This window comes from Hemitrygon akajei, chromosome 12, assembly GCF_048418815.1.
Source record: "Hemitrygon akajei chromosome 12, sHemAka1.3, whole genome shotgun sequence".
Taxonomy (NCBI): domain Eukaryota; kingdom Metazoa; phylum Chordata; class Chondrichthyes; order Myliobatiformes; family Dasyatidae; genus Hemitrygon; species Hemitrygon akajei.
In genome coordinates this window covers 62,748,488-63,175,421 of record NC_133135.1, presented here as the reverse complement: position 1 = coordinate 63,175,421, position 426,934 = coordinate 62,748,488, and the positions used below count along the sequence as shown (strand labels likewise).

Here is a 426,934-nt window from a genome sequence, read left to right as displayed (position 1 = left end):
AGGATACTTGGAAGTGTGGAGGAGCAGAGGGATCTGGGGGTACATGTCCACAAATCCCTGAAAGTTGCCTGACAGATAGATAGGGTAGTTAAGAAAGCTTATGGAGTGTTAGCTTTCATAAGTCGAGGAATAGAGTCGCGGGGTAATGATGCAGCTCTATAAAACTTTGGTTAGGCCACACTTGGAGTACTGTGTCCAGTTCTGGTCGCCTCACTATAGGAAGGATGTGGAAGCATTGGAAAGGGTACAGAGGAGATTTACCAGGATGCTGCCTGGTTTAGAGTATGCATTGTGATCAGAGATTAAGGGAGCTAGGGCTTTACTCTTTGGAGAGAGGGAGGACAGAGGAGACATGATTGAGATATGCAATATTTTAAGAGGAATAGATAGAGTGGACAGACAGTGCTTCTTCCCCAGGGCACCACTGCTCAATACAAGAAGACATGGCTTTAAGGTAAGGGGAGGGAAGTTCAAGGGGGATATTAGAGGAAGGTTTTTCACTCAGAGAGTGGTTGGTGCGTGGAATGCACAGCCTGAGTCAGTGGTGGAGGCAGATACACTGGTGAGATTTAAGAGACAGCTGGACAGGTATATGGAGGAATTTAAGGTGGGCGTTATATGGGAGGCAGGGTTTAAGGGTCGGCACAACATTGTGGGCCGAAGGGCCTGTACTGTGCTGTATTGTTCTGTGTTCTATGTTCTAAATCATGACATATTCAGTGATAATAAACTTGATTCTGATTAGACTAGATTTTTCTGACTTGAACAACTCATATCCCAAAAGGGTCCATTATCTTGATTGGCTGAAATGTTTCTTTCACTAGTTGCTTTCAAATGGCTTCATTCTCAAATTATGAACAATACTGTGTTCTAAACATACTACTGAGAAAACTCAAACCTAATATGCAATGGCTGTAATGTGCTACTGGAGAAGCTTGGAGAAATCAATTGCAGAAAGGTTAGGGAGCAAACATGATAGGATTAGGGAGCTGGGTAAAGGTATTGCAGGAACATACTACAAGGTTATAGCTAAAGGAGAAAGGTAGGGCTAGATAAGAGAGTCAGAAGTGTGGAAGGAGAAAATGATAAGTGACTAGATTTATACATTTTCTAAGACAGGAAGGGTGGATTTGATTTTGAAAGTGATATTAGTTGTTTTCCATTAATGGAGTAACACCAAAACTCCAAAAAGGCAGGCTGTGGGATCAATAACAACAGTATAAAGATGGTTGAAAGTAGTGGCCAGCAAATATGGGGAAGGAAAGATGATGGAACGTTGCCTTCCATCTGCCTGGTCCAGGACATCTCGGACCCAATCCTCAGCATTCCTAAGTGAGAGGGTGACCAACCAAAGGTCATAGTCCATGTAGGTACAAATGACGTAGGTAGGAAGAGTGATGAGGTTCTGCAAAATGAGTTCAGGGAGTTAGGTGCTAATTAAAGGGCAGGGCCTACAAGGTTATGACCTCAGTATTGCTATCAATGCCACATGCTAGTGAGGCCAGAAATAGGAAGATTATACAGTTTAACATGTAGCTAAGGAGTTGGTGTTGGAGGGAGGGATAAGATTTTAGAATCATTGGTCTCTCTTCCAGGGAAGGTGAGACCAGTACAGAAGAGACTGCACTAGAAGGGGACTAATATCCTAGTGGAAAGATCTGGTAATGCTGAACATTGGTGGGGTTTAAACTAGAATTGCAGGGGTGGGGGACCAGGCTGTCAGAACAGTTAGTAGGAAGGTTGTGGAGAGAGATGTTGTTAAGATCTCAGATAAAGTCAGGAAGCAAAAGGTTGACCATAGTGCTACGAATGTCCTGTGCTGCGTATATTTCAATGCAAGAAGTTTCGTAGGAAAGGCAGATGCGCTCTGGATATGGATCAACATCAAGAATTATGAAATTATAGTGAGACGTTGCAGGAAGGGCAGGACTGGCAGCTCAATATTCCAGGCTCTGTTGTTTTAGACACAACAGAGCAGGAGGGATTTAAGGAGGATGGGTAGCGTTACCAGTCAGGGAAAATATCACGGTGGTGCTCGGGACGGACTAGAGAACTTGTTTAATGATGTGTTATGAGTGGAACTCAGAAATAAGAAAAGTATGACCACATTAATGGTGCTATATTACAGACCACCTAACAGCCCGGGGATCTTAGAGGAACAAATTTGCAGTGAGGTCACAGACTGTTGCAAGGAACACAAAGTTGTTATTGTATGTGATTTTGACTTTCTACATATCGACTGGGACTCCCATACTGTAAAAGGATTGGTGAGATAGAGTTTGTCAAATGTGTTCAGGAAGTTTCCTTAATAGGTATGTAGAAGTCCCAACAAGTGAGTGTGCAGTACTTGATCTGCTATTAGGGAATGAGACAGGGCAGCTGACAGAAGTTTGTGTAGGTGGACACTTTGCACCTAGTGATCACAATGTCATTAGATTCAAAGTAAATACACTGTAAGATAGGTCTGGTCCACAGGTTGAGATTCTAAATATGAGAAAGGCCAATTGTGATTGTATCAGAAAGTATCTGACAAATGTGGATTGGGACATGCTGTGTTTTGGCAAAGCTGTACTAGATAAGTGGGAGGCCTTCAAAAGTGAAATGTTGAGAGTACAAAACTTAGATGTGCTTATCAGAATAAAAGGAAAAGATAACAGGTGTAGGGAACCTAGACTTTCAAGAAATATTGAGGCACTGGTTAAGGAAAAAGAAAGGAGGTGCATAGTAGGTACAGGCAGGTAGGAACAAACGAGGAGCTTATGGAGATAAGAAATGCAAGAGAACACTTAAGAAAGAAATCAGGACAGCTAAAAGAAGGCATGCAGTTGTCCTAGCAGACAAGGTGAAGGAGAATCCTAAGAGATTCTACAGATATGTTAAGAGGAAAGGTTTGTAAGAGACAAAATTTGTCCCCTGGAAGATCAGTATGGTAATCCTTGTGGGGAACCAAAAGTGATGGGGAGATCTTAGGTACAATTTTTGCATTTGTATTTACTCGGGAGATGGGCAGAGAGTCTACAGAAGTGAGACAAGTGGCATCAACTTCATGGACCCTATACAGTTTACAGAGGAGAGGGCTTTTTGCTGTCCTGAGGCAAATTAGGGTTTATAATTCCAAGGTCTGACTAGGTGTTCCCTTAGACCCTGCCGGAGGTAGGTGCAGATATTACCAGGGCCCTAGAAGAGATATTTAAATCATCCTTAGTGACAGGTGAGGTAGCAGGGGATTGGAGGATAGCCAATGTTGTTCTGCTATTCAAGAAAGACTCTAGAGATAAACCAGGAAACTATAGGCCAATGCGCCTGACATTTGGATTGGGTAAGTAATTGGAATGTATTCGAAGGGATGAGATAATATAAGTATTTGGATAGACATGGTCCGTTTAAGGGTAATCAGCATGGCTTTGTGCATAGTAGGTCATGTCTAACCAATCTTACAGAATTTTTTGAAGTTACCAGGAAAGTTGATGAAGATAGGCAGTGGATGTTTTCTACATGGACTTTCACAAGGCATTTGACAAGGTCCGGTATAGGGGGTTGGTTAAGAAGGTTCAGATGCTCAGCATTCATGATAAGGTAGTAAATTGGTTTAAACACTGGTTTTGTGGAAGAAGCCAGAGAGTGGTAGTAGAGGGTCACCTCTCTGACTGGAGACCTGTGACTAGTGGAGTGGTAGTAGAGGGTTGCCTCTCTGACTGGAGACCTGTGACTAGTAGAGTGGTAGTAGAGGGTCACCTCTCTGACTGGAGACCTGTGACTAGTGGAGTGGTAGTAGAGGGTGGCCTCTCTGACTGGAGACCTGTGACTAGTGGAGTGGTAGTAGAGGGTCACCTCTCTGACTGGAGACTTGTGACTAGTGGAGTGGTAGTAGAGGGTCACCTCTCTGACTGGAGACCCGTGACTAGTGGAGTGGTAGTAGATGGTGGCCTCTCTGACTGGAGACCTGTGACTAGTGGAGTGGTAGTAGATGGTGGCCTCTCTGACTGGAGACCTGTGACTAGTGGAGTGGTAGTAGAGGGTCACCTCTCTGACTGGAGACCTGTGACTAGTGGAGTGGTAGTAGAGGGTCACCTCTCTGACTGGAGACCTGTGACTAGTGGAGTGGTAGTAGAGGGGTACCTCTCTGACTGGAGACCTGTGACTAGTGGAGTGGTAGTAGATGGTGGCCTCTCTGACTGGAGACCTGTGACTAGTGGAGTGGTAGTAGAGGGTCACCTCTCTGACTGGAGACTTGTGACTAGTGGAGTGGTAGTAGATGGTGGCCTCTCTGACTGGAGACCTGTGACTAGTGGAGTGGTAGTAGAGGGTCACCTCTCTGACTGGAGACCTGTGACTAGTGGAGTGGTAGTAGAGGGTCACCTCTCTGACTGGAGACCTCTGACTAGTGGAGTGGTAGTAGAGGGGTACCTCTCTGACTGGAGACCTGTGACTAGTGGGAGTGGTAGTAGATGGTGGCCTCTCTGACTGGAGACCTGTGACTAGTGGAGTGGTAGTAGAGGGTCACCTCTCTGACTGGAGACTTGTGACTAGTGGAGTGGTAGTAGAGGGTCACCTCTCTGACTGGAGACCTTTGACTAGTGGAGTGGTAGTAGAGGGGTACCTCTCTGACTGGAGACCTGTGACTAGTGGAGTGGTAGTAGAGGGGTACCTCTCTGACTGGAGACCTGTGACTAGTGGAGTGGTAGTAGAGGGTTACCTCTCTGACTGGAGACCTGTGACTAGTGGAGTGGTAGTAGAGGGTCGCCTCTCTGACTGGAGACCTGTGACTAGTGGAGTGGTAGTAGAGGGTCACCTCTCTGACTGGAGACCTGTGACTAGTGGAGTGGTAGTAGAGGGTTACCTCTCTGACTGGAGACCTGTGACTAGTGGAGTGGTAGTAGAGGGGTACCTCTCTGACTGGAGACCCTGTGACTGGTGGAGTGGTAGTAGAGGGTTACCTCTCTGACTGGAAACCTGTGACTAGTGGAGTGGTAGTAGAGGGTTACCTCTCTGACTGGAGACCCGTGACTAGTGGAGTGGTAGTAGATGGTGGCCTCTCTGACTGGAGACCTGTGACTAGTGGAGTGGTAGTAGAGGGTTACCTCTCTGACTGGAGACCTGTGACTAGTGGAGTGGTAGTAGAGGGTCGCCTCTCTGACTGGAGACCTGTGACTAGTGGAGTGGTAGTAGATGGTCACCTCTCTGACTGGAGACCTGTGACTAGTGGAGTGGTAGTAGATGGTGGCCTCTCTGACTGGAGACCTGTGACTAGTGGAGTGGTAGTAGAGGGTCACCTCTCTGACTGGAGACCCGTGACTAGTAGAGTGGTAGTAGAGGGTCGCCTCTCTGACTGGAGACCTGTGACTAGTGGAGTGGTAGTAGAGGGTCACCTCTCTGACTGGAGACCTGTGACTAGTGGAGTGGTAGTAGAGGGTCACCTCTCTGACTGGAGACCTGTGACTAGTGGAGTGGTAGTAGAGGGTCACCTCTCTGACTGGAGACCTGTGACTAGTGGAGTGGTAGTAGAGGGTCACCTCTCTGACTGGAGACCTGTGACTAGTGGAGTGGTAGTAGAGGGTTGCCTCTCTGACTGGAGACCTGTGACTAGTGGAGTGGTAGTAGAGGGTCACCTCTCTGACTGGAGACTTGTGACTAGTGGAGTGGTAGTAGAGGGTCACCTCTCTGACTGGAGACCTGTGACTAGTGGAGTGGTAGTAGAGGGTCGCCTCTCTGACTGGAGACCCGTGACTAGTAGAGTGGTAGTAGAGGGGTACCTCTCTGACTGGAGACCTCTGACTAGTGGAGTGGTAGTAGAGGGTTACCTCTCTGACTGGAGACCTGTGACTAGTGGAGTGGTAGTAGAGGGTCACCTCTCTGACTGGAGACCTGTGACTAGTGGAGTGGTAGTAGAGGGTCGCCTCTCTGACTGGAGACCTGTGACTAGTGGAGTGGTAGTAGAGGGTTACCTCTCTGACAGGAGACCCGTGACTAGTGGAGTGGTAGTAGATGGTGGCCTCTCTGACTGGAGACCTGTGACTAGTGGAGTGGTAGTAGAGGTCACCTCTCTGACTGGAGACCTGTGACTAGTGGAGTGGTAGTAGAGGGTCACCTCTCTGACTGGAGACCTGTGACTAGTGGAGTGGTAGTAGAGGGTCACCTCTCTGACTGGAGACCTGTGACTAGTGGAGTGGTAGTAGAGGGTTACCTCTCTGACAGGAGACCCGTGACTAGTGGAGTGGTAGTAGAGGGTCGCCTCTCTGACTGGAGACCTGTGACTAATGGAGTGGTAGTAGAGGGTCACCTCTCTGACTGGAGACCTGTGACTAGTGGAGTGGTAGTAGAGGGTGGCCTCTCTGACTGGAGACCTGTGACTAGTGGAGTGGTAGTAGAGGGTCGCCTCTCTGACTGGAGACCTGTGACTAGTGGAGTGGTAGTAGAGGGTGGCCTCTCTGACTGGAGACCTGTGACTAGTGGAGTGGTAGTAGAGGGTCACCTCTCTGACTGGAGACCTGTGACTAGTGGAGTGGTAGTAGAGGGTCACCTCTCTGACTGGAGACCTGTGACTAGTGGAGTGGTAGTAGATGGTGGCCTCTCTGACTGGAGACCTGTGACTAATGGAGTGGTAGTAGAGGGTCGCCTCTCTGACTGGAGACCTGTGACTAGTGGAGTGGTAGTAGAGGGTCGCCTCTCTGACTGGAGACCTCTGACTAGTGGAGTGGTAGTAGAGGGGTACCTCTTTGACTGGAGACCTGTGACTAGTGGAGTGGTAGTAGAGGGTTACCTCTCTGACTGGAGACCTGTGACTAGTGGAGTGGTAGTAGATGGTGGCCTCTCTGACTGGAGACCTGTGACTAGTGGAGTGGTAGTAGAGGGTCGCCTCTCTGACTGGAGACCTGTGACTAGTGGAGTGGTATTAGAGGGTCACCTCTCTGACTGGAGACCCGTGACTAGTGGAGTGGTAGTAGAGGGTCACCTCTCTGACTGGAGACCTGTGACTGGTGGAGTGGTAGTAGAGGGTCACCTCTCTGACAGGAGACCTGTGACTAGTGGAGTGGTAGTAGAGGTTCACCTCTCTGACTGGAGACCTGTGACTAGTGGAGTGGTAGTAGAGGGTTACCTCTCTGACTGGAGACCCGTGACTAGTGGAGTGGTAGTAGATGGTCACCTCTCTGACTGGAGTCCTGTGACTAGTGGAGTGGTAGTAGAGGGTCGCCTCTCTGACTGGAGACCTGTGACTAGTGGAGTGGTGGTAGAGGGTCACCTCTCTGACTGGAGACCTGTGACTAGTGGAGTGGTAGTAGAGGGTCACCTCTCTGACAGGAGACCTGTGACTAGTGGAGTGGTAGTAGAGGTTCACCTCTCTGACTGGAGACCTGTGACTAGTGGAGTGGTAGTAGAGGGTCACCTCTCTGACTGGAGACCTGTGACTAGTGGAGTGGTAGTAGAGGTTCACCTCTCTGACTGGAGACCTGTGACTGGTGGAGTGGTAGTAGAGGGTCACCTCTCTGACTGGAGACCTGTGACTAGTGGAGTGGTAGTAGATGGTGGCCTCTCTGACTGGAGACCTGTGACTAGTGGAGTGGTAGTAGATGGTGGCCTCTCTGACTGGAGACCTGTGACTAGTGGAGTGGTAGTAGATGGTGGCCTCTCTGACTGGAGACCTGTGACTAGTGGAGTGGTAGTAGAGGGTCACCTCTCTGACTGGAGACCTGTGACTAGTGGAGTGGTAGTAGAGGGTCACCTCTCTGACTGGAGACCTGTGACTAGTGGAGTGGTAGTAGAGGGTCACCTCTCTGACTGGAGACCTGTGACTGGTGGAGTGGTAGTAGAGGGTCGCCTCTCTGACTGGAGACCTGTGACTAGTGGAGTGGTAGTAGAGGGTCGCCTCTCTGACTGGAGACCTCTGACTAGTGGAGTGGTAGTAGAGGGGTACCTCTTTGACTGGAGACCTGTGACTAGTGGAGTGGTAGTAGAGGGTTACCTCTCTGACTGGAGACCTGTGACTAGTGGAGTGGTAGTAGATGGTGGCCTCTCTGACTGGAGACCTGTGACTAGTGGAGTGGTAGTAGAGGGTCACCTCTCTGACTGGAGACCTGTGACTAGTGGAGTGGTAGTAGAGGGTCACCTCTCTGACTGGAGACCTGTGACTAGTGGAGTGGTAGTAGAGGGTCACCTCTCTGACTGGAGACCTGTGACTAGTGGAGTGGTAGTAGAGGGTCACCTCTCTGACTGGAGACCTGTGACTAGTGGAGTGCCACAGGGGTTGCCTCTGGATTCGTTGTTGTTTGTCATCAGTATCTATGATCTGGATGATAATGTGTGTACAATGTACTGTGTATGTTAATCAAAATGGCTTTTTTGTTTTGTTAAGAGTAGGAAAGCTTCTTTGTATGATAAGTGCTTTCTCTTGCAGTTGTTTAGCTTTAGACTTGCTGATATCGGGATTGTATTCATTTGTTGACCAATGGGGAATGTTATTTTGTCTTGTGAGGCTGGGAGCTTGGGGGGTTTTCGTGGTCTTTTCCGGGGAGTCGGGAAGAAGACGCCGAGGAAGGTGGATGTGCGCTGCACTGCTCGGTCGACCACCAGAGTGGTCCCAGGTGCGAGGATGTGGAGGTCGGAGGAAAGTGACGAGGGGCCGAATGGTTCGATGGTTGATCTCCAACGACGTGCACTAAACTGACTGAACTTTGATAAGTTGGCGCCTCTTACTTTATTTTCTTTTCCTTCATATATATTGTATTGCATAGTACTCTTTTAGTTTTAGTAAAATCTTTAAAGTGTATTCCGTAACGGAATCTGGTGTGAGTTTGATATGGTGATGTGTGCGCGTGGCATAAACTTGATTCTCACAGCACCTGTGTGTACGGGAGGTGGGGTTGGTGAGTGGCTGGATCTCCTTTTCCCCTGGACATATACCAGCCTGTTGGGTGAGTGTTACATGTGTTTAACTGGATCAGCAAATCTGTGGATGACACCAAGATTAGGGATGTAGTGGTCAGCAAGGAAGGCTATCAGAGCTTGCAGCAGGATTGGTCAGTTGGAAAAATGGGGTGAAAAAGGGCAGGTGGAATTTAATGTAGACAAGTGTGAGGTGTTGCACTTAGATAGGACCAAACAGGGTAGGTCTTACACAGTGAATAGTAGGACAGAGAGGAGTGTAGTAGAACAAAGGGTTCTGGGAATACAGGTCCATAATTCATCGAAAGTGGTGTCACAGGTAGAGAGGGTTGTAAAGAAAGCTTTTGGCACATTGAACTTCATAAATGAATGTATTGAGTCCAGGCGATGGAATGTTGTGTTGTACAAGAAATTTGTGAGATCTGATTTGGAGTATTGTGTGCAGTTTTGGTCACCTACCTAGAGGAAAGATGTAAATAAGGTTGAAAGAGTACAGAGAAAATTTACAAGGATGTTGCTGGGTCTGGCGGACCTGGGTTATAAGGAAAGATTGAATAGGTTTGGACTTTATTCCTTGGAATGTAGAAGATTGAGAGGAGGTTTGATAGATGTATACAAAATTATTAGTGGTATAGGTGGGGTAAATGGAAGCAGGCTTTTACCACTGAGGTTGGGTGGGACTACAACCAGAGATCATGGATTAACGGTGAAAGGTGAAAAGTTTAGGGGGAACATGAGGAGAAAGTTCTTCATTCAGAGGGTTGTGGCGTAGTGCATGAATGTTTGATTTCAACGTTTAATAGAAGTTTGCATAGGTACATGGATGGCAGGAGTCCGGAGGGCTTTGGTTCCAATGCAGGCTGATGGGAGTAGACAGTTTAAATGGTTGATATCGTACAGAGAAAAGAAGTCCTTGGGTGAATTTCTTTTAAGTATTTCCGAGAAGATTGTGTGGAATGTATTTGACAGCCTGGTAGGCAGGTCCAAATTTGGGTGGGCACAGAAATGCAAGTTTTAAGCGGAAACAAGTTTTAAGCTAATAGGTTGTACCTGGAAGGTTACAGTGTTACGGTTGTGGTATTGGGAAGCCGGGTGGCTGTGAATAACACACATGACAGACAGAGTGGTGAAGAACAAATATGCTGCCATCCATCTTACTTGTAATCATTTACCCAGAATGCCTTCTCCCATTTCATTCAGTGCGTATCACACAGGGAAGCTTGACGGCAACCCAAAAGGTCACAATATACACGAATACTTAACATACAGCACAATGTGAAATGACAAATGTGAGAGCAGTGACGATGAATTGTAAACATTTTATAGTTTTATAAAATTATTGGAATTTTTATTTATAAAATGATTGGAAAGCTGAGCCTGCTGGGCCTGAACACCTCCCTCTGCAACTGGATCCTAGACTTCCTGACTGGGAGACCTCAGTCAGTCCGGATCAGGAGTAGCATCTCCAACACCATCACACTGAGCACGAGGGCTCCCCAGGGCTGTGTGCTCAGTCCACTGCTGTTCACTCTGCTGACCCACGACTGTGCTGCAACATACAGCTCGAACCATATCATCAAGTTCGCCGATGACACGACCGTGGTGGGTCTCATCAGCAAGAACGACGAGTCAGCTTACAGAGAGGAGGAGCAGCGGCTAATGGACTGGTGCAGAGCCAACAACCTGTCTCTGAATGTGAACAAAACAAAAGAGATGGTTGTTGACTTCAGGAGGGCACGGAGCGACATCTCCCCGCTGAACATCGACGGCTCCTCGGTAGAGGTCGTAAAGAGCACCAAATTTCTTGGTGTTCACCTGACGGGGAATCTCACCTGGTCCCTCAACACCAGCTCCATAGCAAAGAAAGCCCAGCAGCGTCTCTACTTTCTGCGAAGGCTGAGGAAAGTCCATCTCCCACCCCCCATCCTCATCACATTCTACAGGGGTTGTATTGAGAGCATCCTGAGCAGCTGCATCACTGCCTGGTTCGGAAATTGCACCATTTCGGATTGCAAGACCCTGCAGCGGATAGTGAGGTCAGCTGAGAAGATCATCGGGGTCTCTCTTCCCGCCATCAAGGACATTTACACTACACACTGCATCCACAAAGGAAACAGCATTATGAAGGACCCCATGCACCCCTCATACAATCTCTTCTCCCTCCTGCCGTCTGGGAAAAGGCTCCAAAGCATTCGGGCTCTCACGACCAGACTATGTAACAGTTTCTTCCCCCAAGCTATCAGACTCCTCAATACCCGAAGCCTGGACTGACACCTTGCCCTATTGTCCTGTTTATTATTTATTGTAATGCCGGTACTGTTTTTGTGCACTTTATGCAGTCCAGTGTAGGTCTGTAGTCTAGTGTAGCTTTCTCTGTTTTTTTGTATTACGTAGTTCAGTCTAGTTTTTGTACTGTGTCATGTAAACCATGGTCCTGAAAAACGTTGTCATTGGGAGTACAGTTAGACGAGAAGCTAGACTGGATTGCCAACACAGATGCCTTGTGCAGGAAGGCACAGAGTCGACTGTACTTCCTTAGAAGGTTGGCGTCATTCAATGTCTGTAGTGAGATGCTGAAGATGTTCTATAGGTCAGTTGTGGAGAGCGCCCTCTTCTTTGTGGTGGCGTGTTGGGGAGGAAGCATTAAGAAGAGGGACGCCTCACGTCTTAATAAGCTGGTAAGGAAGGCGGGCTCTGTCGTGGGCAAAGTACTGGAGAGTTTAACATCGGTAGCTGAGCGAAGGACGCTGAGTAGGCTACGGTCAATTATGGAAAACTCTGAACATCCTCTACATAGCACCATCCAGAGACAGAGAAGCAGTTTCAGCGACAGGTTACTATCGATGCAATGCTCCTCAGACAGGATGAAGAGGTCAATACTCCCCAATGCCATTAGGCTTTACAATTCAACCGCCAGGTCTTAAGAACTTTTTAAAGCTATTATTAATGCTTTTTGAGATAGTGATTTAGATGCATATCATATTTTTTACTGAGTTAAGTATTGTATGTAATTAGTTTTGCTACAACAAGTGTATGGGACATTGGAAAAAAAAAGTTGAATTTCCCCATGGGGATGAATAAAGTACCTATCTATCTATCTATCTATCTACTATGCACTGTACCAGCAGTTATGGTCAAAATGACAATAAAAGTTGACTTGACTTGAACTTGAGTAATTCTAGGAATGTGAAATGACAAATGTGAGAGAAGTGACAATGAATTGTAAACATTTTATAATTTTATATCCCAACTTGAACAAGCATAAACATTGTCCAGAAGCTGGAATCTGTTGCTTTTGGTGTTTTCTTTCCTCCTCATTGAAACTGCAGCCTCTCCTGTTAATCATGCACAATTTAAGAATTTTTTTAAAAGTTTTTTTCCCTTAGATTAAAGGTTTATTATAGTGACAACATTCTGTGTGGAATCTTCACTACATTTCTTGGATACATTTTGTTTGACAATGTCAAATAGTCCGTATAAAAGGAAGAGGATCTTGGCAATTGCAGCAAATAGTGGAGGTTAGCAATTCTCCATATTTGAACTCTGATTTTGATGAAATTCATAAACAGATTGACAGTTAAGTATTTCAAAGGTACACTTAATGTCAGAGAAATGTATACAATATACATTCTGAAATGCTTTTTCTTTGCAAGCATCCACGAAAACAGAGGAGTGCCCTGAAGAATGAGTGACAGTTAAAAGTGAGAATCCCAAACCTCCCCAGCTCCCCCACCATGAACAAACTAACGATCTCTACCCTCCCCACCAGCAAAACAGCATCAGCGCCCACTCCCCCCACCGAGCACTCAAGCCTGCAGCAAAGCATCAATAAAGACACGGATTTGCAGTACCTTAAAGACTACTCGTTCACCCAGTAATTTGACATACCTAATAAGAGAAAAAGAGGTGCCCTGTTTCACAGTGAGAGGGGAGACATAACAAATAGCTTGCTGATTTATGATGTTAAAAATCTGTTGTGTCGCTTTTTCTGAGCTCTGTACCCAGAGAGTTGGCCTCAGAAAGGCTGAGGTCTCTGCACACACAGCCCACGACAGCTAACCCACTGCTCCTGATGTTCCATGTTCTCCCTCGATGCCTCAGTCAGGGGCACCGGCCTAGAATCGGCCCATCTCCAGAGACACAAAAATCCACACCCTGAAGGGGCGCTAGTCTTCCAGGCTGCATCCTTGGGAAAGATGTTTCAGGCCGAGACCCTTCATCAGGTTGGCCTGCTGAATTCCTCCAGCATTTTGTATGTAGCATTTTGATTTCCAGCTTCCGAAGATTTTCTCCTGTTTGTTGAGTCCTGATAAAGAGTCTTGGCCTGAAACTTCGACTGTTTACTCTTTTCCACAGATGCTGCCTGGCCTGCTGAGTTCCTCCAGCATTTTGTGTGTATGGCTTCAGTTTCCAGAATCTACAGATTTTCTCTTGACTTTACTCTTCAGAGATTCTCTGCCTGGCTTCAGTGGTGACATAACCAGGACTGAGTGATATAACCACGGTGATGTGCACCAGCTGCTCATAGGATCATCCACCATGGGGGCAGGTTTCATATAACCCTGATCGGTGGGCTAAGCAGGTGCTACACCTTGCCCAAGGGTGACCTGCAGGCTGGAGAGAAGGAGCGCCTGACACCTCCTTTGGTAGAGACACATCCTCACCCCACCAGCCATCTTAAGGGATATAGGATAGCATTGGAGAATGGTGCTCAGATCAAAGGTAAGCTACGATCCCAATGAAAGGTGCAGCGGACTCCAAGGGCCAGATAGCTGCTCCTGCTCCCTTTTCCTTTGTTTAGATTTTTATTCACCAACTTTGGAAAAAAATGCATATTCAGTAGATCTAAACTGAAATAGCAATCATAAAGTAAGGCCTGCAACCTTTTCCACCAAATGGTTTTGTTGGACCCTGTATTTTGTTTAGATTACATGGAATGTTTCAACAGGAATCTTTTCTGTTGCTCTTGCTGGCGGAGGGATTCAGGACCAATTTCGCTAGGCTGGTAAGAGTTAGCATTTAAAGGCCATATTTCATAATTTTAGAGAGATAATCTGGTTACTTTGTAGAAGAGGGTGACTTTCTTCTATGTATCTAAGCCTTAAATTGCTTGTCCAGCATGCAGCCTTCCTGTAAATAAAAATGTTGTATTTTATTTCACAGACTCAGCTCTGCACAAAACTGCTTTCTCTGCAATGTGACATGTGTAGCTTCTGTTCTCATAGGAACTGAAGCTACCACACATCTGTTGCAGTGGTTTATCCAGCTGTGCTTGGGAACTGGTTCCCTGATTTGGCTACTGCCAGGAAGTGACCAAGTTCAGCATATCTGAATTTTTGTATTTGCTTCATTGGTTTCCTACTCTTTTTCAGAGAGATTAACATTTAGTTCATGACAATCTTGCTGTGCTCCTCTCCCCTACACATTGCATTGGAAACCCTGACACCATCAACGTAAGGGAACCAACTGCAAACAACGCCGTTGTAAGCTTCAGTTCTCTCCGGATTCTTGTTATGCTCCTTACAGACCCCATGAGCAATACTCACAGAACACTGAGACCAAAGAACAGTCACAACAATTCAAAAGCTGCCAAAATGTAAACGTAAAAATCCCAGGATGAGAAGTACGGTAAATACAGTCATCTCACAAGCAAGCCATAGATAAATATGAGCTAGATTTCAGTCGAGATTTAATTTGTGATTTAGATTATTAATCTCATTTACAACTACTCAGGCACTGCTCCTCTTGGGGGGAAATGTCATTTGCGCATCTGATACACAGGTCTGGAAAGTAGCAGACTTTCCCAGATCCAACGTGAGCAGTCTTTTGCACACATGCGAAACAATTTCAATCATATTGTATCATAGTCCACATAAACATTAGGTTGGCATTAATTTCTAGACCTGGGGCTTTAACAACAGAAAATAAAGGAGTCCTTTGTACATTTAGGTTCATACAAAGGGGGAAAAAAATGACAGAACTCAGTGAAAAGGACAAAATGAGCATGTGCAAAACACACAAAATGCTGGTGGAACGCAGCAGGCCAGGCAGTATCTATAGGGAGAAGTATAGATGCTCTAGATGCTGCCTGGCCTGCTGTGTTCCACCAGCATTTTGTGTGTTTTGCTTGAATTCCCAGCATTTGCAGATTTCCTCGTGTTTGCATTTTTAAAATGAGCTTGTGACTCTTTTCCAAATCGTCTTGACACTAAGTGCAGCAGAGTGAATTTTTCTGCTTAGCCCTATACCTATATTACAGCTACATGCTGTCATTGGCACAGTTTACACAACTATTAATGAATCTTTTTACAGTTTTGTTCTTACAATGCACCCTTTTTATGTGTCCTCTTAAACAGCTCTTTAAGCTAGAGAAAAATAAGGCAGTAACGAACACCTTCTGTTTGACCCCAGGCCTTCGAGAAATACAGGGAATATAACAGGCAGTTAAAAAATACACTTCATTCATCAGAACTGGGTGCAGGAGCTGTAACGCTCCATGGGCTAACAACATGTCAGGAGAGCACATGCAAAATCGTTTTAAGGCAGATAGTAAAGTGTAGCTGAAGTCTGGTTGCCACTTGCGGAGTAGTGAGAGTGGGAAATAGCGCCAGATCCACAGGGACGATAGCGTGAGATGCAGCTGGGAACATCCCCAGATAAAGTATGACTGAAGAGAATGTACATGAAGAATGTGAAGCAAATTCTCTGAGGGAAAGAAACAGCAGAAGTTGGCAAAGAAAGCGTTTAAAAAATGTACTTGAAAGAGACCCAGATTAACTGAACCTTGTGACCATGAACCACGTTATCATTTATAGTTTCTCACTTTCCAGTTCACCCTTTTAGCTTGGTGAGTCTAAGTTTTTAACAGAAATGAAATAATATCCCCTAAAAATAAAACAATTCGGAATAGGGGTGGTTCACAGGATATTTGTTTTCCTATCTCGGCATTTTGTCTGTTTGCGAAATCTGACTTCACCGGATAATCAAAAATCCAGGACCAGGCCCCTGCTTATTGTAAGACCAGATGTAAACTATATCTTTGTTTAACTATTAAGATAACACTTTGCATAATTTCAGGTTACACCACTTTCATCCCCTTCCCCCACAACAAACAGCCTTTCCCGATTTTCATTTGTCTTTTCACCATGCATCAAAGGGATTTGGCTCCTTCATAGTTCAAGTTAGTTAGGCATCTAAATCACCCAAAAGACAATCCAGGCACGGCTGGCAGCATAATTCATCACAAAGCAGATTCAAAACATACACATACACACTAATGGTACAACGGTCTAGAAAAGAAACCTTAGCCAATGCTGTTACATTGTGTTGCCCGTAATTTATTAAAAGGTAGACTGAGATTGTTCAGAATGTATGGATGTGTAAAACAACAACTACTTCCTTAAATTCAAGTCAAAGTCAACATATAATCTTACGCACTCAGAAGATTATTTAATGCTGATTCAGAATATCTTAGCCTCTTTCGCAAAATCTATGTTCATCCAGAGATATACAATTTGAAGCACTTTTTCCTGATGTCTGAAATGGCCAAGCAAACCACAAACTATAACAGAAATGGAGAACATCTGAGATTAACTGAGGTTCTGAACTGGGATGTGGATGGCAAAGTCATTCCCAGCCCAGTCGGCCTTGTGAACTTCTTCTTCTACCTCTTGAAACTGGAGAGCTATCCGAAATGCCAGTCAGGTAACAGCTTGGTGTGGTGGTCCTCACAGATTCAGATAAGTTGCCAGAATTGTGGCTGGTCCTGTCTGGTGATGATTTGCTTGGCCATTTCAGAGTGTATGAATTTTATAGCTCTCTATAATCATACATTTTGGGGGGAAATTAATATATTCTTAAAACCTTTTGGAATTGGTTCATTATTGTCACATGAGAAACAGTGCAAAGCTTTTCCTGCATACCGTTCATACAGATTCACAGTGCATTGAGGTAGAACAAGGTAAAACACTAACAATGCAGAATAAAGTGTTCAGCTACAGACAGAGAACAGTTTAGGTAAATAATGAAGTGCAAGATCATAATGAGGTAGATTGAAAGGTCAAGAATCCAGCTTCTCGTACTAGGGAACTATTTAATAAAAGAAACAGTCCTTGAGTTGCATAGTATGTGCACTCAGGCTTTTGAATCTTCTTCCTGATGGAATAATCTTCAGAGTATATAAAGTTTAATGTCAACATTGACTTGAATTTAAGAAAGTGTTTGTCATTTTGCTACAGCTGTATTCCAAAGGCTGGTATCCTGTGGAAGTGGCTAACTCCATTACTCCAAAACCTTTCCCAACATCTATAAGCTACAATCAGCAGTGCAATGAAATACTTCCCCTACCTTTTGACCTCCACCACGACATGCAGCTTCCCCACACCCCTGGACCCCAAGCTGAGCTGCATCCTGACTTGGTACCAGATTGCTACTTATTCATCATCACTGAGTCAAAATTTCAACTCCAATTCCAACAGCACAGTGGGAGTACTGTCACCAGAATGTCTGCAGCGGTTCAAGAAGATGACTGATCACCACCTTTTCAAAGGCATTTAGAGATGGACTATAAATTCAGTGACAGTGCCAACAAGGTTAAAAATGAATCACTTTCTAAAAATGCTTCCAATTCAAATTACTTGGATTGGAAAGCTATTTTATTGACAAAAAGGAATCATGTTTAATTTTCATGAATAGACAGACTACAATAAGCCTAGCCATGACTGTATTGCTGAAGATGAAATTTCACACTACGCCTGCAAGGGATGATATACTTGAATCTTCAGCATTCCTGACTTTCACGCTGCTGAAGCAGACCTTTTTCCTTTAGCTCTTTCCTTGTTTGACAGCACAAAGATTCCAGCACCAATGTAAAACAAAATCACCAACACCATTCTGAGATGTGGGGCTTGGCAATAATCTGAAGCAGGTGCATCACAAGCAAAACACACTCTTCAAGCAAGTGTAAAGCAGACTTCACTACGGTTGTAAATTATGTCAACAGTTGTGTTAAATACAAGCGCACACAGATGTAAAACACTAACACCAGGGTAGAGGAGCAATTCCACTGCAAGTATGAACAACACACATTGACACATTATAAAACACAAGCATTGCTCATTTCTAAAACGTGGCTGCACCCAAAGGGTAAATGGTAGAGGTCAGAATTGGGATAAAACACTGAATGTTTCACAAACCCTTTCTCTTGAAGGGCAAAAGAGCATGAGAATGTAAGGGGTTGTTGGACATGAAAAGCATAGTTGAGTGACCATACTTCCAATCTTCAGTATTTCATTAGTATATTGACATTGCTGAAAGAACATTGAAAACTACCTCACTACTTTTTTATTTCTATCTTTGCACTACTTATTTAATTTAACTATATTATATATACATACACACACTTACTGTCATTCATGGTTTTTTTCTATCATTATGTATTGTATTGTTCTGCTGCCAGAACACAACAAATTTCACGACATATGCTGGTGATATTAAACCTGATTCTGATTCTGAGACTTTGAGAACAGGATACAAGTCTGCTCCTCAGTGGGCCAATTTATCATGAAAGGTGAAACGCTGGGGGAGAAGAATTCCTTTATTCCAAAAATAAATCGTGATTTTTGAACCTCTTCTTTTCTAAATATTTGCCCAGCATCTTGTCTGGCTGTTTCTGTTGGTTAAACAATGGGTGTAAACTTTCAAATTCTTTTAATAATTAAATGAAGTATCATTTATTACAATGTAGTCACTTCATGGGTCTGTTAGGCCTAGTGGAACTGTGGTTTAGCTGTTAAATGATAACTAAACAATTTATGTAATGCAGTTCTACCACCTGTTTTCAATCTGACATAGTATCCTCCGCACTCATATTTTCTCACGATACTTGCACGTTTTTGGGCAAGGTTTCACATCGCCTCTTCAAGCTTATTCAGAAATGACTGAAAGGGAAATGAAATTATTTACACAGAATGCATCACCTGCTGGCATTCTGCTTGATACAAACGAGCTGATGTCCCATATCTTCTCCATCACCAATACCCCAATTCCACCTTCACAATGTCCCTAACCCATGTTATATACACCTTTGATTGCCATTGGATTAAACTGGACTCCTATGGCTAGTACTTCACCTTGTAATCTACCTAAACCTGAAGTTGTCTAAAACTATGCTGCTTATCTCTTCACTCGCACTAGTTCAACATTTCTGAAGTCACAATTCTACACTAACTGGTAGTCCAGCAACATAGCTTGGTCCCACGATCTGTCAAAGACCTTTGCCAGCTCCGCAGTTCTTAACGATCTGTCTAATCACTTAATTCATGCTTTATCTTTGTAGCTCCACCACTGGGCACCTACAATATCCACAGCATTGGCCTTAAGCTTCCAAAAAATCTTTGCCCCTTTATTTTCGTTAATTTAATTAGTGATACAACATGGTAAAAGGCCCTTCTGGCCCAATGGGCCCACACTTGCCAATTACACCCAATCTACTAAACCATGCATCTTTGAAATGTGGTAAGAAACTGGAACAGCCTGAGGAAATGCAGGTCGTCACAGGGAGAGCATACAAACTCCTTACAGACAGCAGTGGAGTTGAACCAAGTCGTTGACACTCTAACAGTGTTACACTAACTGTTACGTTACCATGCAGCCCCTTCTGATTTTAAGTTAAATTTTAACTTAAAATCAAAAGGTAAGAATTATTCCAAACTCCTTATTCGCTAACAGTCTTGAGAAACAGTTTTGGATATTCTGTGCATCTCTCTAGCCTGCTCACACACAACTCCACAGCAAAATATCAGAGTAATCATATTGTCAAGTTCGCCGATGATACAACCATTTCCATAACAACAAAGTCAAGGTAAAATTTATTATCGATGTATGTATATGTCACTATATACTACCTTGACACTAATTTTCTGGCAGGCATTTACAGGGAAGTAGAGATACAATAGAATTTACAAAACTATACAGAAACAAAGACTGACAAGCAACCATTGTAGAAATAAAAAAACATTTATACTGAGAGAACATGAGTTGTGAAGAGTCATTAGAAGTGAGTCTTTATGTTATAGAATCAGCTCGGAGCTGTGGGGACTGACGGTATCCATTTCAGTTCAGGAGCCTGATGACTGCAGGGTAACTATTCCTGAACCTAGTGATGTACGTGTCACTAGACATCACTTCAGGTGTATGGGATTCAGTGGGACCCGGAAGCAGCCATGGTGGAATGGCAGAGCAGACGCAATGGGTTGAAGGCTCAATTCTGCTCCTATGTCTTATGTGGGACAAAAGGCTTCTATACCTCCAGCCTGGTAGTAGTAATGAGAAGACCCCGGTTGATGGGGGCTCTTGATGATGTGTGCTGTTTCTTCTGGAAGAGCTCCATGTAAATGTGCTAATTGGTGGGGAAGGCTTTGCCTGTGATGGACTGGGTATCCACTATTTATTGTAGGCTTTTCTGTTCCTGGGCATTGGTGCTTCCATACCAGGAGGTGATGCAACCAGATAGGTTACTCTCCACTGTGAAGTTGTCAAAGCTTTTGATGACATGCTGAATCTATGGAACTTCTAAGGGAGTAGTCACACAGCCCCCACTTAGTGATGACACTTGCACGTAGGTCCCTGGAAAGTTCTGATACAATGACACCGAAGAATTTAAAGCTACTGACCCTCTCTACCTCTGATTCCCTAATGAGGATAGCCATTCTCCCCCCGTGCTTGATAATCATATCTTTGGTTTAGCTGACTCTGAGGGAAAGGTTGTTGTAGCAACAACAGAATTTTGGTGGAATTATTGGTCTGGCACAGACTGCATGGGCAGAACAGCCTGTTTCTGTGACGAACAGAATTTCAATCTCCTCTTATATGCCGATCAAAATTCAATGTAACTTTATTATCAAAGTACATGTACGTCACCAAATACTACGCTGAGATTTATTTTCTTGCGGGCATTCACAGTAAATATAGAGAACCGCAATAGGATCAGTGAAAAACCACACACAACAAGATGGACAAACAACTAACATGCAAAAGACAACAAACTGCAAATACAAAAAAAAACCAAAATAATAACATTAAATAAATAAGCAATAAATATCGAGAATGGGAGATGAAAAGGCCTTGAAAGTGATGATCTTTGGTACAGCCAACAACAGTGCTGTCATCAGCAAACTTAAATACAGCATCAGAGCTGTACTCAGCCACACAATCACAGCTATCAAGTGAGCAAAGCATTCAGCCCTGTGCTGATGATAATTGTAAAGGAGATACTATTGCTAATCTGCATTGACTGGGGTTTGCAAGTGCAGATAGGGAGGATTCAAGCCCCTATCAGGGAGCTTAGTGATGAGTCGAGGGGTTAATAGTATTGAATGCTGATCTGTAGTCAGTGGAGAGTACCCTGATGAAGAGTACCAACATCTTCATTAATCAGGTATTCCAGAACTGAGTGAAGGGCCAGTGAAATGGCATCTGCTGTTGCCCTGTTGCCCTGTTGTGACAGTACACAAATCAGCGCACATCCAGGTCAGTCCTCAGGCAGATGAATGATTCATGACCAGCATCTTGAAGCATTTCCCAGTGGATGTGAGTACTACAGGATGATAAGTCATTGAGGCAGGTTACCGCGTTCTTCTTTTACATTGGAATGATTGATAGCCTGGACACCAGGCTTATTTACAATACTTTTTCAGCCACATTATCCAAGGTGGAGTAATTCTGTAGGGATTGAGGAATACACTAAAGTAGCAAACAGTGTCAGTGGTCTAACCACTGAATAATAAGGAGAGCTCTATTAATTGACTTTCAGCAGAATAATAACCTCCATCAAATTCAACTCACTACACATTGCTGACGCTTCTCTCTGTGAAAACCTACTGAACATTTTATTCAAGCCATTTTATTATGATCCTACATAAAGAAAGGATTTTACAAACTCCAGTTCAAAATTATTGGTACACCTTTAAGTGACGGCATCAAGCACTCAAATTATAACAATCTCTATGCGATTATAACAACTGCAAACCAAATTATGGATTTTAAACCCTTAATGACAGAAGGAGATTTCAAAGGACCTGGGTTGCACATACTCCTTTGTGTAAAATGAAATGTGAAGAGTCATAAAGCAGTAACCATTTTAATTCCAATGTCTTTTTTGCAAAGTATAACTGGTGAAAAATGAAAGGTCATCTTTTTCCCTTGGTTCAAAAGATAGAATTATCTCCCTGGTTGTAGCTCATGGTACACAGTAATTCCAGAGACTGGAAGACTGGTGACATGAGAAGCTTCTTCAGTGGCAATAAAGCAGTTTATTGTCCAAGTTACTGTGAATTGAACCCCCTGCACTCAGATGATGGGAAGAACTTGCCAAAAGGTCTGAAGGATATCAGTGAAAAACCCCACACAACAAAGACCAACAGAATGTGTGAAAAAAGAACAAACCTTGCAAGCAATAAAAAGGTGTTACACTTTGTAACTCCAGAATCTAACAAAGAAGAACACAGGAGCTTTGGATAACTTGTCCACGTTGTTTTACTTTAGTGAGGCACTCACATATGACATGATAACATAATGACATATGCCATTCAGGTACTTTTATGTATAACCCGTAATGAATTATGTAAACAAAGAAGGCGTAATCAAACAATATAGTCATAGTAAATATAGAACATAGAACATAGAATAGTACAGCACAGTACAGGCCCTTCGGCCCACAATGTTGTTCCGACCCTTAAACCTGCCTCCCATATAACCCCCCACCTTAAATTCCTCCATATACCTGTCTAGTAGTCTCTTAAACTTCACTAGTGTATCTGCCTCCACCACTGACTCAGGCAGTGCATTCCACGCACCAACCACTCTCTGAGTAAAAAACCTTCCTCTAGTATCCCCCTTGAACTTCCCTCCCCTTACCTTAAAGCCATGTCCTCTTGTACTGAGCAGTGGTGCCCTGGGGAAGAGGCACTGGCTGTCCACTCTATCTATTCCTCTTAATATCTTGTACACCTCTATCATGTCTCCTCTCATCCTCCTTCTCTCCAAAGAGTGAAGCCCTAGCTCCCTTAATCTCTGATCATAATGCATACTCTCTAAACCAGGCAGCATCCTGGTAAATCTCCTCTGTACCCTTTCCAATGCTTCCACATCCTTCCCATAGTGAGGCGATCAGAACTGGACACAGTACTCCAAGTGTGGCCTATCCAGAGTTTTATAGAGCTGCATCATTACCCCGCGACTCTTAAACACTCGACTTAGAAAGCTAACACCCTATAAGCTTTTTAAACTACTCTATCTACATGTGAAATAAAAATATAATTGAATATAACTCAAATATAATTGAAATATTAAATACACTACACTCCTTTCTGCTTAACTATAAACTCCAACTCAACACAGAATGCATTTCAACTCAAACATGTAACGTATTGCTCTTTAGTCATTATATATATTCACTTCTGGTGAAAGCCATATTACTTGTCTATTCTTAGTTTTTTACATTATAGATCTCAAGGCTACTCAGTCCAGTGTCACTATCATCATTATCAGATTTTTCATCAACAGCATGCAGATTAAAGTTTCAAAGGTTCATTTGTTATTAAAGCATGTGTCCATAACAATTCTGAAATTTTGTCTTCTCAAGATAGCCAGGAAACAAGAAACAACTTGTAAGATCAGAGAGAAACACCAAACTTACCCCCCCACACACACACACACACATAAAAAAGAACATACAACCATCAACCTCCAAATCCTCATTCCCCCTCAACAAAATATAATAGGAAGATCAAACCCCAAAAACAATGTTTTTTGAAGTTGATTTAAGTCAGCATTTAAACAAAGTCAGTAGAGATTTGGTGCATGATGTGATTGTGGAATATCAATCCTGCTGAGATTATTGTTCAATATAGTGGCCTCTTAAACAAAGAGAGCATCTAGCTTTCACCTCCTTCCTTCCATTTTGATGAAGACAGCAATTTATTGGCAGGTACATTTTGTCCTGAAATTTAGACTCAAGATTGCAGCAGTGGGAAATTATATTTGGCATCTAAAGTCACGATCATGTGCTTCCATACCAGATGTAATGCAGATTGCAATGCGAATTATGTTCTCTTTCTCTATACATATCAACAACGAGCTTTAAGGAGCAAAAGCAGCGCACAAATCATTGCTTGTTGGCTGTTAGAGTGATGCGATTGAGTTTCCTTTCTCACAAGAATTCTGGACTCCGGCATACAATGAAAATATGAAACTGGCTAGTCTCCTCTAATCAGCCCCAACGCCAACAGCTGCAAAGGTCTAAAACTATTTACTGAATTATCAAGACTTACATGGTGCATTAATAGGGAAGAAGATGACCAGAGTGCATCGATAAATCTATAAGCGTGCCTTGTGCAATCTCAACTGAAACATTCATTTTCTCACTTCTTTGTTGCTTCTGTTATCAACAAATGGGAAAGCTAACAACTGAGGAGAAAAGCACTAGTCCAGGTAGTGGGAAGATAACCAGAATTTGCTTTTACAGGAAAACACATAGCTCCTCTGCTCAGAAAATTGAATCCCAAAATCACAAATTCTTAGCTTAGAAATCTATGGAACAAACTGTTGAAGTGTAAGAAACAGAAATGTAGCTTTTAAAACTAAGTTCAGATGAACATTCTACACCATGGGAGAGGCATATGTAAACAGGATGTTCTTTAGTGCAGGTGTACATCTGGAGGCGGACTGCAGTTCTGGCACTGATCTTGAGTCTAACAAAGCCGGCTGTGCCAAGAACATAAACTGATGAGCCTAGTTTCCACATCTGCAGTCAACAGAATGTACAACGGCTGGTCTGGAAAAAATACATCCCACTTTCTCCTGCAGATAGCCTAGTGCTGTACAGAGCGTCCAGCAGAACACACATTTATCGGTTTAAAATCATTATTTCAGTCATTTATTCATTATTGTGAAATTTAAACAATCAGCAAAATCATAAAAATATCCCCATAGAAAGCCATTCAGCCCACGGTGTGTGTCCTGGCAGTTTGAAAGAGCTCTCCCGTTGTTCCCATCCCTGACTTACTCTATATTTTTTGAGAGCACCTTGTGAATTGCTTTGAATATCCATTCAGGCTGTCCATTCTAGATAGTAACAGCTTGAAATGTAAAATAACTCTCTTCCTCTTACCGTTGGTTCCTTTGTGTCATACTTTAAGCTCATGTTATGTAATTGTTGAGGTTCCTTCATACTGACTCTAATTGAGTTTGAACATTTCAGTTAAATCTTCTACCAACCTTCCCTGCTCCAAAAAAATCACAGATCAGAATCAGAATTAGGGTTAATATCACTGGTATACTGTATGTCATGAAATTTGTTGTTTTGCAGCATCAGTGCATTGCAATGCATAATAATAAAAACCATAAATGACAATAAGTATATAAAAATAAATGAAATAAGCTGTACAAAAAGAATGTTCATGGGTTCATTGTCCATTCAGAAATATGATGGCAGAGGGGAAGAGTTGTTCCTGAAATATTGAGTGTCTCTCTTCAGGCTTCTGTAGCTCTTCCTTGATAGTAGCAACGAGGAGAGGGCATTTCCTGGGTGATCGGGGTCCTTTATGATGGATACTGCCTTTTTGAGGCATCACCTTTTGATGGTGTCCTCAATGCTGGGGAGGCTAGTGTCTATGATGGATTACAACTTTCTGCAGCTTTTTCCAATCCTGTACAATGCTGTACAATCCTGTACTTTTTCCAATCCTGTACAATGCTGTACAATCCTGTACTTTTTCCAATCCTGTACAATGGTTCCTCCGTACCAGATGATAATGCAACCAGAAAGAATGCACTCCATGGTACATTTGTAGAAATTTACAAAGGTTTTTGATGACGTATCACATCTTCCCAAATTCCTAATGAAATATAGTTGCTATCATGCCTTCTGTGTAATTGCATCGATATGTTGGGTCAGGTATGAAAAAAGAAACAAATTCTTAGTGTTTAACTCAACATTCAATTTATGATTGTCAATAAACAAGCGTGGAGTTAATGAATCAACTCTGTCTTGCAAAAATTCTGAATTTTTATCCTATGTGGCCATTTAATAAGAATACAGCATGTTTCTCCAGAAGTATCTAGCTTGATAAACTTCAGAATTGATTATTTCCTATTCTCTAAAAATGATCACACTCCTAAAAGATCTCACCATTTTAAAATTTTTCTACCTCTAGTACTGTTTTGTAATGGAAGGACGGAGCATTGCCGTGGTACTGCTGTGGGACGATGCTCTTTGGCAGTCTAAGGAAGTTAATGCACTGCCACTGAGCTCAAAGTGTGATTTCAGCTTTAAGAATATTTTCACTTTATTGATCAAAGTCTGAAGGAATCTGAATACTTCAGCAATGAATTGGATCTGGGATCCTATTCACACCCAAACTGCTGGCCTTCACACCCTACCTCCATGCTCACGTGTAAAGTCATAGAGCACTACAGCACAGAACCAGGCCTATTAGCCCTTCTAGTCTGTGCCAAACTATTATTCTGCCAAAATTCTGACTGTTGGAAGTCCAATCTGTGCATTTGAATCTTCTAGTCTTGGCTTCTATTGATCCAATACAGTTTCTCCAGTCTTCAAATTGATGAAGGTTGATTTCTCAGAAGCTCTACACACCTATTACCCTGCTGCCACTTGGCCCACCCTTTCAATCTCCCTCCTCATTGTTTTTCTCTCTTTGCCTTAAATGCAATTCTCCACTCAGTTCTATTTTGTCACTTTTCCTGACTCATTCATAAAAGGTCAGCATATGTTCTTTCTCCCCTGCCCAAGGGAATAATTAACTGTTAAAGACATTGCACATGTACAAGTAGTTGGTGTTCATTCAACAGCTTTTTAAAATCGCTCTCTTCCTGTAACTGGCACAGAATTTCTTAGAAACTGCCAAAAAGAAGTCAACCTTCTTTTCTGACTGAAGATAATTGTAGGACCCTGTGGTACATTTGTCTTTACCTGTTTGCTCTGCAGCTGAAACAAGTATTTAAAAACTTGTTAAAATCACAAGCTTGTGTTAAACTGCAAAATAAAAGTGAGTTTTGGTTAATTGTCCATCATTATTTCCTGTAGTGGTCCCACATTTCATATTAATACTAGATAAATAAAAGCTCAATTGAACATTGCTATTCTTTCTATCTTCCCATTGCAAGCCAATCTAAACTGTATTACATGTATTAACTGGTGGAAAAGTGTAGTACAAGCATCAATACAGTACAGGACACAAGAAACATACACTTCGCTTCAGTCGCTCACCTCTCAAAGTTATGTACTTATGTTGTAGAGGAGCTGCTTTGCATCAGTTATTGGATAGAGTGGTGCCTGAACGATTATAGTGAAGGTGTTGTTAAGCATTACCTTTCCTTCCCCACCCACATCCCCTGAAACCGGTTTCCCTTAACTTTTGTAAAGATTTTCCTAGAGGGATTATGAGATAAATCTAAAAAAAAATCTCAACTCCAACTATAGACAAAACATAGATGTGGCGGAACAAAGGAATAAGAGAAAGAGAGAACTTAAGTAGGGAAAGTTCAAAAGGAAGATGGAGTGAGGGCTGTAGGTTTGGAGCACACGGTCCAACACACTGACTATTTTGTCATTGTCTTTGATCTACTCTTTCCAAAAATGCTTCCTGTCAGTACGTTCCACCTGCCGCACAGTAGGTCACTATACACACGACAACATGCTTCATTTCTATCAAGACAAACTGATGTTAATATCGTTCTTGATCTGTGCAAAGATAAATATACAGTGACTGATGTTTTCAGATTTAAGCATTCTTTGAAAAGGTGGAAGAATTATGAGGATCATCCAGAAAACTAGATAAAGTTATTCAGCCCCAAGAGAGATCTCAGAGGAAACACGGGACCCTGAACGGAACAGAAAAGAATGTTATGGAAACAAATGCCAAAACAAGAGGACAAGAGGGCAAAAGTTTATGAAAGGCAAATTACAGAAAAATGTCAGGAATGTTTCTTTGCACTGATACTCAACAAAATCTGGAAGATTGGATTTGTTAGTGATTATTGAGTGGATGCAGTGGGTAATGTAGCATTAGCATTCCAGAACGATGAGAATGAATTGGCTGGAAATCACCTTCATACTTTCCCATCATATAAAATATAATTTTGATATACTGTGGTTGAGAATGTGGTTTGAAACTCCCGTGTTTTCTGAGGATTCAAAATTAAATTGTTTCCTGAAGCTGGATCCTTGACTCCTTTATTGGGAGATCAGAATCAGTGCAGAACGGAATAACCTCTCCTCCTCCTCCTCACTGACAGTTGACAGGCGCACCTCAGGGGTGCATGCTTAACCCACTGCTCTACTTCTTTCTATACTCATGACTGTGTGGCTAGCACAGCTCAAACAGCGTCCATAAGTTCACCAGTAACAGCACGGTCATTGCCAGAATCTCAGGTGGTGACGAGGAGGCATATAAGAGTAAGATAGCCCAGCTGATTGAGCGGTGTTACAGCACCAACCTCACACTTAACGTCAGCAAAACCAGGGAACTGATTGCAGACTTCAGTACATGGGGATGTTGGGGGAACACATACCAGTCCTCATTGAGCAGGAGGAAGGGCAAGCAGCTTCAAGTTCAGGGGCATCAACATCTCAGTGAATCTTCCTTGGGCCCAATTCATGGACTCAATCATGAAGGAGGCATACAAGTGGCTCTCCTCCATTAGGAGCTTGAGGAGATATGGAATGTCACTAAGGACTCTTGCACGTTTCTATAGACGTAGAGTGGAGACCTTTCTGACTGGTTGTATTACAGCCTGTCCTGGAATCTCCAACACACAGGACCATCAGTGGCTGCAGAGGATTGTAGAGTTGACCAGCTCCATCACAGGTACAACTCTCCCCAACATCTTCAAGAAGCATCGAAGATTAAGGATCCTTACCATTTGGGACATGCCCTTTTCGCATTACTACAATCAGGGAGAAGGTACAGGAGTCTGAAGACCCAGAGTCAATGGTTTGGGAACAGCTACTTCCCCTCTGGTGTCAGAATTATGCAAGGACCTTGATGAAAACTACCTCATTATTCATCTTTTGTACTATTTACAGCCTGCAGGTCACCCTTGGATAAGGTGTAGCACATGCTAGCCCCCCACCCCCCCACCCAGGTCCTGGATCAGGGTTATGTGAAGCCATGGGAGCAGATGGTGAGTGGTTGTATGAGCAGCTGGTGCATATCACAAGTCCTGGTTACATGACCACTGATGCCAGGCAGGCAATCTCTGAAGAGAATTGATAATGGCTGGGGTCTCCCATCTTGTAAAGACTCTGCCCAGAAAAAGGCTATGGCAAACCACTTCTGTAGCAAGATTTGCCAAGAACAATCACAGTCATGGAAAGACCATGATTGCCCATGTCATACAACATGGAACGCAACGAATGAATTATTTACAGTATTTATAGTAATTTTATGTCTTGCATTGAAAAGCTGCAAAGAAACAAACTACAAGACGTACATACAGTATATCAGTGATAATAATCCTGATACTGATTCTGCCTCTTAGAGACAGGAAAAATTACAGAAAATGCTGGAAATCCAAATTAAATCGAATCAAAATTCACATCTGGATTGCTAATCTATTACAGTATCCTCAGCTGTTAACTGACCTGTTCAGAGCTTCCAACATTCTGTGCCGAGACACTTTAAAAGAAATTAAACTTCAAACCCAGAATATGCAGATCTACATTCGAACTGTTGCTGAGTTAGAAAGCAAGTATGTATTATGTAAACCAGATTTACTGCAATCTCTCCATTCCAGCTTGTCAGCTTTATTTCACATTTGAATTGGAACATTGTGGGTTCATACCACTTCTGAAGATTTCAGCTGATGATCATTGCAGTGTTAAGGGTTCGCTACGTTATGAGAGGTGCTGTTTTGCAGGTGAATAATCATACAGCTGTTCTATTTGGCAATACAGGTGAAATCCCTCACCAGCATTGAGCACGTGTACAAGGAGCACTGGCACAAGAAAGCAACATCTGTCATCAAGGACCCAAACCATTCACTCCATGCTCCCTTCTCACTGCTGCCATCAGGAATGAGGTACAGGAGCCTCAGGATCCACACCACCAGGTTTGGGAAAAGTTCAACCATCAAGCTCCTAAACCAGCGTGGATAACTTCACTCACCACAACACACAATTGATTCCACAATCTATGGATCCACTTTCAAAGACTTAACAACTCATGTTCTCAGTATTATTTATTTACTATTTATGTATTATTATTTGTTTTATTACACACTTTGTCTCTTTTGCATATTGGTTATCAGTCTTTGTGTGTAATTTTTCATTGACTCTATTGTAATTCTTTGTGCTACTATGAAAGCCCACAAGAAAATAAATCTTGGCATAGCATATGGTGACATACACATACCTGATAATAAAGTTACTTTGAACTTTGAAGATCCTGTTGCAGTATTTCAAAGTGCAGCAGAGATCTGCTACCAGGGTCAATGTATATTCTGCTGCAAGCAAAATTAGAAATAGATTAACTGGCCTTGATCTTTTATTTGTGGGACTTTGCTCTGCATAATCGCTACATTTTTGCTACAGTACTATTATTAACCAAAAAGAGCTTTGGAATATGGAAAGTGCGGGATAAATACAAGCTCTTTCTGTCACAGCAGGAGCTCTCTCGTGCACTTTTGCTGTCCTCGTCTGGAGTTATCATGTTCTTCCAAAGTGCATTGAGTGTAATTTTAAGGATGAGGTTTCAGGGTACCTGGAGGTGCATGATAAAGCAGGCCAAAGACAGCATGGCTTCCCTGAGGGGAAATCTGGCCTGACAAATCTGTTGGGAATGCTTTGAGGAAATAACAGGCAGGATAAACAAAGGAGAATCAGTGGATGTTGTTCACTTGGATTTTCAGAAAGCCTTTGACAAAGTTCCTCCTATACAAGATAAGCTATTTTACAGGAAAGATACTAGCATGGATAGAAGATTGGCTGACTGTCAGGAGGCAAAAATATTAAGAATAAAGGGAGACTTTACTGGTTGGCTGCCGGTGGCTAGTGATGTTTTGCAATGGTTGGGATAGGGACAGCTTCTTTTCATGTTATATCTCAATGACTGGATGATGAAATTGATGGCTTTGTGGCTAGGTTTGAAGATGATGCAAAGGTAGGTGGAGGGGCAAGAAGTATTGAGGAAGCAAGGAGTCTGCAGATTGGGAGAATGTACAAAGAAGTGGCATATGGGATATAGTATAGAGAAGTGTATGGTCATTGACTTGGACAGAAGATTAGCAGACTGGCAGGAGGCAAAGAGTGGGAATAAAGGGGGCCTTTTCTACTTGGCTGTCAGTGACTAGAGGTGTTCTACAGGATCAGTGCTGGGATCAATTCTTTTCATGTTATATATGAAAAATGTGAAGAATAAAGACGTAAACTATTTTCTAAATAGGGAGAAAATTCACAAGAGATGCAAAAGGAATTGTGAGTCCTTATGCAGGACTCCCTAAAGGTTACCCTGCGGGTTGAATCAGTGGCAAGGAAGTCAAATGCAACGTTAGCATTCATTTCAAGAGGACTACGATATAAAAGCAAGGATGTAATGCTGAGGCTTTAAAGGCATTGGTCATATCAGAGTATGGGAGTACTGTATTGTGAGCAGTTTTTGGCCCCTTATCAAAGAAGAAGTGTGCCGGCATTGGAGAAGGTCCGGAGGAGGTTCATGAGAGTGATTCTGGGAATGAATGGGTTAATGTATGAGGGGCATTTGATGGCTCTGGGCCTGTTCTCACTGGGGTTTTGAAGAATGAGAGGAGTGGGGGGATCTCGTTGTAAACTATTGAATATTGGAAGACCTAGATAGAGTGGAGGTAGAGAAGATGTTTCCGATAGTGGGGGAGTCTTGGACCAGAGGACACAGCCTCAGAGTAGAGTGACGTCCACTTAGAACAAAGAGGAGGAGAAATTTCTTTAGCCAAAGGGTGGTGAGTCTATGGAATTCATTGCAACAGATGGCTGCGGAGGCCCCGTCATTGAGTATATTTAAAGTGCAGGTTGATAGTTTCTTGATTAATAAAGACATCAAAGGTTACAGGGAGAAAACAGGATGATGGGGTTGAGGGGGATAATAAATCAGCAATGATGGAATGGCAGAACATAGAAACATAGACATAGACAGCTAGAGAACCTACAGCACAATACAGGACCTTCGAACCGCATTTACTTACTTTAGAAATTACCTAGGGTTACCCATAGCCCTCTATTTTTCTAAGCATCCAGGAGTCTCTTAAAAGACCCTATTGTATCCGCCTCCACCACCGATACCGACAGCCTATTCCACGCACTCACCACTCTTTGTGTATAAAACTTATCCCTAACATCTGTACCTACTGCCAAGCACCTTAAACCTGTGCTCTCTCGTGTTAGCCATTTCAGCCCTGTGAAAAAGCCTCTGACTATCCACACTTCAGGTCACCTCTCATCCTCCATTGGCCAAGTTCACTCAATCTATTCTCATAAGGCATGCTCCCCAATCCAAGCAACATCCTTGTAAATCTCCTCTGCACTCTTTCTACAGTATCCTATACACATCATTCCTATAGTGAGATGACCAGAACTGAACACAGTACTCCAAGTGGGATCAGACCAAGGTCTTATATAGTTGTAACATCACCTCACGGGTACAAAGGCTTTTGAAAATCTAGTCAAGAGAAAAAGAAAAGCTTACGAAAGTTTCAAAAAATTAGGTAATGATATAGATCTAGAAAATTATAAGGCTAGCAGGAAGGAGCTTAAGAATAATATTAGGAGAGCCAGAAGGAGCCATGAGAAGGCCTTAGCGAGTAGGATTAAGGAAAACCCCAAGGCATTGTACAAGTACGTGAAGAGCAAGAGGATAAGATGTGAGTGAATAGGACCAATCAAGTGTGACAGTGGAAAAGGGTGTATGGAACCGGATGAAATTGCAGAGGTACTCAATGAATACTTTGCTTCAGTATTCACTATGGAAAAGGACCTTGGTAATTGTAGGGATGACTTACAGTGGAATGAAAAGCATGAGCATATAGACATTAAGAAAACGGATGTGCTCAAGTTTTTGGACCCCACCTCTTTTGCCTCCCTCCCTGTCCTCTCTGAAACACCTAATGCCTGGCACTCAAAGTAGCCATTCCTGTCCCTGAACCATCCAAGTCTCTGAAATGGCCACAACATCAAAGGTCCAAGTACTTATCCACGCTCTAGGCTCATCCACTTTGTTCATGATACTCCTTACATTAAAATAGACACATCTCAAACCATTGGTCTGAGTGTATCCCTTCTCTATCACCTGCCTATCCTCCTTCTCACACTGTCTACAAGCTTTCTCAATTTGTGAGCCAATCACCCCCTTCCTCCGTCTCTTTAGTTCAGTTCCAATCCCCCAGCAATTCTAGTTCAAACTCTCCCCAATGGCCTTAGCAAACCCTGCCAGGATATTGGTCCCCCTGGGATTCAAGTGCAACCCATCCTTTTTGTACAGGTCACACCCACCCCAAAAGAGGTCCCAATGATCCAGAAATCTGAATCCTTGCCCCCTGCTTTAATCCCTCAGCCATGCATTTATCTTCCAACTCATTCTATTCCTATTCTCACTGTCGTGTAGCACAGACAGTAATCCCGAGATTACTATCTTTGCGGTCCTGCTTCTCAACTTCCTTCCTAACTCTCTGTAGTCTATTTTCAGGATCTCCTCCCTTTTTCTACCTATGTAGTTGATACCAATATGTACCACGACCTCTGGCTATTCTCCCTTCCACCGCAGGATATCTTGGATGCGATCAGAAATATCCCAGACCCTGGCACCTGGGAGGCAAACTACCATCTGTACTTCTTTCCTGTGAGCACAGAATCACCTGTCTGACCCCCTAACTATAGATTCCCCTATCACTACTGCCATCCTCTTCCTTTCCCTACCCTTCTGAGCCACGGGGCCGGTCTCTGTGCCAGAGGCACGGCCACTGTTGCCTCCCCCAGATAGGCCGAACCCCTCCAACAGTACTCAAACAGGAGTACTTATTGTTAAGGGGGACAGCTACGGGGTACTCTCTAGTATCTGACTCTTGCCCTTCCCTCTCCTGACTGTGACCCACTTACCTGTGTCCCAAGGTCCCGGTGTGTCTACTTGCCTATAGCTCCTCTCTATCACTTCCTCACTTGATGGGCTGAATGGCTTAATTCTGCTCCTGTGCCTTAAATTGTGCCACAAATTAAGGCCACAAATTGTGATTTGATCCAGGAGCCTAAATGTTTAAAATCACATTTAACTAGTATTTTATGAAAGCAACAAACAGCTATTCAGCCCTTTGTTCCTGTTCCACCCTTTAAGATCAAAGTAGATCCTTTTCCCCATTGTCACTTTCCCTCACTAATTCCATAACAACCAAAAAACTACTTGTCACTATATTGAATAAACCCAGTGACTGAATTGTTATAAATCTGATGGGTGGAGAATTCCAAAATTCATACTCTCCTCGGAGTGAAGAAACTTCTAATGCCGAGTTCAAATGGCTGACCATTTGCTCTGAGAATGGAGCACCCCAGCCTGGAGAAACGTCATCCACGTATCTGCCCTACAGAGCTCCAAGAAAATATTGTGCACTTCAAGGAAATTGGCTACATTTAACTGTTTTGACCAAAAGATGGCAGGCTTGTGCACTGCACGGTCACATCGAGGCAGTGGAAAGGTAACTGCACCTCCTGTGTAGAATGAGAACAATCTTGGGCTACACATGCAAAGAGCATTACCTGAATTATCAAGTGAGGTCTGGTGCTCAAACCTTGGAGTTTTGAGGCTTAAATTCACAATCAGAGCTGCGGGTCTGAGCATAAGCTCCTGCGTCAATAACCATTCTGTGAACAAATCACTCAGCACGGAACCAGACACTTCTGCACCAAACCTCCAGCTATATTAATTACATTTCCCTCAACGTCCCTCAGATTCTATCAGCCACTTGCACACTCTGACAATGGGCAATCAGCTTGCCAATGCTCAAGTCTCCAGGGTGTGGAGGAAGACAAAGCACCGAGAAGAAATCCACACACTCATCAGGAGAGCATGCAAGCTCCGCGCAGACAGTCTGAGGTCAGGTTTGAACTCGGGTCCCTGAAACTCTGTGTGATTGTGCCACACAGCTAGCTATGCTACATGCTATGAGTTTAATGAATAAACTGGTTTGCCTTCGAGAAACAGAGTGGCTAATAGAGTTAAGCGTGGAATGTGAACATATGTATTGGCATTAGCCCTTGTATGGTCAGTTACTGTGCTGGAAAGTCTACATAATTTATATTAGTTGATGTGATTATGACTTGGATTTCAATCCCAATCATGATGTTGCACAAGCTGGGGTCTCACAATTGATGTACTTTTCTTAGTAACATTTCCTTTCTTTTTACAATATTTTTATTCAGAAAAAAAAGATTTACAGAGTGCAACACATAGATACATCTCAACATAACTTGTGTACATTCATATGTTGTAATAAAGTTGATCAAAATGTTATAGCATAACACATAAAGGTATACCACTCTGTAATCAAAAATTTAAAGATAGGTCATACATCATAAAAGAAATTTTTTATATATATAAAAAAAGTCAACCCCCTACCAACTACCAAAGAAAAAAGCTGATGGATGACAATGGATAATTAGAAAAAAAAACATATTTACTTAAGAAGAGAAGATAAAAACATACATAAAAGTCTGTGCACTGTTAAACTTTATAAATTGGAAAAGTAATTTAGGAAAGGTCCCCAAATATCATAAAAAGATTGTTTCGAATTTAAGACTGAGCAGCGGATCTTTTCTAAATTTAAATATGACATAATATTTAAATATGACATAAATACATTTCCAATGTAAGCTTATGTCTGGCAGTCCCTGAAATGGGACGCCAGGATTTTGAAGCCTCACTGAAATTGAGGGTCCAACTCCTGGTCTCAGTTTAACCTCCAGGAACCATTCTGATGAGGTGACTAGTCCTGGTCCAACAGAAAAGCCAGTCTGCACCTGGAGCTGTGGCTGGGACAGGTGGTGGCAGCTTCATAGATAAAAAATGGCACATCAGATGAACAGTGAGCTTCATGATCTAAAGCAGTATTGGAAACCAAAGTAAAACAGGTGAAAATAAGTGCAAAAATGTGAAATTAACCTGTTTACAAATACCCCCCGATATTTTCCGATTTGTTGTGAAACCACAAGTTGAAGTAGGTCCTCTTTCCTTGCACTGGGTTCTGTCAAAGGTGAGGGAAATTCTAGTTCCATCACGTGGTTGACTTGATGACTGCTAAGTACCATGACCAAAATGGTCTTGACAACGCGTCAGTTGCCAATTTGCAGGTGGCCCAGATCACTGCATGGATATGCTGGGACTTGAGGACCTGAGTTACAGAGAAAGGTTGAAGACTTTATTCCCTGAAGCACAAAAAAATGAGGGGAGATTTTATAGAGGCATACAAAATAATGAGGGAAAAGGTAGGGAAGATTAGAACTAGGATTAGAACAGATTTAGGGTGAAAGGTGAAATATTTAAAGGGAATTTGAGGTAAAATATTTAAGGGGAATTTGAGGTGAAATACTTAAGGGGAATCTACTTCACTGTAGATTCACTGTAGGTGGTGTGAATGTGGAATAAGTTGCCAGTGGAAGTGGTAGATGTGGATTCACTTGTAACATTTGAGAGCTTGGATAGGTAGATGAATGAGTGAGGTGTGGAGGGATATGCTCTGGGTGCAGGTAGCTGGGAATAGGCAAAAAACAGACTAGCATACTCTGGATAGGCTGTAGAGCCTGTTTGGTGCTGCAATGCCTATGACTCTATGACTACCTGGTCCATCTACAAACTGGCACGGGATAGGAATGATCAGAGAACTCAATGCATTCTGTTATTGCTTTTCCCTTATGCTGCTTCGGTCTACTGATGCGATGAAACTGTCTGTATGAATGGCACGCAATACAAAGTTTTTCATTGTACTTTGTGCCTGATGAAGTCAAACTCATTTCTCCCATATTAATCTGGTAATTAGGAGAAATTAGTCTAACTTCATCGGAAATGGTCACAAACTGGGGAACTGTTCTGTTGAGTTGTGCTTTTCTTGAATTGGCTGGTACTGCGTCTGAGTGACTCAAATAACCAGAGGTACTGGTATGGTTTTAAATTGAATTCTGCGCTGGGGGAGGTGGGTGTAAGGAGTTTTATAACATCAAGATTTTTTTGGATCCACAGGCTGAGGAAATAGTGACCTACTACTTGTTAGGTGAATTGATTATGGTAAAATGATTCACTGTGGATGAATGCCAGGAGAATCAGGGGGATGTGTGAGGGCAAACACGAGGAAATCTGCAGATGCTGGAAATTCAAACAACAAACACAAAATGCTGGTGGAACACAGCAGGCCAGGCAGCATCTATAAGGAGAAGCACTGTCTCCTTATAGATGCTGCCTGGCCTTCTGTGTTCCACCAGCATTTTGTGCGTGTTGGATGTGTGAGGGAATAAGTTACAGAGAGCACATGGCAGAGTACAAAAGATCTTGAGCTAGCATAGACTCGATGGAGTAAATGGTCTCCTCTGTTGTAATTCTCTGGATGCTTTCAAGAAGGAGCTAGATAGGTATCTTATGGATAGGGGAATCAAGGGATATGGGGACAAGGCAGGAACCGGGTATTGATAGTAGATGATCAGCCATGGCGGTGCAGGCTCGAATGGTCTACTTCTGCACCTATTGTCTATTGTAATATATGAAAATTCCAAGAAATTGCTTAGAGTGTGGCCAAAACAAAAGCAGTAAATCCAAAGATTGAGGAAATATCAGTATTCAGCAAAGGAGGACCCAGGAATTAATAAGGGAATAGAAAGCAGTAAAAGATGGCAGACCCAAAGACCCTAGCTATATATATGTGTGTAAGAGTTTTGCCCAGTACTGCAGTTGACAAGCTTCCATGAACTAAACAACTTTGTCAAAGTTGTTTGTTTTGAAACGAGCCAAGTTGAACAACCCATTGTTTTATACTGCACCTCTTGAGCAGTAATAAACCAGGATTATAAATCAATCCTGAGGAAGGGTCTCAGCCCAAAACGGTGGCTGTTTATTCTTTTCCATAGATGCTGTCTGACCTGCTTGAGTTCCTCCAGCATTTTGTGAGTTATAATAAACCAGGTATTGTGTGTTACATCCTACTTCTACAGAGTACCTGCTGTATACAGAGTCTGTATTCAAAGCTGCACTACAGACAGTACTTAGTTTTAACTTCAGACTGATTACTGCTAGCCATTTACGTTTTGAGTACTGAAGACTGACTCCTGTTTATGACTAGGAGCTAAAAATGTTACTTGGAAATTTACTTTTGACCTTAAAAGTGATGGCTGCTATGTTTAGAAAGTGAACTTGGCAAAACATGAGGTCCCCTGGCCCATTGCACTTGGATCTCACAAACTGAATAGGTAACACCTGAATGATTCACTATCATTACAAATCTAAATCTGGCCCAATGGTTTAAAGTCCAGAGCTGATTTCACCCTTGTCTACTGAATACTTCAATTATAATGTAATTCAAACTGGGGACTTATCAGAAGTTACACACTGTCTGCGAATTTCCCTTCATGTAATCTGCCTGCTGACGTGCAGGTGATCAGAGACATGCTCTGCAGATGGCACTGCCACACGTTACAGAAGACAACCCTACTTCACCAGTACAAACGGGCATCCAGGCCCCAGGCAGTGAAGTCTGATGCTGGGAACTAAATCTCACTGGAGCTCCTGTAAATAATATACTCACATGGCTCACAGTCAGAGCACACATTCCACTACTGTTTATGACCCTTACCCCTGCTGTCCCTAATACTGACCATGCCCCCCTCCACCACCCATCTTTTGACCTACCAATCTGCCAGCTCTGTCTCCTATAGCAAGCCCTTCATGACTCCTGACAGCCAACATCCGCCCAAATCTAACAGATCTCACCAGCCTACCTCTCTTTCTCCAAACGTATCACCAGACTCCTTTACCTAAAATCGTGGGCTCACCCCACTACTCATTCCAAATGTTTTACCTTAAGCCCTGGGAATTCTCCTTCCATCAAATCAGCATTTCTCCACCCCTGTTCTAGAGCTATCCAACTTGCCAATTTCTTTTGCCTGTTTGACTTGGTGAAGCACACAAGGGAGGGTCAAATGTCCTTTCCTAACACAACACACGATAAACTGCACTTGGTATATTAATAGAATTTCTTAACAACTGTTGATGACTATATGACTATTGCCCAGTGCCCCACAATGCACTAACACTTTAATCACATCTAAAAAGAGCCATTACATTTCTGGACAACAATTACCCTGCTTGACAACTGTTGAAGATGCCGATGGATTTTAACACAAATCACTGAATGATCTTTACAATGTTTACAGATCAGACCTGTGTGACTTCAACCGAGGGCAAAAAGGAGCCACCTATGTTGTTCATGTTAGTTTAGAATTCAACAGTTAAACTTCTCATGTTGAAACAAAATTGAGATTGGTCTGAACCAACACGGCACTCCTTTCTGGACAGCTGTTCAAATAGAAGCTTTTGATCTTAGGAGAGTGCATTTTAGGGGCTGTAACTGAAACTAGTGAGAGGATGACAAAGCTAATTAGCACTCACTGTTTCCTGGGAACAGTTTTTTAGTCCTGTTCTATTAGATGACCTGAAGACGTTTTTTTCAAAAGCAGATACTTTTAAGTAAGGCACCTCCCAATATTTACAGCTAACCTTGAAAAGATACATGTCACCTGTGTGGGCAAGTGACAGAAAATGGAAGTTTACTTCAGACAGAAAAAATAGAAAGAGTTCACCCAAGCTCTCCGTGCCCTCACCAGCCCAGCCTGTCCATCACACATGAACATGACAGACTGAAGAATGATTCCAGTCTGCAACAAAGCATATTTACCTCATGTTTACTGCTCAGCTCTAGTTAGAGTTCCTTCAAATATAATGTGGATTATTAAGACACTGGAAATAGTTAGGCATATTATTTCAGCCTGCTCATATTATCATAACTTGTATTGTGTAGATACTGTTCTCACTCTTAGTACTTTGACCAGGGCTTGAGAATACACTCACCTTTTAAAATGGATTGCATTTTCGGAGAGTGAAACTAAGGTTTATCTTAATTAAAGCTGTCAATTAGTCATGCCAGAGTTATATATTGCAAGCTTTTTTCACTCTCTATTCTGTTTTCCAAACTCACAATAACTATTCACACTATTTGGAGGACAAAAGCAAAAGCTGGAAATCTGCAAATATTCATAAGGCCAGGCAATCATTGAATTGAATCGAAATGACTTTAATTCTTACATCCTTCACAAACATGAGGAGTAAACATCTTTATGTTACATAGAAACATAGAAAAACTACAGCACAATACAGGTCCTTCGGCCCAACATGTACTTACTTCAGTAATTACCTAGGGTTACCCATTGCCCTCTATTTTTCTAAGCTCCATGTACCTATCCAGGAGTCTCTTAAAAGACCCTATCGTATCCGTCTCCACCACCATCACCGGCAGCCCATTCCACGCACTCACCACTTTCTGTGTAAAAAACTTACCCCTGATATCTCCTCTGTACCTACTTCCAAGCACCTTAAAACTGTGTCCTCTCTTGTTAGCCATTTCAGCCCTGGGAAAAAGCCTCAGACTATCCACACGATCAATGCCTCAAATGTTACGTCTCCGTCTGAATGTGCAATGTGCAATTTATAGCAATTTGTAATAAATAATATGTACAGTTAGATATAAAATAGAACAGTCAATATAATTTAGAAATACAATTGTGTCAGTGTGAGTTAATCAGTCTGATGGCCTGGTGAAAGAAGCTGTCCCGAAGCCTGTTGGTCCTGGCTTTTATGCTGCGGTACCATTTCCCGGATGGTAGCAGCTGGAACAGTTTGTAGTTGGGGTGACTCAGGTCCCCAATGATCCTTCGGGCCTTTTTTGTGCATGTCACTGTAAATGTGCTGATTAGTGGGAAGTTCACATCCACTGATGCGCTGGGCTGTCCGCACCACTCTCTGCAGAGTCCTGTGATTGAGGGAAGTACAGTTCCCATACCAGGCAGTGATGCAGCCAGTCAGGATGCTCTCAGTTGTGCCCCTGTAGAAAGTCCTAAGGATTTGGGGACTCATGCCAAACTTCTCCAATCGTCTGAGGTGAAAGAGGTACTGTTGTACTTTTTTCACCATATAGCCAGTATGTACAGACTGAGATCCTCGGTGATGTTTATGCTGAGGAACTTGAAGCTGTTCACCCTCTCAACCCCAGTTCCATTTATGTCAATAGGGGTGAGCCTATCTTCATTCCTCCTGTAGTCCATAACCAGCTCTTTTGTTTTTGCACCATTGAGGGAGAGGTTGTTTTCTTGACACCACAGTGTCAGGGTGATAACTTCTTCTCAGTAGGCTGCCTCGTTATTATTTGAGATAAGGCTAATGAATGTAGTATCATCTGCAAATTTAATTAGTAGATTAATTAGTAAATTGTGCAGAAAGAAACAAAGCTCAATGACGTTTCATGAGAACTGAGAAAAGTTAAAAACCAAATACATTTTAAGTTTCAGTAAACAGAGAGAGGAAGCAGAGAAAAGGATTTGTCCTGAAAAGAGATATTGGGCTCATTGTTAAGATCAGAGCATCTACTGATAACATGGAGTCAGCCTATTTATTGAAGTAAGGCATAACCAGCTCAGTAAAATTTTCTATGGTACTGCAAACAAAGCCAATCTATTCAAAGTCAGAGAATATTTTTGACGGCATTATTGTGGATAGCAATGGCAATAACTTCTTCCAATAAAATGAAGGTTATTAGTCCAGAAAAAGAATCCTCAGCTTCCTTACCAACAAACTGCAATTAGTAAGGATTTGTGATAGCACTTCTGCCACAATTACTCTCAACACCAGCTCCCTGCAAGTTTCATTTCTTGGCCTCTTACTATACTCGCTGTACACTCATGGCTGTGGCCAAATTCTGCACTTAAGTTTGCAGATGACAACCCTATAGAGGGCTGGATCTGAAAAAAAATGACAAGATGGAATATAGGAAGATAGAGAGGCCAGTGACATGGTGTTGTGACAACAACCTTTCTCTCAATGTCAGTAAAACAGAAGAGCTGGTCATTGACCTCAGGAAGTGGGAGAGAGTATATGTCCCTGTATCAGTGGTGCTGAATTGGAATTGGTTGTGCTTCAAGTTTGTAGGTTAAAATATTGAGCCACATTGATGCTATGACCAAAAAAGCACATTAGTGCCTCTATTTCCTCAGGAGTTTAAAAAAATTCACTATGTCCTCGATGACTCTTATCAATTTTTACAGATGTACCATGGAAAGCATCTTTTCTGGATGTATCACAGCTTAGTACGTCAACTGCTCTGTCCAAGATGGCAAGAAATTGCAGAGTAGTGAACACTGCCCACTACGACACACAAATCAGCCTCTCTTTGATCCCTTTGATTGACACCATTTCCTTCAGGAAAGAGATCAATATAATCAAGTACTCTTCCACCCCAGTGATTCTCTCTTCTCCTATCTCCCGTAGGGTGAAAGATTCAAGAGTTTAAAAGCACATACCACCACGCTCAAAGACAGCTCTTATTCCACTATTATAAAACTCTGGAATAGACCTCTGATATCCTATCTACCTCATTGTAGACCCTGCATTTTATTTGTTTACCTGCACTGTACTTTCTCTGAAGAAGTTATATTATTGGTGTTCTGTTTTGTTTATTATCCCAATGTACTTTGGCATGATCTTCCAGACTGGCCTGACAACAGATGTTTTCCACTGTATCTCAGTACATGTGACAGTAATAACAAAACCAAACCAAAGGATTGTTGCATACAGATAATTCTCTCTTATAGCATGAGGTCCGAGTGAACAGCAACTACTCAATCATCTCCAGCCTGCAGGGTCACAACGTACTGCCTATAAAACTCTATGGGTTGGCTATTTAACTGTTTCATTCTTCCACCAGGAAATCCTGAAAAATCACCCAGTCTAATACGGGATTGGAGACTGTCCAAGTGCCTTTGGGGTCTGGGTCACCGTCAAATGTTATTTTTTTCTCTTCAGTAAACAGAACAATCAAGAACAAATTTCTACCTCTTTAGCTTCTTGTATGTTTGTTTTATTTTTTGACTGCTTAGTTATTTCCCCTTTTGTCTAGGATGCATCATGTCATGGCAATTATATCATCTCCTGTTCACCACAGTACTTCAAAGGGCATTTTATTCGGTTTCCTGTGCGTGGTGGTTGTATGTTTTATTTCCAGTCCTTCTCCCATTCCCCTCGCTTTGGTCCTTTTTAATTGTTGTTCATCTGCAAAATCTTCCTATTCAGAGGAAGCTTTTGAAACCAGAAATGTTGACTTATGGTCCCTCGGCAGATAATGTCTGACTTGCTGAATGACTGCAGCCCATTGTTCTTTTTGTTTTTAGAAAGTGGTTTAAGTTTCACTGATGGGGACTGTTTAAAATATCACCTTTGACTGGCAAGATTGGGAAATCTCTACTCAGCTGTGTTGCTTAGTGGGTTTCTGTGAACTCCCCCTCAGCAGTATCAGGCAGGCAAATCTTTTCCTTACCACCAGTCTGTCTCAGAGACTTTCCCATGGGCTTTACTGCCTCCATTTCCCATAACTATTCTTATACTGGAGTAGAAGGAAAAAGAAGTAAGAGCACATTTTGGATAAGGAGAGGCCAAGAGTAGCAACTCAATCTGCTCCTTGAGGAAGATGACGCAGTATCGCAACGTGAGAAATGTCTCTACATCCCACTACAAATTGATAGTAAAGTGCTTCCTCAAATGTGAAAAAAATATTGAATCATTTCATATTTCCAAAAGAGGTAGCTGTTGACAACCTGGATGAGCTATAGAGATCTTTGAGTTTATATGGGGCCTTTCACGTTCTCTTTCAGGAGATCCCAATCACTGTAGAGACAATTAATTATTTTAAAAAATGTAATCATTGAAGTGGTATTGGAATAATTAGAAATACAAATACAGGTTAATATGTGAACAGCAAATCTACAATGTCTCTTACATTTCCTCTTCCTGCCAAATTGCTTACAATTATGAAGAACTTGTGATCAAATGCCCAAGAAATAGGGATTAATGGCGAAAGGAAACGGGCCAGCACACCTCTCATTGACATCGAATGGACAAATCAAATTGTTCTGGTTATGAAGTTAATCAACAGGTGAATATTCTTCAAGTTCATTTTATCTTTTCTTAACAATTTGCAATTATTGCCCTTCCTTTGCAACAATTTGATGATGCCATTATATAATGACATCAGTCTGAATTTTTACCCCTCTTTAAACTACCGCTGGTTCAATGTGTGAATTTAGAATTGATGTTGCATTTGTCTCCAGCCCCTCTCCTCCATCATACACAGGACATGGTGGTGTTGGGATAGCTACATTAATCTGGTTTACTATGACTAAAAGTCCTAAGGTCAGACACTCTGACACGGACGGGGTAAGACAGAGATTAGAATATCGCAACACTGGAGGATTCGCCCACATTTGAAACTCTGTGCGTATATATGTGGGAGGAGCTAAGATGGCACCAGCTTCTTCGATCTCATCTGTGAAACAGCTTAATTTCCTCTCTTTAGCGTCTTTTTTTTCTTTTTCAAGGTGACTGGGCTCCTTTCAGTGTCTGTGGTCTGCAGCTGCATTCAAACTGTGGTTTTCCACGGCGGATGGGTTCCTGCTCAGCGACCGGCCGTTTTCCATCATTCTCCAGGGGTGGCCTGGAAGACAAGCTCCTCTGGGGTACAGCCACGTGTGGCCCTGTGGGTGACCAATTGCATGCTGGTGTCGTTGACTGAGGCATCGCGGGAGAAGGGACATCAGAATTCTGTGGTGGTGGATGCCACTGACAGAGGTCTCTATATCAGTCCCTACCCCCCCAATGATGGGGAGAGTTCACTGCCAATTCTCGAGTTGGAGAATCTCGGAATGAAAAGCAATGCATCAGATCAAAATGTAACATTGTAACAAAGACTGGTTGTTAGTCACCCCTTTCGCTGTGAAATGGGTGACACCTTCTGTCCCTTGTTAGAGAGAGAGAGCCACAAGAATTGAGAATGGGCAGAAAACTCTCCCCATCACTGAGAGGAAGGGGGGGGGGGGAGTGAGTACAGAGACCCCTGTCAGTGGCATGTTGAAGCGTTAGGTAAACAGTAGTTCTTCTTGTCTGCAGATCATGGTCGCTGTTTGGGGATTTTGCTCTTGTTTGGTGGTTGGTGGGCTCTGACTCTATCTGCTAAGATGGGTAAGTGGGGAAGGGGGAGGTAGATGCTTTGCTGTTGCTTGTGTGTGTGGGAGAGGGAGAGGGAGATATGATGTTCCAACTTCTTTTGTTGTTCATTCTATCGGGTTCTCTTCTGTTTTGGTGGAGGTCTATGAAGAGTAGGAATTTCAGATTGTATAATACATACGTTCCCTGATATTAAAATGAGACCATTTGAACCATTTGATATTTGAGATGAAACAGTTAAAAAGCAGCTCACTGGCTGTTTCTCCCCATGTTGTGCAGAAAGTAAACCTTAGGTGGTGAAATCTAAAGATTGGTTCAGATGGCTTTGTACTTTCCCAAGCAACTCCATGAAGTTGCTGATTTTGAAAAGAACAACGAGCTTATAAAGTATAAATAGAAAAACTGGCAGACTAATCAGTGTTTGCAATAGAAAGGTCAAATTGATGATTTGGGTCGGATCTTTCATCTCACATCTCCAACCATTCTGCCAAAACTTTTGTAGATGTTTCTGCGATTAACTCTATGGAATTTATTCCTGACTCCTTAAATAATTTTAGCATTTGCTCAATGCTGTAAAACTGATATTCTAAGATAATATTTTAGATAATCTTTTCTTACAATCTAAGCAAGATGGGTAGAATTTAGGAAGAGCAGTTTTAATCTGCAGTCCAAATCTGCTAAATAGCAACAATACATGGATGATATCCACAAATCTCTCCTTCTTCAGAGGCGTCCCTTAACTCTTAAACCACTCTTGGTTCAGCTCTCCTTACTTGAAATCTCAGCTCCTCTTACTTCCGATCTCCTATCCTTTAAAAGAGAATCACACATTCAGCTTTAAGAGCCTCCTAAAAACAAAAACTAAATAGTCAAGGGTTTGGGTTAGTTATTGGTTCAGAAAGGCCAAGGAAATTGAATGGTTAACAGCATGAATGGAACTCGAATATAGTAACAGATCTGAGTCTCCTGATTATTGCTTACATACTTGTATGTCATGTACAGTTGCAGATGTATAAAATATAGAGATGAAAAATGCATGTAGCTCAAAGATATGCTTCCAATAATGGATTCATTATTCACTTACTGAGGGAAGTAAAATAGCTCATACCAAATTCAGTGCAGTTTTCAAGAAAGGTTCTTGGAGATTTCTGGAACAGTGCACTCTCATTTTAGAGTAATGGATCTTGAATACGTGTTGTAACTGTAAACAAGGTCAGTGGAGAGACATTGAAGCTGGTAGAGATTGAAGCCTTAATTCAGCATTCGAGATACTCTTCAAAGAAGAGGCTTGCCTGACCCAACATTACGTGACATTTTTATATGCTAAAGATCAAACATAACAGCAGGACAATTCTATAGTTACAATGTACCTACAATGCTTCCTTTGAATAACATACATTTTCAAATACCTCTGTCTTCACATCCACACTCCAAGCACCCAAAATGACTGTTAATTCCCACCGACTCTGGGCTGCATTTATGCACGTGCAGGCCTCTGAGATGAAACGGCGTGTTTCTTAGTTTGCAAACAACCCTAAAAATGCAGCTCCAGTAAGATCATTGTCAGAGCTGTGGTTTAAATTCAATCAACAATTCATGTTCATGCGTATATATACATAAAGCATAACTCCAGAGCAGGTGCATAAGAATCTCTGAAAAGGTCAGTAACTGAAGTTGATGTGGACTGTCTATGGATACTTTTTATTTGAACATCCAATTGAAATTTGCTATCTTTCCACACAAAATTAAGAGAAAATTGCTAAAGAGCAGGAATTGAGTCTTCAGAGGTACCACAGCCACCGGGAAGTCTCTGATGAATAGTGTTTGAGGGGTTTAGTGCTCCATGTGGTCATCACAGCTGTGCAATTCAGCAAGGAAGTCTTCAGCCACACCTCTGAGATTGGACTACTCTCTGTATGAAGGTCAAGGTCACTTGTGCAGCCCAAGGTATTTTCAAGCAGCTGCAGCAGCCCCTTCCACTGCTATGCCATCCAGGATTGGGCACTGGGAGCTTCCAGAGAACAGGCAGCTATGTACTGTACCCAAATGCCCACAAAATATGGATTACTGTTCACATCTGGGGTGTCACATTAACAATGAAATTCACTATCACTTTTAATGCACAACATGATCAATTGACGAAAAACAAATTTGTAAAAACGAATTTGTGAAACAAGACCTCAGACCTGACACCAAACTCGTTATCCCCCGTGGGGAGAGCAGTCCAGACTCATCACGTATCTCAGGGAAAGCTGCTTTAACCTGTAAATGCACTGCTTATCAGAGATGTCTAGATTGGATATGGTGCCTTTGAAAACTTGCTGGGATGTTTATGCGATTGCCTTCTTCTCGGTGGCTGCTCTATCAGGTCGCCATGATCTATGGGCTTCTGAGACCTTGGCTACTTACAACAGGTACCTCAAGACACTTCAAAGGTATCACCAACACGAACTTTGGTGGACAATAAACCGAAGAATGTTATTTTCCTCTCCCAGGAAAACATCCCCAACATTAAGTTCCTAATTACATTTGGTTATCTCCACTGGGTGGATCACATCACCCAAATGCCTGACACCAGACCCTCGGGACAGACAATCTACCCAGAAAGCTGTCACAGAAAGGGATTATTCAGAAAAAGAGGAGAAGAATCAAGGATGTTCTTGAAACCTCCTGGAAAGATGTGCAACATCCCCACTGACTCCTGGGAACTTTTGGCCCACGCTTGCTGGAAGTGGATAAGTAGAATTCATGATGCCATTGAAAATCGAGTCTTAGTACAGCTTCCACAATTCTATCTCAATCTCTCCCTTGTGTCTGTCTCCTCCATGTCTGGCGAAATCTGGAGTGTACTTTTAAGGGTGACAAATTTCGTTGGTTGCCACTCAAAGTATTGGGAGTTGCTTGGTTAAGGGAAGTCCCATCAGGAATCATGCGGGTCCACTCTCAAATGCTTGCTTCTGGGATATGTATAATTCTGCAGGAAGACCTTCAGCCACAGTGAAATCAGGAATGCTTTGTTTGCTTCTGTAGTGCAGCTTGTACATTACCACAATGGTGCTTCCAGCAAGATTTCGGCCAAGTCCAGAATCTTCCATGGGGAGGCTGTTCAGGCATTAGTCTCAAATGTTATTATGCAACAAAAAAGCCAAAATCTAATTTTTAGGAAAATTTGATTCACTGGTGTTAGTCGAGTGATAAACATCGTCAGGTGAACTGGGGAGTTCTCTCCTATTCTTCGTTGCATCAAAGGGAAACAAGATATTACCAAAAAGACAAAGGAAAACATGATGAAATATTTGTTTGACCTCAAATAATTCTGCAGCTTTGAGATTTTGGGAAAGGAATGTATTAAAGTAAGAATCTAAGCAATGACCTGAACAGATTGCTGCTGTGCAGAAAAGAACAAGTTGGTATTAACATAGTACTCAGTAACCTTCATGTTTTAGGAAAGTTTTGACAAGTAAATTCTCTTCAATATGTTTAAAGGAAAAGAGAGGGTAACACAATATTACACACCCCCACACACAGCTGGTTCAGATAACTGGTATTCAGCATGGATCATCTGGTTAATAAACCATGAAGCTTGCTGAGAATCATAGTGGGCGTTTAGGAAATAAATTACTGGGGTCATGTTTATTTTCAATTTCCTTAACAATGTAACTTGTTTTCCCCCTCAAAGTTAATCCATTCCCAGGGTCCAGCCATTTTGGCATTGAATAGGAGTTTGACTGGCGAATGAAGCCCGTCTCAGAAGATGGCAGCAGCAGGAAGAGGAGTAGGTGCCCAAACGAGCGTTCAAGCCTGTTGCTATAAATAGGCTTGATGGCATAAATAAGCTGAGGACACCATCTGGGGAAATCTGGGACTATGTCAGAGAGCTACAGTGTCTCCTCTGCAGCCGGAGATCTAGTCCTCCAATCTACTACTACTGAGCTGATCTGCCATACAAAGCAGCATCTCATTGCCTTCGTCACTGTGCCAAGAAGAACATCCCTTTCCTCATCATGGCTTGCCCACACGGGAGCTCCTGATGTGGCTGGGACAAGTCCAAGATTTGCGATGCAAAGAAGGAATTGGAGGTTTATACCCTAAATGAAAGAAAAACGAAGATTCAAACCTATAGCTAAGTTGCTTAATTCAAGCATTCTTTCCCAGGCCAGTTACTAGTGGTCAATCAATTGGATGTGAGGTGAGACTGATGACTCCCAGTAAACTGTCATATAGCACACTAAGTAAATTTAACCTGTAAACAACTTAATCTACTTAACATTTAAACATATTTTAAAAATCAGACAAGACAAACAACAGAAACTTCTCCCAAAAAAAACAATATTTCATTATGATTCGCTTAAATTAATAAAATCAATCTCAGACAGGTACAGCAGTTTATTTATCAAATGTGTTTGAGAGGAAAATTGCCCAGTTATTTCCAATGTGCCTGGACTTATCATTGCCACCATACACAGCCATCTCAATTCCTTTAATGTGGAAGATGAAGCACGTTCAGTGCTAGAGAGGGCCCACACTGTTGGAAGGTAACTGCGTCTGCTGTACTGATATGTAGTTGGGCAAGCAAGTTGACAGAGTTCTCCGATTGAAGACAATTTGCAATTAAGGTGATCGGTTTTACTCACTGAGGGGAAACAGAAATAAAACAAACAAGATGATTGATATTGCATCATAAATCAGCTAGCAATTAGGTCTACATAGTTTACGGTTGTTATTGGAGCCTGAAGATTAAATTACTATCTTGAGTTCTCGGCAGCCTTGCATTTATTTTTATGCTCAATATTACACATTTAGTACTCATAGTTTTACAGTAATAGGATAGGATTGTGTGTTTCATCATGTGCTAGCTCTGTCTGGTCACATACTCACTGACAGTTCTCTCAAAGTCATTATGCCTAAAATCATTCGACTTGTGTGAATAACTAATTATGATCGTACTGGGAGACAAGGCTTACAGAAAAATAATTTGTGGAAATAATACAACCAGAACACGTCATGCTGCAATCATTCAATGACTGGTTGTTACGGCCATGGAACACGTTCATCTCCTAATCAGAAGGTTTTGGTTTCAAGTCTTACTCCCAACTTGCTTAATTAAGGCAACTTGGGATTTAAGAGTTCAAACCAAAATACAGTGCCTATAAAAAGTATTCACCCCCCCCGGAAGTTTTCATGTTTTGTTGTTTAACAGTGAACTTAATTTAGCTTTTTGTGACACGATCAACAAAAAAAGACTCTTTCGTGTAAAAATGATAACAGATCTCTACAAAAGTGATGTAGATAAACTACAAAAATAAAACACAAAATAATGGATTGCACAAGTATTTGCCTCCTTCATGTCAGTATTTAGCAGATGGACCTTTGGCACCAATTACAGCCTTGAGTCTGTGTGGATAGGTCTCTATCAGCTTTGCACATCTGGACTCCGCAATTTTTCCCCATTTTTTTTTACAAAACTGCTCATGCTCTGCCAGATTGCATGGGATCATGAGGGAACAACACTTTCCAAATCCAGCCACAAATTCTCAATTGGATTGAGGTCTGGACTCTGACTTAGCCACTTCAAGACATCAACTTTGTTGTTTTTAAGCCATTCCTGTGTAGCTTTAGCTTCATGCTTGAGGTCATTATCTTGCTGGAAAACAAAACTTCTCCCAAGTCGTAGTTCACTTGCAGATTGCATTAGGTTTTCCTCCAGGATTTCCCTGTATATTGCTGCATTCACTTTACCTTCTACCCTCACAAGCCTTCCAGGGCCTGCTGCAGTGAAGCATCCCCACAGCGTGACGCAGCCACCACCATGATGCACCTTAGAGACGGTGTGTTTTTGATGATGACGTGCAGTGTTTAATCTGATGGCCAAAAAGCTCAATGTTGGTATCATCAGATCATAGAACCTTCCTCCAGTTGACTTCAGAATCTCCTGCATGCCTTCTGGCAAGCTTTTATTGAGATTTCATGGAAGTTTTTTCCAGCTGTGGGTTTCTCTTTGCCACCGTCCCATAAAGTTGCGACTGGTGAAGCACCCAGGCAACAGTTGTAAGTGCAGTCTCTGCCATCTCAGCCACTGAAGCTTATATCTCCTCCAGAGTTGTCATAAGTCTCTTGGTGGTCTCCCTCACTAGTCCCCTTCTTGCATGGTCCCTCAGGTTTTGAGGATGGCCTGCTCTAGGCAGATTTACAGATGTGCCATATTCTTTCCATTTCTTGACTTAACTGTATTCCAAGGGATATTCAGTGACTTGGAATTTTTCTTATATCCATCTCCTGAATTGTGCTTTTCAATAACCTTTTCATGGAGTTTCTTGGAGCATTCCTTTGTCTTCATGATGTTGCTTTTGCAGGATACTGACTCACCAGCAGTTGGACCTTCCTGATACAGGTGTATTTTTACTACAATCAAATGTAACACCTTGACTGCACACAGGTCTCCAAAAACAGATCTCTATTTAACTAATTATGTGACTTCTAAAACCAGTTGGCTGCACCAGTGATGATTTGGTGTGTCACTTCAAGGGGGTGGGGTGGGGTTGAATACTTATGCAATCAATTATTTTGGGTTTTATATTTGTAATTAATTTAGATCTCTTTTTAAAGATCTGTTTCAACTTTGACACAGAAGAGTTTTTTTTTCTTTTGATCTGTGTCAAAAACAGCCAAGTTAAATCGACTGTGATTCAATGTTGTTAAACAATAAAACATGAAAACTTCCAAGGAGGCTGAATACTTTTTATAGGCGCTGTAACATGGCCAACACTTGGTGTACTGTCAAAGGTCCATCTTTAAGTGCAAAATATCTCAAAAACACACCATTGAAGAACAGAGGGCAAGTTATCCAGAGTATCATAAATCCATCAGCCAATATCAACCACCCGACCAAATGATTATTATAAGCTTTTTGTAACGCTGAGTGCAGATAAGCTGTTGTATTTCCTACAACTGTGAGTTTCCTACAAATTTCATGACCTGCTGGTGATATTAAACCTGATTTTGATTCTGAAAGCTGTGACTTCAGAAGTACTTCACTGGCTGTAAGGAGCTGTGAGAAGACCCAAACTTGTGGAAAAAGCTACAGTATATAAATGGAAGTCTTTCTCTTCAGAGGTTAGATATTGTAGAAAACTCTATTAGTTCTTGATGAGTTAATTTTAAATTAATATGGCTCACTCATACATCAAAGTCAAGTTCAAAGTGCCATAAAGAATGGAGCTCACACACAAACCAGAGTAGCTCACATCATCATAAAATCTCACTGACAAAAAGCACACAATTTCCCTCAAACCAGGAACAAGGTGTCTGGGTATAATCTGGCAAAACTCAAGGAACCTAATTCAGATATTAGAACTAATTTAGTATCTGAATTAGCTTCTTTGATTAGCATACCCAAACTGAAAGCTGTGGACGAACCAGGAGATTTGTGGTCTGCTGAGGGCTAGGTTGGTAGTTTTCAAGACCGGTGATCCAGAACCACACAAGAAGTCCAGGTATGACCTATGGAAGGCTATTTTAAGAGTAAAGATACCAACTCTGATTGAATCTAGAGACAGAATTGGATGCAAGTTTGCTCTGGCAGGGTTTGCAGGCCATTACTTCCTACAAGACGAAACCTAAGAGGACTTCCGGTAAGATGGCGATTGCTTAGCTGCTCCGAACTTTTGTTCCGTTACTGTCGCTACCTTTGCACTAAATGTCTCCATTTTATGAAGCTTAGATAGGAATTATTTCGGTATCTCTTACTTGCCTGTGAATATATCTAACCTACAATGTCTAGCAAGAGTTCTAAATCCGGGAGAAAAGAAACTACGACTTCGTCGGGCGTGACGATGGAGGCGCTTGCAAATCTCCGAGACGAAATCTTAAAGGAAATTAAAACCGCTTTCAAACAGTTAGAAGACAAACTGGATCGGATCAACGATAAAGTGGACAAACATGCTGAACACTTATCTCGCATCGATTCGACTTCTGAAGCTTTAGAAAGTCGGGTTCGATACTTGGAGACTCTCTGTTCCAGCTTAGAGGAAAAATCTAATAAACTTCTTTCCAAAATGGTGGACCTCGAAAATCGCAGCAGACGCTGCAACATCAGAATTCTGGGATTACCAGAGGCAACTGAGAAGGGGTCAACCGTGAAGTTTTTCGCCGAGTTTCTCTGTGAGATATTCGGGAAGGATCTGCTTCCAAACCCGCCCGAGCTCGAACGGGCACACAGAGTTAATGTACCCCCCGGAATTCTGGGCACCCGTTCGCGACCAGTAATCTTGTGTTTCCATCAATACCAGGTAAAACACAGTCTGATTGTGGAGGCACGTCGCAGAGGCTCTTTTTCTTTCCAGGATACAACCATTCGCTTTGTGGAAGATTTTGCACCCCAGACTTTAAAGATGCGCGCTGAGTATAAAGGCGTAATGAAAGTGCTTTTTGATCATGGTTTCAAACCTTCCTTCCGTAATCTTGCTGACCTAAGAATCAAGTTTAATACCGGGGAATTCAAGTGGTTCAAATCAGCGAGGGAAGCCGAAGTGTTTGTGGCAAGTCTTCCGGCTATCCAGTCATCTTCGGAATCTGATCGGACCTCCTAAAATGGTGGATAAGTACTCGTAGTAAAATTACTTTCTCTGGACTCGGAATTCACTTGAATCACTCAGACATTATTCACTGAAACACTAAAGGCTGTTGACAATCTCTCCCGGGATTTGGTGTGTGTGTAATCTATTTTCACCTCTGTATAACTTTACCTACAGAGTTCTACAACTAAATCTAACTTGTTTTGGAGGTTTGAAGTCTTTAGTGAAGGCCTCCCTGTTTGTCGGTTCACAGTTCAACTGCTGATTTATTTTTCCTCTGTTTTAAATACTTATTTATTTTATCTTTTTCTTTTCTTCACCCCCTTTTTTTTCCATTCTCTGAATGTTTTTTTCTCCCTTCTCGGTAAGCGGTTGATAAATACTCGTCTTGAATTTACAATTTTCCCCTTCCTCTTTTTTTTCTTTTTCCTTCTTACCTTTTTTTCCCCTTTCTCTTACTTTATCCTTCTATAATATTTCGCGGGTAGATTAGTTTTGGTTTTCTTCAGATTTTCTCTGTATTAAGTTGTATATCTCGGCAGAAGGTGTTCTAATCTGTAGTTATGTTTCCTAGTGCATAAACTAGTTACTGTTTGTTATAGCATTTATACGGAACTGCTGTCAATGACACAGATCTGGAAGTTGTATTTGGGTTAATTTCTTTGGTAGAGCTAGCTACTTGTTTTGGTAGCCGTCTAGTTTTGGGTTGTGTGGGTGGGGTGAATTTTCCAGTTCCAACATTTCTTTATTGGTTAGGACATGTTTATATTTTGACCTTACGAATCTATGTTTACATCTCTGCTTCCAGACTGCTATTGTACTGCTTGATTTTTTATATGCCTGCTGCCTTTTATGCATTAGTAATTGATAATGGCTAGTGCACTTAAATTTGTGAGCTGGAATGTAAAGGGACTGAACCACCCTGTTAAAAGGAGGAAGGTATTCTCACATATTAAACAACTCAAAGCTGACATTGCTTTCCTCCAAGAAACTCATATTCGTTCATTATTCAGTTCTCAATTCGGATTTAAAGTTCCATAAGATCTGGGGGCCTTTTATCGAGTACTTTCATAACCTTCCTCTTGACTAGGGTTTTTTTTTTCTTTTCGGTCCCTTGCTTTCAGCTCCCTTTCTTTTCTGGTAGTAGGCATTATTATCCTCTGTTGCTAAGCGTATTCACAGTCTGGGAGTTTGACTGTCCGGACTTATACTCTCTATATTGTGTGGTGGTTGGTCTGGAATTGTTGTTTTTTTTTCTTGTGTTGTGGGGTTTGGGGAGGACACTAAGCTCACTTGTCTTTAATTTAGGTGCTTTTTTGTTAAATTCTCTTCCTCTATAGCATATTGATATTGTATGCTTAACCTTGCTCTGTATTAATGCTCTTCATTGGGATTTGGGGTTTTTAATTTTGTAAAATGTTTTGAAAAACTAATTAAAAAAAAGACGAAACCTAACATCATGAATGGCTATAATACTTCACTCCCAAATGAGCTCAATGCATTTAAACTCACTTTGATAGGGAGAGTAAAACTACACCTGTGTGGAACCTCGCAGCATCTGGTGACCCTGAAAATCTCTGTCCCTCAAGAGGATGAATCCTAGCAAGACGCCAGCCCTGGACGGTGTACCTGGTAGGGCTCTGAAAACATACAGAAACCAACCAGTGGGATGTTCAAGGACATCTTCAGTCAATCACTACTACAGTCAGAGGTTCCCAGTTGCTTCAAAAGGGAGTTAATCATGCCAGTGCCCAAGAAGAGCAGGGTGAGCTGCCTCAAAATTCAAAGTTCAATGTAAATTTGTTATGAGGATACGTACATGCCACCATACATAACCCTGAGATTCATTTTCTTGCAGGCAATCACAGTAAATAGAAGCAACACAATAGAATTATTGAAAGACCACAACCAACAGGGCGGACAACATCCAATGTGCAAAAAAAAACACTGAAAATTCAGAGAGAAAAAATAATGTTAATAAATAGGTAAGTAATAAATATTGCAAATATGAGATGAAGAGCCCTTGAAAGTGAGTCCAGTTCAATGGGAGCAGTTCAGTGATGGGGCGAGTGAAGTTATCCTCTCTGGTTCCAGTGCCTGCTGATTGCTGTTCCTGAACAAGGTAGTCTAGGTCCTGAGGCTCCTGTACCTTCATCCTGGTGGCAGCAGTGAGCAAAGAGCACGGCCTGGACGGTGGGTGATGATGTATGTGGCTGATGTGATTTTCCGTGACAGGCTGGGCCGTATCCACTACTTTTTAGGCATTTTCATACCAGGCTGAGATCCAAACTGTCAGTATACTCTCCATCAAATCTTGCAAACTTTTAAGAAAGTAGAGGTGGCACTGTGCTTTCTTCATAATGGCACTCATGTGCTGGACCCAGGACAGATCTTCTGAAATGAGAAAACCGAGGAGTTTGAAGTTGCCGACCCTCTCCACCTCTGATCCCTGATGACTGATTGACTCCTGGACTATTGGTTTCCACCTGCTATAGACAGTAATCAGCTGCCTGGTCTTACTGGCATTGAGTGAGAGGTTGCTGTTGTGACACCACTCAGCCAGATTTTTAATCTCTCTCCTATATGCTGATTCATCACCACCCTTGATTCAGCCTATGGCAGTGATGTCATTGACTATCACCCAGCTGTACTGACATCTACTGCAATGAAGTGCTTTGAGAAGTTGGTCATGGCCAGAATCAGCTGCTGCCTGAGCAAGGATCTGGACCCACCGCATTTGCCTACCACCACTACAGATCTACAGTGGATGCAACCTCACTGGTTCTCCACTTGGAGAACAGCAAGACCAACATCGGGCTGCTTTTTATTGATTACAGCTCAGCATACAGTTCTAATCAACAAACTTCAAAGCCTGGGCCTCTGTAACTCCCTTTGCAACTGGATCCTTGACTTCCTCATTGGAAGACCACAGTCAGTCCGGAACAGACATCACCACCTTGCCGACAATCAATACCAGAGCACCTCAAGGATCTGTGCTTAGCCTACTGCTCAACTCTCTCTTTAATCATGACTGTGTGGGTAGGCACAGCTCAAATGCCTTCCATAAATTTGCCAATGATACAACTATTGTTGGCAGAATTTCAGATGGTGACAAGGAAGCATACAGGAATGAGATCAATCAGCTGGTTGAGTGGTGTTGCAACAACAACCTTGCACTCATGGTCAGTAAGACCAAAGAATTGATTGTGGATTTCAGGAAGGGGAAGTCAAGGGAACACACACCAGTCCTTATTGGGGGATCAACAGTGGAAGGGGTTTCAAGTTCAACAGCTTCAAGTTCCTGGGTGTCACGCCTGAAGATCTATCCTGGGCCCAACATATTGATGCAATTACAAAGAAGGTACAACAGCTCCTTTATATTTCATTATGAATCTGAGGAGATTTGGTATGTCACTAACAACTCTGGCAATTATTTTGTAGATGTATCGTGGAGAGCATTCTAACAGGTTACATCACTGTCTGGTATGGAGGGCCAACTGCACAGGATCTGAAAAAGCTGCAGAAGGTTCAAACTCAGCCAGATCCATCATGGGCACTGACACCCCCACCCCAGTAGCAAGGAAACCTTCAAAAGGCAATGCCTCAAAAAGTTGGCATCCATCGTTACAGACCTGCATCACCCTGGACATGCCTTCTTCGTCACATTGCTACTATCAGGGAGGAGGTAGAGGAGCCTGAAGACACACACTCGAAATTTAGGAACAGCCTTTTCCCTTCTGCTTTCAGATTTCTGAATGGACAATGAACCAGCTTATGCACACTACCTCACCGTAGGTAACCCAGCCTAAACATTTTCAGAAAAAATTGTTGCACATATATTTTATAAATTTTTTATTTAATTTTCTATCCAAATCAAACCTTGCTTTGATTCAGATTTCCCTTGATTTGAATTGCTCTTTGTGCTTTCAACTTACATCATTCTACAGGAATATAATGACTGCAGTCCCGCAGGTTGAAAAATCCTCTATGCTTCTCTGCTGCAGGGCAGAACAGGCAGCAAGTGGTGATTAGGCCTCAGGCAGTGGATCTCAAGACCCCACTTTTGGGCGATGACACAAGTAGTTCAAAAGGATTAAAATAATTAAACAAAAAAAACCTTATATGATTGATGCACCATCAATAACTCACTCTGAGACGTAAAAGTGAGGTATCGGCTTTTATTGACTGGAAGAAGGAACAAGCAGTGAGTGACCACCATACTACATCCTGGAGACTGAGAGGCCGGGCTCAGACCTCCATCGCCTTTATACAGGGGTCTGTGGGAGGAGCCACAGGAGCAGTCAGCAGGGGGCGTGTCCAGACAGGTATATGTAGTTCACCACATTACATAAGAACAAGTTTGTTATCTAAAACTTTTAGATTAAGGGAAATTAAATTAGCAAAGAACTGCCTCTGCTTAACATTTTAATCATGGTAATGAACTCCATCAAATAAACGGGACTATACTCCAAATGCTAAGGGGCAGACTGTGAATGAGGTTTGCCCAATTCTATTCTCAGTTTTTTCCCCCCATTTATTTCTCAATCCTGTGTTCTCATTGTTTAAGCAGACGTGAATAATTTGTCTTTGGTTGCTGATACTGTATGTGTTTTGTGAGAGCATTGACTGCTGGTCGTCAAAGAGATGTGGAATTTTACAACATAGAGACAGCCCCTTTGGTCCAACTATGATGACGGTGATGCATATATATACTACTCCTACTTGCCCACATTAGCCCCATATCCCTCTACGCCTTTCCTACCCAAGTAACTGTCCAGATGCCTTTTAAACATTGTAACTGTATCGATCTTTAATGTTTCCTTGGGCAGTTCAGTCCATATAAGCATATCTCTCTGCATGAAAACCTTGCCTCTCGGTTCTGAGCACCAAGCATTCAGTTCCCCACTGAAGTACATCAACTGGCACAGTAGTGTAGTGGTTAGCATAAATCTTCACAGCACCAGCCATCGGCGCTCAATTCACGCCGCTGCGCACGAAGAATTTGTATGTTTTCTCTGTGACCATGTAGATTTCCTCCAGGTGCTCCAGTTTTCCCCCACTGTCCTGTAGGTTAATTGATGACATGAGATTTTAAAAAAATTATTAATTTAACTCTGTCAGTGTAACATTGTGGATTGAGGGGCCTGTTGCTGTGCTGTACCATCCTGTGTTCTATTGTCCATTCACAACTGATCTCCAACTTCTTACATTTTGTTAGCCTAAGCCCCATTTCCCTGCAGAACTTATCAGCAATTTTCTTAGAAAAAAGTATTTAAATTTGTACACTTGATTTTATAAAGCCACCCGTGTTATGAGGTGGTGTGCATTCCTAGAAACTGTTTTGTATCACAATTTTCCTTAAAGTAAAACTCATTGTACTGAACATACATAAATAAATGCAAGTTGAAAACAAATACATTTTGTGCTACTTATTTTTTTTAAATATTCCATGCGCCATGAAAGTGAATTTTACTCTGATTCTCAATTTTTTTGAACAGTGATTTGTGAGTTTGGTAAATGTGAATTTCCATTACCCCAGCGATTGAAACGCAGGAGTTGCCTGTACAGGGCAAACAGCTCAGAGCTCCATGCCAACAAGGACTGCTTCTGGGGTTTTTAACTTCTTTACCAGTTTTAAGATTGTGAGTCCCACTTATCACAGCTGCAGAGCACTATATCATTTTCTTTGTTGTTTCTTCTGTGTCTGTGGATGCTGAATATGCACTCGGATGCTCAAGGGACATACTCTATCGAAAAATTGAGGAAGTGGGAGTTGGTATCCTATTCCACCAGGAGAGGCCTCACAGAGCCTGCCCACTCACCTTAAAACATTTTTCAACTGGATTATGATCAGAAGCAGGAAACTTGAATTACTGGTTTAAATTTTCTGTGCAGTAAGGCTACTTTCTCTTACATTCACTGCTGTCCTGTCTAAGACACTTGAATCAGTACCTTTTGGAGGACTGAACTGAATGGATAGTTGACACAGTCTGTGCCCACATCACTATAAATGTCAAAGAAATCAAATAGAGCATGTAGAAAGATTCAGAAATAGCTTTTAAATTTACAGGTTAATGATATGACAGCTCCCTCCCATCTTCACTAGATCCTTCGGAATTTGGCAGGAAAACGCAGGAAAACGCACATGTAAAAATGGTAATGTTAAGTCTGATGTTGCCTTGGTAAGGAGAGAATGGAATTTGAACAAAGTACTTAGTTACAAGTTTCCACGTGTCTCCGTTCCGTGACGTGCTCTCACTCATTTCCGTTCTGCGTAAGTTCAAAGGAAGAATGGTCGTTTAACAAGGTTAGTCATTGTTTGTACTGTCGAACACCAGTGGCCAATCATGACAAATGATTGACCAGACTGTGATGAGGCCATGGTCTGCCACTGTCTGGCTGATTCATTTTGAGACAGATTACAAACAACAGCTGATGCTGTATCACTTCTTAGAAGTTTAAAGCTATTTAAGATTGTTTAATATCACTTCCAGTACACAAGTCTAAAGGAGGACAATATAATTATTATTCTGAATCCGATGCGGCTCTAAAGATATACCGTAAATTAAGGAACATAATGATAAAAATAGTACTAAAAACACAATAAATATCAATACATAAGATAGCTTATATACATATAGTGGAACGATAGTATGCCCATAAAGTGCTGCTAGGCACAGGAGTGTCTGGACATAAGATGACTGACAGGAAATGATGAAGCATTGGTGGTGGGGGATGCGGAGGGGAGGGGTGGGTGGAGTTGTTGATCAGTCTCACTGCTTGGGGAAAGTATCCATTTTTGTGTTTGGAGGTCCTGATGTAGATGGCATCGACTGGCAAGCTGTGTGCCTTGTATTCTCAATGTTAATTCTATTCTGGGCCTAGGTGGCATTGCTTGACACTGCACTGTGTGGATAACAGAGAAACGAGCCTGCATTGTATCACAAGCTCTTCTTAATAAGTCATTTCCTAAGCTACCCTCAATTGCAATAAAACAAACCCAAGGGTTCAATATGCAGCATTCATTTCATTTCCATGTGCTTCACTTTTAAGCTTTAACAACCCTGTTTGAAAAATGCATTTTCAGGACCTTGTAAGGTATCGTAAATGGTCGAAACGTACATAATTTCCAACCACCGATACTGAGTTGGGGTTCACCGTAAGAGAATGGTCAGATGTGATAATGTGTTACGTGAAGTTCTGTCACTGCAATTTTTGGAGCACAATTAATGAATTGTTATAGTTTTTCTTAAGCACAAAATGCCTCACGTCATTCTTTTCGCAAAAATCTACGACCTTAGCAAAGGTGTTTTCAAATAATGAAGCATCTTTCCATTCAACAACAACAGTGTCTAATGATACTAGTGACAGGCTGAATCCACAGATAAATCCATTCTTATTCTAATCCTTCTCTTCACCCCCACTTCCTCCTCAGTCCACAATCCCGCCAGATATACAAGCTGCAGGTGGTTTAAATATTTTTTCTGCCTCAGCTCATCACAAATCAATCGTGTGTTAGAGATACTTGAAAGTAAAGAATATTGGGATGACAGGTGTCACTTGAAGACATTCTGTCGCTCAGTATAACATTCAGGGACTCGTTTCCATTGCTGATACAATTACATCACTTTGCAGAGCACCTGAACTCAGTCCACAGGAGTAACCCAAAGCTTGTAGTTGCTTGTCACTTTAATTCTTCTAGTCATGTATTTTTGCACATTTTATTCCATATCTGTACTTTAACCTTTATTTTAACTTTATTTTTATGTAACTCTTTATAAATGTTGAATGTTGTTTTTTTGTTGTATGTCATGTCCCAAGGAACACACCACAGCAAATTCCTGATCCATGTATATGGCAGAAAAGGTTGATCCATGATTTACCATTGCACCTGGACCTGTCTGTCCGTGATCTCCTGCACTGTTACAATGGAATCCAGAGAAAAACAGCTCATCTCAGGACAGGGCAGGATGATTCCTCCAACTAGAGTTAACAGTCTTTTTCCACTGACTGTCATCATTTTGGCTCAGGTTTTCTGACCTGTTGTGCAAATCCCAGAACTGTGCCAAGAACACCAAAGATAAAGAAGCTTAATCTGATCTTCATGATGACATAACTGCCACTTTTACTCACCTGGTCTCCCTCCATCAGGAACATTTTCCACGTTCTACCCCTCCCTCTCCCATACCTTCTCTACTACTGAAAAGTAACTTGTTCTCCCTCTTTCTCAGTCCTGACGAGTGCCCCAATCCTGAAACATTAACTCAGTTTCGCTTTCCACAGGTGCTCCCTGACCTGCTCAGTTTCCAGCATTTTCTGTTGTGGTTAGAAATTAGCTCTCAGGCAGGATCTGCGTGCGCTAGGGCCGGGGGGTTAAGTAGGCTGCTGCCAGGACAAGAAATGGGCATCGCAAGCTTACTGCTTGTGAGGGGCAGTGTGTGAAGCGGTACGTTAAGGAAGTGGAGACACAAGAGTGTCTCAGCTGGTGCTGGGAATCTGGAGCAACATACACATAATGTTGGAGGAACTCAGCAGATCAAGTCAGTATCTCCAAAGAGAAATGAATGGTTGAGGTTTCAGACAGACACCCTTCATAAGGGCTGAAAAGGAAGGGGGCAAAAGCCAGAATGAAAGGGTAGGGGAAGGAACTGGTGCACAAACTGGTGGGGGTGAAAGGTGAAACCAGATGAGTGGGTAAAACAATAGGGTGGGGGAAGGAAATAATGTAAAAGCTGGGAGATGATTGGTAGGAAAGGCAAAGAGCTGAAGAAGGAGAAATCTGATAGGACGGTTAGTAGATCTGGGAATACGGAGAAGGTGGTAAGGAACCAGAGGAAGGAAGGTGTAGGTGATAGGCAGGGAGTGGAAAGAAAAGGGGTAATGAGTCATGGGGTAAGGGAAAATAGGGGGTGGGGGACGTAAGAAACACAGAAGGGAGTGGTTATCGGAAGTCGATATTAATGCCATGAGGTTGGAGACTATGAGGTGTTGCTCCTCTACTCTACATCTGGTTTAATGTGGCAGAGGAGGTGGTCCCAGACAGCGGGGGAACAGGAAGTGGAATTAAAAGTGGCTGCCACCCCCCCCCCAGGAGATACTAGCTGTTGCGGCAGGCAGTGTGAAGATGCTTAATGAAGCACTTCCCCTTCCCCCAATCTGTGCCAGGTCTCACCAAGATCAGGGAGGCCACACTGGAACAGCAGATATAATAAATGGCGCTGTGTTTCCATGTGAAGCACCGCTTCGCCTGGAAGGACTGTTTTGGACCCTGAATAGTGGTGAGGCAGTAGGTGAGGGGGAAGATGAAACACTTGAGGAAGTGGGATCTGATTTAATTGCAGTTTATTCTAGAAGTGGCCTGCGTTGCCTGCCAGGCAGATCGCTATCAGTGACATGCAGCATTCCGAAAGCAGCAATCTACACAAAGACACTCATTTCCTACGCCTATTCTCCTTCAGAAGAGAGAGTGCTAGTGATCTTCACAATGCAACCATGAATGGTAAACAATAAGATGTCATGAATGTAATCAGCTCCAACCTGCTGCATAAATATTGCAGTGGGTGGGGCAAAACCATGAGCAATGCTGCTCTTGTTCTTGTCTGGGGTGGTCTCTAACTGACAATGAGGAGATCTTTTCTGAATTACACATATTTCAGACGTTCTTACTGCTTCATTGTCGGCAGGAGAAATGCTCCCTAACATAAATACGGGGAAACATGTCTTCTTCTAGAGAGCCCTCATACCCTCTTCATTTTCCTCTTCAAGCAGACTGTCCTGTTCAGTTTGACCTCTGCCTCTCCCAGCTACAAAAGGTGTGTCTACAACTACAGTCATGCCTGACAGCATCAGATTTGAGCAAAAGCTTCAAGTTAAGACAAACTTCTTCAGCATCTGGCACGTTACTCACTGCATCAAATATTACTGGTGTCATGAAATCCGCCAGAGGGAATCGGTCAGCAGCTAACAAGCTAATCTAATGACACCTTTAAGTAATGGTGTGTGTGTGTGTGTGTGTGTGTGTGTGTGTGTGTGTGTGTGTGTGGTGTGTGTGTGTGTGTGTGTGTGTGTGTGTGTGTGTGTGTGTGTGTGTGGTGTGTGTGTGTGTGTGTGTGTGTGTGTGTGTGAGTGTGTGTGTGTGTGTGTGTGTGTGTGTGTGTGTGTGTGTGTGCAGCAAGAATAAAGAAAATAAAGAAGGGAATTTGCTGGAGTGTCAACTTCTGTCAAGTTGGAGTTTACTCATTAACACTCACGTTGATACTCCACAATTAGGGAGTTCAAGTGAGTGTCAGTTTGTACCAGTTTGTTATCTAGGCAAAAATGTACATGATAACTAACTGAAAGTTCTCAGTCATGGTTTGCTGGTAATCTTAGGAACTTAATGAAAAGGTTTTGAGTCCAGACTTACAAAACTGAGTGACGTCTGTTCTTCAGACAATGATGCAGCTTCATCTGTTCCACATGAGGCTCAAATTATTACGTTGACATTTCAAAACTGGAAATTTTAAATATACTAGGAATTTTAAAAGATGCAGATATTAATTTGTCTACTTTGTCACTTTAGTAGAGTGACACTGACCCTGACAACTTTATGAATTCTCTTCCATCTAACAGCTAATATTAATTTGAGAAGAAGCAACAGTCAGATGTCTCATTATTACAGTGGAGTAAAGGGAATTATAGAGGCATGAGAGAGGAGTTGGCCAAAACTGATGGGAAAAGAACACTGGCAGGAGTGTCGGCAGAGCACCAATGGCTGGAATTTCTGGGAGCAATTTGGAAGGTACCAGATACATACATGTCAAAGAGAAAGAATTATTCTAAAGGCAGGATGACACAACCTTGGCTGACAAGAGAAATGAAAGGCAACATAAAAGCCAAAGAGAGGGCATATAATAGTGCACAAGTAGTGGGAAATTAGAGGATTGGGAAGCTTTTAAAAACCAACAGAAGGCAACTAAAAAGTCATTAAGACAGTAAAGATAGAATAGGAAAGTAAGCTAGCCAATAATAGAAAAGAGGATACCAAAAGTTTCTTCAGATATCAAGTCAAGTAACTTTTTATTGTCATTTCGACCATAACTGCTGGTACAGTACTCAGTAAAAATGAGACACCGAGTAAAGAGTAAAGAGATATAAAGAGTAAAAGAGAGGCGAGGGTAGATATAGGACCACTGGAAAATGGTGCTGGCAAGGAAGTAATGGGGACCAGCGAAATGGTGATGAACTGAATAAATATTTTCCATCAGACTTCTCTGTGGAAGACATTTCCAATATGTTGGAAGTTCAAGATTGACAGGGGGCAGAAGTGTGTGGTTGCCTAATAGGGAGAATGTTCTTTAGAAACTGAATAGTCTAAAGGTAGATAAGCACCTGTAGCAGATGGTATACACCCCAGGGTTCTGCAAGAGGTGGATGAAGAGATCGTGGAGGCATTAGTAATGATCTTTAAGAACCAAATGATTCTGGCATGGTTGTGGAGAAATGGAAAATTACAAATGGCTCTGCACTCTTCAGGGAGGGAGAGAGACAGAAGAAAGGAAATTACAGGCCAGTTAGTCTGACTTCAGCCGTTGGGAAAATGTTGAAATTGACTGTTAAGGATATGGTGTTGGTGTACTTGGAGGCACATGATAAAATAGGCTGTAGTCAGCATGGTTTTCTTAAGAGACAATCTTGCCTAACAAATCTATTGGAATTCTTTGAAGAAATAACAAGCAGGATAGACAAAGAAGAGTCAGTGGATATTGTTTATTTGGGTTTTCAGAAAGCCTTTGACAAGGAAACACACAAGTCGCTTAACAAGTTAAGAGCCACTATTATTACAGAAAAGATGGTAGCATGGGTAGAGCATTGGCTGCTAAGCACAAGGCAAAGAGTGGGAATAAAGGGAGCCTGTTGGCTGCCCATGACTAGTCATGTTCTTCATGGGTCTGCCCCATCTAACACCTATTATTTTATTTGTCAGTGATTTGGATGATGGAATTTGTGGTCAAGTTTGCGGATGATACGAAGATAGGTGGAGGTGGAGGTAGTTTAAAGGAAGTCGAGAGGCTACAGAAGGACTTAGACAGATTAGGATAATGGACAAAGAAGTGGCAGATGGAATACAGTGATGGGAAGTGTATGGTCATGTACTTTGGTAGAAGAAATGAAAGTGATGACTATTTTCTAAATGGAGAGAAAATTCAAACACCTGAGATGCAAATAGACTTGGGAGTGCTCGTACAGAATTCGCTAAAGGTTCATTTGCAGATTGAGCTGGTGATGAGGAAGGCAAACGCGATGTTAGCATTTATTTCAAGAGGACTAGAATATAAATGCAAGGATGTAATATTGAGGCTTTATAAAGCACTGGTGAGGCCTCACTTGGAGTATTGTGAGCAGTTTTGGGCCCCTTATCTAAGAAAGGATATGCTGACATTGGAGAGGATTTAAAGGAGGTTCACAAAAATAATTCCGGGATTGGAAGGCTTGTCATTTGATAGCTCTGGGCCTGTATCCACTGGAATTCAGAAGAATGAGCGATGACCTCATTGAAACCTATTGGTACAAGGAGCTTAGAAAAATACAGGGCTATGCACTAGGGAAATTCTAGGCAGTCTCTAGAGTAGGTTACATGTTCGCACAACATTGTGGACCGAAGGGCCTGTAATGTGCTGTAGGTTTCTATCTTCAATGTTCTGTGAATGTTGAAAGACTTTGATAGAGTGGATGTGGAGTGAATGTTTCCTGTGGTGGGAGAGTCTAGGACTGGAGGACACAGCCTCAGAATACAGGGGTGTCCTTTTAGAATGGAGAAGAGGAGGAATTTTGTTAGCCAGAGAGTGGGGAATCTGTGGAATTCATTGCTACAGGCTGTTGTGGAGACCAAATAATTAGGTATACTTAAGGCAAAGGTTAATAGATACATGATTAGTCAGGGCATGAAGGAATATCCAAGGGTTTAGATGGGGCAGAGTTTGTTAAGTGTGTCCAGGATGGATTCCTGTCACAGTATGTTGACAGGCCGACTAGGGGGAATGCCATACTAGATCTAGTATTAGGTAACGAACCGGGTCAGGTCACAGATCTGTCAGTGGGTGAGCATCTGGGGGACAGTGATCACTGCTCCCTGGCCTTTAGCATTATCATGGAAAAGGATAGAATCAGAGAGGACAGGAAAATTTTTAATTGGGGAAGGGCAAGTTATGAGGCTATAAGGCTAGAACTTGTGGGTGTGAATTGGGATGATGTTTTTGCAGGGAAATGTACTATAGACATGTGGTTGATGTTTAAGGATCTCTTGCAGGATGTTAGGGATAAATTTGTCCCGGTGAGGAAGATAAAGAATGGTAGGGAGAAGGAATCAAAGGTGACAAGTGAAGTGGAAAATCTAGTCAGGTGGAAGAAGGCAGCATACATGAGGTTTAGGAAGCAAGGATCAGGTGGGTCTATTGAGGAATATAGGGTAGCAAGAAAGGAGCTTAAGAAGGGGCTGAGAAGAGCAAGAAGGGGGCATGAGAAGGCCTTGGCGAGTAGGGTAAAGGAAAACCCCAAGGCATTCTTCAATTATGTGAAGAACAAAAGGATGACAGGAGTGAAGGTAGGACCGATTAGAGATAAAAGTGGGAAGATGTGCCTGGAGGCTGTGGAAGTGAGTGAGGTCCTCAATGAATACTTCTCTTTGGTATTCACCAATGAGAGGGAACTTGATGACGGTGAGGACAATATGAGTGAGGTTGATGTTCTGGGGCATGTTGATATTAAGGGAGAGGAGGTGTTGGAGTTGTTAAAATACATTAGGACGGATAAGTCCCCGGGGCCTGATGGTATATTCCCCAGGCTGCTCCACGAGGCAAGGGAAGAGATTGCTGAACCTCTGGCTAGGATCTTTATGTCCTCGTTGTCCACGGGAATGGTACCGGAGGATTGGAGGGAGGCGAATGTTGTCCCCTTGTTCAAAAAAGATAGTAAGGATAGTCCAGGTAATTATGGACCAGTGAGCCTTACGTCTATGGTGGGAAAGCTGTTGGAAAGGATTCTTAGAGATAGGATCTATGGGCATTTAGAGAATCATGGTTTGATCAGTGACAGTCAGCATGGCTTTGTGAAGGGCAGATTGTGCCTAACAAGCCTGATAGAGTTCTTCAAGGAGGTGACCAGGCATATAGGTGAGGGTAGTGCAGTGGATGTGATCTACATGGATTTTAGTAAGGCATTTGACAAGGTTCCACACGGTAGGCTTATTCAGAAAGTCAGAAGGCATGGGATCCAGGGAAGTTTGGCCAGGTGGATTCAGAATTAGCTTGCCTGCAGAAGGCAGAGGGTCGTGGTGGAGGGAGTACATTCAGATTGGAGGATTGTGACTAGTGGTGTCCCACAAGGATCTGTTCTGGGACCTCTACTTTTTTGTGATTTTTATTAATGACCTGGATGTGGGGGTAGAAGGGTGGGTTGGCAAGTTTGCAGACGACATAAAGGTTGGTGGTGTTGTAGATAGTGTAGACGATTGTCGAAGATTGCAGAGAGACATTGATAGGATGCAGAAGTTGGCTGAGAAGTGGCAGATGGAGTTCAATCCAGAGAAGTGTGAGGTGGTACACTTTGGAAGGACAAACTCCAAGGCAGAGTACAAAGTAAATGGCAGGATACTTGGTAGTGTGGAGGAGCAGAGGGATTTGGGGTTACATGTCCACAGATCCCTAAAAGTTGCCTCACAGGTAGATAGGGTAGTTAAGAAAGCTTATGGGGTGTTAGCTTTCATAAGTCGAGGGATAGAGTTTAAGAGTCGCGATGTAATGATACAGCTGTATAAAACTCTAGTTAGGCCTCACTTAGAGTACTGTGTCCAGTTCTGGTCGCCTCACTATAGGAAGGATGTGGAAGCATTGGAAAGGGTACAGAGGAGATTTACCAGGATGCTGCCTGGTTTAGAGAGTATGGATTATGATCAGAGATTAAGGGAGCTAGGGCTTTACTCTTTGGAAAGAAGGAGGATGAGAGGAGACATGATAGAGGTGTACAAGATATTAAGAGGAATGGACAGAGTGGACAGCCAGTGCCTCTTCCCCAGGGCACCACTGCTCAATACAAGAGGACATGGCTTTAAGATAAGGGGAGGGAAGTTCAAGGGGGATATTAGAGGAAGGTTTTTCACTCAGAGAGTGGTTGGTGTGTGGAATGCACTGCCTGAGTCAGTGGTGGAGGCAGATACACTAGTGAAGTTTAAGAGACTACTAGACAGGTATATGGAGGAATTTAAGGTGGGGGGGGGGGTTATATGGGAGGCAGGGTTTGAAGGTCGGCACAGCATTGTGGGCCGAAGGGCTGTACTGTGCTGTACTACTCTATGTTCTATGTTCTAATATAGGGAGAAGCCAGGAGACTGAGGCTGAGAGGAAAAGTGGATCAGCCATGATGAAATGGCAGAGCAGACTTGATGGGCCAAATGGCCTAATTCTGCTCCTATATCTTATGGTCTAATATCTACAATTGCAGGTAATTGTGGAATAGGTTGTTGCATCCAAATATAGAATAAAGATAATGAAGTGAAGGAGTTCCTTACATGAAAAATACAAACATTCTTTACTTGGGTCACAGAGCTAGTGATCAGATGTTTGTGCACAGGATTTCAGCATGAGGGAGGACTGTGTCAGGTTTTAAACGATCCACGCGATAGAGATGCAATGACATCAGTTGTCAGGATCCACCAAGTGGTAGGGTTGCTATAGGAAACCAATTCAAGAAACAAGTTGGCACTTGTTAACTTTCTACTAATTTCACCTACATTCCTTTTAAAGCTTACAGACTGCCAGATCAGCAGCAATGGCTGGGGCAGATTAAAATGAACAAAAACTGCAAATACACTTGCAATTGCTTCAACTCCTCATCCACTTTTACTTTGCCTTGAGGTTCAGCAACTCATGCTGAGGTCCAAACAATAAAGTTTGCAGACAATGCCCATAGGACAAAGGGTCTGAAGTAGACCTTTAATAGTCTGAAATTGGTTAGTCAAGGTATATCCAGCACTGCATTGTTGTTAGCAACTGGGTGAGGACAAGTGGGAAGGCTGCTGAGATAATAATGATGCATTATAGGAATCACAGAGAGCAGTACTGACAGATGCCTGTCACCTAAGTTTAATGGCTTGTTTGTTCAATGCAGTGTTATGCACAACCATAATGAAAACAACAGCCCTGAAGTGAGGTTTTCACTTTTTCAACACACCTTCCCCTACACTTGTTAACTCTCCGAATCTGTGTTTGGTTGACCATTGATTCCATTATTTGGATAAGATCAATCACCTGCCCAAAAGTTGTTTTCTTCTCACTAAGCAGCCATCTTTGAGCATGCACAAACCAGCAACATCCCCTCTACCCTACACCTGCTTGTAGTGTTTAGTGCCACCTGCCTCCATTCAGTGACAAAGTTTGTTGTGGCTTTGCTTGAATGTCGATTCTGTCTGTTATGCCTGCATTGCTGAAGTTGAACCATAGAACCAGGGGCGGAATCGGAGTTACTCAGGCTGAACGACTAATTTAATCAACTCTTCAGTAGGTCAGGTAGCATCTATGGAGGAAATGGGCAGTCAACATTTTGGGTGAAGATCCTTCACCTGGACTGGAAGGGCCCAGATCAGAGGTTCCCAAATTGGGGTTCATGGACCCCTTGGTTAAATGCAAGGCTGTATGGCATAAAAAAGGTTGGGAACCCCGGTCTAGATGAAGGGCCTTGACCCTAAATGTGACTGTCTATTTCCCTTCACAGATACTGACTGACTCATTGAGTTCCTCCAGCAATTTGTCTTTGCTCCAGATTCCAGCACCTGCAGTTTCATATCTTTTAAAAGTATTCTTTCTTCCTTTGGCTGTCTCCATTGCTTTATTTTAATCAATATATATTTCATTTCCTACAATAGAGAGTGAAATGGACGACTTCCTTTCTGAAAGGTCACTTACAAAAAAAAAGTTTCCATCTTCCACGTATTGAATCGATAATTCAATAGTACCACTTAGAGAAACTGAAGTACCAACTGCAGTTATCTTGATTTGACTTCCCACGATGATTGATGTAGGCACTAAAAGCTAAATGAATGCATCAAACCATACTACTTCACAGATTGAAGGAAGGACTTCCAAAATCTCATGAAAGCTTACTTCTGAAAGCAACCAGGCCATTCTTCAATCATTCTCAAGAACTATTACTACAAGAACAACATTTGAAGTATTCACCACTGAACAGCATAATTCAGCAATTCAAACTATGTTTTCCTTTGATATATAAGATCAGTTTTTATTTGTGCATTCATCCAAATGAGAACGTCGATAACAATAAGATCGCAACATGAGGTAAAGTCAGCTTTAGTTATCACAATCTGCAAATTCCTTTTATTTTACACATTTACTTTTTGTTAAAATTTCTTTTATTTTCTTTTTGAATGTGTTATCTATTGTTACCCAGTTGGATAAATTCAAATGCTGCTAACAAGCAGGGGGAATATAAAAACTGAGGAAGAACTCCCACTACCCTGGCATCTTGGAATCAACAGTATCATGAGGGAGCTTGAGTGTTCTACAGTCAAACTCCTCTACACCTGAGTCTAACCTTGCCGAATGTGAAGTGTTGCTCTTTGGGAGATCAAACATAAAGAGTCAGTACACTTATTGGTAAGACCCTGGTAAGACAGTGTTGATCTGCAGAGGGATCTTGGGATGCAAATCCATCCCTCCCTGAAAGTAGCTACACAGGTTGATTGAGTGGGAAAGAAGGCACATGACTTGCTGGCCCTTATTAATTGAGAAAATGATTTCAAGAGTCAGGAAGTTATGTTGCGGCTATATAACATTTTGTTAGGCCCCGTCTGGAGTATTGTATTCAGTTCCCATTGCTCTATTATAGAAAACATATTGAAGCTTTGGAGGAGGATGCATTAGAGCAGGGGCTCCTAACCTTTTTTTATGCCATGGACCCCAACCATTAACCGAGGGTCTGTAGACCATAGGCTGGGAACCCCTGCATTACAGGTTTAACAAGAAGCTGCCTGGATTCGAGAGTATAAGGAGGGTTGGAAAAACCTGGCTTGTTTTCTCTGGAGCAGTGGAGACTGAGGGGGAAGTCTGATAGAAATTTATATGATTATGAGAGGCTTGGAGTAGCTGGCCAGCATCTTTTTCCCTTGATTTCCCTTGACTTCCCATCTGTATCAAAAATGGACCAATAAAAAGTATTGTATCTACAGGCGCTAACAAACTCACATTCATTCACCCATTGCAAGTAAATATTTAAAAATTTTTTTTAACAGACTACATGGATCAGTTTCATTAAATACAGTCTTACACCGGAACTAAACAACTGAAAATGCTGTAATCACTCAACAAGTTAGGCATTATCTGGGGGGGGGGGGGGGCGGGGAGAGAGAGAGAGAGAATGTTTCAGGTCACAGCCCTTCATCGGAACTAGGAAGTAGAGAAGGAAAAGGTGGTCTTGTACTGCAGTAAGGGAGTGGAAGTGTAAACAAGACAAAAGGGACAGATGGAGTTTCCAGAGAGGAGCAGATTTTCTTCAAGGTTGGCATTCATAGCATGTAGACCAGTACAGTAGGTGTCCTTCAGCCAATGATGTTTGGTCATCACTTTAATCTATTTCAAGATCACCCTTCCCTCCCATATAGCCCTCCCTTTTCCTTCATCCGTGTGTCTATTCTTGGAAAAGGATGTTTCTCATGGTGGGAGAATAAGAGGGCACAGCCTCAGGATAGAGGGATGCCCTTTCAAAACAGAGATGCAGACAAATTACTTTAACCAAACAGTGGTAAATTTGTGGAGTTTGTTGCCACATGCAGCTGTGGAGGCCAGGTCGTTGGGTGTATTTAAGGCAGAGATTGATAGGTTCTTGATTGGACATGGCATCATAGGTTACGGGGAGAAGGCCAGAAACTGGGGTTGAGGAGAAAAAAGAACGGATCAGCCATGATTGAATGGCAGAGCAGACTCGATGGGCCAGATGGCCTAATTCTGCTCCAATGCCTTATGACCTAAGTCTCATTTGCCTTGTACGTCCCCAGTGGATTCTTATTCATGACTCCCCCACACTTTCAGCACTTTAAGCTAGCTCAGTTTCAATTAGTTCACTTGAAGGGTCCTTGGCTCTGTTTCTCTTTCCGCAGATGCTACCTGACCTGCTGAGTTACCTCCAGCACGTTCCGATTTTATTTATTGTATCACAGCTGTGGTAAAGGAAGATATCATGGACCGATAATTTACTGCGTTAATGTGGGCTGAAGTCAGAAACAATCACTATATTGGGGGTATCTAAAGACTCCCTCCCCCCACCTCAATATTAACAGGGACACTGGGGAGCAAATCATTAGGCAGATTTTGGAAAAAGCGTAAAAATAACAGGGTTGTTGTCATGGGTGACTTCAGCTTCCCTAATATTAATTGGTATCTCTCTTAGTACAAGAAGTTTAAATGGGGCAGCATTTGTGAGGTGTGTCAGGAAGGATTCCTGACACAATATACAGACTGGCTGACCACAGGAGAGGCCATACTGGATCTGACAGATTTCTCGGTGGGCAACCAGTTCTGAGACAGTGACCACAATTCCCTAACCTTCAGCATAGCCTTGGACAAGGATAGGAATAGACAGTATAGAGAAGTATTTCATGGGGCGCTAATTTGGATGCTCTTAAGCATGAACTTGGGAGCATGATTGGGAACAGATGTTCTCAGAGAAATACACAACGTAAGTATGGAGATCGATTAGGAAACTCTTGGTTGGGGTTCTGGATAGGTTTGTCCCACTGAGGCAGGGAAAGGATGGCAGGGTGAAGGAACCATGGTTGACAAGAGAAATGAAACACCTAGGTTTAACTTAAGGTTCAGGAAGCAAAGACCAGACAGGGCACTTGAAAGTTACAAGGTATCCCCGAAGGGGCTTAAGAAGGTCTGTAATGAATTCTTTGCTTCAACATTCACCAGTGAGAAGGACCTTGACGAATATGAGGTCAGCATAGATATGCTGGAACATGTTGAGATTAAGAAACAGGATGTTTTGGAACATTGAAAAAATGCTAGGCTAGATAAATCCTCAGGGACAGATGGGATATACCCCAAGTTATTACGAGAAGCGAAGAAAGAGTCTGCTGCGTCTTTGGCACTGGAGTGGTACCAGGAAATTGAAGGGTGGCAAAGGTTATTCCTTTGTTCAAAAAGGTAATAGGGATAATCCTGGGAATTATAGACCACTGAGTCTTACTGGGGCGCATTCTTAGAGACAGGATTTACAAACATTTGGAGAAGCATGGAATTTCTTGCCCACAGAAAGCAGAGTGGGGTTGTAGATGGGGTGCATTCTACCTGGAGGATGGTGACCAGTGATGTTCCGCATGCATCTGCTTTGGAACTCCTGCTCTTAGTGATTCTTATAAGTTAATTGGATGAGAAAGGGGAAGGATGGGTTAGTAAGTTTGTAGACAACATGAGGGCTGATGGAGTTGTGGATAGTGTGGAGGATTTTTGTAGGTTGGAGTGGGACATTGACAGGATGCAGAACTAGTCTGAAAAGTGGCAGATGGAATTGAAATCCCAAAAACTGATAGACTTTGGAAGATTGGATTTAAAGGCAGAATACAGGGTTATGGCAGGATTCATAACAATGTGGAGGAACAGAAGGATATTGAGGGTCCATATTCATAGATATCTCAAAGTTACCACACAAGTTGATAAAGTTGTTAAGAAGGCATAAGATGTGTTGGCCTTCATTAATTGGGGAATGGAGTTGAAGAGTCGTGGGGTAACGTTGCAGCTCTATTAAAATCCTGGTTAGATCATAATAGCAGTTAGGCCATGTCAGGAGTATTACATTCAGTTCAGGTTGCCCATTATAGGAAGGATCTATGGGCTTTAGAGATCTGGAGGCCTTGGAGAAGGCACAGAAGAGGTTCACCAGGATGCTGCCTGGATTGGAGTACATATGCTATGAGGAGAGGTCGAACAATCTTGCATTGTTTTCTCAGGAATTACAGAGGCTTGTTAGGAGTTCATAAAATAATGAGAGGTATAGATAGATAGATAGATGATATCTTTTTCACAGCGGCAAAGTATCTAATACTAGAGGGCATGCATCTGTTAGAGGGAGCAAATCTGAAGAAGATGCATAGGGCAATGTTTTTCCTAATTTTTTCAGTACAATCCCTGGGTGTAAACAGGTAATACAAAAGAATTATGTATCAACCGGACTGCACATGTATTTTAAAGACCTCTCTTCTGATGATCAACCCGAATTCTACTGAATTGTGAAGTTTTCTGGCAACCCACTTTAACAAAAAACACAATATGACAGTCAGAGGCAGGACCCGAATGTCATTACCTCATTGTTGAGCTGTGATCAATTGCCATAGCTTGCAGCATAGTCTGCTCCTCACCAAGGTGTGTTCATATATCATACATGACTAACAGATAGTCAGCCAGAATAAATGGACCCACCCATGATCATGTGAGAAAAAATCATTTCCAGAGGGCCTCTAGTAAGACAGCTGTGTTGTGAAAGTTAAGAAATTCAGATGTTTAAAATCTTGAATAGAATATAGAACATAGAACAGTACAGTATAGTACAGGGCATTTGGCTCATGATTTTGTGCTAATCTTTTAACCTACGCCAAAATTAATCTAAACCTACTCTCCCACTTAACCCTCCATTTTTCTTACACCCATGTCTCTTAAATATCCCTAAAGTATCTGACTCTACCACCACTTCCAACAGTGTATTCCATGCCCCAGCCACCCTGCATATATAAAAATACCTATACTTCCCTCCAATCACCTTAAAAGTATGTCATTTCGTATCAACCATCGCTGCCCTGAGAAAAAGGTGCTGGCTGTCCACTCTATCTATGCCTCCTATCTTACTCACCTCTGTCAAATTGCCTCTCATCTCCCTTTGCACCAAAAACAAATGCCCTAGCTCACTCCACCTTTCCTCACGAGACATGCTCTATAATTCATGCATTTTCCTGATAAATCTCCTTTGCACCCTCTCTAAAGCTTCCTGATCCTTTCTCTAATGGGGCAATTGGAAGTAAATGTAATCCTCAACATGTGGCCTAACTAAAGTATTATAAAGCCGTAATATAACTTGTTGACCTTTGTACGCAGTGCCTTGACTAATAAAACCAAGCATGCCATATGCCTTCTTTACTACCCTATCATCTTATGAGGCCACTTTCAGTGCACTATGCACTCGAACCCAAGATCCCTCTGTATGTTGAAAGCAGTAAGGATCCTACCATTAGCTTTACATTTGATCTCCCAACATGAAAGACATGCGAGTTCGATTTTGTCATTTAAAAAAAAATTGGATTGGTATATGGACAGGAAAGGAATGGAGGGTTATGGGCTGAGTACAGGTAGGTGGGACTAGGTGAGAGTAAGCGCTTGGCACGGACTAGAAGGGCTGAGATGGCCTGTTTCTGTGCTGTAATTGTTATATATGGTTTGTTATACATCACATTTCCCTTGATTAAACTTCATCTGCCATTTCTCCAGCCATATCTGCAACTGACCTTTTGGCAATCTTCTGCACTATCCACAATGTCACCAATTTTGTCATCGTCTGTGAAATTACTAACCATCAATGTTTTCATCCATGTCATGTATATGTGACAAACAGCAGAGGTCCAAGAGCATTGCTAGCCCCAGACTGCCAAACAGAATAAGACCCATGGACTACTACCCTTAGTAACCTAGGGACAACTCCGAATCCAAACGCCAAGTTTCCATGGGTCTCATGCACCTTAATCTACTGGGTGTCTCCCTTGAGGCACCTTGCTGACTACCTTTCCACAATCCATCCACCGACCACCTTTGCTACTTGTAAGAAATGACCTGGTCCACACAATCTCCCTAATCGGGCCGAGTGCACAGAAATCCTCTCCAATAGTTTCCCTTTCACTCATTGGGCATGGCATAAATTTATCGGTTGGAGCATTTTTAAATTCTAGACTGTTGAGAATTAGAGGCTCCTGAAAGCAAAATGGTGTTACTGAAAAGATAAAATTTTAAAGTTTAAAGCCTTTTGGCTAGCAAAAAGACATCTCATGCACACTCACTGATGACCTGTTCCTATTACTAAGCTGACAGTGGTATGAATACACCTATATCCTGTTATCCTAACACAAAATGGACATGACAATGTAAGCAAGTAATTTGTAAATAATTACAAAGACAGAACGCACGCAAGCTGAAGGAACCACTTAACATAACATTCCTCCTTATACAGCTAACATTTTGTTCCTATATTCTGCTCCCTTAATCAAAATGTTTTTCAAGAATTATATCCAGAACATTCAAGTTAAGGGAAATATCACAATATTTAATTAAACTTATGCCTTTATTAAATCTGTTGATCTCTATTGATGTCAAACCAATTTGCTTTGTAATAGCTCTTTTACTCAGAAAATGTGGGGCACCACTGTAGCATAGCATTTAGCACGACGCTATTACAGCTCGGGACGTCAAAGTTCAGAGTTCAATTCCGGTGCCATCTTTACGAAGCTTGTACATTCTTCCCGTGAGCGTGTGGGTTTCCTCTGGGTGCTCTACTTTCCTCCCACAATTCAAAGATATACTGGTTAGTTGGTTAATTGGTCATTGTAAGTTAGGCTAGGGCTAAATGGGTGGGTTGCTGGGCAGTGTGGCTTCAAAGGTCAGATGAGCCTGTTCCACTCTGTATCTCTAAATAAAATTTTTTAAAATGGGAGAGTAGGAGATAGGATTTTATTTATTTAATCATTGATAAGATGTAACTACTAACAGTAATGCAGATTTATCATCCTGCCTAAATGCCCTTTAACTGCAATGGCAGTCAATCATGTGCAGGATGAGTGAATGTTACACTGGAGCAGACTTCGAAGAAACTCTGCAAAAACATGTGAATTAGGAAGAGTCAGTCAGAGTTGCCTTCTTGTGCCTACTCTGCCATTTAATGATAATTGCTGAGCTGACTGTATTCTCAACTCTGCACTCCCATTGGTCCCAGGTGAACTTTCACCTTTTTTATATTTAATATTGATGGAGATGAGAAAACAGATTAGATCAAGATAGATCAGTTGGCTGCGAGGTGCTGCGATAACAGCCTTGCACTCAGTGTTAATAAGACAAAAGAACTGTTTGCAGACTTCAGGAAGAACAGGAGAACACGCTCAGGAGGGATCAGCAATGAGAAGGGTGGACAGCTTCCAGTTCCTGGTCATCAGCATCTCAGAGGATCTGTCCTGGGTCCCACATGTTGATGCAATCATGAAGGCGGTCCAATAATTAAGAGGATAAAGGTTCAAATCTTAACATAAATTTGGTGTAACAATATTTAGGTTTCATGCTAGAATAGAAGTGTTCATCTGGAGAAAATAATTGTTCAGCGCACACACTTTAGAAAGTAAATTGATATTCTTTCACCCTATTTGGCCTGTACATAACTACAGTCTCATCTATCCTCTGCAAGACCAAGTAACCCTCTCAGCTTTATTGCAATACAATTACTCACATTTTTTCACCTTCTCAGGGCACTTGGAGTCGGGAAATTAGAGCTAGCTTTGCCACTGATGCCCACAAAATAACAACTGAAAAATTACCTTGATACCACACTTTGGGGAAAATTCCAATTCCTGATTATGATCTGATTGTCTGATAGAGAGGGTTGAATCCAGTTGTGTCAGTTCCTCTCCAGGTTTATGTTCCTTTGCTGAAGTGTTTAGTTACTATGAAATCATATTGCAATATGAGTCAGTGCACAGACAATGAGAATAAATATTAGCTTTCTGCTCTCCTTTGTTTTGCTGAAAGAGCCAACTTAGCTTGTTTACCGCTTCAAAACACTGAAATGAACTGGTGGGTAACAAATGTACATTTTTAAAAATTGAATAATTACCCTGATCTATAGCAATTGCTTCTACTTCTCAAAGGAACAAGAATTCCGAACCTTAACCAGCTGGCACAGTGTTGTGAATACACTGGAAGCAGTTCACCTTCTCTCAACAGGTACTTTCCAAAGTCTTGGCACTATTCCAGAAGAAGTAGTCTGGGCAGGGCAGGGCGTGATGTTTTGTAAGAGCTGAGTTCTGCTCTGAATGATGGAGCAAAGCCACATGATGACAGAGGGCTGGGCTCCTCTACATGTCTGAATCACATCGGGAGACGCTAATCACAACTTATTGCAGGAGATTCTGAGATGTGTCAGAATTAGTCAAGCAGCGAGGCAATATAAGTTCACTTGGTGAACACCTTACTGTACATTTCTTCTTCTATGATAGTCAACGCCGGTGAAATTGTATGGACTGAACTCCTTGGCTGAAAAATGAATGCACTCACCTTACTGGTACTGACTGGTTACAGCTTTATTATTATGTTATCCCATGTATCTGGCACCTATGTTTGGAATGGTAGAAGATACGTAGGTAGGTGTCTACATTTATTTTTTCCATTTGTAATTATGCATTAACAAGGATTTCAAATTATAGAATACTATGATGTTTCAATGCTGAACTGGTTATATATTATTGAATTTATGCTTTGAGTGATTTTGTGTGCTGTCGGATAGGTAAATTATAAATTGTATAATCTTTATTACTGCTTGTTATTTTAAATAACATTAAGTCCTAATGAAAAACTTCAGCTTTTGTTCACAAGGGCAATACAAAGAAAGGGAAAATCTGGAAAATCTCTTCAATATAAAGAGATGCATGTTTGCCGTACTTTCTACCGTTAATGAAAAAGGTGCAGATTTTAAAATACTGACTCTGAAATTATTTCAATCCACTGGTTGGAAAGTGGAAATGGACATTCATTTCCTGTTTCTGTATACATTATATATTATGATTATTTGCCTGTCCCCAGTTTAACTGTATTTCAATATGTTCTTAGATAGACAGAGATTTTTTTTTGAATGTATATAAGCTGAGGCCATGTATATCGAGATTGGAATTCCACGGCAAAAGTTACAAGTCCCGTCTATCCATCGCTGGATTTCCCAGTACACAGAGCATCAGATCCCGTTTTTAATGACATATTGATCTGCAATTAATTGCAACATATTTCTAACATAATGAATATTTCCTGTCTCAGTTTTATTGCTTTATTCACCTGAGGAAGCATCTGCTACACATCCTGGGTGATGTTATTACTTTTCTGCAAGCTCTGCTTACCCTGCCAGCAAGTTGTTATGTCACACTTGGACAGAGGAAGCAGCTGTGACAAATGGAAGACGGAAAGCGCAGACAGCTTCCTCAAGAGGCATCAGCCAATTTGCAGGCTTCATGGATCAAAGGTCCCTCTCTTGAATCCAGCTAGTTCGTACTACAATACTGAATCATAAGGATAAGATCAAAGTCATGAGAACTCTTTGATAGTTACTGGCATGTTTTAGCAGAGATTTAGGAAACTAGAAACAACTGGCACTCTCAAAAATGAGTCTCAGGGAGAGTTTCCAACATCCCAACAGTGCATGGAATTCTGCTCAACAGCAACAGCAATGGAGCATTGGACAAACATGACCAAGGGGAAGGAGAGGACAAGACAGGGTATAGGTTAACCATTTGGATGTTGGGACCAAGTGTAACGTATCTAAGTTGCTAATGGCACTAAATTGAGTGGGAACACTTGCTCTTCAACTCACTTTATGTTATCAGCAAACTTAGATATGCTACACTTGGTCCCCTCTTCCAAATATAGAGAGTCTGCAAAGAGATACAGATAGTTTCAGTGAGTGGGAAGGACCTGATAGATGGAGTACAAAATTGAAAAATTTTAAGTCGTCCAATTTGGAAGGAAAAACAGAAGATCAGATTTTTATTTAAATGGTGAAAGATTGCACTATGTTGTTGAGCGGAGGGAATTGGGAATGCTTGTGCATGATTTGCAAAAGGTTGGTTTGCAGATGCAACGGGCTATCAAAATGGCAAATGGAAATTTGTACTTCATTGCTAGAGAGATTGAATTTGAAAGCAGGGATGTTACGCTGCAACTGTACAGGGTTCTGGTGAGGTTGCATCTGGAGTACTGCATGCAGTTCTGATCCCTGTCGCGCTTTGTTTTTTTTTGTGTGGGAGGAGGGATTTAGGGGTTGATGATCGTGCTGCCTTTCTTTTTGTCTTGGTTTCATGGCGACCCAGAGAAGAAGAGTTTCAGAGTTGTATACTTTGAAAATAAATGAACCTCTGAACCTTTGATTCTGGAGATGAAGAGGTTAACTTTTGAGGAGAGTTTAAGTTGCCACAGACGACATTTGCTGGAATTCAGAAGAATGAGAGGGGATCTTATAGAAATAGATAAAATTATGAAAGGGATAGATATGATAGAGGCAGGAAAATTGTTTCTACTATTAAGTGAGACTAGAATTAGGGGACATAGCCTGAAAATTCAGGGGAATAGATTTAGGATGGAGATCAGGAGAAACTACAGATATGAAGTGGACTTCAAGAAGGTGCAAGCTGATCATGCCCTAATGCACATCAATGGCTCCTCCATGGAGAGAGCCTGGGGCAGAGAACCAATCTTTTTGGAAATTACACATCTCACCTGTTACCTCAGCACCACCTCTTTAGTCAAGAAAACACAGTAGTGCCTCCACTTTCTGAGGAGATTGAGTTGAGTGGGGGTCCCCACCCTATCCTAATGCATTCCATCAGTGAGAGTGTCCCACCCAGCTGTAGTTACATCTGTCATGAGCATTGCAAGGCATCTGACTGCGAGACCTTGCAACAGATTGGGATAACTACAGAGAGAATAGTCAACGTCTGTCTTCCTCCCCATCCAGGATATATACCAGAAGCACTGTAATCACACAGCCCTCAGCATTGTCAAGGACCCCCTCCCATCCATCCCACAATCTCTTGGACTTCCTACTGTCAGGCAGATGAGACCAAAGTATAAAGAACTGGGACTGCTAGGCTGGGTAAAAGCTTCTTCCCCCAATGTTCAAGAGCTCTGAGCACCCTGATATCACCCAGTGCAAATTATTTATGACAGCGCCAGTAGCATTATACTGTTGTATATTTAATTTTATGCTGTATGTGCACTTAAGGTCAGCTTGTACATGGAGAGAATACTTTTTATTGTCTGTTAATATTATTTTATGTGCTGCACTTGTACTGTGTTTTGCACCTTGGTGTTAGAGGAACATTGTTTCGATTAGCTGTATACATGTGTGCAGTTGAATGAACTTGAACTTGAACCTGCTTTTCCCAGAGACAAATTCTGCACCCAGGGAAGCAGTAGATGCTACCTCATTAGATAAACAGTATTTAAGACTCAGGTAGATGGATTTTTGCATAGCAGGGAAATTTAGGATTATGGACAATATCTTCCTTTACAGCTGCATGGGCCAACCATTCTCTGAGCAGGAATTTTTTTTACACGGCCTGAAAACTTTAATATAACATTATATAAAAGAAGGCTTCAGCCGTGTGCCTTCTTTTCTCATCTTCTTAAAATGTGCCTTCCAAATGTCCCACAGCAGGAGATGTGAGGGATCAGCTCTTTACTGCAGGATTCTGTTGGCTTGCTCATTCCCCTGCACTGATAACTTTAGCATACCTCCTCTGACCAACATACCTGTTAGCAGTCCTCAGTGCCCCCTTGCTCCCACCTTGGAGCCCCGCTGACGATGTGGGAGTGCAGCAACTGGTTGAAGATGCACGGGGGTGATAATGACTGTGATGGCTGTCTATGTTTGACACTGATCTCAAAGGGGTGGGTGATTCTGATCTGTGATGTTTGATGTCAATCATTTACACAGAATGGGTCTGGGTCAAAACAGAATCTCCAAACCACCTGTCGGCTCATTTTAAATGCATGGCTGGTGACAATCAGATGAGCATTGTTAAAATTATGGACTGCAGCAGAATGGGGGGTTCTTATCTTGGGCATCAGTTGAACAACATGGCTGGCTGCGTTTTGGGCATTTGTGGGAAAAGCTAAAGATACTATCTGTGTGCTGCAGCCAGTATGGCACCAGACCAAATTTCAGAGCAAATGTGTCTGATATTTTGTTGAATAATCGGGTTGTCAGTTTTATTTGGGATAACAGAGTGGCTGGTGTCTTCTAAACCAAACAGAAAGGTCATAATTCTTATCATTGCTTCCTCCCCATGGTGTGCTTCAGAGAGGGTCAGGTACAGTATTGATCTGATAGTTCTCCCCCACCCAACGAGTCCTGTATGCTCAATCTTTGGACCCATTGAGATGAGAACCACACAGCACAGGAATTTCTAGATGGAGGAAAAGAATCAGAGAAACCCTTACCTAGAAAGTTTCAATTAAGTTAACTCCCAGCCTTATAGTGTAATATAACCCTTCTTTACTGGGTTGGTTATCATAGAGCTCAAAATGACAGACCGACGGAGTATAACAGGCTAAAGAGCAACATGTTGGGCCAGTATATCTAACCCAACCCTCAACAGCTTCATACTTAGCAGCAAGTGTTGTAATATTTACCACAGGATAAAACCTTGTCTGCCCTACTGAATTCCTGCAAATCAGCAGTCTCTCCCTCGATCAAAACCCACACTGTATACAACTCATTGGCAATGCCCATGTTAATAACGCTGGCATTAAAGGCACACCCCATAAAGTGTGCCTTTTTCCTAATTTGGTAAGCAACCCTGGCATTCAAATTTCTTATACTATTGAAGAATGCTTAAGAACAAATATTTCCTCACTGCAAGTTTTGACTATTGTGCATTTTATAAATGCAGCGAAGAGATTTTGAAACTACATCATGAATCTTAATGTTTGGAATGCTATTACACATTATTAACCTTAGTAACTTATCTTGATCAAATCCTGATCTGATAAAATGCTCTTTAGATTGCAAATCAACAAGGGTGGGAGTAGCCTTTTGGCTCCCAGACTGTGTCCTTCCAACAGGGCACGAGTGGAGAAATAGAGAGAGCAAATCTGATTGCAACTGGCATGGAAGATTTTAGTCTACATACTGATCAGATGAACCAAACTGGCTGGGATATCAGAGAAGACAAATTTGTAATGTGAGTCAAAGACAGTTTCATTCAATAGTATGATACCGAACCTACCCAGAAATGGACAACTCAGATACTACCAATAAGGATTCATAAAGCATCTTAATGTTATAGTTCTTCTCAGTGGTAATGACCACTATGTAGAATTCCAGATTTAGTTTGCGAAACAGCAATAAAAGATCAAAACCATTGTCTTCAATTTAAATAAGGACAATTTTCATGGTGCAAAAGTGGATTGCATGAAGTGGACCTGGAATCTAAGCTAAGAAACAGGCCAGCAGATGAACAATGGTAGATATTCAATTAGCTTGTCCATAACACTCAGCAGGAATCCCAGTTAGTAAGAGAGATTCATGGTGAAGTGGAATATTCTTTGATTAACAAAGGAGGTCAAAGATAATATTAAATTCAAAGTAGGGCATACAAAATGACAAGGGCTAGTGGTAGGACTGAGGGCTAGGAAGAATTTTTAGGACCCAGCAGTGAAAGACCAAAACGCTCATAAAAATTGTAAAACTATCTTGAGAGAAAACCTGTGGGCATAAGAAATAGTAGGAAATTCTAACAGTATATAAAGAGTAAGACAACAGCATTCAGGCATTTGTGCCAAGGTGCCAGGCAATGTCCTTCACCTACAAGAAAAAGTCCAATCAGCTACACTTCAAATTCAATGGCATTACCATCGCAGATTTTCCTTACCATTAAACTTTTGAGATTAACACTGAACCGAAACTCGACTGAATTAGCCACAGAGGTACAGTGGCTCCAACAGCAGGTTAGAGCTGCACATCATTTGATGTCTTACTCACTCCCTAACATGACAAATCTCTTCCAGCCTTCAGAAGGAATGTAATGGAATATTCCCCATTTTCCCAAGTGAGTTGCATTCTAATAACATCTCAAAGTTCAGTACTATCCAGGACAAAGCAGCATATTTTTACAGTAGTATACCAGTTAGCTTAACACTATTACAGTGCCAGTAACATGGATTCAATTCCCACCAGTGTCTGTAAGGGGTTTGTACGTTCTCCCCCTGACCACGTGGGTTTCCTGTGGGTGCTCCGGTTTCCTCCCACATTGCAAAGGCGTACAGGGCAGTGAGTTAATTGTTCACATGGGTGTAATTTGGAAAGGTCCATTACTATGCTGTTTCTCTAAACTAAACTAAAGCTATTTGACTGGCGTCTCATCAAACAGTGTGAACATCTGTCCCCTCCATCACCAATGCACAAGGCTGTAATATTTACCATCTACAAAATGCACTGCGGTTATTTACCCAGGGAATTTGTCCCACCCTATAACTTCTACACCTTGAGAGGCACAAAGGCAACAGTAACATCCTATCTTGCAAATACCGTCTCTTCATCATTAGGTCTAAAACCTGGCACACTCTACCCAACAAAATTGTGACGGCACCTTCATTTGAAGACTGCAGCAATTGACAGAGGTAATCCACTACCTCTTTCGCAGTGGCACTCTGAGATTTACAGTTATTACTAGCCTTACCAGTGACAACTGCAAGTCAAATAAAATACTCTTGGGAGTATAAATGCACATTCTTCTTTCTTTAGTAAACAGCTGTTACTAATATCGCTGTGCTGAATATAGATGCCAATTTTAAAAGGCAATGTATTGTTTAGTAATTCCCATAACTACAAATCAATATATACCATGAGAGGCCAGAAACTTCACTGCAATTGCAAAATGTTTATTGCTCCTCCCTGTCTTCCTAAATCTGTTGTGTGTGGTGACAGGCATAATGATATAGGGGTCAGGTATCCAATGCACAACAGCAATTCCAAACAAGTTTAGAAACCCATTTAGTGATTTGGAACTCAATAAACAACATTTCTCTTCATTTACCTCAGCTCTGGTTATAAACCTCTGGATTGATTCCACCCAGGCACATACCAGCTGTGTGCTGAAGATCAATCGGTGTTCAATTAACTATAGTCTGAACCTAGAAGATGTTCTGGAAGCTATCTGTTCAGCATATCAGTGGCTTTAATGAAGCAGATCTCAAGAAAAAACACAAGATGCTTCACTTAAATACCTGTAAAACTAAAAACTAAAAAGATTATTGTGGTTGTTTAAAATCATCCTTTAAATATCTCATTATTTGAAGACCTTCATTGTTCCTTCCTTTTTCAGCACTTGCACACAGCATCATAGTTCAGTCTTCTCTACTTGTGGCCCAATGGCAGATAGAGTGTAGAACTCAACCATTTGGATAGATGGAGTTAAGATCAGATACAATCCAGCTGAATAATGGGACAGACTTGAGAGACTGCGAGTAGTCTACTTGCATTTATATAGCAACTATTACGTTGTCTATGCATCTGAAGAAAATTTGTTACATCTGCAACAGAGAGCATAATTGATATCCCTCTATTACCTGGAAGTGGTCCATCCCCTTGGACCTCACATATGATTGGTTGCAGGAGAGGGCAATCTATTCACTTTACAAGGATAAGGAATAAAGAAGGCAGTTATTAACATGTTCAGTGATTCAAGTGTCTTAATATGTTTTGATGAACTTTTAGTACAAAAAAATTTCCATTAAAGTTAATCAATTTAAAATGTAAACCAAACTTTGATGGACCCATCCTCACACATGCAACTTTGCCTTTGTCAAACCCTGTGAGGGGCACTGGAGTTTGAGATAGGGATAGGGTTTGGGGGTGGCATTGGCTCTAAACATTGTACCACTCAAGGACTAGTTGCCATAAGATCTCACCAATCTAGTTGAAGAGGCAAAGGCTGGGCAAGATTGCTGAGTGCAAACGGGTGGGGTTATGATATCGGGCTATCTCATCCAGCATGATCCGACTCAGTAATGCTTCAGCACTGATAATTTCAGGTTTTGCTCTACACATTTAATGCCTTCTTTTTATATCAACTGCATTAAACAATGACACTGTGTTGTGCTGTCTATAGGATACATAAAATAAATGTTAAGGCACTAATGAAAACAGATGAACATAGAGAGCTTCTGGTACAAACTCCGTTGTTCCCTGAAAGAGGAAAAAAATGCTCCGTGGCCACTTTGTTAGGTACAGGAGTGGAACCCAGTGTGGTCTTCCGCTGCTGTAGACCATCCACTTGAAGGTTTGACATGTTGTGTGTTCAGAGATACGCATCTGCACGTGACTGTTGAAACGCTTAGTTGCTTGAGTTACTGTCAACTTGAACTAGGCTGGTGATTCTCCTCCGACCTTTCTCCATAACAAGGGGGTTCTGCCCACAAAGTTGTTGCTCACTGAATGTCTTTTATTTTCTTGTTTATCTCACCTTTGTCTGTAAACACTAGAGAATATTGTGTGTGAAAATCCTAGGAGATACTCAAACCACCCTGTCCAGCATCAATCATCATTCCGCACTCAGATCACATCTCTTCCCCATTCTGATGTTTGGTCTGAGCAACAACTGAACCTCTTGACCACGTCTGCGTGCTTTTATGCGTTGTGTTGCTGCCACATGATTGGCTGATTAGATATTTGCGTTGATGAGCAGCGTACCTAATAAAGTAGCCACTGAGCATATATAGATAGGGAGCTGGAATACTTATTTTCATAGCTCAAGACATAGAATATAGAAATTGGGATGTTATATGGAAACTTTACAAAACATTGGCCAGGACACACAGCAATTGTGTGTACTTCTGGTGGCCTCACTATAGGAAGGATGTGGTTGAACAGGAGAGAGTACAGAGGAGTTCCACCAGGATACTGCCTGAAATAAAGGACTTTAGCCATGGGGATAGATTGAACTGACTGGACTTGTTCTCCCTGGAGTGAAGGAGGCTGAAGGTGTCCTTTGCACAATATTGTAAAAGGCATAGTTTCAGTAGTTAGTCAGAATCTTTTTCCAGTGTTAGGGGCATCAAAAAACCAGAAGCCAAGGCGAATGGAATGGATTTTAAAGGGGACTTGAGGAGAAAGGTTATTTCTTGCACAGAAACTGGTTAATATCTGGAACTTGTTCCAGAGGAGATAATGGAATCAGATATAATCACAGTGTTTAGGAGACATTTAGTTAGGCACTTGAAGAAGCAAGACATTAGAGGATATGGGCACAATGCAGGCAAATCGGATCATGTAAATGGGCAAAAAGGTTGACATGGACATGGGAGGCCTATTTCTGTGCTGTACAAATGTATTATTCCCTTTTTCCCTTTAATACAGCAAGAGGCATCAAAGCAAAAATAAAGTTGTCTCCTCTATTTTCCACCTTTGAAATACATATTCAAGCATAAATGTATATATCTGTACAATCCGAGTCAAACACAGACAGACACACACTCCCTCTGTGGTTTGCAGGTAACGTCCAAGATTGACAATTAACTGGCTGTAACTCAGATGACTGGCTGTTGCTTTGTGCTCCTGAGTAACCACTTGAAGCAGGGTAGGGCCTGGATCCGGCAGTCACAGCAGTAACAGAGTTGCATGCCAAAACAAGCCCGGAGATCTCCTGGGCAAAGACAAAAGGAGTGCTTGTGTAATGCAGTAAGGCCTAGCTCTGACTTGCCTTTCCAAGTGCTGAATGCTGATTCAGAGTTCAGCTCTCATTAGTTCCTGAAGAAAACAGCTTTCAGGACGTTAAACAGCCCTTTCCTGTGAAGCAAGCTGTTTGCAGCTGTGCAAAGAAGGAACAGAGGAAAAGGTATAGTTTACAGCAAAAACTACTGAAGTATTTAAATTAACTCAGAAAGGACTGGTGCTACTAATTCGTTGTTGAAAATTGAAATTACTCTTGAAAACCTATGGATGGCATTGTGTGATTTGATGTCTGCTCACCACTCACCATGCAGGTTTAACCATGATATGAACAAGTATTGCCATCCTGGAGTGCACAGTGAACCAGCTCTGTGGCAGACTCCATGCCACTTGGTCACTTGTACACGACCTTATTTCCCCGGCTTGGCAAGGAAACCCTTGGCAGTGTTTCTCGGTTTCATCTTTTCATGAGGAGGAGCATGACTTCATACTTAGCCTCTTATCCCAAACAAGGAGACACAATTGAAAAATGTTACCATGGTTGGCATCAGGGAAGAAGCACTTGAATTTGAAACACTTAGGGATATTGGGGCAAATTTCTTCATTTGTTTGATTATTTTCCTAGAATGTCTCTGTCTTAGATCTTGGGCTTGTGTTGTTTATATAATTCAAACCATCCATTTTAGACCCAGAATAAGCCAGGAATCCTCGGAATGGGCCAGGACCTCACTCGGCTAGAGGCATTACATCCCCAGCACTTGTTGTAGTGAAAAATGCCAGTGCAGCCTGGCACTGTATAGGACCAGGGATGGTGCATGCTGAAGGATGAACTTTGCCAGCAATCTGGCTCAATGTTCGGCAATTGGTCTGCTGACCTGGCCATCTTGTTGTTGAAATGCAATAGATCTTGACAATTTTATCATCTCTGGGGGGGTGGGGGCACTGGAATTTGAAGAGCAATCCTAACCTCGGATTGCTATACTGTTTCTATGTACCTTCTCTGCCAGTTTAATCCATTTTTAAATATTAACACTGATCTGACAGAGAGAACATGACTTGATCCTGTTCCCAGATATGCACTACCTGGTATCCAACATGGTGTGTTCCCTTTTCGCAAAATGCAACCAGGAGTGTTTCATCGGACAGTTAGTATAACTACTGCCTACAGCTCAATCGATTCGAGTTCAGCCCTGACCTCAGTGCTGTCTGTGCAGAGTCTGCCCATTCTCTCAGGGGCTACACAAACTTCCCCAGTTGTTACGATTCCCTCCCACATCCGAAAGATATGTGGTTTCTAGAGTAACTGCCATTGGGGTACAGTTGAGTGGTAGTTGTTGAGAATGTGGGGTGCAGAACAGGTGCTTGATGTTTGGCATGGAAATGCCTGTATGACTCTGTGGCAAGCCACGATTTTACAACCAAACATCAGGTTTCTGACTGAAAACCTATGTGCGACCCTCTAAGTTTGTAACTGTATGTGCTAATACTGTTCTGCCACTCTTCTTGCAATTCATTCAGTTAGTAAATCAAACTCTAAGCCAAATGCTCCACAGGTTCCATTTAACGTAGCATTTTATGGTGTACATCGAACCTCATTCTATGCACTCACCGGTTCCTCGAAGGCATTCTTCAAAAGGCAGTCATCTATTTGTATTTCCAACACTGTTTACTTTTGTACAATTACTCAATCAGTGCCAAACAGTTTTTTCCCTATTCAGAATTAATTTGAGTCTTCCCGAATTATTATTATTATTATTATTATTATTATTATTATTATTATTATTATTATTATTATTATTATCATCATCATCATCATCATCATTATTATTATTAGGGTCACAGTGCAGTAACAGGCCCTTCCAACCCAAACAGTACGCGCAACCCAATTACACCCACGTGACCAATTAATCTACGATCCTGAATGTCTTTGGAACTGTATGAATTTAGTGGCATTATAAGAATCTCCATAGGCAGGAATAAAACTTATATTTCATTTATCAGGTTTGGATATGAATCATCTCTTTCGCTTCATCCTACATTAGACACAATCACATTAAATGGGCAGAGAAGATTACACTAACTGCAGTGAACTGCTGTAAAGATAAAAAATAAGGGGGTTTAGATGCTGAAAAGCACTGTAAAATAACTTCAAAGAAACGAGAACAAAAGATGGATGGAATGTGGTGTTATTTTTGTGTTCCTATTACAGTGGAATACTTGAAGTGCTTGCATGCACAAGAAACACATTGAACCTTACTGAAAAATAACTTCAATTACAATTCCAATTATATTCCAAGCCACTTGTTTGCTGGCACACTTCTATCGGATTCTTAATCTTTCACAGAATTCTTCTGTGTCTGTGTATTTATCACTGCACCATGCAGCAATTCCCAGTTTGTGGCAGCACTTCCCTACACAATCCTTGGCTCCAATTTCCAGCAACTGGTACCTTGCCCATTGCAACTTACCTGCACTTTCGATCACTCCCCCACTGATTATTGCCCTTCAGCGCCTTAGTTCCCAAAATCTGGAAGTTGCCTTCTGAATTTTTGCATTCCAAAAAAATTTTAAATGCCGGCAGTGAGTTCTGTTGTAAACCTTCTCATCTAATGAATAAATATGTAGCAAAACTCAAAACCAGGTGCTTGCCTCTCTGCACTGTTTATCATCCTACCAGGGAGACATTGCTGGATGAAAGATTTGCAGATTTGCAAGTTCACAAAATGATGCCTATTATTGCTGACTCCACAGGGCTCTGCTAAGCAGCCCAATAATTTTACTCTGGCTTTGGTTTAAACTGTCTCTAAATTGAAATTGTCCCTAAGACATAAACTCAACTCAAAACAAGAAAGTTGTAGTGACTGAACAGTAATGTGATAAAGTACCACTGCTTTAAATGTTATTCATATTCTGATCCACTTACACACCTCACCTTCTCTTTCGTTGTCTATTCTCAATTTCTACAATGCTTCCTCCAAACTTTTCTCTTGTCCACCTTCCCGTCCTTCGCATTATCGTTACAAATCAGCTCTCTGAGAAAACACTTGATCACTTCACTCAATGTTGCCATTTATTAGGGAGCATTGCCGTTGTGCCACAATTTGTTGAACAAAGCAAAGGTTGATGAAGAATTGGTTTGGGAATTGCAGAGCTTCAGGAACGGCCTACAAACAGCATGGCTGTTAAAGGTGGGCAGAGTAAGTTCATAGTACTTGAGTGCTTAGCCAGTTCCATCACAGGCAGAACCCTCCCACCATCGAAGACATCTTCAAGAAGGTGGCATACATCATTAAGAATCCTCACCATTCTCAACATGCCCTCTTTCATTACTACCATCAGGGAGGAGGTACAGGAGCTGAAGACCCACATTAACAGCTTCTTTCTTCTCTGCCATTTATATCTCTGAATGGTCCTTGAATCCATGAACATCATCTTGTTATTCCTTTTTACTGACATTCTTATTTATTTTGTAACTTCTGGTAATTTTATGACTTTGCACTGCACTGCAACTGCAGAACAAGAAATTTCATGTCATATAAGAAAGCGATAATAAACCCAGTTCCGATTCTGATTCTGAGTTAAAAGTACACAGAGTTAGAGACAGTTGGACAGGACCTTAGAGAAGGGAAGTAGGGGAGAGACAATGTAGGGAATTGAAAACTATGTTAGAAGTGATAAAACTCAGCACATTTTAACTAATAGGCCAGAAAGCACCCTGGTGATAGGTGAACAGGAGATGGTGTGCATTAGGATATGATCAGTAGAGCTCAAGTGTACAGAGTAAAATGATGAAGGCTGGCGGTTGTGCATTGGGATAGCTAAAGGCAATAACAAAGGGCTACAGCTCTAAATTTACTGTGCTGGATCAGAGTTAGGCAACAGAATTGGAATTAAGAGTCTCATTCATGGAATAGATTGAAGGCCTGAATCTCATTTCAGGCTAAAATATGACAGTGGTCAGGTTTGCTTTCTGACAGTTACTCTGAGAGTGACAGTGGCTGGGGAATGGAGTGTATGACTTGGACTAAAGACAATGGCTTCAGTCTATCTAGTATTTAATTGAAGGATAATTGGGTGGCAATATGCAGATGAAAAATAGGAGGGGACCAAGGACATGTCTCTGGAGGACAACAGTGGTATCAGTATGGCTATAGAAAGTGAAGCTTGGTGCCAAAATTGTAATCAAGGCAAATCAGTGTGTGATATTGGACAGGATAAATGTAGTAACAAAGGAATTAAGAGTTTATCATCCTTGAAAACGGAGATATAAAACTAAATGAAATCCAGGCTATTATTAAAAAATAAATGAACAGCGTGTGAACCAAAGGGTATGCACTGTGTTCTAATGTTCAGTGTTTTAGATGACTAGTGCAGGATCTGATTGCAGTTTATTATTTCTCTCTGGATTCAGGGCAGGTGTCAGCAGATTGGTCACATTATAGCAGTGTTTCAAAAAGAACAAGGGGTAAACCAATCAGTTCTAGGGCAAAGATTTTAACAGACAGTGGACACTCATGGGTCATTTGAAGAAGTAACAGCTTATAGGGTCCAAGGAAGACCAGGGAATTGGACTGCCCAGTTGTACACCTTCACTCTTTTTGCTACAAAAGGCAGGGTCTCCTGGTGGCCAACCATTTCAATTTGACTTCCCATTCCAATCCCACATGTCAGTCCATGGCCTCCTCTACTGCCATGATGAGGCCACACTCAGGTTGGAGGAACAACACCTCATATTCTGTCTGGATAGCCTCCAACCTGATGGCATGAACATCAATTTCTCCAGCATTTGGTAATCTCTCCCCCGCTTTCTCCTCTCTTTTTCCATTCTCTATTCTGCTTACCCTTTCACTCCTTTGCTTCTCCTGGCTGGCCCACCACCTCCCTCTAGTTCCACTCATCCTTCCCTTTCTCCCACCGTCCACTGTCCTTTCCTATCAGATTCCTTCTTCTTCAGCACTTTTATCTCTCCCACCTACCACCTCCTAGCTTCTCGCTTCATTGCCCCTCCCACCCACACACCTTCCCATTCACCGGGTCTCACCTATCACCTGCGAGCTTGTACTCCTTCACTTCACCCCTTCCTAATTTTGACTTCTGCCCCCTTCCTTCCCAGTCCTGATGAAGGGTCTCAGCCCAAAACATGGATTGTCTATTCCCCTCCATAGATGCTGCCTGGCTTGCTGAGTTCCTCCAACATCCCGTGTGTGCTGCTCAAGTTCCGGCTTTTCTTAATTAAACTGTTAATTTAGGGGAAATTTTAAGACACTGGTTTCTGAACAACTAAACTCAAATTCATGAAGTTTATAGCGAAGAGACATACTAGGAGTTACATCCTGCAAGTCTGGGCCAAACTGTTTACACGCAGCTCTATCTTGAATTCCAAATAAGCAGGCTATTTGCCCAAAATATAGGCAGTAGTCATCTATATATGTGAAGAGTGAAGCTGATCAATTAGATCACCATGAGAAATGAATGTCACTTGTGAATGAGTGTGTGTGTGTGCATTTGATGAACTGATTTTCTCAATCATGAATTTGTACTATGTGATATGATGTCCTTGTCTCATGCCTCACTGAAATAATCAATAATCTCTGCATGGCTGAACTTCAATGAAATGTTGGATCACTGACTACATTCAAGTCAGTTGAAACATGATAATATTCAGTCACTGAGCTTTGAAGGAATAATAGTGATGAACTTGAAGGATATACAAAGCATGAGATACGTTAATTCTGTTTTAGCATTATAACACAAAACAAAGGTAACTTCTAAAGTTTAGAGTAGCACTCCGCCTAGTGCTCTAGATTTAACTATTGGAGGAAGCCAGATCAGTCAATTATTAACAGATGTCTTTTTGGGTGCACACATCAGAGGTATGGAAATACCACAACCTGCACGTTGCCCACCAAATCACAATGCTTTCAGACCCAGAACAATGCAAGCACCCTCAGCACAAAGACTACAGCAGTTCAAGGCAATAGCTCCTCCCCAGCTTCTCAATGGCAATTCGAGATGGGAAATAAATTCTGGCCCTGCTCAAGATGCCCACAACCAAAAAAAAAGATTTAAGGAAATAGATATTACTTGTGAACAAGTAATGAGATGAAGAGGTTGAAAAATAGTTTGGTCCCGATACTGTTTAGGAAAGGGACAAATGAGCTATTAATGGAAACTTCCTCCCCATCCTGACCTAGGAGCATAGTAAATTACTCTTTGATGCCGGAGATGCAGTGAAACGTTGTTCCATTTTAAGTCACTTACACAGCTATAACACTGGTTAACAATTAACTAGTTGGACCAAGTGGCTTATTTTAACTGTTAAAGAATCTTAGTTGAAAGTGTAAAAGAACGTTCCAAGGTATAACTCTTCGCTGGTGCTGCAAAGTTAATTCTAATGATTCAGGGTATGCTCGGGGTGTATAGGGAAGAACACTTCATAGTATTTCTCTCCTAATTCCATGATGTGGGTTTACTTTAAAAGCTGTGTTTTTTACGGCAAGTCTAGGTGGAGCTCTTTGACTGATAGTAGTTAATTGCAAAATAGTCTCTCAGAAGACAAGATATTATCTGAGCTACAGCCATCCACTGCAATACTTTTTGGCATTCATCACTTATACTGAGTAATGGGACTGTGTCAAGTGTCCTTTTGTGCAGAGGAAACTGATGGCCAGCATTTAAGTTTTGAGGTGGTATCACATAGTGCAGTGGAACTTTCAACCCACACTGTCAGTGTTAGGCATGCACAATATAGAGTTTCCACAGAATGTTTAGCAACTTGGAAGGTACCAAATTTCACCGCAGACCAGCTGTGCTGAACCAACAGCTCAGAACAATTTCCATTCATGCTGCATTTCCATGTTGCATTGCTAGATCAGAGGAAGCACGTGGTTGACTGAGAGAGCAATTCCATCAGACCCGTTTCCCCAGATATTTTCCTGTGACCTATGAGACTTTTTCCACCCACCAACGCAAGGAATAATTCCGAGTAGCCAATTATCTTAGCACCAAAGCACTTTGGGATATGGGAAGAAAGAAGGACACTTGATCACAGGGACCTCTGCACGGGAAGTTCCAGAGGTCAGGGTCACTGCGTCACCCAATGACCCAACGTAGAGTGTAGGGAACTTCACAGCAATATTACCAGACAAAATTTCATCTCCAATCACACAGAGAGAAAAGACCAAAAGCTCAGTTAAAGGTTTTCAGAAGCATAATAAAGGTAGAAAGACTGAAGGCTAGGGCCAGGTGTATGTGACACAATAAAGTTCCGGCTAGAGGGGTGAAACTACCTTGTATTTCTCTTCCTGACTGCAGTGTAGGAATCACTATTGACATTTAAACTAAAGGGAAAGGCCTTGTTAATAACCTGAGGACATTATTGACTGGAGCAGTGCAGCAGCATCGCCTGTTCTTTTGGTGTTTCTTTCATTTGCTTGTCCTATTAGGAAGTGCCTCTCCTCGCCCACATGCCAGTTCTTTATTCAGATGCGTTTATGGATGATGGAGCATGATGATAATGACTGGTGCTTCCTGAACGACATTGAAAGATGTGAATGATTCCACTCAGCTGGGAAATAAGGTCTACCTGACCATGATGGGGGTAGTGGGTGTAAATATGGGGGCAGGAAGGGGGGAGGGGTCCTCTGCAGTCGCTACCCAACCCTCTCTGATAAACATTCGGGACATGTGAATTTGTATGTTGGTGCAGAATCTGTGTGAGTGTGATATTTTCGTCTCGCTTCAAACACGATCTAATTTACATTCTACACCTGCATCTAACAGTAGGTGTCTGCATGCTGTTGGGAGACAGGTGATTTCACATAATTGGGATGGAGTGGAAGATAGTGCAGATAATATACTTTATAGTGAGAGCAGAGGATTTGCTTCCAAATTGAAAAGAGAAACAGGGCCACCTTGTGGCACTTTCTTCTTTGATGGGATCAGTGAAAGTATTTTGAATGCTGCTGATGTAAATTGTATTTTTAATAATCTGTGTTAAAGAGTCCTTAACCTGAAAGGTCAGGCTAACTCATCTCATTACATTTTGTAATGGAAGCCAGTTATTTCAAGAACAAAAATAGCCCAAAGCTCCATTGCAGATGTTGTACTGCTGGTCTGCTAGCGACAGACACCAAGCAAGAATGTCTAGGTAATAACCACTAAAGGATCAAAACTAAAGTGAGCCAAAAATCATTATACAAATGTGAATAAATTCAGCTTAAAAACCAAATCTATCTCCTTCTGTTAGACACCAGGTCCATAGAGCAAATGCTTGCATTTGTTTTGCGCCTTATCACACTGCCTTAACAGACTGAGTAACATGAAATTAATGTTCAATTGCATTTCTTACGCAGGCAGTTTATTAAAAACCCATTAATTATCAAGTTATTTTACTTTCTTTTCATATGGACTTAAGGATAGTTTCCTATAAGGAAAACGCAGGGGAGTAGTGTGAAAGAAATGGTAATTTCTAAAATTAAATCCCCTTGGTTGCAATGTTTCTATTTTAATTTAGAAGTCGTCTATCATAAATAGTTCCAAGTTTGTTAGTGAGTTCTGCAGTTATTTGAGGGCTATGATATGTGAAAGTCTGGTTGGTTTGTTGCCAAGCCATTCTAACTGTGTGAGGCGGCCCTCAGCGACAATACAAAATGCCCCCCAGGAGTTCTGTGGTCATGCTGTGTTTCCCTATTGATATAATCCGTTTAAATCCATTTCCCTTGTGAATCTTCTTCGTTTGTACTCTGTTACAATTTTAGCATTCTTAAACATCATGCTAAATTAAACATACAACGTAATTATTTGTCCTGGATCTTTTCGCAGCACAGTGAGGTTAAGGGTCTAGACAGGCAGACTACTACAGCTGTTGCTTTGTGCAGTTAAATGACTAAAATGGAGTTTGATATGGTTGATGAGCAATTAAAACAATAAAAGGAACAATGATTAAAACAAACCCATGAAGTACGGAATGTTTTTAATCAATCAGGTGAATTGCGTTGTTAATGCAGCTATGAGCAAGTACTATTGATCGGCAGACAATTTAATGAGTCAGTGCAGCATTAAATATGAGTGAAAAATAAATTATTTTCAAATGGTGCTGCTGCTATTGACATTAATAGGTATCTTTGTTTGAGCTATATATTGTCTTTCCACAGCCTGCAACTGTAACCGCAAGGCCAGACAATGTGTGTGGGATCCTAAACTCTATCAGCAGACCGGAAGTGGTACACGCTGTGTAAACTGTGTTGGTAACTCTGAGGGAATACACTGCGAGAAATGTAAGGAGAATTACTATGCGACACAAGGTGGACACTGTCAGCCCTGCCAATGCAATTTACTGGGTAAGTTTGTGAAGTTATGGGAGAGAGTACAGTGAAATCATTTGCCTACAATCCAATGGATTAAGGGTCGATAGTAATCAGATCAAGATGGAACCTTGAGGCATTTTTACTTTAGATTAAATGACCATTCCAATCTTGGTGAGTAACCTCTGCAGTGGACTTTCCTCTTTTCATATTTGATATCAATCTTCATGGATGATTGGTGAGAATCATCTGATATAATGAGCACAGATAAACAGCACCATTTAGAAAGCTTTCACAGGAGACCTGATGACAGATTCATGGAGCCATTTTGCTGTGGTCTGCTGTCCCCTGCTTCCTTATGCCATTTTGCTTTAAATTAAGTCATTTTGTTTCTGTGCAAGAGGAAAAAGAAATATAATTAGTCCAAAGATTTGTTATTTAGTAAATCTAAAAGTGGTAAATGTGATCTAACTTTAAGCAGCTACAAATTGGAGGCTGTGGAGAGCTGCCATTTAACTTTGCACACATGTAAGCCAATAACAACACCAGCATAAAGAATAAGCCATACTTGCCTTAGGTAGACTCCCTCTAGGGTTTGAGTGTTCAGTCTATACATTATATACCATGCAACACAACAAAAAGGAGACACTGTTTCAATTTCATGTCAAGTCTTCACATGACAAGAAAAGTTTACAAAATTGAATGCAAAAATACTTGACAGAATTGTCAGTGACCAGCAGACACCATTGCACTATCGTCATTTGACAACGTAGGGTCTGAAGATGCTGGCATCTAGCACACAAAACACGCTGCTGGAGGAAGTCAGCAGATCAGGGAGCATCTGTAGAGGGTAATGGACAGTTAACTTTTCAGGTCAAGACCAGATGACGGACCAAGACTGTCCTTTTCCCTCCGCAGATGTTCTCTGACTCTCTAAGTTCCCTTGCTTTGTTTTTTGTGCATAGTTGACTTTCACTGAAACTACTTGTGCCCCCTGTGTAGTAGAATCTTGAGAAATTGCGTAGAATGCCACAGCCCAACACTGTAATCTTTCATTTGGTAGCAAACAGCAGAAAAGGGAAACCAGTTCCTGTACAAAATCGATAAAATTACGTACCTTAAAGTGATGTTTAAATCTCAGTTGCCAACGACTAAACTCTAATTTTATCTTTCATAAAGAAAGGGTAATTGATCAAGGTGGGTTTAGTATTACAAGGCAATAGCTTCTTCAAGTCATCCTCGAGGACAGAAGAGAGTTTGCAAAAATCCTGAAGAAAAAGAATAGATAGTAAACAACTCATTGTTGTGTGGATATGCTCGTATTATTCGGAACTATGGTAAAGGCTCTGCCTCACAGTGTTGAGACATCTGTTAATGCTTCACAATGTGCCACATTTTGACCTGTTGCATGGAAATGCAAAGGCATCTTGTAAGTGACCAAAATATCAATGTTGGTTGATCAATTGTGAACTAGCCACCTTTTCCATGCTTAAGCGATAATTAATTGTCTGCATTAATATACTATCTAAATGGCATCATCCCTTCCAGTGCAGCACACAGTTTGCCAGTGTTGTCAGGGATCAACACCCTTTGTGATTTTAAAATCGTGGGATGGAATTTGAACCTAAATGCTTTTAAGTAAAGCTAAAAGTGCACTCAACTGAGTGAAGTTAACAAGAACTGACTGTGAAGTGGTTTTGTTTTGATGCTTTCTGTTTCTCTCAGGTTCCACTGGTAGTAGCTGTGATGAATATGGCCGCTGCAGGTGCAAAGCAGAAGGGGTGATTGGAGACAAGTGTGACAAGTGCCAGCCTGGGTTTTACTCATTATCCAGCACTGGCTGCAGGTAGGTGAACTGTCACCTCCTCCTGCATGGCATGTGTTTTGAACTGTGATGAAAGATAACATGTACTGCGTTTTTAATGCATATCAACAAAAGTGAAACTGGGAAGTTAGTATTTGTAAAGGTAGAAGGCAAGCCACTGTTTTAGAGGCACACCATTTATTACTTCTATAATTGAAATATAAATCTGCCTTTCCCCTGTTCAGAGGTAAATCAGGTCTGCTGTTCGTTGGTATTGTTTTCTGCCTTTTGAACAATTTGCAACATCTGATGTTTCTTATTATTTAATCTCTTGCACTTTTAACTTTCTGCAGTATGCCAGATAACTAAAACAATCCACTTCTTGCAGCAAGGTTTTTGTAACTCTCCATTCACATCCTAATCTTTTTTGAATTGCTCCCACTTCCATTCCTTTGATATTCTTCCTTTATAAGCAACTGTCTAGTTCCCTTTTAAAACAATTTATGGGCTTTGCTTAAACAAAGATTTGTGGTGGGAAATCCTACATTTTAACCATAGAGTGTGCAAAGAATGCTTTTTAGCCTTTCTTCTGGTTTTTGATGATCTTTACTTTGTGCCATCATATCATCATCTCATCAATCAGTGCACACAATCCATTTCCAAACCCTACACAATTGTGAAATCCTCCATTAGTTCATCCATTAGCTATGCAACCTTGATGAAAAGATTTGAATCTCTCTTTGCAATGTGAATTTTTCATCTTAATGGGTTTAGGCAACAACCTCTTCATTGTTTTTATGCCCGTTTTATAACAATGTTCTCCAGACTATACATCATACCACAGGCCCAAACACCAAACAGTTGATTAACAAATATGATCAGTCAGATGGGAAGGAGGACATGTGGGTTAGTATAAGTTATCTGGGTCAAGTAAGAGCTATATTATCCACATATTTACATGCAACTTAAATGAGAGTGGCGCATGGAGTCAAAAACATTCAGCACTCTCTGGTCCGTGAAGTGTTCTGCTAATACTTTAGCAATATACTATTTTGTGAACTCATCAAAGACCTATATAAGAGAACACACTACATCACACCATGCACAATCACTGTGTTACACCAGCCAGATTTCTTTGTAATAATACACTGCCAGCACCTCTATACACAGAAATATAAAGGTTTTACCATTAGCTGAGAAATAGTGCTTCCAGAGCAGGGTTGGTGGAAAGTAGCAGGACAAAACTCAGTGTCCCATCTAGGTTAATCATTGCATGACACCCAGTTCTCCCAGAATTAATAAACTGTGTTTTTGATGGCAGGCGCTGTACTTGCAATATGGCGGGTGTTACAAGAATCTGTGATGTTGAAATGGGAGAATGCAACTGTAAATATAACGTTGAAGGGTCCAACTGTAATCGGTAAGTGGTTCAAATAACTTCACCATTAGGAAGAGTTCTCTCTCGTATTTCTATTTTTCAGATTTCTGCTCTCACCACAGCTCCCTGCAAATGCAACAGTGCTAAAATGCCCCTAGTGCTCACTTATCACCCTCCTGGCCTCCAAATCCTGCACATCATCCTTTACCGTTTCCACCACCTACAGCAAGATCCCACCACCAGCCATTTCTCTACCCATTTCCACCTTCTGTAGGAACCAGTCCTTCCTTGACTCTGTGGCCCACTCACCTCTCCCTGCCCTCTGAGATAAACCCCTGCATCTACCGGAGGTATAACACTTACTCTTGCAGCTCCTCTCTCACCACCATCCATACACCTAGACAGTTCTTCCAAATGAGGCGAAGATTCATGTGCAGCTCCTCCGACTTTGCCCACTGCATTCAATGCTCCTGATGTGGGTCCAAGGGCAGATGAGGGGCCTGCTTTAAAGATAAAGATGAGCTTTATTTGTCACACGTATATTGAAACATTGAGATGCGTCACTTTGTGCCAATGGCCATCACAGTTTGAGGATTGTGCTGGGAGCAGGCTACAAGTTATACCATGCTTCAGGTGCCAACATCGCATGTCCACAACTCCGCAGCCCGAAGCGTATACACTTGGAATGTGGGAGGAAGCCGGAGCATCTGGAGAAAACCTATGTGGTCAAAGGGAGAGCATACACACTCCTTACAAGCGGTGGCGGGAATCAAACCCTGATCAGCGATTGCTGGTATAGTAAAGCTATTGCGCTAACTGCCACGGACAATTCACAGAGCATCTATGCTCTCTCTGCAAGGGCCATCCCAAGCTTGAGTTGAATGCAGTTTCTGTTCCCCTTCCCATTCCCACACTGACCTGTCCTCAGCTTCACCCTCATTGCCAGAGTGAGGTCATATTCCACATGGGTGGTCATAGCCCAACGATATGAACATTGATTATTTCAAATTCAGATTAGACTTGTCTGTGGTGTGCTCCTCCCTCTCCCCCAAACCCTCTCTCTCTCTCTCTCATCTGATCCTCCAGTCCTCTATTTTCATCTCCTTTCCCACATGCTAGTCCCTCAAGCCTCCCCTCACCTGTTTTCATACTCCTCTCAGTTCCAACCTACTACCCATACATTTCTCCCTCTGCCTCTCATTGCCCAGTCTCCTCCATCTTGTTCTGGTTTCATCAGCCTTTCATCTCCCTCTTAATACTTCTTCTTATCACTCTCCTGTTATCAGATACTGAATGTATGTTCCTGTTATTATCTTTGTAGCAAAAACCACATTTACCCTCCCCCCCCCCACTGGGTTTTATCAGCCCTTCAGTCTTGCCTCCATCTATCATCCATCTGCTGCCAACTCCCAGCTTCTCTGCTGCCCCTTCCCTACCTGACTCGGTCTGTCCATCATCCTTCAATCACCCCCATCCCTGGTCTATCCCTCACTAATTTGGTTCCTGTCTCATCACTCCCCTCACCTCTTTATACTGGCTATCTTCCCGTTCCACTTTCAGTCCATGCCCAAGACATCATCAATTTCTCTCCTTCCACGCGCCCCTCATGCCAAATTCAGCTCAACCTCCAAGTTTATCCAGCAAATTGTTTGTTGCTCCAGATTCCAGCATCTGCAGTTTCCTGTGTCTCCATTAGAAGATGCTCGTGCAACTACATATGCTTTTATACTATAATTATGTTTAACATTGGCAAATGTAACTGTCCTTAAGTCATATTGGTAAAGTAGCAAATCTAGCACTGTTAGTTACTTCATCGGCATAATTCTTTGACAACATTTTCTGACCCTCCCTATCTATGGTCCTATACCAGAAGCTATTAAAGTATACAAATTGCATAAAAAGTTTATTAAACATATTAGTTAACCTTTATAGTTATTTTTATTGCTATTTGATTAAAACCATTAGTTTTCCATTTTATCTTTCAACAAAATATTGAGCAAAAATGCATAGTAAAAATTAATCCCTGGTCTTGGATGTTATTTTACAACAGGGATCATTTGCACGAATTAGGTGGATCTTTCAACATTTGATAGGTGTCTTCCTGATTTGGAAGTGCTGTTGAGCGGTGCTATATCTCAAAGGAATGCCAGTACCATGTAAATAAAGCAATGAGGAATGTATTCCAAATGATTCTTTTCTTCCCCACAGTTGCAAGTTTGGTTATTACAACCTTCATCCAGAAAACCCCATGGGCTGTTCAGCATGTTTCTGCTTTGGGCATTCATCGAACTGCGAAGTGGGTGATGGTTACCAAGAGGCTGACATCACCTCCACCTTTGATTCAGGTACCGTGGCACCTACTGTAATGAACTGAGGTGTTGTAAATTGCTGAGGTAGCACTCAACAACTAATCCTGCTAGAAATTTAGTTATCGTTAAGAATAAAGTGAGGCCACGAGTCAGAACCTTTGGCGGACTCAAAGGTAAAGTCAAGCCTGTGTATGGAATAAACGGTTGAGTAGTCAAAATGAAACGATTGTTCGAATGATTTGTGTATTGACATTTTGGAATGTGTTACCAAAAGCTACCATCCTGGGCTTCCTGTTTTGAGAGCTACACATCTCATGTTCACTTTGCTCAGCTGGCCTACAAACATTCATTGTCCAAGAGCAGAGTTTCTGGAATGCAGCTAGTGTCTACGAAGCCATTGAGATGACAGGAAGAGTCAAGTTGGAATGTGCCCACCTTTGGGCTGTAGGGTTGGGGAATAACTATTGGAAGTTTTGTACAAAACTAACTTGTAGTAGTGTAAGGAAATGCAAGTCAGATAACAGTAAGATCCTTTGATAAGAAATCACAGTACAGCAGGTGTTAAAGATAATGATCCAAATGCCCATTCGAGCCATTTAAATTCTCACCTGAACCAAAAGTTGTTTTCTATTTTAGAGGAAGTGGATTCAAAAGCTAATCTTGTAATGTTATGGAAGTTGTCAATGTATTAACATATCACTTTGTCATAACATTGAAATGCATGTTACTCCAGCTTGAAATATTTCAGAAAAGGAGTGTACCATTGTTACGTTACACCAAAAAATGTGTGCATTGGTTTGGTAAGGAAGAAAGACGTAAGTTCCAATGATGCACTTAGAACTACAAAACTTTGTTTATTAAGACAGAAGAGCAATAATTAAGATACTTATCTAGATGTACACAGGCCCCTCTCACTGCAGCACAACTCCCACTCTGCCCAACCCGTGGCACCGTACAGGACCAGCTCATCGGCAAGGCCCAAGCTGCAGTATATTTATAGCCATTCCACTGATATGAAATGCTGCAGCAAGTAGGCCAATACATTAGCATAATCTCAAACCACCAAATCAGGACCAATTATCATCACTGTCAACACACTTCACAACCCACCACTGTGTTCACCTGATTTTCATGCTCACCCGGTTGTAGATTGCATTCTGAATGTTGTATTGTAGCCCCATGGTTGCTGTGTTGTAGCCTCACAGTCATAATCTAAGCTCCTGCAGCCAGTTCACATACGCCCACAGTCACAGTAGTGAAGAAATTTGATAAGCACGAGGATTAACTCTTTACAATACAACCATGACAAGGGGTGATAAAATACCAAAAATAATTTCTTATTGCAAATGGTAAAGATTAGAAATTCCTGACTGTCAGGTTATGTCATGTGACTAGTGAATACACACTGCACATTCTCCATTACGTAACTGAAGAGAACGGCTCCTATTATATGTCCAATACTTGTGCTGTGATTGCTTGCATAATTTCCTTGTACAGTTTAATATTAAAGTTTAATTTACTGATTTCAGCTAACCTGGGACATTGCTGAAAAAGACAAAATTAATTGTCATTAAAATTACAAAGAGCTTGTAATTTACCAGCCTTGGTTTGTACACAGGTACTGAAAACTGGAAAGCGCAGCATCGCTGGGGTTCTGATCTCCCTCTCATGAGATCATCATCATCTCGTGACATTATTGTTCAGGCTGAAGATGGATACCCAGTATACTTTGTTGCTCCAGGTGAGATGAGAGCAATTACAGGCACTTTGTGTAATTTGTTAATTCTGGTTCATTTATACGATGCATGCTTTGATAAACCGCCCATCTGAAATTGCATGCAATAACTCAGCACTTAGAATGCTCTTATCATTCAACGTTGTGTTCTCTTACTCAAACACTTTTGCTTTTTTGATTAATTTTGAGCTCCCTTGAGGAATCAGCAACTTTCAATTTTGCAAAGTCACAAGTGGATTGTGAGCCCGTAACTCTAATTGTCAATACTTTACCAAACATGTAGAGAGGGTGGATTTCCACTTTTGCTACTAGTAATAGTTGTAATGTTAATCAGTATTTTGACCATGACAGCTGACACAATTCGTTACTGATACTGATTTTGTTTCTTACATTCTTAGCTGAAGATAAATAACACATCTATGCGAGATTTTTGTGTGAAAGGCAACAATATAGAATTAAGTTTCAGAATATTGGCTTGACCATTTAAGACAGAGGGGCAGAGGAATTCCCTCAGAGAAATATGAATCTCTAATTTTCTACCCCAGAAAGCTGAACATAGAGTTGCTGACTGCATATGAAGCTGAGACAGACAGTTTATTGGACTACCGGGGAATCATGGGTTGCAAGGAACGTGGGGTTGCTGAGATTGGCACAGACATGATTTTACTGACAGATGGAGCCAGTCTGAGTGGCCATATTGACCATTCCTACCCCGATCTCTTGGGTAGCTGCAGGCTGCTGCGCATTAGCAAAAGGGTGCTGTGTAGGTCTTAACAATCAGGTGGGAGCTGGTCTCCCTTTGAAAGGCTACCCTTTGGCCTCTTCAGGTAAAAACAGCATTTTCCTAATGGTGCACAACCCAGTTGTGACTTCACCAGCTGGTAACTGAAAACAGCGATCAAGTGTGGGATGGCTCACTGTTTCTCCTGCTTCGCAATAAATGCCATAAGAAAAATAATTTAAAAACTGAATTTTTTATAACTATGAACTGAAAATAGAACCAATTTTAAGGCCTGTTTCAGCTTGCTATTATGTAGGTTGTTAAGATCGTTTCTCATTTTTCACTTCTTTCCATCTTCAGCCAAGTTCCTTGGAAATCAGATGTTGAGTTATGGGCAAAATCTCTCCTTCACATTCTACTTGGAAAGGAATGGTGCCTACCCATCAGTGGAAGACCTGATCCTGGAAGGAGCCAGTCAGACACTAACCGCACAAGTGAACGCACAAAACAATCCGATGCCATCCACAAGCAAGCAGACATATAATTACAGGTAGATATAAAAGATATTAGGATAACAAGTATTTCAAAGGTCAGTTGATGAATAATTCTTGCCCAACCCTGATTAAATAAAACCAGACCAAATCACCTCCACCACAATGAGCACCATCTACAATTCCCAGTGAATACCCCTGTCGTGAACTGAGGCACAGTGCTTATTGGGACTGAATGGGAACAACTATCATTAAGTCCACAGTATGTTAACAGAAGGTAGCTCTTACAGTGGCCATATAACTAACTTTGTAGTAATGTTTAAAGAATTGATAGAATAAACCATTTACTGTTTATTTGTTATTAAGAGTCATGACTGTCCTAAATGATTGTAAAATTTTGCTGATGATATTTTGTTTATTAACCAAATGATGTAAGACTATCTGACTACCTTAGATAATTTCCTTTTGTTTCTGTAGGCTCCATGAGGGTCTGGAGTATGGATGGAAGCCATTTATAACCTCTTTTGAGTTCCAGCGGGTGCTCAGTGATCTCAGGGCCATCAAAATCCGCGGTACCTACACCCAGCGGAGTAAGTCCATGTAAAGCTCCCTTGAGCTGGGGTAAATTAAATGTCGGAAACACAATATTGAAAAGCAAATCAGTTCATCAAAGTACAACCAAAATATGTTCAAAGGTCTAGGTGAATATGTGAAGCAGATGTAAAATGTTTGAAGCATCAATCAGCATTTGTGTTCATCTGTCAACAGATTAATACCGAATCACAGCTATTATACTCAGGCAGATGGTCCCAATCAATTGTTCCCGTGCTGATACTTGGACCAGTTTGGTTACTTTCAGTGGATATTTTCTCAGCTACTAATTAACTTCAATCAGATGTCAAAGATATTAAAGCAGCAAAAAAAAGCATTAGCACAAGCCAATGTTATAGGCATTTTATTTTATTTTTATTTTTAAGCCATAAAATCATAGTTGTTTAGGCCCGCTTCTTTGCAACAACCATTAGGTATTAACCCTGCTTTATTCTTCACCACCTTCAACTCATCTACTCCCAGATTTTGCCACTCTCTTTCATACCAGGGGCAGTTTATAATGGCCCATTAATCTACCATCTGCACATTCTTGGGATGTGGGAGGAAGCAAGAAAATCAGGTGAAATCCCACATAGTCACAGAGAAAACATGCAAACTCCACACAGACGGCACTGGACACCAGGACTGAAAGTGGGTCACTGAAGGTCTGAGGCAACATTTTACTAATTTGTGTCATATGTTAAAAAGCTGCAGATGCTCTAAATCTGAAATAAAAACAGAAAATTCACTTCAGACAGTATCTGCAAAGAGGAAAATAGTTCCTGTAACAGATCAATGCTCCTTCATCAAAAATGGAAGTCGTTTGGCAGCATTTTTTGTGTTTTTTTTTCATATAATTCTATCCTTTTTTCCCTGTTTTTCAGTTTATTGAATGTATAAGCTTAGCAGTCAATAAAAATTGGAATCTTTGGGCAAGCTGCACATACTAACAACTTCTTTAACATAGAAAAGCTTATATTTTCAATGGGAATGGCAATGTTGAAAGAAGATAAAGTGCAATTTTGACTTAAACGTGGTACCTTTGATTCTGATATCCTTGCTGAGCAATCCATTGCCAGATTGTATGACTAGGAACCCTTACACCAGATTTCTGCTTTTCCTGGGCACATTAATTTCAGCTGTCAGCACAAATGGCACTCGCTTTGATCCAGATTAGAAGAAAACAAAATGAGCCAGCCATTCCTGCTGCTGCTCGGTAACTGGTGATCCCTGACTTTCCTCTTCAGTGTGCCCACAGTGATGAGGAATGAGCCATGATAACGGGCCTCTCCTTTTCTATGCCGCTCCATGTACTTCCCCAATAAAGGCTGAGTTGCTTTGAGTCCTTCCATTTCCCCCGAAGTACCAATGGACATTTCCTTAGCGGAATGGATGGACTTGTCTACCAGATAAAGCAGATCTGGATGAAATGAGGAAGGTTCAGCAACCTTCAAGGAATCTAACAAGTATTGGATTCCATCTTTTGAGAGTTGCTTAAGATTTACAGACACCCTACTATCTTCCTGAGAGTTGTGGATGGCAGCAAAGAGGCAGCTAATGACTTTCAACGCTTCTAGACCCATAACTGACATATCATTGTCCAGCCTCTGCGAAGGGCTTGGACAAGAATTAGGTTTAAGCCAGGTCTCTGGAAATCTGAAATATCAACATGTTCAGGTTGTGCAGGTAAACTGCACTTGATGATCCAAGCTTAGGAACCAAGTGACTCGTGCTCGGTCATCAGTGTTGTTACAAGGATTCTTGTTCTTTGCCTTCACAAAATGCTGGTGGAACGCAGCAGGCCAGGCAGCATCTATAAGGAGAAGCACTGTCAACGTCTCGGCCCGAAACGTTGACAGTGCTTCTCCTTATAGATGCTGCCTGGCCTGCTGTGTTCCACCAGCATTTTGTGTGTGTTGTTTGAATTTCCAGCGTCTGCAGATTTCCTCGTGTTTGTTCTTTGCCTTCCTCATTTCTATTTTGTAATGTTGAATGCAGAAGGGCATTTTAGACGTACCGCTTTAAGTTGCTCAGTAAGGGCACTATAAAAGCACAACTGAATGCACTCACAAGCAGTCAGCATATTGAGTATAAGTATAGCACTGTCTCAGCATTATTAAACTATTGAAACATATAACAGTTCAGCAATATGGTACTGAGAATAAACTAAATACTTTGTATTCTAGGTCCTGGCCACATTGATAATGTAGCCCTGCACACCGCCCGAATCGGCAATGGAAAACCAGCTCAATGGGTAGAGAAGTGCACGTGTCCAACAGGTCATGAGGGGCGTTTCTGTGAGAAATGTGCAGGAGGTTACACAAGGGAACGCCATCATCTCAGAAGCTTCAGCCGGTGTGTGCCATGCAACTGTCAAAGCCCCAGTGAGACCTGTGACCCAGAAACTGGTGAGTCTGCTGATAGACCGGCTTGCAATAGACTCTGGAATGGTAGACTTTTATCTACACCTCTCCTAATAAACACCTGTGGGACTCTTTGTGAAAGTAGAGTACCGGGTGAGAAATTCCTATAGAATGCTACCGAAATACACAAGGGCAGAAATTCATTTCCGGTTGCTTATGCTAAATACACAATAATTGTTGTGACTGCATGCTGACCTCCACTTATAAAATTCAGCTCTATCCATCAATTTGAAATGTGCTAATGTCTTAATGTTCTTGGTTTTCTTTTTATAAAGCTTACACTTATAAAACAGTAGACATTAAATAAAACTAACGTTTACCTACAATCTTTTAAGAAGCATTGCACACTTTTAATGACTGATCAATATTTCATGATATTTGATGTCATTTTACTATTATTTATTCCCATTGGTCAATTTGTCAAGGATGTCAATAGAACAACTGAGTAACACTTAGTAAGTGCCAAGTTCAACATTGAGAATGCCTTTGCCACTCTGTCAGAAACAGGATGGGAAGGATCTATCCAAAATGTTTCTAGCTCTTATAGAATTGAGTTGCCAGGAAAAGGGCCAATATCTAAATTTTAGTTGGAATAAGTGGGGACACAGATCAATGAAAGACTGTGTGAATGTAGTTAAATATTTAACACAAACAATGAACAACAAGGGAAGGCAGCTGCCTTGGTGTCATATGGTTGCCTTAAACAGAAGTTCATTCAGTTTATTTTGAAAAAAAGGGAAAATGCCCATTTGTCCAGTCGACAAGTTGTTAATTTATTTTTCTGTTGCATTCTAGGTTCCTGTTACACCAATGATCAATCCAGAAACCAGTGCCCACATGGTTACTACCTTAATCCTTCTGAACCAAGTGGGTGTAGTGTCTGCCCTTGTCCTGCAGGTACAGGTTGCACTGTGGCACCAGATACAAGGGAGGTTATATGTGTGGGCTGTCCAGATAAAACAATGGGTAAGTTTTGGCTACATCTATCAACCTTAAATGTCTTAAAGTTGCTTTTTTTTTAAGAGCACATGAAAGAAGCACAACAAAAAGTACTTCAGAAAAGACACTGTTATATATATCTCAGGTCAGAACCATTTATAATAAGTGGCACAGCCATATAACATTATCCATCTTGTATGTGAATGTCCTAAGAAAATATACCCATTATACCAAGCTGTGTTGTATAACGTTCTTAAAACATCTTCCAAATGCAAACATTTCCAGCTGTAAATTCAAGATACTTTCAAAGTCCCAGCTCTTAAGTTATTGTTAACTTGTCCAGCTTGGGCCTTGGTCTAAGCATCCATAAACATGGGTCATCTATCTGTCTGTCCCATTGCACAGCACTGTCCTACCCAACTCCACCCCCATCTCCCTCAACAGTAAAGGTCCAGAACAAGACATTGGCAGATTAAAAACACAATCAATGATTAAATATACCGAGACCTCCAGTGAAATATCATGGCTGTCTGAATAAATGTGTTAGATGTTCATAATATCAAACCTGGCATGTCTACTGGAGTACAGAGATCCTGACATGGCACCAAGAAGAACCGTAGAGATACTACCAATGATCTCTTAAAGTATTTTCCAAATCTACTGACTGGGTAATTAACATCCCCAGCAATGGTGACCCAATTACTCTCAAATGGCTATGTTGGGCATACCTGACACCAGACTCCCAAAGCAGACATTGTACTCTGAACTCCATCATAGCAAGAAATTATCAGTAAACAATAAAGGAACATTCTCTGAAAAAAAATTGTAAAATCCTCACCAATTCCTGACCCTTGAGCGCTGAAAATGGTAAACGTGCTGGAAACATTAATTCTTCATTGTAACTACATAAAGGCCAAGTGAGTGTGGCAGATAGTACACAACACCTCCATCAAATGCTTTATCAAGCACCTCTACATCATCTGAGGTAGACTTCATTTAGCTCAGAAATCATGCAAGCTCCATCCTGAGGGACCACCTGTGATGAAGAATTGAGATAAAACCTTATTTGGAAGATACAGTAAATTACACTGAAGTGTGTTTCATTGCATCCAGAAGTGAATTAACCTATGTAATACTTGATTTGTAACTGTTATTCTACCTGTTTTTATAGCATCAGGCATAGCAATACTAACTTAAACAAAAAATAAATGCTGGAAACAAACAAAAAACAGCTTGTGCCTGTTTGCTAAGTGTTTCCAAAATTTTATTTTTGCTTCAGATTTCCAGCATTAATTAGTTTTTGCTTTAATTAGTGTTCAACTAATCCACAGCCTTTGACAAGTTTTACCACACCATTCTCCTCCAGTACTTCAAATCATCATTTAGTTTGGCTGAGAACATGTTCCTCTTGTTCTAGCCCCATCTGTCTAGATGTAGTCTGGTGTTCTCCGTGATCTAATGACAGATCCTCTTCACTGATTTCAACACATGCAATGATGATAAAGACTTTACCTCATCACTTCTCCTGAGCCTCCAAATAGTCAGACTAACATCTAGGATTGGATGTGCAGAGATCTCCTTTCCTTTAACTAAGTATTGGGAAAACTAGATCCATTGTCTTGGGTTCCTTTCACACTCTTTGATCGTGATTCCCTGACTCTACCCATTTCCTTGACATGTTGAACCTGTTGCTTTGTGGCAGATAGTTTTGAACCTGTTGCTGAAATTGTCACCATAACTTTAAGTTTCCACTTGCATACACAACACATGCTATTGCTCTTTTTATGCTTCTGGTTAGCCATCTCTGAGCTAGCCCAGTGCTGTTGACCCAACATTTCCATGCATTCTACTCGAATCATTTTCTTAATATTTGACTTAATACCTGAGTTACACAAGTCTCATCTTCTGCATTCAAATCTTCCCAGAATTTCACTCTCTCTGTTACTATGAGCTCAGAGATGTGAGTTCCCCTGCTTCTATCCTCTTCTATATCTCCAAATTTAATTGCCCCTTGACTAACAACCATATCTTGAAATTCCTTGTCTTTAGAATTCTCTCCAATCCTGCTTTTTCCCTCCTTTAAGATGCTCCATATAAACTGCATTTTGATTACACTTTGGAAGTGCTTTAATATCTCCCTAAATGCTATGGCATTAATATTTTTGTTTTGCCATCAATCTTGTTCCTGAGATATTATCGCTATGTGAAGCTAGTTATTACTGTAGATCAGTTTATGTATTGAATATACTAGATCTCCCTGTTATAACACTATCAATAATTGCATCATTTATTCAAACAAAGTACCTCCTGATTTACCACCATAAGAAAGAATTACAATGAAGCAAATAATTTCACCATCACTACACCAAAATCATACCTAACAAATCCTTTCCTAGTCACTAAATTAACACAGAATTGTGATGAGTTTAACTTTTCCCATTCATAGATTAGTATTCAGATTACAAATGATTAACCACTCTGCATTGATAATTTAACATAACACAACATATCTACTGTATGTGAAAAGAACACAGATTAAAGTAATTGGTTGTTTCAGGAAACAATGGCTCCAGCATAACATCCCATGCATCATCAGTTTATAGGCCATGCCACTCAGGGACTCGGGCTATATTTTTTTGTGACTGTATGTTTCTCTGCTATCATAACTACATGTATATATTATATATGGTATATGCTCTGTGTTGGCCCTGAATACACACTGCTTTGTTTGGCTACATACATGTGTTTGGTTGATTGACAATTAAACTTGTACTTGAACTTGCTTTGACTAAGACTGACTAGTGTTTGGTGAACACCAAAGTTCAAGTTTCAAACACAGGCACTCTTCATTCCTTGATCTAATTGCACCATTTCCCTAGGTAAACACTGTGAAATGTGTGAAGAAGGGTACTTTGGAAAGCCGCGAGCAGGCAGACCCTGCAAGCCTTGTGCATGCAACAATAACGTGGATCCTAATTCAATCGGGAGCTGTGACCAGCAGACAGGGGAATGTCGGAATTGTCTCTATAATACTGCGGGACATCACTGCGAGAGGTGCAAACCTGGATTCTATGGAAATGCACTTGCCTCTAATCCATCGGAAAAGTGCAAGCGTAAGAAATGCTTTAAAATTTTATATGCACTTGTCTTTATGCAATTAATTTCAATGCACTGAATGTACAGAACTTTAGGTTAGTTTTACACTCGTTAGCTTTGCTCTCATTTGATTCAATTTTTTCTAATCAAGTCACTAAGTTAAGGCTGCTAAGTTAGAAGTTCTCTTTATTTACATTGCTGGATTGTGATGTATTATCCACACTTGGCAGATATTCCTACTAGCTTGGAATGAGCTCAGTTTTTCAGCAGTTAGCTATTGCAAAGGGAAGAACCATCTTAAGATAACCTTCTGGGGATTTGTTGACAAGGCACAGAACTAATCTAAGAGACCAAGTGTTAAGGACCTAAATAGAAGAAAGGTTGCCTCCTTCCACAGAGCTCCTCACAAACTGTACCATCAAATCCCTTTGCCTCCTGGTAACTTTCAAATGGCTGCTCAATGGTGGTAATCATATTCTTTTAAATACAATTAAATATGCTCAACTGTAGAAAAAGCCAAGAATTGTTTAGTGGGAATCAAGATAAAATACTGGTGGGGATGGTAAGAAAGACCATGAGTGGGCAAATGGCTGCTGGGAAAATAAATCAAACTCAAGGTTATAAACTTCACAAGCAAACTTCCCCACATTTTTGTGCTCTCCCTTGCAACATTAGGCAATATATTGTACGAAATGCAAACGCTCTTCTCCCCACAGTCAATGGATTTATTAAGGTGACTGAACTGAGGCTGCCTGCATGTAAGATTAACTGTTTCATTAACAAAATAGCTGTGTTACAATAAAGGAATGAGACATTTGTTATGCTTTGATTTCCATATTCCATTACTGCGGGTTTTCTCTAAACTTTTGAGAGGTATTGTGAAGGAACAGACCTTAATTAAAAATAATGTTCTTTTGCAGCATGTAACTGTGACCCAAGAGGTTCTTGGTCCTTACAGTGCAGGGCTGATGGGACATGCAGTTGTAAGCCAGGAGTTTTTGGAGATCGATGCAACCAGTGTGCGGGAAACACTTATTACAACAGCACCACAGGCTGTGAGGTTTGCCCTGGCTGTTACCTATCAGTAAAAGACAAGGTAGGCATCTGCTCTCACGTTCCCAAGAGCTTGAAGATACTGTTTACTGTATATTCAATACTTTTGATAGCGTTGACTAAGCGCAAGGCTTATGACAAAAATTATTGCTTTCTGAAAATGCCAGCCTAAGTGTTGATCTTACTGGCATGTTCTGCTGAAAAAAGGAATGTGTAAAATATTGAAATTTGAGTCCAAAAATGGAAACTAAAGATTAAAGGCATCAGCCTGTTTACAGTATACATACCACATGTGCTGTAAAGGATCACTCTGTAAACCTTTGAAATTTTAATGTGATAAGATTTTATTTTAATTCAGAAATAAGATTAGATTAGCTTCATTTGTCACATGTACATCAAAACATTGAAACGTATAGTTATACGCATCGTTGTGACAATGACCAACACAGTCCGAGGATATGCTGGGGCAGCGAGTAAGTGTCACCAAGTTTCAGGTGCCAACATATCATGCTCACACCCTAATAACCCATTCATCTTTAGAATGTGGGAGGAAAATACAAGTTGGAAGTACTAAATATTCATAATTTGACATATACAGTATGTTATAATTATTATAGAACAAACAATTTTACCATAAAGAAGCTTGTAAGGTGTGATAGATTCAAGACCGCTATTTAAGTGATAGTGTGATCTTGGAGCATATATTAACAATCATGCACATTGCCACTGTTCCCCTCAATGTTTCTATCATGGATAGGTGTTGACTCAATGACATCTAGGCTGTTCCATTAAGGTCAATTATCAGTGTTCAATGCAGTCATGAAAATCACTTCCAGGAAATGCATTGACTCTTGAGCCAGGTGATTATAGCAAATATTATTTTGCTTGAAAGTAAATTTCAATAAACATCAGTTGGCTCTGTTAATTAGATTCACTATCTTGCAGTTTTGGAAACTGGTCAAAGGCAGGACCACACCAGTTTCTGATGTGTCATTTTAGATAGTTAGATAGATACTTTAACATAGAAACATAGAAAACCTACAGCACAATACAGGCCCTTTGGCCCGCAATGCTGTGCCAAACATGTACTTACTTTAGAAATTACCTAGGGTTACCTGTAGCCCTCTGAGTTATTGATCCCTAAGGAAATTGCAGTGTCACACAAGCATTACAAGTGCACAGATATAAAAATATTAGAAGAAAAGTAAGAAAGAATTTTTTTAAAGTTACCTTAAAAAAAAGTTGTGCAAGATTTACAAGTCAAAGACAAGATTTATAAGGTTGCCAAGTTCACACTGATAGGATGGTAGTGCAAGAATTACTGTAATTTTATACAGTAATGGATGCACATTTACACTGACCAGATAAGTGATGGTGCTATTGCACATTATTGCACAAGGTGTCCATGATATGAGGGTGTGGTAAACAGAGATAAGCAGAGCTCTGATAAACAGAGGTTAATAACTGTCTAACAGGAGAGGGTCATCACTTCCCAAGCTTTAGGCTGACTCATTATAGAGCCTAATGGCTGACTCTAATTGTTATGCATGGACTGTAACTTAGTGATTTCAGTAATGTGTTCCCTTGGATGTCCTGTGCTCCTGAAATCGTGTTCAATTGTAAGCCACTGAGTGTAGGAGAATAAAGGTGAAGATTGCGAGTGGATCAGGTAAACAGAATATCTTGCAAAATAAAATGAGGCATAAACATTGCTAACAGAAAATTTAAGACTTGCACAGCCAGAGGCACAACAGAAGTGAACTTCAAATGAATGGAAAGAGCTATTACTATCACCACCATCAAATAAGCCTCTACCCACCTCCCCAGCCCTTTGATGACCAATATTTCCACCATACTGCTTAATATTTTCACTGATGCATTCTAAACACCGAAGCTTTGATTATTATACAATCCTGAAGCTACATTTAGATTATATTCCTGGTCGTTCCTAATTACTGGCAGAGAACAACATGAAGTTAATTTGTATCTAAATCATTCAAATAAAAAGCTTAGTTTTGTGCAATGTTCTACCCATGCTCTTCAAATGCCTGCGTAGGATCTCTGTTAAACTAGTTAAAATTAGAAGTTTTGAAATAAGGCATGCAGATCACTCAGGATGTTTTAACTCCATGTTACTAGTCCACAGATCAGATAAGAAGATGCCTCTGATTTGTTTGCTGGCACTGCTATGTAAATACCTCTTTCATCATTTCCAACTTCACCAGTGTGAGATATTTGTCTCTCCAGTTGGCCTCTGACTTTGCCCAGTTATTATCCATTCACAGATAAGATAGGTAGATTTTGAATGATTCTCATTTCACAATGTGAGCTTTTAGATGATAAGAAGTACTTGCAATGGATTGTTGGACTTTTTAGATGAATTATTTTCCCTCTCTGTTCTATCCATCAGATATTGAAACACAAGAATGTCATCAGAGATCTGGAAATTCTCATCTCAAAACTGATAGCAAATGGGAGGCCAGTGAATGACAAGGACTTTGAGGCAAGAATGAGAAAAGCATCAGAAGACCTCCACAAAATGATGACCATGGCTAAAGAAATTGAAAGTAAATACACATTTTGACTCTGATGCATCAAATTCTTCAAACTTTATTGATTGCATTGTATATAACAGATTCATTTCCTCCCTTTGAACTGACTACCCTAAAGTACCTCATTCACTTGGCTGCACTTTATGGTTCACCAAGTTAGTCAGCTATATAAACCATCTCAACCAACAAATCCTAGTCCCCACCTAATATTGTAGAGTCCTAAAGCCATACAGCATAGAACAGGGCCCTTCAGACCATCAATGTCCATGCTGATCTTTTTGCCCATCTACACTAATCACATTTGCCTGCATTGTCCAGATCCTTCTGTGCCACATAACATAAATGCTGGATTTCACCATCTCTTCTGTCAGCAAACTCCAGATATCAAGTTCTATCTGTGTAAGGAAAGTTTTCCCTTCATATCTACTTCCAAAACTCCTTCCTCTCACCTTAAGCCTATGCCCTTTAAATTTTAACAACCTTACCTCTATCATGTCATCCCTCAACCTACCAACCTATCCAATCTATTCCTATAACTAATGTCCCCCAATCCAGGCAACATCCTGGTGAAGCTCCTCTGCACTCTCTCTTGCCCATTTCTATTATAGAGATAAACATGGGCTCCTCTCTGTGCTGGCTGAGTTTTTGATCTGTTTAACTGGTCAGCATTTTTTTTTTAAAATGACTAGTCTGGTGAGATCAAGTAACTTGGCAAGGATTGAACTTGAACTTTTCCTCATTGTTGTAGTACAGTACCATACCACAATGGTACGAGCAGAGTTGCCATATGTAGGAGCATGCAAGAGACATAAATTTAAGAAGATAATGTATCTAGCCCTGGCAGTAAAGATCCGATTCTTTCTACAGATGACGATGAAAATAATCTCGATGAACTGAAAAGTTTAAACAATAAGCTGGGCACCGAGACTTATCGCCTGAACAACATTGGGAAATCTGTTGATGAGATTAGAAGGTTGATTTTAAGTTATGAAGATCGAGTCCAAAACACGGATAGTGTGCTAAGTAATGTCAGGACAAAAATCCAGCAAAGCCAGACAGAAATGGACCAAATGGTAAGTCCTCATGAGATTAAAAAGGTTAAAATTTTCATTATTTTAAAATAAAATCTTGTCTGTTGCAAAATAGTCATTGTTGGTATCCAAATCAGGAATGCAAACAGGGCAGCCCCAGTGTTTCAAAACCCTAAGATTCCCCAAATGTAGTACCCTGACAAATGGGAAACTGATGCACTATCAATAACTCCAAAAGACTGGAAGTAGAGTAAATACTGAAAGGCTTTGATTAGCAGTAAAACGGAGCACGTCCATGCCGGATGACTGTGGGAGGAGCAGTGACACAATCACCTTTATCCAGGGGTCTGTGGGAGGAGCCACAGGAGCAGTCAGCAGAGGGGCGTGTCCAGACAGATATACATGGTTTACCACAGAAACACACTTACTATTTCAATCCCTAGGTACAACTGTCACTTCTACTGCTGTAACAAAATCCCATGAAATATTATTAGTCGTTTTTTGTGACTCAGTTACTCATTATTTTGCAATTCCCAGGTAGGACATATTCCCCCAGCTAGAACATAACCCTTTAGAATGACACAGCTTCATGTTTCACCATTGTTTCTAGCAATGCTGCAGTATCTTGCAAAGACACTTGAGTAACCTTGTTATGAAATAATCACTATTATAGCTACATGTGATAACACTGCCTACTGTTATGACAGAGTCCTTCACCAATTCGCTATTATGTCATCAGTGTGTAAGAATTTGAAGCAGAATAAGCAAAATGACACCGTAAGCATTCATTACCTTTCAGTGAGAACACAGTCCCTACAATGCCTCAAGTTTACTTTGCTGACTCTTCCTGGATTCTCTAATTCTCTCAGTTAAAGTAAAATCTATCACTTTCAGGCTTGAATATCTCAGTCAATATAATCAATGACTGAATAGTCAGAGCCCTTTAAGATAGATAATTCCAAAGCATTATCTTTTGTAGAAGGAAATTTCTTTTCTACATGATCTTAGATGGCTAATCACTAATCCTGACACCATATCTCAGAATTCAGCAGCTGGAAGAATCGGTATCTACCTCATGGGTTCCCAACCAGGGATCCGTGGCCCCCTTGTTTAATGGTATTATCCATAGCATTAAAAAGGTTGGGAACCCCTAATCTACCTTCAGTGTCATAACTCCTTTTAATGAGCAAGCCTTCATGGAAAACTATATGATATAATTGAACCAAAGGACATCTGGGTGAATGTAGTGTTGAACAATATAGCTGCTCAAAGATTAAAGAAAGAAAGAGCTTCCCAGTAACTCAGCTGACACAGACAATGGATCGCAGTTATTTGGACTCAGTCCCTGATCAGCTCAAATCTCTACTGTTACTGCAATTAACTGCTGTTGAACTACATTAACACTGCAGTATAAGATGGAAAATCTATCCTGCAATTTTGGCTACTGATCGGTAAATTGTGGTTACTGTCGGAAGGGATGTCGATGCCAATCCAGACTTTCACTCAAACAACATTAGTTTCTTTCCCCTATGAATTGGCACTTGGAGAGCAAAACAGGGCATTTGACAGCATCGACTGGAAGCAGGATGCAAAGTTTTGAGGATGGATTGGGAAAATTAGATTTTGTTGACAACTGTTACATTATTTCTTACAGCCGTCATTGCCAACAAATCCTAGTGGAGGCACTGTCCCAAGTGTTCTGGCAGATGAGGCTCGTAGACTGGCAGATAAGTATGTGGTCTATTTATAAGCATCCCATTGAAAAATTAATTTCATGCCTTCAAAGAGGAATATTAACATTCGATTTTGTTCTTTTATTCAGGCATCAGAAAGATGCAGAGGACATTGAACGGTTCAGTGGAGCTGCCAACACGTCTGCTTTCGAAGCCCTTCAAGTCATTACTCAAGCAATCAAAGAAGATCAGCAAACCACAGAGGCCATCAAGCTACTAACTCAGCAGTAAGTTGAAGCAAACTTCCATCAATGATATCTGAACACTTACTTTACACTTTATACTTTCGCACACCTCTATCCCTCACTGCACTGACTACAACATACAATGGGAAATAACAATTCTTCCCTTTTTCAACTGATGTTTAGTGAAAATGCTTAAAATGATAAAGTGATGCTGCAAATCCCAAAAAGCAAAATGTACTTGGGTCTTGTAGTGATAGCTGTAACACATATAAAGCAACCAAGGAACAGTTAGATGGATAAGTTTAGAATTAAGTCTTAACTGATACTCATGACCAAAACAGCAGGCGCTTGTTGGTCTGCAAAACAATCTACTTTTTTCATAAAATTCCATCAGATATTTTAGAAATTTTATTAACTGTAGAAGGTAACTATAAGGATTCTTTATCTACAAAGTAACTGAAGACTATAGTACACACAGTCACAACCCCAGCAAGATCATTTGAAGACAGCTAAGTGCAATTTTACACTATACCTTGAATATGGGAATGAACATAGTTACAATGTAAAGCAAGAAAAAGAAAGAAATTGTACATAATAAATCAGTGGACCACTGTCTCATACAATGAATTAAGCAAAGACAACTTGTTTTGAGAGTGGCATCTCGACTATGTGGTGGTATTTTAAACATGATGCTAAGAGATTTCATTCTGCTTAGATCAAAACAGAAGAGTGACATGGCAGCGGATCTAGAAGAACAAGCAAACAGAATAACTACAAAAGCACGGAGAGGCAGTGAGAGGGCCAAGAAGAACTATAATGAGCTGAACAATTTGCTTACAATTGATATATCATCTGTTGAGGTAGGTTATGTTTTTGAGTCTGTTGATCAAGGGAAGGGGAAAGGGAGAAACATCCATACCTTTGATGAATTTGATTGGTGTGTGAAGATAATTCGAGAGATGAAATCTCTCAGTTTATCACAGGGTGGCTTTGGAAGCAGTGAAAACAGTAAACAAAAGATGATACATTTGATTTCAGACTTAATAGTAATTATTTATCAACTATCAATTACTTTGAAGCTACTCAAGCCATTTTCCTTGCTTAAGTGGGAAAAGGATTGCATTCTTGACCCTCTGTAAGGGCTCCAAATGGGCCATTTAATCAAAGCACCACCCTCGGGTGACCAGCTAGGAGAGTGCAGGTGAGATCCTTAGCTGCTGGTGTGTTAACTGATTTCATTTGGGATTCAGAATTGACTTCAGTGCCCCATTCCTCAGGAGGATTAATATTAGCATCCAGATCACTTTGTAATTAACAGGTTTTGGTGTTTGATTGTAAAGAAAGCACCAAGCCTGAAGCATTGAATTAGTGGATAACTCACCTACTCATACTTACAATCTCATTTTGGGCAGGGAAAGGAAACCATTTCGTTAACAAAAAGATACTTCAGAAGTGAATATCTTAATGAACATAATATTTCTATTATCATTAATTACTTGTATTGATTCAGGATGATGGATCTTCTAACAATTTAACCTCCCCCTGCACCTACACAGGGCACCTTCTGAATGAGAAAAGATTGTGTTTCAGTTCAAAGATACCGATAGTTTATTTCAAATTAACTGCAATAATAGGATCAAGAAGGTTCCTGCACTTTTCCCATCTCTGTTGCTCAGAAAGAAACCCAGATGAACCAGTCAGACTATGAAAGTGGGAATAAGGAGCAATTGGGAATACAATTGTAATGAACAACAAAGTTGTCCCATGAATACAGCTGGATATTTGAGAATTTAATGTGATGAAATCAAAATGAGAATAAAATCTTTACTTTTCCTCATCAGAATGAAGCAAATCGACTGGAAGACAAAGAAGCTACCATGGAATCGGAACTGAACAAAAAACTTGAACTGGTTGAGACTTTGAAAAATAATATCAGTGATCTCCAGAGAGATATCACGAGAATTTTAAAGAAAGGAGAAATAGACGAAATGGTAAGTATCTAACAACTGTGAATATGGTGAAGTGGTTGTCGAGTTGTCTTGAAGATTTGCTTTGATCCATATTAGTAGAAGAACTATGTCATTGTAAATTTTGGCATACCAACATAATTAATTTAGCCCATAGCATATTGTAAGTCTTCAGCCCTACAGCTGTAATGTACAAAAGTAATGTTAAGGCTCCATTCATGGTTCCTTCACAAAATAAGATCATCTACAGTTTTTGATAAACGCTGTAAGTTTACTCGATTAGAACAACAGCTACATTTTTTGCACTAAATGTTGCATGTATGCTTCTTGCTTTCAGATGCTGATAGATATTATGAAATTCAAAGTTAATTTATTATATGTCACCATGTACAACCCTGAACTTTATTTTAAAATTGCACCACTGCTTAAGACTTGGCAAATCGGAATTGATAATAGGAAACTGAATGTGATGGACTCCTTTTTTTTTTCTGGGATGTATTCTCCATAGGCAGAAGAGATTGAATAGCAGTTTAACACACTAGTTTTACTTGCTTCCAAATATTCATCTCCAAATCTGCTATTGTTGTATAACGTTGGTGTTTATGCTATAATGAATATGCATTTTGGGAATGGTCAGAATGTTATGATTTTTAATACTCAAAATAATGCAAGACTTCTTGCACTGATGTTTATGTCCAAAATGTGAGAGAATGTCTTTTAGATAAAGTTCTGTGATGCCAGTACATATTTGTAAAATATGTCTGGAGACTGGAAACTAGTTAAAAAGAAAGAAAGTACAGACACAGGAAATCAGAAGCAAAAAAGAGAATACTCAAAGTACCCAGTTTGAGAAAGGTCTTTGACATGAAATGTTAATTCTCGTTTCTCTCCACTGATGCTGCCTGACCTGCTGAGTATTTGCAGCATTCTTTAAATTTTGTTTTTATTTGACTTTTTTGCATTTAAGGGTTTCTTTTAGTTCCTGGGTCTGACTGTAACATTCTGACTGTTTATCTCTGTAGACAGCTGAGAGACTGCAAGCCAGAGCAAATGCCGCTAAGTACTTGGCTGAAGAGGCCGTCAGAAAAGGGTCATACACACTGGAGCAAGTTGATCGGATCATAAGCAACTTAAGAGGTATGCAACCAACCTTTGTGAATTCAAAAATAAATAAATATCAGTTTGCAGGCTCATTATCCTCAGTTGTATTTTTAAAATGAAAACTGATGTTTTTTGCTTTCTCATTTACACTGGGCCCTTGGCGCTCCAGTACTTCATTGGTTTTTTTTATGTGTGCCTTCTTCTGTGAAGCACACACAAAGTATTTGTCTAATTCCTGTCTCTTCTCTTTATTCCCCATCATGAAACTTGCTGCCTTTGTCTCTGAGGACTGCATTTGAAAGTCTCTTTCCCTTTTACTTACTGATGGATGCTATTACTGTCTTTTTTATGCTTCTCAATAGTTTACTCCCATAAGCTATTTCTTTTTTTTTGCCTTTTTTGATGTATTCTGAAACACTCTAATTTCTCATGCCAACTGCTTCTTTTCCCCTGGAAGCTCTGTCTTTTCCTTAGATTTAATATTTCTTGTCATCTGTAGTTGGAACACTTTTCCTGAAGTGATTTTTGCCTAAAATGGAAGTATATTTGTTGTAAATCATGTAATTTTCTTTAAATGCTAACCATTGTCTGTAGTTTCCCCAATGTACCACAGCCAACTTGCCTCTTGTACCTTATTAATTTCCTTAGATTAGTTTGAGAACTCTGGCTTCAGACTGAGCTACATCACCTAAAAGTTAACTTGATACAATCTCCCCCCTCCAAGGGATCCTTTACAACATTATTAATTAACCTTTTTTTTTGCAAAATATCAGATTTTAAATAATCAGCCACTTAGTTGATTCTTCAATATACAGCACACATCTAGAAATGCATGATTTCAGCCCTTACATTGTTAGCATCTACTCCATCTTTCTTGAGTGCTGTATTATTTGTGTCATGTGGACCTCTAATTTTCTCATTTATACCATGCCCTCAGTGTGACTATTTTCTCACTGATGTCCTCGGCCTACCTAAGTGATACTATTACTTACCCCTGACTGGTGGAGTCAAGATCCTTCCTAACAACTATAGTGTTGTCATTGCTCATTAACAGCAGTAACCCAGCTCCTTCTCATTTTTTGCCTGTGCTTCCTAAATGTCACATATCCTGGAATATTCAGTTCATAGCTTTGGTCATCCTGCAATCGCTATTGGGTGAAGGCTATTACCGGTATGTATATGATGGCAATTTGCAACTATTCATACCACTAATTCATCAGTATTCCTGCTGATGCAGTGTGGATTCGGGTATAGTCATTTTAACTTGGCCTTTTAACATTTGCTGTACCCTCCCATTTCTGTACTTGTTAATATGGCACTCATAGCATTACTTTACAGATCCTGCTTTTTCATCTCTTACCAAGGATCAGCTTGCAGGGCATCATCCCTTCTTCCCAGACGAAACACAATTTCTGGTCCTTCACCCTCTCTCTACGGATCCCTTCAGTGACATCCTTGATCCTGGGATTGGGAAGGCAACCAACCAACCACCCGGTTCAAGTGACTACAATCAGGAAAAGTGTTGCCCTCTCACTTTCCTTCCTCTCACAGTGTGAAGGTCAGCCACTCATGGAGACACACTCCCACATAATTCCTGAGATCCATTATGCCCCCAAGCATCCAAAAGGGAAACTCTGTTAGTAAGTGCAGAGAAATTAAGGGTGTCTGGCAGTCTATGTCGGCAATGGTGTAACCCACTCCCTAAATGAGTTCTCTATTTGTGCACCACAGGGACTTCCATTATTGCTGTTCCAAAACTTGCAGCTCATGCTACACACACCCTTTCACAATTTGCCACATTGCACAAGATGCATGTCCCACCTCAGATTCAGATTTATTTATTTATTCATCAGACGTTCATCAAAGCATAGGGTGAAAGTTGCAGTAACAACCCGCATACACAAGGATGTGGCCCACAGGTGTCACCGTACATTCCGGCACTGACATAGTCTGCCCACGATGCTTGGCAGAAAAAACACAGAACACACCAAGCCACTAAACAACAAAAACAGCCAAACAAGTTCCTTTCCTACCTCGCACCAACATTCCTCCAGTCCACGCCTCTGTGCCTCCAGTCCAGGCTTTAGCCTCACTGAGACACCCTACTATGCTGCGCCTTTTCCAATAAATTAAAAAATAGGTGTTATCAAATATACACTGTGCTTATCACACTTCTGCTGGAGTTGCTTTTCAATTGTAGTGTCATACTTTCGTTCCTACCTGTCTTGCTCCCATCACCCCTGCTTTTTGAAGGCTTTTTACTAGAGCCTAAACTTTGTTGTCCAAGCAAGGCTATGCTCAAACCATTCTGTGCTTTGGAAGCTTCAGAAACAAAAAAAGATTCTGAGTGCTGGAAATCTGTGCAACACACAAAGTGCAGGAGGGGCTCAGCAAATCGGGTTGAGGGTCTTGGCCTGTCATGTCGATCCTCTATATGTGCTGCCAGACTTACTGAATTCCTCCAGCATTTTGTGTGTGTTGGAAGCTTCAGTTTTAAACACCCAATACCAGCAGCAGAGACAGCTGACTTCAATTGATAACATAAGTTATACATAGCTTCCTTTGATATTACAGACTTCAACACACGTGTGGTCATCAACAAAACAGCTGCTGAAGATGCCTTGAATAAAATACCGAATATTAAAAAGACCATTGACAGGGCCAACACACTGACTGACCAGGCTGAGAATCACCTGGGGGATGCGTTAACAATGGCCAAAGATGCCAAGGGAAAAACTGAAATGGCAGATGGTATCGCCAATGATATGCAGGAGGTAATTATTTAGTTAATTTCCAACTCTGCATCTGTCAGTGAAATTAAATCTTACAACTTTTGTAATTAGTGTGCTTTGTTGTTCTTTCCGTCACTTCCTGCTGTTCACCCTTCCAACTAATTGCCACAGTCAAACAGTGCAGAGGTGCTCTCCCTAGGTGATTAGTCTTCCCCCTCTCGTTCCTTCCCTGGGCATTATTCGCAACACAAGCAGTCCAGGCTGCTGGAAGAATTATAAAATATGCTTATGCGCATCCAGAGTGAGGAGTGCATCAAGACTTGTTGCACTCAGACTTGTAATTTAACTGCCAGGACATTGTCTAGGCTTGTGCAGTCATACTTCAGCGTAAATTGCCGACATCGACAGAGCTGAAAATTGTAGGAAATTAAAAATAATACAAGAAAATAAAGCTGTTGGAAATATTTCTCTTGCAGCTAAAGTAATCTGGCAGAACTCCAACATGTCAAACTAACTTGCAATCAAAACTAGACAAAATCCAGAATAGTTGTGATGCATGGACACATTTCCAAGATTAAAACAGAGCACATCATGTTCTGTAAAATATTTGATCAATTTTGTGAGCTACATTTAAGTACTGCAGAATAATTTCTGCCCAGACTTTGTTTTAGAAAAATGAGTCTACATCAGAAATATGATTGACATATTAAACAAATATGACTGGGAAAATACTCCTGCACTATAATAATCCATCAATAGTTTTTTTGTAGGATGCATCTTTCACCTCAGTGACTGGCAACTGCTGAAAACTGAGTCATATTCTGTTGAAAGACTTTTCTAGTTTTGTTAATAAATTTCAATGTGTGCCTGTTTTAATTCCATTGACAGAGGGCACTTCAAACGCTACGTGATGCAGAAGTTACATTAAATGATGCCATGCTATTGAACCAAGATGCAATGGATAAAAGTGGGCAACTGAAGCAACTAGAGACTGAACTGGCAAATAAGCAGAGAGCTGTGAATGAAGATGCATTGATGGCTGAGTTGGTAAGATTATTTTTCATGCCTCCTAATTGACATTCAATTTGGACTTGTATACGTAATTAGTGAGGTTAAATTCTTTCAGAGATTTCACTACTTTTTGCCTAAGAAGAGAAGTCTGTAGTTCTGGGGAAGAAAATGCAATAAGCCTTAACAGTCTAGCAGTAAACTGTTGATAGGAGATAATATGAGTCCTGAAGTGTTGTAAAGTTTGCAGAAAGTAGGATCGTCACTAATGCTTTCAGTCTGTTAACCCACTAGATATTCTCTGAAAGCTGCAGCTCAGCAGTAATACCTAGGCAGAACAAGGAATACCATAATTATAAATATACACCAAGAATTACAGAGGACGGAAATAATTCTTTAGTTACCATCTCCCCTTCTCTAAAGGAAAGTCTTACATGGAAGGCCTGCAACAAAAGGATTAAAGGTTCCCTGATATTTTCTCTGGAGCAGCATAACTTCCTTCCTGTGCTTTATACTGCAGTGTCACTCAGTAATTGATGACATTCCTTTCAACGTTATTCTTCGTTTAAGTCCCTGATAGAAAAGTACGGATGGGATATTGAGAACTGAGTAGCATCACAGCAGAGCTTGCCTGAGGTCTCCTGCGATTTTTCAGTCAGTTTCAATGGGCATTCACAAATTTGATTGATCTCTTCAAGAATGTAACAAGTGGAGTCAATGGAGGGGAACATGTAGCTGTAATGTGTTTTAGATTTTCAGATGTCATTTGACAAGGTGCCACATAGAAGGCTGGAGCTCATGGTAATAGAAATACAGTTATGTTTACATGAATTAAATGTCTGTTATTGCACAGAAGATAGAGATTCAGAATATGGATCTTTTACAAACCAAGGTCAGATCTTGATCCTCAGTTATTTATAATTCACTGAATATAAACTACATGGTGGAGGGGAAAAGAGTAAGGGATCCAAGTTTACTAATAACATGCTGATAGGAAGGCAAATAGTATTTCAGCTTTCTCTGAAAAAAGTTTGGAATTTATATGTAGGAAAGGAATATTACAATTAATAGGCATCACAGTAGCAAAGCGGTTAGCGTGACACTACTACAGCAAATTTACAAATTGTACATTCCTTCCCATGTGTGCTCCAGTTTCCCCCAAAGATGTATTTGTTAGTAGGTTGATTGGTCATCGTAAATTGTCTTGTGAATAGGCTGGGGTTAATCGGTGGGTTGCTCGAAGCCCCAGTTCCAAGCTGTATCTCTAAATAAAATCAAATAGATAAATGAAATGTACAGGATACTGGAGAGCCTACATCTCAAGTTCTGTGCATTTTGGTTCTATCATTGAAGAAAGGATACACTGGCATTTGGGCTGTTCCAAAGAAATTCAGTGTTAATTGCTGGAATGAAATGGTTAGGTTATACAGCAGTTGAGTAAATTAGATCTATATTCTTTGGAGTTTAGGAAAATGAGGAGCAATTTTCTTTCTTGAAACATCTTAGATCTTAAGGGGAACATTACAGGGTAATTGAAGGCAGATAGTCCCTCTAGAATCTCGAACATGGGGACATAGCTTCAAGTTTGGGATTAACAATTTAGAATCAAGGTCCATGGACTATTATAGGCTGCATATCTCTGTAATTCTCTATCCAGGAGGGATTGTCAATGTGAGGTCAATAGAGATGCTTAAGAGGAAGATGATATATTTTGGAAAATCAAGGTATTGAGGGCTACTTGGAAACATGCACAGAAAAGGAGATGAAGTTTGGGGCAGAGTAGTTATGATTTTGAATAGCAGGGCAGGTGTGAGGAGCCAGGTGGCTAACTCCTGAACTATTTTCTTCTGTTATATGACTCTGGGAAAGAAATCACTTCCTTCATTGATTCCATCTTGTCTGAGACTATCTGCACCATTTAAATGTGCAGCTTGGGCCACAGTTGAGATATTTGGATTAAACTTGTAGCCTTTCTAATCTGTCAGCAGTTAAGATTTGAAACAACGCATTTAACTATTTGTTTATTATTTCAGACTACAGGCACTGTAAATGCAGCAATAAAGAATACAGCAAATGCAAAGGATTCTGTGAATGAAATGATGAAATTGATAAGTGATTTACTACTTTCAATGGGTAAGCATGACAAGTACATAAGAGAGTTAAACCATTATTTTTTGTAAATCCTAAAAGGTTAATGAAAAATATTGTCAGAAGGATATCTTTGTTTTAAGTCTTAGAAACTATACTAGAATTGCAGTATAGTAAGTCTACAATTAGGGACTGGAAGATAATAGTAGATAGATAGATAGATAGATAGATAGATACTTTATTCATCCCCATGGGGAAATTCAACATTTTTTCCAATGTCCCATACACTTGTTGTAGCAAAAACTCATTACATACAATTCTTAACTCAGTAATAATATGATATGCATCTAAATCACTAACTCAAAAAGCATTAATAATAGCTTTAAAAAAAGTTCTTAAGTCCTGGCAGTTGAATTGTAAAGCCTAATGGCATTGGGGAGTATTGACCTCTTCATCCTGTCTGAGGAGCATTGCATCGACAGTAACCTGTCGCTGAAACTGCTTCTCTGTCTCTGGATGGTGCTATGTAGAGGATGTTCAAGGTTTTCCATAATTGACCGTAGCCTACTCAGCGCCCTTCGCTCAGCTACCGATGTTAAACTCTCCAGTACTTTGCCCACGACAGAGCCCGCCTTCCTTATCAGCTTATTAAGACGTGAGGCGTCCTTCTTCTTAATGCTTCCTCCCCAACACGCCACCACAAAGAAGAGGGCGCTCTCAACAACTGACCTATAGAACATCTTCAGCATCTCACTGCAGACATTGAATGACGCCAACCTTCTAAGGAAGTACAGTCGACTCTGTGCCTTCCTGCACAAGGCATCTGTGTTGGCAGTCCAGTCTAGCTTCTCGTCCAACTGTACTCCCAGATACTTGTAGGTCTTAACCTGCTCCACACATTCTCCATTAATGATCACTGGCTCCATATGAGGCCTAGATCTCCTAAAGTCCACCACCATCTCCTTGGTCTTGGTGACATTGAGACGCAGGTAGTTTGAGTTGCACCATATCACAAAGTCCTGTATCAGTTTCCTATACTCCTCCTCCTGTCCATTCCTGACACACCCCACTATGGCCGTGTCATCAGCGAACTTCTGCACATGGCAGGACTAATTGTAGAAAAAAAAGCTGGGTTTTAGGTAGCTTGGAGAGCACAGAGAAGAACTATTCACTTTGTGGGTTATCTCTAATAAGCCAAAAATAAGAAAGAACAATGTCCTTTGGGGTTTAAGACATATGAGGCAAACAGGAATAAAATATGTATTGCAAGCTTTTCAGAAATGACATTTTGGAACACTGAGGTAAATGTGTGGGAACCAGATCTGAAATATCTTTTGTACTCTTGTTAACTTAAATATCTGGTGCTTTTCTGGTATATTTTTCTCTCCATCTGGTATCCATATATGCCAACAACATTTCCTGATTTCTCAAGGAAGCATTGCTTACTCAATAATTGTGTTTCATTTACAGATAACCCAGCCGAGATTGACACTATGAAGTTGCAACGTGTAGAGAATTCACTTGAGATCTTTAAAACTCAATGGATTAATGAAATACAAATACTTTTTCAAGAGATGCAGGATGCCGCTGCTCAGCAGCAGCACGCAGTTGCAGCTTTTGACCAAGACATTGGTGACATCCTTGCAGACATCAGAAATCTTGAGCAAATCAGAGACAGTTTACCCAAAGGGTGCTTCAACACAGCAGCCGTTGAAAGGCCCTAATTGCTTTCCTCTACCAAAAGTTACAGGAAATTTCCTATTAGGAAACGATAATTTATGTAATGCCCCAACCACCTGAAAGACTGACAAATGGAAAATGGAGCAACAACCTCTACAACTTTATTAAAACATGGTTGATTCTAATATTATCTTATTTAATCATTGTTGGCTATTTTGATGCTTGTTCCCAGCAACCTGCCCCTAGTCACCCTGTCCCCAACCTCCAGCACAACTGGGCTAAAATTAAAGATTTTGTTTCTAAAGTATTTTTACAAAGTTGACATTGACCTTGAAGAGAGCAGACTATTATTGTTTACTTTTCAAATTAATAAAATGATTCAGCATTTCAAGTTACAATTTACAGTTTTAAAGTTGTCAATACCCAAAAAATATATTAGAGGTGCAAGCAGATTTATTAATAGATTTTTTCATTGCCAAAATGTAGAATTGTTTCTGACACAATTATTAATATTGGAAATGTTTTTATCCTTCAATGACATAGAACTAATATCTCCCACAATCATTATGGGATGGGTCTTCTACATGCCCTTTTACCATTTAACTGACTGTTCAGACATTGCTATACCTCTGTAAATTATTAGCGTATATAGTACTAAATAGTTGACAGTCCATTTCTGATAGCTAGTTAAATAAGTTTTCCTATGGGCTGACCAACCCTAAAGACAATTTGTCATGTGAGGAACAACTGTTGCTGAATTAGTAGGCATCTATTGGTTTCTAGGAAGCAGGACCTAACCGAGAAAGAATAAGGTAACATGAGTGAGGACTGGAGAAGTTGCCAATGTATATGTGAAAAGGGGAGCAATGTGGCTACTGAAATGAATCTAGGTGACTGTCCCTCAATGTCAATAGGAATTAAGTTTTTAAATCAGGAAAATTGTCTAGAAGCTGAACCCTTATTAAAGGCAATGCTACAAGCGCACAAAATTCAGCTGCTATGTCAGCTCACATATGTTCTTAATTCATTCTTTCTTTCCTGTGTGTAAACATGGCAAAAAGATAAATAATCAGTTTTGATCTCTGCTCCTTGCAGAGAATTATATGCTGCTGCAACACTAACTCCCACTTGCACAAAGTTATCAAGAGTTAATCCGTAATTGTAGTACTGAGGGAAAATTAAGGACATGTAAGTGTCGCCTTTGCCTCCTAAACCAACTGAAGTCTCTTTTATTATCAGTAACTCAGACTTTTGAGTTCTTAGCAGATACTTAAATGTGTAGAAAGAATATTGTTAATATTACTTATGGGCAAAGCACCAAAATCACCTCAAAATGAGTAATTTGAAGCCATTTCCTTTCTGCTGTTCACGTGGAGTGTACCAGGTGAAATTTATATGAAATCTTTATTTAGGGGAACTAGATTCATGAACTTGAATATTATTTATTTTCATGTAACACCATTTGCTGATACAAGGACAGAGCCTTTGGTGGTATTAACACTTTTCACAGCAGTTCTCTCAGATCCCAGACTTCCCACAGCCTTGATCATTGGGGACAATCCTAATGTACAGATATCCCTCAATGGCTATGGTGCAAATGAATTTAATCAAAAAATGATGCTGGAAAACTGAATGAATATAGAATAACTTGAAACTAGAATGATTTTCCCTCACAGACTGCATTTTTATGAAATTGTGCAATTTGATAAAAGAAAATTGGCATTTTTTAACTGTTCATGCCCTGGGAATGTCCCATTGCGCTTTACAATCTAAGACTATGAAGGCAAATGAAAGAGAAACTACTTCATGTATCATCTCGGCCTGAAATGTCGAGTGTTTATTCATTTCCGTTGATGCTGCCTGACCTGCTGAGTTCCTCCAGCATTTTGTGTGTGTTACTTTGGATCTCCAGCATTTGCAGACTTTCCTGTGTTTATTTATACACCTGTTGCTTAGAGACCATCAACATATACTCTGGCCTGGGAAGACTGGATTTTTTTTTTGCACCAAGTACTTTTACTGTTGCAAGTTTCTTTAAGGGATAATATGATTTATCCTAGTGGAATACTCAATACAGTATCTTTGCATTTTTTTATATATTTATTCATTCATTTGGTTATGTGATGCTTAGTTATCACCCTTGTAGACTGTGATTTGTCTGAAGAGCAGGACACTCTTCATCTGGTTCATTTATCTTACAACAGTGTGGTCTGGGCTTCCAGTTTTGGTTGCCTGCAATAGAATTTCATTTGAATCAGTCTTTAGCTGGGAGTGCAAAGGACAGTCAATACAATGGCATCATTTAATGACAGTGACCAGAAACAATCTTCTACTCACATCTTTCAGAAAAAATGTTTGGCTTATACAAATTCACATTTATGAAATCACCATGTCAATTAGTATAAAAACACGTTACTGAACAATTTATTGTGATGCCAATCTTACGAATATGGTCTTCCCCTATCCACAACAGCAGTCCCTCTTTAAGTACTCTAAGATTTTCAGAACATAATGTTAAAACACACTGGCTGTAAAATAGCTCTTTGCTCTTTTTTTGTTATTGATAGGTAATCTATAATACAACCAAACACCTATATTTGCACTGGAGTCTAACTATGTTGTGTTTTCTGCATGAAGTTTATATATTCTTTATTTAAATATCTCAGTATTAAAGCTGTGCTTTGAAGACACTTTTGCCTTGAAGTATTTGAAGTCATTCATATACAATGGACTGTTCTTCCTATGTTTTGTATGTACATTTCATTCTAACAGTCAAACAGAATTAATAAAAATAATTGTTTCTAAGAGGCATTCTGAATGTTGATTTCAATTCTTGAACATTGATAAAATACAGTGCAATTGGTTTATAAAACCTAATGCGTGATTTGGTTAATTACTGAAGTAAAGGATTCAGGAAGATCTCTAATTTCAGCCATATTGACACCAATATATTTCAACACATATGATATTTAACTATTCCAGTCTTGGCTGGAGTCTCCCAGGGCAAGGTCCTTGACTACAAGATGAGCAACGCCAGAGAAAATTAGCCATCTCCAATGGGCACCAATACTTCCCCCAACAAAGTGTGTGTCTGTGCCCTCCGCCCCAAGGCACACACTCTGTTGGGGAAATTAAAAGTGCCCATGTTATTGGTGCCCTGTGGAGGGCCCATTGGTTTTGCGAGTCATCCAGCTGGGAGACTCCATCCTAGACTGAAAAGTTAAATATCAGGTGTACTGACATATATTGGTGTTGACGTGGCTCAAATTGGGGATATTCCTGACATCCTACTCCCCGAATGCTGAGACAGTTAAGTCCCTAGTTCCTAACAGTGGACCTCCACTCTGCATGTATAACTGTAGCTCCCGCCAAATTACAGACACCCTCACTTGTAACATTTGCCAAGGACAGAATCACACTGTTAGATGCCATGTGACTGAAGGTCAACTGTCATGTGATCAGACTGAGTGGGTTGGGCAGTCACAGATTGTGATTGGCTGCACTGCAGCTGGGCAATGGGGTTGGCCAGTTACTGGTCACCACTGACTGGCTAAAGCAGGTGTTGGGGCACGGCCACATGGGTAGGACTACTCGCGTGAGTAAATCTTCTCATAAGTTGGCAGGTTCGAAGAAATAAGAAATTAATGAAAGGTTGACAGCCATCATGACCCGTGGCCAAAGAAAAGTTCATTCATCTTTCTATAAATCACCCTGATTATTTTGTTAATATACGCTATTAACTTAAGAACAATTCCCTCAAGTGTGGAGCCTCTTTTTTTTATTTTTGTAAAAGTTAATGAGATTCAGGAACATTTTATGAAGCCCTTCAAAATGAAAATATCATGGAGGTTATTTACAGCCTTAGGCATTTTTATATTCATTGCTGGATCTTTTCAATATCTATTTCAGTTACCATTGCAGTATAAATTCCAAACTGTCACTTTGATGGATTGAGTTAGCACAATATTGCTTCATCTCCTTCAACAAATTTGTTCAATAGTGGTAGAGATCAATATAGTTTTGGACTGCTGGATTTTCTCTTCCTCTTTTTCCCTGAGCACTTCCACACAAGCAACAATAAATAGTGTTACATTCAGGACCCCAGACAGTCCTTCCAGGTGAGGCAACACTTCACTTGCAAATCTGTTGTGGTCATTTATTGTATCTGGTGCTCCCGATACAGCATCTTCTACACTGGTGCAACCTGCGATAAATTGGAAAGGCGGAATTTCCCGGTCAGTCTATGACCTCCTCTTGCACCACTCTCAATCTGAGTTCACTCTCAGGGTGGAGGAGCAACACCTCACATTCTGTCTGATAGCATCCAACCTGATGACATGAACATCGATTTCACCTTCTGATATTTTTTCTTTCCTCCTTCCCTCTTATTCTATTCCCCACCTTGGCCTCTTACATCTTATTACTTGCCTGTCAACCCCCCCCCCCCAATGCCCTTCCATCGCACCTTTCCCCCATGGTCCACCCTCCTCTCTTATCAGATTCCTTCCTCTCCAGCCCTTTACATTTCCCATCCACCTAGCTTCACCTATCACCATCTAGCTATCACCCTCCCCTTCCCCAATCATTGATATTCTGTTGTCCTTGTGATTCCTTTCCAGACCTGAAGAGGGGTCCCGAAATGTGGACTACTTATTCAATTCCATAGATGCTACTTGACCTGCTAGCATTTTCTTGTGTTGCTTTGGATTTCCAGCACCTTCAGAAACTCTTGTGTTATGTAAATAGACACAAACATCTCTCTAAACTTCTCCTGTCTGTATATCTATTCAAGTGTCTTCTAAAAGTTGTTAATCAAGACTTTAGTTTTAAGTACAAGACTTTAACTAAAAACTCAGTTATAAGTCTCTTGTTGGTAGGTACTGCTGAGATCCCAAAATATCTGACATCAAACATCTGTCCAGGTTTGGCTGGAACTGTACCACCTGCCATATTGGGTAAGAAGAAATTAGAGGCATCCTTAACCCAGACTTGATGCTACTGTTGACAGCTTTGTAAAGAGTAAGATTGCAAGATAAACATAAATTATGTTTTTTGGCTTGATATTAATGTAATGATTGTTCCTTCATGCCCCCTCATGTTTTTTTTTGTCAATAACCCCCGGCAAATAAATGATTGATTAACTATCCTATTACCAAGTGTTGAATTAACTGCAAATTCCTTTCTACTTAACATGAAAGGACAATTTTTGGATCATGCTATTGGCAGGAATACTTGCTTGTTAGGAACGTTTTTCTTCCATTATTTTGGATTTGCGTGCAAAATATATTACAAGATCAAAAAAAAAAATATGTTCTGTAGTGCATACAAAATAGCTACAAAAGCCAAAGGTGAAAACTTCTGGATTTGTGAAAAACCTTGTCCCATCCATATCAGGTGTAGATACTGGTGATGTTGAAATCTGAAGTACAGCAAGACCCATTGAATGCTGTAGTACAGTGTAGCAAAATGTACTTATGCCAAATTGACTTATGCCAAAAAAGTGTTTCACCACCAAAATCTGAAACAATATTTCTGATAAAAAGTCATCAGCCCAGAAACTTAACTCTGTTTCTCTTCTCAAAGGTGCCGACTGATCTACACTTTATTATGAATTTAAGATAGATTGCATTTGTCATCTAGAGGGTAATGTTGAATATAACTGCTGTACGGTTCAATAATGTTTGTGTAAAATGGCACGTTACATTCATTGTCTGCGTGATGGGGAGACTTTACTTTCTGTTGAAGCAAAAAGAAATTTCGCTTACAGTTCCATGATTTTGTTGCAGCAGAGTTTGGAGTACATTTAATTAACATCATTTAAACAAGGATACCAAAAGCTTTTTTTCAGATACATAAAGAGAAAAAGAGAGATGTGAGAGGATGTGAGACCACTGGAAAATGATATAGCAGTATACCAGAAATTCAATAGTGCCACGGGGCAAAAGTGAGTATAGCTGCGATTACTAAAGCGAAGGTGCTTGGGAGGCGATAAGGTCTGAAGGTCGATAAGTTACTTGAACAAGATGGACTACAGCTCGGGGTTCTGAAAGGGGTAGCTGGCTAGATTGCGTTGGCATTTGTAATGATCTTTCAAGAAACAATAGATTCTGGAATGCTCTGAAGGACTGTAAAATTGCAAATGTCACTCCACTCTTTAAGAAGAAGGACATTAGAAGAAGGAGGCAGAAAGAAGGAAATTATAGGTCAATTAGTCTGACTTTAGTGTTTAGAAAGATATTAGAGTCCATTATTATGGATGAGATTTCGGAATGCTTGGAGGCACATGATAATTTAGGCTAAAAACAGCATTTGTTCCTTAAGGGCAAATCTTGCAGATAAATCTGTTGGCATTCTTTGAGGAAATATCAGACAGGATAGACAAAGGAATGTCAGTGGATGTTGTTTATTTGGATTTTCAGAAGGCATTTGACAAGGTGATGTGCATGAGACCATTTAACAAGATAAGAGCCCTTGGTATTACAGAAAAGATACTGGCATGGGTAGAAGATTGTTGGCTGCCAGATGTCAAAGAGCAGGAATAAAATGGGCCTTTTCTAGATGGCTGTCAGTGACTACAGTCGGCTCTCCTTATCCGCGGGGGATTGGTTCCGGGACCCCCCGTGGATACCAAAATTCGCGGATGCTCTAGTCCCTTATTTAACATGTATCAGTGCAGTGGTCTTTAGGACCCAGCGGAATCCCGGACTTTATTTAACATGTCTCCGTGCAGTGGGCATTAGGACCTGGCGGCGCAGTTCTGAATCCGCAGTGTTTCTGTTCACGAAAATAATCATGATTGCGATTGAAAATAAGGTGGAAGTAATAAAGCGATGGGAAAAAAGTGAAACGCCATCGGTCATTGGAAAAGCGTTAGGCTACAATCGGTAAATGATCGGAACAATTTTAATGGAGCATGTGAAAGGCCCTGCCCCGATGAAAGCTACAATTATTACTAAGCAACGCAGTGGTTAAATTATTGAAATACGTATGTTTCTTAAGAGTTTTATATGCATAGAAAGGTAAAATATGTACTATATACTAAGAAAAACACTAAATGACACTAAATAATACCGGACATGCCTGTTCCAACTTCAAATCCGACTTAAAGACAGTCTCAGGAATGGAACTCGTTCATAACCTGGGGACTGCCTGTATTTTTAAGTCATTTCTAGATTACTTATAACACCTAATACAATGTAAGTGCTATGTAAATAGTTGTTATACTTGTGGTAAACTACATATACCTGTCTGGACACGCCCCCCCCGCTGACTGCTCCTGTGGCTCCTCCCACTGACCGTGGCTCCTCCCACAGACCCCTGTATAAAGGCGATTGGGGCCTGAGCCCTGCCTCTCAGTCTCCAGGATGTAGCATGGTGGTCAATTGCTGCTTGTTCTTTCTTCCAGTCAATAAAAGCCGATATCTCGCCTCACGTCTCAGGGAGTTATTGATGGTGCATCAATACTGTATTGTTTAGGGAATAATGAAAAGAAAAAATAGTCTGTACATGCTCAAACATCGAGTGCTGGAGAGAGAACTTCCGGGTTTTCCCGATCCGCGGTTGGTTGAATCCGCACATACAGAATCCACGGATAAGGAGGCCGACTGTAGTGGTGTTCTGCAGGGTTCAGTGTTGGACCTGCTACTTATCGCGTTATATGCTCATAGCCTGAATGATTTACTGATGATACCAATACATGTGGAGGGGTAGGTAGTGTTGAGGAAGCAGGGAATCTGCAAAAGGACTTAGATTGATTGGGAGTAAAGAAGTGGCAGATGAAATACAGCATAGGAAAGTGTATCACCAAGCACTTTGGTAGAAGGAATAAAGCCATAAACTATTTTCTAAATGGGGATTGAATTTAGAAATCAGAGGTGCACAGGGACTTGGGAGTCCTAGTGCAGGATTCCCTAAAGGTGAACTTGCAGGCTGAGTTGGTAGTGAGGAAGGCAAATGCAATGTTAGCATTCATTTTCAGAGGACAAGAATACAAAAGCAAGGGTGTATTGCTGAGGCTGTATAAAGCATTGGTCAGTCCACATTTGGAGCATTGTCAGCAGGTTAAAAAAGGATGTGCTGCCGTTGGAGAGGATGCAGAGGAGGTTTATGAGAATGATCCTAGAAATGAAAGGTTTAACATATGAGGAGCATTTTACGGTTCTGGGCTTGTACTCACCAGAGTTTAGAGGAATGAGGAGGAATCTCATTGAAACCTATCAAACATTGAAAGGCTTAAATAGAGTGGATGCAGAAAGGATGTTTCCAATAGTGGGGGAGTCTAAGACCAGAGGGCACAGCCTCAGAATAGATGGACCTCTATTTAGGTCAGAGTTGAGAAGGAATTTTTTTAGGTAGAGGGTGATGATTCCGTAAAATTCATTGCCAAAAATGGCTGTTCAGCCATGTCTTTGGGTATATTTAAAGTGAAAGTTGATATGTTCTTGATTAGTGAGAACGTCAAAGACTACAGAGAGAAGGCAGGAAACCAGAAGACATAGAAGCAGAATCAGTCCATTCAGCCCATCATTTCTGCTCTGTCATTCAAAAGTGGTTGATTTATTTTCCTTTTCAATCTTATTCTCCTTCCTTCACCCCTTAGTCAGACTCGATGAACTGAATTGCCTAATTCTTCTCCTGTGTCTTAAAATCATAAGTGTATGCCTTCTCCAGCTAACAAGTAGTTTAATTATCTTCTGTTAAACAGTAAAATATTTCTCCCTTTAAGACTTTTGCTCATGTAATTTGAACGTGGACTAGTTTTGGACACAAGTTTGAATATTTCCCAAGGCTATTAAATGCAGCTGCTTTGAGTAATTGCAACCAATTTTTATCATAAAGCTGCAGATAACAATAGAGGAAATATAGTTTGGATTAGCAATTGGAATGACCCTGTTGGCCTTCATCAATTTTTATCAATGTACCATAGAAAGCATTCTATTTGGATGCACAACAGTTTGGTATGGTCACTTGTGATTTATTTTGCTCTCCCTCAAATTTAAGGCATCAAAATATCCATACATATTCAGTTTTTACTTATTATTTAGCTGCCCCTAATTTTCAAAGGATGTAAAGGAAGATAATATGGTCACACCATAATTTCCATCAACACTTTCACAACTTACAGCTTTTAAGAATTTTCAAAAATGCCCTACATAAAGTCCATTGTATGGCATCTTTAGCAAAGATTTTCAAATGGTTTTCAATTTGTTCCAAATTATCCATGAATCTTGTCTGGACATTTCCTATCTATTGAAAATGCACATTGATGGAGAACTTGAGCTTTCTCAGAGGAAATGTCAGAGGAAAGTTTAGGTTTTTGAGTTAGATATCATCAAAGAAAGGGAATTAGGGTGTGCACCCAGTGTGAGACTAGTGGCATCTATCTCCTGGCCACCCAGTTATCATTTTAAAGGTGAACTTTAAGCATGTGTTTAACAAATCCCACTAAGAGTGTTGAAACTGAAATTCCCCTGTATTGAGGGGAAGCTTAAAGAAGGAAATAGTTATTAAGAGCTCCAGCTTCTCCCAATCCCCACTACAAGGGGGAAATCAGCACCATGGCACTAGATTGCAACACCACAATTGGTACCAGGACTAAATCCTTCTTCATCAGATCTGCTGGTTTTGATTCATGCATGTTCCTACCTCATCAGGTTTCCCTTCCCCTATTCTCCTTACGCATTTTATTTGAAAACAAATGTTGTACAGATACATTTAACTCTTAAATAAATTTAAACCCCATTAATGACCTCTGTCACCCAGGACATGCTCTCTTCTCATTGTTAACATAAAGGTGCTGCAGATACACTCTCAACATTTTAGGAACAGCTTCTTTCCCTCCACCATCAGATTTCTGAATGGACGATGAACTTGTGTACCTTACCTTGCTATTTTTTTTCTTTTTGTGCTCCCTTTTTGCATTAAAAAATATATTTCTTATCATAGTTTATAGTTTCTTTTATTATGTATTGCAAAGTACTGCTGCCACAAAACAACAAATTTCACAACATATGCTGGTGATAGTAAACCGAATTCTGATTATGACTTAAAGCCACAAAATTGAAGCATTACATAGATACACTAAAATTAATGGTTGCAGAACTTGTTTCTAGCAATAAAAGTTCAATTATCATAAGTTTTTAATAGCATGCGATTCCTTTAGCAGTGGATTCATAATGTTTACATTTCCCAGCCAGACAAAATTGATTTAAGAGTATGCAAACTGTAGAAATGTACGTGACAAGACAGGCAAAATCTGCGGGCAATTGATTTTCAAGTTGAAAAGTGAATCTTAAAACTAAAAGCTCTTTGAATAATAATTGGCTTGAAGTTAGTAGTCAGCAAATTTAATAATGAGTAAACTTAAAAGGACAGCATTTTTAACTGCATCATGTTGTAAGCAGCTGTGCTAGGGACATTTGCCCTGTTTATTGCTGACACTCTATTTAATGCAAATTCCCTTTGTTAAATGGGGATCTAGTATCACACTCTGAACATCCATTCAGTCAGACATCAATTTGCAGCAAATTACAAATAGCCTTGTGGGACACTCAAAAGAGCATGTTTATTAGAGCATAAACCATCAAGATTACTGGAATCAAAATTGACTTAAACATAATGAAGATTATCACCAAGGCTTAAATGTATAAGGTCAAGGAGGAGTACGTAGGTTTTTCTTACATGAAGGCAAACATTATGGGAGCAGTATTTCCGTCCATTATCGTTTATAATGGGCTCTGGCAGTGTCACTAGAGACACCGCTGCTGTGAAGATATTTCCAACAGTGAAAGGGAGGAGCAGTGTAGACAATTCCTGTGGCCCAGACGGAGAAAGTGAGGTACCTCCCAAACCTTCTTCCCTTTGCCAGTGGTGGCCTGTCTTTGTTGCACAATCACCCTCCTCCCATACTAGCTTTCAAGACTATGTTTCTTCCTGTCATTTTTGCAGATATCACTTCCTTCACAGCCCTCTCCTCATCTGTCTGGATGGTTTCTCTCTCTATCAGAACTTCTGACTTTTCCATCCTATTCTTCATCTTCCTGACCATTCCTTGCTGAACAGTCCGCTATTTGACTGCCACTTGGGTGGATGGGAAACTGATTTAAACAAAAGATATAGGGTCTCCACCTTAAAGTTCAGCAGAATTTACGATCTTACGGGGTTCATCTGCTGAACGCTCATCCAACTGCGTTCTCCCCAATCTCCCCGTGAATATTGGTGTCTTTGCCTTCATGTCTTTTGCAATTATCAGTTACTGTCATTTACCATTACGAGTCCTGAGCTTACAATGGCCTAAGCTCTCCTCGTCCATTCCTCCGCAAACAGCTTGGATTTCTCTTTATCGATCTGCCTTCTCCCCAGTCTTTTAGCTTTACCCGAAAAGCAAGACTGAAATAGCTTGGAAGAGTGGTTTAACATTTCAGACATTTGGACTGGATACAAAAAAAGCACTTATGGAATATTCTCTCTCCCTTTCTTTCATTTCTGTTGAACCCTTTATTCTCTGATGAAAAGTTATTGACCTGAAGATGCTGTCTGACCTGTTGAGAATTTTACAACATTTTCTGTTTGTATTTCAGATTTCCAGAATGTACAATATTTTGTACTGCTGTTCATAGAGTTATACAGCAAGAAAATACTCCTACGTGAGGAAATCTGCAGATGCTGGAAATTCAAGCAACACACACAAAATGCTGGTGGAACGCAGCAGGCCAGGCAGCATCTATAGGAAGAAGCACAGTCAACATTTCGGGCCGACACCCTTCGTCAGAAAATACTCCTTACGGCAGACCAGTTCTTCTTTGAGCACCAACTGCCCATTTACACCAATACTACACAACCCCATGTCCCTTAGATTGTTCCTCAGACCTACAGACTAATGTGATTCATGGTGGCCTATTAATGTCTTTTTGTAATCTATAACTTTAAGTCAGCTTTCTGTTTCCCTTCTTGAAAAACAAACAATGGCAATTATATGGAAGATTTTAAGGATACTGTGCGCTTTTTGTCCAGAGGCAGCAACAGTCTAGCTCACGTGTACATTTTTGTAACTCTAGCTCCTAATTCACTGCAATCCAAGGACACCATCAGAAAGAACACGAAAAAGTGTGTATCTGTAGGAGGAGATCGTGCAATCAGCATTCATTTGCTTCTCTGTTCCTATAGTTGGTAATCGGTTACTGAAAATTATAGTCCATATTAGTTTCAGAAGCACTTACAAGACTGTAAATAAATATTAATATTTTCTAAGTATCTTAGTGCAATATTTGTAGTGGTGTGTGCCTATTTGATTTCAGATTTCAGACTGAGTTATGAGCCACGTCTCAAACAAAATCTATCCAGTTACCGAGGATTCCTCTGTTTAAAATATGGGTCTGTTCTGGTTCCAAAAACACTTGGCTTACTTCTGCTTGATATGGTATAAATAGGCCCATTCATGCCAGATATTGATGAATAGAACTCGTTCAAATTCCTTCTTTTTTACTGAAGGAAATCATAGATCAAGTTATGCACTCTTGGGATTGCCTGAGACCATGCCAAACTCAGCTCAGCACTGGTTGGCGGGTTGAACTGCAGAAGATTGCAAAGCTTGGCTTGCCATCCAGAACAGAGTCCCATCTCAGACATCCCCGTGTCACTATGAAGGACTGAATAAACTTGCCTTCTTACTAATGGAGGTTTCAGGCAGATCACCTGAGAATTTTGTAGATCTACGGTACTGTTCAAAAGCCTTAGGCACACATACGCATATAGATAGGGTGCCTAAGACTTTTGCACAGTACTGTTGTAATGATCAATAAACCAATTGATTGGATATCAAATGACCTTGCCTGGTGTCTCAGGGCTGGGCATGTCTGCACTCACACCACCACCCACCCCTGACACTCCTTCTTTACCACCTGTCCCACACCCTTCCCACGGCGCACCGCATTCATCATTCCCAACATCCTTTGCTTCTGCCAGATTTACAAACTCACTCTCTGTCCACATTGACAAATATAGTACTGTGCAAAAATTGTAAGCACCCTAGGTGTGTGTGTGTGTGTGTGTGTGTGTGTGTGTGTGTGTGTGTGTGTGTGTGTGTGTGTGTGTGTGTGTGTGTGTGTGTGTGTGTGTGTGTGTGTGTGTGTGTGTGTGGGCGTGCGCCTAAGACTTTTATATCTTTCTAAACTCTGGCAGAATTCTTTCACATCCACCAGCTCATTGAGGGCAGCCTTACTCTATAATCTCAGGTGTTATGCAAAGAAAGGAAATGGAAAGTGTGAAAATTTGTTGCTAAATTAAAAGTCTTGCTAATGATATGCAACAAAATCAAATTAAGTGTATAATTCCTGAAGCAAGTCAATGCATCTTTAAGAAAGCTCAATGTGGAAGTACAGGAATTGTAATTTGAATCTCACCTGGGATTTAGCTAATTTGATGACATTGCTTCAGGGCAAACACTGCAAAATTAAAAGAACGGTGTCCTGATCTTCACAAGTAATCTTCAACCTGGGCTGAATATTGTATCTGTAACTGGCAGTAATGGTGGTGGCTTAAAAATTATTTGAAAAAGCAAGTAGCTCTTGATCCTGTAAAAAAGGAAGGCAGATTCCTGGGAGTTTCTGTCAGCTCCATTTCCCTTGAATCCCGCTGCCAAATCATGCACATAATCATGAATAGCACACCAACTAAACACCCAATGTATTTCAGGGCTAAAAGGCCTGATGGACGTTATAACCAAAAATTCTGATGTGTATCCTAGTATTCAGAAGCCTCATTAGTGAAACTTTTACATTGATTATTACTGATTGAATGTGATTAACCATTTCTAAATCAATTTTTTGAAAAAATTAATATGCACAAATGTGTTTACTATGTCCATCATTCATGCTTGCCAATCCAATTTCAATCTCTTAAACATGTCCTCATAAGAGACTTATCTGCTATTCCTTTGCCATCTGTTATTAGTCTCCCATCTGCCTAACCATCAAAGGCATCTGGGTAAACTGGCTGTTTTCTTCACAACAGAATCCCCAAAATGTTGAATGGCCCTGTCAGCATTCTTGAGTATGTTCCATTTGGACATATTGCTGCATGAATATTCAGGTGTTTATTTTCTCATTTACATTGTATTTTTTAATTACCATCCCATCAGTTCAAATGTCACATTGACACCAGATGGTAGCATTTCACTGAGCAGTGAGAAACACATGGATTTGGCTCTCATATCATAGTTTGAGCTTGTAATCTGTCCTTATATTCACCTTTGATAGTCTCCCACTGATCAGTTTGGGTGAATTTTACAGAGTGATGGTATTGGGTTTGCTGTCCACTAAGTTCTGAACTCAAACGAAAATCTCAAGCCCTATCTGATATAAATAGCCATGGGTACGCTCACTAATTAGCCAAGGTGAGTAACTTCAGTGGAATTTGGAGGTGGTACACACTACTGCCACTGGAGGTTGGCGTGCCAACCAAGAGGCTGCTCTGTTCTGGGCAAGTGCAGTGAATGCAATCATACTCTGGACTCTGCCTTCTAAATAGTGGAAAGGGCTTTGGTGGATTGAGGGAGGTGCCTTACACCTACACTTGAAGGTTTTTATATTGCTCATCCATTTGTGTCGTTCGTGCTTCTGGTCAGTGGTAATCCCAAGGTTGATGATGATGTGAGGCTTGGTATTCATATTGGCATTGAATATCATGGGTAGGTGTCTGGTCTGTTATTGGAGTTGGTCATTATTGTCATTTTTAGGGTGCAAATGACATTTGTTACTTATTAGTCCATGTTTGAATATTATCTAGGCCTTGTTGCACGCAGGCGAGACTTCTCCATTTGCTGAGAAGTTGTGGTTGGAATTAAGTACTGCACAGTCATCATCACTTATAGCAGAAGGAAGGTGATTAATGCAGCGGTTGAAGATCATAAGAGCTTACAACATAGAAGCAGAATTAGGCCATTGGCCTCATTCCATTAAGGTTGATTTATTATCTCTCATAACCCCACTCTCCTGCCTTCTTCTTGTAACCTTTGATTCCCTTACTCATCAGGAAACTATCAACCTCCACTTTAAATATACCCAATGACTTGACCTCTGCAGCTGTCTGAGGCAATGAATTCCATAAATTCACCACCCTCTGGCCAAAGAAGTTCCTCCTCACCTCTGCTTGAAAGGGGCATCCTTCTGTTCTGAGGCTGTGCCCTCTGGACCTAGACTCCTCCACTATAGGACACATCCTCCGCACAATGTTGTCTGATTCCACAGCTTTGGCATATTCTGTGTTCTCAGCTGGAATGAATGAAATTGGCTGAAGAACAGCTTCTCTGATAATAAGGAATTTACAGAACAACATCTGGGGTTTAGGTATGCAAGCAACACCCATATCCCTGAGGCAAGTGGCAACGAGATGGGTCAGTAAGCCTTGAGTTTGATAATGTATGATGCTTACACAGAAAGGGTGGTCCTGGGAGTGACAGTTAAGGAGATACTTCATTTACTGAGGAATATGTTATCACAGTTATTGTTGAGGTCTGGTGTGCTCAATGCTGGAACAACAGAATGCAGGTTATTACTGAGAGTTGATCTTTTCTTTTCCAGTACATACTGAGTGGATCCATTTTTTACATGAGTGTCCAGCTCCTCCACCACAAATCCAAAGCAATTTTTTTGGAAAAGCAGAGTGCCCACTCCCATGTCTGTCTTGCTACTTTTCTGAACAGGATAACCCCAAGATATAGCAAGTTATATTGAACATTAACACCACAGACAACTGCTTCAAGTCATCCAGGTTTTAAAAGACCATAACACATAGGAGCAGAATTAGGCCATTCAGCCGATCAAGTCTGCCCTGCCTTTTGAGAATAGCTGATTTATTTTCCCTCTCAACCCCATTCTCCAGCCTTCTCCCCATAACTTTTAACACTCTTATTAATGAAAAACCTTTGTTAACGTATAAGGAAAATTTGATGGCTCTGAGCTTATACTCACTCATGTTTAGAAAAATGGAAGGGGTGGGGTAATACCATTAAAACCTACAGAAAATATTGAAAGGCCTAGATAGGGTGGACATAGAGAGAACATGTTTCCCATAGTGTGCAAGTCTAGGACTGGGGGCACAGCCTCAGAATAAAAGGAACAGGGCTAATTTAAGAACAAGAGGGATTTAATTAGCCAGAAGGTGGTAATTTGTGGTACTCATCGCCACAGATGGCTACAAAGGCCAAGTTATTGGGTTTAAACAGAATTCGTTATGATACGTGACTCACAAAATTACACCTTGAACAGAGCAATTTTTGCTCTAATAGCATTGGAATAATATCCCATGCCCATAGGTTCACCACCCCATCCATCACAAAACCATTTTAGACTATATATATCTGTCTGTCTGTGTGATTGAATTTTGGTCCTAATATTCATGATGCATTGATTAATAGGCAAGAGTAAATAAACAATAACTCTAATTTTCTAATAATCTAATTTTCTGTCAATGCACAAAAGAACAATGTTTTAAAATGACCAATAATCAGTTCTTTCAGCAAGGAATTTTATTAGCAATTTAAGAAATAATTTGAAAGTTTATGATACACAAAACAGAATATTTGATTTCTGATTATTAAATCCATCATCACATCATCTTCAGTATCAATAATTAAAGATAATACACAGGAAATGTTTTATAATTAACCATATTTTAAGATATGTGAGATTACTAAGGGGTCACTTAGTGGTTAATGCATATCCTCTCACCAAAAACGTCTAGACAATTATGTGCAGACGACCCAGTCGGTGATCAGACATAAGTAAATGGCATGCTGTGAACAGTGCAAAATTTAATGGATTCCACATCAAATATGAAACAAAAACAAAACACCAACTGTTCTAGTTCAATTACAGCTCACCAGCTCAGCGCACAGCCACACGCTTAATCATGTAGAATAAACACCACCCTCAGCTACTCCTGGCTTGTTTAGTTAAAGATAGTTTCACCTACCCAACAGTCTCAATCTTACATGCTTTGTGGCCATTACCATATCACTTTTGCCTGCCAACAATTTAAAGTGGGTCAATGGATTTGTTTTCATAACAATGATAGAGGCAAAGTGAAATTACTGCAGCAAAATGTCAAAGTGTGATGGACAGGTGAGAGCCAACAACCACGGCTTATTATGACAATGTGGCATATACCATAGATGTTACAGATACAGCTGATTTAGCCCATCTTAATTCAAAAAGGTATCCGAAGGTGTCTCGCTCATTGAGCTCATTTTGTCAAATAAGCATCCTTTCTAAATGCTCTGAAACATTAAGTAACAGCCAATCGCTTATTCCTATGCGGCATGCCCTTTTGTTTCTTGAATGCACTCTGCAGAAAAGTTTATGCACATATGATTGCATTATGCATGCATTTGTGCCATCCTGGACCAGACCCAAGGAAACTGTTAGCTTTTAGCTAGTGTATACTATATTCAAAAACTCCTTTGAATGTTGGAGTGATAGAGAAAGGTTGTTGTTAATTAAGAAATTTAATGATATATTGAATATTACACTGGATGCATTTTTTCCACATTGATTCACACCTACACATATTTCAATCAAGTCATTACATCAAAGGGAATGTCACAAATATCAGTAGCACAATAAAAATGTTATCGACTAAATCTGACTCATTTGTATTGTATATTTAAAGAAAAGGGTAACTGATACAGATGTACACACTGACCACTGAATGACCACCAAAGCAGGGAATGAGGGTGGCTATACACGTGTGGTGGCTACAACAGTGTTTTTGGAATCACTTAATTAATCTGTAGAAATTCCTTGATTCATTTTGCAGAACATCACTGGCTGAGTGTTGTCAAACAATATAGTTAAATTATCCCACGCCAGGGTGTAACAGCATCTCATTAGGTTATAATTTTACTAAACATATTCCATTGTGCATTATTTTCTAACGGCATACATTTTCCAGGTCCAAGTAATACTGCTAATCATTCAAATTAGTTTACTAAAAAGAATTCTAACTTCTAGATTATTATATCAGGCTTATATAGAAAAAAAAGATTATAAAAGTGGAGTCTGTTTTCTAAAACAGTGCAATTTAGAAACAGAAATATATTTTAAGCGCTTGGGAAAGAACTGCCATACATGGAACTATTTACTTTTTGTTTGCATTTCATTTGTGAACAAAGACTGTATTGTTGGTCAGGAGAAATGATATTTTGATAAATTTATTTTTTACATAAAAGTGCCATTACATTGAGATTTCAGATTGAGAAATTAGAATTTGTTTCTTAAAGGATATGGGATTCATACAGATCTCAGCCAGCATTATGCCAGCAAGTAACTATTTTGTTCAATTTTTTTTCGTAAAAATGGCATCAGCTGGAGAATCTTGAAAGCATGCATTTGGATCATTTACAGCTCGTAAACTGAGCACACATCACTTAGTATTATACTTGAATAACAGTAAAATGAAAGCATCATGGAAATGATATAGAATCCTTTCATTACATGTGCCTAGTATCTGAGCATCAGAGACAATCGTGCAACATTAAAGGTTAAACTACTGGTGGAGCTGGACACTAGACAATGCTGAACGAGATCAGTCACACACCGTACATTAAAGGATACATCTGACAGTTTTGTGCAATTATTAACAGAAAGTGGGTACTTTCGACAAGAATCTGCATCAATTCAAATCTATAAAGTTTTTATAGCATGACATTTCAGAGACGACTGAATGAACAGGCTCATTGCTAATGTAAGCTGATCCTGTAATAAAATGATTGGGTGTGTTTAACACAATGGTGGTCAGAATAATAAAAACATTTGTTAAAGAAGAGGTTCTCTGTTGTCAGTTGAAGATATTGCTAAGATAAAATAATGAAATGTAGCAAGATCCAGTAATCAGCTGGAGACACAAGAGACAGCAGATGCTGAAATCCAGAGCAACAAGCATTCTGCTGGAGGAACTCAGTAGGTCAAACAGCATCGGTGAGGACGAAAAGGAATTGTTAATGTTCCTTTCTTCCCACTGAAAGTGTTGAAATTACTGAGAATAATAATTCATTCCTGTATTTTTAAAATTTTAATTTCAGTACTTTGTTCAAAATTTCTTTTATAAGATTCACAACATCTTCAGAAGTGACACACTTCCAAAACTGATCATTGTTTCAAATTGGGCTAAACCTAGCCAAAATAAATTTGAACTAGAACCCAAGACGTTTACAGTCTCATAAAATCAAAAAGAACTTGGATCAAAAACAATTAAAAATTCCGTACAATACTAAGATGAATTGGTCTAAAAAAAAAACACCTTTTGGATCTCTTGCAATATGCAATGCTCTGAGAATATCAGTTAACATGAATATGTCCACAGCAGAACTGGACAAAAGAGTAATAAAATAAATCTCAATTTACAATGACATTTTACAAAATTAAATTTATTACATGTTAAAGAGGCATTATATCTGAAAGATTTGGATCCAGGGAGTAAAGTAGATGTCAACTCTCAATGTTACTGATGTTGCATGTTTGGATTACTTCGGCAATGGAGGGAACCACAACAGCTGGAAGATAATCCTAACTCACTCATAAAGTGAGTAAATGAAATAACTTAAGCAAAAAAGAACACAGACTTCTTTGCTTCAACTTTTAACTACCAAGGGTGAAAATATTGCTGTGGCTTACCAGGCAGATAATTTTAATGATTATGATTCTATTCTCAAACTTTCTTGAACACTTTGTGTCCCGACATTATAGTAGCCAATTTATTTGTAAAAAAAAATGTAGCTACTTCTTTGATCATCAGCTGTTAAGCAGTGCCGAACCTACAATTCCTGATTCATATTTCTGATTATTTTTCTGTGCTTTCTACTTCTGCATAGAAACTTAAATACATTCCTAAGTCATAGTGTGATCTTAACCACACTTATTTGAATTTTAGCATTCATACCTAGCAAAGTTTATTGATAATAGACTGATGAAACATGGACAAAATAGTGAGTTAATTTTGAATAATGAGGGAGGTTCTACTTATTTTGCTTTTATGCCTATTTTACCACAGCAACTAAAATATAATTCTGAGATGGAGACCAATACTATTGTTGTCAATTTGCTTTTTCTCCAAACATTGATGGATTTTAAAAAAAAAGTTTTCCTTTTTGTGACATAGAGGGTACCTGCAATATTGTCCAGGTAATTATTTCCAAAGGAAAACAATTGATTGCTTGAACATATAACACTTATTAAACACAGAAGCAGCTCTTCGAACTAGACATGCTACTAACTGCAAGTCCTTGATCACAAACCCAGAAGGCACACAACTAGGTTGTGTTGAAGTTGAAAGCAGCACAGAGAGGGTAGGAATTGCTGCAAAAAAACATACATAAATCTACTGTAGTGAAAAAAGAGGAAATAGTTATACTGATGTTTGGTAACCTGGAATAATAGGAAGATTAGCACAAGAATCAAAAGAGGGCAGCACAGAGGAAGAGACACAGGTGGACAGCAAGAAGTTGTATGCAGTTCACACAGTGCATTTTGTCAGCAGAACTTCTACTTCGATTGTACAGTGGGAACGGCAGACATGAGAAACTCTGTACATGTAAGCAGAAGGGCGGTGGTACAGTTTTACTGAGAGGGAGACTGTAAGCTGTGCTTTCTGGTCTTCACAGTAGAACTTTATCCAGATGTCTTGATGTAGAGCTGATTCTGCAGGATGTAATCAATAACCGGCTGGCTCAAATATTCCACCACATGCCCATCACCATGTTGCAAAGCAAGTCTATCAAATACAAATAAAAATAATTTAATCATAATCTAATTCTGCAGTCTAAGCATGTCCACATACTTAACTGCTTTTTTTTTCAGTTGTAATTGAGGACAAAAGAAAGAAGATTTGAAATGAAGTTACCATTAGCCATTTAACTGCAAACCTTTCCAGCGCAAGACTGGCATTTTTATTCAGCATATGCAACAGATGATTGAGGTTCTAAATTGGCTATGGTTCTGTTATTAGTTTGTTACTATTATCCCCACACATACCGAGGTACAGTGAGAAACTTGTCTTGCATGCCATCCTTACAGATTTCTTCATTACAACAGTGCATTGAGGTAGTACAAGGTAAAATGATAACAGAATGCAGCATAAAGTGTTAGAGTACAGAAAAATTGTACAGCAAGTAGACAGTAAAGTGGAAGGTCACAATGAGGTAAATTGTGAGGTCAAGAGTCCATCTTCTTGTATTGGGGAAACATTCAATAGTTTTATAACAGAGGGATAGAACCTATTCTTGAGACCAGCGGGACATGCTTTCATATCTTCTGCCTGATGTGATGTGGCAGAAGAGAAAATATACAAGATTTGTAGGATCTTTGATAATGCTGGCTGCTTTACTGAGGCAGTGAGAATTGTAGGCAGGATTGATGTGTGGGAGGCTAGTTTCCGTGATATGTTGAGCTGTGTCTACAACTTCTCTGCAGTACATTGTGGTCATGTGCAGATCAAGCCATGATGCATCCGGATGGGATACTTTCTGTGGTGCTTTGAAGGTCAAAGAGGTCATGTCAAATCTCTTTAGTCTCCTGAGGAAGTAGAGGTGTTGCTGGGCTTTCTTGACTGTGGCTCAAAGTGGTTGGACCAGGGTGATGTTCATTCCTAGGAGCTTCAAACTCTCAAACCTCTGACGTCAGCAGTGTTGATGCAAACAGGAACATGTGCATTACCCCCACTTCCTGAAGTTAATTACCAGCTCTTTTGATTTGCTGACATTGAGGGAAAGGCTGTTGTCATGGCACCACGTCACTAGGCTCTTATCTCCTTCCTGTACTCAGTCACAATGATTTTTGAGTTACAGCCCAAGGTTCAGAATTCATACCGATATCATAATGATATCAGCATAAAAGATCAGAACATCGCACTGATATGCTTTATAAATAGCTTATCAGTGTTTTTATGATTCATTAGAAAGGATGAATCAAAACAAGGTGGGTGAAAGTGGAGTGGCATTGTTGGAGGGGCTTTGGCTTATCAGGCTTGGGCGAGGGAAGCATGTGGTAAGCTTTTTTTTCTTTCTTCTTTACACTATTTTCTCGTCCGTTAGGGCATAATTAGTGCAGTGAGAATGGCTCCAGGGGCAGTGTTTTGTTTGGTGGGAATTCTGGGAGGCTTCCAGCCTCTTGGATAACCACATCTGTGCCACGTGCACCAAGCTGCAGGTCCTGAGAGATCGCATTATGGAACTGGAACTGCAGCTCGATACGGGAGAACGAGGAGGCGATAGATAGGAGGTACAGGGAGGTTGCTCAAGGCAGGCAACTGGGTGGCTCTCAGGAGAAGGAAGGTAAATGGGCAGCCAGCGCAGAATACCCTTGTGGCCGTTTCCCTCAATAATAAGTATAGCACTTGACAACTTAGCAGGGCAGAGCCACAGTGTCTGGGTCTCTGGCACTGAGTGGCTCAGGGGTGAAATGCAGTAGTGATTGGAGATTCCACAGTCAGCGGGACAGAGGAGACTCTGTGGGCACAATAGAGACAGCTGGATGGTATGTTGCCTCCCAGGTGCAGGGATCAGGGATGTCTCCGACTGGGTACACAGTATTCGAAAGGGGGTGGGGGGAAGCAGTTAGGTCTTGGTACATATCAGCACCAATGACACAGGCAGGAAAGCAGATGAGATTCTGAAGAGAGATTTTAGGGAGCTAGTGTTACCTCTAAGGTAGTGATCTCTGGATTGCTGCTTGTTCCACATGCCAGTGAGGGTAAGAATATGAGTGCAGGGTTGAGGGACTGGTGCAGGGGGCAGGGGTTAAGATTTATGGATCATTGGGATTTCTTCTGGGGGAGGAACAAGATATACAAAAGGGGTGGGTTGCACCTGAATCTAGGGGACCAATATCGTTGCAGGTAGGTTTGCTAGAGCTGCTTGGGAGGGCTTAAACTAATTTGGTAGGGTGATAGGGCTGAGGATGAGGCAGTTGCTTTACAACCAGAGGCAGTGTGTAGTGAGACTGCTAGCAAAGACAGGCCGATGATAGAGCACAATTGTGGTCAATGGGTTGAGCTGCAGTGAAAAAAGGGGGACAAAATCAGTAAGGGTGATGAATACAGAACTGAAGGTGTTATATTTGAATGCACACAGTATACAAAATAAGGTAGATGAACTTGTAGTACAGTTAGAGATTGACATGTAAGATGTTGTGGGCATCAGTGAATCGTGGCTGAAAGAAGATTATAGCTGGGAACTTAACGTCCAAGGAGACATATTGTATTGAAAGGACAAGCAGGTAGGCCGAGAGGGTGGGGTGGTTCTGTAGGTAAAAAAAATGAAATCAAATCTTTAGAAAGAAGTGATGTAGGATCAGAAGGCATAGAATAATTTTGGGTTGAGCTGAGAAACCGCAAAAGGTAAATAAACTCTGATAGGAGTGATATACAGACCTCCAAACAGTAGCAAAGATGTGGTACAACGAGAGATAGAAAATGCATGTCAAAAGGGTAATGTTATGATAATCATGGGGGATTTCAATATGCAGGTAGATTGGGAAATCAGGTTGGCGCTGGATCCCAAGAGGGAGAATCTATAGAATGCCAATGAGATGTCTTTTTAGAGCAGCTTGTGGTAGAGCCACCAAGGGTTCAGCTATTCTGGATTGGCTGTTGTGCAGTGAAGCAGAATTGATTAGAGAGCTTAAGGTAAAGGAAGACTTAGGAGACAGTGATCATAATGTGATAGAATTCACCCTGAAATTTGAGAAGGAGAAGCTAAAGTCAGATTATCAACATTACAGTGGAGTAAAGGGAATTACAGAGGCATGAGAGAGAAGCTGGCCAAAACTGATTGGAAGAGAACACTAGAAGGGATGACAGCAGAGCAGCAATGGCTGGAATTTCTTGGAGCAATCAGAAGGCACAGGATAGATACGTCCCAAATAAGAAGAGGTTTTCTGAAGGCAGGATGACTCAACCGTGGCTGACAGGAAAAGTCAAAGCCAATATAAAAGCCACAGAGAGGGCATAAAACAGAACAAATATGAATGGGAAGTGAGAGGATTGAGAAGCTTTTTAAAAAATGAGCAGAAGACAACTAAAAAGTCATAAAGAAGGAAAAGATGGAATATGAAGGAAAGCTAGCCAATAATATTAAAGAGGATACCAAAAGTCTCTTCAGATATATAAAGAGTAAAAGTGAGGTGAGAGTGGATATCGGACTGCTGGAGAGGTAGTAATAGGGGACAAGGATGAACTGAATAAGTATTTTGCATCAGCCTTTACTGTGGAAGGAACTTGCAGTATGACAGAGGTTCAAGGGTGTCGGGGGGGGGGGGCAGAAGTGAGTGCAGTAGCCATTACTAGGGAGAAAGTACTTGAGAAACTTAAAGATCTGAAGGTAGGTAAGTCACCTGGACCAAGAGTTCTGAAAGAGGTGGCTAAAGAGATTGTGGAGGCATTATTAATGATCTTTCAAGAATCAATAGATTCTGGCTTGGTTCTGGAGATCTGAAATATTGCATATGTCACTCCACTCTTCAAGATGGGAGAGAGGCAGAAGGAAGGAAATTACAGGCCAGTTAGTCTGACCTCAGTGGTTGGGAAAATGTTTGAGTCGACTGATAAAGATGAGGTTTTGGGGTACTTGGAGGCACATGATAAAACAGGCCAAATTCAGCATGGTTTTCTTATGGGAAAATCTAGCCTGGCAGATCTGTTAGAATTATTTGAAGAAATAACAAGCAGGAGAGTCGGATGTTGTGTACCTGGATTTTCAGAAGGCGTTTGACAAGGCGCCACGCATAAGGCTCCTCAACAAGTTATTACAGAAAAGATAGTACAGTAGAATGATAGCACATTGGCTGATTGGCAAGAGGCAAGGAGTGGGAATAAAGGGAGCCTTTCTGGTTGGCTGCCAGTGACTAATGGTATTCACTTCTTTTTACATTGTATGTCAAAGATTTGGATGATACAAAGATAGGTGGATGGGCAGGTAGTGTTGAGGATGCAGAGGGGCTACAGAAGGACTTAGACAGATTAAGAGATTGGGCAAAGATGTGGTAGATGGAATACAGTGTCAGGAAGTGTATGGGCATGCACTTTGGTAGAAAAAATAAAAGCGTAGACTATTTTCTAAATGGAGAGAGAATTCACAAATCTGAGATGCAAGGGGAATTGGTTGTCCTCGTGCAGGATTCCCTAAAGGTTAATTTGCAGGTTGAGTCAATAGAGAGAAAGGCAAATGCAATGAAATGAAATGTGTTCATTTCAAGAAGATTAGAATATAAATGCAAGGATGTACTGTTAAGGCTTTATAATGAACTAGTGAAGCTTCATTTGGAGTATTACGAGCAGTTCTGGTCCCCTTATCTAGAAAGGATGTGCTTACATTGGACAGTGTTCAAAGGAGGTTCATGAAAATGATTCTGGGATTGAAAGGGTTGTCATATGAGGAATATTTTATGGTTCTGAGCCTGTACCCACTGGAATTCTGAAAAGTGAAGGGAGATCTCATTGAAAGCTATCAAATGTTGAAAGGCCTTGATAGAGTAAATTTGGAGAGGATGCTCCCTATGCTAGGGGAGTCTAAGGCTAGAGCACACAGCCTCAGAATAGAGGGATGCCCATTTAGAAAGGTGATGAGAGGAATGTTTTTTAGCCAGAGAGTGGTGAATCTGTCGAATTAGTTGCCACAGGTAGCTGTGGAGGCCAAGTCATTGGGTTTATTTAATGCACAGGTTGACAGATTTTTATTAGTCAGGGCAAGAAGCGATACAGGGAGAAAGTGGAAGATTGGGGCTGAGAGGGAAATGGATCAGCCATGATGAAATAGCAGAGACAAGTGGTCAAATTCTGCTCCTATATCTTATGGTCTTAAGGCATAGGACACCAGAACTAATTCAGCCTGCTGATTTCTATCCCATCAGTCTACTGTCAACTATCAAAGCAATAGGTGTTACTGCTAGCGTGTCAAATTTCCATAAGACCATAAAACATAGGAGCAGAATTAGGCCATTCAGCCCATCATCTGCTCTGCCATTCCATCATGGCTGATCCCGGATCTCACTCAACCCCATACACCTGCCTTCTCACCGTATCCTTTGATTGCCTGATCAATCAGGAAACGATCAATCCTGCCTTAAATATACTCACGGACTTGACCTCCACTGCAGCCTGTGGCAGAGCATTTCACAGACTCACTATTCGCTGGCTAAAAAAAGTTCCTTCTTACCTCTGAGGTTGCCCCTCAATTTTGAGGCTGTGCCCTCTGGTCCTGGATATCCCCACCACAGGAAACATCCTCTCCGCATCCACCCTATCTAGTCCTTTTGACATTCAGTAGATTCCAATGAGATCACCATGCATTCTTCTAAACTCCAGTGAGTACAAGCTCAAAGCTGCCAAACGCTCCTCATATGTTAATCCTTTCATTCCCAGTGAACTTCCCCTGGACTCTCTCCAATGACAACACATTCTTTCTGAGATATGGGGCCCAAAATTGTTGACAATACTCCAAATGCGGTCTGACTAGCGTCTTATAAAGGGCTCACCATTCTTCCCTTGTTTTTATATTCTATTCCCTTGAAATAAATGCCAACATTGCATTTGCCTTCTTTACCACAGACTCAACCTTGGGTTGAGTTAATCTCTTGCATGAGGACTCCCAAGTCCCTCTGCACCTCTGATGTTTGAACCTTCTCCCTATTTAGATAATAGTCCACACTATTGTTCCTTTTACCAAAATGTATTATCATACATTTCCCAACACTATGTTCCATCTGCCACTTTTTTGCCCATTCTTCCAATTTGTCTGTCCTGCTGCAATCGCATTGCTTCCTCAGCACTACCTATACCCCACTTTTCTTCGTATCATCCACAGACTTTGTCACAAAGCCATCAAATCCATTATTGAAATCAATAACAAACAATGAGAAAAGTAGCGGTTCCAATACTGACCCCTGAGGAATACCACCAGACATTGGCAGCCAACCAGAAAAGGCCCCTTTTATACCCACTCGCTGTCTCCTGCCTGTCAGCCCATCCTCTATCCATGCCAGTATCTTTCCTGTAACACCATAGGATTTTATCTTGTTAAGCAGCCTTATGTGTGGCACCTTATCAAATGCCTTCTGAAAATCCAAGTAAATCATATCCTCCTCCCTTCCTCTCTGGGCTATGTTTACATCAACACAATATGCTTGATCGTTATACAGTACTGCGAACAGAATGGACAAAAATGCTGCTCTGACCAATAATACTCACATCCTGATAAAAGTATAAATATAATAGCATCCCCATAGAAAATGTAGGTGATTTGAAATATCCATTACATTTATTAAACCCACATTAAAATAGGCCAGTTGCTATCTAAATGTAAAGAATGTTGCATACCTGCTCTTGGTAGAACTCACAATAGACATTGGGTGATTAGTATCATCCTTTACTGCCAGTATATTATCCTGTTTAAGAACAGAAAAGATGAATACTTTTTACCAGTACAGAATTTAATAAGATACAAATGCCATACAAATATATAATCTAAGCAAAACTTCAAACCGAGTTTGTTACCACTATTGCCAAAGATCGTTAACAGACTTGTTCTCTCTCTCTCTCTCTCTCATCTCAAGGACCTGGATGTGAAGTGACTTTGCATCCCTTTCTCTCGGCCTTTAAAGGCATGATAAGAATTTGCAATTGAATGCAACCCAGCAGCACTGAGCTCCTTTAGTTTGACTCTATTTTAAGTCAGTATGATAAAAACTAATTGGAAAATGCAAAGATTCATGTGACTCCATAGTCTAGACTCTTATGATGTGTCAATTTATAGCACTTTGTTTAGACAAAGTAGCTGGAGCACATTTCCCCTTTTACTGAGTGATCTTTGCTGGCAAAATGTGTCCACCTACTTCACAGTTGTTTTGGTTTTAAGGGGAGGGAAATGAGATGATATCATCCTCAGGCATTTAGTTGCGAACAATTCCATTGCAAGGCTGGGAATCTCTGCCAGCATGAACAGGTGATTGATCTCTTTGTGAAGGAGGGGAGGGAAGAATAACAAACCTCAGCTGTGCAACTTTCCTCCAATTTGGTATCCTGCTATTAAAGGGAGAGTGTAGCAGCAATTTCCTGCACTAACCCTTAGAGATTTTGTGACTGTTATTTCTTTTGGGGAATATTTTTACAACAAAATATCAATATAGAAGACACACAGAAGCTGTAGAATTTAGTTTTTTACCGTTTATTCGTAACTATACAAATTTGTTTCTGTTTTCCCTCAGCAGCTATAACGGCTGTTGAAAACATATTACACTAAAAACTATATTAAAATGTTTCCAGATGCCATGTCCATTATGAGAGAACAGAGGAGTGATCTGTCTCAGATATTATGTTCTACCTGACTTAGAACCCTGCATCAGATATTGATTCCTGGACAGAGTTAGTTAATTTTCATTCCATTACACTATTGTTCATTGTATCTGGGTGTTGTGGTGCAGAAGTCAATGTATAAAAAATTCTGATTAATTGGCATTGGTTAGCAGTGTATGTGCATGTATTGTGGCTTTGAGAGTGTTAATAGCAGCTACCAAAGTGTTTGGGGAACATTCATGGCTGTGCATTCACCTAAATATTTCACCTGTTGCACAAATTAACATATGAAGTAACAAAAGGCTCACAACCCCATCTAATCTGTTCAACAGTGTTCAATACCATGTGCATCATATAACAGGCACAGTTCAAAGTAAATTTTATTATCAAAGTACATATATGTCACCTTATACCAACCTAAGATTAATTTTCTTATGCCATACTCAAAAGATCTATAGAATAATAGCTATAACAGGATCAATGAAAGATCAACCTGTGCAGAAGACACACTTATTTATACTGTGCAAGTATAAATAAATTGCAATAACATGAGATGAAGTGTCCTTGAAGGTGAGTTCAATGGTTGTGGGAACACTTCGATGATGGGGCAAGTGGAGTTGAGTGTAGTTATCGCCTTTTGTTCAAGCCAGATGGTTGAGGGTTAGCAACTGTTCTTGAACCTGGTGGTGCAAGTCCTGAGGCTCCTGTACCTTCTTCCTGATGGCAGCAGCGAGAAGACAGCGTGACTTGGGAGGTGAGGATCTTTGATGATTGATGCTACTTTCCTACGATACTGTTGCATTTAGATGTTCTCAATGGTTGGGAGGGCTCTAACCATAATGTACTGGGCTGGATCCACTAGTTTTTGTAGGATTTTCCATTCATAGGCATTGGTGTTTCCCTACCAGGCTGTGATGCAGCCAGTCAATATACTCTCCACTGCACATCTATAGAAGCTTGTCAAAGTTTTTGGTGGCATACTGAGTCTCTGCAAATCCCTAAGGAGGTAGAGGTGCTGCCGTGCTTTCTTTGCAATTCCACTAATGTGCTGGGCCTTTGAAATAGTAACACCTAGGAATTTAAAGTTGTTAACCCTCTCTACCTCTGATCCTCCAATGAGGACTGGCTCATGGACCTGTGGTTCCCTCTGCTGAAGCCTATAATTAGTTTCTTGGTCTTGCTGACATTGAGTGAGATCTGAGTTGAGCACACCAGCCAGCTGGTCAGCACAGTTCTTTAGAATGCGGCCAGGTACCTCATCTGGTCTGGATGGTCTCCACGGATTCACCCTCCAGAAGTCAGCCCGCATGTCAGCTTGAGAGACTGAAAGTCATAGGATCATTGTGGAATGTGGAGTGCACGATGGTTCCTCCATGTTCCGATGGTCAAAGCCAGCCTAGAAGTCTGTGAGCTCATCTGAAAGCCAAGCCTTGCTGTCTCCCATATTGCTTGATATAACTTTATAAGAGATGACAGCATTCAAGCCCTGCCTTAGCTGCCGAGCATCTCTCGTTGAATCAAGTTTGGTCCAGAATTGCCACTTCACCTGTGAGATGGCTATCCGGAGATTGTATCTGCACCTCTTATAACTTTCTTGGTCTCCAAACTTGAATGCTTCTGATTTGGCCCTCAGCAGATTTCAGATCTCATGGTTTCATCCAGGGCTTCTGAATGATTTAGTGGGGACACACCCATTTTACAGCTGTTTTAATAAAATCTACTACAACTGGCCCGGTCCACTGACTCGAAGCGATCCTGTTATCACTCCTCTGCCTCCAGCAACCACCTCTTAGTTGTCCTAATCTCTGGAACTTTGCTTTTTAGCCTCTGTCTGTACGCAGGTTGGTGAAGACAGCCGAGTGATCTGATTTATGAAAATTCATTCTAGACAAGGAATGGTAGGCATTCTTTATCTTAGTACAGTGGTCTAGTTTGTTGGGACCCCTGGTAATACAGTTTATATGCTGGTGGTAATTGGGCAGAGTTTTCTTCACAAGCCTGGTTGAAGCCTCCAACTATGATTTGAAATGCATTGGGATGGGATGTTTCTTGTTTGCAGACAACTTTGTGCAGTGTTGTGGGCACTTGATTATAGTTGGCTGTTGGTGGTATGTAAACAGTGGTTCGGATTATGGATGAGAACTCCAGAGATGGATAGAACAGGAAACCTTTGATCATTAGGTGTTCAAGTTTGGGGAACATGAGTTCAACAGAACTGCCATGTCAGAGCACCTACGAGAGTTAACCACAAAACACACACCTCCTCCTTTTGCCTTTCCCGAGTCAACAGTTCAGTCCATTCTGTGAATGAAGAATTCTGGTTTGACTGCTGCACCTGGTGTGCCTGGAGAATGCCACGTTTCAATAATGCATACAATTAAGCCTCTGATACAGCAGTCTTGCCCTCAGTTCCTCAGTTTTGCTCTCCAGCGACTGCACATTTGCTGACAAGATGCAGGGTCGAGGAGGAATTTCAACTTGCCTTGAACCCCTCCTCTCCTGCCTCGCTTTCAGTCATGGTGATGAAAATTAGAGATGCCGTGCCTGATTGGTCCAGGTTCTTCACTCCATCTTGAGATATGAAGATCAATGAGTTGATTTCAAAGTCCAATACTTGGAGGGAAGCCATGTGCTTCAGATTGCAGTGAAAGTAATTCAAAAGAAATATATTTAAAAGAAATTTTGGATCAATTTTCTGCAGCCCACAGAGGTTCACCTCATCTCTTAATGACCAGATCATATTGTTGAGACATTGTTGACAATGGTCTCCAAGTACACCAAATTACGTCATTTGATAGGATAATAAAGTTAAAATATCTGAAGATTAATAAATTATATAATCTTCAGACAAGCAAACAGAACCTTCTCACAGTAGCATTAAAGAAGGTTCCCTTAGTTATTGTCTATTTCTAATTGGTTTGAACTCAATGCAACCAACAATGGTTTTGTCATTTGGATATTTGTTATCAAAATAAACAAGTCAGGCTACAAGTAGCACTTCATAGTAAAACCTATTCCTGCTTCCAAACCAGGCAGGCAAATAACTGTAGGGGACAAAACCTCTCAGAATTAAATGGTTAAGACTTACCTTGTACTTGCGAAGTATTGAGGAATGATTGAGGATCCTGTCTGTGTCTACACTGTCACGTGGGACGACCACTATTCCAAAATCACCCACTATAACTTCCACCTAGGGAAGGAAATTTCAAGATACAATAGCAATCACAATGATATAGCCATGATTTGTGAATTCAGTTGGATGATTTCTTTTCCCCAAGCTGCTATAATGTGTGAGTCACCTGTGTTAAGGACTGGATGCATGAGGAACAGAAGGAAGCTAATGGCCAAAATAATTCACAACTTTTAAAGAATTCCCATTTTTTGTCTTGTATTTATAGAAGTGGATAAATTAAACAAGTGCATCACTAAGAATCTCTGAATGAACTCAGTTACTGAAAAAAGTAGCTTGAGAGAGAAGTACAAGATGGGTTCGTACAGCTATATAAGACCTTGGTCGGACCCCACTTGGAGTACTGTGTTCAGTTCTGGTCACCTCACTACAGGAAGGATGTGGATTCTATAAAGAGAGTGCAGAGGAGATTCACAAGGATGTTGTTGGGATTGGGGAGCATGCTGAATGAGAATAGTTTGAGTGAACTCGGCCTTTTCTCTTTGGAGTGACGGAGGATGAGAGGTGACCTGATAGAGGTGTATAAGATGATGAGAGGCAATGATTGTGTGGATAGCTAGAGGCATTTTCCCAGGGCTGAAATGGCTAACACAAGGGGGCATGGTTTTAAGGTGCTTGGAAATAGATGCAGAGGGGATGTCTGTTTTTCACTCAAAGAGTGGTGGGTGTGTGGAATGCACTGCTGACGGTGGTGGTGGAAGTGGATACAATAGGGTCTTCTAAGAGACTCTTAGATAGGTACATGCAGCTTAGAAAAATAGCGAGTTTTGCAATAGGGTAATTCTAGGCAGTTTCTAGAGTAGGTTACATCGTCAGCACAACATTGTGGACTGAAGGACCTGTAATGTGCTGTAGATTTCTATGTTTTTTGTTCATACCTGAGATGCTCCTCATCTTGTCTCATCTAAGGAAAGCCAGAAAACTTGCAGGCAGGAAGCATTTTTATTCACTGCATTTTGTTTTCAGTACAATATTAACAATTTTATTTCTAAACTCATTCCTTTGGCATGAACTGCCAAAGTTATGAAAACATCTCTACAGTAATGTTAGCCATAAACTCTGCAAATATAAACAACAAAATAAGTTACAGTTGTAAGATATACTTACATCTTCCTCATTCCATAGACCAGGGATACAAAAGGATTCCAGCAAATCACTGCCACACAGCAACAAGATCCGGAGCTCTGAATGAGTGGAAGATGAACAATATTTTACACTGGGAAAGGTGGCCTTCCAAACGCAGGGGGTTTACATTGAATTAAGAATTATCACACAATATATGTGGCAGAAGTTCTACTTGGGACAGAAAAGATTAAGGAATTTTAGCTAATACTTTCACTCAATACACAATATCCTTTCTGCCACATTTATTTCTCCATCTCTTCTGTGTACTGAATGAAATTGGAGAACAGTGAAATGGCAGCTAACAATGCAAAGGATTTACTTGCTTCAACCATGAGGCTATTGTTTTCAGTATGGCAAAGTGGAAGCTGCAATAGGCAAGGGTTAAAGATAAGCAGGCGAGAATGACTGTGGCGGTATGCAGTCAAACCCAGACAAGGGAAGCCGTTGAAGCGAGACTGCCAGAGCCAATCTTGCTTACTGCAGACAGACAGGTGAGAATAACTGGCAATGTGTAATCAACCAGGAAGAATATAGCACAGTAGGGGGTGCCGGAGGCAGACAAAATAGGAATACCGGAAGGGTGTGAAATACACCCAGCAACTAAGGGACAATTGCTTCAAAGTACCACCAGTTGTCAGCTTGTAGTTCCTTTTGATTTTGAGCATCTGCATTGTGAAAGGCGATTGATCTTGCAAGTAAGGAATTCAAACATACACAATTTACCACACGGTCAACACCCATAACTGATAAGCCAATTCCGTATAAACGTAACAGCTTTCTGTTCAGACTTCAGAACAGTGTGGGTGACAGGGGCCATGCTGTTCTCCTTGTGCACGAGGAAAATAAAGTGTGCGTGAGTTGTAAGAGTGCATACTCAGGGCCCAGTATTTTATTTTATTATTGGTGGTAACAGTTACTTGGAGGTTCTGTCAAGACACCTGACACTTGGCTCCATTATAAGGGAGAAAGCCCCGGTAACTGATCAGTCCTAAATCCTAGGCTGCTCATACTTGAGTAAGGGACTAGGTCTGCTGCTGGAATGGAAATTTCCTCCTGTGTGTAGGCAAGATATACCGGCACCTAGTCAAGGTCATTGACAAAGGACTCACATTGTGAGGGAGTTGTAAGAGTGCCTGTGTTCTGGGCCCAGTTACTTTATATTACTATCCTTGACAACAGTGACATTGAGTTCTCTACTCATGCTTTAGTTACGTTTATCACTGTCTGAACCAGCTCGATGGTCCTCCTGCACACCTTGATGCTTTGCTAAATTGCTGCAGCCTTTGTGGTGTTTGCTTTGCCATTGGAAACGACACTAACGAATGGCTTCCTTGACCATTTTAGAAACAAAGTTTTTAAAAGTAGCTTTAGTTTACAAACAAAAAAATCATTACTCTCATTTTCTAGGCCCATCCTCCCTCATCTGGCATAAATATAACGGTGAAGAGGGGCAAACAGTCAGGATGTTTAAACAAGGACCAAAATGCCACCATGGCTTAGCCCGAAGTAATTGGACACGAACATTTTCTGTGGATTTGGGATCACTTATTGACTAGACAAGCAATGGGCATCAGAGTTTATCCCTAAAGGACATAGATGAACTAGATTGATTTTGATTTCCCATGGTCACAGCATAGGTAACAAATCTATTTTTAAAAGTTCTGGGATATTTAAGTAACTAAATTTTAAATTATGTCTCCAGTTAGTTGGTCCAGGATCTGGACTTACCTATAAAATCACAATCCTTAAACATAATACATTCAAGGGCATCTCCACTGCATTCATGATTAATGTTTAGAGGAGTCAAATACTTGTACAAAACTGAGTAAAAAGTTTGTGTATATGCATGGCTGTTTAAATCTGATGGTTCAAACTCACTGGCTCTCCACACGGCTTTAGACCACCTGGACAACACAAACACCTACGTCAGGATGCTGTTCATCGACTGTAGCTCAGCATTTAATACCATCATTCCCACAATCCTGATCGAGAAGTTACAGAACCTGGGCCTCTGTACCTCCCTCTGCAATTAGATCCTCGACTTCCTAACCGAAAGACCACAATCTGTGCGGATTGGTGATAACATATCCTCCTTGCTGACAATCAGCACTGGTGCATCTCAGGGGTGTGTGCTTAGCCCACTGCTCTACTCTCTATATATACATGACTGTGTGGCTAGGCATGGCTCAAATACCATCTATAAATTTGCTGATGATACAACCATTGTTGGTAGAATCTCAGGTGGTGAAGAGAATGTGTACAGGAGGGAGACCTGCCAACTAGGGGAGTGGTGTCACAGCAACAACGTCAGTAAGACAAAAGAGCTGATTGCGAACTTCAGGAAGGGTAAGATGAAAGAACACATACCAATCCTCACAGAGGGATCAGAAGTGGAGAGAGTGAGCAGTTTCAAGTTCCTGGGTGTCAAGATCTCTGAGGACCTAACCTGGTCCCAACATATTGATGTAGTTATAAAGAAGGCAAGACAGCGACTATACTTAATTAGGAGTTTGAAGAGATTTGGCATGTCACCAAATACACTCAAAAACTTCTATAGATGTATTGTGGAGAGCATTCTGACAGGCTGCATCACTGTCTGGTATTGGGGGAGGGCGTACACACAGGACCGAAAGGAGCTGCAGAGGGTTGTAAACCTAGTCAGCTCCATCTTGGGTACTAGCCTTCAGTGAGCAGTGCCTCAGAAAGGAAGCATCCATTATTAAGGACCTCCAGAACCCAGGACATGCCCTGTTCTCACTATTACCATCAGGCAGGAGGTACAGAAGCCTGAAGGCACACACTCAGCGATTCAGGAACAGCTTCTTCCCTTCTGCTATCTGATTCCTAAGTAGACATTGAACCCTTGGACACCACCTCACTTTTTTTATATACAGTATTTCTGTTTTTTGCACATTTTTTAATCTATTCAATATACATATACTGTAATTGATTTACTTATTTGTTTATTATTATTTTTATTTTACTTATTTTTTCTCTTCTATATTATGTATTGCGTTGAAAGGCTAGTACCCAAGATGGAGCTGACTAGGTTTACAACCCTCTGCAGCTCCTTTCGGTCCTGTGTGTACGCCCTCCCCCAATACCAGACAGTGATGCAGCCTGTCAGAATGCTCTCCACAATACATCTATAGAAGTTTTTGAGTGTATTTGGTGACATGCCAAATCTCTGATGCTGAATTAACAAATTTCACATCACATGCCAATGCTAATAAACCTGATTCTGATTCTCATTCAGCATGCTAACTGGGATTACATGCTCAGACAGCAATGCTTGGCAGAGCAAACTACAATCAGCCCCAAGTCAGCCAACTCTCACTGAGGGCAACTTTCCTCTTGCTGCAGATGAAGGAATTAACCCTTTGAAATCAATCAGAGCTAGGATCAATAAGCCACAAAGATGGCGGTCTCGATGTGTAATTAATGTGTGCTTGTTCAACATACTGGTTACATTTGATATTGTGGTGTTCGCCGAGCCTGGCAATTAACTTGCAGGCATTTCATCATCAGTGGAGGTGACATTGATGCTGAAGGCCCCCTATTCTCCCCGCCAACTGAACATCTTCTATCAGCAAACACGAGGAAATCTGCAGATGCTCGAAATTCAAACAACACACACAAAATGCTGGTGGAGCACAGCAGGCCAAGCAGCATCTATAGGGAAAAGCACTGTCGACGTTTCGGGCCGAGACCCTTCGTCAGGACTCATCCTCTATCAGGTTTTTTAACGTAGCAGGGATTTCATTGCTGTTAACCTGCAACTTTCCTATGCAGATTGTTGTAAAGACCTCATCAGAAACCTCTGTGGGTGAATATCTGCACAATTTCTCCCTCTGGCAGTCTGGTAACACCCTGTCCTACTTGTAGGCCACATAGGCCCAGTGTTTCTACATATGTGGGGCCTATTTCTATGCTGTTCATTCCCTCACCATGTGCTCATGGTTGTGATTGTGAGAAAGAGAAGTAGGTTGGAGATTTAGCTTCAGCCTCTCTACTCGCCACATCTGAGGTACCATCTTCTCCATGTAAATTATATCTGCAGCTGTTCCTGCCCCGTATGGGCCAACATTTTGTCAGTAAGTTCCTGCAGTGTGTTGGGTGATATGGTTGTCAGGGTTGAATAATGACCAGTGTGTGCAAATGATGAGATGAAGGCAAGGTGTTGTACATTGTTATGAATGAATGAGACCTAATTGAGATTGTTGATGGAGTATGGTACTGTCTCTATATTCAGCAAGAAGTTTGAGGGTGGCTGGTTGGATATGGCATTTGAAGATAGAGCTATCTGTGTGTAATGATGTGTGCTGACTTAAATTTAGTGGGCTGTCACCGTGTCACACAGCTATAGTTGCAAAACTGTATCATGCCTACTGTTTGATTAAAGACCAACTGCTTCAAATCATATTTTGTGCTTACGTAATCTTCTCAGTCATGCTGACTTTGTGTGAATCATAAATACACAACACAGGGACCTCTTGCAGCATTATATCCAGGATGTTGCCTTGAAAGTTGGCATTGACGTCCATAGCAACCAGCTCCTGTGTCAGTACAAAGCTCATCTCCTATGCATCTTCTCTTACAAGGCCTCAGGTACTGTGCACATAAACTTTGCTGAATCCTAAGTACTGTATAACATGATTACGTGTTCCCCAGGGACTGTTAGCTACTGCTCCCATGACCTGCTCCTGGAAGAGATGTAGGCTGATTTTAGGCACTATAGGTTAACTTAAGCCAAACAAAAACTCTGTCATTGACCCCTTTGATGCATCCAATGATCAAAAATGGTTAGTGCTATCTAAATGCAGCAACCATTGGCATGAACAAGCAAGGTGAGATCAGTTGGTGGTGAATATTGATAGCTCGGTTTGAGGCGTTTGGTGTTAAAGTGTTACCTGCAGAACTGAGAGCCTATTCTTTCCTCTGTGGAAGTGGGGACCAAATCTCCTCTCAAACTTAGGACAGAGCAGTACTTAATGCTGTAGTTGCTATTCCAACAAAAGCAGCAGTTTCCCTGGTGTCTGGCTACTGCAGTACAAGTTCAGGCTGTTCTTATGGTATGTTGCCATCATGGATTACTGTGTGTGAAATAGCATGCAGGGAGTCTGAGAAATCCAGCCAACGTCTGAGGCTGAGCTTAGTCATTCTCCTGGCAAAGCATAAACTTGATGCCCCTCCACAAGGCACTATTAACAGTCTACCAGTGGATTTGCTATTGCCGGCACAGACCTCTGCCACCTGGCTAGATAATGTATAATCCACAGCTCATTCTTCTGGGCCTGCAGCAGCTTGATGTCATCCCCAGAGGCTAGCAGCTGTCTCCTCTACTAGACATGCTCCAACCATACAAGGAGAATCACTGAGACAGGCAGAAGTGCATTGATTGTGTGATGCCTTGACCATGTACAGTAGAAAGAAATTTAATTTATCAATGTTGCTTAGGATATTGATTTTGTGTTTGTTATTAAGTCCAACAGTGATGAAGCAAATGTTATAAAAGGTCAGTAACTCTGGCAAAAAGTACTGAAACAGAAATAGTTCTCTTTTTGAATTGAGAGCTTCCATTACAGACAAGCAAGCAGCAAACTCATAGGTGCTGGAAGTATCTCCAGCTTCAGCAAATAAGGTGTTGGACGTCATCTTGAAGCCACTTATATCATCCAGCAGATTTTAGGGAAGCCTTCCTTACAAAAGTTATGCCACACATTGAGTTTCCTACCTGACGAACAATCTCTCAAATTCCTGGCCTTCAGGCTGAAGGCCTTCCTCCGCTTTGTGCCCAATGTGCTTTCTGCTCATGCTGGCTTCCAAGGTGAATGAGGACTAATATATCCAGGTGTTTTGCCAACATATTTGTGCAGAGGCAATGAAGCTGGCAAAATGTACATTTGCACTATTCACATATTACAGGATTGAAAGTTAAACCACTTCTAGAAAGTAGCAAATACTTGGGACTAGCAAATGCAAGCAGGAATGAAACAGCAAATAAATTATGAGTGATGGATCATCTCTTTAAGTAACACTGATATAAGGTTCTTCCTGCTGCTGAAACCATGTTCAGCCATCTGAAGAGGATTCGACATCAAAAATGGTGGTGCCTCACATCAATGTTCCTCTTTTCTCTTCAGTATTTGATCCCTAATACCTTTCCCCATTACGACATCTGATTTATCCAAAAACATGAATTGGAACCTCCAAGTCTAGGTCAAATGAAGTATCCAATCATTGGGCATTAACAACTCCAAGAGTTCTGAGAGTTTCCAACTTAGTGGAAGCAGCTTTCTCAGCATTGGGGTCATTTAAAACGCAAGGCTTGACAAACTACTTTAAACAGCCTATGGCAAGCAGGTGTATGTTTTTTTAATAATCATTCATTCTGCACATAGCCTGAAGGTAGGTCCTCAACAATATGTGAAACTGTTCCGTTTCCATTGCTATCTCGCAGTCTGAGGACATCCAGTGGGAAATGGTGTCAAGAGGATCCTGGATTTGAGTCAGTGTTTTTCTAGATACCATCCTCATAATTACAATATTTTTTAAAAGTAAAATTGAGAAATTTAACACAAAAAGTCAGATGGAAATTATTACACTCACCAATCTCTTCATATCTCATTGCTGTACCCAGGTTGGCATTTTCATCTGAAGCAGAGATACAATCAATAAAAGACTGATTTGAAAGATCATTTGCATTAAAAATAATTAACCTTCTACAATCTATTGCCTATGGACAAATGCCTCAGATAATTTATGGGTAATGCAGATTTATACATTCTTCTTGTATTCCAAACAAGAGAAATTTGTAATGGGGAAGTGGCCTCTGCATTAAAGTTACATTCTCAAACAAGTGTTCACTGGTTTCATGGGCTCACCCACCTTTAGTCAGCTCCTTCTGTTTTTACTGATCACATATTTTCCCTCATATCCCTTGGCTTCCCAGACTTCACTAATCTTGGTCCTCAGACTTTAAACTCCTAATCCTCATTATTCACATACTGCTGATTTCAGACACAACTCCTGTCCATCTAGTTTTGAATCAAACTTTGCCAGCTTGGCTTTCAACTGCATTGATTATCAACAGCTGGGTATGTGACTTCTTGATAAATTGGTGAATATTTTGAAAGCACGGTACTTAGTAAGGCAAGACTGAAGTCAATCAAACCTCCAGGGCAGAATCAAATATGTAGTTAGGAGTTTCAGTAAACTTTTAGAAAGTTGTTTATAAGGCTTATTGAAGGAGGTGTGAATAAATAATTTTGATTAAGTGCAAATCAACATAAGTACACCAGCTGCAGAAAGTAATAATGCAGGTGTTGCCAGAGAGATACTCTAGGTTGTAATTATGGAAGCAAGGATGACTTGCTATAATTATGCTGACCTTGGTGAGATCATGCCAGCAGAATTATGTGTAGGTTTGGTCTCTAACAGTCGATACGATATACTTGCCTTAGACAGAATGTAACAAAGGTTCATCAGATTTATTTCTGGGATAACATCACCATATGAGAAGCGATTATGGGATTAGGTTTGTATTCATTAGAGTTTAGAAGAATGAGAGAGGATCTAACTAAAATTTACAAAATTCTGACGAGGCTGGACTGATGCAAGACAATTTTTCTCCTGACTGGAATGTCTACAAGTGAGGGGGCAGGGGAAGAGTGTTAACTATCTCAGATTACCAGACAAGAGATTTAGTACTCAGACTGGGAGGAAGTGATGAACCTATGGCAGTCACAGCCACAGGGGGCAGTAGAGGCCAAGTACTGCAGTTGAATATATTTAAGGATACAGATAAATTTCCTTGGATCAAAAGGCATTAAGGAACGTTGGGAAGTGGAGCAAGGTGTTGAGGTTGAGGATCAGCCTTGGTTGTATTGAATGACCTCAACAGCTTCTTTCGCATCAGCTAAAATGAATGTAAGAGCAATTTCCCATTCTGCATTATTGGCAAATACTAAAGCACAAAAACTCCCCGTTTATGTTTATCATAGAACAAAAAGGTGGCTTTGTTGTTACGATTATTATAAGATTTTTCAAATACTTCCTGATCCCTACATCCAGTGTGAAAGTGAATATTGTGCTGTTCAAAATAACTGAGTTTAGACATAGATGTTATTGGAGCATTGTTTGACCTATGCCACAGCTCAGTCTAATCTGTCAGTGTCTGTTGCACCAGAGGGAGAATATAATCTGCTCTGCCTCAATATTGTGTTTCAGAGCATCTAGAAATGTGTAATAGGAAATTCATCACTTCTTATTAGACACGCTGGACAAAATCAGTTTTCTTCCTAGATTCCAAAGCACACATTTCGCAGTCAACACTTAGCCTGTGCTTCAGCTGCTTCTGAACCTATTACCCTTTCTTCATCCAATGAAACTGATGTTTAACATCATTTCGCAGGACGGCTCCTGCAGCTCTCTGAGGTGTATTCCTATAGCTGGAAAATATTTGTTAGAAATTTAAACTCTTATTATCAGGCTGCTAGAATTGGCCTTTAATTTGATAATGCTCCATTGTGACATCACTGGGACTATGCTACAAATTCTAAAAATGCGAAAATAACCCCCCCACCCAGGCCTGTCTTATAAAACTTGAACAAATCCAGAGATTTTACAATTGCATCAAATGATATCAAGATATAATTTTTCTGATGCTTCTGTGAGTTTGACTTCCATAAAACCAGCAGCCAAAAGCTAATGCAATTTAATCCACTGCTTTCAGTATCATATTAGATTGCAAAACCAAACCCCCAAAAAAATGCTTTCCTTTGTTTGATAAATAGTATGGAAATGCTACTTAGGAATTTCACTTGGTGACCTAAGCACAAGAAATCAGTACATTGATTGTGGATTGGCCAACTGCTTGCACTTTGGTTGAGATTTCAGTCAAAAGGCCGACAACATTTCTCAGAGGCTTATTGTCAATTCTTAACTCACAACTGCCTGTTCTCCAAAATGTATATCACTGACTCATCTCCATGGCAATAGTTAAGCAAATCAGCAGCACTCATTTCCTATTTTGTGTGGAATATTTTCTGAATATATTGCTAATCTCAGTGGAATTGCTGAGTGAGTCAGAGGATGTGTTTCTTATATTAATAGGGACATTACGTTATGCTAATGCTTTCTCTTTCTCTGTTCTGGATATTTCTTCTACCTTGAGTTCTTATTGATTGTAGTTCTAACCATGATAAATAAATTTAGACCATTAAAATACAGAATTGGGGGAAACAGCTGGGATCATTTGGCAGAGTTGGGTAGGGAGTGGCAGATTCGGAGCACTAGGAAAATTATAGCAGATTATCAGTGAACCATGAGCAGGTTAATAGTACTTGTTCTGGCAGAATTTCGTTCAACAGTCTGCATGGCCAACCACGCTCCAGGAAACTACTTATTTTCCTTTTCTAATTATCAAACCAATGATCTTTAACCGTAATCACAAGACTTCATGTGCAATAAAAACTCAGGAGTTAATTAAAAGCACAGACAGCTAGGCAAAACACACTTCAGAATGAGTTTTTCATGATCTTGGAACGTTCAACTTGGCTCTGATTGTGCTTGGTGTTATTAGCACAAGGAGTAAATGATCTGTCCATCTATATAGATCAGTCGTATGATAGTATGATATTATACAGTACTACCTTAATATTGGAAATGGTCCAGGGCCAGGGCCAAAAACAATATTTCAATGTAACTCGTGTTTTAAAATGCATTTTTTGGTCATTTTAAGTGCCCAATTGTGAACAATTAATGTTCCTGATATATAAATAAATGCTTTGAATAAGGTTATTTAGTACAATACAGACCTTACTTTAAGGTAATTTTGCATGTTAAAGTGCCATGTATGTTTGTCTGATGAGGAGTGTGACTTTATGCCAAAAAAGATGCACGTACCCACAAAGGTGAAGTGCTCAACGTGTGGGCGAACACAGCAGATTCTTCCGAGACTTTCGCTCACCTTCCCCAGGATTCGAACTGTAAAGCAAATCCAATAGAAAACCGGTAAGTAAAAGGCAACTATAGATGCAGCTCAGTGGCAAACATAATGTAGAAACAACAGCTTCTTAGAAGAAGCAGAATCAGGTTTATTATCCCTGGCATGTGTCGTGAAATTTATTAACCTAGCAGCGGTTCAATGCAGTACATAAAATAGAAGGAAAAAAAGTAAAAATAAATAAATTAGTAAATCAATTGCAGTATATGTATATTGAATAGATTAAAATCGTGCAAACACATAAATAATATATATTAAGAAAGTAAGGTAGCATTCAAGGGTTCAATGTCCACTTAGGAATCCGATGGCAGAGGAGTAGAAGCTGTTCCTGAATCGCTGAGTGTGTGCCTTCAGGCTTCTGTACCTCCTACCTGAAGGTAACAGTGAGAAAAGGGCATGCTCTGGGTGCTGGAGGTCCTTAATAATGGACGCTGCCTTTCTGAGACACTGCTCCTTGAAGATGTCCTGGGTACTTTGTAGGCTAGTGCCTAAGATGGAGCCAACTAAATTTACAACCCTCTGCAGCTTCTTTCAGTCCTGTGCAGTAGCTGCCCCCATTCCAGACAGTGATGCAACTTATCAGAATGTTCTCCTTGATAAATCTATAGAAGTTTTTGAGTGTATTTGTTGACATACCAAATTTCTTCAAACTTCTGATGAAGTATAATCGCTGTCTTGCCTTCTTTATAGCTGCATAGATATGTTGGGACCAGGTTAGATCCTCAGAGATCTTGACACCCAGGAGCTTGAAGCTGCTCACTCTCTCCACTTCTGATCCCTCTATAAGTATTGGTATGTGTTCCTTCGTCTTACCCTTCCTGAAGTCCACAATCAGCTTTTTTGTCTTACTGACGTTGAGTGCAAGGTTGTTGCTGCAACACCACTCCACTAGTTGGCATATCTCGCTCCTGTACGCCCTCTCATCTTCATCTGAGATTCTACCAACAATGGTTATATCATCAGCAAATTTATAGATGGTATTTGAACTATGCCTAGCCAAACAACCAGAGAGAGTAGAGCAGTGGGCTAAGCACACACTCCTGAGATGCACCAGTGTTGATTGACAGTGAGGAGGATATGTTATCACCAATCTGCACAGATTGTGGTTAGGAAGTTGAGGATACAATTGCAGAGGGAGGTACAGAGGCCCAGGTTCTGTAACTTCTCAATCAGGATTGTGAGAACGATGGTGTTAAATGCTGAGATGAACAGCATCCTGACATCGGTGTTTGTATTGTCCAGGTGATCCAAGGCCGTGTGAAGAGCCATTGAGATTGCATCTACCATTGACCTATTGTACACAAATTACAGTGGGTCCAGGTCTTTGCTGTGATGTAAGCATAAGCAAATAAAGCAAAGCAGAGCTATCAACTGAACATCCTTTATTAAAGCCAGTATCTCTTAACAACAGGTCTAGTGCTGGCTTACAGTTATGAATCAAATGCAGTCTAGAGATTTGGTTTATGTTGCTGCTTCTCAGATTATTGTAAACTGACCCAAAGGTAGCCTGACTAAGGGTCAGTTTATTATCCAATATGAGAGACAGCAGCATAAACCAACTAAAACCCTTCAGTACTGCACTGAAAGATCAGACAAAGAGAAGTACTCCATTTCATTGGGGATCTTGAACCAACAACAGTTTGACTCCGAAATGAGAGCAAAATCAATTAATCCACTACAACTGGAAATCACTAGATGAATAGCTGAACTCCAGGCTCCTAAAATATTTGGTTTCTAATGCTTTTACAGAATTTTATTGTAAACTGTACATCTGTACCAGACTGCTCGATGTTTAATAAATGCTTTATTCAGTTTATTCATATCTTTATTCTGATTCCCATGGAGACTTTGGATTGCATAGCTGGGGAGGGACCTGAGCATTTTTGGGGCCGACTCTCTGGGCACAGAGCTTGGAAAAAGCGATGCCACAGACTTTTAACATCATAAATCAGTGAGTTGTTTGGTACATCTCCCTCTCACTATGAAACGAGGACACCTCTTTTTCCCTTATTAGGGAGAGAGAGCCTGTGGTATGTCGAATACCAGGTGAACAAGTAGCCTTTGGGGTACTGCAAGTCTGTGTCTTTATTAATGCTTTGCTGCACACCTGAGAGCTTGGTTGGGGGGGGCGCTGATGCTTTTTTGCTTGTGGGTGAGGGGGGTGGGGGTCGTTGAATTGCTGCTGTTTGTCCATGGGAGGGGGGAGCTGGAGGTGGGCTTTGGGGTTCTAATGTTTTAACTGTCATTCGTTCTTTGGGGAACTTCTCTGTTTTCGTGAATGCTTGCGAAGAAAAAGAATTTCAGGATGTACACTGTAAACATTTCTCTGACATTTAATGTACCTACTGAATAAGTGAACGGGGCGGTCGAGACACTTTGCTTGCCACAGTCCCCAAGAAGACATTGGATTGCGCATAACTAGGCACTTGACAACAGCCAATAAGGAGAACATAACAAAATTTGCAGATGCTGGAAATCCAAGCAACACACAAAATGCTGAAGGAACTCAGCAGGCCAGGCAGCATCTGTGGAGAAGAGAAAGCAAGGGACATTGCAGGCCGAGACCCTTCATCAGGACTGGAAAGGAAGGGGGAAGGAGTCAGATGTTCCTCCAACGTTCTGTGTATGTTGCCAATAAAAAGTTAGGTTTAAGTGGAGCAACTATTGGGGGACCAGTCCAGTGTCAGAGTGGGGAGCTCAGGTTTTGGCTCATAGAGGCTTTGCTGAGGAGAGGTGATGGCTACAGATAGATTTTTATTTAATCTTTCTTTCTTGTTTCACAGATAGAGCAGTGGGGATGCCAGGCATGATAGCAGAATGCTCCTCCCACAGGATGTGGGCAGGCAGGGAGACATCCAGTGTCTCTGACAACTGCAGCTTCTTTCATATTGTGTCAATTGACAGGACCTACAGGAAGGTAGTTACACCCCAAGGTGCAGGACAGAGGTAACTGGATGACCATCAAGAGAGGGAAAGGGGATAGGCAGGCAGTGCAGAGCTCCCCTCAACAACAGGTTGTTTTGGATATCATGGGGGGTGCGGAATGACCTAGCAAAGCCACAGCAAAGTTCAAAGTTCAAAGTAATATTTTTTCATTTTATTTTATTTATATTTCTTACATTCACAGGAGTAAAAATCTTCATGTTCTGTCTCCGTCACAATGTACAAGCAATAAAGAGGCAAATTGTCGGAGGATATTGCCCAAACACTAAGAATGTGTACATAATTGTTCTGTATACATGAGTGTACAGTCAGATATACAATCAGATCAGTGTGTATTGATAAACCTGATGGCCTGGAGAAAGAAGCTGTCCCGGAGCCCATTGGTCCTGGCCTTAATGCTGCAGTACCATTTGCTGACAGAAACAGTTTGTGGTTGGGGTGGCTGGAGTCCCTGATGAACCTCCGGGCCCTTTTTACACACCTGCTGCTGTAAATGTCCTGAATAGAGGGAAGTTCACATCCACAGGTGTGCTGGGCTGTCCACACCGCTCTCTGGAGTGCCTTGTGATTGAAGGTAGTGCAGTTCCCATACCAGGCAATGACAAAACCAGCTCTCAATGGTGCCCCTGTAGAAAGTCCCGAGGATCTGGGGACTCATGCCAAACTTCTTCAGCCATCTTGAGGTGAAAAAAGTGCTGTTGTGCTTCTTTCCCAACACAGCTGGTATGTACAGTCCAGGTGAGATTCCCAGTGATGTCAGATTCAGATTCAGATTCAGTTTATTGTCATTTAGAAACCACAAATGCAATGCAGTTAAAAAATAAGACAACGTTCCTCCAGAATGTTATCACAAAAACGCATGACAAAACAGACTACACCAGAAAATCCACATAACGTTTGGCAATCCCCAATCCAGAGTCCGGAGAGGCTCTTGACGTGTATACCAAGAAACCTGAAAATACTTACCCTCTTAACTACAGTCTTTTTGATGTCAATAGGGGTTAGCCTGTCTCCATTCCTCCTGTAATCCATGATCAACTCCTTCGTTTGTTTGACATTGAGGGAGACGTTGTTTACTTGGCACCACTCTGTCAGGGTGTTGACTTCTCCTCTGTAGGCTGTCTCGTCATTGTTGGAAATAAGGCCTATCAATGTCACGTTATCTGCAAATTTGATCAGCAGGTTGGAGTTTGCGTGGCAACACAGTAGTGGGTGTATAGGGAGTAGGGGGGTCTCAGGACACAGCCCTGGGGGTGTTCCTGTGTTGAGGGTCAGAGGGGCAGAGGTGAGGGTGCCCATCCTCACCACCTGCCAGCGATCCGACAGTAAGTCCAGGATCCAGCTACACAAGGAAGGGTGCAGACTAAGGTCTCCGAGCTTCTTGTCGAGCCTGAAGAAAATTAAGGTGTTGAATGCTGAACTGTAGTCCAAGGACAGCATTCTCATATAAGCATCCCTCTTCTCCAGGTGCGTAAGGATGGTGTGTAGAGCTGTGGCTATTGCGTCATCTGTCAATCGGTTGTGTCGGTAGGTGAATTGTAGGGGGTCCAGTGTGGGTGGTAGCAAGCTGCAGATGTAGCCCTTGACCAGCCTCTCAAAGTATTATCAGAGTACGCTCATGTTGCCACATAAAACCCTCAGATTCTTTTTCAGTAGGCATACTTAGCAAATCTTTAGAACAGTAACTGTTAAACAGGATCTGTAAACTGTAAACAAATTGTGCAACTGAGGATAATAAATAAATAGCAATAAGAAACGAGCATGAGAAAACAAGATAAAATAGTCCTTAAATGAGTGTAGTTATCCCCTTTTTTTCAAGACCCTGATGGTTGATGGGTAGAATCTGTTCATGGACCTGGTGGTGTGAGTCCTGAGGCCCTTGTACCTGCTACCTGATGGCAGCAGTGAGAAAAGAGCATGGCCTGGGTGGTGAGCATCTTTGATGATGGATGCCGTTTTTCTTCGGTAACATTTCACGTAGATGTGCTCAATACATAGGAGGATTTTACCCATGATGTACTGGGCAAAATCCACTACCTTTTGTAGGATTTTCCACTCAAAAGGCATTGGTGTTCCCATACCAGGCCGTAACTCAACCAGCCAACACACTTACCCCCACACATCTACATAAGTTTGCCAAGGGTTTTGATGATACGCCAAAGTCAGATGGTTTTGGTGGCATGAGTAGTCAGGTCTCTGGCACTGAGTCTGGCTCTGTGGCTCAGAAGAGGAGTGCAGTAGTGATAGGGGATTCCTTAGTTAAAGGAGCAGATGAGAGATTCTGAATAAGTATTTTGCGTCAGTCTTCACTGTGGAAGACACTAGCAATATGGTGGAAGCTCCAGGTGTCAGGGGGCATAAAGTGTGTGAAGTTACCATTACTAGGGAGAAGGTTCTTGGGAAACTGAAAGGTGTGAAGGTAGATAAGTCACCTGCGCCAGATGATATACCCAAGAGTTCTGAAAGAGGAGCCTAAAGAGATTGTGGAGGCATTAGTAATGATCTTTCAAGAATCACTAGATTCTGGAATGGTTCTGGAAGACTGGAAAAAATTGCAAATGTCACTCCACACTTCAAGAAGGGAAAGAGGCAGATGAAAGAAAGTTACAGGCCAGTTAGTCTGATCTCAGTGGTTGGGAAGATGTTGGAGTCAATTACTAAGGATGGTGTCTCAGGGTTCTTGGAGGCACATGATAAAATAGGCCTTAGTCATCATGGTTTGCTCGAGGAAAAACGTTGCCTGACAAATCTGTTGGAATTCTTTGAAGAAATACCAAGCAGGATAGACAAAGGAGAATGGGTTGTTGTGTATTTTGATTTTCAGAATGCCTTTGACAAGGTGCCATACGTGAGGCTGCTTAACAAGCTACGATCCCGTGATATTACAGGGAGGATAAAGCAGTGAGGTAAAGAATGGGAATAAAGGGAGCCTTTTCTTGCTGGCTGCTGGTAACTGTGGTGTTCCACAGGGGTCTGTGTTGGGAACAATTTTTTTTTAAACATTGTATGTCAATGATTTGAATGATGGAATTGATGGCTTTGTTGCAAAGTTTGTAGACGATATGAAGATACATGGAGAAGCAGGTGGTTTTGAGGAAATGAGTGGAAATACAGTGTCGGGAACTGAATGCTCATGCACTTTGGTAGAAGAAATGAGAGGGTTGACTATTTTCTAAATGGAGAGAAAATACTAAAAAACAGAGGTGCAAAGGGACTTAGGTGTGCTTGTGCACAATTTCCTAAAGGTTCATTTGTAGGTTGAGTCTGTGGTGAGGAAGGCAAATGCAATGTTAGCATTCATTTCAAGAGGAACTAGAATATAAAAGCAAGGATGCAATGCTGGGACTTTATAAGGTACTGGTGAAGCCTTACTTGGAGCATTGTGAACAGTTTTGGGCCCCTTATCTTAGAAACGACGTACTGAAACTGGTGAGAGTTCAAAGGAGATTCACGAAAATGATTCCGGGATTGAATGGCTTGTCATACGAAGAGCATTTGATGGCTCTGCGCCTGTGTTCACTGGAATTCAGTAGAATGAGGGACAACCTCATTGAAACCTATCAAATAGTGAAAGGCCTCAATAGAGTGCATGTGGAGAGGATATTTCCTATGGTGAGAGAGTCTAAGACCAGAGGACACAGCCTCAGAATAGAGGGGTGCCCTTTTAGACTGGAGATGAGGAGGAATTTCTTTAGCCAAAGAGTGGTGAATCTGTGGAATTTCTTGCCTCTGGCAGCTGTGGAGGCCTATTCTGTATGTAAATTTAAGACAGGTGTTGATTGATTCTAGATTGGTCAGGGCAAGAAGAGATACGTGAAGAAGGCAGGAGACTGGAGCTCAGAGGAAAAATGCATCAGTCATGATGAAATGGCGGAGCAAACCCAATAGGCCAAATGGCCTAATTCTGCTCCTATGTCTTCTGGTATTACGGTCATGAAAGAGACACCTGGATGTTATGTTGCCTCCCAGTTGCTTGGATCAGTGATATCTCGATCTGGTCCATAGCATTCTAAAGGGGGAGAGTGAGCAGCGGCAGCCACGGTGCATTTGGTATCAATGACATAGGTAGGAAAAGTGAGGAGGTCCTGAAGACAGAATATAGGGTATTAAGTAGAAAGCTGACAAGCAAGACCTCCAGGGTAGTAATCTCTGCATAGCCGCCTGTGTCACACACAAGTGAGGGTAACTATAAGATGACTTGGCAGATGAAGGTATGGCTGAGGGACTGGTGGGGAAAGCAGGGTTTCAGATTTCTGGATCAATGAGATCTCTCCTTGGGAAGGTATGGCCCATACAAAAAGGAGTGGTGAAACATGAACCCAAGTGGGCACAATATCATTGTGGGCAGGTTTGTTGAAGGTGTTGGGGAGGGTTTAAACAAATTTCCCGAAGGGATGGGATCTGGAGTGGTAGAGCTGAGGATGGGGCAGTTGGTATACGACTAGATGCAAAGTGTAGTGAGACTGTGAGTAAGGAGAGTCAGATGATAGGGCAAAACTGCAGTCACTAGAATGAGTTGAATTGTCACATGGGGGCAAAATCGAGAAAGGTGATGAATACAGGACTGAAGGTGTTATAGTAGTGCACAGAATAAGATAGATGATCTTGTAGCACAGTTGGAGATGGGCAGGTATCATGCTGGCTCACAAGGATGTTACTAGGACTGGAGGGCTAGAAATGGCACAGCCTGGGGCTTTTTTCCTGGAGTCTAGGAAGTGTAACCTTACAGATGCATATAAAACATTCAGGGACTATCAACAACAGAATAAACCTTGGAATTCCACAGTGCCTGTGACACAGAACTGTGTGGGGTACAAACTAATCTTCAGATAGTAAAGCAAAACTGACTGTTCTTTTGGCACTCTAAAATCAAGTGAAGTGTTTAATGAGCTGCTGACTGACCGCTAGCTGGTACACACAACCATTGAAATTGAATTTATGAGTTGAGTTGAGTTTCTAACCTTTAGACTGGTTTTGGCTCTCGGTCATTTTTCTGTGTACGTGGTTCACTTTGTCTTAACAGCTATGTGCAGCAAATTGTTTAGTAGCAGAATGCCATTACACCTGAAAGGGAGTAAAGAGGTGAATTGCCAGGATGCTCATTGGATTAGAGAATACGTCTTATAGGGAAAGTGTGACAGCTAGTTTCCTTTGGAGTGGAGGAGGATGAGAGGCAACTTGATAGAGGAGTACACGTTTATGAGAGGCAGAGATAGAATAGACAGCCAGCACCTTTTTTTAAATGCCAGGGCAGCATTGGCTAATACCAGAAGACAGTTGTTTTAGGTGAGTGGAGGAAAATTTAGGGGAAGTGTCGTAGGTAGGTTTGTTTTGTTACACAGATTGGCAGGTGTCTGGTACACACTGCCGGAGATGGGATGGTGACGGAGGTTGATATAATAGGACTCTTAGGCAGGCGCGTGGATGTACAAAATATGGAAAGTTATGGACAGTGTAGGGGGGAAGGATTAGCTTGATCGGGGAGTAAGTTTATATAGGATGGCACCACATCATGGGCCATAGGGTGTATACTGTTCTGTATTGTTCCATGTTCTGTGTTCAGTGGAGGGAGCTAAAAATAGCACCTGATTATTCTACACACAAATGATTATGCTATCAATAATCCACGTAGACTTTTGACAAAGTGTAATGTGCTCCAGTGACATGAACGCAAATTCAACATAAATTAAAATTATGGAATAGAATCAGAATCAGATTTAATATCACCAGCCTACTTCATGAAATTTGTTGTTCTGCGGCGGCAGTACATTGCAGTACATAATAATTAAAACTACAAATTACTGTAAGAAATATATATTAAAAAAGAAATTAAATTAAATAAGTAGTTCTAAAAGAGAGCAATAAAAAATAATGAGGTAGCGTTCTTGGGTTCAGTGTCCATCCAGCAATCTGAATGCAGAGGGGAAGAGCTATTCCTGAAACATTGAGTGTGTGTCTTCAGGCTCCTGTGACCCTGCCTTGATGGTACCAATGCCCTGGGTAACTGGGTCCTTAATGATGGATGAATCAGTACTTACTATAGAATTTTACTGCGATTTGGCTTGTTGAAGCTAAATCATTGTTATCCTTGCTGACAAGTACTTGCCAAAGTATCACTTCTCAAAGATTAACTGTTACACAAATTAGAAATAGGAAGCAGGAAGCTGTCTTGGGCTCTGACTTTGCAGTGCTACAGCCCAGTTATCAGTGGGCATAATGTAAGAGTAGATGGGCAGCACTGGTACCCTCAGCAGTTTTAATCCCACCACCTAAAGTTGCAGCCCTACCCAAATTCAGCAGTTATAACATTTTCTCCAGTGGGTACCCATACCTTTTATGTTAGGCCTTAATATGGCTGAACAACATCACCAATCTTTGTATTAGAATTTGTTCCCACCACCATCCCCAGAACCACACCCACCCACGTGGATACTCTCTCTAAAGAAACACCTAGGGCCAAGAATGCAAGGTTATGAATGGTTTGCCTGGAGCTGCAGAATTGGCTCTAAATGATTAACCATGTGTCTTCTGCAGTTTTCTACCCGGGAGCTATTGGCTTCTACTCAACATTATACACAATATTTTAGCCCTGAGGATGGGTATGGCATTAATAATACTAATTCTGGACTTCTTGTGTAAACATACAACAGTACAGCACAGTACAGGCCCTAGAGTAGAAGCCAATAGCTCCCGGAATGGAAACTGCAGAAGACACATGGTTAATCATTTAGAGCCAATTCTGCAGCTCCAGGCAAACCATTCATAACCTTGCATTCTTGGCCCTAGGTATTTCTTTAGAGAGAGTATCCACGTGGGTGGGTGTGGTTCTGGGGATGGTGGTGGGAACAAATTCTAATACAAAGATTGGTGACGTTGTTCAGCCATATTAAGGCCTAACATAAAAGATATGGGCACGTGTTATGCCGACCTTTTAATATACTCTAAGATCTGTCCAATCCTCCCCTCCCATATCCTGTAGCATTCCAATTTTCTATCATTCCTGTGCCTATCCAAGAGCCTCTTAAATGTCCTTAATGTATCTGCCTCTACCACTACCCCTGGCAGGCTGTTTCATGTAAAATTCCTAGCTCTGATAACACCCCCCCCCCCAATACTTTCCTCAAATCATCTTAAGACAATGTCTCTTCATATCAGCCACTTCAACCCTGGGAACAAGCCTCTGTCCATTTGATCTATGCTTCTTTAAATATTTAACATACTCTTACTAGGATCCCATATGCGGTATTTTTGAGTTACTATAAATCCTTTTAAAGTTATTGAATTAATCTATATCAAAATAGGACAGCAGGAATATCATTAGAGCATTTTAAACATTCCTGCTTGAAGGTCACAGTGGTGATTTATAACCTCAAGTGAATTAGCCTTGGGCAAGTTGGACGTTGTACAAACCTTTACTTTGGCACAGGACTGAACTTGTGGAAACAGAATAAAGTTCAGGTTAATGCAGAAAACAACTAAGAATAAAAGATAACGTATCTAACCATAACATATCACAAATGAGGTATTGATTTTATTTAGTTTTCACTTAACAATACAAAATTGGCTCTGATGATGGAATTAACTTGGTTGTGAAAGGTGTTTGGAGAAGGTTAGAGTGCCACCTAGAGTACGTCACCAGCTTGCACATGAATAAACCTTTGCTGTTCCTCACTATGAATGAATATGCAAGCAGAACATAATTATGGTAAAACAGAGGGACTGCAAAGTCAATCATAAACAAGGACACATTTGCACTGATGGAATGAAATGCCTGTGTCCGGCGCCAGAATTCTGTGAATGGGAGTCACTGAGTGATCATTCAGGGAGAGGGAATCCTCCAGCTCAGAAGTGGGCCATTCAGCCCTTTATGCTTATGCTGGTATCATCCTCCACATCAACAACCTGCTCTAATCCCATTCTCTTGTTGGACTCCCTCTCTTTACAAAGTTCTGCTCTGAAGCAAAGATCTAAGGCATATATGTCAAACTCAAGGCCCGCGGGCCAAATCCGGCCCGCGGTGGAATTATCTTTGGCCCGCGAGATAATATCTAATTACTATTAAAGCTGGCCCCAGTAATCGAAGCGCCTATGGCGTATGATATGGCTAATGCTGAGTTTATTCAGGTACCAGGTTTTCAGGGTTTTTAGTGTTTATTCGGCAGTCTTGCTTGGCAGTCTTCTTCATAAGAAACGGAATTTGTAAAGTGAAACACTTTGTAGTTATAGCAGAGACTGAGACACATGAGAGCAGGCTGAAAAAACGGAGGCAACGAAAGCTGCGTTCGCACGCGTCCGACTGATCCGGCCCGCATGAAGCTGCATTTTGCTCAATCCGGCCCGTGACCTAAAATGAGTTTGACACCCCTGATCATTATCGTAAGATTTCAATGGCCACTGATTCACCTCCATTTCATGACTAATAATGCCATATTGACCACTGATGCAAAGCCATTTCTTTTTTTCAGTATTCCCCTTGACTCTTTTCATAAGCACTGAAAGGTTGTTAAATTGCATATCACCTGCAGTCCAATGGCCTGTGCAAGCAGTCTCACCATTCCCTAAAGTCTGCTCTGAGGTCCTCCGTGATGGATGAGTGCTGGCACAAACGTCTCCTATGCGTCCTGCTGGGGCTCAGAAGAACTCCGAAAAAGGACCTGCAGACCTCCGCAGCTGAGTTGGAGTAGGGTGCAGGGTGATTTTTTGCTTGGTCAGCATCTCAGCAGCATTCCATCCTCCTCAGTAAACTTTGACACTATTCCTACTTCCCGGAATGACGTACAGCACTCTTGGTTCCAGTTGACCTAGATTCTACCTCATTTGTTTTTGTCCGCCATGATGCACATCAACACCCCCTTAAGCCCCCTTACGATGGCCTGTTCTACATCTTGGAATGGGGTGAAAAGACTTTTACTGTGGACAGGAAAGGAAAAGCTGAATGTATTTCTGTAGATTGCTATAAACCGGCCCAGCAAGACCTGGATGATTCCACTACCAGACTCAGCATGACAATGTGTGTGCCAGTACTCCCTGGATGAGGCAGGGGCACCTGCTGTTGATCCAATAAAGGGACACAGGATCTGAGCCGAGAGGCTCAAATGAGCTCCAGACAGATTCGGTTTAGGTGAATTCTGGGTGGGGGTGGCAGATGACACATATTGTCCATAATGGAAACTGTTTTACATTAGTCGCAAACACTGTCATTGAGTTGCGGGTTCAATTTAAGAGACGGTGTCTGACACAATGACATCAATGTATGGCGACTGCTTTTGGTTCTGTTTGTAATGTAAGTAAAGGGTTGTGGCTTTGGTTAAGCAAATAAAGCATCTCGCATGTTTTACCCACAAAATCCTACAACAGTATGAATACAAACTCAGCCATGTCACAGAAATTATTAGGGCTCTGGGGACCTTGAAGTATGTTCCAAGTCACTGCAAGTGAAATCTAGAAAAAATGCTGATGTATAAAATCAGAATTAAAAACAGAAAATGCTGGAAACACTCATTAGATTAGGCAGCACCTGTGGAGTGAGAAACAGGATTGGTGTTTCTGGTCAAAGACTCCAGTCAGAACTGGAGAAGAGAGAAGACAAGTTAGTTTTATGGTACAGAGAAGGCGGGGAAAATATTAGACAAAGTGAGAGCAGGAATGTTTAGGGGGATGAGCTATACAGGACATGCCAGTCATTTGGGTAGAATAAGACAAATAAATGAAAGCTATGAAATTCTGGTCATTAGAGAATGTGAATACTAACAAAGGAATATAAACAGTTGTGAAACGCAGGTCATATCCAGCCTGTCAGCTCTGTTAATGGACAGAGGGATTGCTGAAACAACATCATGAATTATGACTTCTAACAGAAAGAGCCAGTTTTCATACTGACAGAGCAAGTTACCCAAAGTTGTAGAATTCAATATTTCATTTTGAAGGGATTATTCTCTTTGCTATCCTCTGGTCCATTTTTCCATCTCCACCAACTCCTCTTCTTGTGGTACTTTCCCATATACAGGAAATTTACTTCTTGCTCTCTTCTTCAAAAACTCCTCTTCTTTAGCCTCAAACATTGAATCCTGTAGGCTTCAACATGCCCCAAACAACAAAGTTGCTATTCCTCAGGCTCATGTTGGACCTTGCTAAACAGTGCAGACTCTACAGACAGATACTGTAGGTCGGAGTGGAGTGGTGTGGAAAATCAACGAGGCAAGCAACTGGGAGCTCTGAGCCACCTCCACAGATTGATTACAAACTAATTGACATTCAATCTGATTTATTTTTGATCACACTGAGAACAACAAATGTAGTCATGTAGTGGAACACCTTGCATTTAGTGATCACAATACCTTTAGTTTCAAGGTAATTATGGAAAAGGATAGATCCAGTCTTCAAGGTTGAGATACTAAATTGAAAGGGCAATTTTGATGGTGTCAGAAAGGATCTGGCAAACGTAGATTGGGATAGGTTGTTTTCTGGCAAAGGTGTAAATGCAAGGCCTTCAAAAGTAAAATTTTGAGAGTACAGAGTTTGTATGTTCCTGTCAGAACAAAAAGCAAGTTTAACAGGTTTACGGAACCCTGGGTTTCAAGATATTGAAGCCCTGGTTGAGAAAAAGGAGGAGGTGCATAGCAGGCACAGTCAGACAGGAACAAATGAGTTACCTGAGGAGCGTAAGAAATGCAAGAGAACATTTAAGCAGGAAATCAGGACATGAGGTTGCTCTAGCACTCGAGGTGAAGGAGAATCCTAAGGGCTCCTACAGTTATATTAAGAGCAAAAGGACAGCAGGAGACAAAATTGGTCCTCTGGAAGATCAGAGTGGTAATCTATGTGTGGAGCTGAAAGAGATGGGGAAGATCGTAAATGGATTTTTTGTATCTGTATTTACTTGGGAGACAGACAGAGTCTACAGTGTGTGGCAAAGCAGCAGTGATGTCATGACCCCTATGCAGGTGCTTTCTGAATTGAGGTTAATTAGGGTGCATAAATCCCCAGGGTATGACAATGTGTTGCCTCAGACCCTGTGTGAGGCTAGGGCAGAAATTGTAGGGGCCCCAGCAGAGATACTTAAAAAACCCTTAGCCACGGATGAGGTGCAGTAGGATTGGAGGATAATTAATATTATCCGTTATATCAGAAAGACTCTAAGAATAAGTCAGGAAACTAAAGGCCGGTAAGCCTGGCATCAGCTGTGGGAAAGTTATTGGGCAGTATTCTAAGGGACAGATATACAAGTATTTGGATAGAAGGGGACTGATTATGTATAGTCATTATGGCTTTTTGCGTGGTAAGTCACGCCTAACAAACCTTATAGAATTTTGCAAGGAGATAACCAGGAGAGGTGATAGAGGTAAGGCAGTGGATGGTGTCTACATGGACTTTCGCAAGGCCTTTGACAAGGACCCACATGGGAGATTGGTCAAGAAGGTTCAGTTGCTTGACAATGAAAATATGGTAGTAAATTGGATTAGACATCGACTTTACCAAAAAAACCAAAGAGTAATTGTATATAGGAGACCTGTGACTGGTGCTGTGCTGCGGGGATCAATGTTGGGTCCATCACCATTTGCCATCTATATCAATGATCTGAATGATAATATGATAAACTTTATCAGCAAATTTGTGAATGACACGAAGATTGGGGTGTAGTGGACAGCAAGGAAGACTACCAAAGCCTGCAGTGGGATCTGGACCATTTGGTTAAATGGGCTGAGAAAGTGCAGATAGAAGGAATTTAATGCAGACAAGTCTGAGGTGGACCAACCAGGGCAGGTCTTACACTGTGAGCAGTAGGCACTGAGGAGTGTGGTAGAATAGAGGGATCTGGGATATGTTGAAATTATATAAGACATTGGTGAGGCCTAATTTGGATTACTGTGTCTGGTTTTGGTCACCTACCTACAGGAAAGATATAAATAAGATTGAAAGAATGCAGAGAAATTTACAGGGATGTTGCTGGGACTTGAGGACCTGAGTTATAAGAAAAGGTTGAATACTGAGGGGAAATTTGAATGAGGTTTACAAGATTATGAGTTGTATAGGTAGGGTATGTGCAAACAAGGCCTTTCCCACTGAGGTTAGATGAGGTCATGGGTTAAGGGTGAAAAGCAAAATATTTAAGGGGAACCTGAAGGAGAACTTCTTCACTCTCAGTGTAAATGGTGAATGCAGGGTCGATTTCAACATTTAAGAGAAATTGGAATAGGTACCTGGATGGGAGGGGTATGGAGGGCTGTGGTCTGGGAGCATATCAATGGGACTAGGCAGATTAATGGTTTGGCATGGACTAGATGGCCTGAAGGGTCTGCTTCTGTGCCGTAGTGTCTAAGACTCTAAATTTATTAACTAGTTTGGAAGGAATGCACGGGTCCCCATCTCCATTCTAACAACTTTCTACTGGAGCATCATCAAGAGTGTGGTGTCTGGCTGCAAGATTGTGTGGTACAGAAGCTGCAAGACTTCGGATCCCTACTACCCATTCCACAAACTCTTTGCCTCACTACCATCAGGAAGGAGGTGCAGGAGCATCAGCATTAGAACTGCCAGTAACAGCTTCTTCCCCCAGGCAGTGAGACTAATGAATACCCTGCCACCACAGTCACTAGGACAGTGAGCTGTTTAATGCTTACCTGTGCTGCGCACTTCACATGCACATCATATTTTATTAACTTACAGTATTTGTGGTAATATTTTGTTTTATGTACTGTGGGTGATATTTGCACTGCGGGTGCACCGTGATCTGGAGGAACGTTGTTTCATTTGGTTGTAGCTATGTACAATCAAGTGACAATAAACTTGACCTTGAAGTTGGTGGGAAAGGAAGTGGTTAAAGAGCAAGAGATGCATCTCCTGAATATGGATAAGTGCCACATGAAGATGAGTTGGTGGAGATGGAAAAATCAGCCAGGGAGTGGCAAAGAAAATGGTCCTTTCAAAATGCGCAATTGTGGGGAGGGCTTTACCAGTGACGGACTGGGCTGTATCCATTACATATTGTAGGCTTTTCCATTCAAAGGCATTGGTGTTTCAGAGAGACGGGGGAGAGACTTGAAAGTGTCAGCTGTGTGGAAATTGGCAGTGAAAGTGATAAAATTGGAGCTCTGTATGAGTGCAGGAAGAAATAAAGTTGTTTATATACCACTCAGAGTTGGGGATTGGGCCCTGAGTAGGACTGAACCAGACTGCTCTAAGTATGCTGCAAAAAGGCAATTGAGGACTGTGCCCATCGAGCTCCCATAGTTCTACCTTTGATCTGGAGAACCTGACTGGATGCTGTTCTGTTTCCTGTCATCGGAAAAGGTCTACCACTCCGGAGGTGAAATGTACCTGCACCTAACAGGAGGTTAGGGTGTGAATGGTCTAACGGTCAATCAGCTGCTGACATTTCCAGGGAGGTTATTACTGTCCTCGGCCCTCTCCATTACCCACTGCTGGGCATCTGTTATCACTGTGCAATTAACACCACTATATGTTTGTAATGAGAAACTCCAAATCAGTCTACTTTAAAAGAAATGGATTTTTTTTAGTTTGCCGGAGATTTCAGCTAGATCAAGTTGCTCAGTAAACATTCTTCACTTTGAGGCTTCATTATCAAATTAGTGGGCTGCTAACATTTCACATTACATCTAAACCAGAGTTTACACACAGAAATAAATTTCATCACCGCAGTAATTAATAGTTACTTAATTGCACCGCTGTCATCTTACTACCAGTTATAGAAGAAGGCAAGCTCAAGTGGACCCAGGGGAAAAGGTTTAGTGGACCATGTACGATGATCTCTTCCAGAAAGAAAAATTTAAAAGGAGTTTAGAAAAGTAGGGGGCTACGCGGTAGGGCAATTCTAGGCAGCTTCTAGAGTAGGTTCCAAGGGTGGCACAACATTGTGGGCTGAAGGGCCTGTAATGTGCTGTCAATGTCCTAAACCAGGAGCAGGGATGGACAGAGCTAGGGTATAAGAGTAAAGGGCCTGAGGGTGCGCAGGGAGAGTAGGCTGATTTGGGAGTGGACTGGAGCAATGAGAAGAGATACAAGGTGATGAGCCTGCACACCAAGTAAAGTGAAGCCTGACCAGGCTAAAAGGTGGAGCAAAGCAAGACAAAACCATACAGGGCAAAGAGGCAGCAGGTGGTCAGGAGAAGCACAGAGACAGCAGGGTGACTCTGAGAGTTTGTAGCAAACTAACCCTCCCTCTGCTGACTCTGTCCATATTTCCTGCTGCCTTGAGAAAGCAGTCAACATAAGACCTCATCACCCAGGCAATTCTCCCTTACTTCCCTCACTATCAGGCAAAAAAGTACTAAAGCTGGAGAACATGTACCACCAGGGTCAGGGACAGTTTCTATCACACTATTGTAAGACTTCCAAATAGCCCTCTTTGATGATAAGCATGAATTCTTGATCTCTCAGTCTACCACATCAAGGCCCTTGCACCTTGTGGTCTACCTACGCTGCAGTTTCTCTGTAACTGTAATGTCTACTCTGCATTCTGTTTTCCTTTTTCCATTTGTATTGCCTTATACTTACTCATGAAATGACCCGTCTGGGTAGCTTGTCACTGTATCTCAGTACATGTGACAACAATAAACCAATTACCAACGTGGGTGTGGACCTGGTGGAGTGAAGCTTAGGACGATATGAAAGGGATGAGAGGCCAACTAAAGTGCAGCAGAAAAGGAGGTGGCCTAGTGGACTGCACACAGTGAACCCAGAAACAGGAATGAAAGGTGCAAAGGGCCAAATTACCAAGGGCTTCAGGGTAAAGCAAATATTTGTAATTGGACCAGGCAGCAGAATTATAGAGCAGTACAGCACATTAACAAACCCTTCCACCCAGTTCACTGCGTAGACTAAACTGCCTACCTGACCTGCCTGCTCCCGTTTGCCTATTTTCTAAATTTTCCTATTCACACTTATAAATGTTGGAATAGTACCTGTCTCAACCAGGTGTATAACGAGCCTTGCTGGATATGCCTACCACCCTCTGTATGAAGAAATTTCTCTTTGGGTATCTTTTAAACCAATGATTCCTAAAGTGGGTGATATTGTCTACTCAGGGCGTGGGAATGTCTAAAGGAGCAATAAAGATGAAATGGATGACTGGAATTCTCGGTAGCAGAGGTGGGACAGCTTTGGGATAACAGGCTTAATTTAAGAAATAAATTACTTATCATTAGCATTTGATCCTCAGTGCTTCAAATTGATTACAATGATCATGTAATCACCTCATCTCTTGCTAATGTACCATTCTCTTAGACTTTGCTCAAAGCATATTATATTGTTGAAAAGCAATGTGACTCTTCTGTATTTGGCATATCTTGAGAGATCTGGATGGAAGAAATCCGGGCCCTGCTTATCTATTATTGCCATTCACTACTGTAATCATATTAGCTAGTATGATTCTAATCAAACAGTGACACAATTCCTGTGAATTAGGGTGTGGAATTCAATGGGGTAAAGTTCAGCATCTGCCCTTTTAAATGGTCTTGACTGCATTTCTCTGGCCCATGGCCCAACCAAGATATCACTGCACCTGTTTATGTACCTTAGAGAGTCAGGTTTTGCCTGAGCTATGATGATGATTGCAGTTCTTGAAGTTGGACTTAAACAAAAGGCAATAGACCATGGTCATTAATCCATAATGAAAATAGTAGAAGCAGACCTAATGAAAACAAATTACAGACAATATAGTGTGGAGTATCTGAAATAGGATTTATACCAGCACCAAGCAACCAGCAGTAGCCAATGTGCCTGTTGTGTGAAAAAGTTTTATTGTCAAATGAGCAATGAAACCATCCGGGCTCTTTGAACATTTGAAGAGAATACACTCTGATAAAGCAAACAAGAACTTGCCTTATTTTCAGTCACTTCATTAAAAATTTCAGAAATGGAAAACACCTCAAAACACGTTGACCTGCACTTCACAACAATAGTGATAGTTTGCATGCTTCATACAACATTTCATTGCTCATTGCTAAAACTGGAAAGCCCCATACAATTGGAGAAGAACTGAATCTTCCAGCGGTAAGGGAGGTTCTGAGTATGATTTTACATGTCACCAGACCAAATAAATAAAACAGCAACAACTCTGTTCAAAGATGAATAGATGAAATATCTGAGAATGTGGAAGACACATTGTGCAACATACTTGGGACAACAGAATTTGCTTTGCAATTGGATGAGTCAACTGCGCTAGGCAACAAATCTTTATTTCTTGGTTATGTTTGCTTCATAAAAGATGAAACCATAATTCAAGAGTTGTTATTTGCAAGGGGGCAGGGAGTTAATTGTTCAGGATGTTGTGCCATTTTTCAAAGAGAAAGATATTTCGCTCACAAACATTCTTGCTTGTACAACAGATGGGGAAACCACAATGACAGAATGCCACCATTGGGTTATTACTTTCTTGAAAAGAGGTGTACCGAACATATTTACCATTCTCTGTATAATTTACAGACAACATATTGTCACAAAAAATCCCAAATGATCGGCTGCACAAATCATTAAATACTGTTATCACAATGGTAAATAAAATCAAGTCTCATGCTCTCAGTCCTCAAAACATTTTGAGAGCTTTGTATTGAGAATAATGAACAGTTTGAACACTTACTGTTGCACAGGGATCAGCTGGCTCTCAAAAGGATACTGCCTTAAAAAACTATGTACTTTCTAAAACTACCATAAAGTTCTTTGAAGACTCAAATGCTTCATTCAGTAATCAACTCAAAAATATTAGATACAATGTTGCTTATTTGTCAGAATTATTCACTAAGTTTAATGAAATCTATCTTCAATTGCAAGATGATGTGAATCATATCAAAGTCAAATCAATTATCTCCACATTTCTATCCAAGTTAACCTTATTTAAGTGCAACATAATCCATCGCGACCTTTGCTAATTTCTGAGCCTCTTTGAGTTGCAAGAGAAAGAAAGAATTCAAGATTTAATATTGTTTAATGTCATTTCCTGTACACAAGGGTAAAGGAGAATAAAGTAATTGTTACTCCAGATCTGACAAAAACACAAAATATGAAGAACACAATAACAATAAAAAACACAATAAATATAAATACAGAAGATAGCTGACATACATATAATGAATGAATTACTATAAAGTGACACTAGAGTATACATAATGTGAATGACAGGAAGTGTTAAAGTTGTGATGGAGTCAATAGATGGAGGTATTGATCAGCCTTACTGCTTGGGGAAAGTAACTGCTTTTCAGTTGATGGTCTTGACGTGGGTGCTAGGGAGTGGGACGAACAGTCCATGAGCAGGGTAGGTGGAATCCTTCATTATGTTACTAGTCCTTTCTGGTGCCTTCCTGTTCGGAGCCGTGCAGTTTCTGTACCAAGCCGTGACCTAGCTTATCAGGATATTCTCTATCGCACAGTTGTAGAATGAGGCGAGAATGGGTGTGCAAAGGCCAGCTCTCTTCAGAAAGCAGAGGTGTTGGTGAGCTGTCTTGACTGTGTAGGATGTGTTCTGCGACCATGAGAGGTCGTGTGTGATCTACACTCCCAGATGTTACTGAGGATGTGAGTGGACCGAGTTCTCCTGAAGTTGATAACCATCTCCTTTGCCTTGTTGACATTAAGGAAGAAGTTAGTTGCTTAGCACCAGTCCTTGAGCTCTTCCACCTCCCGTAGGCTGTCTCGTCGTAGCTGGTGATGAGCCCCACCACTGTCTTGTCATCAGTGAGCTTGATGACGTGATTTCTCGGATGCTTTGGCCGTACAGTCATGTGAGAGCAGGGTGCACAGCACACAGCCTGGGAGGGTGGGGGAGGGTACCCATATTGAGGATGATAATGAGGGAGGAGCAGTTGTGCATCCTGACTATAACCATATAACAATGACAGCACGGAAACAGGCCATCTTGGCCCTTCTAGTCCGTGCCGACACTTACATTCACCTAGTCCCACTGGCCCGCACTCAGCCCATAACCCTCCATTCCTTTCCTGTCCATATACCTATCTAATTTTACTTTAAATGACAATACCGAACCTGCCTCTACCACTTCTACTGGAAGCTCATTCCACACAGCTACCACTCTCTGAGTAAAGAAATTCCCCCTCATGTTACCCTTAAACTTTTGCCCCCTAACTCTCAAATCATGCCTCTTGTTTGAATCTCCCCTACTCTCAAAAAGCCTATCCATGTCAACTCTATCTATCCCCCTCATTATTTTAAATACCTCTATCAAGTCCCCCCTCAACCTTCTACGCTCCAAAGAATAAAGACCTAACTCGTTCAAACTGTAGCATTCTAGTAAATCTTCTCTGTACTCTCTCTATTTTGTTGATATCTTTCCTATAATTCAGTGACCAGAACTGTACACAATACTCCAAATTCGGCCTTACCAATGCCTTGTACAATTTTAACATTACATCCCAACTCCTATACTCAATGCTCTGATTTATAAAGGCCAGTATACCAAAAGCTTTCTTCATCACCCTATCCACATGAGATTCCACCTTCAGGGAACTATGCAACATTATTCCTAGATCACTCTGTCCTACTGCATTCTTCAATGCCCTACCGTTTACCATGTGTGTCCTATTTGGATTATTCCTACCAAAATGTAGCACCTCACACTTATCAGCATTAAACTCCATCTGCCATCGTTCAGCCCACTCTTCTAACTGGCCTAAATCTCTCTGCAAGCTTTGAAAACCTACTTCATTATCCACAACGCCTCCTATCTTAGTATCATCTGCATACTTACTAATACAATTTACCACCCCATCATCTAGATCATTAATGTATATGACAAACAACATTGGACCCAATACAGATCCCTGAGGCACACCACTAGTCACCGGCCTCCAACCTGACAGTTATCCACCATTGCTCTCTGGCATTTTCCATCCAGCCACTGTTGAATCCATTTTACTACTTCAATATTAATACCTAACGATTGAACCTTCCTAACTAACCTTCCATGCGGAACCTTGTCAAAGGCCTTACTGAAGTCCATATAGACAACATTCACTGCTTTACCCTCGTCAACTTTCCTTGTAACCTCTTCAAGAAGTTCAATAAGATTTGTCAAACATGACCTTCCACGCACAATCCATGTTGACTGCTCCTAATCAGACCCTGTCTATCCAGATAATTATATATACCATCTCTAAGAATACTTTCCATTAATTTACCCACCACTGACGTCAAACTGACAGGCCTATAATTGCTAGGTTTACTCTTAGAACCCTTTTTAAACAATGAAACCACATGAGCAATACGCCAATCCTCCGGCACCATCCCCGTTTCTAATGACATTTGAAATACTTCTCTCAAAGCCCCTGCTATTTCTATACCAACTTCCCTCAAGGTCCTAGGGAATATCCTGTCAGGACCTGGAGATTTATCCACTTTTATATTCCTTAAAAGCATCAGTATTTCCTCCTCTTTAATCATCATAGTTTCTATAACTTCCCTACTTCTTACCTTACCCTTACCTTACACAATTCAATATCCTTCTCCTTAGTGAATACCGAAGAAAAGAAATTGTTCAAAATCTCCCCCATCTCTTTTGGCTCCACACATAGCTGTCCACTCTGATTCTCTAAGGGGCCAATTTTATCCCTCACTATCCTTTTGCTATTAATATAACTGTAGAAATCCTTCAGATTTATTTTCACCTTACTTGCCAAAGCAATCTCGTATCTTCTTTTAGCTTTTCTAATTTCTTTCTTAAGATTCTTTTTACATTCTTTATATTCCTCGAGCACCTCATTTACTCCATGCTGCCTAAGTTTACTGTAGATCTCCCTCTTTTTCCAAACCAAGTTTCCAATATCCTTTGAAAACCATGGTGCTCTCAAACTTTTAATCTTTCCTTTCAACCTAACAGGAACATAAAGATTCTGTACCCTCAAAATTTTACCTTTAAATGACCTCAATTTTTCTATTACATCCTTCCCATAAAACAAATTGTCCTAATCCACTCCTGCTAAGTCCTTTCGCATCTCCTCAAAGTTAGCCTTTCTCCAATCAAAAATCTCAACCCTGGGTCCAGTCCTATCCTTCTCCATAATTATATTGAAACTAATGGTATTGTGATAACTGACCCGAAGTGCTCCCCAACACATACGTCTGTCACCTGACCTATGTCATTCCCTAACAGGAGATCCAACACTGCCCCTTCTAAAGTCTGTTGGTTAGGATACCAGAGGGTGATCTTCAAATATACTGTACCCACTTGGGTGAGGTTTGCTGCATTCAGACATGTTCAAAGCTCAAAGTAACTTTTATTATCAGAGTACATATATGTCACTACATACAGCCCTGAGATCCTTTACTCTGTGGGCATACTCAGCAAATCTATAGAATTGTAACTATGAACAGGATCAATGAAAGATCAAGTAGAGCAAATATAAATAAATAGCAATAAATAATGAGAGCATGAGATAACAAGATAAAGAGATAAGCAGAAAGAGATAAAGATAAACATGCCAGAGAGATTTCAGGATCTTCTCTCAATCCAAGTTCGAGATTCCGTTCCTACACATTTGTACTGAGGAGTTAACAGGAAGGACTGAGCTTACTACAAAACGAATTTCAGGATATGGTCTGAGAGTCAAGGAGGAGCTAACCCAAAAAAGTTTGGGACCCCTCACCTTGAACCTAAGCCCTCTGGGAAAGGTGTAGAAGTAATAGGCAGCATCTCACTGTCTCAAAATAGAGACGCCAAGGATGCATACAGATTGGGATAAAGCAAGAAGAGGAAATTTATGATGGGCAGCATTATACCTCAGAGAGCCAAAAGGATTACAGGAAATGCAGATACGAAATTAAAAATGGAAAATCGGATAACAATCTAGTCTGTGGAAAATTACTGACAAGTAAAACTCAGGAAAATGGTCAGATGTTTTATGAATAGTTTGCCTAAACTACAATTGTGCATAAACTAAGATTGCCTGTTATGTGGTCTATACTGCCATTTTTTTTGGTTTGTCTTATCAGTGTTGATGCCCCACGGCCTCCTGCATTAACCATGTACGATCTGGATGCCACTTCAAAGCAGGAGATTGAAAGACATGGTAGAGACAGCAACGACAATGCAAAGGGAACAGGGGAGGGGAGTGTGCAAATTAATCGGTGTGCATAGACCTGTATCAGTCAGAGTGCTGGAAAATGGTGGATGTGACAAGAATCATTGCAGAGCTTTGGAGAAGTCTGTCAGTGAGAAGCAGTTGGTGAGTGAGTGGGATCCGAGACTGATGGTGGGAGGAGTGAGCTGCCTTCATTAGTTAGGGTGTGAATGGGATTCCCACCCTCTGAGCCATCTGTGTTCAATGTCATTCTGTTCACTCCCTCGTTCTTGCTGGAGGATAATGGCTGACGGAGAGGGAGCACTGCAGCTGGTTCTCAGCAGGAACCAACAGATAGCAAGAGAAAATGATAAATTATTTCACATTTATATAATCTGAGCTGATTTTCCTCTGTGAAGCAAATCTAGGTCCTGGTATTTAAAAATTCCTGCTGTTAAACTAAAAAAAATCAATATTTCTGACAATTTTCCCCAGCTTCGTCTACAACTCAGCTCAAGGTTTCAAAAAAAATTCTTACAAATTGGAGCCTTATTTAAGGACACATAAAGGGAAAAGGATGACAAAGGAAAAAGCAGGTTTTTTAAAAAATATTAAACGGCAAGCCAAGCCTTGATGGAAAGCATGCAACACAAGCCTGAGAGTGAGCTGTAAATTAATCTTCTGCATCATTTCACAAAAGAGAGACAATACTGACGATGTAGTTAAAGTGAAACAGTATGAAGGAAAGGAGATACTAAACAGTGAGGTACAACATATTAACGGATAAGTCAGCGGCATCAGAACACTTTTTTTTAAATGAAAAGACATAAAATTAGCAAAAGCCCACACAAAATGCTGGTGGAACACAGCAGGCCAGGCAGCATCTATAAGGAGAAGCACTGTCGACGTTTCGGGCCGAGACCCTTCGTCAGGACTAACCGAAAGGAAAGATAGTAAGAGATTTGAAAGTAGGAGAGGGAGGAAGTAGCAAAAGCTATGGCTTTCATTTTCCAACTCTCTTTACCTCGGATGTTTTGCAGGAGGTTTGAAGGCCGTTAATGTGCTTTAATTGTTTTAAAAGGGATGGACAGGATAATTACAGAAGAATCGACCGTCAGAATAAATTACTGAAAAAGGTTCTGGGGAACTGTATAAATTATCATCGATAAATCTACAGGCTAACCAAGGATGACTAACATGCATTTCTTAAGGTCACATATGACCAACCTGACTGACTAGCTTTGCGGGTTAATAAATATTATCAATGAGGGTAGTACACTTGATGTTAACACATGAATTTTACCGAGGAGCTTATCAAGGTAGACAGCTAAGAAAATCTTCAGTCCATTGAATCCAGAGGAAATGGTTTGGGATCTAAAACTGGAAAGTGGCAGAAAGTTAAGTGCAATGGTTGCCACAAGGTTTTGCTTTGACTGTATCAATGGGATTCTGCATGGCTCAGTGCTAAGTTCTCCATTTTTCATGCTCAATGTTAATAATCAGAAATTCACTGTAATTAATCTATGAAAAGGGAATCTTTGGAGATAACAAATTGTCCATGTGAGGAAGAAGGTTGCAGCACATTGATGAACAGATGCAATGGGCAAAGTGTTGCGAATCAAACCCAGTCTGGAGAAGTGAACAGTTTACATTTGGGGAGAGCAAAAAGATAACAAGTGGATAAACGGTGGGATGCAAAGAAAAGCAAAGAAATGACGGAAACACTTGATGTTCAACTACAGAATGCATGTGGTATACCTGCCTAGTGGCATGGAATATAGAAGAACGGGAAGATCATGATAGAATTGTAAATCCTAATTAAGTCACAATTAGAGAATTCCACCCTGGTCTAATCACCACATTACAGGCAGAGGTAGAACAAATTTCAACTAAGCTTTAAATCCAAAACCATAAGCAAAATATAAGTAGCTGCCAATACCAGTAGTTTAATTACTTGTAGGAATATTTGAATTGCTGGTATAGGTTTCTGAAAATAATATCACAGATGTCTATTTATTTAACATAGCTGACAAGCGTTCCTTTGATTCCTTTGATCTGTGGCAGTGTGACATGCAGGTGTCTTATCTTCCAGAGTATATACACTAACTTTGTATTTAGTCATTTATTCTTTGGCTAAATTGTATATACACATGAATCAGACAAGGAATAAACATTAAAGACTGAAGGCAATTCTGAGAAAATTATCAGGACTTTGAACAGCTTCTGAAATCTAATAATGAGATTTTAAAAGAAAGGCTCAGTATCACTTCCTGCTTGGTACAGAAGTTTTGTGAACGCATAGTTATGGTCCTGAATTGGAACCTTGCTAATCATCGGAGGATCCTAATATGGAGTTTAGTTGTTTGTATAAATCAGGTAGCACAGTAGCATGGCGTTTAACATAACCCGCTTTCAATTCCCGCTGCTGTCTGTAAGGAATTTGTACATTCTCCCCGTGACTGCATGGGTTGTCTCCAGAAGCTCTGCTTTCCTGCCATATTCTTCGGTGGCTAAGGTTTGTAGGTTAATTGGTCACATGGTATAATTGGGTGGTGCAGGCTCTTTGGGCCAGAAGGGCCCATTACTGTGCTGTATCTCTGAATAAATAAATAAAATTGTACTTTTTCTACTTGCTGATCTCTTCAAAAGCTTTGCAATTGAGTTCTATTATTCCACTACAATGCAGTAAAGTGATATTACCTCTAGTCAGTGTCAGGAACCTACATCCTACTCCTGCTTCACACTTACCATATACTCTTAGATTTTAGGGATACAAGTTAAATATACTCACTGATCTTCCGCAAAATTACATGAATTGTCCAGTCGAAGAGCATAATTCAGGTCAAGTGAGCACAATGCTGTAATTGAACCAGGATAGGGGTAGGGGAGCTGGAGCAAATGTAGTGGAGGAAGGAAGATGGGGGCTTGAGAAGGAAGGAATAGTATAGTGAGGTTCAGAGTTTGCGATAGTAGTGTTAGTTTATGAAGGCCCGAGGAATTGGCACTGTTTCACTGTGAAGCACATTAGGAAGTCCAACAAAAGATTGTATATAAAGAAATCATGATCTAAGATTCTGCCTATGGAAGCTGTTTTCTGGACTGGTCATAGTAAAAATAGCTAGGGCCGAAGCCAGTGCAATACATTTTAAAGCATGATACAATGCTTAAACAATGTTATATAGCGTGGTTACTGATAGCAAGAGTAGATAAATTTCCAAGGCAATAAAAGTTATAATACCCAATCCTTGAAACTGCAGCGTGGCATATTGGATAGAGTACTAGGTTGTCGGGGGTCATGAAGACTTGACTTCATCAGGATCTGCTGCTATCACCACCAGTAACACTGCATTGACAGCAACTGCCTAGACCCTCCTCAATTGGTTTTAGCTCCAAATCCTGACCTCCCTGATTAGCTCAGTCCTGACATCTGCCCCCCCCAACCCTGCACTCAGAGTTTCAGATACTCCAAGACACATGTCACCAGAGGGCCAACCCCCCAAGACCTGTCAGGACTCCAATGGAAAAAGAGCTCACTTAATCCCATGGAAATAAAACCACCTTCATTCTGAATGGCATACTTATTAAGGTGGATGGATGTTGGTATTGTATAGGGGTTGGGGTGGGGGATGGGTGTAAATGAGGGTATTTGCTCCAAAGAATAAAAAAAAGGGACCTATTGATGTCTCACTCTGGCACAGCTATAATAATGGCCATTTGAATTATTTTCAAGTTGGCAATAATAACATTTCACCCCATTCCAAAGTTAATTGTATAGAGCTAAAAATATAATCAGCACTGTGCCAACCATTTTCTAGGATTTTTTTGTTTAGCTGTGTATATTTATTTATGATTATTTTTTAAAGCCTCTTTCACATCACCACATACAGGGTGCAAGTGGTACTTCAGAATCATACAAGAGGCTGGCACTGCACACCTATCAACACTTGAGAATCTACCCAATTAGTTACACTCTTTCGTCCTCAAGCCCCAGCTCTACAAATGATTCTTTTGCAAATGTAAACCCACTTCGCTCACAATGTCACCAATGGTGGAAGGAGTTCATTATTCAATGACTGCTTGACAAAAATTATTTTCATTACAAATGTAGGCACAGGAATTTGTAATAGAATATAATTAAGGGTGGAATGTACATTAAAATGGGAACAGAATTACATTTGTGAGCCTTGACACAATTGACAATGATCCTAACCACTGAACCACACATAAATTGAAAAAAATACATTTGAACTTGACTGCCCCATTACAATTCTAAGAGATGATACTAGTGCGTTTAAAGAGGCTGCTCAGTTATAATATTCACAAAAATCTGAAACTGGAGTCAATAAAGTGGGAAAAATACCAAAGTATCATTTCAGAAAAAGTGTTTTTTACCATCACGCAGTCAATAGTTTAGATATTCTCTCCATGTGATATTGTAATGTCTGTTAGTCTAGTAACTTAATTGGAGTCGCTGTCCTACAGATCCAGAGTCACAGGCTTGAATCCTACCGTGATAGCTGGGGAATTTAAATTCAAGTCATGAAATTAATCTGGAATAAAAACTCATCTCTCAATAATGGAAGCTATGAAACTATCAGATTACTGTAAAAACCTAGCTGATTCATGTTTATCCTCGGGGGATGGAAACCTATCACAGAATAATGGAGATACAGAGCACGGACACAGACCTCCGAGTTTTCTCTCCCAGGCAGTTAATCTAGTTAGCCACCCCACCCCCTCATCTATTACCTCAGTCACTTCACTGTGCTGCAAACACTAAACCACTTTGTATAATACTGTTTTTTGTGTAAATACAGGCTGATATTTATTTATCACATTATTCCATATCCGTACTTCAACCTCTAACTTTATTTTTATATAATTCTTTATTGTTTATAATAGTTTGTTTTTTTTTGTTGCATGCCACACCTAACCAACATACCACAGAAAATTCCTAATTTGTGTAAATGTGTGTGTGTGTGTGTGTGTGCGCCCTTAACTCCTGGTGGAGTCGTCGGGGCACCATCATGACAAGCTTTTTGCACCAATCTTTTTGGTGATTGCTCATGGTACGACGTGTCTTGGGCATCTGAAACCTGGCGGAGCCCATCTCTCTCCAGGTTTTTTTTAGGAGCTCAAGTTGCTAGCTCGACACTCAACCCAGGCACGGATGGAGAGCGTGCAAGGGAGCCGGCTGGATCCGAACTCGGGACCTCTCACCCCGAAGTCCAACGCTGATGCCACTACGCCACCAGTCGGCTAAATGACGTGTAAATGTATATGGTGAATAAAAGGGAAATTTTCAGAGTACTGTGTTCTGATGTTCCTGTTAGAATAAAAGGCAAGGACGTCAGGTTTAGAGAACCATGGTTTCCAAGAGATATTGAGGCCTTGGTTAAGAAAATGAAGGAGGTGCATAACAGGTATATAGGCAGGTAGGAACAAATGAGGTATTTGAGGAGTATAAGAAATGCAAGAGAACACTTAAGAAGGCATTAAGTTGCTCTAGCAGACAAGGTGAAGGAGAATCCTAAGGGCTTCTATAAATATAATAGGAACAAAAGGATAGCTAGCAATAAAGTTGGTCCTCCAGAAGATAAGAATGGTAATTTATGCATGGAGCTGAAAGAGATGGGGGAGGTCTTACATGTATTTTTACATATAGATGAGGCAAAGCAACAGCAAGGCCATGTACCCGATGCAGGTTACAGAAGAGGACAGAGTCTATAGATGTGAGGCAATAAAGCAATGAAGTCATGGGCCCTGTACAGATTGCCGAGGAGAGGCTTGCTGTCTTCAGGCAAATTAGGGTGGATAAATCTACAGGGCCTAACAATATGTTCCCTTGGACCCTGTGGGAGGCTAGTGCAGAAATAGCAGAGATATTTAAAACACCCTTAGCCCCAGGTGAGGTGCCGGAGGATTGGAGGATAGATAATGTTGTTCCGTTGATTAAGAAAGGCTCTAAGAATAAGACAGGAAATTACAGGCTGGTAAGCCTGATATCAGTAGTGGGATCCTAAGGAACTGGAAATATAAGTGTTTGGATAGACAGGGACTGATTAGGGATAATCAACATGGCTTTGTGTGTGACAAGTTGTGTCTAACCAATCTTATTGAGATTTTTGAGGAAGTTACCAAGAAAATTGGTGAAGACAAGGCAGTGGATATCGTCTACTGGTCCCACGTGGAAGGCTGTTCAAGAAGGTTCAGTCGCTTGGCATTTAAGATAAAGTAGTATACTGGATTAGACATTAGTTTTGCAGAAGAAGCCAAAGAGTAGTTGCAGATAGTTGCCTCTCTGACTGGAGGTTTGTGACTGGTGGTGTGCCATAGCAATTGTTGTTTGTCATCTGTATCAATAATCTGCAATATGATGTGGTAAATGGGATCAGCAAATTTGCAGATGGCACTAAGACTGGGGTCTAGTAAACAGCAAAGAAGACCGTCAAAACTTACAGTGGGATCTGGACCAGCTGGCGAAATGGGCTATAAAATGGCAGATGGAATTTAATGGATGCAAATGTGAGGTGTTGCATTTTGGAGGGCCAACCAGGGTAGATTTAAAACATGGTGAGTGGTAAGGCACTGAGGAAGTGTGGTAGAACAAAGGGATCTGGGAATACTGATCCATAATTCTTGAAAGTGGTGTCACAGTTTGATAGGGACACAGAAAACTTTTGGAATATTGACCTTCATAAATCAATGTATTGAGTACAGTAGCTGAGATGTTATGTTGAAATTGTATAAGATGTTGGTGGGGCCTAATTTGGAGTATTGTGTCCAGGTTTGTTCACATACCTACAGGAAAGATGTAACTAAGATTGAAAGAATACAGAGAAAATTTACAAGGATGTTGCCAGGACTCGAATATCTGAGAATTCGGGTAAGGTTGAATAGGTTAGGACTTTATTCCCGAGAATGTAGAAGATTAAGGGCAGAGTTGTTAGAGGTATACAAATTAATGAGGGTATAGAGTGAGTAAAAGCAAGCAGATTTTTTCCTCTGAGGTTGGGTGAGACTACAACAGTAGGTCAGGGGTTAAGGGTGAAAGGTGAAATGTTTAAAGAGAACATAAGATGTTCACATCTTTCACTCAGATGTGGAAGGTCAAGGACAAAAAGCTCAGAGTATAACTTAACAATGCATTTGATCTGAATGCCCAAGGAACTAGACTAATATAACTTAACAAAAAATTACTCTTGCTTCATTCTTTCAGATTTCCAGCTCTTGTAGTTTTCCGACTTCTCTTAAAAAAAACACACCACTTTCAAATACCATCCAAGACACACACTGTCCTGAATTAGGAATGCATCACTACGTCTTCATCATTGCTGCATAAATCCTGGAGTATGATCCCCAGCAATAAAGAGCAGTATGCTTCAGGAAAGCAGCTCACTACAAATTACTGGAGGGGAATTAGGGACAAGCAGAGAATGTGTCTTTGGTCAATGACACCCTTATCCAACAAACAAATAGCATGCTTAGTGTTTATTCCTACTAGTTCAATCTCTGGCGGTGCTCCCTCATGCCTGGAATGTTCCAGAAGATACCAGCATTCAAACAAGGGGTCATACATCAATTTATATATAAATGTTGAATAGGGAAAAGAAATGGCCATTGTGGCCAATTTTTATAATTCCTCCATTTCTTAGCCAAGAACAGCTAACTTTAAACAAACTTGGACCTTGAGCTTTTCTCTGATTGCCCGGTAGGACAGGCATCTTCTGTCAGCATTAAGAGTCCATTCCAAATTTTCCTTTCTGGGCCGTTTCAGAAGAAAATTGAAAGTCAACTACTTTGTTGTGGCTCCGGAGCCTAATATTAGCCAGAACAGGTAAAGAATGAGTTACTCTGCTGGAATTTTATGAGAATCGAGCCTCTATTATTTATAATGATAATATTTAAATGTCATCTTTATGTACCGGCCTGAAGTAAGTTCCCCAGCTGTAACAGGAGGAATTTGAAATAATATTTCTGCAATGGCTAATGAATATACAAGATGTTGTATTCAGGCAGCCAACCAGTAATGAGGTTTAAAATGCAAATCCTTGGGTTTGGTTCCGTTACTCAAAAATAGCTCTTTCGTGTACTAAAACATTGACCCTGAATCGAGATTTGATATGGCACCCTCCGCTTTTTCCAGCCTCCCCCCTGACGCATCCACCGGGTCACAGATGAGACTTGCCTGCAGTGGGTTTGTTGCTTGTGATTGTGGTGTTCTGGTAGATGGTGCGCCTTCCATTCTGTGGCTGTCCAATGATAGGTGTAGCCGGAGAGTTTACGTTGGACAGGATGCAGCCAGTCACTCTCTAGGAGAAAATTTAGAAAAGCAGAATTAAAGCCTCGCTGTTTCTGTCTGCCATCAAGATCTGGCAAATTCACAGTGGCACTGAAAAGCTTCTTAGCACAGAGCAATTTTTAACATCTCTCACCCAGTGAACAGAGTCTTTATTATTATTATCAATTAGCACCTTATTTAAAAGTGAAATCCCTTTATTTCATGCCTCCTGTTAATTGCTGTTTAATTACTAAAGAACAAAATTTCTCAGAAAAGACGGCAGAAGATCAACTCATAGTCTTAAATATGGCACTTACTTGACACCTTGTAAAACCATTGGTACAGGCTTTGCACCTTGCGTTGGCACTAAGTATCTATTGTTACATTAATAAATGTTGCACCATTTTTCACCAGCAACATCTCACAACTGTTAAAGGAATTATTAGTTCATCAGTTACCTCACTCGCTGAAGAAGCAGATTGAGTTTGGAAAGTTTACAAGCAGGTAGACAAGCAACTTGCATTTCTCTGCCCTCAATCCCAATACATCATTTCCTGCTTTCGCAGTCATCCCAGGGAGCTGACCATGTGCACCCTTGGACTTTGTGGGATGCCAGAGAGGAACTGGTGGAGACCCGTGCTTCATGGTTTTCCTGACGTTTGCTTCATGCTTAGCCACTGATGGAAGTAACCAAATACTGGAACTTAACTAACAAGAGTTATAGAGTCATAGTGTTTTCAAGCACAGAAACAGGCCCTTTTGCCCATTTCGTCCATGCCAATCTGATCTCCTGCCTATTTCCTTTTACCTGCACCTGTACAATATTCCTCAATACCCTCTCATCCATGTACTTATTCCAAATTCTCTTAAATGTCACAACTGAACCTGCATATATGACTTCTACTGCCAGCTTATTCCATGTTTGCACAACCCTCAGAGTGAAGAGGTTTCCCTTCAGATTCTGCTTAAACATTTCACCTTTCACCCTACAATTATGACCTTTAGTTCTAGCCTTGCACAACGTGAGGGAAAAATATCTGCATGCATCTACCCTATCTATTCCCCTCATAATTCTGTATACCTCTATCAAGTTCCTCTCATTTTCTTACACTCTAGGCAATAAAGTCCTATCCTTTTTAACCTTTCCTTTTAACTTGGGTCCTCAAGTTCTGGCAACATCCTTGGAATTTTTCTCTTATTGATCTCTTTCCTGTAGGAAGGTGACCAGAACTGTACACAACATTTTAAATCTGGTCTCACAAAAATCTTGTACAATTTCAACTCCTGTACTCAGTGCCCTAATGTATGAAGGCCAATGTGCCAAAAGATCTCTTTACAATCCTTTCTATCTGTGTTGCCAGTTTCAATGAATTATGGATCTGTATAGCCATACAGATTTCTATCTGTATAGAGGAAAGATCCCTTTCCTCTACGACACTCCTCAAAGCCCTACCGTTCACAGTATAAATCCTACCTCCTTTACGTTGTTCTTCTGTTCAAGAAGGGTAACAAGGACAAATCAGGGAACTATAGGCTAGTCAGCCTGACATCAGTATTTTATTATATTTTAATTTTATTTAGAGATACAGTGCGAAACTGGCCTTTCCTGCCCAATGAGCTGTGCCAATCAGCAAAACATCTTTTTATTACTAGCCTAATCACAGGACAATTTACAACAACCACTTAACCTACTAACCCATACGACTTTGGACTGTGGGAGGGAACTGGAGCATCTGGAGGAAGCCCAAGCAGTCACGGGGAGAACGTACAAACTTCTTACAGATGGTGCCAGAATTGAACTCTTAACTCTGACGCTATGAGCTGTAATAGCCTTGCATCAACCACTACACTACCATGGTGCCCCAAGTAGTGGGGATGTACCTACTGCCAGCATTTTGATTGACGTAGTCAGATGATGAGAAGTCAGCATAGCTTTGAGCACTGGAAACCATGCTTGACAAACCTTTCAAAGTTTTCTGAAGAGTAACCAGATAGATAGATGAGGGTAAGGCAGGGGATGTTGTCTATGATGCATCATCAATAACTCTCCGAGATGTGAGGCGAGATATTGGCTTTTATTGACTGGAAGAAAGAACAAGCAGCAATTGACCACCATGCTACATCCTGGAGACTGAGGGCAGGGCTCAGGCCTCAATCGCCTTTATACCGGGGTCTGTGGGAGGAGCCACAGGAGCAGTCAGCAGGGGGGGCATGTCCAGACAGGTATATGTAGTTCACCACATTCTATTTGGATTTTAACAAGGCCAACAACAAGGTCCAGCATGGTAGGCTGATCTGAAAGGTTGGTTCCATGGACTCCAGGAAGAGTTAGATGCTTTCAAAACTGGCCCAGATGTAGAAAGCAGAAGGGGATGATTGAAGATTGTTTCTCCAAATGGAGGATGGTGATGAGTGGTGTGCCACAAGGGTCAGTGTCAGGACCTTTGTTATTCATTATTTGCAAAATTGCTCTAAACTACCACTAATCCAGGCAGCATTCTGTACCCTCTCCAAAGCCCTGACATTCTTCTTATAATGGGGTGACAAGAATCGAATGCAACACTCCAGAAACAGCCTAACTGGAGTTTTATAAAGCTGCAACTTAACTTCCCGGCTCTTGAACTCAATGCCTTGACTAATATATGCAAGCATGTTGTTTGTCTTCTTTACCACCCTATCAACCTGTGGTGGTGTTCTGGACCAGAGCTGTTTAGACTAGGTTTCTCACTTCAAATAAATATACAACAAACATGAAAAACCGACAAGAGAGTACTTCTTGCTTTCTGAAGCATGGACTCCTATGATTCTATTCTGAGAATTAAATATTACCAATGGATTTCATGCAATGTTATGCATTAGAACAATTCAAATTAATTTAGCTCATAATCCAGAGAAGAATGGCTGCTTATTCTACAGACAATTTCAAAACAGCAACCCTTTTCTCCATGGCATATATCATAAACTCAATCTAGAGACGACTGTAAAAGTTTTAATGAAAAAAATAAACAGAAATCAATAACTGGTGTCTCTCCATAAACAAGGTAAAAAATTCATTCAAGTGCTTTCATATGACAAACAAGATGAGTTAATAAAACTCTTCAGAGACCTCGTCTGCCTACGAGTACAATAACATTAGAGAGAGCAACTGCTAGATTTCAAACTGCTTTCCTTTTACAACAGCAAACTGATGGCCTCAAAGACATTTCATCATAACTGAAACTCCTTATTATGAGTGATATAATGGTCGACTTCCTGAGGCAAATTACATTTTCCATATTCTGCTGAATTTAGCTGAAGTGACTGAACTCCCTAAGACGTGCTATTTATTTGTAGGCTAGATTCAGACTGGCCCATTTGGTAAACGGACTAGATAACATTGTAAACAATGTCTGGCTCAAAAGCTGCTCTTTGACAACATCATCACAAAAAGACCCTGGTTTGAGCATTAAAGCAGAATTTCAAATTAAGATTAAGGACGGTGCTAGACTGGGATGGGAGGAAGGTGTGGTGATGAGTTCTTGTATGGGGCTTGGAAATCTGAAGGATCATGGATCAAGGATCAACTTTATTCACCATATACTGTACTGAACATTTATATACATTAGCAATTTGCTATGATGTGGTGGTCAGGGTGCAACATGCAAATAAGAACAACATTCAATAATTATAAAGAATATAGGATTACATTAAAAAAGACCATAAGACCATTAGATATAAGAGCAGAATTAGGCCATTCTGCCCATCGAGTCTGCTCTGCCACTTATCATGGCTCATTTATTAACCCTCTCAACCCTACTCTCCAGCTTTGTCCTGTAATCTTTGATGCCTAACTAATCAAGAACCTATCAAGCTCCACTTTAAATATACTCAATTAACTTGACCTCCTAAGCCGGCTGTGGCAATAAAATCCAGATTCACTACCCACAGTTAAAGAAATTTCTCCTCATCTCTGTTCTAAATGGGTGTCCCTCTATTCTAAGGCTGTGCCCTCTGGTCCTAGACTTATCCACTATAGGAAATACCATCTCCACACCTACTCTATCTAGGCCATTCAATATTCAATAGGTTTCAGTAAAAATACCTCCTCATTCTTCTAAACAATCAGCAGCAGCAGCCAACCAGAAAAGGCCCCCTTTATTCCCACTCTTTGCCTCCTGGCAGTCAGACAAACTTCTACCCATGGTAGAATCTTTCCTATAATACAAAGGACTCTTATCTTAGTAAGCTGCCCCATGTGCAGCACCTTGTCAAAGGACTTCTGAAAATCCAAGTAAACGATATCCACTGACTCTCCTTTGTCACTGTCTCTTGCTTGTTACTTCTTCAATTAATTCCAACAGATTTGTCAGGCAATATTTCCATTAAAGAAACCATGCTAATTTTGGCCTATTTTATCACATGCTTCCAACTACCCTGAAATTTCATCCTTAATAATGAACTCCAATATCTTCCCAACCACTGAAGTCTGGCTAAGTGGCCTATAATTTCCTTGCTCCCTTCTCAAATCCTCCAGAACCATTACAGAACCTAGTGATTCTTGGAAGATTCTTCAGCTATCTCTTTCAGAATGATGTTGTCCATCAGGTTCAGCTTACTTCAGACCTTCAACCTTTCAGTTTCCCAAGCACCTTCTCCTTAGTAATAGTGACTACACTCATTTCTTCCTCCAAATACTCTCAAATTTCTGAAATACTGCATTCAAATATATCACCTTCAGTCCTGTATTCATCACCCTTTTCAATTTTCTCCCATGTTCACTTAGACTCATTCCAGTGACTGCAACTTTGCCCTACCATCTGTGTTCTTTTTCACAGTCTCACTACACACTGCATCTACTTGTATAGCATCCTCAGCCCTATCACTCTGGTTCTTATCACCCTCCCCAACAGATCATGAAGGGGTATTGGCTCCCCTCGGGTTCAAGTGTAAAGTTAGAGGTACGGATATGCAATAAAATGCGCATAAATACCAGCATGAATTTACAAAGCAAATATTATAAAATATGGCTTGAAGTATTTGCAGTGATTAATGTGAAGGGGGGAATAGTTAGAGGTGTTATCATTTTAATACCCTGTTTTTATTTTTTTACCGCTGGCTTCCTGACTACCTGATTGACATGTTGGTGGACATTCAAGTTAGATGCCCAATTCACAAGACTAAATTCTGTCTGAGAAGTGAATTTCCTGGAGGAACCGAGCGAGAATTGTTGCGGAAGAGAGCTAGTGGCCAGGGGTGGAAAAATCCGAGGGTAGAGGGGTCTCCAATAAGTTTTGTAGTTGGATGGGATAGGAAAGAGGGATTATTGGTCATAGAGTCATATTCATAGAAATCTACAGCACAGAAACAGGACCTTCAGCTCATCCAGACAATGTCTAACTATTATTCTGCCTAGTTGCATCAACCTACACCCGACCCTCCCTGTACCTATCCAAATTCCCCTTATATGTTGAAATTGAACCCACATCCACAACTTCCACTGGCAGTTCATCCACACTTCAGTCACCCTCTAGCTGAGTAAGTTACCCCTCATGTTCTCTTTAAACATGTCAACATTCACCCTTAAACCATCATTTCTTGTTCTAGTTTCAGCCAACCTCTGTGGAAAAAATGTGCTTGCATTTACCCCATCTATACCCTTCATAATTTTGTATACCTCTATCAAATCTCCCCTCATTCTCCTATGCACTAGAAGAGAATGAAGTCCCAATCTATTCAATCCTTCTCTATAACTCAGGTACACAAGGTCTGGCAACAGCCTTGTAAATTTTCTCTGCACTCTTTCCATCTTAGTGATATCTTTCCTGTTGATGGGCGACCTGAACTGCACACAATACTCCAAATTAGGCCTCACCAACACCTTATAGAACATCAATATAACATCCCAACTCCTGTATACAATACTTTGATTAATGAAGGTCAATGTCCCAGAAGATCTCTTTAAGACCCTATCTACCTGTGATACCACTTTCAAGGAATTGTGGATATGAATTATCCATTTTATCCTGGTGCAGGGGACAGTGTTTCATTGGAAGCCTTTCTGGGGAAGGTATGTCCTAAACAAAAGGGACAGGCTGCACCTGAACCCAAGGGGGACCAAAATCCTTGCAGGCAAGTTTGCTAGAACTATTGGGGAGGGTTTAAACTAATTTGACAAGTGGATGGGAGCCAGAGTGATAGGGCTGAGGAAGGTTCTTGATTAGCCAGAGGGTGGTGAATCTGTGGAATTCATTGCCACAGGCAGCTATGGAGGCCAGATCATCGAGTGTATTTAAGGTGGAGGTTCATAGATTCTTGGTAAGTCAAGGTGTGAAAGGTTACAGGGAGAAGGCAGTAAAATGGCATTGCGAGAGAAATGGATCTGCCATGATCAAATGGCAGAAGAGATTCAATGGGCTGAATGGCCCAATTCTGCTCCTATGTCTCCTATACTCATTACCCTTATGGTATTCCTAGATCCCTCTGTTACTGTCCACAGTGCCCTACTACTCACCATTAAGTCTTTTCCTGATTTGTCCTCCAAAGTGCAACTTGTCACACTTGTCTACATTAAATTCCACCTGCTATTTTCAGCCCTTCTTTCCAGTTAGTCCAGGTCCCATCTCATTGCCTTCTTCGCTGTTCACTGTATCCCAAACCTTGGTATTATCCACAAATGTTCTGATCCAATTCACCACATTATCACCATGTTGGGAATAGACTGGGGTGCAGGGGCAGAGAACAAGCAATGGAGGTCAGTGGTCAGCGGTAGACAGGTCATGGCTGGGGAGTTGATGAGCAGACTGATGGTAGGGGCAGGGCAGAGTTGGGCTAGGTGTTCAGTTGGAAAAGTGCTCTTCATTCCACTGATGTATAAGTAGGATAGACTTTCATCTGTGGATTCAACACATCACACTCCTCAGCCCTGCTGAAGGATCTCAGCCCGATGCGTCGACAGTACTCTCTTCCAAAGAAGCTACCTGGCCTGCTTGATTCCTTCAGCATTTTGTTTGTGTTGCTTACACTCCCTTGGTTTCCCAGGGCCTGGAAGTATTTAAAAGCAGAACAGTCCAAGAAGTCTTCAATAGTCAATGCCAAGAGTTAAAGACATTGTGCAGAGTAGCCCAAATACATCAATGGCAGCGGAATTCCAATGACTGAGGTCTAAAGTTTACAGAGTTGTATGGAGGAAATCAAGCAGGCTGCAGATCATGGGTTGAGTGTGTTTTAGGAAGAACCATAGGAGGAACAGGCCTGGAGTGAAGGGGAGGTGCATCGGTATTGGAAGAAGGGCAAGAGGTGGTTGAAATCTGGAACATACCACCAAAGGGGGTAGTGGAGGAAGGTACTCTCACACTTAAGACATATATAGATGAGCTCCTGAAACCTCAGGACATAGCAGATAATGGGACAGGTGCTGTAAAATGCGATCAGTATAGAGAGGTACTTGATAGCTGGCTCAGCCATGATAGGCCAAAGGGCCTGTATTCATGCAAAATGATGCTACAATCAATGGCCTAGGGAACAAGGAACATCGGCTAGACAGAGTTAAGTGTGTTGCAAGTGGATTAGACACATCATCTGACCAGTCCAGCAGAGCAGAGGAAGTGTTAATGGGAGAGAACACTAAGTAAAGTACTTAACTGCCTTGGACTTCTTGAAAGTGGAGCAGTCAAGCATGGCCCACATTAACTGATGGCCAAGCAGGCCTGAACAATCCATGGATCTATACCTTCAATGAATCTCAAATGCAAAAAAGAATTTTGCATGTGACATTCAGGTGTGTGTTCACACACTGCTCATGCTATTTTCTCATAATGGTCTAAATTCAAGCTTTGGGATGTGGATCAAATAACTTGAAACAGACAATCTTGAAACAGTCATGATTCCATTTTTTTGCTTTCTCCTGTTCACTCACTGCCACCCACGAAAGACAGGAAACTAGAGGTCAGTCAACTTGAATTCAGTGGTTGGCAAGACATTGGAGTCCATTATTAAGGATGATGTTTCAAGACACAGTACTTGGAGGCGTATGATAAAATAGGTGGAAATCAGCATGATTTTCTTCAAGGGAAACCTTGCCTGACTAATCTGTTTAAATTCTTTGAAGAAATAACTGATGGGATAGACAAAGAAGAGTCAGTGGATGTTACTTACCTGGATTTTCAGAAGACCTTTGACAAGGTGCCACACATAAGGCAGCTAAACAAGATAGGAGCCCATGGTATTACATGAAAGATAGCTGCATGGGCAGAAGATTGGCTGATAGCAGAAGGCAAAGAGCGGAAATAAAAGGGGTTTTCTGGCTGGCTGCCAGTTGTGTTCCAAAGGAAAAGCATTGGGTCCACTACTTGTCATGTTATACAGTATGTCAATGATCTAGATGGTGGATTTGATGGCATTGTGGCCATGTTCATGAATGATACAAAGATTGAAGGGCAGGTAATGCTGAGGAAGCAGGAAGTTTGAAGAAGGTCTTGGCCAGATTCGGAAAATGGGCAAAGAAGTAGCTTATGGAATACAGTGTATGGCCGTGCACTTGGTAGGAGGATTAAAGGCATAGACTATTTTCTGAGTGGGGTGTGAATTCAGGAACTGGAAGTGCAAAATGACTTGGGAGTCATAGTGTAGGATTCTCTAAAGGCTAACTTGCAGATTGTGTCAGTAGTATGGAAGGCAAATGCAATATTAGCATTCATTTTGAGAGGTCTGGGATATAAAAGTAAGTATGAAATGCTGAAGCTTTATAAGGCAATCATCAGACCACATTTGCGTCACAACCATTGACTCTGCTACAGAGTCAGTGTGCCCTTGCACGCGGACAGCTGGAAGACAGCAATCATGCATGGGATAATGCACAATCTAGCCAATTAGGGTTTCTTCTTAAATGTACAGTATTCAACTCATTTTCTTTTGTTTCAGTCTTGCCTGGTCTTGACCAAAGCATGACAATGTCACGCTCCCTGCACCTCAGGAAAGAAGACTAGTGCTTTAGACAGATGCTTTTAAGGAGCTGTATAAATTTACTTTATGATTACTGTTTTTAAGCAGTGAAGATGATGTGAATTTTTAGCCAATTTGAGAGGTTTTTTTTAAGTTAGTGGCCTCGTTGGCCTAGTGTTTAATATTTTCCTTTGTTCTGTACAATTTTAATTATAACTGTATGAACTGTTCACTCTGAGTCCACATCTCTCCCTTTGCATTTGGGCCATCAGCAAAACATGACTACAAAAATGAATACAGAGAAGAAAGAGCTGTGGAAATTGGCCTTAAATTTTGTTGGTCAGGTACAAGAGAAGTTAAAGTCAGTGGAGGCAGGGTTGACAGAAGTGGCTCAGGCAGTGCGACAACTACTCTCAGAGTGTCAAGCCCAGTCAAAACCAAATTTCATTGGGCAGGTGGAGAAGTTAAAATCAGTGGAGCTAAGTTGGCAGTAATGGCTCACACACTGCAACATCTACTCTCAGAGCAGCAAGCCCTGTCGAAGCAGGAAGAACAGACGTCAGCACTCGTAGTGACACCTGGTTGTCCATAGTGAGTTCAGCAACTCACTACAGGCAGCCAGACTCAGGTGCAGCCATTACTACTCTCATTACTGCTGTTCATCAGCTCTCTGCCTGACCTGTCTCACTTCCAGCACTGGTACCTGTCCCATCCTCCTCTACACAGTCTCATCAGCGTCAGCCATAAATATTCCGATTCCCTTAGCTGCTTCTGGACTTGACCCAAGCATTCCTCCACTAGATAGATACTGCTATGTCCCCAGTAGCTGCAGGAACTTATTACCCGGTGTAAGCTGACTTTCCAAGCCCAGCCACGTCAGTTCAATGATAATGCACGATAACTGACTTACATGGTGAATCTCATAGACTGACACCCACTCAGCCTGTTCAAAGCCCTACAAGAACAAAACTTCCCTGCAGCAGTCTTCGCAGCAATTTGTAATTAAGTTCAGGAGAATGTTTGATCTTCCAGTACGGGGTCAGGAGGCTGTCCACCAACTACTAGACTTTTACCAAGGGCGAGGGACAGTGCAGTAAATTTCTACACTCTTGTGGTTGAGACGGGGTAGAGTGAGAGATCCATCATCACTGCTTTCTAGCATGGGCTGAGCAGAGAGGTCCGGCATGTGCATGATGAACAGGACAGCCTAGACGAACAAATAAATCTGGCCATTCGAATAGACAATTGGGCAGCTGAGTGGCACAGAAGGTGAATGCCCAAGCCTCCTACTCTTTAGATCATCGCAGGGAAATTCTTACAGGTCAATTCTCTCTGCAAGCACCTTCCTCTAATTAAGTAATGCTTTCAGCTTCCCCATCATGGGACACCCAGAGTGATGAGCTTCAGGCATTATTGACTCTGGTGCAGCTAGGAACCTCATGGATATCTCTCACGCTCAAAGATGGGAAGTTCCCACACAACAACTGAGAGAGAATATTTATGTCAAGGCTCTGGATGGTGGGCCTCTGGGCTCTGACAGGATCCACCTTCCCACAGTACTCCTCCAACTTGTGCTAGAAGGCAACCATAGGGAACAGCTCTCCTTCTATCTTGTTGATGGATCTGAACTGCTGCTGGTGCTTGGCCTTCCTTGGCTATCTTGAAAAACCCCATGGATCATTCGGTCCCAAAGGAGCTCCAAGAGTGAGGAATGGCATGCCTGTTTACCTGTACAGGTCTAGCTCAAGCCTCTGTCAGGGCATCCTCTCCAGAGCCAACTGCTAGTGTGGACCTGCCTGGTGTTCCAGCTCAATATGCTGACCTTCTTGAGGTCTTCAGTAAAGAGAAGGGCACCTTTCTACCTCAATGCTGGCATAAGACTGCGGCATTGACCTCCTGCCAGGTTCTACCATCCTCAAACAGTGATCATGTAGAAACAGTCTACATCAAGAAGGCATTAGCTTTAGGATTTATCTGTCCAGTTCCCTCCCTCAGCAGGGGCAGGCTTCCATTTTGTCAAGAAGAAGCTCCTTCCCTACCTTGATTTATCCCTACATCAATTGAGCCATTGAACTATTTCACTATTATCAGCGCCTCTGCAACATCATGGTGAGAAACCACCACTCTTTACCCCTGCTTGCCTCTGCGTTTGAACATCTCCATGCAGAAACTACAGAATATTCTCTAAGACAGTATACCACTTACAACATGGTTCGCATCTGAGAAGGGGACAAGTGGAAGACCACATTCAACACCTCCACTGGCCAGTAGGAGTACTTCGTGATGCCATTTGGTCTGGCCACCATCCTGCTGTTTTTCAGACCCTGGTCAACAATGTGCTCTGGGACACTTTGAATCAGTTTGTTTTTGTGTATTGGAACTAAACTCTTTCTATTCCAACTCTTGCCAGAAACACATCCAACGTGTCCAGAGGGTTCTCAGGCCGCTCCTCGAGAACAACCTTTATGCCAAGCCAGAGAAGTTCGGGTTTCACAAGGAGCAGGTGTCATTCCTAGGCTACGTCCTAAACCTTTCCAGTATTCAAGAGGACATATGTAAAATTCAGGCAATCACAGAATGGCCCAAACCATCTACGGTCGAACAGGTGAAGGGTTTCATTGGGTTTGCAAACCTTTATCGCCACTTCATCTGAAATTTCAGTTCCATTGCAGCTCCCATAAATGCACTCACCAATAAGACCTCTGCAGGATTTCTCTGGACCAATGAAACAGGCCAAACATTCTCAGCGCTAAGGTGATGCTTTACTCCTGCCCCAGTGCTGCAACATTCAAGACTTAGCCAGTGCCTGTTCCACTTGTGCCCAGATTAAGACGTCACATCAACGCCAAAATGGCCACCCTCTGATCCGTGATTCCCATAACTACTGACCCACATCAGATAATCAGCCCGTGGTTTCGTGCTAGCAAGTCCCAGAATAGAATAGGATCCAATCACCACAGCAGGTGGCAGCCACTCTGCATCTGGTGAAATCTATAAATCCATACTCAGACACAGAATAAAGATGGATAAAATTGTAAGACCTTCAAGTGAGTTACAAATGAATATGGAAGTTGTAGATGGTTCCTTTCAGCTTTCTTGACTTGATAAGATTATTTAGTTTTATTGTTGCTATGTATGGTGTTGGGGATGGCATGGAATGGCTTGACCACATAAGGGGTCTGAACAGATTTTTTTTACTCCACAGAATAATTTATTGCCTACCCATCATCATCTGCAGGGTTGCACATTGGATAGTCTGAAGAGGTAGCTTTCTACCCTGAAATGTCCTGAATAGGGCAAATAGAAAGGACTCATTTTATTTAGTAAAGGGAATGAAAATCTTGATGCCTAAACGCCAAGAAAAGTGTGGAAGGATTAGGAAGAGAGGTAGGGATCTGGACAAGTGAGAGTTCGGAAACCCTTGTTATATTTACATAGTACCCATGACTTACAAGACTTCAGGCTCAGTACTGGATAGTGAGATGGAACTGGATAGCTCTTTTACAACATGAATATGATGGACTAAATGGCCACCTGCAACAGACTTTTCTCGATTCTATGATTCTAAACCATTAGATTTTTTAGGGTAATAAATTTTATAGCTGAAGCAGAAACAACAGAGAAGCTGATTCATTCAGTTGCAATGAACTATAAAACCCTACAGCACGTTACTTGCCTCCTTCCTCTCCTTAAAAGGCAAACATGATTAGTAGCATTTATAATATCTACAGTTTCTCCAAATGAGAAAAAGGATACTGGCCCCAGCGATGTTTACAGAGTCATTACTCATTAAGCACGGCAAGCATGAATCATGCAATGTACATTTTCCACTTGGGTTTATGCCTAATCTGAAAACTGAGGGTATGTATTCAAAAGTATGATAAAGTCCCAGCTACAGGAAGGTTAACCATTATCTTATGCAAGTTCGCAATGGGGACATTACAGCATTTCACTGTGTTTCACAATGGTTGTACAGTTCAGCACTGTGCAGATGGTTTCCCTGGAGATGAGATGGTTCATCAGAACTGAAAGGATCATTGTCAGGCTTTGGAAAGAATCACTGCACAATTTTAGGAAGTAGAAAGCAATGACATTTTAACTCATTCCACCTCAAAGCAGAATGCCAAAGATCAAATTTCAAAAGACAACAGATCCTGGGTCATTTGGTAACTCTGAATCCAAGATAGTTAATCAAAAGTAAAAAAGGCAAAGACAGGTACATGCAGCCAGCTCACAGGTCACTCAGAACCTCATTAAATGTGCATCAGATTCCCAAGGGCTAAATGATCTGCTCAGGACTTTATGATTCAAAGTCAGCTCCTCTCAGGGCACTGTAAGCGGGTTAAGGCTCAAACATCGTTTGAGTTTTGGAGCATCGTCCAGTCAGAGAGACAAAGATTCAGATAGTAGCATTGCAAAACTCATCCAGCACAGGGAAGTTCATGGAGTTAGAGAGAGCTTCCCAGTGGGAGGAGAAGAAAACAAAGCAGGTTGCACATTTGTCCGGTGGGACAACAGGATGTCATTTTTCGAAGGTGGCTGAGCATTCATGCTCCTCATGGCTCCACTGGATTTGGTTTATTTTGTTTTGAGCAGCTGCAGCAAAGCCTTTCAGGACTGTTAGATTGATCTTTAATAGGAGTCAAATAATATTGCGTTTATTCAGTGGTCATTTCAATTCTCTCAGCAGGAATACCATGAAAAACGTCATTCCAGATGCTTTCCTACATATTCTGTAATGTGACAGACAATAATCCAAATCCCAGGGTTTGATACAGTTAACAGCTTGCACGTATGGCATTGTAGACTCATAAAGGAAACACAATTTAATAGGCAATTCTGTCTGAGTTACACAGTAAGCATCTCAGAAAAATTGCAGTCCTGATCAGAAGGGTGGCCACTTAAGTAGTAATGAACCAGAGAGGCTGTAAGAAGTTGTAGATAAAATATGATTTGGATTTTATAATTTGCACCCATAAAATAAAGAACCAACTAATTGCTTATACTTGTGACTAAAGTTCTCTGTTCAATAAATAGAAAGCACAGCCAAATATCAACCACACTGGCACAATGGCTCACGAAGCTTGGAGCAAGAATTACAACCTCTACAAATTAAGTTTATGGTGTAATTAAAAATACTGTGTTAGAACGACCAGTTCATAAAATCTTACTTCAGCATCACTTCCCTGTATCCTTCACTTTCTTCTTGCGAGCATGTGGATTTTCTCCAGATGCTCCACCTTCCTCCCGCACCCTAAGATCTTCTGATTGAGAGGTTAATCGGTCGCTGTAGATTCACCACATGTGCTGTAGGTGGGTAGCAAGTGGATCAGGACACGTGAGAGAAAATTGCTTCCAGGGAGAATGGGGTTGACTAAATCAGTCTGAGATTCTACATGAATTCAATGGGCTGAATGGTCTACTTTGGAAGAATGCAATATAAATGGAATTGCTTGATTCCCTCAGATGAGGCAGAATTTGTTAGATACATCTAGGAGGGTTTCGTGACATGATATGTAGATAATGCAACCACAAAATGGGGGTAATTCTGGAACTTAACTTGGCACGTGAGCCTTATCAGATGATCAGAGATTCAGTGGGAGAGCATTTTCAAAACCGTGATAACAGTAGAGTACAGTACAAAAGTCTTAGGCACATATCTTATAGCGAGGGTGCCTAAGATTTTTGCACAGTACTGTAATAATGTTATGTATAGTTCTGTACTGTTGCTGCTGCAAAAAAAATCACGACATATGTGAACGACGATAAACCTGATTCTGATATGGGTCTCTGTTGTGGTCTGAGAGTAAGAAGGGGGCAGGGAGAGGGAATAATGTCTGGGTAGAGGGGAAGGGAGAAGGAAAAGAGTGGGAAGCACCAGAGAGGAGTTCTGTAATGATCAATAAACCAATTGTTTGGAATCAAGTGACTTTGCCTGGTGTGTCAGGGCCGAGGGTCTCTGCACCCGCACCCCACCCACCCCTGACACTCCTCTGTCACCTGTCCCACACTCCTCCCACGGTGCTGCACCCTCACCATTCCCAACATCTTTTGCTCCTGCCAGATTTACAAAGTTGCTCTCTGCACCAATTGACAAATACAGAGCTGTACAAAAGTCTAAGACAACACACATATCTATCTATCTGCCTACCTGGACTCCATTTCGTCACCCATAGTTCAATCCCTCCCCACCTATATCTGGGATACATCCCATGCCCTACACCTCTTCAATAACTTCTGGTTCCCCGGTCCCGACAGCTTCATTTTCACTATGGATGTCCAGTCCTTATACACTTCCATTCACCATCAAGAAGGCCTCAAAGCCCTCCGCTACTTTCTTGACAATAGATCTCACCTGTTAGAACTGTTCGCTGCTATCCCAATAATAAGCCCTGGATCACTAGTCACATCAAAGGCCTCCTAAACCAGAAGAAGAGGGCCTTTAAAGATGGTGATCGGTTGGAGCTTAAAAGAGTTCAGAAGGAACTCAGAGTACAGATAAGGGGGGCAAAGGAGCAGTATAGGAGGAAGTTAGAACAAAAGCTGCAGGAAAAAAGCATGAAGGAGGTGTGGGATGGGATGAAGATCATCACCGGATGTGGTGCAAAGCGGGGGGCAAACATAAGTGGAGATGTGGAGAAAGCGAACCAGCTGAACAACTTCTTCAATAGGTTCGACAGCACAATCTCACCCTCACTGCAGAACTCCACACCAGGCTTACTTCCCTCACAGGAAAATATCCACTCACAGGAGACCTGGCCCACGCCCAGGTTTACGGCTGCACAGGTGGAAGGTCAACTGAGGAAGATCTGTACCAGCAAGGCGGCTGGACCGGATGGAGTTTCCCCACGATTACTGAGGGCCTGTGCAACTGAACTGGGAGAACCACTACAGCGCATCTTCAACATGAGTCTAGATCAGAGAAGAGTACCCAGACAGTGGAAAACATCTTGTATTGTCCCGGTACCGAAGAAACCACAACCAAAGGAGTTGAATGACTTCAGACCTGTTGCCTTGACGTCGCACGTGATGAAGACCATGGAGCGGCTGATAATACAGAATCTGAGGCCACAAACCAGGCACGCCCGGGATCCGCTTCAGTTTGCGTATAAGGAGAAGGTGGGAGTGGAGGATGCTATCACGTATTTGCTGCACAAATCACTCTCTCACCTAGATGGGGTCAGTTGTGCTGTGAGGATTACATTCCTTGACTTCTCTAGTGCCTTTAACACCATCCAGCCCAAGATCTTAAAGCACAAACTAACGGAATTGGGAGTAGACTCTCACATGGTGGATTGGATAGTGGACTACTTGACAGATAGACCTCAGTATGTGCGGTTGGGAGACTGTAGGTCTGACATGGTGGTCAGCAGCACAGGAGCGCCACAGGGAACCGTACTCTCTCCGGTCCTGTTCACCCTGTACACATCAGACTTCCAATATAACTCGGAGTCCTGCCATGTGCAGAAGTTCGCTGATGACACGGCCATAGTGGGGTGTGTCAGGAATGGACAGGAGGAGGAGTATAGGAAACTGATACAGGACTTTGTGATATGGTGCAACTCAAACTACCTGCGTCTCAATGTCACCAAGACCAAGGAGATGGTGGTGGACTTTAGGAGATCCAGGCCTCATATGGAGCCAGTGATCATTAATGGAGAATGTGTGGAGCAGGTTAAGACCTACAAGTATCTGTGAGTACAGTTAGACGAGAAGCTAGACTGGACTGCCAACACAGATGCCTTGTGCAGGAAGGCACAGAGTCGACTGTACTTCCTTAGAAGGTTGGCGTCATTCAATGTCTGCAGTGAGATGCTGATGATGTTCTATAGGTCAGTTGTTGAGAGCGCCCTCTTCTTTGTGGTGGCGTGTTGGGGAGGAAGCATTAAGAAGAAGGACGCCTCACGTCTTAATAAGCTGATAAGGAAGGCGGGCTCTGTCGTGGGCAAAGTACTGGAGAGTTTAACATCGGTAGCTGAGCGAAGGGCGCTGAGTAGGCTACGGTCAATTATGGAAAACCCTGAACATCCTCTACATAGCACCATCCAGAGACAGAGAAGCAGTTTCAGCGACAGGTTACTGTCGATGCAATGCTCCTCAGACAGGATGAAGAGGTCAATACTCCCCAATGCCATTAGGCTTTACAATTCAACTGCCAGGACTTAAGAACTTTTTTTTAAAGCTATTATTAATGCTTTTTGAATTAGTGATTTAGATGCATATCATATTATTACTGAGTTAAGTATTGTATGTAATGAGTTTTTGCTACAACAAGTGTATGGGACATTGGAAAAAATGTTGAATTTCCCCATGGGGATGAATAAAGTATCTATCTATCTATCTATCTATCAGTTCCCCAACACCACCACACTCCTCCGGTTGGCGGAACTGGTACTCACACTTAATAACTTCTCTTTTGGCTCTTCCCATTTTCTTCAGACCAAGGGTGTAGCTATGGGCACTCGCATGAGCCCCAGCTATGCCTGCATCTTCATTGGTTATGTGGAACAGCCTATGCTCCAAATCTATACTGGTACTGCTCCCCAACTTTTCCTTCGCTACATTGATGACTACATTGGTGCAGCTCCCTGCACTCGTGCTGAGCTCGTCAATTTCATCGACTTTGCCTCTAACTTCCACCCAGCCCTCAAATTCACATGGTCCATCTTGGACACTTCTCTCCCCTTTCTCGATCTCTCGGTCTCCATCTCTGGAGACAGACTGTCCACTGACCTACTGACTCTCATAACTACCTCAACTATACCTCTTCCCACCTTACCAAGTGCAAAAATGCTATTCCCTATTCCCAATTCCTCCATCTCCACCGCATTTGTTCCCAGGATGAGGCTTTCCGTTCCAGGACATCTCAAATATCTTCTTTCTTTAAGGATCATGGTTTCCCTTCTGCCGTCATCAATGATGCTCTCACCCGTATGTCCTCCATTTCCCGCACTTCGAAACCTCACCCCATCCTCCCGTCACCACAATAGGGACTGAGTTCCCCTTGTCCTCACCTACCACCCCACTAGCCTACGGATTCAGCACATTATCCTCCGTAGCTCCCGCCACCTTCAACAGGACACCACCACTAAGCATATCTTTCCCTCTCTATACCCCACTTCGCTTTCCACAGGGATTGTTTCCTCCGCGACTCCCTGGTCCACACGTCCCTCCCCACAGAACTCCCACCTGGCACTTATCCCTGCAAGCATAAGTGCTACACCTGTCCCTACACCTCCTCTCTTACCACCATTCAGGGCCCCAAAAGTACTTCCAGGTGAGGCAACACTTCACTTGTGAGTCTGTTGGGGTCATCTATTGCATCCAGTGCTCCCGGTGCGGCCTCCTCTACACCAGCGAGACCCGACGCAGATTGGGGGACCGCTTCGTCGAGCACCTCCGCTCCGTCTGCCACAACAGACAGGATCTCCCGGTTGCCACCCACTTCAACTCTGCTTCACATTCCCATTCGGATATGTCCATACATGGCCGCTTCTACTGCCATGATGAGGCCAAACTCAAGTTGGAGGAACAACACCTCATATACCATCTGGGTAGCCTCCAGCCCCTTGGCATGAACATCAAATTCTCCAACTTCCGGTAATTCCCTCCCTCTCCATTCCCCCATCCCAGTTTCACTCTGCCTCCTCCTCCTCCAGCTGCCTATCACCTCTGTCATGATTCTGCCTTCTACTACACATAGTGCTTTCCCCTTACATTCCTTCTTCACTTTTCCTGCCTATCCCCTCCCTGATTCCCTTCCCCCACCCATTAATCTTTCCTGTTACCTGGCACCTTCCATCCTCCCCCCACCTTCTTTATAGGGCCTCTGCCCCCTCCATCTTTAGTCCTGACGAAGGGTCTTGGCCCGAAATGTTCACTGTTCGTTTCCACGGATGCTGCCCGACCTGCTGAGTTCCTCCAGTGTGTTGTACGTGTTGCTATCTATCTATATATACCTAAGACTTTGTACAATGCTGTAAGTCATTAGATATTTATGGATAAAGATAAGACTAGACCTAGGGAGAAAGTGCAAAATTGGAGAAATGCTTATTACAACATTAGACATGCACTGGAGAGAGATTAGGAGTGGCTATTATTGGGCAAATCCATATTAACATGTCATTTAAAGGCAGCTGGTTAGGTTTCAGAACCTGTGTGTTCCTGTGAGAAAGAAAGACAAGATGGCAAGGTTCAAGAACTTTGGAAAGAAAGTTTCAAAAGACAAGCAAGGTTATGTAATGTTTAAGAAGCTGAAATTGGACAAGGCTTTTGAGGAAGGCCTTAAAGGAAGCAAGAGAGACCTTAAAAGAATCAGAAGGGCTAAATGTTTTCATGAAATGCCCTTAGCAAGTGGGATTTAGGGAATCCTAAAGTATTTTTTACACATATTCAAACAAAGGGGCAATTAGGGAGAGGATAGAACCACCCAAGGACAAAGGAAGGAATTTATGCCTGGAGCAACAGGAAATAGACAGGATACTAATTAAGTACGTACTTAATTAGTTTTCACCAAGGAGAATTACATGGAGAATATAGAGAGCAGGAAAGAATATGCTGATAGCAAGAAGAAGGAGGTATTGGAGCTCATCAAAAGCATTAAGGTGGCTAGTCTACAGGGTTTGAAGGAATCTATCTTGCAGAGCTATTGAGAGAGGCTAGGGCTTAACAGAGATCTTTGTACCCTCTCTAGTCACACTCGAGGTTCCAGAGGACCAGAGAATAGCCAATGTTGTTGGCTACAGAGATGAACCAGTGCAAAGTTCAAAGTAAAATTTATTATCAGAGTACAAACATGTAACCACGTACAACCTGAGATTCTTTTTCTGTGAGCATGCTTAGCAGATCTACAGAGTAGTAACTGGAAAACTGTTAACTGTAAACAAATGCAGAGACAAGTAAATAGCAGTAAATAACCAGCTTGAAATAACAGAGCCTGGGTGGTGAGGATCTTTGATGCTTTTCAATGACATGCCAAACCTCTGCAGACTCCTGAGGACGTGGAGACGCTGTTATGTTTTCTTTTCAAAAATATTTATATGATGAGTCCAGGTCAGGTCCTCTGAGATAATGACACCCAGGAATTTAAAATTACTGACCCTCTCCACCTCTGATCCTTCAATGATTACTGGCTCATGGACCTATGGCTTCCCCCTGCTGAAGTCTACAATCAGTTCTTTGGTCTTTTTCACATTAAGTGAGAGGTTGCTGTTATGACACCATTCAACCAAATTTTCAATGTCCCTCTTGTATGCTTATCCATCACTTCCTTTGATACAGCCCGCAACAGTGGTGTCGTCAGTGAACTTGAATATAGTGTTGGAACTGTACTTAGCCACACAGTCATTGGTGTAAAGTGAGTAGAAGAGGGGGCTAAGTACACAACCCTGTGGTGCTCCTGTGATGATGGAGATGTGGAGGAGATGTTTTTGCCAATCTGAACTGATTGGCATATGTGTCGAAATCCAGGATCCAATTGCATCTACCCCACTAGGTCATCATTTGACCCAGTAGGGTCAAATCAGGAAATTAAAGGTCAGTAAGCCTCATATTAGTGTAAGGAAAGCTATTTCAGAAGATTCTCAAGGATAAGATCTAATTAAGCTTATAAAATCACAGACTTATTAAAAAATAGCTTTATGTAGAGATTGAGTGTTTCGAGGAGTTGACAAAGATAACTGATTAGGGGAGGGCAATGGATGTTGTACACGTGGACTTTTGTTAAACTTTTGACAGCACCAACCTAATTTTCATATACAAGCTGTGTAGATTATTCTTTACTTACTAGGTCTTGGCAATAGGAATTAATTGTTGAACTCAACCAGAAAAGTAGGCCATTACAAAATATGTCTATTTCCCCCATGTTTCATTCACAGTGCCAATTTTGTATAAATATAAATCTTCCATATGTGCTTGTTTTAAGAATTTTAGGTTTGGACTCTTCCTGTACATGGGACAAGTAAGGTGCTCCTGAGGTACTTGACAATTCCTTGTACAGTGTGGGAGGTATCTTTTCGGAGCTGTGTTTTATTACTTGCCAACGGACTGATTCTGCTGTGCTGGCTGAAGATACTGCAGCACGCATTTCATCAGCATCCAGCCACTTCCCATACTCAAACAATCCAAATCAGAGGGCAGACACCCCCTACACCCTACCTGAATACCCACAATTCAGGTAAAACTATCAAGTTCAGCAGGATCCAAATAAATACCTCAAATGCCAAATTTCTGGAGTGAAATCTCTCAAAAAATGAAAATCTAGTCCACTGCCTGCTAATCTCAATCATTAATATTACATAAATAATTTACTAATAGTAAACAGAAATAACTTCATGAGTCACACATTTATTAAAGCATCAAAAAAAGAACTGATCACAGCAAAAGAAAATGAAGTCTAATTAACCTTTGTTGTTCAGACAATCTTTTGCAATTTCTTCTCCTCAAGGAATTGCATAACAATAAGGAAATTTTACAAGAAAAAACAAGCCGGGAAATCTCTTTGAACACAAAGGAATCAGTTGATAAATCAAATCTAAGATTACTGACGATATTGCCTTTATCATACACGATGTTTATCTGTGCACCACATTAATGGATCGCTGAGCTTCACACCCTGTTTGATCAGTATCTTTTGTATTCAATTTTGAAAACAATGTAATTCATTGTAATTCTACTTTTATTTTATGATGGCTTAACTACCTTTATCAGGGTCTGACCACTGTGACCAAAATCAAATGAGAGGTCCCGAAACCTAAAGCACAAAGATGAAAATAAACTACTCTTCTCAGGATCAAAGATTGAATAAATTGAGATTTCTCATTTGTCATTTTTACACCCATATCCTCTTGTTCAAAAATCACACTTAAAATTTTATAGTCTGGTTTTATCCAAGTTATCAGGTCAACATCTTAGGCACATAGGCTTTGATCCATCTCAGTCCTCTCGTCTGCAGTAAAAGCCCAGATTAGTGGGTCATGCAAAATTTAGCTATGATATAGAATCAATCTAATTGTTCTCATTCAAAGGCTTTACTTTCTGTTTAATTTCCCACATCTTGAAGGGTGAGGAAATTATCATATCTTTAGTCTTTCTCATGCAAATAGCTTCTTATTCAGCCATGCAACACACTTTCTTGAGAATGAAACTGTTGTTTAACATGAAGGCCTTTGTATCTGAGGGCAAAGCATCATGGGGGCCTCAGACTAAAACCAAGGAGAATTTAAGGGCAGATTGAAAAGTCAGATGGCTAGTTCTAAATTTGGTTGCAGCAAGATTATGAGTAGATGCTTTATTCACTTTGTTCTCATCTTCACTGATAAAAAAAATCATGTTGAGATCTCAATTTAATCTATATTTTTCATGTTCTATGAGACAAAGGTGGTCACATTTATTTCTCATCCTTCAGTGGTAATAGATGTGTTTCTGGGACTTGTAGTAATGATATCTTATGTTGGCACTGGGCTTCTTTAGTATTGACTTATCACCCTGTGGGTGAGTAATGAACTCTTGCGAATGGTGGACAGAGTCAGCCGGAGTGTCACACAGTCCCCAGTGCTCATAGTCATGGTATCAGGCAGCTCCAATTAGTTTTGTGGTCAATTGCCTGCACGTTAATATTGGAGCTCTCGGCAAAGCCAATAACTAAGGCTAGGAAGAGGTGGTTGGGGTCTAATTGTCACAGATGTTACTTGCCATCTCAACCCTACCCAAACGTTGCCCAAAGCCTGCTGTACAGTAGGTGATCGTAAACTGATTCATTATCATTGGAATCAGACTTTTTGCAGCAGTTAATGAGCAACTTGAAAGGAGCAGCTTATAAAGGAGCATTCCTCCCACTCTCTTACTTCAAACCCCCACTCCTTCACCTGATCTCACCCTAGCAGCTTTTACTCCATCCCCTCCCCTCCCACACCTTCTGGTTTCTGCCCCATCCTTCAGTAGATAAATGATCTCCGCCTGAAACATTGACTGTTTACTCCCACCCGTGCTGCCTGTCTTACTGAGTTCCTCTGGATGTGTGTGTGTGTGTGTGTGTGTGTGTGTGTGTGTGTGTGTGTGTGTGTGTGTGTGTGTGTGTGTGTGTGTGTGTGTGTGTGTGTGAGAGAGAGAGAGAGAGAGAGAGAGACAGAAGTGGTTTGCCAATGGAGTACTGGAGTCCCAGCCACCCTACCTGCCTTCACTGTTGGTGATGAAAAGCTGTCGGTGGTGCCATCTTTCAAATATCTGGGGAGCATTCTCTCTGAGGATAGCGGCATTGACAACGACATCCAGAGCCGCATTAAACAGGCATCAGCTGCCTTTGGGAGACTTCGGTGTAGAGTCTTTCAGAACAGGAGCCTTCGTCCCTCCACAAAGGTCGCTGTATACCAAGCGGTCTGTGTCACCACCCTCCTTAATGGCTGTGAAGCTTGGGTAACCTACAGCCGTCACATCAAGTCCTTGAAGCGCTTCCACATAAGCTGCCTTCAGCGCATCCTGGGAATTACCTGGCGTGAGCGGGTGCCTCACACTGAAATACTTGTAAAGACCAACTGCAGAAGCATTGAGGTCATGATCACCCAGTGTCAGTTGCAGTGGCTGGGGCACACGATAAAGATGCCCCCAAGTCGGCTACCCCGGAGAGTGGTATACGGCCAGCTACATCACGGTTGACGCTCAGCTGGAGGGCCAAAGAAGCACTATAAGGAACAGAGGAAGAATGCTTTAAGGAAGTGCAAGATCAAACCCGAGGATCTGGAAGATGCTGCTGCTGACTGTATCACTTGGCGACAGCTGTGTAGGGATGGGGTTCGTATTCTGGAGATGGAAAGAACAGCCAGAAGGCAGCAGAAGAGAGCCAGGAGAAATGCAGCCATGGTTGCCATCACTACCACATATACATGTCCCACCTGCAATAGAGCTTGTGGGTCCAAGATAGGACTGTATAGTCATCAAAGATCTCACCGTTAAAGGAGTAGACGTCATCATTGGATTTCGATGGACAACAGAAGAAGAAGAAGATTGTGTGTGTGTGTGTGAGAGAGAGAGAGAGAGAGAGAGAGACTCCGGATTTGCAGCATTTGCAAAATCTCTTGTGTTTACAGCTGGGTTGGGAGCACAGTGTTGAGGAACTCTTACAGCAATGCATGGGGGCTGTGCTGACAAAAACCACCTTCCTATGACACCAGCCACTGGAAGGTTGTTCCTTGGACTCCCACGTAGAACAGATTTCCAGTCCACAATCTTGTGCTGAACTAACTAAAAAGATAATGAAACACCAACTAAACTATTCCCTTCTGCCTGTACAATATCCCATATCCTTCCATTCCTACACATTCATGTGCCTTAGAGAGTCTTGAGTCTCATTTGCCTCCACCACAACCCCAGGCATCCAGCACTCACTGTGTTAAAAAAATCTTGACCCCAGTACATTTCTTTTGAAGATACTTTAAATGAAGGGGAGAAGATACTCTCTCTCTCTAATCTATCTATGCCTCTCATAATCTTAAAAGCCTCTATCAGATCTCCCCTCTGTCTCCACCACTCCAGCGAAAACAACCTAAGCTTTTCCAACCTCTTATCATGGTACATACCCTCTAATCCAGGCAGCATTCTGGTAAATCTCTTTTGCACCCTCCCCAAAGCCTCAACCTCCTCCCTACAAAGGGACAACTTGTAGTGAATGGAATACACCACCTGCAGCCTAGCTAAGGTTTATGTAGCTGTAATCTTGACCCGAAACATTGACTGTTTACTCTTTTCCATAGATGTTGCCTGGCCTGCTGAGTTCCTCCAGCATTTTGTGTGTGTTCCTGACTCTTAAACTCAGCTCCGGCACTACTAAAGACAAACATGCCTTATGCCTTCTTTACCACTCTATCACCATGTGTAGCCACTTTCAGAGAGCTATGGATCCCAAGATCCCTCTGCATGTCAATCTATTTCCCACTCTAACCTTTGCCAGTCCTTTATGTTATCTAAAGCACAACTAATGTTTGTATCATACCATTTATTTCAGTCTTTTAGGTTCCCAGCCTTGTACGTCAAGGCTCTTCACCTTTAATCGGAGAACAGTGCTCACTCCGAAGCTCCAAGAATGAATGCATTCCCCAAGCTTTTACTGGCTTAACAGGTGGATGTTTCACTGCATAGCTTGTCAGAAACAATTCATTATCTAAGTAAGACAGAACAATTTCAAATTTTACATGATCATAAATGCCTGGTACAAAAGCAAACATGTTGAATTTTTTGACTTTGCCAATCTCTCAAAATTTCCCTTTGCGTTATGTGCACCTTCACAGCGATCTGACTTAGGTTCAATTCACTCTATTTGAAAGTCTGGCAGTGTTCTTGCAAGGTAACGTGGTAACTCACAGCACAACCCAATGGCAAATTTAAAGGCTACAATTTCATGCATATTATGCACCAACAGGTCAACAGAGGACGCCATCTCCACTGCACTTCACTCTGCCCTGACCCACCTGGACAGCCCCAACTCTTACGTCAGAATGCTGCTCATTGACTTCAGTTCAGCATTCAATACTGTGACCCCCTCCAAGCTGATCGCCAAACTTCGCCAGCTTGGTATCAGCTCATCCCTCTGCAATTGGACCTTGGATGTTCTGACTAACAGACCCCAATCTGTTAAGTTAGACAACCTCTCCTCATCCACTCTCACCCTGAAGACCAGCGTGCCTCAAGACTGTGAGCTGAGCCCACTTCTGTACTCACTTTTCACCTATGACTAGTGTTCCTGTACATGGTTCTAACTCCATAATCAAGTTCACAGATGACACCACGGTGGTTGGCCTGATCCGAGGGGATGAGGAGACGGCCTACAGGGATGAAGTCCAGCACCTGGCCGCGTGGTGTGCCGACAACAACCTGGCCCTTAACACCCAGAAGACCAAGGAGATCATTGTGGACTTTAGGCATGCTAGGTGCCACACTCACGTCCCCATCTACTTCAATGGAGCATGTATCAAGCTTCAGATTCCTTGGTGTCCACATTTCCAAGGATTTCACCTGGTCCCTGAACTCCTCCGTCCTGAACAAAAAGGCACAATAGCGCCTTTATTTCCTGCGGAGCATCAAGTAAGCTCATCTCTGTCCCAGGATACTGATGGACTTGTACCACTGTACCATTGAGAGCATACTCACCAACTGCATCTCAGTGTGGTATGGCAATTGTCCCGTATCGGACTGCAAAGCACTCCAGCGGGTGGTGAAAACTGCCCAGCAGATTATCGGAACCCAATTGCCCACCATTGAGAGCAATTACCATAAATGCTGCCTGGGCAGGGCGAAAAGCATTATCAAGGATGCATTTTACCCTAATCATGAACTTTTTACTCTCCTCCCATCCGGTAGGCGCTACAGGAGCCTCTGCTCCCGCACCAGCAGGCACAGGAAGAGCTTCTTCCCTGAGGCTGTGACCCTGCTGAACCTCACATCACAGCACTGAGCAGTATTGCACCCATATTGTACTGTCTCAGTACTTTTATATCTGTATGCTGTAGCACTTACTTTTTAATCGCAGTTACTTTGTAAATAACACTATACTTTACATTTCTGGTTAGATGCTAACTGCATTTCATTTGGCTTTGTATCTGTACTCGGAACAATGACAATAAAATTGAATCTAGTCTAATCTAATTTCTGGGTTTTATTTCCTGAAACATGCCACCTATTCTTTGGTCCATGAACATGACTAGATTTCCACTCTCTTGATAAGGATAGAGGCAAAAAAGAGAAATTATGAGCATTCTAAAGCATGTTTCTACTTAGATTAAATAATTTTAGAATACCTTAGGGTGCTGGGGAGGGAAAAAATGGTTTAGACGATTGCCAGGATACACTGGCAACATTACTCTGCTGGCATGTTACTAGCCACTCAAACACTAGATAAGCAACTAGCCAGCAAATGCATTCATTCAAAAGTATGTTCATTCATTATGAAGGGAACATCCCAAAGCAATAACAGCAGTGGCAAGTTAGCAGAGACAAAACTGTTGATAATACTTCACTCCAACCTCTGTAGTCATCCTGTGAGTATCCAGAGGGACGGTTTAAATTAAGATAATTAATAAACCTGCCAGTGACAGCAAAAGAAATTTTTAGCCGTGGTATCCCATTTGAGGTGGGTTGCTGTTCACTTGAATACCCATGTGGTTTAGAACTCAGGAAGAAAGATTGTTGGAACAGATGACATAGTGGATGAAAGCAGAGAGAAAACTGACAGACCCATGCAGCCAAACTGATGAATCGCCATACTGGAAAATACTTGTATTATCTACCCAACTAGCCTAGCATCTATCTTACAGCGTAACATGAAGGCACAGGGAAATCAAAATAGAGCAGTTATTGTAAATAGGTTACTGAACAATGAGAGAAAGGAGGTGTCATTAGGGACTAATTATTCAACAACATTGAGTAGGATCTCAACTCAGTTCATCAACCAGAAATGTTTTCATACTCTACGAATTGACTGATCTCCCAAAAGGAGCAACAAGACAGCAATGTATGTGGAGGGGTAAAATGTGCTGCAGGTACAGCAAAAGAAAATTCCAGGATCTCGAAGGCCTTGTTGGATTTTACATCAGCATTCTCATTTCAGCTTTTTCATTCCCATCTCCTGCCGGACAACCAGCCTGTCAGGTTGCGGCATTGCGATGCCAGTGGCAGAAGGATGCATCCGGAGGCTGTTATCTGCACGTGTAGTTTGAGGAGGGTAAAGGAGGCATTTGTCATACCAGCAATTGGGATTGAGGGGCTTTTGGAGAGGTAGACACAGTGGAGCAGAGAATGGATAGGTTGTCGTCTATGGAGGACAGAACACAGGTTTTCCTTTTCTGTGAACATTTCCAGGAGCCAAACCTGGTACTGATATTTCCTCACAAACAAGAGGAAATCTGCAGATGCTGGAAATCCAAGCAACACACACAAAATGCTGGAGGACCTCAGCAGGCCAGGCAGCATCTATGGAAAAGGGTACAGTCATGGTTTCAGTCCGAGACCCTTCATCAAGACTGGAGAAAAAATATGAGTCGGCTTTACGAGATAGGTGCTTGTCGAAGCAGTCTCCCAATCTATGTGGAGTCTCAGTGATATACAGGAGGTTACACTGGGAGCACCGGACACGGTATATGACCCCAACAGACTCACAGGTGAAGTGTTGCCTCACCTGGAAGGACTATTTAGGGTCCTGAATTATAGTGAGGGAGGAGGTGTAGGAGCAGGTGTAGCACTTGCTCCGCTTGCAAGGGTAAGTGCCGGGCGGGAGATCAGTGGGGAGGGATGAATGGACAAGGGTAGGGAGCGATCCCTGTGGAAAGCAGGAAGTTGGGGGTCAGGGAAAGATGTACTTGGTGGTGGGATCCCGTTGGAAATGCTCTGTCTCTATCTCTAGAGACAGCTTACCTACTGGTGTCTATTATAAACCCACTGACTCTCACAACTTCTGGATTATATCTCTTCCCTCCCTGTCATTTGAAAAACTGCTACCCCCCTTCTCTCAATTCCTCTGTCTCCACCACTTCTGCTCTCAGTATGATGTTTTTCAGTCCAAACGAATGAGATGTGTCCTCCATCTTCAAAAAAAGGGCCTTCCCTTCCTCCCCTATCAACCGCATGTCTTCCATTTCACACACATCTACTCTCACCCCATCCTCCTGCCACCCTACCAGGGATAGAGTTCCTCTTGTCCTCACCTACCACCTACCAGCCTCCGTGTCTGGCACATAATTCTCCATAACTTCCTCCAACTCCAACACCCCACTTTCTGCTTTCCGCAAGGATTGCTCCCTATATGACTCACTTATCCATTCGTTCTTCCCCACTGATCTCCCTCCTGGCACTTATCCTTGTAAGCGGATACACTTACACTTCCTCCCTCACTACCATTCAGAGCCCCAAACTCCCATTTCCACTCTTACAAACAGACTTGGCAACATTTTGGCATCAGGGTCAATGATATCCTGTTGGGCTTTTCATCATAAATGACCTTCATCCTCGAAGAATGACCACTATAGCCAAGTCCAGAGGTGGCAAACATTTTTGAGAGTGTGTGTCTAAATTGGAAATAACTTTCTAAAAAATATCTCTCGCATGCTTGGTAAGTTCGAGCAGAGATGATCACTGATCAATGAATCAGTAATAATAATATAGACATAATTATAGACAACTCAACTTTTGTAGAAATAATAGCCAATCCGTATTCCAATATCATCACTACACTCACAGGGTAATGAAGGGTACCCCAGGCATACTGTACATCACTTTTCAATTTATAAACAAGAATATGCCAATAATTTTGGCAGCACACCATAGTGCTAGGTCTAATGACACTAAGATTACATTTACCATCTTGTATTTAGCTACAAGATTATCTTCCAATGAAATCAATAGAAGCATTTTGGACATTTGGAGATTAGCAGATGCAGAGGATGAATTTCTACAGATCTTGTACTGCAGCCTTCCTGACAGCAGTACAAATTGGAAATGGTGGGTGCCTAATATTTTTAAGCTATGACAAACTGATGTCTAATTACACCGTCACTCACAGTGAACAAAAACATAATCATCCCCAAGACATTTAAACACCTTGAAGATAGATTGCTCTTTGCCAGAATGGTCATCAACACAGATGAAAATTTAGGGACATTTCTTCTTTTTTAAAAAGACATGTCACACTTTTGACAGATTTTATTAGTTTTTATAAGACACAAACGGAATGAATCCCTTCTGGCAACACGACTGTGGCATTCACATGAGGTCTCTGATTTACATTTTCATTAAATTGCCTTTTTTCTCTACTTGCTGTACTAAGAAAATACATAATGACGAGGTCTTTTAATTCATGACTCCAATTCTTTAACCAAAGCCTAGAAATTAGATTGTGTAATGATTTTATTTCATCATTATGCAATGAAGGTTCTTTTAGTTCAAAGATGAGATGTAATAACCATCACTCAATCTGCAACTGCTGGCCATGCCTTTACATCGGGCACCCATTAATGCCTCAGTTCTTTTTGCATTCCATTTATGATATTAGATGGCCTTCTTCCAGGACTGACTACCATCGGACGGTTTTACACAGTACTCGATTTGGGCTTGTGTCCCTATTTACTCTGAAGCTCTGCTATCACCTTTCCGACAACCACATGACATAACTCTATTGCCCTTCCCACAAAGGGCCAAGCCTCTACCTAGCCTCAGTGGAAAACCTGAATTCCATATAACTCTCCTTTGGCCACTTACCTGAGCAACTTTCCACTACTCCATCTCAACCTTGCCCACTTAGCTGATTGCTATCTCATTTACAAGGACTGATCTTGCTTTGCTTATCTTGCATTGTTCCTCAATCCCAACACTGCCCTTTGGCTTAGAGTTGTTGTCCTCTCACCCTTGCCCCAGACTTGGACACAGGGAATACATTTTGGACAATGGAAATGTGCAATGTTCTTTCAGTAAGGGGCCAGACCATTGAAATCTGTAGACGGGATCCATGAGAGAATCCTTCATTAGTGCCTTGTATAATGACCGTTCAGCCCACCTAGAATTTCTAGGCCTTATTATTTCCAGTAGTTGTCATTGGATGATCAGGTGGGGAGCTTGGACAGTTCTCATTCTACAGCACAGGGGCGTGAAAGCAAATTACAACTCTATATCACCTATTGGAGGAGCTCAGAGCAAAAGAAATGTCTGTGGCTTTGTTTACACATACTTTTTCCAAAGTACAAGGACCTGCACTAGGATGGTAAAACTGGCTTTAAGGGGCCAAATAACTGCTTGTGTTCCAATGTTCTTCCAACATCAACAAGCCTCACTCTCACCTTATCGTTCTGCCTCAGCACTTCAGCAGTCCTGAACAAAATACAACATGGATAGGAGGACATGGGATAGTCTGCACACAGTATGACTCTCTGTAGTGGAGAGCGTGTTGAAAGCCGCTCTCACAGAAGAGGATGAAAGTACAGGCTGAAGCTTCTCTCACATAGCAAGCTCACACAGAGCATTTTATATCCTGCTCGGCAATGGGGCAGCGTGCCAGGAGGCCCAGAAAAGGAGAAAACTCAACATGACTCTGAACTAATTATAATAAAGACATGCAATTAAAATTGTTTTTAAAAATGGATTTACTTTCTCAGCAGATATCTGCATTGCACAAACTCTTGTTCTCAATGTGTAGTCCAGGTGTAAAGTAGGGAAGCGATATGTCTTGAGTAAAAGGTTCATGCCATAAACTCTGATAACCTCTGACAATTCTCATGACAAGCCACTGGAAGAAAAATAAAATCCACACCACCAGAAGTCTGCCTCGAAGTCTCAGAGTGATGAAAATACAACATGACCTATTTAACTAAAGCCTGGGCAACTCATTGACCTATTTGAGCAATTCAATATTGTCTAGTGAAGTCAAGTTTATTGTCATTTAACTATATACATGCAGACCATCAAACAAGACAACATTTCTCCGGACCTAAAGCAGTAAAGTACATATAACACACAATAACTTAAGGAAGTAAGAATTAAATCTCCAAATGAATTACGCATGGATAAACAAAGTCAGAAAGGCCTGACAATCTTCTTCCATATCTTGCCTCACAACCCTATGGACAATATACACTTTCAATAGGGTCGCCATGAGCCGACGATGACTCAGCTGCACAACAACAAAGTAAAGTTCATGAATTCAATATTGTCAGCTACAGTACAAGTTATCTGGTGACACTTCAAACGTGATTTGGTAGGGAGTTCAGAAGCCTAATGGCCTGAGGGAAGAAATAGTTTCTGATCCTGACCGTTCTTGTCTTTATGCATCTGCCTTATGGTAGAAAGTCAAAGAGGATGCTGGATGGACTGGTGGGATCCTTAATAATACTAAAGGACATGTGTACACAGTGATCCTGATAAATGTCACGGATGGATGGTAGGAAGACCCCTATACCCCTTCTTAGCTGTTCTGACGGTCGTTTGTAGGGACTTCTGGTCAATGCTTGGCTGCTCCCATACCAGATGGAGATGCACCTTGTCAGGTCACTCTCAATAGTGCTCCTGTAAAACACAGTTAAGATGGGGGATGCAAGCCTTGCTTGCTTCAATCTTCTTTGGAAGTGGAGGTGCTGCTGTGCCTTCTTGTTCAGGGAGGTGATATTGAGGGACCAGGTGAGGTCATCCATGAAGTGAACTCCCGGGAACTTGATGCCCTTAACTCTCTCTACAGAGGAGCCATGTATGCACAGAGGGGGATGGTTCATCTGCACCTTCCTAAAATCCACGATCATTTCCTTGGTCTTCTCCCTGTTTAGATTTGGGCTGTTGTCCTCACACCAATCCACCAGCTGCTCCACTTCCTCTCTGAATTCATTATCATTGTCAATGAGGCCAACCACTGTTGTGTCATCTGCAGACGTGATGACACGGTTTGAGCTGGATCCTGCGACAGTCATGCATCAGCAGTGTGAACAGCAGCAGGCTGAACACATAGCCTTAGGGAGTGCCAGTGCTCAACATAACGGGACTAGAGATGTTGCTGCCCACATGGACTGGACTATAGTCTTTCTGTTAAGAAGTCCGGGATCCAGTTAGAGAGGCAGGCTTCGATACCTAGCGAGAACAGTTTCCTCACCATTTTCTGAGGTATGATGGTGTTAACAGCAGTCTATAAAGAGCAGCCTGACGTGTGAGAGCCCACTTTCTATTTGGGACAGGACCGAGGGGAGGTCAAAGGCTATCGTATAATCAGTGGATTGATTTGAATGTTAAGCGAACTGGAAAGGATCCAGTGTAGTTGGGAGAAAGGCTTTAATGTGTTCCATGACCAGCTGCTCAAAGCATTTCATAATGGTTAATGTTAATGCCGATAGTCATTTAGGTAGGTGACTGTCGCCTTCTTTGGCACTGGATGATGGTTGCCACCTTGAAGACTAAAGAGACAATGGATTGTTCCAGAGAGATGTCGACTATATCTGTCAGCTCCTCAGTTAGCTGGGCCACGCAGTCCTTCAGAAACCAACCTGACACATTATCAGGCCCCACAGCTTGGCATGGGTTGACCTTGGCCTCACCTCAGCTTCAGCCAGACAAGATGTCTAACCCCTGGGAGAGGGGTGCCTTCCTCGCTAGCATTTTGTTCTGTGCGTCAGAGGGCATAAAAGACTTTCTGCCTGTCAGGGAATGAGGCGTCCTGGTCACTGATGCACAGATAGATAGATAGATAGATACTTTATTCATCCCCATGGGGAAATTCAACATTTTTTCCAATGTCCCATACACTTGTTGTAGCAAAAACTCATTACATACAATACTTAACTCAGTAATAATATGATATGCATCTAAATCACTAACTCAAAAAGCATTAATAATAGCTTTAAAAAAGTTCTTAAGTCCTGGCAGTTGAATTGTAAAGCCTAATGGCATTGGGGAGTATTGACCTCTTCATCCTGTCTGAGGAGCATTGCATCGACAGTAACCTGTCGCTGAAGGGTAGACTACAAGGGTAGACTTGTAGTCTGTAATCCTCTGAAGTCCCTGCCCCACATGCGCCTCGTGTCTCTGGTATCATAGAAGCAGCTGTAAATTTGCTGAGAATGCTCCTGTTTCACCTTCCTGGTAGTGGGGGAAAGCACATTTCTTGCATCCCTGAAAGCTGCCACGTCCCCCAAAGGCAGCATCGTGGTCCTTTGGCCACACACGGACTTCTGAAGTAGGCCACGGCATCTGATTTGCCCTCACCTGGATGTGTTTCGTGATGGTAACATCCTCAGTACACTTCTCTATGAAGCTGGTCACAGAATCCACTTATTCCTCGGTGTTAACATGTTTGACATAGGTAGCAGCCTCCCTGACCATTCTCCGGTTCATGTTCTGAAAGCAGTCCTGCAATGCTGAGATTGCTCCCTCAAAGGTAGGTTTTCAGTACCTTTAGAGCCAGTATGGCCTGTTTAATCAATAGTTTGTAAACTGGAATTAGCATTAGGTAAGTGATTCGAGAGCCCAATGTGGGTCTGGGGAACTGCTTTATATGCACCTGGTATGTTAGTATAAACCAGTTCTAGTGTATTTTCACCTGTGGTAGCATGAGTGAATGATCAACTATTTCTTGAAAGATTGCTTTTCATTATTTGAATACACCCCTTATTTCTATAATATTGGTGAAGTAATTACCATACTGAAAGTAAATTTAATTTCTGGAAGAAAAATTTTGTGTTCTCATTTATCAGTGCTTTGGATAGGAAGATTTATGTGCTTTTAGTTACAATTTATTGAAGAGTCTGTGAAGACATACAGAGGAGGCTTGACCCAAAAGCGGAGCAACAGAAATGATTTAGCAGTAAAAGATATTTTATTAATAAACTGCAAAACAACAAGACTTGCAGGGTCATAAAATGAGAGAGAACAGATATTTAAACATGACAAGGCAATGAAGTAACAGAGAGCTAGGAGCAACTGATTGTGGTCAGCTGGTTCAAGGAGTGAACAAGGATTGTGGATGTGAGCTGGGTTAAAATAGGCTGCAGGCAATGAGTTAGAAACAAATGACAGGTGACTCCTCTTAGCTGCGTGGAGATGAGGTAGTGCCTAATTGTGCAGGCTTGATAGGTCCCCATCTCCTACTGCCAGGATGATCTGGATGGGTCTGCTGGAACTCCTCGATGAGCAATGGATCCAAAATAAAACTAGATGGTAGCAAGACCTCTCCTCTGGACTGTACCCTTCCCAGTCAATCAGGTACTGAACATCCCATCCATGACGATGAATCCATCAACCAGTGAACTTTATACATTAGACCACCTTCCACCATCCTAGGTTCTGGAGCTGGTGGCTTTGGTGAGTTGAGTGGTCTATGGACAACGGGCTTGAGGCAGGATGTGTGGAAGGTAGGAGGAATCCTGTATCACGGTGGCAACTGGAGACAATAAGTGACTGGATCAATGTGATGGACACTCTCGAAGGGACCAATGAACCGGGGCGAGTGCCTGCAGATCTCAGGTGAACAACCAGACACGATTTCCAGGCTGGAGTAGTCCGGATGGATGCCACCAGCAGTTGGCAGTAAGGATGGTCTTCTTCCATGCACTTTAGCCACAGTGAAACAGGAGCCTGGTGGACAGGGACCCCGCTGGTGGCTCCTCCGCAGGGAACAACAGGAACTGGTAGCCATGAAGCACTCCAAAGGTGATGTAGCTGTGGTAGAGGAGGTGTGTGGATTGTGGGACAGCTCGGCCCAGAGTAGATGCTTCTTCTGTGTGGAAGGGTTAGAGGTGGGGAAGCTTTGCAGAAACTTCGCTACTTGCTCATTGGCTCTTTCTGACTGACCTTTGGTCTGTGGATGATAGCCAGAGGACAAATTCACTGAGGTACGGAGGAAGGGGCAGAGGGCTCGCCAGAAGTGGGAGACAAATTATGCAGCCTGGTCCAACACAATGTCCTGAAGAAAACTGTGGAGACAACTACATGTTGGAGGACCAGGTCTGCTGTTTCATTGGCTGATAGAAACTGGAGGAGAACAATGAAGTGGGCCACCTTGGAGAACTGGTCCACCACCGTCCATGCCAGAAGGTGGCAAACCTGTGATGAAATCCATGGCAGTGTTGGACCACGTGCATTGAGGGACCAGTAGAGGGCACAGGAGCCCAGAGGGCTGCTGGTTGGAGAACTGGATAGGGCACATTGAGGACAGGGAGTGACAAACTGACATACGTCTGCGAGGGGTGAGGAGTGGGCGCATTGGAGTACCTCAGAGAACATGGCCACGGCACGTACATGTGGTTGTCAGGTGTGTTGGCAGACCAGGCTCGTGCAGTAGGGCCTGACGGATCTGGTTCTCAAGGTCCCAGATGATCGGGGTGAGGATCTGTGAGGATGGAATGATGGGCTGAGGGTTGATCTTCATTTCAATGGTGTTGAACTGTTGAGACAGGGTGTCCACCTTAGTGTTCTTGGAGCTGGGCTGGTAGGAGATGGAGAAGTTGAATTGCTTGAAGAAGAGGGCCCAGTGAGTCTGATATGGGTTGAGGTGGCAGTTCTGCTGTTTGGATATGAGGTTCTGGTGGTCAGTCCAGATCAGGAAGGGCATGGTGTTTCCTATCAGCAATTTCTCCATTCCTTCAAGCCACACTTAATGGCAAGTAGCTTCCTGTCTCCTACAATGTAACAGTGCTGTGTAGAGTTGAACTTGTGCAAGAAGAAAGCACAAGGGTGTCCGGTCCTCCCTGGAGTGGATGGCCATGGTGCCCATGTCAAATGCATCCACCTCTACCACAAAAGTTCCAGCGAGGTTCAGATGCCAGAGAATGAGTGTGGTGTTGAGCTCTTTGATAACAAGGTCCACAGCAGCAGACCAGGTTATCTGTGAAGTAGATGAGAGGAGCAGTGATTTGCCTGTAGTTCCTGATGAAATGGCGGTAGACATTGGAGAAGCCCCAGAAGCACTGTAACTGTTGGAGGGAGCACGGTCAGGGCCAGTCAACAGTGGCGTGCACTTCCTCTGGTTATACTTTGGGGTGAAAGGCTGTAACCCAGGAAAGAAATGACTGGGGTTTGGAAATGGCATGTTTTTAACTTGCAGTATTGTGGGTTTTTGAAGAAATGCTGAAGGACTGAATGGACATGCCAGACGTGGTCTTGGGGGGTCCTTGGAGAAGATGAGATATTGTCGTGGTAGATGAACACATACCTATGGAGCATGTCTTCAAGAAACTGACTGATGAAGGCTTGGAAAACTGCAGAACTGTCCTGAAGTCCAAAAGGCATCACCAAGTATTGGTAGTGGCCAGAGGAATGCTGTCTTCTTCTTACCTCCATGGTGGATGCAAACCAAGTTGAACACACTCTGTAGATCCAGTTTGGTGAAGATTTGGGTCCTGTTGAGTGCTTTGAATGTATTATCCATCAAGGGAAGAGGGCAGCGGTTCTTAATGGTGATTTCTTTGAGTCCATGGTAATCAATGCAGGGAGAAGACCCCATCTTTCTTTTTGACAAAGAAGAATCGTGCACCGGCTGGGGACTGGCATGGCCAAATGAAGCCATACTGTAGCGCTTTGACAACGTGGTCATTCATGGCTTCGGTCTGAGGAAGGGACAGGGTAAACAGTTAATCTCAGGGAAGGGTGGAGCCCGGGAGGAGGTTTGTTGCACAGTGGTATGGTTTGTGAGGTGGCAGGGTGCTGGCTTTCCTTTTACTGAGGGAGATGGCTGAGTCATGGTATTCCTGTGGGCGTATGGTGAGGTTGAGAATTTCCTCCATCTCCAAGGATTTACGGGGGTTAGGTCAACTGTGGTTGTAGGCAAGTGGGTCCCCAACATGGCAGTGAATGAGACGATGAAGTAAATGAGGGAGAGCCAGGGGTAACCCGAGCTGAGAAGAGTGTTGGGTGAGTGGATGAGCAGAAATTGGATGTACTCGTGGTGCTCTCTGTTATCTGCACAGGCCACGTGCGCACTCTGACCATCCCAAACCCCAAGGAATGTCCGTCAATGGAAGTCAGGCAGAAGGGGTGCGAGAAGGGAGTCCAAGCTGCACACACAGAGTCAGACCCACAAGGTTACCTGCTGCACCAGAACATACTGTGTGCATAAAGCTGTCGGGTTCTGGAGGAGCACAGGGAGAGTGAGCTGGCCTATGGTGTTGGAAAACGAGGCCGGGGGCTAACCATGTAGAAGGCCCCTCGGCTCTACCTGGCGCTGCTGTTTCCCAGTTGCAGTGGGTTATTTGGAGGCTCTGCTTTAAGTGCACAAGTTGTTTCTCCACTGATGCTCATGCTCTTTGGTTGAGGGGGGGAGGGTGGTTAAGGGAGCTTTCCCTAACTTCATCGGTTCTGGAGGCATCGATGATGAGGGTCCTGCAGCCTGAAATGGTTTTAGGAACAGAACTGGGGTTCTGACTGACAATATGGAGAGTCATTCCATAAGACACTTGTCGATTCGGACAGCCTGAGCGATGAGGCTTTCAATGTTGGTGGGCATCTTCCAGGTAGACAGCTTGTTTTTCAAGTTTTCCAAGAGGATGTGATGATAATGGGCCAGCAGCACTTCCACATTCTAGCTGTGAGGGTCCTGAATTCTACAGGTTCGAGTGGTAGGTGACTCCTGTTACCTCGGTGGAGCCTATGAAGTGTCTGTCAGTGCAGGCCTGACAGAGTCTGAAGATAATATCTGAATTAACACACTTAATGTGACAATGTGAAACTGTTTCATAAAATTAAATGTTGCATAATCAGGTTTACAGCAATAATCAAGTAGAAGATTAGCACTTTAATGTTGTGATTTTCACTGGCACATAACTTGCCCCTGATGAATAAGGCAGAGCACGAGAGATAAAGCAAGAATGAAAATGAAGGAGATAAAGAAAAGTGTCAGATTAAAATGTTATTTATTCTAGTTAATAAATAACATACTTGTCTCTAATTTTTTACTTCCCCGAAGGGATTTTAGAATAGAGTTTTTGCGGGGATGGTTTACACGAGTGTGGTAGGAGGTGGGAGCCCTGGATGTGGTGCCCATATCAGAGTCACTTATGCCAGCTTGACCAACTGCAGCAGCGTCTCCTACGTTCTCTGATGTAGATCACCTGGCGAAACAAGGTCTCCAGTACCAAGGTCCTCTCCCGAGCCAGAATGCCAGCAGTTTCAACCTTGGTAATGTCAGCCCAACTGCGCTGGGCAGGACATGTTGTCAGAATACCTGATGGAAGACTACCTGAGGACACCTTGTACGGCCAACTGTCCAGTGGTACCCGAAAACGAGGAGGCCAGCGACTACGGTACAAGGATGTTCTTCACAGGAGCCTCAAGGAAGCTGACATTGCCCCATCAACATGGCAGGATCTGGCTCAAGATCGCTCACAGTGGAGGGACGCCATCAGAAAGGGTGTGGACGCTGCTGAGAACAAGCTCATAGAAGCAACAGAGGAAAGGCACAGGAAGCACCACAACAGAGCTTCTGCCCCTGTTGCCCCTCTAGGCCTCACTTGCCAAGTTTGTGGCAAGCAGTGCCTGTCAAGGATCGTCCTGTACAGCCACTCCAGGACGCACATATCAAACCCCACTGACTGACTGAAAGGAGCCATCATCATCCAATGGGATAGAGAGAGAAAGGGAGAGAAAGAGAGGGAGAAGGAGGGGGAGAGAGAGGGGGAGAGAGAGGGAGAGAGAGGGGGAGAGAGAGGGGGAGAGAGAGGGGGAGAGAGAGGGGGAGAGAGAGGGGGAGAGAGAGGGGGAGAGAGAGGGGGAGAGAGAGGGGGAGAGAGAGGGGGAGAGAGAGGGGGAGAGAGAGGAGGAGAGAGAGAGAGGGAAAGGAAAAAAAAGGTGGAAGCCTGAGAACCAGCTCAATAGGTAGAGGGGTTGAAGAAAGAGGTTCTGACAAGGAAGAAGAGGCAGGGACAGGCTAAAAATGCACAGGAGGGTTGATCCACTGTGGCCAAATAGGCAGAGTTCAAAAAGTAAGGAAGGAACAATCACAGATGTGGTTATACTATAAATCTTTCAATAGCCAGCCAGCAGAAGATAGAGGAAAAGATACACAGTCAGATTCTGGAAAGCAACAGGGTTGTCAGAGTGGGTGACTTTAACTTCCTCAATATTAACTGGATTTCCTTAATGTCAGAGACTTAGATAGGGCAGAATTTGTTAGGTGCTTCCAAGAGGGTTTCATGAAACAGTATATGAATAGTCCAAGCATAGGATCGACTGTACTGGGCCTTCTATTGGGGAAGCAACCTGATCAGGTGACTGGAGTTTTAGTGGGAAAGCATTTTGAGATCAATGATTTAAGTTTTAGGATAGCTATGAAGAAGGATAAGGCTGGACTTTGGCCAGAAAATACTAAACTAAGAGAAGGAAAATCACAATATTACTAGGAAGGAAAGCACAAATTGGGAACAGCTGTCATTGGGCAAGTCCACATCTGACATGTGGTAGTTGTTTAAAGAGCAGCTAGGTAGAGGTCAGCACTGGCATGTTTCACTAAGGAAGAAAGATAAGGATGGCACAGTAGGGAATGATGAGAGAGTCTGTAAATTTATTCAAAAAGGAAAAGGAAGCATCTGTAATGTTTAGGAGCTTGAAATTCGACAAGGTCTTTGAGGAATATAAAGAATGCAGAAAAGAACTCAAGCAGAGAATTAAGATAGTGAAATAAGGCCATGAAGTGCCCAAGGCAAGTTGTATTGAGGTAGAATCCCAGGTATTTTGTACATACATTCAAAACAAGAGGGCAACTAGGGAGGGGTTAGGACTACTCAAGGACAAATATGTGGGCAAGATACTAAACGTATACTTTGCACCAGTACTCTTCAAGGAGAAAAACATATAGGAAAAGGAGATGAGTGTGAGGTATAGTTGTACACTAAGACATTTTGAGGAGGTACTGTTGTGTCTCATAAAGAGTATTAAGGTGCACAGTCCTCGGTACCTCATGAGATCTATCGCAGGTTCTTGAAAAAAGCAAGAGAACAGATTTCTGCTTTAATGAACATCTTTGTATCCTCTCGAGCCACAGACAAATTCCATGAGGACTAGAGAATAGCTAATGTTGTTTCTTTGTTAATGAAAGGAAATTTGGATGATCTAGGTAATTATAGGCCAGTGAGCCTTACATCAGTGGGTGGGAAGCTACTGGAGAGGATTCTTAGGGTAAGTATTTAGTCACGTTGAGAAAATCATGGACAGTCACCATGGCTTTGTCCAGCACAACTCTTGTTTACAAAGAACTGAGTTTTTTGTGGAGGTGACAAAGGTACTGAATGAGGGTAGGTCAGTGGATGCTGTTTACATGGACTTTAGTAAGGTATTTGTTAAGGCTGCTCATGGTAGGCTGAACCAGAAGATTAAGATGCATGGGATCCAGAGAGTAGAGGTGAAAGCGTGTTATTCTGACTGAATGAAAATGTAGATGAGTTGGTTAGTAAGTTCGAAGATGAACCAAAGATTCATGGTTCACAGATGTTCTCAAAGGTTGGTGGGTTGTGTATATGTAGGATTCTAGAATACTATGAGATCAATTACAAATATGCATGGAGAAAAAGCAGATGGAGTTTAACCTGATCAGGTTTGAGTTGCTGGAGTTTTGGAGGCCCAATGTAGGGGAAAGTATACAGCTAAAGGAAGGACCCTTAACAGCATTGATATATTGTACAGAGGTATCTTGGGGTCCAAATCCATAGATATCTCAAAGTGGCAACAAAAGTTAATCAAACAGTATTGAAGGCATATGGCATGATGGTTTTAATCAACTGGGTTATTGAGACGAGTCAGGAAGTCATGTTGTAGCTCTGTAAAAGTGTTAGGCCACACTTCTGGACATCTGTTAGAGCAATGATATGGAAGCTTTAGAAGGAATGCAGAAGAGATTTACCAGGATGATACCTCGATTACAGGGTATTATCGATAAGGAGAGGTTGTTAAACTGGGATGTTGGAGGCTAAAGGGAGACATGAGAGAGGTTTATAAAATTATGACAGGCATAGTTAGGGTAGAGATTCTTTGTTGCTTACTCAGGGTAGAATTGTCAGATACTGGAGAGCATAGTGTTGAAGTGAGAGGGGGAATGTTTAAAGATGTGCCAGGCAAGTTTTTTTTACACAGAGTGGTAGATGCCTGGAATTGACTGCCATGAGTAATGGTGGAAGCAGATATTACATGGTGTTTAAGAGACAGGCACATAAATATGCAGGAAATGGGGGGATATTGATGGTGTGCAGGCTGAAGGGATTACTTTAGCATCATGTTCAGAACAGATATTGTAGGCTAAAGGGCCTGTTCCTGTGCTGTTCTTTTCTAAGTTCTACAGTATTAGCAGGTCCCGGCACAACTGGACGTGAGAACTCACTCCTGAGTCACAATACTGGTAAAGGGAGGGATGTAGCTACAGAACATCTTCCACAGGCAGCTTTGCAGAAAGGCAACATCAGGAGAGGGACGTCCTGTGGTGGAGGGTGGGAGAGGGGGTTGTCCTGTGAAGTGGAATGGTGTGATGGATGATTGTGATACCCATGGAACTAGGATTGGCATCTCTCCAGCCATCAATATTCATAAAGCTTAGTCCTGTAGATGCCCAGCCTGCTCTTCTGTCACTAATTTCAATGAATGATTCTTCAACAGATGTTAGGCACTAAATCAACATATTCAAATTTAAATATCTGTGTTGGTGGTCCAGTAGGATACAGGTTCAAGTCCAGTTCTGCTTCTGTGCAACATGCATAAGTAATATTTTATAAGTGCACCTATGGATATATTGAACTATGGGAAATGGGACATTAAATATAAGCTCAACCTCATCTTCGTCAGAGAGCTACTCTTTCCAGCAAGGCTCAATGGTCAATGATTGAAGCTAATAATATTAGTTTACCTTTTTCCTTGTTTGGTCAAACAAGGTCAAGGACCTGTGCAGCATCCAGCTGAGTCCAGATCAACGGTTAAAAGTGGAGCATTAAGCAGCTCGGTTCCACAGCCAAAATTTACCAATTCTGGTGAATATGCTAGATGACATGCCAAAAGGAATTGCACAGGTACAATATTAAAAGCTGCTTTATGCACAGAACAGTAGAAGCATAAGTGGTGTGTGAGCACGTAAGTGCAATTGCAGCAAACAGTTCCAATCAACTGACTCCGACAGGATTACACCTGCGGGAAAATGGATTGTATGTAAAGAGTACACATCTTTCAGTTTGCTAATGCCATGAAAGAGTCTTACACGCAAGGGATTCTGTAGATGCTGGCAATCTTGAGCAACACACACAAAATGCTGGAAGATCTCGGCAATTTAAGCAGCATCTACGGAGGTAGATAAGCAGCTGATGATTTGGCCTGAGACCCTTCATTAGGTATGAATAAGAAGGGGACAGAAGCCGGAAGGGTAGAAGTTGTTGTCTTCTCCATTTTCCCAGCAGGTAGGAACTCAAGTTAAGGGCTATATAGCTGGGCAGGGAAACAAGATGGATCTTCAGCATTCAATGAGGCAATGCTGACCTCAAGGTTCAATAGCTTGAAAATTGCAGGAGGAAGGATAGAAAGATGATGAGAGTTAAGGAGTTTGGTGACTGAGATGCAAACAAAAAACAAGATAGAGAATTCAGGCAACACACACAAAATTCTGGAGGAACTCAGCAGGCTGGACAGCATCTATGGAAAAGAATACAGTCAATGTTTAGGGCCAAGGCCCTTCAGACAGGACTGAAATGTCGACTATACTCTTTTCCATAGATGCTGCCTGGCCTGCTGAGTTCCTCCAGCATTTTGTGTATGTTACTTGGATTTCCAGCATCTGCAGATTTTCTCTTGTTTGTGAGAGAATTCAGATAACCAAGTTCTGCAATAAAAAAACTCAACCTCAGTAACACTAATGAAACTCAGTGGTTCTACCCTTTTTGGGAGCAAAATGGCTTCTTATCATGCAGTACAATTCCATGACTACAGGCTGAGAATTCAACTCAAGCTATTACATTCAGGAGAAACCAGTAGAAAAGGACGGTGGGAAACATGAGCACACATTCCCGTCGAGAGGAGACTGAGGATGGTGTTCATTCTGAAGGTGAAGTGTAAACCTTTCTGACCACGAGCTAAAGGCACATTTATCTTTGCTCAAGAAATTTCCTTTAAAATGAAAGATTTTATTTTAAAATCTTTGTATTGAGAGAACATGACTTACACATTTATCACTTTAGGGATTGTAAAAGGCCATGAATTACTTTACATACTAATATACACTGTACAGTATGTATTTACCCATTTTAAAATAAATTATTAATTCCTTTGGGGTTCAGGCGATAGTCTGACAGAATTTAATATTTGAGGTGTTGAAAAGATTTATGCTTTATGCTACAGGTAACAAAAATTGTGGCTTTGTTCTGTTTCTTTGGATTTGTGATTATTTAAACTGTTAACGGGGGGGACGTTAAATTTGAAGTTATAATGGGAAAAAATATCATCTAATAGGAAAGTTGACTTTTCTGGTGTAAACTAAAATTGTGACAAATGAAAATAATGCTGACAAAGTAAGTAGGTAAACAGGTTTTAAAAGCTACTTTATTTATAGATTAGGTACAAATTGCCACTCCCTCTTATTTTACATGCTCGCTTAAAAATAACTTACTCTGGCTTGCTTTTGTAAAAACACTTTAGCCTAAGGGACTAATGAAGACATTTTGTACTTGGCAGCAACTTGTCTACAAGTAATTAAAATAAATAGAACCAGACTATCTTTGACACTATTATCCACTGACCAGAAGCAAAGTACTGCAGAAATTTACTACAAGCCAAAAAATGCAGATGTTGAAAAGCTGAAATTTAAAAAAAGAAAATGCTGGATGTCAGCCTGCAGCAATAACTCTTTTTTCCTCAGTCAACACTTTCTTCTGCAACTGGATCTTCGAATTACTGACCAACAGATCCCAATAAATAATGGTAAGCAGCTACACCTCCACCAGATTATCCGCAACACTGGCGCTCCACGAAGTTGCCCCTTACTCTATTCCCTGTACACTCATGATTACATGACCGGATTCTGTTCCAAATCCAGCTACAAGTTTGCAATTGATATCCAAACAGTGGGCTGTATCTCAAATGATGATGGGTCTGAGTACAGGAAGGAGATAGACATCTTAGTAACATCATGTTACAACAACAACCTTTTCCTCAGCGTCAGCAAAACAGAAGAACTGGTTCCTATCTTCAGGAAGTGGAGCTGTACACGTGCTCCTATCTACAGCAATGGCACTGAGGAGGGGAACTTCACAATCCTCAGAGAGAACATCATAAATTGTCTGTCCTTGTTCAATCACTTAGGTGCAACAATCAAGAAAGCTCATCAAAACCTCTGCTTTCTGAGAGAAATGTGGCATATCCCCATCAACCCTTTCCAATAGAAAGCATCCTATTTAAATGCACCACGGCTCGATGTGGTAACCGCTCTTCCCATGACCACAAGAAACTGCAGAGCGTTGTGAACTCAGCTCAGCACATCACAGAAACTAGCTTCCCCTCCATGGATTCTGTCTAAACTTCTTTCTGCCTCAGTAAAGCAGCCAGCATAATCAAAGACACCACTCAGCCTGGGCATTCTATCTTTTCCCCTCCCCCATTAGGCAGAAGGTCCAGAAGTCTGAAAACACACATTTCCAGGCTCAGGAAAAGCTTCTACCCCACTGTTGTAAGACTATTTAATGGTTCCCTTGTACAACAAGATGGTCTCTTAACCTCACAATCTACCTTGTTATGATCTTATTGTCTACTTGCACTGCATTTTCTCTGTAGCTCTGTGATCATTTTGTACTATCTCAATGCCTGTGTAATGAATTCATCTGTGTGCATCACAGGCTTTTCACTGCAACTTGGTACACAAGACAATCATAAACCAATTCCAAAATTCTAATGTCTGATACGTCAATAATTGATAGCATTTTCTGTTTTTACTGGAGGTTTGCTACTATTTTACCTCTTCCTTTTCTCTGCCCATGACTCCAAACTCTCCTTGCAATTGAACCAAATAGTTACTTGTGAATCTTCCAATTTACTCATTGTTTCTTTTCACTGGCCAATTTATTTTTCTATTTCACTCCCATTCTACCCTCTCTGCCTTTTGCCTCCTGCAAGCCCAACATTACTTTAAGCAACAGCACCATAATTTTCAACTGGACACTGACCAGCATTCCAAAGACAATTCAGGATTCAACCAATTTCAGATAAGCAATAATTGAATTTATTATCTCAAGCAATCTCCATGTTATGTTCCTGTTTACATCTTCCTTGTTCTTCCTTTACCACCCTCTTTTGCCTCACTTTAAATTTTTTCTGCCTTCCACGTTTCATGAATCTTCCTTTGTTTTCTCCCCTCTTCCACTTTCTCTGAACCTTCAAGCCCATTTACTTCTAATCTTTTCCAATTCAGACAAATGGCTTCTGTTGTGAGGGGGGGGGGGCACTTAATGAATTGCAGCTGTAGTTCTGAGTAGCAATGTGTGCCACTGTAGTAGCTTCAGTCCTGATGTTCTTATTAAACTCACAGACCAGATCAGTGAATTTGGACCTCCTGCTGTCCTACTACATCACACAACCTGCTTCAGGTGATGTGCTGTGCTCTACATTGATGCACTTGTCTCTATTTGCAACTCAACAACTTCTCCCTTCATTTGTTTATCTCCAGATTAAGTTGGAAACATTAATTTCCTTCTCTTGGTTGTCTCTCACTCGCTTTGCACCAGCTTTAGCTATGGCAGCGGTAGTACAGATTCCAACAGGAAGAAGATATCACCAGCCATTTTAAATTATAATCAACTTTGGCCAACTGAATCTTGTCTTCTCACCTTCATTAGGTCCCGGTGGTGCTCCAGCACACTGCAAGTCGTTTGCCAAGTATCCTGATAACATTCCCATGGATCCACCCTGTGAAAACATCATAAATAGGGTCAATCACTATATTAATAACTGCTCATAGCAGCTTAATTTTTAAATGCTTATCTGTCTGTCTATATTACTGTTTGAAATCCTTTTCTTATTCAAACAAAATATTAGTTCATACTTAAATCATGAGGTGCAGTATTGCAATAATGAGCACTCTAGCCATATGGACTATACTGCATAAATTCACTGGAATGATAACAGGGATGGGAAACAATATTTGTCATTGGGAACACAAGAGATTGCAGGTGCTGGAATCTGGAACACAAAAAGTTAACATGTCCAGCAGCACCTGTGCAGACATAAAGGCGTAAAGGGTTGGGTAGGAAAAGGGTTGGTAAGCAACAGGCAGTATCAGGTGAGGTGGGAGACGATGGGCAGATGGAGACAGGAATTGGGTCGGTGATGAGGGGCAGGGAAGAGGGAGGTGAGAGAAAGATGGAGACAGAGCTGCAGAGCGCTAAGTGGAACCAACTAACGGTAGGTGGAGTGAGGAAGTAGGAAAGGTAGGCCCACATGAATAGGTTTGTGGCTGTTAAACAGATGGAACCAGGAGGAGGATGGTAATAGATTTCAGTGGAAAGGTGAACAATAGGACTGAGAACCTCTCACATGGTGGATTGGATAGTGGACTACTTGACAGATAGACCTCAGTATGTGCGGTTGGGAGACTGCAGGTCTGACACGGTGGTCAGCAGCACAGGAGCGCCGCAGGGAACCGTACTCTCTCCGGTCCTGTTCACCCTGTACACATCAGACTTCCAATATAACTCGGAGTCCTGCCATGTGCAGAAGTTCGCTGATGACACGGCCATAGTGGGGTGTGTCAGGAATGGACAGGAGGAGGAGTATAGGAAACTGATACAGGACTTTGTGATATGGTGCAAATCAAACTACCTGCGTCTCAATATCACCAAGACCAAGGAGATGGTGGTGGACTTTAGGAGATCTAGGCCTCATATGGAGCCAGTGATCATTAATGGAGAATGTGTGGAGCAGGTTAAGACCTACAAGTATCTGGGAGTACAGTTAGACGAGAAGCTAGACTGGACTGCCAACACAGATGCCTTGTGCAGGAAGGCACAGAGTCGACTGTACTTCCTAAGAAGGTTGGCGTCATTCAATGTCTGTAGTGAGATGCTGAAGATGTTCTATAGGTCAGTTGTGGAGAGGGCCCTCTTCTTTGTGGTGGCGTGTTGGGGAGGAAGCATTAAGAAGAGGGACGCCTCACGTCTTAATAAGCTGGTAAGGAAGGCGGGATCTGTCGTGGGCAAAGTACTGGAGAGTTTAACATCGGTAGCTGAGCGAAGGGCGCTGAGTAGGCTACGGTCAATTATGGAAAACTCTGAACATCCTCTACATAGCACCATCCAGAGACAGAGAAGCAGTTTCAGCGACAGGTTACTATCGATGCAATGCTCCTCAGACAGGATGAAGAGGTCAATACTCCCCAATGCCATTAGGCTTTACAATTCAACCGCCAGGACTTAAGAACTTTTTAAAAGCTATTATTAATGCTTTTTGAGATAGTGATTTAGATGCATATCATATTTTTTACTGAGTTAAGTATTGTATGTAATTAGTTTTGCTACAACAAGTGTATGGGACATTGGAAAAAAAGTTGAATTTCCCCATGGGGATGAGTAAAGTATCTATCTATCTATCTATCTATAGGGACTGGTGGGTGTGGGAAAGGAACACGGAGGGAGTGAGCTTCTGGAAATTGTAAAGTTCAATATTCATACTATTCTGCTGTAAGTTACATCAGTGGAATATGAGATGAAATTTGTGTTTAGCCTCACTGTGGCAGTGGAAAAGGCCAAGACAGACAGGCTAGTGTGGGAAGGGCAAGGGCTGGTGTAGGTTGAAATGATATGTAACTGGAAGCTCAAGATGGCCCTAATGGTATTTACTTCCACATTGAGAATTCATATTCCTGCACTAGATGTTTCATCATATTATGTCAATTACTTCAATTTTGAAAAAAAAGTTTCTATCTTTACATTTTTTGGTACTGAATTTTAGTTGCCCAAAATATAGTTGAAATCCTGTGTAGACCTTATTTTCACAGCCTACAATAAAGTTCCGACATAACTTACCCTTAAAAGGTGCCAGCAGTGCCATCTTGTAAACACAAGTATGAAATGTTTTAACAGTTGAAAGGAAATATTAGGTTTAATGATCCACAGGAGGAAATTTTTAAAATGTCATCCACAAAGTACCTAGTAGAACCTTTAATTAAAAGGTGTCTCATTGTCTGCCTGCTATGAAACAAAGCCTTTAAATTCTACTTATGGACTAGTATTGGTGTGTGAATTTTGGTTTCTATTCAAGCTCACTGACTGCAATCAAAAACAGATCCAGATACTTCGACTTCTAGGTCACTCCCTACTATAACCACACATGAATTTTCCATCCAATTTTCTGTCCTGCGGATAAACAAACCCAGTTCTGTAAAGTATTTCCAAAAGCTCAGTCATGGCCAAGTACAGTGTGAATGTACTTTGATCTGCAAAATCCAACTGCTGGAGTGCTGGCAGAACTGACAGATGAAAGCAGATAGTGTCGGTTAGGCTTATGTTCACTAGGGCTTAGGAGAAAGAGAGGGTATCTCATAGTGACCTACAAAATACTCACAGGAGTGGGCAGATTGGATATAGTAAAGATATTCCTGAAGGTACAAGAGGTAAGGACTATGGTTTATTGACTAAGGAAAAGGATAATCCATTTTCAAATGAAATAAGGATTTTTTTTGTCCCAAAGAGTGAGGAACCTGTGGAATTCTCAACCACAAATGGCAACTGAATTTAAGATACTTAAAAAGGAGTTGGATATTTTTAAAGTCTAGAGATCAAGGATTGGGATGGGGGAGGAGTGGGTTGTTGGGACTGGAACACGGTACTGAATTTGGATAAACAGCCCTAATAGCATTGAATGGTGCAAGCAGGCTTGAAGGACTGAATGGCCTATTTCCATTTTCTATTCCAAACAAGGATGAGAGTTTTAAAGCAGGGGATTTTCTTTTCATACAAGGAGTAATACTGGTTAATGTGACACCTGCTAAGGTGCTTCACCACCATAGCTGACAGTGTGGAAGAATTAGGTTCTAACCTACTTGGTGTCAGCTGACAGGACGTCAGCACGTGAGACTGAAGATTTCCAGACATCAGCAAATCTGAAGATGCTCACAACCACAGTGTTTTCTTTATGGAGGGAAAGTTCAGAGAGAAACTGATATGAAGTACCGGTAGTTTCCTGAGCCAGCAGGAAGAAAGGCCATGGGCAGTGAGTGTCCTCCAGTGGTGGTATTCGGCAAAACTCAAGAAAGCAGGTCTTGTCTTACAGATTTTACTGACTACCTACTAACAGCCCCAGCTGTTGTTGCCTGACCATTTAAAGCAGTAAAGGGGAAAGTTGCCATTGATTGGTGGACAGAAGATGATGTGGGAGAGGACAGAGAATCACAATGGCTGTCTGGTATCTTAGACCTTCCATAAGGTGCACCTTTTACAACTGCACACAGATTCTAGTGGTCAAAGAAGTGACAACCAGGGAGTTTTCAGTTAGGTCACTCAATGAAGGCAAAGTCACTGAGTTTTATTGAGCGTGTTTTCCACTGAGTGAGAAATAACTCAAAGTTGGCAGATTTTTGGCAAGATCAGAGACACACCACACCCTCAGTACTAAACACTCTAGATGACATGCATGTTGTGTGACCTAACAAAAAACCATGGAGATAAGAGTACAACTGGAAACATCGCAGACCACAATATTTAATTTCATATTTAGTAATGTTCCTCCATTGTCTGCTAGTTTATGCCCCACCTCATGCTGGTTTCCCTTAGTCACTAGGTCCTGTTCCATTTTATAAGGCATAGCATACCCCTCTGGGCTTCTTTTCAGTGGTCGTATCTACTGGAGGCTAACGTGAAAACTTTCGGAACCACTGAATAACATTCAGCAAATTGCAACTTTAACAGTGACCCTTTATCAATTTTGCTCTGCCCTTTGATGTGTGTGTTGTTAAAATGGAAATATGGGCAGTAATCTGAACCAAGCTGAAAGCTGAAAAACTGCTTGATCTAGTTAAACAGATTCATGCAAGAATCAATTAGTTATGCGCTTCAACAGTTTCTTCTGCGAGTCTTGCTCCTTCACCTCCTCTCTCAACTTGTAGCATCCTCTTCTGCATGATATCATTAATTTCTAAGCTGATCTGTGAGTTTCAGGGTATTAGTTGACTGTCTTACTAGACATATGCACTCCAGTGGGTTATGTGACTGGGGCTGGAAATGTCATTGGTTTCAAGCTCCCTCACCCAGGACACACAGTTCATTTGAAGTATTCCGAACTCACCTGGGCAGAAATCAACTAACTCAGAAAACAGTTAAATCATGGATCACTTTGGGTAATGGAGAATTTTTATGGTTATGCATTTTATAGTCCTGATTAAATTAAATGTGCTTACTGAAGGAGAGTATTGTTTTGCTGCTAATTAGATACGCAGCACCAAAGACTCCACTTCCAAGCAGAAACTGAAGCCACACAAATCATTCTGAGCTGAATGAGATATCACACAAAGCATTTTCCCAGCAACTGCTTGTTATTATTTGCTACATTTATCAAAAGGTTATCTTCAGACTTATGGAAAAATAAGGTGGTATTATAGTCAAAAAGTCATTTTTAAAATGACCCAAAAAGAGGGTATCACATTTATAAATAACAACTGTGAAACAGGGACAACACGAGGAAATCTGCAGATGCTGGAAATTCAACAACACACACAAAATGCTGGTGGAACACAGCAGGCCAGGCAGTATCTATAGGGAGAAGCGCTGTCGACGTTTTGGGCCAAGACCCTTTGTCAGGACTAACCGGAAGGAAAGATAGTAAGAGATTTGAAAGTAGTGGGGGGAGGGGGAAATGCGAAATGATAGGAGAAGACTGGAGGGGGTGGGATGAAGCTAAGAGCTGGAAAGGTGATTGGCGAAAGTGATACAGAGCTGGAGAAGGGAAAGGATCATGGGACGGGAGGCCTCAGGAGAAAGAAAGGGGTGGGGGGGAGCACCAGAGGGAGATGGAGAACAGGCAAACAACTAAATCTGTCAGGGATGGGGTAAGAAGGGGAGGAGGGGCATTAATGGAAGTTAGAGAAGTTAATGTTCAATGTCCGGTGCTCCCGGTGTGGCCTTTTATATATTGGTGAGACCCGACACAGACTGGGAGACCGTTTCACTGAACACCTACGCTCGGTCCGCCAGAGAAAGCAGGATCTCCCAGTGGTCACACATTTTAATTCCATGTCCCATTCCCATTCTGATTTGTCTATCCATGGTCTCCTCTATTGTCAAAATGAATCCAAACTCAGGTTGGAGGAACAACACCTTGTATACTGGCTGGGTAGCCTCCAACCTGATGGCATGAACATTGATTTCTCTAACTTCCGTTAATGCCCCTCCTCCCCTTCTTACCCCATCCCTGACATATTTAGTTGTTTGCCTGTTCTCTATCTCCCTCTGGTGCTCCCCCCCTCCTTTCTTTCTCCCGAGGCCTCCCGTCCCATGATCCTTTCCCTTCTCCAGCTCTGTATCACTTTCGCCAATCACCTTTCCAGCTCTTAGCTTCATCCCACCCCCTCCGGTCTTCTCCTATCATTTTGCATTTCCCCCTCCCCCACTACTTTCAAATCTCTTACTATCTTTCCTTCCGGTTAGTCCTGACGAAGGGTCTCGGCCCGAAACGTCGACAGTGCTTCTCCCTATAGATGCTGCGTGGCCTGCTGTGTTCCACCAGTATTTTGTGTGAAACAGGGACACCATTTTTTCCCTTATTAGGGAGAGAGACAGCCTATGGTATGTCGAATTACCGGGTAAACGAGTAGTCTTTGAGGTACTGTAAGTCTGTGTCTTTAGTGATGTTTTGCTGCACGCTTGAGTGCTCGGTGGAGGGCACTAATGCTTTTTTGCTGGTGGGGGGGGAGGTCGTAGCCTTGCTGCTGCTTATGCGTGGGAGGGGGCAGCTGGGGGGGCTTTGGGGCTCTAACATTTAACACATTCATTCTTTGGGGCACTCTGTTTTCATGGATGTTAACAAAGAAAAAGAATTTCAGGATGTATATTGTATACAGTGGCATGTAAAAGTTTGGGCACCCCTGGTCAAAATTTCTGTTACTGTGAATAGCTAAGTGAGTAAAAGATGACCTGATTTCTAAAAGGCATAAAGTTAAAGATGACATATTTCTTTAATATTTTAAGCAAGATTACCTTTTTATTTCCATCTTTTACAGTTTCAAAATAACAAAAAAGGAAAAGGGCCCGAAGCAAAGGTTTGGGCACCCTGCATGGTCAGTACTTAGTAACACCCCCTTTGGCAAGTATCACAGCTTGTAAATGTTTTCTGTAGTCAGCTAAGAGTCTTTCAATTCTTGTTTGGGGGATTTTCGCCCATTCTTCTTTGCAGAAGTCTTCTAGTTCTGTGAGATTCTTGGGCTGTCTTGCACGCACTGTTCTTTTGAGGTCTATCTACAGATTTTCGATGATGTTTAGGTTGGGGGACTGTGAGGGCCATGGCAAAAACTTCAGCTTGCGCCTCTTGAGCTGGTACTGTACATTGTGGATTTTGAGGTGTGTTTAGGATCATTATCCTGTTGTAGAAGCCATCCTCTTTTCATCTTCAGCTTTTTTTTAAACAGATGATGTGATTTTGCTTCCAGAATTTGCTGATATTTAATTAAATTCATTCTTCCCTCAACCAGTGAAATGTTCCTCATGCCACTGGCTGCAACACAAGCCCAAAGTATGATCAATCCATCCCCATGCTTAACAGTTGGAGAGGTGTTCTTTTCATGAAATTCTGCATCCTTTTTTCTCCAAACATACCTTTGCTCATTGTGGCCAAAAAGTTCTATTTTAACTTCATCAGTCCATAGGATTTGTTTCCAAAATGCATCAGACTTGTTTAGACGTTCCTTTGCAAACTTCTGATGCTGAATTTTGTGGTGAGAACTCTTCCATGAAGGTCATATTTGTGCAGGTGTTGCTGCACAGTAGAACAGTGCACCACCACTCCAGAATCTGCTAAATCTTCCTGAAGGTCTTTTGCAGTCAAACCAGGGTTTTGATTTGCCTTTCTAGCAATCCTATGAGCAGTTCTCTCGCAAAGTTTTCTTGCTCTTCCAGACCTCAACCTGACCTCCACCGTTCCTGTTAACTGCCTTTTCTAAATTAGATTAGATTAGATTCAACTTTATTGTCGTTGTGCCGAGTACAGATACAAAGCCAAATGAAATGCAGTTAACATCTAACCAGAAGTGCAAAAGAATAATGTTATTTACAAAATAACTGTGAATAAAAAGTAAGTGCTACAGCACACAAATATAGAAGTACTGAGACAGTACAATATGGGTGTAATACTGTTTAGCGCTGTGATGTGAAATTCAGCAGGGTCACAGCCTCAGGGAAGAAGCTCTTCCTGTGCCTGCTGGTGCGGGAGCAGAGGCTCCTGTAGCGCCTACCGGATGGGAGGAGAGTAAAAAGTCCATGGTTAAGGTGAGATGCATCCTTGATAATGCTTTTCGCCCTGCCCAGGCAGCATTTATGGTAATTGATCTCAATGGTGGGCAATTGGGTTCTGATAATCCGCTGGGCAGTTTTCACCACACGCTGGAGTGCTTTGTGGTTTGATACGGGACAATTGTCATACCACACTGAGATGCAGTTGGTGAGTATGCTCTCAATGGTACAGCGGTAAAAGTCCGTCAGTATCCTGGGACAGAGGTGAGCTTTCTTGATACTCCGCAGGAAATAAAGGCGCTATTGCGCCTTTTTGATCAGGATGGAGGAGTTCAGGGATCAGGTGAGATCATCGGAAACGTGGACATCAAGGAATTTGAAGCTTGATACACGTTCCACTACAGCTCCGTTAATGTAGATGGGGACACTAATCTTGCTTAAAATGTTGAAAAGAATGTTTTATCTTTAACTTCATGACTTTTGGAGATCAGTTCATCTTCTACTCACTTAACTATTCACATTAAAAGAAATTTTGACCAGGGGGCCCAAACTTTTGCATGCCACTGTACATTTCTTTGACATTAAATGTACCCATTGAAACCTATTGAAACATAGCTAATGAAACCAGACACTGTATCTAAAATGGCAATGGGGTCTCTTTGATTAACATTCATTCACAGAAATATGTTGCCTATTCTTGTTCTTAAAAGATAGAAAGCAAAGTTAGCAGCTGACTGTCTACTCAGAAAAATAGTACTTAAGACCATATGATATAGGAGCAGAATTAGGCCATTTGGCCCATCAAGTGTGCTCCACCATTTCATCATGGCTGGTTGTGGATTACAGGAACAATGGAGACGGGCTAACCCCTATTGACATCAATGGATCTGGGGTTGAGAGGGTAAACAGCTTCAAGTTCCTTGGCATCCACATCACCAAGGACCTCACGTGGTCTGTACACACCAGCTGTGTGGTGAAAAAGGCACAACAGCGCCTCTGTCACATCAGACGGTTGAGGAAGTTTGGTATGGGCTCCCAAATCCTAAGAACTTTCTACAGGGGCACAATTGAGAGCATCCTGACTGGCTTCATCACTGCCTGATATGGGAACTGTACTTCTCTCAATCGCAGGACTCTGCAGAGAGTGGTGTGGACATCTGTAGTTGTGAACTTCCCATTATTCAGGACATTTACAAGGACAGGTATGTAAAAAGGACCCATAGGATCACCGGGGGACCCATGCCATCCCAACCACAATCTATTCCAGCTGTTACCATCTGGGAAGCAGTGCTGCAGCATAAAAGCCAGGACCAACTGGGGCAGCTTCTTCCAGAAGGCCATCAGACTGATGAACTCACGCTGACTCGAGTGTATTCTATATTACATTGACTGTTTAATTTATTATAAATTATTATGATTGCACATTGCATATTCAGATGGAGACGTAATATAAAGATTTTTACTCCTCATGTATGTGAAGGATGTAAGAAATAAAGTCAATTCATTGAATTCATTGAAAGCCATTTTTCCTCTCAACTTCAATCACCTGTCTTCTCTCCATATCCCTTCATGCCCTGACTAATCAAGAATCTATCAACTTCTGCCTTAAATATACCCATGACTTGGCCTCCACAGCCACCTGTAGCAGTGAATTCCACAGATTCACCACTTTCCGGCTAAAGAAATTCCTTCTCATCTCCGTTCTAAAAGGATGCCATTCTATTCTGAGGCTGGGTCCTCTGGAGTTAGACTCACCCACCATAGGAAACATCCTCCACATCCACTCTATCAAGACCTTTCAACATTCGATAGGTTTCAATGAGGTCACCCCTCATTCTTCTGAATTCCAGTGAGTAGAGGCCCAGAGCCATCAAACGTCCCTCGTATGACAAGTCTTTCATGAACCTCCTTTGAACCCTCTCCAATGTCAGCACATCCCTTCTTAGATAAGTGGCCCAAAACTGCTCACAGTACTTCAAGAGAGGCCTCACCTGTGTTTTATAAAACCTCAATATTACATCCTTGCTCTTATATTCTAGTCCTCTCAAAATGAATGCTAACATCACATTTGCCTTCCTCACCACCGACTCAACCTGAAAATTAATCTTAGGAAATCCTGCATTAGGACTCTCAACTTCCTTTGCATCTCAGATTTTAGAATTTCTCCCCATTTAGAAAATAGTCTGTGCTTTTATTTCTTCAACCAAAGTGCGTGACCATAGAGTTCCTAACACTATATTCCATCTGCCACTTCAAATAGAACATACTCCAGTATTAAAAACATCACTCTGCTGCGAGGATATTGTGCCTGGGCTGTTGCTTTAGACTGAAAGCAAACAAAAGCTGACAGAGCTCTCTAATATTTAATGAACTTGGTCTGTGGGAGCTACTCCATGCCAGCTGCCTTACTGGGAGATGATTTTCATAATCTCTCATCTTTCCGGACAGGCCTTGCCAGAGAAACCACATCCCGTAAAGGAATTTAAAGAAAAAAACAATGGTCTATAAATATTATTGTTCACTGCAAATTGATGGATCTGTCTTTTCATAATGATAAAGATGTAAGACTTGTTAATGCGTTCTACATCACTGAAGAGTATGCAAAGTATGTTTATCTCTCAGCTTTATCCGGATGATGATAAGGAGGATTCATTGAGGGAAAGATGCCTGTGGCTAGGGAAGAGGTGTATTTATCTGGCCAATCCCTTCGAGGCTATCAAACCTAAATGGGCCAAAAATAAGCGTGATCAACAGCTCCCTGCGGGAGAGTAACATAAATAAGCATGCCCTAAAGCCAATCTGAAGCTAATTTCTGTTGATCAGCTTTACCTATGAACATTTCTCAATTCTTCTGCACCCATTAGGTTCATATGCAATTTATTTCACTTCTGTTTTGATTAAATTAGATGCAAAGGGAAATATATTTCACATAAAACATGCTGACAGAGTGAATTTAAAATAAACAGAATCCCAACAAATTGCCCATTGCATTGTTGAATGTGATTAGCTAACATCCGAGTCTTAATGTCATTTTTTTTACATTCAAAAATTTTTTAAGTGCTTTAGGTTCGGAATTTAAAATTTATCTTGTCAAACTCCAAAGAATATATGGGGCAAATGATTCCTTAGTTTTCTAATTTAACAGCAAAAGTTTCCTATGAGCTAGTTCCAGACTGTATCATGTTATAAACAAAACTATCAGCCATCTGTTAATAAAAAAAATTCAGTTATTCTTCATAACCTGAAGTAAATCTCTTTGAGGTTGGGGACAGATTTTTAAAAATGTGCCTCTTTTTTGGATAGTAAAGTTATTATGTATTTTCATCAGGGTGATAAAGGGAATTCCTCCTGTTTTTTGGATAGTAGAGGTGTGTATTTTCATCAGGGTGGTAAAGGGAGACTCCTGTTTTTTGGTTAGTAGAGGTATTATACATTTTCATCAGGGTAATAAAGGGAATGCCTCCTGTTTTTTGGATAGTAGAGGTATTATGTACTTCCAGTTGGCGCGTGGCCTAGTGGACAACCTGAAGGTCACTGGTTCGAGCCTCAGCTGAGGCAGCGTGTTTGTGTCCTTGAGCAAGGCATTTAACAACACATTGCTCTGCGACAACACCGGTGCCAATCTGCATGGGTCCTAGTGCTCTTCCCTTGGACAACATCGGTGGCGTGGAGAGGGGAAGGCTTGCAGCATGGGCAACTGCCGGTCTCCCATACAACGCTGCGCCCCGGAAACCTTCCAAGGTGCAAATCCATGGTCTCATGAGATTAACGGATGCCTATACATGTATTTTCATCAGGGTGATAAAGGGAACGCCTCCTATTTTTTGGATAGTGGAGATATTATGTATTTTCATCAGGGTGATAACAGGAATGCCTCTGGTTTTTTTTGCACTGTGCCGAAAGCAAGTAGTGTCAGACCAAGACCTCAGTGGGTTATCAGGATTGGTAAACTCCTTTACCCTACCTCTATGACTTTAGTATTATCTTCTCTCTACTTAAACAATGCAACACTTTCAGCTCCACTCACAATTATCCTTGGGAACCTCATCAGGTGTGTTGGTCAGAGTATTGAGTTCAAGAGCTGCGAGGCAATGTTGCATTAAAACTCTGGTTAGACCACACTGGGAATATTATGTTCAGTTCTAGTTGCCTTGTCATAGGAAGGATGTAGAAACTTTAGAAAGGGTGCAGAGGAGATTTACCAGAATACTCTCTGGATTGGAGAGCATCTTGTGAGAAAAGGTTGAGCAAGCAAGGACTTTTCTTTTTGGAGTGAGGGGGAATGAGAGGTGATTTGACGGAGGTGTATACGATGCACAGATAAGGTGAATAACCAGGGACTTTTCCCCAGGGTGGCAATGGCTAATTTGAGAGTGCATACTTTTAAGGTGATTGGAGGAAAATACAGTGGGGGGGGGGGGGGATGTCAGAGGTAGTTTTTTTTTTACTCAGGGAGTGGTGAGTTCATGGAAGGCACTGCTGTGTGTAGTGGTAAAGGTAGATACATTAGGGACATTTAGAAGACTTTTAGATGGGCGCATGAATGAAAGAAAACTGGAGTGCTATGTGTAGATTGATCTTGGAGTAGAATAAAAGGTCAGCACACCATTAAGGGTGAAAGGGCCTGTATGGTGTTGTACTGTTCTATGTTTTATGTACAGGAGGAACAGGAATTATTGGGGAAATTACAAAAAGCTTGGCCAAGGGGGGGAGAGAGAGGGAGAGAAGGAGAGAGAAGGACAGAGAGGGGGTGGGGGAGAGAAAGAGAGAGGGAGAGAGAGGAATGGAGGAGAAAGAGAGAGAAAAAGAGAGAGAAAGAAAGAGTGAGAGGGTGGGGAGAAAAAGAGAGAGGGAGTGAAGGGGGTGGGGAGAGGGAGAGAGAGAGGGAGTGAAGGGGGTGGGGGGAGGGAGAGAGAGAGGGAGGGTGGGGGGAGAGAGAGAGGGTGGGGAGAGAAAGAGAGAGAGGAGTGGGGGAGAGAAAGAGAGAGAGAGAGTGAGGGAGGGAGGGAGAGTGAGGAGTGATTATAGAGAGAGAGAGAGAGGGGAACTTACTTTTCTAAACTTCTTGTGGGCTTATTGTCAAATGTTCTTTGATAACTCTAGTGATGCACCTGGTATGTTCCACTATGTTAAAGGTGCTATACAAGTGCAAGTTATAGTCCTTGATGGAGAATTTATGGAGTAAGGAGCTAAGTTTAGTGTAGATACAGAATGAAGCTTGTGAAGTCCTCAGAAGAATGAATGAGGCAGAGAAGGAATGCCCTGCAGCAGATGGCCAAAGACAATGGACTTGTGCTTATCAATCTTTAGGGGGATGTATGGGTGTTGATGAGCACCCGATGATGTAATGGTTTCAGAGAGGAAACAATTTGTTCTGGCTTTCACCTGATTGATTAAAAGCTGGAGAGCAGAGAGAATGCTGAAGGCAGTGTGGTCAATTCTGTCAGGAAGATGATGCCAGGCAAATTAATGCAGTTCCATAGTATAATTTATCACTGATATAAATAAATGGACCTGATCAGCTTCTGCCAAGCTACAACATTTGTGTTATCTCCTATAATATGCACAGTATGCTAAAGACCCACATTACATGCATCCTTTCAAAGACAAACAAAGAATAGTATAAAGTAAAACAGATCCAGGTGCCTTGTGTGAAATAGCTGCAGGTTTCTGCATACTGCTTGTCCACGTACAGCACCAGTCCTTTTCAACACTACTCTAACCTATAATAACAGGCTAGATCAAAACTTTTTCAAAAGATAAGATCAAAGTTTCATTCAACAGAGCAGAGTGGAAATAATATGCAGGTATAAAGTCTTGAGATGCAGAACATTTCAGTTGTCACACAGGCCCTACAATTGAACAACTGGATGTTAGACTCAGTAGTTCAATTGCTCCCTGAAGGGATGCTATTCTGATGTGCAGCGGAGAACAAGCTTTCTTTAATGCTTGACTAACAAATCACAATGAAAAGACTTCAGAGAATGAATAACTGTACAAAATCTGTACTGATTCATAATTACATGCCAATCTATTTTCAGTTCCAAGTCATTTGCAATCAGCAGTCAGCACATCCGAGGTCAATCTGCAACATTTCAAAACCATGAATCAAAGGAGAGGACCAATAGATTAAAAAACACGGAAAACAATCCAGGCATTTTACAGGGAAAAAAATTTGAAGATTTTATTCCAAGCAAGGTCAAGGAAGTAGCAAGATTTACATTGGAGCTTGTGCCATTTTGATCTGGAAAATGGACTAGAGGCATTAAACACTGAAGGAAATAAATCAGCAGATCTTTTATACAGCCAGCAAGGACATAAAACCCCACCACATTAATTGGAAAATGGTGGCTGTAAATATGAGCCTTTGGCATATCAGTATCCAATGCACATCAGCAACATGTGAACAGGTTGGTGCATTTTTGCTTGATTTGCAGTTTACAAAAGGGAAATTGGTCCAAAGCAGATTGCAAGAATTGAGCATAATGGCAAGGATGAGGTTTTCAATCGCAGAAGGACTAACAAAGGGATGGTGGTGAGTTCTGTTAAAAATGAAATTAGGTGCTTCCCCATCACCCAGGCCATTTTCTGTTCTCGCTGCTACCACCAGGAAGAAGGTACAGGAGCCTCACGACTCACACAAGGTTCAGAAACATTCATTACCCCTCAACCATCAGGGTCCTGAACGAGTGGGGATAATTTCACTAAACTTCACTGCCCATCACTGAACATATGGACTGGGTTTCAAAGACTCTTCAAATCATGTTCTTGACATTTGTTACTAATTTATTATTATTTTTTTTTCCTTTTCTATTTGCACAGTTGGTTGTTTGTCCATCCTGTTGCGTGTGGACTTCTATTGATTTTATTATTGGATTTACTGAGTATGCTACAAGAAAACAAATCTTCGGGTTATATATGGTGACATATATGTACTTTGATAATAAATTTACTTTGAACTATGAACTCTGATGTTGAAGCTTAATTCGGGTTGATTTGAATATGGGGTCTGCAAATATTCTTATTTTGCTTAGTCTAAAGATTCTTAGAGATAGGATCTATGGGCATTTAGAGAATCATGGTCTGATCAGGGACAGTCAGCATGGTTTTGTGAAGGGCAGATCGTGCCTAACAAGCCTGATAGAATTCTTTGAGGAGGTGACCACTTCATGCAGATTTCAAACAGAATTTAGTTGGTTGTCATGCTCATGCCATCTGCCTGGCCAGATGGTTCTGACCGTGGGCTGTAAATAACTAGAAGTACCAGTGAGTTAAAAAATAGGCATGATAATATTCTGCAACTACTGTGTAGCAAGGCTAGATTAAAGGTCTCGGGTTTAACATTTTATGTTAACAAATCCTGAATAAGAGTCTCAGCCCAACAGGTTGACTGTTTCTTCCTTTCCAAAGATGCTTCCTGAGTTGTTGAGTTCCTCCAGCATTTGGTGTCTATTTCTCTGAAATTTCATCATCTGCAGAACCGCTTTGTTTCATGCTGCATGGAACATTATCACCATCTAGTGACAGAGAATCAGAATTGCAAAAGGCATGCTTGATTTGCGATGAGCAAGCTTGCAAATGATTCTTAAATGTACTTTAGTTCTCCCTGAACCTAGCACATCAACACTAGAGTTTTACAAACTGCAGTCATGTATACCAATTATCGAATGAAAATATGACACTTATCACAAAATGAAGGAAATGAGCACATATTTTTAAACTGGGTGAGTTAACACTCAGCATATAGGAGGGAAATTGAAAACCTGGCTGAGTGGTGCCACAATAACCACCTTTTACTCAATGTTCGCAAGAACAAGGAGTGATTATTGACTTCAGGAGGATAAATCAGAAGTCACTGAGCCAGTCCGCATCAATGACTTTAAATTCCTCCGTGTTGCCATTTCAAAGAAGCTGTCATTGCCGTAACGTAAGTGCAATTACGAAGAAAGCAAGGCAGCGCCTCTACTTCCTTAGGAGTTTGCAAAGATTCTGAATGACACTTATGACTTTAACTCACTTCTATAGATGTGTGATGGAGAGTATACTGACTGGCTCCATCTTGTGATGGAGAGTATACTGACAGGCTGCATCACAGCCTGGTATTGAAACATCAATGTCCTTGAACAGAAAAATCCAGAAAAAGTAGTGGTCACAGCCCACTCCAGTGCAGGTAAAGCCTTCCCCACACATCTACATGGAGTGTTGTTGCAGGAAGTCAGCATCCATAATCAGGCCTCCTCCCCCCACTACCTACAGTAGGTCATATTTTCTTCTTGCTGCTACCATCAGCAAGGAGGTAGAGGAGCTCAGGGTTCACACCACCAGGTTCAGGAACAATTATTATCCCTCAGCCATCAGGCTCTTGAAACAGAGGGGATAAGTTCACTCAATTTTTCTTGCCCCATCACTGAACTGTTGCCACAACCAATGGACCACTTTCTAAGACTCTTCATCTCATGTTCTCAATAATTACTGCTTATTTATTTATTTATTATTAACATTCATTCTTTCTTTTGTATTTGCAGAGTTTGTTGTTCTTGCACACTGGTTGTCCACTCTGTAGGTGTGGTCTTTCATTGATTCTATTATAGTTATTGGATTTGAGTATGCCCACAAGAAAATGAATCTCAGGGTTGTATATAGTGACATATATGTACTTCGATAATAAATTTACTTTGAATTTTGAACTTTATCAGCATTTGAAGCACATAATCTGAAAGGTAAAGGAAAGTAAACACAATAGAAACTTTCCATAAGAAACTGGATAACCTTGCAACTCTTGAACTCAATTCCCTGATTAATGAAGGCCAACATACCCTTCTTAACAGCCCTTTCAAACTGCAACACAACTTTGAGGGATCTGTGGATATGGACCCCAAGATCTCTCTGTTCCTGCACACTGCTTAGAATCATGCCCTTAACCCTATGCTCTGCCTTCAGGTTTGGCCTTTCAACGTGAATCAGTTCACACTTCTCCAGAATGATCCTCATCTGCCACTTCTCAGCCCAGTTCTGCATCCTATCAAGGTCTCATTGTAACCTATGACCATCTTCTACACTATGCATAACAACACCAATTTTTCTCGCATCCGCAAACTTACTAACCCACCCTTCCACTTCCTCATGCAAGTCATTTATTAAAATTACAAAGAGCAAGGGCTCCAGAACAGATCCCTGCAGAACATCACTCGTCACTAATCTTCATGCAGAATACGCTTCATCTGCCACCACCCTCTGCCTTTTGTGAGGAAGCCAGTTCTGAATCCAAGCAGCGAAGCTTTCCTCAGTCCTATGCCTCATTACTTTCTGAATAAGTCTACTATGGAGAACTTTGTCAAACACCTTTCAAATATTCAAATACACCACATTCCCTGCTCTACCTTCATCAATTTGGTTTGTTAAATCCTCAAAGAATTCAACTAGACCATGAGATATGAGCTGCCCCTCACAAAGCCATGCTGACTATCCCTAATCACACTATACTCCTCCAAATGCTTGTAAATTCTGTCTGTAAGAATCCTCTCCAATAGTTTGCCCACCACTGATTTAAGACTTACTGGTCTATGATTCCCAGGATTATTCATAATACCTTTCTTCTGATAAAGGAAAGCATGGAATTTGGAAACCAAGCTAAAATGCTGTGTGATAGATTTTCCAAAACAAATTCCTTCTGTACGGGACATGAAAGTTATGTGGTGCTATAGCATTTCTTGGCCCATGTACTCAGTTTGTAGATAAACATATTAACCATATCAGTATAGTTAATTTACAAATCTGATGAATTGTAATTGGAGTGGACAAGCCTTGGTGTGTTTTAAGCAAATCCTCTTTTATTTTGGAACTACATCTATGCAAGTACTCCCTCTCTAATACACCAAATTGTCTGCCTATATTTATGTGTTCAAGTCTTTGGAGTGTGTCTTGAACCCATTATCTCTTGACTCAGGCAAGGCTTTCTGTGCGCAATATCAAATTCAACTACTGCAGTTCACAACTATAACTAAATTTTGACTCTGGTGTAATGAGAATGATCCTAGAAACATAGAAACATAGAAAATAGGTGCAGGAGTAGACCATTTGGCCCTTTGAGCCTGCACCGCCATTCAGTATGATCATGGCTGATCATCCAACTCAGAACCCTGTACCTGCTTTCTCTCCATACCCCCTGATCCCTTTAGCCACAAGGGCCATATCTAACTTCTTCTTAAATATAGCCAATGAACCGGCCTCAACTGTTTCCTGTGGCAGAGAATTCCACAGATTCACCACTCTCTGTGTGAAGAAGTTTTTCCTCATCTTGGTCCTAAAAGGCTTCCCCTTTATCCTTAAACTGTGACCCTTCGTTCTGGACTCCCCCAACATCAGAAACAATCTTCCTGCATCTAGCCTGTCCAATCCCTTTAGAATTTTATACGTTTCAATAAGATCCCCCCTCAATCTTCTAAATTCCAGTGAGTATAAGCCTACTTGATCCAGTCTTTCTTCGTATGAAAGTCCTGCCATCCCAGGAATCAATCAATCAGGATCCTGATGGAAAGCTCTCCCTTTGTTTCTTTCCCATTAAGATGATACATGCTTGTGATATTTAATACCTTAAGCCAAATTGTTGATATCGATATTGAGGCACGGAGGCCCATTAATCACAGTCTGCAAAACTGAGAATGATCTGTTAATTGTAAGTGCTTAACTTTCTATCTGATAGTCAATTCTCAATCCATTTTGGTCTATTATGTCCAATTCCATGTGCTCTAACCTTGTTCATCAAGCCTCGTGTGGAACTTTAGCAAACACTTTCCAAAAACCTAAAAACACAAAAATACAACTGCAGATGCTGTGGATCAAAGAATACAAACACAACGCTGGAAGAACTCAGCAGGTCAGGCAGCATCCGTGAGAAAAGAGTAGCCAACGTTTCGGGCCGAGACCCTTCATCAGGAAGGGTCTCTAAATACACCTCATCCACTGGCTCTCCATTATCTTTTCTACTAGGTACATCCTCACAGAACTCCAGCAACTGAGTTAAACATGATTTTTTATTCATAAATCCACACTGGCTTTTCCTCACCTTTTCAAGATGTTCAGTATTACATTCTTCATTATGGGTCTAGTGTTCTCTCTGCCACTTATAGACTATATTAGACTAATAGACACAATATTACATTAATATTTCCCTGTGTCTTGTCTTTCCTCCATTTTCAAAGAGTGTTACATTTGTCATCCTCTAGTCTGCCACAATAATTGCATAATTAGTAGAAATCTAGTAGATGATAACTGAAACATCCTCTCAGAACCTCATTTTTCATCTAAGTCCTTTAAATTTATTAGCTTTTAAGCTCACCAACTCCTCTAGTATTATTTTCGATTAATAATTAGTACTTTCAGTTCCTCATTCTTGTTAGACACTTGATTCTTCAATATATCTGCTTCCATGAAAACATTTGCATAGTAATAGTTTGATCCATCTGCCGGCAGGGTGTCGAGGCCCAAGGTGAGGTAGGGGCTCGTTCAGATCGCTGCCTGAAGCGTCAGAGCCCGTTGTCTGGACAGAGGGTTAAGTGTCGGGCCAGAATGAAAATGTCAGGGTGTCCATCCAGTTTGGATCACTGCTCCACAATGATTACCGGCTCTGTGCTGAACTATGGACTTCAGTTCAGAAACACTATTTGCTTACAGTTACTACTTGCATGATTTTTTTTCTCAGAGCACATTGGGTGTTTGACAGTCTTCTTTTTAATGGGTTATTTAATTCTCTTTTATAGGCTTGATGTGGTTTTTATTCTCCGCACATTGGGTGTTAGATAGTCTTGATAGGGTTTGTTTTGGGGTTTCTTTGTTTCGTGGCTGCCTGTAAGGAGACAAGTCTCAAGGTTGTACAATGTATACATACTTCGATAATAAATGTACTTTGAACTTTGATTTCCATATTTGCAATAATTAATTATTATTTCAATTACACTGTTCGCCTCTAAGGTGCTTACATTTACCCTCACTGATCTCTTGCCTTTTTAGAATTTATAGAAGCTCTAACATTAATAGTATATTCTTCACTAGTCTAATCTCTTATTCTTTCTTGCCTTCTTTAACAATATCTTGGGGCTCTTTGAGTTCTAGAATGCACCCAACCCTGAGGCTGACTCCTGCTTTTGGCAAATCTATAAGTCTCCTCCATGTTTTTAATGCTGTGTTTAGTTTCTTGTATCGTTAAGTTATGGAGGAACCATGTATGGAACTTAAGCACTGGCAGGCTGATTGGGCCCGTGAGCCACTATTATTTCAAGGAAATTTTAAATATCTGAGGCACTTCGTTGGTTAGGACGACCATCGATATTGTTTCTAGCTGTCTATGCAAGCCAGGGCAGTACGATATGGAGAGCAAGCTGGTGCCCAATCAGCAGGTTCCCCCTCTCCACGATGCTGATGTATCCAAAGGAACACCAGAGACCGATACAGCTTGGCACCAGCTGCGTCGCAGGAGTTGCCAGTCAGTGTAGAACTCAACGCAGGACTGCCTTAGGGATTCCAGCTCCAGAATTTCCCTCGGAGTTTACTCCTGAAGCCTTCCCCATGTGTGGGTATAGCCGCAAGGCAGCGGAGGTTTGAGATCAGGTTATCCTTCTCCTGGATGAGCTGCCAACCATGTTTGACGAGGCCCATCTGCCCAAAGTACCTGCTTATAAGGTGCCAGTAATATGTCTTTGCCCCTTCTCCTGTCAGTGAAAGAGTTGTGCTGGGTTTAGCAGCTAAGCTGCACGTGAAGGCCAGGAGCTGAGCTTAGTTGTTAGAAGCTATTTGAGACGTATGCCATTGAGAGCAGGTAATTGGTAGTGGAAGCTTATCCCCACTACAACTCCCTCCCCCCACCCCACCCACTGCAAAGTCAATCTTAAGAAACCTCTAAAACAAATAGAAAAACATTTGCTCCTCTCAATGGGCTAGTACATCATTTCTTCTCTGGAATCTAGGCTGATATCCTGTATGGATGAAATAATGAATTTGAGGCTTGACTCTTACGAAGGGCCTACTGGAATATAAATTATTAGTGTTTTTTTAGTTTATATACTAAATCATCATAGAAACTAATTAAAAATCAGTTGAATGCTTATTAGTGGTATTCCTTATAAACTATATTTGAATACAAATTAATTCATTAAAAATAATGAATGTTTAATACTTTATATCTTTTAGAACTTTATATCTTTTGTTCCTTTCTTCACTTGACGATGATGTTCCAAATCAAAGTCAATTTACACAACTCTTTAAGGAGAGAGAATGGAGATAAAAGCTTGATAATTCTATTTGCCTAGGATGAAGCGAAAGAGACATTAGTTTTCAGTCTGGCCATAAGGTGATTTCCATTTACTTTCTCATAATCTCTTTTAAAATCCTAGGGGTGTCTAAATTCTTAGGGATTGATCTTCCCAAACAGTACTCACAGTGAGTGATTAGACATGGATGTAAGAATCAGTGCAGAAAATGACAGCACTGAACATTAACATCGATGTAGAACTAGAAAAGCTAATATTTCAATGAACGGCAAATATATTGGAAATTTCCCCCTCCACTCTCCCAAGTAGAGTCATGTAAATGTAGTCCACTCTGTATCCGTTTTTTCTGGATACTGGTTAACCGCCTTGAGTTATGCTACATTGAGTAACAACTCGAATGTCAAAATGAGGCAAATGATAGCTAAGTTAAATACAAAAAGCTAAACACTGTCCTAGACTCAAACTCTGGAAGCTAAAGGACAAAGCAGGTGTATCTGGTGAGATACAGCAAGATCAGTACACATATTCTTTGGTGTATTGTGCACAATTTCCAAATTTGCAGGTGACATAACTTTGAGGCATGGTGATCTTTGATGTAGAGTTCAAGGAGATGGACTGCATTATGGGAGAGGAAATTTAATACTGAGAGAAATGAAGTGTTACATTTTGGTAGGAAGAATGAGAAGAGGCAATTCTTAAAGGTGCTCAGTAACAGAGAGAGATCTCAATGTCTATGTACATATTTATTTTTACTTTCCATTTTCTCAGTTCCTTCGTCTCTACCATAATACTTCAAAGAATGGGCTTTCCCTTCCTCCACCTTTGATGCTGCCCTCACCGGCATCTCCTCTATTTCCTGGACATCTGCACTCACCCCATCTGCCATCATCTTAATAGGGATAGAGATGATCCCTGTTAAAAAACTATCAACCTCCACTTTATATATCCCCAATGACTTGGCCTCCACGGCTCTCAGTGGCAATGAATTCCACAATTCACTAACCTCAGGCTACAGAAATTCCTCCTTATCTCTGTTCTAAATGGACGTCCCACTATTCTGAGGCTGCGGCCTCTAGTCCTAGACTCTCCCACCATTCTCTCCACATCCACTCTACCTAGGCCTTTTATTATTCGATAGGTTTCAATGACATCCCCCACTATTCTTCTAAACTACAGCGAGTACAGGCCCAAAGTTATCAAATGCTCCTTGTACATTAACCTTTTCATTCCTGTAATCATTCTTGTGAACCTGCTCTGGACCCTCTCCATTGCTAGCATGTCTTTACTTAGATAAGGGACTCAAAACTGCTCACGATGCTCCGACGAATGCCTTATAAAATCTTAGCATTATGTACTTCCTTTTATATTCTAGTCCTCTCAGAATGAATGCTAACATTGCATTTGTCTTCCTCACCACCGACTCAGCCTGCAAGTTAAACTTCAGAGAATCCTGCACAAGGACTCTCAACTTCCCTTGTACTGTTGATTTTGAATTTTCTCCTTGTTTAGAAAATAGTCTATGCCTTCATATCTCAGTCCTTCTGCAGACTCCCTGCTTCCTCAACACTACCTGCCCCTCCGTCTATCTTTGTATTGTTTGCCAACTAGGCAACAAAGCCATCAATACCATCATCCTGGCCAGGCAGCATCTATGGAGAAGAGTACAGTCGACATTTCGGGCCTTCAGCAGGACTGGAGACAGAAAGATGAGGAGGAGAGTTAGAAGGTGGGGGGAGGGGAGGAAGAAACACCAGGTGAGAGGTGAAACCGGGTGGGGGGGGGGAGGGTGCGGTGAAGTAAAGAGCTGGGAAGTCGATTGGTGAAAGAGATACAGGGCTGGAGAAGGCGGAGTCTGATGGAAGAGGACGGAAGGCCATGGAAGAAATTGAAGGGGGAGGAGCACCAGAGGGAGGCGATGGGCAGGCAAGGAGACAAGGTTAGAGAGGGGAAAAGGGGATGGGAAATGGTGAAGGAGAGGGGAGAGTGGGGGCATTACCAAAAGATCAAGAAATCAATACTCATGCCATCAGGTTGTAGACTACCCAGACAGAATATAAGGTGTTGTTCCTTCAGCCTGAGTGTGGCCTCATCGCAACAGTAGAAGAGGCCAGAAGTTTGAGAAATCGATGTTCATGCCATCAGGTTGGAGGCTACCTACTGGAAGATGAAGAAATTGATGTTCATGCTATCAGGTTGGAGGATACCACTTCCCCCTCCCCATCCCCTTTGCCCTCTCTTCACCTTATCTTCTTGCCCGCCCATCACCTTCCTCTGATGCTCCCCCTACTTTTCTTTCTTCCATGACCTTCTATCCTCTCCTATTAGATTCCCCCTTCTCCAGCCCTGTATCTCTCTCACCAATCAGCTTCCCAGCTCTTTACTCCACCCCTCCCACTCCCAGTTTCACCGTCACCTTGCGTTTCTCCCTTCCCTCCCCCGCCTTTTAACTCTTCTTTCTTTCTCCAGTCCTGCTCCAGGGTCTCAGCCCGAAACATCAACTGTACTCTTTTACATGGATGCTGCCTGGCCTGCTGAGTTCCTCCAACATTCTGTGTGTATTACTTGGATTTCCAGCACCTACAGATTTTCTGTTGTTTGTGATTGGATATCATATTCCATTGATATACAACATGAAAAGAAACAATCCTAACAGCGACTCCTGCAGAAAACCACTAGTTACTGGCAGCCAACCCAAAAAGGCTCCTTTATTCCCATTCTTTTCCTTCTGCCAGTCAGCCAATCTTCTAACCATGCTGGAATATTTTCTATAATACCACGGGCACTTACCTTGTTAAGCAACCTCATGTGCGGTACATTGTCAAAGGCCTTCTGAAAATCCAAGTATACAACATTCACGGATTCTCCTTTGTCTATCCTGCTTGTTATTTCCTCAAAGAATTCCAGTTTTCTTAGGTAAAATTTCCCCTTAAGGAAACCATATTGACTGAGTGACATTTTCAATTCCCTAGTCTTTCAGAACCATTCCAGAATCCAGTGATACTTAAAAGACTGTTATCTCTTCAGCTGCCTCTTTCAGAACCCGAGGGTGTAGTCCATCTGGTCCAGGTGACGAATCTACTTTCAGACTTTTCAGCTTCCCACCCACTTTCTCCTTAGTAATAGCAAATACACTCACTTCTATCCCTTGATGCTCTCAAATCTCTGGCATACTTCTGGTATCTTCCACAGTGAAGACTGATCCAAAATACTTATTGTGTTCATTCAAAATTTCTTTGTCCCACCTTTCCAGGATCATTTTTCAGTGGTCCAATATCCTTCTTGCCTTTCTTTTGCTCTTTATATATCTGGAAAAAACCTTATATTATTGGTTACCTTACCTTCGTATTTCATCTTTTCTCTCTTTATGACTTTTTTAGTTGCATTCTGTTAGTTTTTAAAAGCTTCTCAAGCTTCTAACTTCCCACTAATTTTTACTCTATTATATGCCCTCTCTTTTGTTTTATGTTGCCTTTGACTTCCCTAGTCAGCCATCATCCTCCCTTTAGAATACTTCTTCATCTTTGAGATATACATTATATATCCTGCGGTTTCTGAATTTTTCCTAGAAATTCCAGTTATTGCTATTTTGCCATCATCCCTGCTAGTGGCCCACTTCCAATCAACTTTTATACCACTGTAATTCCCTTTACTACAATATAATACTGGTACACCTGACTTTATCTTCTTCCCCTCAAACAGCAGGGTGATTTTTTTTCAAATTATGATCGCTGCCTCCTAAGGGATCCATAATCAAATCTATTTCATTACGCAACACCCAATCCATAATAGCCTTTCCCCTAGTGGGTTCAACCACAAGCTGCTCAAAAAGTCACCTCGTATGTATTCTACAAACTCTCTTTCTTGGGATCCAGTAAACACCTGACTTTTACAAATTACCTGCATATTGAAATCCTCCATGACTATTGTAACATTGACCTTTTTACATGCCTTTTCTATCTCCCATTGTAATTGGTACCGCTGAACTCTCTTGTCTCACTGAACTCATGCTGGGCTCTGCCAGGGCACAGTTGCAGCAGTAGCCCAGCATGGGAGGGACAGCTTGTTTGTGCAAGGCACGAGGTTCGTGCCAAACCAGTAATCTGCCTAGTCCCATCTATCAACCTGCATCCCGACCTTAACCTCCATACCCTTCCCATCCATGTAACTATCCAAATTTCTGTAAATATTGAAATTGAACTGCATCCATCACTTCCACGCAGCTCGTTCCATAATCTCACCACACTTAGAATGAAGAAGTTTCCCTCATATTTCCCTTAAACATTTCACCTTTCACCCTTAACCCATGACCTTTAGTTCTACTCTCACCCAACCTCAGTGGAAGAAGCCTGCTTGCATTTATTCTATCTATATCCCTCATAATTTTGAATACCTCTATCAAATCTCCCCTCATTCTGTTACGCTGCAGGGAATAATGTCCCTGCAGCCTCAATACCTCCTTATGCAAATAGATCCTGGATTTCCTCACTTGCAGACCCCGTCTGTTTGGATTGACAACAACATCTCCTCCATGATGTTTTCATGTTTCTATGATCCCCAAAAGCACAGGTGCACCACAAGGCTGTGTGCTTAGGCCCTGCTCTACTCACTTTACACTTAGGACTGTGTGGCTGAGCACAGCTCCAATGCCATATTCATGTTTACTGACGACACCACTGTCACAGGCTGAATCAGAGATGGTAATGAATCAGCATTTAGGAGGGAGATTGAAAATTTGGCTGAATGGTGCCATAACAACAACTTCTTACTGAATGTCAGCAAGACCAAGGAGCTGATGAGGGGGAAACCAGTCCTCGTTGGAGGATCAGCGGTGGAGGGGGCCAGCATCTTTAAATTCCTCAGTGTTATTATTTCAGAGGATCTGTCCAGTCCAAGCACATAAGTACAATTATGAAGAAATCATGGTAGCGCTTCGACTTCCTTTGAAGTTTGTGAAGATTCGGCGTGACATCTAAGACTTTGACAAACTTCTATAGATGTGTAGTGGAGAGTATATTGATTGATTGCATCACAGTCTGGTTTAGAAACACCAATTCCATTGAAAATCCTATACAAAGTATTTGATACATCCCAGTCCATCACAGGTAAAGCATTCCCCTCCACTGAGCACATCTACATGAAATATTGTCGCAGGAAAGCAGCATTCATCATCAGGGACCTCCACACCGGTCAGATGACATGCTCTCTTTTCACTCCTGCGATTAAGAAGAAGGTGCAGGAGCCAGGTTCAGGAACTGTTATTACTCCTCAACCATCAGGCTCTTGAACCAAAGGGATTATTTCTCTCAACTTCACGTGCTTCTTCATTGAAATGTTTCCACTACCTGTGAACTCACTTTCAAGGACTCTTCATCTCATGGTTTTGATATTTATTGTACGTTTATTTATTATTATTTCTTTCTTTTTGTACTTGCAAAGTTTGTTGTCTTTTGCACACGGGTTGAATGCAGAAGCAGTTGCTCAGGATGTTCGCCCATTGTTTATCTAAGTGCATATACATTAACATATACTACCCTGAGGTTCATTTTCTTGCAGGAATTCACATTAGTTACAAAGAAACACAACAGTATCAATAAAATACTGCACACAAAGATGGACAATCAACCAATATGCAAAAGACAAACTGTGCAAACACAAAAAAACACAAAATAATAATAATAAATAAATAAGCAATAAATATTGAGAACCTGAGTTGTAGAGTTCTTGAAAGTGAGACAATAGGTTGTAGAATCAGTTCAGAGTTAGGGTGAGTGCAATTATCCTCTCTGTTCAGGAGCCTGATGGTTGAGGGGTCATAACTGTTCCTGAATCTGGTGGTGTGGTGCAGAATGTAAAGTTCCTGTACCTCCTTTCTCATGACAGCAGTGAGAAGAGAGGATGGTGGGGGTCCTTGTCGGTGCTTGTTTGGCTGAGGTGGCACTAGGTTTAAAGAAAGAGCTCATGACCTTTTGGGACTTTTCGGTGGACTGCAATCAAGCACTTGACAAAGGCCAATAAAAAGAACCAAGATGTAATGGAGTGGCTATTGTAGGCGTGGCAATTGTTGGAGCGGACAGTGTTAGAGTTGTCAGGCTTTGGCTCAAAAGACATGGGCGAAAACAGGCTGGGGTGAACAGCCAGAGGTTCTAAGTAAGTTTCTAGTAACTATTTTTTCTCTTTCTTTTCCTTTTGGTACATAGCTAGTGCATTGAAAATGGATCCAGGGTGAGTGGTACGTTCTTCACGTGAGATGTGGGAACTCTGGGAGACTTCCAGTGTCCCTGATAACTACATTTGCATGAAGCGTATCGAGCTGCAGCTTCTCTAAGAAGCTGGATGACCTTCAGCTGATATGGAAGAATGATAAAGTGATAGGTAGGAACTACATGGAGGTAGTCCCCCCTAAGTTGCAGGAAGTTGGTACCTGGGTGACTGTCAGGAGAAGGAAAGGCAGCCAGTACAGAGCACCCTTGTAGCTGTTCCCCTCAATAATAATTATACTTCTTTGGATACTGTTGGGGGTTGCCCTACTGGGGAAGCCGCAGTGACTGGGTTTCTGGCTCAGAAGGGAAGTGGGAAGAAGAGGAGAGCCATAGCAATAGGGAATTTCATAGTTGGAGGAGCAGACAGGAGATTCTGTGGATGTGAAAGAGACACCCGGATGGTTAGTTGCCTCTGAGGTGACAGGGTCAGGGATGTCCCAGATCAGATCCACACATTCTAAAGAGGGAGGGTGAGCAACCTGAAGTCATGGTACATATTGGTACTAATGACATAGGAAAATGGAGGAGGTGCTGAAGAGAGAATATGGGGAGTTAGGTACAAAGATGAAAGGCAGGACCTCCAGGATAGCAGTCTCTGGATTGCTGCCTGTGCCACACACACCAGTGAGAGTAAGAATAGGATGGTTTGGCAAATGAATGCATGGTGCAGGGGGCAGGGTTTTAGATTTCTGGAGTATTCGGAAAGGAAAGGAATGACCTGCAGAAAAAGAGCGGGTTACACCTGAATTCGAAGGGGAAGGGGACCAATATTCCTGTGGGCAGGGTTGCTACAGCTGTGGGGGGAGGGGGGTTAAACACATTTGGTAGGGCAATGGGAACCGGAGTGACAAGGTTGAGGATGAGGCAGTGAGTGTACAAGTAGATGGAGTGTGCAGTGAGACTGTGAGGAAGGACAGGTTTTTATCTGGAGACCTAACTGAATCAGGAGTGAGAGAGGAGGCAACTCACAGGTCTGTGAGTGAGATTTATACAAAGAAGCGTTTGTGGGCTTTTGCTGTTTTTCTGGCAGCCCAATTGAATCAGGAGCAAGAGAGGAGCAACTCACGGATCAGTGATATTTTAAAAAGGAGTGTTCACAGGCTTATGCCATTTTCCAGCGGCCCAACAGAATTGGGAGAGAGGAGACAACTCGCAGGTCCATGAGTGAGATTTAAAAAATGAGTGTTCACTGTTTTCTGGCAGCCCAGTCAAATAGTGATTCATTAGCAAGGGCAAATAGAAATAAGGTAGGGACAAGTGCAGTGCCCATTGTTGGAATGGACCAGTGTTAGAGGCTTTGGTTTAACAGGTATGTATCTGGTAACTTTCTTCTTCATTCCTTGTCTGTTAGTACATAGTGAGAGCAGTGGGGAGGGATCCTCAGTGTTATGTTCTTTGTTTGAGATGTGAGAATTCTGGGAGACCTGGAGCCTGCCGGATAATCACATCTGCACCAGGTATACCAAGCTGCATCTCCTCAGAGAATGTGTCAAGGAACTGGAGCTGCGGCTCAAAGACCTTCAGCTCACACGGGAAACTGAGGAGGTGATAGATAGGAGCTACAGGAGCTAGGTTGCAGGAAGCAGGTACCTGGGTCACTGTCAGGAGAGGGAAGGGAAATGGGCAGCCAATGCAAAGTACCCCTGTGGCAGTTCTCAATAATAAATTATTAAGCATATCACTGGAGATACTATTGGTGGGGGAGGGGTAGATCTTTCAGGGGAGCCACAGCAACCGGGTCTCTGGCAGTGAGTCTGGCTCTCTGGCTCGAAAGGGAAGGGGAGAAGAGGACTTCAGTAGTGATAGGGGATTCCATAGTGAAGTTGACATGAGATTCTATGAATATGATAGACACCTGGATGGTATATTGCCTCCCCGATGCCAGGATCAGGGACAGCTTATATCAGGTCCACAGAATTCTAAAGGGGAACAGTGAGCAGCCAGAGGTTTTGTTACATATTGGCACGAATCATAAAAATAGGAAAAGGGAGGCGATCCTGAAGAGAGAATTTAGGAAGCAAGGTAGAAAGATGAAAAGCAGGACCTCCAGAGTAGTAACTTTTGGATTGTTTCCTGTGTCAAGTGCCAGTGATGGTATAAGTAGGATGATTTGTCACATCAATGCATGGCTGAGGAATTGTTGCAGGGGACAGTGTTTCAGATTTCTGGATCATTGTGATCTCCTCAGGGGAAGGTATGACCTGTTCAAAGGGGACGGGTGAAACCAAGGGAGTTCAATATCCTTGCAGACAGGTTTACTAGAGCTCCTGGGGAGGGTTTAAACTAATTTGGCCGGGTAATGCGTGTATGTGACCCACTATTTGGAAACACATATGCATAGCTTAAAATTAACAGCATTTTAAGTTTGCTAATAACTCAACTTAAATCTCATATTGGATGTTTTGATTGCTTAACTGTGGGTACTTGTATGATCACAAAATCTGCAAATGTATATTTTTGTTAAATGCTGAGTGGAAGGGCTGAGGATGGGGCAGCTGGTACACAAGTAGAGGCAGTATGCAGTGAGACTGTCGGGAAGGACAGGTTGATGATAGGGCAAATTTGCAGTCAGAGAGATGAGTTACAGTGTAACAGGGGTCAAAACTGAAAAGGGTGACAAATGAAGGACTGAAGATGTTATATTTGAATGCACACAGTATATGGAATAAGGTAGATGATCATGTAGCGCAGTTAGAGATTGGTAGCTATGACATTGTGGGTCTCACTGAGTTGTGGCTGAAAGGAGATCATGGTTGGAGCTTATCAAGCAAGGATACATATTGTATTGAAAGGAGAGGAGGATAAGCAGAGGAGTTGGGGTAGCTCTGTTGGTAAAAAATCAAATCAAATCCATAGAAAGAGATTACATAGAATCGGAAGATTTAGAATCCTTATGGGTGGAACTACAAGGGCAAAAAAAGACCTTGATGGGTGTGATATATAGGCCTCTGAACAGTAGACAGGATGTGGTCTACAAACTACAACAGGAAATAGAAAATGCATGTCAAAAGGACAGTGTTGCAATAGTCCTGGGGGATTTCATGGTAGATTGGTAAAATCAGGTTGTTGTTGATTATGGATTCCAAAAAAAGAGAGAATTTGTAGAATGCCTACAAGATGGCTTTTTAGAGCAGCTGGTGAGGCCTCACTTGGAGTATTGGGAATAGTTTTAGGCCACATATCTAAAAAAGAATGTGTTCACTTTGGAGAGGGTTCAAAGGAAGCTCATGAAAATGATTCCAGTAATGAAAGGCTTATCATATGAGGAGTGTTTGATGACTCTGGGCCTGTACTCAATGGAATTTAGTATAATGAAGGGAGATTCCATTAAAACCTGTCAAATGTTGGAAGGCCTAGATATAGTGCATGTGGAGAGGATGTTTAGAATGGAGTCTATTAAGGAATTTCTTTAGCCAGAGGGTGGTGAATCTGCTATTTGTTACCACATGCAGCTGTGGAGGCCAGGTCACTGAAAACATTTATGATGGAGGTTGATAGATTTTTGATAAGTCAGGGCGTGAAAGGATATGGGGCCAAGGCAGGAGAGTGGGGTTGAGAGGGAAATAGATCAGCCATGATCAAATGGTGGAGCAGGTTCAATGGGCCAAATGGCCTAATTCTCAAGGTCTTATGGTGTTATGACAGGACAAACTTGCAGTCAATGGGATGAGTTGAGGTGTAACATAGGACACACTTGTAAAAGATGATGAATACAGAACTGAAGGGGTTATACTTGAATAGATATAGTAATGTAAATGATCTTGTTGTGAAGTTAGAGATTGGCAGGTATGACTTATGGACATCATGAGTCATGGCTGAAAGAACATCATAGTTGGGAGCTTAACATCGAAGGTTACATATTGTATTGAAAGGACAGACAGATAGGCAAATGGGGTGGGGTGGCTTTGTTGCTATAAAATGGTTACTCCCAAGTTACACTTAAACACATTGCACTTACTGCAATTTTATCCTATCATACCTTCCCAGAAGAGATTCCAATGATCAAGAAATCTGATATCCTGCCCCCTGCACCAATTCCTCAGTCACACATTAATCTGCCAAATCATCCTATTCTTATCCTCACTGGCACGTGGCACAAGAGCAATCCAGAAACTAAATCCCTGGAAGTTCTGCTTTTAGATTTCTGCCTAAACCCCTATATTCTCTCCTCAGGACTTCATCCTTTTTCCTACCTATGTTGTTTGTTCCAAATGTTCCACTACTTTTTGATGCTCACTCTCCCCCTTTAAAATGCCGTGGACCCAATCGGAGACATCCTGGGAGGCAACATACCATCTGGGTGTCTCCTTCACGTCCAATGAATCTCCTGTCTGCAACTATAACTATAGAATCCCCTGTCATTACTACACTCCTCTTCTGAGTCACAGAGTGAGACTCAGTGCCAGAGACCTAACCACTATGGATTTCCTCTGCTATGTTATACTCCCCAATGGTATCCAGATGGGTATACCTGTTTTTGAGGGGAATGGCCACAGGGGTACTCTGCATGGGCTGCCTATCCTCCTTTTCTCTCCTGACGGTTACTTGTGTCCTGCAACTTGGGTGTAACTACCTCCCAGTATGTTATTTAATTCTATCATATTCCTCCAATTCTTTCTCTACATGTACTGATCCAGCTGCCTTGTAAATGTATTTGAGATGTCCACTTAAACTGGACCACATTCTAGTCACTCTCCTGGTAAAGATACTTGCCTGCATTTCTTGCTGGGTGTTTGCTCCTAACAACTCAGAATTTCTTTCCATGTTGTTTGTCTAAATATAGTGGAAATCATTAGTATTGACCTGAATATATAATGTTTTCAGAGGGCATTGCTTTCATGTGCTCTGAGCCTTGTATGTGTGACAGGGAGAAACATAGACGTGTACCGCATAGAGGGAGACCATTTGTCCCATCCTGTCAATGCTCATGGACTTGAGCTTCAGGAGACAAAAGTTATAAGGGGGAAATTGAGAAAGAATCAAGTGAGTTTTTCCACTGATTTTTTTAAATGTTGTGTGTTCTCACTTTCTGATGTGTGTAGATGCATGTATCTAATTTCTCCACTATATAAGTAACCAGCAGGAAATATATTCTATTGCAAAATTTTCCTTACTTCACACATTAGGTAGCTAATCAAGATTCTGTCTGTTGCTTTTTAACAATTTCAAAGTGAAGCCTTCAGCATCCTTCTTCAAACAAAATCATCAGAAAAGATCTGCAGACTGGTTATGTTGAATTACTTAACAATAATGACTGTGAACCACCAGAAACCATAGCTTATAACACTTCCTGCAGACTTCAAAGCTGCCACCATAATTCCAGTGCCCAAGAGAGTAACTGTAACTGGCCTAAAGAAATAGTGCCTCAGTAGCACTGACTTTGACAATCATAAAGTGCTTTGAGCAGCTGGTAATGGATAACACAAAATGCCACCTTCCAGCTACATTAGACCTTTCCAGTTTGCTTACCACTCAAAATGGTCCACTGATGACCATGGAGAGCCTTGGCCCTCCACACTGTCCTGTCCCACCTAGAAAACGATGCCTCGTACACCGGGGTGCTATTCATCGGCTTCAGCTGAATGTTTAACATGATCATCCCTCAGAGGCTGGTGAGTAAACTGTCCTCATTGGAACACAACACCCCTCTCTGCAACTAGATCTTGGACTTCTTAATGGAACAACCCCATCAGTCCGAGTTGGCAGCAACATCTCAAGCTCCATCACGCTGAGCACTAGTGCCCCCAGGTCCGTGTGCTCAGCCCGCGGCTGTTCACGCTGATGACTCATGACTGCACTGCCAGATTCAGCTTAAACACATCATCAAGTTCACTGATGATAGAACAGTGGCTGCCCTCTTCAGCAACAATGATAAGTCAGCATACAGAGAGGAGGTTGACAGACTTCTCAAATGGTGCAAGAACAACAACCCAAGACAAAAGACATGATTGTAGCCTTCAGGAAGGCACAGGTTGACCATTCTCCATTGCATATCTATGACTCTGCAGTGGAGAGAGTGAACAGCACCAAGTTCCTTGGTGTGCACATAACTGATGATCTAACTTGGACGCACAACGCTTCCTCACTAGTCAAGAAGGCACAGCAATGTCTACACTTTCTGAGGAGACTGAGGTGTGAAAGCCTCCCTGTCCCATTCTAACCTTCTACAGGAGCACTATCGAGAGTGTACTGTCTGGCTGCATCATTGTGTGGTAAGGAGGCTGCAGGGCATCAGACTGTAAGACCCTAGAACAGATAGTTAAAATCACCAAGACGATCACCAGGGTCTACCTCCCCCCTAATTGTGACATTTACTGGGAGCATTGCAGATGGAGGGCTCAAAGCATTGTTGAGGATCCCCACCACCCGTCCCACAATCCCTCTGACCCATTATCAGGAGGAGGTACAGAAGCATCAGGACTAGGACTGCCAGACTGGGTGACAGCTTTTTCCCTCAGGCTGTGAGACTAATGAATACCCTGCCACCACCGTGGTCTTGTCACTAGGTCAGCATGCTTTTTACTGTATCATGTACTGTTTACTTGTGCTGCGTGCATTTTGAATTATATTTTATTAGCTTATTTATGGTAATATTTTGGTTTTGGTGCTGTGGTGTTGTATGCTTTATGAGTGCATCATGGTCTGGGGAATATTGTTTAATTTGGTTGTATATCTGTACAGTCAAATGGCAATAAATTTGAACCTTCAGATTTGATGTGATTAGCAATGGATTTTACACAGATGAGTTATTGCATCCTTGATCATGCTATCTGAAACCCAGTGGCAGAAGCAATTTCAATCATTACATTCAACAAGGAATTGGATAGTTAATTGAAAGGTAAAAATCCATTGAGCTACAGAGAAATAACAGGCCAGTGGGATTAAACGAGTCACTGCAACACAAGCATAAGGGATTGATGTACTTCTATGACACATTCTGAAGTCATGAAAGACGCTATGTATAAACCTTTCTCCAACTGGGTGTATAGGCACAATTATTTTGCAATATTAACTTTACATTGTCTGTTCACTCACATATCCTATTTGCATTGAATGGATGACGTTTTGGAAAATATTACAAACTCTTTCCAGTTGGACTTAATATCACATTTCATTCAGATACTCTTGCAGACTTGCAGATCTTTGTTTGAAAGATTATCCCTAATCACAACATCTTTAAGTCAGTAATCACTCAATTCTCTGCCGTCGTTCCTCTGCAACCTGCTGACATTTTAAAGCCAGATTACAGAGCTATAGCAGTATTAGTGAGAGCTTTAGAAGATGCCTACTTTAACTGAAATGCTGTTACCAGTAAATCAACAGGATCAATTCATACTCTAGGTTTTTCAATTAAAGATATGTTAGCATTGCACCACAATTAATGCTAAGTTGGTTCTTATTCCAAACTTAAGAACTCTCTTAAGAATTATAGCAACCAATCAAATCAGTTAGTCAATTTTTTAGAATAACAGCTACACGTGAACAAGACAATATCTTCACACAGGTGGAAGAATATGAAAATGAAATAAAAGAGGAGCAGGAGTAGCCCCCCTAGTCCCCGAATCTTGTCCTACCATTCCATATAATCATGGCTGATCTACCCTGGACCTCAACTCCAACACAATCATTCCCTCAGTTCTCATCGACAAGCTCCGAAACATGAGTCTCTGACCTTGATCATTGACTTCCTCACTGAGATAACACAGTCTGTGCTAATTGGTCCTATCAAGGATCTATCCTCGGCCCAACATATTGATGCAATTACAAAGAAGGCACGAGAACAGCTATATTTCATTGGGAAGTTGAGCAGAACTGGTATATCACCAAAGGTACAGACAAATTTCTACAGATGTACCATGAAGAGCATTCTAACCAGTTGCATCACCATCTGGAATGGAGGGGCCACTGCACAGGATTGGAAAAAGCTGCAGGAATTTGTAAACTCAGCCAGCTCCATCATAGGTACTAACCTCCCCAGCATGGAGGACATCTTCAAAAGGTGATGCCTCAAAAAAATGGCACCCATTATTGGGGACCGCCTTCACACAGGACTTGCCTTCTTCTCATTGCTACCATCATAGGAGGAGGTATAGGAGCCTGAAGACAAAGCTTGCTACCCTCCTCCATCAGATTACTGTCTGGACAATGAACCCATGAAAATAACTTCAGCATTTTTTCCTCTCTTTTTGCACTAGTTATTTAACTTAGATGCATGTAATGCCCTGATTAAGATTTCTACAGCTATGCTGCAAGTATTTCATTTTAGCAGTTTTATGCAAAAGCAGTGTGTCCTGCTTGTAGAATGCTCTGCTTTCAGCTAAAGATAAGAGTTCATCCAGCTTGTTTGTAGGTGTTGATAAGAAGCCCTGTTGTTCAACTTGGGAATGTTGTGTCAGCCAATCAGGATGGTGGGATCTGGAGGAGGTTCCAGAGAGAGCGCGTAGAGAGAGATTTGTGATGGACAGCAGTCCAGTTTGGGATCTTTTGGTGCGAGCTGTGGTGTGGGACAGAAGGGAAGATGCTGTGGGATGCCATTGGAAGGAGGTTCCCCATTGCAAGAAGTGCCTTATGCAGATGAATGGCTCCAAGGAGTAAGGGCCAATTCTCCTGAGAGAGAGGAAGTTTGTTCAAGTTGGGCTTCGAGGGAAGTTCACCGATATACCATAGGTAATTGATACCATAGGTCTTGTGTAATTAGGGTATTTGTGTATTCAGAGACAGCCATGACAACATTCATTTTGGGTGCCTGGCTTTCAGTCATCAGAAGATTTTAGAATATTTTTGTTAATTAATTTCTCCCAAAGGTGTTTGGACCTTTTTATGGTGTCTTATTAATTGCAATGTGCTGCCACTGTAAATCTCAAAAGAACTATTTGTCAACCCAAAGTATTGAAGTTAAATAATGTCATTGGAATTGTTCCCTTTGATCTTAAGGGTATAAAAATGTGATTTACTTTTGGGTTTGTGAGTCTCTACTGACAGTGTCTCCAGAATGATGCCTGCTTGTCGTGATGAATAAAGACTTCTACAACACCAGCTTCTGTGTCTCTCAGTGACTTTGATCACAGTCAAAGTTCAAAGTTCAAAGTAAAGTTTATTATCAGAGTGCAAAAATGTCACCACATACACCCTGAGGTTCTTTTTCTGTGGGCATACTTAGCAAATCTGTAGAACAGTAACTGTAAACTATAAACATCAGGAATAGTAAACTGTAAACAAACTGTGCAAATGCAGATAATAAATAAATAGCAATAAATAATGAGCATGAAAGAACAAGAGTCCTTAAATGAGTGTAGTTGTCCCTATTTGTTCAAGAGCCTGATGGTTGAGGGGTAGTAACTGTTCCTGAACCTGGTGGTGTGAGTCCTGAGGCACTTGCAGCTTCTACCTGATGGCAGCAGTGAGAAAAGAGCATGGCCTGGGTGGTGAGGATCTTTGATGTTGGATGTTGCTTTTCTACGGCAATGTTTCACACAGATGTGCTCAATGGTTTGGAGGGTTTTACCCAGTTTTTCCACTACCTTCTGTAGGATTTTCCGCTCAAAGGCATTGGTGTTCCCATACCAGGCCGTAATGCAACCAGTCAGCACACCTTCCACCACACATCTATAGAAGTTTGACAAGGTTTTTGATGACGTGCTGAATCTCCACAGACTCCTGAGGTAGTAGAAGTGCTGCTATGCTTTCTTGCAATTACATTTATATGATTGGTCCAGAATAGGTCCTCCGAGATAGTGACACCCAGGAATTTAAAGTTACTGACCCTCTCCACCTCTGATCCTTTCATGATTACTGGCTCATTGGTTTCCCAAGTCTACAATCAGTTCTTTGGTCTTTGAGTAAGACATTGAGTGAGAGGTTCTTGTTATTACACCACTCAGTCAAATGTTCAATCTCCATCCTGTATGCTGATTCATCACCCCCTCTGATACAGCTCACAGTAGCAATGGAGTCTTCAGAAAACTTTATATGGTGTTGGAGCTGTAGTTAGCCACACAGTCATAGGTGTAAAACAAGTAGAACAGGGGGTTAAGTACACATCCCTGTGGTGCTCCTGTGCTGATGAAGATTGTGGAGGAGATGGTTTTGCCAATCTGAACTGACTGGGTCTACAAGTGAGGAGATCCAGTACAAGTGAGGAATTGCACAAGGAGGTATTGAGAGCAAGGTCTTGAAATTTACTGATGAGTTTTGAAGGGATAATGCTTTTAAGTGCTGAGTTGTAAACGATTAAACAATATCTTTGCTGACCAGATATTTAGAGTTGTGTGAAGAGCCAACAAGATAGCATCTGCTGTAGGCGTGTTGCTTCAGTAGGCAAATTGGAGCATTTCTAAGTCTCCACTCAGACAGGAGTTGATATGCTCTCTCAAGCACATCATCACTGTGGATGTAAGTGACGCTGGGTGATAGTCATTTAGACAGGTTACCATGGTCTTCTTGGGCACTGGTACAATTGAAGCCTGATTGAAGCAGGTGCTTTAACAGTCATAACAACATGACAAACATTGGCCTTACCCTGCTGGAAAATTCTCTCTGTCCTGTTTCTCCCCATCACACTCTCCCTGCAACTTAAAACTAATGTGTTTACTCTCTTTTTTCAGTTCTGCTTTCAATCTGAAATGTTAACTTTGTTTCACTTTCCATCCTGCTGCCTGATCCACTGACTATTTTGAATATTTTCTCTTTCTCTATTTAATTATTTACTGGACTCCAGATTTTAATAAAACAAGTGAAGGTGTAACAAAGGATATTTTTTGGTAAAGATGTCAAGAGATATGGGAAAAGGGTATTTGTTTAGAATGAGGGTCAGGATCACTGGTGAACTCAATGACAGGAGAGGCTAAAAGGACTGATTGATTTATTGTTGTTCCTGGAAATGCCAACAGAAATCAATATCTTTGAGAAAGAATATGAAATATGGGAACAACTGGCTCAGGCAAATACTCTAACTTTATTGTTTTATTTATAGTAATGTACAAAAGAATTGTCACACCTAAACATTTGTTTCCTGAGTAGCATCAGAGGCAACTTATTGGGTTTGAGTCCATTGATAACTTTTGGTATTCTGGTCTGAGACTGCAGAACATTATGGCATTTGACACAAGAAAATTCAATGGCAAATTATTTAGAAACGGAAGTATTTAGGTGGTAAAATGTGCATGTTAGTACCAAAAAAGAGCAAATTTTACCCATGGATATATTGTGAGTAACCTATTTTGTTAATATTACACAGGATATAATAATCCTTTGCTGTCCACTGCTTTGAAACATAACTGACATTCCGCAGAGAATTTGTGTAAGGTAGTTTCATTTGACCTGCCACTTCAGAGAATTTGTACTAGCAACCACGTAGCCACAAGGGAAGGAAACTTAGAAAACAAGAATTTCGCATTGGATGGCGTGGTACTAAAGACTGTGTATGGTGTTGAGAAGGTCAAGGAAGGGTTCAAGGAGGTCAAAGTTATCCATGGTTCCTTGTGTATTCATTTTTGTTCTCTGATATTTATGCCAAAAAGGGAGACTTCTATACTTGAAATGCCATGTTGTTATTCTGGAAAAAAAAATCCTTCATTCTTGACACACAAATTGGCTTTTGCATAAGGCTGATGATGGGTTACCATGCCAACATCATCACTGATGCAATGTGAAGGACTTTTAAGATCAACTGAAGCATTTTAGCTCATTCTGCAAAGATTATGAAAACCACCCGTAGCACTTTCTCCACAATAGGGAAAAGATGGAAAATACCGGTACTTCAAACTAGGTCAATGTATGAAGCCTGAGGCTGAACGTGTGTTCTTTAATGAAAAAATGTATTGCTGAATTTCCATCTGAAGGAAAGATTTTACCAAATAATTGATTAATGTAAATGCCATAGGTTGGAAGCTGGCCTCTGTAGCAAAGCTCACTACCTTAAGCTCATCAGTGACGGTTATCTCTCATGTGCAACGATGACAGGAATCCTCTGCGGGAGAGATTTTAAAGTGGAAAAGCTGCAGCACGAGGGCATTTCCACTCTCTCAACCCCAGAAGTCTAGGTCCAGTGAAATGAACAAGTTTCACAAACTGGGGTCTTCCTTGGTTGCAGTGGATGACCATGACGTCTTCTGTGCTTTGTCAAGCCCTTCGCTCTTCATGAAGTGTTGCAGAACCACCCTCCTGGCCATTGGATCTTGCTGTAGATCTCATCCACCCGGTCTGCCGGAGGCGACTTCACATGCCAGGGCAGGCTTGCCCCTACCTCACTCGTGTGTGAGGCCGCCAGCTACCCTCACCTATTTTAGCTTGCCGGTCGAAGCAGTGTACCGGGGAGCGACCACTGTGGCATGCAATCAGCTACTTAGAGCCACAGGTGAGAGTTGAGTGTCCAGTGAGGACCAAAGATGACTGAGCTGTCCTGGAATGGACATGACAAGCCCTGTCACCAGAGGTGCTACCCCTCCGTGGACACCCCATACACACCAAGCTCATCAACCTTGCTTGTTTTACTGAGCCAACAGATGTCACAACATTCTGCCATATAATGGAGGAGGCAGTAGGGCAACTGAGAGTAGTGTGTGAGTGACGGGCCGATGGGGTAGGTGGAAGAGGGGGAAAGAAAGAAATTGGGGGATTTGGATTTTGGGGAGAGTGGTTGGGAAAACTCTCCACTTTCAGGTAAGCTGCTCCTCCGCTGTCCCTTTTTTCTCTCCTTATGATCTATCCAGTTCCTTCTACGTGCACCCAATGACTGTTTTCCTTCCCCCCTTTCTGTTTCCTACCCTTCCTCCACCTTCTCCTTCTGGACATCATCCACACTCTTCTGACTGGACCCCTTTCCCCTACTGAGCCCTTATGCCCACCTCATATTTGACTTCATATTTCACCCTCCATCCCAACAGATTCCTGCACCTAGACCGCATTCTTACTTCCACCCACCACCTCCCAGTCTCTATTACTATTTTCACTTGCCCCTCCTTCATCGGCCTATCACCCCTGTTCACCTATTTCCTGCCAGCTCTTGCTCCACTCCTTCCCCTCACCTCTACACTGGCCATCTTCCTTCCTCTTTTTCAGTCCAGATGAAGGGTCTTGACCTGAAATGTTGACTGTTCATTTCCTTCCATAGATAGATAGATAGATAGATAGATACTTTATTCATCCCCATGGGGAAATTCAACTTTTTTCCAATGTCCCATACACTTGTTGTAGCAAAACTAATTACATACAATACTTAACTCAGTAAAAAATATGATATGCATCTAAATCACTATCTCAAGAAGCATTAATAATAGCTTTTAAAAAGTTCTTAAGTCCTGGCGGTAGAATTGTAAAGCCTAATGGCATTGGGGAGTATTGACCTCTTCATCCTGTCTGAGGAGCATTGCATCGATAGTAACCTGTCGCTGAAACTGCTTCTCTGTCTCTGGATGGTGCTATGTAGAGGATGTTCAGAGTTATCCATAATTGACCGTAGCCTATTCAGCGCCCTTCGCTCAGCTACCGATGTTAAACTCTCCAGTACTTTGCCCATGACAGAGCCCGCCTTCCTTACCAGCTTATTAAGACGTGAGGCGTCCCTCTTCTTAATGCTTCCTCCCCAACACGCCACCACAAAGAAGAGGGCGCTCTCCACAACTGACCTATAGAACATCTTCAGCATCTCACTACAGACATTGAATGACGCCAACCTTCTAAGGAAGTACAGTCGACTCTGTGCCTTCCTGCACAAGGCATCTGTAAAGGTTCCATGGTGTAAAGGAGAACAAAATAACTGGGATATGATGCAGCACAGAAAAAATACACAATAAGGTAAAGAACACAATAATAATAAAGAAAAACACAATAAATATAAATACATAACAGCTTATATATATAGATTGATTGTATGTTCATAAAGTGATGCTAGATACAGGAGTGTCTGTTCATAAGTTACAGAGGAAATGATAAAGTTGTGGTGGTTAAGGGTGTAGCAGAATGGGCTCGTGGGTGCAAGTGTTGATCAGCTTTATTGCTTGGGGAAAGTAACTATTTTTGAATTTGGGGACCTTGGTGTGGACGTCTTGTAGCCCACTCCCTGATGGGTGTGGGACAAAGAGGGCAGGCTGGATGGAATCCTTACTGGCCCTTTTCTGGCACCTTTTTATACATATCTCCTTGATAGCAGGTAAGCTAGTGCTGGTGATGCGTTGGGTAGTTCTGACCACCCGTTGTGGACCTTTCCTGCCTGTTGCAGTGGAGTGTCCGTACCATGCACTGATGCAGCTTGTTAGGATGTTCTCCACTGTGCACCTGTAGAATGACGTAGAATCTATAGAATCAAGGGAGGCTAAATAGTTGGGGACCTGTATTCTGTTGGGTTTAGAGGAATGAATAGCAAACTTATTGAGAGCTATAAGAGAGGTTTAAGGATCTGGTAGAGAAGAGGAATCAGAATCAGATTTAATATCACTGGCATATGTCATGAAATTTGTTGTTCTACGGCAGCAGTACAACGACAAGTAACCATGATACAGGTACTCATCGTTACTAAGCTCCCAATTCTCAAGAGCACTAGGTCGCATCAATGGTAAATGAGTCAAACAGCGGTGGTAAAGGGATCTATAAAGCAAAGTAACTTGAGAACCTGTGTCAAGTATGGTTCCAGATAAACACCTTCCATCTGTATGGATTCATCAGAGCTTGGTCTGGCTAAACCTTCAGGAATACTGTTTGGTACCTTTAGTATTTCCCTTGATACACTGATTGGAACATATCCTCTCCAAGATGCCAACCCGTTGCTTCACTGGATCCCTCCATAGTTTTGCTTTTTCTCTGTTTGATTAACCGCTGACTCGTTTTTTGAGGATTTTTCTTTTTCTTACAGTTTTGCTTGAAATGTCCATCTTCTCCACAGTTGTATCAGAAAATACCAGTCACATGTCTAGTCAAGAGACCCTTTTCAGCAGCTTTCTTCTGCGCTGTAAGTGCTATAGGTGGGTTGGGTTTCCCATTGGACATATCACACTTAGCTGAAACATTAACAGACAGCCATCGAATCAACTCAGCTCAAAGGTTTTCCACCTTGTTCCTCAAAAGCTCAATCTCCGTGGTTTCAAGAGTCACTTTAGCAGCAGTGGCTACCATTGAAGACATTACTCGGATTTTGGAAATGTTCCACTTCTCAATCATGTTCTCTAGCTCTCTAACTTCTCTGAGTGACTGGGTAAAAGATGGAAGAGGGCGCGTCTTGTGGGTCATTTGAATACGTAGAAGAATCATGTCATGTGCCCATCACAACTTGCTTCATCCTCAAGCAATTTCTTTCAGGCAATCAAATGCCCCCTTTCTGGCGCAAACAATACAGCACTTTCTCCAACTGAAAAGGTGGGCTGACAGCTCCTCTCCTTCCTGCTGGAATATGCGCCTGAACTTCATCGTAAGATTGGCTGCACTTTCAGCAATGCCAAAAGCATCTTCCAAAGCTTGCAAGTAATTAGCTGATATGTCTAATGGGTTTTCTGTCTTTAAGAACTTTACTACACAGCTGCCAGAATCCTTAAACTCTCTACCAATCTCTGTTTTTCCCTACTATATGAGTACGGCCATTCATCCAGTAACTAAGATGCTTGCTCAGCCCAAGCCTTCTATTCTTATTCCCCATCAGTTGTGGATTTGACTCCAGAGAACACTCCCAGCCTACAATAACTTCGGCTCTCCACAGATATACTTCTGCATTTATCAGCCAGTGATGCAATAGCCAAAACCAGCTCGGAATTTAAATCAACCGCTGAAGGACCCATTAGACCTTTTACATCAGACAACTCTTTTCCCTCACTTAGCAGAAACAAGAACAACTTGTTTTTTAAGTCTTTGCCTCAGCTACCTTCCCCCCTTCTCTAAAAATATCAACTGCCCCTGGCCCACCTCTCCAGAGTCTCCTAATGAATTGGGCAGCACGAGTTCAGTCACGTCACTGCTAGTCTGGACTAACATGATATCCTTATCAGCTGATTGGTCAAAACAACAATCAATCAGGGTAAGTTTCCCCAACACTTTTATAGAACTCAGTACTCTAAGTAACAGTTCATTAGAGCTTCAGATCTCCGCCCCGCTCAGAACACAAGCATTATTTGTGGATAAACTCTTTGAATCGCACCAAACCTTAATCCTTGTGGCATTCTTCGTAAAGTACCTTAATCACTTTCCCCGATACATACAGGCTTAAACACACTGACAGCGCAGTCAATTCATTACAGTTTGACCAGCCTAAATGTGCACATGAACATTGAAGCTTATCTCTTCTAAAAGCTGGGTCTAACTGTTACTCACAGTGCCAAACCCATGGTCTGCTTGAAAGATGACATCCATCTGGTCCGCCAGCTTGAACTCAAACCACAATGGTGCAAAAAACTTAGCCATGTTGCCTGCCCTGATGCAAGCCAATTAACACTACCCCCTTGTCTTAATGCTTGGCTGTTGCATATGGAATCTCTTAGTCTGTGGGCCAATTTAACTTCAATTTACTGCTTGCAATTTACAATAAGAACTGAAGGCTAATTGCAAACTTCCTGAAGTTATATACATTAGCAAGAAGAACTGAAGACTGGTTCTTGTTTGAATTAATATCTGCTTTATTCACATACCTCTAAGAGGATCACAATTTTCTCATAGGGTTTGGAGGCTTGCGTGCCTCATGACCCAGAGAGCTATGTTGCCTGGAGTCGGGGCCTTGTGCTTTGACTCTTGGTAGGATTACCAAGCCAAACAAGTCAAAGGGTAGAGGTCAGACTAAGAGTGGTCCATGGTCCTCCAGATTTGGGGATTCAGCTCAGGGCTAATAACTCTGACTGGGAAAAAATTGTTATGGAAACAGTAATGAAGAATCCTTCCATATCTGTGTACAATGGTATTCCTGAGTCTCCAGCCAGGATTTGCATGACTGACACTAGTGAAAACCGAGAGGAAACTACTGACATGATGAAGGAAGCCCTGGACACTGCCAAGAGCAAGGACAGAGATGGGGGGCCTTCACTGCTGCCCTAAACTCCAGCATACTCCCTAACAAAGGGGATAAATTATTTGAGGTCCTCTAGTTGATGCAGAGAAAGTTGTAGAAATAGAGAAATCAGTGACAGTAAAAGCAGTGGAATTCGTAAGAAATATCCAGCCGATTAGTCAGTACTACTGCAGTGAGAAAACCTGAGTTAATATTACACATAGACAACCTAAAGAGCTGGTCATTTCTGATAAAAACAAAGCAGGTGGGTTACCTGAAATTTCTGTATAGAATGTCAACACTGGAAGGTTACATCATGCCTAAATGGAAGATGAGGTGCTGTTCCTGAAGCTCACACCGGCCTCAACGGGACAGTGCAGGTGAGCATAGCCAAAGAGGTCAGACTGGGAATCAGTTGGATAATTAATGTGAAAGGCAAATGGAAGCTGAGAGTAGAGTCACTGCTGATGACTGAGAAAAATTGCTCTGCAGAGGAGTCACCCAATCTACCCTTGGTTGCTCTAAAATAGAGAAGATCACACCATGAGCAGCAAATGCAGAACATGAGACTGAAAGAGGAACAATTGAACAGCTGCTCCATGTGGAAGGACAATTTGGGTCTCTAAATGGTGCAGTAAGTAAGGAAGAAAACTATCAGACATTGAATCCCAGAGAGCTTCATGGACAAATGTTAGGAAAAGAAGAGTGGTTTCTCTCACATTTTTGTGTGAAAAGGTGATTTCTTAAATCTTTTCAAAATGGCCTAACTCTAACTTGGATAGCCTAGTTTATTCTTTCCAGACTTTTCCTCCAGAGGAAAGAGTTTATCCTTCGCAGGATCTCATCTGGCATTGTAAAAGTTCAGGAGTCCAAGTGATTCTGAAATGGCGCAACTCTCTGCATGAGGAATGTATGCATGACAAGTTGTCTCCACGACACATTACTCTGGACACTGATCCTTCACTACTGGTATTTTCTTCCTCCTTTTTAAGCTTTAATATCATATATTTTGAAAATTTCAAAAATCACAAATTAATTATGATTCTTGAAGTCTAATGTGGATGATGAGATTTGAGACAAATAATTATTGTATCAAAAGGGGCTGTGTGATATCTGACCTACAGCTATTCAGATGAAGGTGTGCTGGGAATGATTGTGCCTTTCCTACATGTTGCTACTCCAAGGTGCTACACTAGAACAAACAAAAATCTGAAATAGATGAAGGAGAGTTGGGATAAAACAATAATCACCAGTTACTGATCAGATTCTCGACAGTGCTAATCTTTAATCCACAGCCATTAATATTCCATATGCTTTAACATGTGGGTGTGGATGCCTGAACTAACTAGGGAAAGAATTTGAACACCCTTCTTTAAGAGGCAAGTTTGTAACATTAGTAAAGCAGTGGTATTGCTTCAGCAAGCAAGTTCTACCGCTGGAGAAAGAGGCAATCATTTATGAATGTTGATCTGCTGAGTTTTTTTATTTATGTGGTCTCACACCCACTGGCCTCACTGGTATTTCGCCTTTTGGGAGGAAGATGGGATGCTCAGTAAACAGTTTTACTGTATACCTTAAGAATAGATACAGTTTAAAGAACAATACAGATATAGTTTAAAGAACAACTTTAGAGAGTAATAGCTTCTAGTACTCTGAACATTACCAACGAAACACGGTTCTTTGTCATCTAGGGATAGCTATGGAGGATATAAATCTAACGGTGTCTAACTGAGCACTCCCCTTTTTCAATAAGAGTTCTCCAATTTATTTTTATTTTCTATGAGTTTGGAGGGCTATTTTGCATTGGCCATATTTTAAATATTGTACCACCTATAGGAAGAAAGCATTGAACTTTGAATGTTGAATTCAAATCATGAACCAGAAATTCTGCTCAGCAATGAACCAGTTAAATCTGCCAATAACTTCTGAATAAAGTTCAGTTGGCTGATCCCTCACCATGAATGCTGGAAAATCCTTCTGTATTACAAATTAGTAAGACCAAAGAGCTGATTGTGGACTTCAGGAAGGGTAGAGACGAAGGAACACACACTGATCCTCACAGAGGGATCAGAAGTGGAGAGAGTGAGCAGCTTCAAGTTCCTGGGCATCAAGATCTCTGAGGACCTAACCTGGTCCCAACATATTGATGCAGCTATAAAGCAGGCAAGACAGTAACTATACTTCATTAGGAGTTTGAAGAGATTTGGTATGTCAACAAATAAACTCAAAAACTTCTATAGATGTACTGTGGAGATCATTCTGACAGGCTGAATCACTGTCTGGTATGGGGGGGGGGTGCTATTGCACATGACATAAAGAAACTGCAGAGGGTTGTAAATTTAGTCCACTCCATCTTGGGTACTAGCCTACAAAGTACCCAGGACATCTTTAGGGAGCGGTGTCTCAGAAAGGTAGCGCCCATTATTAAGGACCTCGAGCACCCAGGGCATGCCCTTTTCTCACTGTTACCATCAGGTAGGAGGTGCAGAAGCCTGAAGGCACACACTCAGCAATTCTTTTCCTCTGCCATTTGATTCCTAATTGGAAATTGAACCTGTGAATACTACCTCACTTTTTAAGTTTATATTATTTATTTTTATCTATTCAATATACATATACTGTAATTGATTTACTCATTTACTATTATTGCCTTATTTTTTCTTCTTCTTCTATATTATGCATTGCACTGAACTGCTGCTGCTAAGTTAACAAATTTCACGACACATGCCGGTGATAATAAACCTGATTCTGATTCTGATTCTAAAGTGATCACGCAAAGTGTTATGGTGTGTCATGTTTTGGAAGGTTTTTGGAAAAAGAAGCTAATGTGGGAGAGTTCTTGGTGAAACTTACATTAGGAATGTTGAACCTGAATAAACTTCAAGGGGTTAACATTCACACAGCGGAGTGGATGGAATTCCCACTGAAGTGTAAGCAGTTTTGGAATAGGATTCATTGACCAATCCTCGACTTCTTTCGCTGTTCACTTTTGTAAGAAATGCTGATTTGGTGTTCAAGTATTTTTTTACATTATTCCCATCCCATTGCAAACTCACTTTTGGGGAGCAGTAGAATTAAAATCCACATGTTTCCATGCACACAAAGTCACGACACACACACACACACACAATACCCAACACTAATGTCCGCTTCTGGAATAAGACAGCATTTGCTCAAGAGAGACAAATTAAGATTTGTTACCGTCTTTATTCTTGCACTAAGATAGTTGATTCTGTTATTTTTATACACAATATTTTACTTATCAATAGTTAGACCATACCAGTACACTCTTAACAACTATTTCGGTCACGGATAATTATTCTGTGAAAGAAAACTGTTCACCAACACCAAAGTCCATATGACACAATGCATATTAACACGTTTGGAATGAGGACAAATGTTCAGCGCTCTGTTTTTAAATCTTTCCCATTCGATAACATTAATGCCAGATGGAGTACTCTCAGAATTCTTGTTTCTTTATCTTATTATCATAGCTTGTTTTGAAGCCGGAGAAGGAAAACTCTAATTTAAACCTTCGCTGCCTTCCAGCTATACCCGAGGAAGAAATTTGGAGCCGGGTCCCTCAGGCAGTTTGATGTTGTTTACAATTTCACTCTGGCTACCTGTGCGACAACACTGGTGCCAAGCTGTATCGGCGCTTGCCCTTCCCTTGGACTACATCAGTGACATGGAGAGAGGGAGCCCGCAGCATGGGCAACAGCCGGTTCTTCAAACCTTCCTGCCCAGGCATTACCCCTGGAGAGGACTCAGTCCACTAGAGGTGCAAACCCATGATCCCCTGGGATCGACGGCTGCCTACGAAGGTGCTTTGAAGTTATAGTTTTGAAGATTAGGATCAATTTAGTAATTCACGTTCACCTGCTTTTATTTTATTATTCCCCTGCTCACCTGACTATAGGTTGATGCAGGTTTACTGGTAGCTTCCTGGTGAATGGAAATACAATCTCAGCTGGCACAGTCATTAACCAAAATGGTTCTGGCTTCAGCTGTGTGAACATTAATTTCATATATTCACAACGTCCAAATCAACAGTTCCTCAATACCACACACCACACCTAAGCTAAGCTAACTAAAGAGGAGAGAAATGTTAAACTGCATGGGCTCATCAAGGACATAGATCAGAATGGCGAGGTAGTGCAGAGAGGGGAGGGGGTTGAACATGGGGAGAGGCAGAGAGAAGTGGCCATAATGCTTCTCATGCATTAATGCTATTGCCAATCCTTTAAAAATCATGGAGAAAACACTGACTTATTACGAGTTGTATGCATGCAGCCCTACTGGTATAGCCAAAATTCAGACCCAGAACCCATGCTCTGAACAAGATCCCGATGAAAGGTCTCAGCTCAAAACACCAACTCTTTACTCTTTTCCACAGATGCTGCCTGATCTGCTGAGTTCCTCCAGCATTTTGTGTGTGTTGTTTGGATTTTCAGCACCTGCAGATTTTCTGGTGTCTCTGAACAAGATGTTTACTATGTATTTTGATCAACATTGCCATTACATGCACAACTGGAAAGTACTTTTACCTTCCTATACAGCTCATTGTGTGTATAAACATGTCTGTCTCCCAAATACAGATAGTTAGTGACGTACCCAGGAGTTATATAAAGATAGCATTGGTGAATACTAAATACGTCTTTTCCTTCTTGCAGATTTTGTCAGGAAATATATAAACATTATATATTTTTGAACTTAAAACCAAAATAGGTGCCTGAGGAAAGGAAGCTACATCATTAGCAATTCTTTCAAAATATCTTCAAAGTCTCCGTGAGTCATTACATAACTGTGCATAAACTCTTGTCTCAATGCCAGGCATTACCAGGATGTAGCCTTATTTATCACCTAACTTCTGTGCAAGGTCAGCTCTTGTAACAAATTTTCAAGGTTGCCGAAAAAATTGGGAAATTATACAGCCCTCATCACGGAACATGTATTGAAAGAAGTGCTGGCTTCTCCAGTGGATTAGATGTGAAATATACACCTGTCAGACTGCAAAGCAAATTACACCCATCGCCCACTGGCCAAGACCTTGTGAAATTGCTGATCTAACACCGATAGACCTGAAGCCAAGGGCAGCATTGTGTCACCTATCTTCTGGGGACAATCACTTTATTAAAGAATGACAGTCACTCTGACAACCATAATCTGCAAATCCAGCCTAACTGCAAATCTAAATTTATTGCTATGTTGCTAAAGGATTAAAAAAACCCACGCATAGTCAAATAGTTTCTGAGCTGCAACTGATACACTCTCTGCTGGACACTGAAAGAATGTCCATTTTAAATCAATTATATTCCAGCTAAGCATAACATTTAGTTTGCTGGAAATTCTCTAATAGTTCAATAGGTATCAGATCCTTTTGAAATAAATAATGCTTAGAACAGTAACTTAGTCTCATGAAGCACTCAGGGTTATTTAGTATTTCAACAAGTCTTCGTTAAAGGTCTTAAAAGAACCTCATTACCAAGGAAAATACTCAGCTGAAATTGGCAGAGATAAGCTGCGTGGATGCCCATGGTACAGAGTGCAACTCAAATCTGCTTCAATACACAGTATCTTACTGGAGTGTTGTCATTTCAACCACTGCACATGCATAAATTATATTTGTTTTTGTCATCTATGCATCAAAGTTGATTGATAGGACTGCATTATGTATCAACAGCTTTAATTGGATCAGTGTTTATAACACCCAGTTAACAAAACTGAGACACTTATGCTAATGGTGCTCAGCTGATTGAAGTAACAGTCGTAGGAAAGATCCACTGTACCGCCAGGTGCTGGGACTCTTCGTGGAATTCCCTAGACATTGGGTTTGGTGATATCATCAAGTGTAGATGACAAGTGAAACCAGGTGTTCCCCCAGGAGAAAAAGAAGCCATGAATCTGCTTCAGATGCCTTTTTCCTTTGCTAAGTAGAGGCAAGAAGAGCTCTTATTTGGCAAATTCAGATGAAATCATCGCTTGAAGTCTCTACAACTTGGTGTGAGTTTGGTGGTGGTCTTTCGACCACCCACCTTACAATGGAGGCTTAAAGAAAACAAGTACTCATTAATTTCTTTCTGACCCTGAAATTACACAGAAAATGAAGAGCATAGTTACTGTTTCCACTATGCAAAATTATTTGATGCAGTTATTGAGTTTAAACACTCTGTTTAAAAGTGTGAACACTTCTGTCACACTTACTTTTTATAATTTTGCACTGAAACAAATTACTTCAAATAATGTCCTAAATATCTGGGAATTAAATATCTGTCTCCCAATATACATCTGGTTTGCAAATGATTTATGGGCAAAATGGTTCTCTTCCCTATTCCTATCGGGAGCCCATCTGTTAAATTCTACAATGTTAAAAACTAAAACAGTTCTTCATAGTTGCTATGAGGAATCCTGACAATTAGCATATTTTAAAAAATCCTTATAGTATTACAAACATGAGAAAATATTATGCTGTTTTAATTTATAATACATGTCTTTTAAATAGCTCTTAATAGAAGAGAGTATGAATTTCTGGTTGGACACAAAAATACTTTTAAAAAAACCATGTATTTTGGAAGGTTTACTTGTATCTATCTCATTGAGGATAAAGACTCAGAATGAAATCTTTTTAATGCATATTGGCTTTATTTTTGCTATTCTTGGGAGTGACTAATATATTGAGATGTTATTCACTAATGTTAACAGAAAGTGACAAGAACACAGCCCAGCTAACATTGCCTTACATTGACATAACGAACAAAGACATGATGAACCTGACTAATTGTCTGGAGTCACCACACATAGACCCTGCCGACCTGCACTCTCATTTGAGGGAAGAGCCCAACAAGCTATCTATTTAGATTAAAAACCACTGCAAGGCACAGCAGGATTTAAGTGCTAAGTAGCCCTAATATTGCATCTTACGGCCAAACCCATCTCCTCTCACAAGCTGAAGCTTGATGCTGTTGGTCCTGGCCAATTTAGATATGGCCTCGCCTGCCAGGCTTATCAGCGTTATCTTTTATTTCAGATTTCAAACAACTCATGTCCGGTATCTCAGAGTTCACAGTTCTAGCAGGACTTTTATCTCCTTTCTCTGCTCCCTCTCGATTTACACCTCTCTCAGACAAACCAATGCTTTTCGTCAATAAGCCTTTGGAACCACTTCCTGCTCCTCTAGGTGACACCAATCTGCAGGCTCAAAACCTCCAGCTGGTCCAGACGTCCACTTACCTCGTTCCATCCCTCCCTTTCACTGTAAAGTTAAACATGCCTTGAGTTCAAGAGTCAAAAGCACAGTATGCTGTTAATACAAAGATTCTTAACAGCGTTATGCATTGGGATTGTGGCTCCACGTCTATGGTTTCCTGGGAGCAGCTTCACAGGTTGATGGGCTGGTAAAGAAAGCATTGGCATTGAGTTCGAGAGTCAGGAAACTGCATATATTACAACTTCATAACTTCCGGTTAGGCCTCTTCCAGAGTACTGTATTCATACCTGGGCATCCCAATATAAGAAGGATGTGGAGACTTTGGAGAGGGTGCAAAAGAGGTTTACCAGGGTGCTACCTGGAATAGTGGTCATGTACTAAAAGGAGAAGTTGGACAAACTAGGGTTGTTTTCTCCAAAGTGAAGAGGCTGAGGAGGTACTTGATAGAAGCTTATTAAATTATGATAGGCATAGACAGAGGGGACAACCAATATTTCAATGCTGAAGTGTTTAATACCAGAGGGAATGCATTTAAGGCCAAAGGAGAAAGAGTTCAAAGGAGAAAAGGAGATGTGCAAGTTTTTTTATATATATCGAGTGGTGGTGGGACTTGAATTCGCTGTCGGGGTGGTAGTGGAGGGAGATATGATAGAGGTGATTAAGATGCTTTTGGATAGGCACATGAATATAGAATGATATAGACCATGTTTAGGCAGAAGCGTTTATTGTAATTAGGCATCATTAGCTTAATTAATTTGGCACAACATCATGGACTGTTCTATGGTCTATTATACATGTCTATTTTCTAAAATTTCCTGGTTCTAAGATCAAATCGCTGGCCTGAAATGTAAATTCTGTTTGGCTCTCCATAGTTTCTGCCTAAACTGCATTTGCTGGGTTTACTGCACATTTCCACTATCTGCTTTTTGGCTTTTTTGTTCTGTAACTTTCTTTCTCATGTAGCAGTGCAACTTAAAAGTTTTGCAAATAGAATTAACTTAAAAATAAATAAGTGTAATTAAAATACATTAATACAGAGAAAAACAACACAGGCTCTTAACATTTACCACAGGGTCTAATGCTTTATCTAAATAGAAGTGGTCTTTATTCACATGCCCTTAGAGCAAAGTTGAGAGTCATTGTGAAGTGCATCCAGTCACCTTCAAGATGATAATGTGCTGGTGCGGAGTCCAGTGAGAGTCCAGCAAGGGAGCAGGCCATCAGATAGTCATCTTTTGTGACATGCACATGAAATGCAGGACCTGCTAAGCTCTGAGTGCCCAGAACCATTGGCTATTGATCAGCTCCTCATTTGACCCACATTATACTCTCTCCTACAGTCTCTTTCTGCTTTAACAAGAACCAGAGACGCCTCAATGTTCCCATCATCTCTATTGCCCAACAAAATGAGCCTAATTATGGATGGTTTCACACTGTGAATCAGTTTTATTGTGAGTCCTGACTGTGCATGTACACAGGCACCTTAGAAGATTTCATCAGTTGACCTGATAGCCACAAAATTCAATGCAATTCAAGCTCCAACCTGAATTAAAGGAAGAACTTATCTCAACTACTAGTTCTCGGAAAGGAACTTACACCCAGTCAAATAACCTTCAAGTTGCTGGAAAGTGCAAAGTTCCACAAACCAAGTTGAGTTTATTGTCACATGCACAAGGGCATGTATGCACAGGTGTAATGAAATCATCCATTGATTTGTTGTATGGAAATTATCATGGCGTCACTGGTGGCCAAGAATTGATCAGTTGATTATCTAACCAGCTCAGTTGATGTATTTATCGCATATAGGTTAACGGATTCCGCACAACCAGTACAGCTGACTTTCCTCCAGGTGGGTGGGGCTGCATGACTGAAAGGGGATCACATCTGAGTGGTTGTGGGCAGTGAACCACCAGTACAGATCTCTCATCCTATCTCTGCCTCTTTACCTTGGCAGTCATCAGGCTTCTAAGCTTGGCTTCTCCTGCCGTCCCTCAGCAACATCATTTGAAATTTTTCAAAACTGCATTTCCCCACTGTATCTAAATTGTCCGACTGTTTCCTCACCTCCAGCACTCTCTGAGCTGAAGTGAGTCTTCGGCCTGGATCTGTTCCATTTCTACCAACTCCACGGGCTCCCTTGTTTATTCTGAGATCAGATTAGATGCTGTACAACCTTTGATCCCAGGTAACAGTGCCTCTTCTCCTGCCTTGGTTTGTTTGCTGCAGAAAATCTCTGGAGTCAGCCAGCTGAATGAACTCCTGGCAAGTCTCCTTTGCTCGTCTTTCTATAAAATAAAAGTTACCTAAAACTCTGCTTCTGACTTAACCTTCACCAAATACATTTCACTGATCATCCCTGCTTACCAGCTAAACATTGTCCCAATTGGCCCTTCGCTATCTATATCATTTTCTCTATTCTAGAAGCATCTGAGGTTCCTACATTCTGTCCATGAGCAACTCTGAAAGGTTAGCACTCCACACTGATGACTGTGGTTTCAGCCAACAAGGCCCAGGAATTCAATATTTAAACATCCTCTACTCTTTTCTCTGTTTCTCCCTGTACCTTCTGGCATCTGATTCTAATTCTAAGCATCAACTATTTTAGTAACTCCCTTGAGACACTCTGGGGCATTTTTGCTGCATTATGAACACTATGTAAATGGAGTTCTCTTGGTGATTGTACCCCATGAGTCAGTATTCAGTCAGGAGATGAAGCAACAGATTACTAATCTAGTGACTCATTTTAACTACCCAGAAAATAACAGATTCAAATCACACAGGTAGACTGTGTATAGCTGTTAGGATTCAATAATTATTTTGATTCATTTATGAACTTCTGACAGATCCCTTGCCAAACCCTGTATTTAACATGTGTTGAATAACAACATTTTCAACAGGTTTTCCAGTTGCTGCCCAGTTCAGTTCAAAGACTAACGTGAACCTCTGGGATCTGCTGTCCAATTAGATTAGATTCTAAAATAAAAGCAGAAGAAAAGTCAACAGGGATGTGCGTTATGCAAAAGGTTCTTCAAAATTGTCTGTACAGATTTAACCCTAGGCTAAGGACTATCTATAAATATCAATTTCATTCCTTTAAATCACATGCCCTCTAGATCTTCCAAGTCAGTTTCTATTTTGTGATATATAGAACTTTGCTGCTTAAAATTTAATAAAAAATCATTAAACAGAAGTTAAGCCAGATGGATATTTATATATTGGGCTCTAATTGATTAATCAGAACTGCCAGTTAAGGGGCACGATGACTAGATGTGCCTCTCTGGCTAGGACAATCCTGCCTGATAAAAATTCAGTCCTGGTGCCCCACAATATGACCACCATCAACTGAACTACACAGATGGGAGGGAATGTAATATTAGACTAGTTGGGATTTTAAGGATTCTGGGAATAAGGAGAGACTGGCTTTGTATTGGATGGGACAGCAAAGAAACAGGGAGGGAATGGAGGGTGGAGTTGGATTGACTAAAAGCATAGTTAAACTGTGGAAGCCTCTATTGAAGGAAATGTGGAACCAACGTTCACAAAAAGTACAAAACAGCCTTGAAGGCCATTCTCATTCTCTGTGCCAAAATCCTTCAGAATGAATTAAGGAGTTAAAAGAAGGGAGTAGGGTAAACATATGTCCCTTTTTGGTGTGGACAGTCCAGACTTTGGCGTGAATCCCTGATTCTGCATTGAAAGACTGTGAGAGAAAAATTCAGCCAAAGTTTAGAACTAGCAGAGGGACAGTAGAGAGAGCAGCAGATGCACTGAACCAATAGCTGCAAAGTGTGAGGCCATAATATCCACTAAGGAACTAGATTAGCTCAAGCACCCATTTCTTTCTGCTTTGATTTTGTACTTCAGTTCCAGGCAGTCGGTTGGTTAACCAATGCTGGCAGAACCTACTTTGTTTGCCAATGGCTGGCACTTACTTTCTCACTACCAGAGGAAGGCCAAGTACCACACATCCTTCTTCTTACCCCACCAATTTTAAAGTCCCATTACCTGTAGAGTCCAAAGCAGGTCACCAGAACAAAACCCATCACAATGAGGTCATGTACGCCAACTGAGCCTTCAGCATCATAAAATGCGTGTATGGAGCACAACAAGCTGTGCCCGATGACTTTATTTTAGTGTAAGGTGACTACATTTAATGATTTCATTGATTGATCAGAACAAGATAGCTTCACTGAGCTGGTGTGGCTTTCAGCTTCCTGACAGCAACTGATTTCATAACCCATGTTTCTTCCATTACGAAGCTGAGGTGTTGTCTATTGCATTCGGTATTAGACAAGGCCTGGCTTTGATGGACATGCAATTGTTGCGACATATTCAAAATGAAGCACGGAGATCTCCTGGTATCCCAAGTCAAAGTCAAGTTTATTATCCCCTGTTCAAGTGCTTGTACGCATGGGTGCAATGAAAAGCTTGCTGGCAGCAGCGTCACTGGCGTATAGGATCATATCAGCAGCATTCACAACAAAAACGTAAACTGAACTTAAATTTTGCATGATTTTTACAAGAAAACACAACTAGAACAAGAACATGAACGCTGCATTGTTGAAAGTGTTATTTTAATGCAAAGTGGCTGAACTTACTATAGTGTTGCTAAACCGTGGCTATATTCATCACTACAAATAAGGATGAATTATCATTCATCTCATGCAATTGATGGAGCAAATTTGTTGTTTACAGAGACAATAAGTGACTGCTTCATTGGCTAAAAAGCATTTGGGCATATCCTGTGAGCACAAAATAAGGGTAAGGTTGTTACTTTGAAACCTGTCATTGAAGTTCCTGTATGAAAACGCATACAAAAAAGGCATCAATAGGCAAGGGTGCCACAAATATCTTACATAATGAGATCGTAAGCATGCCATTTATGATTTGATAACATCTTCTGCACTAGGAATATCTCTGCAGCAAGTTCAGCAAAAACGAGGATCCTACGACTGAACGCCATCTACACGCTGCCAGTCTGCACAGTGGTGAAGTGTACCAGGCACCAGACAACATGCCTCTTTCAGATCAATACAATGAAATATCTGTTGCTAGGCAGAGGAATAATCAGCATCATTGCAGTCAACATCTTGCTGAAAACTCATTTAGACTGAAGCACTTGCTCACAACATAATGGTTTCTCCTCAGCACTTACTCTGAAAAACATCCTAGCACTAATGTGGTAATGTGGGTGCCAAAGTATTTGTCTGGTTTTGTAATTCAAAGTTAAAACAGGGATTTTGCCTTCACTGACTAGCAAAGTAACAACATGATGAGTTGATGCCACACAAGATACTTGTGTTTGACTGGCTAAAAGAAAGCAGATTTTATTTCCATCATCGTAGTATTGAACAGCAACATCCTTACCAAAGTGAAGTCTAGGTACACTCCTTGTCTGTAAGATTCAATTAAATAACCAGCAGACATTCAATTATCTGACATACAATTATTTTCTCAAGTTGAAATGGGTGTTCCAACTATTTAAGAATGAGTGAAATAGTGGCTCTATGTCATGGAAAGAAATGTCAATAACTCATTAAAGCTTAGGATTTCATCTAAATTGTGGATGAATTGGGGAGCTTTTGGTTTTTATTTACTACTGATCTTCCATGAGTATATTAGGCAAAATTTGAGCTGAATATTCTGCATAAGTAAGTGTGCTATTTGTAACCAACAATTGAAAGGTTAAGATTTTATTAATTGGAAGTTAAAATTAAACACAGAAAAGCCTACACATCAAGTTCACCCTAAGAGCAAATGCAAGTCTATTTACCTGATCCAATCAGAGGACTGAACAGCCAACTGACACATTGTGAGGCGGTGTCGACTGGAGACAAGGCCCTGCAATTAATAAACAAAAGTAAACATTAATAGTAATGAATAATCTGAAAATATCCTAAAACAGTTACACCTAGATTTTATGTATAAATTGCAAGAAAAGGTAAAATTTGCCTGTCATTCTATGACCATTTCATCAGCATTCCCACCTATCAGGAAATTACGTTGGTGATTCACCCGAATGCAGGTTTCATTTGCCCACCACATTTCACAATGACTTCTTCACCATAATGCAGCTCCTTTTAGTTAGACCTTTGCAATAGGTCTACAGTGGATGCAACTGCACTGGCTCTCCACTCGGCCTTGGGTCACCTGGACAACAGTAATACGTACATCCGTCAGGCTGCTGTTTATTGATGACAGCTCAGTGGTCAACACGTTCATACCCTCAGTACTACTCAATTAGCTCATCTCCTCCTCACTGACAATCAACGCGGGTGCACCTCAAGGATGCGTGCTTAGCCCACAGTTCTATTCTCTCAACACCCATAACCGCGTGGCCAGGCACAGCTCCAACGCCATCTATAAATACACTGATAACATAACTGCTGCAGGCAGAATCTCAGATGGTAACGAGGCGGCGTACAGGAGTGAGATTGATCAGCTGGTTGGGTGCTGATGCAAAACCAACCTTGCACTCAACGTCAGCAAAGAACTGATTGTGGATTTCCGGAAGGCTAAGTTGAGAGAACACACACCTGTCCATATTGATAATTCAGCTATGGAAAGGGAGAGCAGCTTTAAGTTCCTGCATGTCAACATCTCAGAAAATCTTAGACCAACATACCTCACTATTTTGTTCTCTTTTTGTACCACTTATTTAATATGATCATTAATTATTTATATAAATTACAGATATATATATATATATATCTGGTTGCAATTTATAGCATTGTTATGTACTTCTGCTGTAAAACAACAAATTTCATGACATATGTCAGCCATTCTTCCTCTTCTTAGTTCATCACCCCTACTGAGGCATTGCCACGACAGCAGCTCACCGGGGTTCATGAGACCGTCCATGCTGGAGTTGTACGTCAAAGATATAAAACCTGATTCTGATTCTGACATATTGGCGGTTACTAAGAGGCCAGTGGTAAACTTCATTTGGAGTCTGAGGAGATTTGGCATGTCTGGAAAGACTCGAGAAATTTCTACAGATGTACCGTGGAGAGCATTCGAAATGGTTGCATCCCTGTCTGGAATGGGGCGGGGGGCACTGCACAGTGTGGAAAGAGCAGCAGAGTTTTAACCTCAGCCAGCTTCTTAACAGACACTAGCCTTCCTACCACTAAGGACATCTTCAAACATCATATACACACACACACACACGCACACACGCACGCACGCACGCACACACTATATATACAGAAAGTGTAATTAGGTTGGGGATAAGCTGGAGATATTCTTATATTCTTTCAATCTTCCTTCAAAAAAGGATCCATTCCCAAAGATCCGAGTATGCATCACCTTGTAGCTACACGCACAGGTAGCCAAAAGGATCAAGGTGTAGTTTTAACTGGAACTAAACCATTTTCTTAAAATTAATTTGGCCCTAATTTGTAATTTTATGGGTGACTTATGATTTGATGTCAGAGCACCCATGTCAAAAATATACCTGATGCAGAATTTTTAGGATATGTGATGTTGCAAATAACAGATTATAGAGCTGTTTCTTAATTTTGAATTGCATTAAACTGACTTCATGCTGTTAAATGCTGGGTATGATTTTTGTTTATTGCTTAATAATCATGTTTAGGTAACAAAATAAACACCTGGCTTATTTCCTCCCTCGCAATAATTCCCTACAGACCACAATTATTATTGCCGACATGGCAATGCAGATCATAATGAAAAAAGTTGTTGAAACTTCACTCTCGTTCTTTGACTAACAATCTAATGGCCCAAGGGTTGAGTGTCTTTTCTGTACTATAACCAGCTTATACCAACCATTGGGATAGTTAAATCCCACATATTTAAAGAAGTGAAGATATGAATACCATGGGGTGGATGCTAAGCCAGAAATCATACAGCAGCTTTCAAAACATCTACTTGCAGACTGGAAGGAAAGGATGCTACCAATAATCCAAGGTTTGCCCTATTACAATGGTTATGGTACAGCACAGTAGTGATTATTAGTTACAGTTTCATGAACGTCATAATAACTATAGGTTATTGCTATTATATTGTGCACAAAATTAGTGGAATGTAATAAATAGAGGATGGGGTTCACTGTGACTACTAGTAGAGACTCAATCTCCAGTTTCCACTAACGTCATAGCAACATTGCCCATTCATTTTAAAACAATCTTTCCTCGGGCCCCTCCATAGATGCTGCCCTGTTGCTCAAGATTTCCAGCATTTGCAGAATCTCTCATGCTTATGTTTTCATATATCATTATTTTAATCGTCTCTTTCAAATCACACCTTAACCTCAAGTCTAATGAAAATTGATCTAAATCTTTCAAGACTCACTTCATTTATTTTTATTTCGTCACATCGGGCAATATGTCAATGAGATGGAACTGAGCTCTCATTGCCTCAACAGTCCTGCCGTTATGTAAACCCAGAGCAACACTTTGTGCTCCCAAATGAAATCTCATTAAGCTTTTATACAGTTCACCGTTACATCATTTGCTTTATATTTGTGCACAGTAGAATCAGAAGGGGAAGGGTACATGGCCCCTTGAATCAGGTTAACTGTTGTGTACTTAATATTTAAGTAACGTTTGAGTAATCTTGTTCATTTAAATAATTAATTACGGGTTATATGCATAAACACGTGAGTTGCATACATCATCATGCCGCCACATGATACATGCGTGCCTCACACATACGTGTGTAAACTCAAAGTTAGACCCACATTTCAGACTTGTGTCATCCTTTGAATTAGTTTAATAGAACAAGAACATAGAGCAGTAAAGTGCAGGAACAGGCCATTCAGCCCATGATATGTCAACCTAAACTAATCCCATTAACCTATATAAGATCCATCCTCCTCTATTCCCTGCCTGTTTATCTGTGTCTAAGTGTTGCTATCTTATATCCTAGTACTTTCCTCAGCAGTGCATTCCAAATGTTCCAAAACTCTTGACCTGAAACAACGACTTCTCATTTTTGGCATGGTAGCGTATGTTTTGAAATTCCAAAACGTAACAATGGCAGCAAAGTATTTTTAAAACAAATCCAAGATGGCTACTGACCTGTTGAAGCACAGCAAGACATTTGAATTAAAAAAAAACACAGCGAGGAACAGTCAAGTTTTAAAAACAGCACAGCACAGGTAGACAACAACACACACAAAATGCTGGTGGAACACAGCAGGCCAGGCAGCATCTATAGGGAGAAGCGCTGTCGACGTTTCGGGTCCAGACCCTTCGTCAGGACTAACTGAAAGGAAAGATAGTAAGAGATTTGAAAGTAGTGGGGGGAGGGGGAAATGCAAAATGATAGGAGAAGACCGGAGGGGGTGGGATGAAGCTAAGAGCTGGAAAGGTGATTGGCGAAAGTGATACAGAGCTGGAGAACGGAAAGGATCATGGGACGGGAGGCCTCAGGAGAAAGAAAGGGGGGGGGAGCACCAGAGGGAGATGGAGAACAGGCAAACAACTAAATCTGTCAGGGATGGGGTAAGAAGGGGAGGAGGGGCATTAACGGAAGTTAGAGAAGTCAATGTTCATGCCATCAGGTTGGAGGCTACCCAGCCGGTATGTAAGGTGTTGTTCTTCCAACCTGAGTTTGGATTCATTTTGACAATAGAGGAGGCCATGGATAGACATATCAGAATGGGAATGGGACGTGGAATTAAAATGTGTGACCACTGGGAGATCCTGCTTTCTCTGGCGGACCGAGCATAGGTGTTCAGCGAAACGGTCTCCCAGTCTGCGTCGGGTCTCACCAATATATAAAAGGCCACACCGGGAGCACCGGACGCAGTATACCACACCAGCTGACTCACAGATGAAGTGTCGCCTCACCTGGGAGGACTGTCTGGGGCCCTGAATGGTGGTGAGGGAGGAAGTGTAAGGGCAGGTGTAGCACTTGTTCCGTTTACAAGGATAAGTGCCAGGAGGGAGATCGGTGGGAAGGGATTGGGGTACGAGTGAACAAGGGAGTCGCGTAACGAGCGATCCCTGCGAAAAGCAGAAAGGAAGGGAGGGAAAAATGTGTTTGGTAGTGGGATCCCGTTGGAGGTGGCGGAAGTTACAGAGAATTATACGTTGGACCTGGAGGCTGGTGGGGTGGTAGGTAAGGACAAGGGGAACCCTATCCCATCTCTCCCATTTCCCGCACATCTGCCCTCACCCGCCACCCCACTCAGAATAGGGTGGAGAACTCGAAGTAAAAAGCAACAGTTCAGGCTGACTGTAACATCAAGATAGCAACTGTTTCTCTCCCCTCTTGCTGTGGGTGCAACAATATCTGTTAGTGTGAGAGAGAGCTTGTGGGCTGTTGAAATGTTGGAAGAACAGTTACTTTTCGGTGTGCTGTAGACTATGGTCTCTTTGAGGGCTTTGCTGTTGCTTGCATGGTGCGTGGTGGGAATGTTGATGCTTTATGCTAGAATATGTGTGGGGGAGGGTGAGGGTTGTTGCTTTTGCTGCTGTTTGTGCATGGGAGGGGGCAGGGGGGCTTTGGGTTCTTACATTTTTTCTGGCATTTATTCTTTACGGATTTTCTTCTGCTTCCAGGATGTCCGCGGAGAGTAAGAATTTCAGGTTGTAATACATTCTCTGATATTAAATGGAACTACTGAACTATTGAAAATGGAAGAATTCACGTCCTTAAAAAGTGAGTACTGGATGATAATAATCATTAAGAAAATAGAAATGGCAGGCTATGTTAGAAAAATTTACACATTTGATTATACAAAATATAACTGGAATATGTATACTGAGCTAATTCAACAATATTTTGAAGCAAATGAAATAGCCAATGAGAAACAAGTGCCAATTTTGCTGAGAGCATTGGGTTTAAAGGCATACAGATTGCTTTGAAGTTTGACTACTCAACCAAATCAATAGAAATGAGCTTTGCTGATATTGTCAAAGTAATGCAAGAAAACTTACAACCATTGTTGATTGTAGAATGCTTTAGGTTTCATAAGTGAAATTAATTTTTTTTGTAATTTTTTTCCATTGAAGTTCATCATCAAACAAACATTTCCATAAGACGTATTTCAGACATTGTACATATATATCATATAATCATATATATCACAAATCTCCACAAAGTATTTATCTGAGGTATACACTTATAGAAAAGAGTGGAAAGAAAAAACAAGCAAAAGGAAAGAACTGTGTACAAGTAGGGAGTGATCTTTTTTTTTTACAACAGATTCATTGATTTGTGAGAATAAAATCAGGCCTATGAGTTTAAATAGTTAAACCATTTTTCCCAGTATGAATCAAATTGTTCCAGCTTATGGTTAACAGATGCTGTTATCTTCTCCATTTTGTAAATGTCCATTGTAATTTCCATCCATGTATTTAAAGTTGGGCTCTCCTGTGATAACCATTTCCTAGTAAGAGTCTTTTTACCAGCCACCAACAGTATATTCATTAAATATTTATCTCTTTTCAACCATTCTTGAGGTATATATCCAAAATATATGGTCTTACTCTCTAAGGGTATTTCACATTTAAAGATGTCTTGTAGGGCATTGTGTATCCCACTCCAATAGTTTTTGATAACAGGGCAGTCCCAAAAAATTTGATAATGATTTGCATTTTGATTTCCACAATTTCTCTAGCAAACAGGGAGGTTACTATCATAATGGGATTTCTGACAGGGTGTAATAAAAATCTTATCAAGTTTTTCTATCCAAACTCCCTCCATTTCTGTGAACTGGTACACTTCCATTGATATCTCCATATTGTTGTCCATTCTTCCTCAGATATAATTATCCCTCCTTCCTTCTCCCATTTTGTTTTAATGTATGAAGTCGAATGTGTTTTAAGATTTGACAACCCCTTATACATGCTTGAAATGATTCTACTACCATTATCTGAATTATATGCTTTTCTAAAGAGCTCTATCAAGCATGTATTTGCCTTGGTTACATTTTTAAGCATCTTATTAACATATTGTCGCATCTGTAAATACCGATCAAAATCTCGTTTTTCTAATAAGTGTTTCTCTTTACGCATTTCAAAACTGAACAGTGTTCCTTCTTTCATTATGTTGCAAAGAACTGTTATTCCTTTAGCTGTCCAGTCCTTAAATCTAGCATCCAATTTATTTGGTGTAAAATCCAAGTCATATGCACACCATTTAAGAATTGCAATTTCTCCCTCTAGATTATATTCTTTTATAGTAGTTTTCCATATTTTAAGAGTCAATTTCACCCATGGGTTATCAATAGTATTTATGTACCTTTGCAGGTTGTTATCAGCCAAAATTGCTTGTATGGGGATGGGAAGTACCTGCTCCTCAATGTTCTTCCATTGAGCGTCATATGATGGGTTGCACCAACATATCACAGCTCTCAACTGTGCTGCAAAATAATAATCTCTAAGAGAAGGTAGGCCCCATCCCCACTTTTCCTTTGCTAATTGCAAAGTTTTGAGACGAATTCTAGGCCTTTTACCCTCCGAAATGTACCTTGATAGCATCTTGTTCCATTCATTGAATTGATTTTGATTAATCTGTATTGGTAGGGTCTGAAAGAGATATAACAGTCTGGGCAGTATATGTTAATCGACTCAATCCTTGAACTGAGACTGAAAAAAGGAATCAGGTTCCATCTTGCCACATCTTGCTTAATTTTTTTATATAAAGGCTGATAATTACATTCTGATAATTTTGTCAAATCTTTTGGCATAATGATGCTCAAATGTTTGAAAGACTCTGTGTGCCATGCCTAGGGGTATCGACTTTGAATTTCTCTTGATGGGCTATAGTAATATGAAAGTAATTGGGTTTTATCTATGTTGATCTTGTATCCTGATAATTGACCATATTGTTCAAAGGATTGCATCAATTTAGGTAAAGAGTATGTTGGTTGCCCTAGATAGATTAAAATGTCATCTGCATAACAAGCCAAGTTATGCTCTGTCCCTTTAATAGTAATTTCACTGATATCTTCATTTTGTCTGATGTATTGAGCTAATGGTTCCAGATATAACGCGAAGTGTAGTGGTGACCATGCACAACCCTGTCTCGTGCCCCTTTCTAGGGTAAGACTATTTGATAAATATCCATTGATTTTAATCCTAGCAGTAGGATTGTCATATAGTGTCTGTATAGTTTTAATAATTGTGTCTTGGAAACCAAATCTATGTAAAACTCTGTAAAAAAAATTCCAATTAACCGAATCAAATGTTTTTTCAGTGTCCAGGCTTATCACTAATGCTTCGACTTTTTTTTTGCATATGATCCATAATGTGAAGTGTCCTTCGTATATTGTCTTGTGTCTGGTGTTGTCGTATAAAATCTGTCTGATCGTTACATATCAGTATGGGTAGAAACTCCTCTAATCGTTTGGCCATGATGGAGGTAAATAACCTATAATCTACATTAAGAACAGATATTGGTCTAAATGACCCGCATTCCATTTTATCCTTGCCTTCTTTCGGTATAGCTGAGATTATCGCTTCCTTCCAACTAGGTGGCATTTGTGCCTTTTTTAGAGCCCAGTTCAGTGTGGGGAGTAAAACAGGAATTAACTCATTTTTAAATTCTTTGTACCACTCTTCCGTATACCCATCTGATCCTGGTGACTTGCTTAATTTAATCCTACTAATTGCAGCTTTTAATTCAGCTTCAGTTATGTCAGCAGTCATCGTTCTATTTTGTTCTTTGCTTAAAGTGGGTAACTGTAGAGAATTCAGGAAGGTGTCAATCTGGGTTATGCTTCCCCCTGGAACTTTGGAATATAGAGTTTTGTAAAACACTTCAAAAGCTTCTTGAATTTCACTTAGCTTATTTTTTATCATTTTCGTTCTTGGGTCCTTAATTCTATGAATTGTATTTTCTGCTATCTTTTTTTTCAGTTTCCACGCCAGTACTTTCATAGATTTCAATCCACTTTCATAATGTCTCTGTTTCAGAAACATTAAGTTTTTCCAGATTTCTTGCATAGCCAAATTATTTGTTTCATTCCTAATTCTTTTAATTTCCCCTAATGTATCCTGTGCCAAATTCAATTTGTGTTTTTTCTCCAGTTCCTTCAGCATATTTTGTAATTCCTCTAATGTTTTATTCCTTATTTTTTTCTTATATGAAGATATCGCTATAATTTTCCCTCTTAAGACCACCTTCAGAGTATCCCATTAAATGGGAGGTGAAATCTCTCCATTATCATTAAATTCTAAGTAAAGACCAATTTCTTTTTTTAATTTGTTCCTTAAAGTACGGATCATTGAGTAGACTTGAATTTAGTTTCCAAATAGTATTCTTTGGTTGTAGGTCAAAATCAACAGATAAATATATAGGTGCATGGTCACTTACATCTATTGTCCCAATTCCACAGGTGTTTATTTTGTCTTTGTCTTTTCCAAATGTTATGAAATAGTCTATTCTTGTATATACAGAATGGGGAGCAGAATAATGAGTGTGATCCCTTCTGTCAGGGAAAAGGTCCCTCCATATATCAATTAAACCAACATCCTCAGAAAGTGTATTAACTTTCTTATGTAAAGATTTTGGTTCATAGGTTTTTCTATTGGAAGAATCTAAGTTTGGTTGTAATTGTAAATTTAAGTCTCCCCCACATATCAGGAGACCTTCTGTTTCTGTTACCATAATATCAGTAATTTTCTGAAAGAAACCAATCTCACTTCCCAGGGGTGCGTATATATTCAATAGAGTAACTGAATTGCCATCTATATTCCCCCTTTCCAGAATATATCTGCCCTCTTTAACTCCCATTTTGAATACTTTTTCAAAATTTAGCTTACTTGAGATAAGAATAGCAACTCCTCTCCTACGTCCTGATTTATATGAGAAAAACAGATTAGTGAAGCCCATTCTCTTTAGTGTTTTATGCTCATTATCACTTAAATGAGTTTCCTGTAAATATACTACATGTGCTTGTTCTTTTTTCATTTTGGAAAAAATTCTCTTACGTTTGATTGGATTTAATAGTCCATTGACATTAAAAGAAATGAATTTTACCTTGTCCTTAGCCATCTGTATTTATCTGTCAATGTATCATTGAAATTAGAATAAAACTTAATCGATCTACTCCCTGAACAAATAAGAACCAAGAAACGCAAATAATAACAAAAATGGCAACGAACATGTGATTCCAAGGCTGAGGTCTCTAGTAGATGACCCTGCATTGAGCTAGAGGAAATGAGGAAATGTCTAGCTGTGGGGGATAACCCCTCCTACTTGTGAGTTGAGGGCCCCCATTGCAGTATTCGTAAAAGTCATTGAACAAATCCATTACACAGAAAGGATTTCCCTGTGTACTCCTCCTATATTTACACACACACACACACACACACACACACACACACACACAAACACACAGACACGCGCACACACACACACACACACACACACACACACACACACACACACACACACACACACAAATAAATATATACATATATATATACACATACACACAAACACATATATGCACACATATATATATTCTCATTTTGGTGGGGAAAAACAAGTAAGTGAGCGAATAAAGAATAACAACTAAGTAATATAAAATCCACATTATAATAAGTATTTCTTGAGATAGGTATATCACCGTGTACTTTTGCTTCCGTTTAGCTTCTCAACATTTTAAAAGTTAGCCAAACCTTATGGCTCTTCTGAAGGGGGTGAGGACTGTCTTTAGGAAACTCCCGGTCTCTTCCTGATATATTTCTCTCGGCCTCCTCCCATCTCCTGCCTTCTCGATTCTGTCACTATTTCCCAAGTGGAGCGGGATAATTCCTCAGTCAGGCTTTCCCTCGTTTTGGTCATGTTGATGGGCAACCCTCTGGCCTTCATGTCTGTAGTCGCCTCTTCCATTGTCTGGTACAACTGTGTCCCGTTGTCATAAAACACTTGAAATTTAGCAGGGTACGGAGTTTGAAATCTAATCTTATTTTGCTTTAGTACTCACTTTACTTCAGAGTATTCTTTGTGTTTCTGGAGGACTGCAGGGGGGTGGGTAATCTTGGTCAAAATATATTAATTTGTCCTCTAAAAACACTCTCTTCTTACCCTAGGCCCTTCGTAGAATCTCCGCCTTGGTGCCGTACCAAAGGAATTTAATTATTATTGAGCGTGGCTTTCTATCCTGGGTAGGTTTCGGGACGAGCGCACAGTGAGTTCTTTCGATTTCCAGCTCCATAGCCGAGGGAAGCTCCAGCGCGTCCCGCAGTAACTTTCCGACAAACTCCGTCATAGACGAGCCCTCTGCTCCTTCGGGAACATTGTAGATTCTGATATTTTTCCGCCGTGATCTTTCCTCCAGGTCAAGCAGTTTACCTTCTTGGTGATGTAATATTTTTATTGTCTTACTCAGTATCCGTTCCACGTTTTGAATGCAATCTTCCATCTTCTCAATTCGAGTCTTTGCCACTGCTATTTTTTGATTAACGCTGGAGAGCTCTGACTTAATATCACGAAGCTGCTGCTCTATATCTTCCTGGACCTCCATTATCTCTTTCAGGATTTCGAACACATTCGCCGCTTTGCCTGAACGAGGCCCAGCGGCCGCCTCGCTAGCACGCGGTCGGGTAGGAGAGCCACTCGCTGCACTCCTCTCGGACGCAGGCTCCACAGTGTCGCTTTTTTTATTTCCATTCCTTTTCCCCATTCTTGCCCCTCTTTCCAATTTAAATATTTTTCAAAAAATATTATATTTGATGAGTTAACGGGGCTTAATACGCGTTTTTCCGGAGGAGCTAGTGACTTAAGCAGCCATTCTCGACAATGACGTCACCAGAAAAACCTCATAAGTGAAATTAAAAGGAAGGGGAGTCCACTTCACTGCACGTGGCTGAATTGAAGAGACTGAGCATTGTCCGTTCAGTAATGGTCTTAATGATGTACTGAGAGATCATTTAGTTTGTGGAATCCTTCAAGGAAGCATTCAAAAATGGCTCCTAAATGAAGCACAGCTTACATTTAAAAGAGCAGTTGAAATCACTATTTCAATGGAAACTGCACTCAGAGATGCAATTGAGTAGCAGTCAGGAATGAAAGTGAGCATATGTAAAATTGATGCATCTAAACAGAAACCAGCCTGGCCAAACAAATAGTGTTAATGTTGTAACAGGGACTCACATACAGCATATAACTGCAGATTTAAAGTTGAAACTTGCAGAAAATGCAACAAAGTAGATCACATACAAAGAGCATGTCAGCCAGGCACAGGGAAGAGGAAAAGATAAAACAATTAAGTTTCAAAGTGCATTCATTATCAAAGAATGTATAATTATACAACCTTGAGATTGTTTGCTTACAAGCAGTCACTAAACAAGGAACCCGAATGAAGCAATTTTAAAAAAGACCAACCCCTAGTGCCAACAGAGAAAGAGAAAAAAACCCAAAAAGAAGCAAACAACACCACAGCATTCTGAACTAAATGGAGTCCTTAGATCCAAATCCCAGGAGCAACTCGGAGTAGGCCCAAAGCCTATATATACGGTGCCTTTAAAAATTATTCACACCCCCCCTTGGAAGTTTTCATGTTTTATTGTTTTACAGCATTGAATCAGAGTGGATTTAATTTGGCTTTTTTGACCCTGATCAACAGAAAAAGACTCTTTTGTGTAAATGTGAAAACAGGTCTCTATAAAGTGATCTGAACTAATTACAAATATAAAACACAAAATAATTCATTGCATAAGTGTTCATCCCCTTCAAGTCAGTATTCAGTAGATTCACCTTTAAAAGCAATTACAGCCTTGAGTCTGTGTGTATAGGTCCCTTATCAGTTTTGCACATCTGGACTCTGTAATTTTTCCCCATTCTTCTTTACAAAACTGCTCGAGCTCTGTCAGATTGCAAGGGGATCATGAGTGAACAGCCCTTTTCAAGTCCAACCACAAATTCTCAATTGGATTGTGGTCTGGACTCTGACCTGGCCACTCCAGGACACTAGCTTTGTTGTTTTTAAGCCATTCCTGTGTAGCTTTGGCTTTATGCTTGGGGCCATTGTCTTGCTGGAAAACAAATCTTCTCCCAAGTCACAGTTACCTTGCAGACTGCATCAGGTTTCCTCCAGGATTTCCCTGTATTTTGCTGCATTCATTTTACCCTCTTCCTTCAAAAGCCTTCCAGGGACTGCTGCAGTAATACATCCCCACAGCATAATGCAGCTAGCACCATACTTCACTGATGTGTTTTTGATGACGTGCAGTGTTTGGCTTATGCCAAACATAGCATTTGGTCTGATGGCCAAAAACCCCAATTTTGGTTTCATCAGACCATAGAACCTTCTTCCAACTGACCTCAGAGACACCAACATGCCTTCTGGCGAACTCTAGCTGAGATTTCATGTGAATTTTTTTAAACAGTGGCTTTCTCTTTGCCACTCTCCCGTAAAGCTGTGACTGGTGAAGCACCCAGGCAACAGTTATTGTATGTACAGTCTCTCCCATCTCAGCCACTGAAGCTTGTAACTCCTCCAGAGTTGTCACGGATCTCTTGGTGGCCTCCCTTCACTAGACCCCTTCTTGCACGGTCACTCAGTTTTTGAGGTTAGCCTGCTGTAGGCAGATTTTCAGCTGTGCTATATTCTTTCCATTTTTTGCTGATTGACTTAACTGTACTCCAAGGGATATTCAGTGACTTGCAAATGTTCTTGTATCCATTTCCTGACACGTGCTTTTCAATAACCTTTTCGCAGAGTTGCTGAGAGTGTTCTTTTGTGTAGTTTTTGTCAGTATCACCAGCAGCTGGACCTTCCAGATACAGATGTAGTTTTATTACAATCAATTGAAACACCTTGACTGCACACAGGTCTCCAAAAACAGATCTCCATTTAACTAATTATGTGACTTCTAAAACCAATCGGCTGCACCAGTGATGATTTGATGTGTCATATTAAAAGGGGTGAATACTTTATGAAATCAATTATTTTATGTTTTATATTTGTAATTGACTTAGATCACTTTGTGGAGATTTGTTTTCACTTTGACATGAAAGATTATTTTTCTGTTGATCAGTGTAAAAAAACCCCAAATTAAATCCACGGTGATTCAATGTTGTAAAACAATAAAACATGAAAACTTCCAAGGGGGGCTGAATACTTTTTATAGGCACTGTAGTTATTTATTTATATATGTTGATTGGGTATTCTTGTTCTTTTCACTACTGGTTGTATGTATAAAAACGTGAATTGCATACATCATCACGCTACCATGTGATACGTGCATGTCTTGCTTAAAGTAAACTTGAAGTTGAGCTCCTGTGCCTTCCTTTAAATTAGTTTAATCTTTCGAAGTTACAAATCATGACATTAGCAATTTTACAGAGTACAACTGATCCTAAGCTTCAACTTTCCTGTCTAGGTTTTTTAGCATTCCATGAGTCTTTTTCTTAATATCTAAAAATCTATCAGCTTCTGTGTTGAACATACTGATTGATAACTCAGTCTTTTGGGGTATTCTAATGATTCACATGTGCTGATAGAAGAAGCCAACAAGATGCTTCTTTCCATTCCAAACCACCTCTACTTTTGACCATAAAACCCAATATCCAGATTGTTTCTTTTTATGATCCAGAAGCATGAGGAAATAAAAAAAGATTAAGACTGTAAGACCATAGACCATAAGTCATAGGAGCAGAATTAGGCCATTTGGCCCATTAAGTCTGCTTCACCATTGAATCATGGCCGATCCTTTTCTACCCCCCCCCCCCAACCCCATTCCCCGACCTTACTACCGTAACCTTTGATGCCGTGTCCAATCAAGAAGCTATCAATCTCTGCCTTAAATACACGCAACGACCTGGCCTCCACTGCCTGTGGTAACAAATACCACCAATTCATCACCCTCTGGCTAAAGAAACTTCTCCACATCTCTGTTTTAAAAGGATGCCCCTCTAACCTGAGGCTGTGCCCTCTTGTTCTAGACTCCCCCACCATGGGAAACATCCTTTCCACATCTACTCTGTCTATGCCTTTCAACATTCAAAAGGTTTCATGAAGATTCTCCCCTTCTAATCCTTCTAATTTCCAGCGAGTACAGACCCAGATTAAGTAAATCTTGAAAAAAGCTGGGGCTATTTTCATTAGAGCTGAGGAGGTTAAGGTCTGATGAAGGGTCTCAGCCTGAAATGGTGACTGTTTACTCTTTTCCATAGATGCCACCCGGCCTGCAGAGCTCCTCCAGCATTTTGTGTGTATCGGGTCCGATAGAGATAATTAAAGTAATAATGCTGTTGGAAAGAGCATGTTAGATGGGTCAATAATTCTGTTTAAGATAATGTTGGAAACCTGGTGATTAAGCTATAAAAACAAAATATTCTGTAGTTGCTGGAAATCCAGAGTAACATGCACAAAATGCTGGTAGAACTGAGCAAGCCAGGCAGCATCTACAAAGGGGAATAAATAATCAGTGCTTTGGGTCGAGACATATCACCAGGATGGAAAAGAAGGGGGGTGGGGGAGGCAGAAGCCGGAATAATAAGGTGCAAGGGGAATAAGGAGAAGCTGAAAAGTGATAGGTGAGGCCAGGTTAGGGAAAAGTGGGTGGGTGGGAGAATTAAGTAAGCTGGGAAAGTTTAGGTAGAAGAGATAAAAGGTTGAGGAAGAAGAAATCTAATAGGAGAGGACCACAGAAGAAAAGAAATGCGGAGGAGGAGGAGAACCAGAGGAATGTGATGGACAAGCGAGGGGTGAGAGAGTAACTGGAATGGAGAGGGGAAAAACAGAGAAGTGGGGAGGAGGGAGTAATTACCAGATGCTAGAGGGATCAATGCTCATGCTGTCAGATTGGAGGCTACCAAGGTAGAATATGAGGTGTTGCTTCTCCAGTCTGAGGATTGTCCTTATTGTGGAGGTAGAGACAATGGACAAACAAATCAGAATGGGAAAGGGAAGCTGATTTGAAATGGTAGCCACTGGGAGATCCTTTCTTTAGCAGTAGACAGTGCTCAATAAAGCAATCACCCAAACTGTGTTGAGTCTCACAGACATAGATGTGGCTGCACTGGGAGCACCAGATACAAGGGACTCACAGGTGAAGTGCTGCCTCACCGAGAAGGTCTGTTTGGGGTCCTGAATGGTGATGAGGGAGGAGGTGTAGAGGCAGGTGTAGCACTCATCAGGCTTGCAACTTCCCTCGTCTGGTCTCAGTGTGGAGGTAATGTCTCAAACTTACAGCAAAGCTCACAACTTCTATGAATGTTAGTTGTGTTTTTTGGAGTTGCCAGGAAGATTCAAGATGGTATGTTTATGAAGTGATGTTATTTGCCTGGAACATAAATATTGGAACTGTTAAGCTAAAAGTCTTCTTTCTGTGAGAATTCTGTGACTTTCTGTGCAAACATGGCATTGACATTTGAACTTTCAGTATATGCTATTGTTGCACCTTGCAATCTCCTATGAAAAAATACCATAATGTTGACCTGAATTTCTATGTGTTGGTTTCTCTTTCTAAATCATTTCAGCCAATTCATTCCAAAATATTAATTTCAATGGGCTCCTGAGCCAGTATTGGGCATTGGGGTAGGCAGCAGGTTGATGGTGAGAGGGACAACACTAATTCCACTCAAAGTCTTTCTATTGTTTCATTCTTCCAAAATCTTCCACGTTTCATCTGGGACTCTTACTTTTGTGTAAAATTTAACTTTCAATTTGGACACCATATTCTGGTCCCAAGGTTGAATCCAGAGAATTCCACAATGGCTGTAGCTCAGGAGAGGCCATTTGACCTATAGAGTCCTTACTGGCTATATGCAAGAGTAATCCAACTAGTTGCACTCCCCCACACTTGGACCTGTCCTTATTTCCTTATTATTTTTTTATGATGTGATCATCTTTTTTTTGGAACAGTGCATGTCAAAAATGCAGTGCAGATTGGTATATTGCTGAACAGATAAATGATTACAGTCTTAAGCTGATTATGCTACATAGAGTGCACCTCACAGAATACTGTTTTTGCCTACTGTAGCTCATAATGTATTTGACATTCTCAAAATTATTCTCAAAACAATCTCAAAATTATTTGACATATAATAATCTGTTACAGCTCACAGCCTCATGAACTCAATTTGTTCCTGCACTGTATGCTGTGGTAATCAATAAGGCCATTATTGATTACCCATCCCTAAGCTATCCCTGGATTGAGAGGCTTTGAGGCCTTTTCTGAGGACACTTAGCCTTCAACTACATTGGTGGGTCAGGCAAGACTGGATAAAGAAGACAGTTTTCCTTCCCGAAAGGCACCTGAACCAGGTGGGCTTCCATGACAGTAAGCTACTCTCATGGTCATTGTAGTAAATTGTTTTATTTTGTAAATGCACAATGGACCATGACTTGGACCCACCTGGATGTGAAGCATTAGAGGAATGTGCCCCTATCGTGGTGTTAGTTGTTCAAACCGAATTTAAGCATAGTAAATACCTTGATGCTAGGTTAACGATGTGTCACAGCTTCCTAAGGCAATTTCACCAAACAAATATACACAACAGCTAGTATAAAGTAGGACAAACTTATATACTATTAGTGAAAGCAGCTTTAAAATCCAGACTTACTCAATTTCTTCAAATTATATTCCCTAGATTTGAAATCCGGATGTACTACAGTATTTTATATTTTCAAGTAGCTCTCAACGTTCACTGCTGGTGTTGTACTGCCATCTTTAATTCATTTACTTCAAGCTGTGAGAAGGAAAGTGCAATCTCCTGTCTGTTTGGCAACAGTTCAGTTACAAATTGCAAAAGGACCACGAAGGCAGACATCACAAGCTGTGGCAATGTTCCCACTCTGGTATTTATTTGTTTACTTTAAACTAATGAATTGGTAAGGAAATGATTTTAATGATAATTAAGATCTGCAACTCAAAAGCTTCTGTGCAGGCACAAAGTGCAACAACATTGTTCCAAGCGAAGAGCAGGCAATCTGCCTACTTCCCAGATTCACAGGGGGAGTCAGGCAATAGCTCAGGTTCCAAGTTGCACACCTAATCCCCCACTAATTAGATTGTGTACCGTTTGCCTGCCACACACAACTTACGGAAAATGAACCAAGTTAACATTCTTTTAAATGAGCCAAATCAGTGAACAGCAATAAACTTCTAAGTCAGCCAACATCAGAGCCAAACCATTTCCTCCTCCTATGTTTCTAATTCAAAGCTTTAATCTTATTGCCGTTGCAGTGGTTGAATATGTCCAGATCAACCCAACCTGGCACTTAAATTCTGGATGTGTGCATTGTGATTAGTGAAAGATACATGCGCTCCATCCAGCCAAAGTCAATTATTTCAGATTAGAATCACTCATTGCTGGCATTCATTGCATAGTCTCTCCGACATTACAGCAGCAATATGGGCTTAGATCTCAGGAACAAATCCAATGTCTAAGTAAAACGCCTCTCTAAGTAAATGATGAACTGCTTTCCGCAATTTCTGACTTAGAGGTGCCTGGCAAACAAAGGATATTGGCACACTGTTTATTGGCTAATCTCGAATGGTACAAAGATCTATTGACAAAGAGTGATTGAGAATGAGAATAAGTGAAGTTTCTGCAAGCAAGCTGAATACATCTGCAAACCTGTAGACAAAAATAAATTCATAGCTCTTATTTTCCCTCAGTCTGTCCTGTAGCATGGTGAGAACTATTTAAACCTGCCTTTTTTCCATTTTTCCAGGTATAAAACCGTATGGATAGGTGAGATAGCATTAGACAAAGAGATTCCTTGAGCAGGACAGGGCGGCAATACATTGGTTACATTTGATAGATGTGAATAAAATGAAATATGACACTTCCTTGTGATTTGGTCAGAAATCTCCATTGTGCATCTTGGACTGATCAATGGGTTCAATGGATTCAAATGAACACTCTTGACTAAAGTGAAATCTATGAGGTTTTCAGCTCAGAGTGCACATCATTGGCTTGATCTCTTTTCCCTTCAATGCATCTCCCTAAACTTCCCATGCCAATTTGTAAATATACTGATACGTTCAGTAGTCTTAGCTGGACTAGACATAATTTTGAACATCCACTGTCAATATAGCACAGCAGGGTGAAGTTTTAAATCTTCACATAGCTGTCAAAATAGTGGCCAGCCCTTTTTTCCCTGAGACCTATCCCTCAGGTCAGTGCTATCCAATGAAGATGTCAGGGAGTGCTGACTCTAAAGGTGAAGCATTGGAGTGAGTTCCCAGGAAACAGGCAGGCAACATGAGACCAATAACTGGACATTGAGGAAGTAGAAAGCCTTCTTACTGATGAACTGTGCAGTTTTCTTGAAGGAAGCCGTAATGGGCCTATTAATGAATTTAGTTACAGCTCAGATTGCAGGGAAGCGAACAATGCTGGCAAATCTCTCTGCACCAAGCACCACCCATTCCTCACAGAAATCAAAAGGTATGACACCACCTCTCAGTGAGTGAAGAACCTGGGTGACCCCTAACATGGTGAGCAAGCTGGGATATGCAGTAGAAGCAAGCAACAGCTGCTTGGAATGAACCTTAAACTAGGAGGCTGAGGGTTGTCATGAGGCTGGCCTGCATCGTGAGAGCTGTCTAGGCCCATGAACATGGCTGAAAGTGATTCTGCAGAAAGTCATAGACCTGAGTGAAGTACGCCTTTGGAGATCTGAATCTGCGTATATCAGGTGGAATACTTTCTCAAAACACTCTGGATTGGTCTTCATGAGTGCATTCAGGCATCTACTATCTTGATTTCTTCTTGCCAATGCACCCACTAAATCACGCAAACACGAGGAAATCTGCAGATGCTAGAAATTCAAGCAACACACACAAAGTGCTGGTGGTACACATCAGGCCAGGGAGCATCAACGTTTCGGGCCGAGACCCTGTCCTGACGAAGGGTCTTGGCCTGAAACGTCAACTGTACATCTTTCTATAGATGCTGCCTAGCCTGCTACAGAACACCAGCATTTTGTGTGTGTTGTACCCACTAAATCAATTGCTCACTAGTTAAGGAACAAGCATTCCTGAGGATTTTAGAAATACTTTTGTAGACAGCTGCCAGTTCTGGTGTTGCTGGCAAAGTTTCTCAATCCTTGCAGAAAAATGCTTTTGACTGATAGTTAAAGGAAGTGCATAATTCTTCTTTTCCTGTGACTCTTAAACAACAGATGTTTTCTACAGCACTGAGAAGCACCTTAAGGCCAAATATTTGAAATATGCATTTCACAAAATTTAACTTCACCTGTTGTTTGTGACACTGAAAAAACAAGCACACTAACATGGAGTTTGGACCAGAGTTCCTGGTCCAGCTTTCCAGTTGGTGTAACTTCAACCAGAAATTGTAATGTGATGTGATTTACTGCATATTCAAATGACTCATGATCGCAGAGTGCTGAAAACTCAAACAAGTTCTAGGCATGGCATGCCCTCTTCTCACTGTTACCATCAGGATGGAGGTACAGAAGCCTGAAGGCACACACTCAGCGATTCAGGAACAGCTTCTTCCTCTCTGCCATCTGATTCCCAAATGGACAGTGAACCCATGAACACTACCTCAATACATTTTTTATTACTGTTTCTGCACTGCTTATTTTAACTTAACTATTCAATATACTACATATAATTACTGTAATTAATTTTTTTCTACATTTATCATATATTGCATTGTACTGCTGCAGCAAAGTTAACAAATTTCACAACATATGCCAGCGACATTAAAGCTGATTTTGAAATTATGGGAAGGTGCAGAAACAAAAAATGATATCATAGTGGGGAACTTCCTTAATACGAGAAGCTTAGATGTGGTGGGGTTCATCCAGTGCATCCAACAGGGGTTCTTGAAATAGTATGCGGAGGGTCCAACTAGAGGAAAGAAAAAAACTTATATTTTCCAGAAATTAAATGCACGAAAAACACGGGAGCTCAGAAAACGTGTATATTTTGTTTTTCTTTAGTGAGGCGCACACAAAAATTGAAAATACACTTGGACTAAGATGTTAACTGTCCTGTGCTATCACCAGTGGGATCATCAGTTGATCTGCCACCTGTCCTCAGGAGTTTCAGCCCGCTTATGATCAAGACTCCCTCAAGCTGGTGGACCAGCAGTGCTAAAGCACCACCTCCCACTGGTGAGCTTAAAAACTTGGCATCTGCCTCTATCAGAGTTGTTGGTCGCTTCCATCCAACAGATAGTCTACTCTTCAGGTATCTATGCAGCTACTGAAGGGTTTACAAAAGATGGATACACTGTCCGATTATCTGCCCCTCTGGACGTATTTGGTCCACACCCATGATGATCCTGTCTCTGCTGCCTCAGCTACAGCCCTGCTGGTTGACTTGATCTCTCTTCTAGTGAAGCCAAGGTCACACAGCTACTTCTGGAAAGTGAATGCAATAAAGCCACAGCAACCTACTTTGAATGGATAACATGAGACCTTCCACCCTCTGTCTCTGCACTCTGATCTTAATTCTGCATACTTGGTTAACTTGTGTTCATGGGCTTCATCGATGTTGTCTTCCCAGGGGACTGTGAGTTCACCAATAACCACTTCTGTACTGTTATGATGGCATATACCATTCACGTACTTTTACATAAAGCCCAAACTGAATTATGTCATCAACAAAGGATGCTTAATCAAGTAATATATTTACAATACTACTGAAATATCACTGAAATATTAAATACACAACAAAAACAAGGCCAGGTGACAAACGTGATAGTGAGTGAACATTCTGGGAATGGTAACCACAACTGATTATGTTTAATGATGGTTATGAGTAAGGATATCATTGGCTCTTGCAGGAAAGTACTAAACTGGGGGAAGACAAATTACATCAGGATAAGGTAGGAGATATGGCACATAGATTGGGAGCAGCTACTGTCAGACATGGACTTGTGGGAATTGTTTAAAGAGCAGCTGAACAGAGTTCAGGATCAGCATATTCTGGTAAGGAGCAAGGACATGGACGGTAAGGTTAGATGGCCTGAGAAATCAGGAGAAAAATTAAGTATATGTAAGTTTTAGAAAACTAAAATCAAACTGAATTTATATCCTTGTGGAATATAAAATAGCAGGAAAGTGCTCAAGCAGGCAATTAGGAAGGCCAAAGAGGGCCATGAAATGTCCTTTGTGAGCAGGATCAAGGAGAATCCATTGAGATCGTCAAGAGCACCAAACTTCTTGGTGTTCACCTGGTGGAGAATCTCACCTGGTCCCTCAACACCAGCTCCATAGCCAGGAAAGCCCAGCAGCATCTCTACTTTCTGCGAAGGCTGAGAAAAGTCCATCTCCCACCCCCCATCTTCATCACATTCTACAGAGGATGTATTGAGAGCATCCTGAGCAGCTGGATCACTGCCTGGTTTGGAATTGTACCATCTCTAATTGCAAGACTCTGCAGCAGATAGTCAGGTCAGCTGAGATGATCATCGGGGTCTCTCTTCCCGCCATTACAGACATTTACACCATACACTGAACCCACAAAGCTAACAGCATTGTGAAGGATCTGACACACCCCTCATACAAATTCTTCTCCCTCCTGCCATCTGGCAAAAGGTACAGAAGCATTCGGGCTCTCACAACCAGACTATGCAACAGTTTCTTCCTCCAAGCCATCAGACTCCTCAATACCCAGAGTCTAGACTGACATCTACATCATTTATTATTATATTGGAATTTGTCATCTACTGTGCCAATTGTCTTGTTTGCTTGTTTGTATGATCGTTTGTTTGTCTATTTATTTATTTATTAATTATTGTTCTGCCCTGCACTGTTTTGTGCACTTTATGTAGTCTTGTGTAGGTCTGTAGTCTCGTGTAGTTTTTGTGTTGTTTTACATAGTCTAGTGTAGCCTTGAGTTGTCTCACATAGTCTAGTGTAGTTTTGTGTTTCATATAGCAACATTGTTGTTTTGTTTTTACTGTGTATTGTACCAGCAGTTTATGGTCGAAATGACAATAAAAAGCAACTTGACTTGAATTGAAATTTATATTTCCATAAAATGTAAGAGAAAGAGGATAACAAGGAGAGGGTATCTTCTCACAAGGATAAAGGAGGGGACTTGAGCTTGGAATCAGAGCAAGAGGTTGAGGTTCTAAATGAGTGCTTGGTGGCAATATTTATGAAGGAGAAGGATTTGGAGGATAGTTAAAACAGAGTGGTGCATGCTAATGTTCTGGGACATTTTGAGATTAAGGAGGAGGTAGCGCTGGGTCTTCTGAAAAGCAAAGAGGTGAATTAGACTCCAGGCCTGATATCATATATCCCAGAATATCAAAAGAATCAAGTGAAGAGATTGCTGAAGGTTTGAGAAAGATTTTTGTGTTCTGAGTAGCAACGTATAACGTCCCAGAGGACTGAAAGTAGCAAATGTTGTGCTCTTGTTCAAGGAATCTTTCTTGCTCCAAGCAAGATTCTGTCATACCAGTGTCCAAGAAGAACGTGGTATCCTGCCTCAATGACTATCATCCAGTAGTACTTACAACCACTGTGATGAAGTGCTTTGATAGGTTGGTCAGGAAGCATATCAACTCTTGCTCGACAAGTGACTTGGATCTGCTCCAATTTGCTTACTACCACAGGTCAATAGAAAATGCTAATTCATTGGCTCTTCACTCGCCTCTGGATCATGTGGACAATGAAGATGTATAAATCAATGCTTTTCATTGACTACAGCTCAGCGTTCAACACCACCATCCCCTTGAAACTCATCACTAAGCTGCAAGACCTGGGCCTCGTTACCTCCCTTTGCAACTGGATCTTCAATTTCCTCACTGGCAGACCCCAGTTAGTATGGATTGGTGACAACACCTCCTCCACACTCACCCTCAACACAGGTGAACCACAGTCTGTACTCACTTTAGTCCTATGATTGTGTAGCTAAGTACAGCTCCAATGCTGTACTTAGGTTTGTTGAGAAGACCGTTGTTGGCCAACTCAGAGGTGGCCAAATGAGAAATTGGCATATGGGAGCGAGATTGAAAATCTGGTTGAATGGTGCCACAGCAACAACCTCTTAACATCAGCAAAACCAAAGCACTGATCATCAACTACAGGATGAAGAATCTGGGAGGTCCATAAGCTAGTTGTCTTTGGAGGAATGGAGGAGAAGATGGTTAGTAGCTTTAAATACCTTTGTGTTATCACATAAGAGGATCTGTCCTGGGACCATCACAAAACAGGCTCACCAACACCTTTACTTTCTTAGAAGTTTGTATCGATTCAGCATTTCACCTTGACATACGTAAATAGCTGCACAGTGGAGAGTATCCTAACTGGTTGCACCAGGGCCTGGTATGGAAATACCAATGCCCATGGACAGAAAGTGATGGATAGAGCCCAGTCCATCACAGGCAACACCCTCCCCATCATTGAATACACTTACATGGAGCATTGCCACAAGAAAGCAGCATCTACTGGCAAAGAGATGATGGCCAAGAAAACACACCAGGACCTCGGGAGGCTCAAGAAATTCCCTTCAAACCTCTCTGATTTTTATTAATGCACCATAGAAAGCATCCTACAGTGATACGTCTCAGCCTAGTATGGCAACTGTTCTGGCTATGACCACAAGAAACTACAGAGAACTGTTGATGCAGCTGAACACATCATGGAAACCGTCCTCCCCTCCATGGACTCTTGTCTATACTTCCCGCTTCCTTGGTAAAGCAGCCAGAATAATCCAGGACCCCACACCCCCCCAGACATGCAGAAGATACAAGCCTGAAAACACATACCATCAAGCTGAAAGACAACTTCTATTCTACTGTAATAAGACCATTGAATATTTGTCTGGTATAATGGACACTAATCTTGTTAATCTACCTCATTGTAACCTTGCACACTATTGTCAACCTGCACTACACTTTCTCTGTAACTAACACTTTATTCTGCATTGCTAATGCTTTACTTGTACTAGCTCAATATATTGTTGTAATGAATTGATCTGTAAGAACAATAAGCAAGACATTTTCTCACTGTACCTCACTACATGTGACAATAATAAACCACTTTTTCAATTTAGCACTTCAGTCGAAGTGGACCAGTGGCAGGGAAGCAGTGATTCAGTTCAGCTCAGTAAGTGAATACTGTTCTTTGGACAACAACTCCAAAGAATCTCTACTCCCTTTGTTTCAAACTCTGGCTATGGGTGTGCTTCAGATATTAAACAAAAATGTCTGACTAGCAAATTCTATTTGTTGTTTTTACAGATCAGACTTCAGTCTATAACCTTACCCTGCAAACCTCCAGAACCTATCTTTTATAACCATTTGTCCAACTTCGTTTATTCTTTATGGATTGCAAGGTTTTCTTAAACTTTCACATGTCTCAGTGTTGATGTGAATAACATATGCCAACTAACAAGTTCTTAATGATATGGTATGCTGAAAAGGTAAATGTATCTCTATCTAATAATTCGACATTCTAATCTCACTAATCGGTACGAGTTAATTTGCGTTTTCTAATATTACATTGCCCTTCTTTTTTGAATCCTCTCTTCACCACTCACTGAACAGCATCTGGGTGGGCGAACCCACCCTGAACTCAGTAAATGTCTTTTCTCCAACAGCAACTTCCTTCAGTCTGGAATAGAGATCCTTGACTCCGAGTCGGAAGGCAATGAATTCAAGTCGTGCTCTGGAGAGGCAGAATATAATAAAATGAGAGAGACAATGTTTTTCTCTCTTTCAAGTCAAGTCAAGTGGTTTATTGTCATGTGCACAAGTACAGAAGGGTACGGGTGCAATGGAAAACTTGTTTGCAGCAGCACCACTGTATATAGGTTATAGGTACAGTATATAGGTTCATAGTACCCTCTATGTACTGTACAGTATATAGGTTCAGACAACACACAAAACCCAAATCATACAAGACATGGAGAATAAAGAGGGTGCAAAACAAGACACTAGTGCAAAAAAAAATACAATCAGAGAAAGTCTGTGTAAGTACAAAAGGTGGTCCACTGTGTTCCATGGGATGGGGTTGTGCAGATTAAGAACCTGATGGATGTAGGAAAGTAGTTATCCCTGAACCAGGCTTCTACACCTCCTACCTGATGGTAACAGCATGACCAGATGGTGGGAATCCTTAACGACAGATGCTGCCTTCTTGAGGGGTACATCCTATGTCAGTGATGGACTAGGTTGTGTCCTCTACTCTCTGCAGTCTCTTCTGTTTCTGTGCATTGAAAGTACTGTACCAAGCAAGGAGTAATAAATACACTGACAACAATGCAATACAAATGTTACTTACCACGTTGCCACCCAAGCCATTTCATTGTATTGGACCTACTCCAGGCAGATGCCTCACTATCTATGGAGTTGTGAATGAAATAGAACACTGTTCTGTTCTCACTTTGCACTGAAACATCCCCACTTCTCACTTTGAGGAAGGGAAGGCCATCTATCCAGCATCGGAAGACAGCTGACATAGTACGCCACCCTCAGGGTCCCTGGCCACAATATACAGGGACTGGGATGATTGACTTCTGATAACTATCACTACATTCCAGTGGCTGCTTGCTGCTACTCTAATGCTGTCTTAATGTCAATATTCCTCATTCTCACTTGTTCTTGGGATTCAGAGAAGGTTGTGAAGAAAAGTTAAACAGGAGTTAATTGTTCCATAAAACAATTGGGCCTAAAATATACCCTCACACTGCTCACAATAATTTCACAACAATACTCCTGCACCTATTTTCTATGTTTCTATGTTTCAGGGCATTTTTGCCAAGTTCTGTCCTCAACCAGAATTGTCAGGTTTATTATCACTGACATATGTCTGGAATATGTCATTGGTATTTTTCTGGTCCTGTGAATTGATGCCTCCATACCATTCTGTACCCAGTCAGAATTCTCTCCACAGCACATCTGTAGAAAATTGCTAAAGTCTTTGGTGACATCCCAAATCTCCTCAAACTTGTAATGGAATAAGGCCGTGGGCATGCCTTCTTCATAATTGCTTCAATATGTAGAGCCAAGGATAGATCTTCTGAGATGTTGACACCAAGGAACTTGGAACTGCTGACCCCTTCCACTTCTGATCCCTCGATGAGGACTGGTGTGTGTTTTCCTGACTTCCCTTTCCTGAAGTGCACAATTCATTCTTTGGACTTACTGATGTTGAGTAGAAGGTTGTTGCTGCAGCACCCCTCAATCTGCTGATCGATCCCACTCCTGTTTGCCTCCTCATCACCATCTGAAATTCTGCCAACAACAGTTGTGTCATCAGCAAATGTATAGTTGGCATTTAAGTTGTGCCTAGCCACACTGTCAGCAGCGTAGAGAGAGTATAGCCCTGGGCTAAGCTCACATCCTTGAGGCGCACCAGTGTCAATTGTCAGCAAGGAGATGCAACTTCCAATACATCTCAATGTGGCAATCAAAGATCCAGTTGCAGAGGCAGGGTACAGAGCTCTGGTTTTGAAGATTATTGATAAGTACAGAGGGTATCATGGTGTTAAGTGCTGAGCTGTAATTAATAAACAGCAGCCTGACATAGGTACTACTGTTGTCCAGTGGTTCAAGGTGTGATTACATCCACTGTAGAAGCCAATGAGATTGCCTCCACCATAGACCTATTCTGGTGGTAGGCAAATTGCAGCTGGTCCAGGTCCTTGCTCAGGCAGGAGTTAATTCTAGCCATGACCAACCCCTCAATGCACTTTATCGCAGTAGATGGGAGTGCAACTGAGCGATAATCATTCAGGCAGCTCACCCTGCTCTTCAGGGGCACTAGTACAATTGCTGCCCTTAGGAAGCAGCTGGGAATCTCCAGCTGGAGCAGCGAGGAATTGAAGATGTCATTGGACACTCCAGCCAGCAGGTTGGCACAGGTTTTCAGTGCCCTGCCAGGTATATCATTGGGGCCTGACACCTAGTGACGGTCTGCCCTCTTGAAACATGTTTCTATGTTAGCTTCTGAGACAGATATCACAGGGTCACCAGATCCTGCAGGGATTCACACAGGTATAGTTTTATTCTCCCTTTCAAAATGTGTATAAAAGCTCATCTGGGAATGAAGCATCACAGCCATTTATGATATTAAGGTTTTGCCCTGTAATAGCCTGCAGATCCTGCCATAGCTGGCATGATTAACGTTTGTCTCCAACTTCACTTGGAATTGCATTTTCACTCTGGCACCAGGAACTTCCTCATTGTTGCTGCCTCTCAACCATAGTAACTTCAGACTTTCACTCTTGCAACATGGTGACAACGTGGGAGTAATTCTGGGAAAGTTTCCGGCTAATTCTGTTTTTTCAATTTTAGATAACTTTTTTTTTAAAACACTCCAGTTTGTCATCACATCTGTATACAAATGAACAGCGAGTAAAATTCATAGGTACCACATTGGCTGAAGTGCAGATTTGGAATGCTATATTACTGTCACATTTATTTCTTCAGAGACGCCAGTGGGAACTTACTTGGTGCAAATTAACTGTGGTGTCCTCTTCCTTATAATAGTAACTATTCTTACTGGCAGTAAAGTTGGTATATCATCATGAAGTGATGAAATGTGTGATATAAATCTTCAGAGGATTGTAAAGAGAACATTTGTAACAGAATATCCTCACTCAGCAAGTTCCTTAGCTGAAGGGATTAATACAACTTCCCAAAGAGAAAAATGGTGCTTCCTTATTTCTTTGTCATAAAGAATGAACTGATTCCTGCAAACTATTCTGTGCTGACTGCTGGGACATAATGAATGAGGTTAATTGCAAATCAGGCTATAGCGTATACTGTTCCAGCAGGGTGGATATGACTGTGTAGCTTCACAATGAACAGATGCTGCAACAAACAGGTCACCTTGTCTTGCTTCAAGCCTGATAACATCCTATAAATTAAGTTAAGTTCCTCATCAACATTATACTGATTTCCCAATTGGCAGGAGCAGACAGTGAGATTTTACTACTGAACAGCCAACAAACAAGAAGAAAAAAATAAAAAATTTCAATGATTTTACGGTGAACGCCAATGCCTAAACCGATGTTTGAAGATATGGGACAATTACACAGTACTTGCCAAGGCTACTCTGTGACCAGCTTTCAAATATGTAACATCATCAAGGACAAACAAACACATGGGAATACCATCACCCACAGATTCCTCTCCAAGACAGACATCATACCGACTTGGTAATATATTCATTATCACTGCCTCTAAAACCTGGAAGCCCCTGTGTAACAATGCTGAGGAAGTACCCTCATCAGAAGGACTTCACCGCCACCATCTTGATAATGAGTGGTAGGTATTGAATGCTGATCTTGCCAGTCATTCTTGCATCCTGAAAATGATTTTAAAACTTTTCAACCTTCACTTATTTACTTAGCAGCTTTACCATTTCCAAAACGTTAATGGTGACATTTTAATGTTTCTGGGAATGAACCCAATATATTATAGCCCTTTAATCAGCCTCTGGTTTCATTCCACGTCAGGTCTACACTCAGATTATGAATAAAACATCAGCTATGCAACTGGCTACAGTACACAGGTGTAATTACCTCTTCAAATGGCAGGGTAGGCCAACAAAAAGGAGATAATTATTAATTGCCAGGGACAGAAAACATCAGATGTTTTCACAGCTGTTAGTGTTTGGGATATATCACTAGTTGTAACCATAGTGTCTCCATTTTCCTGGAATTAGCACACTGTGCAGGAGACTACTTCATATTAATAATTCAGAAAGTGGAGAGAATGAGGCAGAAGGGGACACATAATTTTATTTGTGACAGAGTTCAGTGACTTTGTCCTGTTTTGTCCTGTAGCTGCTCTGTGAGAACAGCTCAGTGGAGAAAGTAACACTTCTGGTTTTTACTGGGTGTGTTAGGGCATAATTAATGGGTGAAGTGGAATCAGCCTAACAGAGAACAGAGACCAGAACAGCACTGCACAGGCCATTCAGCCCCTGCCCTGAAGTCGTTCTGATCTTTCAACCTACTCCCAGGTCAACCTAATTTTTCCCTCCCTCCTACACAGACCTCTATTTCTCTTCTTCCTGTGTGCTTATCTTAAATGCCCCTAATGTATCTGCCTCTACCATCATCCCTGGTAGCACATTACATGCATCTATCACTCTGTATAAAGAAACTTACCTCTGATATCTTCTTCACTCTTCCCCCCGCCCCCCCAAACCTTCCTCCAGACACTTTAAAATTATGCCCTCTCATATTAGACACTTCCTCCCTGGGATAAAGGCACTGGCTGTCCACTCTGTCTGTGCCTCTCATCATCTTATACACTTCTATCGTATGAGGTGTACTTGTAATATTAATTGCACCAGTGACGCCTGTGGTTTCATGAATCTTACAGTCTGTTCTTACCCATAATATGAGTACAAGTTAAAATAGACAAACATTACTTCATGGAATATTACAAGTGAATGCCATGCTCCAAAATGAGAAATTAGAAGTTCAAGGTTCAAAGTAAATTTATATCAAAGTACATATATGTCACCGTATACAATGCTGAGACTCATTTTATTGTGGGCATACTCAATAAATCTATAATAGAACAATAACCCCAAGAGTCAATGAAAGACCGCACCAACCTGAGCACTCAATCAGTGTGCAAAAGATATGCAAATACAATGAGAAATAAATAACAATTATTAATAAATAAGCAATAAATATCAAGAACATAAGATGAAGAACACTTGAAAGTGAATCCATAGGTTATGGCAATATTTCAGTGATGGGGAAAGTGAAGTTGAGTGAAGCTATCCCCTTTGGTTCAACAGCCTGATGATTATGGGATAATAAATGCTCCTGAACCTGGTGGTGTGAGACCCGAGCTTCCTGTACCTTTCCCCTGATGACAGCAGTGAGAAGAGAGCATGTCCTGGGTGGTGGGGGTCCCTGATGGTGGATGCTGCTTTCTTGCAACAATGTTTTGTGTGGATATGTTCAATGGTGGAGAGAGCTTTACCCTATTAGACCATATCTAATACATTTTGGAGGATTTTTCATTCAAGGGCGATGGTGCTTCTGTGGTGAACTACATATACCTGTCTGGACACGCCCCCTGCTGACTGCTCCTGTGGCTCCTCCCACAGACCCCGGTATAAAGGCGATTGAGGCCTGAGCCCGGCCTTTCTGTCTCCAGGATGTAGTATGGTGGTCAACCACTGATTGTTCCTTCTTCCAGTCAATAAAAGCCGATATCTCGCCTTTACGTCTCAGAGAGAGTTATTGATGGTGCATCAGTTTCCATACCAGGCTGTGATGCAGCCAGTCAATACACATCTATGGAAGTTTGTCAAAGTTTTAGATGTCATGCTAAATTTTCACAAACCCCCTAAGGAAGTTGAAGCGCTGCTGTGCTTGCTTCATAATTGCACTCATGTGCTGGGACAGGACAGGTCCTCTGAAATAATAACAGAGGACCCTTTCCATCTCTGGTTACCCAAAGAGGACTGGCTCATGGATCTCAGGTTCTCTCCTCCTGAAGTCAATAATCAGCTCCTTGGTCTTGCTGACATTGAGTAAGAGGTGGCACCACTAGGCCAGATTTTCATTCTCCCTCCTCTATGCTGATTCATCACTACCTTTGATTCAGCCTGTGACAGTGGTGTTGTCAACAAACGTGAATATGGCATTGGAGCAGTGCTTAGCCACGCAGTCAAAGGTGTAAAGTGAGTAGAGCAGGGGCTAAGCACAGAGCCTTGTGGTGTACCTGTGCTGAAGGAGATCATGGAGAAGATGTTGTTGTCAGTCCAAACTGACTGAAGACTGCAAGTGAGGAAATCCAGGATCCAATTACACAAGGGGGAATTGAGGCCAAGGTTTTGGAGGTTATTGATTATTCAAATATTATTCAAAATCATGACACCACTAAATAAAAGGTTCTTTATTCTTCAGTATTTTTATGAAATTAAACCTATATTCACAGGACTAACAGCAGAAATGAAGAACACATTTGGGTACTACCAACATGCCCTTCAGTGTGTTATGTCATAAATAGATGTGTTCATTGACCTGTGCAGAACAAAACCATGTTGTCAAACACGTTAATGAATTAGAATACAAGGGAAGGGGGTATTGCAAACCTTTTTTGGGGGTGATAAAAGTGAGCAGTTTTGAATGGTAATAGGGACTGGAAAGGGTCTAGGCTGAACAAACAAGGCACAGAAAGAAGAGCATTTCAGTTGTAATTTCCCATTTTTAAAAATCAGGCTTATAATGAAATAAAGCATTTACTCTCACAAAATGTGCGGAAATGTAGTTACCTTTCTATGGAAATTTGTGCAAACAAGCTTCAGTTGAAACTTTAAGAGTTGAGATTATTTTTTCCTATCGGGGGTATTGCAGGAAAGGGAGACAAGGCTGCATGGGGTCAGACACAGAGCAAAAGGATGGCACTGCTCTGCAGCACTGCTGCCACTCGCTCTCAGTACCAACAACCTATCCTTAAACTTGTGCTGCTGTGTGGGGTTTGCAAGTTCTCCCTGGGAAGCTCAAGAGAGGTACTCCTGGGTGCTCCAAGGTGCTCTGGTCGGTAAGTTAGTTAGCTGTTTTAAATTACCCTTGGTGTAGATGGATGGCAAGGGGGTGGAGGGGAAGATGTGATAGGTTACAGGAAAAGCGAGTGGGAAAATGGTATTGGTGGAATTGCTCCAAGTGCAGCATACACTCAAGGGGCCAAATTGCCTCCTGCTACATTATGAGGATATGATGTATGAAAATGTCCAGAGGAAGGGGGCTCAAGCTCACAGGGCAGAAGGGTGTTGTGTTTCAACTTCCTCGTGAATCAATCTTTCTTACAAATCACCATGGTAGGGAGCCCAGCGATGGCTCACCAGGTTTTCCAATAGAGTGCAACTAGAGAAATAACCATGAAGGGAGAGGGGAAAGAGAGGCCGAGAGCAAATCACTATCGATTTCCACTGTTTACCATGGTGGAACAAAAAAGCCTCGATTTCCTCTTGCAGCAGTTAATAGTCATCAGGAAAAACAACCTCCTCATTAAAAGGGAGGGATCTCATTGAAATCTGTCAAATATTGAAAGGCCTAAATAGAGTTGATGTTTCCTATAGTGTGAGTCTTGCACCAGAGGGCACAGCCTCAGAGAGGGACGTCCATTTAGAACAGAGATGAGGAAGAATTTCTTTAGTCAGAGGGTGGTAAATCTGTGGAAGTCATTGCTGCAGATGGCTGTGGAGGCCAAGCAATTGGATATATTTAAAGCAGAGGTCAATAGATTCCTAATTAGTAAGGAGGTCATTGGTTACAGAGAGAAGGCAGGAGAATAGGGTTGAGAGGGATAATAAATCGGCCATGGTGAAATGCCATATGACCTAATTCTGTTCCTATCTCTTGTGGTTGTACAGTCTAACACTGAAAGAGTTCAAGATACATTTGTCCTTCGCAGTATTACCTGCTTTCCATAGGAGTCATGAACTGGTGAGATGATTCCCCCAATCACAATGTAGCGCCCTGTCTTGTGCAGATAATCACGGGCTCTCTCTGAAAGCAGAAACAGGAAAGGTGAATTTACAAAATGCAGAGGGTGATATACTGAATCACAGCTTGATCTCTGTGTTATACTTCATTGAGCTAGCTGGTTCTTGTTCATTTACTCTACAAACAGCTCCTGGAAGAAACTTAAATGCAGTTTCAGTGCTAAACTGCTGCTGCTTCACATTTTCCCAAATATTGTCAGGTGATAGAGAAATGCTGATTCTGTGATATTCAATCAGATAACCCAAAACAATTCAAAAACTAGCCTCAAATGCAAGATATCTTTAATATATAGTACAGTCGACCTTCACTAATCCAACTACCTATAATCCGGTTGCTTCGATAATCCGGCACTGATTTCAAATTTTCCGCGCAACTGTAATTTCAAATTTCCCGGGCCACCGTACCAATCTACTGCGCATTGTTTTGGTTGCGCTAGATCTGTTCACGTGTTGTCGCACTCTTGTAAGCGCAGACAGGCAATTCCTGCTTATTTCCCTGCATTTATTAATATCATTTATTGTTTCAGCTATATAGGACCCTGGTCAGACCCCACTTGGACTACTGTGCTCAGTTCTGGTTGCCTCAATACAAAAAGGTTGTGGAAGCCATAGAAAGGGTGCAGAGATTTACAAGGATGTTGCCTGGATTGGGGAGCATGCCTTATGAGAATAGGTTGAGTGAACTCGGCCTTTTCTCCTTGGAGCGAAGGAGGATGAGAGGTGACCTGATAGAGGTGTACAAGATGATGAGAGGTATTGATCGTGTGGATAGTCAGAGGCTTTTTCCCAGGGCTGAAATGGTTGCCACAAAAGGACACAGGTTTAAGGTGCTGGGGAGTAGGTACAGAGGAGATGTCAGGGGTAAGTTTTTTACTCAGAGAGTGGTGAGTGCGTGGAATCAGCTGCCGGTGACGGTGGTGGAGACGGATACGATAGGGTCTTTTAAGAGGCTTTTAGGTAGGTACATGGAGCTTAGTAAAATAGAGGGCTATAGGTAAGCCAAGTAATTTCTAAGGTAGGGACATGTTGAAAGGCCTGTATTGTGCTGTAGGTTTTCTATGTTTCCATGTTTCTATCATTGGCTCTACTTTAGCCCCAGTTATGGCCCCAGTGAGTAAAGAAAATGCACCTCGTGCTGTGAAGCAGAAACACCACACATTATCCATTAAAGATAAGGTTGAACTCTTGAAAAAAGTGGACAGTGGTGTATCGGTGAAAAACTTGTGCGAGTGTTACAACATTGGCTCTTCCACAGGGTACGATATAAATAAACAGAAAGTAAAACAGCTACACTTTTTTGTTGATAGTGGCTCAAAGAAACCGATGTGCGTAAGAAAAACAATGAAAGACGCAAGAAGTTCGGAACTAGATAAAGTGCTGATAACGCGGTTTAATCTTCATGTAAGTGAAGGTGTTGGACTATCTGGAGATATGGTGAAGGAACGAGCAAAAGTGTTTCCTGAAGAACTAGGACTAGAGTATGAGTGTGACTATAGTGAAGGCTGGCTTCATCGGTTCAAGCAGTGTCATGGCTTACAGTTTCGTGCAGTGCGTGGTGAAAAACGTTCAGCAGACAAGGAAGCTGCAGCAGAGTTTGTTGAAGAAACTGTATTTGAAGAAACTGCTGCGCCAGTTTCAGCACCAGTTCCTGACACTTCACTCATTTTTCAAGATTAAGATGTTGATTATCCCGACAACCCCACACTTGCAGACGTGTAACTTTTCCTGAAGGTATATTAAACATCTCACTTTAGAAGCAGAAGCGCTCAACTTTTCAGTATAAGTTAATTCCTGTACATTTACCTGTACCCTTTATTTTACCTGTGCCTGTACAGTATATTACTTTATTAAAATTTCACTTGCTACTCATTTAATATTTAGGTTTCATTATTATCTAACTTCTACTGATTTACATGCTATTTTAAAGGTATGATGAGGCAGTTAGCTATTGCTTAATGTGATCCTTCTGTAATTCGGCATTTTCACTAATCGGGAACTCCTCAGGTCCCAATGGTGCCGGATTATAGAAGGTCAACCTGTAATTGTACATCCCAAAGCATTTCATGAAATAAAATTTGACAGTGATGCTTTCCAAAAGAAATATCAGGACAAAAAAAAAGTGAGTTTTACAAACCATTTTAAAAGGGGGAGTAGAAAGGCAGAGTGCTGAGGAAAGGAATTATAGAGGGCAGGGCCTGAGGAGTCTGTGCAAGATGCTAATTTTAATGTATCACAGGTGTAGGGGAGAGAGACATTAGAGAGATAAAGACTGGCAACTCAACAAAGAAGGGCTGAAAATGGTGAGAATTTCAAACCCGAGTGTCTAAACTCACCTAAAACAATGCCACACACAAAGAAATGAAGGTACTCAGGTCAGGCAGAGTCGATGGAAGGAAATGGACAGTTGATATTTCAGGCGGAGTCTCTTAATCTGAACATTTCATCTATTATAAAACATCTTCCAATGAGAATTATTTGATTTTTTTTGTTTTCAGAGAACATAGAACAGTATAGACCCTTTGGCCCACAATGTTGCACCAACTTTTAAACCTACTCTAAGGTCAATTTAAGCCTTCCCTCCTACATAGCCCTCCACTTCTCTAATATCCATATGCCTATCTAAAAGTTTCTTAAATGTCCCTGACGTATCTACCTCTACCTCTTTCTCTATCTCTACCTCTGGCAGGGTGTTCCATGCACTCACCACAGTCTCTGTGTAAAGAAATTATCTCTGGCAATCCACCTATGATTTCCTTCAATCACCTTAAAATTGTATCCTCTTTTTCCTTCTGTACCTTCACACTTTACAACATAAGCAAGTGATCTGCTAAAAAGAAACATGAAAAGCTTCCTACATTTAGTTGGCACATCTTTGCATTCTAAACCTCAGGCTATGATAACAAATTATATTTAAAAAAATTGTGAACCTTGGAGACATAGTTTTTGCAAGGGATCCTATTCGCCAGTTCACAAATTATATGTTAAAAAGTTAATTTTCATGGTATTCTGCTGCTGTAACCCTTCCACTTCAATGTTCAACGTGTTGTGTTTTCAGAGTTGCTTTTCTGCACACCACTTTTGTAAAGCATGGTTATTTGAGTTACTGTTGCCTTCCTGTCAGCTTGAACAAGTCTGGCCATTCTCCTTTGATTTCTCTCATTAGCAAGGCAATTTTGCCCACAAGAGAGTCACTCACTGGATGTCTTTTTGTTGTTTTTGTTTTGCACCATTCTGTTAACTCAAGAAACTGTTGTGCATGAAATTCCCAAGAGATTAGCAGTTTCTGAGATACTGAAAGCACCCCTTCTGGCATCAACCATCATTTCACAGTCAAAGTTACTTAGATCACATTTCTTCCCTGTTCTGATGTTTGGTCTGAACAATAACTCAACCTCTTCTTCTTCGGACTTTTAATGGCAGTTAGCAGTCCAGCGTAAAGATCCATTACCACCATCAACTGCACTGTGGTGCAGAGAACTGGAGAAAAAACCCTTACTACTTCTTTTTCAAATTAAAGCTAAATTACCCCCAAAAGCCCTGTAGACTGGAAGTAATGAAAGGCGATACTGTGATACATTAAAGTCACTCCCATAACTTAAAGTTTTTAAATGAAAACTGTCAATCCCCAAAGATTGTAATGAAGCCTGCATTTGATTTATTTCAACCTTATATGCTTCACACTGTAATAATATGTTCAACTGTTTCATAATAATGGCAAAGCCTACACAACCCAGAGTGATGTTTTCCAACAAGATATAAGGAATAATTAAGCATAGTATGCCCAATTCTAAGTAGTGCCAAAATAATTCCTTCCCTTATTGGTTTACCCCATTCTCCTGTTACTAACTAACTCTCATAAACTCATCAGTTTTATGTATTCTATAAAGGTGTCTCCTCTTATGCCCATTATCCAATAAGTCTTGCTATAACCCCCGAACTCTTAACCCTACCAACCCCTTACCTTCTGATTTGCTACGTAGAAGGTCTATATTCTCTGGTGAACTTTTATAACAGCTTTCTAAGCTAAACTATCAACCCCCTCATTCCCCTCAACACCTCTATGTGCAGGGGCCCAAAAGAAGCAAACATATGAACTAATACTTTGTGCATGAAATAATATTTGATGAGTTTCCAACAGTAAATCTGACCCACTACTAGAATCACCTGTTTTAAGACTCGTCATCACTGACAAGGAATCTGAACAAATTACAACTTTACATAGACAAATTTCTTCCACTCACTGAGAACCGAAAATAATGGCAATTGTCTGCTGTATATACTGATAAGTGATAGCAAGTCGTTTCTTCATCATTACCTGTAATTCAGACACAAAAACAGCCAACCAACATTCCCAGTTAAATTATCTTTTCATCCAAAAATGGTTAACATACCACAATAATTTTCCTTTATATATTTATGAACCAATAGACCCTCAGGCATAACAGAATCCTTAGACTTTATTAAATTGTGTAAACTAAAATCAATAAACACGGTTGGAAAAAGAAATAAGGTGTGGTTACTGAGAAAGCTGCTGTATGAAATTTCGTAAAATCCAACAAACCCATGTTCCTAGCATGATAAGAACCCAGCCACCCGAAACTGAAAAACACTCTTCTTATGATGTTCCCAACAGTCCTCCAACACACCTTTAACAGGATGTTAATTTCTTTGCCCCCCCCCAAATTAATCCAGTATGTTAACATCAACTTCCACCTCTGCAATTGTCCCATTTCAAGCAGAAAAGCCAAAACAGGGGGTGTCCTTACTGCACCACAACTTCACCTTAAAGCCTGTGCTTTAAGGTCAACATTGAAGAAGAAGCTGATTCACAAGACACACAGCCATAATCAAGCACAGATCTAATTAAACAAACATAAGTGGTCAACAAAGATTTGTGTATAGCACCCCAGGAATGCCTACATAGACACCTGAGAATACTTAATGCTCCTTTACATTTATCAATGATTTTTCTGATATGGTGCTTCCACATCAGCTTATTATCCATATACATGCCTCAAAATTTTACCACTGACTCTTCAAGAGTTTGACCATATAATTTCAAATCAAGTGCAGGCCTATTAATCCTCTTTGTAAAACATATAACTTGAGTTTTAGCTGCTGGAAGTTTAAATCCCCATCTACTTGAAATTGAAATTTCTACCTCTAATCCATAAAGCTCCATCATCTGCATATAGTGATTTACCCACCCCAGTACCTATCTCAGAGAAAATATCATTAATCATAATATTAAATAATAAAGGGCTGCAAACATTACCTTGTGAGGTCTCATTCTCTGTTCCACAGAAACCCAAATATACTTTGCCCACACTTACCTGCATAGACTGTCCAAATAAAAAACTCAGAAAAAATTCACACAATCTCCCCCCACTCCTAATTTCAGTAGTTTAATCAAAAAGTTCTTCCTTCCATCGCATATCACATGCCTTTTCAATATAAAAATACTGCTTCTTTATTTACCTGTACTTCCCTAATATCATCTTCCAAACATAAGACTGAATCTAATGTCACTCTACCCTTCCGAGGTCCACGCTGATAAAACGCTTTATCACCTCTCTTCTCCAATAAATAATTCAAACATTCTATTACCATATGCTCCACAAGTTTACATAAATGAGACGATAACAATACAGGCCTATAACTTGAAGGGTCCGGTGGGGTTTCCCAGCTTTTAGAACAGGTACTACTAATTTTTTTGAGGAAGGAAGATGACCCAAACTCCAAATATGATTCAAAAATTTTAATGTTATCTCAAGAGCATTAGCAGCCATATGTCTGATCAACCAATAACATTTATCATCCTTTCCTGCAGACATCTGGCCTACATAAATAATAGCCTTCTTAAATTCACACAAAGAAAACTCTGCATCAGTAATGCTATCATTGCTATAGCTGACTTCCAGCACATCAAGGTATTCATTTAGAACCTCATCCCTACATTGTTTAACCTCTTTATTTAAATTATCTTGATTATGAATTGCAGCAAATAACAGAGCCAGTAACTTAACCTTCTCCATCTCAGTAATAATCATTTTACCCTCATCAATCAATACTGGAATATTAGTATCCCAATAGATTACCCCCCTTCCAATTTCTTAATCTTTCTCCAAACATCTCCAAGTTTAATATCCCTTCCAATATTATCACAATATGACCTGCAGTAAACCTTTTTCTCAATCTTCACCACTTCCCTCAACTGGTCTGTGCTTTTTTTATACAATCAGCTCAACCTCTTGACCACATCTGCATGTCTTTATGCATTGGGTTGCCGCCACATGATTATATATTTGCATTAATGAGCAGGTGTACAGGTGTAGCTAACAAAGTGGCCTCTGAAGTGGCCAGTAACAAGGAGTTAAATTTGCAGCTGGTTTAGCTGTGTTGGGACCTGAGATTAGAAGTGAAACCAAACTTAATGAGGCTTCCCATAAGAACAGAACAGACAAAAGGGTTAAATGACCAGCTTCTTAATACTGTGTTCCAATGTACTTGAAACAAACTCATAACGCCAGGACATGTAACTGGCCTGGGGCCAAACCATTAATCTAGGTTTGCAGCATCCTGCAAGCAAATACTCGGCAGTATGTTGAACCACTAACAATCTGTCGACTTCAAACCTACACAAACATCATCATGCAAGGGACACGAGCACAAAGTTAAACCACGTCTAATTAATTTGGATTTTTTTGGGAACCCTTAAGTCCTGTCATGGAACTGCAGAAAACAAATCTGAGTATAAGGCCATTTAGCTCAGCAGGTCTGTGTCTGTCAAGAAAGAAAAATCCAGCCTGATCCTACCCTCTAATATTTGGTCCATATTCCTGCAGTTCATGTGCACTGTGAATACTTCTTACATGTGATGAGGGTTCTACCTCATTAAGGCTTTTAGTGCCAGACCCAACTACCCTCCGAGAGATCACATTTTTTTCTTTCATTTACCATCTAACCTTTCCACTACTTTCTTTAATTTTATGTCCCCTTGTTTCAAAGGTACATTTAATGTCAAATAAATGAATACAATATACATCCTGAATTTTTTTTCTTCACAAACATCCATGAAAACAGAGGAGTACCCCCAAAGAATGAATGACAGTTAAATGTTGGGACCCCCCCCCAGTTCCCCCCCCCCAACACACGTAAGCAGCAGCAAGCAACGATCCCCCCACCCCCACCAGAAATAAAAAGCATCGGCACCCACCACAGAGCACTCAAGTGTGAGCAAAGCAACAGCAAAGACACAGACTTGCAGTTACCCCAAAGACTACTCGTTCACCCGGTATTCAACATACCACAGGCTCTCTCTCTGACTAAAAAGGGGGAAAGAGATGTCTCCATTTCACAGCGAGAGGGGAGATATAACAAACAACTCGCTGGTTTACGATGTTAAAAGTCTGTTGCATAGCTTTTTCCAAGCTCTGTGCCCGAAGATCTCGGGTCTCAGAGCCAGAGATCTTCCAACTCCCAGTTCCTTAGTAAAGGTCATTCCTACACACTCCACTTATTGTTTTCATAATCTTACATACCTTACTGAAATCTCTTCTCACTCCAGTTCAAACAAAACAAGCCCAAACAGAGCAAACAAAGTACAAACTGCTAAAGATACCCAGCTGGCTAGACAGCATCCATGAAGGGAGAAACAGAGTTCAGTTTTTAGAGATTAAAGCTTAGCTTTATTTGTCATATGTGCATCGAAACATCAAACCATACTGTGAAATATGTTTTCTGTGTCTGAGGATTGGGTTGGGATCACATTTCCGGCACCAACGTAGCTTGCCCACAACTCGCTTCGCTAACCATAGTCGTTGGAGTGTGGGAGGAAATCCGGAGCACCGGGAGGAACCCCATGTAGTCACAGGGAGAACACAGGAACTCCTTACAGACAGTGATGGGAATCAAACCTGCAGCACCTGGCAGACCCCCAGGTAGTCACAGGGAGAACATACGGACTCATTAGAGACAGCGACGGGAATCAACTCCCAACTGGTGATCACAGATACTGTAAGGCAATTGTGCTCACGGCTGCACTATCGTGCCACCCTCCTGCTTAGCTCTGAGAAGGGACCCGATCAGGAGTTTTCAGGCTAGTATGGATGCAGGCTATATTTCAGATCAACGCCCCCTCATCATTCCAGGAAAATGAAAAATAGAAGAATATTTTGACCTGTAGAAAAGGGGAGGTGACGAGCATGGGGGGAGGGGGTTGTTATATGTGGTAAGGTGTGGACTAAAGTTAGAGAAAATATATACTTTAAATTTCAGCATTTTGCGACAAAGAAGAACTAAAAGAAAAGTAAACAAACTAATCTGAATCAGAGTTTATAATGAGTCTTATATAACTTTAGATTTGTTGTTCTGCAGCAGCTGCATGTTGCAAAGACATAAATTAATATAAATTACAAAATAAATAAATAGTGCTAAAAAAAGGAATAATGAGGTAGTGTAAATTGCTACAGAGTTAATAAGATCAGAGAGCTAAACATGTGATCCAAAGACTGGTATGGGAGATCTGGGTTGAATTCCAGAAACATTGGCACCAGTGCTGGGGAAGGAGCTGTTCCAGTGTTCACCACTCAAACCATGCTGAGACCAGGGTCCTGGCAAAATGCATAACTAGGGCTATGGATAGGGCTTTAAACTAAATAGTAATGGGTGGGTTCAACAGCTTGGAAAAGTATGGATAAAGTTAAAGGGAAGCAGAGTGCAGGAGAGATTACTGACATTTTCAAAATAAAGAATAAGACAAAAAGTTTAGAAAGGGATAAGAATTTAACTTCAGACAACTTGGAGACAAAATTGAAAAGAAGGGTGGTGAATGCAGGACTGAAGGTCTAACAGAATACGAAATAAAGTAGGTGATCTTGTAGCACAGTTCAGAAACTGGTAGGTGTGACACTGGGAGCATCTCAGAGTTGTGGTTGAAAGAAGATCACAACTGGGAGCTTAACATCCAAGGATACGTATCAGATCAGAAGTGCAGACAGGTAGGCGGAGGGGGTGAGGTGGTTTTGTGGGTGAAAATTAAATCAAATCCTTAGAAAGAAGTCACATAAGATCAGAAGATTTAAAATGATTGTCAGTTGACATAAAAAAAACTGCAAGGGTTATAAGACCCTGGTGGGAGTTATATACAAGTCACCAAACAGTAGCCAGGATGTGGGTTACAAATTTAAAAGGAGATTGAAAATGCATGTAAAAAGGGCAAAGTTACGATAGTCAAAGTTCAGAGTAAATTTATTATCAAAGCCCATATATGCCTCCATATACAATCCTGAGATTCATTTTCTTGTGGGCATATTCAGTAAATCCATAATAGAATAATGAATCCAAGCAAATAGGAAAACATATGTAAAATACACTTTCATTAAGACTTCCTCCATTAACAACCAGTAAATTACATTGATGCAGAGCTTAATAATCTTCATGCTCATTTGACTGTCAAGGCAAATTACTGTATGTCCATTTTACAGCCATTTCCAATCTGCTTTATTCCATTTTCTTGCATATGATGTCCTCCAGATTCCAACACTTGCCTAAGCAGTGAATGACAAAATATGGTGTCTAACCTTTCCATTTTATGGAATCTTAAGGCACAGAGGCAAAGTGAGCTCTTAGAAGCCGTGCTGGCTCTTTGAAAGACCTACTAATTAGTGACACTCGCTTCCCCTTTCTTTATAGGTTAGCAATGTGATTGACTTTTAGTTCAGGGCAATTAGCAACATTCAATAAATGCCTACATCAGTAAAGTTATGGTCCAACAAAATCTTTCATTTTTCAGTGTATAGTCAATATTCTTTGAAAATTAATTTTGAATCTGTTTCCACTGTACTTACATGGATACATTTTGGATTATCACTTGCTCGATCAAAAATTGTCTCCTTATCTTCACATGTTTCAGCCTATTTTCTCAAAACACATTTAAAACATTGTGACATTTATTCTTTAAACTTATCTATTAACTTTGATGCTTTTGGATTTTCTGAGCATTTCCAGTGTTTCCTGTTATTAGTGGTCTTAAAGGACACATTGTCTCCAAGTGAAAGCAATTCTTTTTATTGCCCGAATCCATCTAATAATTTCTCTCTTCACCCGTTCTACTATAATAAAATTGATAACTCCTCCAGACTGACTTCAAACCTAAGGCCATAAGACATTGGAGCAGAATTAGGCCATTTGGCCCATTGAGTCTGCTCCGCCATTTGATCATGGCTGATCCATTTCCCTCTCAAACCCATTCTCCTGCCTACTCCCCATAACCTTTCACACCCTGACTTATCAAGAATCTACCAACCTTTGCTCTAAATACATTCAATGATTTGACCTCCACAGCCATCTGTGGGAATGAATTTCACAGATTCACCACCCTCTGGCTGAAAAAATTCTTCCTCATCTCCACTCTAAATGGATGTCCCTGTGGTAAACCATGTATACCTGTCTGGACACACCCCTCTGCTGACTGCTCGTGTGGCTCCTCCCACAAACCCCTGTATAAAGGTGATTGGGGCACTGCTCCTCCCACAGTCTTCAACATGGTCGTGCCCGTTTTCGCTGTTAATAAAAGCCTATCATTTTGTACTCTACTTCCAGTCTCCTAGAGTTATTGATAGCGCATCAGTCCCTCTATTCTGAGGCTGTGTCCTCTGGTCCTAGAGACTCCCCCACTACAGGAGACAACCTCCACTCATCCACTCTATCTAGGCCTTTCAACAGACGATAGGTTTCAATGCGAACTTCCTCATTCTTCTAAATTCCAGCAAGTACAGGACCAGAGCCTTCAAACACTCCTCACGTGATAAGCCTTTCTATCCTGGAATGATTTTTGTGAACCTCCTTTGAACCCTCTTCAAAGTTAGCACATCCCTTCTTAAATAAGGGGCCCAAAACTGCTCACAATACTCCATGCCTTATAAAGCTTCAGCATTACATTCTTGTTTTCATATTCTCGCCCTCTTGATAAACATGCTAACACTGCATTTGCCTTCCTCACCACCAACTCAATCTGCAAGTTAACTCTTAGGGAATCCTGCATAAGGACTCCCAAGTCTCTTTGCACCTCAGTTTTTAAAATTTTTCTCCCCTTTTAGAAAATAGTCTATGCTTTTATTCCTTCTACCAAAGTGCATAACCATGCACTTCCCGACACTGCATTCTATTTGGCACTTCCTTGCCCACTCTCCTCATCCGTCTAAGTCTATCTGCAGTCTCTCTGCTTCCTTAACACCTCCTGCCCCTCCACCTATCTTCATATCCACTGGCCATCAATTCTGTCATGCCAACCTTTGCCTATTATAATGTGCCTCCAAGTACCCCAAAACCTCATCATTAATAATTAACTCCAACATCTTCCCAACCACTGAGGTCGGGTTAACTGGCCTACAGTTTCCTTTCTTCTGCCTCCCTCTCTTCTTGGAGAGTGGAGTGTCATTTGCAATTTTCCATTCCTCTGGAACCATGCCAGAATCTAGTGATTCTTGAAAGATCATTAGTAATACCTCACAATCTCTCCAGCCACCTCTTTCCGAACAATTGGGTATAGTCCAAACAACACACACAAAATGCTGGTGTCTTCCACAGTGAAGACTGATGCAAAATACTTATTCAGTTCATCCGCCATTTCCTTGTCCCCCATTGCTACCTCTCCAGCTTCATTTTCAGTGGTCTGATATCTACTCTCACCTCTCTTTCACTCTTCATATAATTGAAAAGTTTGATATCCTCTGATATTATTTGTATTTCATAGTTTCACTCCTTATAGCTTTTTTAGTTGCCTTCTGTTGGTTTACATCCTGCTAATTGCACTATTGTATGCCCTCTCGTTTGTTTTTCTGTTGTCTTTGGTTTCCCTTGTCAGTCATTAGTTGTGTCCTCCTGCCTTTGGAGTACTACTTCTTCTTTTGGATGTATCTCTCCTGTGCTCTGAACTGCTTCCAGAAACTCTAACCATTGCTACTCTGTCATCATCCCTGCTAGTGTCCCCTTCCAATCAGCTTTGACCATCTCCTCTCTCATCCCTCTGTAATCCCCTTCGTTCCACTGTAATACTGATACATCCGACTTTAGCTTCTCCCTCTCAAATTTCAGGATGAATCCTACCATATTATGATAACCATCTCCTAAGGGTTCCTTTACCTTAAGCTGCCTAATCAAATCCAGTTCATTACACAACACCCAATCCAGAATAACTGATCCCCTAGTGGGTTCAACCACAAGCTGCTCTAAAAAGCCATCTTGTAGGCATTCTAAAAAATTCTCTCCCACTGAATCCAAAACCAGTACCAACCTGATTTTCCCAGTCTACCTGCATATTGAAATCTCCCCATGACTATCGTAATATTGCCCTTTTGAAAGGCAAACACAAGGAAATCTGTAGATGCTGGAAATTCAAGCAACACACACAAAATGCTGGTGGAACGCAGCAGGCCAGGCAGCATCTATAGGGAGAAGTGCTGTCGACGTTTCGGGCCGAGACCCTTCCTGACGAAATGTCGACAGCGCTTCTCCCTATAGATGCTGCCTGGCCTGTTGCGTTCCACCAGCATTTTGTGTGTATTGCCCTTTTGACATGCATTTTCTATCTCCAGTTGTAATTTGTAGCCCACATCCTGGGCAGAGGCCTGTGTATAACTCCCATTAGGGTCTTTTTTACCCTTGCAGTTCTTTAACTCTATCTACAATGATTCTACATCTTCAAATCCCGTGCCACCTCTTTTTATGGAGCTTATTTCATTTTTTAACCAGTGGAGCCTTGCCATCCCCTCTGCCTACTGGCCTGACCTTTCAATACAATGTGCATCCTTGGATGTTAAGCTTCCAACTATAATCCTCCCAGCCACAACTCAGTGATGCCCAGAACGTCATACCTGCCAATCTCTAAATGCACTGCAAGATAATCGACCCTATTCTGTATACTGCTTGCTTTCAAATATAACACCTTCACTCCTGTATTTGTCACGCTTTTTGATTTTGTCCCCGTTACACTGCAACTCATTCCACTGAAAGCAATTTTGCCCTATCATCTACCTGTCCTTCCTAACAGCCTCACACACAGCCTCTGCTTCTCATTCTTGATTTGACTGGGCTGCCAGAAAAAACTCCAAAAGCCCACAAACACTCCCTTTTAAAATCCCACTCACAGACCTGTCTGTAGCCTCCTCGCTCACTCCTGACTCGACTGGGCTGCCAGAAAATTGCCAAAAGCCCGCAAAACACTCCTTTTTAAAATTTCACCCATGAACCTGTGAGTAGCCTCCTCTTTCGTTCCCAGTTCTACGAGTTGTGCAGCAAATCAGCCCTCCTTGGCCAGAAATGTTTCCACCTCTGCAAGGGAGACCTGACAATTGTCGGCACAAAAGGACATGCATGGATTGCCTTGCAGTGGCCTCCTGACCCGCTTGAAATTGATATCCCCCAGACTCTGTGCAATTACTTTTGTAAACAATTATTACAAATCATTTGAATCAAATGGCTAATTATTATTGTAACATGGCAATAATATAAATATTGAAATTCACTATTCTACATCCATAACACAACCATCACTACTCTTCATCACTGTCCTTTCAGAAGGTTACACACATTAAAGTTGATGGCACAGTGTGGTATACAAGGAGTGGCCCTGAGAGCCCCCAGTAAGTCCAATATCCCAGATTTGTCAGTTGTTTATTTGACATTCATAAACAGCTGGGGCATATGATTATCGCCCTTCCCAACTTAAAATCATGTAACATGTTGATCTGCAAATTCATTGCCCTTCCTCCATCATTACTGAGACAAGAATCAGGAAACTCCTAAACTAGCTGCACTGTTTGGGTGTTGCTGAGACACAGGGGTTGTTGTAATTAAGAAAGGAGGCTCCTCACTAGAAGATAATTAGCAATCAGAATGACAATGAGTCATTGAGTTCATAATAGTAAATTAACAAAAACGCACCTTTTCCTGTCTGGGAGGCTATTTTATAAGCCTTGAAGAGTTTTTTTTTAAGGAGCATTATGTTCTCAAACAACTGTCTAAGGAAATACTGCAGGTTTGTTCATTATAAACTCTCAGTAAAATAAATAAGATGCCACAGCCTTTATGAAACCATCCCATTTTAGCTGAGTTGCAAACATGGCTTCAGAGCTCTCTCTCTCAAGTTAACCACCATTAAATCCTGTCAGAATAGAATAAAGAGATTTAATTGTATTTATATTGCTGGAATCTATATGCTACCACCCCTAACCTTGCTATAGTTCCATATTTCAAAACCCAAAAGCCCATATAAACAAAGTGCTTATGTACCTTTTCAGTTGAGAGTCTTACTGAGTATTAAATGCAATATATTTTCAGGTGATAGCCCCAATTGCTGAAGTAAGAATGACTAATTATATCACTAAATCATGGAGCAGGTCAGTTTTTATTTAAATGGACCTTCATTTGGTCACATGCAGCAGAAAATTTACACTTTCATTTCTTTATGCCCTTGAGATTTCACAGAGGAAAAATTTATGAGGAATGCACCAAGCAATGGGGGTGTTGTCTTTAATATTGTTTGCTCTGTGAGATGGTTAGCTGCAGCTACTAAACACATATACTGCAGTGAAACAGGGACCACTGCCTCTCAGGGGTAGTGGTGTCTGGGACATAACTATAGAAGAACCCCCATCCTCAGTCATGGTAGAATCACCATCTGAATAGAAATGATAATGTAGATGCATTTATAAGTATCTTTGGGTAATAGCATAATTGAATAATTTTCCAAACAACCTCCTGGTTCTCACAGAATCCAAACGATATCCAGGAATAACCAGGCATTGGTGGTTAGACCTCTGTAACAAAGTACTTCAGTGCTGATGTCTTGCGTCACAGCATTACCAAGCACGGAGATCTCCTGACAGTGTGAATAATAACCAAACTTTTATATAACTATAAACAATTCTTAACTCTAATACTCAATGCTCTGCCAATGAAGATGACTGTGTCATACATACTTGTCGCTGCTCTATGTATTTTTGTGGTCACTTTCAGGAAACTATGGATATGGACCCCAAGATACCGCTGTATGTCAATGCATTTGAGGGTCCTGCCATTAACTGTGTACTTTCCCCTTACATTTGACCTGTTTCCTTGCTGTTGCACAGTGAAGTAAGCACACATCACTCTTGCTGCTAGGCAGACACCTGAATTGTTCCCAACATCAGAGTAGCAGAGCAATTAGTGAGCTGCTCCCAACACATCTCGGACTATGTTGATCATTGATGCAAAACAATGTATTTCACTATACATTTTGATGTACATGCGACAAAATAAAGCCTTAAAAATACTCTGAATATTTCTTTTATCATCATAAATCTTCATTGGTACCTACAATTGCATTCCTCTTTCTGGGACTATTAGGTTTTCATTCACTCTTATGCAAATTCACCACAGGCCTAGATTCTGTCACACAATCTATCTTGGGTCTCTTTTCTGACCTTCAAATGCCCAGCTTCTGGTTTATCATCCCCACGAGTTCTGGCATTTTGTTGTTCTCATCTCTTTGCCCAGCCTCCCATTCTTTTTCAGACGGAACATCATCAATCTCAGCCGACCATATGCATGTTAACCACTGACCTGTATTTGACCAGCAGCCTTGTACACGTTGGCTATTCACATGCTTACCTAGATGATTCATAAATATAGAGAGAGTATCTCCCTCTGCCACCTCCTCAGCAGTGCATCCTACCAATCTCCCTGCTATTTTGGAGACCTTTATTACCACACATGCCCACATCTGGAGAGCCACCTAGCTTTGTCATACTATTTTCCCTCACCTTCTCTCTCACTTCCCTGCTAAAACTGCTGCTAGAGACCCTGGTCAGATAGTGTTGGTGAACTGCAGCCTTCTGGACAACTTGAGCCAAGTTCATCCAAAAGAATCAATGACTCCCGAGTCTCCATGTCCATGCCCATGATTGATGATGCACCCTTTGGTCAGTGACCATGGTGGATAACTGGAAACACCTATCTCTCGTGACAAACCAGCAGCTCACCTGCTCTGTGACTCTGAGAGATTCTCCTGCAAGTGTGTGCAATCCTATTTTATTCTGTCTCATTGGAAAACGTTAGCACATATTTAACTAATCATAGACACAAGAGATTCTGCAGACGCTGGGAATCTAGAGCAACACACAGAAAATGCTGGAGGAACTCAGCAGACGGACAGTCTATGGGAATGAATAAACTGTCGACGCTTTGCGCTGAGACCAAAGGGAAGGGAAGTGAGCCCTGATGAAGGGTCTCAGCCTGAAATGTGGACTGTTTATTAATTTCCATAGCTACTGCCCGACTACTGAGTTCCTCCAGCATTTTCTGTGTGTTGCTCTGGATTTCCAGCATCTGCAGAATCTCTTGTGTTTCTGACTAGTTATATATTTGTTTGCCTATCTAGAGATACAGCACAGAACAGGCCCTTCCATCTCAACGAGATGCACCGCTCAGCAACCTACCTAATCAATGACTAATTAGCATACTAACCGGTGTGCTTTTGGAATGTGGGAGTCCTCGGAGGAAACCCACACACTCATGGGGAGATTACATAAAATCCTTACAGACTGCACTGGAATTGAACTCTGAACTTCAACCATGGCACTAATTATACAGTCATTAACCACTTGTTAAGATATGCAGCAAACTCCATTCCACACACCCAGTCCTGACTCAGCATCACTGTCTGATTGCAGCATGTAACTGTAACCAGCTACATGTAGGGACCCATTCCCTATTAGTTCCCACTGAATTACTGCCCTGCTACTCTCTCCAACAGCAACATCCTCAACCTGACACCAGTATAATGTCTGAAGTCTCTTCTGCATTGCCGTTTACTGAGGCAGGTAGCAAGGTTCAAACTCAAAGTCAAAGTCTACGTGCCACTGGTGTCAGTACAGCATAGATTCACAAAACCGATCCTTGGGATGGGACGATTGTCTTCCGAGCAGAGAATCCAGTTTGTAATTCAACAATGTAAAGGTAGGCCAATCACAGACAAAAGAAAATCTGCAGATGCTGGAAATCAAAGCAACACACACAAAATGTTGGAGGAACTCAGCAGGCCAGGCAGCATCTATGGAGAAGAGTACACAGTTGACATTTCAAGCCAAGACCCTTCATCAGCACCTGAGGAAGGGTCTCGGCTCGAAACGTCAACTGTTTACTCTTTTCCAGAAATGCTGCCTGGCCTGCTGAGTTCCTCCAGCATTTTGTGTGTGTTGCTTGGATGTAAAGGATGGAATGGGAAGTAAGTTTTTAACTATAATATCAGAAACCAAAGGTTTATAAATACAAATAATACAGATTTGGGTTAAGTTAAGAATTGATATTGTAGATTAAAAAAAGATGGAGTAACCTTTTTCCAAAAGCAGCTCCTCAGAAGATGAAATGATGTGTAAGGCCATACTGGTAAACTATGGAAAATGAGTTGTCATAGGGTTTTATCTCCACCATGAGGTAAATATGTAATGGTTGTCAGATGGACAGAAGGCCTTACGGTAATGGAGCTTTTGATCCAACTAACAATATTGCCATGGTGACGCCTTATCACCAGCTGCTGCACTCACCAGGAAACATTTAAAATATATTCAAACACTCAAAATAAATTTCAGGCTTATTTTTAATCACCCACACTGCGGCAGATTTGCAATCCATTTCATAATTCAGTTTATATATTTATAAGTGGTTTATAATTATGTCTTGCTGACATTTGAAAGAAATCAGTCATGGAGCAATTTCTGTATTCTTCAGGTAGCAAACATAGATCAGAAAAAGATGAACACAGTGAAAGATTGGACAAAACTTCATAAGAAATGACCATGCTCAAAATTTAATGCTAGAACCGGCATTCTGTGCAAAGAGAAGTTAAAACATTTCAAGAACATGTCAGGATCACAGAGGGATATAAGGTTTTTTTTAAGCCTGGACAGAGACAGGTACTTTAAAGGCAAACACTAGAGATGCTGGAAATCTGAAATAAAAAAGAAAATGCTGGAAATTTTCAGCAGGTCAATTAGCATCTGTAGAGACAGAAACAGGCAACAAGTTGATGACCTCTCACCAGAACTGCTAAAAGTTAGAAACAAAATAACATCTCCAGCAGTTTTATTTCTGTCTTCTCGTCCTTACACCTTCCCTCCTACTCCCTCTTCCCTTTGTCACCCTCTTCTAGATGACTCCTGGGCTGTTGTGATATATAAACTGCATGCATTGCACCCACCTCATCTCTGTTTGAAATATCCCATGTAAGCACCAGAAAGCTAAAGGTACTGGGGAGAAGAATGGCTGTTAATGTCAGTTTTCAGATCAGAAAATGAGATTGCCATCGCTAAAGATTTTATTAAAATCTCCAATACAATCATATTAACATATTCAACTGGGCCAATAGGGCCTCTTCACGTGCTGTCATCATCTCCTGACCTGAACTGCATTTGCATTTGAATAAGGAACGCTATTCTGTAGAAGAGCTGTTGTCAACAGCCCCAGAGGACTGTTAAATGTCTAACTCAGTATCAGGTTCTCTTCAAATTTCTCATCTCCACAATCAACCAGTAGCTTTGAAAAATAGCAGCTCCAAATAAAATAATGATTAATAAATGCAAAGAGAAAAACTGAGCTATTTACAAATGATGCAAATTTGTAGTAGTGAATGCCACTTACTCAGTCCATTTAAGAATCAGTATCAGGTTTATTATCACTGACATATGTTGTGAAATCACTCCTGTAGCAGTACAGTGCAAAACATTAAAAAACTTACTCTAAGTTATAATAAAAAACAAAATAAGTAAATAGCGTAAAAAAGGAATAGTGAGGTAGTGCTCATGGATTCATAGACCATTCAGAAACCTGGCGGCAGAGAGGAAGAAGCTGTTCCTAAAATTTTGAGTGCCTGTCCAGATGTTGCACCTCCTCCCTGATGGTAGTAATGAGAAGAGGGAATGTCCCAGATGGTGTGGGTCCTTAATAATGGATGCCGTCTTTTTGACACACTGCCTTTTGAAGATATTCTCAGTGGTGGGGAGGCTTGTGCTAGCTGAGTCTACAAACCTCTGCTGCCTCTTTCACCTTCTGTGCATTGGAGCCTCCATGTCAGGTGGTGATGCAACCAGTCAAAAATTTCTCTATGGAACCTCTGTAGAAAGTTGCTGGTCTTTGGTAATATGACAAACTCCTTTAGACATAAGGCTTTGAGGTACAAATGAAGAACAGCATAATTTATTGCTGACAGAATTAAATATTTTAATCATTACCAATAAAATCTAAGAATTATTTTGTTTAATTCATAGCATGAGCACATTGTTGGCAGATTCAATGCCCTTCCCTAGTACCTTGAAAAGGTAATATTTGTCCCACCAATTGGTACAAGTGAGCAACTCGTAAGGCCACTGAAGGTGAGTCAAAATCTCGGTATTGTTACTGTGGGTCAGGTATGCATCGAGATCAGACAGGGTAGAATGGAAGATGTCTTTATCGAAAGAACATTAACCAAACAGTGGGTTTCTAATGATTTCAGTTTCTAGATCAGTTTTTTTGGAACTGGAGGGATAGGGAGTGAATGTTCAGCTTTGTGGATCAGACACCAATCAAGAACTTACTCTATCCTGCATGATATTAAGTGTCTTGAATTTTACTGGAGCTGAATTTACATAGGTAAGGGGATAATATCACACACTCAGATTGGACCTTCTCACATGAATAATGATTCTATATTTCATCTGTATGGCTTTAATTAATAGTGTGCCTATCTGCATGTAGCTAGAGACAGCCAACAGCCTACTTAAACAGAGGTAGCTTCACAACTAAAAGTGACCTGTCTTCGCAGATATATATTCTGCGGCGATAGTGAGGTCGGGCCACATCTGCTTCCACATCAGAGTCTAGGGATATCATGTTAAACCTTGTCAATATTTCAGGTTGAAATGTTGACTGTACCTTTCCCCTGTATGGTCTGCAATATATCTACCCATGCCCAAACTCAGATACCACCAGCTCCTACAGCAAAGGGTGCAACTTGTCATAATTATATCAACCGTAGGCTTGCATCTCCTACTGAAACATCCTGGAGTAGTTCTCAATCACCTGATGAAGGGTCTCACTCCCTGGAGGAAATTAAATTAGTGTCGCTCTGACAACTTTGACAGTGTCTAATGCATTCTTGCTTCTTTTAGCATGTTTGATTTGCATGTTATGGTTAGGAAAAAATAATAAGAACTGGATTTTGTGATAGAAAAGCATGCACTTACAGATTTCTGGTAACAATACACATCACTTTCCTTATCATTGCAATCAGCTTTGACCGAAACATTTTTGGTCTGTTCATGGAGAAGCTATGCCCTAATGCAGGTGTAATAATATCAGAAAATGTTGGAAATATTCAGCTAGTCAAGTAGCATCTGTGGAGAAAGTTCAGGTCTGGTTAATAAATTTTTATTAGAGGATGTTAAAAAAATCATCCTGTTTTAAGTTGCCGCGGAATAGTAAGAATGGGTAAGAAAAAGAGGGAATGGTACAATGGAAAGTGAGTAAGGCTGAGAGAGAGTGGTGAACGTTGGTCAATGACAGTGTAGGACATGCATGTAGAAAGGAATTAGTATTGCCAGAAAAGGAGAAGATAATGCTAAAAGAAACACTGCATTTGCTGGAAAACAAAATAAATAGAACACTGAAAATACCCAGCAGGCGAGGCTACAGCAGGTTGCTTCTCTGAAAACCTGCCAGCAAGCATTATTTCCCTCTAATGAAACACAGAGATTTGAAAGCACCAGAAATGCTGTGCAGGCTCCTGTCATTGGGACTCCTTTATCTCACAGCAATCTTCATTTCAACCACATTGGATGAAATGCAGGAAATGAGCTGCTGATTTCAGTTCAGCTAAGCTCAGGGCACTTTCCCTGCTCCATCGATTCCTGCTCTAGCGGAGATGGTTCAATCTTTATATCATTAAAAACCAACACAGAACCAGCTGCAGTATTAGCAATTTTAATCAGTGTGACAAAGAATATTCTTTTTTTTTGGTAGGGTCTACTTTGGCTTTGCCCTTCTGCAAAAACCCCCAAGGTCAAATGCCTTCGTCTGAGGTGGCAGCGCGTTCAGGGACCAACCAAAGGTGTTTTTGTCTCTTTTAAACACAGTGATTGTCTTGGACTTTTCTTCTGCTATCATAAGACCCTGTTGGACATTAGTAATGTAAAATACTGCAAGTTTGCTTCCCTTGTTTATTGGTGAGGCAGACAGCAGGGGAATTGCGTGGCCTCGGTTGTAGTGAGGATTAGGACTCAAGCTGCGGGTTTGCCTGTTGCAGCATTCCAGGAGAAGAGGCAGTGTAGGGTGTGTAGTGCGGCACCCATGCTGAGCTGGGGGCTAGCCTCTCCCATCAGTGCTGCTCTCCACTGTTTCCTCGGTGGAAGTCAAGCTTGATTGCATGTGCATGTGCTACATTCATCTGCAGACTGCTGAGAAACGTTTGTTCTTAGCGATAACACCCATGCACCATCAATTTCCTTGATGTGTCAATCAGGAATTAGGCTGTTGTGTTTTTTTTTGTGTTGCTGTATGTTTACTGTTATCTTATATGAACTATATGTACCTTGTGCTGCATCTGACTTTTGGTACTGTGCTTTGCATCTTAGCCCAGAGGAACACTGTTTCATTTGGCTGTATTCATGAGTATTCATGTATGGCTGAATGAATTTGAACTTGAAATGTTTATTGTGATATGTGCAGAACAGTTGCCACTTTCTGGCTTCCAGCCAAACTTTTCAACAGACCAGTGTCAAACCAAAGTCATTTACCTACTGTCTCCTACTGACAATCATGCCTCCAAATGCTATTTGCACCAGAACTGCCCAGCACACAGAGCAACCCTTTTAATTCTTGACCTTCAAAACAAGGTGAGCATTATTGATATCTCTTTCATGCTCTCACTGAATGACCACGGGCATGAGCTTAGGACAGGGGTAATATTCAATTTTTAGGGGGTGCTAGAGAATAGAAATTCTTATTGAAAGCAGAAGTGCACAGCAAAAATGAAAACTCTGGTTTATGTTTTAGTGCTGTTGGTTTCTAACTTACTCTAATAAAGCAGGGCTGAATGTCAAATGATCTCCTGCCAAACAAGTTTAAATGGTGCAAGCAAACGCAGCCTAATATCACTTGACTTTCATTGATATTCTGAAAAACAACTTCAGAAATTGAAATGTGTCAGTTCCAAAGTATTATAGATGGTGCCCAGTGAGAACATGTTAGAGGTGCCAATCTTGGCTCGGGGATAACACAAAATCTCAAAGATGCCAGCTTTAGATTACACATTTGAATGCGGACTCTCTGAGACAGATCTAAAAGATGGCTTGGCATAATGTTGAATCTTATCCTGCCCAAAGTGTAGCCGTCACCAACATCACTAAAGAACAATGATTTGGTTATTGTTTTATTACTTTATGTAGGACCTTCCTGTGAAAACTGGCTGCTACGCTTCCCATGTTACAACTGTGGCAACAATTCAAAAGAATTAAATCAGTTGCAAAACACCGAGGTTATAAAAAGTTTTGGCTTTTCAGCATAAAGTTGTGTACATGCCTGAGTTATTCAATAGTCTAAATTGCTGATCTTACAGAAAAGGTTTTCAACTGAGATTTCACTTACGTTTGGCATGAAAAGAAATCACCTTTTAAAAGGTTTGACAACGTTAGGAACACAGTGAAAAAAATTATGGTAGGAAGTAACAGTGGAAGGGAGTATAATTCCAAGTGTCTTGCAAATAAGATATGGGAGAAATTAATCAAACTTATTCTCTATAGACCAAAGAGTAAATGGCCAAAACAGAACAATATAAAATATGCCTACAACCAGACAGCATGAAACACTGCTCTAAATTCCAGTAATTTCTCCCCCTCTCTCTTCTGCCCCCCCCCACTCTTTCTTTTCTCCTCACCTGCCCATCACTTCCCTCTGGTGTCCCTCCTCATTCCCTTTTTCCCATGGTCACTCTCCTCACCTATCAGGTTTCTTCTTCATCAGCCCTTTACCTTTTCCACCTATCACCTCCCAGCTTCTTATTCATTTCCCATCCCCCACCCAGCTACTTTTCCTCTCACCCAGCTTTGCCTATCACCTGCCAGCTTGTACTCCCTTCCCCTCCTCACGCCTTCTTATTCGGGCTCCCCCCCCCCATTCCTTTCCAGTCCTCATGAAGGGTCTCACTCCGAGATGTCAACTGCTTATTCATAGAAACATAGAAAATAGGTGCAGGAGTAGGCCCTTCGGCCCTTCGAGCCTGCACCGTCATTCAGTATGATCATGGCTGATCATCCAACTCAGAACCTTGTACCTGCTTTCTCTGAATACCCCCTGATCCCTTTAGCCACAAGGGCCATATCTAACTTCCTCTTAAATATAGCCAATGAACCAGCCTTAACTGTTTCCTGTGGCAGAGAATTCCACAGATTCACCACTCTCTGTGTGAAGAAGTTTTTCCTCATCTCAGTCCTAAAAGGCTTTCCCTTTATCCTTAAACTGTGACCCCTCGTTCTGGATTTCCCCAACATCGGAAACAATCTTCCTGCATCTAGCCTGTCCAATCCCTTTAGAATTTTATACGTTTCAACAAGATCCCCCCTCAATCTTCTAAATTCCAATGAGTATAAGCCTAGTCGATCCAGTCTTTCTTCATATGAAAGTCCTGCCATCCCAGGAATCAATCGGGTGAACCTCCTCTGTACTCCCTCTATGGCAAGAATGTCTTTCCTCAGATTAGGGGACCAAAACTGCACACAATATTCTAGGTGCGGTCTCACCAAGGCCTTGTACAACTGCAGTAGAACCTCCCTGCTCCTGTACTCAAATCCTTTTGCTATGAATGCCAACATACCATTTGCCTTTTTCACTGCCTGCTGTACCTGCATGCCCACCTTCAATGACTGGTGTACAATGACACCCAGGTCTCGTTGCATCTCTCCTTTTCCTAATCGGCCACCATTCAGATAATAATCTGTTTTCCTGTTCTTGCAACCAAAGTGGATAACCTCACATTTATCCACATTAAATTGCATCTGCCATGAATTTGCCCACTCACCTAACCTATCCAAGTTACCCTGCATTCTCTTAGCATCCTCCTCACAGCTAGCACCGCTGCCCAGCTTCGTGTCATCCGCAAACTTGGAGATGCTGCATTTAATTCCCTCATCTAAATCATTAATATATATTGTAAACAACTGGGGTCCCAGCACTGAGCCTTGCGGTACCCCACTAGTCACTGCCTGCCATTCTGAAAAGGTCCTGTTTACTCCCACTCTTTGCTTCCTGTCTGCCAACCAATTCTCTATCCACATCAATACCATACCCCCAATACCATGTGCTTTAAGTTTGCACACTAATCTCCTGTGTGGGACCTTGTCAAAAGCCTTTTGAAAATCTAAATATACCACATCCACTGGCTCTCCCCTATCCACTCTACTAGCTACATCTTCAAAAAATTCTGTAAGATTCGTCAGACATGATTTTCCTTTCACAAATCCATGCTGATTTTGTTCGATGATTTCACCTCTTTCCAAATGTGCTGTTATCACATCTTTGATAACCGACTCTAGCATTTTCCCCACCACCGATGTCAGACTAACCAGTCTATAATTCCCCGGTTTCTCTCTCCCTCCTTTTTTAAAAAGTGGGGTTACATTAGCCACCCTCCAATCCTCAGGAACGAATCCAGAATCTAAGGAGTTTTGAAAAATTATCACTAATGCATCCACTATTTCTTGGGCTACTTCCTTAAGCACTCTGGGATGCAGACCATCTGGCCCTGGGGATTTATCTGCCTTTAATCCCTTCAATTTACCTAACACCACTTCCCTACTAACATGTATTTCCCTCAGTTCCTCCATCTCACTAGACCCTCAGTCCCTTACTATTTCCGGAAGATTATTTATGTCCTCCTTAGTGAAGACAGAACCAAAGTAGTTATTCAATTGGTCTGCCATGTCTTTGTTCCCTATGATCAATTCACCTGTTTCTGACTGTAAAGGATCTACATTTGTCTTGACCAATCTTTTTCTTTTCACGTATCTATAAAAGCTTTTACAGTCAGTTTTTATGTTCCCTGCCAGCTTTCTCTCATAATCTTTTTTCCCTTTCCTAATTAAGCCCTTTGTCTTCCTCTGCTGGTCTCTGAATTTCTCCCAGTCCTCAGGTGTGCCACTTTTTTTGCTAATTTATATGTTTCTTCTTTGGACTTGACCCTATCCCTAATTTCCCTTGTCAGCCACAGGTGCACTACCTTCCCTGGTTTATTCTTTTGCCAAACTGGGATGAACAATTGTTTTAGTTCATCCATGCGATCTTTAAATGCTTGCCATTGCATATCCACCGTCAACCCTTTAAGTATCATTTGCCAGTCTATCTTAGCTAATTCACGTCTCATACCTTCAAAGTCACCCTTCTTTAAGTTCAGAACCTTTGTTTCTGAATTAACTATGTCACTCTCCATCTTAATGAAGAATTCCACCATATTATGGTCACTCTTACCCAAGGGGCCTCGCACGACAAGATTGCTAACTAACCCTTCCTCATTGCTCAATACCCAATCTAGAATGGCCTGCTCTCTAGTTGGTTCCTCGACATGTTGGTTCAGAAAACCATCCCGCATACATTCCAAGAAATCCTCTTCCTCAGCACCCTTACCAATTTGGTTCACCCAATCTATATGTAGATTGAAGTCACCCATTATAACTACTGTTCCTTTATTGCACGTATTTCTAATTTCTTGTTTAATGCCATCCCCAACCTCACTACTACTGTTAGGTGGCCTGTACACAACTCCCACCAGCGTTTTCTGCCCCTGAGTGTAATGCAGCTCTACCCATATCGATTCCACATCCTCCAGGCTAATGTCCTTCCTTTCTATTGTGTTAATCTCCTCTCTAACCAGCAATGCTACCCAACCTCCTTTTCTTTCCTGTCTATCCCTCCTGAATATTGAATATCCCTGGACGTTGAGCTCCCATCCTTGGTCACCCTGGAGCCATGTCTCTGTGATCCCAACCATATCATATTCATTAATAACTATTCCCCTCCACAGATTCTGCCTGACCTGCTGAGTTCTTCCATTATTTTGTATATTACCATAAAATATTAGGGAGAAGCAATACTCTGATTGTTTTTTCAGACCTGGCACATGAGCAGAACTAATGAACATAGTAGGCAGAAAAGTATTTGAGGAAGAAACCAGGATGAAATTTAAATAGTAGTTGAGATTACCATTGTAACTTATTCATAATTAATACTTTTATAGTGATGTATTTATTTTAGGAACTCAATGAATATTGAGTAGTAGTCAATTGTAAGCAACTCCAAAATTATGCTGTTGACAGCCTGTGAATAGATGGCTGTAAGATTTTGAAAATTTTTAAGGTTTATTGAAATAATTTTTAAACTGCTTCTTTGCTAGAATTTTGTCCCATCAAACACAATTTGTGTGAAATAAGTTAATATAACTGTTCATATTGTGAAAATAATGTTCCCTTTAAATTTTTCAGACTTTCAGAAACAGTGCAACGTGAAATGATTACAATTTTTTTCTAAATTACACTTCAGTGACCTAGATTAGGTGATATTAAACTATGCCCCAGATTTGGTGTTTACAACCTCATTAATGTGCAAGGCAAAACACTGCTTTTACTGACTGTTGTGTCAAAGTAACTATGGTATTTTAATACATAAATAACATTCCAATGACTGCAATGATAATCAAAACAACGTTTAAAATCTGGCATAGAGAAATAATGGATATATCAAACTTGGCAATCCTAAATGGGTCAAAAGTAAAAAAAACTTGGTTCCTCTCACTTTCTCCAGACTCGAGGGGTAGCTAATGGGACCTGCTTGGTCCCCAGCTATGCCTGCCTCTTCAATGGCTATATAAAACAGTCCATATTCAAAGCTTCCTTCCTTTCTGATCCTGAAGAAGGTTCTTGGCCTGAAACGTCAACTGTTTATTCATTTCCATAGATGCTGCCTGACCTGCAGAGTTCCTCCAGCATTTTGTGTGTGTTGCTTTGGATTTCCAGCATCTGCAGAATTTCTTGTGTTCCTTACACCTAAACCCATTTTCAAAGGCTATTTTACTTGGCCACCATTGATTCAATACGAAGTGTGGGGAGATGGGAAACAAAACATTTGTTAAATGTAAGAATTTAGAAGGCACAAAAAATGAAGTTCACAGCAACAGCAATCTTAGTGCCATTGGTGAAAACAGACATGAAGAAACATAACTTCGACTACATTTCTTCTTTTTCCATCTCCTTTCAATATGCTTTCCTCATCATCTTCTTCTCTGCTGCACTTACTTTCAAGTTGAGGCTTTCCACAGAGGACTTGTGAAATGCCTTTCTTCAATGAATGTGGCTTCTCCTGCCATAGTTGATGAAGCTCCCAGTTCTACCCTATTGAGACATCCCCTCCCCCTCCCTACCTGCAGCTTTAAAAGCATCTCTTTTAAATATATCTTTTTCCAATTGTGATGAAGGGTCTCTAACCTAAATGAATGCATGAATGCATTCTGACCTGCTGAGTATTTCCAGCATTTTCTGTCTCAGTTTTGGCCCTGCATCATCTGATGACATATCTTAGTATCAATTGCATCAGATGACAGCAATTGCTTTTACATTGTCTTATGTTTTGTAACTCCAGCAACTAATCAAAAGAAAAGCACAGGAATTGGGACACTTTGCTTTCTTGTAGTGAGACGCTCAGATTTGGTGTGGTGCCGTAATGACCTTTGCCATTCACGTACGTCTTGCACATTCTTGATTAACAATGCTTAATCAAACAATACGTTTACCATATTACTCAAATATTACTAAAATATTGAATACACTACACAGTGATTCTTTTAAAGCTTTTCAGGGATGAGACAAATGAGAACAATGATGGAGATTGTGGTAGAAATTTGTGATTGCTTAGTTTATGAGGGAGTTGTAAAATGGTCTCAGGGAGGGGGACAGAGGGGGGTGGGAAATCAAAGGACCCTATGGTTCCACAAAGCCTTTCTAACCCAAGGTTTATACACAATGCTACAATTGCTAAATAATTAATCATATCAGTGGCTGAGTTGCATTAATTTCCAATTAGCGGCAAGCCCATTTTCAGGCTCCATCTGCCTCTGAAACCAGCTGTGCACTGGAAATATCTTTCATTAAAATAGACTGGAGGGTAGATTTTCACCTTAGCGTTAATCGGTCGGGCAGATTGTTTATTAATTTGAATGGAATGAAAATCATGAGTGGTCTATAAGAGATGCATCAATCTGTCCACTAGATTTCATCCAGCTAGTAAGGATGAGACTTGGCCTCATTCTGATTCTGCAGATGAATATTACCTGTATATCCATATAGAACTCTGATCAGCCAAAATAACAACACAGAATATCCAACTGGTGGATTAATCTTAAAGTATTTTACTAAATCACTCTACTCTGAAATGCTGTGGATACAGATTCACACCGTATGGTACTTACTACAGAAGACATGAAAATTAGTCTGGGGAACTAATAATGGAAGATAAACAGATGGCAAATGAATTGAACTGGTATTTTGCATTACTGCAGAGGACACACATCACAACCAGAAATAGCTGTAAATTGGGAACTGAAAACAAGGGATGAACTCAGGAAAATTATATTCACCAGGGCAGAGGCATTGAACAAATTGTTGAATATGAAGGATGACAAATCTTCAGGTCCTGATAGACTTCATCCTAATAGCTTAAAAAAAAGCCTTTGAGATAGTTAATTGTTTTTAAATTCTCCTAAATTTTGTGGATGCCGGGAAGGTTTTATTCAGTTAGAAAATAGCAAAACAGAAGATACAGAAAACAGGGAACTGCAGGCCAATTATCTTAGCATCTGTCACAGGAAAAATGTGAAAAAAATTATTATTAAGGACATTATACCAGGACATTCAGAGAAATTCAACTTACTTTTCTGAAAGGGAAATTATGTCTGACCAATATATTGCGGTTTGTGAAGGTACACAATATTCTGCGGATAGTAGAGAACAAATGAATGTCAATCAAATACTTAGATTTTCAGAAGGTAATTAATGAGCTACCATATCAAAGGTTGTTGTGTAAAATAAATGTTCATGGTGTAATAAGTACCTCACTGGCACAGATAGATTATCTAGATACCAGGAATCAGAGAATAAGCATTCATGGGTCTTTTACTGATTTATAAGTTGTAATGAATGAAGTATCATAGGGAACAGTGCTGCGACCTCATTTTTTCAATTCATATATTACTGATGTATGAAGAATCCTAAGGCATGATTGCTTACTTTGCTTGTGACACAGGGCTAGCCAGAGAGTAAGCTGTGTAGAAGACATAAGGAAATTACAAAGGGATATCTAGTTATGGAGAGATTTTATAGACCATAAGACAAAGGAGCAGAATTAGGCCACTTGCCCAATGAATCTGCTCCACCATTCCATCATAACTGATTTATTATCCCTCTCAGCCCCATTCTCCTGCCTTCTCCCCGATGTCCCAATGAATCAAGAACCTGCCAGCCTCTGTTTTAAATAAATCCAACGACTTGGCCTCCACAGCTGCCTGTGATAATGAATTCTACAGGTTCACCACTCTCTGGCTAAAGAAATCCCCCTTCATCTCATTCTAAAGGGGTGGCCCTGTAATGACTGTGAGGAAAAAATTCACTGGAAGAACTCAGAATGGCAAAATCAATCCTTCTATTTAAAAAAAAAGTAACAGACTAATCAAGGAGAATTAGCACAGATTTGTTAAAGGGAAGTCATTATTGATTAACTTGATCTTTTTAAAAGATTATGACAAGAAGATTGATGAGGTAAGAAGAGATATTGCTGATGCTGTATAGAGTACCATGCAGTCTGATTTCTGACGAAGGGTGTCAGTCCAAAACACCGACTGTTTATTCGACTCCACGGTTGCTGCTTGACTTGCTGATTTCCTTCAGTATGTCAAGTGTGTACTGATGAGGCAACACACTTGAGTTTGTCTCTACAGGATTTTGGCAAAGTGTTTTACAAAGCCCACATGGCAGATTGATAATGAAAATAAAATTCCATGGAATTCACAGAAAACTGGCAAGTTGGATTAAAGGCAGGATAACAAATCATGGCTGACAAGGGAAGTCAAAGCCAACATAAAAGCAAAGGGAAGTGTATATCAGAGCAAACATGTAGAGTATTAGGAAAATTGTAAAAAAGAACAGAAGGCAACTAAAAAAGCCATGAGGAGGGAATAGATGAAATATGAAAGAGAGCTAGCTAACAATATCAAAGAGGATACCAACCATTTTTTCCAATATATAAAAAGTAAAAGAGAGGTGAGAGTAGATATTGGAATGCTGGAAAATTACACTGGAGAGATAGTAAGGGGGACAAGGAAACGGTGGATGAACTGAGTAAGTATTTTGCATCAGTCATCACTGTGGAAGATACCAGCAGTATACTGGAAGTTCAAGAGAGTCAGGGGGCAGAAGTGAATGTAATTGCTATTACTAGATAGAAGGTGCATGGGAAACCAAAAGATCTGAACGTAGGTATGTCACCTAGACTGGATGGACGACACCACGGAGTTCTGAAAGAGATTGTGGAAGCATTAGTAATGATCTTTCAAAAATGATCAGTTTGTGATTACTCAGTCTACCTTTGCTGTCTTTTTAACCAATTGTGTTAAGCCTCTGACCTTCATTCTGGGTACTTTGAATGTTGACTGCTGAAAAATCATTCTGTGGAACAGACAGCACAGTCCCCTAATCACCAAAGTACACCACAACCAATACCTTTGCTTTCTTTAACTGAGCCAGATTTTAATCCTGCCTTTTGAATTCTTCTTCTTTGGAATATATCTATCCTGAATTGTTTCCAGTAACTCCAGCCATTACTGGTCTGCTGTCATCCCTGCTAGTGCCCCCTTCCAATCAACATTGGCCAGCTCCTTCTGTAATTCCCTTTACTCCACTGTAATACGGATACATCTGACTCTAGCTTCTCCCTCTCGAATTGTAGGGGGACTTCTGTAATATTATGATCACTATTGCCTAAGGATTCCTTTACCTTAAATTCTCTAATCAAACCCCGTTCATTATACAACGCCCAATTCAGAATATTGGTAATGCATTGGGGAGGACAAATGATTCATAAGATACAAAGGAGAATAAAGGAATGAAGGTGTCCACAGATCCCTGAAGATATCAGGATAAGTTATTCATGGGACAAAATAAATTTGCTTGGCTGGGGTTAATTTCTTTGAGGGAAAATTAAATTGCAATGTTTAAAATTAAGGAAAGCCAAGTCAACGTACACTGGAAGGATCTGTTCCCACCAGCGAAGAAACTAATAATGTAGAATTAGATTTAAATTAATTGGCTTGGAGGAGATGGGTACCCAGAGAATCATAACCCATAAGACTAGAAACTAGTATCTTAAAGATGAGATTAACATAAATATTTCCATTTTAGCCAGAATGATTATGATGTGCTGATTAGCCCCCTCTCTGTGATTAAAATCTTAAATATACATAACAATTTAACTTGAATCAATAAGGTTTCACCAAATAAAAGTCAATTAAGGATATTTTAAGACAAACACTGTATAACAAGTGCTAACCCTTATGAAGAGTAACAATGGCTATATAATTAACTCCCAGATATTCATCTCTGTGTGCCACACTACAGTATATGTTATTCAGTTCTGTGTGGGCACTGCTGAACCACTAGGAAATGGTGGGTGATTTGTGTGTATCTACTTAGACCCTAAGATACAGGAGCAGAATTAGGCCATTCAGCCCATCGAGTCTGCTCCACCATTTGATCACTTCTCACTTATTTTCCCTCTCAAATCCTTCTCCTGCTTTTCCCATTAACCTTTGATGCCCTTATTAATGATAGTGCCTATCAACCTTGGCACTAAATAGACCTAATAATAGCATCCACAGCAACCTGTGGCAATGAATTCCACAGATTCACCATCCTCTGGCTTAAGATACTTCCCTTCACATCTGTTCTTTGAGATGTCCTTCTATTCTGAGGCTTTGCCCTCTGCTCCTAGACTCTCCCACTATTGGAAACATCTTCTCCATTTCCATTCTATTTAGGCCTTTCAATATTTGGAGCTTTCAAAGAGATTCCCACTCATTCTTCTAAACCATGCTGACTTTGGCCTACTTTATCCTATGCTCCACATACCCCAAAATCTCATCCTTAATAATGGACTCTAACATCCTGCCAACCATTGAAGACAGGCTATCTGGCCTATAATTACCTTCCTTCTGCCTCCCTCGCTTCTTAAAGAGTGGAGTAACATTTGCAATTTTCCAGTCCTCTAGAATCATGCCAGCAAGTAGTGATTCATGAAAGATCATTACTAATGGCTCTGCAATCACTTCAGCTATCTCTTGCAGAGCCAAGGAGTATAGTCCATCTGGTCCAGGTGACTAATCTACATTCAGACATTTCAGATTCACAAGCACCTTCAGTTAGTAATAGCAACTACACTCATTTCTGCTCCAGACTCTCTCGAATTTCTGGCATGTTGCTGTTGTCTTCCACAGTGAAGACTGACACAATATATTTATTCAGTTCAACCACCATTTCATTGTTCCCCGTTTCTACATCTCCAGCATCATTTTCCAGTTGTCCAATGTACACTCTTGCCTTTCTTTTACTCTTTATATATCTGATGAAAACTTTTGGCATCCTCTTTTATATTTATTTATGAATACTAATATTCTTCTCTCTTTGTTGCTTTTTTAATTGCCTTCTGCTGGACTTTAAAAGCTTCCCATTCCTCCAGCTTTCCACTCATTTTTGCTATATTGCACACCCTTTCATACTGTTCTGGACTTCCCTTGACAGCCACAGTTGCCTCATACTCCCGGTAGAATGCTTCTTCATATTTGGGATGAACCGATCCTGTTTCTTACCAATTACTCTCAGAAATTCCAGCCAGACCCACGTTTCTGCAAGAACAAATACGCTCAGTGTCTCAACTCGCACTGGACCAGAGTGCCAGATGAATACAGATCAGCTTGTCCCACGCTGGGTCATCCACAGACGATGCCAGTCCAAGGAGAGAACAATGGAGAACAAGCCCCAGTCGGAGAGCTGGCCTAGTGGAGCCAGCCACCAAACCAGTATGGATTCCAGTGCACACATCGCTTCCAGCACTGTAACAGGCAATGCTGTGGCATGAGGGCCTGGTCCGTACAACATCCAAGCCCACACAGCCCCCCCCCCCCCCCGCCCCACCAGCGGTCTCATAAATGAACCAGTGAACCGGACTTGCACTATTTTATATTTCCAATGTCCAACAGGGTCTTGTAATCACAAGAAGAAACATTTAAGAGACACATTTCATCATATGTTGGACATAGAGAGGGGGCTGTACTGCATGTAAATGTATTCACTGGTGGGGAACGCATTGCCTGTGATGGACCAGACTGTGTCCCTTTCTGTAGCCTTGTCCACTCCTAGGCATTGGTGTTTCTATATCATGCCTTTTACTCTTGCAGTTTCTTAACCCTACCCACAAGAACCCTACATCTTCTGATCCTATGTCAGTTTTTTCTAAGGATTTCATTTCATTTTTTACCATCAGAACCACCCCACCTTATCTGCTGTCCATCCAGAGGACGTATATCCTTGGATGTTATACTCCCAGATTTGACCATCTTTCAACCATAACTCTGATGCCCACAATGTCATACCTGCCAATTTCTAATTGCATTGCAAGATCAATTGCATTATTTCATATATTGCTACATTCAAATATAGCAACATTACCACTCTTCTTTTCAATTTTATCTGTTTCCTAAAGTTAATTTCTTATCCTTTTCTAAACTTCCTTATTCTTTATTCTGTTTGACTTCAATTACCTCTCCTGCATTATCCTTCCCTTTTATTGTATCCATTCTTTTCCACACTACTGAACCCATGTTCCTACTATTTAGTGCCTTATGCATAGCCTGAATTAAGTAATTATTCAGGACCTGGTCTTAGCATGGTTTAAATGGAATCTGCCCAATCAGAATAGATCCCATCTCTCCCAATACTGGTCCCAGTGTCCCATGAATACAAATCCATTTGAAAGCAAATTCAAACAATTAAAAAAATTAGCGGACACTAGTCAAATAGGTGTAATATGTGATTTTGCAGTTTGCTGAGAGATAGACCTCTGGCATTCTAGATTGATGATCCAGAACTCTACGAGAAGTCCAGGTACAACCTACAGAAGTCTATCTTAAGAATGAAAGATAGAGTGAAGTCAGAGACAGAATTAGATGCTTGTCAGCTCTGGCAGGTTTGCAGAATATTAACTGCTGCAAGACAAAAATTAAAATCATAAATGGCTGTGATGTTTCACTCCCATATGAGCTCAACCCCTTTTACAGTATGTATGCTTTGAAAGGGAGAATAAAACTATACCTGTGCAAATCCCTGCAGCATCTGGTGACCCTGTGATCTCCGTCTCAGAGGCTGATGTCGGAACACCTTTCAAGAAGATGAGCCCTTGTAAAGCATTTGGCCCTGATGGTGTACCTGGTAGGGCACTGAAAACCTGTGCAGCCAACTGGCTGGAAAGGTAAAGGACTTCTTCAGTCTCTCATAGCTGCATTCGGAGGTTACCTCCTGCTTCAAAGGTGCATCAGTCATATTGGTACCCAAGAAGGGCAGGGTGGGTCAGCTGCCTCAAAGTCAAGTTGAACTCATATTGGTGATGAAGAACTTTGAAAGGTTGATTGTGCCTGTAATTTATCCTACGTAAGTAAGAACCTGGTTGCAATTTGCTTACTGCTGCAACCTCACAGACTCTTCATTCGGCCTTGGACTACATGAACAGCAGCAATAACTACATCAGACTGCTCTTTATTGATTACAGCTCAGCATTCAACACCATCATCCACTCAGTACTAATCAACAAGCTTCAAAACCTGGGCTTCAATACTTCCCTCAGCAACTGGATCCTTAACTTTCTCACTGGGAAGCCACCATTAGTGTGGATCAGAAATAACATTTTCCCCTCTCTGACAATCACACCGCACCGCAAGGAGGCATACAGATTGGCTGGTTGAGTGGTGTTGCAACAACAATCTTGTACTCAACTTCAGTAAGATCAAGGAATTGATTGTGGACTTTCAAAGCAAACACACACCAGTCTTCATTGAAGGATCAGCAGTAGAAAGGTTGAGCAGATACAAGTTCCTGGGTGTCAACATCTCTGAAGATCTATACTGGGCCCAACATATTGATGCAATTACAAAGAAGGTATGCCAGCAGCTATATTTCATTAGGATCATGAGGAGATTGGGTATGTCACCAAAGACCCAAGCGACTTTCTACAGATGTACTGTGGAGAGCATTCAAACAGGTTGCATCATTGTCTGGTATGGAGCGGTCATTGCAGAGGATTGGAAAAACCTGCAGAGCATTGTAAACTCAGCCAGCTCATCATGGGCACTAGCCTTCCCACCATTGTGGACTTATCTTCAAAAGGCAATGCTTCAATAATGCAGCATCCATCATTAAGGACCCCACCAACCAAGACATGCCCTCTTCAGGCACAGGAGCTTGAAGACACACACTCAGCAGTTTAGGAATAGCTACTTCCCCTCCACCATCAGATTTCTGAACAGAAATCAACTATATGTATATACCTATATAAAAAATTGTAATAGTATATTTTATGTATTGCACTGTACTGCTCCACAAAACAATAAATTTAACATGTCACTGATAATAAATCTGATTCTGATTCAAACAGTTTCAAAACCTTAACATTTCAGTCCATGAATCAAAACATGTCAATGCCAAACAAATGAACAGATTTCGGTGGCACAGATATTTCAAATGTATGATCCTCGATTTAAAGAAAAACAATCTGTAACATCATTTCAATGTGCTCTACCTTTTCCCCACACCATTGCAAAGGATTCAGCTCAAATAGTAAGAAAATCCTTCACTCTGGAATTGCATTTCATAAAATGTCTGCAAAGCAAGTAAAATAATATGTATAAGATTAATATTTCCAATTGTACATATTTAATGTTGAAGGTTGAGGCACTAAATATTCGGGTTTTCAAAATGCAATTGACCCACTTTGCAACACTTTACTTTCTCACACCTTTGTGGATCAATAACTCTGCCAAACTCCGCATCACAGGAAGCAACAAATTAGTGAAAAGCATAATTAAGGGAGAGAGTAAACCTTCCAAATGTATTCTCCAGCATTACAACATACATCAAAGAAGTTATGGCAGAAAGAAAATGCAGCCTCTGTTATCGCTGTCTAGTTTACACGTAGCAGAAGCACATTGGACATGGAAACCAAGATTCTGTCTGATCTCATGCAACAAAATTCTCAAGTTACACATTCTACAGTCAGACTGTACAATGCCTTATTTTAGAGCCTCATTAACTGGAAAAGAGTTATGAATGCTCGTCTCATAATGACCTGAAAGGATATCCTTCCAGACAATAAGCTGCCTAACTCAGTTAAATCACTTTCAGATAAAGCAAAGCAGCAGTGATAGATAGACCCTATGAAATGAAGGGAAATAAAATAACCTTCTGAAAGTTAAAATTCAGTGTTTTTGAATGACCATCTTAACAATCTGTAGCTGCAAACACACATATTCATGGCATTACAGCCAGCATTTGTGACGCCCAGACATCTCATCTGGGCGACGAAGAGGTCTTTGTAGCACAGGTGCCTGCTGCAATGCCCAAGGAAAGGAGAAAGGGAGGAGGGGATGGGAGGAATAGGGGGAAGGGGTGAGAGTGAAGAAAAGCAAAGGGAGAACGAGAGAAAGAAAGAGAGATAGAGATATGGGAAAGGAAAAACCAAACAAAAACAAAAAGGTAGAAGTTGGTGGGCGGGAAGGAAAGCAAATAAGGAATTGATATGCACTTGATTGGATCAACATTACGAAAGTATTTCAGCTGAATGCTTTCAAGGATAAGTTACTGCTCCAGAGTGACTAGAAGAGTTAACTGCTCCAGAAAAACGAGTACAAGAAACAATGATTATTTTTGTGACATTTTTGACAGTGAAATGATTATCATTAATGCACCTCCTCAACATGAGATAAATCTGTCCTGATTAGGAGGTGAATATATTGAGACAGCTGGACCTCCTCTTGCTCTATTTGCAGCACTTGCATCATGTTCACAGGGTGAAGAGGGGAAGAGATGCACTGGGAACAGCAGGATGGTAGCGTAGGGAAAAGTAAAGACTAATTTGTAGCGCGAGTCAGTCTTCAAGCAATTGGATCATTACTATTTTTCCTTTGCTCATAACCAGGATAGAAGTTACAGTATCTCATTTCTGTCAGCCGTTCCAATTAAATGGATGAGAAACAGAATCGTTCTCAGTTTCAGTTCAGCTTTCATCCTGACATTTTCAGAACAGACAATGCAGTCCCTGGTTTCATTATCAAAACAAGCAAGTTACACACCAGATCTCCGTCTGGATATTTATTATAGCAACCAGGAAGACCTTTATGTTGTAGCATGGTAATGTGACGCAGATAAAGGGAAAATTAAACTAAATGTAGTCCAATTGTCTCAGAGCTACAATTTGTAACGTAATTTCGACTAATAGAAATGTAGAAACGTAGAAATCTACAGCACGTTACAGGCCCTTTGGCCCACAATGTTGTGCCGACCATGTAACCTACTCTAGAGACTGCCTAGAATGTCCCTACCGCATAAGCTCTATTTTTCTTAGCTCCACGTACCTATCTGAGTCTTTTAAAAGACCCTATTGTATCCGCCTCTACCACCGTCACTGGCAGTGCATTCCATGCACTCACCACTCTCTGTGTGGAAAACTTACCCCTGACATCCCCCTTGTACCTACTTCCAAGCACCTTAAAACTATGCCCCCTCGTGATATGATTATTATTCTATAGATTTATTGAGTATGTCCATAAGAAAATGAATCTCAGGGTTATATATTGTGACATATAGGTACTTTGATAGTAAATTTACTTTGAACTTGAATTTTTATTGTTTTTATGCTGGGCTAGGTTATTCAAAGGATGGCCCAATGTCTTTACTCTTTGTCTGTGATAGCTACCTAACTGCAACAGGTGTTTCTGAATGTAACTGGCTGGATGAAGTTATCTCTGCATCAGAGGCATCTGGTTGGATGGGATATTACATTATTACATCATGATTGGCTCTCAAAGACTGATTAGCAGTTTTTAAATATCTTTGACTGAGTCACTGTTATTTGGATCTCCTTTAAAAACTGTAAGATTAGATCTAAATAGCTGTAAATTAAGAAACTAAGAAAATATTATGTTAATTTTTTTCTTAATTGAATTAATACAGTCTTACAGCCTGGAAATAGGTCCTTTGGTCCAATTGGTTCATGTCAAACAAGACTCCCATCTAAGCAAGACCTTTTTCATTGAACATTTAAGATGTGAGTGTCACAAAGGTAATCTTCGGGGTAATGGTGTGCACTGGAGGTGAAGTGTTTCCAGCTCCTCACACCAATAAATCCCTGCTCCATTATCATGACCAATGGTGAATGCAACAATGGAGCAGACAGGCAGATATACTGGTCACTGTCATTTACCCTGTCACTGTATTGTCAGACAACAAAAGTGCAGATGCCAGGGGCATCCAGAGGCATGAGTGCCTCATAGTGGCTTCCTTGTGGAACTGTTCAGCCCACTTCAGTCCTGTTCTTCCGTTCCATGTCAAGCCTGATCTAAATCTGAACATGGAGAAGATGCAGAAAATGATTGTGAACTATCCCCCTCTGGCTCCTCTGTAGAGAGTTAAGGATGTCAAGTACCCGGGAGTTCACATTTTCTCCTATTCCCTCAATATCACTTCCCTGAATAAGAAGGCACAATGGTACCTCCACTTCCTAAGGAGGTTGAGGCAAGCAATGATCCCCCACCCATCTTAACTGAATTTTCCCTTCTGGTATGGGAACAGCCGAGTTTCTGACCGGAAGTCTCTACAAAAGACTGTGAGAATGCCTGAGATGATCAATGGGGTCTCCCTACTATCCATCGGGAACATTTATCAGGAGTGCTGCATACACAGGGTGCACTCTTCTTCAAATGTACGCATTAGAGTTCTACATCCAAACAAGGATGGTTTATTAATCACAAAGTATAAAGGACAGGCTCATCCATCCATCCAAATCTCTGATTCCTCATTGCACACAAAAGTAAACTATTGCAATTGAAAGTCACTATTTTGATTAAATGACCATAAAGATTAGGAATAATTTCCACCCACTATCCAGTGCAGTGGAACACTGAAGTCTACTGTCCTACTGCCAAAGTTCAAAGTTCAAAGTAAATTTATTATCAAAATGTATATATGTCACCATATACAACCCTGAGAATAATTTTCTTGCAGGCATACTCAATAAATCCATAATAGAATAATAACCATAATAGAATCAATGAAAGATTGCACCAACTGGGTGTTCAACCAGTGTGCAAAAGACAAAAAACTGCAAATACAAAAAGAAAGAAATAATAATTATCAATAAATAAACAATAAATATCGACAACATGAGATGAAGAGTCATTGAAAGTCAATCCATAAGTTGTGGAAACATTTCATTAATGGGACAAATGAAGTTGAGTGAAATTATCCCCTTTGGTTCAAGAGCCTGATGGGTAGTAATTGTTCTTGAACTTGGTGGTGAAAGTCTTGAGGCTTCTGTACCTACTTCCTGATGGCAGCAGCAAGAAGAGAACATGACCTGGGTGGTGGGGGTCCCTGACGATGGACGCTTCTTTCCTGCGACAGAATGTCCTCCGTATGTGCTCCATGGCAGGGAGTGCTTTCCTGTGATTGACTGAGCCATATTCACTACAGTTTGTACGATTTTTCATTCAAGGGCATTAGTATTTCCAAACCTGGCTGTGATACATCCAGTTAATATACACTCTACTACACTTCTATAGAATTTTGTCAGTTCCTGATGTCATGCTGAATCTTCACAAACTCCTAAGGAAGTAAAGGTGCTGTCGTTCTTTCTCCATAATTGCACTTACATGCTGGGTCCAGGACAGGTCCACAGAAATGATAACACCAAGGAATTTCAAGTTGCTGACCTTCTCCACCTCTAATGCTCTGAAGAAGGCAGGCTCAGGGACCTCTGGTTTCCTTCTCCTGAAGCCAATATTCAGCTCCTTTGTCTTGCTGATGTTGAGTAAAATGGTTTTGTTGTAGCATCACTCAGCCAGATTTTCAATCTCCCTCCTATATGCTGATTCATCACCACCTTTGATTCAGCCTATGACAGTGGTATTGTCAGCATTGAAGCAGTGTTTAGCCACACAGTCAAAAGTGTAAAAGCGAGTAGAGCAGGAGGCTAAGCACACACCTTTGCTGATGGAGATTATGGAGGACATGCTGTTGCCAATCTGAAATGACTGGTTCTTCAAGTGAGGAAATCAAGGATCCAATTGCACAAGGAGGCATTGAGGCCAAAGTCTTGAAGCTTATTGATTAGCCATTGCTCCAGCTGAGATCAGCCACCTCCAGTTCTGAACCAAATCATATCCGACTCTGGCTAACACATTTGACAGGTATCTCAGCAGAATATCTACGTGCCAAAGTTTCAGTTGAAATCGACATGCGAGCAACTTATTGGAAGAGATAATAATCACAGCCACACATCTTTCCAGCAATACATACAAAAAATGAATAGATATAATCAATGATGGCACCAACTGCATTGTGCAAAAGCTCCATAATTCAACTGTGTTGAAGTTGAACAAATATTCATTAGTATTAAAGCATAACTAAAGCAATCATTGGAAGGTTAACAAGACTAAGAAATAAAATGACTTCAACATTCTTCAGTGTTACAAAGGTGTACTAAATTGATACCCCATGAGAAGCAGAGATAGCTTTGCATTAGATCTCAGCACTAAAATTCTACCATGCACAAGGCCCAGGGAGCTCTGTACTACAGGACCATTCTTGCATAGAACATCGTGTACAGAGAACATTCCTTTGCAAACAGTGGAAATCATAGGGGTGGAGATACCAGGACAGTTGAAAAGAAAAAATTTCAATGGGTCTCATAAAGGTTGTATCATTGGCCCATTAAATCTACATAGCCAGTAAGGAATAACATTTACTTCAGATCCTCCAGTGCCTAAATAACACCAACTGCTGATGGTATATCTTGGTGTGGTAACTGCTCTGCCTGTGACCGATAACAACTTCAGAAAGTTGTGGACACAGCTCAGCTCATCATGAAGACCTGCCTCCCCTCCATGGACTCTGTCTATACTTCTCGCTACCTTGGTAAAGCAGCCAGAATAATCAAAGACGCCATCCACCCTCGACATTCTCTCTTCTACGCCATTCCATTGGGAAGAAGATGCAGAAACCTGAAAACACATATCAACAAGCTCAAAAACTGCTTCTTCCCCACTGTTACAAGATTATTGAATTCTTCCCTAGTACAGTAAATAAGACTCTTAACTTCACAATCTACCTAATTATGTTCTTGCACCTTATTGCCCACCTGCACTGTACATTCTCTGTAGCAGTCACACTTTATTCTGCACTCTCTTATTCTTTTACCTTGTACTACGTTAGTACATTGCTGTAATGATTTCAACTGCACAAACAGCATGCAAGATAATGTTTTTCATAGTGCCTTGGTACATGTGACAATAATAAGCCAATTCCAGTTCCAATATTCACAATCACATCAGTTAAAATGTTGCTAGAGTCAATATGAAATAGATCTTTAATACACTCCCTTGCTACAATGAAGGACCAAGAAGCCAAAATAGAGCAGCATTAATGCCTGATCCACTGACAACAGCTCCATCCACCCCCTCATCCAACATGACAAATGTGAATTAGTGCCAGGTGCCTGAGGGGCTCTCAGTTCCTAGATCCTCAGAAATGAAACACAAAGCTTTGGTTGAATGCGCAATTTTTAAAAAGGACTCAAAGAAATACGCTGGCTTGGACAAACAACTGTGAGGCATTGAATGATGGAGAGAGGAATCTTTCAAAATCTTCACATCTTTAAGTCTTAGGCATTTCACTGCAAGATAGTACCCAGACAATTTCCTAGGAGTGGGATCACAGCAGGTTCACACTGACTCAAAGTGTGCTCTAACAGCAAACACCAAGAGAAAGCCATTTCAGAAAAGAAAAATAGGCTTCAAAACTGCAGTTGATAATTCTCCAACAAACCTTATTCATCCTAGCAGCTAGTTTTAAAAATCATAGAATTCAGTAGGGAAACAAATCTCTGCCTTCTGCTGTTGAGAAGGGCAAGGCCACCTGGTACATGGAACACCAGCACCTGTGGGTTCAGCCCAACTTGAAAATCATCCTGACTTGGGCTAATTTACTAGTCCTTCATTGTTTCTGTGTCTGTCTCTTGGAACTCCCCGTCCACCAGCCCCGTAGGTGTACGTCCACCAGAAGAAATGCAGCAGTTCAAGGTGGAGTCTCAAAGGCAATTAGAGACGGGCAATAAATATTGGCTCTCCTGGTGACACCCACATCCTGTTCATAAATAAAACACAAACTCACTGAAAATTTACAACATGGAAGAGGCCATTCAGCCCATCATACCTGTACCAATTGTAAAATAAAAACAACCTAGCCTAAACCCATTTTCTGTGAGTTTAGGCTACACATGGCTCTTTAAGTGCACGTCAAAAGTTTTTTAAAAAAATGTGACGAGAGTACCTGAGCACTATTTCTTTCCTCATTGCCATTCTAATCCTTTACCAATTACCTAAATCAGTTCCCCCCCTCCGGGGTCTGTGACCACTCTGCTAGGAAAGCAGGTCCTTCCTAATTAGTCTACATTGACCTTTCATAATGCAATATGCAGCAATTAAGATTTCAGCTTTCACTGTGCCAGAAAAAACAACCACAGCTTATCCAGTCTGTCCTCATAGCAGCAAATTTCCAGTTTCGGTAACATGTTTGCAAATTGCCATTACACCATCTCCAGAATATCACATTTTAATGTAATGTGGTGACCACAGCCATATACAGAGTACAAACTGTGACTTAACTAGTGTTCTACACAGTCCTAGTATAACCTCCCTGTCCTTATCTTCTTTGCCTCAGCTAATAGCATTCACATTTAATCATGATATTGGCTGTTCTGCTCTGGGAGCAGGCATTCTAAAGCCCCCTGTTCCTCCATGCCATTCAATATTCTTCCAGTTATTGTTTGTCTAGTCTCTTGCTTTGTTGCATTTTGCCAAATGCATTACTTCACACATCTCTAGATTAAATTCAGCTGGTCGCTTTTTGTGGATGAAACAACTATAGTGATAGATCCTCCTTGTTACCTCCTTAAAAAAATTAAAATCAGTAAATCATTTACTTCTAACAAGTCCAACCTCTGTGCCTTTGGTTAATCCATGGCTTTCTAAATGACACAAATACCATCCCTCAAAAATTGACTCCATTATTTCCCTCTACTGGAGTTCAACTAACTGACCTATACTTACCCCTCCTTTATCTAGCTTCATTCCTTTGCCTTATTTTAAACAATACTAGCAATCCTCTAATCTTCTGGCACAACTCCATTATACAAGGATGATTGAAAAAACGCAGTCTGAGCCTCTGCAAATTCCTACGGTGCTTTTTTGATAAGCATGAGTTATATTATTCATTTTCAAAGATCCTAAATGAAATAGGGGGAAAAAACACCCGTCTTGGTAGGATCTTGCAAGGTTACTCACGAAAGAGAATCAGCCATCACCACAGATAAGTCAGAAAAACCAGTGCCAGGAAAAATTTAACATGTAAAACAGTAACAACCATGAGGCCACCAGCCAAAAAATAGACCCTATCTAAGGTCATCCTATTTGGCAGGCTAAAGAGGTGATGTATTTAATGTTGACAGCTAATCAGGAGACCCGCTTAACCCCTCCTCCACACCAAATATGGGAAAATATACTGTGCTTTCTTAAAGAAATGTCAGTGTGCCTTTTGATCTCTATGTTAAAACATGACCTGTATAGTTCCTGACTGCAGCTACCTCTGAATATTTCAGCTGCCATTGTATTTGTTGGTGAGTTTTATTGGAAGTGGATCTCTGCTTTAAAGAATGCTCTCTATAGCAGCCACAGGTCAGTAGGATAAAAGGCAGCTGTAAATGTGAGAGAAAACTCAGTGGGTTTGGAGGGGAGGGGAGAAGCACATATTTCCAGTTTGTGTAGCCATATCCAGTTCTTGGGATCCCTGGTGTAGATCAAGTCTTACTGTAAAGCACAAGCTCACTGCTCTGAGCAGATCACAGTGAGTATCTGCTATGTCTGCCTACAGTGAGTACGGTTAGACTCAGCACTGGTGTGTGAAAAATGTTGAGCAGAAACGGCTCAGGTGGCACACTGATATGGAGATCTCCCAGTCGACTTGCTGCGGGGTTTGCTCCTGTTTTTAAACAGAGTTCAAAATAAAGGTTGAAGGTTTTACATTACTTCTCCAACACATAGGTACATTAGAGATGGCAATGTGTATCATGATCACTTTATTATGTATGCAAAAGAGAATTTTACCTGGAAGTGCACTGTCCAGTTTCATAGAAGATGGATTTTCAGTAAGAAATCACCACAATTACATTAAAATTGTAAAAAATGGGTTTAATGTGTTCATTGTTTATGAAAGTGGAGCAAGCAAATACAATTTCTACCCTTGAATATATTCAGTGGAGTGTGGAATTACAAAAATTAGCCTCCATTTTAAATAGGCATCCCCTTATTCTGAAACAATGTCCTCTCATTTGTGATTCTCCCATGAGGGGGTGTATTCTCTCAGCATCAATCTTGAGAAAACTCTCAGAATCTTATTTGTTTTGTTGGTCACTTCATACTTGTAAGTTCCATTAAGTATGCACTAAAATTGTTCAGCATATTCATAAGCCATCTCCTTCATCCAGGAAGGGATTAGTTAACCTTCTCTGAACTGTGTCCAGTGAAAGTACATAAGAAAGCCAAAACTACATGCATGTGTTACATCATTCATTCCCTGAGCAGTTGTACCAAGATTTCATGTATATGCTCAGCCAGAACCCTTTATACAGCAACATTCTGTAGTCTTTTTCTATTTGCTTCTTTTTTATTCTTCTTACTAAAGTGGATAAATTCACATCACCACATTTATATTCCACATATCACAACTGAGCACACTTGTTTCACCTCTTGCCCTTTCACGGACTCTTCACAACTTGCTTTCTCATCCAGCTTTTCTATCATTAGTGAATTTGGCAACAATGTACCCAAAACCTTCATTAAATCCTCAATACAGGTTGTAAATAGTTGAGTCTTCAACAATAAGATCTTTGGCACCCCACTAATTCTTGCTTCTATACTAAAAATAACCAATGTGGCTGAACTCACATCCCTGCAAGTTACCCAAAGTTCCATGTCAATATATTATCCCAATATATATCCCCAAGCCATGAGCTCACACTTTGTGTAGCAAACCTTCATATGGCTTTTGGTAATCCAAGCACACATTTACTAGTTTTGCTTTGTCCATGATTCTTTTTCCTCAAAGAACACTAATAAATCTATTAAACACTATTTCCCTTGCCTAAAACCACGTTGTTAGCTTGATTAGATTGTAGTATTCCAAATGTCCTGCCAGTACTGCCTTAATAATGGATTCTCGCATTTTCTCAATGATAGAAGTCAGCCAATTGGGCTGACAGTTTCCTGATTGTTGTTTACCTCTTCTCTTCAGTAGAGCTATGTTATTTATGGCATTCCAATCCACCGGACCTTTCCAGCAGTCACTTCACTTGACACCATCGATTGCAAGCTCTCAGGTCCAGTTGTGTTGCTAGCATCAATATTGTCAGTGTGCCTAGTATTCTTCCTTTAGTTTAAAGTTCCTCCTTCCCTTTTCCACCAAGATTTTCTACACACTGTACACTGGAATACTTCAATGTCTTCTACTATGACAACATAAACAAAATATCTGCTCCAAGTCTCTGACATTTCCTTACTTCCCATTACTAATTACCCAATCTCATCCTAAAGGCCCACATTATCTTCGATATTTTCTTCCTATACCATTATAGAAGAACTTAATTTTTGTTTTTATATTTCTTCCTCATATTTTCTCATGAACTACCTTCTTTCGGCCATCATTTACCAATTTCTAAATTTTCTCTATCTTCTGCCCTTTGATTAAACTTTGCAACATTAAATGCCCTTTCTTTCAATTTGTTACCATCCTTAACTTTATTATTTCCTTAGTTTATTAGATGAATCTCCTTCCTCTTTGAGACTTTATTTGTCTGTGGAATGTATCTTTGTTCAGAGTTATGTAAATCTCTTGAAATGTCTCCAACAATCATGGAGAAAATGGCAATGATGTGATTTAAATAGTGTCCTGATGAAGGGTCTTGGCCCAAAACATTGACTGTTCATTTTCCTCCCAGATGCTGCCTGACCCACTGAGCTCCTCCTGCAGAGTGCGTGTGTTGATTTCACTAGGAAACTTAACTTTCTTAAGAGAGCAGACGCTTTTTTACAACCTATTTATGTTCATGAGTGACATACAAACCAGGGACATTTGCTGGTTTTAGTCATTCTACTCTGATATTGAATGTGAAGTTGCTCTTCCAATTGGAAGTTGAAAAGTTCAAAAATATTGAGTTAACTTCGTAAGAAGCCAAAATATACTATCCTTGTGGAAATGTGAAATTTCAACCAAATTTGTATCTATGCCAAAGGTGTTCACATATAGCAAAAGGTTTGCCTTTGACTCTCCCACCCTCACACCCATCCATCCTGATTACTAAGGGCATGTGTAAGCAGGACAAGTTTCTGTTCTTCTCAAATGAACTCAAAACGTATGTTCACTGGGAGATTATAGAAGAGTATGTATGGCTCACTCTGTGACATGCCTCCAAAGTCAGCAAATTTAAAATCCTCTGCATAGCACTACCTTTAAAGCAGATACAGTAAGCAGAGATTAATCATTAACTATATGGCTTCCTATTACAGAACTGTTTGCTAAACAGTAACAGGTTTAACAGTGTGAAGCACTTAGCATTTTTAAAATTTTTAATTTGAATTAAAGAAAATGTTGTGAAGGAGATAATTGTTGTAATTCAGTGGAATAGCAAGAATGAAAAGCAGTTTGAAAGAGAGAAAAAAATCTTGAATAATTTCTTATGTACAGCCGACATGCTGGAGGATCTGCACACAGCTCTGAAAATGGGGCTGGGTTTTTAACATTATCTCCAGTTTATCCAGGAATGCATACTCATCTTACTCAGCTTGTGATCAACTCCTTTCAAAATGAAAGCGTGAATATCAGAGCATCATCAAAAAAAACCACACGTTTCCCAAGGAGCGGGTTTAAAACTTGTGATCATACCTTGTCACAATTTTCATCTAGAAGATTTATGTGGTGAACTGAACCCACCAGTTTCATCAAAACCAGTGAGTAGCAGATGTGGTCTCTCCAGTAGGTCAGACTGTATCTGAAGATTCTTAAAACCTAATTTAGACCATGAAACCTGATCATACATGTTCACGATATGCACACAAATTAGGAAATTTTAATATTTACAAAGTTAACAAAGGACTCTTTATAAGAACACAAGGACTGAAGAAATAGAAGCAGGACAAAGGTTTTTAACCCTTTATGCCTGTTCCACCATTGAATGAAATGATGGCTAATCTTTTATCTCAGTGCCACCTTCCAGAGCTAACCTCATATCTCTTCATTCCTTTAATATCTAGAAATTTCTGCCATGAACAAACTCAGTGCCTAAGGCCGTTTAGATAGGGAATTCCAAAGGTTTACAACCCTATGGTTGAAGAAATGTTTCCATATCTAGGTTATGAATAACTGATCCATTATGTTGAGTCTGTGAACCTTGTTTCCAGACACCCCAGCAAGGGAAATATTATTTTTGCATTTCTGTAAGAATATATATATTTCAATCAGATTCCATTTCATTTGCAATGCAGGAATATGGGCACAGTCTATCTGAACTCTCCTCACAAAACAAACACCACAACCCAGGAACTTTCATTGCACTCATTCTATCACAAGTCATATCCTCACCTAAAGAGATCAGACCCATACACAATATTCCAGATGCGGTTTCCTCAGTGCTCTATATAACTGCAGTCTGACATGTTATCTCCCCATTTCTCCTTCCTAATTGCTTGCTGTACCTGCATGTTAGTTGTTAGTAAATTATTAACTCCTCAGCAAGTGAATTTCCTTTGATTTAAGTACAGCAGAATAACATTCATAACATATTTATTAGAATCACTTATAATTTTCTTACAGCTTGGGAGCTTTGCAGCAGCATTGATTATTTAAACAGTGACTCCTGTTTAAAATGACATCAAATCACAATTAATTGTTATTGTCATGGTTATATTTTTCTCTCAAGAAAATTTCTTTACTGAAATTGCAAACAGACTTTGCTTAACAGATTTCCTTTTCGAGATTATTTTACACTTTAGAGCAATTGAGGTAAATGAGTTCAAGAGCCCTGTTTCCAATGAATACATGAGGCAGAAAACAACATTGAATGACTACACTATAATGCCAGCAAGAGTTTTAAAAGCTGTAAAATATCCTTTAATGGTAAAAGGATTGTTTGTTTGAAAACAAGTCACAAAAAAAATAAAAAGAGAAAACCATCCTGGTGATGACTGCATATAATGATGAAAGAAATCAGTGCGTGTGAAAATCACTGAAGGCCTGCAGTGTTGGCTTTATGATATTGCACTCAGACTTTCAATAACAAAGCGAGACAAAGGTCTTTATAAATGCAAAACAGTGATTGAAGCATAAATAGGGGTCTCACTTCACAACTTTCAATTTGTTACGTGCAAGACCCCAGATGGAGAAAGATTTTGGAAAAAGGCCATATGTGTTTTGTGCCATATGTGCCAGATAACTAAAAGCCTTCTTGTGGGTGGTGGCATTTACCAAGGGGAAAAGTGTGTGTTGGTTTGAGAGTGTTTTATATACCACATGTCCATTTCCCATGATTGATGAACATTGTTCTCATTAAAGATAAATGGAAAGGATCTCTTGCTATAATACAGAATAAAATATAAATGAAACCATAATAATGCTAAATACCAAACCAGCTTAGCTCAGTAATATTCAGGGCAGGGAAATTGTTAGATGCTGTTCTAGTCCTACAATATATGATTGATTCTTAATACCAGCGAGGCAGGAATAGCATAAAAATAAATGTAGTCTTGCCCCATTTCTTACATTCTTTGAGTATATAAAGAATGATATATAAATTTTCTTTTGTTGAAAAACATCAAAGCAAGTGGGGTTTGAGGTGGAGTGGCCATTGTGTGAGAGGACAGTGTTAGAGTGGTCAGGCTTTGGCAAAAACAGGTGCAGGCTAGAACTTAAGTTTGAGAAGTTAGAGGCATAACAAGTGTAGACAGGGTGGTAGTTCGGGCATTGGAACACTCCTCCTGTGAGATATGGGATTTCTGGCTACCTAATGGTCTCCCTGATGACCACAGCTGTAGGAAGTACATCCAATTTCAGCTCTTGACTGACAAGGTCAAGGAAACGGAGCTGGAGCTGAGTGCACTAAGGACCATCAAGGAGGCTGAAAACTTCATACACGAGTCATTTACTGAGGGGTGGTCACACCCAGAGTGCAGGCTTCAGATAGGAGATGGGCGATCACCAGCAGAGGTAACAGGAGTAAGCAGACAGTGCAGGGTCCCACTGTGGACATTCCCCTCAGCAACCCTTTGGATACTGCTGGGCAGGATGACCTATCAGGGCACAGCAGCAGCAGCCAGGCCAGCGGCACTGTGGCCAGTTCGGAGGCTCAGCAGGGAAGGGTAAAGTCAGGCAGAACGGTGGTGTTAGGAAACTCGATAGTTAGGGGGACAGACAGTGGATTCTGTGGCCGTGAAGGAAAAGCCAGGATGGTGTGTTGCCTCCCAGACGCTAGGGTCCAGGATGTCTTAAAGCAGCTGAAGAAGATTTTCAAAAAGGAGGGTGAACAGCCAAAGGTCATGGGGCATATTGGCACCAATCACATAAGCAGACAGGGAGAACAAGGTCCAGGCAAGTACTATAGGGAGCTAGGAAAATTGCTGAAGAGCAGGACCTGAAAGGTAGTAATCTCAGGATTACTGCTAGAGAGGACCGGGCAGGATGTAAGAACTGATGAAAGAGTGGCTGAGAAAGTGGTGCAGGTGGCAGCATTTCAGTTTTCTGCATTATTGGGATTTCTTCTGGGACCAGAACAAAAAGGATGAGTTAGACCTGAACCCAAGGGCACCCAATATACTTGTGGGAACCTTTGCTAGAACTACTGGGGAGGGTTTAAACTAAGTTAGCATGGGGATGGGAACCAGAGTGGCAGGATGAGGACAGGGCTGTTGGTATACAAGTCGCTGCAGTGTGTAGTGAGACTATGAGGATGGGCATGCAGATGATAAGGCAAAATTACAGCTGGTAGTATGAGTTGGTGTAACAATGGGGCAAAATTGAAAATGGTGATGAATACAGGACATATTTGAATGCAAGCAGTATACAGAATAAGGCAGATAATCTTGCAGTGCAGTTAGAGATTTGCAAGTATGACATACTGGACATCACTGGCGTGCGGCTGAAGGCTGAAAAAAGATGGCTGTTGGGAGTTTAACATTCAAAGAAACACCTTGTAGTGAAAGGACAGGCAGGTAGGCAGAGGGGATGGGGTGGCTCTGTAGGTAAAATATGAATCAAATCATTAGAAAGAGGTGACATAGGATCAGAAGATGTAGAATTCTTGTGGGTAGAGTTAGGAAACTTCAAGGTTAAAAGACCCTGATGAGAGTTATATATAAGCTTCTGGACAGTAGCCAGGATGAAGGATACAAGTTTCAATGGGAAATAGAGAAGGCAATGAAACTATAGTCATGAGGGATTTCAAAATGCAGGTAGATTGGGAAAATCAAGTTGGTGCCTGATCCCAAGAGAGGAAACTTATAGAATGGCTACGAGATAACTTTTCAGAGCAGATTGTAGTTCAGCCCTCTGGGGGAAAGTCATTTCTGGATTGAGTGCTGTGGAGTCAGATTTGATTAGGAAGCTTAAGGTAAAGGAACCCTTGGGAGGCACTGATTATAATATGATAGAATTCACACAGCAGTTTAAAAGGGAGAAAATAAAGTCAGATGTATCAGTACAACATGGAACAAACTAAATTACAGAGGTATAATAGAGGAGGTGCCTAAAGTTGATTAGAATGGATCACTAGCAGGGAACATGGCGGAATAGCACTGGCTGGAGTTTCTGAGGGCAAATTCAGAAGGCAGAGGATAGATACATCACAAAGATGAAGAAGTATTCTAAAGGAGGATGAGTCAACATGGGGTGACAAGAGAAGCATAAAAGCAAAAGAAAAACAACAGAAGGGAACAAAAAATAAGAGAGAGAAAAGATGAAATACTGTATGATACAATAAAGATATAATTTTTTTCTGATACAGTATATAAAGAGTAAGAGAGGTAAGAGTGGGTATTGGACCATAGGAAAATGATGCTGGGGAAGTAGTAATGGAGGACAAAGAAATGGTGGACAAACTGAATAAGTATTTTGTATCAGTCTTCACTGTGGAAGACACTAGCAGTACGCCAGAAATTTGAGACTGTCAGGGGCAGAAGTGAGTGTAGTTGCTATTACTAAGGAGAAGGTGCTTGAGAAGCTGAAAGGTCTAAGGCAGATAAGTCACTGGGACCAGATGGACTTTACCCTGGGTTCTGAAAGAGGTAGTTAAAGAGATTGTGGAGGGATTATTGTTATGTTTTGTAAATCCAAAAACACAGGAGCTGGGATGCCTGTGCTTAATTTCTTTTCTTTACTGAAGCGCTCACATATAACATGGTGGCATTATGACGTACACCATTCACATACTTCTTACATATCAACCAAAATGAATTAAGTGAACAAAGAATGCTTAATCAAACAATATACTTAAAATATTACTCAAATATTACTGAAATATTGAATACACTACACTGCTTAGCTATAAACTCCAACTCAATACAGAATGCATCTCAACTCAAATATAGAACGTATTGCTCTCTAGTCTATATAGTGGATGTTGAATGTTAGCAGGTTCCTCAATTGTGAAGTGCAAACTTGAGCAGATCCCTAATCTTTCCTCATTTCTTGTACTGTAAGGGATCACTTCATGAGAGAAAATTGCCAGAGGCGTCATTGAGTCATTGAGAGATACATCACAGAAGGAAGCTCTTTGGCCATAAAACATCATTTACACCAAACCTACTCTTGCTTATTTTATTTTCCCAAATTGCCATCAACCAGCTCTGAATTCTGCAAGTCATCAACACACTCGAGGATATTTGTGGTAGGCAATTAACCTACGATGCTGCACAGCTCTGTGGCGTGAGAGGAAACCTATGCAGGCACAGAGAGAATGTGCAAACTCTACGTAGACAGTACTGAATCTCAGGACTGAACCCCAGTCTCTGAGGCTGTACCAGCTGGACCACTATGCCATTGCCATACACAAACAGTAACACATACTGTATAGACCAAGAAGTATCATCCACCTACTCAATCATTCAAAAGGTTTGCCTTTAAGTTATACACAGCAGCTACCTATTTTTGATGTAATGCTGAGGCTTCATAAGGCACTTGTGAGGCCTCACCTTGAGTATAGTGAACAGTTTTGGGCTCCTCATCTTAGAAGAGATGTGCTGGCATTGGAAATGGTCCAGAGGAGGTTCACAAGGATGATTCCAGGAATGAAAGGGTTATCATACGAGGAATGTTTGATGGCTCTGGGTCTGTACTCACTGGAATTTAGAAGGATGACAGGGGATTCTCATTGAAATCTTTTGAATGTTGAAAGGCCTGGACAGAGTAGATGTGGAAAGGATGTTCCCCATGGTGGGAGAGACTAGGACAAGAGGGGACAGCCTCAGGATAGAGGGGCATCCATTTAAAACAGAGATGCAGAGAAATTTCTTTAGCCAGAGGGTGGTGAATTTGTGGAATTTGTTACCACAGGCAGCTGTGGAGGCCAGGTTGCTGGGTGTATTTATTGCAGAGGTTGATAGGTTCTTGATTGGACATGGCATCAAAGGTTACGGGGAGAAGGCCGGGAAATGGGGTTGAGGAGGAGGAAAGAAGGATCAAATGGCGGAACAGAGTCAATGGGCCAAGTAGCCTAATTCAGCTCTTATGTCTTATGGTGTAATGGTCTTACGGTCTAATTTTTGAAAATTAGGGAAGCACATGGGGAAAAGTCACCTGCTCTCAACTATATGCAGGGCAGCCTGGGGCTCCCTTTCTCATATAACTGTAGCTCACTAAATGGAACACAGGCCAATATCAGATACCATGGCTTCCATTAATATTGCCTTTCCCAGAAAATAACTAAGTTCTTGAATGCTTTTTGCATGGGGTGATGGGTGCTGACTCCTTCCAAACAGAGCCAGAAGGGGTTCTGAATGTACATAAGGATAAACTTTATTATTCACAGGTATATCGAAACATACAGAGAAACACATCAGTTGCATCAACAACTGACAGAGTCCTGGAATATGCTAGGGTCTGTGTGTTGCCGTGTTTCTGATACCAACGTGTGTCACTTAGAATTTAGGTGTCATACAGATATTCTGGCTCCCTGTGTCCACATAATTAATTGGCCTTAATAATCTGAAGTTTGCTTCCTTCAGAATCAAGCAAGAGGCAAGCCCACAACTGTTGTTTAGCTAGAGAATCAGAACAGCTAGGAATCTCACTGAGATCCATCAATCCATTTTCTGTGTATTTCTTAGTTGTTGCTACAATTACTTTTCACTCAGACTGGGAGGAGCTAACAACAAAACATGGTTATTGAAGATAGAAAATATACCGTGGCACTTCTGCCAAAAAGACACAAAGAAGTCACTGATATGCAATAAATTATACCATCAGTTAACCAATAGGCAAACTCAAGATTAATACCATAAATTAACCAGATGTAAATTTATTCAGTCTTTTAGTCTTCTTGTCTACAGAACCTTAAGACTGGAGTAATATACAGTCGATTCTGGTTAACTTGGACACATCGGAACCATACATTTTGGCCCAATTGAGCGGCTGTCCCATTTACCCAAGGTTTCATGGAAGTCTTAAAAAGTTAAAAAGGCATTAAAAGACAAGCTACCATTTAGCTGAGTAACAAATTATGTATTTAAATGAAATACAGAGCAAATTAGAACACCAGCAATATGACTACAGTACTATTAAACTGAGCACTGGTTACTAATAGTTATTGACAGAGGAATTCATCCATGTTCTTTTGATTAACTGTAAATAAACAAAATCAGCGCAAACACCCAGTGCAGATAATGGACTGCCTTCATACAATGCTTTCAATGATTGCATCCCCCAAATCTTCATATTCATTGTAACACTCAAGATTATTGTCAATATCTTTAAATTCTTCCTAGTTGAAGTAATGAAATCATTGTTATTGTCATTTCTGAGCTCTCCATGCTTGAATGCTTGAAACTGCAGTGAACAAAACGGTTCTGAATTGTCTTGCTGCTTACTTCTTGCCAACTATCAGTGACAAAAATTAATGCTTTTTTAATGCAAAAACATGCAACTGACGCTATTTAAAAACTGCCTGCTCTAAGCACGGTGTAGTGTCTAATGGCCACACTAGCACACGTGACTGACACTGGTTAGAAACTCTTCAGCAACAGTCTCCTGTTTCAATTATGTGGCACAGTGTCTCAAATAAACAAATGGAATCCTGGCTATTTTATTAATTAGTTTTTGTTCTTTAAAATTTGTCCCAAATAAGCGACTGCCCCAATTAACCGATTGTCCGATTAACCAGAATTCACTGTCTAGAGCTAATCATTATATAGTATAGTATATATTCTTTCTCCTATATTTCTATACGAATACCTCTCTAACTAAATATAACTATAAATACTTGGCGTTAAGTATTTTCTGAATATCAACAATTTTCATTAGACTTAACACTATTTAATACATTACTAAATATCATCACAATATCTACTTTGGCTGCCATTCAGTATTCCCTGTTCTTCCCTTTGTTTTTAATGTTATCTTGTAGCACGATGTCTAGCTCATAAACAGTGCTTCTCCCTACGTACTTCTTTTCCTTTCTATGTTTGTAGTGTAGATCCAGTCATTGCTTTCCATTTGGTGGCATGTCCCTCAGCCAGGTTGCTGCTATGTGAGATCACCTAAGATGCACCATTTGCCTAGGACTTGACCTTCCAGTGCAGAGATGAAGCTGCTTCACTTGTTCTGTCAGTGAGGATTTTGAATTTCCACATATCTCCCTGAACTTAGCACAGAGAATTAAGCTTGCCTCTGATTTTTAAAGGAAGCCCATACTAACCACAGTCCAGCTTGGGTAGAAGAGGATTCACCCAGGTCTGGTTTGCAGGGACCGTATAGCAGACACTGAGGTTTTGGCAGCAACAGCAGCAAAATGGTATCAATAAAGTCCTTTTCCAAACCAGTATTTTATTGGTCTTATTCTGTTCACAGGTTTAATTTCCAATGTAGAAAAATTAGAAAAAAGATGAATGGGGAAAATGGACCCAAAGGCTAACTTCAATTCAAAAAAAATTAACAAGATATTTAAAAATGTACAGTTGAACTGACAAGCCACAGATAATGAGACAATTCTGAAACCTCACCATTAGATTCCTGATTGACAAAGTCAAGTTGTATAAACTGGAAGCAAAGTTGATGAATACCTCAGCATTCCAGGCACTAGGAAAATGGAATATTAAAATACTGCTGGTAAATATGTAAAGAGGAGATATAGGGATCTTCACAACACTACCACCTTTAAGCATCATGCTCCAAATGTGGCCAACAGTTTTTAATTTTTTCAGATGAACAAGTAAAGTTATCCCCCAGTTAATAATCTTAGTGCTCAGGATCCCTTCAGCAGTATTAACAATGTTGGTTTGCTAACATCCTTACTGAAAAAATACAATAGTTATTCTGAGATGTTCCAGATACCTTTAAAATGACTTCTTTCCTTGAATAAAATTGGGTCCAGAGAGGCAGTGTTTGCAAATGTTTGGGATGATGCACGAGCAATTCCATACTGGGTGTTTCCAAAGAGTAAAATGGTTTATTTTAAGAAGATATTTTTAAAATTGAAAGCAAACTTGATTTCTTTCACCAATCCATTTTTCAACAATGCAGCTGGGTCCTATATCCACATAATCATTACAAATTCATTTCGAAGTTCCCAAGGCATTTTCTATCCTGTAATAAATGAATTACATCTCCACAGCAGTTAGAATGTGCTGGACTTTAATATACTGAATTATGACTGAATATGACTGAAAATGATAACTTAAGAAAAACATAAATAAATGAAAGTATATAAGGAATATAGGCCCCAAGAGACAAAACACAGAGCTACTGGAGTTAGAGGACATTTACAAACAGAAAAGCCAAGAATGCTCAAGCATCATATGATTAATAAAGAGAATCAGCATGAGTTTTAGAAAACATGCTATGAATTTGTTTATTTGGACACCAAACAACGGTGGTCTAGTAAGGAGATAATGGATATAAAAAGTTCTGCAATTTGAGGTTCATGGATCAGACAGTGTTCTGACATTTGTAGTAATTTTCAGTAAATAATAGATAACTGGAATCCAAGATGGTGATCTGGCAAAGAAGTAATTATCTCCTTTGCCATATTTTAAGAACGGAAGTACAATTTACTGTGTAGTCAGATTAGTTGGACTTCCTAATGAGTGGATCCCAGACAGTCAGGATACACAAATGCTCCTTCTTCCCCATCATCCTGTGCTGAGCCCATTGCTGTGCACTTTGCTTACATATGACTGCAACGGCCTATCTCCCAAGCAATTACATTGTCCAGTTCGTCGGTGACACAACAGTGATGGGGCTCATCAACAGTGATGAGACAACTCACAGAGAGGAGGTGGAAGTGCTAAAGGCCTAGTGCCAGTCAAATAACCTCTTCCTTACTGTCAACAGGACAAGGGAGATGGTTACCAACTTCAGGAAGACTCACACCCTTGTTTATATCAGTAGCACAGTACTGGAAACTGCAAGCAGTTTCAAACTCCAGGAAATGCAGATTACACACGACCTCTCATGATCCCAGGATACCTCCTACACGATCAAGAAAGCTCACCAATGCCTCCAATTGTTGAAGAGACCTCAACTTTACACATCTGTACTCACCTCATTCTACACAATAGAGAACATCCTAACATGCTGCATCATTGTTTGGTATGGAAACTGCACTATAGTGCACAGGACAGCTCTACAACGGGTAGTCAGAGCTGCCCAATGCATCACTGGCACCAGCCTACCTGCTATCAAGGACATAAATGCAGAAAACGGCCAGTAACATCCACGCATCTTGCTCATGGACTGTTTGTACCACTCCCGTAAGGGAGGAGGCTACGTAGTATCCACAACATGAGAACCAGATTCAAGAACAGTTACTTTCCCCAAGCAGCGAGCCTGATCAACACCTCCACCCACTAACTCCACCACTACTTTATTTCCCATCAGTCACCTTATATGTATAGCCTAGCATAACTTTATAACAGGGGCTTCCAACATTTTTTTATGCCATGGACTCCTACTATTAAGCTGGAAATCCTGTTTTATGGATGCAAGGCCCTGGCTAAGATTTTTATTGCTATGCTGTAGGCATTCCATTTTAGCAGTTGTGTAACAGCAGTCTGTACTGTTCTCAGCTTGTCTGAGTTTGAGATGAGATAGGGAGCTTTGTTATTCAACTTAGGAATGTGGTGTCAGCCAATCAGGATGGTAGATTGGGAAGGAAGTTCAAGAGTTCGCGGGTGGAGAGACTCCGTTGGCGAGGGCTGGAAGAAGATGGGGAGAAAAAATGGCTGAGGATGCCACCCCTGTTGCACAACGTGCCTAGTGCAGATGAATGGCTTCAAAAAGGAAGAACAAGCACTCCCATGGGAGACTTGTTTGTTCGAGATGGATTTCAAGCGACGGGTGGAAGGTGATGTGTACTTTCACACAGACTGAGTGATGCACCATCAATAACTCTCTCTGAGACGTGAAGGGGAGATATCAGCTTTTATTGACTGGAAGAAAGAACAAGCAGTAGTTGACCACCATACTACATCCTGGAGACTGAGGGCCGGGCTCAGGCCTCAATCGCCTTTATACCGGGGTCTGTGGGAGGAGCCACAGTCAGTGGGAGGGGCCACAGGAGCAGTCAGCAGGGGGCGTGTCCAGACAGGTATATGTAGTTCACCACACTGAGGGTCCAGCAGTATGAATGACAGACAAATTCATGATGAGCTCCAACTTAAGTACACATTTGACTGTTTACGACTAAAGGGCCCTCTTTTTTCTTTCATTTAATAACTGTTTGCTTAACTTAACATTCTTAAATATACTTTTTATTAATGCTGCGATCTGTTACTTCTTGCCGGGGGGCAGTAAATCACACAGCATTCACACAAACCAGGGTTTGGGTGGGCGAGACATCCTAGCCTCACAGATTTGGCGGGACCAAAGCTGTATACATCCTAGATGTACAAAGCAGAAGAAAGGTGGGTCTATCACCATGGAATCCAGGGGCTAACGAGCTGCATTTCCAGAGACGCCCAGCATAAGGGGGTTTCATAGACATACAGTCAATCTGTGTTTATAAACTAAATATACATTTATATTTATTGCATGTTTTTATTGTATTCTTTATCTCTTGTGTTATTTTTGGGCTGCATCAGATCCAGAGTAACAATTATTTTATTCTCCTTACACCTGTGTACAGGAAGGGACATAAAACTATCTTGAAGCTTGAATCTTAGTAAGTCCTTCTTTAAAAAAAAAGATAAACAAGCATGTAAGAAAAGGAGAAGTAACTGGTGCATATGATACAAGTTCAGATTCAACCCAGCCTAAAGTCACCTTATAGCACCATATTTCAAATGAAACCAACAGTTTTCATGTCTAAGCAGGCACAGTTCTATTATCTTCTTAAATCTTTAAGAAAGTCAGTACTGCTCGAGGATCTGGGAAATATAAATATCATGGTGGGGAATTGGGACAAGGAAAGTGTATATAGTACCCACTGGGATAGTTTCTTTTGCTACAGGTAGTAGTCCTTCTTGGCTGCCGACACTGACATTTGAAATGGGGAAATATTCCACTTCCAAGGTTTGTATCCTACATACACCAACACACAACAAAATATTAGTATGCTTAAAATTGTAACTGTATACTCACAGTATACTTACAGTGTCCAAGAAAGTCCTGGGTAACCCACTGCATCATTTGGCAGCAGTAATCGCATATATAACCTCCCTATATACCTCTATCCCCCACCAGGAAGGTCTCCAAGCTCTCCATTTCTTCCTGGATCCCAGACCCAGCCAGTCACCCTCTACCACCACTCTTCTCCGCCTTGCAGAATTAGTCCTCACCCTTAACAATTTCTCCTTTGCCTCTTCCCACTTCCTCCAGACTAAAGGTGTAGCCATGGGCACCCGCATGGGTCCTAGCTATGCCTGCCTTTTTGTTGGCCATGTGGAGCAATCTATGTTCCAAGCCTACACCGGTATCTGTCCTCCTCTTTTCTTACGTTATATCGATGACTGCATCGGCGCTGCTTCCTGCATGCATGCTGAGCTCGTCGACTTCATTAACTTCGCCTCCAACTTTTACCCTGCCCTCAGATTCACCTGGTCTATTTCCGACACCTCCTTCCCCTTTCTAGATCTTTCTGTTTCTATCTCTGGAGACAGCTTATCCACCGACGTCTACTACAAACCTACTAACTCCCACAGCTACCTAGACTATTCCTCCTCCCACCCTGTCTCCTGCAAAAATGCTATCCCTTTCTCTCAATTCCTCCGCCTCCGCCGCATCTGCTCTCAGGATGAGGCCTTTCATTCTAGGACAAAGGAGATGTCTTCCTTTTTGAAAGAAGGGGGCTTCCCTTTGTCCACTATCAACTCTGCCCTCAATCGCGTCTCCCGTATTTCACGCACCTCTGCCCTCCCCCCATCCCCCCCGCCAGCCCACCAGGGATAGAGTCCCCCTGGTCCTCACCTATCACCCTACCAGCCTACAGATCCAATATATAATCCTCCGTAACTTCCGCCACCTCCTACGGGATCCCACCACCAGCCACATCTTCCCCTCCCCCCCACTCTCGGCTTTCCGCAGGGATCGCTCCCTACGCGACTCCCTTGTCCATTCATCCCCCCCATCCCTCCCCACCGACCTCCCTCCAGGCACTTATCCCTGCAAATGGAAGAAGTGCTACACCTGCCCCCACACTTCTTCCCTCACCACCATCCCAGGCCCCAGACAGTCCTTTCAGGTGAGGCACCACTTCACCTGCGAGTCAACTGGGGTGATATACTGTATCCGGTGCTCCCGATGTGGCCATTTATACATTGGGGAGACCCGCCGCAGACTGGGAGACCGTTTCGTCAAACACCGGCACTCGGTCCTCCAGCAGTGGCAGGTTCTCCCTGTGGCCACACACTTCAATTCCACAGACCACTTCCACTCCGATATGTTTGTCCATGGCCTCCTTTACCGTCAGATGAGGCCACACGCAGGTCGATGGAGCAATACCTTATCTCCCGCCTAGGTAGCTTCCTACCTGTCGGCATGAACATTCAACTCACAGACCTCCGTTGATACCCCTGCCCCCCCTTACCCCATCTCTATCTATAATTTTAGTCTGGTTCTCTTTTTCTCTCTTTTTCCCCCCTCACTATAATCTCCCCCCAGCCCTACCTTTCTTTCTCTTTTATTTCCCATAATTCTCCACCTTCCCCCTAGCCCATTTCCCTTCAGCCTATCACTTCCCAGCTCTCTACTTTATCCCTCCCCCCACTTCTTATCCCGCCTCGACCATCCCATGTTACTTCACTCCTGATGAAGGGTTTCAGCCCGAAACGTCGTCACTACCACCTCCCATAGATGCTGTCTGGCCTGCTGAGTTCTGCCAGCATTTTGTATTTTTATTTGCATATATAACCGAACTGTGTTCTCTCCCAGTTATCAACAGCTTCTGTTCCTGGGAACTGGTCAGGACCCAGACAGATCACAAGTCAAAAATGACTAACTCTACCTCAACCTTTTTTATTTTCCTGATGTCCAAAACTGGCCGTCACCCCAGGGTCTGCCTCTCTACTATCCATCAATCCTTGAATCCGTCATTTAGCAGGCCATGACAGGGTTTCCTTTAATCTTCAACTCACCTCATAAATAGGGGTCCTTTATGTTAGCTTGCGCAAGCCAGAGTTAAGGACAATATCCTAGCGCATATTTTACCAATTCTCTAATGCTGCCTGACAAGTTGATTCCATAACTAGCATCTCCAGTATTAGGAAGATTTCATGAACAGATATTTGACCTTTCAAGGTTCCTTACATGCTTAAAAATTGAGAAGCCTCAGCTTTGTTTGCCAATCTCATGTGCAATCATACTGTTTCTTCTTTGTAGGCCTCTTAAATATAATGCAGAGAAACATATTTTCTGTGGCAAATGTAGACTCAGATGCTTTCATTATCTAATGTTTGTATGCAAAAAGGTTGACTGATTTCAAGCACTTACCATTTAGGTTCACACAAGTGCAATGTTCAAGGTTACAACGTAAAGTATAAAGTAATGTTTTCCAAAGGATGATTTGGAATTGAAGGGCTGACATCAGCTCATTCATGGAACATCCTCACCGAATGGAATTCTTTTAATCACTTTCTATACTTCTAAAGGATGACATAGATTCTATTTTAAGCCACAATGTGCACTTGTAATGAAGGATGTTTATCTATTTTAGACAAACAGAATTAATCCATGATCACGTCAGCCAAATACTTGGAGAGAACCATAAGGTAGGATCTAACCCTGGAATTCAACCTTCAAACTCCAACAACAATGTTCAGTAAGGCTTCAATCTCTGTTGACATCTCCCAACCATGGGGCTTCAGATAAGTGCCGGTACTTTACTGTCCCACCAAGAGAAGTTGGACAAGTATCAGGAAAAAATAGTCAGAAGGGCTAAAGGTAGTCTTAAAAATTATGATGGAGTTTGACAGAGATCTTTCCACAGAGGAGAAACTGAAAGCATGATGGAAAATTGTAGCTTATATGAAGTGTGAACACCACTTTATTACTATTATTCATTCATGAATGGACATGAATGCCACCATTGAGGGATGCAATCGTTGGCATTCTTTAGTTGCCTGAGAAGGAGGCAGGCCATCTTCCTGCAATAATTTAATGCAGCAGAATGGATTGCCAAGTCACTTCCTGGACACTCAGGGCCCAACAGCACCTTTCCTATTCTAAAGACAATTTACAGGAAATATTTGCATTCTCATCATCTGCCCGAGATTTGTGCTCTTCATGTTGTGTTTTATATCACAAAATCCATGCCAACTGAGCCACCACCTACAGGCAAAGATATCCAATTTTTGTTTGCATAATTTCCTGCCGGAACCCCCATATTCCTTAAGTACTTGTGTTCCTAATGTGGAAATGATATTTTCCTAAATATATTCTGTTCCTGAAGAGCTCCATTAAAACTCAAAGACAATTTTCCTCTCTGCATATCAGATTTTATTAGTGTTGTGTATTTAATATTTCAGTAGTATTTGAGTAATATTGTAAATATTAAGCAGCCTTGTTTATTTAAATACTTCATTACAGGTTATATGTTAAAATAAGTGAACTGCACATGTCACTACGCTACCAGGTGATACATGCACGTGAACAAACTGAGACTTGCATCTCTCGACTCTTGTTTTTCTTTGTATTAGTTTAATGTTTTGGAGTTCCAAAACATAGCAGTTGCAATGAGGAAGTTTTAAACAAACCCATGACAGCTACCTATCTGTTGAAGTGCAGTGAGATATTTGATTTTTAAAAAAAGCACACTGAGGAATGGGCAAGTAAAAAAAGAATCACAGCGTGTGTTCTTCAGAAGGGGAGTTTAAAAAAAGCAGAAAACAGACAAAGTCACAGGTTCATAAACAGTAAGTAGTGGGTGGTAATAACCATAAAGAAAAGAGCAGAAACAGCTGGCCACATCTGAAAGATTGACAAGTTTGATTGCACAGCAGATAACTGGATTTTGTATACTGAATAAATTGAGCAGTATTTCAAAGCAAATGGAATAGCCAATGAGAAGTGAGTGCCAATTTTGCTGCGTGCATTGGATTTAAAGGCATAGCTTGCTTAGGAGCTTGAGTGCTCTGACCAAAGCAGCGGAAGTGAGCTTTGCTGATATTGTGAAGGAGCATTTAGAACCAAAACCATTGTTGATTACGGACAAGTGGGAGATAAAAAGCTGCTTGTAAAAGTAAACGCAAAGACCAAAGCCCAGCTGGATGAATGGAATGAAAGGAGTCAATGGAGAAATGAAAACAGAGGATTCATGAGATAATGTTGTGGATGAGGAAACAAAGAGGAGAGAGCAGATCGTAAAGGCAGCAATAGAAGGTTTAGTAACAGAATACTCCAGTGAACTAAATGCACTTCTCAAGATCAAGACGCACAAACTGGAAAAAGAAAGGTTTCCAGAGCTGTCAGAACCACTTCCTGCAGTCTCAGGGTCGACTTCTACAACCAGCATGGAGGAGGCTCCAGAAGTTGAGGTTGTTTTCACAGCCTCAAGTCTCACTTGCCCAGCAGAGTGACCTCCATTGTCAGGAAATATGTTATTCCACAAGAGTAAGAAATCTGCCACAGCAAATAAAACTTTTGGCCTGAATGGGACAGTTTAAAATTTACTCTGCTGTGGATGCATTTATATGATGTTGTATTATATAGTATTATGTGTTTATAATACATATTATATTATTAGTATTATGTGTTTATGTGTCTATTGCAGGGTTTCTCAACTGGGATTCCAAGGGTGCTGGGGGAGAAAAAGGCCTGTCTCGGAGGAACTGTATTGGCACCTGTACTGATGGTGCCCCTTCAATGGTTGACTCCATGTGAGGTTTCGTTTCTCTTGCAAACAAAAAAGAAAATCCTGACACTGTCAAAACATTAAATCCTATTTTGGCTTAAGATAGTTATTTAAAATAAACTTATTATGTTTGACTTATGAGTTTTAAAAATTTATGAAAGGGAAAGAAAGAGATTAATTTCAAGTAAGCCAAGCTTAACCACCTGTTATTTTCCCCAAGAAAGGTTATCTAAAAATTAATTCCCCATTCAAAAGAGCATTGACTAATATTTTTGTATTATTGTATGTACAATGTACTGATCATGCTAACATATTGTGAGCTGTAGATATAATAATTTCTACACAGCGGTTCCCTGAGACCTGAAAATTATTTCAAGGTTTCCTCGAGGTCAAAAAGGTTGAGAAAGGCTGCTCTATTGAGTTGGAATTTATAGCTAAGCAGGAAGGAGTGTTGTGTATTTAATATTTCTGTAGTATTTGAGTAACATTGTAAATATGTTGGTGATTGAGCATTCCTGTGTAATTAAATAATTCATTACAGGTTATATGTAAGAATAGTGAACTGCATATCTCATGATGCTATCATATGTTACGTTGAGTTTTGCTAAAGTAAAGAAGAAACTAAGACTCACATTTCTTGTTTACCTCTGAATTAGTTTAATGTTTTGAAGTTACCAAACATACCAATTAGCCCTTTCTATCAGGGAATTAGTTCAGATTAATGGGCTTTCTCGTTGCGGTCACCCTTCTATTGTTAAGCCTGGACAAGTTGTCTATTTTTCAATCACCAAGCTCTGGTTCTATTTTTGACTCCCTACTGTTAGTGAAATTAATTGTTCTTTGTACTATTTATCTGGAGAAATAAAATGAAGTTTGCAAGAATTACAGAATTGGGATAGACCTTTATAATAGAAACGGTTGAATCTAGGTACATTTAATGAAACAGATATTTATACTGACCCATCTACTTCACACTGTAGTCCTGGAACCAAGGCCATGAAAGAGTAAACTCCATCTGCTGATGGAATATTCTAGAAAATGCACCAATTCTTTGCATGTGAAGAACTGTAGATTAGATGCAGTATCACGATCATATTACTGAACCATAACTCCACAGCCCAAATTTGGAGTAATGAATGTATGAGTGATGTATTACACATTTTAGTTTTTCCCTCTGATCATAAAGAATTAAAAATAATCATAATGATATTTATAGACAGCCAAAGACCTAAGATGGTAAAATAAAAGCATTTTTTAAATTAGAGCATGATTTCAAATCATCCCCATATGATTTCAAGCATGGATCAATGGACATTCCATTGAGAAATCAAAATGTAGAGCCTTACATAATAAATTGGTCTGCAGTTTGATTTCTAAATGGACTGCCTTAAACTACAATTCTAATCTAAGGCATTGGCTTCAACCTCATGGTTGATTTTCAGACCATGCCATCAGTCTGTCTTCACATGTAGTGCCAAATTATTGAGGAGTTTCTCCAAACCTGAAAGCAAAAATGCAGCATGTGTAAAGAATCTTGGGTGGAAAGTGTTTTTCCATCTGTTCTAAACTTCCCTTCAGACATAGAGAGCAGGATTCTCCTTTGGTTTTCTATACATTTCCCTTCCTTTCTGAGTCTTTACATCAGACAAATGCCTTTCAGAACAAAATCTAAAAAACTTCAGAACAAGTGTTCCCGAACTTTACTGCACTAACTTTTTATAAAATTCAGCTATAATTCTTCTAATGTACCTTATAGAAGATGGCTTTCATTTATTGAGAAAGTTTTCAAACAGTTTCAGTTTCAGGTCAGAGGTTGGGTCAGTGGTATACAAGTAGATGCGATGTGTAGGAAGTCTGTGAGGAAGGTTATGCAGTTGACCGAGCAAAATTTCAGTCAGTGGGACTGGTTAAAATGTGTCTATTTTAATGCAAGATATATATGAGGTGAAGCACTTAGAGCATGGATCAGTTCCTGGATCTCCAATGTTGTGCCCATTACAGAGACTTGGCTGTCATAAGGGCAGGAATGACTGCTGCATGTTTTGGGGTTTAGATGTTTCAAAAAGGACAGGGAGAGAGGTAAAAGAAGTGGGGTAGTGGCATTGCTAATCAGGGATAGTATCACAGCTGCAGAAAGGGAGGATGTCATGGAGGGATTATCTGCTGAATCAGTGTGGGTAGGAGTCAGAAATGGAAAATAGAACAGTAGCAATCACTCCATAACATCAGAGACACTAAAGAACAGATCAGGAGGCAGATTTTGGAAATGTGCAGATATAAAAGATTTGTTGTTATGAGGGACTTCTATTTTCCTAACTTTAATTGGCACCTCCTTAGTGCAAGGGTGTGTAGGGGGTCAGAACTTGATAGGTGTGCCCAGGACGGATTACTGACTCAATATGTAGACAGGCCAGCAGGAGAGGCCATATTGGATTTGGAGCTAGACAATGAACCAGATCAGATGTCAGACCTCTTAGTGGGAAAGCATTTCAGAGACAGTGACCACAAATCACTAACCTTTACCACAGCCTTGGAGAGGATATGGGAAAGTATTTAATTGGGGAGGGAGATTTGTAATGCTATTAGGCAGGAACTGGGGGACATAAATTGGTAACAGATGTACTCAGGGAAATGCATGACAGAAATGCAGGGGTTGTTTAGGGAGCACTTGCTGAGAGTTCCAGATAGGTTTGTCCCAATGAGGCAGGAAAAGGATGGTAGGCTGAAGAAACAATGGTTGACAAGAGATGTGGAACATCTAGCCAGTAGAAGAAAGCAGTTTACTTAAGGTTTAAGAAGCAAGGGTTAGATAGGGCTCTAGAGAGATACAAGGTAGCCAGGAAGGAGCTGAAGAGCTAGAAGGGGGCATGAGAAGGTCTTGGTGAGTAGGATTAAGGAAAGCCCCAAGGTGTTCTACACATATGTGAAGAACAGGAGGAAAGCCAGAGAGAACAGGGCTGATCAGAAAATAGAGGAAGAGAGTCAGAGAAAGTAGGGTGAGATCCTTAATGAACACTTTGCTTCAGTAGTCACCAGTGAGAGAGACCTTGACGTTTGTGAGGACAGTGAAAACAAGCTGATATGCTTAAACAGCATCCTGATGTTTGAGGGGGAAAGAGGGACCTTCCTCGCCGGTATATTGTTCCATGTACCAAACTATAAGTAAAAGAGACGTCGCTGTTGTTGATGCGTAGGGTGGACTTGTATTTCATTATGGTCTGAATATCCACCACACGTGCTCCGTGTCTCTGCTCTCATAGTAATGGCTGTACATTCTCTGTGAATAATCTTGTGTTGTCTTCCTGATGGTACCGGAGAGCGCATCTCTTGCTGACCTGAGAGTTGTGTTATCACCCGGTCTGACAGCAGTAACTGAATGTCTCAGAAGTGCCTGGACTCTGCTGTCAGCATGGCTCTGATTTGCCCTCATGGAGATGCATTTAATAATGGTGATGTCCTCAAGGCACTTCTCTACATAGCCAGTCACAGATCCTGCATATTCACCAATGTTAATATGATGATCGTAGGTAGCCGCCTCCCCATGCTCCAGTCCGTGTTTTCAGAACAGTCCCGCAACGCTGCAGTTGCTCCTTCTGGTCAGGTCTTTAAGACCCTTCGAACTGTTTTGAACTGTATGAAGTATTAGCAGAATAGATAAATGGCCAAATTATCCAAGCTGGGGTAGTGAAGCAGTTTTGTATGCACCAGGGATGTCGGTACTAACTAGCTCTAATGTGTTCTCACCTATGGTAGCAAGTCCACATTATGATAGGATTTAGGTGGGACTGTTTTTTAAGTTAGCATGGTTGAAGTTGCCAGCAACAATAATGAAACCGTTGAAGTATGTGACTTGGAGGATCCTGATGGCATCGTATGGCACAATGCGCTTCCCCAGCATTAGCATGGCGGGGGAGATAATATAGACAGCCACAATCACAACAGCATTGAACTCCCTCGGTAAACAGAAAGGCCTGAAGCTCACTGTTAAAAACTCTACCAGAGGCGAACACTACTGAGGCGCTCACACACCAGTTCTTTTTAACATGGATACATTAACCTCCTCTGTAGTCCACGGGATTTCTGTCCACCCAAAAGCTGATGAAACCCTCTCGATGGCCACTTTAGGGGTGGTTTCCTGGAGCCTCATTTCTGTCAGAATACTTCATCAGACGTTGATTCAGTTACAGATGCAGATAATCTAGTTTATTTTCCAGTCATTTTTGCATAATAGGGGAATTAAGGGTTATGGGGAAAGGGCAGGTAGGTGGAACTGAGTCCATGGCCATGTAAGGATGATCTTTTTGAATAGCAGACGGGCTTGACGGGCTCCTGCTCATATTTCTCAGGTTCTTATGTAATGGAACATTGGAGATGCATAGTCTGATGAGGGGTGGTCAGCATGACTTTGTGAGGGGCAGGTCATGCCTGATGAGCCTGACTGAATTCTTTGAGGATGTGACAAAGCACATTGATGAAGGTAGAGCAGTGGATGTGGTGTTCATGGATTATTATTAATGTGTCTGAGAGGATTTCCCCTTGGCAGTCTCATTCAGGAAGTCAGGAGGCATGGGGTCTAGGGAAACTAAGCTGTGTAGATACAGAATTGGGTTGCCTGCAGAAGACAGAGGGTGGTAGTGGGTGGAGCATGGTCTGCCTGGAGGCCAGTGACCAGTGGTGTTCCACAGAGATCTGTTCTGAGACCCTTGTTCTTTGTGATGTTTATAAATAATTTGGATGAGGAAGTGGAAGTATGGGTTAATAAGTTTGTAGATGACACAAAGGTCAGTGGAACTGTGGATAGTGTGGAGTGTTGTTGTAGGGTGCAATGAGACATTGACAGGATGCCGAGCTGGGCTGAGAAGTGGCAGATGCAGTTCAACGTGAAAAAGTATGAAGTGATTCATTTTGGAAGGCAGAATACAAGGTAAATGGCAGGATTATTGGCAGAGTGGAGTAACAGAGGGATCTTAGGTTCTATGTCTATAGATCCTTCGAAGATGCCACACAAATTGATGGTGGTGTTAAAAAGGTGTATTGTGTGTTGGCCTTCATTAGTTGAGGGATTGAGTTCAAGAGCTGTGACATAATGTTGCAGTCCATAAAACCCAGGTTAGACCACTCTTGGGATATTGTGTTCAGCTCTGGTTGCCTCATTATAGGAACAATGTGGAAGCTTAAGAGATGTACCCCAGGCTACTGTGGGAGGCGAGAATGGAGATTGCTGTGCCTCTGATGATGACCTTTGCATCATCAATGGAGACAGGAGACATTCCGCAGGATTGGAGGGTTGCGGATGCTGTTCCATTATTCAAGAAAAGGAGCAGAGATAGCCCAGGAAATTATAGACCAGTAAGTCTTACTTCAGTTTTTGGTAAGTTGATGGAGAAGATCCTGAGAGGCAGGATTTATGAACACTTGGAAAGGCATGGCTTTGTCAAAGGCAGGTCGTGCCTTATGAGCCTGATTGAATTTTTTGAGGATGTGACTAAACACATTGATGAAGGAAGAGCAGTAGATGTAGTGTATATAAATTTCAGCAAGGCAATTGATAAGGAACCCCATGCAAGGCTTGTTGGGAAAGTAAGGAAGCATGAGATCCAAGGGGACATTGCTTTGTGGATCCAGAACTGGCTTGCCCACTGAAGGCAAAGAATGGTTGTAGACAGGTCATATTCTGCATAGAGGTCGGTGACAAGTGGTGTGCCTCAGGGATCTGTCCTGGGACCCCTACTCCTCGTGATTTTTATAAATGACCTGGATGAGGAAGTGGAGGGATGGGTTAGTAAATCTGCTGAAGACAGAAAGGTTGGGGGTGTTGTGAATAGTGTGGAAGGTTATCAGAGGTTACAGCGGGACATTGATAGGATGCAAAACTGGGCTGAGAAGTGGCAGATGGAGTTCAACCCAGATAAGTGTGGGGTGGTTCATTTTGGTAGGTCAAATATGATGGCAGAATATAGTATTAATAGTAAGACTCTTGGCACTGTGAAGGATCAGAGGGATCTTGGGGTCCGAGTCCATAGGACACTCAAAGCTGCTGCGCAGGTTAACTCTGTGGTTAAGAAGACATACGGTGCATTGGCTTTCATCAGTCGTGGGACTGAGTTTAGGAGCCTAGTGGTAATGTTGCAGCTATATAGGACCCTGGCCAGACCCCACTTGGAGTACTGTGCTCAGTTCTGGTTACCTCACTACAGGAAGGATGTGGAAAGGGTGCAGAGGAGATTTACAAGGATGTTGCCTGGATTGGGGGGCATGCCTTATGAGAAATTTTTGAGTGAACTCGTACTTTTCTCCTTGGAGCAACAGAGGATGAGAGGTGACCTGATAGAGGTGTATAACATGATGAGAGGCATTGATCATGTGGTTAGTCAGAGTCTTTTTCCCAGGGCTGAAATGGCTAGCAGGAGAGGGCACAGTTTTAATGTGCTGGGGAGTAGGTTCAGAGGAGATGTCAGGGGTAAGTTTTTTACTCAGAGAGGTGAGTGCGTGGAATGGGCTGCCGGTGACGGTGGTGGAGGTGGATACGATAGGGTCTTTTAAGAGGCTTCTGGATAGGTACATGGAGCTTAGAAAAATAGAGGGCTATGGGTAACCCCAGGTAATTTCTAAGGTAAGGACATGTTTGGCAAAGCTTTGTGGGCCGAAGGGCCTGTATTGTGCTGTAGGTTTCCAATGTTTCTAAGGTGCAGAGGAGGTTTACGTGGAGCTGTCTGAACTAGAGGGCATGTCTTGAGATGATACACTAAAAGAGTTAGGGCTTTTCACTTTGGAGTGGAGAATGAAAAGTGACTTGATAGAGGTGTACAAGATGATAAGAGGCATTGACAGAATGGATAGACAGACTTTTTCCCCAGAGTGTAAATGGCATTATTTTAAGATGAATGGAGGAAAGTGTAGGGGGATGGGGTGTCAGAGGTTTACACAGAAAGTGTGGGTGCATGGAATGCCCTGCCAGGGGTAGTGATAGAGGCAGATACATTAGGTGCATTTAAGAAACTTTTAGGTAAGCACATGGATGATACAAAAATGGGGAGTTATGTAGGAGGGAAGGGTTAGATTGATCTTGGAGGTGGTTAAAAGATTGGCACAACATCCTGGGCCTAAGGGATTGTACTGTGCCATAATGTTCTACAAAGTATGTTCTACGTTTGATGATAATATAGTTATCAGTACCATATGACAGACTAAAAAGGCTGCCTCCATTTAAGTCATTACATTACTGGGATATCCCAAAACTTTTAACAATGGGTTACATTTATTCAATCATTCTTGGTGAGTAGGTAAGTATAGCAGCCAATTTGTGGACCTCACAGTATCACAAACAGAAGATAAAATGAGTAAATAATCTGATATTCTGGTGCTATCATTTTCAAAAGGAATGCTGATCAGGATATTAGGAAATTACTTCACACATAAGCAACATGAGATCTTTTATATCCATCTAAACTGAAAGCTTCAAAAATGTGTAGAACATTTTGAAGCCTTAGAAAGCTTTAAGGAACTATTAATTAAATACAGAGAAAGAAGTTACTTTTGCTGATCTATCAGAACATAATACTAAAACTTCACATTCCATTAGTTAGTTGAGGGAAATGCACTCAAGATCGCTTGTCTGGAAATTCTATTTTCACACATGACTTGATTGGATCAAAGCTGATAATGCTTTCGATGGAGTTTGATAGAGCATGAATGGTGACAGGCTGCTTTGCCACAGTACTGAATCTGGCGAAGCACAAAACCAAAGCAACAATGAAGCATGCCAACCTATGATGCAAATGTTCACATCTGTGCCGATGTCTGCATATAAACACATGAATAGAATAGTAAATAGTCTGTGTTTCTATTGCACCTTTCACAAGCTCAAGACATCCCCAAGTATTCTAAAGCTAATGAAATACACACAGAAAAGGCATTGTTTTACTATTGTCACGTGTACCAAGATGCAGAGAAAGTATTTTTGCAAGTCATCCATACAGATTATTTCAAAATATATTTATACCCAGATGGTACAAAAGAAAAGTAGGAATGCGGAACATTGCATTATAATTATAGAGAGAGTGCAGAGCAGGTAGGCAATAAGGTTCAAGGGTGATGACAAGGCAGATTTAAGAGATCAGGAATTCGTCTTTAATGTACAAGAGTCTTCTAACAGCAAGGTGGAAGCCTGCTGCTGTGTGTTCTTCAGCTTTGTATCTTCTGCCTGATGGGGGTGGGGGGTGGGGTAGTGAAGAGAGAATGTCCGGGTCTTTGATTACATTGGTTGATTTCAGAGCAAGTGAGAAGTGTATACAAAGCTCGGAAGGGAGACTAGTTTTCTGATGCAATTTCTCTCTCTGTAATTTCTTGTGGTCTTTGGCAGAGCAGTTGCCAAACCAAGCTGTGGTGCATTCAGATAGGATGCTTGCTGTAGTGAGAATCAGCAGGGACATGCTGAATTTCCTTAGCGTTCTGAGGAAGTAGAGACTCTGGAGTGTTTTCCTGGCCATTGCATCTATTTGGCTGGATGTGGACAAGTTACTTTACACCTAGGAACTTAAAGCTCTAACATTCTTCACCTCAACATTGATAGTGACGTGTACTCTACCCCAATTCCTGAAGTCAATGGCCAGCTATATCATTTTGCTGATGTTGAGAGAAAGGTTGTTGTCATGTCATCATGCCAACCGGCTCTTTGTCTCCTTTCTAGACTCCATCACATCATTATTTGAGATCTGGCCCACAATGTAGTGCGATCTGTGAATTTGTAGATGGTGTTTGAGCAGAATCTGGCCATGCAGGTTGTGAGCCTGCAGGGAGTAAAGGAAGCGGCTAAGGACACAGCCTTAGGGGGTGGCATTATGGAAGATGATTCTTCTATAATGATGCTTGGGAGTTGGGACTTGGGAAGCCTCATGCAGGATTCCCTACAGGTATACTTGCAGAATGAGTTGGTGGTGAGGGAGGCAAATGCAATGTTAGCATTCATTTCCAGAGGATTAGATTATAGAAGCAAGAATGTAATGTTGATGCTTTATAAGGCACTGCCTCACTTGAAGTATTGTGAGCAATTTTGGACCTCTTATCTAAGAAAGGATGTATCAGCATTGGAGAGGTTTCCAAGAAGGTTCACGAAAATGATTCCAGAATTGAAAGGCTTAACATATGGGGAGTGGTAGATGGCTCTGGGCCTGAACTCACTGGAATTTAAAAGAAAGGGGGTGGGGGAAGGGTACTCATTGAAATCTTTCAAATGCTGAAAGGCTTAGATAGAGTGGATGTGGCAAGGATGTTTCCTATAGTGGGGGGTGGGGGGGGGGGGTCTAGGACCAGATAGCAAAATCTCAGGATAGAGGGACATCCATTTAGAATGGAGATGAGAAGGAATTTCTTTAACTAGTTGGTGAATTTGTGGAATTTGTTTCCACAAGTGTCTGTAAGGACAGGTCATTGAGTGTATTTATGGAGGAGGTTGATAGATTCTTGATAAGTTAGGGTGTGAAAGGTTATGGTGAGAAGGCAGGAGAATAGGACTGAGAGGGAAATAGATCAGCCTGTGGTGGTTCAGTCCGCAATCCGTGGTCCGGTCCGCGGACTCTGGGTTTTCCGGCAGTCCCTTGCTGCAGTTGGAATTAACTAGAAACACCTGAGGCTCATATTGGAGCTGGGAATATGTGGCCCTGGTATGGAGGGGGGTTGTTGGTTGTCTTGTCAAGATACTCATGGCATAGATGGCTGTTGGAAGGCTAGAATGGACTCTTACCATCCTTGGGGCTGTGTTGGAGAACCATGGCTTCTGGGAGCCTTGCTGGTAGTAGTTGGAGTGGTCATTGTGGTATGGATTCAGCTGTTTCCTGGGCCAGCTGGGTGGCTGTCAGCCACTCTGAGCTAGGTAGGGATCTGGTTGCTCTGTAGCCAGCCAAGGCTGCTGGCTGTAATGGCTACTTGGAGCTACCCTGATGCAGAGGTGGAACTGTGTTGTTCCTTGGTGTTTCTCTTCCTGTCCTTGCCCCTGTGGGGTAAGTCTGGCTGTTCTGCTGTTGCCCTGTGGGGGGGTTCTGTCTTGTCTTGTCTTTGCCTCTGTTGGGTAGGTCAGGTTCTTCTGCTGTTATTGATGGATGGTCCTGCCCCACCTTGGTGTGGAGTTAAAGATGAGTCCTGGCTTGTTGGAGGATAAGTCCTAGCTCCATGTTGATGTACAGTTCCTAGTCTGCCCCAGCTCCAGCCTCTGAGTTCCTCAAGCTCCAAGCCTGCAGCCTCAAGCCTTGACCCAAGCCTCAAGACCCCAAGTCCCTAGCCAAGCCTTGTCACATCCTTGCCTGGGTTTGGGGGTCTGAGCCCAAGGCAAGACCCAAGTTCTGGGTCCTTGTCCAGTCTCGGGCTTGGAGTCCACCCCAGGCTCCTTGTTCCCAGTCCCTTGTCCTGGTCCTGCTTCCCCTGCCTAGACTGCATCCCATCCTGTCCTTGGGTTCTGTCTCGTCCTGTTTCTGGGACACCAGTGTCTGTGTCCTGCAGTTGGGTCCTGATTCAACACCTGACTTATGACACAGCCACAATCAAATGGTGGAGCAAACTCAATGGACCAAATGGCCTAATTCTGCCCAAATGGCTTATGGTCTTATGGTTCTGTAATTGTGGTAGAGGTGTTGCTATCTAGCCTTACTGATTGTGGTGTGTTGGTCGGGACACATTTCAAGTGTATTTCTTCTGTATTCACATTTTTTTCTTGCCTTTAGCAATGTATATAGCCCAGACCAACAGAAGGAACCACTGCACGAACCTCTAAGGTGATTTTTCCCTTGTTTTCAGCTCCTTGAATGCAATGAAATGGCCTCGCTTCCAAACATTACTTGGACCAGCTCTAATACGTACTACTTCTCTTAGGTGGTCAAATTTGTTTTATTTCTTGAAATGCTATGATTTTTCTACCTTACACCAAAAGTGCTATTTGCTGTGAATTACTAAGAGATCACGAGGAAGATATCAGTATGCTGCCAAGCCCATTATGTGGACTGATCTTATGTTTGCACAATACAAATGATTATGGTAAATGTTTACTCAGGCCCTTATGATTTTCATTGTAATCAAACTATTTGTTCAAGGAAGGTCACAAAGAAAAGATGGAAATTTGTTCTAAGATTTCATGGACAAAATGCTGTTACAGCTTTTCAAAGCTCCTCTGTGTTCAGAGTTGGGTCCAACTCAAAGGATTCTCACAAAATTAGTACTGAATCATTACTCAACATGCTTGCCAAATTAATGAGTTGTAATTATCAGTGGCTTTGATCCATTATTTTCTCAGACACTACTATGTTCTGGTTCAGTTGTCTATGTCTATTCTGAATTTAGAACCCTTTCTTGCTTCACACAAAACAAATGATCACCAATACTGCAAACAGTCTAGTTAATAATCAGGGTAAATAACAATTTAGTTAACTCCATTACTGGTGATGTGAAGGATTAAGTTATTACCAAAAAAAAAGGACACCACAGAAGGCAGCTAAATGTAAATAGTATGTCTGTGAAATCGCTGAGAAATCAATAACTTCTTGCAGTATGGTTTCAAACCCCTAACCAATCAAGTCTTCCTACAATTTTAATTTCATTTTAATGGATCAACACATGATGGAGACTCTAACAGCAACCTATTAATCATAAGACATTTGATCACCTGCTTTAATTAGGGAGAAACCTGTTTCATTTCAAATTACTCACTGCCATGAAATCTACAATCTGAAAAAGATCAGAACTAAAAGAAATTCATTGTGTTCTAATGAAAGACCATGACCCAATATGTTAGCTGTTTTCCCTTCTCCAGAGATGCCATCTAACCTGTTGAGATTTTCTATATTTTTTGCTTTGATTTGATTTCCAGTATATGCAGTACTTTTGATTTTCAATTATTAAAAATAACCAGTTCATATAAGACCAATAACTCAGTAGTTTTATTATCTGCCTTTTCTTTTTCCTCTATTTTGAATATAAGTTGTAATATTTCTTCTAATGGTTGGAATCTTGTTCATTGTTGCCAATAGAGACTAATTATTTCAAACAGTCAGTTTATCCAATGGACACTATGTAGGAAATGCGCCTGAGTCTGTCTTTCCACCAATGCCAAATGTTTTCTGAATTTCATATGTATCAACATAAAATAAATGCAATATAGTGTAACTCAGAGGAAAAAAAAACAAACTTCTGAAACCCAAGAAATATCAAGCCTGGTAGAATATTATTATTTAAGGGCCAATTTATTTTCATTAATTGATCATTCATGTTTGCAAATCCACAGTAGCAATATTTTTCATTTTTTGAACTGCAATATTCAGTTCATGAGCAATCATTTCAAAATGAAAAAAGATACAAAATCAAACTCAATCTTTTATTGAAATGTTTATTCTAATTATGCTGGAATTGAGAAATAGAAACAGGAAATTCTGGAAAAATTCAGCAGGAAAGACATTTGTGGAAAGAGAATTTGTTGACATTTCTGGTCTGTTCTACCCCTGCTACAGTACTGACAACTATTTGTCAGAATACAGAAAATTCTAGCTACAGTGTCAATATCTTTAAATAAGTATGATTTGAGGATGCCTGGAAGGTAGGGATCAATTTTGTGGGCAAGATTTTCATGTGAAAGACAACTGTAACCTGGGTGTGTTGTGCTTAATTCTTTTACCTCACTAAAATTACATATTACAAATTCTTAAAGATAAATGTTTGTGCACTTTTATCAAAGATTTTCATAGCACAAATGTGGAGGCACTTCAAGCCAGTGTGCACATAAAGGAAAACCAGCTGCTGTTGACATTTTGATTTCTTCAGATCTTTGTGACAATAGCACACGCATATTGAATTATTCCATTCAGCGTATCAGAATTATTTTAAACCACAACCTAGTTGATATTCCTTCTGCAATACATCCTGTTTCTCTGCCCTCCCACATTTAACATTTCAAATTAATAAAGGTGGACAAGCAATTCTATCACTGTAGGGAACTAAGGAAGAAAAGAGAGATCGAGGGGAATTGCTGTCAATGTAGGAACGCGCTCCTTTTTTAAAATCAAAGAATGAAATGGATTTAGTTTTCTTCCAAATTCTAATAGCAATGATAGTCAGTTGTCATGCTTTGGTAATTTTCAATAAAACATTTCCATTAACTTGTGGTAACATGCTCTGTACTTTATTCTGCATTTGCTATTGTGATAAAAACAAACTTAACAAAAATTCATGAAATTAAAATGTTGGCAGAAGGTAACTTCTCAATGTGCAAACCACAAATTCCAGAGTTCTGTGCCAGCCTGTTAATAAGCAAATTTTGTCTGATTGCTTAGAAGACACACCCCCTTTGGAAAAATTAGATCTGCTTGGGAGCATGATTTAAATATTTCTTTATCTGATGTGGTTTGGGATTCAATTTTTAAATCAGTTATCTCAACCTCTTTATGTGCTCGCTACTGACTTTTGCAGTGTAAGGTTGTACATAGGGCTCACATGTCTAAAAGTAAATTATCGTGGTTTTATCCTGACATTAGTCCAATTTGCGACAAGTGTAAAGGGGGTAAGGCTTCTCTTATTCATATGTACTGGGCTTGTCCTAGGGAAATTCTGGAGAGAAGTTCTTTTATCTTTATCCCATATTCTTAATTGTCACTTAGAACCTAACCCTCTGATTGCCCTTTTGGCACCTTGGATGAAGAAGACATACATTTGAGTCCGACTAAATGTCGAACATTATCTTTTGCCTCTCTTTTAGCTAGACACTTAGTTCTTCTCAGGTGGAGAGATGTTGCTCCACCCACTCATGCTCAATGGCTTAGTGATATTATGTCCTGTTTAGACATTGAAAAGATTCATTATTCACTTCTCAATTCGGTCATAAAGATTCATAAGGTGTGGGAACCTTTTCTTGAATACTTTCATAGCTCCTCTTTAGATTAAGTTTATTCTTTTATTGTACCATAATCCCTTACTATCAGCTTTTTTCCTGTAAGTTTTATGGTTTTTTAATGGGAATTACATTATAGTTTTGGTAGAAGGCATTTTCAATTTATTTATTTATTTATTGATTGATTGATTGCTTCTTGGGGTTGAAGGCTCTGATTATTTTTTCTTTCACATCTCCTAATGGTTGGCCTGGAGTTTTGTAGTGGGAGGGAGGGGAGGACACTAACTTTGTATGATTTTATTTTGGGTGCTTCTTCCTTATTGTTATGAATTATATATTTGATGTTTGTTTTGCACTGTATTAATCTCCATTTTGTTGATGTTTTTTTTTGTATTTGTATTCTAGAAACTCATTAAAAAAATAAAGGCACAGCTTTGTAGGCCGAAGGGCATGTATTGTGTTGTAGGTTTTCTATGTTAAGAACAAAAAGAACTCCGACCAACAAGAAATATACTATCATACGCAAAGTGCTGGAGGAACTTGGCAGGCTAGGTAACATCTATAGGGGAAAAATGAACAGCTCACGTTTCGAGCCGAAACCCTTCGGTAGACTGGGGGGAAAAAGCTGAGTTCTAGATTTGAAAAGTAGGGTGGGGGGGGGGAAGAGAAACGCCAGGCGATAGGTGAAATTTGGAAGGGGAGGGATGAAGCAAAGCGCTAGGGAGTTGATTGGTGAAATAGGAGGCCATGGAAGGAAGAAGTGGGGGGAAAGGTGGTTGCAGGAGCGCCAGAGGGAGGCGATGGGTAGGCAAGGAGATAACACGAGAGAGGGAAAAGGGGATGGGAAATGGTGAATGGGGAGGGGGGAGGCATTACTGGAAGTTTGAGAGTTTGATGTGCATGCTACTAGGTTGGAGGCTACCCAAACGGAATATAAGGTGTTGTTCCTCCAATCCAAGTGTGGCCTTATCCCGAGAGCGGAGGGGGTCATGAATGGACATATCGGAATGGAAAGTGGAATTAAAATGAGTGGCCACTGGGAGATCCCGCTTGTTTTGACGGACGGAGCGTAGATGCTTGGCGAAGCGGTCTCCCCGATATACAGGAGGCCACACCGGGAGCACCGAACACAGTCCTGCCGAAGGGTTTCAGCCCAAAACGTCGACTGCACTTTTCTTCTATAGGTGCTGCCTGGCCTGCTGAGTTCGTCCAGCATTTCATATGTGTTGCTCGGATTTCCAGCATCTGCAGATTTTCTCTTGTTTGTGAATATATTATCATATACTGGGTACAATACCAACAACTCTTTATCCCAGGTTTATATTAGGACACAACCGTCGAGAGAGACTTCGACGTTAGGCCGCAGGAACATGATACCGTATACAGATCAGTGAATGATATGAATTAGCTCAAGGCTCTGAAATTCACTTTTCTCGACAAATTGTTACAGTTATCGGCCCTTTTACCTTGACCATTCCTAAATGATGCTCACTTCTACCTGGCACTGAAAAAATACCAGACCCAGCTACTCGTAAACAACTTGGCTTAATTGTAATAACAAATAAATTCTGCATCAATGCACACTTCTGCTCATGCAGGTACTGTGCCGCACCTCGTCAGCCATTCCACCTTTCCTTCCTCTTCCTGAGCTTGATCTCAACACTTCCTTCTGCAGCTTGTCCACAGTAATAGAATTGTTGTCCCAGCTTTAGTAGAGATTCACACGCTCTTCCCAGATTCAAGATTACCGCTTTCATAGTTAATCTACGAAGTCTACATTATCATCTAATTTCCAAGAAGGTCGTTACAATAATATGCAAACCATTTCCATCGTGGTCATTCTTCCGCCCCCCTATTACTTTTCAAACTCCTTCCAGTACCCTCCTACCCACCATTGCATTGTAATAACTACATGCCTGGTGCAAAGCAGCCATTTTTTATTTGCCATGGCTCTCCCGAACCAGACTTTTAATGCCCCGCCTCCTCAACATTAAAGGCACCCTGAACAATTATCAGTTTTCGTCTGGTCTGCGATGTTGCGCAGACACCGCTCTGGAATAATACGACAGAAAATTGTACACCAAAATGTGCTCTCCCGTGATTTTAGATGGCAGTCAATCATTTCAATTCCCAAGTCAAGAAAGACACTGCTTGGTCAAAGGTAGGAACAGATACAACCAGCACAATGCATTTACAGAAACCGCCTTCAATTTTGACGTCTGACTCTTAAGCATAACAAACGACTCTGCTTTGCAGCCACCGCTATTCAAGTCACTGAGTTCGTGAGTGTCTCCGGTGATCGGTGTTGCTGCCTGCTAATCCGCCATTCAGTGGAAATTCTCACTTCTCAGGGATATCAAGGGCATCATCTAAATGATCGAGAAAGCTCGTCCGCCTCTCAGCCATCGTGGATTGTTCAGTCCACCGCCGCAGCACCAGTATTTACAGATGTAATGGTAGCATTCCAACCGCTGTGTCTAACTTATTTATCTTTGTCTTCAACGGTTTACAATCAAACTTCCACATTTAACCAAAAAGGGGCAATCACCCCTCATACAAAACAAAATAAAAAACCTTGATGTTTTTGATCCAGATACGAACTGAATGTAATGAGCGTCAGGTCGGGCCCAAGCACAGGCAGCCAAACAGAACAGACTATAAACAATCAAGTTTGGAGGTCGCTGTCCTCCACAGAACTGTTCGACAACTGCAGTGCCCACGGGCCTGTTCACTGCGGCCCCATCCAACCTTGTGCTTTTACCCATTTCGCAGCACTTGGAGCCCCGGGCGGAGCGACTGCTCAAAATAATGCAATTTAACAACAGATGTGATTGAACACGCACGCAGATAACTTTCCATAAAATAAACCCTACAAAACACAGAGGGCAAGAATTTGCATCGTTTGCCCATACAGAGTATACACTCTTATAATAAATGAGTATAAATAAAATAATGAAATGGAAAATACGTCAAACATTGCACAAATTCTTCTGCATAAAAAGACACGTGGATGCTGCTGCTCTCTCCCTGTTTACGATCGATACATTCTCCTTGGGCGTGAGCGATATCTCTGACATTTAGCAGAAAAACTAATTAAAAGATGGATATTAATAATATTTTGACTGCTTTGTAAACGGTACAATGCTGAAGTTGGCTTTTTTTTTCTGTCGGACGAAAGTGGGTCGAGCTGGTATTCGTCGCCCGTACGTTTCAGTACCACAAGCCTTGGACAGCGAACAAAGGAAGGCAACCGGTCTATAGGGACCAACTCTTAGTAAATAATACTTTAATTGAAATATCATTTCTTCAGACACAACATGATATCAGTAAATTTCTGAGGAATTTGTTAATTCGTCTGGAGCAGCATTCAGAGTCAGAACGTTCTTATAAATAAACACTAGCTGCGATGAAAATGTGGAGACTGGAAATGCTCACCGAACATCTGAATGTGCCCTTTCGTGATGGGGTTGAAGCTGCCGCATGCTAGCAAGATAACGTGCGTCTTGGTCGGCTCTGCCATGCCGTGCTGCTGCCCTGTGCTCCTCGCTGCCTTTCTGTGTTCACTGCAGGGCGAGGCGAGCTTCAGATCGTTTTACAGCCTCGGCTGGCTCGCTCTTCGCACATAGTGCGTCATCCATTGATTATTAATTATTTTTTGTTTGGTGTCCCCGTTTGCATCTTGCGCCAGATGCTAGAAGATTTCGGCAGCAAATTGAATAAAGGCACTAACCCTTTAGAATACATTCTCGCTCTTTCAATCTCAGAGCTCTTTTGCTATAAAATGCATCAAAAATAAGGGGTTTACCTGAAGATGGAGTTTAGCCCGGAACGTAGACTGCTCTGAGAGATGTATTTTCACGAAGCGGATCTTCGTCTATCACAGCTAGTAAGGAACTACAAGCCCCAGATAGCATTCCTCACTTCAGCGACAGTTCAACAGTAAATAATAAACAAAAACAAGAGCGCAAATTTTCGAAGTGCAATTTTAAAGAAGCGGCGTCGTGGACCTTAAATGTTCATATAAACCTTTGTCTTTTTTGATCGTTACTGTTGGGTGACATTTTTATTGATATGGTTCCGCCGATTTAGATTTTGCAACCCTCACTCTTGAGTGAAGAACTCTCCGGGTTTTTGCTTTGGCCTGCATCTGCATTCACCCACCTTCTGTTAGAGTGAATTAACTTCGACGTACTATCTAATTAACTGGAATGGTATCTGGGACAATGGAGTTTTGCTTTCGGAAGGAAACAGAGGAGGTTGTGTAGGGTTATGAAGGATAGGATCTTGATGGGGTTTAATTGAAATGAACTGTTTCCAGAGGACACAGATGGGTGACATCTGGAGCAATAAACATTCTGCCCGAGGGCAGGGCCAGGGGATTCGGCGTGAGACCCAGCATCAGAGTGGAGAGGGGAGATAGCAAATATAAAGAACAGCGGGAGAGTCGAAACAGGGATTGGCAGGGAGTTCACAGTAGCTATCAGCTACCGGCTCCTGTCTTACCCCCTTCTCCTTTCCTCTTTACATCGGCTAGAATAAATGTCAAGTACAATCATGGTAAGGGAAAAGACCATGTTTGCCCCCGTCATATGACAGGCACAGAATGATGATAATGATAATGATCTCGTTACGGCTTCAGGCTCTAGATCTAAAACGTCGATTATTTCATTTCCAGAAGCTGTTCGGCCCGCTGATTTCCTCCAGCAGTGTTTTTCTCCTCACAGATAGGTAACTCGCTAAAGAACGCGGGGAGTTGAAGGGATGGGTGTGTTGGGGGGGGGGGTAAGAGATGGGGAAAAAGTTCTACAACATTGTAAAGATTTGGTTCACCACTGGAAATGGCTAGGGCAGCAGATTTTAGTTAGACTTTACAAAGAGAATTGGATGCGTATTTGAAAAGGGATTTAAGATACATACGATTGACAAGATACCAAGGTGTAACGTTAATTGGAGTGATTTTCGCTTAAAGTGCTGGTGGCCTGGTGGCTTTCTGTATCATTTAATTCTATTTAAGTATGTTAGATGAAAAGTCGTCGACCTGAAACTTTTCTGAACATTTGCTGCTTGTATTCCCGCGCCACTCTAGTAGTTTCTGATTTTGTTTCAGATTTCCACTATCTATAGCATTCTGGTTTTGGCTACCCGCATTAAATAACGGGAATAATTGAACTCGAGAATAATTTTTCCCATTCACGCACAGATTAGATTGAATGCATCTGCGCATTAGTATTTTCAGAATGAATACCAATATCTGGCATAAACTGGATGGCAATGCCTCAATTCACATTGACAGGAGAACCGAAATACATACAACTCGTAAAATAGGATTACATTATGCAATGCTTTGGGCATTGAATTTAATCAATGGCTCTGGGACGTTTAAAAAGTGAAATCCATTTTTTCAATGGAGGAGATATGGTTATTGATATTTCTCAGGCCAGAGTTCCATAAGGAAAGAACAGGACTAACAGAGGACATTACTGTGGGGTGGAGTTGGGTTCTGATAGCACCTGTATAAAGGAATTGATCAGTTCAGACCCTGATATTTCAGCATTTCGTCACGAGTTGCGCTTAAAAGTTTGGTAAAACTTCGGATTGACAACTGCGTGACAAAAACAGTGTGGTGATTTACTTCTATATTTGAACAAGGAGAACAGAACTTGTTAATTTAAACTAAGGTATGTTTACAGATCTGGAAAGAACGAGGTTAGAACTGCATACGTATTTAGAATAGCGGCAGAGTCAGAAAGCAGATCTCAGGAAAGTGCAGATGCTTTTAACTTATAAGCATTTGCACTGTGCTTATTTGGGTCTGGTCGGGCTTTATCTTGGATCTTTGTACAGTTTCTGGATGCTTCAAACAAGTACACTTTCCAGGCAGAAAACTTCCCATCGGCTGTAATTTAAAATATAACCCACAATCCCTTGCAGGGTTCTATGTTAATTTTATGTTTGACATCTAGAATAAATTCTAATTTATAGAAAGAGACCCTTTTAAAACAAAATTCAAGTAAGATATGCTTTGTAGTATTCAGTACCTATTAATGACAAAATAGAAGAGAACTGCAGACTTGACACATACGTGGCACATTCCTGTTCTGACCACAAAACTGAGTTCACTGTGATCAGCAGAGAGCTAAGATTGGAATAGCAACTTGTAATGGCGATAACTACTTGCAAAGGGATGGCATTTGGCTGCAGAATGTGCCATAGGATTATCAGAGTGTGAAATTTATGTAGAGATACTGTGGCCATTCCAAGTGTGCTTTATTATATATGCTCTGTGCAAGCACATTCTTACCCCCACCCCAAAATAAGGCATGCATTTTTTTCTAAAAATGTATTCTTCTCAGTTTGTCAAGCTGGGAATGGGGGGCACCTTGCAGGGAATGGTTCCAGGACCACATTCTGTATGGGGGGGGGGGGGAGTGCAAATGTCAATTTGAATGAATGGGCAAGAATCTGGCAGGTTGAATGTGAAACCATCTACTTTGATTAATGGAATGACATGGAGTATTTGTTAACTGGTGAGATCTTGGGGACTGTGCTATCTAAACGGATCCTGGTTTGCTTGCATAGTAGTAGCAGGCCAACTTGCAGGTGTGGCAAATAAAAAGGGCAAGTAATATGTTAGCATTGGAATACAGGAGTAGGAATGTTTTATGGAATTGTATAAGCCCATGGTGAGACTTCACCTGGAATATTGTGTACAGTTTTGGCCTGACCAAAAAACTGACACACTTGCCATAGAAGGAGTGCAGCAAATATTCACCAGACTCCGGGGCTGGGAGTTCATTATTTGAAAAGAGATTAAGCAGACTGGGTTTATATTCCCTGGAGTTTGGGAGCATAAGGAGATACCTTAATGCATGCAAATTTCTACAATGACTTACATGTGAGCTGCAGAGAATATGTTAGTCCAAATAAGGAGTCTACAAATAGGATGAAAGTTCCAGAATGACGAGTACTTTAGTCCATTTAGGATTGAGAATATCAAACATTTCTTCCCTCTGAGAATGGTGCACTTTCAGAATGCACCTCCTGGAGGGCTCCAGAATCAGTGATTCAGAGGAGAGATCGATAGTTTTCTGGACAGATACAAAGGGTTATGGATAGTACTGGTGAGCATCACTGATGTAGAATATCAGCTATGATCTTAAAGAAAGGCAGAGTCATCTTAAAGAGCCAAATGACTTTCTTCTGCTTGGACTTCTAATTTACTTATGTTCAATCAAATGCCTCATGTAAATGTAGAACTATAGTTTACACAATACTTGCTTGGTATATACACTCAGTGACTACTTTACTAGGTCCATATGTACACCTGTTTGTTAATTCAAATATCTAATCAGCCATACAGCAGCGTATGGCTGCAATTCAATGCATAAAAGCATGCAGACAAGGGCAAGGGGTTCAGTTATTGTTCAGACCAAACATCTGAATGAGGAACAATGCTGATCTAAGTGACTTTGATTGTGGGATGTATATTGGTGCTAAATGGGGTAGTTTGAGTATCTCAAAAACTGCTAGTCTCCTGGGATTTTCATGCACAGTAGTCTCTAGGATTTACAGCGAATGGTATGAAAACAAGAACATGCAGTGAGTGGCAGATCTGTGGGGAAAACACTTTGTAATTGAGAGAGTTCAGAGGAGAATAGCCAGACTGATTTGAGCTGATGGAAAGGCAACAGGAACTTTATTAAATACATTTTACAACACTGATGTGCAGAAGAGCATCTCTGGATGCACAGCACATTGAACCTTGAAGTGGATGGGCTACTGCAGAAAAAGACCACGAACATACATAACACCATAAGATATAGGAGCAGAATTAGGCCTTTTGGCCCATCAAGTCTGCTCCGCCATTTCGTCATGGCTGATCCAATTTTCTTCTCATCCCCAGTCTCTTGCCTTCTCCCCAAATCCCTTCATGCCCTGACCAATCAAGAATCTATCAACCTCTGCTTTAAATTCACCTAAAAACTTGGACTCCACAGCTGCCTGTGGCAACACATTCCACAGATTCACCACTCCCTGGCTAAAGAAATTCCTCCTCATGTCTGTTCTAAAAGGATGACCCTC

General features: G+C 41.3%; 2 protein-coding genes and 1 long non-coding RNA gene across 5 annotated transcripts; 1 reads left to right on the top strand and 2 right to left on the bottom strand.

Moving 5' to 3' along the window:
• Positions 1–78,964: 78,964 nt before the first annotated feature.
• On the top strand, positions 78,965–131,013 carry LOC140737102 (laminin subunit gamma-1-like). The gene is made up of 23 exons (XM_073063280.1): positions 78,965–79,220; positions 97,450–97,635; positions 99,325–99,445; positions 100,725–100,823; positions 102,990–103,126; positions 104,709–104,831; positions 105,907–106,096; positions 106,515–106,627; positions 108,815–109,036; positions 109,847–110,017; positions 112,870–113,103; positions 114,007–114,182; positions 116,550–116,706; positions 117,559–117,764; positions 119,377–119,453; positions 119,545–119,682; positions 120,356–120,500; positions 121,482–121,631; positions 122,630–122,744; positions 125,283–125,482; positions 126,329–126,487; positions 128,482–128,581; positions 130,007–131,013. The coding sequence occupies exons 1-23, from the start codon at positions 79,121–79,123 to the stop codon at positions 130,258–130,260; spliced, it is 3,573 nt and encodes a 1,190-aa protein (XP_072919381.1). The 5' UTR covers positions 78,965–79,120; the 3' UTR covers positions 130,261–131,013.
• On the bottom strand, positions 96,815–104,334 carry LOC140737104 (uncharacterized). Of its 3 annotated transcripts, none has more exons than XR_012101057.1 (4): positions 104,230–104,334; positions 101,145–101,281; positions 100,591–100,760; positions 96,815–97,991 (listed from the first exon to the last, which is right to left on the bottom strand). It is a non-coding gene; the product is annotated as an uncharacterized lncRNA (long non-coding RNA). The 3 variants fall into 3 exon arrangements; XR_012101059.1 differs by having other exon boundaries at positions 101,145–101,284; positions 104,230–104,300; XR_012101058.1 differs by lacking the exon at positions 100,591–100,760.
• A 15,710-nt stretch (positions 131,014–146,723) lies between the features above and the next one.
• On the bottom strand, positions 146,724–422,476 carry nmnat2 (nicotinamide nucleotide adenylyltransferase 2). The gene is made up of 11 exons (XM_073063279.1): positions 422,288–422,476; positions 340,887–340,975; positions 308,395–308,462; positions 251,325–251,403; positions 205,033–205,156; positions 172,776–172,856; positions 169,479–169,523; positions 162,852–162,928; positions 161,643–161,744; positions 157,580–157,647; positions 146,724–150,982 (listed from the first exon to the last, which is right to left on the bottom strand). Exons 1-11 carry the CDS (start codon positions 422,370–422,372, stop codon positions 150,880–150,882), a joined length of 921 nt encoding a protein of 306 aa, XP_072919380.1. The 5' UTR covers positions 422,373–422,476; the 3' UTR covers positions 146,724–150,879.
• Between the last annotated feature and the right edge of the window lie 4,458 nt (positions 422,477–426,934).

Bases quoted from the DNA above. Each gene is read 5' to 3' on its own strand.
- LOC140737102 (XM_073063280.1), top strand. From the start codon at position 79,121: ATGAATGCACTCACCTTACTGGTACTGACTGGTTACAGCTTTATTATT. The intron at 113,104-114,006 runs GTAAGAAATGCT...GTTCTTTTGCAG, and splicing joins TCCATCGGAAAAGTGCAAGC to CATGTAACTGTGACCCAAGA. The intron at 121,632-122,629 runs GTAAGTATCTAA...TTATCTCTGTAG, and splicing joins AAGGAGAAATAGACGAAATG to ACAGCTGAGAGACTGCAAGC.
- nmnat2 (XM_073063279.1), bottom strand. From the start codon at position 422,372: ATGGCAGAGCCGACCAAGACGCACGTTATCTTGCTAGCATGCGGCAGC. The intron at 169,524-172,775 runs GTACGTGCATCT...TCTCTGCTTCAG, and splicing joins TGAGCACTTCACCTTTGTGG to ATGAAAATGCCAACCTGGGT. The intron at 162,929-169,478 runs GTGAGTGTAATA...CCACTCATTCAG, and splicing joins AATGAGATATGAAGAGATTG to AGCTCCGGATCTTGTTGCTG.